The 532,838-nt window shown below is 40.6% G+C and overlaps 13 protein-coding genes and 2 long non-coding RNA genes across 43 annotated transcripts in view; 5 read left to right on the top strand and 10 right to left on the bottom strand.

The window, feature by feature from the left end:
* shox (short stature homeobox) overlaps positions 1-1,139 on the top strand; it is an 11,007-nt gene extending 9,868 nt beyond the window's left edge. For both annotated transcript variants that reach the window (XM_056390294.1, XM_056390295.1), the window contains exon 6: positions 1-1,139. This exon is cut by the window's left edge and continues 999 nt beyond it. The gene's annotated coding sequence lies outside the window, so the exon portion shown is untranslated.
* Positions 1,140-33,993: 32,854 nt separating this feature from the next.
* On the bottom strand, positions 33,994-98,832 carry LOC130177524 (uncharacterized). The gene is made up of 4 exons (XR_008829030.1): positions 98,743-98,832; positions 86,209-86,267; positions 85,392-85,515; positions 33,994-34,237 (listed from the first exon to the last, which is right to left on the bottom strand). It is a non-coding gene; the product is annotated as an uncharacterized LOC130177524 (long non-coding RNA).
* Positions 98,833-102,666: 3,834 nt separating this feature from the next.
* On the bottom strand, positions 102,667-116,648 carry asmtl (acetylserotonin O-methyltransferase-like). 5 transcript variants are annotated; one of them, XM_056389366.1, is made up of 16 exons: positions 116,619-116,647; positions 115,642-115,757; positions 115,057-115,188; positions 114,917-114,964; positions 114,772-114,836; positions 114,610-114,674; positions 114,388-114,496; positions 113,563-113,923; positions 113,244-113,486; positions 112,191-112,353; positions 111,875-112,074; positions 111,633-111,765; positions 111,399-111,539; positions 111,125-111,247; positions 110,363-110,600; positions 109,969-110,107 (listed from the first exon to the last, which is right to left on the bottom strand). In XM_056389366.1, the coding sequence occupies exons 2-15, from the start codon at positions 115,732-115,734 to the stop codon at positions 110,395-110,397; spliced, it is 2,082 nt and encodes a 693-aa protein (XP_056245341.1). In that variant the 5' UTR covers positions 115,735-115,757; positions 116,619-116,647; the 3' UTR covers positions 109,969-110,107; positions 110,363-110,394. The 5 variants fall into 5 exon arrangements, with proteins under 5 accessions (XP_056245342.1, XP_056245338.1, XP_056245341.1 ...); XM_056389367.1 differs by lacking the exons at positions 109,969-110,107; positions 110,363-110,600 and adding an exon at positions 102,667-102,876 and having other exon boundaries at positions 116,619-116,648; XM_056389363.1 differs by lacking the exon at positions 110,363-110,600 and having other exon boundaries at positions 109,492-110,107.
* Positions 116,649-116,806: 158 nt separating this feature from the next.
* Positions 116,807-121,063, bottom strand: p2ry8 (P2Y receptor family member 8). Its single transcript, XM_056390130.1, has 3 exons — positions 120,166-121,063; positions 118,638-118,957; positions 116,807-118,110 (listed from the first exon to the last, which is right to left on the bottom strand). Exons 2-3 carry the CDS (start codon positions 118,928-118,930, stop codon positions 117,414-117,416), a joined length of 990 nt encoding a protein of 329 aa, XP_056246105.1. The 5' UTR covers positions 118,931-118,957; positions 120,166-121,063; the 3' UTR covers positions 116,807-117,413.
* Positions 121,064-121,593: 530 nt separating this feature from the next.
* Positions 121,594-127,074, bottom strand: upf3a (UPF3A regulator of nonsense mediated mRNA decay). Of its 2 annotated transcripts, none has more exons than XM_056390128.1 (10): positions 126,886-127,074; positions 125,675-125,781; positions 125,478-125,584; positions 125,138-125,236; positions 124,898-125,008; positions 124,702-124,757; positions 124,461-124,619; positions 124,220-124,353; positions 123,263-123,563; positions 121,594-123,002 (listed from the first exon to the last, which is right to left on the bottom strand). In XM_056390128.1, the coding sequence occupies exons 1-10, from the start codon at positions 127,024-127,026 to the stop codon at positions 122,814-122,816; spliced, it is 1,404 nt and encodes a 467-aa protein (XP_056246103.1). In that variant the 5' UTR covers positions 127,027-127,074; the 3' UTR covers positions 121,594-122,813. The 2 variants fall into 2 exon arrangements, with proteins under 2 accessions (XP_056246103.1, XP_056246104.1); XM_056390129.1 differs by having other exon boundaries at positions 123,275-123,563; positions 126,886-127,073.
* Positions 127,075-129,048: 1,974 nt separating this feature from the next.
* On the bottom strand, positions 129,049-137,968 carry cdc16 (cell division cycle 16 homolog (S. cerevisiae)). Its single transcript, XM_056390113.1, has 18 exons — positions 137,775-137,968; positions 137,527-137,581; positions 137,090-137,187; positions 136,871-136,909; positions 136,593-136,733; positions 136,170-136,329; positions 135,947-136,041; positions 135,023-135,156; positions 134,606-134,685; positions 134,427-134,476; positions 134,276-134,349; positions 134,047-134,172; positions 133,024-133,176; positions 131,997-132,060; positions 131,822-131,883; positions 130,852-130,987; positions 130,348-130,438; positions 129,049-129,883 (listed from the first exon to the last, which is right to left on the bottom strand). Exons 1-18 carry the CDS (start codon positions 137,820-137,822, stop codon positions 129,630-129,632), a joined length of 1,860 nt encoding a protein of 619 aa, XP_056246088.1. The 5' UTR covers positions 137,823-137,968; the 3' UTR covers positions 129,049-129,629.
* Positions 137,969-138,087: 119 nt separating this feature from the next.
* Positions 138,088-140,353, bottom strand: cfap97d2 (CFAP97 domain containing 2). Its single transcript, XM_056390114.1, has 6 exons — positions 140,203-140,353; positions 139,934-140,036; positions 139,669-139,749; positions 139,257-139,375; positions 138,928-139,115; positions 138,088-138,778 (listed from the first exon to the last, which is right to left on the bottom strand). Exons 2-6 carry the CDS (start codon positions 140,027-140,029, stop codon positions 138,738-138,740), a joined length of 525 nt encoding a protein of 174 aa, XP_056246089.1. The 5' UTR covers positions 140,030-140,036; positions 140,203-140,353; the 3' UTR covers positions 138,088-138,737.
* Positions 140,354-152,115: 11,762 nt separating this feature from the next.
* fgf14 (fibroblast growth factor 14) lies at positions 152,116-250,987 on the top strand. Of its 4 annotated transcripts, none has more exons than XM_056389167.1 (5): positions 152,116-152,995; positions 220,330-220,440; positions 221,697-221,800; positions 245,316-245,514; positions 247,202-250,987. In XM_056389167.1, exons 1-5 carry the CDS (start codon positions 152,788-152,790, stop codon positions 247,342-247,344), a joined length of 765 nt encoding a protein of 254 aa, XP_056245142.1. In that variant the 5' UTR covers positions 152,116-152,787; the 3' UTR covers positions 247,345-250,987. The 4 variants fall into 4 exon arrangements, with proteins under 4 accessions (XP_056245142.1, XP_056245145.1, XP_056245143.1 ...); XM_056389170.1 differs by lacking the exon at positions 152,116-152,995 and adding an exon at positions 154,735-154,840; XM_056389168.1 differs by lacking the exon at positions 152,116-152,995 and adding an exon at positions 211,506-212,787.
* Positions 250,794-292,757, bottom strand: itgbl1 (integrin, beta-like 1). Of its 2 annotated transcripts, XM_056389166.1 has the most exons (11): positions 292,445-292,746; positions 287,874-288,076; positions 280,314-280,460; positions 278,654-278,776; positions 277,113-277,253; positions 274,456-274,596; positions 272,102-272,248; positions 264,835-264,951; positions 257,637-257,783; positions 255,003-255,116; positions 250,794-251,627 (listed from the first exon to the last, which is right to left on the bottom strand). In XM_056389166.1, the coding sequence occupies exons 1-11, from the start codon at positions 292,534-292,536 to the stop codon at positions 251,539-251,541; spliced, it is 1,461 nt and encodes a 486-aa protein (XP_056245141.1). In that variant the 5' UTR covers positions 292,537-292,746; the 3' UTR covers positions 250,794-251,538. The 2 variants fall into 2 exon arrangements, 1 of the variants encoding a protein (XP_056245141.1); XR_008829015.1 differs by lacking the exon at positions 250,794-251,627 and having other exon boundaries at positions 257,637-257,806; positions 292,445-292,757.
* A 2,226-nt stretch (positions 292,758-294,983) lies between these two features.
* Positions 294,984-364,220, top strand: nalcn (sodium leak channel, non-selective). Of its 7 annotated transcripts, none has more exons than XM_056389231.1 (46): positions 294,984-295,095; positions 298,711-298,918; positions 299,018-299,079; positions 299,824-299,964; positions 300,715-300,897; positions 302,717-302,800; positions 302,925-303,064; positions 303,179-303,307; positions 306,037-306,188; positions 307,666-307,808; positions 308,088-308,192; positions 312,715-312,801; positions 325,740-325,871; positions 328,398-328,565; positions 332,518-332,709; positions 334,326-334,463; positions 335,029-335,103; positions 348,976-349,112; positions 349,835-349,976; positions 350,141-350,214; positions 351,777-351,878; positions 352,003-352,072; positions 352,224-352,315; positions 352,482-352,604; positions 352,846-352,902; positions 353,452-353,572; positions 353,666-353,797; positions 353,956-354,123; positions 354,878-354,982; positions 355,456-355,562; positions 355,652-355,772; positions 355,876-355,974; positions 356,125-356,218; positions 357,777-357,883; positions 358,059-358,136; positions 358,246-358,365; positions 358,473-358,541; positions 358,640-358,788; positions 358,916-359,009; positions 359,409-359,541; positions 360,364-360,479; positions 361,835-361,992; positions 362,370-362,520; positions 362,659-362,808; positions 362,944-363,061; positions 363,336-364,220. In XM_056389231.1, the coding sequence occupies exons 3-46, from the start codon at positions 299,038-299,040 to the stop codon at positions 363,476-363,478; spliced, it is 5,241 nt and encodes a 1,746-aa protein (XP_056245206.1). In that variant the 5' UTR covers positions 294,984-295,095; positions 298,711-298,918; positions 299,018-299,037; the 3' UTR covers positions 363,479-364,220. The 7 variants fall into 7 exon arrangements, with proteins under 7 accessions (XP_056245206.1, XP_056245204.1, XP_056245208.1 ...); XM_056389229.1 differs by having other exon boundaries at positions 298,711-298,822; XM_056389230.1 differs by having other exon boundaries at positions 295,012-295,095; positions 298,753-298,822.
* Positions 364,221-376,392: 12,172 nt separating this feature from the next.
* Positions 376,393-413,496, bottom strand: LOC130177938 (uncharacterized). Of its 3 annotated transcripts, none has more exons than XR_008829090.1 (5): positions 413,344-413,496; positions 379,333-379,462; positions 379,111-379,222; positions 378,688-378,833; positions 376,393-376,915 (listed from the first exon to the last, which is right to left on the bottom strand). It is a non-coding gene; the product is annotated as an uncharacterized LOC130177938 (long non-coding RNA). The 3 variants fall into 3 exon arrangements; XR_008829088.1 differs by having other exon boundaries at positions 376,393-376,933; XR_008829089.1 differs by lacking the exon at positions 413,344-413,496 and adding an exon at positions 382,514-382,679 and having other exon boundaries at positions 376,393-376,933.
* tmtc4 (transmembrane O-mannosyltransferase targeting cadherins 4) lies at positions 382,897-392,021 on the top strand. 3 transcript variants are annotated; one of them, XM_056389951.1, is made up of 18 exons: positions 382,897-383,364; positions 383,532-383,716; positions 383,886-384,001; positions 384,085-384,301; positions 386,057-386,144; positions 386,279-386,379; positions 386,653-386,745; positions 386,950-387,111; positions 387,421-387,623; positions 387,967-388,141; positions 388,568-388,699; positions 388,843-388,922; positions 389,015-389,122; positions 389,260-389,401; positions 389,636-389,750; positions 391,159-391,271; positions 391,479-391,548; positions 391,754-392,021. In XM_056389951.1, exons 2-18 carry the CDS (start codon positions 383,555-383,557, stop codon positions 391,900-391,902), a joined length of 2,226 nt encoding a protein of 741 aa, XP_056245926.1. In that variant the 5' UTR covers positions 382,897-383,364; positions 383,532-383,554; the 3' UTR covers positions 391,903-392,021. The 3 variants fall into 3 exon arrangements, with proteins under 3 accessions (XP_056245926.1, XP_056245927.1, XP_056245929.1); XM_056389952.1 differs by having other exon boundaries at positions 382,897-383,716; XM_056389954.1 differs by lacking the exon at positions 388,568-388,699.
* Positions 413,497-415,422: 1,926 nt separating the features above from the next.
* On the bottom strand, positions 415,423-520,395 carry LOC130177571 (uncharacterized). Of its 9 annotated transcripts, XR_008829036.1 has the most exons (6): positions 518,788-520,395; positions 505,570-505,646; positions 436,356-436,395; positions 435,195-435,246; positions 421,924-421,994; positions 415,423-416,131 (listed from the first exon to the last, which is right to left on the bottom strand). XR_008829036.1 is itself a non-coding variant. In XM_056389445.1 (5 exons), the coding sequence occupies exons 2-5, from the start codon at positions 505,587-505,589 to the stop codon at positions 415,999-416,001; spliced, it is 276 nt and encodes a 91-aa protein (XP_056245420.1). In that variant the 5' UTR covers positions 505,590-505,646; positions 518,788-520,395; the 3' UTR covers positions 415,423-415,998. The 9 variants fall into 9 exon arrangements, 4 of the variants coding, with proteins under 4 accessions (XP_056245420.1, XP_056245419.1, XP_056245417.1 ...); XM_056389445.1 differs by lacking the exon at positions 436,356-436,395; XM_056389444.1 differs by lacking the exon at positions 421,924-421,994.
* Positions 512,937-517,112, bottom strand: zic2a (zic family member 2 (odd-paired homolog, Drosophila), a). The gene is made up of 3 exons (XM_056389441.1): positions 515,652-517,112; positions 514,157-514,320; positions 512,937-513,963 (listed from the first exon to the last, which is right to left on the bottom strand). The coding sequence occupies exons 1-3, from the start codon at positions 516,622-516,624 to the stop codon at positions 513,769-513,771; spliced, it is 1,332 nt and encodes a 443-aa protein (XP_056245416.1). The 5' UTR covers positions 516,625-517,112; the 3' UTR covers positions 512,937-513,768.
* Positions 520,396-521,223: 828 nt separating the features above from the next.
* zic5 (zic family member 5 (odd-paired homolog, Drosophila)) lies at positions 521,224-526,863 on the top strand. Its single transcript, XM_056390069.1, has 2 exons — positions 521,224-523,229; positions 524,725-526,863. The coding sequence occupies exons 1-2, from the start codon at positions 522,188-522,190 to the stop codon at positions 525,165-525,167; spliced, it is 1,485 nt and encodes a 494-aa protein (XP_056246044.1). The 5' UTR covers positions 521,224-522,187; the 3' UTR covers positions 525,168-526,863.
* Positions 526,864-532,838: the final 5,975 nt, after the last annotated feature.

Consider the following 532,838-nt stretch of genomic DNA (forward strand, 5'->3'; position numbering starts at 1 on the left):
GCAATGGTGTGCAGTTTAAGTGCAATACTGTAAATAGCAAAAAAGTAAAAACAGCTAGCAGTTAATCCTCAACCATAAAGAGACCCAATGATTTTCTGTTGTTTTCCATGCACTGTTGGAGTGTTGAATTTCTTTGCCAAACACACCAGTTTTTCTACAGCAGTGTACATTTTGTTGAGTTCAAGAAAAGTCACTCAAAACCAGGTGCCATATCCCACCTCACCTCCTATGTATCCGAGCAGTTTTGTATACATCAGGTACAGTTGTCACTTGTTGAGAAAGACATGAGCACATTTTTTGGAAGCTGCAGAAATTAGGGAAATAATAATAATTAAAAAAAGAAACTCTCTTCGCTACTCTTCTAACACTAGAGAAAATCCATTTACTCTTGGATTTTTGGAAAATGTTCATAATGAAATCAACAAATCAACATTGTAATCCGAAACCAAGCAGTTGTTTACAATGTGATTATCTTAATTCTGCATGTTATATGTCACATTTCATCGTTAATTTCCCAATAATTCAGACTGTATTTTATAAACTCCTTCCAGACCAAACACAACATTTGGATTGCTTTGGAATTCAGAGATTATTTTGACAACCTTCTCAACACTGCTGTCAGAGCTGCGATATACATGTAGATGCGTTTCAGATCTACGTACCTCTAACAGTCTCCAAACAACATTTTTCTCTGTTAACAGACCTCCATTTAGAATTGTTTATCTATGTCTCCATTTTAAATTAAACATATGGGTGTTTTATTTATTATTTTGTCTAAAAGTTTATGAAAGATGAAATAGTTGAACTACAAGTGTACATTTTTACATGGCTTTGCATTTATTTTTGTATGTTTTTTTTAAGTGTTGAATTTGAATTAGGAGGTGTGGCTGTAGTGCATTGTTTGCCTAAAAAAAAAAAAAAAAAAAATGTAGCGTGTCCGAGTTTACAAACATTTCAGGGATGGTTGAATTGAGTAATACCCCATGGAATTTGTTGTACCCATTAAAATGATTATCATTTCATATGCAAGCATGCCTAAACATGAATCATCGTACAGTTTGTTTTTCCCCTTTTGATTCACAAAATATGAATGTACATCTTGTACAAGTAAACTATCAATAAAGTTATAAATATTTGTACTCAAGTTTTAAAACACTTTTACTTGTTAAGCTGCAGAAGGAAAGTTGAGCTTCACTCACAGAGTAAGGACGGCTGTGTACACAAACAAGATGAGCATCCTCGTAAATGACTCTGAAAGACACAACTAACCACACTTTCAATATAATAACAACTGTCCAGAACTAATCCCCGTCCCTAACGTCTTCAGTGTTTTTGTCCTGATGCAGACTCGTGCTCTCTCCGCGCCGCACATCGTGTTGTGGCCGATGCTCAGCAACTGTCTCAACCTGTGGATCAATATCAATATCTGTCTAGAGTTGACATTCTCGCAGACTCCATGTTAGCCAGCCCCAGCTCATCACATCCAATATGAGCCGCACACCAGCAGAGAAAATTGAGCTGCTATAAAATCCAGATGCAACCCGAATCTGGAGCCTCCTGCAGGGTGCAGCTCTCGGCCTGTGCTTGTCAAAATGACACAGATAGTATTTGTATGGAAAGTGGGGCTGCAGCGCCGTCAAATAGAAGCAAGATGGCTGTAACCGGAGTGGGAAGCCGAGAAGTGTGGAGGGAAAATAGAAGGCAAAACAAGATTTTGTGGGATACTGGATATACGACATGCAACCCTCCTTTGAGCTCAGTGCTCATAGAGGATCTTTTCTCCTTGTTCCTACAGCAGTGATTAACTTTGAGCAGATGACATGAGAAGGTCAATAGTTGGCGTATGTTCATCAGCATCTACATTTGAATTCAGCATCTCCACTGCCACACACACACACACACACACACACACACACACACACACACACACACACATGCATGCTCTCACAAACACACTTGCACGTTGCCTCCACTTGTTCCACTCACACATACTAAATTTTGCACATCTAAAATGGTTGGCCTCTTTTTTTTTTTCAAGTGTATTAACTTCCTCTGGGAGCTTAATTCCAGATGTGTGTACACAAAGTAATTACACTGTGTGGTATAGTGGCCTATTGTCTGAACCCCATACAGGAATTAGCCCAAATGGCGTCCTGTTGAGTGCAGTACCCCCTAGAAGGTCGCTGTGCGTTTAATTTGTACCTCTTTGCTCATACATCAAGATTGAGTGATATAGTCGCAGACTGATGGCTCCGTATTTACCCAGTGACCCCTCCGGCTGGGGCCTGCTGGGCCAGGTCTGGAAATAACAGCATCCTTTTATGTGTACTAATAATTAGCAAGGCACACACAGCCATCCATCAACCACCAATGAGCCATGGCTGCTTTGTCAACATGTTCAAGCGCATAAAGCTATTTATGTTGGCCGCAAGTAACAAACACACAATAATATATTAATAGAGAAGGAGAGGAGTGTGTGTGTGTGTGTGTGTGTGTGTGTGTGTGTGTGTGTGTGTGTGTGTGTGCGTGCGTGCGTGCGTGCGTGCGTGCGTGCGTGCGTGCGTGCGTGCATGTGTGTGTGAAATTTAGTGGCCAGCTGTGCTTGCTATTAAATTTACATCTGGGTTTATTGTTGATGGGCTTTTGTTGTCCACTTCTCTTTCTGTCTGGTTGGTACAAGCGCCGGCTGCAAAACATGCGAGTCCCAGAAGTCTGAGTCTCGGTGCTACGCCGCGCTAGCTTATCAGAGGTCAATTGCTCAGGGGTCACGTGAAAATAGTTTTTCATCACATTTCATTCTCATAATCCTCTTTGAAATGTCACACACAACTATGATCAGACGGAATGTGAGCTGTCGTGGCCTTAACATAAAGCTGGTTGTGGTGTGAAACGACAGAGCTTATAGGCCTGAGAAGACATGAAGTCAGAGCTTTTGTCATGTATATAACAATCACTCGAGGAGCTACTTGCAACAACTCTGAAAATAACCGTCTGTTTGGTTTAGCTGGGAGTTTTTTTTTTTTTTGTGAACCAACTTTGTGGTCCTTAAATCCCAAGTAAATCCTGTTCCGGCATTTTCAGTTGTAGCTTGAAGTGAAGCCACCCAGAGAAACCTCAGCTGAAAACAATCGAGCTGAAGTGCTGAAGTCACTACGGTCGGCAGCGGATCAAAGGCCGCCTTTCATCCCAGTTTGTTTGGGCTAGACTTGGGTTTGCTTTGTTGGCTAATGCTCATAAATGTATCTGGAGTCATCACCAGTGCAAAACTATATTAAAACTAACAATTTAAGTCTGGGTCAACACTTTGTCTTCTTTTTTTTTTTTTTTTTGGTGCACTGGAGGTGGAAAGTGTCAGGAATTTAAACTTAGAAAATTGTGGAAAGAAAAAACACAACAAAAAAAAAAAAAGCAGCGGAGCATTAAGTTCACATTCCGTTCAGCCGTTTATGTTACACTCATTAGCAGTTTATTTTCAGTTCAAGCTTTCAGCTCGTGTTGTTGTAATCCAAGTAAGTTATCTAATAAAAACACAATATTTTCTGTCCTGTTGCAGTGTAATGTCCCATCAATTTGGAGTCATTACTGAAAGTATCAGCTCCATCTGTAAATACTGAACCCAAAAAGTTTGTCTCAAAATAAGTAATAAAAATGATATTTTAAGAATTATTTAAGTTATAGTTTGAACTTGCTTAGGTCATGTTCAGTTATCAACCACCATCACAGTCATTTGTTACACACACACATTGTGATTTATTTTACTTCTACACTAACTGTAGTAACTTAACAGACAGATGTAGTAAGAGATATGGAATATGTGCACGGTGGCTGTGTTTTACTTGTTTTGGGGTTTGTGCTTCAATCTCCTGGTTAATCTCTGGTTAGAGTGGGTTCTTCTGCTGCCGAGTGTCGTTGCAGCTCCATCCAGTGGGCTCAAAGTATTTCTGACCCGAGCATTTTTCTCGTTCACTTCCTCTTCTTCTCTCTCTCTCTCTTTCTCTCTCTCTCTCTCTCTCTCTCTCTCTCTGTCTGCTAGAAGGATCCATTCAGGAGATTAAAGACAGTGTCGCATGGCAGCCAAGTCAAAGTTTATTCCCAATTTAATCACTGTGAAAATAATCAAACAGATTCCTGGAAACCATCCGTGTCATTAATAGATTTATTTAAGTAGTTTTTTTTTGTACACACACTATCATGTAATTTATTATGTTCACCATAATAAATTACATGATAGTAGAACACTGAATGAAACATCCACCTTTCAGATACGAAAAGGCCTTTTACATGGAAGAGATTTCAACATCTTACAGCAGGAAAAGCACAGGTTTAAATAATAAAGTAAATCGTGCCTGAATTCCATTTAGCTGCTTCTGTGTCAGGGTCCTGCTGTTGTTCATGCTGGTTCATTGTCACACTGTCATGACTTACTGGGACACACTGCTTTTCCCATTTGACAAGTTTAATTATCTACTGTTAAAAGGCTTATTGAGATCATTTAAAACATATCTGATTCCTATATCATCACACGCAGACCAGCACCTGTACTAAAATACAAACTACATTGCTTTACACAGCTAGTGTTAGGTAATAATTATATGGATAATATCTTTTTCATGGTGTGACTAATCTCTGTTGAAGTTACGTTTACATGGTTATGAATGAGCTTATCTAGTAATTTCTTTATTTAACTAAACAAATAAATACCTTATATTTATTTCAAAATGGAACCAGATCCCTTGTGAAGAGGTATTCACATGAACAGGTTTCTCCCATACTGTAAATCAAGAGAGAACAAACTTTCTGACTGATGAATGATGATATTTTTTATGAAGAATATGGGATTAAGCTAATTTTGATGCACACAGTTCAAACGAAGGAAACTTTATTGTGTTGGACCAGCTTCAGAAAGTGTGATGAAATTAAACATCAGAGTCTTTGCTCTTTGTCTGATAGTTATTCATGTTCATAAACACTCTTTGAACTGCCCGCAGTCACTGAGAACATATGAACTCTATTGTCAAGTGACGCTTCTTTCAAAATAAAATGACTTCATTTTGAAGAAAAAAAAAAACTCCCATCCATCCTTGATAAATGATGCATCATTGTTTTCTTTCTCTTTTTTTCTCTCTGTCTGTGTCTTTGCACTGCAGCATAGTGGGTTTGGTGAAAATAAACATTCAGCAGTGTTTTAAAACAATAATTCATCCTGAAATGTCCTCTATTGAAGTGCTGAGTAACAAACACTTCACTTAGAGCTGTTTTCAAAAATATGTTTCTTAAAACGTCAAATCTCTTTACTGGAGTCTTCTTCAAAGCTTTTTTTAATTACACAACTTCAAACCGCTATTTAGACAACAAATTCACCCTGAGAAAATAATCATTGCATATTAATGTGATCAATAATCCCAACCAAACAGCAGTTTTATATCCAGCCGGGCTGCCTGTTTATCTGAGCTGCACTTCAATGCAGACAACACACTCCACGCTGCCATATAGGGAGCGCAGTCGATACCGTTTGCCTTGTGAGTGCAAACATTTTAGGTTATGTTCTTATTTACAAAAAATTAATCTGAGTGGGAAAGCAAATATGATTAAGTTGAGAAATTGAAACAGATGTCAACAGTAAACGTTCGTGAACCATCCCAACAGACCATCAGAGCAAATTCCAAGACTATTAGCTTTAGTTAGCTCAGATTGCCAGGAGGTCTCAAATTCACATTCCTCATCTTAGTGCATGTTCGTCCAGTTGTACAGTGGAGGAGCAGGTGGTCCACAGTGATGTTTTAATGGCATTTGTCACAGTGAGTGAACCGAGAGGAGTGGTGAAGTTCGCCATTAAACACTGTTAGTGAGAGAGAATCAAAAGAGGAGAAAACCTGATCTCTTAAATAAACATATCATGTTGGCTTTTTCGTGAAAAAAAAAAAAAGGAAATATTTCACTGATGCTGTTCCAGACTTTTTTTGTGCGACTATGGAGAATAACTTTCCACACCTTTATTTTGCAGCTTACTATCACAATCAGTCAGCCAGAGTGGTTTATGCTAATCCGGACTAAGGTGGAGCAAAGGTCACTGAAATGATTCCTCCTTTTCAACACTCTGCTCGGAGATCTCTCAGAAGCTTTTTGTTTTGATGTGGCGCAGCAGAACATCTGTTTGACAGAGAACCAGCTCTGATACGTTTCCAAAGCCGGAGAAAGAGTCTTTGCACCTTGTTAAAAGATTCCTCTACTGACAGGGAGGCCGTCTCCGGCTTCAAGTGTGAGGATATTTTGTATGATGTGGCAGAATTAACGAATAACACCACTCATACTTCGATTCAAATCTGTTTTTTTTTCTGAACCCGTCTTGGCCACATTTGACCATGATGTAAACAGCATTATATGTGTGGCCTGTTTAATGAACTATCAAAAACTGTTTTTGGGGATTACTCCTGCCACTAATGTTTTTTCAGCCTTGTGTGATTATTTAAAATATTGCAGTATACTGTCATTGTTATGTAATTCTAGTTGCATAATTTAAGTCTTGATATACACAGCAGTCATCCATTTTTATGACATCCAACCCTGTCTCCTAGAAATCATGTTTACATACTTTACTACTTTGCATCAGTAAATATGTTTTGGGGGAAACTTAATGCTTCCCAGATTAGATTTTTATCAACATAAAGAGGCAATGTTGTTAATTAAGTTTACAGTTAAGGTCGGGGAAAGATCAGGGTTTAATACAGAAAATATGGGCAGTGACTTGAGGCATGAAACAGGACTAGTTTAGTGTTTTTATTGACTTCACCACATGTAAGACTTAGGATGTGTATGAGTTGTAGTGCTTCATTCTCTTGATAAAACATAATCCAGGAGGCAAATACATATGTCACCGCAACTCATCTCATCTCATCTCATCTCATCTCATCTCATCTCATCTCATCTCATCTCATCTCATTTCTGTGTTGCTGTATATCCTGGCTGGATTTTATTAGAATGAGCCTTGCAGATTCAGGGCAGTCAGACAGAAGGTGAACCTTAATGAAAACACAAACAACCCACCGCTGCAATTTGTGCTGGAAACCATCGTTGAGCAATTGGTGCGCCTCTGTACTCGGCTCCGTTCAACCTGCGAACAAGGAACACTAGAGGAAAAATAATTACCTGTCATTTCCAGTCTGGGGGTCAAATGCATTTAGATGCAAATGAAAACAACTTATGGTTTTGGGGGTCTTGCTAATGAAATGGAAAAATGCAAATATAGTGCAGAAAACATTTTTACTGTGATCAACTATCTGATCACCGGGAGCCTGTTTGGGAAACTAATGGGCAACTTTGTGCCAAGTTTTGGCTTCCCAAACTAAAAGGTGGTTGATGCTGATTTTGTGTGGCTTGTCCAATGAAACTACCTCAACCAGAGGTGGCATGAGATAAAAGCGAAACAGTAGAGACATGAGTGACACAAAATTTCACCCTTATTACCCTATCAGCAAGAAGGGAACATAAAGCATGGATCCTCTGGTGCGAATCCAAAAATAGATTTAAGCATGGGTGAAAAAATTAAGCTTTTGAGTCTTAAGTCTAAACCCATACTTTCTAAGGTCAAAAGGTCAGACCTGACTGAATGAATTCAGATTTTTGTCCTTAGGGAACATTTTGGTTGTAGGAAATATGATTTACATAAAATATGGTCAGCAACTCACTGTGTGCAGTAATGAAAAACTCACTGGAGCTTCCAGGACTTCACATCAGCTTGATTTGGATTGGTTTTAATATTTAGATAACCTCAAAAATACTGTTTTTAATACTAAATTGTCTTTCCAGCAATTGACAGAAATTACTGAAATCTGAGAAAGCGATGTCAATAATTTTCAGTTATACTTTCAACACTCAAAGGTAGACAAATATTGTCTGTGCAGAGGGCCTCACTGACAGAATCAACTGTATCACCTTACAGAGTGTGACCTTGTGAGTGAACCGCTCAGCTGCAGTGTAACTCAAAATACACCAAGATGGTAAGCAGGGTTTTTTTTTTTTTTATCGAGGGACTGTTCAAAAATTATTGGGGTAGGGGGGTTGCGGGGGGGGGGGGGGGGGGGTGGGTGGGGTGGGGGCTGGGGGGTGAGTCTTGCACGCTCTCCAGCATTATTAATATTTTCTTTGGAAATTCCCCAATATTTGAAAAATAATATCACACTATTGGATTGGTACAACTTACTCGCCCATTAATCGCTAAAACAGTTTAAGATGATGCACTCCAGTTTCAACATGCTGAGATTTTTTTGCGTAATGATTTTCGCACAGTCATCAAAATCACAGGTGGAATTAACAATTGCCATAATTATGGCAAAAACACTGTGTAACAAAATAATGAAAAGTCCAACAACACATTTAAAGTTTAACTTTACTGTTGTTCTGCTTTTTGTTAAGATGTAGAATAAAGTGAAGTAAGGAGCTACTGCTGGGTTTCTAAACATTCCTTCTGGAGTTATAATGTTTAATCACTAATAACTACAAAGAGCCACATTTATTTGGTTTCTCAGAACTGACATATTGATCAACTGGTAGTTGAGTTTGATGAGGAAAATAAACCCTAAAATAATAAATATAAACTAAATGACAGCAGTCTTTATATGGCAAAATGCGCATTCATGACAAGTGGCACACGGAAATCTTTTTATGTACAGTAAATGTTTCATGTTTACAACACATCTCATAAGGGAAGAATGAATTAAAATTTAACTTTGGGATGAGAAAATGTTAAAGGGCCCTCTACATAATCCACCCCCTTTCTGGCCTCTTCACCTTTATAATTTTCATACAGTCCTTATATTAATGTGGAAAAATTAAACATTTTATTTAATGAAAATATAGCCAGTGCTATTTTATAAATTTTGGTTGAAAAATCTCACTTCTTTTGTCACTTCAGCAGCGATTCATCATGATCAACAACAAAATGAGGGCAAGTAATGCAACTGGTACAATAAGCCAACACAATGTGTAGCAAATTAATCAGGCTTGGCCCAGGGCACGCTCTGGAAAAATGATCTCATTTGACCAGACGGGTCGGGGCTCCTCTCTAATCATATCATAGTACAACACAATGACTCCTCATCTTTGTTGTGGTCATTAAGAAAATAAAAACAGCAACTTCACTGTCAAATTTTGAACAAGTGTGAACACTGTTTCATAAATGGAACTGCTGCTTCAGTGTTTGCTTAACAACCAATTCATATTTTTTATGATTATGAATTATGCAAATGTTGCTTTGTAATAGAAAACAGATGGATGGTGGAATTAACTCGGACAGTTTGTGCTTGGATAATGATTTTATGCAAATCGAGATATATTGAGATGTATATTTACAAAACTGACAATGCAACACTGGGATTATACTGATTGAAATGCAAATAACAAAATGGTTGATCTATGAGATGATCTTTGGTTTCATACGCATGTGGGAATGATCTTGCATAATTAAAAGTTAAATACTAATGCACAGTTTTGAAATGAATAATCAATAAAGATACATTCGAGTTCAACAGTGCTGTCCACTTGTGTATCACACACTTCTACGTGACTTTGTGACCTCACGGATGAATCAGAGCCTTTAACTCAGTGCTATATTCTTATATTCAGTCTTATACTGTGGCATTATGAGATAAATATGAATATAAATGCCACAAAATGCATTTAATAAAGCTAAGCAATCCCCTTGACAGTTCACTGGGGTCATCACCAGCCATGTAAAACAGCAATATGTCATATACACACATCTGACCTCTGAACCTGTAAGGATTTTTACTAGCGAAGAGCATTGCCTTCAGGGGGGCACCCAGACTTCCAGCACATACTCTCTGCACAATGGGTTACTTATGGTTCTCCCTTAAGGTGAAGAATAGGAGAATATTTCATACGTTAAAGGCAAATGGGTCTATAAATTGCCTGAGGGAAAGCTAGCTTTCCTGATTGCTACTCATCTCACTGTTTCCCAAATGTTTTATGCTCTTCTGACTGGTAATCAATAGCTACACATGCAGCCTCTCAGCCAGCACTGGTCTTTTATAGTACGCCCAAGGAGTAGTTGTCAGTCAATGGCAGCCTTATAAATAGACTGAGGCTGCATGTGGACAGATGGATGCTTTCCTTGTCAATTCTGAAATGCCACAGTCCAAATAGTCAGCTTTTTTTCTTCTCAACAGCCTGTTGTATTGTGGATATTGAATTGTGCCATGTAAGATGAATGAAACATTTCTAATAAGTTGCCACTATAAAGGTTCCAGCTGTGACTCATGGCTTTATTAATGGTTAATAATAATAACAATAAACTAAAACTTCACAGTTACAAACCATTACTATGAATTATTTTTTGGTTGTTAGTTCGTAAAAGATTCCTTTGGCTGGTCATTAGTTTTTAATATGTTTTTAACAAAATGTTAATAAGTTGATAACAGATGGAGTTTGGTTTTAATTCTTTGCAGCAATTTTCCAATAGTTTTATTGTCAAATTGGTCTATTGGACAGTGAAACACAATGCAAGTATGTTGGAGGAGGATAAACATCATTCACAGGATTTTTTTATAACCAAAACCCATACTAAATAGTATAATTGCAACCTTGTTCAGATTTTTGTTCCATGCGCAGCGTTGTGGAAATAAGCAGTTATTTGAATATGTGCTTTTTAAAATGTGTTTTGTATTGTTCTCATCTTCTCTTTCTCTAAATTCCTTCTTTCTTTCTTTGTAAAGTGTATTGAGACACAAAAGCTTAAATAAGCTGAAGGGATAGGTTTGCAATTTTCAAGTCTGTCCTAAAACAATAGGCCAGTACACATATAAAAAAGAGGGAATTTTGTTTTGAAAAGGCTGTAATGTATAGGCAGGAAGGGTTGTAGCAAGCTCAACTTGCCTCACCGCTCATGTGGGCACCTGACTATTGTTCAGACAGACATGAAAAACTGTGAAATTGTCCTTTAATTACTTACTTATAAGATGTTAATAGCTAAGGAAACCATATAACCTTTAAACCCTTTATAAATGACACCTTATTAGAAAGCTGTGCTAATAAATCTCTTATTCTAGTGGCATGTAACCGCTGCAGTGGAAAACATACTTGTCAGCTATGAAAAACCATACTCTCTAGGTGTTTACAGGCATTTGTATGGATACCCAAGAATTTCAGACACTGCGGTGATGATTATCTACCAGTGAAAGATACAACAGTAAATCCAGCAAGGCTGCTGTTTGCTTTGAAGAGAACAGAGTACCTAATTACCCTTATTTACAGGACGCTTCTGAGTAAAGCATCATATTATCTCGCTGTGACAGATTCACTTGCCTAATAAATATGATCATTAGGACTTTCACTTCTCCAACTACGCCTCATGGATATTACTGATTTGTGCTTTCACTCAGATACACACAAAAATACATCTTTGAAGTAAAGGGCAGAGAACCCTATCGAGAGTTATTATGGATGTGTTGGAGGAATTTATAGAGTGTTATTGACGCCTGCAAGCCCGCAGGGATGACACACACATACACACACACACACACTCACATCAACACACCAACAAAAAATGAATGTACCGTTACAATCGTCTTTAGTAAGAAGTGAGAGTGTTTTATTTTTGCCTGGCTGAGCTTGATAACTGCAAAGCAAATAAACGTCGCAGGTACATTATGTAGGGCATGCTGATGAAAAAGAATCGGCCCTGTTAAGTTACTGTACTGTCTGTCCCTACAGGCATGCTTATGCTATATTGATGAGCAAATTAACAGGGCTGGATTTGACTACAGAGGCTTCTATTAGATGAAGCCATGAAAGATGAATTCAATTGTGATTTGAATAGCACAACCCACACCAGATGACTTTCAATGGGAGGCAGGAAAATTGGCTTGTGCTAAATTGAGTTGTGCTTGTTATGATGAATGCTCAGCAGCGTATGAGTTTGGATTGACTTCATCATCACACCCCAGCTTCTACAGAAAACTCAGAGGAAATGTATATATATAACCCCTCTGTAGAAGCAAACACTTTCAATCAAATGCTGTGTTTGTCCATAATCCTGCTTTGAATTCTTTGACTGAACCTGTGTAGTTTGGATGCTAAACTTGATAGCCCCTTCCTCCTCTCTGCTGTTATTCTGAGACCCAATTAGACATACATATCCCACACAACGCTGCGGTTGGAGGCCAGAGTGCGTCTGTTTGTCCAAAGGGAAGAGGCGTGGGAGAAACACACAGTGGTTTTACCCGCCAACACGCTGAACTGGGCATGGTGCATATCAATACAAGCAGTAGCTAATAACACTGGCTGCAGGTATGTCTCCCAACATCAGAGGGAGATGAGTGCAAAGGTTGTTTCATCTTTTATAGATCCTGTTTGAAACCAGCAATTGCCTCAAAGAAAGATTGAGTGAACAACCAAAGTCACAGTGTGTGTGCATTCGCTCATGTGTTTATGTGTGTATAAATCATGTATGTGTACATTTTGTGTGTATAGTGCGCCCCAGCAGTGTAACTTGGCTGTTTGCAACAATCTTGCCTCTTCTTTGAAATTGTTTATGCGGGCCCAGATCCCTACGGTCGGATAAGCACGGGGCTGTAGAGTTCCCTGCGGAGGTCAGCCTCGCTGAAGCCCCCCCCCCATCATCATTTGCGATTGCCCTATGTGATAGCACCCAGCAGGCCTGAGAACACAGGCCTAATGTTCTGGATGGATTGTGTCATGAAAGAAGACAATTATCAGGCAGTGAGCGAGGTCTCCCAGGGTTATGATTTTAGTCAGATTATTTATTTTATGTCGTTTTTGAAGCAGGAGCTTTAAAGTTTAACAGCCGTAGGGTTCCTTTGCGTTTTTTTTATTTTTTTATCCCTGGCTGTGTGTATTTGTGTGAGGTTGTATTGCTGGGAATAAGGTTTTTGATGATCTAATTGGCTATTATTGGATGTTTTCAGGCAATAACATTGTTTTTTTTTTGTTTTAAGGTGTAGTATGTGTGATATTGAATCGACTTCACGCAAGCCCTTTCTACACCCTTCAGCATGTTGGCCACAGCAGCTGCTGCATACATACACTAGAGAAATACAGATGGAGAGATAGAGTTAGAAAGAGGAGGATGCATTGCCAAGAATGACAACTTTTCGTTTACAAGAAAGTAGTCTTTCTTCCTAATAGTGCACTCCGTACAATTCCATCCACTACTAAATGTCCAAATGACAAAAAATATGGTTCGGATGTGTGTAAATATGCATCTGTAGTGTATATAAGTGAGAAAGAGATTGAATAGAGAGGGAGAGCAGATAGCTGTCGCAGATGTAATTAGAAGGTATAGATGAGGGCTGGCCAACAAACAGTATGATTAAAGGCACAGATAGAGAATTTTGGAAATATGCGCTTGTGTCCGGGATCAGGAAGCTCTTGATGGCTCCTCTTGGAACATATCAGTTTTGAGGAGGGTAAGCTGTTGTGGTTAAGGTTCGGCTTTGGGACGGGATAAGAATCTTTTCCAGTCACGTTCTTTGTGGGGAAGATGCTACAAATCAATCCACCTCCAGACTGATCCAGAAGCCAAAGAGTCCTGAACACTATCAAACTATATGGTGCCAGTGAGAGTGATCAATAGTGTGTTTTTGATCCTATGCATCGTCATGGTTGTTGACTGATTGATTATAACTGATTGATCACTACAAATATGGAATACCACCGTTCATGTTAGAGAAACTGCTTTGATTTAAGAATCCAAGGAAACCATCTCTCTAACAGACATTTATTTTGTCCTATTCTGTAGAATCAGATAGCGAACAAAGCCTTTTGTAACAAAATGTCGTCTCTGCAGGGGTATCTGTGCCGTGTGTGTTTTTCACACAGACAGAATGAGCAAGCTTTGAGTGTGTGTTTGTACACGCCTTGTGGCATGCTTCAGGCCATGAGCTAAACTGCTGGGTGCCACAGAGTAGCACAAGCTGCATTCGGTGGTTCCACTACGCTTATCACAGTGGTGTATTGCTCATAATTATGTATGCTCAACACTATTTACTGATGAGCCTAAATATGTGAAGAGAAGACTGCCACATCATTTCGATGGTGATTCATTGTCTGATTTCTACAGAACGTTCAGTGGTGCCACGTTACGAGCAGCTCCTTATGCATGGCCAGTAATACTACTTCCTGTGCAATCAGCCTCACTGCTTTCCCAGAGAGCGGCCCCACGTCTCCTGCAATTACATCCTCCCTCTGTAATCTGTACTTCCACCCAAATGAGACCAGCCTGAGTAATTTGCGTGAAGATTCGCCAAATTAAGAAATATAATGGGCGAGAATCCGGCCTGGTTCTCCTGGTTATTGAATACAGCAGCGCCAAAAGCGTTGCTGTCTTTGTACCCTATTGTATCTTGTGGGTAATCACATTCACCGAGTCCCCAACCCTGTGAGCCCGAGCTTCTCCCAAATGGAAAACAAAGGCGGTCATGACAATCTGTAATATTAATCTGATTGGGTTAACAGTGTCTCAGGGCTTCTCCACCTTGACTTCTCAACTACCTGTGGCTGTGTTTTAATCTGATTGCACTAATAGCATATTCAGAATCAAGACCTTGCCACCTTCCCCCACTGTTACACATAACTTCTAATAGAACATCCTGTATTTCACATGAACACTCACAAATTTGTAAATAATTACTATCACATGGGGGGAAAATAATAGGTGGCCCCAATTGAAATTCACTAGCTCGAGGCAGTGTGGTAATCATGGAGGAGAAGGAGACAGGGAGAATAGGGGATATGGGGGGTAAGGAGAGAGAGGAAGGTAATCACATTGTATAGCAACCACAGAGTCTGACAGTTTGATAAGAAAAAGAGTTCAGAGTGAATAATGAGAAACTTTGTACATAGTACTTATGACTTTATGTGCTACATCATTTGTCAGTAACAACTGTGTGTTCTTGCTTTAAAACGCCTGTTACCCATAGTTGAAACGAACTTGGCACAATCTAATGGATTCATTGTTCATTTATGGACGGCTCCTTACAAATAGCCGGGTATATTTCAGTGGCTACGGGCCTGTATTTGTTACTTAAAAGCAAACAACACATGTATTCTGGGAAGTTGGTGATGGATTGGATGTGTTATCTGCCTATTAGCACAACAGCCCATTATCAATGTGCCCAGGTTACTGCGCTAGCTGTAAAGCAATAAAGGCAAGCCTGATTCCAGCCACCGCTGAGTAGGAGTTCAGTGGTTGCCTGCGTCCTATCACTTTCAAATGAGCACCACAAATCACTTCAGCAGGATGCCTGCACCACTAGTACGGCCATCAGCATATGAAAATATGTATAGGAGACCATCCAATTTACTGCCAGCAGACAGAGGGAGGAAACCCGCAGCGCGCTGAGTGATTGTTAGATAGATGGTTTCTCTGCATGCATGCGGTATGTGTATGTATGACTCTGTGCATGTCTTGTTCTGCAGTTGTTAATAACAGCAGAACACGTGATTGCATGTATCCTATGTAAACAACATTTTTAAAATTGCCAGAAAACCGGCAGCATTTGTTACATTAATAAGCAAATCAGTTTCTGTCTGGGAAAAAAATCACAGTATAACAAGACAAGCAGGGGAAGACGTCGGGCTTGTTCAGTGTCTGTGTTCATCTACGAGTCGTGTTTGTGTGTGTTTATGTGTCTGTGGAAACATGCCTGTCCGCCTGTGATCATGTGTGCGTTTGTGTGTGTGTGTGTGTGTGTGTGTGTGTGTGCGTGCAGCTCATATTTTGTACAAACCAGTCCAATTGTCACAAGGGTGTTTTGTGTGCACTTTGTTCTCCACACTGATCCTGTCCCTGGCAGAAAATAATTACAGTCTGTTTGTGAGCCGCTGCGACGGTGGAAGGACAACACAGAAACCGGCCTCATTTTACTGCTTCAGAGGACGTCACATCGCCCAGGAAGAGAGGAGGAGAAGGGGGAGACAATAGCTGGAGAGAGATGAGACCATTAGATGAGAATGCTAATTACTCCACCTCATATTGCACATCTGTCAAACCACCCACTTCTCATATGTTCTGTGCTTAATGCACACCTCACATGTGGGCACAGGTGCATTACATCTCATAGTTTCTTGTTCCAAGCAGCTGAAATAACACGATTTGTCCAAACTAATGAAAAAACAAGAAATGAGGGGCTCATTTTTTGGTAGACGAAAACAGCAGAAAAAAAAGTGGTAATAGCAAGCAAAGCACTCACTGATTTCAAGATAAATCAGACAACACAGTGGTGGAGACAATGCTGCCTCTTTTATAAAGATTTATGACACACATGCTCACACACCCACACCCACAGACAGTGTCGATCCCCCTCTCGATCACTCAACACAAGAATTTACATACTGTACACTCAGACATGCATACACACTCATTAGGAGAGGGGGCTTGCGCATGGTATATGCTAGATGATGGTAGATGATACCCACCTTCTTGACAAGAGATCTAAGAGAGATCCCTGTGTAAGAGAAAACAGCGTTGAAGGCTCCTAATATCTTTGATAGCATCGTTATGGTAATGATCATACATAATGTAAAATTCATGAAGTGTACCTAGCATTTGAGGATTGCCAATACTTGTTCTGTCAGCAAGAGGGAGGATACAGAAAACATGTTACAGAAGTCGTGCATGCAGATGTTGTTATGCTTTGCTCTAATTGTTTTTCGACAGTTAAGTGCAGCTAAATGACTTTCATGTGTTGGCATGTATACACAGGGAGGGAATTGCTTCTTACCTTTGCTTTCAGCTGTTTGGCAAGAGTGCTTGTTGGAACAAAACATTGCCCTCCTAATTATTCCAACCATTAGACCTATTAATTTGCCCAGTCAAACAATCCAGACAGACATTGTATAAAAATACCAACAACAGAAATATTGTGATTTCCCAGTGAACATCTAAACTCAGCAATAACAGAAGAAAATGCAAAACAATCTGAAGGGGTCTGCAGCGGAAACCTGGCCCACTCTGTCACTTCAAAAAGTCTCAGCATCAACCTGTCCATCATTGACAGTTATGAATTTGGACTCTTTCTCTCAGATAGTCTGTGTATGCATATGTGTGTGTGTGTGTCTGTGTGTGTGTATGTGTGTGTGTGTGTGTGTGTGTGTGTGTGTGTGTGTGTGTGTGTGTGTGTGTGTGTGTGTGTCTGTGTGTGCCTAAGATCTCTAAGGAGTGTCTTTCAAACAAATTTCCATTGAGCACTCATCAGTAGGAGGTCCAGGTCCATTGGAGATGGCATAGTCACTCTGAAATCACACAGCTAACCAGGACTGTCAGCAAATCAGGATGTTTTTGATTTTTCATGAAATTCACGCTCAGTTCAGATTAACCTGGACTCCGACACAGGCATCAGAATGGAGTGTGATTAGATGGCTGTGGATGTTCACATCTGGGGAACAATTAGCCCGGATGCATGGCCAAGCTGGAGTGAACAAAAGTGACAGTGTTGTCAGATTTGACAAGTGACTTGAGTTGTTCCAAATTTAGAGCCATTGAAGTTACACAAGGGTGAAATCGGGTCAAAGACATGCATAGTGAAAGGGGGTCACTTTGTTTTGGGAACCACTGTCACCTCACAAGAATGTGTTAAAGAACTGTGATAAATGTGAATGTGTATATTTGTTCTCTTTTGGACACTGCAGACATTAAAGAAAACTCCTGCTGACTGCTGGGCTGGGTCAGAATTCTGATGATACATAATCCAGAGAATCCAGAGAATGATGCTTACCACACATTGTCCTGCTGGTGTGACTCCTATACAAGGGTTTGATCAACTATAAGGGAGGTGTCCCCCATTCAAGACAACATTTGATTTATTTCTGGATGTAGTTGGATTCAGTCTTGGCTTCATGTCAGTAGCTCACTTGTTGGTTTTATTAGGAGTGCTGTACAGAACATGAGACATTTGCAGACCACAGGAAGCACTCGCAGGAAGACCCTGACGGCCTGCATAATCCTGGGGAAGATAGTTTCATAGTCCTCTAGGATACCTAGCAAACAACTGTCTTACAAGATCAGTAGTTGTGACAATAGTTGTGTAGATAGTCAATTATTCTATGTAAAAACTGATTACTGTAACCACTGTGTTTAAAAAAGATGTTCATTTAGAAATATTTATTAAATCACTTTAGCAATCGCATGTTATTAAGGGAGAAAATGGAGGCTACATAAGTACTATATACTCATAGGAGAAACCCCATGTAGGCTGTAATTATACTATGTCAAAAAGTTAATAAAGCATTAGGTGAAGGGTAGTTGTTTTCCTGTGCTCTCTCTCTCTCTCTCTCTCTTTCTCTCTCTTGTTCTGGAGGAGGGTAAACAAAAATCACATGACTGCTCTCTGATTACTCATCCTCACTTTTCCGACCGCTCCGCTCATCAATAACGTAGAAAGACAGGGCCCGCAATAGGGCGGCCGCCACAGTGGTGTGGACAAACACTTGTGAGCTGCAGCAGTTCAGCGAGGTAGCCATTATACCCAGGAGAGGTGATGCAAGAGGTCCATCAACTCTTTCCCACTTTTTATTTCATGACTGTTCATGGCACAGGCCAAAACGACCCTCAGGCCACCGGTGCTGTTCGGGTGCTCCCCGCGGGCTGTCCGCCACTGAGCATATATTTTGCTAAAGCTGAAACGTTTTCAGTTTGCAAGGACACATACATTATTGGGTCAATATAAACCAGTTCAAGTGTGTTTGCCTCCACCTCTGTCATTGCACTGGCCTCATATGCAGTTGCACCAGATCTAAAATTTGATTTGCTTCAACTTTGGAGGGTTTTGACTGTAATCAAAGAACTACAGTTACATTCTGTTATTATTATTTTGGCACCATGTGCACTGTTACCTACCAGGTAAAGTGTCCAATAAAAATTATATTGTTTCTGTTGTATACACTGATTTGATGGATACTCCTTTGAAGACTGACTGCTTGTTATCAAAGCTATTGTCTGAAAATAAAAGGAAATCATTTCCCAGCAGAAAGTGGACACTGGTGAATTGCCAATGATGAAATGACAAGGATGTCTGTCAATTGGATGTTTGATGCAGGCTCAAACTGAATGAGAAGCCGTGAGCAGTGGAAAGCAAACACTCTTTGAAGTGCATTATTTTATGACATGTTGTATTCATTGGTGGATGTGAGGTAGTGAATAAATGAAAGATGAAAAATGTCAGTATTTTCCTTCAAGCATATCCAAAAATTTTAACAACAAGAATTAACATATGCGACTCCTAAACCATATTTCTGTCCACTTGCTCTAGAGGGAAAAAGTAGACGTTTTTATGCCTTATTATACTATGACGTTTTTTGATGTTTTTATGCTTTACTATACTATTATTTTTTTGACATTTTTATGCTTCACTATACTATGATGTTTTTATATCTTACTATACTATGATATTTTTATGCTTAACTATGCTATGACTTTTTTGTGCCTTACTATACCATGACATTTTTGGATACTTTTAGACCTTTACTATATTATGACATTTTTTGAAATTTTAAAGCCTTACTATACATTACTTTTATGTCTTACTATGCTATGACATTTTATGTCTTACCATATACTATGATATTTCTTGACGTTTTAATGCCTTACTATACTATTACGTTATTTGATGTTTTTATGCCTTACTATACTATGACGTTTTCAAATCTTGTGTCTATGTCTCACTATAGCATGAAGTTTTTATGCTTTACTATGCGATAGTTGACTCTAATTCATAAGGTTATAGTTTCAAATCTCACTACCAGCCCCTTTATACCATACTACAACCTTTTTTGGCATTTTTATGCCTTACTATACTATGACATTTTTATGCCTTACAATACTATGATGTTTTTTTGACTTACTATACTATGATGTATTTTGACATTTTTATGCCTTACTATACTATGATGTTTTTATGCTCCACAGCGTTTCCTTGGTGATATAGCGGTTAGGATATTAGTTTCTAATTTAGAAGGTTACTATACTATGTCGTTTTTAATTCCTTACTATACTATGTTGTTTTTATATCTTTTTATGACTTTCCATACTATGACTTTTTTTATGACTTCTTATGCCTTACTATACTATGACATTTTTTACGTTTTCATACCATACTATACTATGATGTATTTTGACATTTTTATCACCTTGATGGTGTCGTGGTTAGGATAGTTGACTCTAATTCATAAGGTTATAGGTTCAAATTCCACTAACAACCCCTTTATACTATGACCTTTTTTTTGGCATTTTTATGCCTTACTATACTATGATATTTTTATGACTTTTTATGCCTTACTATACTATAATGTTTTTTTGACTTACTATAATATGATGTATTTTGATAGTTTTATGCCTTACTATACTATGATGTTTTCACATTTTTATGTCTAACTATACTATGTCGTTTTTATGACTTTTTATGCTTTACTATACTATGATATTTTTTTGAGGTACTATAATATGATGTATTTTCACATATTTATGCCTTACTATACTATCATGTTTTTATGATTTTTTATGCCTAACAATACTATGATGATTTTTCACATTTTTATGACTTACTACACTGTGATGTTTTTTTTGACTTACTATAATATGATGTATTTTGACATTTTTATACTGTACTATACTATGACATTTTTAAGCCTTACAGCATCACCTTGATAGTGTAGTGGTTAGGATAGATATTTCTAATCAAGAAATTTATAGGTTCAAATCCCACTGCTGACCCCTTTATAGCATAATATGACCTTTTTTTATTAGCATTTTTATGTGTTACTATACTATTTTTATAACTTTTTATGCCTCACTATATTATTACGTTTTTTTACGTTTTCATGCCTTACTATATTATGACGTGTTTTCACATTTTTATGCCTCATTATATTACAATGTTTTTTTTTGACTTACTACGCTATGATGTATTTTGACATTTTATGACCTATAATACTATGATGTTTTTATGATTTTTTTTGCCTTACTATCCTATGTCGTTCTTATGCCTTACTATACTATGACGTTTTTATGACTTTTTATGCCTTACTATACTATGATGGTTTCATGCCTTACTATACTATGATGTTTTCATGCCTTACTGTACTATGTTGTTTTTTCACATTTTTATGCCTTACTATACTACGATCTTTTTTTGATTTACTATACTATGAAGTATTTTGACATTTTATGCCCTACTATACAATGATGTTTTTATGACTTTTTATGCCTTACTATGACGTTTTTATGTCTTACTATACTATGTTTTCATGTCTTACTATACTATGAAGTCTTTTACTATTTGATAACCTACTATTCTATGACATTTTTAAGCCTTACAGCTTCACCTTGATGGTATAGTGTTTCGGATAGTTATCTCTAACCCAGAAGGTTAAAGGTTCAAATCCCACAGTCAACCCCTTTATACCATACCATACTATGACCTTTTTTGGCATTTTTATGCATTACTATACTATTTTATAACTTTTAATGCCTTATTATACTATTACGTTTTTTATGTTTTCATGCCTTACTATACTGTGACGTGTTTTTACATTTTTATACCTTATTATATTACGATGTTTTTTGACTTACTACACTATGATGTATTTTGACATTTTATGACCTATGATACTATGATGTTTTTATGATTTTTTTTGCCTTACTATCCTATGTCGTTCTTATGCCTTACTATACTATGTCATTTTTATGCCTTACCGTACTCTGTTGCTTTTATGACTTTTTATGCCTAACTATACTATGTCATTTTTATGACTTTTTATTCATAACTCTAATATGATGTTTTTTGAAATTTTTATGCCTTACTATACTATAATGTTTTCATGCCTTACTATACTATGATGTCTTTCACGTTTTCATGCCTTACTATACTATGATGTCTTTCACGTTTTCATGCCTTATTAAACTTTGATGTTTTTTCAGATTTCAGATTTTTATGTTGTACTATCCTATGACGTGTTTTAACATTTTTATGCCTTACTATGCTATGATGATTTTTTGACTTACTAAAATATGAAGTATTTTGACATTTTATACCATACTATAGTATGACATTTTTGTGGTTTACAGCATCACTTTGATGGTGTATTTGTTAAGGTAGTTGTCTCTAATCCAGAAGGTTATAGGTTCAAAGCCCACTGCCAACTGATCTATTTCATACTATGACCTTTCTTGGCATTGTTATGCCTTACTATAGTCTGTCATTTTTATACCTTATTATGCCTTATGTCTACTATACTATGTCGTGTTTTCACATTTTTATGCTATACTTTACTATGACCTTTTTTGAAATTTTTATGCCTTAATATACTATGATGTGTTTTTGACTTACTACACTATGATGTATTTATGAGTTTTTATGCCTTAAGATACTATCACGTTTTTCTGCTGTACAGCATCTCCTCGGTGGTGTAATGGTTAGGATAGATTTCTCTAATTGTGAAGGTTATAGGTTCAAATCCCACTTCATCCCTTACCATACTATGACATTTTTATGCCTTACTATACTATGTAGTATTTATGCGTAACTATACTATGTCGTTTTTATGACTTTTTATACCTAACTTTGTCATTTTTATGAATTTTTATGCTCTACTGTACTATGTCGTTTTTATGCTTTAATATACTATGTAGTTTCTTCAAATTTTTATGCCAAACTGTACTATGTCCTTTTTTTACATTTTTATGCCTTGCTATACTATGTTGTTTTTTTGATTACTATACTGTGAGGTATTTTGACATTTTTATGCCTTACAATACTATGACGTTTTTATGCTCTACAGCATCTCCTTGGTGGTGTAGTAGTAAGGATAGATCTCTCTAATTTAGAAGGTTATAGGTTCAAATCCCACTTCATCCTTAACCATACTATAACATTTTAATGCCTTACTATACAATTTTGTTTTTATAACTTTTAATGCCTTACTATACTATTTCATTTTTATAACTTTTTATGCCTAACTATACTATGATGTTTTCATGCCTTACTATACTATAATCTTTTTTTGACTTACTACACTATGAAGTATTTTGACATTTTATGCCCTACTATACAATGATGTTTTTATGACTTTTTATGCCTTACTATACTATGACGTTTTTATGTCTTACTATACTATGACGTTTTTTATATTTATGCCATACTATATTATGATGTGTTTTCACATTTTTATGCCTTACTATACTATGATGTTTGTTTGACATTTTTATCCCTAATTTGCATAGCTCTGATGGTGTAGTGGTTCGGCTAGTTGTCTTTAATTCACAAGGTTATAGGTTCAAATCCCACTAACAACTCCTTTATACCATATTATGGGCTTTTTTTTTTGGCATTTTTATGCAATACAATACTATGACCTTTTTTGAAATTTTTATGCCTTACGATACAATGTTGTTTTTATGACTTTTTATGCCCTACTATATTATGTTGTTTTTATGCCTTACTATACTATGATGTTTTTTTGACTTACTGTACTATGTAGTTTTTTTTACATTTTTATGCCTTACTATACTATGATGTTATTATACCTTTCTATACTATGATGTTTTTATGCCCTACTATACCATGTAGTTTTTTGACATTTTTATGCCTTGCTTTACTATGATGTTTTTTTGACTTACTATACTATGATGTATTTTGACATTTTTATGCCTTACTATACTATGCCCTTTTTTGACATTTTTATGCCTTACTATACTATGTCGTTTTTATCACTTTTTATGTCTTACTATACTGTCACTATACTATGATGTTTTTATGCTCCACAGCATCTCCTTGCTGATATAGTGTTTGGGATATTAGTTTCTAATTTAGAAGGTTATGGGTTCAAATCCCACTTCATACCTTACCATACTATGACATTTGTATGCTTTACTATACTATTTTGTTTTTATAACTTTTTATGCCTAACTATACTGTCAGTATACTATGATGTTTTTTTGACCTACTATACTATGATGTATTTTGACAATTTTATGCCTTACTATACTATGATGTTTTCACATTTTTATGTCTAACTATACTATGTAGTTTTTATATCTTTTTATACCTAACTATACTATGATGTTTTTTTGAATTAATACACTATGATGTTTTTTTTTACATTTTATGCCCTACTATACTATGATGTTTTTATGGCTTTTTATGCCTTACTATGCTATGACGTTTTTATGTCTTACTATACTATGACATTTTTATGACTTTTTATGCCTTACGATACAATGTTGTTTTTATGACTTTTATGCCATACTATACTATGCCATTTTTATGCCTAAATATACTGTCGTTTTTATGACTTTTTATGCCTCAATTTACTTTGTTTTTATGACTTTTTTTGCCCTACTATATTATGTCGTTTTTATGCCTTATTATACTATGATGGTTTTTTGGCTGTAGTGTAGTTTTTTTTACATTTTTATGCCTTGCTATACTATGATGTTTTTTTGACTTACTATACTATGATGTATTTTGACATTTTTATGCCTTAATATACTATGACCTTTTTTGACATTTTTACGCCTTACTATACTATGATGTTTTTAGGCTCCACAGCATCTCCTTGTTAGTGGAGTGTTTAGGATAGATGTTTCTAAATTAGACGGTTATAGGTTCAAATCCCACTTCACCCCTTACCATACTGTGACATTTTTATGCCTTACTGTACAATGTCGTTTTTATGACTTTTAATGCCTTACTATACTATTTCGTTTTAATAACTTTTCATGCCTTACTTTACTATGTCATTTTTATGACTTTTTATGCCTAACTATACTATGATGTTTTCACATTTTTATGTCTAACTATACTATGTAGTTTTTATATCTTTTTATACCTAACTATACTATGATGTTTTTTTGAATTAGTACACTATGATGTTTTTTTACATTTTATGCCCTACTATACTATGATGTTTTTATGGCTTTTTATGCCTTACTATGCTATGACGTTTTTATGTCTTACTATACTATGACGTTTTTATGACTTTTTATGCCTTACGATACAATGTTGTTTTTATGACTTTTATGCCTTACTATACTATGCCATTTTTATGCCTCAATATACTGTTGTTTTTATGACTTTTTATGCCTCAATTTACTTTGTTTTTATGACTTTTTATGCCCTACTATATTATGTCATTTTTATGCCTTATTATACTATGATGTTTTTTTGACTTACAGTACTATGTAGTTTTTTGACATTTTTATGCCTTACTTTACTATGATGTTTTTATGCCTTTCTATACTATGATGTTTTTATGCCCTACTATACTATGTAGTTTTTTGACATTTTTATGCCTTGCTATACTATGATGTTTTTTTGACTTACTATAGTATGATGTATTTTGACATTTTTATGCCTTAATATAGTATGACCTTTTTCGACATTTTTACGCCTTACTGTACTATGATGTTTTTATGCTCCACAGCATCTCCTTGGTGGTGTAGTGGTTAGGATAGATGTTTCCAACTTAGAAGTTTATAGGTTCAAATCCCACTTCATCCCTTAACATACTATGACATTTTTATGCCTTACTGTACAATGTCGTTTTTATGACTTTTAATGCCTTACTATACTATTTCGTTTTTATAACTTTTCATGCCTTACTATACTATGTTGTTTTTATGACTTTTATGCCTTACTATACTATGCCATTTTTATGCCTAAATATACTGTCGTTTTTATGACTTTTTATGCCTCAATTTATTTTGATTTTAGGACTTTTTATGCCCTACTATATTATGTCGTTTTTATGCCTTATTATACTATGATGTTTTTTTGACTTACTGTATTATGTAGTTTTTTTTACATTTTTATGCCTTACTATACTATGATGTTTTTATGCCTTCCTATACTATGATGTTTTTATGCCCTACTATACTATGTAGTTTTTTGACATTTTTATGCCTTGCTATACTATGATGTTTTTTTGACTTACTATACTATGATGTATTTTGACATTTTTATGCCTTAATATACTATGACCTTTTTCGACATTTTTACGCCTTACTATACTATGATGTTTTTATGCTCCACAGCATCTCCTTATTAGTGGAGTGGTTAGGATAGATGTTTCCAATTTAGAAGGTTATAGGTTCAAATCCCACTTCATCCCTTACCATACTGTGACATTTTTATGCCTTACTGTACAATGTCGTTTTTATGACTTTTAATGCCTTACTATACTATTTCATTTTTATAACTTTTCATGCCTTACTATACAATGTTGTTTTTATGACTTTTATACCTTACTATACTATGCCATTTTTATGCCTAAATATACTGTCGTTTCAATGACTTTTTATGCCTCAATTTATTTTGATTTTAGGACTTTTTATGCCCTACTATATTATGTCGTTTTTATGCCTTATTATACTATAATGTTTTTTTGACTTACTGTATTATGTAGTTTTTTTTACATTTTTATGCCTTACTATACTATGATGTTTTTATGCCTTCCTATACTATGATGTTTTTATGCCTTAATATACTATGACCTTTTTTGACTTTTTTACGCCTTACTATACTATGATGTTTTTATGCTCCACAGCATCTCCTTATTAGTGGAGTGGTTAGGATAGATGTTTCCAATTTAGAAGGTTATAGGTTCAAATCCCACTTCTTACCATACTGTGACATTTTTATGCCTTAATGTACAATGTCGTTTTTATGACATTTAATGCCTTACTATACTATTTCTTTTTTATAACTTTTCATGCCTTACTATACTATGTCGTTTTTATGACTTTTTATGCCTAACTATACTATGATGTTTTCACATTTTTATGTCTAACTATACTATGTAGTTTTTATATCTTTTTATACCTAACTATACTATGATGTTTTTTTGAATTAGTACACTATGATGTTTTTTTTACATTTTATGCCCTACTATACTATGATGTTTTTATGGCTTTTTATGTCTTACTATACTATGACGTTTTTATGACTTTTTATGCCTTACGATACAATGTTGTTTTTATGACTTTTATGCCTTACTATACTATGCCATTTTTATGCCTCAATATACTGTTGTTCTTATGACTTTTTATGCCTCAATTTACTTTGTTTTTATGACTTTTTATGCCCTACTATATTATGTCATTTTTATGCCTTATTATACTATGATGTTTTTTTGACTTACAGTACTATGTAGTTTTTTGACATTTTTATGCCTTACTTTACTATGATGTTTTTATGCCTTTCTATACTATGATGTTTTTATGCCCTACTATACTATGTAGTTTTTTGACATTTTTATGCCTTGCTATACTATGATGTTTTTTTGACTTACTATAGTATGATGTATTTTGACATTTTTATGCCTTAATATAGTATGACCTTTTTCGACATTTTTACGCCTTACTGTACTATGATGTTTTTATGCTCCACAGCATCTCCTTGGTGGTGTAGTGGTTAGGATAGATGTTTCCAACTTAGAAGTTTATAGGTTCAAATCCCACTTCATCCCTTAACATACTATGACATTTTTATGCCTTACTGTACAATGTCGTTTTTATGACTTTTAATGCCTTACTATACTATTTCGTTTTTATAACTTTTCATGCCTTACTATACTATGTTGTTTTTATGACTTTTATGCCTTACTATACTATGCCATTTTTATGCCTAAATATACTGTCGTTTTTATGACTTTTTATGCCTCAATTTATTTTGATTTTAGGACTTTTTATGCCCTACTATATTATGTCGTTTTTATGCCTTATTATACTATGATGTTTTTTTGACTTACTGTATTATGTAGTTTTTTTTACATTTTTATGCCTTACTATACTATGATGTTTTTATGCCTTCCTATACTATGATGTTTTTATGCTCTACTATACTATGTAGTTTTTTGACATTTTTATGCCTTGCTATACTATGATGTTTTTTTGACTTACTATACTATGATGTATTTTGACATTTTTATGCCTTAATATACTATGACCTTTTTCGACATTTTTACGCCTTACTATACTATGATGTTTTTATGCTCCACAGCATCTCCTTATTAGTGGAGTGGTTAGGATAGATGTTTACAATTTAGAAGGTTATAGGTTCAAATCCCACTTCATCCCTTACCATACTGTGACATTTTTATGCCTTACTGTACAATGTCGTTTTTATGACTTTTAATGCCTTACTATACTATTTCGTTTTTATAACTTTTCATGCCTTACTATACAATGTTGTTTTTATGACTTTTATACCTTACTATACTATGCCATTTTTATGCCTAAATATACTGTCGTTTCAATGACTTTTTATGCCTCAATTTATTTTGATTTTAGGACTTTTTATGCCCTACTATATTATGTCGTTTTTATGCCTTATTATACTATAATGTTTTTTTGACTTACTGTATTATGTAGTTTTTTTTACATTTTTATGCCTTACTATACTATGATGTTTTTATGCCTTCCTATACTATGATGTTTTTATGCCCTACTATACTATGTAATTTTTGACATTTTTATGCCTTGCTATACTATGATGTTTTTTTGACTTACTATACTATGATGTATTTTGACATTTTTATGCCTTAATATACTATGACCTTTTTTGACATTTTTACGCCTTACTATACTATGATGTTTTTATGCTCCACAGCATCTCCTTATTAGTGTAGTGGTTAGGATAGATGTTTCCAATTTAGAAGGTTATAGGTTCAAATCCCACTTCATCCCTTACCATACTGTGACATTTTTATGCCTTAATGTACAATGTCGTTTTTATGACTTTTAATGCCTTACTATACTATTTCTTTTCTATGACTTTTTATGCCTAACTATACTATGATGTTTTCACATTTTTATGTCTAACTATACTATGTAGTTTTTATATCTTTTTATACCTAACTATACTATGATGTTTTTTTGAATTAGTACACTATGATGTTTTTTTTACATTTTATGCCCTACTATACTATGATGTTTTTATGGCTTTTTATGTCTTACTATACTATGACGTTTTTATGACTTTTTATGCCTTACGATACAATGTTGTTTTTATGACTTTTATGCCTTACTATACTATGCCATTTTTATGCCTCAATATACTGTTGTTTTTATGACTTTTTATGCCTCAATTTACTTTTTTTTTATGACTTTTTATGCCCTACTATATTATGTCATTTTTATGCCTTATTATACTATGATGTTTTTATGGCTTTTTATGTCTTACTATACTATGTAGTTTTTTGACATTTTTATGCCTTTCTATACTATGATCTTTTTATGCCTTTCTATACTATGATGTTTTTATGCCCTACTATACTATGTAGTTTTTTGACATTTTTATGCCTTGCTATACTATGATGTTTTTTTGACTTACTATACTATGATGTATTTTGACATTTTTATGCCTTAATATACTATGACCTTTTTCGACATTTTTATGCCTTACTATACTATGATGTTTTTATGCCTTAATGTACAATGTCGTTTTTATGACTTTTAATGCTTTACTATACTATTTCGTTTTTATGACTTTTTATGCCTAACTATACTATGATGTTTTCACATTTTTATGTCTGACTATACTATGTAGTTTTTATATCTTTTTATGCCTTACTATACTATGCCCTTTTTTGACATTTTATGCCCTACTATACTATGATGTTTTTATGGCTTTTTATGTCTTACTATACTATGACGTTTTTATGACTTTTTATGCCTTACGATACAATGTTGTTTTTATGACTTTTATGCCTTACTATACTATGCCATTTTTATGCCTCAATATACTGTTGTTTTTATGACTTTTTATGCCTCAATTTACTTTGTTTTTATGACTTTTTATGCCCTACTATATTATGTCATTTTTATGCCTTATTATACTATGATGTTTTTTTGACTTACAGTACTATGTAGTTTTTTGACATTTTTATGCCTTACTTTACTATGATGTTTTTATGCCTTTCTATACTATGATGTTTTTATGCCCTACTATACTATGTTGTTTTTTGACATTTTTATGCCTTGCTATACTATGATGTTTTTTTGACTTACTATAGTATGATGTATTTTGACATTTTTATGCCTTAATATAGTATGACCTTTTTCGACATTTTTACGCCTTACTATACTATGATGTTTTTATGCTCCACAGCATCTCCTTATTAGTGGAGTGGTTAGGATAGATGTTTACAATTTAGAAGGTTATAGGTTCAAATCCCACTTCATCCCTTACCATACTGTGACATTTTTATGCCTTACTGTACAATGTCGTTTTTATGACTTTTAATGCCTTACTATACTATTTCGTTTTTATAACTTTTCATGCCTTACTATACAATGTTGTTTTTATGACTTTTATACCTTACTATACTATGCCATTTTTATGCCTAAATATACTGTCGTTTCAATGACTTTTTATGCCTCAATTTATTTTGATTTTAGGACTTTTTATGCCCTACTATATTATGTCGTTTTTATGCCTTATTATACTATAATGTTTTTTTGACTTACTGTATTATGTAGTTTTTTTTACATTTTTATGCCTTACTATACTATGATGTTTTTATGCCTTCCTATACTATGATGTTTTTATGCCCTACTATACTATGTAATTTTTGACATTTTTATGCCTTGCTATACTATGATGTTTTTTTGACTTACTATACTATGATGTATTTTGACATTTTTATGCCTTAATATACTATGACCTTTTTTGACATTTTTACGCCTTACTATACTATGATGTTTTTATGCTCCACAGCATCTCCTTATTAGTGTAGTGGTTAGGATAGATGTTTCCAATTTAGAAGGTTATAGGTTCAAATCCCACTTCATCCCTTACCATACTGTGACATTTTTATGCCTTAATGCACAATGTCGTTTTTATGACTTTTAATGCCTTACTATACTATGTCGTTTTTATGCCTTATTATACTATAATGTTTTTTTGACTTACTGTATTATGTAGTTTTTTTTACATTTTTATGCCTTACTATACTATGATGTTTTTATGCCTTCCTATACTATGATGTTTTTATGCCCTACTATACTATGTAATTTTTGACATTTTTATGCCTTGCTATACTATGATGTTTTTTTGACTTACTATACTATGATGTATTTTGACATTTTTATGCCTTAATATACTATGACCTTTTTTGACATTTTTACGCCTTACTATACTATGATGTTTTTATGCTCCACAGCATCTCCTTATTAGTGTAGTGGTTAGGATAGATGTTTCCAATTTAGAAGGTTATAGGTTCAAATCCCACTTCATCCCTTACCATACTGTGACATTTTTATGCCTTAATGTACAATGTCGTTTTTATGACTTTTAATGCCTTACTATACTATTTCTTTTTTATAACTTTTCATGCCTTACTATACTATGTCGTTTTCTATGACTTTTTATGCCTAACTATACTATGATGTTTTCACATTTTTATGTCTAACTATACTATGTAGTTTTTATATCTTTTTATACCTAACTATACTATGATGTTTTTTTGAATTAGTACACTATGATGTTTTTTTTACATTTTATGCCCTACTATACTATGATGTTTTTATGGCTTTTTATGTCTTACTATACTATGACGTTTTTATGACTTTTTATGCCTTACGATACAATGTTGTTTTTATGACTTTTATGCCTTACTATACTATGCCATTTTTATGCCTCAATATACTGTTGTTTTTATGACTTTTTATGCCTCAATTTACTTTTTTTTTATGACTTTTTATGCCCTACTATATTATGTCATTTTTATGCCTTATTATACTATGATGTTTTTTTGACTTACTGTACTATGTAGTTTTTTGACATTTTTATGCCTTTCTATACTATGATCTTTTTATGCCTTTCTATACTATGATGTTTTTATGCCCTACTATACTATGTAGTTTTTTGACATTTTTATGCCTTGCTATACTATGATGTTTTTTTGACTTACTATACTATGATGTATTTTGACATTTTTATGCCTTAATATACTATGACCTTTTTCGACATTTTTATGCCTTACTATACTATGATGTTTTTATGCCTTAATGTACAATGTCGTTTTTATGACTTTTAATGCCTTACTATACTATTTCGTTTTTATGACTTTTTATGCCTAACTATACTATGATGTTTTCACATTTTTATGTCTGACTATACTATGTAGTTTTTATATCTTTTTATGCCTTACTATACTATGCCCTTTTTTGACATTTCTATGCCTTACTATACTATGATGTTTTTATGCTCCACAGCGTTTCCTTGGTGATATAGTGTTTAGGATATTAGTTTCTAATTTAGAAGGTTATGGGTTCAAATCCCACTTCATCCCTTACCATACTATGACATTTGTATGCCTTACTATACTATTTTTTTATACGTTTTTATGCCTTACTATACTATTTCGTTTTTATGAATTTTTATGCCTAACTATAGTATGATGTTTTCATGCCTTACTATACTATGAAGTCTTTTGCTAATTCATGCCTTGCTTTACTATGTCGTTTTTATCACTTTTTATGTCTTACTATACTGTCACTATACTATGATGTTTTTTTGACTTACTATACTATGATGTATTTTGACAGTTTTATGTCTATCTATACTATGTAGTTTTTATATCTTTTATATCTATCGTTTTTTCTAATTAGTACACTATGATGTATTTTTACATTTTATGCCTTACTATACTATTATGTTTTTATGGCTTTTTATGCCTTAGTATGCTATGACGTTTTTATGTCTTACTATACTATGACGTTTTTATGACTTTTTATGCCTTACGATACAATGTTGTTTTTATGACTTTTATGCCTTACTATACTATGTCATTTTTATTCCTAAATATACTGTCGTTTTTATGACTTTTTATGCCTCAGTTTACTTTGTCGTTTTTATGACTTTTTATGTCCTACTATATTATGTCGTTTTTATGCCTTACTATACTATGATGTTTTTTTGACTTACTGTACTATTTAGTTTTTTTTGACATTTTTATGCCTCACTATACTATGACGTTTTTATGACTTTTTATGCCTTACGATACAATGTTGTTTTTATGACTTTTATGCCTTACTATGCTATGTCATTTTTATGCCTAAATATACTGTCGTTTTTATGACTTTTTATGCCTCAATTTACTTTGTCGTTTTTATGACTTTTTATGCCCTACTATATTATGCCGTTTTCATGCCTTACTATACTATGATGTTTTTTTGACTTACTGTACTATGTAGTTTTTTTTGACATTTTTATGCCTTACCATACTATGTTGTTTTTATGCCCTACTATACTATGTAGTTTTTTTTTTTTTTACATTTTTATGCCTTGCTATACTATGATGTTTTTTTGACTTACTATACTATGATGTATTTTGAAATTTTTATGCCTTACTATACTATGCCCTTTTTTGACATTTTTACGCCTTACTATACTATGATGTTTTTATGCTCCACAGCATCTCCTTGGTGTTGTAGTGTTTAGGATAGATGTTTCCAACTTAGAAGGTTATAGGTTCAAATTCTACTTCATCCCTTACCATACCATGACATTTTTATGCCTTACTGTACAATGTCGTTTTTATGACTTTTAATGCCTTACTATACGATTTCGTTTTTATAACTTTTTATGCCTAACTATACTATGATATTTTCATGCCTTACTATACTATAAAGTTTTTTACTAATTCATGCCTTACCATACTCTGACATTTTTTCACATTTTTATGCCATACTATACTATGTCGTTTTTAATTCCTTACTATACTATGTTGTTTTTATATCTTTTTATGCCATTTTATACTTTGACGTTTTTATGACTTTTTATGCCTTACTATACTGAGATGTTTTTATGCCTTCATATACCAAGACTTCACTTTAACCCTAACCCAAAGGGGTGCACAACACTCCACCAGTGACCCAACAAAATCATGAGACACGTCCAAAATAACAAAGGGTTTATTTAACAACACTCCACCAGTGACCCAACAAAATCATGAGACACGTCCAAAATAACATATGGTTTATTTAACATGGATGTACAAAAGAATCAGGGCCCTAAATTAAGACAACAAAACACACAAAAAAGACACAAGAGAACACCACAAAAATCCCAAGCTACCAGACAGCAAAACCAGCTGTCCCCATGCCGAAAGCCTCTGCTTTTCTGCAGATGACACCAGAGTTTTTAACATTTTCTTCCTAGGCCAGTTGGATCTCCTGGAGTAATAATGGCCACCCTCAGCGTAGCTGCAGGGAGACAGGAAAAGGAAAATACAACAAACACCAGTAAGACAAGCTGCTGTACTACAGTATGTGTTTTTAAGCCTCACTATGCTATGACTTTTTTGCCTTACTATGCCATTACCTTTTATGCCTTTCTACAATATGAGTTTTTATGACTTTCTATAGTATGACTTTTCATGCATTATTATATTATGATGTTTTTATACCTCATTATACTATGATGTTTTATGTTTAATATAGTATGATGTTTTTATGCCTTACTATACTATGACTTATGACATATAAATTACATATATTTTCCTCAAGAGTGATGTTGTATATGTGTCACTTATAACAGTATATATTATTATGACATCCATACATATTCTCGATATATGAAGATACACGTGTATAACATATATGAACTACTCATTGTAAAATGCAACTTTGTTAAAACAACATGCTTATTAAAATTATATATGATTATATATGATTTTCTTAATAATTTTTTTAATCAAATTTAAATATGCATCTCTATCTTTGATATTTACATATATAATATGAACATATATTGACAGGCTTTGAGATCGATATAATTTTCTGTAACATATGTCAAAAATATAAACATACATATATTTAAACAATATTTCAACATATTTCATACATGGAAATACAACACATGTACATATATTACTTTTGTGTATGGGCATTCTTGAATGTAAATTCAGATATTATATGTGAATAAACCATTTGGTCTACAGCATTAAAAAGCCAATCTCTTTGTTTTGGATGAATGGCGGTGTTTTTGTGTCCTTACCAAACCTATGCCCTTGCGCTTATTTGCTTTGCAAGAATTAGATGAGAATATTGATATCCTATCTGTCCAGTAAATATAACACTACAGCAGCATCTTAGCTTGGCATAAAGCCTGGACATGGGGACATCATTAACACTTCTTTTTCTTTTTTTTGTACAAAACCAGATTAAAAATTGCAGATTTTGTTCATGTTTTATTTGGAAAGAGCTGGGCTAGCCCCTTTTTCCCATTTTTACAGACTTTATGCTAAGCTAAGCTAACTAGTTGTTGGCTGTAGTTGTATGTTAACAATACAGATGTGAGATCTATCAATCTACTCAGCTAGAGAGCAAATAAGTGCATTTTCCAAAATGTCAAACTGTTGCTTTATATCTGAGCGAATATTTGAATTTCTAATCTCACTGTGTAATATGTTGTATTTTTTTGTGGGTTTAAATCATATAAGTTCATATAATGTCATGGCTCCTTTGTTCCACAATTCTTCAATTCACCATAACTGCCAGCACCCTCATCCCTCCCCTCCTCTGTGATCAGTTTGACCTGGTGGGGTCCTAGTGTGTCTGTTCCCACACCTGTACACCATTTCACCCTCACAGTTCTCACCCTGGAAACATGTTGACTGACAGCTGCACTTCAAAGATCTGCTCTCTCTCCCGCTTTCATGGTTATCATCTGTTATGGGAGTTGTATGGTAAAGAGAGAGAGAGAGAGAGAGAGAGAAAGTCTCAGGCAGCCGGTTCTGTTGTGGGGCCAATTTGGATGATTGGCCTTGAAATGCAAGCTGAAACGGGCTTCCCTGTGTTCCTTTAAAGTGACCCGTGCCCGGCAGTGTAATGTAAAATTATCCTCGCCGTGTTTGTGTTGTGTCAGATGTGGTGACTGGCAGAAACTGTTAGTAATTGTCTAAGTGCTCCGGTGTGTCAAAGCTGTCCGTCACTCATCCCAGCCCCCTCCTCCTTAGTTCTGCTTCTTCAGCTTCTCATAATATTTTCACTGAACTGCAAAGGACAAACTACTTTCAGTGATGGAGTTGTCACTTTGGTGCTTTTGCAAGGAAAAATATTTTACCTTGGGAAGAACACACAACCAGCTGACATGTGTTCCTGCTTTTTGGCAGAGAAAAAATGAGAGAGGCATACTTGTTCTTTCTTTTGTTCTTTGATACTTTTACAAAATCAAGACTATGAGCTTTTCTTGTCATAACTCATTGAAGTCGAAGCTAACCTGAATGTGACATTATGAAAATACATTCCTGACTAAATCAACTCTAAAAGAATGGACACGCGTACATACTCTCTTATGTATACACTTAAAATGGAAACTATTGACTGAATACCTGAACAGTACAGCATCATGAAAGAAGTTTCATAGAGTTAGGTTTCTGTTGCTTGGGAATTAATTTAAAAAATATTTAAACACATCACCAGTACACACATACACACACATATACACAACACATAAAGGCACTGCAGTTTGAAAACACAGACCTCAGGTGTATCTAATTAAGTCCATGAAGTGTAAATTGCTGCGGTTATTAAGATTCCTGTTAATCAGGGGTTTATTTAGGGAGGCAGACTGAGTTTATTTTAAAGCTGTTATGGAACACGTTGGTGAAGTTTTGCACACTGCAGCTCCTCCTTTTTTTATGTGATTGCATAAGATTATGTTGCGTGTTGTTGCAACCTGGGAGCAACAGTGCATTTTTTTGCACTACAGTGTCACATGATATGAAAAAAGTAGGTTCTGTTAGATATCTGTTTATTCCTAATCTTTCTATCAAGTTGTGTGTAGCTGTGTTTTAATTAGCTGAATCAGTGATATCTGTGCTAATATTTACACTAAACTCTGTGATAGTGGTGTTGCAATAATTTTGCTGCAGGTTTATTGACATTTTTTCCGATAACTTGCACCAAATTAGAGAGCCGTATACAGATGTTAGCAGAATATTTGACATGTCATTACAAGTGTCCATTCAGGAAAAGTACTCAAAATTCAAAATGGTGAATTTGATGTTACTAAAGCTATAAATTCAGATTAATGTGGCCTTTTGGATTGCACTTCCCAGTCAAACAGTGAAACTGGTACTGTAATACAGTATTCAGTAATTTGTGATTAGTTTTGTGTAGTAGTGTAAGACATTATAATTTAAAATCTATTATTACATTGCAGTCTCTGTTCCCAGTAATGATCAGTTACTAAATCATCATGGGGGTTGGCTTGTTTGCTTTTTTTTCTTTTTTTTCGCTTTTTTTTTAACTTGGACTTTGATTGGAGGTTAAAATCAGTTTTTCTTGTTTGAACATTCAGAAGCTCTGACACACTGTGTGAGCTGGGTGCAGGGGCTGGTGAAGTGGGAGAAGAGAAATGTGAGAGAAAGTGAAAAATTAGCAAAAATGTACCAAGACGAAATGCACCTCTTGGTACATTTGTCAACAAGGCTAATATTAAGCTAGTTGTAGTTATGGTCAGTAAATGCCCCTTTTGATTGTCATTTCCTATTTCTGTATTTTGAATCCAGAAGATAAGACACGTGGCTGTGGAAGCTTTGGAGTTGTTCAAAGGCACCTTTGAAGAAACTGGGCTGAGTAATGAAAGCAATATGAGTAATGTAATTACTTTTGCTGTTGAATGATTTGTAATTAAATCTTCAATATGAAATGAGTAACTGATTACATTTCTCAAGTAACTTGCCTACTTTTTATGAATCTTTTACACGTCTGTTAACTTTTGAGTTCCTTTATGTGAGACATTATTTAATTTATTCCAAACAAACCTGTGTTAAACTGGAATAATTGTTGTGTTAGTAAGAGACAGTGGATGTCTATCTTTATGAAACAAGGGTAATTACTTGCTGTCCAGTTTATGCCTCCCAGTGTTGTCAAACACCAACACAATTTTTCAAATTTGTGATTTAACATGTAGCGTGCTCTGTGCTTTCTATTCCAGGCTGCTGCAGAGCTGTAGGACTCAGGATGCAGGACTACCGTGAAGTCACAGTGTGTTAAACCCCCCCCCCCCCCCCCCTTTCCTGTCCAAACACACCTACTCTGCCTTCCTCTGGGGAGGAGAAAAATCATTCGTTATTTTAATGGGTGTCAAATATGTTTTCCAAATCTACTAAAAGGTTATCGTTGTTACACGCGGACAAGTGCTTGTATCTGAATCAATGTTAACTTTGTTACCAGGGAAATTTATTGCCTTCCCGGCCGACCACGGTGCACAAACTTAATCGGCATGTTTTCACAAAGTGCAACTTGAGGGTGATTTATAAGGCCGGGGTGACTGACTGCTCTTTGATAGAGCGGGGGAAAAAACACATATCCGAGAGGTGCGATGAAGGCATAAATAACACTCTCTGTATTTTCATTTGAATGTCTGACACATGAAGATTATGTATTGTTAGTGTTAGAACGGCAGGGGGGTGGGGGGAATTAGGGGCAAAAGTGGTAATATGAATGAATGACATATGACTCTGAAGACAACTGCTGGTGGTTTACACAGCCAGGAACTTATTTATCCCACCTCAGACCACATCCTACCTTCTGGTCTCTCTCCTCACCTGACACTGCACATATCTTGTCCTTCTAACAATAATCACCATATAATAACAATAATTTGTTGTAAATGATGAGAGAAAGAAAAGAGAAAAGAGAAAGAAAGAATGAGAGCACTGCTGTTACTCCAGTGCCGAGGCGTCACTATTTGTCTTGGGCAAGTTAGCTTTATCTAATAAAGTGTCTTTGTATTAAGATGGATACTTCAAACGCTCTTTTGTCTCTATAATCACAGAGGAGGGAGGCAGAACTCACACATTCCTCGCTCAATTTATTATTAATAAGTACATCAGTGGGAGAAAGATATCCTGGGGACCAAAACACCCACAGAGCGCAACATTCATCAAACGTAAACGAATATCACAATACACAGGATACAGAGGCTCCAATAACAGATAATTGATGAGAAAGGACTTTGGGTGCACTGGATCACTGTTGATGGTTATCATTATATAACATCATTTCATAGTTTACACCAAATGATGAACTGTTTGTTGAAGGGAAACATTTTTGCTGCCTTCTGTGAGCAATTAAGCGGTCTGTTTGCGGGAGTGGGGTCAGTCCCTGATTAAACTGTGGTTAGTGGCATGACTGCGTCCACTCAATACTTCTGTTTTCTCACAAGACCTTAATCTACTGCAACCGCAGCAATTACCCTTCTGACAGGATAACAAAACACAAACACAAACAACATGATCACATCCAAGGCTTTTTTTTTTTTTAATAATAACCTCTTCATCTTCTGTGGGATGAGGCTTTGAGTCTTGTTTTCTTTTTCAGATGCTGAATAAAATATCACTTGTAATTGGATGAAAGATACAAAATAAAGTTGAAAAACTCAGATGTACAAAGATAATTTAGGCAGATTGTTTTTGTTTTTGTTTTGTTTTTTTGCTAATGTCCCCACTCTTATTTGTAAGTGATAATGAGGCTCTATCCTGCAGGACCGTGACAACAGGGAAGCACTATTTCAGATGACAGATGGGAGCGACTGTGTTACTATCATAATAGGCCACTCCCCACCCTGCTGCACAACCTGTGCTCCGGTGTTGGGTTTCCGACAGGCAGTAGCAGCACTGACGCATGTAGCTATAGGACCCATGTCTGAGGGCAGGAATTCAATCAATAAAGCTCACCCCTTGACAAGACATACCATGTTACAGCAGAGAGAGAGAGAGAGAGACAGAGAGAGAGAGAGAGAGAGAGGGCAAACCATCTGTTCCTTTCTTTACCATGCTCCCTCTGTCACATGTCAGTCTGTGCTGCTAATGTCCAATATATTGGGTTATCATTCATATAGTTTAAACCACCTTCGCTGGCTTTATGTAATGAAGCTGTAACTCAATTGGCTTTGGTTTACCGTCCCTGGTGCCTGCTCTCGAATCGGCTTGCATCTGTCTCCCTCCCCTCAGGGACCAGTGTATCACCGTGGAGCCGTTGTCACTTTTCAGGTGATACGACATCACAATAGCACTTCATTAACAAGCGGCACGCGCGGATCATCAGAAAAGCAAATGCCGGATTAGTTTATTTGATTTGATTTTGTTGTTTAACGTCCCTTTTAATTGTGATGGCCTCTCAATCTGGGTTTAAGTTCTGACACGTCAAGGAGATGTACGAGCAAATTGGTGGCAGGTGGAGGATTAAAAAAAAGAAAAAAAAAGAATAAAAAAAAAGACAATTCAAAGCCAAATTTGGTGATTCGACCTGTAGGGCCTCTGAGGACACTTGTTCTTGAAGAGCCTCTACACAATCAACGCTGCTTTTGAAGTGAATACGGTAATGATTTGCTAGACAACCTTCCAGTGCCTCAGAATGAACCACCCACATAATGAGAGCATCATTAGTCACATCCCTACATGATTTCTTGAAGTCTCACAAGTCAGGAGGTGTTGCAGATCTTGTTATTTTTTTAAATCCTATTTTTGACTAAAATGATATTACCTAGTGTGAGTTTACAAGAGGAATGTCATACCTTTTTCTACAGGCTGTGAGTAGTTTTTTGACATTTCTAAAGTTGTGACATTCAGTAGAAAATGCTGGAAGTGAGGAATATGAGCCCTGGTTTATAAACTGAACAGCAGATTCTATAATAATACTGCACATGAGGGATGTTTTTGAAACCCAATCTGTTATGAAACATGTAACTACAAAAGAATTTAGAGCAGCATTTTGACCTGAATGGAGTCCAGTGGACTTTCATCTTCCTCAGTCCACACAACCCCAGTGTCTCCGCTCAATGGGACAATTTATCATTCGGGGTATGATAAGGTTCTCTGTTGTTTCAGTGGTCTGCATAATTCTGCTCTCATAAGAATATGAATACTTCTCCATCTGTTTGGTGTTAGCTTTCAAACCGCACTTAGCTGCAAACCCACAGCCATGCGAGACATCTACTGTTTAATTAAAAAAAAAAAAAAGGGAAAAGAAAAAGTCAGAATAAAATTATGCCGCTATAAAAGAGTCTTGCCAACAATAACATTATCGTTTGACACGCAGCATGTCAAAAAAAGCCAGCTTCATATCACAGTAAAGAGAGCCGACCTTTGAAGAATGTGTGTCTTTGTGTGTGTGTGTGTGTTTGTGTGTATGTGTGTGTGTGTGAACTGCTGATTTTAAACCTTCAAAGATCGCTTTTAGGATACCACAAAAGAATAACCTCTGACACCCAAACAAATAAACATAAGCCACATTTAAATAGCACAAGTTGGAAAAATCTGAAAGCCTGCCTCTTTGGTGAGTCTGTGTGTGTGTGTGTGTGTGTGGTGTGTGTGTGTGTGTGTGTGTGTGTGTGTGTGTGCTGTACTGTATGTGTGTGTCATAAAGAGCAGGGACATGTCTATTATGTGCAGTTTGATTAAAGCATGATGGCTGGTGTCCAATCTGCTTTCCAGGGGAGTGCTGTGACAGCCAGCAGCGCGTCTACCTGCTGCCTCCTCTGCGTGTTAGGTGATTTACGGCTGACTCCCTCCGTTTATGTACTGCCTTATTTTCATTTCTACCCCGCTGAGTGCCAGGTTCAGAACTCCTGAAGAAATATTATGCTTTGCTGACAAAATACAGTGACAGCCATCTCCCAGCCTTAAAAGAGTGCCAGAGTGTTTAACAGTACGAGAGCCTGGGAGACAAGGCGAGGTTGAAGGCATCTGTAAGCACGCGGCCCATTGAAACAACCATTTGATCTAAACCAGCTCTGATTGGGTGGAATGATGTTTATAGCCAAGTTAGAATCTACTTTCAATTAAAAAAATGACACAGGGGGGAAAGGGGAGGTCTGTAAAACAGACGGTAAAATTTATTGAACAACTTTTACTACGGTCTTGTCTGAGAAACATGTGGCGCACAAATGAAATGTTTGTTTCGACAGTCGGGTTCGCCTGCAGACGAGCAGGTAACTTGACGCCAGGGACTTTTTCATTAACCCTGAGTTCAAACCCTGCTGCTGTTTCAGGCTTTTGTGGGGAAGCAACAATTTGATGTAAACGGATGAATATAAATACCACTGTTGTTCAAGCACCGCCATGTTTCCTATTCATTCCAGCCTGTTTTCTCCTTTACAAGAAGTACTCTGAGCTGTAATGAGGTGTTGTAGCGTCCCGAGGCGTTATCATTTGCCGCATTATTATTTCAAAAGCTTCGACAACAGCTCTGTCTCTGATGTAATTCTCATGCATATGGAAGGTGTTCCAGTGACTTGATATCCTGGTTTTGAGGAGAAGGCGACCCCTCTCTAAATAAAATGAGTGATCACAAACCTAATGAGGCAAACCAGTGTTTGGAGCAGTTGGGGCCAGGCATCAGATGGACATGCTGTTGTCTGTAATTAGCCTCTAGCTACATGAGCATTGCTTGTTTTTATTTAGATTTCAGCTATGGAACCAGCACCAGTTAATATGAATCTGACGCTACAAAAAACAAAAAAAAAAACCCCACCCCCCTCCCTGCATCTGAGACTGACTATAAATAAAGATTGTCATTGTAACCTAATCAAATTATGAGACGTATTTTGGTTAGGCTGTCAGTTGTCTAACGCCCTGTCTCCCTCTCTCCCTCTCTTTCTCAGCAGACGAGGCGAAGCAAAGTGAATCCCCTGAGGTCCTCTCATCTCTCTTCAGGAGCTGCCGACTCTCTTCTCTTTATGGCACACCCAGAAGGATTAAGCACAAATGGCATTCACATGATTTCAATAAGCTCAGGGAGACAAGAACCAGCCTTTCAGCACATTAGCTTTTTGCTGCGGAGGACACAAAGCAGACACCGAGCAACTGTGGGGGGAAGAAAGAAGAAGAAGAAAAAAAACATAACACACAGTTAATAATGATCATAATAATAGACCAGTCTGGCACGGCTGAAATGGAATTCCCAAATGTGGCCCCCTAAGTGGTGATGTCATCAATAATGGCCCCGATTGGGTTAGACATGAACCTGAGGTGACACTGTCGTAAAAGGTGACCCCCCGTGGCGAAGCCAGAGTCGCAGCCTTTCAAAAAAGCAATGAAAACAGTTATCTGGATAAAGTCAACGCTAGTGACAGGTCACCCTTAAACATTTGTTTAAAGGCACAATCCGGGAACCAAATATAAACAAATAGGTTTCCTTTTTTTCCTTATTGCCAATATTCAAACACATGACTGGACCCACCATCAACTCCAACTGAATTATCTTTTGATACAGTTTTCAATCAAGTGGCCAATGTTTTCTGATATTGTAAACAACTTTAAAACTGGCTTAAGTCTCAATTTAAAGCTGCTGTAATCAATACATTTTACATTAACAATAGATAAAATGACAATGTTAAAGATGTTGCTCGTGATGTCAAACCAACAGAGAATTATTACCCACCCCTTCAGTTCCCCTCCGCCATATGAAGTATTTTAGTGTCTTTCAGATCATTGTTTTGGTTTTTCCGGCTCGCAGCTTTTCTGTTTTGGTTCAACCTCACCGCTCTCACCAACATCACCTCCAGCCAAAGCAGGAGCTCTGATCGACCCACTGCACAAATGGAGGAAAGACAAAGGTAGCGACTACCTGGTGGAGCAAGCGCCCATGAAGTGCCAGATATTTCCCTCCAGAGCAGGTGGAGACCAAAACTGAGTTAGATTAAAAAAAATTACATTTGTTCGGTGGCCAGAAACTTGACTATTTGTCCTTACCTGATGTGTAAATTAGCAACTGTTGTTTCCTAAAAAGTTTGTCATGCCAACTTTTTTAAGTTGATAATGTGTAAGTTTTGGGTTTATAGCTTATTTCCGCTGCCCTCAAGTGGCCAAAAAGTCAGTTAATGCAGGTTAAACAAACGAAATATCAGTTTTCATCAATGATGCATACTTTCAAATTATAGCTACATGCAAATTTAGCTGAAAGGTGATATGTAAAATAAAATATTAATCCTTTATGACTGTGTTCCTTCTTTTTGATTCCTGTTACATAAAGAAGATCAACAGTTGCACTCAAAAGGAACAAATCCTTGTCACCTCATTAGAACAATTTCAACTGTTAGCTTGTTGATATGGGCCCCTAATTTGCAACCTCCCTTCTCCTGTTTTTGTCATTTTAGTTTTCATCATTGCTCCAATGTCCTTTTTCCCTGTCGCATTCTCCTTGTCTGCCTCTTTCTTTCCTTTCTCCCTTGTGAATGTGACTAATCGTTGAGCTTGGTGAAGGTAAAATGGCACTAGGTCTCCTTCCTTCCTTCCTTCCTTCCCTCCCTCCCTCCCTCCATCCCTCCACCCCTCCCTCCACCCCTCCACACGCTCCACTCCTGCACTGTCAGTGATTTTTCATCGCCCTTGTTGGGGCCGTTTTATGCATTGTTTCCCTGATGCAGTGATTGATGTCAGGGGCTGGTAATCTGGGGGAATGAGAGGCTGGATGGTGGCCGCCGAGTCCCCTCTGTCTCTGACACGTGTCGGCTGAGCGGTGGTGTGCCGTGGCGCGCTGGGGGCCTCGTTTGGCCGCAGCCACTGCTGAGGCTGCTCACTTTGCTCACTCAGCCAGCCCTCATTTCCATTTCAATCTCAACCTCATGAATGCAAAAACTCTGGCCGAAAATTAATAACACTACGCAAGGGAAAAGTGGGCGCAAGGGAGAGGGATGGAAAGACAGAGAGAGATGGAGAGGAGAGCAAGAAAGAGAATGCAGAGCTGGGGTCTTTTTCACCCTTTTTGTTCCTCCAAAAGTGCCCCTTATTTTATTCCCCTCTCTCTTTCAACAGGATCTTCCAATGAATGGCATTACAGACAATGCCATATCCAGAGTGACACAAATTTATTTCGGTTGCAGCGCCATAGTGTATTTCCACAGAACCAGGGGCGATTTGTCTGGGGACAATTTGGTTTCCATAAAGGATTTAAATGGTTTCTGTGGAGATAGTGGGGTGAAATTTAATTTGTTTCTCATTTACTACAGCAGGTATGAAAAGGAGAAAAATTGGACGGCTGATGGGCTAAAAATTGGTGCTGTCCCTCTGCTGTATCCCCAAAGGACCAAGGCCCTGCATCATATAGATTGAGTTCGACCCCCCCTGAGCCCTCCCAACCACAAGCCAAGCCAACACGTGCACACACGCACACATACACACACACCCAGCCTGCCTCCAGCCTGGAGAGAGCTGTAACCTTAAACCAACTTAAACAGTAACCTTTGGGGAGGCTGCCAATCACTCCTAAAACAACGTTTCCATCGATCGGCCTGTCTGCGTGATTTATGGCCTCATTTTACACTAATTGAGAATTAGAGGGCGGATTAGTGGGCCTCAACACTTCGGCCTGATATGCACTCTGAGCAGTGTAATCTGTCACACCGGGATGTCCGACACTCTCTTACTCACAAAGGAGGAGAGGAGGGAGGAGAGTGAGGGGGGGCCCTTTCTAATTGAATTTCCTGATAACACGGAAATTAATTTGACACCAGCGAAATTTGACTAGAGCTCTGGTGCTGTGCTCTCTTGCTCCCCCATTGTGAAATCTATGTGTTTCTTCTCTTTCTACCCTTCTCTCCTTTTTTCGCCCCTTCACTCTTCCTCTCTCCATTTCTGCTGTGCCTAGCAAACACTATTGATCCAAATCAGCTTGAGTTGAAGGCCGTCTGAAGCATGGAATCCCTAAATCATGTTTGTGCTCATATCGGGGCAGTTCATCTGCTGCTATCTTTGGCCAGATAAAGAATATTACCTTTCATTTTGTTTGACTGTGTTCGCATCATTTTTTTTTTTCTTTCTTTTTGTCGAGGGAGGGAATCTCCTTTCCCATGGTCGGCGAATGCATGCAGGCGAATGCCCAGAGTCAACAGTCGGAATTGAATTAGGGTCCCGGCTCGCCAGGTCCATTGTCTGGGTAATTTGTTGTATAAGTGGCAAAATGAAAGCACTCTCCACGGTTCTCTGAGCACCTGCTGTTGTGTCACTCATCACTGCAGAGCGAGAAAAGAGGGAGAGAGAGAGCAAGTGTTTCAAATACCATCAAAGATCACATGTTAACTTACTTTGCCATAATCAACTCAGATGTCATCGCAGTGCTTTTTGTGACATCAAAATAATCAACAGCTGCTTGCTTCAGCTATTTCAGCTTGAAATCTGTTTAATATGCATATTAATACTTTGTGTGCACTGAAAAAGTCTCTTTCTTTCCACCTTCACTGGTGGAACTACAGTATTATCAGCAAAATATAAGTATCATAAGTGCAGGTACTAATTACACAGAATTTGATATCTGTGGGTTCTTCTTACAGATTCATTTACTTATAAACATGATCTAAAAATTGTAGCTGGTTGAAGAAGAACTAATCTTAACTATACTTTATATGCTATTGGGTGGTTGAATCCATGCATCAAATTTTATAAGGTCACATACATTTTAAGTATAAAATCTTAATCTGCAAAGTAACTAGTGACTATCACCGTCAAATAAATGTAGTGGGGTGCACAGAAGTGCGAACACACTGTGCATCAGAGACCTTTTCGTTGTAGCCTGTATTGTGTTGGAGTTAAGTTTGCATGAGAGCTCTTTAGCAGACTAAGAGATGCATTTATCTGCGTAATGAACTTTGGACGCTAGCTAACTTAATCCCAGTAATGCCTGCGAGAGTCAATTAGCGCAACTAGATTCAGTGTGGTATTTATCCGATAGAGCAGACAACTACACACACCAGAACACACGCACCATATTGACCATCTTCATCTTATCTCTCGGCTTAATGGGACCACAGGGCCCATCATCAACTCCACTCTAAAATACAGCGTTAGGTTTTTTTTTTTTTTTTCTGAAAAGCCTGTGGGGAGTTTTGAAATTGAGTAGCTGTTGATTTGCAGCACTAACAAGTCTTTTAAGAGTTGATTTTTCCTCCCCTGATCATTTCAGCTTGTGATCTTATGAGCATGTTAACCTGGATTCCCCTCAATCAATGCTCGCAGGATATTATCAGTGCAGCACACAGGTGACAGCATATTACAAGACCTGTAACAGATACCTCTGGGATCTTCATCTCCCCTATGACAGGGTCTACTATCTGGAGCCGGAGCCTGTATAGAGAATAATAAATGACAGGGTGTGATAAGACTAGGCTGTTAGCAGGCACGGTCATGGTCTACATTGCCCTTTTTGTCTCTCCAGGGACGAGAGCATGCGTGCGTGTCTTTGTGCATGCATGAATGTATGTGTGTGTGTGTGTGTGTGTGTGTGTGTGTGTGCTCCAGCTGTGCTCTCACACAGATCTGCGTAACTTTTGCAACAGCGTCAGCGGTGGCCATTGTCTTGTAGCAGGCAGCACACACTGGGTTACAAAGGTCTCTATCTGCCTGCTTCCTCATTTCTTATTCAGACCCACAGGGACGGAGGGCGGGGAGGAAGGGGGGAGAGGGGTGGAGCGGGGGAGGAACAGGGGGATAACTGAGAGGCTGATGGAGACTAGGTGACAGGTTGGAATGGGCCATCAATAGATCCATCAGGCGGGTAATTTGGAGCGCGCTTAACATACATCAGTGGAGTCGTAGGAGCTGGTATCTGTCTTGTCGTGGAATCACAGTAAATAACAGTTAAAGATGGTGTCAGGCCTGACCTGGCTGACCCCCCCTGCGTGCGTGTGCGCACGCACACACACACACACATACCACCCACACTTCTGCAACAGAGCAGCATTGGAACCAGCACAGATGGAAAAGGATTAACACATAGATTAACAACATTTACATTCACACATGCAACCCTGCATTCACTGACAGACACATTGAGACCGGCACATATTGTGAGAACATCAGTCTTAGTAAATCTTTCAGCCTTTTTTTTTCCAACTTTCAACACTTAAGTTTCATGAAAGAGGAAATAATTCCTTTTGTTTAGGAATTTTCTAGCTCTCTGCACTAAATGAACTCGTTTAATTCATGAAATAAATACATTTTGATTAGTATTTTATTGCTTTGTTGGCAGATATTTTAGCTACTGTTTTAGGATTTGATTTAAAGACTAAATACACAATGCACACACAATTATTTCCTTGAATAAGAGTCTTGTGTGGGAAACATCGCTCGAATAGAGTCAATCATTCTCATTTTCAGAAGCTATATGACAGGGAAACTCTTAAACAGAAGAACAAACCTGCTCAAAAGTAAGTTGACAAATAGGCTGGAGCATCTTTCATTGACAGACACTCTCTGAGAAAACAAATGCTGCAGGTGCTTTGAAAACTGTGTATAGCACCAGAGGGCAGGCAGATGAGCCTCATCCCCGTGGAGGATGTGTCTCTCTTTTGTGTAAAGGTGAGAGTGTGTGTCTGTGCTTACAGCAGAGCATGTGACTATAAAAGTGAAGCACCTTAGGCTAACTGCTGTTCCTGCCACTCACACTCCCCACTAACCTTTTCGAACACACACCATCCAGTCTTAAAGGTGTCATCTCACATTTGGGGGTAATTCAGTGGAATAACGCAGTGAAGCTGCAAATCATAAAACTGATTTCTAATATTGACGGATAATTTGTGATCACTTTTATTCTCATATTTAACACTGAGAATAATAATGGTTATATTCAAGCTGCTGGGCCTTTTCCTCCTTGTTTTGCTATGTGAAGTTTGAGCAAAAATTTATCAATGATTTCCTGGTGGATCTGTAACTCTTGCATTTGCAGTGAGGCAGCGAGGTGGAGAAAAACATATTGTTTTATTTTGTCGATTTGTTATCAGAAAGATGTTTCCCAGAATGATTCATGTCTATTTCCTACTGGTAGTAAGGGCTAGTAGATTATGTGTGGGGGGTTTTATTTTGGTGGCGTGGTTTTGGAGGTGGAGAACTTTGTTTCGCAAAAAAAAGTTTTGAGTTTTCACCACCAATGTCAAGACGCCATGTTGATGAAAACTAATACTGAGTATGTTAATATCCTTTTCGGTGTCTTTGATATGAGATATGAAAACAAGAACATTTTTGCTTTTGAGTTCCCTTTTCCCTTTGCAGGATTTTACAGGAGAGCAGTTTACACCAAACCTTGCTTTATCTTTGAATGTGTTCTGACTTTTCATGCAACAGTCTCCTGGTGCAGTCTCCAGTACTCGCTATAATAAGAAAAGCAATGAAATATAACCAACATCACTGATAAATGTATGATTATATAGCACTTTACACACAACACAGTTCATCTAAAGTGCTTCGCAGCACTGAAACATACAAAAGTACAACTTTTGCAGATGTTTTCCTTCTGTTATCTTTTATTGAAAGTTGGGGCAGAGTTGAAGAGTCTACATTGTAACTGATGAGTATTAATTTTCTATAAGCCAAAAACAAACACAGAGCGCGACAGACCTCCTCCCTGACAACACAAAGTTTGTCTCTGCTCTCTCCTCATCATCGTGTCATAATGCAAACCTTGGACCAAAAGCTGTATCCCTTCCCATCTTTGTGCTAGACAGCTGTAACCAAGACAGTCCAATCACTCAGGACAGACTGTATGAGGTCATGTGACCACATATACAAACACAGTTATAATACTTGTGGAGTTATAATGAGCTACCTATACTAAACAGCCACCACAGCCCTGTTGTCTTGCCTGTGGTTGAACACTAATGTGTATTTTTCCTGTTTAGCAGTGGTCGCAGTTTCCCCTACAGAATAAATCAAATTAGCGGGAAGGCAAATCTGATCACAAACGCTCACTCGAGACGCACTGGAGGTGCATTCAGAGTTGTTGAACGGAGATCTGTCTCTATTGTATCTGTACACAATCTCCTTCAAGATTGTTGTTCTGAGCAGGGGAGCAGAAACAGCTGTTTGTCTGCTCATATTGATCTGAGCTGTATATGTTTATACAGCCAGTTGCATTAGAGGATGCAGCTTGTTGGTGCGTGGCTCTACTGAAACCCTCTCAACAATTTAAACTGATGTTTTGCCCTCAACTCACAATTACCGTTACCTTTCAAAAACGAAAGTTATTTAAACATTAGCTAATTTTTCCAAATACTTTAACGTTAACAGACATCCCTTATGTTCAAAAGCTAAATACATATTAAAGACATAAATATCTATTTTATCTACACTGATGTTTGTAAAGTGATTTCCAGAGACAAAGACAATACATTGCAATGAAAAAAAAAAAAGAATCGTGATGAAATGTTAACAATCATCTTTTTTGCCAGACAAAGGAAGAAGGAATAAAAGAAATTTAGACAGAAGAGAGAATTTAAGATCATGTTAATAAGTTGAACTCAAATCTCAAGTTATTAACCTGATAAACTGTGTTATGTAACTGTGTTATAACCAGGGTTTTGACCTACTCACTCTGGTTTATTGATGAAGACACTCGGCAAGGACACACACAGACTCGCATATGAACACAAACCAGAACCGAGCCACGACTCTGACCTGTTCCTGTGTCTCATTGAACTTGTTCCTCTAGTCCTCTTGGCCCTGCTTTAATTAAACCCAATTAGCTAGTCAAGGTTGCGCGAACGCTAATACTGTTACTCTGATACAATTTGGCCTCTGCTTTTAGCTTTAAGTGTGTGCAGCTACCTTAATCAAAATTGTCACTTAAAATGAAACTACAGCTCGAGTAATTAAATTTAATTGGATCTTGTCACTTCTAATGCTGGCGGTGTTTTGATCCTTGTTGAGTGTTTGCTGCCTCTGCTTCGTACCCGGCTTTATTACAGTCTATAGCCTCAACCTCGCCGGGGCCAAATACATTTAGACCTGGTCAAAGCTGAAAACGCTTTGAACCCTGTTCATCATTTGAGTGTTAAGAAACATCCCTAATATGGCATTAGATCATTATTTCTAATTCATCAGTATTTCAACTTAATATCTAGTAAATACTGTTGCCTGATCCTGCACCCGGCTTCACTGTGGAGGAGGAGGAACAGGTTTGAATAAAGCCATAATCAAATCAATGATGCACTTTGTCTGTGCGTAGGTGGTTGAAACACACGTACAGTAAAGACCCACAATATTACTGCTTTCAACCAATCTAGTGCAGTTCAAAGATAATTTTCAACGAATGTTTGTTAATGTTTTTTTATGCTTGTGCTGGAAGATAAATTGCTGCATAAAAAAAGAAAAGTCCACTGAAGCCTGGCTTGAAATCACATTACTTTTTTTTTTTTTTAAAGCACATTCTCAGAAATGCAGTTCCTCTTGGCTATTTCCTCACAAAACTCAATGATTTGATGGGTCATGAAGAAGATAACAATGACTGCTGACGTCTCCATACATTGCACTTAACGCAGTGATACGGGGAAGCCAAAGGTGGAATAGCTTTTCCGGAGCGTTGGCTTCATGGCCAGTTATTTGTGTTGCTAGAGGAATGAAAAATCTAAATGGAGTGGTCAGGATGGGCTCGGCAGCAATAGGGTGACCTCTCAACCCTCCAGACTTTGGAGAATATGGAGGAATTGAACATGCAGCCATGCTACCGAAGGCAGAAGCGGCAAATCTTTATTCACTGAGAGCTGCTTGCTGCTAAAGCACATTCCCTTTCAATCCATTAGAGCTCACCGTCCCCTTCCCCTTCATCACACAGTGCACCCCTTAATTTGACAATGACAAAGAGCCACTTGCAGATTTTAAATTTCATAATTTTAATCTGTCAAGTCTGACATTTAATTAGTGGCTTCCTAACCTGTGTCTGCCTCGCTCTCTGAAGGGCACCGTTTGTTCTGAGAGCGCTGCGCAATCTCTCGGCGGAGGAGAAGAGAGAGTGGATTAATATATATGTACATTACCAGCTGCTGCAAAGACAATACACAGAGAGGGAGGCCATTAGGGCCTAATGCAGACAGATGAGGTTAATAATATTTGGGAAGTGTTGCTCTATTAAGCAGAGCACTGATTAAGACCTGAGTGGGATCCCCCCTTCATGAGGCACTGATTGGGACCCGGGCTGCCTTTTGTTCTTCCGCTCCCAAAAAGAGGAGAGAGGGAAAGAGTAGCAGAGGAAGAAAGGACGGGAACAATGTTGGCCGACTTTGTGTTCCAGCTGACAATGAGGGTAGGTTTAATGAGAATCTTTACAGACCTGGACGGGGGTTTATAGAAAGTCCAACGCCCACTGATAAGTTCATTACAACCATGAGCAAACAGATGGAGCAAAGCTTTGGGAATCTTTCAGGTGTCCCCTCCGAAGGAAGAGCTCTGTGATTGCTTTCAGTTCATACTCAATTTCTTTTCTTCGTCACTGCAGATAATGTTGCCGGACTGACCTCATTAATTTATTTCCATCATTATGTAGCTCGAAGTGTGAAGACCCCAGTTGTAGTTTGAGATTCCTTTCCTACCAAAAAAAGCAGCTTTCTGTGTAACACTGTTTCATACAGACAGCTCTGGCGGAGCAGCTATTGATTTTCAAATCAATAGAAAGTGAAGGGAGATGGGGTGGAAATGGCTTGGAATTGGACCGGCCAAGAAAGTGTCAGGTGCTGCAGGTGTGTGTACATCATATGTTTCGTGTCAAATGCGTGTCAGGTGTCAAAGTTTTATGATCATAAACATTTTTACTTTTTCATGAATTAAATTTTTTACCGGCTTCTGAAGAATCAACGTATTCTCTTTCTATTTTTCTCAGACTCATTCATCCAGACTTTGAGATCAATGAACACTGACTCAGTCCAAACCCATTGTTATGTTTTCAAAATCTTTCTAAGCACTGGCTGTCATCCACTGTGTTTTTTTGTTTGTTTTTTTTTCTTCATTGAACTCTGGCAACAGGCCCTTCTGCACCTTCCAACACCAGGACAGTGTGTAGTTCAGACAGAGGGAGAGAGAGACAGAGGGAGAGGTGGTGGTGAGATAATGGGAGGAGTGAAGATGTCTTCCTGGGGCCCACTAGTGGCTGCTCCTCGCCTCTTCAGCCACTCCGACTAGCAGATAATAACAGATTGAAGAGAGTGAGAGAAAAGACAGACAGAAAGGGCAGATCCCTCCCTCACTATGGACGGGGACAACTCTCACGCCGCAGGGAGGTGAGATAATGGTAAAAAGACGGCCCCACCTGTTTAACTCCTATAAATCCTATGTGTACGTCTGTGGGTGATGTGAGCATCTGCATGCATTTGTGTGTATCTCTGCATGCACGTGTGAACTGGTGTGTGTGTGTGTAAATCACCCCTTTGGCCTAATTGGTGGCTGATAATGCTCTAATTTCCTGTGGAGGAGGTCTATAAGTCATCGGGGGCCTGCTGGGTCCCTCTGGGGCTCTGAACACCGCCTGACCAAACCACTGCCTGTTTGACTGCGTCCTAATCTGTACCAAACCTCTACATCTCTCAGTGGAAGAGCTTTAGCCCTGGTACATGTGGTAAGATGTGGATTTCTGTCGGTGAACACTTTGGTGTGCCATGTATAAATCCCTGTGTGTGAGTGTGTGTGTGTGTGAAACTGAAGTATGTGTGTCTGTTTGTGTTTCACTTGATCGCTGCCCTCCCTTGACAGTGCTCATAGAGAGAATTAGAGAGCGGGTGAGATAATCACATGAATAAAATGCAGCCGGTAGCTCATTACAAACCCTATTATTCATTAATTAACATTATTAAAACGTCTAATAGACCCCGGCACTCCTCCCAAGCCCCCTGCCTCTTTTCAACTAGGTCCCTGCTCCTCGGTCCCTCCTGTTTCTCAACATGAAAAGAATAGCACATCAAACGAGGCCTGGTTTCAATGTGTTGGGGATTTGCAGGTGTAGAATCACACTGCGCAGGGGATCTACTTGTCGGTCGCACGACGCTCTATACTCTTCCTCTTCGGCCTCGGCGTGACACACAGCGCTCACCCGCGCCATAACAAACCCCTCATTAGGAGTGGGGAGAGAACTGGGCTGCGTGCTCCCTAATTAGGTCCCCATCTGAAACTTTCTGTCTTTCCCTCATCCCTCCCTCATCTCCCCCCCTCTGCTCCATGTCCCTTCATCACAGGAAAAAAGAGAATGCTGACATTTATGGAAGGAAGTTTAATCAGCTGTATGTGGAAGGGATATAAGGGAAAGTTTTGATAACATTTTTGCGTCTGTGATATGTATATGCAAAGCAAATGCACCTCTTTAGTTTTCTAAAGAGGTTAAGCAGTGCTGCTTTTGTCTTGTCAAGATGTTTGTGACGTATGAAAAGTGTTTTTTTTTTTTTTACAGATTTATCCACAACTCAGCTACAGAATATCATTCACTTGATTCCTCCCTCTTCTTACGTTGCAGTCATTATGTATATCCATTCATTAAATCACACAAATGTGGCAGATTCATTTGGTTACATTGTGGTAACCAATATTCGGCTGAGAGAATAATATCTATCAAAAGTTTTTAATTGCATTCACTGAGAACCGGCTATATTAAACATGCATAATATAAGCATGGCGAGATCTGGAAAATGTTATGTCCTCGAAATGTAATGATCATCATGCATATTCAAATGTCCAAACAATGCACCTTAGTTAAACATTAATACCATAATTTAGATACAATCAGTTTAATGTGTCCAGGAAAAGAAGTATTATTCCTCATTTTGTTCTCATTATTTTCAAATAAACAGGACGCGGTGTGTGTGGAGAAAAGGGGGCTGAACAGACAAATGATGAATATGTAGAAAACTCTCAGAGATATTAGTGGGGTTTAAACTACATCCTCTGATTACTTTTCTAGTTTTAAATACTTGATGTTCCAGTTGTACTATGACCTTAAACAAGATTTTATTGGAACGCAATATCCATACCATTAAGGGGGTCTTTTATCATTCTGAGAGGGACACTGGCTCCTTGTATCCTTTAGTGGAGTCTTTGTACATTAAATTACATTAATATTTCTATTTATGGCACCAGATTCATATGTAACACAATACACCGCATGCATATTGTATAACTCTAAAAACAAATATTTTCTCTTGGGATATTTGATATTATAATACAATTTTTAACTGAATTAATTTCTGAAACACAGTCTCAGACACACAGATATATAAAGAAAGTGAATAGAGAGACAGAGAGAAAAGAAATTTGTGGGTACTTATCAGAAAATAATCTCCTTTATCAATGCCGCCTTGAAATTACTGGCCATATATTAGTATGGAGAAAGCTCTCCCTATCTCACGCTTTCTTCTCACTCTCTCCCTCTCACACTCACTGAATGATGCGTCCTGACAAGTAAATCACAAAAGAGGTGGTGTTCCCCCATGTGGCTGAAGACCCAGCATCCTTCATACATCCCCTCTTCTCTTTCCTCCTTCCCTTTTCTTCTCCCCTCTTCCTCCTCCTCCTCTCCTGATTAAATCCGGTGCTCCCTGTAGGATTATTAGATTTCTAATTCAATCTGAATTTCAGGAACTTGTTTGCTTGGTTACCTGTCACAGCATATCAGCTTGTCATATTAGTGGTGATCGTTGGCTCTACCTAATCTGCTTTAAACAATTTCATTGGGTGCTGGTCTATAAATCATTCTGTAATGGGATTGACACGCGCAGGCTTAGCTAGGTAAACAAATCAGCTTTGTTTTATGTTAGGCAGCAATGAACTTGGCTTTATCAACTTCCCATCGATTCACACACACCACAAGGTCAAAATCTGTCTGGCTGCTCATCAGTGGGAGTAGGGGTCAGCACTCAGCAATTAGAATATGTATCAGATAGAAGCAGAAGAGCCCATCACATCCCGCTTCCACTGTGCCTTTCTCCAAAGCGTTAATTCATTTCTTATCAAAGTGAAGGCATTTCAAAGTAAAGCTTTGCGGCATTGGAGGGGAAGTACTCTTTATGGGAATTTGAAAGAGAAAATAAAATGAGTTTGTAGTTTATTGACGGGAAGTCCCAGAGGCTGTTTAAAAACTCATTAACTTTCAAAACTAATTCAAACGTGTTGATTAACATCTGAAGGTTTGAGTTTTTTTTTCTGATGATGGATGGATTTTTTTTTTTTTAGGGGCCGGTGTTTTTGGATTTGCACGCAATAAAGTCTTCATTTTGACGTGTTTAGAAAAGTTGATTTAAATATGATTTTGATTAACCACATCTCCAACCTCTGTTGGGTTGTTTTGCAAATAGACTGAATCTATGTGCTGTTCATTATGTCAAAATTAAGGAGCAGTCTGGCACAATATTCTCCAAAATCACTGATATGCAACAGTATCCTGCTGTGTCTCATTAGAGGAACCTCCCAACTCCATCATAGGCTATATACTGCTTTTTTCAAATTTTAAAAATACAATTTCTTTCATTTTGCATTGTCAGACAAATATCCCTTTGCATTCTGCTGAATCCTTACGCTCAAGGGCTTAGCAGAATGATGCATGGTTCAGTTACATCGAAAGCTAAATGAAAACAGCAGGTTTACCAGAACCAGGCGTCTTGGTTACACACTCCTGCCAAATCATCAACTTTATCAACTTTATCACGTTAAAGGGCTTTAGTGCGTAGAATGCAAAGTCATTGTCAGGATCACACAGACTCTCCTGAATCTTTGTCGTGTCTAGTTTCCTGTGAGATGTATAGTATATACTGTGTGTGGATTAGGCTTTGTGCTTTGCGTGAATGAATGTCAGACACAAAATGAGATTAATACTGATTATTAACACATGTCAAGCACGTATCTGCGCTGATACTGATAAATACAGAAAAAAAAAGAAAAAAGAAGAAGAATCTTTAACGTAAAGATATTTAGTTATCAATAGAAAAAACTAAACAAAACTAAACAAGAAAACTAATATCACTGTGTTGTGACAGTGTGTTACGCTGCATTTTACACTGTTTGGTACAGGGATGGATCATGCAAACTGCTTTACCGCAGTTCCACCATTCAATTGTAAGTGAGTCATTTCAAGATGAAATGCTACATGTCACATGTGTAAATATCTGAGTCAGAGAGCAGTGAAGGACGTCCTCGAGTTCATAACCTGTCGAACCTGAGATGCACTGAGCTACTACGACACAGCATCATGTTAAACTTTACTCATATCAGCTACAGAGAGAGGATGATGAGGCTAATTTAAGACCAACGCTGGACAGTGTGACGAACTGAAGTCCGCTGTAACAAACTGATGACTAGGGTGTTTGTGTGAGCTACATAAATCCATAAAGCCATCCACCTTCAGGTAGATCCAAGAACATGACAGATACTAACCTGAAACAGAGTCCTGCAGGAACTTGGCAAATGTTCCTAATCAATAAAGACTGGGTTATATATAAACTAATTAGACATTCTTATAACTTCTTTACTGACGCTTACAGAAAGAGAGGGAATGCAGGGAGGAACAAATAGCAGAGAGCTGACCTGTTCAGCAGCATGTCATGGGATCTTTTCACACCAATACATCTCCCTAATGCAGGCAATTTCCTGCAGCTTTTCACCCTATGAGGGGATTTGACCTCTGTGGGCAACACTTAAAGCGAATTCTAATGTTTGCCAATAAGGAGGGATTAAGTCAGCCAGAAACTGCAGGAGAGAATGTGAATGTGTTCTTTTGCAATTAACAACCCGTAAACATCAGCATATAAGAACGTATGAATGAATGTGTGTTATGTAAAGCACATTACTTATATAAAAATGTATTTTCAGATAAAAAAACAAACAAACATATAAAAGCATGCATTTATGGTAAGTTTGCAGGGTTGACATCACTGTTCTTAGCAGGGTGCAGTTGGGGGATTGGGACGGCTAAGTCCTCGTATATGGGGCATGTTCTAAATGCACATGAAGTGACGACACAGTCTGTCAGGTTAGAAGCTGCTTTATGGAAAAGTAGAGGAGCTTGGATGAATATATATCTGCCAAAGTGGTTGACAAGGCATCTGGAGTAAACACAGACATGTCAAAATCTGTGCACTGATGTTTTTGGGAAAGCCTTTTGTGTTTTGATATTTGTGTGCAATATTTTGGAGGGAAACTTTCAACACTTGAAAACCTTCCAAATCATAGCTGGCATGTTGAGGATAATCTTTTCAATTACCCGTCTCTCTGTTTCTGAGTGTGATAGGCTCTTAGCCTTCTGGTTCCCCAGCACCCAAAAACTGTATGTGCCGCTGTTGACAATGAGAGGTAAACAAGAAGGGGGGAGAGAACTCACCAAATCCCCCAGAGGCCTGGAGGGGAAGCCACACAGCCCAAACTCCTTTCACTCCTCAGCTGTGAAACAGCAGCTGGCTTTAAGGCTGCGCTCAGGAGAGACTGACAGCAATTACAGCTTTCTCTTTCTCTCTCTTTCACCCTCTCTCTCAGCTAGGACAGAGCCACTCGATGTGAAACCACGAGAAAGGAGCGAAAACCTCCCCTCCTCCGCCGTCTTCCTTTCTGAGAATGAGACATTTACTTCCAGCTCTTGGTGAGGAGATGATTGTTTACTTTGAGTGATGTGCTATTATGACAGTTCAACAAATCAATGTTACACAGGTTTGTGGCAAATGGTGGAATTTTAGAGTAATCCCATGTAAATTATTAATCCTTTCAGGGGGAAGTTGCAACACAGAGGCATGCAGCACATCTCTTACACACTCCAACCTGACAGTTGTGCTGCTGTGCCAAAACGTTTGACAGCCTGCTCTACTTTAGATTTGTTAAGAAGACATTGGGGCTGAGCGTGAGCCAGATTCAAAAGCTGATCTGAGATCATTGCCGTATCTCTCGCACATCAACTGTAATGGCTGCTTGGCTGGACTGCATGGCAATAAAACACAGAAAAGCTCTTTTACCCACTGGATGTTTAATTTACGCAGTGTGCATCGTGGTGTGCTTAGTGTGTCTCATACACACTGCGCCAGATCATTTCCTATTGTGTCATATATTACGGGGGCCTTTAAAATCTCAGAGATGATTCCTGTGCGACTTTTATTGGTCAGAGAACATTGAGAGTCTATGAAACCATATGAGAGGAACACGCTAACCGAACAATATAGGAGTGCCTCACTGACAGCTCATAACCATTTTAAAACTCGAAATAGATCCACACTAACTGCTGAGGTGTATTTGCTTCTATTTTCCTCGACTTTCCTCCTTCCGCTCAGCCTCAACCTCCTCCCCTCCCCTTAGTGGTCAGTGCAAAGATCAGGAGGTGAAGCAGAATCAGAGTGGTACACATATTACTCTCTGTCTCTGTCCATTCTCTTCTCCTGGTGGTTGACAGGGCCTGTCTGGCCTAACCTGGGTGGAAAGTGACTCTAATTGTCATCTCCACAGACAAGGTTCTGCAGCCATCCTGGAGGCACGGGCAAAATATACTTAGCTACTTTATCATATAGACAGAGCCCAACCACCGAGGCAGCTTATTGACATAGACTTTTATGCAAAGATAGACTTTTTGAATTGGCAGGTCACGTCACCCACTGCTTAGCATGCATACGTAATGAGGATGAAGCTTTTTAGGCCTTGGCTGAGACACAAGCATCTGACAGGTAGGGTTTGGGAGTTCAAGGAAATGTATATATTCCCTGCCTCATCTTCTGGACCTGGGCTGGTTATAGATGATTGTGTTAGCTGGGAGTAGAGCATTTTACCAAATGTTCAGTGCTCGATAGCATTAGTTTGAGGCTGATGCTGTGTCATCTTACGCGTAGTGTACACAGTCCTCACCTAATGGAAGCTATCAGAGCTGAATGTTTGTTTTGTCATGGAAAAGAAAGACATTTTGAGGAAAAGCGTGAGAGGGAATGTCACAATAAGGCATGGATATCATGATATCCTGATGTAAAGCAGGTAGTATTTGCAATGGTCAGAATCTTAGTTTAGCAAATTAGCATTCTAGCATTTGGTAATTAGAAGCTGAGGCTAGTGGGAACATCATCAGTTTTGCTGTAGCCTATTGGACAAATTACAATTTTTACTGTTTTTTATGATTCATCCCCTGGGGAACATGAATATCTTCACCAAATATCAAGACAACCTATTCAATGTTTGACGAGGCATTTATTTAAAACTCAACATCCTGGTGGCGCTAGATTACAGAGGATCACCAAACTCAGTAGGCTCCATCCTCTGGGGACCAGGAATGTGTGTATAAAATTGCGTTGGACAGACCAACCCTGAAAACCCTATAACATAGCCTTAGAAAAACCTTTTTATCATGCAGCACACCTATCAAAATGAAGTATGATCACCTTTGCTGCAGCTCATTTCAACTAGCTTTGTTTCCTTTGTTTTTTCCCCTTCACTACAGATTTCAGCCCCCCCCCCCCCCCCCCCCCCCCCCCCCCCAAAAGGTGAAATTACCCTGCTTTTGTATGAGGCACAGTGAGCCTTTGAATGCAGCCTGCGAATGCCTGTGGGCCTATAAATGTGCTCTGAGAGGGAAAGAGAAAGTTAAGCTGTCCTATTGAATTGATTGAACATTCATGAAACTAAAGTGTGCCCTCCCTCCCACCTCCTCACATGTGGAAATGACTTCCAGACATCTCCAGCGTCCCGTATGGAACACAGCCGTGAGGATCCCTACCTTACAGTCAGGTGCTGAGCTGTTGCCCTGCAGGCACAATTCAACTGTTAAATCTCTTATGAGTAGAGCAGGAGGGTTCATCTTACCACTTACAACCTGACACATGCATGTTTTTGACTTTATTGGAATAATTGCACAATTATTTTACACGGTATCTTATTTTGTAATCATGTTCTGCTTAACTGCTCGTAGTTGCATAAATAGGGGCTAAAAGAGAAAGATTATTTTATAGTGAGGAACAAAAAGGTTCTTGCTCACCCAAGAGAAGGTAACATACTATTTTAAATTCGTTGTTTCTCTACATCAAGTCCTCATTATTTGGCAATCCTGTATGTTTCAGCCATATGCTATATTGACTTATTGGACTTTTATGTGGCTTTCTCTATTGCACGTTCATGTATCTAATCAAAATGCCTTATTACTTTTGCCTGACAATACATTTGAGAAGAATGAATTCCATGGGTTTCTCATTTTATGTCAATGTCTGTATATTGTCAGACTCAAAAATGGCAATATTGAAAGCAATTTTCTATGTATTTAGCAGACAGTCAAACCGTTTATGGAAGAAGAACTAATCAAAATGCATGAAGTATAATCAATAAAAGTGAGAGACATTATATGATGTGACCAGAATGATAAATTACACCAGTTCTACTTTCTCCTATTGTGTGGATACTGCATATTCCTGTGTGTGTGTGTGTGTGTGTGTGTGTGTGTGTGTGTGTGCGTTTCTGCACCCCAGCATGCACATATGTGTTGTTAAATGAATGTCTGCAGTGTGTCATCAACAGTATTATATCAGTAGAGCCCAGTCCACCACCAGACTACACCATGTCCCTCATGCAACATGTTCCACCCAAGGTTACAGCCACAACCACAAACACCAACAGCTCAGACAGGAGTGAGACCTAATCATTATTTGGCAGTAGTAGCAAAACCATGTCAGGGTGAAGCCCCCCAACATCCTGCTTCCTAGTCACATTTTAATCATCTACAATTAGTTTTGTTTTAATAACACTCACAATTAAAGGTCCTCCTGTTTGCATAATTCATGACACAGCAGCGCTGATGTCAGAAATCAAATGCAACAAATTAGAAATAACAAGTTTGAGACAGTGTGATTCAATTAAGATCCGGGGAAACATTGGGCCATGCATAATTGAGGGGCCGGCAAGGCAAGGCTCATGTCAGGCCTGTCAGCCCCGCTGCAGCTATTGGATTTGGCCTGTCACACACACTCAAATCAGCCCTGTAAAAATTACAGGTTACATTGATTTCTTGCTTTTATTTGTGAGTGCTTGTGAGTGTGTATGCATGTGCTAATGTCAGGGTGTGGGAGTGTGTGTTAGTGGATTCTCTGCATGTATGCAGGTGTGGGTGTGCTCTTATGTGCTGTAAGAGCGGGATATAAATCAGGTGTGGGAGAGCGGGGGGTGGGGGTGGGGGGTTGCATGCAGGAGTGAGTAATGCAGCCACATCTGGAGCTCCAAGTTTGCACTTCGGGTCTTTCAGATGTTGAGTGGAGCTGAGGCGAGCACAGGGCTATAGCAAACCACATGATCACTCCCAATTATTACTGTTATGGTTATTGTAAGATCATCAGTACTAGCACTCCCATTCAACTCTGCCAGGTATCTGCAGCAACTTACAAAACATACGCTTGTGGACCCATTTGTGTTTGCATCTGTGTGCCTGAATTATGAGTGTTTGTGCCTAATCCCTGGATACAGCATGATTGAGGCTTTGAAGGAATTGCATGTTGCGCCAAGTTGCAGATGTGTTTGTTCACCACATTACACATCAGCAGCAATAACAAACAAATATGCAGTGGCTCACTGAGGGGCTGATAAAATCCAGCACAGAGTAGATGTAAAAAAGTTCTACTCAGTGTGTTGTGCTTGTCATGATGTACAAAGAGAGTAATAAAAGTCACATGAGGTAAGTGGATTTGTGCTTATGGCAGTGTGTATGTGCCGCGTGTGTTTACTTGCAGTTAAGAAAGTTAACTTCGGTCACTTCAGTGACACGAGGACCCGTTTTAATAAAATCACTGCAGACCTGCAGAGATTTTATTTTGGCCATGTTGAATGCTCCATAAACTGTATGTTTATGAAAGAAAGCAATGTCGAGCATTACATGTGCTCTCTGTTATGAAACACTTACAGGGTTTTAATTATCACACAATTTTCAGGGATTGTTGAAAGCGAAGGAAATGGAATAACTTCTTTATGAGTTTGAAAACACCCCCTAATGCTTATTTAATTAAGCAATTGTAACCACATCTCATAAAGTGCTCAGAGTTAATAAGATTTCCTAAGCAAACCCACATTAACGCATACTGCTGCCACGCTTTAGAAAATCAGCATTCTCAAAGATGGTATTTGGCAAACTGAGATAGAACTGCAGAATTATTTCTCCAAAGTCACATTTTATATGTTTAATTTAAAAAGTGTCACTGATGTCAGACTTCATTTTAGCCTGTCGATATTAGAATCTGAACAGGCAGGAAAACAAAACCACATAAACATGTCTATCAAAACACTTCCTGCATGAAGTATTCTCTGATTCAGATCTTGCTGAATGGCTTCTGGTGTAGGAAGGAAACATGTGTTAGTAAACTAGCAGACGCAGCCACACGTTGCCTTCAGAGTCAGTAATTTCTCACTGAATAATCACTAATGACTGAGGACCAATAGCTCCCTGAAGCATCATCTCAATCTCTCCTCCGACTGGCTAATTGTAGCCAGACACACTAACCTCTCTGTGGCCTGTGTCCTGGCTGTAACCCTGGCACTTCTCTTTCTCAAATTCAGCCGCTCACTCTTCTTTTCTCTTGCTGTTTTATCAGCCTTTTCGAAATTAGCCCACTCCTGTTCTCTCCCTCTCTTTCTTTTCCCCCCACCCCCCACCCCAAACCATCTCAGCTCAGCTACAACGACATATGGGAAACTTTTCCAGGCTGATTGCTCCAATCTGATTAAGGGAAGTTATGTAGCAGCCATTTATCGCTGCTGTTGTGAACCGGCAAGCAGCTGTGACGTTAAGGCCCTCACTTTAGCGCCCCTTTTTTCTCTTGCTGCCTGTTCTCAGTCCAAACTTATCCATTAGATCCTGTTCAGACTCCTCCGATTGTTCTAACTATCAGGGCTGCGCCATGAATCAAAACCTCTGCCAGACAGACTGATGCCATGCCCACTTAAAGCTAGAGTGGTGTGTGCTCAGTTAATTTACAGTCTAAAAGAAACAAGAGTGTTTCGGATGGGGGGAAAAAAAGTGTGAGAAAAAAAACTTTCCTGTGAGAGGCAATTTTACATTACATTAATGTAGTTGGTTTGGGTTCAACAAAAGGGGGACTTGGCCTGAGGAGCTGAGCAGAGAGGGGAATTAGAGCATTTAGCCATCTCCAGACACAGGAGAGAAATGAGCCTTGTGGCCTTTGTGTTATCTAATCTCGTTTGCATTTCCTTTCAGCATCATGAAAGAGAAATGTAATAGGGGCCTGATTGTGTTTGTTTGGTGAAATTCTAATTTAGCGCTGCTGTGGCTATGTGCCTCCACGAATAATTCTGTTTTTGTGTGTGTACTACAAGCATGGTGGTGTGTGTATAGTTTGCGGAGTGCTTTGAGATGATGAAAAACAGCAGCTTTAAAAAAAAAAAAAAAAAAAAAAAAAATGAAGACTACATGCGAGCCAAAAAAATGAGGGTGAATTTATGCAACATCACCACTTCTCTCACTCTGATGCGTGAGCAGCTCAGTTCATGTTTCTGAATGATTGACTAGCGGAAGGAAAAGCGCAGGCCTGATGACAAAAGAGACGGGAAATGGACATGGAGCGGATTTGACATGATGTGTGCCAATGCCCCCATTGATCAGTAGCATTGACATCCCTCCTAGATTCCTGCAAGGTGGGGCTGGAGTAGGCAGGCAGCTGAAGGTCACAGCTCGCTGTCACAGCACTGTCCAATCACATTACGCATCATGCCGTCTGAGAAGCTGCTCGCCTTCCTCACATGATGGACAGATGACAATCATCCCCGCTCTATTCTTTCACTCGGTTTCCTCATCTCTGGGATACATGTGTTCCTGAGATTCTGTTCCCATTTATATTTTTAAAAAGTGTCAAACCATATTGTTGGCAAAACTGTCAAGCTATAATATCTTCGGTATCAAAACTTTCACCAACTTAATGATGATTAATGGCGGTATTTTATTTTCCACCGTTGCGAATTTTCACTTTTTGGCCCTGCAGTTGCTCAGAGCTGCTGATTTATGGCTAGGGGTCGGTCAGAGAAGGTGTTTGTGCTGGTAGCCAATGGGCTCTTTGTGTTTATGACGACGGGAGAGGATGGAAAGGTGATTTAGGAAGACAGCATGTCTGCTTCTTCTCAATGCAAACCTCCTCTAGACAGGCCATTAACAGAGGTGGCAGGGAAAAGCAGTGGCAATCGCTTTGATTCTGATTTACACCCATGCTGAAAAACCCAAACAAATTAGAGGAACAAAATAATACACAGCGAGAAATAAATCACATTAATGATTAGGCTTTGAACGACAGTCAGACATGAAAGCGAGCGGTGGCGGGGGCATCTGGAGGAGAGGATGGCAGATTATGAGATGATATTAGGAGCTGTCTTCAGAGAAAGGCTGAGAACAATCAGGCACCAGCAGTAACAAGAAGAAGGTCTTTGTTCTTCTCTCTACTCAGTAACTAACATGTTGTTATTCAAGTCAACAGCCACTAGAACCTCGTTAGTAGGCCACGCAGCTTACTGCTCATTAGCTGACAAAAGGCTGAAATTCATTGACAACAAATGCAGTAAATGTGGAGCTTTTTGCCAGCATGCAGAATACATGAAATGTTGGAATTCAAAAACGACACATATACAGTGACACATAACATACAACTTGGACTTAGAATGTTTTGTGCTGTGAGCAAGATTTTTCTATTCGCGATAATAATTCTTATGTCACATAGTAAGAATTTGGCAATGGCCTTCTATCCATGAATAATTGAAAGTATAAAAGCAGAAATTGCATAATGATCCCTACTGCATAGCAAAGCTCACATTCTTTAGGTTACACTCTTATGTTGTGGCCACTTGACTCAATTTTCTCCAGTGTCTGTTTCAACAGGACAAATAATTTGGAAAGAGTTGGATGCAGTTTAAAATTTACTTAATGTCCATTATTTTTTCCTTTTATTGAGATGCTGTGGTCTCGTCATACGGCACTAAACTGATATATAGGAGCCATATCTGTTTCAATTCTGATCTTTTTATGAGACGTGGAGGCTTCACATTATATACTGCTACATTGTCGCTGGCGTTATAAAACAATATCTGTGCAATCCTACAAAATTATCTCAAAAAATATGGTTAAACTCTTGACCTCAAAAAAACTAAAATGTTGTGTGTGTGAATGTCTTAACTTGTATTTAAGATAAATGATGTGTAGTTGGGGCCAGAAAACCAAAACAATGAGCTGAAAGAAGCAATAACGCTCTGCAGAGCTGCAGGTGATAATTGACTATGGGATCATTTGTTTGAGCGACTGCTTTTCTTCCATTGTATAGTAGAATGTTTAAAGTATGCTTTAAGGATGATACCAATCAACAAATTTACATTAAAATGTAAAAAAGTGAGATTGGTACTTTACATCGGTTTGGGTATGAGAATCAGTAATGGTGTAAAAAAAGAGGAGCAAAAGTGCATCTCTAATCATAACGTGACAGATGCTTCATGTAGAAAATAAAGGCTGCTGCTCAGAGAGGACTGTCAACCTCCCACACATCTGACCTGCTGATAGACTGTTGCTGCTGTAGACGCTGTGTGCTACTAAATGAACTGGTCCGAGCCAAGCAGCTCACTGCACTGTGGTCCCTGGGTGAATTCCAGATGACAGCACTAATGGATGATCCTGTGATGCAATCATCTCTATCCCTTCTGCCTTGTTCAGCAGATGGGCTGTATTTCCCATTCAGACCTCTGAGATTGAGAGCTCCTTAACAGAGACATGCAAAAGTCATTATACTTCTTATGTATATACTCCTGCTGGACAGCCACAATGATTACATAATTCCATTTGATTTAAAGAAAATAGCCCCCAAATACTTTCCAACAATCACATTTGACAGTTGGTCTATAAGGTGAAGCCTCAGATTATGTTTGTCTCCATCTTTGGAGCTAAAGTATGTGCACATTGAATTACAGCCTTTTGCAAGAGGGCTGAGTTACATCCGTGTTCTTTATCAATCTGCACTCTAACAACTGTGTAAACAGAATTAACCACAACATCACGGAACAACCCAGTATCACAAACCACTAATGAGGTCCTGACATGCGCCATATAATTCATTATTGTTTATGACTAAGATCCTCAAAGCGTGTTCTACATGACATTTCAAAAACACACTTGATGACTTGCTGTAATTTTAGGCCAGCTGTCCCAAGATGTCTCTAGGATGGAGAAATACATCCATGCGTCAAGGGAAGTTGATTATTATTATTGTTTTTTTGTTTTTTATAATCTTTCACAATATTGGCAGAGAAAAAGCTATTTTCTGCTTTCTGTCAAATTGCTTTATCCATTCTGCCAACAACTATTCTCAAGTGTCTCTTCAAATGTAGGTATTTGTTACCAAAATGAACAGTCAGGTCTGCTGAGGGAATAACAACTTAAGCCAATGTGGTGGTCCTGACACTGACTACACACCAGTGACACCACTGTATTCTTCTCAGTAACTATTCAGCAGTGTTTCACAGAGATATTAGCCTATTTTCGGAATCAGTTTCAAAATTGATCTGCTGTTCTGCCACTAGCTATAACGTTTGCCAGCTATAAACATGATGTTCCTGTGACAGGCCACATTTCATCAGCAGGCAACTAGCGGGTACCAGTCCTCATAGGCAGCTCTCAGTTAGCCAAATACTTTTGTGCTAGCTAAGCAGGGCTATATATGGTAAGCTAGTTTAGCTCTTTTTTTTTTTTTTGCGTGGTGCAGCAGTTAGCATTGAGGCTACTACAGGACCACTTCACAACTACTGAAATATTTCCAAAACATATAATGTGCTCTTTTCTCAGAGGTTGTAGTTTCTGTGTGTGTTCTCTATATTTTACTGTTTTTAACCCAAGCACAACACTGTTTTAACCCCTTTTTCACTTCGTAACCTTGCTAACAAATGTGTTGACAGATACATGCTACCATGGTTACCAAATTATCTTGCATAAATATATAAGATAATGCTTCCTTGACGTACACGCGTAGCTGCCTTTTTGGTAAAATGACAAGGACTTCAAATATTACAGCCAGTAAACTAGTAATAACTGTTAAGCTTACACTATAGACAGAATTTTCCAGTCAGCAGTGAAAGCTAATGGAACAAAAGCTAACCCGGAAGTGTTGAGGGACTTAAGCTATCTTTATCTGCACAGATAACAAGTGATGTACCTCCTCCTGTCACTGACTAGCCTGTATGTCATCCTGTTCTAGCATCCAGTCTACCAGTAGCTTGTACAGAAGCATCTGCCCTCCCTGGGGAGCAAGGGTAACAGAATCCCAGGCTTATACAGACATCCACACAAAGGACAGGCCTGCGCTGGCAGGTGGCCCCAGCATAGATAAGTGTGTTTTCTGTTTTGGGTGGGAAGAGGCGGGGGTGTGAATGAAGGAAAGACTGCTCACTTACAGCGCCTGTTTCTCTTCTGAAGGATGATGCCTCCTGTGGGCGTAACACACAAGTGAAGCACTATATTGTAGACATGTTGATCTGTTTCCATCTGTGTTAATGCATTAGCAATCCTCCTCCAAACCCCAGCCTTCTGCTCACACACTATCTTCTCTCTGAATGTCGCTTGATCGAGGAGATCCAAGTTACAAATAAATCCTAAAAAAACACCCATCATAAAAACAGAGTAACTTACTTTTGCTAAACCCTGTCCCCCTTAGTTACTGCTGCTACACTTTCCAATCAAAACACTGCACTATATGCAGTTTGTAAAGTCAACAGTGTCCCAGGTAAAAAGCTAGCAACTTCACCAGTTCATGATCCATTTAGAAGACATGTAAATAAATAAGTAGCACCGTTCTTGTATTGCAGGATAGTGCTAGCCCTATCCTGGTATTTTCATACAATGGTGTTTCACTTTTACATGAGAAATGAGGAAGGACTTTGAGAATGTGGCCGAGGCTCATGGGTAATGTAGTATTTACACCTGTGCACCATGTCAAAAAGTATGATTTCTCAAAAACCAAGTTGAAATAATAATAACAAATACTTATGGATTATCTGGGGTAGTCCTGTGTTTATACGTTAAGTAACATGGAGGACACCATTAGAACAAAAATTTGAAATGTTGCCACAGAATGGAGAAAAGCGATTCCAGAACCAGCGTCTCCTCCCACTTCACAACTGTATTGGCAGATCAACTCTTCGATTCAGCCTTACTTGTCACTGTTCTCCCCTCAGTCGATTTTCCAATCCCTCCACACGTCTCAGTATTTAAACACACTCATCTCTCACTCCAGCAGGCCCTGACAGCAGAATTTGCTTTTTTCCTCAGAGGTGAGTTGCAAGATACACAAATAACACAGAGGTGCATTTATGGTATTTGTATAATCCATGAAGTGAAAATTGCACACTATTTAGATGAAAGGCAATTAGACAATTACAGCTAATGAGGCCAATCCTTTTCTTTCACCCCAAAGAGTCCGCAGACTAATTATCAAATTAAAGAATGCTTCTTTTCTCCCTCTGACCCCGTGCTGTCGTAAAGGGAGGGCTCTTTGGGAAAGGCAAACATTGGTCTGCTCTGTGGAGGTCGAGGCTGGAGAACAGGCAGGCAGCGTTTAGAAAGTGATGGGTGTATTAATCACAGCTTAAGTTAAGACAGCTTTATGGTCTGCCGGGCAGGCACACTCAAATGTAGGAGCATATACAGACACTCTACTGCTCAGTCCGTTATACATCATATAGGACTGCACCAAGAGGGCCACCGGCTGAACAGGAAATGTGGTTGTGCCCACAGGAAGTGAAGCAGCTCAGATGACCAGCAGACCTTGCTGGTGGAACTTCCTACTCTAGGGGAGGTCAAAGGTCTCAAAGAAATCCACCTGACACACACACATGCACCAAGGTTATATGAATGTTTTCTATGTATCTTTGTATCTATGACATGAAGTTAAATAATCATGTTGCGAAGACAATAAACTGTGAGGTGAAATGTGTCATTTTCCTTGAGTCAGGATTCATCTGCTCTCCTCTTCAAGTGAAAAACCCCTGTCGGATGCACTCTGACTAATCAAACAGCGTCTGTTTTCTGTCTCAGTGCTTGGAAAGCTGATCAGGCTCAATGGGAGAACAGGGAAAATGTTTCCCAGTGTCCCCCTTTAACATGTCTCTTGCCAAATGGTCCAGCTCCTTATGGTGCAGAAGGTTTAGCTCCAAAACAGCTCTCCAAAAATTTTCATGGTCTGTTAATATCATCCCTCAATTAACTCCAACTTAACTCAGACCATACATCACCCCCCACCCCCTCTCCCGTCTCATTCACTCTTTTGCTGGCTTGAACTACAGCTGCACCTACTGGCAACAGAGAGGCACATTCTGAGTGCAGCACAATCTCTCTGCCCGACCCGGGTGACTACACAACAAAGACATAAGTGTTAAAGTCTACTGTTTCATTTTCAAGTAATTCTCCCATGTGCATATTAAAACAAACATAAAAATCCAAATAAAATAGCACCTTTCTGACACAGAAAACTTCAGGTATCACACAGCTATCAAATTTCCCCCAGTGCAACTAACAAGCATCAATTTAACTGCTGCTTTCGCTTCATTTTCACACTCCCCTTTATCAAACGTAAAGCCAAGTCTTCCTCTGCCACCCATTTTACACTTTGAAACAGTGTGAAGGTCAGGGTTCAAAGGTTAAAGAGAAGTTCTTTTCGCACTCCCACGCCTGCCCCTGCTTCACAAAGCAGAACACTACAGGTGCAGGGTGTCTCTGAAACAACTTAACGGCCTCCTGCCTCCGAGGAGAGAAACCTCTGTGAGAAAAAAAAAAACAACAAAAAAAAAAAAAACACTCCTAATTGTTCCCTGCTCTGTGCCAATCATTGGCCAAAAACATTCCTTGTTATTGCATCTTTGCACAGTATTTTTCCAGTCATAATGGCTGACGGAGGGGTTGGTGCGAGTTCACAGTCCCTCCTTTATGACAGTAACTCCTCCTGTCACCTGCTTTCATATGGCAGGGGTGTTGGTGTATGGTGAGAGACTCCAGCTGACACCCCTGACATGGCTGGACTTAATGAGGACTGATGGGAGCCTGTCAGTGGAGTGGCACATTAAGCAGCTTTGTCATAGATCAGCTGTCGAGTTTTATGCAAAACCGGGCCTGGCGTTTACTTGGAAATGACCTTCCGAAGTTCACTACAAGTCTGGCAGATGCAGAGCTGGGTCAGGTTTAATTTTTCGACTTTGGGATGCAGAGATTGTAAAGTTTAACACACACAATCACACATGTATGCATGCAGAGTTTATGATAACACACACTTTCTCCTACACACCCACACATGCATGCACACACTCACACACACACACTCACACACACACACACACACACACTCACACACACACACACACACACACACACACACACACACACACACACACACACACACACACACACACACACACACACACACACACTCACTTCCTCTAAATTTCACCCAAGAAAGTTCAACTACAGGATAAGGCATATGATTTTTAAGTACTGAGTAGTCATTAAAGTTTGGACTCAGAAAGTCGACACTGCTTTACACATCCCTCTTGTGAATACAAATACTTAAAAAACACTGAATGCAAAGTGAGTTTGTTAAGGTAAACAGAAAAGCGATTTGGTTTGCATGAGTATTAGCTCCGGGTAAAAGCTCTGTGGCCTTGCTGAGGCTGTGGGAGTTGGGATGATAAAAAAAATCTTCGAGGAACCAACACAAGGAGAAAGGAGGATGGATTTTGCCACTGTGGATTTCGTATATATTTTGTGTATTTACTTTGAAAAAATAAACACAACGAAAGTATTAGATATTCAGCTGATGTCTCTCTCAAGGGAACATGACAAAAAAAAAAAGCGTTTCTCAGAATTATATTGATTTGACACAGCAACGTTTTATTAAATCTCAAATTAAGCTGAATTACTGTATTTAAGTGGCAATTTAAATGGAGGCCACATCTAATAAAGTTGCAAACAAATTTGGGGATCACATGTTGATTGGTCAAATACAATGGTATTTGCTCCCAGCTATGACATATTTATAGCGTATATGTACCTATTCATCAAATGCAGATGTTAACTTTTTAAACACAGGCCTCCTCAGTTTCCTGGTAGTCCCTTAACGTCATAATTCTTAAGAATCACTCCATTTAAACTGGAAATGAGGGGGCTGTATGCTGTAACTCTCCAAGATAGTCATATATTCCCGTCAAGACTAACATGAAGTTATTTGCTCATTTGTCTGAATTGTTGGAATAATTTGTGTGAATGTGCTTTTATACCTCCCCAGTGGTCCATAAATCACAAACAACTCTTTGTGGCCCACCAACATAATTTGTTTCGTTTTGTTTATCCCACTTAAGTCACTCAAAGCCTGATTCATAGTAAGACAAATCATGCTTGCAGAATTTGTCATGTAATCAGTTTGAATATATTTTGCGCAGTAAATTTCCTTTTAAACTCGTTGCTCAAAGTTACCACCAGTCACATTTTGAAATCTGATGACTTTGGTGAAGACGGGAGTCCCATGATAGTATTTCATTTCAGCTTTCCCACAGACAGGTCTAACCTACATCCACCCATTCAGACTATATATATATATATATATATATGTATGTATATAAAAATATCCAGTTCCACTTTATATAGTTAACTTTGTTCTGATAGAAACTATGCTGTACAGCATGATTTAAAAGTAACTCCACTAAGCACCTGATGTGTTGCCATGGCTGCTGCTAGGTGAGCAAGAAATGATTTACAGTGTGACCATGTTAGCCACATGCTAGCTAACGCAGCACAGCACAATGAGATGGAGGTCTGCTACATTTCTTGCCAAACAGTTTAACTTTTAATTGTTTTTCAGAAAAATAATGATTTACCATGAAATGTATGATAAATAACCAATGACATTGATAGTGTTGACACAGTATGCATTCAAACTTGAAATGATGCAGGTTCCTCTAGCATTTTGCTGACGAAGCACATGCAAGATGAATAGAGAATAAAGGAGTGACTTGAAGCCAAAATCATCAGTTTCAAGTAATTAAGTAATTATAGTAATTCATTTTCTTGGAACTGTGGTGGATAACCCCCCCCCCCCAGACAGATTATTATTATTATTATTTCTTGTCAATTTTTAACTAGTTGGATGAATTTTTAGCTTGAATTTTGAACTAACAGGCTTCCACTGAATGACACCTAACCTGCTGCAGAAGAATGAATCTTTGCCTCTGGAAAACATAATTGACAAAATGATGGTCTTTATTTTTTTATAAAATTCTAGTTGCTTCAACTACAGTGATGATTACCTATGCACATTAGAGCTGTGCAGTACCTGAAGGTGTGTGTGTGTGTGCGAATGATTTCCCATTTGCACAGTAGTAAGGCTGTCTGCTTTGGTTAGAGCTTCTACTTTGTGCTTAAAGGCAGTCCCTCACAGTTTGCTGAGAGTTAAAGAAGAAATGCAGAAAGCAGGGAAATGGAACAACATGTAGGTACAGCTGTTTTACTTTACCATGCTGTCAATATTAACTGAAGAATTATAGGCTGAGGTGAATTAATTGTGCATTCGGTAGTTAGAATGGACAAAAAATGTGCTCACTTACTTTCAGCTCTAATGGTGAAAGGTAATATTGTTAAATGAACTGCATAGCAATTCATTAAATAAAACTGTAATGTATCATATAACTATGTGAAATAATTGAGCTGCTAAAATGACAACAGCTGTATAGCACGGCTAAAATGTAAGGGAGTTAAATTTTCAGATGAGGCATACAATCTAAAATTAAAGAATAATTATCTGGCAACGGAATCTGTTTAACTTCACTCGCACTTTGTGATCTGGCAAAGTTAAAAATATTGTGGTCTCATGAATGTCACACTGACTCATACCTGTTTTAGAGAAGAGACACAGAGCTTCGGGAATTTTTTTCTTCTTCTCTTCGAAAAAAAAATTTGAATCTATCATCTTGAGTATGTGTGTGCACATGCAATTGTGTGTGTGTGTGTGTGTGTGTGTGTGTGTGTGTGTGTGTATGTGTGAGACATGAAGAGAGAGAAAACTATTCCAGTTTAGCAGCAGGAGTGGGAAAACAATTGTTCCTGACTGATTTTCCCCTAACCCCATAATGAAGCCCATGTGTACGACTGGCCTTTCAACAAGCTGCAAATCTGTGCGCGGCCCACTCTCCACTTGATTAAAGCAACAGCCACTCACCTGCTCCTCATTAGCCTGGACCAGGAACAGACCCAGCCAAATAAGTTAGCACCTGTATGTTCCAATTCTGCATGCCTTCTACATGTATGTAATATTTGTGTGTATTAAGCTGACAGGCGTATAAATGATGGGATGGATTTAGCCATGGTGATGCCTCTGCTGTGTGTTGGGGGTGAGATCAAGAGAGATGGATGTGTGGAGGCAAAAAAAGGGCCACGGGTGGAGAAATAGCAGGGACATGTTCAATGTTTTGGGTCTGTGGAGATAGATGAGGGACTGGGCTTGGAAACACTCATTAGCCATAATCAGGGTCCCTAAAGGAGAGCAGATGGTGGCAGGGAGGAAAGAAAATAAGAATTTGTTCAGTGTACATTTAAATGTACAGGCATGAATGCAAAACAGCACTCGCAAAATGACCCGAAGATAAAGAATGTAGTTATCATCAATAGTCTCAAGACCATTCAGGTGAGGGTGTGTGTTGCTAAACAAAACATTGTTTATATCCATTGTGGATGTATGAAGTGTTAAATGTGCTCAGACATGCTGGTCATTACAGAACAACCCTAAAGGGCATTGTGTGGGATGGGATCATCAGAGCGCTGTTGTTTCTGTCTGGTTCCTGCTAAGCAGTGACTCCTCTGACCTCTGCCTGCTCTGAATGGAAGCATATTAACACTCCAGGCTCTCAGCAACATTTAACCAATTTGGTAAATTATCTGTGAGGCCACTTTTATAGGGCTTTCTTATTATTCAGAAGGAGGGGGAGTGGAAAAAGAGAGAGAGAGAGAGACAGAGAGACTTGATGAAGGGATGTGGGCATGAAGACCCTGTTCCCATTTACATACATTACCAGGGCTTTGCCTTTGCCAGAGTCCCGTAGAGGAAGCACCTGTTAGTCTTCCCCCCTCTACCTCTCTCTCTCGCTGCTCTTTCATCCCTCTTTCCTACGTCACTGTAGCTTCTTAGCCTCGACCCCGCAGAATCACCCCACAAGCAGGTGTTCTCTGTCAAACAGCCCATTCCCCTCACAGCCAGCCGGAGAGGGAGAAAGCCAAAGAGAGGGAACTGACCAGGAGGCCAAACTGGGCCCATGCATGGGAAGGGGAAAACTGGTGCTGGGGGGCCCCTCCAGCTGGGTAACACTGAACCCCTGCCTGATCCAGGTGTTTGATACTATCACTTCTTATTTACCACGTGAGGACATACAGTTGTTCCTCGGGCCTCGACTCAAAACAAATTGCCAGAGCGGGGGGTTTGTAAAAGAGATGTCTATTCTGTCGGCAGAGGGGTTAAAGTTAATTTGATCGGGCATGTGTACTCTGGGCGAGGAGCAGAGAACATCTGCATTCAGTGGCATGGCCCCATTTGTTGCAATTTTGGGTCTCATTTCCATTTGCAAGAGAGATAACTGCTCGCATATGGAAGCAATAGATAGAAGAGGTCAATGCAATTTCTTTCACCGGGGGGACAAGGCAGGGAGAAAAACCCTTGTGCAGTAATCTCAGTTGGCACAGGAAAAAACAAAAATCGGGGGTCTGGGGAAAGGAATTCCTTTCAGTGCAGTGACTCCTTGATTCCTTTACCAGCCAATAACAATCCCACACCCCTTCCAAACCCACTCCAATCACTCCCATTATCACTGATTGGATCTGGTGACATGATGTTGTACAGCCCATCCGTGTTGTGTTCATGCTCTCCCTGGGAGTAGCATCTCAAATGGCATACTGATAATACATTAGAAAAAGATAATGCAAACCACTCATCGTGTAATGCAGAAAAACAGGGGAAAATCAAGATTCAGAAAATATAATATTACAGAGTGGTTCATTGTTTCTAGATACTACTTTGTGGGTATGTGAGGACTCAGACATTAGATGAACTGTAATTTACAATTATCAAATTGTGTAGGCATAGATTTAAAAACATATATATATATATAATTTACATATTTTGAAATTACACATTTTTAGCTCTTCACTGATCAACAAGTCCTCCAAATTAAACAACCAAACATGTAATACATAGACAAGTTATCTGATCTGATGCCCCTATCACAGAGGTTATGATTAGGGCACTCATAATGTAATGATAAAAAAGACTGGTTTCAAGCAACAGATCTGTTATTTGTGCTAAATGTTTTGAGTTTCCTTTTGTTATTGACACGTTGAGTTGACGCAGGGTGGTTTTGAGTCAGCTGGGATGCAGTGAAAACTGAACAATTCTTATTATATTGAGGAAACTCAAAAGGCAGCCACTGTGTCAGTCAGTCATATTAAAACACACAAGTCGAATAACACATCAAATGCAGCTACAACATCACAACATTTTTCTCAGTTAGGCATCTGAAGACTTGCTATTGTTCACCCCCCCCCCCCCCCCCCCCCCCCAAAAAAAAAAAAAAAAAAAAAAAAAAAACCTGACTAACTAATGGAAAACTCCGGGCACAAACTCCAGACATCATTATGTTACAGACGATAACTTCACAACATGTCGCACAATAATCAAAACAAGGGCCAATCTAATCTCCACATACTGTCTATGGATGATTTCAATCTTTTCTTTCATACTAGTCAGTTTAAACTCAATACACTCAATCCACGCTGCTCTGAAAATCCCCTAATAAGGCAAGTTAAACCCCAAGCTTGCAACTGGTATGAAGTCACAAGAGAGCAATTACGCTTTAGCTTGATAGTTAGCAAAGGACCAGAGGAATGTCTTTTTTTCCCCCATAATGCCAGGACTTTGGAGACTAATCTAATTGAGTGTCTTTTTTGTGTGTGTGATTATTTATGATTAGAAAGTGTTAGTGGAAAATCTGGAGGAGATATCTGTTTGATGCAGATCAGTGTCGTGTCGCTCTCCCTGATTAATTATGTCCGGAACGTCTAATGGCTGCCTCTGCTCGGGAGGGGTTGCCTCTCACAAAGACAAAAGCCCCTCAAACTTTTTAAGCTTTCTTTGAACTGAAATGGTTTTTAGAGAACTGAATAATTCCTGGGTGTAAATTCTGGGCCGCGTGTCGGGTTCAGACAAACTGATTTATGTCAAAGAATGAAAGAAATTGCAAGAAAGACAAAGAAAATGCATTTCTTGGCAACTGCCCTGTTTTCTATCAGTGATCCATTGGATATTATCATTGGATTCTTTCTTTTCACATCTGCTCTGGGTGTGCAGAGTGTCTGTACCCTACATGTGACTCAGCCTCCCGTCTCCTTACCAGTGCCCCCTGAAGCCCTCATTTCCTGTTGGGAGTCGGTGGAATTGGATAAAGGACACGGCTCGGGGCCTCTTGGGGCCCAGATTAGGGCCTGCTAGAGCACAGAGAGCCGGTCTGGACACATCTCCATCCATCAAAAATCAAACTGACTCAAGGACCCATTCAATCCCAACAGCAGAGAGGAATAATGTCCCTGCAGCCAAGGCAGGTGCTTTTTTATTTTTCCTCAAGAAACACGAGCGCTGCAGTTGAGACAAGGCTATGGTTAAGGTAATGGCTTCAGCTGTAAGAACATTTTCACCACAAACAGTGGAACAATGGCACTCTTCCACCATGTTTCAGGAGCGTGGGCTAGCTTGAACCTCAGGGTAGGACTGTGCCCAAGAGCTGACAGAGAGACGACTGTGTGTGTTGAGAGAGAGCTCATTAAGAGGACCCATGTGTGTTTAACAGATACCAAGGGCTCTCTTTCTTCCAATAACAACTCATTAATGAAGGTTTGTGTGTGTAAGGGAATTAGAGTGGCTGTAGTCATGAATCATGAGACACATCAGTCTTGTGTTATTGATCAGATCCAAAACACCAGACTGACAGAGATAAACACAGCAGTAATGTGAGAGGCAGGAAGAACAACAGCTGTTTATATACGTACGTCCATCTATCCAGATGCTCTCATGAATGACTGTTGAATGGCAATTCTGCTTCACTTCCAAACAGATTGCTCGATTATCCCGAATAGCTAATGCATTCAGAAATACCTGTTTGAATTAGCTTATTAATGCTAGTGTGATTTTACGTTTCAACCCATTTACCTAAAAAAAAACACAGCTAAGGAAACCGTTTTTCAAAAATACCATAAACATACCATTGTCAACAAATCCCATCATCAAACCTATGTAAGTTTTACAAAACAGGTTCCAAATAACAACTGAGTAAGTATTGTAGTTGTTGCATTTACTATGCTAGTGAGTGTTTACACCAATCCAGTGCTACACTGATGTGCATTTAACAGCTTTTGGACAGCTATGGCAGACAGGAATAAACTATATCAGAGTTTAACTGTGTGGACAATAGATATAAATTGATTTTGTTTTTTTAAGGGACTTGTTGAAATAAAAAAAATAAAAAAGAATATTATTAGATTTACCCTTTATATTTTTGGACTTCCAGAAAGCAACTGATTTCAATTCGCTCCACTACCGTGTGAACAACCAACTTGCAATCCATCACAGTATAACACGCATACTGCCCTTTTTATTTTGAACATACCTATATATTAATATTAAAGCCATGCAGTGGTAAGCAGGGGTTGTTTTGAAAAGCTCTCCTTGTTGATGCTTTGACATTAAAGACTTGAACTTGCCAAACAGCAATATTTTTAATTTCAGAAACCGAATTCACATTATCCTCTAAATTATTATTGTATATTTTATTTATTTTATGTTTGTTTTTTTGAGGTGGTCTTATATAAAAAATTCAACTAATTAATAAAGGGAAATATAAACATGTGTTCTCTGATTTATTTTCAGTATAATTCGAATGACAACAGTAAGTATATCAGATTTGTAACTATTGGGCTAAATAATGCAAAAAGGCGAAATCCATCCTAATAATACACCGGTGATCCTGAGCTCCATTCATGGTGTTAACACCAACCTCCTTTAAAAGATACATCTGCTCTCATCTAATTGACCCACCCTGTGTCAGACTGTCAGGGGGCACAAACTGATGCCTGCAGTGTCACATTTCAGCACCAATACAACAAAGTACTGTATACTGATTCAGGCAGAGAGCAAACAGACGAGAGGGAGAGCGAGAGAGAGAGAGATAGAGAGAGAGAGGAGTTGAGAGTAATCAGTTATCACTGCTGTGATTTATGGCCTGTTTTCACGTTAAACATGTTATGTGCACAATGACAACACCCCAGTTTATTGCAAAATACCTGCCTGCTTACAATAAAGAAGTGTTCCATTTTTCCCTCTTCAAAGAATCTGGTCTGCTGCAGGGAAGGAAACGTAATTATAGAACAATAATAACATCTAATGTAAAAAAGGAGGAGAAATGTGGGTTGTTGTCGGGGGGAGAGGGGTGGGGGGTGGGGGGGGGGTGAGGGGGTAGTGGTTAATGGGCACTCAGCTCCGTATTCCTGTCTGTGAGATTCAAATTTGGTGCCCGGTTGATTCCACAGCTCTCCACAACTCATCTTGGCCCATGCGGCTTCCTGCGTGTTATTACCTATCAAAAGGTTCATAGTTTTTTATGAAGTTCTTTACAGAGCATTGGACAAAGGGAAAAACTAGTTTAACGGCTTGCTAAGTCAAGGCGCAGCCCCTCGAGATTCCAGTACTTCTCTGAGAATGTCTGGAAATGGGAAACATATGTGCTTTGATGGCGTAGATTCTTTTTATTATTAGTTTGTTTTGAATTAGGCTTGTGATTGCAGGATCCTGGGAGGCTTTCACTATCCATTAAAATGTTGATTTGACGTAATACACCACATTTTGGATAGGTGCCTTTGCACACCTTAAAAGGCCAGCTATTGTTAATAATGTTCATACTAAAGTAAAGTGATACTATATTGATCTTTATGAGGGCAATTCTCCTGTTCCCTGTGTTTTTACAGGTACGTGAGGTCAGTGTGATCAGACTCGACTGAAATAAGCTTGACAGAAGCAACTGGCTCATCTGGCTCATAAAGTGTTTTACAGCCTCACAAAATACAGTCTGTCAAGACGGAGTTTGCCATGACGGTGTTTACCAAATGGTGAAATTAAACACATGCTGAAGCACTATTTCAAATGTAATTTAAATATCCTCCTTAACACATTTAACAATGATGCAACAGCTAACACAAAGACCTTTCTGGGTGTTTTTTTTAGCAAATTTAGAAAAGTTGGAACCAATGTTTTAATTTTTTTTTCTACATTTTGGATCCCAGAGTAGTAACTTAAGTACAAGTTACTACTTCAAGTGCCCATTTAGATACATGGACTTGAGCTTGGCTTCATCCATCCGTTTCATCCATTCATATTCTGCCCTGGGTCACAAGACAAAATCTCTACTAAATTCTGTAATTCATTAAAACTGGCACAAATCATTTTGGATTTTACGAAAAGTAAGCCTCCACTGTTGGACTCTCCCTCGTCAATGTTGTGTCTCGTGCACAAAAAGCAGGTAGCCATTCAAAGTGGCAGCATGGTCACAACCAATAAGCCAATGGTGATTGGGCCTATTCGGGTTGGATTTATTTTAATTCACTAATCCTGTAATGGTTGCCCATGTCTCCTTGGTTGTGGGGCTCCTTATTTGGGGATTGACAGCACAGAGCCGTGGCCAGCCTGTCTCATGGCTTCAACAGAAAATTCACAGAGCCACTAAGCGGTATTTGACTCCTTAAGCTCCTGAAGGACTAAGGTTAGGGGCCGACGGGGGTGCAGGGATAGAGGAAGGATGCAGGGCCGTTGCTTGGTGTGCTGTTGGTAGTGGCGGTGTTGAGGCCAGGAGGAGGGTGGAGTGGTGTGGTAGGGACCTAACAGACGAAACATTCACCCAAAAAGTGCATCGCCTGGACTAATGGGGAAATTATTTATGAACTATTTGCAGTGCACCTGAAAATACCTCCAGTGAAATTATGTTTGGCAACCTGAACTGCTTTGAAGTCAATGGAGTGGCAATAAAAATTAGGCCTTCATTAGAGAGCTGGGCCTTTCAAACTGAATTGGCCCAGTCTCGGCGGGTCAGGGGCATTTAGGCAGCGCTCTGCTTCCTTTAGTTCTGGCAGCCACAGACACATGGAAGCAATTTGCCTGATTCTTTGCTGTTTTTATGATTTTCCCCTTTAATTTTTTTCTCACCACACTGCGCTCCTTTTATGTTGCATTTAGGAAATTAACACTAACCGACAAATTACTTTGTAAATAAAAAAGGTAGAGCTTTAAAATGTCGAAACCAGGAGTAGCCCAAGGGCCAGTGTTCTCCCAGCAACAAAGAAATCCTTGATAACTGTTTAGATATGTCATCCAACAGCCTGGCTTTATTTTATCCAGTGTATAGAATTTTTCAATTGTAGTTAATGTAAAGCATTCATCGTGCCCTTGTGTGCAGTACTTGTGCTGCATGTCCACAAAAAAAAAAAAAAAAAATGGTGCACTTAAGTTAAAAAAAAAAAACAAAATCACTTGAAGGGATTTTGAGGGTCATTTGCAAACTACTTTACGCTTTGGTCAAGCACAAATCTCATTCACAAAAAAAAGAAAGGCAGCCAACTGAAGTAAAATTGTGTAATCTCCAGAAAACCAGATGCACCAAAGTCCAGGGGATTGTAATCTTCAGAGATGTAAGCTAATTACTTAATCACTTACATTCGTAAATCTTATTATTGTAAAAGAAATTGCTGTAGTGATTAAATTACTGATATTTATCTCCTAAAAGCGCTGATTAGGAGGTGATGCTAATCTGTCATTCTGAAAGGCTGATATTAACGGCATCAATCTAACAAAACAATAAACACTTAATATGAAAGAGATGTTTTGTGCACTGGGGGACCAGATGGCCTGCTTTAGTCTGGAATGTGCAATATTCTGGCCTGCTTGGCCACACCGCTAATGATGGGAACCACAAACTGTTGACTTATTTAATTGAGTTGTTTTGCCCCATTAACCTGTTGTCTGACACAGCGGACACGAGAGTTGGGAAAGAGATGTTTTTTGCTTAACACTAAAATGGAAACAGTCTCACGTTTGTTCTCTTCTGTGCAGATTTTTTGACTGTTATTCTGTACTTGCAAGTCAAAGATCTAGTTAGTTAGGTCACATTAAAAATGTCTCACCTCAAAAAAACTTTGTGGTTTATCATATAACACATTCCATGTGGAGTAAATACAATATCTCGTAACTTAAATAGTGTTGCAGTGACCTGAACAGTATTAATGCTTTTCTTAAACACACTACATTTTTATTCTCACCCTGAATTTGGCATATTTTGTGCACCTTTTCAAAACACTTTGAAAAATCCCAAACTGTACTAGTGTGTGAAGCAATTCTCCAGTGCTCGCTCTAATGCTACAGAAGTGGCCATAAATTATGCATCAGGAATATGTATATGTATTGACTTTAATAAGAGCTATTTCCTACACGCCAGCTTTTGTACCTGCTGAAGAATCACTGGGGTGCTTCCTAACGCTAGGCACACGTTTGTTCTCTCACTCACACACTCCTCTACTGACTTTCAGCTGGGGAAAATGAAACAAAAAGAGCATAATTAAAATAATAATAGAGTCTCCTCTTGTTTTGGGGGTTCTGATATTTTTTTCACAGTTGCATTAGTCAACGTTGGAGGAATCTACTGGAACTGTCGAGGAGTGTTAGTGTAAATAAGTAAACTCTGCTTTGTTAGATTGTGATACCTAATCAAGTCAGCACTGACAGGAGTTCTCTCGCTCTGTCTTGCTCTCTGTTTTCTTCTTTTTTTTCTCTCTTAACTCTATCTCTGACGTGACACTCCATCGAGTGTTAGTGCTGAATACTTGATGACACCGAAAAACAACAATGCCACTCATTTAACAGTGAAACAACAAGCTCTGAGCCCCGCAATGCACACTGAGACGTATTCACAAACTAATGTTACTCTGTATTACTCATCCATATTCCCCAGTCTTCCACCTCCTTGTCCCTCTGCCCTGACCCCGAATGAGGTTCACTCTGCTGTGCATGTCATTTGTCCACTTCTCCTTCCTGTTTTCAGCTAGTTGGCCTCCAGTGCTTTGTGTCTATGAATGCTAACATGTCTTACCTTGCCCTGGGCGAGAAAGAAAGAGAGTATACCTGGTGTTTGGCCATTCTGCTCCGGTAGTCTCTCTGGAAACCTCAGACAAAAACATTCATAGACTTTCACACACACACTTGCAAACACACACACTGACAGTCAGGCTGAGGTCTCGGCTGGCACCGGTTGTCAAAACTGAATAACTGCTTGTGCTTTCCATGTGTGCGCTTGGCCATGTGGTGCCCTTCTCGGTGAGAAGAAGGTTAAAATGGCTGTTGACATAAGAAAACAGCAAACTCACTTCTCCGACGTGGACTCTCACTCCCTCGTGCCATTATAACACAATACACTGCACAATCAACATTCCACATAGTGGTGCCAGCAGAAAGGACAGGGGGTCAATCAGCGGCCTGAACTGTGAAAACCACAAAGAAGATGTCATCAAACAAAAATGCTTAGGTACACATGCTGAAAGATGGTTGCTAAACAGAGGGGGCAGGGCACTATTAAGATGACATCAGGGACAACCTCTCAACAGCTGCATGGGAGTGCCGTCTGTTATGGAGGACGGAAAATGGAGGGCAATACAAGGGAACACTGATAGACTAACAGCAACAAGGGGAGGGGAGTCATCACCAGTCTAAGCATGTGCTGATTGAGCCTGGCTCTTTTTAACCAGCAGGCCTTTGGAGACCTGGTAGCTGGCAGCAGGGTCACAAGAGCACAAGTGGAGACATGGCGCTTCAAAAAGCTCTCCGCGCTTTATCGAGCAACTGCGCGTTGCTCGGAATGCGTCGCGCTGAGACTCACTTAGTCGTGGTGGGACCTGTTCTGATTGAGGTAACAGCTGGGATATGACATCAGCCATCAGAGTGTTGGCCATGTTTTCACTCACTGGAGCAATTCTGCTCTTAAAAGGTTCCATCACTACCACTCCGGCGAGTTGCAGAGAGTTGCTTTTCATCTCTTTGGCTGTGCGATCCACCAGCTGGTCAAAGTGCCCCTTGGTAAGAAGGACAGAGACGCCAGAGTGCTGTACTCATAAGTGGCTCATTGTCTTCATGCGCTCAGAATTGCACAAGTGAGATGTGAGCACTTGCATACATAAAAAAACACATGCACACACACAGACGCACACATACATTAATATAAGATTTTTTTTTCAACCATCAGGAGATACATTTTCCATTTATGTCTCGTCTTAAAGACTGTAATGAAAACCAAATGGCACCTATCTCTTTCGCCTATGACTAAAATGGCTTTCGTGTGGGAGATGTTTTGGCAACACTTCCCAAACTTTGGTTTGACCTCTGCACAGGTACTTGTGAATGAATTTTCATGAGTGGTGCTGAGCTGCGCTGTGCTTTGGATTCAGCCTCCAGTCACAGTTTCCAACAGGGGCCTCTTAAAAATACTAAACTCAACCTCCTCAGAGTGCACACTGTGAATTAGCACTTGAATATTTCTAACATAAAAATCCCTTTTCACCCTGTCTTCTGTCCAAGTATCTTTCCACTGTGACACCGAGGGACCAATTGAGACAGAAATCTATTTGCACTGCTCTGTGGTGTGTATAAGTCTGTGCTGAACACAAAGCGCACATCGCCTGGAGTGAATAAATCACCAGGGTGGAAGAAAAGAATGGTGAAAAAAAAACCCAAAAAACAGGCAAAACGCAGCTACAAAGCAGCTTATCACATTTAGCATGTGCTTATTAGGCCTCATGCCTCTGCATCGGCTGCTGAGAGATTGAGTTGAGCTATTTGAACTGGTTCAGACTGATGGTGAGTCTAGGGTATTCTGATGAAATACAGTGACATAGTCAAACTCACAGCGAGTCCTGTTATTCGGGCTACTCTCTGGGTAAATGGGGAAAAATATACACCTGACAAAGATGCACACTTTGATCCATATTTGTGTAGCAAAGCGAGCATTTTCATACAAGCTTAAATGAGCTGTTAGCACACTGGATTAATTCTGACAATTTTTATAGCTGTTTTGCCATGAATGACTTACAAAAAACATTTTTGTGGTTGTGGCCCCTGGTAACCCTTAGTAACCATTTTTAAAAGAAAACGCCTACGTTCTGCTCAGTGGTAACCCTGGAAACACAACAGAAAAACATGATATAACTGCACTTATTTATTCTGGAAATCAGAGTTGCCATTTTGTTTCATTTTATTTCAGCCTGGCAATATGTTCATGTTAGCTACTATATTTTATTGAGAGAGTGTTTTAGCCCTAACCGAGGTCAGGCAATTGATGTGTCCGCTCTGCATTTTCAGTTGATACATAAGCTAACATTAATTTTGTTAGTCAGTTCAATTATACAAGAACTAGTTTGTGTGCTGCAACCTGTTTTAATTTAGCTACATGTTAATCTCAATTTAAGCACACACAACACAGCTGGACAAAGGTTAAAGGAGCTACATAGCCAAAGTTAGCATTAACAGCTGTTTACTTACCAGTTTAGAAGAAACGTTGCTAGTTCAGCATCAAACGTCATTCCTTTATTCTCCAAGAGCTGTCTCCGGCGGCAAAGAAACCACGTTCGGCAGCAGAGGTAACTGGTGCAATCGGCTCTGAGCCCTGACATGGGAACAGATGAGAAGCATGAAATTAAAAGTTGTTTTCATCTGCAATTTTAAAATGTGGTTTGATGAAAATTTTATTCAGTTATTTTCAAACACCGGTGAGTGGATGTAGTATACTGTGTGTATAAAGGGAAATGGGGGCCACTGAAACTTGATATGCAAAGGGCCCAAAAATTTTGGGCTACACCCCTGATCACGTACAATGTGCTGTGAACACCTCTGATCACATAAGTTAATAGTGTGTGTTTACATCACCCTCTGGGATTTAAAAAAAAAAAAGGCTGATCCAAAAGAATCTTTAATTGGGCGGCTGTTTCACAAATCAATTCACACAGTCATTAGTTTAAATCAAAACCTCTACAGTCCTTTGACTTGCCCTGATAGTGGGTTGATGCTGTAGGTACTGTTCAGTAGTTCTGCCTCATCAGTTTTAAACAACTATGGCAGGTTCTCACAACATGCTACCCGTCCTCTGAAGCCTAAAGGGAATCAACAGCATTGTGACTGTCTCGGCTAACTTAAGCTTCCCTTTGTTTCTTTGCCAGAATAGGGCTCATAGGGTAGTCGCATGTTACTGCAGCCCATTCTCACGTCATTGCCCTGTCATACAGAATAAAGTGCCTTGGTCAGAGCTGCAGTGTTGTAGAAAGGTATGAAAAAGAGAGAGAGCGCGACAGAGGGAGCTCACCTGTATGGAATACTTTAAGTCTGTTTGGGCTTGGTCGGACATCATCTGTGGTTGTGGCTCTGTAAAGAGAAAATAATCCATTTTAATTGGACTAATTATTTTGTGTTTGCTGTAACAGAATATACAGTAATAAATAATAGTCTGTTTTTTTGACTGCAATTTACAGGAAAGAGATTTCCTCGCACACATTTATCCCAGCATTCCTAAAATGCCCTGCCTTTTCCCTACTTTGATCTGAGGAAAGTTTTACAAATTTTGTGTGTTGAGAGCAGCCCTCAGCCTGCTCCACCCCACATCCCACATCCCACATCCCCGCCACCCTGCCACCCTCGCACCAACAGCCCTCGACAGCCCCCTGGTTCATTAGTCGACCTTTAGCCACCGAAGAACAATTAGGCCTGCCGTTCGCTCGCTGGTTCGACTCTGCCGGGCCGACTGTGCAGCGAGGAATAGTCCCTGACTAATGATTGGCTAAAGAGACCTGACAGCATGTTACAGCCACAGCTGTAATTGAATACAAGCTCTAACAAGCCTTTGAACAGGAGGAAGAAATATTTCATAAGCTTGATGCAATTTAGTGGGTGCGTGTAATGAAAATAATGAATGTGATTCCCTCACATTTCTAACTTATAATTGATGTTTTTTTGGGTGGGGAAATAATAAAACAGATGGAGACAGACACAGGGAGTGAATAATTTGAAGAGTTTGATCCCTCTTCCCTTTCGATGTGGAAAAATTATTTTCTTGGCATTTTATAGCTGTTTACATACCAATTTGCTGTGTTTTCAGCGTTTATAACAAGACTGTTTTGCTCTGCCACTGATACGTCAAACATGGGCTGCTTGACAAGCAGCTTATTATTTCATGGACAGTTTACATCCCAGACTCAGTCCCCCGGATGACTCTAATTGTTGTGATACATGTTTTTGGGCAATACTGTCCTTTCAGATTCCTCTGAGAGCATGGCCCGCTTACAGCTTCCCGTGCCCAGCAAGCTTGAATAGCTCATGTGTTTTTCAAGCATACATTCCCAACTATTCAAGCTGTTTCTAAAACATCTGAACATGCTAAAAACAAATATTTTGATTATTTAGCTTTTCCCTTATCGTAATTTTGTGAATAATTTGTGAATAATTTAGCTGTGTCGTTTGCAGGGCACAGCAAATATGCTCTCTGCAAAATTGGCAAAAGTTGGAATGGAGTGAGGGGAAAGTTTTCTGCACTCGCTGTGGCCAAAATTGGGACAAGAAGAAGAAGAAATTGGACATCAAAGGCTCACACAATATCAGAGTCCAGTAATCAGGACATCCACATTAGACAAATGTCACAGAGCGAGCAAATGAAAGGCTCAAATGATGAATTGGACCAAATTACATAGAAAAAACAATCAAATATTAAAAGAGGGCACACCACTTTCCCCTCTGACATCAAGGGTACACAGCGAGTAATCACACGATTGAAATGTTCATCATTGCCTCCATTTAGTGTAAGAGTAATAAAAGACATGTCAGAGCTGGGAGAAGAATCCCAGCCTGGCTTCTCATTACCCACAAGGGACAGAGAGACTTTTGGGCCTAATAAGGACATGATTTAGGCAAATCAGGTCGTTATGATAATGTGGCTGCTGATAATAAGGCACTTTTGCTCTTGTTTGTTTTCTTATTTTGTGGCGTATTTACCCTACATTGCCACTGAAAAAAAAAGGGGGAGCATCTGATTGGTTCTTGTCTTTGATTTTAATTCTCTGAGTAGAGCACCCTTGATGTGTGCTTTCAATTCACCAGGGATGAATCAAGACGGGGTCTGAATTTTTAAACAAGGTCCTCTTTGCAGCTTATTTTATCGGATTATCACTGCCTTTGTGTGAGGGTAGTCTATGGAAGTAATTACCTGTGAGAATTTAAGTTTTCTAAAGTAGGTTAATGTCTGAAAGTTGAAGACACACTCAAAAAGTGCAATTGATTTGACACAGCAGGTGATGCATTTGGTGTATGTGTCTGACTGTGTTTAATCTGTGAGGGGCTTCATAAACAAAGAACAAAGAATACTGCACTGCAGTTCTTGTACTGCACAAACTATCAGCTACAAATCGCTCTTTGGGTTGCTTTGTCCAATTTAAGATGTTGGTTAAGGGGATTATAGAGGATGCATTTAGTTCAGTCAGCCGACTCATGTGGAACAGATTTATTATGCAAGTCAAAAGTATGCAGAGCTGATATTTGGCGTCTAGGCTCTGACCTTGTCAATCCCTGCATGAATATTGCAATGGATGTGTTGGATATTATCTAACAGCCATAAAGTCAGAAATTTGAATGATTCTGGAAAACACAGGTCTACATTCAATGACAAAGTTTTTTTTTCATCCATTAGCAGTGGTTTTTAAGATTCTGTGCATAGGATCTGGTATGGTTGAGGTTAGGCAACAAAAAGACATGGTTAAGCTCAGGGACTGCAGTCTCCGATATCACATCAAGCATGCTGCATGCCTATTCACCATCCTGAACTCTATACCCTTACATTTCCCCTTATAGATAGAGGGAACACTACATTGGGAGGTGCAGAATACCCGATAACAGCCAAAAAATGACATTTGTTTACATTCAAGTGATAAGGCCTTCTAGTGGCTACAGGAATTAGAACTGTTGTGCAAGAATAGTCTGATGTTGTTATAGAGGCACAAAGTTTGACTTTGACATTAGAGACAACTGTTCCCTTCACGTTTCCTGCCAACAGTCAATGTTGTTTTCTTGTAACCACAGTGAGTGTCCCCTGACCTTTAGGGTTCACACAACACAACAAGAAGCACAGCTAAATAAAGTTACCCTGTGTACACCACAGCCAATAAAAAAACAATCTAGCCACTAACATTAGCCCATGCTAGCATTGCCGTGATATGCTGCACAGCAATGCTGGCAGTGAGACAGCTAGTGATACCTAGAATTGCTGAACACATCCATAATATTGGTAACAGCAAGTTAGCTAACATTATCATGCATTCTCTCGCCAGTCACAAATGAAAAGACACATGTAACATTATGTAGCCGTCAGTTACTTAAACATCGAGGAAAAGAAAAGGCAGTTCTGAGTCAAACTGGAGCCCTCTAGCAGCTCATAGGGTTATTTGTCTGGGTAAAGCCAGACCAGTAATAGCTCCATGTTCAGACTGGGAAAGAAATTCAGTCTTTGACTTCGCTGGGACTGGTTGCATGAATGACACTGATGGAGCTGGTAAATACTTTATGTTTTATGGGTGTTTTGACAGTCCACCGGCCGACCAGATTTGGAGCCAGTAATCTTCATGGTCAGTCTGCTTGTGCTCTAGTTTTATCACTTTCTTTAGCAGAGGCCTTTTTAGACAAAAAAATCTGGACGGTCACTTTCAGAAACAGCTTTATTTTTGTAAAGGTAATTTGTAGGTCTTGGGTTTTGGTTTTGAATGCACTGATAAATTACACTATCCTGGTGATATGTGTGTCAGATAAGAAAATGCCTTTATTTGTCGTTGTAAAGGGCAGCTACAAATGATGCATTTAGAGGTTAAATTTGGAACTTGTGTAATTCCTTGGATACCAATGTACTGACAGTGGTGCAATCCAGCCAAAACCATTGTTTGTTGCTTGGAGCATGGACTGTTCAGGAAATGTTATGTAAAATGATACACATCAGATGATGATAAGAACATGGACATAAGCAAAGCCAACAAAGCTAACAATGGGTTAGTCTGTCTCTCAATGCTTTCTGACATCCTCAATTTATCTGTTGCCAATTTGTTCTTACTGAATATGTAAATCTTTAAAAAATGATGAAAAGATGTTCCATTTTTATTTTTATTTTCTAAATCCGATCCATCCATTTCCCTGAGCAATTAAAAATAATAAATACGATATTTTCTATAATCAGTGAAGATATCACTTCATATACATGCTAGCATAAGCAGCAAATAATTTCTTTGGTGAAGTCCTATAATCTACAGTATCAGGCTGACTGCCATGAGATTTGCTGAACTCAATAACGTTGACTGTAATGGCCCTGTGGCTTTACCTCTGGAGCACACCACAGGATAACATTTATATTTTTCGCTCTAATACTTGGATTTAACACCTTTGAATACCAAAATGTTTGGTTCCTTCATCCAGTACTTTTGTATTGAGGAGTGCACTGAACATCGCAACCTTTATGGGGCTTTAGGCTTTCAGTGTTTGCAGAGCATTTCCATGGACATAGAGAAAGACAGAGGACAAAATAACAAGGAGACACTGCGGCCACTTTTCCACAGACAAAGGCAAAACGGAGAGAGGACAGAATTAATTTGACAGTGAATAAGTGACAGCCATTCCCGTCCTTTAGTGCTGCTCTTTCTTCTCCTCTCATACCCCATCCCAAGCCACTCTTCTCTCTAATTGCACGGTGGACATCTCTGAGCACGTTGGGGAATTTCACCCGTGATCTGGCACAGATTAACAGTCCCACTATGCTTTGTTGCTGCTTTATTTGCATGATAATTAGTTGGTGGCAGTGTGTATTCTAATTTATTTATTATTTCACAAATATAGGTACACAGGGAGAGGGAAAGAGTGAGCTAGAGAAAGAGAGAGGGAGAGGAAAATAGAACAATGTGCATTAATTAAAGTGATTAAAGGATTGACTGAACTTTGCCTTGATGTGTTTATTCAATTAATAAGCAAAGTGGCAGATGACTGTTTGACTTTTATAACGATTAATTGTACCATTTACGTTAATTTAGGCTCATTCATCTTACACACATCTTCTTAAGCCATCACATCAATCTTAACCCATTTTCCCTGAGAATATCCAGGCTTCAGTTTCAAAAGAATCTCACTTATTGTTCTTCAAGAGGTTTTTACACCAATTAGCGATTAATTGGCAATTAATTAGTGTTTGGGATCAGAGTGAGCCTTTAAAATTCTCATATGGCAATTAAGTTTGTCCTCAGTAATCAGTAATCTTGACACTAAATTTGTCTTCTTTTAAAAAAAAATCTAAATTCAGTATTTGCCTTTTTGATTTCCTGATAATATTAATTGACTGAAATGTCGATGAAACCGGTGCCAAATTTTCTTCTAAAGAAATACTGACTTTATTTGGGTAAGTCCATCAGCATGTCTCAAAATGATTTTTTATTTGAAAAACATTAGACAAGTAGACTGATGCCAGGAAAAATAAATGCAAAAGTGCATCCAGAGGGCAGAGCGAGCCTTTAATATAAGTCATCACTCTATGTGCCACTCCATCAGTTTGATGTGCACTCATTAAACTCTTCTTGCTTCCTCAGTCTACAACGCAGGTCAGTGTCCACCACCCTCCACCTCTTCCTTACCATGTTTGCAAAGGCTTCTCTCAGGGCTGGACACTGGGGAGATGGAGCAGTTTGTGTTGAGTGCTTGCGAAATCAAAACACCTCTTTATTGTCTGCCTCTGTATTCTCCTTATTCCCACTGCACTGTCCAGGGGAACAAAGGGAGCCGTCTATTTCTCTGATAGAAACCAATGGTTGGAAAGAGGTTTGATTTGAGTGTTGAGGATGCTATTTGCCTAGAGAAAGCCTGAGGATGAGGGCTGATCGCACTGGCAATGGAATCGGGCTGTCAGCTGGCATCTAGCGATAATTGCTTCCCATGGCAGGACCCCGTCGGCCGGGAGAAGAGGAGCGCAGTGTGGAGAGTCAACGCGGGAATCCATTTTCACTGCAGCCCAGTCATAATTGTTTCGCGAGCACGAGGATACTTGTTGCCAATCTGCGTGAGGGCCAAGCTCTGATTGACACCCATTGACCAGAGAGACCTGGGGATGAAGGGAGAGAGGGAGAGGGGCTTGGAAGGCCTTGAGTATCACCATGATTGTCACTCAAAGTTATGGAGTGAAGGAGAGAGGGGGGTAATGGGAAGGTGAGAGAAAAAGCAGAGGAGGGGGAAGGAGAAAGAGGGAAAAATAACCGTGATAATCACGATTATATGTTAGTTAAATTATCTTTTTTCCTCTTTCATTATTTATCCTTTCAAAATCCAACCTTCTCCCTGGTGAATGATCATTTACACAAGTCAATAAGGCAGTAAGCCTGAAAACAAGCAGCATGGCCAAACGTAATGATTTTCTCAGCACTATACTCTACAGGGGCAAATGTATATTTTATCCGCTTTAAGCTGCAGGAGAACTATTGATTAGTAATTGATAAGATCATCTCTTTTAATAGACACAGATGCCTGTCTGCTTTATCTAAGAGATCCTTAACACTGATTGTGATTACCATATAGTCTATAGCTCAATTTGCTCCTGCGAGAACAACTTAATATCTGAAACCCGTGGCGCCACTGCTCTGTAAGACGGCTTAGATCTATTTGGCAAAAGCACCCAGGGAACTTATCACTCACCTGTCCAAAGCTAATTCCGCTTGGTGTCAAGCATGGAATTGGATTTAAGGACAGAGAAGTTGCGCAGGTCCGTCTGCTGTCAGCAGGTCCCAGAACCCCTCTCGCGTGTCACTTCAGCGCTGGGTGAACATGCTAAATTCCTAACAGGGTAAAGCACCATCACAGGCTATCTGAGGCCCTGGGCAAATCTCTGATGACACTCACAATTCCCCATATACCTCACTACTTTGGACCAGGATACCTGAATATCTCTAAGTAAAAGCAACACATTGTATATGGAATAGGAATTCAGAGGAGACCCCGACCATGTGACAGTGATGTCCTGTTATCTGTCAGGCAGATGCACGACACAAGTGGATTCTGGGTAGGGTTTGATACATCGGAAGAAAGATTTTTTAAGCTGACATTAACTGATTGTTGGTACAAACCCTTGAAACAAGCAAGTCATACATAACAGACGGTTCTGTATTCTCAGCGGTGTCATTTTTGGCGTGTTTTACCATTCAGAAAATGGTGGTTACATCATTACAATGACAGAGTAATTGTTGCAGTAACAGTGTTGTTTAGAGACTGGTCAGGGTCAAGGGTGAGAGATTACCCTGAAATATTTTTCCTGAGGAGAAATGGCTGCCTCAGTCGTCAGCCACGGCCTGCTCACTGTTTAGCCTTGAGGCATTCAAATTGACAGGTCTCATTATGTGTGAACTCCCAATATTCCCCTTCGTATTCCATGGCCTGTCAGTCCTCAACTGCCTGTCCATCTTGCTGCTGCAACACCTCAGCACCCACTCACTGACAACCACCCTCTCCTTGCCAGCTTTTAGGCTCGGAATGAGGTTGGGAGAGGGAGCGTGTGTGCGTGCGTGTGTGCGTGTGTGTCTGTGTGTGTGAGGGAGGGGTGTGTAGGTGTAGGCACCAGCAGGCTTTCTAGAAAGAGCCGAGCTATCTGCTGACAATCTGACAGGGGTCCACTTGTAAACAAACTGCAACAACCAGTGTGATCTAACCTATAGCATTGTACTGCAAATTAGAAGGGTATTCACACCTCCCATGCACACACACATATAAATATACGCAGGTGCATACACGTTTAAGCACACACACACACACACACACACACACACACACACACACACAGGCATGGTGGTACCTTAGCAGAATCTTAAGTACCTTATGCAAACTGTATGTTTGTTGGGGAGGTACAGGCAGAGCACTGATGAGTGGCTCATTATGGCAACACCAGCACTACACACTGGGTATCGCATAATCAAAGCCTGGGGGTACGTATTAATTATCCTTTTGAATAGTGATGAAATTTTAAAAAGCTTCTCCTTAAGGCTCACATCACGGATAGATGAAACAAAGCGCAGCACAGCTTGTGCGCCCAGGCTCACATGTGTTTTTACATCTGTTCAGGATATTTCAATTTGATGCTCAACAAGCTGAGACCGAGATTAAAGGATAATAATGTGTCATCCTCCACACAAGCATCTCTTCCAGAGCGAGTAATAGCACATCAGCAGGCAGGCAGGCAGGCAGCTCTGCTTCTGGAGGAAAGCTAGCTAACAGCCATCACAGGCGAAGTCGATCCAGTCACGCATGTGACTCCTGCTTCTCTCCAGTCAAGGTTGCTGAGGCACTGTCTCTCTCTTTCCCCGCACCAAACCAGTTGACTGGGAAAAGAGAATACAGAAAGGGGAGGGGAGGGGGGAGTTGTATTGAGATTTGCTTGAAAGAAATATTTATGAGCTGATTTTTTTTTAAGAAAGCGTTGTCTTTAATGAACATGTTTAAAGATTGTTTCACCATCTATAATTTATATGGTAGGGCTTCGTCGGGGAAAAAGGGCTAGTTTCAGTTAGTACATGTGAATCCCTGATCATGGCAGTAAAGAGCATCCTGAACATCTGCTTCGCCAGAGAGGTGTGACTGCTTGGCACTGCTGTGGCGTACAGAGGGACTCGTGGGATATAGAGGCGTTGTGAGCATGAGGATATCTGTTGCCAAGCTGTATGAGGAACTGCTGATTGTCGCTCATTGACCAGAGAAACAGGAGGATGGAGGCTCGTGAAGGCCTTGAATATCAGCATGTCTCTAAGTCAGCATAGAGGAGACGAGAGGGTTTGATAGGAAGGTGAGGGAGAAAGATGGATTGCGATTCAGTTTAAGATATTTCTGTAATTATCTGCTCTCTGCATCCTGACTATGTCCTCTTTACAGAACTGATCCTTTCAAAACTCAGCTCACTTCCTGGTGAGTTATCTCATCAATAAAACAGTAGCCCTAACAACAAGCACCACAGGGAAGCAAAGTTATTTTTCTTTCTCTGTCAAAGCAAACATTCACAAGAGTCTTCTGCATGATATCAACAGTGTTATAATAATAACTTATTATACTTTAAAGAAGCTCTTTAAAGAAGTCGTGCCACAGTCGCTCTCCTGCAGCTTAAAGTCATGTTAAAGCATGAACACGCTGCCTCTTAGCAATGGATATATGGATACAGACACTGAATGACCAGTTTATTAGGTACACTGGATAGTTGTAATGTGGTGATTCTCAGCCAGGGTTTGCTATTGCCCCAGGGGGGGACTTCTGCTGTTGTCAGGGGGTACATGTAAATTAGTTTAACACCACGGTTGCAAGTGAGAGTACGTGAAAACTAGCGTTAGTTAGCAAGTGAACAGAAGAACTGAAACTGTTAGAAGTAGAGGCTAATGAAAGTAGGCTAAAGTTCAAAGAGACACGTAAAAGTGATGGATAAATAGTTAGCTATACGTAATGTATTTACAGCTGAGCGCAGGCTAGCGTAAAAGTAATGGATAATTGGAATAGTTAGCTGAAAGTAATGGAAATGGTTAAAGTAGTTAGCTAGAAGTAGCCTAATGGTTAAACAGCTGAAAGTGAAAGTTAAAAGTAATGGCTAAATGGTTGAAACAGCTGAGTAAGTAAGTAATCGATGAATGGCTGGAACATCTTCTGCCACTTCCAATGGTATAATGCAACTTGACCCAACTAACAGAAATATTGACAGTTCAGTTGTATGGGAAAATAACTGTAACTGTAGACTCTTATGGAAACAATAGTGTTGCATAACATCCAGTATAAGATCAATTCAAATGGAATGACAGATTGTGTTGATGAAGAGCTGATCTCATCTGAGAGCGCTGTGGAGTGTGATCTAATACAACAGACTTGCAATAAATCTTATCATTGTGAAGCTTGATAGTGTGTCAAAGAGATGTTGATTAAACTGTGGTCATTTTTGAAGCCTTTGATAGTGGTGTATTGAATCACATTAAATTCCATCCATCCATTAGCTATTGCGCTTCTGGTCACGGGTGTTGAATACATTAAAAACTGCAATAAATTGTAAAAAATGTATTTTTATCATACATTTAAATGGAGCAATATTGAACCAACTTTCAATGTACAGTGCCTTATAAGAATTGTAGTGATTGCTAACCAATGAAGGGTCATACATCTATGACGGTATGCATCACAAAGGCAGCACACACCTGTACTGTGTGTGTTAACAGGATGGTTGCGTCGTGAGCTTTTGAGAGCCTGGGTTTTATTTTCCATAAAAGAGAAAATATGAAACAGTTTTTGCAGTTGAACAAAATCAAAAGTCAAGGAGCCAGCCTTCATGACAACATGCATCAGACCTCCTTTGGTTCAGCAGAGCAACGTTTGTCTGGATGTCTCCTTCTATGACCAGAGTGGATGATCTAATCGCCTGCTGCTGCTGCTGTAGATACACCCTCAGTGATGACAGCATGGGTGAGCAGGTGAGGTCACAGCCAATTGTCACTAATAGGAGCGAGATCAGCCGCGGCACTAGCAACTGTGTAGAAACTCTAACCTTATTATTTACAAAGCTGCACCTCGAACCTTATCAGTCTCAAACGAAGGTTTGCCTTCAGTGCGCGTGGCTGAGCAGAGATTATCACAGTCATAAAAAGAAGAGAGGGGAAAACAAGCTATACTGTAGCTGTCAAAATTTCATCCTGTCTGAATTTCTCCTTTACAAGTGCCTCACTATATGTAAACACAAGCACACACCCACACAAAGACACACTTCCAAATACACAGCCACAAAAAAGTACACGCCTACATGCACACACACTGCAATTCTTCCAGTCAAGGATGTTGGAAAACCTGTCAGACTCTCACAAAGAAAAGCAAATTTATTTATTTATTTGAGTTCAGAGTAATTACAGGCATTACCGTGGTGCTTGGCTGTGACATCTCTTTATAAAATCAGGTGTCAGAGTGCGCCAAGTAGAGACGTGCCAGGGAGGAAATGTGACTCTTTTCCTCTTCTAATCTCTAATCAAATTAAATAGGTGGGCACTTTTTTCCTGCTTTTGCTCTCTCTCTCTCTCTTTCTCTCTCTCTCTCTCTCTCCCATCACATGAGACGGGAGCAGATAAGCTTTGCCTGAAACTGCCAAGTGTACATCTAGATACCATGAAAAATTCTGCGTGTCAGCACTTCCATAATTTTTGGTCCTGAGGAATTTTTCAATATGACTGCATGAGTACACACAGCAGCAGCTCAAGGAAATCACCAGGGCCAAGAATCCAATTGAAGGTATTTGTTTCCATTTCCGGCTATTTGGCAAAGATGAGACTAGATAAATATGTTATTCATTCCCGCCGAACACAGTGGCTTCTGAGGAAATATGTTACTCTTACCTCTTTTCTTTGACTCTAAATAATTGAACAGAGAGAGGAAGGCCTCTGCAGGGTTCATATTGAGTTTTTACTGACTCTTTCCCCCACATCTGCTCCTACTGGCTGTCTTCCTTTACACATACACACACACACACACACAGACACATACACACACACACACACACACACACACACACACACACACACACACACACAGATCAGATGACAACACAGCTGTCTGAAATTCATGGCTTTGAGCTTTTGACAAAATAAGCGAGATAAAGACGAGCGCAGGTACAATATGGTCAGACTCCGCTGGGTTTGCGGATGCTTACACTCCTCCTCCTCTAGCATGAGCACTACCAGGCGCCCCAGGGCCCTGACAGAAGAGATATGACATATTTAAAAAAAAACTAGAAGGGGGGAATGAAAACAACTTCCCCCCATGAAGAAAAAAAAAAGCCTGTGTTTTACATCTTTCTCACAGCGACAGCTTCAGGGACAGTTTATGTGCGAGAGACAAAGATACTTTGACATTGTCAGCTTCTGTCACTGAAGCTACCAATGGTTGCTGGCGAGGAGACGCTACAGCAAAGCGGCCTGCTCCTCTCGTGTTGATCTGTGCGCGCGTGAGACTGTGAAATGGCTGGGTCTTTTTGTGTGTGCGACTTGATGTCTAGAGGCCTTTATGATAATGAATGCTAGGTCTTCCCCCACTAAAACATATCAATAAATAAAACATAGGAACCTCTCCATTGTGGTTGATTCACACACGGAAAAGGCACAGGCCTCTTTTAGCTCACTGCCACTTTAAGGGAGTGTAGCTTAGCTGTGATACAAATACACCATCATAAACACTTAAGATGAACAATCCACCTGAGACCGAGAAAGCAGCCCTTTTATCCACGGTGAAGGAGAACTATACATAATTAAGAGAGGAAAGTGTAAAGATGTAATTGGTATGTTGTTGATAATCTTGATTACCATTATTAAGTAGTTTTTAAAGATACATGACTCTGAGCCATATTTAGAGGACTTAACTTATTAATCAGGCAGCTGTTTGCTGTAGCTCTTCAGAGAAATGCAGAGGAAGAAGAGGTACAGTAATAACAGTATGAGTGTGCATAAGGAGGGAAGCTATATTGCTATTTTACAGTAAATTAGTAATCAGGGAAGAAAATAAAATTGAGAACTTTATTGGTTGCGAAAAAGTGATGATTAAACAAAACCTTTATGAGGATATAAAAATCACTGCACACAGAGGAATGGAGCTGACAACAAGAATTAATACAGTCAAAACCCATTTCTAAATCACTGACTACATGAAACACAATTAAGAAAATTACTCCAGCACAATGGTGCGCAAAGAGGGCCAGACAAGTTCCTCTTTGTATCTTAGTAATCTCTGCAAAAGTCTGTGTTTCTTTGTGTCTTTGCTCTGACTGCAGAGGTCATGTTGTGGGTCTTACCCCCGGGTTTGAGGAACGCTCTCAGGTGCTTTCTGCCGTCCAGGCTTAGTTCACCCCAAACCGTCCCCAGGCTCCGGCGCTGCTCTTCAAAGACTGCTTGAAACGCAATGTGGTTGAATGAAGAAAAAAAAAAAAACACACAAAAAGATTAAACATTGATTACCAGGAAAACATTGGTGATGTTTATTTCCAGAGGCAGAATAGTTGTACAAGGTAAGACAAAAAAAAACAAGAAACAGGAGAAAAATAACTAAATGAGCCGTTCAAAAAATTTTCTGATTTTAAAACGTTTTAATGGACAAATGTCCACGTTTCAATCTATAAGATTCTTTTCTTGAATATTATTGATCCATCAACTTTATAAAGAGAAAATGATCTATAGTATCAGTGAAAATCAGTTAGTATAGATTGACCACACCAGAGAATGGTGCTGTATAAAGTGAAAGGGTGACAACTTTTGAGCCATTGGACTTTGGTTCAGTGGAGGAGTTAAATACAAAGAAAAAGGTACGTTATGACAAAAACCTGAGTGCTTACTACTATGGCAATAAATCAAAAAATGTTGTCCCTCTTTTTTTTTTTTGAATTAAACTTAATTTTCCCTCCCTCGTCATTCATCAGTTATAATCACAAGTGTCTGAACTTGTTAAAGTGTCACATCTAAATGACAGAAGGTACAAAATTCACCATGTTGTGTAGCCTATATATCACGCACTACATCCCCCCATACGCCAGCATCTGAAGGTGTTGAACAGAGCTTATTTGGGCTCCAGCCTTTGTGACGATGCTTGTCATCATAGTCATACTGCCCTCCATTGGTTAAAACACATATTACAACAACAGTGCTGAGGAAGTCGGTATTGACATTCCAATTTGACTAATAGCGTTCAGGGTTATTAGAATCAGGTGTGATGAAATTATTGATGATGGTGAAAGACTTCATTTTGATGTTGCCTGCTTCTCTGAAGAGCTGTAAATCATTACAAAGCCCAACATCTAACAAGTTATTTATCAAACTACAGTAACATGACGAGTTTAAAATAACTTCTGTCATTGTATTTTGATGCGATTGTTATTTTGTTTTTTCTCTCGAATCTCCCCAATCTCTCACCTGAACGGTTTCCTCTCCCTGCACTTCCCTTTCCATCCAATTAGAGGTGGGCATCATATCAAAAATCGGTTTTATACTATTTGCCAATGTATGAATTTCAGCTTGTAAAGCAGGATGTCTGTGGTTTCGTGCAGCCCATCAGGCCAAATGAGTGTTACACTACACACAGCTGAATGCAGTCAACACTGGAAGAACATTTTCAATTAATTCAACAACTGTTCGCTCTATTCTTCTATTTTACAATATGTGGAAAAGCAGTAATTGCATTAGTCTAAAACTTGTTGCGTTATACACATGGTTGTCATTGAGAGTATAGGGAGTTAATTAGCAATATATTCCTGGTCATACTCTTCCAACTATATGTCAAAGCAAAGAAGGTGATCAAAGAAAAAGGGGAGCCAACCGTTAAAGTGAGCCAGATATTATATGGAGGGAAAAAACTGATACTAATGTAATATATAAATGTATAATTTTTTATACATATTACACAAACAGGAAACATAAAGTTGCTGAAATCTTTAGGAATTTGTTTGTGTCAAAATTTGAACATATCAAATATTTCTATTGTTCTACTTCATTAGTATTATCTTCATCAATTGACTTATATTATCAATAGTGAGGGGAAAAGAGGAAAAGTGGCCACTTATTTATCTAAACTATGTCTTATTTTAAAAAGCTGCAGTGAAGGCACTTACTAAATAAAATAATAAAATATATTTATATGCTGCATGGTCCACAGAGAATATAGGGAAGCAGTATTTTCCCAATAACTCCCCATCAGTGTCACAAATGCTCCTTAGACTTATGTTGCACTTGTTCCATAAGAGCTACTGCACTGCGTCATGCAACAGTTTATTCACCAAGTGATTCAGTGAGTCTGTTAAATGGATGGTTAGGGAACATCAATCCCTTCAGTTGAGACACGACCGAGCTGTTTCACTTGATTGCTCGACTGACATCTCCCTCATTCTCCAGTTAGCTTTGCTGCACCTGTCTGGGCGGGACGATTCACACCTTAATCTCTCTTATTGGTGCATGTAGTTTGATGAGTTTTTAACAGAATTCCCAACACAGCTCCGCCCACCTCCAGCCTGAGTTAATAATTCATTATTTAATTAGTGAAAACCCTTAGGCAAGTTGTGCAGGAATGTTTCCTAATATATAATAATAATACTTAGAAAAGCTGCCATCTCATCTGTACCTGCTGTATCAGAGAGTGATTATCATTGGTCACAAGAGAAGGGCTTTATGAAAAGATGTATTTAAATAGGTTTTGACTGGAGCTACACACAGTGAAGCTCTATGGTGCAATAAGCGAACAAAATAGTGAACACAATGAGCCTGTGTATATTCTCATTTGTCCAGGTCATAGTATCCTAAAGGAGTTTTTTCAAATCGAAAACAACTGGACTAGGTTATTTGTCTGGGAAGACGTTTCACCTCTCATCCAAGAGGCTTCATCAGTTCGTGTACGCATCTGACCAGGCTAGGACTGGTCCTGAGTGAACACAATAAGCTGTCACGATGGTAGCTGCAACAAAATAAGGCCTGGTCTGAGGAGCCAGAACTGTTCCTTAAAGCTTCTAACAAGTGACAACACCCTCTTTGCAGTAGTTAGCAGTGAAGTTTATAGGAAATGTGGTGCTGATTTAATAGTACATCTGGCATGAGACAAAGGAAGGCTGTCATATAGACCATACAGCAGTTTAATTTGTTCATGGTTATTATGCCACATAATTAAATTAATAAAATGATATATTGATGTTTTAGTTGCTATATTTCCTTTAAATGGGATGGAGACTGGAAGTTGTGTTGCATGTGTTTAATGCCTTTAACTGACACGTCTCCTCCCTGGTGTCCACTGCTTGTCAATACGAAGATATGCAAGCACATGCACAGGCAGACAAATCAGCTCAACCCTGCGAAACTTTGCTCTGACAAACAAAAGCATAACTTTGAATATACAGCACAGACACCACACCACCTACATTACGACTGTCCAGACTTCAGGTAGATGCTCAATATCCTCGCTCTGTGTCATGTTCTGGGAGTAATGAGCTTAACAGCTGTATTAAGCGCAGTTTTTTGTATGATGAGTGAGTGGAACAGTAAGATGTATGAATTGAAGTGAGCTGCAAAAACTTTAATACTTTAACCTTTTTCTTACAGTGTTGATCAACACTTAAAGGAAGACTTTCTTTAGCGATAAATTATGACCTAAAATAAAAAAGTTGGGCCATTATGAACTACATATAATAGTTAAAACAGCTATCGCAAAGTGATTATGAAGTGAATGAGAGAGAAGCTGACTTCTACTTGGGCTTTACTGGTGAAAATGTTAGACTTTGTGTAGCTGTCGGAGAGGCCTGACTAGAATAATGAGTGCCTTACGTCTGGGAGGCAAGCGGAGGGTAGCTGATTCAAGAAACTGGTCATGTTTAGGATATTGCCATGATTGAAACCAGATGGTACTGAGAAAACATACACTTTTCATTTTTCATTACGTTCTCATTTGGTGAAAGTCCTTTGGATATAATGTCCCACTCTTTTGAAGACGAGTCTTAAAATCATGTCAAACTGCCTGCAATGAATTCCTCAGTGGACTCTATAAGAATACACACAAGGCTGCAGTTTGTTAGGAACCTGGCAACTTATCTACAGCTTTGTCAACAACCCTATAAACCGCCCATTGATGAAAAACACCCAATGAATCAGGCCAAGTTCATTCTCCTCAATCACTGAATCAAAGGCCTGGACATGCAGAGGAACCTGCGACTGGAACTTGCCTTGAATAGAAGTCCGTAACACCTCCACGCACCCATGTAATGTGTATGGCTGTGCACATACAGGCAGTGTCCCCCAGGGCCAGGAAGATGGTTTGGCAGGGGATCACGAGGAACAGGTCAACATGAAGAGCAGGGGAAGGCAAGGCAGACGGAAGAGTCAAAAGAAATCCGGAGAAGTCTTTGAATCCAGTGGAATTCCTCTCCTCCTCCGCGGCTCCTCTGGGAGGCGTCAGGAGCCTGTGGAGAGAGCGAGGTAAGACGGGGCCTGTCAGGAACAAAGCTCCAAATTCACATGATATGTTTAGCTAAAAGGGTGAAAGAGAAATGAATCAAAGCTTGGCGGGATCAAAGAAACGCAACAATAAAGTCAAGGCGGTTGCCATGGGACCAGCAGGAGATGCATATCATTTATAAGTTGTTCTTCGGCTCTGTCAGATGTGGAGGGAATTGATTGTTATTGTTTGGAGGATGAACTGCTGCTGGAGGGGGTTAAGAGCAAGGGTCAACATCGCACAGTGAGAGGAATATATCTTCTCACTTGTTTTAAACAGCAGCTGCCTGTGATCTGTGTCAGAGGCCACTGCAGAAGCACCTTCAACTCATGATAACAGACAACAAGACAGACACAAAGACAACTTTGTCAACCCCATAAATATCTTATCGGCACACACCATTGATAGGCTAAACATTTGTTTTGCATCTTACACTGTCAGAGGTTATGATCGCAGTTGCTGTTTGAATGTGAAATCAAATAGACTAACGCTGTTAACTGGAGACTTTCATTTTCATTCACGTGGTGTAATTTTCAAATGAAGAACGCTGAAGCAACACTGGCAAGTACTAGAATGTTTTTTAAAGGGTCAGTTCACCTAAATTACAAAATACATAATTGGTCACTTATCCTAGTGGTGTCTAGCCATGCAGATAATTTTGTTTTCATGCACCACAAATTTACGAAAATGCACCAATGAAACACTATGAAAAAAAAATGAAAAAAAGAAACAAACTGGAAAGGAGAGCAATGGACCTTTCCAGAAATTACATTCTTGTTACTCTGGCTAATGCTTAATTCATTGTAATTACATAAAATAGTTACAATGGAAACTGTTCACAATTAGGCCTGTTGATTATCAAGATATCTCAAAACATTGGCAGATTAAGAAAAAAGAAATTGATTAAAATTTTTTTTAAAGTGACTGGATGCCACTAAGGATAACCTTTCACTTGGATTTAAAAGTCTAAGCCGTGACATTGGACTTCTTATCTGTAGGTAACACAGTGTATATGTAAAGTCCCTGTTAAATAAATAAATACACAACAATAATAAACAAATATAGTGCTGGTTATTTGGATGAACTGAGCCTTTAACTGAGTCTGAGGCCTGAGTCACATTTGATGTCACAGAAGAAAAGGAGTTTAACTTGCAGTCAATAAAATTATTCACATCTAAGCAACACAAGAACATGCTTCAGTATTCACTTAAGTCTCTAAATCAAAGAATTTCACAACTGCAAAGGATACAAAAATGAAGCTCAGTATGGAAGCCCAGTTCCACCAGGAATAGAAAAAAAAAAAAGATCAATAGTTACACATAATGAAAATAAAAATGCTCATAATAAGTTTCACTTACTAAGTAAAAGAATATGTGATACTAGGTCAGAGTGTTGACTTATCTCCCAATTTTGTCTTGTGAGGAGTATTTTTGTTATATTATGTCTAATATTTCTGCTGTTTTGTTCTTTCACTGGTGGAATCTCCATACAAATTATGTTAGAACAAGTGGAACAAATCCTTTTGAAATATTCTCCTTATTTTTTAATTGATGAGAATGAATGACTTCCCTTACCTCCAGAAAACCAGCTAATTTGACTGACATGGCAGTGAGCATGTCATTACTCTTTTTTTTTTTGTATATGCAGGTGTGTGTGTCAGTGTGTGCATGTGCATATCTGCAGGTATGTGTGTGTGTGTGTGTGTGTGTGTGTGTGTGTGTGTGTGTGTGTGCAGTGATGAGACCCAGTCTGTCTGCTGCTCTCTCAGACTGCACCCATGAGAGATCCCAAAATAACAACAAAGAGCCCTCAGTGGGTCGGATGAAAGCCCTGTCACCAACCATTTCAGCACATAGAGTCTCCTCCCCTACTGTATCTCTGAGTGACACCTCACACATCACATGGAGACAGGAAGGGGAAACAGACTCTCGTATTTGACCGCAACAAATATTTCCATATGTTAATGAGACTCATGTTGGCTTTTAGCAGGTGCCAAATGGGCTCTGATTCTGAGCTCAAAGGTGCTGGGTTCACTATTACAGTGCTGATGCTCATGTAAGGCGGGGTCTAGTAGGGATAAAAGTTGAGAATTATGAGTGATCAGATAAATAACACAGTCCAAACACTTATTTCTACAGCCCACCACTTTTAAAGCACTAGATTGACAGTAAATATGTCTGCTTCCTCGCCAGAAGTTACACAAGAAGATGGTTATCACTCTCTTATTTGTATTGAGATGGTGATTAGCTTAGCTAAAGGTGAAAAGGTGAAACGGCCTGGCTCTATCTAAAGTTCAAAATTACACCATCCTCTGAAGCTAACTAATTAGCATGTTATATCTTGTTTGTATTATACATAGCTACATTAACAGAAATGTAAACATCAAGCACGACACATAACAACCTGTAAAACTACAAGTTGCTGTTTTCCTTTGTACCAAGCTAAGCTAAGCTAATCGCCTTCCTTGCTCCAGCTCCATACTCATCGTGTAGACATCGGAGTGGTGAAGACTTTCTCTTAAAGCTCTCAGAAAGAAAAAGGCAAATAAGTGAAGTTCCTTAAGTGCCAAACTATTACTTTAAATCATCTAAAGTCCACAAATCAAAAAAGGTTTAAATCAATGAGGCACTAAAGAGAAAAAGAGATATAGAGGGGAGGGGAGCACAGTGGGAAAACATTGTGTAGGCTATGTCACAAATAAAGAAATTGAAAACCTGAAATCAATTAAAAACCCCTGTACATCTCTGTGATATTAAATTTTATATTATTATTAAATTATAAATAGAGTCCCTGACTTTAAGTACTTTCTTATACAGTCCCAACCGGCAGTCAAATCTGCAGTGAAAATCCCTCCCATGTTCAACTACTGATGTCAGGCCAAAAAAGAAAAAAAAAAACTACAAACAGCAGAGAAGGACTCCATTGTTATTTCTAACTGGTAGAAGCCCTGAGGTTATTTTTCCTCTGCCTTGAAACAAATCAATGAAGCACAACTCACTTTGAACAATTGCACATTTGCTGAAATCAGATGTGGGTTGAGGAGCCAGCCATCATCGCGCTTATTCTGTTTGTTGACAGAGGAGGACTTTGATAAACAAGCCTGTTCTTTGAAACAGGTGCCCAAGCATGAGTTCAGTTTTGAGAGGCAATTCAGAAAACTGACTGATTAGAGAGTGTTTGTTATTCTGCATGCAACCATTTGGATTCTGTGTATCCTTCCCAAAGTCACAAAGAGGCTTTTGGTATAAACAGCGATACTATTTATTTTTCAACTAAGATAACACTAAAAGTTTGACATGGATATTTGCAAAATTTCAAATAACTCAGCAGTGAAATTGTCTGTCTTCTCCTGTCACTTTGATAAAAGTATCAACAAACAATAAAACTTGATAAAAATCAGCTTCTGCACTGATGATTTCTTTAGTCAACGTTGCCCCCAAGTGGTCATCCTGGAAAATGCATGACATTTCACTGAAGCACATGTTCCCATTACAAAACAATTAACATTGTAAATCTTATGAAGCTTTGCACTCATTATTATTTAACTGGCTTTGATTTCATCATTGTAGTTTAAAGTGTAGGCTGCTTTCTCATCTGAAAACTGAAGTCATGGCTAAACCATGGTGTGCTTTCACTGGCTTTTCCACAACAGTAAACACAACATGCCCTTCTCCCGGTTCACAAACGCAGCTTATCCTCCCTATCAACATATGGAAGTGTTTTCAAATCGCTATCTACTAGCAGCAAATGGTCTTAAATCAGTCATTTTAATATCAAAGCACTTAACACTAGAATGATGATTACTTGCAGGTGGCTATCCATGCTGCTTGTCAAGACTGCATTTGAAGAAAATGACTGAGCTCTTATCCGACACGTACAGTACAGCCAGTGTTCAATAGGCAAGATCACATTACAGAAGATTACTTTGGAGTTTCAGCAATTTTCCCAAATTACACTGGCCTTTGGTCTCTGGTAAACTTGATTGACTTGAATGGTTTTCATTAGAAAGCCTCGGAGAGTCTTTGCTGTTGATGTTCGTACACAAAAGTCGAGGCATTTTGAGGGTGAGCGGGTGCAGCTGGGACACTGGAAGTGAAAGGATATGTAAATCCTTTCATGGAAACGCTTCATCATGTTTTAAGGGAGCATACATTCTTGCCATTTGATTTGTGACGCTCGTCTCTGCTTCCAGGCCTGACACAACCATTTGGTGTCACTTAGCTGTCTTTAAAAAGAGCTGATGGATAATGCAATGTGTATGAAGTATTGAATCAATACAAGCTTTCACAACCAGTGTGTGGCAGGAAAGTACTGCAATGTATGGAGTTTTGATGCATTCAGTGTGTGTCCACAATAACACAAACCTTATGTGATTTACACTCACTGTCATATTTGAACTTGAGAATAACCCTCCTCTGTCTCACCCCATTGAAAAAATAAAATGTGAGTAATGGAAATCAGTTAGATGTCGCACAGAGCCTCAGCCCAGACTGACAAGAAAATGGCCATGAATAACATGACCACCCTTATTACCCCTCTAGGAAAATACTTAGAGAGGGATCCAAAATGAAGAGTAATCCGGATACACTTTCAGTGTCACAAAGAATAACAGCTATTTATCCTGGCCGGAGATATTCCCATGTTCCCATCAGCTGTTTGGCTGCTTTACCTGCTGCTTCCAAACTGAAATCCAAGAGGTATTAAAGGGTGGTGTCATGCTTCTCTTGCATTAAGAGACTAAATCACCCAACCATACACATGAAGTACAAATTAATTACCAACCCAGGCCACGTAAAGCTGAATTCCGATGGCTCACTCTAACTCAGTGCTCAAACGTTTAAATCTCTACAGCACACAAGCAGCTGCCACTGGAAAGAATTAGACAGTTAAACAAAACAGGAACTCTGCGTCTGGCCAAGTTTTCTGGGCAGATCTGCAGGTTTGTGGTGCCATCTTGAGGAGATTTACTGACATAGCAAGAAACCGCTGTGCAGGGCTTTCAACTGCAAAATAAATATTTGGGTTTCGTGTCCAGAATATCAAATATCACTTAGGAGGTGAGCTGCATGTACTGTAAGCAGCTGTCAACTGTCTGCAGCTTTGGAAAAAAGGGGAGATATGGTCAAACAGACCAAATGGGGCAATAAGGAGGAGGTTGGAGCTTTAATATTACATGTGTGGTTATGGGTGTTGTACCAGTTTGTTACAGTTGGAGAATGAGGGTCATCAGTGAAAAATGCCCATCATACAAGATCAAGGAGAAGGCTCCACCCACGCCTCAGGGTTTGCTTGACGCGGCCCTCATGAAAAAAGGCCTCATCACTGGCAATCTTCCCCCAGCCTTTTCTAAAGTTGGAGTAAACATTAAGTCATGTCCACCGGGGGCAAAATGACATCCTATTTAGATGATAACACTACTTCAATGTTAGTTTTTCTTTAATCATCTTAGCCCCATTGCGTCCACATTGCATCATCCTAATATGGCAGTTAGGAGTGTTTGAGGCACAGGATGCACACACTCCAGCAACAGCCGTCATCCAGCTGACCACAGTGTGGGTGTTTTTAAAAATGAGCAATCTACACACTAAACAATGCCAGACAACTTGGTTTCTAATGCGTTAGCTAGGTCCGACTATCTAGATAGCAAATCGCCCATCTGGTGGCAGTTTTATCATTAATCTAATACTGACATTCAAGGAATGCTCTTCTAACTTTAAATGTATTATTGGTGCCAAAGTAGGCCTTCACATAAATGATGACTCCCTTTTACAGAAACTAAGAAGCCCTGGACTGGTACAGGCTTCTTATCACATCCAACTTGAATGACTGCTGCTCTGCCAAATCCAGAGGGTTGTGGGGATCCACCGATTCAACTCTAGCAGCAACACCAGAGGTAGTTACAAGAAAAGCAGTGACTCAATATTCTGGGGTTATCCCCTTACTCTAAGAGGATCTGAACTTCCCAAAAAGCAACGCTGAGTGCTGGGGTGATGAAATATGTGAATAAAATCGACATTGTTCCTACACCAGAAGCATCTGCTTGCTCTTTAAAGATGCCCCTGTGCTGCTTATGAACTCTGTTAGCTGGCATGCTGGACCTAAAGGTGATCAGGGTAAGGACAGACAATAGGCTGTCTAAATCACAGGGAGACTACAGAAGGCAAGCCCCTGTCTGATTGGACCAAGTATCACACTGAGCTTGTTGTTGTAGCGCTGACAAACAAACTGTAGTATTTCAAATGCACAGTTGCCTGAAGTTATATTTAGATCAGTGTACAATGGAGGTTCAGCCAGCAGCTGTACCACAAACAGGATATTGCTAAAGTTCCACTTGTTTTTAAATAACCTTGGCATTCTTTTTCATTGCATCGCACCAGATAAGCACCAGGCTCAAATAGGTGATGTGAAAATACTTGTTATGCAGCTTTTTCATTGTTCCACTGTTGATCTACTGTGCTGCATAAACACTTGGTAGACATAATTACTGTAGCAGCTGCTCATCTACAGTAGCTAACATGGGTGACTTATCAATTCAGTTCACATTCTTACTTCTGTTGGAGAACTACACAACAAACAAAACTTCACTTTAAAACTTATTTAATATGATTATTATATATTAAACTTCCCATTATATAAAATAGATGAAATTATATACAGATACATTTAACTGCTCCTTACATCCTTATGAATCTGTAGTAATAATCCAATGTATACCACATGTATAACTTAAAAACACTATGAAAGGGACTATTCTGTATGAGATCTTGAAAGTGTACTGAAATACATTTTGTTGATACTCATGTGCTTTAAATGAGAACTTGAAGGCAGGATTTTAACTCACAATCGAGTTCTTCTTTTTAAATCATGAAAATACTTTATTGAAAGAGTTAATATTTTTCCACCACTGATCAAACAACTAAAACTGAAAAAAGATCTTGTATCTTAACAAAATGAACTAAAGCATGGGTATTTGTGTGCATGATTCACTTGCTACATTTTAATAGCAATAAAAGCATCTAAAAAGTTCTTAGTGTGAACCACGTGCGTGTTCCCAAATCCATGTTTGCTGAGCATGTTTGCGTACTTGCTCTCTGTTCTCTCCTGTCCCTCAGTCTGGGCAAGCATGTTCAGAGACTGCAGAGCAGAGTAGGGCGTCTGTCCAGCCAACATGGTCTCAGCTATGAGCACTGCACATCCTAAGGCCCAACATAAGAGACTGTTCAAGACTTTGAAAATTATAAAATAACTAATAAAACATACACAATAATATACTTTGTTTAGTGTTCAAAACCTCAAACATAAAGAGGTTTTTCATTTTTCATTTAATGAATCTTTACAAAACAGAAAAAGACTATTACTGATCCAGAGAGGCTGCTTTACAGACTCATGCTTCTTCATAAAAACATTGATCTTGGCAAAAGATACCTACAGAATACAGTATACTACAAGACCTTTTGCATAGTGTTGTTCAGAATGGTTTCAGTCACACTTTGATGCAAAGCATAGCATCCAGGAAGTTGTCTGTGTGTCTGACATGTGCTGCGATGAAACCGTGGCTCTTCAAAAGCAGGCTGTATTCTGTCGCGCTCCTCTGTTTCCCCTCGCTCATGCTGAGGGCCTGCAGCAGCCCACGACTCGGGGCCCCTCTGTCTTCATCCAGGAAGATCTCACTTATCAGGAGTCCACAGCCTGGCAGCATGGTGCAAGTGCGTGATATGTATGCAGATGTACAACTTTAGAGAGCAACAGTGGTGGTTTTGAATCCCCTTATCACCTTGCATTTCATTTCTTTAGGCAAAGAATAATTCTCAAGGAGAATAAGGAGAAAACAAAAGTACCATCATGTTTTTTAGCATTGTAGTTTGGCTTTGAATTTACCAGCTTCTTATAAAGTGTTGCTTTACATTTCACAAATGTGCTATCATTTTCAGCTTTTACGTCAGTTGAACACTGACAATAACAGGCTACAGCAGCGGTTCTCAACCAAGTCCCACAAGTGCCTGCCTGAAACCAAACTAAACAGCAGCTAATTGTATGTATCATCTTACCAGAATGTGGGAACTAGTAGTAAGTAAAATAAGGAACCACTCTTGCTGTAGAAATGGAAAACTGCTCTCAAGTTTCACTGACACATGACTGAAAACATCATTCTATGTTAGCATGGACCGATCAGTCAACACATGTAATCAAAAAGATTTAAAAGACTTTTTTACCTGGTGTGCATGCATCTGCGATTTTCCTCAGCAAAATATGCACCTTCTCATCAGGCCAGTCATGAAGAATTCTCGCCAGGATGTACAAGTCTGCCTTGGGCAACTCGTCTTTAAAGAAGTCTCCTGTTCATAAAGCCAAGAAAAAGTCACAAGTTTTGGTCACAGAGTGAGAGTCACTTTTCTATCTCAGAAGAAAAACATTTAGTTAATTACAGTCCATGTTTAACCATTAAACAGTTAAGATAGTTGTCTTTGTGCTAATAAAAAAACTGACCTGCTACAAATGACACCCTGTTGTCTTTTTGCAGCGGATGGAAATGCTCACTCATCTCAAAAACAGCGGGTAGGTCAAAAACTGTCACAGACAACCCAGGATGGGCTTTAGTAAACTCATAGGCCATGGCACCAGTGCATCCTTGAGGAGGAAGAAGAAAAAAAAAAAAACCAATGAGAAGAATTGGTTTATCATTCAAGCACCCAATTTTAACCTTTTACACTTTCTGCTTACCTCCGAGGTCACAGGCCGTTTTATATCTGGAAAGGTCAAAGGCTGTTGCCACAGCTTTTCCTGTAACTTTGGCAATGCTGTGCATGGCATTCATGAATCTCAGTTTCACTTCCTGACTGTTGTAGTACGTATCCTTTAAAAAGAGACATATGAAAGAGACGAATAGAAAATCGCACCTGTGAAACATTTTTAACTTGATTTCAACTGCATTATATAAACCTGAGCCTAAACTTGATAATCACCTGAAACACATCCTTAGATATCTTGCCAAAGGCCTTCTCATGCTGGTTGGTACCCTCCCGCACAGCACTCTCAAGGTGGGAGAAAAGAGGCCATATTGTGTTGTTACAATGCTGGATGTATCCGTGCAGTGAAAAAGGTGCATCTGACCGCAAAAAACGCACCGCCAGATCTGTGTTCTCATACATAGGCTTTTGGCACGCTGGGAGTGAAGACACCATTAAACATGTGAGAAGTTGAATATTACATGCTTCAATCACTTTAAGATAAGAAAAAGTGGTTATCATGTAATTATCAACAGACTGAGTGCTGACTAACGTCTCTCTTTGCTCTTCAACAGCCCTAGAGACACACAAGCCTCCAACAGGCATTCAGTCCCCTTCACAGAGGCTTTGATCTCCTGGGCCACCTGTGCTGCATCCAGCCGTGGTCTGCTATGTAGCAGGTCAAACACACACAACTCAGATGCAGTGAACAGCGCCTGGAACAAGGCAGAATGGATACAGACGGAAAATTTTATTTGTGTGGAGATGACGTGATATAAAACAAATCTGTGCTGTCAGATTATAGTAGATCAAAAATGGCAACTTTTTTTAATTTTATTTCTGTTCATTAAAACAAAAACAAAAACAATCTCCTGTATTCTACTACAGTTCCATAATAGTGCACATCAAATAAGGAATAGTTAAAGGAATAGTCCAACTTTTTGCAAACTATGCTTATTTATTATTTTTGCCTTGAGAATTAGATGAGAAGACCACTCTGTCTAATGGACATGAACCAGCAACTCTAAATAATCTCACTATTTAACAAATTGGATTTGTTTGTTTATTTCATATCCTTGTGGTCACTTTGGGGCCTTATGTCTGCCAGGCAACCAGCACAGACTACAGGAAGTCAAGACACCTGAACAACAAATAGTGCAGCAGCACCCTCCCCCCTTCCCTTGTAAAACCACATCTTGTCGTTTTGCACCATGTATTTTGTTTGGATTAAACAAACACAATATAATATGTCAATTTGTGAGATTTAGAGATGTTTATAAGCAGGTTAGTTTTTCCTTTGCACAGAGCCAGGCTAGCTGTTTCCCTTTGGATCCAGTCTTTATGCTAAGTTAAGCTAACGGTCTCCTGGTTGTAGCTTCATATTCAATAGACAGATATGAGAGTGGTAACAATCATCTAACTCTCGGCAAGGAAAAGAAGAAATCTATTTCCTTAGATGTCCAACTCCTCCTTTAAGATGAGCTAAACACTTCATTACATCCTCTGGGAGTTAACTACAACAAAACAAAAGTTAAAAGTTAATATTTCACGATGAAAAACTCTTCACATAGAGCTTAAATGTAAGACACAATTTATATACAATTACCTTTGAGGCTTTGAATCCGTCCATTAGCTCTGTGATTTTTTGCAAGTCCTGATTTTTAAGTTCACTGTCCTCGTGCTCTGTCACATTGAGCTCAATCGCCTGCCCTCTGCTGGGGATCAGCGGTAATGTTGCATTCTCAGAGTCTCGGAGCTCAGCTGCTCTGTTTTCTGTATGTTTAGACAAGCTGTTGACCAACATCCAAGAACTCTCACCCGCTTCACTTTCACTGCCTTTCCTTTTCACCTATAGGAAGATTGTTTCTTGTAAATGATAATAGAAAAAGGTAATGGATTGTGCTCATAGTGTGAGAAATACTAACCTTATGGACAGGACTGAATGAAGGGCTGTCATTGGTGGGGTGTGTTTGAGTGGCGGATGGGCTTTTAGGCTTGGGGACGGGTGAGGAGCTGTGTTTGGCTGAAGAACTGGGAATGTGGCTGGACTGAGCTGGCAGGTTGGGTGGGGGCTGAGTGGGTATTGAGGTGGTGTGAGTGCCGTTGTGGCTCACATGGACAGAAGCACTTTCCTGGTCAGAGGAGGAAGCACAGTGGTTGTAAATAAGATCCAGTTGTTTGCAGAAGTGGTTGAGGGGGAAACCCACAACATTGAGGAAGTCTCCATGGACGTACTCCACCAGCATGCCCCCAAGAGCCTGGATACCATAACCGCCAGCCTTGTCCCTAACACACACAGAAACACATCTCACTGACACAGCAACACATTAACTCAAAATTATATTATATGTGTATATACGTGTGTGTATATATATATACACACACACACACACACACATACATACATATACATTATATATATATATATATATATATATATATATATATATATATAAATTATATGTATATTATATATATAAATTATATGTCTAACACTATGTCCCTCAGTTGCAGAACAAATTAAACTATACACTCTCGCTGACCTGTGTCAAAATTTTTTTTCTTGCTGACAAAATTCCTGTCAAATAGGACAAGGCAAACACAACAGGAACAAAACTCAGGCATCAAAGTCCAAAAAGCAACAGGTTCATGAACATCCAGTCAAATGGCCTTCAATGATTGAATGCGTGGTGAGGTTACGTGAAATCAATAGCTATTACATATGTGAGAGTTCAAACGTTCATACTCACATGGGTTCACCACTATTGATATACTCCCACAGCATATCTTCTGAGAGATCAGCAAACTTCACCTTTGTTTCTTCGTAGAAGTCAATCAGCTGGTAATCCACTTCTTCATCTGCAGGTCAGGGAAGTTCAGAAATAAAATTTTCTCACCAATGGAACCATTACATACATAAGGACACAGAAGAAGAAAATGAACTGTATAACAGTAAGTCAGTTGTGACTCACTTTCTTTCTCATGACAGAGGACAATAGCTACACCAGTGAAGACACTGTGCTCTTTACCGCTCAAGCTGGAAGAAGAAGTAAAGGATAGAAGTGAGAAATTGTAAAGGACATTTTTCAGTTTCTCATGTTAATTCAGACATAAACTAAGTAAAGGACACCGACCTTGACAGCATCCTGTAAGCATCATGTTTGTCCACTGGCTTCTCTAGAATCATGCCATCCACAGTCTTTAGAAATGAAAAAAAACAATAAACTTATGTCACAGACATTAAACAGATAAAGTGCTGTGATACCTTCTTACACTTACCACAATAGTGTCTGCTCCAATTACTATGTCTGGAGTTTTCAAGTGTTTCTAAAGCAAATAAAGACACAATATATTATGAATATATAATTCAGCAGAAAAAAATAATCTGTATGCTGTCATATAAAAGTAGCTTAACTCACAAAGGGCATCCTCCTGGCCACCTCCAGGGCTTTCTGTTTGGCTGTCTCAACTGCATACTCATGAGGTGCTTTGAAAAGTCCCTTGTCAAGAGTTTCTTTAAACCAGGACGGTACCACCTCAAAGCGTAAGCCCTGACATGGAGAAGAGCAAAATGTATCATTATTTTCATTAAGACTGACATAATTGTTATCACATAAGAAAACAAAAAAGAAATCCAAACTTTGAATCATTCATTCAGCCCAGGTTTTCTTAACCTTAGAGCTAGCACCATACATTGCTACTGATATGTATAATGGGCAGGTGCAGTGAGTTTAAACATTCTTTTTGCTTTTTTTTTTTTACTATGTGTTATGAAAACACTTGTTTTAATTTGAAATATTTACTGTACAGAAATACTTTTCACTTTTTTTTTCAGACAGTAAAAGAACAAAAAAAGAGAATGCCAATCTCTGAAATCATTCAGTCATGAGCCACAAGAGAGAAACCTTTCCCAGCTCAATTCAATATGTACAATTTCATGTTTTCAAAGAAAGCAGCTGTGACATACATGCAGCTGCTATGAGTTTAACCAAAGGGAAACATACCGCATTGCGGAGTATCTCCAGTCTCCTTGGAGAAGCACTTGCCAGCACGACCAGTTTACCAGCGAGCTTGGAAATGACAGGGTTCAGCACCATGGTGGCCCTCTCGTCTAACTGCCCTTTAGGTGATGAACAGAGTTAAACATTACAGATCTGGCCTAGTTTAAGTCAGAGACTCGACTGCAGCTGTTAAATTATGCACTGTCACTGAGGATAGACCTATAACTATTAAGCGATTATTCAAACAAAACAACAAATAGAATTTGAGATTTATCATTTAAATCATATATACAAGTAAAAATGCTAAATATTTACACATTACAACTTATTCAGTGTGAGGATTTACTGCTTTTCCATGATTTACATCACTGTTAATGCAATACCTTTAGGTACAAAGTAAGCAATATAAAAGAGTCTATTTGGGCTATAGGAAATTGCAAGAGACATTTTTTAACAACTGTCTGACATTTGATTGAACTAAGATTAACTGATTAATCTAAAATGAAAAGAATAATTAGTTGCAGCCCAAGGCCCATATTTCTCATACATGCAATCCAAGAGGAAACTGGGCTGATGTCAACACCTCCACTACTGTTAGATGCATCAAGTAAGCCATGATAATAAAGTTATATTTTTCAAGTAATTCCAATATGTGCGCAATGTGTGCCTGCATAATCAAAATCTGGCTGGTCACGCCAAGTACTCGACATGCATAGTTAACTACTCTGCTAATGCTAACTTGATGTTAGCTACATCAGTTGATATCAGCTATCTTGGTTTGTTTTCTGGATTTTAGGTTCTGTAACTTAAACAAAACGCTCCCGTAAACCGTAAGTTAACGAAACGTTACTGTAGCGTTTGGTCATAGCAAGTTTACGCCCTTTCAAAATGACACGGCTGAATAAGCACAGGCATAAAAAAAAAACAGGTTTCATGGTCTTTAAAGTTAAATTACCGAAGATTTGCAGTATACCACTTACCCGCACAAGTAGGAAACTGACAGTGAGAACAACTTGCTACGACGATCAACGTGATGACGCATACGTGATGACGTAATAACGTCGACGGAGCCACCAATTGTATACCTGTTAGAGGAAGAGTGCCAACTGCAAGTGCCAACTACTACTACTACTACTACTAATAATAATAATAATAATCACGATAATAATAATTTATAAAATAATTTTATTTTTTGGAAACAAAGCAAGTTAAATAAGTAAGAATCTGAACATGAAACAAGTTAAGAAGGACAAAAAGAAACTAGCCAAACATCCAGAGATATTTGGAGACATGTAAAGTGACAATATTGGAAATGTTAAAAGGTCAGCTATGTTAGGCTAAATATTGCAAACACTTTAATCACATTTTTTTATACATATTTGCATGCTACATTCAGTCAGGATAACTTTTATGATGCATGTGGCAGATATTCATAACTACAGATAGTAAATGGTTACTCACTCTGAAAAAAAAACCAAACACATAATGGAGAAGATGAAGATTAATTTTGGCAAACAGACTCAGCTGCTGTCCATGATCATTTGCTTTGTGGTGCACATAAAAAACTAAATCAAATCACGTTCACATTTGACCCAAGAAAAGATGTTGCAAGATGTTGTCGCATGCACACTCACACCTCTGGCACACTCTATTATTCTCTCACTTTCTTTCTCACCCTTTTTTTTCTTTTGTCACATTCCCACTCTCTATGCTGTGGTGTGCTCTGGTATCAAAGACATTTTGCTGTGTTCTTTCTCTTGACCTTCATAATCGCACTATGACGAGTACAAATTCTCTTTATGCTCCATCTTCATCGAGTCTGCACTACTCTGGCTCTGCAGATTCATTATCTGTCTCAGCTTTTGTCTGAATTCCTTGGAAGCAAAGTAGTAAATGAAGGGATCGAGGCAGCTATTCACACAGCTGAAACAGAGAGAAAGTTTGTAGGCCATGTAGGCAGACTTATTATAGAAGAGCCTCAGCACACTGTGAACCAACAGGAGGATGTTGTTGGGTGCAAAGCAAATGGTGAAGACCAGGAGAACAAAGATGGCCAGACGTATTGCTCTCTTTTTCTGGGCTGTCTTGGAATCCCTGGCAAGTTTGCGTATGACACTTATATAGCAGAATGTTGTGACACAGAATGGGAAGATGAAGAGAAGGAACACCATGCCGAAGATGAAGATCACCCAAGCCTGCACTGACGGAAGCATGTCTTTCTTCAGCACATCAAAGCAAGTGATAATCCTGAGATCTTGGATTTCAAAGGTCAGGTCTGTGGTCATCAGTGGGTACAGAACACTCAGGACCAAACCCCACATGAAAAGGCAGCCGATGACAGCGATGGACTTCCTCTCTCTGGTTTGCTTGAATTGCATGGGCCTGATGATGCCCAGGTAGCGGTCAATACTGATGGCCATCATGGTCAGGATGGAACAGTACATATTGGTGTAGAAGACGAGGGTCAGGAAACTGTAGGTGGATACGTAGAACAGTGTTTTATTAATCACTGGTTATAGAAAAATGATGATCATGAAACAATAGTGATGATTAACAATAGTTTGATATTCTGAGAAATGTGCTTATTTTTGATCTTGATACCAGACTCATATCTGATCATTTTGTATGAATTCACAGCTAGCAGATAGCTAATGTAGCTTAGGATAAAGGCTGAGCTGGCCTGGCTCTGTCCACGAGTAACAAAATATACCTCACGGCTCCTCTAACGATCAGTAAGTGATTAATTGTGCCTTGTTTGTTTAATCTTTGGGAAAAGAGCAAGTCACTGTGCCTGTCCATGAAATAGTCTGGCATATAAACCCCCCGCAATAAAACCATAACTTGTTGTTTTTACCCTTTAGAGTTTGTATGACTTTAACAAACAAGATATAAAGTGTTAATTAGTGCGCTTTAAAGGGCTGTGGACATGCACTGTGGATTTCTGTTGAGGGACACCCTCTATCAATGACTCAACATCATCCTGAAGTCATGAAGAATACCTGCACATATTTGATCCCAGATCCCAGTGGTATCCTTTGAGCTGGTAGGCAATCTGGAAGGGCAGGGCAGTACCAAGGGCCATGTCGGTGAGGGTAAGATTAATCATGAAGATGATGGAGGGAGTCTTGGGTGTGGTACGGAAGATGAGGAGCCACATAGAAAGACCATTTGCCACTAGGTTAATGGCAGTGACGATCATGTAGATGACAGAAATGATGATGCTGGTGTTCGCATTCTGAAACAGGGACAGGGTGGCGTTGTCTAGCTTGGTGCTGCTTAAATTTCCCGTCATGACTGGATGGTAATGGGCTCCAATCACCTGTGTGCCAGGGTTTAACAAAAGTTTGTGAGGGTTGTGGAAGACAACTTTTTATTTTTTTTTGCACAACATACTGAAATAAAGCAATATCATTAACATCTTAATCTATGGTGGCCATCTAATTGTTGTGTAATAAGTATAAAACCATCAGATATTGTACACCACAATAGGAAAAGGCTCTATTCTAACCTCAACCTTATCTAAAGTGACGCATGCTGCTGAATGAAAACATTTGCAAAACTGTGCAAAAGTGATTGATGTCAAGGTGTGAAAGAGATACTGTAAGATTCACATCAGGCTACCATCATTCTGTGTTGTTGTTTGCGTGCGAGAAGCACATGTTGGGTGGAGTTTTCACACAGGAAAAGGACACGCATGATTTGTGGTGCCAACTGCCGTTCTCAAGAGTACAATTGACACACAAGGGTTTGAGGGGTACATTCACAACTGCCAATGATTATATCATAAACGACTGAAACTAAGAGGCAAGGAAAACTAAACTTCATATAAGCTCCATGAGGTGGTTAACTCAACACAAGCAGGGAAACACTTTCACTGTCACTTGTCGGACATGGTGGATGTGGTGGTGGTGTCGGTAAGGGTGGAGCAGTGGGTACCACAAATTGTTGCACATTGTGGAACCATTGTAGTTTTCACTGGGAGTTAAGCAACGGAAAGAACGCAACACTGCACTTACAGCAATAATGATCAGAACAGTAGTAATGCCAAGTATCACCCTTACTACAACACTATTTTGGGAATAAACTGTATCAGAAAAAAATTAGATTTTTTTTTAGGCTATTTGTTTTTTTCCCCCAGCAATTGATTACAACTACAAAACTGTTAAAATATATATATGGTAAAGTTTCTTTCTCTCCAGATAATTCTTTGTTGTACACGTAATGGGATCAAGTGTTTCTTTAGCCTATTTCTATTTATGTAATGTTATACTCTCACAATATATTTACATGGGCAGTTACCACTTCAGGCACTTCCTCTTATATTAAATCACTGAGGACATTTTAAAAAATCAAATGTTGATCAAAGAGTTTTTACTGAAGTACACATAAATACAACAAAACAATACAAAAGTATTACGCAAGTGAAACATGGCACAGCGTAAGCCCAATTCAAAACAATATTAACGCTGGAAATAATGTTTAAAGATTAGTAGCTTTCCAGAGAAATCTCAGCATAAATCAACTCACCTAGACGAAGGCAAATAAGACGAGAGGCAGGTACGCCTGACTGTGTCTGTTGCAGATGGAGGTTACAGATATTTTGACTGCCAAGGAAATGTGGTCTGAACTTGTAAGAGTTACCACAAGAGAAAGGAAGTGGACCACGTGACAGTCTCCGTCCTACAAGCAGTTATAGCCACGCGCCACATTCAGTCTTGGAATGACTCTTAAGACATGTCCATGTGTGAGACTCCAGTCTCCACAATCAGCACTTTGGTTGCCTAACTCCTCGCCATGTGGTTCATGAATTATGTATGCAATCACTGCTCAACTAAACCAGTAAACGTGGGACAACGGAACACTAGAAAGGGCTCATCGGAAACCTGACATGAAAAGCAATAAAGTTAGAAGTCTGTACCTTCAAAGAGGTTGAGGTATCAAAGAGTTATACTTTCACTGGCAGCTATGGTGTGATTGACGCAAAGAGCTGCCTCAAAGTAAAACTTGTGGCATGTATGCAAATGTAAGATTTTAAAATCCTTAAATGCTTATATAGTGCAAAATCCTAACTGAAGTTATCTAACAGCACTTTTGATATAGAGCAGGTCTAGACCGTTTAAGACCATATAATATTATCATAGAGAGCAAACATTCCCCCATGAGCAAGCACTTGGTGACAGTGGTAAGGAAAAACTCCTTTTAAACAGGTAGAAACCTTGAACAATACAATAACATAATAAAACAACAATAGTAGGGCAGGTAATAGGACTAATAATGAGACTAATAACAAGAAGATTAATGATAACAGATCCAGAGTCTGCAGCTCTGGAGGCCAAAATACCTGTACCAGTAAAAAGTAAGATAACCTACAACACACACACACACACACACACACACACACACACACACACACACACACACACACACACACACACACACACACACACACACACACACACACACACACACACACACACACACACACACACACACACACACACACACACACAGAAAGATTTAGTGAAGTGAAAAAAATCCAAGACTCATTCTTCACAGGATGTTGCTAGTTTCTAGCTTCCTGTTGAACATCACATTTCAGCTTTATCTGGGTGATAGTTTAAAAAAAACAGTTAATGAATTATTGTGATTAATGCAATCGAGAATAATGAGAAAAAAATAACACTTTTATCTTTCACAGTAACTACAAAACTTCCACACACATACTGCCTGGCTTCAGGTTTTTGTGATCACAACAAAATTTAAAGAGCCTTGGATAACCTGCCTCCAGTATGGCAAGTGAAACAGCTAAACATGTCAACAACCACAAACGCTTAAGTCTTCATAAATTGCTAACTATAGCTGACTCATATCTGCCATCAGTTCCATGGGCAGTGCTGCAGACAGACGTTGCCAAACCCAAACTGTCACAGAAGTACTACAATGACTAAAACACTGTTCAGTCTTAACAGTAGAAGAGATTTATTTTCTCACAACTTAAAGGAGAAAAAAAAGATACAAGAGGTATGACAGGGCATATGCAAAAATAATATAAAGCTTGTTAAACAGACTATTATACTTAATCAATATTTGTAGCTTTTCCATTGAATTTAATTGACATAATTAATAGAAAACCATGCAAACAGCATAGAAAATTCATAGTTTTCACTTATCTCTGTCATACTGCAATCTTACATTTTATTTTCTAGGAAATGTTTTATAGAAATGTAGACAGTGTGTTCTTCCTGGCTCATGGCTGATCATGTACAAAGCTTTGCTCACAAAAAAAATCTTGAATCTGTTGAGGACTAAGATGGACCAAAAATAAAAAAAAATGAGGACAAAGTGGTAAAACATGTTGACATTGTCCTCTTGGTCAATAATAAGTCTTCCTCTCAGTCACTCCCCTTTACACACAAAAATACACACAGAATTTCCCATGTTTCATTTTCTACATCCACTCTCTGTAAGTTCTACTTACATTATATTTCATTTTATTAAAATCTATAGGATCATTAAAAAGTTTGAGTGAACTCTACAAAGGTTTGGTAACAAGTTGTGTTGCAGAGGATGAGGTGATGGTTTCACGAGCAGACTATTGATGGGCACCACATGTGAGCTGCCTCTAAGAGGAACAGAGGAACATGCTTCAAAAACACGATTGTGTAAAGAAATGACACTTGACTTCCTCGTGAGACGATGCTTTGATGAAACTGATGACTAACTCCCAGGAGGCAGTTTAAAAAAAAAAAAAGTTGTATCTGTGCGGCAGCACTAAGATAGCAACTAACTCTGGGAAATCAAGTTAACTGTTGTGCTATCACCAAGGTAACTACTATTGTTCGCGCCTATTCTCTGTATTTTTCAAACTGTTTATTCCAAAGATTGAAACTAATGGTTCACTTTGATAGTTCTTTGAATATTAATCAGTGGGACACTTCAAATACTTGCAAGTGCTGAAAATGTTCATGGTTGACCAACATTCAAAGCTCTGTGTTCTATTACACCTAAACACTGATGACAGTTACTAAAAGACTGTTTGCTTTTGAAGTGCTTTCTCCCTCAGTGGAGTTTATTAGTTTTATAAGCTCAATAATAACCAGTCGAACCTGTCACCATCCGCTTCGGCTCAAAGGCTGAATACATTTATTTGCATTTCCTCTGAACACCCGGGCTGCTCACTGCTCGTCTTTGCTTTTCTCAAACCCCTTTTCCAGCCCTGTTGCCATAGTGGCAACCTCATAGCAATGCTCTGTCCCGGGTTCAGGTGAGGGGCCCACAGGGATGCAGTCGTAGCCCTTGCCTGCCGAACTCATGCGCTTGCGGTTGCGTGCGCCTGGCTGATAGAGCTGCATGGCTGGACGGTCCTGCAGGGAGACAAGAGAGCAGGGACATGGGAGAGACAAGCAGCACACAATTTGAATCCGTATATTCATATATGCACACTCGGTTATTTTCTTAATTCATGCCTCAAGGCAATGAGTATCCTGTTTGTGTTGCAGCTGATGGTTACCAAACTGCATATTAGTGAACTTCTGAATCAAAGTCATAATTGCAACATGAAAGATAAAGGAAATAGTTGTAATCCACAGCACCCACCCCCCCCACCCCCAAAACTCATGCTCACCTTCTCGCTCACCTTGTTTCGGAGGCGTTCCTTCCTATTACCCAGGTCCTCCCTGTCCTCCTTTCCTAGTTTGTCTCCACTGTCAGGACAGTAAGAGAAGCCATGATGATGCCCCTCTTTCTTGGCTCGGTCCTGGCAGTAGCCCTTCCCCCATTTGGTTTCATCTTTGCGGCGCATAAACTTATCAAACTCATAGTGGTGTCGCTGCCGTTTCCGCTCTTCATCTTTCCCACGGTGATCCTTATCTCTCTGTCGTCGTCCGTGCTGCTCTCTCTGCTCCTTGTCGCTCTCGGGCTGGCCTCTAGTGGCCAGAGTGAAGATCGCATAGACACCAGATATGTAATTATCACAAAGACATTGTTGTTATCATGAGGATTCTGGTTACCTTTCAACAGAAAAGTGTATGTTTTCTCCTACCATAACATAAGGACATACAGTATATTAACATTTAAACCCATTTTACCCATAGATGACAAGTAATATCTATGTTTCCCAAAGAATAATAATCATGTTTCCAAAAAAGGTTTTAACAATATTAAAAATGTAGCTTACTCAAACTTTGTTATTGTTTTTAATAATAGACCTGATTGAACAGATTCCAACCCTGCTACTGTAAGTCTTTAATTGTGGTGTTGGAAACGTGCTAAAATGCTAATAAATGTTGAAACCGCGATCAATAATCTGGATTTCTGTAAAACTCAGCAAATCCAATGACAAGACCAAAACAAACAATGAACTGATCCACCTAACAAGTGGATCAAACCATTCAACTAACTGATCCACTTGTTCAATTCACTGATCTCCCTCCAACACCTAAAACATTGGCAGAAGACACACTCACGGACAAGTTCCCTCAATTATCTACTGATAAAATGACTAGAGTGTTTATACACTCTAATTATGCATGAAACTGCTTTCCCCTGTAAGAGGCCAGCTACAGTGATAAATTTCACTCACTTTTCTTTGGGGTCCTTTGACTTCATTTGTCCTCCAGCTTTCTCCCATTTTCCCCTGTCTGTCTCCCCAATGTCACTTTTGTCTTTCATTCGGTCTGAGTCCACATCGTCGTCTCTGTCACTCTTCTTCAGGAGCTGAAGAGACGTACAGATAATACAGGACAACTCCATAACTATACTCGACAGCACCGTCCAAACAACGACTATAAACAAGCAAGTACAAAAATGATTTCTAGAGATACCTTGATTTTGATGTCTTTATCAGACAATTTCTTCTGCTTCTCGGCCTCTTTCCGTTTGCGTCTCTCCTCCTCTCGTCGCTTTCTCTTCTCCTCCTCCCTTTGCCGTTTCTTTTCAAGCTCTCTTCTCCTCCTCTCCTCTCTCTTCTCCTCTCTTATTCTCTGTAAGGAAAGATGTGGCAATAAGAAAGGATTTTTCACATTTTTCAAAGTAATTTGTGGGTCATTTTCTTGTCTTTATTACCTGTTTCTCGATTTTCTTGTTTTTGATGTACTCTAATAGGGGTGTTGTTCGCTTGGCTGAAACCAAAAAAAACCCCCAAAAAACAGAGAAAAAGGGAGAGAAGCAAACAAATGTTATATTTTAACTTACATCTGGATCTTGAAACTTATTCTAATGATAAACGGGAAAATTATTATCTGTGCATATGATACTGTACCTATGAGCTCTCTGGTCTTGGCCTCTATCTCTCCCAGCAGAGTCTCAGGATTGGCCATAGACTTCTCCTCATCACAGGAGTAATTCTCCAAGAACCGCTTATATTCTGGATCTGAGAGGGTTTCAGGGCCAAGATGGATAGAAATCAGTAATGCCAAACATTGATTTTCTATGTATCTTACTCTGGAACAAATTATCTACAAGCTAAATATCACAGTATCATGGCTCTGTATTTCAATACCTTCTTCGATACTCCCAGCTTTGGCATCTTTCTTTTTTAGCTTCTTCTTAGAAATTTTCTGGAAGGGGGCAAACTCCACCACGGCAGGATACTCCTGGCCTGAGTAAATATTGGAATAAAAGGCAGCTCATCATTTAACACACCAGCTATCAAACAGTGACAATGTCAACGCAAGCTCTAAAGCCACCTCTCTGTCCACAAAATCCAGCCTTGTAGCTGTAAAACAAACATGTTTCTGTTTGCATTTCATATAGCAGAGCAGGTCACACTGTTTATCCACCTTCACGGCACCATACTGACAACAAAGTAAAGCTGAGTTTAAGCAAAAGTCAAGAATTACCCTTGTTGTCAATGAAGACATAGCCGTCAAATCGGTCTCTAAACAGCAGGATATCTTCAGGGTTTTTGAAATTGATGTACGCTCTGGAGAACAGGTGAGGATAGAGACTGTGGAGAGAGAGAAAGACAAAGAAGGGGAAGTCGTAAACAGTTTCATAAAAAAGAAAAGGCAACAGGCTTTTGCATATGTTATCATACCTTTGATCTGCCGGGAAGAACTCAAAATAGTCATATGACGGCAGTGGACTGAGCTGTTCTTCTAGTTGGTCCTTCGACAGGTTTGGTGGGAGCCTTCGAATCACCACCTGCAATATTTAACATTTAAATATTTTTTCTGCTATTCAGCACGTGGTGGAGGTAGCAATGCATTTCTACAAAGAGGATGGTTCAGATTTGAGCCTCTCTGCTTTTCAGATGTCGCTGTTTACACATCTAAGTGAAACATATATGTCCAATTAGGGTTATCTGATCATGATGGGAACATGCTTTAATCCGTTGACTGAAATACACAGCCTGCAAAAAACTGTCGTATATTTTATGTTGTCTGAACTGTATTTTCACCACCAGAGCTGATCTCAAAAATTTCCAAAGACACCAAATATGTCAGGCTGGATTTTAGGGAAAGGAGTGTAAAATTATGTACATGTAAAACATTTAAACTGATGGAGTCTTCGGTTTGGACATTTCACTCAGCTCATCAATAGGCAGGAACAAGCTGATGCAGAATACACAAGTATAACTCTGTTTGACAGTGCAGAATAATTTTTTTGTTTTGAATTTTAACCTTACATACAAAAAGGGAAAATATAAGGATCCAATTGTGTTTTAAGATCTTAAAGAGAATACAATTATGTAACACATAAATGTGCACAGACCAAATAAGCATTTTAAAGGCATCACTTTGGGTTCTGCGGGATCTGTAATATCTTTTACATTTTAAACACTAAGCAATTACTTCAATAGAAGAAAAAGATTGGTTTGATAAATATCAAAAATTATGATTGGTTGCAGCACTTCTCAGAATCACATGACACCTTTACAACTCTTTAAATATTGGGGAAATGAGGGGAAAAAGGAGTTGCAGAGCGTCAAATGTTGACAGAGCGTGGTTTTAGACCACAGATTATGCAAGCATATGGACAGGTTTGGACGTAGTGTTGTGATAATCTTTTGTAGTCAATATTTAAACACTACCTGTAAATGTGATCGTCATTTACACACTAAATCAACCAGGCCATCAAATAAAGTCAGAAAGGTTAGGAAATGTGAAAATTAGGCCGATACAAGGTTAATGTTTACTGTCGCTGTCCGCGGTTCTGAAACGCTCCCACCTCCCTCCATGCCTCCTCCATGTCTGTTTTGCACACAGGAAAAGCAATGCGACGCAACGCAAACGATCGGCTCACTACCTTTGTAAAAACTTCTTTCTTCTCTTCTTTCTGCTTGGGGTTACACGGTGTGTTTTCTTGCTCTCTCGGGATGTCCCTGAACTGTATCTCGACGACGTTTTTCTCCTTGCCCACGGTCATTTGGTCCTTTTCAGACCTCATTTCTCTCCATCTCCCTCTCCAAGCCCGTGTTTAGTCACCGTGTACTCGCGAGAGTACGGCGATATCGCGAGCGGAGAGAGAATTAGAAAGACGGCTCTGTACTGTCAGTGGATATACCTCTTGTTACGTCCAGTTACTATCAAACGACTGAAACAATGTAAAGGAAACGTGCATGGGTTATTTTTACATTACATTTTTCGAATACATTTTTATGAGCATTTTATTCTTGATTATATAAAGTATCACCGAGTATAGTGCATCAACATTCATGAATACTACCCCTACGAATACAAGTAATCTACTTACAAAAAGTTACAAAATAATATATAGTTTAATACGGCAGATCATTTGACTAATATCAACATACTGAGACAATATGGCCACAATCCTCCATGGCAGTATTACTGTACCCTGTTTTTTGTGAGTTTTACCATGATGACCTAATGAATTATTCCTAAAGTCAGTCAAATATTTGATGTGGTCAGTAGTTGACTATTATATGTAAACATATCTTAGAAAATTACACATCATAGGTGCACTAAATCCCTGCTAAGAAACAGTCGTTTCACAATCAAGAAGTGGAAATAAACCGACTCCCAGTTGTTGTATTAATGTGCAGTATGTCTCAGTGTCTCTACAACTGCAGACTGGAGTCGGTTAAGCATCCCCGCAGCCTCTCGCGCGCAGGTCCGGGGGTCGGGCTGCGGGCTGCGGGGCTTCATGGCTTCACTGATCCACACATGACGAACTGCCTGGAGTGACGCTGCCCGCAGAGCTCCAAGAGTCAGGGCAGGAGGACTGACTCACTGACCGCCCGTGGACATCTCGGCAGGGAACTGGGGAGCAGATGAGAAAAAAAAAAAAAAAAAAAGTCAGAGAATGAGCCACAAATCTAACTTTTCAGGAAACACGATGAGCGTTGAATTTGATGCGCTGCTTTTTGTCTTGGTTGCAATAAAATGGACATGGCTCCACTAACACTTTGACACTTGAGGAAGAACTCTGATGTTTCACGAGCATGTATGAGACATATCTGAACTCGTGTGTTTTGTAAGACAACCCAGTAAACATGTTTATAACTTTTATCAAACAGGAAATTACAATTTTATGAATGTTCTATAAACTCACCAGTGAGGAAAGTTTGCCTGCCACTGCTGGTCTCCACACAGAGCCGAGGTCTCTCTGGTGTTGACACGGAGCTCTTGAGGCTGGGAACAACAGTGGAGCAGGTGTCCAGGTCCCGACAGACCCTGTCCTGGGTGTAAATGACTGCCGACTTAGACGGAGTACAGCCCATTTCTACAGCCGTTATCCATTGGAAAAAGGTCCGGGAGGAAAACGGAGAAGAGATGAAGAGAAGTCTTCATCTGAGGTCGGGAAAAATCACTCCTCCCCTACACCGGAACATGACATTTGAGGGGAAGGTCTGAGCTCCAGTCCGGTTCATACTACATGTACATCACTTCGCATCTTTCTCTCTGGAGGGGTTGGGGTGAAGTGGTAAATTCTCTGCTCCCTGCTCAGGAACTCTAATCTGCAATGGATTCCCTGCTTTGAAAAATGAATTTGCACATGATTGCCTACTCAATCCAAACAATGAGTTTTGTATTCTGTAAAGATTAATGTGTTGAAAACATTTAACACTTAGAAAAGAATTAGAAAAGAGTTTCTAAAGAATGTTTGACATTTTTATTTGGCTAATTTGCTAGTTAAATTTGGTTTATACTATTAACTATAACTATATGGGAAAATATAAGTAACAGAATCTCTGACAGTCTAATATTAGAGAAAATTAAAATTTTTAAGTGCGAGATTTTCATGTAGCCAAAGTTTTTAAATGAAACATAACTGGTCCATTTCAAAACCTGTAATATAACCTACAGCATCTCACTGAGGATTATGTCAATACACAATAGGTAGAAAAAATGTATAATAAAAATGTACCAGCCCCATAGCTACATTTGTTTTGCCCATTTTAACAAATCAACCAATTAATTCTAATTAACACAAAAAACAGGTATGTTAAATTTTTAAAGATAAATGCAGAGTTTATTGTTGGAATTATCAAGAACTGTTTTCAACAAAAACATTTGTATTTAGCTGGCTCTTTATTCAAGGTGAAAATCCACAGGTTAAGCAACATGGAGGGTCCTGCCATAGGCAGTAATAAGTAACTATAGTCTTTTAGTTGTGATACGAGATGTGCTGCTCTGTTCAATCAAGTGTCAGAGGATCACGTTTCCATTGTCTTCAGGCTTAACCCAAGGTCCAATGCTAAACCTAGTACTCAGCCCCTTAACCAAGGCACGTGTTATTTCCCCTTTTAAAGTGCATTCTTGCAAAATGAATATGATGTACAGCAGTTGCTTTGTGTACAAATTCACCCTCACTTTTACTCAAGTTCATAATGTTCACAATGGCATGTTCTATGTTTTGTCACTTACAGAAACAACCATATCTAATGCACAAGAAGGGGATTCCACAGGAAACCTTTGTTGGAGGGCAGGTGCCAAAGTTTTGGTTTGAATGTTGTCCTTGGGCTTAGATATGTGTACCTATGACAACCTGTTGCTATGACAGTTCCACCTCCTGACAGGATGAGATCACGTGCTGGTGTCTGACAAGGTGTCTAACATGACATCGCTCTCATACATGTCACACTCCAGGGTTAAAGAGAGTCGAAGAGGCGTCTCCAGCATCATCTTGTCGTGATTTGACATAGATGTTTCCAAAGACGCGATGCTGGTGTCTTCCTGCCTCGGCGTGGCTAGAGGGTCACCAGGCTCCGACGTGTTCAGCATCTTCATCAGCGCTGGAGTGTTCAAGCTGCCTCGCATTTTGTCATTAATGTCTGTGCCTTAGTGGAAACAAATGACAACATGTTATTAGTACAGAGACCTCAGAGTTGGTGTGAACTTTGAAAAGGTTTAAAGATTCACTGAATCAGAACAGAGATTATTTGCCATAAAAAGGACAATTTAGCTGATGCAAGTAAAATAAAATAAAAAAATCGTATTTGTCTATTGTGGTATCTAGTCCTACAGATAAGTTTGGATTTGTCTGCTGAATATTTGAGATATCTGCCACTGAGATTTTTGTTGCTGCTCCAAAATTTTATTTGTGGTGCCCATGGCAAAAAAACATCTCTTCCCAAAGACAATGTCCCAGTTACTCCAGATAAACCCAGTAACATCATTAAAGTAGTGGAAATACTTGTACAGCTGTAACACTCAAATAATTAGATTTTTCAAGTCAGCCTACAAAAAATGTTCACAATAACTTTTCAATGATAAAAATATCTGCAGTATAGCTGTATCATACCTATATAGGCATCTGTGTCACCAATGTACATCTCTATGCAGTGGCCGAGCATAGTCACAGAGAAAGTGTCGTCCCTTTTCAGTCCAAGTGCCTGCCACAGAAAGACGAAATACAACTTTGAGCCTCTTAAAAAAACAGATATTTTTGATGTAAAGAAAAATCAACCACAGGTCATTTCCCAACATAAACAACAACAAAACAAACAAAAAAAACAATAAAACAAAAACTGTCAAGTGCCATATCATCAAAACCATCATACTGTATTTTGGGTGATGTCACCAATCTATTATATAATGTGGTTTTCTATCCATTCCTCATTTTATTAAACTGGATTTTACTCTTGCTACTCTGTTCTCACTAAAAAGCTCTGATTTCCATGGTTACTCCTATTCTTGCTTGTTCTCTCAGAAGAAGCCATCAACTCTCCTTTCTATGAGTGGTGTCAAACAAATGATACCAAATAAGAAACAAAATCCATCAAACTGTGAGTGAAAGGGGTTTTACCGTGTGAAAGTAGTCGATAGCACTCTCGAAGTCACCCATGAGGCTGTGTACATATCCTATGGCAGCGTAGGTGGAGGCGTGCTGAGGGATTAGGACCAGTGCTTGACGGTGGTACTCCAGTGCCTGGTCGTATTTTCTACAGAGATAACACCGCAATATACAAAGTTGATATCAATGGATTCAATTTCATACGCAGACGATTGCAGACGTGACACGATACATCTCATCATAGAGTGTATTTAAAGAGATTTTAGCGGGTCAGCAGGTCTGTAAACTGCTGCGCCTCAATTCATACAGCATCATGCCTTTAATGCTAAAAAAGATCATTGTTTTCATGGCAAAGATAGATAAGCAAAAAGAAACTTTCCCAACAGAAGATTATGTCCAAGTATATAAATAATTTAGTTATAATCATTTTGAAAAACAGTAATGTATGAATGACGCACCAATAAGGTTTGTTCTGTATTTGTTCTGTATGGATGAAACCCTGTTTCCAAAAAAAAAAAAAAAAAAAAAAAAAAAAAAAAAAAAAAAAAAAAAAAAACTATAAAGCCTTTCTAAACAACCACTTCTGTGACACACATTCTGCAAGCCCTTTATATCTATTGAGTGGTGGTTATGCATAATTCATTAAAGGGTCTTTGCATGAATTCTCAATGGGTACCCTACCTATGCAGAATGATTGCCAAGAACAAGTGAGGACATCTCTGAAAATAGTTTGCAGCAGATAGATAAGAAGGGGAATGAACAAATTAGAGAAGAGTGCACTCCAGGCAATCTTCTTTTAATATTCACTCAGGAAAAACTTAGCCCCCCATATTTTACCTGCACTATGTGTGCTAACTCGAAGAAGTCCATGAAATCTATAATGTCATTTAAAAAAAGGCCACAGCTGCAACTGTACAGGTCACTCCCCTACTGGGGCTATTCAAGGCCATTTATTCAAATAGAAATCCGGCTTGATACTTACTTCAGTTTCCGACACACATGACCCAAGTTGTTTAGCAAAGGCTCCCATTTGTCCACAGTGACCTTAAATTTGAAAGGAAACAGTAAAAGGCATATTTAAAGTAATTCTTTAGACATTGTGTTTTTCAGACATGCATCACAATGATACTTTTCCAATTGAATAAATTAGCAGTTACCTCATTCCCTATGGCTTTGATCTTCTCCATTGCATCCAGGAACAGCCTCTCTGCAGTTTTCCAGCTGAAACAGCAGATGTGAAAAACATTCTTACCACACAGCTCCTCTGAATTAACTAAATAATAAACCAGATGCCACTGTGTATGTGTAATCTGTGTGACCTCAATATGTGACTGCTGTTTAAGCTCATCTTTACATTAGGCGTGTTATGAATCACAGTACTTATATTTATGTATGTGCATATTCCCCTTAAATGGCCAGTGCCCAGGTTATAGAAAAAAACAACACATGCACATATTTTTGATTTGATGTGACAAAGTTTTGAGGTATCCGTCTTTGAGATTCCAGTACAATAAAGGTGAATGTAATTTTGTTTTTTTGTATTCACAGCCAAACAAATAACACTTCATAAACCTAGCCGTCAGCAGTATTCATGGAGACGCTAATCAGCAGAAAGTAGTTGAAAATAGTTTACAACCACAGTTACTATCCACGTATGTCAAAACTCGCACAAATCATCAAAATTATCTGCACAGCTGGATACATCTGGGGTTATATGAAAAAATATAGCTTTAGTAAACGATCTCATGAGGGGCGGACCTTTCCCCTAAGATGATACAATCTAATAACTGGTAGTTACATCAATGTGTGAGTTTTAGCTGATGCTCAGAGTTATATTCTGTAAACTGTCTACAGGGGAGCTGTTGTACTAACGGACCGAATGAACAGCAGGAGACAGGGCTGCACTGATGGACAACATTTTAATCTAAAATTGTTTCTAGAGAAAAGCAAAACAGCTGATCCTCACTTTGTTGAGCAAGTTATTGTTCATTCAGTGATTTCATATGGTAAATGGATGACGCATGCAGGTCATGTTTTTCAAATAGACTTCTTACCTAGTCAAAATCATTCTTTACAAATATCATTGCGGTGTGCCAACATCTGTTTGTGCTGGTAACAACATTTATATGACTTTTGTCAAACTAAAGGCGTAGGTGTTCTTGTGTTTGTGGATGTATGACTCACTCTCCATTTTGAAATGCAACCACTGCCACTTCGTGTATGACGAATGGGTCCTCTGGAGCGATACTAAGAGCCTGGCTGAAGAAACGTTCTGCCAGCTTGGAGTTGTTGGTCAGACCGTACTCCAGGCCGATGTAGAGCATGGGTAAGTGACACCTGAATAAGAAAGTGCAGGACACATCAAGACCCAAGCTATCGTTATTTTATGTTTTAACAACACTTTAGAAAAATCAAGAATTTAGAAGCTTTAAAAAGCAACCCTTAAAAAATCGACATATTGTTTGAATGCTACATTATGTTTGGCATCCTTTAAAAACTCAAACCAACGATTACTTAAAAGTAGAAACGTTCCTGAAATCGAAAAGGCCCATACTTACACCTGCTTTTTTTTTTTTGCAGGTTTTCATGTTTTCATATTGTTTTTCTGAAAGTACCAGTGTAAAGAACAAAATGTTGCAGGTGTATCCAAAAAACAAATCTACCAATCCAGACACTTGTGACTGGAAAGACAAACTGACAAACTATAGAAACCTTTACAGAAGTAACAACAGTTTGTTTTAGCTGTTAACTATGAGCAGCAACATTAATTATATGAGCATTAGGCTAAGTAAGAAGGCTACATCTATGGCTGAGGACATTTTTGGCAGACAATTCTTTTCAATCATAAAAAGTAAATGCCTTTATACATTTGCCTGTCGTCATTTAATGTGTCAAACATCGAACAAAGAATTAATCTGTCAAAGCAAAATTTGTGTGCCATTAGTTGTGGCAATGTGAGGTTTTATTGACTGTGTCTCCACAATCTCCATCTCAGCATAAAACAACTCAGCTGCAGCACTTAACTGCAACCATTCAGAGGACAGTGTTTAAAGAGAGAAGCTTTTCTCTACTGATGCTTCGTTCTATGATTTAGGCAGATAACGGGTATATTTTTCACATAAAACCTCACCAAGATCGCTTTCAAAAACACACATCTATAAAAGTACATGGAGCTAGGAACTCCATACCATTCAGTCATGTACCTACCCTTTCATCAGCTGGGCAGCAGTGAAGTAAGCGGCCATGGCTTGGTCATGCTCACTCTCCACTGCAAATGAATGGCCATAGGCAATCCATGCAGGGCCATACGTCCTCTCCAGGGTGGTGGCTTTGCTGCAGGAATTATAGAAAATTGAATATGTGCAAGTGAAACCTAAATTTATGCATGTAATTTGGCCTCAAACAGATACTTTCTTATGAGCGTGCCAATATATACCTAAGGTATCGCCGAGCATGTTCGTTTTTATGGCCAACCATGAGATAGTAGCACCCGACAGCAAACCAGGACACCTGATAAAGAGTTTTTATTTGGTCAACAAATACTGGAAATTATGGAAACAGGATAAAGTGAAAATCACAACACTTACTGGGTTGTTGGGATACAAGTCTACAAGTTTGTGTGACAGGTAAAACAACTCTGCAGGGGAAAAAACCAAAACAAAACACATAAAAGCTTTGATCAGAGCAAAACTCTCGACTTCAATATTATATTTACGGGAAGCAACCAACGTAAACATTCATCAGTGGTTGATTTTTTTATTTTTACCATTTGCTTTTCCAAGCTCCACCAGAGTTCCTATATGGACTGGTAAACAGTTGGCATGGAAGGGGTCTTTGACCATCACCCTGAAATACAAACAAACAGCTTCATTAAATACTTTCTGGACAACTTCCATAGTAATCCAAATCACCTCGTGCAACCAGTTTTCTTCAAATCATATCCAGCTTTCTAGTGGGAAACACAAGTGGGTTATGTGAGATATCTTTGAAGCTCATTGTCACCCAGTCTATCATTAGTCAAAGGTAATAAAATCTAGATTCACTATTTATTAGTATGAACTCAAAATTCACGCTCAACCAGCAAGTGTAGTACTTGCAAAAGAAAGCAAAAAAAAAACAAAAAACTAAGAAAAAAACAAAAACAAAAATACAACACACTGAGAAGAAAACTGCAGACACCTACATTGATGTGAGTTTGTAGCACATTTTGAAATCACAGTTATAATAATGCCTCTCAGCAAGAGACACCACTACGTCCAAGTTGTCCTGAAGACCATTGACCATCTCTGGCACCACCAAATCACTGGGCTTGTTATACTGCAGGAAAAAGGAGAAGGAGTGAGTATGTGTAAGTGTTTATGCATGTGTGTGAAAAGTGGGTGTAAGGTTTAAATGTGACTAGGTGGAAAAATAGACAAAGCGAGGTCACAAAAAATGCAGACAAAGGTGACAGATGAAAAGACAGTAGCAAAAAACCAGGCCAGAATATCCTCATGAGGCATTTGCATTTCAATCAATATTAACTGTATACAAATGAACCCTGGAGCTTGGCAACACTGGAGAGCACCATTTAGTTGTTAGTGCTCTCTCACACACTCTCTCTCACACACTCTCTCTCTCACACTCTCTCTCACACTCTCTCTCACACTCTCTCTCACACTCTCTCTCACACTCTCTCTCACACTCTCTCTCTCTCACGCTCTCTCTCTCACGCTCTCTCTCTCACGCTCTCTCACACACTCTCTCACACTCGGCTCAAATTGAAGAATAAGGCTGGACGGTAAATGACGAATTGTCCAAAATAGACAATAATGTCTATGTTCATTGTAATGAAAGAATATGTAATCCAATGCAACAATATTGCTCATTCCTGTATTTAAAAAAAAAAAAAAAAAAATTGTATAATAATGCATCTATGGTATAGAAGAATAAATCAGATTTTTACTACACAGACAATACATGTTATTAGCATCAATTCTTTGTTAGTTTTGGTTTATTCATGAGATTTGTTGACAATAAGAGAATAATAAAATATATCAGCTTTATACTTGAATTAACTAATGAGCAAAAGCAATATTTATACATTTTAAATGCAGAGTTTTCTTACCTTCTTTAACTTATTCTCAAACAGGAAGTGTAATAACTCTTCCTCTTCCTCAGTGCACTGTTGACTCAGAGGGAGTGAGTCAAGGAAGTCTTTCTCTATTGAAAAATGAATAACATGTTTCACATCGACTGTCATTATAAAAATTTCTGAAATTACGAAACATGCCACATAACTGTACAAAACTAAAAGATCAGTGCACATCATTGCCACAGATCAGCCTCACCTTCCTGCGCAGTCAACATGTGGTGGGACGTTAAAAGGTCAAAGGCTTCAAAGCAGTACACATCCAGCTTCAAGGCCTCTTTGTAGCTGGATGTGGCCAGTGGTCTGTTGTCCATGGCATCATAGATCTTACCCCGCAGGAGGCAGATGGAGCTGTTGATCTAAAATATTTCAGAGAAGGGAAAGAACAGAAGAGGACAGAGGTCAGAGCCTCTAGAAAATATTCTCAATATTCCTCATAATTTCACATAGAATTTAGGCTTCATCTACAACATTAACAAGACTCAAGCAGAAATTTGAAAGAAAGGACAAAGTATATTTTATGCCAACAGTATGTGACATACAGTAACAATGACAAACTGGACAGTAAACCTTTAATCTATTTGCAATATATTTCAATATTTCAGAGGCAGCCCATACTTACAGAGGCAGGGGACATGTCCCAATCCTTTGTTGACTCTGGTGTCCCATTATCCTCTTTCCCACTCCTGTCCAGTAGCTTCTTACAAGCTGGCTCCTCTGCATCCAGAATATCCAAGGCCTGCTGGAACTCTTTGGCAGCATACTTGAAAAAAAAAAAAAAAAAAACATCTATAGCATTAACAAAATCTAGCAGGATTCTCTAGATTAAATCCAGCAGTTTATAAACATATAGGAGTGGGTTTAGAAGCCATAGAGAAGATGTTTTTTTCATTTACTCACATGGCACCTTGCAGCAAGGTACTGACAAGCTCCATACAACTGTTTGAGGGAGGACAAGTGTTGTTTCAGACTGGGGACTGATATGATTTTAACACATGAGAAAACCATTACAAGAAGCACACAAACAAAAACCCTTAATATATTACCTATCCTATTATCAATCATTTCCCAGCACATGGCTTTAAACATACCAATAACTCACACTTAACCTGTAATTACCTTGTCAAGTTTTCGTGAACGGAGGGCATGGGAGGCTCTGTGGTACTGTGATGTCAAGTAAAGGCACTGAGCAAGCCAGTAGATATCCTGGGGATCCTCTATGAATATAAAAAATACGCACATTCTTTGAGTATTTATTTATTCATTAATGTGGGATTTTAACAAAAAGACAGGGCCATCAATCTCTGGTGTTACAGATACATGACTACCTAAACAACATTACAGCTGTTTGCAAGCTAATGGGTTAACCAACATCACCACGGGTTAAAGTTTGAGTTCAGCTATTATGGTACGCAACAAAAACAAACAGTACAGGAACAAAACATGAACGCTCTCCCTATAACACACCAGTCATGGTACATTAGCTTTATAACTTAAGGTGACAAGTTGGCAAGTCGCTAAGATACCGGCTAGTCATGAACATTAACGTCACTCACCATGGGAAAGGGATGCTATCTTGTCGGCCCAAAACAGAGCACTTTGATATTGTTGCTGTAAACACAGACAAAGAAAAAGTAAGAGTCACTCGAATGATTAGTTTATGTTGTGGGTGGTTGGCTGGCTGTTAGCTTAAGGATAGCCAGGCAGGCAAACTATGAAGGTTTGTAACCACTGACGCTAGGTTTGCTCGCAAGCTAGCATTAGCTAGCAACACAGAAACTCATCAAGAAATCGTAATTCTTACCTGGTCAATGTACTGCCGTACTCGCTTTCGAAGTCTGTCAAGATTCATTTTGATTATTTGATTTTAAGTTGACGCTCTGACTATAAGAAGTGTTTCATTCTTAGAGAAAACTGTGTACCAACTGTGCACCCAACAGTACGAGCTAGCTTGCTAGCTGCGTAAAATCAAATCCGCGGCTTCTTTCTGCAACGAGTGTTCTGGCAAATTGTGCCGTATGGAAACTCATACTGGATGAAGAGTTCCACATTAACATGGTCTTTTTCGCTGTATGTCTAGCTGTAAAACAAGTTTATGAATATAAAAAATACGCACATTGTTTAATTATTTTTTTATTGTCTAATTTGTTAATATTAAATCACAAAAGGTTATTTGGCAACTTGTTAGTGAATAATACATCACCCACAGTCGTATTGTGTTCATGAAATTATGTCAGTACACAGCCTATACAAAGTACTACTGCTGGTCTAATTATACTAAACCAGTACTACAGATCATATAACTGCCACACAATATCTGGTTCCAGTTCTGGAGTCAAGACTGTGTTTGTCCAAACGGCTTATGCTACATTCTCTCTACTTTGCAGAAAAACATAGTTTTGGTAAAGCAATCAAGCATTTTATCCTTCCTCTGTGCTTGTGGTTTCCAGTTTGTCGGTTATAGATGTGTTAGGGGGTATTGGACATTTCAGATCCATCAGAAGCCAAGGACTGTTCAACAGAGTGTTTATCTGTTTTAATTTGAATTGTCTCAGAAGGATTTTCAGGTGTATCTGGTGAGATGGATTTCTCAGGTATATTTGGTTCAGGGACAGGGTGTGTATCTGTGTCCTGCTGGATCTCTGTTTCTCGTTCTTGTTTTTCGCTGATTTCTTTCTTCTTTTCATTTTCCTCAGATTCTGATTTGCCATTTGTCTTGTTGCTTGCATTCCTGCATGTAGCTGTATCTGTGCTTATCTTCTGTTCTTTATCGCAACCTCTGCTCTGCTTGCTGGCTTTCTCTTGTCCCTAATGTTGACATAAGAAATTAAATCTTTATTCCAATATGCAATAAAGATCATGATACAGTTATATAGGAGGATTGTTACTCTGATGTTACAGTATATATAATGAATAGTATATATATATATATATATATATATATGTATAAATATAACCTTTTGCTGTTTCACTCATTCCTCTTGGGTAATGTGCAATGCTGTCCATCAGCTTAAGAGTTTTGAGCCAGTCCTCATGCCAGCTCTTCACATTATAGTGAGACCTGCAGTGACTCAGGCGGAACAGGATCAGCTGATTCTCCTTGGTAATACGGATCAACTCCAGCTGTCGCTTTTCCTTGCCAAGGCTACAATGAAGAGGAAAGACAGGCTGCAACAACTGGGTTTTTAGTTTCAAGAGCCACCCATTTCTTGGCAATACAACATGCTGCCTAACTTTAAATATATGTTTTTCACAACGCTGATGGAAAGCCCAACCCTTAACTAACCTTTTCCTGTCATAGTAATTCCTGTTGTCAACTCCTCCAGTTGTCCTCATGATGTGCGATATTTTTTCCATGAGCATATTGTTTTCCCTCTGAATCTTCAGTGCCCACTCCTCTTCAAGCTTAACAAGACAAAATATTTTTAAAAAGAGAAACAATATATTTACACTAGAGGGAAAACGTGGTAGGTTTATACACCTGGGAAATAAGTATTCCATTTTTGTTATGCATTTTAATAGTTCATGTTCTGAGGTTAAACGCAGTCATATATTTACTGTGGAACTAAATTCTAATTAGAATTGGTAATAATTTTCTCTAGTTTGAGGCTTTACTGGATGGTTTCAGCACCGAAAAATCTGCTGCCACCCTATGGACATGAAGTGAGTTGAGTTGAAAAAGAGAAATAAAGAGCAACCTTTTGTTTCTTCAGCCTCAGAGCCAGGTGACTATAGGTCTCTGGTGGAGTCATGTTTATTGTTGGTTTAGCTGACTTTACCTTGGGAGAAAAACAAAACAAAACAAGCTTTGTCTCAGGCACGAAATGGTGATGATACAAATTCCAGCATACACTAACTGGATTGAAGAAAGGTTAATTTGATAAATTTGTGACTAGAATAAAAGCTTGAGGTCAAGACATTTTGAATCTGGGATAACAGGAACAAATACATGTTGCTCCTAACCTTCCTCCTGTGTAAATCATATGAAGCCATGTCCCATTTCTGCTGGAGATATTTGTTTCCACTGGGAAGCAAGGGTTGATATGCCAGATGCTGCATTGTTGTCCTGTCAACAAAAAACATTAAACACAGTTACAATTACAAGCCCCCCCACCCTCACTAGAAACAGAAACACACATCTTTTAATGACGTATCATTCTGCATTTGTGTAATAGTCCAGAATTAATCACATGAACAGCACATTTGCTAAACCAGTCCCTGATGTGACTCACCTGTGGCTGCCCTGGTGTCTCGGTATCACAACTCCTCATCTGTCCGAGAGTGTGTTCATGCTCTGAACCGTCCAGGTTGACTGGAGCTCAGAGACCGCAGTCTGTTTTCTGCCAGTCGCACAAGGTTGCCATGACAGCAGCTGGAGAGAGCGGAGATGAATGAATGGTTTCAAACGATGTGCTTGTTTAGCAAGTTCCACACAGAGAAATGCATACAGGCATCGAGATAGGCTAATTAGTGAGGAGAGAGTGACTGTAAAATGAGCTGCTGTGTGAAGACACTGTTACTCATGCTTACAAGCTGAAAATGAACTGGAATACAAACTGAGTTTTCAAAATATGTGTGTGTGTGTGTGTGTGTGTGTGTGTGTGTGTGTGTGTGTGATTTTAAACTGTTATTCATGCCTGGATGGAGAAAAATAAAAAAATGACACTAATTTATGAACACTGACGTTTGAGTCAAAGGTCAATTAATCTGTTTAATGGGGTGATTGTGAAATAGATACATCAAATGTCAAATTATTACAATTAATAAAAATACTTGACAGCAATGAATCCATGAGTTCAAGGCAAAGTAAGTTACTATATTTTCCTACTTGCTGCATACAGACAGTTACAGCCTTGGTAACAGTTACTTGGAAACTTACATCAGAGCAACTTCAACATACACACTAAGTGCAAACACAGTTTGAACACAAGCCACCCACAGAAAATCTGCTGTCATAAAACACTAAGCTGATGCCTGATCATGAGGGAAAAAAATAACTGAAAATTTGCTTTATTTAAAATTATAAAAAATATTTTCAATTAAATGCAAAATGCAAAACACACAGCATTGTATACTATTCAATGGTATCTATATTATAATATAGTATGTATGGAAAGCATCCTGTGTGTCCTCTGGATCTAAAACACAAAGGAGCGTTATTTCAGATTTGTTGAATGAATCCCATTGAGGTGACTTCATGAATGAACATCTACATTACAACACTCCCCCCTACTGGCTGGAGTTGGCTATTATGATTTTTGGTGCAACTGAGATCACTACTGTTAATAATTCAAATCCCACGCCAGAATGAACAAGCAAATCACTCATGAAACTGTAATAGATCAAACTGTAATAGATGATTATATCACCCTTTTTTTTCCCGCACCATGGTAAAACGTGACTTTAGTGGAACAAAATTAAGTGTATTTTATAAAAAAAAAAAAAAAAACCAAAAAAAAAGTCTCAACATTAATATTCAATACCAAACATGTAAAACCTTTTTCAACCAACCGTGAATACTCAAACATATATGCAAATAGTTCCACATGTGTAACTTTTATGATTATTTTACATAATAATACAGTTGTGTAAGATTGTAGGAGTTGTTGTAAGAGCGCTGTGTCTGACATTTCTTCACACATGCCCTCACAGGCCAATTAATTGTTCGCCCCAGTGCAGTCACGTCTCAGTGCTTAGGAAGAGTCCTCATGAATGAATTATGGGCAATAAAATGTTTCCAGTTCAATTTGTTACTCTGTTGTATAAGAGGAGATGCGATGATGAGACAGATGGCGGATACCAGAATGATAAAAGGTGCCTCTAGCTCTCTCTCTCTTCCTTTTTTGTCTTGGTGTTTCCTTTGTCTTTCACATTCCAAAAAAAACAAACAAAATTTCTTGTTTTGTATCCAAGGCTTACATGGGGATTCTACAAAAATCATATTCACTATGTTTGTGAATTGATGCAGGGATTCGGTAAGCTGTTATTATGTGTAATAGGATGGAATCATCTATGCACAGGGCCTATAAACTAGTTGCCATCCAACATTTCATGTGTCCTTTTTATCCACAGTGAATCACACCGGATGTACTTTAATTAGGATATGTTTGGCACTGATCAGCAGAAATAAATCTTTGAAGTAAAAATGAATCTGTACCTGCATAAATTACAAATATAAAAAGTCAATGTTAAGTAGAGGTAGCTCAGGCAACAGTTACATCCTTAAGTCTGTGTGGATGGGTTTGGTTTTTGGTTGCTGTCTTGCTGTCTTGCTGTTGCTGCTTCTCTTGTAGACTGCAGGCTTCATTTGACCCCTAACCTTAATAAGCTCTCCAAGGACTGCTACAGAGAAGCATCGTATGGTGCTGCCACCAACAGGCTTCATGGTGGGAATGATGTGTTGTTTTCTGCTGATGTGCAGTATTTGGTTTACACCAAACAGATTCAACTTTGGTCTCATCAGAACATAGAACCTCATCCTACTCTTCTAGTGAACACTATCCAATAGCTATAGGTGCTTAGATTTGTGGGGGATGCTGAGGCCTATCCCAGCACACACTGGTCAAGAGGTAGGGTCAAACTATTCACACTAACATTCACAGCCTCCGCCAACACAGTCTTTAGATTACCTAAGCTTTATGCCTAGGTTTGTAGTAAGAAACTGGTGCACCTGGAGGAAACCCACACACACACACACACACACACACACACACACACACACACACACACACACACACACACACACACACACACACACACACAGAAAACAGGCGAATGCCAAAAACTCCAAAGAAATTTGTTGTGAGCAGGGAACATAATGGCCACCCACAGCTCTCTTGCTGATCTCTCTAGTGGCTTTATTTCACAAAAGCTAAAGTTTTTAGGATGCTCTGGTGTGGGCCCATTTTCAGCTCTCTTTTCATTTTCATGACTGACCTTTCATGACTTTGATGGATATTCAGTGCTTCAGAAATTCTCTTTTTGTGACTGCCACTTTACAGTGACCTTGGGGTGGGTTTGTATGGAATCTTCTTTTGCATTTATGAAGTAGTTTTTGCCTGGAAATGTACTTGGACTTTTCATTAGTTAACCAAAAATCACTTTGTCGCACTTTGATTACTCACAGGTGATCTCCTTTCAACTTACAGTGCAACCCCTAAAAGCAACTGGTTTTTATCAGTGTTGATTTATGTGTGCCATTATTAAGATGGCAAATATTCACGCATTTAATAGCTTTGTGTCTTAAATTTTTAAAAAATGTAGGCCAATTAGTAGAGATATGTTTTCACTTAGTTTGAGTTTTTTTTCTGTTGATTACCCTCAAAAATCCTGTTTATGTCCATTTATGTAAAAAAAAGAAAAAGAAAAAAAGAAAACAATCTTGTAGGCTCTGTTTCATCATTAATTAAGAGGGGATGTAATGATGCATTTAAGATAATGAAGCTTGTTTTCATGTCCTGTTCAGAATGGCAGGGGATGCTACCAGTTACAGGGAAGTCTCACCGGTGATTTTCACCATGTTGTTGTGGGAATAAGTGCAAAGAAATACGGTCTCTTTGGGATAGAGGAAGAGCAGTAAGACTTTATACACACATCAACATAATAGAAATTGTGTGTGTGTTTTTGTGTGTCTGTATACATATGTGTCTGTTTTTTCAGATGAAGCCAGTTTTAATCTTATAGTCAAGATGCACATACATATGTAATGAAAATGATTTTTTTTATGTGTATACTGTCTGACAATAATAGAGAAAGAAAAATATATATAAACTATTGCTATTCCAGGGGTTTGAATGTCAAATCTGGCTGAAGATAATTTTGTTAACAATAATAATAATAATAATAAATATTGTCTAATTTACTTAATAAGATCCCTAATCTGTAACTGTAATACTGAACTCTGGGGCCTTGGATTTCCCACCTCCGTCATCATTTCTATTTGATTATGTTATGTATGGTTGTACAGGTACATAGCTGTTTGTAAGAATAAGAATATAGTGTAAGACTTTGCTGTAATGTGTAATACAAACTAATAATTAAAGGAAACTTCAAGTATATTTTGTACATTTGCTGCTCAGTTTATCGAATTATGGCCACTGAAGAGAAACACCATCTCTACTGATTGAGACAAATACCAGGAGTCCCCCTTAGAGCTCATAATTTTCTAGTGTATGCCTGTGGCCAGAACCAGAGTGAGATCAGCGAGGGGAGTCTGAGCATTTCCCCAAGGTCAGAATCAAGCTTTTTTTTTTCCTATGTGATGGAAAGCAACTATGGCAACAGGTCCCAAGAGAAGAACCTGTTTAGAGGTGGCTGCCTCACGCTGGCTCCCAATCTGCTTGTTAGGATTAATGAACAGTTACCTGCAATCAAGGAGTTCTGCTATTAAGGTTATTTTGCTGGCTCTGGAACAATTAAAGCTTAATTTTCTCTGTATATTTATGCAGTTAGTTTGGTCAAATGTATCAAGTTGGCTTCAGACGTTGTGCATTGCGAATGGACTGGGAAGCTTTAGTCAACAGAAGATTTCTCAAGAACTCTCTTCTCCACACTAAGTGATCATCTCACAGATTGATGTTGATGAGGCATTACCAACACTGTCTTGACCTTTTTAAAAATAGAAACAGACATTAGAGACATCTCTAGGCACACTACTACTTCTTTTGGAGTTGATCCTGTTCTACCACCATAGACTGTATATAGAGATGGATGTAGCCTCCATGATATAACGCACAGGTTTCTGAAGCGCAGTTTTGAAGCTCAGACTGGGCTGCTCTTCTGTCGCCATCTTGGCAGTGCCTGACTCAGCCTAACTCTCGGCTAATCCAAAAATGAATAAAGAGGAGGGGCGTGTGGAACTGGTCCTTTGGTGCATGCCGATTTGTGGCAAGCATACATTCACCTATTCTATTAAGAGAAATTAGGCTGCATATAGACTTTGGTCACATTAGGAAATGCAGAAAACATACTGTCAACATTCCTTGCTCGAGTGTTATGTGGCAGTGTCATAAGCCCCAGTTGTATTATCCTCCTCATCTTTACTTTGTCTTTCTAGAAAAAACAAAACAAACAAACTCCCAAACATTTCCCTGGTTAACAGAAACAAAACCTTAACAAAATCTGAAAACTCTTCTCACTTGATATATAGACAGTAGTTTTAAAGTCAACACAATTTTCAGCTAATGGATGGTAGAATAAGTAACGACTCTAAGGCACTGTACTCTCAGTCCTGCTGCTCCATTAATGCTGCTGAGCTACAGAGGAATGGATGCTTTGACTCGGAAACAGGCTTTATCCCTCTAAGAGTGGCTCTTTTGATGACAGTTTGGCGAATACATGCTGCACTTCCTCCTAAATGCAGGAAGTTTGCCCCATTTTAATACTCAAACCCATACAGGCCTATATCCCAGATAGATCTGTGCTATGAAAGCGTATAAATAATGAAAGATGCCGTCTTTACAAGTTAAAAAAGACCCACAGTGCTGTTACATAACAGTGGAAGGAGTTATAAGAATAACAAATTAGCCAGAGTGAGGCCAACTACAGTAACATGCTGGACTAATCGACTGCAGTAGACTAACACAAACGCAGATTTATGCTCAGATTTGTCCTCTTAAATGTAACCTCAGTTTTGTTCACAACTATAAATGTTCTCCCGTTTCCCTTGGCAACTTCACCTTTTCTGAACATCTCAGCTCTCTGGTTTCTGGCAAGGTCCCTCTTCCTTGAATCTTGGTTTAAAACCTGCAGAAAGAAAGCAATTCCTCTCAATTGCTATCTGACAGGGCAATCCTTAACATGTGTGTGTCTCTGTCTCACTCTCTCTCCTGGTCAAAAATTCCTAAATCATACAAAAACCTTTAAAATAGTTTTCAGTCTTATCATGATATACAATGTCCTGAAGTCATATGCTTAACCCAGTTAAATATACAATATCTGTGTATGGGTCCATACTGTATGTCCATGGATACAGTATGGACCCATACACAGATATCATTCATGTCCACATCAAACGTGAAGAATATCACGTGCCAGTTTGGGCTGTATGTATGTATTGTGCATGGCCTGTTCTAACTCCACAGATTACGTGTTCTTTTTAATGACTGGCCTTCACAGCATACAGATATGTGAGAAACTGAAGTTGATATACATAGCTTATATATAGCATATATAGCAACTATTTCAACAAGACATCACAAAGTGCTTCACAATAGAAGACGAAGGCAAGAACACAATATAAAAGTAATAATTAAAACAGAGATCAAAGTTAACAAATAAGTTCCAGCTGAATATGTTTTCAGTCTAGTACGAAAACAGAGTTCTTAGTGTGGACTGAATTGAAAAGTCTGCTGCTGACGTGTTGCACTGAGGTGCACCTGAAAAGCTCTGAAATCTAACATTTTGTCGAACATCAAGAGCTTTATTACCGAATTTGTAGCTTTTTTTCATGAGAGGAATAGACATTTTGTGTAATAAAGGGTCTGAAAGGTCATGGCTTCTGCCTCAGGCATTGAACTCAGAAGTTTTTAAAAGGTTTAAAGGCCATCATTACTCATCCATGTATATTTGGATTTTTCCACAAGGTTAAAAAGTGCCTACTCATATGTGTACTGCAGAAAGAGTGAAGATAAATGATGTCATAGTTTGATTGCTTTCACAGTCACTGATGGTAAGTCAAATATTCCAAAAGAAGAAAAAAACAACCAAAAAATAATGGACCCTCCAGTGTGGAGTAAAGTGGTTCAAGAGGAAACATCCACCTCTCAAAATAACCTGATGGTATCACATTTATTGTCCAGCAACTTGTTGCGTGTTGTTCTTGTACAAGTCGTACAAGATAATCTTTTATCCTTGCTGTTGCAGTGACTTGTACTCTCCTCTACAGGAGGAGTGGGATAAAGATAGTGTATAGAGCAGAACACACTGGTTCACTACATGACAGATCAGTGGCTAAAGAGGGAGTGAAATAGCTGAAATATTGATTATCTTGTTGGCACTGCAGGAAACAATCAATCGCATGACCGCACATGGCTGTACGTTCTGGTAGACTCCGGCTTCATGAGCATATGTTACGGAATTGTTACAACCCTATAGAGTAGAGAAATACATCTCACTGAGGGGAACACATTAAAAAGACAACATGGATAATTGCTGCAGAAATACAGCGGTTGGAATCACCACAGGATCAGGCTAAACTGTAAAGCAGTAGAAGACATCTAGAAAGAAATGTAAAGTGTTTTCATAATAAGGAAACAAATATGTTGATTATTATATTGAATTCTCACTGGACAGGAAACTCTATGAGAGATGATTATAAAAGGACATGATTTGAGAGTGGGCTTTATTTTAGGCCTTGTGCATCATGTGTGTGTGTGTGTGTGTTTATGCATCACTTCTGGGTAAAGTTTAGATGAGGGCATGGGGAGAAAGGGCAAAGAAAGAGCAGTGCCAGCTGTCCACGATGCTTGGTATGAGGGTGACCACTGTAGCATTCATTACTAATATCAACTCACTTATTCACTCCTCCATTTGACTGTGGGCTCTGCCTCATGCTTTGGGGGTGACTACTCCGTGAAGGCACTTCTTGCCTCGCCCCAAAGCAAAACTGAGAACATCTATATTCATCTATATTTCAAACACATGCCCTTGTGACAGATGTCTCCAAATATAGACAATACTGCGAGGCTGCATTGAAACCATAGATGATATTATGGCCTTTTGGGATTTTAATAGAGGGAAAAATTCAGTTGTCAGAAAAACAGGGAATGCCAAGTTGAAATGGACACCATTAGATTCATTACACATTCTGCCTGTTTACAATGACAAGACACAACCTAACTTAAAACTTTTTGTCAGACTCAGTTCTGGATAATTCCATTAAATGCTAAAAATCATGAAGCAGGTAAGTTCCTCAAAAATGATTTATTTATCATCTACTTTTTTTTTTTTAATTTTCCTGTCTTTAAATGTAATTGTGAATTTTAGCCCTGCATATTTTAAAATACTTTTTGTATACCATGAAACTGACACGTAGCATGAATGAACAAAGACACAGGCCTCTGGCCATCATTATACAGCCATGATATTGTGCTGTATATCCTGGTGGACAGAATTAGACTGTATTACTAGCACACAATACTCTCTGAATGTGGGCTGGTTTGTTTATACAGTGGAGAGTGTCTAAATCTGCACTGGGCCAGTGTCATTGACCTTATCTCTCCGCAATAATGAATATTGTTGGTCACAATGGATTTTAAAGAGGAGTTGGTTATTATGTGTGTGGGATTCCTCAATTTGCTCTATTGGTCTTTGCCCTATTAGTCACAATGTAGGTGCACTGGAGAGGTTTTAGAGCTGATGTCTAAACATCACATATGGTGTTGCATTTTAGCCACGTACCAGTGAGCAGGAACTAACAGTGATTCAAAATCAGAGTGCTAATATGTATTTTATATATCAGTAGTCCAACAGACCCATACTTTTCATTTTCATTTTCATTTCAGTGATGCACAGAAAGTAGTTCCGGCCCGTCAACTTTGTCCCTGGACATCAGTGACTACACTGTGAACAACTTCAAGGAGAGGGCGCTCACTGGGCAAAGAGCTGGGTGGGAATGAGCAGAAACTAGTTGCAATTTGTGTACATACCAAGTTTGTGTTTATGTGTGTGTGTGTGTGTGTGTGTGTTTGTGTGTGTGTGTTTGTGTATTTGAACAGAGTCTTTGGTCATGATGTGGTTCACAGCAGCTGTTCATTTTCTAGGGAACACTTGCTCTAAGCAGTGCCAAACACAGCTCATTCTCCTTCTCTGACATCTTGGCTGTGGGCATGCTGGGTGAGGGGGGAGTGGATGGTTTTCACACTGATACTGAACATGGACATACATGTGGTCCCAGCGCAGCATTCCCTGAAAGCACTGGCCCTGCCTTGGGCAAAAGTCCAAGTTTCTAATTTAAGCTTCAACAGGATAATTATGAAACTTGCATCTTTTTACATGAATGACAGAATGACTTCAGTTTGACTTTCACTCGTTTGTGTCCATGGATGGATTTGTCATACTCCCTTATTAACATGACTGGTACAAATCAAGAGCAGAAATAGCTTCTTTGTCATAGTAATCCTCATTCCTGTCCAGTATTACAGTATGTGATCTATTTCAAGAACCTGCACCCAATGTGTAAAATCACAGTCCACTAATCATTATCAAGGATAACATGATAAACATGAGCCTGTGGTGGAAAGTGAAAGAAAGTCCTTTTATTTATTTATTTATTTATCTTTAACCATTGATTTAATTTGAAGAAAATGCTCCAACTCAAAATAACAAAGGCAAACTGACTGGAATATTCACTCCTTTCACAAGAGTACTGGCTATTCAATCAAACTTAGCAGTTAATGATAAAATACTAATAATAAATCATCACAACAAAGTTCACCATGCTTCCTGCCACCTTTCTATCTATAACATTGATTTTACTATCCTCAGTCTAATCCAAAATATATGTACAGATTGTTACTAAAGACCTTTGTAAAGTTCAAAAATAATCTACCTTTCTAGATATTCTTTAATTTTTCACATTAGGTAATATGATATGAATACCTCCATATATAGACCTACCAATCTCACAACACTCATCATTCATCCCATCTTCAGACTCCCCCCTGTGTGAGCCTTTTAAATTTGTACCGTAAGACCACAGAGACCATGAGTAAAACTGGAGCCAGTCCATTTATCGCTGTGCATCTTAAATCAAGTTATTTTTCCCCATCAGGAGAAAACAGGCTGTTAAAAACTCACAAGGGAGCCACTTCCTGCCGGCCGCAGCCTGGGCAATCAAAAAGAAGTATTCTAATGATCCCTGACAAAATTGTCAGACGATATCCTCCAGGGTGTGATGATACTTTACATTACAGTAGACGGATCGATAGGGAGGATGACATGAGAGGCCTCTGCAGAGGGAGAGAACTGGAGAGCCTGGAGTGCACCACTCTGACTTGTGCTGATTCCACAATGAGTCCATTTGACCCCACACATGTAAATAGCTTAAATAACTGTATTCACTCTTTGTCTGAGGCACTGCACTGCATATATGTGTGTGTGGGTCCTGCGGCTTTGTGTGTGTGCACCTGATAAGTGTGTATGAAGAGTAACTGTGCTAGCAGGTGCACAACATGCGCAAAAAAAACAGTAATTGAAAATTTGATGGCCACCTCTTAAAATCAATAAGAAATAATTTGCAGTTAGCCTTTAAACTGTGACACAGCAAAAATTATAATGCAGTGTAAAGAAAGTCAATCAGGAAACATTTTGTTTCAAAGTGGCCCACATCCCCGAGGAACCAGTTGTCACAGACAACTGACAAGACCTGGGCGCCACAAAACTAGGTCATTAAAGTGGATTAATGCTGTAATTCAGAGATGAACACACAACACAACCTCACTAATGAACTCCTTCAGTCTCTCATCAAGCTGCCTGTGCTGTGGTTAATATTGTTTACACAAACCGCGGCGTATTCTCTGCTCAGCTCACTTGAAGTTACATCAGGTAAAATAAGCTTTTGATAATGACTCACTAATGCAGAGTTCAACTGCAACTTGTTTAATTATCCATAAAAGGAGATATGATTGTGAAAAAAGGATGATCTTAAAATGTTCGGTGATATATGTTACAAACACATATGGTTAAAGAATTACATGTCAAAGTGATACATGGTATACACATGTAAGGTAAATTGGAAAATGAAAGGATCAATGAAGTGATCTAATGCAACGCTGTTTCCTTATCATTTTGAGTCAACCTTTCTCCTTAAGCTCATATTTACAGTAAATCACCATATTAGCGAAAATTCAATACTCATCCCTCACTAATAGATTCAAAATTACAGGAAAGAAGGTAAAGAACTACAGTTTGTAAGTAGGTCATTTGCTCTTGCTGGGGCCATAATGTCGGTCATATTGCGGCTTAACGAAGATGGCTTACTGGCAAACAGTATCCAACACCTGTGAGTGGGGTCATCACTATACTGAGCAACTAATGGGTGCAAATACTGGCAGACAGACTGACTTCTGCCATTTGTGCTGGGAGGGAGTCGCGCTGACAGATTTCAGAGTGATTAAATCCCAGATCTGAAGTATGGAAAACACATTCAGCAGAGAACTGTCGAGAACGGGTGCCAAATCAAATAAAAAAAATTCCTTAGTGGAAACTCTGAACTTTACTACTTCTCACACACACACACACACACACACACACACACACACACACACACACACACACACACACACACACACACACACACACACACACACTTTCTCTTTCCATAACATGTGCCTGGTGAGGGCACAGGCATAATCAGGGGAAAACAATATCTTCTTCTCCCTTAGTTTGTGATGGAAAATCTTTTAATCCTTGGAGAAAAGTGGTCACACAGTGGAAACAGTCGTCATGAGCAACACTAACTGCCCCCTTGCCCTCAGGGATAAAGGAACAAAACACAGCTGGGAAACATAAACATACAATATCTGACTATCTGAAAGTTTTGTCAAAGAAATGATATACTTTTACTCTGAAAATGTTACCCTATAATTAAATACATTAAGTATTCAACAGTAGTCTTATGTGATCTTTATGTTGCTTCTGTATTCAGTTTTACTATAAATACATTTTTTCTGCAGCTGATGTTGAATTCAACTTATTCAGCTTGCTGAACATTATAATGATCTGTTGCAGTGCCGGTGCTCCGCAGCCCTGCTTCAGAAAGACTGAGATGACTTGACACATGGTACACTCAAGCATGTTGCAGGTGACTTGTAACACCTGTGACTTTAGAGCTATTATGCACAATTTCTCCATTAACACCCACCTGGATGCACAAGGCTGCAACAACTTAAAAGAACTGAGAACAAAAGAAAGACGCACTGAGAATAAACGGCATTAAAATGATTGATGTAAATAAAACTCTTTGACATGCGGTGCACACATGCACGACATCTATCTCACACAGACACTGTCATTTCCAAGAATTCAAGCTGGGACAATAGTCTCAGTCAGATCATAAAAATTTCCGAGAGCATCACTGATATGACGGCGCAGAAACCACGTGTTTACGTAATGGAAAGCCAATCTTTCAATTTAACCCCTCCTCCCCGTTTATTTCTAACAGAGGTCCGACGCTAAAGGAAATTCATGCAAATGTTTTTTATACAGGCGCACCGTACTTTTGGAGATGCCAGTGGCGTGGTGCTGAAAAAGGCTTGAGGAAAATACCCCACAAAGGGAAGAAACGCACACTCCAGGAATCACGGACACACACACACCAAGAAACCCAAGCCTGGCTTTAACAGAAACGTTGCAGTGTGGGACTACAAGAAATGAAAACTGAGGTTGGTGTTATCTGACCTCGCCAAACAAGCTGCTTTAAAGGAGAAACGAATTGGACCTGATCCGGCAATGTGGTGTTTTGTTGGGGCTATCATTGCAGCAGTCTGTGCATAGGATGCATCCTCCCTTGGCTTTTGATGCTGTGCAGATCCACCCTCCTCTCCTCAGAGTGATGAACTAATAGGCAATGATTTTCTCCTCGGAAATCCACCGTGTTTTACTGTTTTCACGTTAGTTGTGTTTGTTTACTGGCGGCCCGTCTCCTCCCGGTGCGACACATGCAATTTATAGAGTACATTTTCTATTATCGACTAGTTGAGGAGGCATTCTTTATACGCCAGAAGAAGAAAACACACCATTATTACGAAGTCTGACAGATACTGAAAATTTTGCCACGTGAATGAAAACGCATAGGACTTGGATATACCTATTTTTCTATGATACAATTGGTAGCCTTGTCCTGGAGAACTGATCCAATTGTGTTATTATGCAACCGCAAGGATCTCATCTATATCTGGGTGTTTAAGCCACTGGATTGCTCTTCGCCCAAATCAATGTGGTTTCTTTGGAACATTTTCAGCAAAGGAACGCATATGCTGCAGTGTCTTTGTGGCAAGAGTCTTAAGAAAAACAAGAATCCAAGTGGTAAGCTCATCACCATTATGCCTACTCCTCCGTTTCGCTGTGAACCGGCGTTGTGCGTGAGTGTGTGTGAGACAGGGAGTGTGTGTGTATGTGAGTGTGTGTGGATCTGCGTTATTCGTTTGTTTGTTGTAATGGTGATAGATCTGCAATCATATTTATGCAGCGAGTGGATCATGCAGAGGCGCTGGGAGGGGGGAACAACTTATTCTGTGCAGCTACTATCGGCGAGCCCAGGTTTGGGGACGCGCAGCGCACAGACACAAAAAAGCCCCCCTGCATCACAACGGCACCATGATCTCCTAACTTTTTAAATAGCGCTTACACACACGCACACACGCACACACACACACACACACACACCACACACACACACACGCACACACACACACACACACACACAGAGGCTAAATGTTATTTCAGTGGATCAAATACACGCACGGCTATTCTGTCCAACGTGATTCCCCCTAACCAGATTATTCCATCCTCGGGTTTACTGCAGCAGCATTCCCCCTCTGCAACACCACTTCTCGATTAAATGGGCTACTCGCTATGTTTTCTGCAAGCCAGCCGGAGGAGACAGACTATTCTTTCATGTCTGTCTCTCGGCTGTTGCAGGCCAGTATGCATCATGCGGGCCTGGGGAAACATGATTTTATATGAGCACTTGAGTTAATTTTGTGTTGAAGAAGCCAGGGCAGCCGAGGTGCGAATAGGAATATATAGAAAGGAACCGGGCTCCACTGCACTAATGCAAATCCTGCACTTATAAGCAGTCGACATCTCTTCTATTCAGATCCTGGACTTTCTTTTTGTGTGCGTGAAAAAGCAATACATAACAGTTGTTAGTTAAATGTTTTTGCAGCTAATTAAATGTAACATTGCATAGCTTCAGTGAGCAGGGAATGTTTATTTCAACAGGCTGTTGTAGGCATGAAAGAAAAGCCCCAGGTGGACAGCATGTAGTGCGGACTACTTTATCTCAGGTTGTGGGTTTGAGGATGATGTTCTCAGCAGCAGTACAGTTCTTCGACACTGCAACTGCAGTGTAGTAGATCATCATCATCATACTGTAGCGGGACTGTTTTGCCATGCTGATACTGCAGGAGCAAGGACAAAAACATTGTCTACTATCACCTAAAAACTGTCTGTTTTACATACCATAGCATAGGTTAACCTGGGTTTATGGTTGGTGTACACTTAAGATGACAGTCATAGAATAGTTAGGTCCACTTTGTGCCTTTCACGTAGAAACCAACATTTTTCCTTTTTGACTTTTGCATGAACTCAGTGCTCACGGTGCTAATGCCAAATAGCTGTTTTTAATCAAAGACAAGTGCAAGTTAAACTTCGCAAAAAAAACCCTCACATGTCGCATGAAAACACTTACCACATATTTGGAGACATTTCTAGATCCTTCCAAGACTCTTCGAAACATCAGGGACAAAACAAACGAGAGGACTGCACGATAAAGACGATAAAACTGGTGTCCCAAGTTGCACATTTAATGCTACCTGTTAGCAAACAAACCAACATGGCAGCAGGTAATAAGTCCTTGCTTGCAACAACAAATTAATAATTTATCATGAGGTTCATTCATATTTATAAACAAGGTCTGCAATATTCATAAGTTAATATTAATCTTAATTGATATTATTTTAGAATTTCATATAAATTGTTTTCACACATATTTTTTGGAGGCACCGGTAGCCACGTCACTTCCGGCTGCCATCTTCGTTAGTTTTAAGAAAACTCAGCTTGGAGACGGTTGCTGTGTATGGAATGGAATATGTTTGTTCCAAATGTTTGAAGGACTTTAAAAGACCTGGAAATATCGCCAAACCAGTGGTGAGTGTTGTCGCACAACCCGTGAGTTTCTTCAGAGTTTGGCGTGACTGTGTGAATTGTTCAGTGCAAAGCTTTCACATGCAAAAATACAATTTGGGGCTAATCTACAGCAGGCTCTGGGGTTATAACAGACTGATAGGTGTTCAGTGGTAATGCCCCAGCAAAGCCACTAACTTCCCTAACTAATGCTCAACACCATGCAGCCAGTCAATCAAACCAAAGATCATGTGTCTTTTTAAAATGAGAGTAGCCAGCACTTACCAGGTGGAGACTCATTATTGAATTGTTATAACTTGATGGTGTGGGCACAATCATCAGGGTTTGTGCTGAAGCAGCAGATAGAGCTAGTAGTTCACTGGGAAATGAAGTAGGCCAGGATGCAGACTGTGTCAGAGGGGTGCTGTGCTCTTTCTTATGACTAAAAGCTGCTAACATTTTGAACCAGCACTGTCAAACAAATCACACAATAGATTTGTTTCAGCTACAAAGGTGCCTTAAACAACCTCAGAGGATTTTCTAGCACCTTTGTAGTAGTAGGACGGAGAATCCTCTGTGTGGCCCTCTGTCAGCAGAGGCAGGTGTTTCCAGTATAGTGCTCTCGCTAGGCTTGAGCTGCAAAGGCCTAGATATAGTGCTCCAGCTCTTTGGCTGTATTTTTAGTAACACAACATAACTGAGAGAACACAGAGAGACTAAGGCAACCAGGCTGTATCAATAAGACTCTCAGCCTTCGTCAACATATAGACATCTGTCTTATAATTTTGTGATTGTTATCTGTATCTGTTTCCACACTCAAAAGCTTAGGCTTACTTGCTGTACATCACCAGTGCATCTGAAGAGGTTATAAGTCCAGTCTAATCTATTAGGGGCAAAAGCAGGGGTGGGATGTTTTGGTGTTGTCTGTCTCTGTATCTGTGATAGTGTGAGGTTATATGTGAGTGGAGAGTTTGCCTATAGTTCACTGTGACTATGCGTAACCTAGATTTTTGTGAGCTTCCAGTATTTTCTCAACATCATGGTGGATATGTCATCAAAGTACAGCATTAAATATTCGATCTTTTGTTTCAAATAAGTGGTAATGCATTAGTCTCTGCTGGTTTGATGCACAATTAGAGTAGATATGAGAATTTCTTGAAATAGATGGTTTTATGTAGAAGCTATATGTCACAACTGTAATGTTTTTGTGTAGCTTAATGGGTATTGCATGGAGCTGACATTAGATGGATTAAGGCATTTCCTCTCTTTGGAGTCATGCACACTCGAGAAGCTGTCACTTTGCTTCACGAGTCTGAGGATAAGGTAAACCACCAAGAGATGCTGCATTCTGATGCAAGTGAAATGTTGGGTCAAAGTTGTAGCATACATCAGAATGACTCATTTTATTGGTAGAAACATGGCAATTTGCCACCATGTTCGGACTACATGTCGCCTTTAAGCTCTTTTGCAAAATTGCCTTCAGATAAAGTCTCACTAAGCCTTTATAGTCACTGACCTGTTAACATTCTTCCAGCAGCATCACTGTTTTCCAGCAAGTTGTTCCATCTGTGTTAGCTTGTCCTTAAGGTTGGTGGTCTGTTGCAACTGGCCTTGCTGACCTCCCCTTAATGTTCATTCTCATGTCCCAGCATGGATAAGTCTTTGGAGTGAATGTACTTCATTAAGTCAATTACGTAATGAACTAGCTGAGATGAAATGGATGGAGATACAGTAAGTTCCACCCTGCAGCCTGTGTAGCCGTGGTGATTGTGAAAAATGACCCCTGTTGTCACTGTAAAACTCTCAGAATGTCATTACAGCTGCAATGACCGACAGTGGTTTAATGAGGGCTTTTGGTGGTAAACGTTAGAGGAGAAAGTTACGTCATGATCTGCCATATTTAATAAAGACAGACATTGGTGATTGGTGCTCACTGACATAATCTTGGGCTTTGTAGTATTGTAAAGCTGTAAATATGGAGGGCAGTATGGAGGTTGCTGAAAGGACAAAACTGCATTGGATACATGAAGTCAGCAGGTGACTTCCCGAGAGTAGCACAGCAGGAGCTCATTGACAGCAAAGTGACAGTACTCGTCAGAGAAAATCCAGGCATTCATGTGATGATGGTTCATAGCGTACTCAATTCTATAGTGTGTGATGGAACCAGGAGGCCCAACTGAAGCTATAGCACTCTGTTGCTTTTAGTCTTCGTTGTTCCATGGGTACACTGGAGCTTTAACCCTAAACTGTAGCTTGACCCATGAAGTTGTCTTTGGCATGGCTAACCATACTGACTATTGGAAAAATATAACCTTTCTATTGATGCTAGAAACTCAAAAATGAAAATGTTTTGATTTGGGGTAGATAAACTATTGAAATAAGTTTATAGATGTAAATTTGTATCAGATATATGGCTATAAACTGTAGTGGACAGTTTCATGACTTGGCTACCTTGTTAAGAACAATGACTGCCCCTGTGTGAACATTTTGAATGACTCAATAAGGTGCAGTTTATGTGTCTAGATACTGTTTGCTGTCATATCAAGTTTATGAATCTATCAGTGTAAAATAATCTTTTTACTGTGGGCTGTTCTTGCTGAGAGGAGACTTACAAAGTGTAATCTGAAATTATATGTGCACAACCAGATCCTGCTGCTGGTTGTCTTTTCACCATACAAAGCAAGAGCAAGATATTTCAAATTTTGCTTTCTCCAAAAATCATGCTGGTTTGAGAATTTGAATGTAATGGATTTTCAATACAGTTAAAACATTCTTCATTAATTTGTGTAAAATACCCACGCTAGTTTAATTTGTGGCAACAAAGAAACAGCATTGTTATTAAAGGGGATGGGTAAGATTCAAACAAGAACTCCTACAATTAGAATAACAGCAGGGTTGGCTAAAAATATCCTCCTCCAACCACCATGGCATGTTGCTAGGTTTCATACAGAAACATTGCAGTAAGTTTGTAAATGGTCAAACTGCAGTACCTTGTCTGTTAATGCACATGGGTTTTGCAGGCCCCGGCATATTATAGCTGAGATTAAAAAGAACAAGCTCTACAGTTAACAAGTTTAGCAAGAGTTCACACATTCATTAAGGACCATTTTAAAACAGCATGCATCACTGATGAACCTCCTCTTTCTAAAAATAGCTGACGGTGCACACATCCTCACAATGCAGTTTAATAGAGAGAATAAATGGTAAAAATGCAGTATTAATATGAAGCAACAACTACTTTATGCTTTGAGCTTGTCATGGACTGACTCTCTTCTCACAGCAGTGTAAAAACTCAGACACGCTGCGATTCGTGTAATGCTCTTGAGATCGTTCGGAAAAAAGGGATGAAGTTGCATGTCGCTGCAGTGGGTATGTCACAGGTCAACAAGAAACATGGTTTCATCTTTTTGGGTGTGATAATGGCAGCGGCATCATCATTTTCCACAGTGAATTAATTTGGGCTGTCTCTGTCCTGCTCTTGAGAAATATGACCTGCTGGGGTGATGAGATTCAAGTTCCTGGCTGCCATTCTACTTCCCTCTGTGAGACAATCAAGTTTACATACAAATCAGCTCAGACAAGAGGGCAAATGTATGTACAGTGTGCATATAGAGATGGGAAGAGAGAGGGACGTAGGCTCTGTGAGGTTGGCCCAAAAATATCTGTGAATGCAGGTTTAAACATTTAGTACATAAAACAGTGAATGCAAACTGAACTGGAAAGTTTTAGCTGAGTGAAAACTGAACATTGTCTTGTTTTGAAGCTGATCTGTCTGGCCTTCAGAGCCAGCTTGACTAATCTGATCCATTTTCTGCCAGCTCAGTGGAGTCATTGTCAGTTTGCATATTAGATAATAACAGTAAACGGTGAAATTGTCTATCTCTTCAGATAATGCATTTGTGTTTATACCTTTACTGTTACTTGCACTTAGCAGATTGAAAACATTAGAGTTGTGAATAAACTGTGGTAACCACTTTAAAAGGTTATATCTTTCTTTGGTCGACCATCAAATGCACCTTTCCTTTCTCCAGAAAAGTGTAAAACCATCTCAAGCTAAAACAGTGGTATTTGTGTTTTGCTCAAAGTATTGGTGTCCAACAACACTATCAGTGTTATGTAAGCAGGTGTTACAAAACACATCGAATGATGTACACTGAACGATATATTTTGTTGCAACCTTGTTAAAGGCCAAACAATTATGAGCTGCAGGTAGAATGTAAGTGAGGAGCGCGGTTAGTTGATTGCTTTGTGACTTGTGTCATAGATCCAGTTTGCCTCCTGTGGTGTGAGAGGCTGCTGTGAGTAGCATCATGTAGCTGAATGAGAATTACAATGTGATAACTGTGAATGATGCTGATTTGACAAAATTAGACAGCTTTGTGAACAAGGTGGTTAATGTATGTTTTTCTTTATCAGGCTGTCTGTATAACATTAAAAAGGTATAATCAAGTCAGTCACCCTTTAGAAACAAATGCAAGCATTTCATACCTGCAGCTCCTGATGGCAGTTTTGTTTCTGCGGTTGTTCTGAGTTATGTTTGACAGAGGGGAGAAATTGGCCATTTGTGGATGGGAACGGACGCGATCTTGTCAGATTTGAAGGAACAACTTCACATAGCGCAATAAATTGTTTCTCAATTGCCAGCTTTATGAACTTTCTTGTCCTCAATCATTTTGAATCATTTAAGGTCAATGAAAGTTCCAGGCCTCGAATAATATGTTCGCCATGATCCTTAAATGTGAGACTGGGATCACTTTCTTATTTCAAGACATAACACAGTAAAATGACTTTAAACACAATTTTAGGACTGCACTATACAGAGAAACTTGGATCTCTCCTGTAGGGCATTTAGGGCCAGTGAATTGTTGGTTATGCACTACCCCCTTACTGTTGCTGCACTTGTCAAGCTTTTCTTCTTGCATGTTGGTGGCAGATTTGCACTGGCAGACAACTGGCACTGGCAGATTTTATTTGCTAGCTTAAAATTAAAATCTTTGTGAAAAAAATCTTAATATGCACTTAATTGCTACATGTATGATAAAGTGCTAAAAAATTATGCTAAAGCTCATGTAGAAAAATGGAAATATACATATTTTATATTTACTATTTATTTAATATTACATATTTAATATTCTATTCATGAAAATAGAATAAAAAAGATAAACAGCATTGTTCTTATAGTTGTTCACTGTTGTTTTTTTAAAAATGTAATCTTTAACCCCTCAAACTATTGTTGGGTCAACGATGTGCCTGTAGTTTTGTAAGTAATGCATGGTTACTGCTGTAGATAGTAATGGAGCTCAATATAGTATCTGACACATTCATGGACACACAGACAGGTCTTCTGGCTACTTCTTGCCCTGATCACTTTATGTTAATGTCACCCTAAACTAGTCTGCCTGAATATAATGCTGTTGAACATCCAGTATAACAGATTCATGTCAAGGACTTCCTAATTTCACTGACCTCAGTATAGTTTATAACTGGATTTACTGAGGACATGGATAATTCTGATAGCTATATTCTTTTCCAGGAACACTGGGAAATTGAGGTACATCTCAAAATAGTCATCACAGCAGGACAGTATAGCCCGTGCTTTTCCCCACTTGGTTTTCTGCCTTGTGTCTTATGGAGAGGCTCCATAAATCATCTTGTAATTTGGCTCATCCTCTGCCCTTAATAGTAGGAGCTGTGTGACATGTCACCCACTTCTGTGAGTGAGGGTGTCGCGTTGTGTGAGGAGCAGGGCCTGAACGCAGCTGTAAACAGGTTGTCTCTAATATATGACATGTCTTAACGGATCCCAGAGGATTGGACACATGATAGCTGCTGCGAAGCTACTGTGTGAGCTGCTGAGCTCCTGTGTTGGGGTGATACACTGCGCTCTGATTCACAGTAAAGTGACAAAATGATGAAGAAGAGCAAGAGAGAGTAATGCAGTTAGGCTATGAGATTATTTATTTACTGTACCAGAAGTTTGAACAGTTGCACAGCAGAGCTGACAGATACATGTGCCCTTTGAAGTTCATAATCATTGCCTAAAAATGCATGGTGAGATGTCTGAAATGCCTCTGTGTACAATTGATGTTAACCACGTGCAAGTGGATGAGAACATTTTTAATGGGTGTGTGAAGGGCTTTTGTCTCCAGAGAGAGGCTTTTTCTCAGAGTTCAGAGCATGAAACAATTACTGTAACAGTGTAATGTGATGTAGTCAACACTGTCAACTACAGGTGATGTGTTTAACATAAAAAAAATCTGTACTGATTTGATGCCACTGCAACCAGTGTGCCATGTGTTGTCGCCATAGTATGGAGAGTATTGATGAAGCATGTGTAGGTATCTTTGTTGAATGTGACAATGTGAGCACAACCTTGTGCTTTGTTAATTTGATAGAAACCAGAAATGATCCATTCAAGGGCACTGTGACGTGAGCAGATCAGTGCCCTAAACAGCCATAGAGAATCCCATTGACATTTATGGTAAATAAGTAAAACTCCAGCCTTGGAGCAGAGTCTTTAAAAAACAAAAAAAGCATTTCCCATTCGGCTTTCACATGCAAAAGGTTTACGGGAAATGGTTTCTGTTAAAGTGTACTTAAAACATAAATATTGAATAAACAATGATATTTGATCATTAAAAAACTAGCAAGCTACGCAGCCTACTGTTCCTGAAGCTGGATATTCAGTTATTAGCTTAGTCACAAATGTCTGTGATTTTGCATAAGACTTATCTTACTTCTATAACAGAATCTGGACATTCCAGTTTTACTTCGGCTCTCTAGAGTTTCCTGGTAAAGTCATAGAGTTTCTTTGGAAACACTGTGTGATACGGCTTTAAAAAAGTAAGGAATGGTTCACTCCGTGCAGCAGTGTTTCGAAGAGGAAACAGTTGTGACTTTGTGTCCATGTGAAAAAGTTTGCTGAAATGGTTTTTAATAATGGGGATGTAATGAAGTAATTGTAAAATGTGTATTTGTTTTGGTTTGAGGAATAAAATCTGCTCTTATTGTAATGATACGTCTTTTCCCATATCAGCTGTTTATGTTTTTACTATGAAAAGCAAAACTTAACAAAGCAGCTTGGCTCGACTTGACCTCTGGAGCTCTCTTGAATTTAAAAGCATTTTTAAGTAAAAAATAAGTAGTTTTTATTCTTACGTTTGTGAGCTGGAGTAGAAGCGACTTTCACCTTTCACAAGTTCAAACTTTTCATCGTAGCGGTTTGATGAACACGGGCCTGATCACTTCCTGACTCTGACTCAGTTGTTGCTGCTGTTAGTGTTTGAACATCATTTTTGTTAGAACCAATGTTTCAGTGAAGTTACTGTCTTGTTTATTCATTTGTACTGAAACTGTAGCGAAACATCCAGGCACTTTTGTATGACTCTGCCAAATGTAAAATATTGATTTTGATACCAGCGCAGTTGTCCTCCTCGTCCTCCTTGTGTGCTCTTGCTGCAACACCTTTCACCCTGTAGTAACAACCTAACTCTTAAACAATCCTCTCTTCCACTGGCATTTCCTGTTTAGACCGAAAGCTGACATGATTGTAGTGGAGATTTTTTTACAGTGAGTATTTACTGCTGAAAGAAACCCTGGAGGGCTATAATTTCAGCCGCACATGTCAACATAACACAATCTGAGAAGCTGCAGAGGTATGGTTGTTTATATGAGGGGCCATAAGTGACTAAAGGAAAGAGGTTGTGCTATATTGACAAAACTCACTGATTTAAAATACCAATTCTATAAAGAGCAGGCTGACTTTGTCCATTCACCGTTTATTAAATGTTCTGATTTCTGATGCCTCACCCCACATCTCTCTTTTACCTTATTTTCTCAGACATAAACTGTCTCACACATTTGTTTTTATGTAGTTATTTTGCTTCTATCCCAATCATCATGCTGCAGTCTATAGTCCTCTCCTTCCCTCCCCATCCTCTCCACTCCACTGTTATCCCAGATCTGGATCCCACCCAAAGAAATGTTGTGGTTTTATAACTTTGAGATATGTGTATTACTGTAACACAGTAACATTGATTTACACTGGTGTTGAAAACAAACAATTTAACATAATACAAGTGTATCTACAGCTATTTCAGTTTTGTTTCCTTTGACTGTGTATAGCGCACCGAAGCCCTTGGCATTGTTCCAGGAGTGGATGTTGTTCTAATGGATCAGCTTCTACTGCAAAGATGATCACACCAGAACCCTTCAGGTTCACCAGTTTATTTTGAGTCATGTCAACAGTAACATGCACTACTGTGCAGCTGATAGAGATGTCTATCCAAGGAATGTAGAAAAATAGTTTAAAAATGTCAGTTCAGTTTACTGATTATATTACTAGTATGAAAATGGGATTTTTCTCTCCTTTCTCTTGAATGAAAAAAGCAGCAACATCATATTTTAGCCATAATTCTAATAGACAAAACAAATTTCTTATCAAATACTCTAACATTAACAAGATAAATTGTAACCAGCTGCATTACAGCTGGACCCTCTTTTGCTGAAGTACATACATGCTTATTTATCTTCCATGGCTGTGGACTGTTGATGTAAATGTATGCAAACACTACATACATTGGAATATTTATGGTATTATAAAATCAATGACATTATGTTTATGTAAATTTCAGTGTTGTTTGTTAGACAAGCCATTTATCTTTTAAGAATGTATGTGACAAAATGAGTTCATCTTTGAATTTCATATATTCCCTCAATGATACCTACAGTAGGAAATCAAAAATCCTAAATTCTAGCACAGTTACCAGTTGATTTTAAAGTTTTTAAAAAAGAAACGTAAACAGGAATGAATAGACATAATGATACAAGTTATCCCGTTGTAACATCCTTAAACCTGAAGATAGTACTCTTTGAGGATAATGAACAGTCTCAGATTCAGAGAGCATGATGCACAGCAGGTACACAGGATGGAAACACCAAATGTAAGATGCAGATGAGATGAAGTAATAAGTCCAAGAGAAAATAAACAAGCATTGTAGAAAATGCTGCTTATAAACAACTGAAGTGGATTTTAGGAATCAAATAATGGTAAAACACAAAAAGGGCACAGTGGTATAATAAGAAATCAACATTCATGAAAATTGGTAGCTTTCAATATTGTAATTTTGATACAGACAAAAAGATTTGGCCCAGCAGCTGAAGGGTTAAAGGGCTGACAGAGTCTGCTGGGTGAGTCCGCGCATTATTACTAATATTGTTTGCAGGCCATCATCTAGGAGCGGGAAATGATGCAGTCGCATTAGCATGTTGCGGATGCTATGCAACGAGGCGGATGGGCCACGTTCCCTGTGGCTCTGATGACAGGAATGTAGCGTTTTTAACCTTTATCAAACACACCAAGCTGAACATACCACTGTGTGTGTGAATGTGTGTGCGTTTGTGTTTGTTAGTGTTTGTTATTGAGCCACAGTACGTGTTACTACAAATCATACAGCCAGAGGCACACTGCTAAAGTGATGGCTTGCTGCTCTACTGTTTTAGAGCAATGAGGACTGTTGGAGGGAAACACAGAGTGAGGTCGGCTGGGTCCGCTTCTGTCCTGTGCTGGAAGTACATTTCAATGACTTGATTATGATTGATTGCTGATATGATTTCATGACTCACTGTTGGCCTGTAGCTCATTTATTACTGTTCTCCATCATCTGACTGTGCTCCCTGCTGATGGAAGCTGAGCAGGATGCTCTCTATTTCTCTCTCTCTTCTTCTCTCTCTCTTATCTTTTCCAATTTCTTATTTGCTTTATTTGCATTACCACAATAAAGTACAATGTTACCAAGGCATGTTGTTCAAGGTTTACAATAATAATAATGTAATGTAATAATTCAGAATGTTTAAAAAAAAAAAAGACAAATGGTTTGCAGAGCCATGAAAGGAGAACAGTTTGTGGTCTTGAAACAGTGAGAACCGTACAACAGTATAAACAGTATATTTTAATGTGTTGTTCTGCTGGTTTCCTCTCAGGCTGTGACCTGCTCTGACACCCTGTATTTTGCTGCTTCCATGGCTACGTCACTTTTTGCCCCCAGTAAATATTGGATTTTGTTTTGGTTTAGGAGTGTGTTGTGTTCTTGATATTTAGGTTTTATTGTGGTAGAGAAGATAGTTCTTATTTCTTAGTGCAGGCTGCAGTTCTGCTGTCCTGCTTTTTCTCTACCTCTTGCTGTTGGCAGAATTGGTTCTGTTTTGTCTGGGTTGCCAGGTTTGTCCAGGTTGTGGTACGTTTCTCGCCACTCACCGTGCCCAGATAATCAGTCACTTGGCATGACTTGTCTGTTCAGTGCTAAATTGCTCTGAAGTTCACTATAAGTTTTAGATGCTGATTAGTTGATGTTTTCCTTTGCTATAATCTGGTTGGTTCAGTTATTGCGAAGCCTCTGCTGAGGCTGTGTACTATTCAGTGTGCTTATGGGTACTGCAGTATCACGTTCAGACCGACTTTAGCCATGTGTTAAAAAAATGAAACCTTCTCATTCATTTGAATGGGGCCAGACTGTTGATGCAGCAGAGGTGCAGGGTTTTCTGGCAAAAAAAAAAGTTGCACCTGGCTCAACTTTTGCCGGTCCACAGTGCAGCGTCCTCTGGCACAGTGCTGGGGTTAAACCACACATCGCTATTATATCTGTAACTTTTATAACAGCACATTTGTACTGTTTACCTTGTGATCAAGATCTTTAAGCAGCAAAATCCTTCCTCATAATATCATAAAACGCTGTTCTGTGTTTTGGTATCGGATAAGCCTCCGAACTGACGGATCTATTGCTGAAACAGGACTTCATGGATCAAATTTAATTCCCCCCTCCCAGCCCCATATGTCACTCCCTTGCATGTCTTTCTTCTCTCTGAATGCCTCCTTACAGTAGCTCATCCTCATAGTTAATGGGAATTCTCTCCATCTTCTTGTCAACACAAAGCTTTTTAACAGCAGGAGCCGGAGCCCACTGGCTTACAGGTGTTCATATTGTGTTTCTCTTTTTAAAATCCAGACTAAAAGTGGAAAATGACCCAATTATAATTTGTTGAATATTAACATATAAACAAAAAACATTTTGCTGTCTCTTCTGTCATTCAATCTTCTCCAGTTTCACACACATTGTCTCCCTCCGTCTGCCTCCATCACGCCTCCCTCCATACAGGGGTCTGTTCTGTGCTGTGCTGGAGGTTGTGTGGTGGCTACGGTATGCTGTGTAGATTTTTGCTGCAGTGCAGCAGGCAGTATTGTGCTGCTGCTGCCTCTGTCTTTCCCCTGCTCTCTCCCTCTCTCCGTCTCTCTCTCCCTCTCTCTCTCTCTCTATCTCTCTCTCTCTCTCTTTCTCTCTCTCTGTATGCATTCATTTTTGTGTACATTGTTTGGGAGCAGTGGAACACTTCCAGACAGTTTTGCTGTAAAAAGAAAAAAAAAAATGGCAGTAGCCCCAGAGCTTCCGTCTCATTCATCACACCCGGCAAACCCAGCACTTTGTTGCATTCCTTCTTTTTTTTTTTTCTTTTTTTCTTCCTGGCCACTTACACAGCTTTGTCAACATTTTTATGATGACCTTTCAGAAGTTCTCATTTTCCTTCCCTGTCTTGAAGTTCAATTCCCACAGTTTTAGGCTGGTCTGCTTGTAGCTGTTGTCCTTTATCCAGACACAGCGATAGAGAGAGGGGGAAAGAGGGTGAGAGAGGGAGAGATGATGGGATGGGCAGTGACTAAGTAACCTGTTTGTGATGGTGAGTGCTCGGCTCTCTGCACAGAAAGGCCAGTTGTTTCCAGTTATACACACTGGGCTGGAGACGGTGAAGCACTCAGGTACAGTGTGTCAGAGACCTCACAGATAAAGCACCAGGGGACAGGGTGGAAGCTGAAACACTTCAGTACAAAACAACACGTTGCTAAAGTCACCAGCTGCACTATATATATATTTTTTAGAGACCTTTTTCTTTTGGGGGCTCAATTGCATTGCACTATCTCACTTGCAGTCACATGCCACACTGGCAGCTCCTAACTTTGCCATTTCACCAACACCATTTAGCCATGACATGACAGCACTTGACATTTCTGGTAGGTTACCTTCAGTCAGCTGAGAAAGTGTCAGCGGTATCTGTTGGATATGCTTATCTGCATGGTGGAAGGTTCTGGTGGGGGAGACGGTGGCGTAGGTCTTCACAAGTGGGTGACAGGCAAGGTATGCGTGCGTGTGTATATGTGTGAGAAGGTGGCCGTGCTTGTGTGATCAGGTTAAAAAGGTTGTGTCAAGCTCGGTGGGACATTGTGTCAGGGGTATGAAAAGTTCAGCAGCAGTGGAATAAAGGGTGTATTTACTCTAAATTCTGTTAAATCTGTTGTTTAAGAACTGAGACAAAGCTCAGCTACAAATAGACTGTAGAATTTTGCAGCCAGATATGGAAGCAACATCTTTTGCTAAGATCGTGGAACGGCGTGTACGAAAGGCGTTAAAAGCTGAAGGAGAGCATGGTGAGTCCCAGCAGAGAGCTTGGCGAGCGAGTCCTAACAAAAGTCCACAATAATTAAACCTGTTGTCCTTTTTAAAATGGGATTAAGTTCCACCTGTCATGAAAGTAGACAGGTTAAACGCAGGACATATTGTTTTCTTGATAACATCATTGAAGCATAGATTTGAGTGTGACTGACATGAGTGATCTGCGACATATAAAAGAAGCACATGGAAATGATGTGAAGTCTTATCAATGCAGTCTGCTTCCACACCAATAAAACTAATCACTGCATTGCAGATGATCAAACCTGAAGGTCACACTTTGTAGTGCGCGCACGCGTGTGTGTGTGTGTGTGTGTGTGTGTGAGAGCATGTTTGCATGTCTATGTATGTGATGTGTTTTTTATGCAGCAGCATGCCAAAGAGGAGGAGGTCATTTTATTATGTATGCAATACTTCTGCAGTTTATTTTATTTGTTCTGCATAAAATATCCATCTTTTTCGAGGCCAGAGTAGGAAGCCAAAGTAGATTGATGCAAAGCTATGGATCTACAGTGACACCGAACTCAAACTCTTCTCTTCTAACATGAGAACTTGAGCCCTGACAGACTTGCTCACAGCAAGTCAGTCTTCAGTTGCGCTTCGACACCCTTCCCAACGTGACATTAGAATTGCTCTTTGATAATGGCTAATGAAGTAGTCACTTTGGCAGACTTGCTCTTCATCCACCGGCTCCAAGGCCAAACACCATGGCTGTCTTTTGTGACGTTCTCAATAGAATTCCCGGTTAGTGGTAGAGGAGTTATGCAACAGCTCTGAAACCAGCATTGACACATATGACGTCAGTGTATGAACAAATAAAGGTATACTGTATTTACAAGAGAGATGTGAAGACAGATTACTACTTCTGCTGTTTGCAGACTAGTGGGAAGTTTGTCACCCAAATTTGTCAACATTTTCCATCAGTATAGAGTACCACAGCTTGTCCTCTTCTGAACACTTACTTTGTTCAGTGTTTACTCTTTTTTTTGTTTTGAAGATGTGACAAATGCTACAATATCCTCCAATCATGATCCCAAGGTAAGGGAGACTTGGGAGTAAGATCGTGTCTGCGAGCCATTGCTCTGCTTGGTGTTAAGAAAGCAGAAAGAGGTAATGAAATAGGAAAAGCTTGGACAAATAGATGGTGTAGTAGATTGACCACTGTTGCACAACTGTAGTATGCTGGATGCATTTGTCCCCTTATTGGATATGCACTTTAGAGAGGATGTTGAAAATAAGAGGTAGAGGTACGCTAATGGAGGCTGACTGTATTGCCCCGGATCTACTCAGGTCATGCAATCTGCGATGGTCAGTTTTTCATTGAAATTTCAACACCTATCAAGATCAGATGTAAAAGTAGTTCAGTCTGGACTTGCACATGCAATATAGTATGTGTCTGTATGTCTGTAAACAAATAGGAGGCCGACTGTTGTGATTTCACAAACTTGAATTTGAATTCTGGGCCATTTTTCCAAGTAAATCCAAAGTGCTGATGTGGATGTGTAATAGATTTTTTTCCCCCCTCTGCATCAATATGGGTTTACACTGTGTTTTAATGATGGTTACTGGTTCTGTAGCAAGCTCTCTACGTGAGGACAGTTTTGCTGTGTGAATGTGGGAGTGTGTTATAAGACGGTATGTACAGCACAGTGAGAGAGAGAGAAGGTCTGGCCAAGGTGTTTCACAGTATAACCAAAATCCCTGAGGCTGAGTAAAAGTGAAATCCCCTTTTGAGTGATTATACTCTCAGATCTTAGCTTACCTGCTCCATCAAAGGACATTATTAACTCACTATTGTTATAATTTACCACATGACAAATTTTATGATTCATAACCAGTGTGACCAGTCAAATAACTGTTTCTGTTTTTGAAGTGATCAAGGAAAAAAAGGACAGTATTTATAGCAGGGAGGAACAGGTGAGCAGTACGTGATTATACCACTGCTAGCATCAATCATGCGATTTGCCAGATTTCTACATAAACCTAAGGTGGGTTCTTTTTTTTTTTTTTTTTTTTTTTTTTTTTTTTAAAGGGTTTGATTTCTGAACCGTACTTATCTCAGATTTCCAAAGGATCAATATGCAAAACCACTAAAAGGTTAATGCACCCTCTCCCACTCTGAGGGTTTACGTTGTACTCATTGGTCTGATGTTAATCTCTTGGAAAAAAAAAAAATCTAAAGAACCATGTAGTTGCTGTGCATGGTTATTTAAAGGGAATTAATCAGTATTATTTGAAATATTTAGAAAACGCAAATGAATAATAAAAAAACTTTGGTGAAAAATGGATCATGAAATACCCACTAGAGCACAAATACACAATCATTTCTTCTTACTCCTCACTTTTTCCCAGATGGAGATGTGTTTGCCTCAGATAACCACATTTTGTGTAAGCTGCAGCAAATAGTGTCTTTATTCTGCAGGCAACATAACCTTTACATGCAAGGGACAACAATTCCATGTGAAAATCAGTTTTTACCATTTTTTAATACACAAATTCCTTGATAGAGTTGTGTAAATCAGTAAAAAGCTGATTAGGTTAGCATGTTTTTTCTGCCCTGAACTGAGCCTCTCAGGCAGCTCCACCAATCAAATGTGTATGGTTTAAATACAGATGAATGAAGTTGAGAAGGAAGTCTGATTTGATTTGTACACAACTTGTGATGCAACATTACCCAAAAGGCCCAACACAGGGCTGCAAACTCGCTTCAGCGTGAGCCATAACTGTTTGCACATGTAAAGACTCTCAGTGGTTACTTACTTAAACTAATGCTCTTACCACCATGTAAATGATAACATGTATTTATTAGTTATTACAGTCTAGAAAAAACGTCCTCCATGAGGTTGTCAAGAAGAATATTGAAATCCTGAAGAAATGCAACAACTTTCGGAGGTAGTCAACCAGTGGCGATTGCTCTAAGACTGCAAGGGAAGCTCAGCTTCCCCTAAAATGTCAACAAAATAAGTGGTCAAATATGTGCTGTTGTGTGTACATTTCATGGACTAAATATGCGCTAGAACGCGTTTATCTTTTGTTCAGAATCAGCTACTTATCACAGGTAACCGACACGACTTCTTCTCATTCATCCCCGCAGCGCCTCAGCGCTTTACACAGTGTAGACGCCGAGCGTCTACTGACTTCAATTGGGAAGCAGAGAGTGGGTTGTTCCACTGCAGCAAAACTAATCGGTCATTGGATAAATGCTGGGCTTTGTCCCGCCCATCGGACGCTCAGCGTCTCTGGGGGTCTATGGGGCAGTGGGCTGGCCCAGACGCTCGGCTTCTGCATGATGATTGGATGATCTGTCTGAGGCTGAGTCCCTTTTTGATTGACAGCGAAATGAGCGAATCAGCAATCTTGAAGTATAAGCATCCACCGGAGCAATTTTCAAGTTTTTCATTCCGTTGTTCGGAGTTGATCTGGAGACGTTACTGATCCTCAGCGACTTTGTCTTTGTTAAAAACAACTAGCGTTGTGTTTGGCGACTCTCTTCTGTCACTCTGCGAATTTACATTTAAATAAACTGACACATTTTATGATGTAGGCCGAAAAATTAGCTTCCCCTCCTTATAAGACCAGCAGCCGCCACTGTAGTCAACCAATTTACCACTCCATCAAGTATGTGCATATCTATTGTTGCAATGTTTAAGGTGGAGCAGAGGAAAAAATCCCTCTCAGTATGCCTCATCATACTCACTGTGGCCTGTTTCAGAGTAGCCTCGGTACTGGGGGAAACAGAATATAACATTACAGCGCTGACCTAATTGTCTGACCTCCCCGTGCTATTCATCTTTGTGATTGAAGCTCCTCACTATTTCTAAGAGATCAATAGGGAAGCAGCCATTCAAGCACTCACAGTGGGGAATACTATAATATTCTACACTCGATGTACTGATTGGTGAGATAAAGTTACCTCATTTTGAATATTTCATTCATGGAATAATGCACTCACAGTAAATTGAGATGGAAGAACAATGACAGCACTGTAAGTTAACTATTGCTTTAAGTGAAAAATAACAGTGACTACATTACCGTTTAGAAAAAGAGGGGGATGGAGGAAGTAAGAGATGGGTGTTTTAATTTTCCCAGTAGAGACAGAGGAGGCAGCTTTTACTTTCTCCTGCTTCTCTTGAGAATCACTTGACAGACTGACAGAAAGAGGAGGCTTTGATAACAATCAATGAAGCAAAGAATCACATTTTTGTCAGAGTATCTTCACAGCTCACAGAGGTCACTGCCCTGCCGGTGGTATAAAACTGTGTTTAAACCCTATTGTCGATACTGTTGAGGGCGAGAAGCTGCCGTCACCTGTTCAAACCCTGTTCATAATGAAGTGGAGAATCCTCCTAAATCACTGGTGTAAAGCAGTGATGGGAGAGAAGTTGTGAAATATCAAATATGACAAATATGAATTGCTCTACAGGTAAATTAAAGTTCTCAGCATTAAGAAATATTCTGCTCAAGATAATGCCTGAAAATGCTTTACGTTATTATTACTCCTTTCATATTGACTCACCAGTGTGGGTTAAGCACATGTTTGTATGTGATCTGAGGCCTCTGTGCAGGCATGATGGCACCAAGCTTTACAACCTCACTGTGCTCAGCCAGTGATGATCACAGGTCTGTGTCCAACAATTTAACCTTCTAAAACACTTGCATCCTCTTCACGCAGGTGTGAACGGTTTACACAAAGTTTAAGAAACTTGCTTACTGGAAAGAGCAGTCTTTAACCCACTCATTATGTGCATGCATACACTGACTGTTACACCTGCTGGTACTCTATGTAGTTGTGAGGTGTATGGATCTGCAGGTTGCACGCTCAAGTCTCTACACACTGACGCAGACGGATTAACCTGTTGCAGCAGTCTCATGAATGGGTCAAATCCAGGTTGAATGCGTGTTCAGTTGAGCGTGCCGTGCGTGGGTTTCCTGTATAAAAGGGCTATAATTAATGCAGTTATATGGAAGCATGATCCAGATAATGTGCTTTTGGCGCCGTGAATACTATTGAGATTTATGTCATACTGAGTGTATTCTTTAGCTTTAATGCGCTTTGCACTTGTTTTTGCGTACTGGTACGTTTTATTGGCATCTTATTTTCTCTAACCAACCCGTGTGATTGATTGATCTGACTGCCGTGTCTGTCTCCCCAGGGCTTTCAGCATGTTCACTGTTCACTTGTCTTTCTGTTGCTATAAAACCTAAAGAGCAGGGCTGTCTACATGCTTGGTTTATGCCGTGTAATGGTTACATATTGTATGTTTTCACCAGGTCAAATGTCAACAGACAGACTCACTGAAGTCAAACCATGAAACTAGCTTTTTCTGGTTTTCTGTGTGTCAGCCCTGATATGGTATGTGTTTGCAGATGACTGTAGCCTTGGGTATTTGAATGCTACCTTGAGATGTTTCCTTGCCTTTTTAAGCCAACAGTCTAATCCTCTGCAGCCTCTGCGGTGGGGTCCTTATCTCCCTCTTATCTGTTTGTGATGCACTTTATTTCCTTTTCCTCCTCCTCTGCTGTATCACTTTTCCCTGCAAGGGCAACGTTGGCTCCCCTCGACCTGCTCCAAAATGACCTGTCAGTAAAATCTGATCCTTTCAGACTGAGCAGGACCGGTCTTTTGCATGCCAAAGTCTTGGCGATGGGGGCCAAATGTCCTCCCGGTGCCCTCCAACTCAACACGACAGCAAGAAAAGGCCTCCTAATGTCTCCACCGTAACTCTAGATTCTGTTGACACCGACAAATAAGGTTGCGACAGAAGAGGGATGCATGCGTTCGCGCTAACCAAATCAGCAGTCTTTCTGAGCAGTGAGAAAAGAGCTGGAATAGGGACGTGCGACGATCGTGGATCGATGCGAGCAAGAGCAAAATATGTCACATCTGAGACTTTATAATAAAATGAGCATTGACAGGGAAGCTGAGCCTTTTGGATCATAAAAAATGGAAAGTCATCACGTTTCATCTCAAACAGACAGACTGTTGATAAAGGAGAAGAGTTCCATACATCTATGCCTTATTTTTCTTCACCATCATCTTAAAGTGACACGGGAACATGCAGGTTTATCAAGTTCATCACATACATTTATATTGTATAGTTGAGACTGAACTGCTCCATCACCATTTATCCAATTGATTCTAATTTTGTTAGGTTAATGATGCTGGAGTAATACTTTTCACCACTGAGGGTTTTTCATCCTGAACGTTTTCTCTTCCTTACTTCCTTTCTCCTATGATAGCTGAGGCAAAAATATGTCAGTGATTTATCATGAAAGCACCGTACAACATAGATAATGTGCAGAGTGCTTGTCAGAGCTCATACATACAAGTATAGCTGTGTGTTTGGTACACTCATGCACACGGGTCCTGGCTAAATCCAGTTGTCAGATTTACTGATTCGCACCGCGCCTTATTTGATTACCCCATTGATGTGAGATGTTGGCAGCTATGTTGATGGTGAGGAAAGGTAAGAGCAACTGACAAGGACACTCAGTGAGGCACCAAGGTCCTTGTGTCATATACACCCAGCACCGTGTCACTCCTTGCTGCTGAGCTCTTCAGAAAACTGCCTCCTCAGACTCGCTATATTAATATGTGTTTTGAGCTGATCTTATTAGAGGTGCCTGGATAAAAATAGATTGAGGAACACACCACTGAACACCATTACATATAGCATGTATTTATACAGGAAAAGTGGATGACAGGACACCTGAGGGTTAATGGTATTGTAGTAAAACTACAACATAAGCAAAAAAAGAAAAAGCCATCAGTGTAGTGAGGAGCTACATATACATGTTCTCAGTTAACGAGCAGATTCTGTTTTTTTTTTTTGTTTTTGTTTTTTTATGTGAGTGTGATTGAAGAAATGTATATTCTGCAAAATAGAAACCATACAAAACGGATGGTGAATTGAATCTTTATTGTCTTTTTAGTGATCTCAGAGGTCTATCATGGCACCAGCCTCCGTCATAAATCTGTCAACTGCTGTCAAATCACGTTCCCAAGTGAGCTGACAAATTGAGTCTGTCCCTTTTTGTTTAATTTAGTGACACAACACAAGGTATTTGTGAGGCAGTAAATATCAATGTGACTTATATATGTTGTGTGTATGGATCTGGGGTCGCGGGCTTGCTGGTGTATCCACATTATGTCATTGTGAGAGAAGGATCATGGCCCTTTTATGGTTCATTATATCACACAGAAGATAGGGGCCCATATGTCCAGGCCCATTCTTATTGCCCTGTGGGACAACATGATTTATGGTGCATATAAGGCGTGAGAAATGATGTGCTACATACGACCATTGCTCTGAGCTTCACAACGTAAAGATTTCTACGTGCTCCTCTGAAGGGGGAACGTCAGGGGAAGATTTGTGGTCTTATTGCTGTTTTTCATCCCCTTGGATGATCAATAATTAGTCAACAAATGACTATCATAGTTGGCTATTATAGCAAATAAAATTTACCTTGTGTTAAAGGTTTCCTTATTCTGGATCAAGTGAACACCAGTAATAAATATAATATGAGCTGATTTTTCAAACAAAGCCATGCTAGCTCTGTGAGGGTGTACTGAAGCACAGCGTTGATTTGAGCTAAAGGCTAATGTCGACATGCTAACATTGGTGATGTTTGGCAGGCATAATGTTTACTATTTTATTTTAGCCTGTTAGCATGTGAACATTTGCTAAAATCGCACAAAACACAAAGTACACCTGAGGCTGATGGGAAAGTCGTTAGTTTTGCAGGTATTTGGTCATAAAACAAATTATAAGACAAATCAAAACTTTTGCCCTGCTGGTGCTGTTAGATTAAAAATCATTGGATCACCATAATTGGGATTAATCCTCTGGAGACCAAAACGATAAAAAAAACGCGCTGCTTCACCACGGTGAGAACATGTTTTAGTAAAGAACAATTAAAGACTCCATAAGAAAACCAAGTGAGTTAGCGGTGCTAGTGGACTAGGGGCTAGCTAGCAAAGCGGACAGAACCTCAGCTCCATTAGATGACTGCAAGCAGGTCTGGGGTCAGCTGATCTGGTTGGTATTGATGACTTCATGATCCTACCTGCATCCACACTAATCCCCCTAGGGTGCATTTGATATTTTTACACATGTACAAGCAGAAAGAAAGGGAATACACTTGCACAGAAAAAAATAACACCACATTTCTATGACGTTAGTCATAGAAGTTGTTACTGCCTTGAACGTAGGCTGACAGGGACATACAATTTTAGTTCTTACAGTTGTAAAAAAAAAAAAAAAAATTTTCAATCTCTTGTGAGTCCTTTTACAAAACAAGGTCATGGATCCCAGGAGCCAAAGAGGCACAGTGGTTGCATAAAGATTATAAAACCAGGCCCGTATACACCATGTGAACTTGTGTTGAGGGCCAAGTGATGACTTGCCACTTCAATCTCTGCTCTAAATGTTGTTTGGAGTTAAATGGCTTTTTGTGCGGAGGCCTAGGTGAAGGCTGGGAAAGCATTAACTATTCAGCAGTGTGTAATGTTTAAAAAAAACAGTACAGTGAAATATTCATAATGGAATTGTCATGGCGCAGAAAAGTCTTATTTATTGATGCAATGCATGTGATGGAAATTGGTCAGGGGTTGTATCTAGACAAATATGCTTATGAAACAGCTGGCTTCTGCTGGAGGCTGCTGTTCAACCTATAGTGTGTTTTAGTGGCCCCGGCCTTGTTTCTCACCACTCGCCCCTGTCCCACATTATCCTTACACTCGCCAGGACACAGCTACTGTTTAAAAGACAGTGCTAGCTTGTTTTTTTTTTCTTTTTTCTTTTTTTTTGCTATCAGTGATGTTGCAGTTACTAAAAGCTGTTTGTTTGTAGTCAGCCCGGGCAGACATGACCTGTGTAGTTGATAACTGAATGGCATGCTCAGACTCGGAAGCCCCACCTGCCATCACACACAGACACGAGCAGGGAGGTTGCATTTTTCTTTTTCGAAGAATTCTCTCTATTATTCTCACAACACTACTTTTTGATATTTTTTTTCTCCTGCATTTTGCTGTTTCCCCACTGGCAGAGTCAATCCCCTGTATGGTTATCTCAATGAATGAATTCACTACTGCTGTCACAGCAAAAGGCTGCCACAGGTAGAGCAGGTGTTATGTGTGTGTATGTGACTGGAGTACAGAAAAACTGCTGACAAGCAGGAAATCAAACTGTTAAGGATGTTTCACTGAAACCTGTGAAATCTTTGTGCTTATAGTACTGTGTGTGTCTGTGTGTGTCTGTGTGTGTGTGGTCCTGTGTCCAAAGAGTCATTTTTCATTCCACCTTTTGAATTTTGTGCTGTGAACCACCTGCGTTCCCCTGGGGATTCATGAAACACCTTTTTGCTTTTGTTGAGTCGATCTTCAACCAGGGTGACACACACAGGAAAACAAAGCCCTCTCCCATTACATATTACTCACACACACGCACAAGTTTGTGCATGCACACACACACAAACCAATTGCTCTACTTTTCACTTCTAATTGGAGAACCACCAGTCCCCACCTGGAGTCGAGTCTAGACGTGTTTGTAGTTGGGAAATAATAGAAGGTGTAACTGACTCTGGGTCAGTAATTGCTTGTGTACTGTGTGTGTGTGTGTGTGTCTGTGTGTCTATCTTGGTATGACTCACAGATGAACTCTGAATTTATTTTCATAGCTTTTTCTGCATGTTCCCTCTTCTCCTGTTCCGCTCTCTCCCCACATCTCCTGCCTTTAAGTCTGAATGGAGCTGTGTGTTGTTGCCTGTTTCTCTCACCTCTACTCCATAAGAAACTGCCGTCCACAGCAAGCACTTAAAGATAATCTGTTTCATTACATTCAAAATACACATCAAATATGAAACAAGCTTTGTAATAAAGCACTCACGGCAAGTTTGTTACAGTGATGTATTTATACGTTTCTGCATGTATGTGTGTGAATGCGGGCTGTGCTGGCCTGGTACAGTTGAATACAGTGCAGCAGCTGTTGCTTGCACTCTGTGCTGTAAAATTTATAATGGTTTTAACCCCCTCCCTCTTTAGAACATGGAGCAGGAGGCACTTTTGCTGCCCGTTGTGGGAATGGATGCATGACAGAGCATGCTCTTAAGTAACAGTGAGGAAGTGATGGGTCTCCTTTAAACTGGAAATCATGTGCATGATGTGTTTTGTGGTGTTCCAGTCAAACCATTATTAAATATGAGGACTTTACACGTACAGTAGCAAGAAAAGTAGCGATTATTCTATGTGTGTGTATGTGTGTGTGTGTGTGTGTGTGTGTGTGTGTGTGTGTGTGTGTGTGTGTGTGTGTGTGTGTGTGTGTGTGTGTGTGTGTCGGAAAGAAACTTTTTAGTGCCACAGTTTCTTCTGCAAGATGTGGAGGAGGGTTGATGAGACACTTTGCAGAGGTGCATCATGGTTCTTTCCTCAGTGAAAAGTGGCATGCTGAAGAGTTTGCCAGCCATCAGCTGATTTGTGTATTTATTTGCACATCAACACGAGGACGTGGAGGAAACGTTTCTGAAAATTCAAATAGAATGGAATGTCATCTGCTTATTGTCAAAATCATATCATCAGTGAAGACATATTTAGTCATGTAATCACAGACAGTTTTACGCTTGCAAGATTTAAAAGACTCTCAGAAGTGGAATGTGGAGTATGTTGGTGCAGCCATATATCAATGTGGTCATGGGAATCAACCTGTTTACAGTTTATACATATACTAGTAGAAAGTGCCATCGAGGTTGAGCTCTGCCTTTTCCTGAAATCCTGGCACCTTCGCGCTGTAAATTGTCTCAATGCTGCACTATCCTCGTAGCGTAGTTCCGCTTTTTTTCATCATGTCAACTAACGTAGAAATTTCTAGATCTAGAGGACAGACAGACAGAACAGGCCTCAATTTATTCCTCAGTGATGTTGGTACTGTAATTATACTGCATCTGAGCGGGTTAGATTGACCTTTTGACATTTAATAGGAATGGATTTAACTCCACAGACAGTAAAGCTGTCGGGAATATATGTAGCTTTTAAATTGTGAATGGAAAGCCCAAGAAGTACTGAAGTTGCAACTACTTGGTGTTTAAGTCCTTGCCCTGCTGGGTTTCTATTCCACCTCACTGTGATCACTCTGTGGAGTTCAAATAAAAACCAGCAGAGATTTACAGTGGCCAGCTGAGCTTTAATTAACCACAATGTTGTTTAAACACCAAGGCTGATGTGAATTTAGCATGAAGAAGAGCTGCTATAATGTAAAGACTACATTGGCCATGATAGAGACTTTATTTTAAGTCTGAATCACATTAATTTCAGTGGCCTCATGAGTTGTGAGCAGGTCTCGTGTTCCCAGTTCATAGACAAATAAAAGAGTTACTATGCCTTCTTCATCCAGCCTGAGCATCGTGCATATAGATTTGATTACTATTGCTAATATATCCTCTTATCGTCTTGACCGAGCCAGTGAACACTCACTATGTTTGCTCACTGAGAGGATGCAGTGATTACAGCAGCATAAAATGAGCAGGAGAGGAGAGGAGAGCTGCAACACAGCAACACAGCAACACTGACTTTTCTCAACGCATGTGCACCTGTTCACACTTTTTCACTATCGCACAGATACACATGCAGTCCTGGGTTCCTGCATGTGCAAGATGACATCAGTAGAGCTGTAAAACATGATGTTAGCAACACGTGTAAAAACTGACACCGTATTGACAGAGGGATAATGGGCTCAGTGTTTTCAACCAATATAGTGTCTTTTGCAATTGAATATGAGTAGAATTACCTTTGACTATTTGAGACCAAGTATAGTACATTGACCATGCAAAGGTCTATATTAAAAACACTGTTTGATGAAGGATATCACAAGGTGACAGAGAAGGAAAGTCAGTGACCGAAGCTTGAGAAGCCAGTGTGAGGGAAAGTGTTGGATGTGCAGTTTGGCGCTGTAGTTAAGTTTGGATTTTTGGCTTTCACGGATACTGAAATTATTGTGAGGTTATTTCAACATCTTTTTTTTTCTTTTGGCCTGCTTGCACAGTAGCAGTAAACTATTACCGCACCAAATGTCTACTTACCTGTCATGTTATTTGCAACCTCCTTTTATTGTGCCCTATTTATGTTTTTATTTGAGTTGAAAAAAATGGAATTAATTATAGCTAATTGTTTTTTTATGGCCCGTTTGTCTTGAACTCAAATCAGCTCGGTCTCTCTGCCATCCATCATGGCAGGAGAAGGGGGTGTATGGCTCAGACATCTGATTTATCGCCACTCACTGCTGGCAACTAGAAAATGTACTGAGGCTCCCATTAGTCCAAGTAGATCATGTCGGCCAGGACTCATCCACTACTAACATATAGTTGAACAGTTTTTCTAAACACACTGAAGAATCCACAGACTGAAGAGTGTGAGGAAAAGAGAAGTGGGAACTGCTGCATGAAGTATTAACCCAAACTCGTAGCTCAACAATCTCGGTTAATTGCCACGTGTTGATTAATTAAGTAACTGGGGAAATTTGTACGGAAGACTGAATGTGTTTGTGTGTGAGAAGATAAGAGACTGTGTGTCCTCAGACAATTTGGTGGATATTTAAACAGGCGGTTCCATTTTGATTGGACCATAAGACAAAGCAGCGAATCACAGTGCGGCGAGACCTTACAGGGAGCCAATTGCAGTTGTGGAAATGAAAACCGAAAGCACGTTCCAATACCGTGGCATACACTGATAGATAATACAGTACTGGTACAAATAAACACTTTTGCATGTATTTTACATCTTTTTATGGCTTGTTTTTATTTCCTGTCAGTTGATGGACTGTTCAGCAGTCGTCATACTTTTTGAATAGCCATTGCAGGAGGGACTTGTCTCCTTGATTTTCAATGCTTCCCTGATCATGCTGCAAGTCATAAATAACAGAACAAAAGAAGAAACTGATGAATACACCAGTAAAAAGGCAAAGTGTATAGGCAGAGTTGAATAGCAGTATCTTTCGTAATATCAGAACCGTGCTCAATTTAAAAAAAAAAAAAAAAAAAAAAAAAAAAAATTAAATAAACATTGTTAGCTGATGTTCTAACATGTTTAGATATGTTCCATCAGTTTTAAGTGGCCCCTGTAAACTTTTTTATGATATCTAAGTTCTGTTTTGTTCTGGAGGACTTGCAGTGTTTCTGTGTGTTTGTGTTCTCTCTATTTGAAGCTCATTTTCATGTCCTGCATGTGTTATCAAATTGGTGAATGTGTTTCGTATGTGGGCTGTGTGCTCAGTGTCAGTGTAGTGGTGTCATGTGGCTACGAACAGTGTTTTTGACGTCCTTTTCGTTTGGTTGTTCACTTTCCATTTTTAAGTCAAACATCTGTAGAGAAGTCAGTGTACTGTACCCGTTGTAGATTAGCTTAGTTTGGCTGTGTATGAGCTTAGTACCCTCTCCCAATAACACAATATTATAGGGGGCACCAGAAGTACAGCACATGTGAGCAAAGGTGGAGCATCGTCACAGCAGGGTGGGGACGTTACTTTGTGCTGCCACTGCATGTGTATGTCTCAGAGACCAAGAGAGAGCAGGCAAAGAAAAGGGAAAGTGTTTTTCCATTAATGTTTTTGCATGCATATCCTCTGTCTGCATGCGTGCATGTGTGTATGTGTGTGTGTGTGTGTGTGTGAAACAGCTAGTGTGCATGCGTAAGTGTGCGTATCTGTGTGTATTGTGGTGCAAAGCTGCCTGCTTGTTCACTCGTGTCCTACATCAGAGTGTTTTAGCCATGCAGTTTGTCTGAGCGAGCACGTTTCATTTCAGTATTTATGTGGGTGCGTGCTCTGTGAGTTATAGTGGTGGGGAAGTTCTGCCTTCAGATACAAATGGCATCCATCCAGACTAGAGCAGTGTAGCTCTGATGAATCTGTTTCAGTGCAGATTCTCCCCACAGCAAAGCCACTACACCACTGTCCACTGAAGCATATTACATTAATCACCGCCTCTCTTTCTTTCTCCGTGTGTGTGTGTGTGTGTTTTCTGTATTCATGTACTTGTGTGTATGTATATGCTTGGACTGCATGTGATATAGCAGGTTTTTTACTTGTTTGCCATGTGCATCTTCTTTTTTTTTTTTTATCACCAAGTTTGTTGCAAACCAAAATGATCATGAAAATCTCATAATATGACGTCATGGTTTGCTAGAAATTCTTAATAATGCAGTTTGAAATGTTGTAAGGTTCCAGTTTGAAAGAATAATGCAGGGATCAGTTAAATGATATATTAAACATTTCAGTTTTGACCATAGCTGCACAGGCAAACTCTTATTGCTTATGGATTAACCTGCTAAAGACAGTGACCCCGTTTTTTTTTTTTTTTTTTTTTTTTCATTCTGTCATTCTTCCTGAACATACAGTCTTGTTGTTCTGGTTTTTACATTCACATATTGTCATGTAAAATCACTTGTCCATCGTATCATATCTATATCTATCTATATATATATCTATATAGATATATAGATATATATACACTATATATATATAAATATAGATATGCATAGTACTTAACTTTGGTGAGAGCTATCCTGTATATTTGCTTATACACTAGATAATTTTGAGTTCTTGGTTGTAATCGTTCCTCCTCTTCATACTGGCCATGAAGTGACTTATTTGATATTGCATAGTCACAGTGCTGATGCCTCACATTAGCTTTAGCTAAACTTTTGAATGCATTTTTTTTTTGTTTTTTTTTTTGCATATAACAATGACTGGTGGATATTGTCACCCAATCTTTTACCGTGTATTTGCTCTGAGAAGGGATCACGTTTATGTCCAGGATGAACAAGAGGAACGATTTCCGTCACTAAATTTAATCTCTTTGAACAGACATTTGGCGTATGAGAATTAGAGTTTAAGATGGACTTGGGCAAAAAAGCCGAACCAACCCTTTAATTCAGAGGTTTAGCAGAAAAGGCGCTGGTGAATCCAGTTCATTCCAATCCTCTTTATCCATTATACTGTACATATTCCTCTCTTTCCTTCCCATAGCTCCTCTGTCACTCTTATTATCTCTTACTTACACACACACACACACACACACACACACACACACACACACACACACACACACACATACTCATACCCGCTCTCTTTTCCCTCTCCTGCCCCCCCCCCCCTTTGGTGCATATGGAAACTCTAAGAATAGCCCTGTCACCTGATGGGCCTGATAATACTGTATTGATGCCAGCCATACACTGCCCTGCGCTACCCTGTGTGGGAGTGCATGCTGCAAAATGAGCAAGTTGGTGACTGCTCAAGTGGCTGCGCATCTGTGTGCTTGCGTGTGTGTGTGCGTGCGTGCGTGCATGAGTGCGTGCGTGCGTTTCCCACCAGGAATCAGGGGGATCAGTGGGTTGTTGACATCCAGAGTCCTGTTCTGCAGGAGCTTAAGTCACCCAGGGGGACACTGTGTTGCTGATGAGTGCAGCTAGACGCAAGGGGGATAGGGAATACACCACTGCACCCCCCTCTCTCTCTCTTTCTCTCGCTTTCGCTGCCTATCGCCCTCTTTCGTCTCAACCTCTACCCCTCTCTCTCTACCTACCTGCCTCTTTTCTCCTCTCCGTCTTTTGTGTCTCCCTCTGTTTAGTCATGCTCCACAATCCGACAGTTTTCCACTCCTCTTTCTTCTCTCTGAGTCACACGTCAATATCTTTGTGTACACTTAACCTTTCCACGTTTTTCCTGTGCCTCTCGCCTCCCTCCGCTGATCACACACTGGATCTTCTGTGATGACACATGTGGTTTATTCAGTGGAAAACACTGTGTACTCTGCCTGCGTGCTATTCAGTCAGAGAGGAAAAGGGAGGATGGAGAAGCAGAGGGAGAAAGAGACAGTTGGCATTCTTTGTGCTGATAATCCAGCCCAAAATTTTCAAAAGACGTTATTTGAGTCAGAGTTAATCTTAAGCTTTCCTGGAAGGAAGAGCCTCAGACCTGGGCTAATATAATAATTCCTCTGCCTGTGCTTTTCTCACAGGAAGAAACATGATCTCATTTTAGTGTACCATTTACAGTATAGGTGGAGCTTTACTCCAAAATAAGACATCCACAATTGGTGGTGACGCATGTGATAGTGACTTGCACATGATGGTGTGTGAGGGGGAAAAGGAAGAAGAGGAATAAGAAGGAAAAATAAAAAGCAGTGGTCTAAAGAGTGCAGCAGGAATGAGCCCTAAAACCCAGAAATTAGGTGCATTTTAGCCTTTGTGGTTCCCTCATCCTGAAGTCTATGGGTTTAAGCTTCAAAAATCATAAAAGTGGTGTTCGATATTGAAGATTATTGCGTTGAACAAAACGTGTAAGTATCATAAACTTTTGTTTATCACAGAGTTTATTTTCTGTAATAATCCAAAACCCAATTCAAAAATCCCACTGCCTTTCTGCTAACTCCCAGGTTGGCCTACAAAAATACGACATCCCTGTGACACTGCCACCATGACATCCCTGGTTTAAGTTTGGCTAGGGACCTTTTACTGTACTCCCTCTCTTTCTCTCAGTTCACTCTATACTGTCAAATTTTGAAGGGACGGCATGAATACAGGGTGCAAATAGAATAGGAAACTAAATGTAGCAGTTTACACTCATTTGTCAGTCATACAGAGGGATGCCGAGCACTTCATGAAGGGTATAATGTTACGTAACTATTTAGCAGCTTTATGTTCTTTTGAGAGGTTTTCTATTGTTTCTAATATATACGTATACATATACGTTTTCTGTTCTTATTCTACTGTATGTTAATGTCAAAGGTTAGGCTTGGTTACTTCCTGTGTGTTGCCATTTGTCTGCTTGCTGACAAATGTGTGCCTGCAATGCACTGCATCTATGCCGTTGTACATTCATGTGCAAATCTTACACCTATATACACATATAACATGCGTATGTGTGTTCCCAGTGGCACTCTCAGGATGAGGTGTTGCTGTTATGGCCATGCAAAAATCTATCTCCGTGTGTTATTATCAGGGGTCCCTGGCCACTTTCCCTGTCCATAAGAAGGCTCTGCCACAGCTGGGGATTGAGGAAACTGTCAGCCCGAGTGTAAGAGAGTAAGCCTGCTGTTGTCTGGTGCAGGCCTCAGCAGCTGCACTGTGTATGACAGCGTGAATGTGACACCGAAAATGTCGAGAGATGTCTTGATCCTAGCGCTGAAACAGTTAGTCAATGAAAAATAAATTAAATTTATCAAAGAAAAATGCAAACATGTACTAATTTTAATAATCAGTATTATATTTGTTGCTTTTCTCTGTTGCAAAGACAAAATGATTTCAAAATGTCACCTTGGGCTTTTATGTATGTATGTAAATTAGTTTAATTAAAACAATCAACAGATTAACTGATGATGAAAATAATTGTTGCAGCTCTTCCAGATCCTAAAGCAAAGGCACTTCATGTTTTCTTCCTGCCCATCATCCAGTGTCTGGTTAACAGTTAGTAAGCTTGTTTGCACACTCTAAAAACACACGGGACTGAAAATAAGTTCAGGAAACAACAATTCCTGTTTTTAGAAAAACACTACTGTAGTCCTTTTACCGTTGCAGTGGCAGAGAGCAGTGCAGCAGCCGTCGCTTGTGTTTTACCCTGCGGTAGAAACTTGTCATATGTGTTATTCCTCCAGATTCCAAGTGAAGTGAGTATTGTCTAATTATGACATAGTGCAGTTAGTGTGTGTCACTCTCCCTAATGATAAGTGACTGGACACAGAGGATAGGCCTTGTCGTACACCCCACATGCTTTATTCATGTCGACTGTACAAGGAAACTGCATTGGGGCAAACAAGCATGTTTCTGCCTGGATCTGAAAGAAGAAGCTTCATTTTGGGGAAGGGGGTGGATAGGGAGGCAGCCTGTTTTCCTCGACCTTTAATAATGCAGCATATGTTGTTGTTTTTAAAACATTTAAATAGGCAATATTCCTCACTCGTTTGTTGTTTCTCTTACATAATCTAAGCAACCATGGCAGATACACGTGTTTGTTGACAGAAAATACCCAGACAGAGACATAATGGGTTGAGCTGCTGTGGATATATATATTGCACCATACATCAAACATATATAAAGAAAAATATAAGAACTGAAACTGAACCAGTATCTAGGAAGCATTCCTCACTGCACAGCAGAGTTTATAGACATAGTTCTGCCACTAAGTAGAGATTTTGCTAAACCAACTTTGAGGAAGCTATCCCTACACAAACACACACACACACACACACACACACACACACACACATTATGTTTCTCCTCTTGGGGCTTTGTGGTCCTGTACAAACTGGACTTCTTGAAATCTCCCTTACTCCCTCACTAGTTTTGTTGCCCCTGTTATTATTCTTATTGGTTCACAGAGTTTTGTGCTCCACGTCCAGCTTTAGTCAGACTAGAGGTGTAATCAGAGTGGAAAACCTCCTGTGTAAGTCTGCATAGCATTGCATGTTACTGGTTGCTTTAGGCCATTGTGGGCAACATTGCTGATCAAAGAGCTGGGCCTTGTAATTCATGCGGGGATGACTGAGGTTTCCAGAGACTGGATTCTTTTGGTTTTTTAAAAGGTGGCTTAAAATCCATCGGGAGCTGTTGTCAGACCAACAAGCCCTGAAACCCGAACCTGTAAAAGTGCAGCATATTGGCAGTTAGCTGTATCATGATCGAGATGTTTAACAGTGAGCCCCGTATGATTACTATCAGATACAAATGACTTGCTCTCTTAGAGATGAAATGAAAAGGTTGGGATTAGTTTTGAAATAATTATGATTTAAGATGAGAACATGCATGTGATCTGTTGATGTTATTATCACAATTTAATTACCTATACTTGTACATGATTAAAATATAAAATCAAAGTTTGTACAAGAAAAATAATTAAATGCAGAACTCACTTTTCTGAAAATTGTCTATGCAATTAAAGGTGCCTTTTTTTAGTAGCAGGGTTATGATTATTACTGAAAAGTCTCTTCCACGTCCAGCATGTGATTGATGATTTTAGGGCTGTCGATGGAGAGAGAGAGAGACAGAGAGAGAGAGAGAGAGAGGGGAGCTGTGAAACACATTTGTAGGTTTGCTGCTAGGATTTATTGTGACACAATTTGATTTCAAGGAAGCTGACCAGCTGCCTCCGATCAGACGCCTTTATCTTAAATGAGGAAAATACCAGAACGGTATGTGAACAAAGGCAAAAGCAATCAAGTTCCAACTTACAGATCAAGGTGTTATTTCCTACTGTTGCCCTCCTTTGTAATATCTGAAACATTTTGGTGACTTGTGTCCCAGAAGACACAGGAAGCATCTTTACATGGCAGATAATGGTATAGCAACAGGGAATGGCACTGGTGCTACGCTCAGAGGAAGGAAAGTCATTTCATATTAAGAACCTCCGGTGTTAGCTAACTGTACTACAATACATCTCTCCCTCATATTACCTTGCTTACACACTCATCTCTTTTTATACCATTTATCAGTTGTCTCCAATTTATTGTCTTTTAACAGCCAGTTTTTCTCATCTTTGAAGCCTCCCTGCCTCTTACTCCTTTTAACCCGTCACACCTCAGCCTTGCGTTTATGCATCTGATGCATTTGCCACTGCAGCTTTAAGCTGGGAAAAGACAGGTATGCCAGATCTCCCCCATTCTTGCATTGTTAACTCATTAGCCCTCTGATCCTGCTAACTCACTCCTGCTGCGGATGTGGATCTCTGGTGTAAATGACTGGAAATCCCTCACACCTGTTAACTGACATACTGCACACTCTACATGCATGAATACAAAGAGTTATAGATGTGTGTACAAGTTTAATATGTTTGACTTTAGTTCCTTATGTTGCAACCTCATTGGACTAACTGGGGGGTAGAAATGTAGAAATGTAGAAATGTAGCTGAGGAAGCCTGACTAGATCTGCTTTCCAACAGAGAGACATTTTCTTTTTTTTTAAAGATACACAACTTGCCTTGTCTGTAAGTGATAAATTCACAGATGACTATCAGGTGCCATTCTCCCACCATGTGAGTCAGCCATCATCATGTTCCAGGAGGTGAGAAGCCTTCACGGGGTTACAGGCACAACAGCTGCAATCACCTCTCCTAAATACCTCATTCGCTGACAGAAAGTGGCGCCCCTGGTTGTCTCCGTCAGACTGCGACGCCACAGTAGATGATTCACTGACGCTGCATTACCAGTGGCTACATTCGCTGTGTGTTCGGGAAGGGTCTGGCTGTCAAGCAAAAGCAGTAAATTAACCATTAACCTGTTTTGCCGTCGTCATGGCCAACAGAGAACAGATGGTGTTGTCAGAAGATCTTGTAGCAGCGATATATTTTTAATGTGTTGTAAGTGCTGAGGCTGGGCAGAGGTAAGGAAACACTGAGGCTGCCACTCGTTTGACAGCTTGGCTTTTGATCCTCCTTACATTTTGACATCCCCAGAGGAAGTCATGGTGCCACCACACAATGGCTGCCCATCCAGGTTGAATGCAACTGACTATGAACAGCAGCTGTTTGCCAGACAATTCACTGAAGTCGTGTTAGTGACCTTACCTGACATCAAGCCAGTGCAGATTTACTGTAGAGGGGAAAGAAAAGAAACAAACAGACCATAAATACCTTTAACTTCACAGTCAACAGTCCTAACTCAAGGCCAGTTGAAGTGTTTATTTGCATATTTGTTGTTTATATATCACCTATATATTTTTATATACAGTATTAATTATCTATTTACCTGTGTGCAAAACACGCATGCACATTCTTGTCTTACGTTAGCTGTGGGGACACTCGTTGACATAACACATTAGCACGCTAGCCCCAACTTAATCATCACAAATAACTGCCTAACAATAACCCTTGCCCTAACCTTAACCTAAATCTAATTCTACCCCTACCCCTAAAACCAAGTCTCAACCCTCAAAAAGATTTTTGAAGTTGAGCACTGGCCAAAATGTCGTCACAGCAATGGTTTCAAACCTAAATTGTGCGTGTGCGTGCGCGTGCACACACACACACACACACACACACACACACACACACGCGCACACACATTAATTACACACATTACACAGACACACACACACATTGTTGTCCTGTCCAAAAAACTAACCTTGATTTCTGCCTGCCAAAGACTCATAACACTGTTGAACACTCCCTTTGAAACTCCTTCTATTTATTTTGCTTTCATTCCGTTGGGAAAAGCTTTTTTAGTTCAAACTGGCTCTTCTACAGGCACAGAGGAGTAAATATAAGTTAATATCCACCTACCTCTTTTTTGCACATTTTGCACATAATACTTTCATGTTCTGAAAACACAATTTTTTGTTTTGACCCATATGAGTTACTTATACGGCTCCTCTCCTTTATCAGATGGAACTGTGACACACAGACACATAACTGCTCGTCTCCTAGGTTGGGAAATGCATACATGGAATACAAGTGCCACTGTAGACCCGCATCGCCCATTTTGTCTTGAGTTCCCACCCCCGAGAATATAAACAATGATTAGATCATTACTTCGATTATTATTGTATTTGACACTGTTGCTGTGACTGTATTTTTAATGTTGAGAAACCTGCCATTTAACAAGCAAAGCTCTCATTTACTGGGCAGTGAGGTCACTGTCTTAAGTGCCGACATTCATTTCTCTAAGTGACTGAGTTGAGAGGGAACCTTCTTCCCACACCTTCCTTTTCTGTGCCTGAATGAACATTAAGCAGCTCTTGATGGGTGAGATACTCAGCGAATGTTGTATTTTTTTCCCTGACATTAAAATTATCGTTCAGCACAGAGCTCACTACAGAGGTGGTTTATGTCTGGTTAGGTGGTGAGTGTGTTGTTAACTGCTCGTCTTGAAACCTTTGTAATGTCCATTCAAAGTTCTGCTGTGTAATTGCTCTGAGAATTTCTTCAGATGTATTCATGCCAGTACTATGAACACCGCTTATTAGTGATTTTAACAATAAATAATAAAGTTCCTGTAGTAAAGTTTAGTGACCTGAGCAACCCCTCTGACCTGATTGTTGGATTGGAGTCACATCCATACTGTATGTTTACTGTATGTTTAGATGTGTGTTACAGGTACATTGTAGTGGAAAACCTCCACACTTCTTGTGTGCAAACATGAGAGTAGAATGGGGAGCAGGGGACGGGAATGCCCCTTTTTAAAAAAAAAATAAACAAAAAAAAACACAGGGACACACCTCGGCCCCTTAGCCTGAGGTGTGTCAGTGTGTGTGTGTGTGCATGTGTGTGTGAGTTAGAGAGCGAGGGAGAGAGAGAGATGAATACACGTTCACATGTGGTGCTACAGAGGCACGTCGCTGAGCATTTAAGGAGCACTTGACATATTCATGCCCATCTGTTGTTTGGAGTCAACACAAGGTGGTGCTCCAGAGAGACGGGGGGAGGTGTCAGACCACATCGGGTTTGTACTACACTTAAGGTCTAGACAAAGTCATTTCTGTTTATTGGGGTGGAGAATTTTGGACTTGTCATCCTATTTCTTATTAGCATGTTGACGTCAGCAACAAGATGGAAAGTTTCCATATTGTCCCCCGGTAGTTTCCACTGTTACCACAACAACTAACTGCACTGACAAGTCTCACTAGTAATGTGTTCTCACTCTTTTGTAAGAATTACAAAATAATTTTACTGTAGTTATTATCACTTGATGTTCAGTTTTTACTTTTTTCGCTGTGCTGTCAAAATGACCAATACACTGGTCTGAATTAAAATATTTTTTATTATTCACCATTATTCTCCATTGTCACTGATGAAAGCTCTGCTTGTGGTTTGCATGCATTGTCCTCAGTATAATGTTGAAGCTGAGTGTGTATGAATGATAGCTGTGTCAGTTTGGAGTGTGTGAATGAGAGATGAGGTTTGTGCATATTAGGGTTGAGTACCTGTTGGATGTTGAAAAGCACTGAGTAGCATTTGTGTGTGCAAAGGCAAGACCCACTTACAGTATGATAAGAGAACAGTTAGATGAAGCTAAACGGGCTGTCCTGGATAGTGTGGTCAAAATATGGGTCAAGACCGGATCCTTTACAGCTCCCTCCTTCACTTTAGCCCTTCTGGCTATTGTACTTTGCCTGTAATTCAAGTGTGTGTGTGTGTGTGTGTGTGTGTGTGTGTGTGTGTGCGCCACAGAGTGTCCACACAGGTGTAGCCTACATGCTTTTAGCATACATTTGGAAAACTGCTAGTGTGTACAGTTTAGCGTGTATTCCACAACCGTTTTAGTAAATTAAACTCCCCCATATGTGTGCACGTTATCCATCTTGTGGTATTTGCATTAATAGTCTGACTTTTCCTTTTTCAGTGCTGAACACAGGGCAGTTCTGTCATTGGCTCATTGTGTGTGTCTTTTTTTGACTCCTTTGAGATCTGAAGAAAAAAAGGATGTCACAGCTGCACCGGTCACTTATTCTCAGTTCTCCAGTTGTCAGAGATTCCATTAGTTCCCCTCCTGTATCATTGACGTCACAACTGTATCTGCCCCTCCCTCCCTTCGCCCCACCGCGGTGAGTTTTGTGTGTCCTGTGGGTGTGCTTAATTGGTCCCCGTGTGACTGATGAAGGGCAACGATGCCATTGCTGACTGATCGTGTGAACCCTTCAATAGGCACCAAAGTCGCTCTGCCCTATCAGAGAGTTGGGTACAGATTATACCGTAACAAGAGCACCTGTAACTACCGCGCAGTGTTGCTGGCCCTCCTGTGACATGAAATTGCTCCTTTTATTCATGGTTATGACTGACAAACTGTGACGGACTTTCATTGCCTCAAAAACTTTTCACTGTAGCCAGACTGCTGGTTAGTTTGTTCTAAAACAAGTAAAGTACAATAAGTAAGGTTAAATTATTTGGAGCAACTCCTACAGTATGACACCTAGCAACAATACAAATTATTTGTTCAAAGTGTGCAAATATGTCCGTGGCATTGTAAATCATCTCATTCTAATCTAAAAGTGACTGCACATTTAGCTGTACATGTACTAATATTCTCATATTAAATGTGAAATGTTGTTATGGAAAGTGATGGATACCTTCCCAGTGTAAATAGTGTGTTTATACATTTGTGTATTTGTAATTGTTTCACAGATCTGTTACTAATGAGTAGGACAAAGCACTTGAACGACTGTCACTGATGCGAACCGCCTGTAATGAATGGTAGTTTGTCTGGATCATTTGCCTGATGATTTGCAAATTCAGCACTTTTCTAGCAGTGGAAAATTGCATGCAACACACAGACCTGTGATGGAAATCGTCTACTTTGCTATTGCTGTACTATCTGCCAAAAAATTTGAGTTTCTCTGTCTGTAGCACACCCCTTTCAGATTGCTTGCAGTTTGTAGATCGGAATATCATCAGGCCAGCCTTGTGTGTGTGTGTGTGTGTGTGTGTGTGTGTGTGTGTGTGTGTGTGTGTGTGTGTGTGTGCATGGATAAATGAGAGGTATTTTAAAGTGCTTTGTGCTGCTTAGCTTGAAAATCGCTATGTAGCTGCAGCACTTTTACCATTTTCTATTTGCTGAAAAAGAAGCTCTTCTCTGAATAAGCTCACAGTAGTGTACAGTGGCGGTGCTGTCCGTGGTGCTGAAATTCACTGTCTGAATTCTGTCTGGTCCCGTGTACAACCTTCAGTTTTTTAATATTTAACTATAATATTTGACTTCATGTCTTATATGTTACTTGCCTCTATTGTGGACTTTAACTTTTTAATTCGTGCCATGTGTAAAGAATGTCAAAGAGTGGCTTAAATGCCTTTCATTGCATTATTTATAGGTTTCTGAGTTTGAGAGTTTGGGTCTTAGGCTTTGTCATGTTATATTTCCGTCAAAGGCATTCCTTTCAGAGTTTATTCATTGTATTGCTGTTTCCTAATTCTAATAGCTGACGGTCTTTGAGAGAGAGAGAGAGAGAGACACGCACACAGAGAGAGAGAGACGGTAATAGGGAGAGAGGTGTTTTGTCTACTTGTCATTTACCGAGCCTGTCTTGATTACCATTTGAAATCAGGTCCATGCTTCATTACATTACTCTGAGCCCATCTGAAGAGATGCTTAGATGGCTGTTATCATCATTCTGCTATCTTCCTCTGAAGGCACAATAGTCAGAAAAAACTTTGGTCTACAGAGAAACTTAATCTGACAGTGACTTGCAGCGCATGAGGACTTCTCTACATTTTATATCTACAAGTATTAAATGCTTTTTAAGTTGCTGTGTAGTCTTCAGCTTTTTCCACCACTCATCAGACAGGCCTCATCAGTTTCCACAGCTGGTCCACTGTACCTTGACTTACTACCACGAGATATCCCAAGGCCTGGATGACACTGCCTTTAGACATTTAGAAAGTATGTTTAACTGTTCGTGCACACATTGATGGCTTTCTATTCTCAGTGTGTATTATATACTGTAAGGGCTGAGCTCCCTTGAGGGACAATTTGATGGCGATGGACACATATTGTGAGCTTTAAACATGAAATTTCAACCAGTACAGCTGGATTTGTATACTATTTGTCTACAGTGATCATATATTGTCTCAAGCAATGATAACTGATTTCTATCAGTACACAGGTAGAAAGATACTGATAAAGAGATACTGATGAAGAGAGACAGAGTGCACCCTGCGAGAGTACATCATGAGTAGGAGGTATGCAGGCCTCTTGGGAGCTTGCCTGCGGGTTAAGTGAGGCTCTTGGAGAAGCTGAAGAGCCTTTTTATTCATTTAATTACAGGTTAGCACAAAGTCTTTGATTAAAGACTTTCTTACTGAATTCAAGGTGGCTGTGACAAGTCCATATCTGCAGCTGCTGCACAGTTCATTACATGCTAAATTAGCACAGAGCCGTCACACCGCACATGCAAAAGCAGGAATTAAAATCAGTGACTTATTACTCACAAAAGTTTCATAAATCTCGACTGTGCACAGATTTCTCTGTTGATGTCCTATATGTTTTTTTAAATGCTCAGTTGAGTCCATTCAACAATAGTTTGTCAAAGTGTCCTGTTTAAAAAATTCTCCTCCTTGATCAACAGCACCACATGTCAATAGGACATTTTGTCAGTAAATCTGTTCCCATGTCGAGGACATGGTGCTGATATAGGATGCTCATAGATCACAGGAGCAGTCATGGCTCAGCCCCCCACCAGCAACATTTCTTATCCACTTGTGGACATTCATTTGCTCTTTCTAATGTCTTTATATGTATTTTAAAGTTTTACAGATTAGACACTTTAGTCGATATATGGTGATAAATGTTCTTCTGATGTATGTTTTTGTGCTATTGAGTGTCCTCCTCTTAGTCATGGATATAGGCCTACTCTCAATTTAGATCTCGGTTAATTTGTTTGTTGGTAATTGATTTATTGATTTTAGTCAAGGGTAAGGGTGAATTTAGGTGGGATTAGCTAAGAAGTACATTAAAACACGTGTACATGCTTATGTGTGCCACACTGGGAAAATTCTCAGATATTCACAGATCAGCAAAAGTTCCAGCCTCTGTGTTTGTTCTACTTCTTAAACTTTTACTTTAGAGTAAACTCAAGGATGTCGGCAGTCCCTTTTTAAGGTTTCCAATCTCTGCTGTCCACCGCGTGGAGTTCAGTATGAACTGTGCTGGACTGTTTAGCTAGGTGCCTCTCAAAGTAGGCTGTTTGTAATTGAGGGAGGTTTATTATAGAAGGCCAGAGGATATTTTAAAACAGATAGGAGCGTTCTGAAAGCCAAGGCTAGCTGTAACAGCCCTGATTCTGTCTTGGTGATTTACACCGCCGTGTAGTGTAGGTCTTCTCGAGCCTTTTAACACAAAGGACTGGGCCTCTATTGGGGCTGTATACATGATGAATTAGCTGGCGGTTATGAGATAACACACGTCAAAGTGCTGCTGTCACACTCTCATAATGCCTGCACAGCGGTCACACACACAGAAAACAATGCCTGTGTTTTTCTCACTCGAAACAGAGAATAAGTGATGACACGGAGAGGTGGCAATATTGCAGCACCTAGCTGAATTAAAGAGATCAGAGGTGTTTATGTAATATATACGAGTCAGTGTCAGCGACAGGCAGATGAGAGATCCGCTAATTATCCAGGCTAACTTTGCTCTACTTGAACTAAGAGTGCTAATGCATCAAAAAGCTGAAAACAAAACTATTGCAACATGTTATTATATATTGGATAGGAGTGTTTTGTCCTCATGTGAGTCCTATTTTTCTCCCTCACAACACCATCCACTTCACATGAGCATCTCTCATGTATAAAACATTCTCATCTTCACTCCGACCTCATAAATGTGGATTTTCCCGCGTTGTGCGTCAGTGACCTCACTTAGATAAACATATTGGAATGATGCCGTTTTGCCTCGCAGTGCTTTTCAAATGAAGCAGCACACAGGGAGGCTGCTGGGTGTGCGGAGTGAACCAGTCCTCCATGATGCTCCAGTCTTTTCTCACTGACAGGTCCCCCCTCCCTCTCTGTCCACTGGCAGATGCATCACCTTGGAGCACGGAGGGTCATGAATATTCAACAGTGTCCACTGTTTATTACTATGCAGCAAAGATCAATGTGTGCCCTCTGCATGTCAACACACTCTTAATCTCTCTCTTACTGTACCAGCAGTTGCTAGTATTTGATATGGACACTTCACTGCACTGTAATTATATGGAGTGCAGAGAAGAAGATAGAACTGGAGAAGTGATGAGTGAAGGAAGGAGGGAGAAACCTGAAGAAACTGAGAGAGAAAAAGTTTCTGCCTTTCCTACGCTCGCTCAGGATCTCCCGCACTCACTGTTTGGCAGCGGAGATGCCGGCCGTTGTACACGATGCTCACCATGAATAAGCTGAAAATTAAACATTTGGACAGCTCCAGAGTGAAACAACTCCCCCAATGCCGCATGCCAAATAAATATTGAGTTTATGAGTTTGTACTCATTCTCTAATTGGCAGCAGACTTTGACTGTGACACTGTAGAGCAAATAATTTAATTCCAATTTGGTATCCCTCCAATCATTTACTTTCAACCCTGGAAATAACAGAGTAGGCCTTGTATATTGTTTAGCTGTTGTAATTGCTAAACAATGTGATATACAGTAAAGTCAAATAAAGAGTAGTAGTTATCAAAGGTGCCCTGTGCTTCAGATCAGAATCAAATTTATTCACAAATACCTCCCTAACATGAGTATGTGGTTGTGCCAGATGTTGCACATTGTTCACCCAACTCATTTAACATGGGTGAAGATTTCATTGTGTTTAATCAGCTAATGTTGCACCAGGTTGACTTACCCTGATCACGTAGCTAACGCTCGTGTACCGCGCTGAAGAGCTGAACTCAGCCACTTACTCCATCCAACCCGAAGGGAGAGGGCTCATAATAAAGTAGTTTTATTGGGAATGCTCTAGCTAGCACATCAAGTGCGGTGGGAGGAAGGAGTACGTGGGTGGGCTGGGTGCTGCAGGGGTGGGGGGAGTAGAAGGAGTCGGGTAGACAGAACTTAGAGCTGGAAGTGTTTATGTTTGTGGCGGTGTATGCGTGTATCATAAAATGCCATCATAAAATATGTCGTACAGATTTAGGTAGAAGGTGAATGCACTTCATTTAAAGCCGGATCATGCTGGAGTGTGTGAATAAGAGATGGACTCGGTGTGGGTGGATGTGTGTGTGTGTGTGTGTGTGTGTGTGTGTGTGTGTGTGTGTGTGTGTGTGTGTGTGTGTGTGTGTGTGTGTGTGTGTGTGTGTGTGTGTGTGTGTGTGTGTGTGTGTGTGTGTGTGTGTGTGTGTGTGTGTGTGTGTGTGTGTGTGTTTGTGTGTGTCTGCCTTCTACTGTGCATATTTGCTTGTATACACACATGCATATACGTGGGAGCGGGAGGCGTAGCAGTGGGTGTGCACACCAAATGATTCAGCACTTCATGGACAAGATTCATGTTTTATGAGTATGGGCTTCCATAAATTACATGGCCCGGCTTTTCTGCTTCTGCAGCACAGCGCCGCTCTCTTTCTCCCGACCTCTTTCTTCCTCCTTTCACTCACTTGTCTTTCACTCACACTCTTTCACATTTTCCCGTCTTTGCTTTTTTGTTACACTCTAGTTGTCATCAAAATTTGTCCTGTCAGTTTATTTTAAGATGCAGTTTGCCTAAGGATGTTAACGGCTCAACCTACTTGTGTGAGGTGAAAGCAGTGTGGCAGAGTGACATGCAAACTTGACTCAGTGTGTTTACCTGTGCACCATGTGTAGGCTTGTGACAAGCCACTGAACTTACCAGAGTGTACTTCGAGGAGCTTCCTGTGTGTTACTTAGCAACGGTGTGCTTGCACTGCAGAGTCCGTTTCAGTTTTCTTAAGGAGCACCATCTCTCCCTATGTCCCTCTGTAAATGCATTTGAGTGTGTGTACAAACAGGAAGAGATCAAAACACAGAGTGAGAGTGAGAGTGAGAGTGAGAGTGAGAGTGAGAGTGAGAGTGAGAGAGAGAGAGAGAGAGAGAGAATTGACTTCTCTGTGTGGTGAATCAACAGATGTGTCAGGCGAGCTGATGGAATAGCTTGGCTCAGGGGAGTAGGTTCACCTGGCACCTGGTGCTGCAGCTGAATGCAGGTCTGTCCCCGCCACCTCTTTATTGACGAGCGGACTGTAAAGTCAAAGCCAAGTCAAAAGTTAGGTGCAAAAATTAGCATAGCACTTGCTGTTTATTTAGCATTTTTCAAACATTTTTTTGAGCCTTTAGTGTGTGTGTGTGTGTGTGTGTGTGTGTGTGTGTGTGTGTGTGTGTGTGTGTGTGTGTGTGTTGTGTGTGTGTGTGTGTGTGTGTGTGTGTGTGTGTGTGTGTGTGTGTGTGTAGCTGCTAAGGTTATACTCTGTCCTGATTGTGCTGTTAGTAGCCTGTCCTTAGGATGGTATTACCTGTTAGTGGAGAAGTTGGCCCACATGCTCAGCCATCCGTACATCTCATATTTGTCCAAGGCAAAAAAAACAATAAAAAAAAAAAACACTCCTTTAGTTCTGTCCTTTTTGATCTCTAGGAAAATACCTGTCTCATGAGCAGTTAAATGCCCCAGTATGTTCCCCACCCAGTTGTAAAATTTCGGTGCTGGGTCGATAGTGTACAGTGGGTTTATCAGGGCTTCTTCTGTGAACTCACCCGTTGCAGCTGTTAAACCGAAACAATGAGCTAAAACTGCTGAAAAGCTCCGTAGAGCTGAGCCAGGTGATAATTGTATGGGTTCATCATCATGAGAAACATTTTTTATGTTACACATAATATTGTTTTTTCCCATTTTTAACATAATAATATTGATTAGTGCAGCTTTAAGGCTAAAATGTCAACTTTGCACGTTATTTATTTAATATTTAAGGATTTATCGGGGCTACTATGAAATTTGGTGAATGCATTTGTGCTCACCATGCCTGTAACTTAGCAGCGAGAGATTTCACCATTAACACCAACACAGAGTGATTAGGGGTTCGTCGTCCGATCCCTAATGGTGTTTTCTTTGCATTCGTTCTCTATTCTTGCTGAGCTGAAAAGGACAGAACCTTAGTGGTGAGGACAACGTGCTCTTATCCTGTGAACAGATGCATGTATACACACTAACAGCTGGAATTGTTCCTCAACAGAAACCAGTGTGTTTGCTGTTAGCCTGTAAAGAGACAAGACTCTGACCTCTGTGTGAGACTTCTAAGTTAAAACCGATCTAATTCAAGCTTGTTGATAGGAAAGCAGCACATTTCCCTGAGCAGGAATTGACCAGGTGTCAGGGGAGCTGATGGAGAGGGCAGTGTGTGTATGTGTGTATGTGTGTGTGTGTGTTGCATGTGTGTATCAGCTTTGGTGAGTGCAGACATCCGTGTGTACCTGTACTTCACAAGCATCTTACTTATCCCAGGAGCTCCCCTTTATTTGAGTGTTGCTATTTTTAGAGCTATGTCGAAAGGTCAGCTCCTCGGTCGGCTGGAAAAACACTGAAACAACGGTTTAACAGAACACGCATCCTCTGGGAAATAGACACCACTTTGTTAGTCACCTGCTGCATGCTTCACATCGCTCTAAACAATGCGTAGCTGTGATGACACTGTGTGATGTTATTTTGACTGATGGTTTATCCAGTACGTGGACTACACTATACATACTATACACTATACTATACACAAGGACTTGTCCGTAAGACCTCGTAAAATTCACATTGATCAGCTTTTATTGTCTGGAGTCATCATAAGGCCTCAATACACAATATCCCAAAATGTCAAAACAATGTGAATTCTCTTTAAATTGACCCATTTGCCCTCTGGGGAATAAATCAAAATTTTACTCAATAAAATCAAATTATTGATTTTTCAGTGGGACAATCTTTGTGTAAAACCTGCTGATCAACCTTTGTTCTTAAAACAATACTCCACTGTCTTTAGCCCATCAAACGCTCAGCCTGAACGCTGTCTGTGAAGGGTTTTTTGTAGCTTTTTTTTCTTCATAAAGAGGAGCAGCTGGAGCGAGGTCGAATTCATCTGTGTACAATTAATTCCATGGGTGAGAAGTTTTCAAGTCGAAACAAGTATCCCAACATTCACAGGAGCTTCTTCTTTTTTTTTTTTTTTTTTTTAAAACCACTGCTTTAGCATCAGCCCACTTTTCCACTGTCCTGGTTTGTCCCAGCCACTGACACTTCCAGTAGAATAGAGGCACGCTTCTTCTTTGTTGCAAGAGGATCCAAGAGAAGCTGATTGAACTACTTTTCATACTCCTATGTTTTGCAAGTAAAATCTGAATCAGCAAAGTAAATAACAACTACAGCTGTCAGAGGAAGCTGTGGATTAAAATATATTTTCCTCTGGTATGGAGTGGAATTGAAGGATGAAGTTATGTAAAATGCGAATACTCAAACTTCCAGTACCTCAAAGTACAAGAGTACAATACTTGAGTAAATGTTCTTGGTTACTTTCTCGTACTGTCTCAGAGTAAAGTTATTGTTGCAGAATGTTTTCTTACCTTTCACAGAAAAAGGAGTCACCACTGGAATAAAATAATAATTTGGGTTGGAGTATCACTTTAAACTAATGGGCAGTAGCAGCGATCATATGAGGTCCAAGACGTGTCAAGTTGCAACACTATCATCAGCATCATCAGCAGCTCTATCTCCTGCCAAAACCTCGATCTTGTATATCCCGAGGCCTACAATAAAAACACGTCTCCTCCTCTTCGTCCTCCTCCACCTCCTCTGCAAGTAGGCGTGATGGAGGAGGTGAGTGAGCTCCAGCAGCACAGCCAAGGCCGACATCCATGTCCACATTACAGGATTTTGTCCTGTTTCTGAGTCGCACCCCAACAGTCCTGTTTCACGTGGAAACAACATTTCAGTCGTAAAGCTTTTTTGCATGAATTTTAAGTCATTTTCTACATACATTTCAAACGGGTTAACATTCCCCCCTCCCCCCCATGTGTAGCCCAGTCATAAAGACCTGGGTTCTGGCATCTCACTTACACACTAGCTAATTATAGTCCACTGTAATTACAAATGTGTCATTTCTCATTAGGCCCTTAACAGCAGACATGCAAATGAAACACTCTATTTGACAGAGGGCTTTTTATCTTTTCCTCCACTCTTTTATATCTCACAGTTGGACACAGTAGAAAGTATTCATCCCTCCATTTTAATAAAGCCTACATTTCTATCATTATTATTTCATTATCCTGATTTGCATATATGTTAATTGGGCCCTTGGGGTGTAAATGGTAAGCATGATGTTTAGGCTTTGATTTCGGTATTGTTCTGCTTAGTGAGCTAAGTCTTTGCACTATGATTTTCTGCTTTTCATGTCATAGAACCTGCTGACATGCACAACTTGGTTCTCTACCAAGACCTTTTAACCAGCGGTACCAAGAGCCACAGAAAGAATAATGAACTTTCTGAGATCTAAGACGGCCTTCGTGGCGCTGAGATTGCTTGCATGTGTGTAATTTTGTCTGTGCTGTTGATAATCAGTGGTTTGCTGCTGCCACAGTGCAGCTGGAGAGTCGGGGATTGATTGGGAAAGGCTAATGTCTGGTTTTTACATTAAATCAAGAACACATAAACACAATGCCAACTGTGTGCGCCCCTGTTCACATTAACAGTGACCAGCTCAGTGAGTGAGTGTGTGTATGTGCGGTGTGATCCTACGGCACTGCACCACTGACTGCTATTGGAAACTGTGTGTCCTAAGGCTCTGATCTATATATCACACAGCCCGCTGTGCCTCTATTACATAACATACGGAAATAAAAACAAATCTTTCATTTGTTTTTCTTCCGTTTTTCCTTGTTTTTTTCATTATCTTTATTCAGTTATCATCTCTTTCATTCGCACACACACACACACACACACACACACACACACACACACACACACACACAAATGTGAAGTTATGTGGAGCATACATATATATGTAGCAAATACCAGCCGGCAACAGAGAATCAATGGGTGTTTTACAGCACCCAGCAACACAATCAGATTATGGCTTATCACTACTGACTCTAATATTAGTTACTGCTCACAACACAGCCTCACTTCCTCTAGCTGGGTCATAACTCCACACTGAAGTTCAGCACTGCTTTCATCATGCCGTCATATTCTGTGTGGGTTATTTAATTGATTGATAGATGAATTTAAAAAACTGAGAGTTGGACACGCTCACTATCAGACACACATGTTTACACACAGTATCTGTGATGTGGCCCGTTTTGGCCACTTGAGGGCATCTTGGATGTCTAAAGAAAAAAGTGTTTTTTTTTCTTCTAGATGGATCCAGTTTGAGTTTAGTTTCCTGCTTCAACGGCTGGTTTGTGTAAATGTAGTGGAAGATACAGAACTAAATACAGCAGTCAAGACAAAGTACCAACATGACAGAGTGTTACTTTCTCAGAGATCGACTCTCGGTTTAATTCACCGGATCTTTTCACACCACGTGTTGCCCCCTTGCAAATTGAAGTTGATGGAGCTGCATTTAGTGGGAACTCTTTTGTTTTATTGTCACTGCAGAAGCCATCACAAGACTTACAAGTTTTAGAGAGAGAGAGAGAGAGAGAGAGAAAAAACTTTTAAAATAGAGCCAAAGAGTATATAAGAGCATATTCTCTGTGCAGAGCAGTTTGCCTCTCCTTAATCAACACTGTAATCCTGCAGCAGTGTCCTGCTGAGCTCTGCACTGCTCTCTAGTGGCTTAATAGCAGTAATGCATTTTAACCATGGCAGCTGCTTTACTGTTGCTCAGTCTCAGTGGCAGTAAATTCCAATGAGTTAATGTGGCAGGCTGGGAAGTGCTAATTAACTGAAAAATACACATTATGTTCAATTTTACAATCAACCCAGCTCTTGTACAGGAAATGTTTTAAGATATGAAAAGTTTAATCTGAAAATAAAAGAAGTTAAGTCTCATATAACAGCACGAGGCAGGATGTTACATAGTCACAGGGGCTTGTAAGCACCACATAGTATGAAACAGACCAGAGTTCTGTTGTGTAAGATGCCTTACACGTGTTTTTGCAAATCCATTCTATAATGAAATTGACAGTATTTATTTATCTCGTATGTGTAGTTGCTTTGTTGTGGTGTCGTTGTTTTTGTAGTTTTGTGATGTTTCTCACACTGCGCATCACTGATGATACATTGCTTTACCACTATGAAATCAGAAGGCGGTTGGGTTCAACTTACACACTGAACTATTATTCAACCCACATGGAGTGTCTAAATATAACTTTGTCTTTTCCTTTTGAGAGACACTACAATGTCTCCTCTCCCTTAAGTGCCTATCATCGCTTTGCACTTTTAACATTAAGCATAAATCCCTCTGCAAGATACAAGTGATCTGCATTACCTCGGCATCAGCTGTCTTATCTTATAGTGTGCCCTGTCAACACAAAGCAGCCCCCTCAAACACAGTTTTATTTCTTTTTTCAGTTGATTTTTGATGCGATTTGTTTTTTTTTTCTTCACATTGGTGACGAGCCAAATGTTGCAAATGTCACAAAGCAAATTAGTAACAAATGAGTAAGATGAGGATGTTTTCTCAGCTGGTGAACACATTTCCACTGGGCGCTTTTTAAAGTGTGTGTACTCAAGTAGATGTGTGTGTGCTTCCTGTGTTGGTGAGTGTGTGCATGTGTTGTCCATAATTTACTTAAGATGTAACTGAAAAGCAGACACTGAGAATATCATGCGAAGAGACGTTTGATATTATAAAGACTAATATGTGGTAAAAATACACGGATTACAGCAGAACAGCAGTGAAACTAATACAAATACTGCTAAATGAGATCAAACTTTTAAGGAAAAACTAAACTATTACTCCTGTGCTGTAAGTCGTCACACTGGTTTTAAAACGGAAAACTAACGGAAAATACTAAACAGTGATATGTTGTTGTTGTTGTTGTGTGTAACTTGCTTGGAGTTGAACTTAATCTTGTGCGTTAGTTTTACATCACAGATACAGTATCACCTCCCTGGATCCCATGAGTGGATCGAGGGATACGCGAAGTGTTTGATGCATTCAGAGCTGTGCTAACATTTGATCTGTGACGCTGTTAATGGGCGTCTGAGTGTGTGAGTGTGTGGTAATGTCTGCCAGTTAATAACTGCTGTCATACTAGAGTAACTAACCCCTGTCACTTCAGACTAATCGCTGCACTCCTCGTCCCCCTGTCGCCTCCATTAGCTCGCAGTCAAACACTCACATGCATGCACAATATCTCTGCGGTGGCACGGCATCATCTGTTTTTTTTTCTTGGTTTATTTTCAGGGCCAAGAGGGTCATAATGGCCAAAGTGCAGCCCGGGCTAATGAAGATAAGCATCATAACTTTGGCCATTACAGACATCATTAGTCTTTCATTGTCTCTTGGGGAAAAGTTTATTGCTCTTCTCAGTCAGAGGTGGCTGAGGTCCCGTTCACACACTGTCTCATTGGAGATCTATGGTGCATATCATATGAACACACCTTAATAGACTTCTAGGAAGGACACATTAAAACACGCATTAATAATAATATGAAGCACACTTATTAGACATAATATTTCATGGAGGTGTAATTCTTTATGGTTATAGCTGCAAGTCTTCCATTAACGAGATGACCTTTGTCATGTTGTCATCAGGACAGTTTATAATTCATATGCAAAGCATGTTTATGTGGCCCACTTGTTTCCAGTGCACTGGTTGAAACCTGTTAAGCTCTGTCAAACAATACTTTTAAACACAATTTTTGCAGGTTGAAGTTGCTTTAAACTTTGGTGTTTGTTCACACCTAAAACTGTGTGGTTGCTTTTTTTGTGTTGTTGTTGTTATTGTTGGATTCAAACTTGGAGCTTGGCCTGACCTGAGATCGCCCTCAATTACCATTCTATCACACCTCAGAGCTACGCTTAGGACAATTCTCTGAATCAGATGATTATTAATATTAATGTGCACACCTATACACTCTATGAATTGCAAGCACAGATATTTGCTTGTGTTCATGCACTGCTGAGAAAGTAGAAGAAAGAGCACGCACACAGTCATCCCTACAGACTTGGTAGATCAAATGTCTGTACAACTTTGATCTTGAGGATGATTTCGTTAAAACAATTTATTTTGACTGTGTTAAATCTGACACAAGTGGTAAATAATAAATCAAGTGCAGACCTTTTTAAAGGAATAGTTCCACATTTTGGGATGTGTAGTTAAATGCAATGTAGGCCAAGAGTTAAGTGGGAAGATTGACACCACTGTCATGTCTGAAAACCACCTCTATACCTCACTAAATAACATGTTACAAACCATACAAAAACACAGTTGTAAAAACCCCAATTAGCATTTTTACTAGGGTTCTGTGCTGGACTATTTCTTGGCTGGCAGACTCCAGAAGGTCACTGGTCCTGGCCAAGAAGTAGTCCAACACATAACACCCTGTAATTACGCACCATACGGAAATTAGAGTGGTCTCAATCTTTTTATCTATCTCCTGGCACGAAAGGGAATAAGTGTAGTTCCCAAAATGTTGAATTACACCTTTAAGGTCTGAACTTGAACCATTATTTCTTCATTATGTCTGGAACAGGGATAAGAATTAGGCCAGGGTTAAGGTGCAGGTTTCATTTTATAAATTAGGGTTAAAGAGGTAGAGAGCCACTTCTTCGGAAAACCCATCTGGCCATAAATGCAGTTTTGTGTGTTTGTGCTTATGAGTATAAGAATGGATTTCCTCTCAAACATCTATCTCATGGGGCCTGTCCAAAGCTCTCTTCCTCTTTCTTGCTGTTTGATGTGGGCTTGTTTTGTGAAGAAGACCTGCCAGTGTATATGTGGCTTCACAGTGTGTGGTAATTTGTCTGTAGTGTGTAGGAGCTGTCAGTAGTGGTAATGCTATCAGAGGCAGGCAGGGATTCTGATGGACCTGTGGGCTTCTTACGCCTGCATTCACATCAGGTATCATCTGTGGACTGCAGCTTGACAGGGAGCCAGATTGGAGGAAAAGACACTGACCAAACCTGAAGGTCAGTGGCTGCTCCATTTATCTATTTAAAGACAGAAGAAACAGAGAAAAGGCCCCTTGCTTAACAGGGATATTGTCAGTTAATTCATATGTGCATCCTTTTTTGACTTGTACTGGATTGTGCATTTGCAAGCTTGTGGTGCAGATTCCTTTTTGCATTCACGGACGCTTTTAGTGGCCTGATTTTCTTCATATCACATCCTTGAATTCACATTTGGGGCTCGGCCTGACCTGACATCACCCTCATTACCATTCCATTAAGCCTTTCGGCACAAACATACACCCAGGTCCTTCAACTGAATCAGAAGATTATTAATATTAATGTGCACACCTATGCACTCTGTGCATTTCCAAGGGGGCAGACACATTGCCAGTGCACCAATGCATTCGCTCACCGAGGAGCAAAACAATAAAGCATGCACACTCACACTCGCACACACCTATACCCCCTTGATGTCAGCCTTCAGCTCCGGAAGCAGGTCTTTCCAGAGGGCTTGGACTAATTGATATTCTCCCACACTGCCCAGGGCTTCTCCAAGGAACCTCACTCTGCAGTGCTGCTGACAAGGCACATTCCATCACTGCTGCAGACTTAAAATAGGATCAAAGGATGTGTGTGTGTGTGTGTGTGTGTGTGTGTGTGTGTGTGTGTGTGTGTGTGTGTGTGTGTGTGTGTGTGTGTGTGTGTGGTGTGTGTGTGTGTGTGTGTGTGTGTGTGTGTGTGTGTGTGTGTGTGTGTGTGTGTGTGTGTGTGTGTGTGTGTGTGTGTGTGTGTGTGTGTGTGTGTGTGTGTGTGTGTGTGTGTGTGTGTGTGTGTGTGTGTGTGCGCGATGGATAGAAAGAGAGAGAGGGAGAACAGAGAGGATGTGTGTGTGTGACCAGCATCTTGACTCCTCTGTGGATTGTGACAGTGTTTTTGCCTCTGCATGTCTGCCCCTTCTTGTGATTTTCAACTTGCATCTTTGCATCTCTCTCTACATATTTGTGTCCTTGAATACCCTCGTTTTGCTTCACCACAAAATAATTCACCATATAACTGAGTTGTTTGTGATTTGGGCCATTATTCGGTAGTTAACCAATCACTGCTGGTGAAGAGCCACGGGGCTGCATTAAATCACTGGCACTTGTGCCCAATTGTTTTCCTTTTACTTGCTTTAATCAAGTTTTCTTTCAATGTGCAAAAGTCGGAGGACATGTTTTTTTTTTTTTTTGGTGTGTTTTCTTTTTTTTTTACCCAATTGGCCTTTCTTTCTAAAGTCGCAGTCGCTCCATTAGCCTCTTCACCATAGAAACTCAATCAAGATGCCGTTTTGAGACTCCCAATTTAAAGGTCCCATATTTTACACTTTTTCTTTTAAGGAACAAAACCATCTCAATGTAGTTTTACATCTCCTCTGGCTTGTCTCTGTAGCTCTTGTAAAAACAGGTCAGTGATTGGCTGACTGTTTTCTGAGTGAGCAAATAAAAATATAGCAGATTTCAGGTAAACACTCTGAGAAACCAAATCCTGCAAAGTTGGATAGTGTGTCCAGGTGGGCTGGGCTTGGGGCATGGCTGAGGGTAGTGTCTGCTCTCTTGTGACATCACAAAGTTATGCTCATTTAAAAGCCCTGTTTCTTGTAATCAAAAAAAGACGTCTTACTTGATACAGTATGTGACCTTTAACATTTTACCCCGGGTCAGTCCTCGAACTCTCCTTCTCTGATTTGTTCACTTGCAGGGGTAGAGGCCATGCATGGCAGCTGATTTTGTTTAACTGTATGTGAAGTTTAGCTACATAAGTGTTAACTAAGTTGTTTTTTTTTTTTCTTTTTTTTTTAAATCTTAGACTAAGCTATTTGTGAGTGGAGCTCACAGTTTGAAGCCACTGTGTTTCATTAATGTCTCTGTCGGAGGCCCCCACACCTCAGGCCCAGTCTAATCTAATCCCTCAGGGAGGGGCAACGCTCCATCACGCTCGCAACAGTGAGACATATTGTAATGTGGCTATACATATTCTCCGGTGGCACATTTAGTACACCTTGCAGCGATTATGTGATGTACATTTAAATGATTTTATGACACTCTGCATGAGATGATGAACCAGCTATTTAAAGGTCTGTGAGCAGAGACTTAATGTATCAGCTCCTTCACCACTCGTTTGGAACTAAATCTCTTTCGGGGTTGTTTTCTAACCCTTTCAAATGTATTATTCATTGACAGCGTTGCATGGGTGGTCCTGGTGGCAGTAAAGCAACACTTAAAGATTGCTTCTCATTTGATCACTCCAGGAAGCTCGTTCATCCATCCATCCATCCATTCACTTGCATATTATCAGACTTCTGCAGGAAATAGCCAGAGGTAACCTTTGCAAATGAGGAGCAACAGTCACAGGAAAGGCCAAAGGAACTGGATGCTATGCCTTCTTGTCACATTTCCTGGGTCTGCAATCATTCAGTTAGTCAGCATTCACTAAGAATCTGTGATCTTACTGTAAATCTCTGTAAATGTCTTCAGCCTCTATTCCACCTCCAGACCCCTCAAATCTGGTGATCAGTTTCCTCTGGCCGTCCCACGTTCAAAATCCAGAGGTGATTAAACCTTTTCCATTACTGCTCCCCATATCTAGAACAGTGTACTGGCCTTTTGAATCCCATCTTAATCTCTTTTGTTTCCCTTTATCTTTAAGGTTGTTGAAATAATCTTACTTTCTACTGCTTGTCAGTATTTCATATATATATATATATATATATATATATATATATATATATATATATATATATATATATATATATATGTGTGTGTGTGTGTGTGTGTGTATTATCTTGTTACAGCTCCTCACTGAAGCTGTATGATGTTTACACTGAAGGAACTCAAACCTAAGAATCCATTTTTCAAACCCAGCTCAGCATAACTGGTATCGTTAGACGGGTGATTAACTATTCAAAGAAAGTAAACACAGATGTTTATTTGTAATGACTGGCTCATTGGTGAGACCCATCTTCTTAACTGCTTTTGAGTCTCCACTGTAATAAATTATTTTGTCTGTTCTACTTCTTCACGTGTTTATTTATAAATGCATTTAAAAGCACTTTAGTCAACATTTGTTAACCGTGCTCTATAAATAGATTTAACTTGACTGTCCAAAACTTCTCAACAACTTAAGGGCAAAATTTGCCACAGATATTTATGGTCCCCTCCCAGAACATGAATCTTACAGACCCCTAATCTTTCTGCCTCTCACTCGCCTCTGGGCCCTCACCATGCACTCCTCAATCGTGACCACTTAACCAAAGCTCTCCATTTTCATTCCCCCTTACAAGCTCTTGATGTGCACTCGTCTGTCTTAGCTCTCTGATTAGCTCGGACTATTAGACTCATCAAAACAAATGAGACCCACACACATGCACTGAATATTCCCATTCTAGAAGCGGGCTCTTTCTAAGCTTCTATTGCTTCAGTGGATGGACTCATGATATTCAACAATTAAACATGCAGCTAAATCACAGGGGGAGCAGGAGGAAGACAAGGGACAAAAGAAGAAAATGACATAAATCCTAGCTCAACAAAAATCATTACTCATCTCAAATTAAATTAATTCTCTGTCTTTGATAATGCAGTGTAATTTGATTCCAGCAAGTTAAGCGTCTTTTATTTCACTGGGCCTGAAAAGTGCTGAGTCCCACTGACTGCTTTTGCTATCAGGATGGGTGATAAAAGAACACAGCCCCGAGGCAAAGTAATAGCAATAATCAAATGGGTTGTTTATCCCAGTTCCATTGGGTGACATTTGCTGTGCCTCGGCAGTGGGGCATCTAACTAACAATAATGTCATTTCCTCAGAGGAGATTGGATTAAAATGTTCTGACCGGATGAGGCTGTGGCTTCACAAGTCTGCATCAAATGCTTTCACAAAAATGTTGTGCATTTTGTTTGCCAACTTTTTCATACAGGGAAGGTGTGCATGATATTATAGCCTCTGCGATCCTGTGTAAAGAATGTATTGATAATAGAGGAGTATGAGCTGATATGGACAGTATGTGTCATGCATCTTCTGAGCCACTGGCTTATTTCTTCGAAATGATGTCCTAGGGCGACATTCAGTCCTCTTTCATTTGTCTCCAGTCTCAGACAAAATGTCCAAATGAGTTGTTCGAACTGCCTTTCTCCGTGACCCCAACATTAAGAATGAATGAAGTGTTTAAAGCGTTGGTTAACAAATGAATGTGAACAGCTTGGGGCAGATTGTCAGTTCACCATAACCATGTTAGATCCTTGAAGGGGCAGTATAAATTGGGGCATTAGAAGTCGCAGGGAAAGGTCTTGGCTTAGAGCACTTTGGAATGGGGACTGCAATGGACTCTCATACATTCACATGTCGGAGGAAAAAAAATGTAGGTATGTGCGCCTCTTGTTTTGATTCATGAATATATATTTCACATGGGTGTATGATGTGGTTTTCGACACCCTGTGTCGTATTTATTTTGATCGGAAAGTATCCTCATGGATTAGACTGGCGGATAAATAATCTGCCAGTGTATGCTGTGATGAGGATTTGGCATGTGCATGTCTGTGCTGTGTAGAAGGCTCCTGTGAGCGTCCATGCATTCAACCTCATGCCTGTGTGAATGAAAAGGTAAAAGCCACAGTGCAAATCCTCTCCTCTCCTCTCCAGTATTATCCCCATCCTGGATCCAGCCCAGATTGATGTGTGTGTTTTTTTTTGTTCTTTGCTGTCGTGCCTCATTTGTTGAATTTATGGGGATACTCTTATTAATGAAGCACACAAATGCTAATCCATTCCCCGGCTGGAAACAAAGAATATGAGATAATAACACTGGATACAATTTCAGACAGTTGTAAAGGGATCCTAGACAAACAAATCAATTTTGTAAGACACACTTTCACATTGGGTCTCTTTTATCATTTGTCTCATAATTTTAGGCTTGGAGCCAAATTACTTCTAGTTTGAGTTATGCTGCTGGGGAGGCTGTAACCGTCAATCATCTAGTAAATACAATTAACTGTTTGTGTAAAAAAAGAAAAAGAAAAAAGTAATGTGCAAACTGCATAGATTTGCCAGAATATCCCATCATCCTTTAGTTTCCCTGTGAGCTGCAATTGTACATTTAGACAATGAAAACCTGCATGATCATGATTGAAGAAGAGCGATTTGAGCCAAATAGACCCCCCCCCCCCCCCCCCCCCAACCCCCTTCCTCTGGTTCAGAACCGTGGCTGTGACGATGCTGCTCTGCAAGTCTCTGTGGGTGAGGGACCCATTGTTGGGCTGACAGTGTCCGCTGCTGGCTGCAGCGTTAACTGCACTGCCTCCTGACAGCAGCGCAGAGCAGGAGACTTCTGGGACACACACTCTGTATTCATCCACAGCTTGAAGTCGAAGTCAGTGGAGTGAGCTGAGAGAGATAAAGGCGCCGATGCACATACTTGATTTTATATGAGGAGGATCTTCAACCTCCATGCAGATTTAAAAACCCGTTATTAAGACGATCTGTAAATATTTATAGATTGTTTCTTCAACCTCCATGCGGGGACACCGCAGTCAGCTTCACTGTTCTCCTGGTTTAAAATGACATCACTTCTCAGACTCTCACTGCTGTTATGGAGACGGATGAATAATTATTGCTGTTTATCCGCCTGTTCGACTCATCCTGTGGTCGTACATCAGTAGGCTACAGCTGGATATCAACAGGTGCGTCTGGCGTGCAGAGAATCAAAGAGGGCAACACAACACAAGCCTCCGCTCCCCTATGAGCCCAAATGTTTAATTACAGTAACAAACAGCAGATGGCTCTCTTGAGTTTTAATTCCTGTGCCTGTGATTGAGACTTAGATGATATTCACCCTGGAGCAAAGGGAACGGAGCACATTTTGTGTTACAGTGGCTTTTATTGCGTAAAAGTGACATGTCCAGATTCAGTGTCAAAATTGGCCAACAAGGTATTGGGTTGGAGGAGGAGGAGGAGGGGGAAGTGGCCTATTAAAGTGGCTCTCCAGCTGCTTGTGAGTCACATAAAACATCTGTTGTCAGTCTGTGGCGGACGTTCAGGTAGAGGTTATGATGCCCGGCTGAAGAGAAGCAGTTCCCGCCATCATTATTGTCCGGAGCTGTCCGCGGTGCTGAAACCACGCAGAGCAAATGCAGCCTGACACGGCTCACAGTAAACGAATGCTCTTCTTTACCACAAAGCAGCATGTACAGCCACTGGCGGTTCTCCTCTCATGAGATGGAACATGAGATTTCTTCCGTTTATACTTTTGTATTAAGTTTGACTGTAATGGTGAGGTCGGGGGGAAAAAATAAAGCTATTCTGTCAGCCCAGGTTCACATTCATAATCTCTGTAGTGGATTCCGTCTCATCCTACTACAGAGACCAAACTGAAGCTTTTAAGAATAAAATCTTACTAACTAATGGCAGCATTCAGACCGGCTGCCCATTCCCCTTCAAGCAGGGGCTTGGTGGTCGAGAGGGAGGGAGTGGTTGTGGTGGCGGGGATCCTCCTCACTCACTCACTCACTCACTCACTCACTCAGGCGTGTGGTTAGGTACTTGTTGATGGGAAGGATATGTTGATGTGGGGTGACTATATAGACTAAAGCCACTTCCTATCAGCCCCCCCCCCCTTCTTGCTTTGAGCGTGGGAAAATAAATTGTGCTGTGCATCAGTGGCGTTCCTCTCTTTCCTTTATACCCTTTACGCACTGATCGCCATCCACCCAGTACAGGCTCTGGCTATAAGAAAATCCACAAGGGGGGTCGAACTGTGAGCTGATCGCCGAGGGGGTTGAAGTTTATATATTTGTATGCAGCTTGTCACACAATGCAGACGTCATCTCCACAGGACTCAGATCAGCTTTGGTTGTGTGTGTGTTTTTTTCCCCTCCCTGGCTCCTATCGCGCCCACCCGCCTGTGTTGTGATTGTGGAATACAGGGAGGAAAATATGTTTTGAGAACATTATCCGGCAGATCGGCAGGTAGTTTGAGTGCAACTTTGCATCCATCTCTCCAGCTGCATCAATTCCTAACTACACGGTTGCGTATTTTTTTCTTTGCATCTCCAACACTGTGGATCAGTCATCGCGGGGGCTCCTGTCGCGGATTTGCTTCTTGCAAACTTGGGAGTTCGCTTCGCTTCGTCTGGGCTGCTCTGCCTTCGGTCGGGTGGTGGTGATCTTCGCATAGGAGGCGCCCGCGTTTGCTTGATTGCTGGCGGCGCACATGCACAGGCGTCCCCACAACAGCGACTCCACTGATAGAGCACCCCTCGTCTGGCCGGAGGAGGAGAAAGCGAAGGGTGAAAAGGAGGAAAGAGTGGGTGAATGTGCTGTGAGGACGCTGCAGCCGGTATTGGACATTTAAGGAGGCGATGCTACTGAACATGTCACAGACAATGAACAAAAACATCACTTTGCAGGTATGAATAATCCTCTGAATTCTCGGTCCGCGTGAGTTTGGCTTAGCTCTCTCCCATCAGGACTATGGTTATTGATGCATGTGTGGAATTACGCATGAACTGATCTCATTTTTTTTTCTCCATCATGTCCAAGAATTTTTCGAGTGATGGTGACAGCTCTTTTCATATCAAAATTATCATGTAGTGTTTGGACAGAAAAGAAAACCACCTCCTAAAAAATATATATAAATATATTTGACATTTGACATCACGGAACGGATCACTTAGCCGCCAACATGGGACTGTGACCCGGGCTGCGAGCTCCGACAGGCGGCTGTTTGTGTAGTCTGTGCTCCGTGTGCAGACTGGACCTGAGCAGTTGTGACATTTTGAGCCATGGCTGCTGCTATCGCAAGTGGGCTGATCAGACAGAAGAGACAGGCACGGGAGCAGCATTTAGACCGGCCCTCGACCAACCGACGGAGAAAGAGCCCCAACAAGAACAAGGGGCTCTGCAATGGGAACCTGGTCGACATCTTCTCTAAAGTGCGCATCTTCGGCCTCAGGAAGCGGAGACTACGGAGACAAGGTCTGGGAACTTTGGTGTGCAAGGTGCCTTCTTTTGTAGGCGCAGAGCGTTGTGCATTCAGTGTGAACATGTGCATACATCCAACCACTGGTTGATAGCTTCATTAGGCCTTTAACTGTCATAATTACATTTCCACCTATAGCACACAAGGTAATAATGAAATGAGTGATGGTCTTTATTACTGATTACATAAACTTGCCAAATTGCGCCTTTGTGCGTAAAAAGTTGAGCGGAAAAATGCATTCTGCAGTTTTTTTTATTATTATTAGCCAGGTGGTTGAAAATAACAAACCTGCCTCTGATTTACATGCGATCCCAGGTGCCTGACAGGCTCCTGACGAGTTGTACCTAATGGTTAAGTCAGATTTTACCGAGCTGTCACCTCGGCGATTCTGGGAAAAAAAGGGGCCCCCTGATCGTTATGAAGCACATACAGGATTCTCTGAAGTGCTCACTATAGAGGCACATCACAAGAGCCAGAAATGAAACTCATTTAAATGCAAGCAAAAAGGTCAATATCCCCCACTGAATGGAGGTTACGCCTTTCAAACATAATCTTTTCTGGCATTTCTTTTATACGAATTCTTGGGGGCCAATGGCCTCTCATTTCTCCCGCTCAGATTCCTTCCACTTATAGAAATGTTTTTTATTTTTTATTTATTTATTTATTTTCTCTAATGTGGCAGCCTGGAATTGTTAAAGAGCACTGTCAACAATTATTCCACTGCTGGAATCATTGCAAAGGATAATTCCTCATGCAAAAATGAAGTAGGATAATTGGTTTAGGAAGGAGATTACTCCAATTATTTCCTCTTGTTAGTGAATGATGGAGGTGGCTGTCTGCTCCTCTTGGAACCAACAGGTATCAAACCTGTTGCACCAGGGCTACTGTAACTCTTAACTGAATAAACACCCTGACGCGTTCATAAATTTATGGCAAATTAAGATTTGTTTTTAACAAAGGACCCTAGAAGTAGCGTGTTAGTCTTTCATCTTGTTCAAAAAGAGAGCCATTTTGATAACTGAGTCTCTCTCTTCCTCTCTCTGTTGTTCATGTTGGAGCTGAACAACACTATGAAATGTCCCCTTCACTGGCCCTCAGCGCTCACATGGATTAAAATGGCTTTGATAAAACAGGGTCTATATAATGGCACATAGAGGAAGCATCTGGACACGGGTCAGGGTGCATCACAATGGCAGGTTAAAATCGGCCGTCCTCCAGGCTGCTGTTTCTGTTTCTGCTTCCACTGTGTGTGTGTGTGTGTGTGTGTGTGTGTGTGTGTGTGTGTGTGTGTGTGTGTGTGTGTGTGTGCTGCTGCAGTGTTTGTGTGCCTAATTGTCTGTCCTCCTCTGTCACCTCTGAATTGGCTCGTGGCATATATCTATCTTTTCATGTGCCCGGACGCCTCCATGGATCAGAGACGTGGATGGACGATGTTGTCATTTGGTCATGGGATTCATCTCTAGGAAAAAAAAAAAAAAAAAAAACAGAAAGCTGGTGTGTGTTTGTTTTAGCGTGCCATGGCTGTGAAAGCACATGATATGGCACAGTTAAACCTGGGAGTCAGACATGCCAAGTGGATGCCAATGTCAACCTGCACTGGCAACCCTGAAATTACTTGACTACATCACACCTGCTACGGCCATTTCACAGGGCAACTACAGGGGCTCCCTGAGCCTCAGAATAATGATAATCCTCAGTAACAGCGCCAGCAGAAGTGTCTGGAGGCTTCAAAAAGCCTGAGAAACACTCCCACTAAAATGAAGATGAAATTTAAGGGGAAAGCTGCCTTTAAACGGGTATTTTGTCCTCATTTTTGAAGCTCTAATCAGAGCAAAGGCTCTGTTTTTTAATTTTATGTTATTTGTGATTAAAGGCCTAATGGGAATATACTTCATTAATTTCAGCCTCACATGAGAATTAGGAAAATCTTTACCAAGTGATATCAGACTATGCTGTCAGGGGGGTGCTTGGGAAATACTCCACATACCATTATTTCTCCCCTTACCCCTTCACACCTCTCTCACAGACTTTTCCTCCCTCTCTTCTTCCCTCCTTCCCTCTTATTTACTGTATTATCACAAGAGCACACAGTTTAGGAAGACTAATGGCTTGGTTGGTGTGCTTTATTTAATATTGAACCCCAGAAGGACTTATTTATAAAACAAAAAAAAGATTTGAGTGAATAACGCTGAATGCACAACTGGATCACAAGTGTTGTGATAACACAGGTTGCCATCCATCCACAGTTGTCTTCATTTCCAAGGTGAGAGAGACATTGGGCTTCCCAGTGACAGCTGAGCCTGCAGAGAGCAGAGCAGCTTTCTAACCATCCACACTATGATTATATATTGAAGTCACATTCAGATTCCCACTGAGATCTGTCAGGATGAGGGAGTGCAGGTGTCTGAAATGTACTCCAACACCAGTATTCCCTTTGGCTTTGAGCATCGATCTTCTGAGCGAGGCTCCAGATTAGCTATTCTTATGGGCTGCATTGATTGACACTGACATAAATTGTGTTTTTCAGCCACAGCATTTTGGTCAAATTCAGAGAAAGTGTTACCATAACTATAATCAATCAATACTAACAATCCCCGCCTTCACTCTCTCATTTTATTTTTGGTTTAGTATTAATATTACAGGCTATTTATAAAAACAGATAGATAGACAACAAAATGTAAACGTGTTGTCTGCTGTGTGCACAGATGTGGTTTCCTGTCCTCCTCCACCACTCATATACATATACTGGGAACTCTGTCATATCAGCTTTGATTTTTAATCATCCATACATTTTGTTAGCAGATGCGGAGCAAATGATCACACTGATTTTATTTTATTTAAGGGATTTGATGTGAGCTGTAAATCCTATTTCACTCAAACCCTCTAACTGAGCTGGGGGGCCACATCCAGCTCGGGCTCGCCCATAATCTCCCTGCTCTGGCTCCAATTATCTCACTAGATTAGATCCATAGATCATTAGATCATGTTACATAGATCAGACCATTAGATTAGCTTACATGGTCTAGAAACTCATTAGAGATGAATGCCCTGCATCACCGTGGCTGTTTATTCAAGAGCACGTTGACAGGACACAGCAGTGTGTCATCAGTCAGCTATCAGAGCCGTCTGTATCAGATGAGTTATTGTTGAAATGTCAGAGATGTTGATGTAATAGAAATGGGGGGCGCGGTGTGAGCGTTGTAGTTTTCCTTAGCCTGATCTGCTTTTCCATGACAACAGGAGCAACACAGAGGGGCTTTTCCTTTTGCAGGCTGGAAAAGCCCTTCTCCTATTCCAGAAACATCCAAAGTGGGTCAAGCAGGGCAGGGCTGACAGCAGTCTACAACTGCTGCAGCAGCTGTGCCCGTGTGTGTGTCCTCTGTGCTGTGTTTGCTTTGCACCGAGCAGAGCATGTGTCTTTGCACAGACAGACAGACAGACAGACAGACAGACAGACAGAGGAATGGCACAACAGAAAATAAGAAAGGAAGGGAATGAGGGAGTTGTAGGGCTGCCTACAAAAATAAATAAATAAATAAAAAAATAGAAATCACAACCTTTTGGTGACAGTTCAATTTATATGCAGAGAGGACTTCTGCTGCAGAACAACACAATTTGAGATCTTATGCCTCTGATGCTTGTTGTTTTCCAAGGAAACCCCCTGCTGCTGCCAAACCACCACTCCGTTTCCCTAGAAACAAAGAAGTGGCATGTAAGAACATACAGTGCATCTGTTGTAGAAACTAAAACCAGTGCGACTGGGAAAGTCCAACCGCAGTGATGGTTGGATGCTCCTCAGTGATAAACAGCACTGTTTGTTTCACCGTGCACAAAAGGAGAATATTCAGACAGACGAGGAGAGAGAAGCAGAGAGCAAAGAGACAAAAAAGACAAAGAGTAACAAAAGAAAGATGAATCAAAGACCTACTCAACTTAGGAGATTCCACAGAGACAGTTTCAAAGCAGTTTTGGATTTTAAAAAGTGCATGCACCATATCAGGCTTGTCTGACGGAACTGAAAATGCTGTGTCATTCTAAAAAACACTGAGCCTTTCCTCTATATTCCTCTTTGCATGCAACATTTCTCTCCTCCCTTTCTCATTGTCGTCCACTCAATCCCATTCTATAAATTGCCTCACTTACTCAGTATTTTATAAAGAATGCATGAAAACAAGAGTGTGATGTAAATGATGAGGGATATGAAAAGATTTCAGTTTCGTGGGAGAATGAATTACATCAGATTCATCTGAAACGTTTTTATCTGCTGGCCGTGAGTAAGTTTGACCTTCAGCATGAGTTGTACAAATGGGTCTCCAGCTTTGTAAGAATTACAAAAGCCATTATGTCATAGTAATGTATGCACTAGCATACATGAATGTCTGATGTTAAACTGTCAGTCATAAATAATGCCCCTGGTATTTAAGGATGTGAGTGAATTCTAGACATATTCATTCAGACACCCCTCAGAGTAGGATTGTACATCAACTATCATCAATTATAGAGAGTTATCTCACACGTTTTTCCATTGGTTTGTGTTTTTTTTTTTTTCCTTTTCTTTTTTTTTTTTCAATTTTGATAAATTAGCTAAAATCCTACAGATTTTCATCTCTCTCTGGCTGCAGCTCAGAAATACTGAAGCTCCAAACTGGAGGGGAAATCCATGTGTGTATGAGATATACTGGCTGGCTCGCCCCAGGGAACACAGCCAACATCACATGATTTATAGCACGATGGAGAAGCCAAGTTCACCTCCACACACACACACACACACACACACACACACACACACACACACATAGACGGAGTATTCAACTAGCCAGCAACCAGTTCTGCGGTTTTAATTATTACGGATTGCCTCCCACTGATCTGCCTTCAGAATCAATCTCACTCCCCCACATTGTTTGAATGCTGCTGATCAAAGTCATTAATCGATCACAGGTTAGCCGACTTTGTGTGTCCACAAGAGTATTTGCTCAGGGGAATTGTGCACTCATTAAAAATCCATATGAAAATGTGTGAGCAATCCTTGTGTCTGTGTGCACGGGTGTGTTTCCCTGCTCTCCCTGCTGTACGAACACTCACCCGTCTCCACCGTCACTGCACCGTTGGGAGTATGGGTGTGGTCTTGAGGTTATGGTGTCTGATTGCTGGATGGTTGTGTGTCGTGTTTGAAAGCGTAATTAATGACTGGATTCAGCCATGTCCATTGTTATAGCCGACTGCTGTTTGCAGAAGCAGCGACTGGAGGGCAGAGTGATAATGAAAAGAGGGAGGTTGAGAGTGATACAATAAAATCAGTAGTGAATTTGAGCTCTGACTTTGAAGCAACGTGGGTTAAGTGTCTGATGTATGAAGTGCTGAAACAGTAAGTTATTCAATTAGTCAACTGAAAGAAAATTCAGAAGTTGTTGCACAGTTTAAGGCCAGCTGAATTTTTCCAGAGGCATTTGAATGTTCGTCCACATGTAGGTTTATTAAAGTGTTTCCATTCCTTTACTTTTTTCATTCCACTTTCTTTTTTGTTTTGTTGCAAACCCACAAGTATATGACCAACTGTTCAAATCACTTATCAAGCAAAAAATGCCAGACATTTGTCGAGTTCCAGCTTCTCTAATGTGAAATTTTCTCACAGTTTTTGTTTTATGCCAGTCTAAATTGAACATCTTTGTATTTTGGACTTTAGTATGAACAAAACAAGACATTTCAAGGAAACTTTTGATGGGCAGTTTTCAATGTTTCCAGACAGTTATTGACTAAACTATGGGGAACTATTTTCACCATTAAAGAAGATGGATGAAAAGATAATCGTCGTCTTAATTTAAAAAGAAAATCCTCATTTAAAGCCACAAATATGAGATGGTAAATCAAATTTTTGATCTTCCATGAAAATTCTTTTCATGATGTTTCGCCTTTTTTTTTTCTTTCACTGGTAGATATGTGCTTCCATTGTAAATGAATCAATTAATTAAAAAGAAAAACGGCACATTTACAGCTCTTTTGTAATTAAGTAAGTAAGTTCTCATTCATTGTTGCTGTAACATGAAGTTGTAGGTGGGCAAAGGAGTCAGGGCAATAAGAAGATGCCTTTTGTGTCCTGTTTACAAAGTAAAGTATCCATTTGTATGTCAAAGTCATCTACAGCATCATCATCAGATATTAAACCCAGCAAACAGAGGAAGGATGATGTCTGCACAGTGACATCTGTCTGTGGCTGAGTGGCTGCAATAGTTCTGACTGTGCTGAGTATTATTGTAAAGCGGAGAGATACTGTCACCCCCCTGTCAGCTGGCTCACGGCGCAGCTGAGGCACTCTGACAGTCAGATTCTGCTTCCGCCACCTTTTCATTGTTCTGGTGAGACAAGAAAGCTGCGCCGCTGAATGACGTTATAGCTGTATTATTCGGATACACCAGGAGAGAGGCTTTTTCTCCCCTTTTTCAGGCAGCAGTGGAAAGGTCTCGGAGCTACCTAACGCCATCACCCAACAGAGCCCTTTCAGACGAGACTGCCTTCAGCAGTACACCGATAGGAGAAAAGAAAAAACCCTCTCTGCCCACAGCAAGACCTCTTGAGTTCTCCTCTGTGGCCATTCTCTATATCTCTCTTTTTCTCTCCTTTTCTTTCTCTCTCTCTCTCTCTCTCTCTCTCTGGGACACACACACTCACTTGCAAGGAGCACGGTTTAGGCTCAGGTGAAGTTGATTGTTCACCTCCCCAGGGCTTTCTTAGAATGAAATCTGGTGTGATAGCTGTCTCCACGATAAGACTTATGTTGATGGTGTATGACCCCAGTGGTTGTCCGTGCGCACACACACACACACACACACACACACACACACACACACACACACATCCCCAGATGAAGAAATATTGTTGTACGGCTTGAGCACAAGCAATATTTTTCCAGCGACATCTCAATGTGCAATCGCAGGCAGGTTTATTAGAATGTATCCTTTTCAGTTTCCCGCTGCTTTTTACTTTTTTACATTTGCACTTTTACTTTTCTTCCTGTTATTACAAACCCCACAACATGCCAATTAAACTGCAACGTGACTGGATGAGCTGTCATTGGCGCTCGGCCAGTTAAACTGCAGCGGTGATTTATTTACAGTAGATATGTGGCTAATTCCCCTGTTGGGTCAGCTAGACGGGACAGAGCATAGACACTCTCACATCCTACACACTAAGAACCCGGAGAGGGTGCTGTTGGGTTCATTATGGAAGTCAGGCGACCGCAGATTAATTCTGCTGCCTATAATTGGATGGCCTATCTCTGAGCATGGCAGGGCTTATGTGCCCAGAAAGTTGGCTGTGGGATTTGCCGGTGAACATACACAGGAGTCAGAAAGTACTGTAAAATAGTTCAGCACGGTGTTTCATGCAGTTAAGACACATATATTACTCACTTTATTTAAGCACATGGTTCATTTCTCGAAGCTTATTTGGTTTTTCTGTAGCAGTCCTCATAACCAGCTTATCATCATTTTCATAATTGCTAATGTTCCCCTCTGTTTTCTCCCTCTGTTTCTCTCCTGCAGATCCCCAGCTCAAGGGTATAGTGACCAGGTTATATTGCAGGCAGGGATACTACTTGCAAATGAATCCCGATGGCTCTCTTGATGGGACCAAGGATGACAGCAGTAATTCCTGTGAGTATCTTGACAATGTCCGTTGACCTTCTAGAATATAACTCAACAATTTCAAACTCTTATTATCCAGAAACTTAATCATTGTACTGTAGGTTCCACAAAGGTTTTATTTGGGGGGGGGGGGGGGGGGGTTCGGTTACTTGCTGTTTTACACATACACAAAATCCACTGTAACATTTCTCACTTCCTGGTCTAGATTCATTCCTCAGATGCAGGAAATGAACCAGCAACCCTATAGTCAGTGTCTCTGAGCTTAAGGCCGATATTTCCTCTTATTTTTCATGGTTTGGAGCAGAAATGTCTGCTTGTGTTGCAGCTATATGATCACACAAATTTGTCCTCCCCTCTGAGAGGGAAAGTGGACCAGGAAACAGTAGGCCTACCAGGGAAGCAAAGGTATTATTAGCTTGTTCTGGCACTGCTCCTCCACTGCTTCAGGCTAGGTGGTTAATTTGATTCCTGTGCTTGGTGCTAACACTGGTCTGACACTCTACATTGTGTCACTTAACTCCTGTCAGCAAGAGGAGATGTGGCACATGTCAAATCTGATTGATTTTTTGGTTTAAGGGATTTATTGAAACAGTGCACATATACGGTGCACAAGGGATATATCATATCATTAAAAGGTCAAATAAAGTGTTGGCACTGATGTCTCCACATTAGATTTTACAGTTTTGAAATTTGCCAGAAGCTACAAAAGAAAAAAAAAACAATGGTCACCAAGTAGTTTTCCCCAGGCTCCATATCTGCCAATACAGAGTACTTAATGGGTCAAGCAGAGGTCATTATGTGCCTTCCATATACACACACACTTAATGTCAGAGGCCAGGCCGGTCCTGTTGTTTCTCACCAGTACACAAACAATAGCCATTACCTACCAGGCCCAAGGAGTCTGCTACAACAACAAAAGGGCTATTAAATCTGCCATGCACCAGTGGTGGCCCCAATTACAGCCACTTCTCAGGTAGCTCTAGGTGGCCCAGGTTATGCTAGGCTAGTCACGTTCACCAGCCAGGCTGCAATTCATCTTCAGAGATTACCTAAATGCAACGGCTAGCAATTGTATTATCTATGCTTTGTGAAGCGTTAATGATAGGCAGCTTGCATTTGGATGATGAATTACAGCGATGTTTGTTTGTTTTGTTTTTTTCAGGGTATTTAATGTTCAGTTAATGGTTAGGGTCTGTCTGTGGTAATGATGTTTGGTGATATTTTTATGCATGTGTATGTTTCCTGTTCACATGTGTGTTTTTCAGCTTTGTTCAACCTTATTCCTGTGGGCCTCAGAGTTGTCGCCATTCAGTCCGTGAAGACAGGGTTATACATCGCCATGAACGGGGAGGGCCACCTGTACACATCAGTAAGCATTCTATTCTATTCTATTCTATTCTATTCTATTCTATTCTATTCTATTCTACTCTACTCTATTCTATTCTATTCTATTCTACTCTATTCTATTCTATTCTATTCTATTCTGTTATTTCTATTTTTGGATATGTGAGAACATTTTTTCTGCTTTGCACACAAAAACCTACATTACACAATTACATGTAAAACTACATGTATATATGAATTACCGGTATAAAGACAGTAATTCAGACATAGATGTAGGTAGATATATGTAGTAAACTGATCAGTGTTCGAGACACTAGTCCCAATGAGGGTCCTTGGACATCTCACGATATTTACCACATTTGCAAAAGGATAATTGCATTTCAGTGAAGGTAAGGGATCCCATTAAGCACAAATTCATACATATAGATTTCTATTCATCAGGTTAAATGCTCCCAGAGTTTTCATTCAATGTGAAAAAACAAAACAAAAGCACATTTATAGGAAGAACACACATTTCGCTCTCTCAAATGAGATCTGCTGCCGTGCAGATATTACAAACTTATCTGTTTTTTGATGTGTTAGTCAATAAAAATGAATGAGATGTTTGCTAATACCAAATGAATGGTGTGATGCTGTGACGCATGTGTTTATCATAAGAGGAAGAGGAAGTGAAGCCCAGAGCTGTTTTTTGAGCAGATTTGGGATATCTAAGGAGCAGCCATTTGTTTTCATTACAATATGTAGTTATCCACTGTTATTGACTACCTCTCTTCAAAATAAACTAGGCTTCTGCAGGCCAGACAGCCAAAGAGGTGATAAGACCTCCCCCAGAACAGATAGTGCCTCTAGTCTCACTCCTCCACCCTGTCTTCTCCCAGTCATTCAAATCAATCAGCAGGAGGAACACTGGGGAGTAGCGCTCCTCTCCCAGACAGGAGTATCCATCAGAATCACTGTCTCCTCTTCCCTCTGCTGTCCTCATGTTCCTAATCCTCAGAGTGCACAGCAGGAATCACCATCTTATTTTTCATTCATTACCTCGGAGGTTTAGAGGAGCTACTTCTCTTACTGTACAATGCACCGGTATTCCAGTGGAATTCTCTCATACTTAATCACTGCTCCACTTAAGCCATGAAATTAAATTCATTCGAGGAGGATTGACCCAGAATCCTATGGATTGTGTTAAGGAATTGCACAGTGGGGATTATGAATTAATATATATATATATATATATATATATATATATATATATATATATATATACAAATGATGAATGAATATATATATATATATATATATATATATATATATATATATATATATTCATTCATTCATCATTTGTTGATACAGGGTCATCCAGTGAGAACGCTTAGCTCCCTTGTACATTGGGTGACCTGGAAATAAAAGCAAAAATTCAACATTTAGACAAACATTCGAATTTACAAAACTGCAAATACATGATAAGGATCAAATTTATAGAGGGTGAAAAAGGGCATAAAACCTGCAATAAATTAAAAAAAAAAAAATCTAAGCGGAATAACATGTGATTATATTGTTTATGATGTATTCACATAGATAATCTGTGTGTTTCAGTGCTTCCTTTCCAGAATTCATGCAGAATTGATTTAATCATGCATCTCTATTATGATTGTTGTCCAGTACATGTTATATTAATGGCATATGCTCTCATGATTTTCCATGCTACTCCACTTGTCACATTCAGTGATTGTGGTGTTTTTGACGCCTGCACGTTGATCACCAGTGATCTGGCGTCTCTGTAGTAAGCCGACGGTCGCTGCTGTGAAAACTCACATTGAAGTGTCGATTGTCAGACCTGCTTCATAGCTGATAAATGCTGCTAATTGGCATTCAAACTAACATCATTACATCAGTCTTTTATCGTCAAGTGTTTATTTTATTTTCTCCACTTGCCTCCGGTAATGTTTGGTCCATGCAGAAGTGCTGTGTTGCGGGCTCTCGCTGAGCCCGGTCGGAGCACTGTGTTCCTTCAGCACAGTTTGCCTTGCTCCCCTCTTCACACAGCTCCCCTGCTCCATTTGCAGCTTATTTCTGTGCTAATGGAGGTTCTGATCAGACCTCAACTACCCAGCCACCCACTCAAAGGTCTCTTTTTGCTCCTTAGTGTGTGAATTACTCCGATAATGGCAGCCTTGTAAGATGTTCTTCATCCTCCTCCCCCTTCTTCCTGCCTCTTCTGTGCTCCTCTCTAACCAAGGTACAACCATTCCTCCCATTATCGCTCTGTTCCTTCGCAAGTGAGGATCTGACAGTCAACCTTTTCCTCCCATTAGAGGTATTTGATTATAGCGCACTCACATTTTCAGACTCTACTTTGAAGGTTATATTAATGCAGGGAAATTCTGCAAAAAACAATGTTTTTTTTCTCTGGAAAAAATATTCTTTTTCAACATATTGTTTCTTCCCTGGAGCCAAATAATTTTTATTAACCAGAATTCACCTAGTCAGTTGTATTCTTTCACAATATTGAATACATTACAGAGGCTTTTACTGTGATGACGTACTTTAATAATGAGTGACACTCAATTTTTTAACAGATGAGGTGAATCAAAAGGAGAGTCCCACTCTTTCAGAAAATAGATGGAGAGCCCATTCAAGGCCTCTGGTAGTGCATCATATTCTTTTGTGTGAGGCACCCAAGGCGCAGCGTGCAGCTCAAATGACAGAGATAGCATCAAAGTGACTGTGCAGCCTGGCACAAAGGACACACCACGGAATAAAGGAGAGTTCAATCATCTCACCCCTTTTCAATCCGCTCCTTTTGTATCTGAGCCAATAAACTCTCGGCTAATTTCTCCTCCAGGCTGGTCCCTGGATCAGGCGTTTCTTCTGAAATGTAATAAGAGGAGAGGAATTTTTCCAGCTTGTTGTCGAAGGTAGCGGAAAACACGACTTATTGTGGTCTCTAGATAACTGTAATGGGAACTCTTTATGCAAAGACAAGACTATCTCAAATAAGATGAAACACAAAAACCTTAATTATTCTGTAGGGATGATGATATTGAATCCCTAAAAGGAAACAAGGAAGTGTTGGGTTGTATAGTTTTGTTACACATGATGAAATGGTGGTGCCGGAGAATGCAACTCCCTTGTGCTGATCTTGTTGTCGTTTTTCAGTCCTGCTAATACAGTCTGCTACCACCTCTCAAGTGTAAAGGTTGGGCATTTCATGGTCGGCTGGTTTTCTTTAGAGCTAGTTCCCCATTCCCTCACTTCACTGGAGACTCTCACTGCAGGTTTTCTTTATCAGGAGCCTGCACTTGTTAGTGCTACCTTTCATGATTGTCAAATTGACTTGCCACATCACTTGAGTGGTCCTTTTTAGAAATGAAATCCTTGAGAGAGCCAATCCGGGAGCAGCGCGGTGGCTTTAGCTTCACTTGTTAGAGGCTGTATCATCAGTGGTATGAAGAAGACTGAGGGCATCTGTTTCCTGTTATGCTCAATTCACAATGTATGAAAGCTCCAAGGAGCTTGATGTGAAGGCTCCTTCAGTTTGCATCAGTATGAAAATGAAAGTGCAGGGTGGTGATGTGTGGGGAAGAATAGAGAAGAGCAGCTTATTCAGGAGTAGGTGGTGTGAAACCAAGGGAGTCCTTTGAGAACGCTCAAGACAGGATTCCCTCGTGTTTGGGTATTTGATATTTTTCCTCCCAACGTTATTATTCATCTTCCAACCTCTTCGTCCAATTTACTAAAGCAGCTCTCATATGTTCAGTCTGTTGAGGACACCCTCACATGGAAGCACTTTGCTCCTTTGCTTTCATCTTCATGTTTCCTGCAAAGGCATGTATTTTGTTAGTGGAGGTTGCAGTTCCACCTGATGTTAAAACAACCTTCCATTGTGAGATTACAGTCGATTGGGATATTTAAAAATGTGACATCAGATGTCTTATCTTGTCTGACCAACAGTCCAAAATCCAGAGATATACAGTACAGTATATACCATCATCTACAATAAAGAAAAGCATCCAATCATCACGTGTGAGAAACTGGAGTGAGCAGAAGATTGACAATTTGACTTTTGCTTAAAAAAATGATTATCAAAATAGTCAATCGACTATCAATTAATCGACTAGTTGTTGCAGGTCAAATATATTCTCTAACTACTACTACTTGATCCTGTGACAGCATAAATCAAGAAAACAATTCGTCTCAAAGGAATCATTGCAAAGCGAATCCTCAATAATCTTGTTGTTTCATGTTCAACTTTGGTTCAACTTTAACACTCGAAATACAAAAATCTTGGAGGGAATGGAGAAAAAGACAGTCCAAAACAGAGGAGGCGATCTTAGGTTATTAGCTGTGTTGCACAATACACTTTTTTATATACAGTAACTATCCTCTGCTGTTGTGTAAACTGCTCCACAAGGGAAGCATGATCTGCTGTAAGGAAACAGGAAACAGGTCTTGGTTAAACTATGCTTGTAGAGCCATAGTGCCGCACTAACCCTGGCATGTTTCCGTCTGGACATTATATTAATGTTAGCTTGTTAGCCACCTTGTTTACTAGCACTGCGAGTAGTCACGATGTAACAACCTATTGCAAGGATGCTTGGATGAACTTTGCTATCCCACATTCTGATTTGACCAGGGCTTAAGTGTAATGATTGGAAGAAAGAGAAAATATGACAAAATAAGACTCTAGTTATGTACTTGCACATACTGTATGCGCACATGAAGATACAGAAGATCAACAGAATTGTGACACCTCTTTATAAGAACAAGTGTGAACAAGCACAGATGTGTATGTGAGTGTGTGTTTAGGCTACATGCAGCATCACTGCCCAACAGATGGCTTCGTGTGAACATGTTTTATGGGTGTTGATTTGCAAACCTGCTATGAATGAAAATGATCTCTCTCACAGTTTTTATGGAAGCATAAACAATGGAGACGTGTGGGGTCAGAGAGGACCCTGGTACTTTTAATGCAAATGGCGCCTGTGGCTTTTCAAACTGTCAAACTGATATTCTCGCTTTTGATAAATGACATTAAACATATATTTTGAGAGGGAAAGTGATTCATTATACATCACTCCTTGACATACCGTAGCAGCAAGACTGATGGGAAGTCAGGCATAAGTGAGAGGTCAGTCAATATTATCTTGATTGGAGACAAATGTGAAGAAGAGTCACTGTTAGCTTGGACGTTTTGAGGAAACAACAAATAGCTGAAATTCTGCATAAATAAGCAGCACCTGTAAATTCATTTTAAAAAAAAAACAGGCATGTCTTGTATCATCGCTTCGGGATTAAAACATAACTAAATGTAATTTGTCATAAATAAAGCTTCTAAAAGGTTCCCATTTATGTCTTTAACCACTTGAACAAATCCACAGAGGCACATAAAAAACAGTAGTCTAACATCAGAACAGCAGAGAAGGGCGCTGACCATAATATTTTTCACATTCGCACAGATTTCTGGTACCTATAGTAATTACTCAGATGATTCTGCCTCCAGAGGAGTGTCGAGCTCAGAGCTGAGGTGGAGGGAGCCTCATTATTTCCAGTGTGTTGCTCTCTTCTGCCTTTAATGCAGTGTCAGTGTCAGGAAGGGTGGCGGTCATAAGGGCTGGAGGGGGAGCTGCTTCATGCATTAATGAACAACAAGGTCGGAGGTAGGCGTCAAAGCCGAACTGGTGAACTGTTGGTCGAGGCCAAGAGGAGCTAAGAATAGACGGACCAGTCCTCCAGCCATTTAATTTCACTGTTGTTATTAATGGCTTTCTAATGGATGTACACTCTTGGCTTGTTATTACAGTCTTTCAGGGCAGAAAACACTGATTGGCTTAATGTTGCTATTTAGACACCGTCCTTCTGTGCAGATTCATGTCAGCTCTGTTTGATCTATGCAGCTGGGTTGTGCCAGTAGAAAAACGAGTTTTACATCACCGCCATTAAACAGGGAGTCCCCCCACTGTGTGTTTGGCTTTACCTGTGGGGATGATACCTCTCTGTATAATAATTCATAAATACACAACACAGCTGATTTGTCCTCTATTTCTTTCCAGGTCAACAGCTTAAGGTCTATTAATGTCACATCGCCCCGTGTTCCTCAATCACTCTCTTATTCCCCTGTTTATTTAAAGCAATTAAGAGTTGGCAAGTGCAGCTGTTTTCTGAGTCACCGGTTTGCATGATACATACTGTGGATTTATGATGTGCAGATACAGCAGAGCAGGGACTGAATGTGTTGTGAGTATCGAGAAACACTATTAAGACCAAATCATCACCATTAACCTGCCAAGTTGTGTAATGTAAAAACCTGAGGTTTTTCAAATTCAATGTTTTTGCTGTGATGCGTGTCACAGTGTCATCCCACCTATTATCATGTGCTCGTGTTATGAGCGTCCTACAAAGTTCCCCTCAGACGTCTCGGTATATGGAGCATTTCAGGCGGGGCTTGCATAGCTGATTGCCATCAGCTGCTTCGTTCATGCCTCACTATCAGCGGCTCGTTTGTTAGCTTCTCGGCTACCAGCTGACTATAATAACATTCAACAGCCATTTACATTTTTCACAATTACTCTCCTGATTCTCTCATGCTAATGTATTTGTGGGTGCACTTCCTTCCATCAGAACTGTTCCAGCTGCTCAGATTCTTTAAGAGCTCCCGCAAAGAGCAGAGCCTTTCCCGCCAAATTTAACTGTAACTATTGGATATAAAGGGTGAGTTCACTTGAAATGACTTTTGCTAATTTGCACCTCTAGTCTCATGCTTGCAGACCAATCACCCTCTTACTAGGTTGTGATTTTTCCTGAAACATGAAACATACTGTTGGTGTCTGCTAACATACATGCACATAACTTTACATTGTTGCATTTACATAACCAGGAAGTAAACGGTGCACAAAGAAAACCTGGAAAGGAAACCCTATTTTCAACCGAGGTAGATAATTCTTCACTAAAGCGACAGGCTGTTTTTATAAGAGCTGTCATACATGTGTTGCACTGACGACTCTTTGAACTTTTACATCTTTGCTTCTCTCATTGGATTCTTTGCTTTAGTTTTAGTGCTTTACATTGGTGATTGCCCCACCCCAGTGCTACACAGTGTCCTTTCCTCTACCAGCCATTGTTGTACTGTAGTTGCACAGTTATTGAAATGCACATGCTGGTTGCTCTGAGAGCCTGCACAAGCCTCTGTGTGCATCCCAGAAATCCCTTTTCAGCATCTCCTAAAGTTGTTTATCTGTGTCTTTATAGAAGCATGTTCCAGCTGTATTTCTCCTCCCAGAGTGGGCTGACTTCCTACCACGGTGGCCATCAGCCAACTATCGATCCGTCAGCTAGAGCTTGGACTGAATCTCCCTCATCCATCTGGGATAATCCTTACATCTCTATTAAAATGGAGTGTCCAGAAACACACAGACAGTGGTTAGTCGGTATGGCAAGGATGCTGCAGAGATGGCCATAAATTATGTGCTGCTGACAGATAATGAGAACGCAGGAGACTGGAAAGAAAATAAATAGTGCTTCGACTGGTTGGCAGAAGAGGAGTTTGGAGAGAAAAGGGGGAGAGGGAACTCTGAGGTGTGTTTGGCAGGGAAAGCCCTGCTGTGGTCAATATAATCAGTGTAGCGTGCAGACAACCGCTGCTTGCCCCCATTTGTCTGTCGCTCCTTCTGCTAAAAGCATGCACCATTTTGAGCAACACAAAGCACATCATCCAACAAAACCCGACAGCCTTTTAGAAACACAGGAATATTAATGTATTAATTTCTCTTCATAGCGGTTTAAAAAAAGCCTTATATCAAATGCAGAGTACTGTTACTAGTGTCCTCTGTGGCTACAAATGAAAGAGCAGTGGAAATGTTATTGATCTCATCTCATCTCTCTGCGATTACCTTTCAGAGATAATCTTTAGGTTTGGCCATTTCCATAAGGTAGATCCAAATCTATACATAAGCTATTTGGTTGCCTACATATAGACTTTTTAATACCTCCATCTGCTTCCTGATCACCTGACCAAGAGCCCGAATTGTTAGATCCCAAGGAAGATGTTCAAAATCATGCTAATTTGCATTTTAATGAAATGTTTGAGTACCAGAAGTATTCATATTTTATTACTGCACATGCTGTGTGGTAATCGAGTGTATTTTTCGGTGCTTGAATCAAGTGGCTTCAATTATGAATTAATGAAAAGCAAAGTCAACATCAAAGTGCTCAAACGGATGATTGGCTGTCAGAACCAGGGTTTATATTGGTCTTCTTGGTAAATTGAAAATTTCCATATTCTCCACCCAAACTTTTGACATTCGCACAATATTATACATTTATTTAGAAAACCCCTTTTTTTTTAAACATTTAGTTTCTGTCAGTTAGTGTCTGTGGATGTTCAAATCAACATTCACATCTGCTGTCTCAGAGTTGTGTGGATTTGAAGTGAATATTGACCAAAATCCTTCACCAGCTACAGGGAAATTAGCTAAGCTTCAAGTTAATTTTTGATTGTAATATAGAAAGGAAGACGACAGTGAAAGGTTTTATTAAAGGTCCCATACTGTATAAAGTGAAACTGATTTCCATGTCTTTTTTGATTATAAAGCAGATCTACCTTCTACATTAATACTGTGAAAGTATCTAAGCGCTCAGTCCACAGAGAATTTGAAACGAGCCGTCAGGAATTCTGGAACTTTGCGATGACACAAGAAAGCAGTAATGCCCCAAGCCCCACCCACCCAGACTCATCATTCAACCTTGCAGGATTTGGTTTCTCTAAGTGTTTATCTGAAATCTATTATATTTTTTATTAGACCACTCAGAAAACAGTCAACCAATCAGAAGAGAGGCTCAGAGCCTCTCCTCTGATGACCAGTTTGGCTACTTATTGTAACTAAAACTCCAGAGAGAAGCCTGAGAGAGGACATGTAAAACTACACTGAGATGGTTTTTGGTTCTTAAAACTACAAACATGTCTTCTCATGGATCAACTTCAAATAAAACACTGGAAAAGTGTAAAATACGGGACCTATAAAATGAATGATGTAATGAATTCTCTCTAGTGCAAACTACTGTGTATATATATCAGTTAGCAAATGTTACTGATGAGGCTCTGATGCATGGCTACACTGCAGGATGTCCACTGTTTGAAAGGTCCACCTCCCTTTCCAGTTGGCTAACTGCCAATATCTACTTTATAGTTATGACATGAAACTTCATCAACTTTTAACAGGCTTCTGGTGTGGGAGCTTTCTTGCACAGTTGCCTGCTGTCTCTCCTGCTGTTGCTTGTGCTACATATGAAACCATCTGATAATATTATAAAAGTGCAAGAGTAATAAGTTAGCACTCGTCATGCCGATAGTCCACCTTGATGACCTCACCAGGGATGCGCATGTTTATTTTTTGGTGATTTGATCTGATGCTGCCAACTAAACAGTTTTTGTTAACAGTCATGATGAACAGTCAGTACTCCAGTCTTCCAAAGTAAGTGTTATAGACCATGCAGCCCAGTGCCACTGCCACCCAGCTAACACTGCCATGTGTAGCTATAAAACCTCAGCAATTTGCAGACATTAACCTGTCATCCAGGATGGCTGTGGCCCTTCCACTCTTCTAATAGATAAGCAATTTAAAGAAGTTGTTCATGTCAGCCATTAGTATCACTCACTGATTCGGTTATTTGTTGTTGTTTTTTTTTAACCTGTGGTACTACCTGCCTCTTTTACCTTGAAATGGCTTCAACAACCAGTAACATTTATTCACACCAAGTGCCATGAATCTTCTTGTTTCCAGTGCTGTTGTCTCCATTCTCTTATTTTCTTTTGAAAACGGCTCCGGGAAAAGAAAAAAAAAAGCCCGTTCATAGAGTGGGTCTTTGTACTGCTTAGATGCAGGCCGCTAGTGATAAATAAACACACGTTTTTATTGAGCATGCTTTCATTAGTGTGTGTGTGTGTGTGTGTGTGTGTGTGTGTGTGTGTGTGGTTTACAGTGCTGAGCAGCAGAATAAAGGAGAAACAGAAGAAGAGTAGGCGCAGTGAACTGGGAATTCAGATAGTCATCTTTGTCCCTCTGTGAGATCCACAGAGGAGATTTTAACATGTACAAATGCAGATGGCGTCATTGTCATTTTCTCCATGAATACATATTGCAGTAGCTATGAGAGCAAACACGTCTCGCCTGTTCACTGTATTAATGACCCGAGTTCTGGCCTAATTGCTTTCCTAGTGTGTAAATGTCAAGCACCATGCAAATACAAATGGCATACTTGTGCTTGTTGCCTCAAGAGCAGTGTAATGTGCAAATGAGCAGTCAGGGGATGAGGGTTCATAAAGCAACAAGTAGCCCTCAAGAACCCGGTATCCAAACAGTAACAGGGAGCAGATCACTCGCAAACTCATACCCAGATTGTGCACTTAACGGTCCTCTTGGCTACTTATTTTACCGCTGTAGTTCTGTTATCACAGTTTAGGCGTGTGCGCACTCAACCATTCAGATGAGCCTGTTCAGCCATGTGGGAGTTTAATTTTTACATGGAGGGTTGTCAACTGTGGTACCCAAAGTATAATCAGTGAGACCAAACTTCCTGTAGAAAGCCCAAAGCCGTAGGTGAGCTCCCGCCTAAGCCGATAAACAGGCTTTCGCTTTGCCCACAAGATTATTTCGAGTTTTTTTCTTTTTAAAAAGAAATTTTGATTTTCAATTTTTAATATAACAAAAATAGTGAAAATCAGATTTAAAAAGAAATCAATTATCAGATGAAAGAAATACCATATAGAGGTCATTAGAAATACCACACTGTATAATCAGCAGCTCATTTGCACGTTCTTCCCGTTTTTGTCCTCACTTCGTATCACTGGAATTGTTGTTATTGTATATTCTGAGCTGTCTTTGCTACAAATGTGACTTAATTTACCGTTAATGACGGTGAACTTTTCGCAACAGGAAATACCACGACTTTTGAATGTGTGTGAACATGAAAGCTAGGTGGAAAAAAATTTACCCAAATTGCTCCTTTTGAAAACAAAACAGGCATATTTCATGGAGAGGGTCTAACAGAGCGTGTGTCAGATATCCAAGTCTAGCAATGCAAGACAAAGTAAGCCACAGTAGATACATTATACAAAGAGAAGTCACATATTTCAGTTTACTCTTGATACTATTTTGCGTCAAGGAATGATTCATAAAGAGACAATCTTAGGGGTTACGGCAATTTCATCATGTTTCAAACCGCAGAAGGACTTTTGTGTCATGCCCGCGGGGTTGCAGGTTCAAGTCTTATTCTCAGTAGCTGGATCACAGTGCGGGGGTGGTGTGTGTGTATGTGTGTGTGTGTGTGTGTATGTGTGCGTGCTTTGCTGCGACAGAAAAGCCGTCAAGTGTTCAGCCTCCCCTGCAGGTGTAATAGCTGTAGTCTTCTCTTTTCCTCCACAATCCTTCTGTCTTTTTTTTTTTTTTGACTTCCACCCATGAAATGAAAGTAACATTTTATCAAGCTTCACCTCTGGAGTTGTAAAAATCAATACAGCGAGAGCTCTTTACAGAGGGGGTTGTAAATCATGAAAATTAATTCTCTTAAATCTGAGCTAAGACTCCGCTGTGTCTGTGTGACTCTTCACACTGAGCCAGTCAGGACAACAGCTGCCGCTGGAGCACCACAGAAGCAAATGCAGGGACAATAGTGTTTTTCTGTGCAGTGTACGTATGTATTTTTACTCATATATTCTCTACACATCATTGGTGTAAAAGTTTCACTGTTTGTTAGTGTCATACATTTATTTTTTCTGTAGTATTCATTCTGTATAGAAATAGTATCTTTCTCCTCTTGTCAGAATAGCTCTGACCTGTACATGTGCATTTTTATTCATATGTATTTTCTTTCATCTTGTGGTTTACGATACCTCGCTGCAGAAGCCAGGCAGGTCAGAGGAAGTTATTTCGTGATACACCCACGCACATGTTTCTACTAGAAAGCTATTCAAACTAGAAAAAACATGCACATGCACACAGGGAAAGGAAGCTCACACTTGTGTGGCTCTCCAATAAAAACACAAGCAGCAGTTAAATATCTTGCACTTTCAAACTCATCACACACTGTTCCCTCTTGTATTCAACACAGCATGTCTTGTAAAATCTTCTACAACTTTTGCTCCTCCGTGGGGACAGAAAACATTTGTCACAGACCGACACCAGTTGAGGAATTAACTTTATAGGGATCAAATAATGTGGCACAGAGCTCCTGGATTGGATCTGGACTCCTCCTTTTTGTAGACATGCCCAGGGTCTTTGCCTCCATGCAATTGCACATTATGTGTTGCTTGTGCCTATGCACCAAAGAGTAGTTCTAAGAAAACAGTTGTTTTTCTTGGAATCTCTGCTTGTGGTGGTTGAAAGCGCGCCACCTGGAAGCTGGGAACACAGAGCTGGTGGGGGACTGGAGCCTTGAGAAACCTGCAAGCAGTGATTGGGAGAAACATCCTGCCTTATCTGAAACTGAGTGGTGCTTGCTCTAGACTGTCCAGAATAGGTAGCATGTTTCAGATTATTCAGTGTAGTTGGTAACAGAACATCTTAGACCAAAGACGGATGATTGACTTTATTGTCCCAGCATCAGATCTACAGCTTTACGTGTTTGACAGTCAAGGTGGAGAACAACCAGAACAGTGGATCACCCCCCCTGATGGTACATGGGGTCTTGCAGAGTCTGGGGGGCATGGAACCCAACAGGACCATCATCAAAGTCTTCAACTGCTTGTAGTTGTGGCTCTCATCAGTGCCAGTTGTGGTGGCAATCCAAGAAGACCGCAAGAGAGCCAACTGCCATAACAAAGGCTCAGAGTATATTCCAAAGAAAGGGGCTGCTGTATGAGAAGACACTTTCTCCTGAAGATTTCATCCAAGGCCCTGAAATAACAAGGTTTCCTGTCTGTTGAGATCTCAATGCATGCAAAAGAATACAGAGGAATATAAGGTTCATTGAGCATAGTGGAGCAGAACCATATGTCAGGAGGAGCACTCCAACATCAGCTCTAACCTGGATAAGATCGAAACAGGAGTGAAATGGAGAAAAATTCAGAAGTCCTTGTTAATTAAAGTTCAAACCACAGTGTTTAAACAAACCGGAGCTTCACTGAAGGGCAAAAACCATAAGCCATAATTTGGAACAGTAGATAACAGGAGATAACGATGGTTATGTCATTTAATGTTGAATGATAGCTCTGCATCAAAGGTATTTCACAGATGAGTTATTGGAGACAACTTTTAACAAATAAATTAAAAACTGATGTCACCTGTAAGGAACTGACCCCTCTGAGAAGGAAATGCTGACAGTGCTGCTCAGTGGACCAATAAGAATTTCCAATATGTGATGTAGAAATTATAAAGACTGTGAATAGATAGCTGTGATCCTGAGCTGATATTGGCCAGATTACTGATTAGTATTCCTCCCCTGAAACTGTGTTTGGTCCCTTTGATATTAAGACAGATTGCATGTATTGTAATCATTCTTCAGTTGCTTTCTTTTGATTTCTGCAGGCGATAACCGCACGCTCAAACACAGCCAGCCAGCTCCCAACAATTTATCAACAGCTTTAATGAGAATCTTTGCATCTTTGCAGAGTTTAAATTTAGTATGTGGCGTTTGAACAACCAACCCACTGACTGCCTGATGGACAGGATTGGCTTGTGGTTGAACAGCTGATTGACAGGCCGGTTGGTTTCGTGGTTCCTTTCTGGCTGACTGGTTGAATCACTTAGCCTTCCAGCTGTGGCCACGCCACATTTGATCCTCAGAGAGAGGCAGACTGTCTGGGAATCCTCTGCTGTCTCCCGCTCATGCACAGACACTCAGGTTGAGCGCTCTGGCTGCTTGTCAGCAAGCGTTCAGGAGAGATGGACACTGTGAAATGGTCCATCCACATTTAAATTTTGAAAATATCAAAGATTCGTGCAACCATATCCCTCAATCCTATCCTAGACCAGGCACTTTGAGGACACCATCAGCTTTAATCTAGCTCTTTAGATCTAGCTGTTAAGGTCTAAAAGTTCACTGCACTGCAGTTCTAACATCTGGCGTTTGTACCTCTGTCATCGCACACAGTCAGTCGTAGTAACTGCGAGGTATAATTTGGTTAACTGTTCCTAATGCCAGCAGTAATGGTTATTTCTACTAATGTAATGCTCTAGCTTCCAGATTATGCACTGCACTACAACCTCTGCCAATGAATGATATCCTCATTGTTCCCGTTTCATAATATTACCATCTGTGACAACCTCTGACGTGCCTCTCAGAGACGCAGACAGCTGTGATCTGTTGGACCCAATTTATATGTGTGCTTGTAAACTGTGTATTCTTGTGTATGTATAAACTTGGCGCATTAAATCTGGGCATAAGGACGTGTGTGTAGCCACCCATAATAATCCTGTTTACAAGGGAAAATATATTATTCGTATTATCCAGGGTAAATGGTCTTTGGAGTTTCATTAAAGGACCATACCAGCCTAATTATAAATAATGTATAGTGTCTTTTTGCTAACCATTTCTCAGTTCATGCTGCATAGTTTTATATTTTTTGATTACTTTTTCCCCACAATTCCCGGCAGCCATTAGTTTCCATCAATTTTTGTACGATTTGAAAATCAGTTAGCTAATGTTTAAAACTTCCGCATACATGTTTGCTGATAATATTCATATTATCATTTTGTGGTAATGTTGTTTAAATGCAGCTCGATATGAAAACTCTGGCTTTATGTTCTCTGTAGACATGGAGCAGTACAAGAGTCCGGGACAACACTTTACATCATACTAAAATAAATGGAAGCTAATTATTAGTATGTAAAAAAAGCACAGCGGGTTGTGCACTGATTTTACAAGAGCTCATCACTATGTGTATTTATTTATTTATGTATGTATTTATTTTGAGGTGTCCCCAGTCTTTCACATGTTTGAGTGTGGCCTTCAATGCTCTAAAATTCACATTACAGACTACAGAAGGAATTAAATACCATTCTTGCTACCATGTTTGAGCTACAGTGAATCAATTAAAAAGAAAGGCCCTCATTCGTCCTATAAGCAGGTGTGGATGACATTATTGGTAAGAATCACCAATGTGTCACACACAGTACAGAATGTTAATGCATTATTGTATTCAAAATTAGATTTTTCTAAGTCACAAAATTAGTTATAATTTAACATACTGCACATAAAAGAGGATGTGTGAAGTGTTCCAAGGCCCCTGTCAAGCTTTTGTCCCCCTGGATCATTCAACAACATACCTGGCATCAATTAAACCATGAAAATGTGTGTGCACTCGTATGTGTGATGAGAGGCGGTGCTCAGGCACAATTTCATGCCAAAACTGGTACCAAAAATTGCACCGCACTGCATTTTATCTGCATGAACACCCTCTGCTGTGCTGATCCACCCACACAGAGCAAAGTGTCAGCTTAGAGCCACAAAATCACCAAAAAAAGACCAAAGGACAAAACATGCAGGTGTGTCCTGACTAAAAATGGCATTGCACCTGCGTTCGCTTTGTCTCTGCTTGTACGGACTCAAATACCAATAACGACATCAGCAATGACAAAACTGCCACTAAAACTGAAACACTGTTATTAACATCACTAAAGAAGACAGACGCATCCAATGTTAAAAACAACACGTACACACTCATGGTTTAGGTTTTCCAGTTTGATATCAGATAACAAAAAAGAGGAGTTGCTCTCCACAAACACTGTAATTTAGTCATGTAAATGAATGCTCGCTAGAGTCGAGAGCCGAGATGAGGAAGATGTTTAAGTGTAAAGAAACGAGAGAGTCACCGCCATGTGAATCTACAAGGAGACACAAGCACTTCCTCTTTAAAAAAAATCTGGGACACTGTTCCTGAGGGTGTAAACAACACAAACAGAGCAGAGACAGAATCACACAGAGAGGAGAAGCAGCTCTGTACTGTACCTGCAGACACACCTCTCACAGAGCACTGTAACTCCTGTAAAGCTTCGCAATGAGTGTCTCTTTAGGAGTTGTATTTTTTTTTTCCTGCAAGCTTGGACTTGAGGCAGTGTGCACATGTAGAAATGAGTGCGGGCGTGCGTGTGTGTGTGTGACAGATCTGAGATATGCTTGTCAGCTTGTTGCGCAGGGCAGACTGCCGACTTGCCTGACGAGAGATGACTAGCCAATCTAGCAAAAGTCTGGCTGCCTTGACACCAGTCTGGCACCAATTTATGGATGAACAGCAGCAGAGTGGACAAACACACACATACACTTGAAACCTCACTAATCTTGTTGTGGGTGGTTGCACTCAAGAGGCTCTCCCACAATGTTTTTCTTTTTTAATTTAGTATGAGAAACACATTTTTTTTTTCTTCTTATATTTACTGCAGTCTCAATTAAACATGAGTTTGATTATAATGGCTGTTGTTTTCGGCCACTTTAGGCTGATGTTTGTTTCAAAACCCATCAAATCTCCCCTAACAAATAGTAAAGAAATACCTAATTTCCAAATTTAAATAGTAAAAGCTAAATCATTTTCACATATTTCACTTGATTGTTATCAGAAATCATATTGCAGACGGAAATGTCGCCTATGAAAAGTCCTTTGTCTGATAAGATGACTAACATAAATCTTTAGCTTTATTAGCTATATTTACCACCGGTTCACTGAGTATAGTGACACTTCTGTGCAAATTTCCTTTTTTTCTTTTTGCGCATGTATGTGTGTTTATGTATGTGTAGAATGAGCCAGGGGAGCTGTGCCGTACCAGTGTTAAAGGGTCTCTGCCTTCAGGGAAACTTAAGTGAACACTTAAGTGCTTCTGGTGGCTCAACACCTTAAAGGTGTGGCTGCTTTTTGTTGTCCTTTCAGTTAAAAGCATATAGTGTAGTGATGTGAAGCACACATTTTTGTTCACTTGGGTTAAAAAGGAAGATTTGCAACAGCATATTAAGGTGACTGTATAACTAGTCTGATAATGGCTGTCAAATAAAACTAATTCTATTTCACCCAATGAATTGCAGTCTGCTGGTTTACTGTTTTATAGGTGCAGAGATGGACGTTTTTAGTTATCTATCTACTTCAATGAATATGGAAATAAAATGAGCACAAGGGGAAATGAAAACTCAATGTACTTCTATAACATGATGCAAAATACTTGAAAACAAAAACAAAAAAAACTGTTCAATAGTAGAAAAGCAATAATGAATTAAGTCGTTCACATTATGAGTTTCTTTTAATGAGTTTTGTTGTAATATCGCTTGTCAGCCTAACAGCAGCAATTCATTTGGAAGTTTTATGTAAAATTCTTTTGATAATCAAACACAGACTCTGTGATTCATAACCATCATTTAGATCGGCTTTTCTCCAAGTCATTCATGAAACAAGTATTATTTTTATTGCAAGTGAATTGCAGATGTCTTCATCAGTCGTAGCTGATAATGTCTTAACAGCTCATATCTGATACAAGTCAGTGTTGCAGAGCATGACAACATGCACTTTTGTTGTCTGCACATCCAAAGATGTGTGAAGACAAAGAGCAAAGTCTAGAGATATTCCTTTGACATTGTGACTTTGAGGCTCAGCCGAGACGTCACCTTGATCTCACTTCTCTCAAAGCCTCATCTATTTCATAAAAACATACTGTGACTTTTTAAATACCAAACTCTGAATGTAATGTCAGTTTTTGAGTTGGCGCCTGATTTCAAAATGTTTTTAGACCTCAAGTTGTTGTCATGTACCTGTAACCACAAGTGAAATTTTTTCCCATGTCGATGATCTGTCGTGTTTATCAGCACATATGCTTCTAGTCATGTCGTCTGTATTCAGACCATTCAAGAAAAAAGAGAAAGGAAAACCGATACTGTACACCGTCTATGCACACGATTCATCCAGCTGTTTACTGGCGACTCTTTCACTCGGTCCCTGTCTCGTCTTTCTCCTCCGGGTTTGATAATCAGACAGGCCCGCTGAAGCCCCCATTGTCTGCACACACTGTCGACGTGACTCTTATACATATGAGAACAGCTTAGCATTGTGAATGCAGCTCAGCTTTCTGGAGGTTGACCTTTTTCCATGGATTAATAGGTTTTATGCTGGCAGCATTAATAAACAATTTCTTCGTTTCCACAGTAGGGTATAGTGAGCGGTCACTCTGCATATTAATGTGACCCCCCCCCCCCCCCCCCCCCCCCCCCGGTCTCACCTACTTTTCAGCGGTCATGTTTAGCAATCACGACCCTTTTTTGATCCAGCCCCCCCCCCCCAAAGGATGTTTGTCTCAGAGTCAGTTTTTTTGCTCTCTTGTCTTTAAATGCACATTCACTATTTTCAAGGCATATTATATGAAACTCCCACTCTCTCCATCTGCCTCTTTTTTAGCTAGATCTTTTTTTATCTATTATTTTTCCCCAAAAAAAATTGTACTCCTTATATATATCTTCATCTCTCCTTTATTTCGGTCCCTGTCTTTTTTGCTTTGGTGACTGGGGCTGATTATGTGGGACTGAGCAGTTTTGGCCCTCACGCTGTCTGTGGCCAAGGTCAATTACGGCCTTCCCATTCAGAGCATGGCCAATCACGGGCCAGGGAGCCACTGATGTGGAGCGCCAGGCGGGGGGATCGAGCGGGAAGAAAATCAACCGTTTGGTGCCTCAAAAATGATTCGATTTGCCACTGGTGTGAAAGTGTGTGCTGTGTCTGAGTAGCCCTCTCCCTTTTCTTCTTCAATGTCACCCACATTTTTCTAAAATATTAGTTTGATGCTGGGTAGAATTATACAGCAAACAAGGTAATATTGTCTCTGATTTGACTGCTTCTTTAAAATAATCATATGACAAAACTCAGTCATTCTCTCAGTGTGTGTTTTGTGTGTGTGTGCAAGGTTAAAATCTTTCCCATGAGTCTGTATGGACGCGATCGGGCTGCCCAGGCCCTTAGAACAGCACTATATTGTGCTGGAGTGCCTCTGTGTTACCATGGAAACCCAAGAGAAAATGTGTTTGTCATGTTCTGGTCTCCAGGAAAAAGAATTTTAAAAAATTCAATTAAATTTAAAAAAACGGGTAGAGAAAAGGTTTCCTCAAGAAAAGCACAGTAGGGGGTGTAGTTAAGGAACAGTGGTCGTTTCATTGTCATATTTCAAACATTTTGTGTCGTGATAAAAAATTGTCGTCACCATCTTGCCGGTACCTGACTCCACCGAACTCCTGGCTAATACCAAAAGACTTCAGTGCATGCTAGCTTGTGGCGAGCATACGCCCACCTGCCTGTCACTCAAAGCGGCATGCCCTTAATTAAGCAGAACTTTAAGCTTTAATAGAATTTAAACGAGTGAGTTGTATAAAAATTCACCCCCCTGTACAGTTATCAAGAAGGAGGAAATTAGCCGTCTATTTCAGCTGTAAAGTTGGTTATTTCAACATGGGAGTCTTTGGGGATTGACTTTTGGAACCAGCCTCAAGCGGCCGTTTGAAGACGTGCAGTTTTTGGGTACTTCCGTGTTTTAGCCTCGGAGTTTGCCGCTTGGTCTTGCCAAGAGCTTCAGCCATCGTTGCATTTCCAATACAAGAGGTTTTAATACGCCCTCTGAGTAGCGCTACGTCATTAGGGCAGGCTGATGCTACAGTGACCAGACAGCCCGGCCAGACTGGTGCTAGCTTCAGTAGACGAAAAGCAGTGATAGAAATAGAAGTAAATCAAGAGTTAACCTTGGTGTGGCTTTCCACCAATGGAGACAGTTCTTGTTGAGTAAAGGAGTGAAGTTTGTTTCTGAACTCACAAAATTTCCTCTAGACTGGTAAGTAACGTTCACCAGGCCACGTTTGTGGCATCACATTTGGGAAAGGCCCTTTCCTATGTCAACATGACAATCTACATGTGCAAAATGTCAGGTTAGTGATATGGGTGTAATGTTTGGCTGGCTATATACCCTGTTTCGGTCTCCACATACAGTGGGATCCCAAAGACTTTTGGAAACCATGCCGTCATTATTAGCAGTAATCTCTGACGTGTGAAGAGTTATTGATCATAAATGAGGGAAAATGACTAAAGGAAAGTCTTGCTCCTGTTTTTGTGGCAAGACAGTTTGAACATGATAAAAGCCTTTGGCTTGTTGTTGACATTTGACAAATTTATAATGCAGTCAGCAAACAATGTGTCTGAAATCAGCTGCCTTCACTGCTCTGATCTTCAAGTGAAACTGATTATGGTGACTGACAGTGTAACATTTTTTGTTCACCATCAAGCATCATTCCACAAACAAACCACCCCCACTTCCTCTGCCTCCGTAAACAAAGGCAGACTTTTTGTGCATCTATGTGAAGGCGTTTGATTAGCCACAATTATGGCCTTGGCACCAGCTTGTGTGATTACTTTGACTCAAGGCTGTTTTGTAGGTGTCGTATAAGTAATCAGTGCTGGGCTAAACCTGGACCGGCATCAAAATGATGTGTCTAATTACAGCAGCCAACCAACCTGTGGTGCGGCTCACCTGACGAGGAAAAAGTAGAATTAATTACCTAATTGAAGCAAGTCAGGGAACCATGAAGGTAAAACTGTTTTACCTTCTAATCGGCTCAGCAACAGAATTTGCTTCAGCATTAGAAGAGCATGTTTAAACATTCTGTCAGGGAACAAAGGTTGTTTGGTTTTACGAATGAAACGGTACAATGAAGACATTTGTTCTCGTTTTTGGCTAAAGATCACTCAAGTGAGTTTATTTTAAATATTAAGGGCAATATAAGACTTCTCTTATATAATTCGGGATCTATTACGATGCACTGTATGTGTTGTGTACAGTCTGCAACATCATACTGCGTCGCCTGCCTGTCCTGGGAGATGGGACACAGCCCAGCCTTTCTGACAACTTGGACATAATAAACAGCCATTTGATGAACTGCTGCTTGACGCTGATGCACAATAAATCCTAATGACGACAACAAAATGAATAACGATGGGGTCAAGCCTGGGCATCATCCCGAGAGAATGTTCTTTTATTTGCAATGAAACATGCTGGATGTCCTCATGCTTGGGGGTTTTATCATGTGTGGTTCAGTTGTTATTGCCTCTGCCTGCAATGTGTCTGCCTATCGATAGATTGCTCTGCTCAGCCCCTGGGGTCTGCTAACGGAAGCAGCATTAATATTTCTGATCCTAATCCCTACTTTTGCCACTAGAATAGTCTGAAGTTAATTCTCTTGTGTAACGCATTCGCTGCCGGTGAGACAGAGCAGAAGTCGGACTGCAGGATTTCCCCAACACATGCATCACATAACAGATCACCGCACTGACGTCTCAATGCCTGCACTGGCAGTTTTGACCGTTTTCTCACTGTGATTGTAATATGAAGATTCAGAGCACCTCTTCCTGAGTTTTTTTTTTTTTTTCTTCACATCTCAGCTGATGCTGTTGTTATGCGTCATGCATTTGCGCCTTCCACTCAGAAATGCCTAGGAGTCCTCAATCAAGGATAGAGAGGACACTCATACAGCCAGGTGCTTGTCAGGATCATTATGGCCATCCCAAGTGTCTCTCCGCACCTTCCTGTTCAGCTCTGCTTTCAATTGAATACTGTCTGGAGGATAAGCTCGGACAGGGCTAATTCACAAAGGGCTAATTATACCATAGTTATTGCATGGTGTGTGCTGTGTTCAAATTGAAGCATGTAGCCCATAAATAATCTCCTGTGAAGCAACAGTGCAGGAGATTTACAAAGACAGAGCCTCAACATTGTAACTATAAAATCAATCTCCAGGAAAATTAAAATAATGTGACATTTTTAGATTTTTTTGGTACACTTCCTTTGACTGAAATATCTCAAAAACCAATAGATGGGGTGCCATGTACCTCAGTATATACATTCATTGTCTCCAGAAGAAGAAGAAGCCCACTGACTTTGATGATCCTTGACTCATCCTCTTGCACAACTGTGAGGTTGTTGTTTTAGGTTCTAAGTGAAGCGTCTTGACATCTGTTTGATTTCGATGCCATGAAATTTGGATCATATGATAATGCTGCCTAGAGGATGAATCCTTGGCGATTTCTGGTGCCACAACGAGATTGACCTTTGTGGTTTGAATGAAATGTCTCAACAACGATTGGATGGATTGCCATGAAATTTGGTCCAGACATCCATGTTTCCCCCACAGGATGAATTGTAATAACTTTGGTAATCCCTTAGCTTTTCACCATGCACCATCACCAGGTCAAAATGTCACTTTGGCTGCAGCCATGTTTTTCCTGGAATCTTATGTGATACAGTGTAATCGTCTTTCACATTTATCCATTTCATTCAAACACAGAGTAATCAAAGATGTATAGTAATGTACTCCAAAAGGCTTTTGAAATCTTTGGTCATCTGGGACCCAGTTTATAGGATTCTGTGTGTGTGTTTATTATAATATGGCACAGAAATATTTAGTGTGCTTTGGTTTGGAAGATGACACCAGTATCCTACACAAACTTTTTATTTTATTGTTTGACACAAACAAATTGAAGTACTCCTCATTTTTGGTCCCTAAGGAATCTTCTCACTGTCCCCAGCTCCTGACATTGCGAACCACTGAGGTACAGGATGTATCGGAGGATTTTTACATGTACTGTCAGTAGCTCTGGGAGCCAGCTCAGTGTGAATTGCTTACAAAAGATGTGGTGAAACCCTCCATTGTGATGAGTGTGCTTTGATTAATACACCCCGATGAATGCCTTTATTTTTAGCCTGGCAGAGCGGACAATGTGGAAACGCGTTTTATTACCCTTCTGGTTGGAGATGAATGGGCAACAGCAGAGAGAGATGTGGTGCCTCAGTGTTCATTTGTCATTGCCAGATTGAGGTGTAAAGGATGGAAGAGTCACTTGATTAGTTCTATCATTATTCGTACAAAGTTCAGAAGGCAGTCATAGACAAATTGCTAATAGAAGACGTAGTATTTGGTGAAGGATGATCCCCTTTGGGTTTTGCCAATTAAAACATTTTATGAGGAACAAGCCAGGAATGTCTGGCTAGACATCTGGGCAGGGGGGGGTTTGGGGGGGAGTGCTGATTTTTCCAATGCTGAAGAGCTGGGGTCAGAACCTAACAATATATACTTTCTGCTGGGAACATGAGCTAATTGACTAAACGGGTGCTCTTACATCTGATGTCAAGGTTAAGGCCAAGGAGAGAATGAGAGTTGCATTTCATCAGAGCAGGTCATTAGACCTGGCTTGAATCGGACATGATTATAGTGAGATAGACTCTGCAGCGCTCGTCCTTTTCATGACAGGTGGAGGTATGAAGTCCAATTTACCTGGCGAGGCACTTTCTCGGCCTGCAATGAGATTATTCTATACATTGAGAGCGAAATAAAGGTGGCATGTGTGCTGGTGACCTTCATACAAGTTCAAATATAATTATAAATCTGATATCTGTTTCATTCTTGCACAATATGAACCATAAATTATTCATTTGACTCCACTGGAATGTCTCCAATACAGTATATCATGGGCAAATGAAGTCTTATATATAAAAAATAACCAAAAAAGATTACAATGTGTGTGGTGCTTGTTTGTGTCTTTGCAGGAACTCTTTACAGCGGAGTGCAAGTTCAAAGAGTCGGTGTTTGAGAACTACTATGTGATCTACTCGTCCATGTTGTACAGACAACAGGAGTCGGGGAGAGCTTGGTTCCTAGGGCTCAATAAAGAGGGTCAAGCCATGAAGGGGAACCGAGTGAAAAAAACAAAACCAGCTGCTCACTTCCTGCCCAAGCCATTAGAAGGTATGTAATTAAAAACTCAAAGTGAAATTTAACATTAACACATCAAAACCGCACTGTGATTTTACACTTACTTTTCAAATAAGTAAAAAATCTGGTATTAAAAATCTGAATTTATCAGTGTATTTTAAGTATTTAAGATTAGCTGTAGAAATATTCTTTTTTTTTTCTTATTGTCAACAAATCCAATGAAAAGACTAAAATCAATAATGAATTAGAATTATTATCATGCTAATAAATATTGTTTGTAGTCAGATCCTCATACAGTTTATTCCTCTGCACATTCGACCTCCATTGTTGCCCAGAATCTGTTTCAAACACATGAAAAACAACAGTTTTGCAATGGATGACATGCTCCTTTATTATGATGAACACAGGCACTGTAGTTTATTTAAATCTGTCGTAAACTGTCCTGCTCCCATAAATACTCACTAGTGTACCCAGCATGTGTTAATATGTGGTTAATAGTTTCCAACAAATGCGTGATTTACTCCTTTACTGGTAATGTTTGCTAAAAGCTACACTGCCCAGCTGTTGTCAGCTGCTTCTGTAGGAAAAAAGGGTCTTGGGGTTGAACGCCAAAGACGGGCTGGGGAAGTTGGTTTTGACAATAAGAAAAACACTGAGCATCACCATCTTTTACAAGATCAGATCACCCATATCACAAGATAATATTTTCTGAGTTTCAGTTTTATGTGCAGAGGCTTTGAGTTATCTACCTTTGAAAGCTGCGCGCCCACCATCGCACTATGGGCGGCAACAAAAGTCTCAGAACTAAAGAAAACTGAAAGCTATCTGCTTGCCTGTGTTTTTGATAGAGACAACTGTAAAAAAAAAAAAAAAATACAACTAAGGACTATGTAGTTTTCTGTCTTTTATGTTTTCAACTCACCTAGAGAGACTTAAGGAGCATAATCAGCAGCTCATTTCCCCCACATTGTCTTCTTAGTTTCTGTTACCTGAAGCAGTTTTTCAGCAGTCAGGGAAACTGTGTTACTGTAAATTCTAACAGCTTTTAGGTGGAGGTGGATTTTTTAATGAAATATACAGTATAAAAACACAAAAAAATGATGATGACATGGCATGATTTTATGCTGGGTAATAGTGCAACTACTGCATGTGAAATATTCATCTTTGACATAGTTTCTGTATTATGTGCTGATTCTCTGTTTTGCTGTTGTAAGCAGACAGTGTAGGATGCAGGGCTGCTCAGTAAGCGCAGTATGAAATGTTGATAGTCCAGCAGATGCCACCATCACTCTCGTGAGCCACCGGCCTTGATTGCTTCCATCATTTAAACATGGAATCAGGTTTAAGTGTCCTGTCAAGACAGTGATACAGCTGTAGTGTAGTGGCTGTAAAGTGGGAGGGGGTGGAGGGGGTTGTAATGAGACACTTTCGGCTGTTTTGTCGAAAAGTTATGTGCTTGGATTCAGAATCAGCCCTGATGGAGACAGAGTATGAAACCAGCAGGCAAAAGATGTTTCAGCTTTTTTTTCCATCTGTAAATTTCAGTGCAGGTTTGAGGGTTTTCTTTGTCTGTGTAAAACTTTTGAAAAAGGACACAACAGCTATGGGAAGTGATATGCTGCTTGAATAGGTTTAGACAGGTAAAGTGCAGGATAGAGGTTCGCGCTAACACTGTTTCCCTTGTCTCTCTCCTCTCTCTCCTTATCGTCTGCTCCTCCAGTTGCCATGTACAGAGAGCCATCGTTGCATGATGTGGGAGAGACATTGCCCAAGGCGGCGGTACCTCCCAGTAAAAGCACAAGTGAGCCGGCGGTGATGAATGGAGGTAAACCTGTCAACAAGCCCGACAAGCCCACCACATAGCCACACCTGACCAGTGCCCAGTGTGTGTGTGTGCGTGTGGAGGTGGGGGGGGTTGGGGGAGCGGGGAGCGTGACGGAGGCAGGGCTTTTCCCGACTAGACTCCAGACCCTCTTTTCTTCTGTGGATCAGATCCAGGCAAACCTTCCTTCCCTTCTTCTCTTGCTCCTCCTCCTCTTTCACCCGCCCCGTCCTCCTTTTCTCCAGCTGTCTCAGCGTGGGGCGGATGGATTCTGAGGCGGCTGAGTTTCTCCAGCACGGGATGGAAGAGGACCTCTGATCATGGAATGCCTTTAGACTCCTCTGGAACTGTGAGAATTCATGTGAATAACGCGTGTTTCACAACCACGCTCGTGGTACTTTGCTTGCTGACGGTTCATCCAAGAAAACCCTCCCCCTCTCTATAATGCCCTGTTGGAGCAGAGTGTGTGAACCTTCAGATCTATTTTCTATACCACAGTTCACCAGCTATGTTCTGGGATAGAGACTGTATAGATAGAGTAAATATTTGGACTGTCGTCCTCTATTTTTTACGAGTACGTTCCCCTCCCTCTCTTTCTATCTCTAGTCACACACTTTTCTCTTTGTCAAGTAACCTAGAAAAGATAAAAACATTTTGCAAGGGAGTTGTGTGATTTTCTAAGAAACACATTCACACAGATATGACATAAAAACAAACACATATACAAAATCAAAAAAACTATCCAAATTTTCTTCTTGCCTACAACATGCGCACACACACACATTTACAGACACACAAAAGTTTGTGGGGAAAATCAGAGATGTTGCTTTTTTACAGCTGATAAAAACACACTGGAGGCTGGCAGATAGCTCCTGCAATCATAGTTGATGAAGTGCTAATTACCGCCACTGCAATCAATGCGAGGAGCTCCCTACACACACACAAACACACACACACACACACACACACACACACACACACATTTATAAACAGATGTGCGTGTGGGTGGGAGAGCGCTGGAAGGAATGGTGTATACATATCACTATCTAAGTCCCACCAGCGGTTCAGTCCGCCTTCTCTGGTAAATAGAAAACCTGAAGTCTATTTTTCTTTAATCTTATTTCAGAGCGTGGGCTCTAGGAATATCTCTAGGCCTTGTAGGCCTCTGTCCCTCACTCGCTGACTTCTTTGGACTATAAGGCAAGGCTTGTGGCTTTGACCCAGATGGTCTATAACTGCAGCACTGGCAGCCATCTTACGGCAGCGTCTACTTAAAGCCAGAAAACAACATGGCTGAAAACCAGTAGGCGACATTTATATTGGCTGCATCCCTATTTGGTTCAGCAAACTAAAGCATGGGCAAGGTTAATATTGTGTTCTCTCTTCTTGCAGCAGTTATACAAGAGATGGCTTATATTGTAACATTTTCACTGTATAAAACTTAGGGAAAATGACTATTAAAAATCATAACTTTTTAAATGACTAGATATTATTATAATTATTATTATGAGAGGAATTGTCTCCTAGCTCAGCATGCAGAGTCCAGTACTGATCATCTTGGCCTGTCACGTGCCTGTTTGGACCTTGATTCCCGGCATGCAAAAACAGGTTCCCAGTCCCCACTGGGCCAAAGGTGCCTCACCCACCCGATACATCCACGTAGAGGACACGTAGCATTATCCATCGAGAAAAACCACACTCAGATGTATTCATTCTGAAATGACCAAAGTCTTTTTTTCATCCCAAGAAGAACTGAACTCTTTAACTCTTAAAAAAAAAAGGAAAAAAAAGAAAGAAAACAAATCTGATTCTCTCTCTGATTCAATTCATTCAAGCTTTCACTGTGATAGCATTTGTTCTGTCCGACAGAATCAACTCTGCTCAGACCTGCAAAGGTCTCGACTGATGTCATTTTGGAGAAGTACGTATACCTTGAATTAATCACATGCATGTATTTTCTATGAGGAACCAAGGTATGGGTATCGTTCTTCACTCTGTCTAAGCTGAAGAGCACTGAAGCTCGGTGTGGGACGTTGAATGGGCATGTTGTAGGCTACGGCACACTCACACCTAACCTGAAGGAAACCCACTGCACTTTCCGTTTTGCATCTTCATTACGACTGTTAGCGGTTTATCAAAGCTCTATCTGATCAATCAATTTATAACGTTTTAACGTCTTGCTTTAATGATTTTTTCCTAATAGTTTTGTTAGATAAGGTTTAGACTATTAAGTAGATTGTTGCTGCTGTATGCTGCTAAAACTGCAACTATATTAAGAAGTTGATTTGGTAAATATAATTTTCTGAGTTTATTGGGATTACACATGACCATTTCTTCTTACAGCACATCAAAGCACATTAGTTAGACTTCAATATTTGTCTGTACAAAGCTGTTAATGTTATAACAACAATGGCGTACCATAGACGCGTGCGCACGCACGCGCACACACACACACACACACACACACACACACACACAGGAGCTGGAAACCATTGTAGCTGTATTTGAGGATGGTGTTGTGTCCTCGTTACAGCCAATCATCCTCCACTCTTTACAAACTCTACATGCTGGGCTGGCTTCTGCTCCAGCCCTGCAGTCCAGTTAACTGGCTCCTCCAAGGCTGACTTTATTTTTGTAAATGACCAGTGTGTAAATGTACATCTCTGTTTGGATCTCTGTAGCCACTTTTTTTTCTTTCTTTCTTTCTTTCTTTCTTGTCCTCATTTTCTCTCGTATACGGGTCGTGTGTGATGTCGTTCTCCTGATCACTTTTGCTTTGTCCCCCCTCCCTCCCTCCCTCCCTCTCTTCAGATGTGTTCCAAGAATATTCTAGCAAACTTAGTTTCTTTATTGCTTCAGTTTTCAACCTCTTCTTTTGTACGTTGTCCCATCTGTTGCATGGGGAGAGGATGGCATCGATGAACTGCATGTAGTAGGCTATGTCTATCAAGAACTGTTGGTATGTACCGCTAATTTTACATACATATATGCAACGAGTTTGTCTACACTATACAGTTTGTGTTTGTTGTATACACATATACAACATATTGAATAAAATATTTATATAAAGGTGTACTGTAATGTCAGTAACATACTTAATGCAATATAGTGTGCAGTATATTATTGCACCTGTCATTTTTTTTTGATGGGACGAGGAAAACAGAGGGGTTGGCTAGTTTAAGCATGAAAAAGGCCAAAGTAGAATTTACATTAAATTTTCTTTGTGACTTCTTATCGGTCCTCTTTTCAAGTGGTGACTGAGCTCTCGTGTCAATGCAGCTCTCATCCCCTGATGCCACCTTTTGAAGTGACATGGACATCCAGCATGCCACAACTAAACTATGTATGCCCTTCTCTTTGTTTCCTCCACTTAGAATTTAACCTTATCACTAGTATTAGTTGAGTGAGAAATGTCCATTACGTACCTTCAGTACAGCGTGGGCTTTCATGGCAGATTGTTTGGTTTGGTTTCCCGGTGGAGAAGAATAGGCACTATTAAAATGATTTATTTTCAAAAATATATATATACCATTGCAAGTATGCCCATTGGAGTTATGTCATGTTATAACAAATTTGTAACCATGTATGATTAAGGTCTTCGCATTGTTTTCCATGCAAAATGTTGTGTCATGCGGCACATTTAATGTTTTATTATTAAAAAGAAATAAAAACCTCAAACAGTAACCTCTGCCTTGAGCTTTTGAGTGAACTTTCAGTCCAGCCTGGGAGCAACACTTCACTGTGTACCATTTCAAAACAGGCCTACATTATCCCCCGCAGTATCCCTCATATTCCAAAAATGTCACCTCACTAAAAGAACATGTTCCTCTCTGACCAACATTTCGATTTGTCATGTACCTGCATCCTATTATGTGCAGCCTTCTGGAATATGTAAGCGTTTCTACGTTATAAAAAATGAAAAACAAAATCATACATAAAGCTGTTTTGGAAACATAAATGTTTACATTGTAATATGTTTTAAACAGGAAAATATGGTTGTTTCTTTTCACCTACAAAATCCAGTTTTAATAAGGATCATTTGTAACCAGTACAATAAAAGAATGAATGCTGTTAGTGATACGCAGAATTACATCCGTGTTTATGCATGTCTTCTCCCTCCTCCTGTGGTTTCCAGGCGGTGGTGTTTTACCAGCCTGGTCGTTGACGGTCGGCGGTGCTCCTGGTCGCTCCGGGCAGCCAGGCCTCTTGTCTCTAACCCCAGTGTCCTGTTCTCCTCAGTACTCTGCTCCCACCCAGATTTCGCAAGCGTTCCCTGTCCAGCCGTCCCAGCACTCACAGTTGCCGCAATTGCACAAGCCATTCCCTGTGAGGAGATGTGAGAAGAAAAGCTGTGAATTAAAAGAGCTGTGCCATCATGCCTGACCTTTAACAAGGTTCCTCTTTTCACACCCTGCTTCCCTGGGCACAGCTCTCTGGTGGGGGATTGAGGCGAGCTACACTGCTCAGGACAGTTTGTGGCTCTCTACTGCCTTCACCCACACAGTATAGGAGAAAACTCTGGTTTAATTAGGAGTGAAAAACCTTTATACTTTATATATTCGCCACGTTTGTACAAAGCTCAGATATCCTAAAAATTTGACCTGTCTTCCTTCCTCCCTCCTTCCTTCCTGATAAAATAGTGAGGCTGTCCTTTCCAGAAAAATAGTTTATTACAATCTGTTTATTTTTTGCTCAGTAACAAAGGAAGAAATATTGCTGTCCAAATCTCAGGTAGGAGTTTGTGGTAATGAGTATCCTGTGAGTGTCATCAGCTTGGAAGAAAATACTGATGACATATCTTTGTTCAACCGATAGGAAAGCCGGATACCAGCACAATCATATTGGTTGATATGGGATACACTGACTTATTTTCTTTAGGAATGAGGATATATTTATTTTAGGTATGAAGATACTCACAGTAGTATTATATCCTACTCAGGGTACCTGTCTGTTATAATCCAGTACCCCCATGCTTTCTGCTGGTTCCCTGAGCTGTCAGAGATGCTGGAGTTAGGAGGAGGACTCCTGCTGGCCCTCTGTCACACAGCTGAACAGACATATCTACTGCAAAATATCTCTGTGGGAGAGGAGGGAGGAGTCTGAGGAGGGGGAAATAGGGGGTCATGGATGATGACGAGGGTGAAACAATGAAAGTGAGGTGAAAAATCGGAAGGCAGCAGAGATGCGTAAACAGGTGAGAAAAATAACAAGGAGAGTAAGATAGGAAAGGAGGATGAGGAGGAAAGGACTGAGCTGGAGGAGTCAACACATGATTCTCAGGGATGGTTCAGCTGGCTGTTGATTTACTGAATCAAGAGAGCAGACTAGACAGACCTTCCTCTTATTACACAATAAGGCTGGCCTTACTCCATATTATCTTTTATTGTGGATAAATCCCAGGAGACGACCAAAACCAACAATGCTTCAGTCTGTCTCTCAATATTTTCTCCGCTTCCCTACCCTGTCTGTGACATTCAGCTACAAACCCATTGCTTCCTACTGAAGAAATAATCTTTTAGAACAGGTCACAAATGTACAGTTAAAAAAAAAGAGTAAAGAGTAAACAGCGAATTTTTCAGGGACTATTTTCACCCGTGGATTAACACGCATTTGATGCTTTACTGAGTATTTACAGCATCAAACTACAGTGCCCATGTTAATCATAATAAACTAACATGTCACCAGGTGCAACAGTTTGTTTTTTAATAGTTTTTAGGTAAGCACTGGAAGACTAGAGCAATAGGCTTTGGCTTCTCAGAGAAGCACATTATCAGCTCTATTGGTCCACCACACATTCTCTCGCGTTCATGGTTCATGCTTTGGAGAATCAATGCTCGGTTTCAATAGGAATCAACTCAAAATAACAGACAGTTTTGTAATTGTATTCCTGACACATGAACCTTTTTAGGTGATTGTAATAGTTCTGATGGAAAAGGAAAACTGAAACTAGAAGAGCGATTTCTACAGATTGAACATAACCCCGATAAACACAATGTTGCATGGTGACAAAATGTAATGTATTTGTTTTTACACTTTCACCTGTGTTGCAGAAGGCCATATAGACCTTTTTTTGTCTCTTCTGAAATGGCTGCTGAAATGATCATATTCAGTGCATGAAATTAACCAGCAAGCATTCTTAATACGCTGAATTTTCCACATCACTCATCAGTTGTATGTGTAATGAGAATCTACAGCTTTGAAGGGGCCATGAAATCTCTGGATGCAGAGTAATTTATTGGCAAACTTGCCAAACAAATTTTTGTGTCATTAGCAGGGGGGGGGGGGGGGGGGGTTGCATCACAGCTACCTAGAGAAGAGAAGCAGTGTCTTTCATGTGCATATTCAACCCTTTCTCTCTAATTGCCTTTTCATGTAAAACATTATAATAACTCTCATGCATATGGTAATTTGCATATACTGTATATACTCCAGTTAGTAATGTAGTAATCAAGAACATTTAACAGACATTGCCATTACATTTTCTTTGTTTTCTCCCAGTGTTACACGATTTTTAAGCAACGTTTGTCTGCATCTGGAGCCACTGAGGCGCAGTTGAATGACATTAAGGCTGACATTTGGAGTCATGAAGTCATGATGAGAAACACTTCTGAACAGCTGTCCAGATTTTGACAGGCCCCGGGGCAAAAATAATTATAAACATGTACTGAGATTTCCACAATCAGTGGGGAGAAGACGGCTCCTGTGGATAAACGGCTATATCGAGGAGTGTGTCTGTGTAGTTTGTCTTCATTAATTTGTCTGTTTTCTGACTTACAACTATTGACATTTAAGTGGGGATTGGTACAAAATTGGTAGATAAAATAGTGTGTGTGTGTCAGACCCGAGTCAGACCTGCACCGAATTATACACTGTCTAATTGGGTTGGGTAGGGTTTTGTTTTAATGCTACAGGTGTCACGCAAGTAGGTCTGTGTAAATATATCTGATAAAAGATATTAGCTCTACAGACATAGTACTGTATGTCAGTATCACTGCAGGAGAAAAATATTTTATAAAATCAGTAACATATGGAAAAAAAAAATAGTATGGTTTTAGAAAATGGTGGGAAGTATTCAAATCATTAAAAGTAGAATGGAGTGTTTTACAATATCAGATCATAATACTGGTGCATTAACATATAATCAAGGACTATTTGTAAATTTTCTATGCTGATGAACAGTGTTTTTTCCCAGGACCGAGTGCTGGTGGTTGTCGCTTGACAAAGGCTTTGGCCATCATCGTTGCATTTACAAGACAAGAGGTTAATACGTCCTCTGTGCAGGTGACGAGACGGGCCGAGGCTAGTTGGTTAGCATGTTAACTTTAGAAAAGACGTGACAGAGACAAGAGTTAACATTGGTGTTGCTTTCCACTACTGCAGACAGCTCTGAGTAAAGGAATGAAGTTTGATGCTGAACTCGCACCGTTTCTTCTAGACTGGTAAGTAAACAGCTGTTAATGCTAACGTTAGCTATGGAGCAATAGCAAAACTTTACTAACTTTAATGTTGTAGTTGGTAGTTGGTTCATGTGAGGATGATTTTAGCTGCTTCATAATACTGTTGGGTAATTTAATAAACCTTAATTAATCCTAACCACATTTTGGTTTTCCTCAGGTCCATTTCAGATTGGATCCAACATTTTTGATCCTGAAGACTTTGTGTGTGTGTGTTTGCGCGTGTGTACGTGTTTGTTTCCTACCTGTGCAGATGAGGCCGTCATGTTTGTCACACTCTCGGTCGTCACACTCGCAGTACTCTCCGGACACCCACCAGTCTTGGGGAGAACAGATACACTGGCCACAGTGACAGGAACCTGCAAGGCACACACACACACACACACACACACACACACACACACACACACACACACACACTCACTCTCAGAACTGTTAAATCACATCAAATTTTTTCATGCAAGCTGATATTTTGACACTGTATATTTTGCGTTTCAATTTTACATCATTGGCGTGCTGCTTGTGTTTTTTCTGTAACTACTGTTTGTATTATGTCGGGCAGAGTGGATATGAGAACTTCCCTGGGGAAACAGCTACTAATATTCGTTTGTCACCAGGAAACCAATCCACCCACACTTTAAACTTCCTCTTCACCATCGGTGTCTGTTCGTCTCTCTCTCAAGGGCAGCAGCAGGATGATAAGGTATTAAAGATTGGTAGAGGGGAAACAAACCTACTGCTGTTTCCTTCATTTTTTTATCCAAAGCTTATACCCTGAGGTCCAGCAACTATGTTTTCAATCTCCCCAATTTCTATCAACATACAGCAGGTTACAGGAACACTCTATGAGAGGTGGAGGCAGACAACGAGAGACGGACCGAGTGAGGAGCGGGAGAGCAAGTAAAACAGATAAGAGAGAGGTGAGACGAGGGGAGATTGTTCTGGTGTCTGAATGTAGTGGATCGCGGAGAATTAACATGCTCATTTTCATTTTCACGCCCTGCTCGGCTCTGCAGAGCTGGATCCGCTGCAATCGGCCTTTTTCTGTGGATTCACGGCTAAGCAACACGAGGGATTCTGTTGTTTGATACATACAATGCAGTGACAACATGGAGAACTTCACTGTGAACATATCCTGTACATACAGAGAGCAGGACAGTAAACAGCTACATGGAGCTGCAACAATCACCTTTAATCATTGATTTTCTTTTCTATTCATCAATCAATTGTTTCATCTATAAAATGTCAGAAAATAGTGAAAGATGACAGCTGCAGATTGTTTGTATAGCTACCAAACCAAAGGATATTCACTTAACCATTACATGAAACAGAGAAGAGCAGCAAGTCATCATATTTGAGAAGGTGAAACCAATGAACTTTGGGCTTCCTGTATGATACATGACATAAACGATGATTAATCCTACCTTTGTTTTTGGAGCGAATTACTGGAATATAATACGTTATGTGTTCCAAAGAAATTTGATGCTATACAGCTGCGGATGGTGTGTCATGAACTCGTTCTTGTATAATACATAAGTGTTTTGTTTAATCTTGTTTGGGTAAAAGACGACAACACACAGGAAGATTATTATTTTAATCATAAAAGAGCGGGGCATTAACCTGCGGCGGAGCACAAACAGTTGGGTTCAGAGTGGAAATTTGACGATAATCTTGTAAGATCTGTTTGAAAGCATATCAGTCTAATTGCTTGGCACTATGAACTATGACGGCGGGAAATTGTACAAAGTATAAGAGTATATCAGAGACAGTGAGAGTAAGATAAGGCCTAATCCTCGAGCTGTTTGTAAGTAAATTTGTGAATATGAGATTAGTGCAAAAATATTTCATCCATTTTATTATGATAATGGTAATTGTTTTATTTTTTCCATAAACAGTCTTTTAGTTGCAGCAAAGATCAAAAGCCAGTTTGAATTAGTAACATCTTTGACTTTTGTGGCATTCAATATAACCACCAGGGAACTCCAGAAATAGAATCATTCAGAAATAATCAATATATATGTCAAGTCCATTATAGCCAGATTTTCAAGACCTGTTTGACAAGTAGAAGTGGAACTTCTTACCCACAGAAATGTAGCAGTATGAACAAAGATTATGAAGACCTACTAACACGACCGTGGTAAACAAAGTGCCTGTTTGTTAGGTTAAATAATAGTATCACAGACATCTGATCAATCAGAAGGAAAAGCAAACTGAGATTCACTTAATGTCACATGCTGTGTGCATGTAGTGTGCGGTACTTATTTTCAGGGTGTTCTTTGACATTACAGGGAAATCAGTATGTTCCAATATTCCAGAAAGAAAGTGAGTCAAAACTTGTGATTCAAAGTTTGTTAAGATGGTGAAAGATCTGAATTAAATTAGTTGTAATGAGGAAAGTGAAGTTTACAGAAATTGCTCCATTTCTGTGATCTTTAGGGAGAAGACATCTTGTGATGATGCTTCAGATAAAGGACATAAAAATCATAAAGGGACATAAAACCTGAGGAGGACAAATAAACAAAATCATAAAATATAACCAGGGTGCATTGTGGACGGCTTTCTATACTGCGTGCAACGTCATGAAGAATTTCATTGTGGAAGTGCATTCTTCAGCCTGACAAAGTGCAGAGATGCAATAGTTTCTGATCTGAGTGGAGGGTCATGCGCTATATGTATACATCTATATGTATTGTCTCAATTTCATAATAAAACAGCTGTGAGATTGTGCTAGGTGAAATATTGGATAACTGTCTGCACATATTTCCTTTGAAATTAAAAATATATTTTCTGTGTGTGTATATATAATTTGATGTCAATCTTGACACCTATAGAGTGGCATTTATAAAAAGCAGCATTTGATAAAAAAAAAAAAAGTTCACCTTTTCCACTGCACATGACGCCGTCTGAAGTCTCACAAAGCTCCTTGCTCTGGGCATCGCTCATGTCACAGGACCTGGGGAACTGGCACAGCTTCCCGAACCAGCCCTCCTCGCAGATGCACCGTCCACATGAACAGTAACCGTGACCTGGCGGTGGAGGGCAGAAGGGCCTTCATTTAAAGGAGACAGAATATGGAGCAGGACCATGAGAAAATGGCACAGATAGAGGAAAAAAATAAAATAAATAAAGCATTTACAGATACAGTGAAAAGCCAAGGGAGATGCAGCTGGAGAGCAAAAAGCATAGCAATAAAGGATATAAACGCAGAGAGCTGACAGTGCAGACATTGAACCTTGACACTAATAGGCAGTACAAGGAGACAGAGCTGCAGGAAGACGAGAGAGACACAGCAGGCTTATTGTACATGGGACATGAAAGGAACTGTCATCACTGGTCTTGTCCTGTCCTTAATAAATCTCCAGCACTTCAGAGAGAGGGAGATGAAAAACAAAGAAAGGCAACGGCAGACAAAAACAAACACACATGCACCCACACGTGAAACCAGGGACGTTTAATTGGCTGAAAGAGGTAGTTTGGTACTCGGGTGCCTTAATGGCTGACAGCATCACTGTGATTTTAACAAGCACTATCACACTCATGCCCTCCTTCATCTCCAACAGGACCCTCAGAGCAATCACCACATGCTCACTTCAGTATAAATCACATCATGTAGAGGCAGCAGCACCATTGATTGATTCCTTTATGTTCACATCTGGTAACAGATGCCAGGTTGAAGAGGTTGTAATGAGCAAAGCATTTTTCCATCATTCTCATCATTGTAAATCCATATTGTGCTGCTGGAAGTTGTTTGATGTAGGGGTGTATTGATTCAATCAAACAGCCGTTCGATTCAATTTTGATTCTTTCAGCTGAGATTCAACGCCTCGTACTTTCAGCCCAAGACTCATATACACATGAATATGTATGAACTGTAAAAGTTACTTAACTAATTTAAAGCTTTTCAAGCCTCTAATTCAAAGAACATTTCAAAAATAGCAGATGTGGTGCTGGTGTGTGAGATATTTGTCAGTATTTCAATGAAAGAAACAAAAAAGTTGCAGCAATATCACTTCTATTTTGATTTTTTTTCTGATCAGTGAACTTTTATACATTTTTTTTTTTTAAAGGAGAAGTTTGGAATTTTTGGAAACATGCTTATTTTCTTTGTTGCCAAGAGTTACGTGAAAAACAATAGATACCACTCTGATATCTGTGCATTAAATCTGAGCAGCAGGTTAACTTGGCTGAGAATTAAAGCAGGGGAAAACAGCTAACATGACTCTGTCCTAAGGTTAAAAAAAAAAAAAGAAAAAGGAAAAAAAAACAGCCTCCCCCAATTACCTCAAAAGCACACAAATTAACATAGAGTTAAACCTGAGGCCATTTTCCCCCTGCTTCCAGCCTTTATGCTAAGCAAAGCTAATTAAGAAAATACAAGCAAATGGACAAAACACATGCAAATTCAGAAACTATCTTCATCAATTTGACAAAACACGTGCTGCAAATACTCCCAACACAACCAAATATACAAATACTCAATCTGGCTGGGACCCACTCATTCAATTCTTTGTGACTTTTGAAAGTCACTGTGAAATGAGCAAAGAATTAAAAGCATTGGACAGTAAGCATGGATTTATATGTATTAGGTAAGATGTATTCTGATACATTCATGCAAACGTCTCCCATCCGAGTCCATCACTTTTTAGTGTCCCCTGGAAACAGTTCAGTTGCTGTCCGTGCTACTTGCAGCATGTTTGTGAATTTGGTTGTGGTGTGAGTATTTCCAGCACATATGTTGTCAAATTGATGAAGGTGTTTTCTGAAGTCATTTGTGTTTTGTCTATTTGCATGTGTTTTCTTAAGTTGCAGTGCGTTGAGCCCTCAGGGCCACCATATAATGGGTTCCTGGTAGTAGCCACACAGGGAGCATACAGATATGAGAGGAGTATTCTCATATAACTATCAGCAAGAAAACAAACAAGCGTATTTGAAATGTTGAACTATCCCTTTAAATCCTGAGTTGGATATAAAAAGTTTGAATCGATTTCTCTGGGCAAATGGGCGAGGAAAAAAAAAAAAATCAAACCTTCAGTATCTTTAGGGACACAGCTTGTACAGGATATAGCTAAACACCATGTGTAAACTTGAAGGCAATACATCATTCTACTGCTATAGATAATACATCAATATTGGCCGTCTTTCCTCGCTATCTCTCGAAGTCCGCCTCACCTCCCTTCCTTATGCTGTCTGAATTTTTATCACTCGGAGACAGAGGTCGTGGATGGTGTATGGAGGATGTGTGGGTGTGGTGGTGGTTGTGGTGGGAGGTTGTAAATGAACGTTAGCTAGTCTCTGTCTTAAATGGAGTGGAGTGGCAGCTATGGCAGGCCATGCATGGTTGCCTCAATCAGCTAGCCTGGGAGAGCGGTTAATTGCTTTGGAGGAAAGGCAACCTGGCCCTCATTCAATTAGTCTGCACCTGCCTTTCACAGAGCACACATTGTGTTATAGCATTAAGATGTGGGCTGTGTGGGGGGTGGGAGGGTGGTGGGTGGGGGGTGAGTCAGGTATTTAACCCAGCAAAGATCTGTACTGTATGAGGACAGAGTCTGGCAGTTTAGAGTTCGCTGCCACAGAGAGAGGAGGGAGATGGGTGAGTAATGTAAGGAAGAGAGGTAACTGGTAGGGAAGGTGCAATGATTTAAACTCTTGTCTATGGAAACGCTTATTGTTTTGTTTTTTTAAATACATCCTGTGTCCAAGAGAAATCAGTCTGTTCCAAGATTTTTTTTTTTTAGAGATGAGTGTCTGTCTCTTGAAGCGAGGAAGAACAAGCAAGATAGATCCACTGTAAATTTAAGGTAAAAAATACTTGAATCACTTGAAAAGTTTTCTAATTTACTAGGATGTTTTTTTTTTTTTTACTTCTCTGGAGAAAGCCAGACTTTAAGGATTCAAAGATCTGACTTGTTGGTGAGAAATGAAACCTTCTTTCTGAAATTTAAGGACACACGTGGTGAATCCTTGTCCTCAGTGTCCAGTCATCCATTGTGCAGCTGTCCGCTGTGTGATGCAGCATTCAGCCAGTCCTCGACTCCTCAACAACGCTGCACATATTATACAACCACATCGTATTTACCAGGCATTTGCAGTTACAGTAACTGCTCATTGACCCCTGATAAATATTTCAGTTGAACTGTGATATACTGATAGTTCTGACATTATTCTTCTACATCATTTGTCACATGCTGAACCGTGGAATTTTCCCTATACCTTTTAACTGATACTAAACTTGGAAATGAATGATTTTGAGGAGGATGTTATTTCTGGATTCTTTTATTTCAGGAGGAAGAGCAAGGTCAGCTCGGACCCTTGTCCTTCGAAGGGCAGCAGTTACCTGGATCCTCTGGCCTGGTCAAACTAGGTGTCCAAAAGCATCCATTCATTCATCGGTGTTAGTTAGGATGTCATAGCAGAAAAAGCCCAGGTGAAGTTAATAACATCTATAAGGGCTACATTGCAGTGCAGTGCAGTTACGTGTCCTAGTGTCCGGGGGCCCTGGTATTAAACATGGTGGGACGGTTCAATTTCTTAGTGGGGAAGGTAATTAAACATGATCGTTAATGGTTAGACCCAAGCTTTTCCTGCTATGACAAGACAAATCAGGTCTTAGAGAAATACAGCTGAGGCTTGATCTCCACAACCAGCAATCTGGCTAAACACTAATATGTTCTATGGGGGCTAACAAAATAACTGGTTTCAGACTTTTAAATACTGCTTATGTCAACATCCAAGTCATAATTATTCTGGAAATTTTGAATATTTCTTAAAGCTCTGAAACGTGGCACTTACTACCCTGAAAGTGCATGAGGAGGCAAACAAGTATGGAGGTCTCATGTCAGCCAACGTCTGTTGTTCAAGGTAATTAAACTCAAATGTAATGGATGTTGTACTAGACTGTTAATGCACTGTGTTTTAACCCTCACATGACCAACTCTGCAGTTGCCCAATGACATGAAAACTCAGGATCCATAAACATGGGAAGCATTCAAGCCTCTACTGTCTGTCCCATATGCTGTTCATTCAACTCCAGCACACAGAGCGTGATCATAGAGGCCTGAAGCACGAGCACTTGGGCTTGTAAAGTGGATGTTTTGGCTGCTCTCTGCCCTTGTTTTTTCGTGTGATGAAAACACTTGAGAACCAAGTGTGGACTGAGCTGATTGACAAGCTGCTTAACACTGAAGGACTGAATTATATGCAAGGTGCCCGTGTCATTTATCACTCCTCTCCTTTCTGTTGTCTGCAGTGAGGCTCAAACATCTGGGGGCACCCACTGCACTGTACCCTGGATTGGGAAGCTTCTCACAGCTCCCTCACCATAAAGGTTTTTTTTCAGTTTAATACCCACTCCTCACTCTGGGTATCTGCTTTAGAGTCACTCTCAGTCTCTCAAAACACCCAATAACTTGCACAGGCCTCTGTGTATACAGACTTAATTGTTAGGCTGACAGCATGCCTTTGCATTTGTTTGTGTGTGTGTGTGACTGTGTTGGTGTTTGGTGCTCAGACAAGCTTCCCTTCCCTTCAGGAAGCCTCATGAAGAATTGTCTCTGGACGGCCCAGCACACAATGAGCCCCTGTAATCCATTCACATAAATACTGCATCCCCCCCTTTAAAGGAGAAATTTACCCTCAGATGCTGCAATGCACCACTGATACAAAATGGCACAGCCCCCAAAACAACAGTAGAAAGCCCCACTCAGAGGGAGACACTTGCATACAGCTGCTGGGTGAAAGGAAAAGACAGACTGTATGTCAGTTTAAGAATAAACATAATGACCATTTGAGGATTTACATGTGACAATGAATGTCTCGTGATACACCTGTGGAAGAAAAGCTGCCGTTGTTATAGAGGTATGAGAAAATCTGCAGTCTGTTTACTCTGTGGAAAACCTCTCCAGCACTTTAAGTGTAGAAAGACAGAAAAGCAGATAGAGTGGTGGATGTATCCAGGGGATCCAGTAGTTATGTCTTTAATGCTCAAATTAAACAGAGGAAACATACCAATATAATAAAAAGGTGTTGAACCAAATAAAAGTGCTTCCTAAAAAAGCCCTTTGGCCAAGTGAATTACACATTGTCAGTTTTCCCCTCAGCCTGTCGAAGAATGTAACTTTAATCTATTTTTTTCCTTTAGGAGCACCACAATCCTTAATTGCACGTTTCCTTCATCTGACTTCCTCTATTCTCCCTCTTGCTTTCTGATGATAGCAGCAGCTGCAGCTGCAAAGGGAAATCGTAGTTTCAATTGAGCCTCTAATGTTTTAGTGCGATCTATCCATTACAGCGGTTGTGCCTAAATGGCTCAAATTAAGAGCGCAAACTTCCCAAGACCTCAAACAGAAGCTTCAAAGGCTTGGAGCAATTTCTCTCAAATTCAGCACAAGGGTTTAGGGGGTTGTGTCTGTGGATATCAAAGAGAGCAGATCGGATCATATTGTATTGATCTCAAATTCAGCGTCTGCTCCTGGCACAGTTTCAAAGTGGGTGAGTGTATGTGTGCACATGCTGTGCATAATGTGTCTAGTTTTATGTGCAATAATTACAAGGAGTGGCAAGTCTGTAACCCTCGCCAGTACATCTGTAGATGTACAGCTCATGTTTCTGTTGGAGAGTTGAAAAGGGTGAATTTACAAGGTGTTTATAGATAAAAGTTCAAAACATGCAATTCACCTTTACTCAGGCTCGGCAGGCAAAAGCAGGCAAGGACCAGCAACAGGCGACGTCAAGGCACTGGACAGTGGTCAGCAAGAAAACCAGGCGTAAAGAGCAGGCAAAAACAGCCCCCAAACAGAAAAGCAAGGCCAGCTCGCTACAGCAGGGAAAGCACAAGAGACACTCCGGCAGAGAATGGGCGGAAATGGGCTGGTTTATATACGCTAGCAATTGAGCGAATTAGGACCAGGTGGCGCAGGAGGGCGGGGAAGAGTCAGGTGGCTGAAAGGTGGGCGGGGCTGGGGTTACTGCAGGGCAGGAGGGAGTGGCAGGCTCTAAAATGACGAGAGAGTTAACAAAATGGTGAAGGCAGGCAGAGAATGAATGAATACATAAATGAACTGTGACCAATATCCCTCCTGAAAATTCATAAACCTCATAGAACCGCGAGAGTCTCTGGGATAATTCAATAATATCTCAATAATTGTATTGCTTTGATTTACATATTTCAACGGTGTTTTTAAGAAGTCGCACAGTATGGCGCATGTTTTTAAGTACTGCGGTATCCATAAACCTCAGTGCCCCATCAGAATCAGGTAGAAAAAGAGGAAGACATAGTCACCATCACGGATAAGATTTATAAACTCCATGATTTCATGTTTGCTACTGAGATACTCTTTGGAAATTGTTTTTGTACCACCTTGGCAGTGCTCCAACCATCCGTCAGCCCTCATGCAAGAGCATTCAGGTATTCTTATCCTAAAGCTCTCGTCCTTTTCGCCATGAATCTTGGTTGTACGAGCGTTTCAAGCCAGGTTGATTGGTTTCTGGAAGGTTTCATCATTTACATCATCTACTGTATGACCACAAATTGCTATGTAAGGCTACCAGTTCTGCTCCATTTGTTGTCCAAGTGTCACTCAGAAACATGTCACCCAGCGAGAATTTTCACAACACAGCGCTTCAAGTCCTGCTGCCTGAAATCAGCAGACGGAAAATTACACATTTAATAGTGTCAGTGTCGAGTAATTATTAAGTCAAATGAGTGTGAGTGGAGGAAGGCACACCATCTGAACATGACTTGTATGACAGGACCGGACCAATTTTAAATGTATGTAATTCTAAGTATGAGAAAAGTGGGGAATGCAACAAATTCTGTGCCACTTCAGTACAAAGCCTCTTTGTACGAGTGGTTCTTGCATGACGCCCACTGTCTGTGCAGAAAAATGAACACAACTTTAACTTCTACTCCTCTACTCTATAGCTACAGCTTGAACAGTAATGTTAAAACATAGACTTGCCATCTGTTTGTCGCCGTGTTCTGTCAGATCCCTCTGTTCCTCACACAACTCGCACAAGATTTGTTCGTTGTGTGTGTGTGTGTATGTGTCTGTGTTATATGTGCGTGTGTGCTCTTACCTCCACAGACCTCTCCACCGATGTCCTCGCACTGACGGTCGTCACACTCACAGTTTTTGCCATGAACACGACTGTCCCCAGGTGGGTGGCAAGTACACTGTCCACACTGGCACTGACCTATAAAAACAAAAACAGAGGCGTTTTCTCACATCTGAGCAGTGTTTCATAGCAGAGCTGTGTTTTTAATAGCTGTTCAGTAGAATACTCATCTTGCTTTTTCCTTTAGTGTCTCATATCAAGTTTTTACTTTTTCTTTTCAACCCATAGGATAGTTGCATGATTTGCATTCCCTCAGTAGATGAGTTCAATAACTGATTTTTAGCCACACGGACTTCATTTGCCCGACAATATTCCTTCAAGCCACATGGTCAAATCTTATATGTAAATCATTCACTCTAATAAACACTCACATGGGCTATACACCCACACACACCCACATACACACACACATGCACACTCTTCAAGATGTTGCTATCCCACTTCAATCAGCGAGCTGCCAGTGAAGAGGGCCACAGGGAAACGAGCTGAGCGAGCATGCAGGCTAATGGTGAAACTCATTAGAAAAACATCATCTATTCTGAACTATCATTGGAGGTGTGCAGCATACCTGCTCATTGATCATTTAACCAGCTTGCTCTGAGGTATATTAATTATGGGTGTAGTGTATGCTATAGTCAGATATCTGGAGGGTGAGGAGGGAGAAATATCTTCTAAAATGCTAATTACTGGCTTGTATTACAGATGATTATTTTACAAGCTAACTTGTTGACGTTGCTTCAATAAATTGTTCTTAAAATGTACTTAACGGGGTCACTGGTTCCTCTTTGATGATTTCAATATAATAATAGGTTAGTAACCTTGTTAATACTACTTTGAATAGAGCTCAACAATGACATTGCATAATCTGAGGCATCACCATGAAATGTGCATTTGTCTCGCCTGCTCTACAGACAAGGACACACACAGTTGGATGTGTTTTAAGAGTTCCTATTCACTGATGCTGTAGACAAAAGACACCCAGAAGGGCTACAAACAGGTAAGCTGGCCACCATGAAAGATAATTGCACAAAGGGAATTTCCCAGCTCAGTGAAGACAGATGGTTAAAACACAGCATACTGAGTGCCTCTCTTTCTCTTTCCTCCTGTTTTTATGTTTTTTCTGGGCGGGGTATGTCCTTCTTGCAAAAATCGTTATTCACTCTTGTCAGTGTTTTCCCTGTTTGTAGCCCTGCGGGGTACATTTTGCGTTTACTGCCAGTAAATAACACCTAAAACATATCCATAATGTGGATGTTACCTGCTTTTATCTTTTGATGACTCACTGTGTGGAATTCGCGGCAATAAACAGTGACCTAACAGGACGGCCACTTGACTGACAGCTTTGCCTAATGTGTTGTCCAAGTCACATCACTGTCATTTCTTCTGACCACACACACACACACACACACATACACACGCACACACAGCCTAGCAACCTCTCTTCCTGCTTCAGATATAACATTACCACCATCTGCTCTGGGGACTCAGTTACCCTAGCAACCAGTGATGTCACAACACCCTGCCTTATTGATTATCTCTGTGGTCGTCAAACCGTCCATAGCAGTGTCAGTGAGTGCGTTAGTGTTTGTGTGTGTTGATGTGTAATCTGTCATCCTGTCTAAGGTACACAACACTTCAATGACAATGTCACTTATGGACGCTGGTCTGAGACAAACACAGGGCAGGTGAGGGTGTGGCAAACTCATTTTTTTGTAATTTTAGTGAGCAGATGTGAGAGCCTCGTCATGTGGCATCGCAGTCTAACTGGAGAGGGGCTCGAGCAGAATGAATACACTGTTAAATGGATGAATACTCAATCACCAAGTGGTAGGGTAGACTTGAGTAATGGTCAATCATGTCAGCTCATCTCATTCCTTTAAAAAGCAGCAGGCAGTTTCCTGAGGGGCTGGGAGGAGAGTCCACGCCAGCTTCTCCCGCGGGAAAACTGCTTTTTTCCAACAGACGCAGAGTCCCGATTTTCTCTCCTATTGGTGTGCACAAATTATTTTTAGAAGACCGATATTCAGCCACTTGAATTTATTGATTTTCATTCAGCTAGTCATATTTCAGTATGTTTATATGTGCAAATACTACAAAAGGTGAATCATTTGTTTAAAATGCTTACATGGCCACATAAGCTGACAGCATCCATAATATTTTCATTTCCATAAAAAATACTATAGATTTTCCAGAGAGGATGCTGTTTGGAGTTTTACTCGTTCTAAGAATATAATGGATACTCCTTGTGATTTGTAAAGCATAAGCCTGAAGTCTCTGTAGAAAAGCTGGGAGTCTCAAAAGTACAGAGGGTTGTGTACTTAATATTTTACAGCCAGGTGCCATGTCTGAGCTTTTAATTCAACTTTCCACCTTGTTTAAATTCATGCACAATTTCTCAGGGCTTCAAATTCAAATTAAAGACTGCAGATAGAATATGGCTACAGGGACTTAGTCAACTTTATGGGAGAGCCTCATACATTCTGCAGTAGAAATAGATCAGCCGTTAATGTAACTCACACTGAAACAGTGTTTTGATGGGCATTTAAATGTGAACTTCAAAGATTCAAAGAGAAAGCTTTTATCTTTTATGTGATTTTGGAGATGTGCCTGACTCTTGTATCTAGCCTGACATTTGTCACATTTTCAGTAAAGTGGTCTGAACCCAGTGGAAGTGCACTCCCATTTTCATGCCAGAATCAGCGCCAAAACTGTGCTTCACTGGTTGATCTGCATAAACACAACGGCAGCTGTGACATTCCTCTCACCATCGAGCTGCGAAACTAACACACAGACGCAAGCGCAAAATAAACTCTTGTATTGCACTTACATTTTGCACTCCTGCCATCTTTGAGCTCGGACTAAAACAAAGCTGTTTGATTCAACAAAAACCGTTTGTAGCGTAAAATCGAAATGTGTTCACTGATATCCTCTGCATGGCTTCAAACAACAAGTTTTGGAAACAGCTAGTCCAAAAGTCTTTCACAGACTCATTACCTAACACTATGAATTGACTGTTTTAAAACCACTTGTCTGATGTCGTTCGGCAGCTGCAATGAGTCCCGACCAAATCAGATAGCCTTATCTGTGCCATGTCTCATCCTGTGGTGTCAATGAAACCCTGCTAAATGATCAAATTCCCTCTCAGAATGATTCTTTGGCCTCATTTCTACCATTTCGTTCAAGAATATGTCACATTATAGAAGCTATAGACCCATTTCACTGGGTCTTTAACCTATATCAAAATTCAGAATATCTGGGTCTCTGCTGTCTCGACTATGATCATGTTCTTAATCTTTTTAAATATTATTCAGGTTGGTAGTAGAATAATACATCTAGTCTATCCATTTATTAGTTAGGTATTGTTTTTTTAAATATCAACGATCACACAGTAAATGTCTATTACACACCGCTCCTCAGAAAGCAGAGAAAGGAATCCCGAGAATCAGCAGAAAGATGTTGAAAGCAGGTGTTTCCTTGAGGAAATACCACAGTATAAAGAATGTGCTATCCACAAGCGTCTTGCCTCCACCTCTCAGGAAGAAAAGCTCTGAAGCTGCTGTTTCAAATTTCAAGGCTTTTCCGCTCAAGCTGCCATCTGTACCAGCCGCATTCATCCATGCCTAAGTGATTTTCTACGTCTGTCTCCTTCACTTTCTCTCTCTTTCTCTCTTACTCTCCCACCCCGCTTCCTGTCTCCCTTCATTGTGTTTCCCACAGACCGTCTCTCTCTCTCTCTCTCTCTTTACCTTTTCTTACCCCTCAGATCTATTGCCATTCATCAAGGCCTCGCAATGAACTCTGTTACACTTGTTTGTTTCCAACCGCTGTGATCTTCCAAATACTAAAACATTCAAATGGGCATCCTCGGGAAAAAGAAAGTTCGGTAAATAAAACCACACATGCACACATACACACGCCATTCTAAACACCCAGGTATGCATGCACACACAGTCCCTTCCCCTTTATCACGACCATGACAGCTTCCCCCCTCTGTCTATCTGCACAAAGGCAGTAAATGGCACGTTCAGATATTCCTGACTAGTAACAGAGGAGAGGCTGACACAAAAGTTTCAACATAAATTGTTGGCCTCAGCGGACTTTAAAAATTCTGATTACCTAAAATAGCGTGTCTCGGTTTTATATATACACACACACTATATAGGCTACACACACTAAAAATCCTAATCAGAATTAATTCATTTAGGCGTATGCACAGGAAAATATTTATTCAACACAGTATTGAATAGTATTGTGTTGAATAAAACCAGCCCTGAATTGACAGGCACGGCTGGAAATAAAATGCAATTTATAAAAGGAAGAATTTATGAATCCCATTAATTGTTCTATTGCACAGGGTAATTTAAAGTTCCATTTTGTTGCAGCAATTGGAGATAATTTAAAGGTACTGCTGGAGGAATTAAAGCTAATTAACTCTCCCAGCACAAGTTAATCTTTGCTGTTCCATTATGTGAGTGGGGGGGGGGGGCACCCTTCTTTCTCAACGCTGTTGCTGTGGAATTGGTTTGAGGCCGTCAAGACCAAAGTCTGCAATGGCACAGACACAACATGTAATGAATAGTTGATGTATTCAAAGGACACCAGATTGGTTCTATTTTGAGAGCATACTTTGCGTTGTTTCATTGTTGGCCAATGGTGATGTTGACTTGTTAATATAATTGTCTCCATGGTAGCAGCCATGCCCTATGTGGTTTCAGGTGCCCAATCTAATCAGCAGCTTTCTCTGCCACTGGTGTGAGGGATATCTGTAAGGGGCCGCTGTAATAACACAAGGTAGGCTACAGTCCACACATCCTCTCTTTTCATTCAGAATAAAGCAGCGGTTGAGAGGCTGCGGGCTCCCCAGTGATTTCCTCCGCAGTCAAATGAAACAGGAAATCAATGCTTCACATTAACCCCTGATAAAACTGCGGAGCCCTGAGACCAGGCGGGTTGTGTCCTTGTAGTATCGCCCACCGGCAACTACATCATAAAGCTGAATCACTGTGAGACCTACAGAACACAGCAGACTTAACTGTACCTTTGCTACTTGTACAGAAACACTGCCAAGTATTCTCCAGAAAACGACAACGCTGTTCAGGGCAAAATGAATGGAGTAGAGGGACACTGAACAATGGCCCCATGCAGCACTGTACAGCTGATTGATTAAGCCTGCTGCATCAGTGTAGAATGTAGGTACAAAAGATACCTCTGAAGACTCTATAGTGTGCACTGCGCATCTACTAGGCAGTTTATCTTATCAACAAATGACCAAAGCATATTTTGGAACAATGCAGGTTGTCAGTCAGTTTAAGGGCAACAGTAATATGACCATTGTGCTTTGTTAACTCTGGATGAAGGCATGCTGTGTATCTGGCCAAGCTAGACTGTAATTTTGGCTTTGCTTTTTATTGTTTGGCAAGTCTGCAGATGAATTAACTTGGGGCTATTTTCATTTCAAGAGGGCTGTACAGTAGATGACTGACATTTCTACATTCGATTGGATAAATGCACCACTTGCTTAGGCTCTCAGTTATCTTCACTTCTGATTTTCAAGTGGAAAAAAACATTGCAGTTCCTAGAACATTCTAGAAATTCCTCCTAAATTACCATGCAAAATCAATTTCAAGGTAAATCAGAGGTAAACAAAACTCTTACGGTTGCACAACAACTCTGCTCAGTCTGTTCTTCCTTCATTTTTTTCTAAGGCGCTGCTTTGTCCCTGGATATCCTCTCCAAACTTGCAGGTTGAACATCTATATCAACAAAGTCACATATAACCTGTCCTGGGTAACAGATGCCATATACATATAGGTAAGATTTCTTTATCTTCTTATTATCACTCTACCAGGCTGTATCTACCAATTGATCCACAAAGCTTTGTTTTTGTTCTTGGCTTCAGCTTCACACAGTTTTATTGTCCCCAGAGAGACGACAAACATCCTGCAGCTTGCTATCCCTTCTCAAACTTGGATGTTCTTTCTTCGGCTTCTTTTTGGGATAGCGATATCCAAACGTCTCCTCGGAAACCTGACTTTAAGTGCCATATTTTCTGGTTTACTTGGCTAAGAATGTGTCTTCCATCATGATATTTTTATTTGAATTTAATGTCCACTGCATGTAAAGATTGATCAGTCCAGCTTTGTGAAAGGTGACTAATTTGTTTCTCCCTTTGTTGGCTGAGAATTCATTTGTAGTAGTTCAGTGTAATCTTACTTAATGGTTTGAGGGTCTGTTGATGTAGCGGCTGGACAGTTAATGGCCTGCATGTTTTCCCCCAACTATTTAAAAAATGTTTTGGCCTCACTCCACCAATAATGAAACCTGATCAAACCACACCCACACAGTCCTGATGACGCAGATTGGTAAAGTATTTGAGTTTTTAACTTAAGTCTGTTTTTCTCCCCAAACTGAATTCTTTTTTATTTTGCCATGAATATTCAGTTTTATTTAAAAAAAAACATCAATATTTAAAACCTAGTTTTCAGTGTAAAAATTTTAGAATGTAAACAGCAATACACAACTTCCACTAAATACACATAACAGGCAGATCCGGCATAGGTAGCGAGGCAGAGCACATTCAATTAATAGACCTAAAATATAACACTATACTCCCACTTTCACCTTACTGTCATCAATCAACAGGTTCAAGGGTGCATGACTGGGACAAGCACAACCTGGACCTGTGGTTTGTTAGCATGGGTTTCCAGTGTTGCCTCAGCATTAGTATGAAGCCCAACATTTGGAGAATCCAAGAAAACAACTTCCTCTCTTCAGAAGTGACACTAATGAAGCATTCAGTCGCCGCAATAAATCTAGACAGATCGGCCCACAGCTTGTTCTATTGAGAGAGCTGCTCCAGCCAAGGCTCACATTGCTGCTAGCAAACAGTGCCCCTTAATCTCACACACGCACATAAACATGCCCTCATATACATATGTATGAGCACGAGTGCACATCATTAAACATTAAACTTACAAAAAATGAACACACATCGCTAAGCTGTAGCGCAAACACATACATGCATTAATGCATATGATATGTATGACACTAAAGCACTGCATGGCTTAGTAAAAGATACTATAGCATTTGATTGCTTGGCACGCTCATGTCTTTAAGTATGGATTAAGAGATGGCCTGGAAATGGCCTATTTTATACCAAGAGGTGAGAGCAGAGTACATGTCTGCTGCAGTAACCATGGCAACTGGATCAAATGGGAAGACCAGGTACCTCGTCCGAAGCAGGGCAAATTGGACGTTCCTCGACACTTCTTCAGACTGCTCTCCAGAGACAGCGAGCAGGACAGAGGATGCTCACACTTCTTCCCTGCCCATCCCTCCTTGCAGTCACATCTGCCACAGTTGCACTGGCCATGACCTGCCAAGCATAAAGAAGAAGAGGTGGAGGAAGCAGAGAGGTGAAACAGACTGGTGGCTTTGTACAGAAAAGATTCAAATAACGGTACTGAGAAGGGGAAAAAACAGATGGGTGAACAGGTTATGGAGTGGAAAAGAGATCAAATGGGAGCTGGTGTGAGAAGAGGGAGGGAAAGAGAAGGAGAAGCAAGGGAGGTTGTAAAATTAACAAGGGGCAGGACATGCCAGAGGTGAGAAGATGAGGTGTCCTTAGAACATCAGCCATCCTAGCAACTGGATGACCAGCATTGACCTGACCTGGTCTGAGCAGGGGAATAGAGAGAGAGAGAGAGAGAGAGACTGATGAAGAAAGGTGAGATTTAAAACATTAAAATGAGACTTGGGTCCGCATTCTCTCAAACTGTTAACAATTTACATGAAGATATGCACCAAAGAACTGCTGGTTGTGTGTGCGCAAGGATGTTAAGATAAATCCCTGGTACAGAATTTTTTTTAGTTTAATAAATGATAGGCACAGTGGTAACATTCATCATATTTTGTTCATTAATTCTTTAGAGAAACAGGGAAAAGGTCATTCCCAACCCCTCCCCAGTTTACTGCTAAGTTATATGGAAAGAGTATTAGAAGCAGATGGTGAAGTGTTGTTGGTGTTTGGTAAGTGAAAGGAACTACTGTTACTCAAAGGTGAAGATCAATACATGTGTTACTGGCATAAACAATATTGAACACTTGTACATTGTAAAGAACAAGACAGTTCTCTTTTAAAGCAATAGTTTGACATTTTTGGAAAAATGCTTATTCACGTTCTTTCCAAGAGTTAGATGAGAAGATCAATAGGCTTACCCCTCTGATGCTAAACATGTAGCTGGAGCCAGCAGCCAGTTAGTTTAGCTAAGCATAAAGACTGGAAACAGTGGCTCCAGGCTCTGTCCAAAGGTAACAAATCCACCTACTAGGACCTTTAAATCTCACTAATTAACATGTTACACGTTGTTTAATCCACACAAAAAGAAGTGGAATAACTATAATTTGCCATTTTATGGGGATAATGTGCCAAACTATTTCTTGACTAGGACTTCAAGAACTGGTGTCAGCTAATGGATACACTCACCAAGCACTCTATTAGCAACACCTGTAAACCTGCTATCACGTGGCAGCAGTGTAATGCATAAAAACGACTTGGCATCAACTCTTTACAAGTACGGTGAGCATACAAACATTTCACAATGTACATCACACTGAACCTTGAGACTGATGGGCTACAACAGCAGAAGACCAAGTCAGGACATTTGAAAACTTCTAAAACGTAGATGTTTGTGCATCTTTTCGGGATAAAAACTTCTGAATCTGACTATAAGTGCCATTCTTTCTGGATTACTTGTCTCAGCTTTGTGAAAGTTGAGTAATTTGTTTCTCTCGTTGTTGGCTAAGAATCTTTGGGCAGTGTACATTTGTAGTGGAGCAGTATAACCTTGATTATTTGTTTGTATGTGTGTTGATGAAGCAGCTGGACTGATATTGGACTGCATGTTTTCCCCCAGCCATTTAAGAGAAAATGTTTTGGCCTCACTCCACCAATAATAAGATTTTGGCTGTTTTACAACTGCACAAGAATTTACATATATATTTTTTAATGAACATAGATGATAAAAACAATGTTGTTACTGCTCCACATGAGTTTCTTAATCCAATATGAAACACTTACAAGCAGCTAAGGAGGGATGCTTGGTTTTTGTGTTGCTCAGGGTTTTGGGGCCCATTTTAATCCAAGCTCACATTCACGGACTAAAAAAATTATGGGCCCTTAAAAACCCTATTTTCTTAATCAGCTTCTCACTATGAGTGACACGGTCCTGTATGAACACACAGAGATTTCTGCAAAAGTTAAAATAGTTTTCGTTATTTCTATTAAGGGGATTTCTGTCTGTGCGGTTCTGTCTGAGCACAGTGAGTACAGTGAGTATCTCCGTATTCTCCCCACATCCATACACAGATAAACAAACAAACAAAAAGAAAAGAAAATAAGGTAAGCAAATAAAGAGTGGTGTCAATCTTCTTTTCTAACTTTTGGCAAGAATGCAAATAAGCTTATTTCCCAAACTCTCACTATTCCTTTAACCACTTTTTAAACAGGACTCAGGGTTACCCTTAATGTATTATATACAGTTATGTCACAGTGTTTTTTAAATCTAATAACAGGAAGCTGACCTGAGCAGAAGTCATCGGTGTATCGGTCGTAGGTTGCGTGGCAGTTCCTCTCATCGCACTCGCAGGTGTCCCCATGAATATCTCCCCAGTCGCCGGAGGGATCTACATCATAACAGTTACACTCCCCACACACACAGGTACCTAACACAACCACACAGACACACATTCTGTGAATTTACATTACATGGCTTATCCATTGTCATTTCTTTTCAGCAGTAGAGTCCAAACAAAGCAATCATGTGGATTTAACTGGGAAAATAACATACAAAACAGAAAAAAAGCAAAATCCAACTCATTTGTCTTTTACATCTGTCGGAGATGTGGGTGGGGGTGGGACAATATATGTTTTTACTTTAGCAAAGGCAGCAGCCAGCAGGATAAATACTTTCGCCTTCTGTCTCATTTTTCTTCTTCTTTTATCTATGTGTCTGTCTGTCTCTCTCTTTCTCATTTGTTTAACATCGGTGCCAGGGCATCAGCTGAGCAGCAGCCAGTGGAAATCCCATTTTCTCTTATCGGCAGTGACAGAACATGGGGAACCCCAGGGGAGCCAGGCCAGCTGGCAAGCCTGTGGGCTGCGGCTGGCGCATGACCGGCCCCTGGCACCGGGTTCGGTCTCCCTCACCACCTCATAACCCTGGAGCCCTGGATTTTTAGAGCCGTGCACTTTTATGTCTGCCACAAATGTCACAGCTTTGCTTCACCGGAGCATATGACAGCACCTGCACTAGTTACTGCTCAGAAATGTTCTATAAAAACTCTATAAAATTAGGAGGCCGTTAGAAAATTCAGTAAAAATCAACCTCCCTCTCCACACTGAAGGGAAATGCTTCTTCCCCGTGTGCCTCATGCAACCATATTATCTCTGATTCAAATTGTTTTGATCAAGAAATCATATATAGATGCACGTATTTAGCCTCTAGCGGCTGTTATCATTTTGACAGCATGCCAGTTAGTGTATTATTATCTCAACCGAGGAGGCTAGGTGAACCTAACAGATGGAGGGGCTTGACAGTTTGCTGGAATGAAACAGTTATCAATTGGGTACTGTCAGTCAAATCATTCACTCATTCATTTCAGAGTGTGAGCAGGAGATAAAGGTTACTGCTGAGCAAAGGAAAAGAGAGAGAGAGAGAGATATATAAGACATTTTACAGTCTCATACAAAACACTTCACATCTCTACATCTATACAGGATGATGAAATCAAATCAACCCTCTATTATGTAATCATCTTCCTTGATCCGTTTGCCTATAATCACCGGGAATTATCTACACAATGCTTTAAAGGAGGATTAATTCAAAATGGTTGCACGGCACATAGGGACGGGAACTGAGAACCGTTCTCATTATAATCAGTAGCAAATTGTCTAACTTGCAGGGATTGTTTGGCACTTGAATGGGGCAGAATAAAAAGATGTTTGGATGTGTTGGCGCATTTTGCCAAACCAGGAGCTGGGTTGACAGTACATGTTCTTGACAGTTTACAGTACAGCTTTGCTGCATTTTCCGCATTTATAATTCACCTCACCTAACTAGTAGTTCCAGAACACTAGTGATTTACTCACAAATATGAAAAATGTATTAGTATTATACTGTAATTTACAAGCTTTTAAAATGACAGATTTCCTGTACATGCTGTGATGTTTGCTCTAACTTTTAGTTTTAGCTGAAGAATTAAATTAATCTATAAAAGAGTAAATAAAGAATTTGATTGATAACCAGTACTTTTGTAAGAATCGGAAAACAGTGTCAAGCCACTGGAGCAAGAATAAAAAAATGTGTTTAGGTTGAGCCAAAACCAGGAACAATACATATTTGCTCCTTTTCCAATTGCAGACATATTTCCGCTGTTGTTTTCTGCAGTAACTCTTGGGATCGTCTGGTCTTTGCCTGCCCTTTTCTAGACTAAAGAGGAGTACAATGTGCCATTACACCATGAACAGCCTCTCGATGGTTGCTCATGCTGTGTCAGCTGTGCACTTAACCATAAATCGCAGCTCTGTGATGGGGCTCTGTCCATGTAGCCTACCATTTAGCCCTACCACTTAGCCAACCCTCAGCCAGTCCACTGTGATTAATTTTAGAGAGCTTTTTACTGAAACCCAGCAGGATCACTCGAGCTATATTGAAGCTATACCCTGAAATAACCTTAATCATCCAGCTCCACATTGGAAATAATATTTCACACATAGACCACATATCCCACCAAAATTATGTAGGATCTTAATGACATGAGAATAGCAAAAACAAAGACCCAACAAACATTATTAATAGAGAGGTTTCTAGAATGTAGCACAATGTTGGAAACTAAAACAGATCCAAAAAAGTATCTTTCCTCCTCTTAATGATCTTAGATAACAGATGGGAAATTAACTTAACCCCATTACTATATTTGTTTCCTGTTTCCAAGCAACACAATACAATCCACTGAAATTGTAACTGTGATAAGGTGGATTGTAATGAGTGTTGAGGCTGTAGTGACAAACATAAAAATACTTGGCCATACTTATTCAAGTATTAAATTGCTTTGTGAATCTATGGTAATATTTACATTTAAAATTTGCTAGAGTAATTAAATATTTCATAAATAATAATTAAAAAACTAGAATCCCAGAATACCAGCGATGTATACTGGTTTGAAGCAGGTAAACAGACCTCTGTTGCTGCAGATTTTGCCATCTGGAGATGTGCATCTCCGCTTGCTTTCCCATGGGCTGATATCACACTGGAATTCACATTTGTCTCCATGCCAACCAGCAGCACAGTAACAGTTTCCACAGTAACACTGGCCGTGGCCTGGAAGCAGATCAGAACGCACATGCAACAGTTGATCAGTAGGTGCTACAGATTTACAGTTGTGTAAACAGATTTCACAGATTCTTACTAATTTAAATGTACAGGTTTTAGTATTTTAAAAGGGGCGTATAAATACAAAACAACAATTTAACTTTTTTTTTTTGCCAACCCAAACCAGAGAAGATGCCCTCTTTTTTCCAAAATGATCATTTCTTTAATCAAATTTTCGTGTCACATGTTTTACAAACAATACATGCAAGATTGATTGTATCTGCATTTATTTGTTTTGCTTGACAAAACTGACAAATTAAGACAACTGATGTATTTCTTACAAAGACCTGATAAGCAGCAAACTCAATAATTTGTTTTTCAGAATTATATTATGAATGGCAAATTAACACAGACAAGCACACACTGGAAAACCTGTGGGGAGCCCAGATTAGAGCATAACACCATCAAATGCAGGATACACGACAGGTCAAACTATGCTAATTTCCAATTAACCTTCATGGACATGTGCAGCTGACATCTTTTCTCATTTCAAATTGTATAAAGGGCATTATGTTGATTTAGAGTCTGGCCATTCAGGGCTACATGTGAGAAATAATGTTTGTGTGGACGTGAACGAACTAACACTATTCAGAGGGTTTGATTATTAATCTTCTCATCTAGCTGGCTAACGGGTAAATTAGCTAGTTAGATGATAAACGCTAACTCCACGAGCAAGTTAGAAACTGTTTCTATAGCAGACTTTTTAATGTTTGTACCTGACTTGTTTGAAAATTAGAACTCTACAAAAATACTGTAAATATGTATTTAATGACTACGTACAGTATGTAATGCCAGGTTAACTCAGTGCTGTGTGACAATGCTAAAAAGACACCTGTTGATAATCTGTCCAGACATAAATGAGCAGCTGGTAGAGCCAGTTAGCTTTTAGTTCAGAGTTAAAGGTAAGAGTTATGAGTTATTGTTACTTTTTTCAATTCATATCTTTCACTTTCCAATTAAAGCCAATTAAAAGTCAGACAGCCTAAACTCTATAATCTGAGACAAACCACCATTAGCATGTTGAGAACTTGACAGGCCCCCTGTGCCTAGTTACAGTTGCTAAGCTATGGTTGAACAATTGCTGTTCAGGAGGGGGTTAACTACACAGTAAATCGACATCAATATTCTCAAAATTTCAGACAGCAAATCAACAAATTGTGGCAGTATTCCTTTAAGCAGTCGTTCAAATATAGAACTACCCCGTTGGTAGCAGCTAACACATGATTCAATAGGTCAGCCAAGATAGAGTGACAAGGATGGGTAGTCCTTGAATAACCATATGTTAAATCGAGGTGCCAGTGCTGTTTTGGGGAGGAGTGAGAGTGTGAGACAGGGGCTGCGAGTCATACCTCCACACACCTCTCCAGTGTCCTCATCCAGACACTCGTTGTCGTCACACTCACAGAAACGTCCTGTCACCAGACCCCTGTTGTCCTTATTGTCACACATGCAGCTTCCACATTGGCAGGTGCCTATGGAAGATATCAGCTTTAGACACAGTTTAGAGTAAGGTTTGTAGATGTGTGTTGTGTGTTCACAGTATGAGGTAGTGGATAGGAGGATGTGTGGATAGTGAGGATGTGTGTATGTTTTGATGCAGTGCACTTTAAGAACAAGAACCCAGCTTGTCTGCAGATGTGCTCTGGAGGCACCGTCTGTGCATCATGTGCCAACAGAGTGCTGTCGGACTACTGAAGGTGTGTTTGTGTGTGTGCGTATGTGTGTGTGTGCGTGTATCTGCTGGGGCTTTTAAAAATGATGCGCTATAGGGACAGAAGGCTAGACAACTACATGCTGCGAATAAATCTGCAATTCTACACGCTCAAACAGGCCACACACTGTACAGTACATGCTTTCAGAGAGACACACAAGCTCACAAGCAGACACACAAATACACGTTTATCCTTCATTTAGCTGGAGGCATTGCGGGCCAGTGGTGAGGTTAAGCCCAGGTGGGTGAGGGGCTGTCAGTGTGTGGAAAACAACCTCAGCCCAGACATCGCCTCACACTGTGAGTCTTCAGTGTGCTAATGCTTAATCATGTGTCCACAGAGATAAAAACACAAACTGGGGCTGTGTGCATCAAATATGCTCTGGCTTGTGAGAGTTAAGACCAAGGTGAATTATCAATTCTTAGGCTACTTACACTATTGTTAGATCAAGATGTCAATCTTCCCAATGATGCTCCTTCATGCATTAATTTATTTTATTTAATGTACCTGTGAGAAATTGTTCATACTGGTAGATGTGAGTGAGAGCAAAGAGATCACAAGTATCTGCCTTAACTGTGGACTTGTTGTAAGTAAAGGCTTTATTATGGTTAATAATAATTATATTTAAGCGACAATTGACAACTTTTTTTGCTTTAACTTATCCTTATGAAGTAAATGTTGATTCCACAATGAAATGTTTATAGAATAATGACACAAATGGCATTTAGATTGGTTCCCTTACAGGAAAACGAATAGAGAATAATGCTTTTGTTTTCCTGGGTAACTATTGGTAGCTTTCCCCAGATAGGGGAAATCGTGGACAGTGAGACAACCATAACTGTGGAAACTCTAGCCAGCAAAAGAAAAAGAGCCTCGTTGCCAGATACAAATTTTTCAAACAAATAACAGTGACCTTGGTGTGTGGTGGGGAATCATATTATGTTCTTCTTTAAGACAGCAAGAAGCGCCGACATTAATACTACTTGGAAACCCTAGGGGGGAAAGTTGTCTATTGCCACTTAATAATATAATATATATATAATATATAATAACTCATACAAATTTATCAACTAAAGACTTGATGACGTATAAGAAAGTGAGTAAGACATTATTGAAAAAAAAAGTTGTTGACTTTATGTAAGTGCTGTGTGTATACGTATGTGTCTGTGAGAAAGCAATGCTGGTTGTTTGTCTGACGCAGGTTTTTGTTCATGCTTGAGTGTCTTTTCTTGCAACTGCACACTAAGACTCGTTATTTGTGTTGGTGTGTGTGGGTATGCGTGTGTGCTCGCACTACCTCTGTTGGAGCAAACCACCCCCTGTGGATTCTTGCAGAGCTCTTTGCTCTTCTTGCTGGGTAGGTTACACTCTTCCTGGAACTGGCAGGCATCTCCGAACCAGCCCTCATCGCACTCACACATCCCACAGTCACAGTATCCACGGTCTAAAGGGAAACACAATGGACCACATGCCGTTTATCACTTCTGAAATGCATTCCCATCACCAGTGCTTCAAATCGCCCTATATACACAAGGACACACATGAGTGTTTTCTTAAATGAATATGATGGCATTGCGTGAGCAGGAGAGTACTGGAATAAGAGTTATAGGATTCATTGGCCCCTTGACTTTTAATTATTATAACAGACCCATTGTACTCCCAAGTGACTCTCTTTAATGTATGTGAAATATTCTACATTTCCCTTGAGATGCATAAATGTACATATAGCGAGCCAGCAGGCATGTTTCCATTATATTTTTCTGTCTTATTTGCGATACAAACCTTTTTGTTACAACATTTCAGGGTGACATACTGGCTTCCCCTTCAAGCACTGAGAGAGAGCAATACCATGTTAAGTGTTCAGGGGACCTACAAAGGCAGTTTGGCATCACTATTTCTCATCGTTCTGATGGCCGCAGTGAGCAATATGAGAAACAGGAGGAATCATATGATGCAAATGGGGGCTGTTGACAAGTTATTATAAATGTTGCTCCTATTGCATTTAGCAGCAAGGGGCCTTGTATGTCACATTCAATCATTTTCCTGACTCGTTCATCATGTAAATGTGGTGTCCTTTTCAAGGACTATCCATCAGTCATTAACAGCAGGCAAGTCCCCTGTCTCTTCTCATTATCGATATGTCTCAGGGGACACTCGGGAACAGTTACCAGGAAGAGAAGAATATGGAAAGTGCACCTCAAAGAAAGCTGCAACACAGGGACTATACACTTCTGAGGAAGATAAATTGATTTAAAAAAAAAAAAAAAAAAAAAAAACTTTCAAATATTTGTTGTCATGCAAACTGTTAAAATGAAGGTGTTAAATTAAGAGTGTACTTTCTGCTGGCTGTTTAAGCAATGCAATTACATAATAAATCCTACTGTGATAATAGGAACTTCATCTATGTACAAATAGAGATTTTTTTTTAAAAATCTAACAAAGTTCAACATTTAATAGATTTGTTTTTAAATCTCATGAGCTACAGATAAACTTGCAGTCTCTTACTTGCTCTCTACACTAGATGTTTTCTTATCCAGATTTACTGTAGCCCCTCTGGGAGCAGACACTGTCAGACTGCATAGTAAAATACAAAAACAGTCATACACATCAAAAACAAAGTAATTTCCAGTAGTGATTGCTAATTTTTGACTGTCGCATTTAAGAAAATCTACTGTAGACTCCACTCTGCACAGATTTATGGGAATAATCTGAATAAGATAAAAATTATTTTTTTTTTTTGATTTATCATTTAAGTTATTTATTTATTTTTGTCTTTTACCAGACGATAGCTCACCCATAAAACAAAATTAGATTAAAGTGTTTCCAACTTAATTCAACACACTTATAAAGTCACGGCCACCCACTAGTTCCGGTTAATCTCTGCTTGACAATCACTCTGACATATGAAACGGCCCCTGTGTGTCTGCTAGGCGAAAGTTTATGTGTGTGGGAAGGTGGCTGTCTGTTGACTGTTTATCTTTCCTAGTGCTCCCAGAGCCGTAATTCTCCATGGCTTTGGGGTGTCAGGGTCCTTCCTACACTCCCCCAACAGACACACACGCCCAGCCAGTCAGGTCTCGACCAGTGCACGGATACATCCAATGATGGTCGGGGAGACACGGTGCATCAGTGGCAGTAATAACAGGTGATGTGGCGTTACCATGATTAACTGCTGACAAGGAGAGGACGGTGACTCATGCAGCACGCTAATTTTGGATTTGAATTTAGCTCACTCCTGCTTAATGATCAACCAGGTATAATACTGACAGGGAGATAAACAAGGAAATAGGTTTGAATGGAACATAATAATCCAGCAATCTTTAATAATTACTGGTTAAACGCATGTGCCAAAAGTAATTTACTCTCTGAAAAACACTTATATCATTAACATTTCAGTAACTCTTGGTGTTATTCTGAGATTTCTATTATAAGCAAACCTATAAAGCAAAACATACATCACATACTGCAAATCTAAAAACTTCCTGAGACTGTCTCTATACTCATTTATTACTTGCAGTTGATGTTTCCTCTCCAAATGACATTTCCCCACTTACTTTGTTTGGATCACATTCCCCATAACATGATACTCATTTCACTGAGTAATTATTGCTACTTGCTTTCCTCTCCCTGTGGGTTGTGGAGCGTGAAACGACAGCACGTCAGTTCGTGTTCGCTGGAAAAGATCTAGGAGACACCTGTCTCAGGTAATAACTCATTCTCTGCATGTGCTGTCCTCGGGACGAGGAACTCCCGCTTTCATCCTTCTAGTTTCTACAATTCTCCACCAAGGCATTCAATTGTCAACTTGGGTGAATTCATAACCTCATAATACCTTGAAAGATTATTTTTTTTAACTCGCTCTGGCCAGCATCACAGGTTAGTGCTTTAGATTCCAGCTGCTAAAGGGAACAATGGAAATACGGTGCAAACAATCAGGTCTACCTTTGGGGTACAACAAGTACTTACAGCACCTTTAGAAGCACAAGGTGAGAAAGAAACCAGACTTGTCTCCCTCAATAATAGTTAAACAGTCTCAGCTGCTTCTCAGTTCACCAGCAACATCAGTATTAGATGATCTTTTATAACCTGTGTGTGTTAGTTGAAAAAATCCCCCAAAAATTCCCACATTGTTACTCCCTAACTTCACATCTTGTCCCCCTCTACCTGCATATGTGCATTGGTATGTACAATACTGCAAATCCATTCATACAAAACAATGACACAGTAATTTAACAAAATATCCATAGCAAGAATGGCCATAATAAAAAGCATTACTGATCACAGCAATGTAGAAAAACTTCTTCTCAACTTCTGGGTCAAAATTGTCCTTTACTAGTAGAGTCGGACAGACTTGAAAGGCTTTTTTCTCCTTGCAGCCCACGCTGGAATCATTAGGTGACTCACCACACAGACACACTGCCTTGCAAAGCTCAAAATATCTAAGTGAGAGCACATCAAAATATGTGCTAGAAAAACAAATACATGAACAATTTAATGGGCTGTAATGGCTCAAGGACTGCATTCCACTGTGGGTCCTGAAAAGCTGTTTTTTTTCTTCTTCTTCTTCTTCTTTCTCTTAAGGAAATCAACAGAAATTATGCATTTAACCTATTATTCACTTCGGACAGACTACCATTAGCGAGTTGCTCCCGTGATTAGTTTATATCATATGTCTATAATGTGTCCATATTGGAAGCAACTTCATAAGCTTATGTTATACTGATGGAAAAGTGCATCTGGAGGAGTTTGATGTGGAACAGCACTGCCCAAACTGGCTTCTTATGTGCTGCTGACATAAAACCCCCTTGGGTGGGATCTTCTCTGACTCTGGCAGGGGGCACAGAGGCTAGGGGCTGAGCCAGGGAAAGAACAGAGGCTCTGAAAACCCATAGCCTGAGAGAAAGAGCGAGAGAGAGAGAGAGAGAGACAGAGAGAGAGAGAGGTAGAGAGTCTAAAATGTGTTCCGACAGAAGAGAACCCAAAAACAACCATCCACCAGGTTTTTCGCTCTCATGCTTGCACCTCCCCAGTTCAACTGTTCCTTTGAGATAGGGTAAGGAGGACACATATGATATAGTCAGAATCATGATCGTAAAGCATCAGACGGTTACAGATTGTTCTGGACTGCAGACTTGCCTGGCTCTCTGCCTCAATCCACATAAGTGGTTGAAGGGGGATGGTAGCTGTTACCCGAGATGGGGGACAGAGCCACCGACCTGCGTTTGATCAAACATTTTGCAATGCTGTATTAAGAGTCTTGGATAAAGAAAAATTCAAGTAAACGATTCATTTTACTCCAATTAAGACTGAGCTCAAAGATGATTGCTCACTAAGGGATTCAGTCTTGATATAATGGTTTAATTCTACTCAATGCTGTAACAGTAATTACTAACAAGTTGATTACACAGTGTTTTATCAGTGGGACAATGCAAGCCTGCTGCGCCCTGGGCCACCCTCTGTGTCTCTGACAATAGAAAAAGACCATACAGTAAATCACAGAGAAGCACAGCCTGTCTCAACCCAAACCAGAAGTAAACACTTTGCAGGGAGAGAGAGAGAGAGAGAGAGAGAGAGAGAGAGAGAAAGAGAGCGAGAGACGCAGAGAGCAGAAATGAGCGGAGAGCGATCTTACGTGGCTCATTCAATGAGGGAAGAAAAAGCGGGGAGGCTGTGAAAAAGAGAGTGGAAACTTTGACACGTTGATCTTCATTTATGACAACAGGGGAGTTATTACAGAGGGTTAAATATTCTACTTGAAAACTTCAAAAACGATCAAATGTTTGGTTTTTCTTGTACTGTGGCTTATTTTCAGAATTGAACAGAGGAAACAGAGCAGGGAAGTTTAAACACAGTTGAAAACAAACAGCAGACTGAAATGACAGGAAGGTTTTTGCACAGTTGGTGAACAGATGTTAGTCCAGGTCATCAACCCGTTGCTCTGCTACAATGTGGGACGTACCGGAGGGAGGAAAAACACGTGAGTGACAGCGCCAGTATTTGTGTGAATCCTTAGAAAATAAACACTAGATTTTTGAGGTCTATTACAAAACCTTCAATTGTATTGTACTAGAACAGATGGTAATGTGCAGTATTACTGTCCACAGGTCACATAGAAAAATGAACAGGGTATTAACCAGACTGCTTTTTGCCATCCTGTTAACCAATCAGTTAGTCCCATCATGCAGACAATTCATGACGTGGGTGAAGCAGCTGCTGCTTTTGGAAGTACCATTGTAAATTGCCATTTCTGAGTTTGATATGCTTGATGTCACAAAATCACAAAAAGGAGTGCTGCTAACTATTATTCTGGTGAAAATAATGCAACTCATAATAAGAACATATTATTGGTTCTGTTGCTCAGAATAAAAAGCCATGGAGACATATTCATTTTCTTCTAATCTAATTTTTGTAAATGTGCTGCTCCCATATGCTTCTATAATGCAGTCCATCCCAGCATGGACCAGGCAAGAACACCCTGGGCAGTTTCCTGTATACATCTATATACAGATACATATACAGAGCTTCCAGTTCAGTTGACTTGCATGCCTATTGATTGCATCCATTAGAAACCCATGCAACAAAGGGAAAGACCAATGGAACTGAGGGAGTTTTTGCTCTGTGGTGACTGATACTGTGCAGTCTTACACATGAAATAAAAATAAAATAAAATAAATGAAACCAGAATTAAATGGAATTATTTCACCTGGGTTTTCTTCAACATGCCAAATGACAACAATGTTGACAACAACTCAACCTATAATTTAAACATATTATTATTTGATTTATATTGCCATATTACTCAGACATAAATTTATATAATGTATCATCCCAAGCTTCTACGTCCCGCTCGACTTGTTGCTCTGACTAAGAGGATGGGCATGTGCTAATTCAGAGCCCAATGTTAGTCTCATGAATGCCATCCAAGGTAAGAGAACCAGTCAATGCTGGAAAAGCTAATGTTTTTGGAAAGGAAAAACACACAGTTTATCCCTAAAGAGAAAAATCTATTGGATCTTATCAGTGGGCAGTTGTGAGAGGCAGAGATAAGGGAGCCGCAGGGAGAGAAATTGGCTGCCGATCTCAGAGAGCAGACCATGCATGCCGCATGGGCCATTGAGCAATGGGGTGGGGGGTGGGGGGGTGTATTCACAATATGCTTTGAGTGTAATTGTTGGAACCTATATACACATGGACATATAACTGTGTGAGTATGTGGCTGGTTTTGTGTGTGCACATGAGTATTGTGCTGGGAGAATCATTGTGTGTGTGTGTGTGTGTGTGTGTGTGTGTGTGTGTGTGTGCATGTGCAGTGTGTGTCTGGGTGTGAAAACCCATTCCTCTTCTGATGCATCTAGGTTCCATTTGCAGACTGCGTACCACTGAGTGAAACCCCATTATCAGGCTGAAGCAGGGCCTTCTCACTCCAGACTGCTGAACCATAATGAGCTCTTCACAGCAGCCAACTTGTCTACCCGAATAAATCACTCTACCCCTCACATGTGCACACACACACACACGCACGCACACACACACACACATGCACACATATCTCCATTAGGCCTGTTCTGGATGCACACATAACTCCATCAAACCCTGACACTCATAGCCCAGTGACCATAGTGGACACAAAGATGAGGATTTTTTTTTTCTTCCTAACATCAACATAGAGGGATCAACCTCTCACAGCTTTCAGGATAAGCACCTCAAAAAAATCTCCTAAGTCCAAACCAAAACAATCTGTTAAAGATAAATGATAAAACTGAGTGCAGGTTCAGATGATAATCAATATAAGCAGCGCCTTTCATCACTTGTAGTCATTTGATTATACAAAAATAAAGATTACAGCAGTCCTAACAAAAGCAACATCACAAACTACAGCAGCCAAAATGACCATAAAGTTAAATCTACTCCCAAAACACTGAACATTGTTGTCTTGACGAAGGTAGAATTTACTCCAGGACTGTTGTATTGGACTGCATTAGTTTTTGCTATCTAATAAATTAGCTTATCTGATTATGTCCAGCCTGCTCAATAAATAACCAACTTCTTTATTTTCTCCATACAAACAGCCTTGTTGTCAAAATTGTGTGTTCTTGGAAAGTTGGGGCACCGTGTTGTTGAGTGTCGATGCCCCCTCCACTATTCTTTTTGAGAACTTGTAAAATTTCAGGCAACAGGCAAAGTTCAAAGCTCTACCTCCCAGCAAAAGCAAATGCCTTGGTAACGTTATGTGAACCAACCAGCTGTCTATTACCACCAAAAGCCTTTGAAGTGCTGCCAAGGTGATATGGGTTCTCAAATACACAATACCGCACCCCTCGGATTCGGCATAAAAGACAGAAATGCAGATGAAACTAAATACTCTAAATCCTCTCCAAGTCTATGAGGTACATGTTTATTTATTTGAAATTGTATCAAACGAACGGGATATTAAAAGCTTAAATAAATTTACCGGGTTTTTGGATTACACCCTTAAGCTTTCCATTCTTCCTAGCACCTGGCTGAAACAGACGGTAAACATCAGCTGGAGAGCACATTTGCCAAGCTTCTCTGAAGTGAGCCCACTGTGAAGAGATCTGCTGCATCACTTACTGACCCATCACCAATGACCACACCCAAGTAGTTGAAGATATGTGGAGCTGTGTGCCTGTACACAACTGCAGAGTTACATGGTAGACATTTGAAAAAACCTGGACAATCAAACTGTTATTGGACAATATGCCAATAAAAGACCAGAGGACGATGTTATAACAGCTTTGACACTTTGCTATAAAACCAAACCATCTAGTTATGTTGTTTCACTATGTATATATATATATATATATATATATATATATATATATCATTGTACACCCACCATTGCAAATTTTCCCGTTATGTGCCGCGCAGACCCAGTCGTGGCATTCGCAGCGAGGCCCATAGAACTTCCCAGGATCAGAGGCCGCGCAGATGCAGATGCCACAGTCACATTTGCCCCTCCCACTGCAGATCTTGCCATCAGGTGTCCGGCAGCGGCGCAGGGATGACTCTGTGTGTAGTTTACACACACCACCCACCTGTCTGGGGAAAAAAAGAACGAAAGGTCAGTTGTTCTGCAGCTTTGGAAACTTCTGAGGTCAAGGATAATCATGTGGTCAAGTGTGACACCACCTGTGTCTGTTTGAAATACAAAATACCACAGCCGAGCAAAAGTGTTTTCACTCAGATGTGGCAGAAATGTCTTCCTTCATATATCAAAGATGTTATAGTGTTTTTAGTATGAACACTCATGTTTTTTTCTCTGTGAACATTTTATTAGTATCTAGCTGCAGGGTGAAGCCAGGATCATTCCTGTTTCATTTTCATTTACATATAAATTTGAACAATATATATAAAGTAATTGCATTTCAATTAGACCACACTGGTTGTTTGTTCCTACCCTTGGATATAACCCATAGGAGAGTATCAGCGGCAGATGTACTAGACCTTGGTCATCATGGTAACAATAATAAATACATAGCTAAGGTTGTGGAATGGTCAAGGTCTGAGTAGGTTTAACAAAAGATCCTGGTTTGAGTACTTTCTCAGGGTTAGAAGACTTTAGTCGTCATGGTTACAATAATTAACACACGGTTAAACAACCTCCTCCTGTATTCCTCCTTTGCTCCTGTCATAATTACTACAGCCACTAGAGGTTGCAGAGCAGTGAAACGTAACTATTGCTCGTAATAAGGCGTTGGCGTAGACAACCTATGGGGTCATTGTTTTATGCCTCGCTTGAATTTATATCACACACACACACACACACACACACACACACACACACACACACACACACACACACACACACACACACGAACACACTCACACACACACACTCACACACACACGCACACAAAACAGAATGTGGAGGATTAAGCTAATAAACCAAATTGCACAGAAACAGCTTCACCTTACACGGAGCAGACTGCAGCAGCTGTTTCTGAGCTTCGTTTTGACTCCATGGGGTCTCTCAGTGAGATTTGTTTCATTTGGGCGCTGTCTGACATTCTTTTTCTATTCCTGCCCTCTCTTGACGTTGGCCAGCTGTCCAGTTTGGGGAACAGTAGACACGTTTCAAACAATCAGCAGATAAAATGTTCCTGACACTCCCAGGAAAATCAAATACAGAATGTGTGTGTTCCATGTGTCATGGGGAGGTTTGACAAGTTCCATTTCACACCGGCTTCACCCGCTGATGGCCTTTCTAGGCTTGACCAAACTCTCTGTCAAGCAGCACACTGAATTTTGAATGTATCTGCTAATCAGCATGAGCCCTGGTCCTTTACCATGACAACATGACATCCAACAATCCGACTGCCTTCCACCGTTTCACGCTGCCCTGTCCTGAGGCTCCAGTCTCGGCTGATCTTCATTAGGATTGCTACGTCTGTGCTGTGAGCTTGTACTGCTGGTGTCAGGGTTGTTTGGTCTGCAGGATAATTCAGCAACATGGGACTTGAGGTAATGTAATCCAGAAGATGGCAAGAAAGACAATGATGGAAGAAAATGGGGATCTTCCCATTTCAAACTTCACTATCACACTTACTGCCCCAACCTGGATGCAGGGAGTGTGATGATCTCTCTTCTCCTACATTTAAACCTGGAATCTCTGTTATTTTGGCACTGAAGGCGTGTCTAACTGCAGCTTGTTTCTTCGTTAAACTAAGAAAGTGGGGCATGTTAAGTGTTGAAGGCCTGATAACTGCCATTGCTTATGGCATCTGAAAATGAATTTGCATTTTTGGTGACACTTTTAACTGAATTTTAAAGGATGAGTTCCAAACCCACTGTATGACTGAGGAGACTTCTGCTTGGCCATCTCTTTTTTTTACCATTAAAGTTGTCTTCAGACAACATTGTAGCTTAAACCAGATCAGACATGTCAGACTTTTCTCTTGTTTGTTTTTAATCTGGCGCTTATGTTTCAGCAAGACATGTATGTATTTCACCATGTATTCTCAAAACTGTGTGCCTGTCAGTCCCTCAGTGAGTTTTTCCTCTATGGCAAGGCTCTGTCAAAGAAGCCACTGAGGAGATTCCCTTAAACTACTATCCATTAAGACAGCTTTGTCAGTGGCATTGACCTTGGCAATGTAGATGAGCAGTTTGTGCTCCCTGTTGGTTCAACTGACCCGTCTGCTCATTCAGAGTGATAAAAATACTAGTAAGTCAAATCCATCTCTTGTTTCTAAGAGCAACAGGGGTTCTTTTATGTCGGGGACAGTGCAACTTAATGCATTTTTCTCCCTCACTTGGGAAAGAAGAAAGAAATTGCTGCACGGTTTTAGTCCACCCTGTGTGTGTGCTGTGTGTGTGCTCTGTTGTGTGTTATAACACACAGCCCCTGCGAGAATGAACGTAGCAAGGGCTCGATGTTGATGTCACTCATTGCAGAGGGCCATCAATATTCTACCCTCATGTGAGTGAAAGCATCATCGACGTCGTCATCATCATCATCAAGATCATCATCATCCTCATCATGACTGGGTGAGCGTGTATCTATGAAAATATTAGAGCTGCGTTTACGCTTAGTAAGCTACCTACTATTAGGGCTGTGACAAACCAAGTCAACAGTAAGGACCGAAAAGCTGACAAAACCCAATTAATGCCACCTCACAACATTTGTTCAAAACTGCACATGCAAAGTCACAAAAATGAATTTGATCAAAACTAAAAGAGTTAAGCTAATGGCCACCTGAGCACCGACATGCACTTTCTTATCCAAAAGACATCATGGGAAAACAAACGAAGCCAGAAACGCTTCCACATCACTGAATCTGACTGAACAGCTTTTCAAACGCTTTAAATGCAAATTGAGAATAGGTTGAATTAAAAGCCACTGTTACACGTTACTTTGCTTTGAACTGGTATCATTAAAATGGTGTGAAATATCAGAAAAGCAGGAGCCGAATCCATATTGTTCTTATCTAATTTTCTTATCCACTTTTCAACCTTTAAAAGACATTAAATTAGTTTTTTTTCCACCAGTACTGTTGTGTGGGTTAGTTTATCTTGGTTTAGATTAACTTGTTAAGATAAAAAGAAATCTATAGAGGCTACATGAAGATGAGGATGAGGCTGAGGATTTTTATAGTGTATGGGAAAAGGTCTCTGGCCCCCAAAGCATATCAAGTGACCTTTCAATATGCAAAAATCAACCTGTGGTGTTCCTGGGGGCTTTTTTTGTCCCCTGGATCACAGGGTTGATTAGAAGGCAAAAAATGGGTTAAGAAAAATAAAGCTAATATATTGTTAGCCTAGTATGCAGATGTCGTGTGGGCTGAGCATTACATGGACATGTCATATAGCACTGCTCGCCTGTGCTCATAAAACTGACGTTACAAGGCATAACCTTCGTTGCTGACTGTTTCACACCTATGATTTTTCACACCGTCAAGTTGTTATGATGACGTAAACAAACAAGCTAGAGATTATTTGGGATATGTATGGGGAAAGTCGGTGGGAAACACTGTAGTGAACCCGAGTGCTCGGGAACTGTTCCTTTTTCTGTGTCGAGGCATGTGTGTGTGTTTGCTACTCTTCGTCCAATAAATACCATGCACTGCACAGTAGGACATACACAGTACTGTCGAATCATTACACAGGCATGGTGCACCTGCTTGGAGCAAACACCCCCTCTGCAGCTGAGTTAAGTTTAAATCCACATGGCAACATTTACAGTTCTGCTGACGGGGGCTCCACTGTAAAAGGCCAAGATAAACAGAAATGAATCTCTCGCATTCATATTTTAACCAGTTCTGGGGACTGACTTCATGTCGTAATTTCCATTTTCACACTTGATTCCAATTAAGTGTAATACTTTTTGAAAAAAATCAAAGGTTTTAAAGCATTAGGGTTAAATATATAAGCAAAAAGCAAGTATGATAAAGTAAAAATATTTATTATTTCTAATATGTTTTTGCATAAATTAGGTTTTTTTGGATGTTTTAATTTTGTTTCTGGCTCAGTAAAAGCTCTTGACATACATAACCCTTTCTCCAGCCAAAATGCCACTGTAGATTCTTTTGCACCAAACCCATTACCATGGGAGCTGTCATAACATCGTTATACTTCATGTCAGCTAAGTGTCCAAATGAAAATAAATGAATGTCCCTAAGTTTTAAAGAGTGCTTTGGAATGTCAAATGTCAAAAATGAAGAAGAAGCAGACTTTTACCCTGTGACTTGGCATGCGGCGTTATGAAATTTGGCAAGTAAAACAGCCTAAAGAAACTGCACAAAAAAAACTGCAAGTGCAAACTACATGTATAGGCACTCCTAAACTTTTCCACATTGTGCTCTCCAAATGTTGTCTTTGTCAGCAAAACTCTGCACCTCCCTCTTCCTTCTTGCTCTCCAGACTACCCCAAAATAAACAAGAAACAACAAGGGCTGTGTGGAAACTCACCTCACCGATTGTAACAAAGTGTCCTCCACGGCAGAGAGCAGAATCAGAAACAACGGCACTAACATGGACTGTACCAAAACCTCAGTGTGCATGTTTAAATCCCACAGAAACCTGAAGTAAAGTAGCTTGAAGGAATTTCCCAGTCTTGCTCTCCTTAAACAGACAGGACAGGAAGAGAGAGTGAGAGGGAGAAGAAAAAGAGAGAAGGAGAGAAAGAGCAGCAGGCTGGCCTGAACTGGCTCAATCCCTTCAGAGGCCAACAGTCCTCTCCATACAAGTGCCTTTGATTAGTCTTGACTCTCAGACACAGTCCTGGGCAGGAGCTGGAGTGGGGAAAACTGCCAAAATGAAAAGTTAAGTCACTAGTTTGAGATGTAATTAGAAGCAGACTGTTTTTTTTTTCTTTCACTTTTTCCACCTCCGTTTTCCAGATGATTTCTCTGTGGTGCTGTAGTTTTGTTTCTATATTTCCTTTTGATGCTGTTAATAAAAAATGAGAGCCAAAATCAATCCTTTCTGCTAATAGGCCTTTTCCTCAGAAGACAGCTTGACATAATTGTCATAATAGGAAAAGCACAGGTGTGAATATGATGGCTAAATCTCATTTAGCTGCTCTGAATTCAGGATCCTATGCTATTGCACATCATGGCTCTCCGTCACTCTGTCATTGTCAGAGCTTACTGGGACACTTGAATGGAAAAGAGCAACTGTTAGTATTATTAGGAACAGATGTGCTTTCCCTGCGATGACAAGTCAAAGTGTGGGCTGTGAAAAGGGCCTATATGTAACATCAACATACAAAGGAGGATCAAGCATGCTCAAAACAATATTGCAAGAATTATGATTAATACTCTGGAATTTGAATGCATAAATGTAATTCTTGTGAATCCCAAGAGACTTCCTGCCATTGAATGACAACCAATGCATTACAACCCAATATGGCTCAATGTTTGGACCAAGTTGGTTTTTCATATAACTGTGGAGTCATTGGATTAACATGCAAAATACCTTTGATTTGCTGCCCATAAACAATGAGCTAAGCATTGTTTGAGGCAGAGCACTGAAGCTGTGGTTGTTCAGAGCCTTTTCACAGTAGACATTTTGACATTGTGGCACAAAAGCACAGGTGTGATTAACATTAACAATGGCTGTATCCTGTCAAGTTTTGCCAGTTCAGAGGACCTGGTGTTCTGCATGATGGCTCACTGGGCTTTGTTAGTGGTATTAGATCCACCTCCTCTGAAATGTCAAAATGTCTGCTGAGAGAAAGGCGTATTAATTGACTGACACTGCCTGATTCATTCATGCTTTTTATTACTGTGCTGGTACCTGCATGTCCTCCACCACCCCAGACTCCTCCCTATGTGCTGAGGACATTCATGTATTTTAAATAAATTACACCAGTAAGGTGGTATCAGGAAATCTCAAACTTCATTCACCTGTTCACATAGTAAACACTGAAAAAGTTGGGTATCAGATTTCTTACACTTTTCACATTAAGATTAGGTATTAGCTATCACTTCAATTAGGCCTACTGGGGTGATTTTTGCACACTATACCATCACCTACTGGTATGGGACATTATCAACAATTTTACTGAAATGAATAAAAGAAGACCATTTGTAATACATTCTTCAGTGTTGAATCATTGTAATTGACCGGGGCACATAATATCAGTCAACTAGCAATGTTTCTTTTCAAACTATTGGTCATTAAATAGTGTTTTCTTTAAATATCAGTTTCATAAAACGTATATACTAATATATACAAATTGACTCTTCCAACAACATTAAAATATAAATATAAATATAATTTTTAAATATATGCATGTATATGATTTTGCCATTTCTTGACAGCCAGAACTGAGGTTTGAATCATTTCCACCCAGAATTGATTTCATGTTTTTAAGCCATTCAGCATAAAAAAGGTTAATGTCAGGATGTGACATATAAGTATATGCAGACAACTATCTGCACATTTTGTACTCTGGCAGCATTTAAATTACCTGTTACAGGTCCAGGCCAAAGCCTATGACAACAACACAAAGCAGCAGGCTGAGGTGGAAGTTGCACCTTTTATCTCAAGAGACTCTTCACTGCCCTGAGCTGAACTGACAGCGCTGTACTCAGATCAATAATTTATGGAGACTTCAGCTATATGCATTCATAAAAAGATTGTTTCACTTGTTTTTGTTTTCAGGAAACTAAAACAATAGCATCAACAATTAAAGAAAGGAATAAAAACATTTACAGATTAACATTCTGTAGTGATTAATGATAGGCTACAGAAGTATAGCAATTTTAGAAAAATAAAAAAGGTTAAATGTTTGTTTTTTTTCCCTGTGAATTCTTTGTTAGATTTCGGTTATAACAGAGGTGGTAGTCTGCCAAAATGTATCATCACAATACTAAACCAACTGAGAACGATCAAGACAAATAAATGTATTTAGGAGACTGTTGTGATGCAGCAACTTGGGGACCTTGATCTGTTACCATGGAGACGGCTGCGCGCCTCCGCTGCAAGCACTGGTGCTGTGGATGTGATTTCAACCTGCGCGCTCCCGCACTCTCCCACACGAGCCTAACACACCCGGAAAACAGCTGATGTCATGGACAGGACGCGACACGGCGGATAAGGGAAATCCTCCTCTCGTAAGTGATTCAGTATGTTTTCTTATTTTCAGCCTAAACACTCGCCGTGTATGTAACTGGACATCCAGGTGTTGTGCTTTGAGGATGCGAGCGTCACCGACGCTTGGTGCTGCTGGGCAGCTAGCATGTTGGTTCTCCAGGAAGTGGAGAGATTCTCATCCTCCGGAGTAGGCCTTGATAAAAATATTGTCGTGTATTTGCTACAGAATCACGTGGCCAGGTTGTCACGTAACATTTTAGCTTCTTTAAGGACCTATGCTTGCCCACATTTGTTGTTTACTTCCTGTGTTTAGCTTGTTTTGGCCCAATGTAGCACCTTAGCTCTCATCCGTTTCCATAGTAACCTTGGCTCAGTCGGTGTCATTCATTCACGTTTAAGGATAAAGGCCTACATTCCTTGATTGACATCCAGTTGTGTTCATCTTGTCATATGTTGTTAACGAGGCTGATCAGTTTCCCAACATGGTTTTAGGATTTCACTTTTGTCCATTGAAGCCTGTGAGGCCACAGTGGGTCAGTCATAGTGGGGCCTTTAAATACCCTAACTGCTCCAGATATTGGTTCTCACAAAATTACCAATATTGATTTGATTGATTTTTGTTAAGGTAATGTCAATATCACCTTGTGAAGTGTTTTCAATCTGAAAATCTTTCTGAAATGCACGTACAACACTGCAGCTGACAATGTTTTGAATGTTGTTAGACATTCATTAAAAAAAACGTGAATTAAAAATGTAGGTTGTTAATGACAGTAAGTAAATTAAATATATTGTGGCTCTGACAACCTTCTTATACAGTAAAAAGTCAGGGGTGGATGATATTGACATGATCAAAATCACAACGTTTATCCTAATACTTAAATATCTATTTACTGTACATCTATATAATGTCTGGATAAGTTAGACCCAGAAATGTCTGCTTTTTTAGAGCTGCTCCATTCAATATTTCTATATTAACAATTGGTTGAATGACTGTGTAATGTGAAAGGTCATAGTAAAAATTTCACAGAGAATTATCAATTCAGTTCAATTCAATTTTATTTGTGTAGTGCCAAATCATAATATACCTTATCTTAAAGCTCTTTAGAGGATAAAGTCAAGACCTCACTTTGTTATAGAGAGAAACTAAACAGTTCCCACAAAGAGCAAGCACTTGGCGACAGGGGGGAGGAAAAACTCCCTTTTTACAGGAAGAAACCTTCAACAGAAACGGGTGGGCGGCCGTCGGCCTCAACTGGTTCGGTTTGAGATCACCTGACTTCATTAAACCTGTAGCATTTATTTTGGTTTTACAACCCACGACTACACACTACTGTGTTGGTTCATTCTCACTGCTTTCATCATGGTCATTTTCAGATGCAGCGGGTGGCTACTCTCAGTGGAAAAGCTCTGATAAACCACTGTGTGCTACCTGCCCAGCACCAAATGCCAGAGATGGCAAATTTGTTCTATAAAGCATTGACATGTATATTATCACCCTATATAGTTACACATCAAGCAATCATTTGAAGTCATGCCTATAGCAACCATGAGTATTCACTCTCATTTAAGCTCTGTCTTGGCCTCCACCATGCCCTGAAGGAAATATCTGGCTATCTGGTCCCTTATCTGCTAAATGCTGCTAAACTGTCTGCCTGCTGCTGCTGGATTCGTGTACCGTAAAACCAAAACAACGCACTAACTATACACTAAAATGCTCTGTAGAACTGCTGGAGTAGGATGACAAATTGGTGTGCTCTTGTGGTGTGTGTTCAAATGGTACCTTTCACATCACACATTCATTGTTCATGTAAAAATATAGATTAATGGAGCTTTATATGAAATCAGTAGAAATGAAAAGAGTGGTTAATGTTAATGTGGTCACTGTGTACCTATGTTGAGTGTATATTTACTTTGAAATGTCTTTTCATAAACTTTGGCAAAGTCAACCTATTTTAGGCCAGTTATGAATACCTAAGTCTCACTCTAGGCTATGGTGGAGAATTAAATAACTGTACAAATGTGCTGCCCACATCTACCAAACTTTCTCTTGTCTGTTGTAATTAAGATGATACTGTCACAGTACTCTTAAGAAGAAAACTTCAGCTAAGAAAGTTAGCATCCTCCAACAAATACTCACAGTTACAATTAATCTGCCCAGTGATCGCATCCTGCCCGTGAGGAACATGTCCTTTCTCCAAATGGGAAAGTAATTGCAGTCTTTGCCACCTATACTCCCACATAATAGCACTTAGACCCTGTAATTTTGTTTTCACTCTTCCTCATGTCTCCATCTGCATATGTTAAGTGTAGCAATTACACTGGGAAATTGCTTCTAACTACATGGGGTTTATAGGATGGACAGTTTCTTTTCTTGGCAAAACCATAAAAAGAAACAAGGGTGATACAGTTACTTTGTTCTATCTGCATTGTCATCCTAAGTAAGAGGTTTTAGTCTCTTTTTACTTTTAAAGTAAGTTTAAGTTGTACAAACATTTTTATCATTAAGGTTTTGGCTAGAGGTCACTTTAAATTTGTTAAATTTCAGTCAATTCAGAACAGTCAAGGTTAATATTTAATTTAATTTATTCAATTCAGGTATTCTGTTTAACATATTGATTGAGACAACAGCTACCTGTTCATTTTCTCATTGTTCACTAGTTTTATAAAAAAAAAAAAGAAAAATGTAAAGACAAGGACTTTCACTTTGTGATATTACACATTTCATTGACGGCAGCACATAAAATTAAATCTCAAACCTTTTTTTTCCAGATTGTTTGTGTTTGCGTTTGTGTTGATGACACTGAAATGAGCTTAGACTTCTATAAATTGAATTGGTTATTTAAAGTTTTGTAGTTTCATTCTTCCAGTGATACACCCTCACTATCTCGTAATATTGAACTATATTTCAATGCTATTTTTCTTGAAGGTTATGTTTTCCTAAATTACAAAACACACAGTTTCTTACATACCTATGTAGCCATGCAGATAGTTTTAGATGTATCTTCTCCTTGCACTTATTAAATAGATGTAGTACTTAGTACTTATGCCAAGGTCTCCGACTGCACTGAAGCTTTAGTGATGACCCTCAGAAGTCGCTTTGGATAAAAGCGTCTGCCAAGTGAGTAAATATAAATGTAAAAGTAAATGATGAGGTATCTGTCTCTCACATCTTTGCCTCTATCACAGTTAAATGAAGGTGAATGGAAATTAGCTTGTGATGCTCACAGCTTTGAAAAATGACACTTAATTGTTTCTTTTAACAGACACATCTCTTTGATGCTAAAGGTAAAATATAACATTTACAACTAGTCTCTGGCAGTGTGATATATTGATTATCAAGGGTAAAAGCGATTTTATCTTTCGAATTTAATGTTTTTGAAATGTCACTGCATTTGGGTGGCATCAGGGACCTCACCAACCTTTCTTAAAACCTGGACAAAATATAAGTTGAACTATCTGCATGGCTACATACCACTGGAGGTAAGAGAGAAAATATGTTTTTAATGTAAGTTGGGTGGGCCAAGTGAATTGCATAGATATGTTCTGCAGCTGCACCTCGCAGCACTTGTGAATATGTTCTCTCACCCCTCTTTACTGCTCTTATGACTGCTACCATTCACTGACTGCTGCCGCAGGACCTCCAGGCCTTTAGGACATTCTCCTTTTTGCATCTCTAGTCTCTCTCTCTGGTTGGTCTCTCCACCCCTCTGTGACCTGGGGATGAACGCACCAATGAGGAGCCTCACAGTGAGTCCCCTGGCCCTGCTCCACCCCATCTTCTTCTTCCACAACACCTCAGTCACTCACAGAGTGTGTCGCATATATGCCTTGATGTCAGACGTGGTGGGCATTCCTGTCTCTATGAGCGTACTGTAGATGTGGGTAGTGTAATGTACACCATATAAGCCATAATGTTGACTAACTGTTGTGTGTTATTTACAGGGTATGCCTGATCGCATGTTATGTGCAGTGCTGGAGCAATTTCAGCTTTACTTTTCCCTTTGGTATGTGCGCTTTGTCTCCATTCAGAGTGTCATTTCTTCTTGTGTTCTTAAGTTGAAACGGCCTGTACAGTTTTCTTTTTCTGCATACACACATGCACACGAACACACACACAAACAGGGACATTTGCAGGTTAACACCAACTCAAACTGTACAGTAGGTTACACAGCTTAATCTACTGGCGCCTTGGTGTTCAATACGATGAAGATCATGTTTGATCTTTTCGAATGGTAAGTCACTGGAGCTGTTCCAATGTGAATACACTTGTCCTGTGTTCCATGTGTGCTACGTTGTGTATCACGGTGGCCATTCAATAATGCAACACCTGTTTAATTTTAAAGGACACACCTCTGTTCTGGCAATTCAAGTCAGGGTAGTTTACTTTGCTGAATACACTTAACGGTTTACTAAAGCTTAATGCTACATGTAATTACATCCAGAAGCCACTATTGATACACAGCTCATTTAATACAATATTTACATATTGTTTAACCTAATCTTTGTACAGTTATTAATTTTTCAAGAAGTGCACTGTTACTTACTGTTAATGTGGCCATGTATGGCAAGTTAACCGCTTTGCCTCTGAGCTGCAAAAGTATATATTAAATTTATTTATTTAGTTGATAATCCACATGATTGGACAGAAAGTGGTACTGCCACTGCCCAGACTTGGATGCAGCCAGAGTGTTCCCCTGTACCTCATTTAGCTTTGGTCACTGTGTTGTCCAACTCCCTCTCTCTGTTAGATCCACTCTCTGTATAGCACGGCCAGCCCCAGCATGCTGAAGAGGAAACAGAGCTCACGGGTTGAGGCCCAGCCCATGACTGACTTTGGGCCGGATGAGACCCTTGCAGACAGTGCTGACATCTTCTGGATCAACAAACCAGTGAGTGTATTTCCTGAAAATGTGCGTCTGAGTTAGCTTACCACACTTAAATCCTGTGCTGTCATCTCTGTTCCATTCATGCCAGATATTTTAAATATTTTTAAGGGACATTTCCTTATGGATTTCCCTTGAATTTTGTTTTAAAGATAGGGCAAGATTATCCAAAAAGTTGGACAGAAAAGAATATAACAAAATATTAAAGGTCCCATAATGTATAAAATGAGATTTCCATGTCTTTTTTTATTATAAAGCTGGTTTAGGTGCTATATTAATTATGTGAAAGTATCAAAGTGCTCAGTCCACAGAGAAATGCACGCAGCCTGTATTCAGAAGCTGAGCATTAAAACAAGCCGTCAACACTTCTGTAACTTTGCGATGTCACAACAAAGCAGTCACCACTCTCATCCATTTCCCAAGCCCAGCCCGCCCGGAACCACTGTACAACCTTACAGGATTTGGTTTCTCTGAGTGTTTACCTGAAATGTGCTATATTTTTATTTGATCATTCAGAAAACAGTCAGCCAATCAGAAGAGAGGCTCAGAGCCTCTTTTCTGATTGCTCTAGAGAGCTCCAGAGAGAAGGCTGACAGAGGAGATGTAAAACTACATTGGTGTTAGGTTTTGTGCTTAAAACCACAATCATATCTTCTTATTGATCAACACGTCAAATAAAACACAGAAGAAGTGTAAACTATGGGACCTTTTAAAGCACAATTTGTTGTTCTTTCTTCTTTTGCCATCCTCCTACAGTGGGTGCACACTCTGCTGCGGGCCTGTGCCATCATCAGTGTCATCTCTGTGTGCATGAACACCCCCAAGACATTTGAGCATTACCCTCCTCTGCAGTATGTGACGTTTACGCTGGACACACTGCTCATGTTTCTCTACACTGCTGAGATGATTGCCAAGATGCACATCAGAGGAATCATCAAGGTACCTCCTGACAGAATTCTGAAGAAGTTTTTAACAAATTGTCACATGAAGCAGGTTACAAAAATCAAGATACAAAAAAAAAAAATACTGATTCACATTGTTTGCAAACTTTCCATGACAGATTACTGAAATATTTAACAATAAAATACTGAAGAAAACTTGCAACAGAAACTCAAACAAAGGAATGAAAATGCTGTTTCATTGTGGCTCAGGAGCTGCTGTTACAGAAGGCATGCTTCAAAGACATTTCATGAATTTCAGCAAGTAAATGGTTTCAGCTGTTTTGCTTTGTTTTTGTCTGATGGGAAAATTACATATTTTATTTTGTGCATGTTGTTTTGTGTCTCTTAGCAGGGTTTTTCCAAGTTGGGAGTGAATTTGGATGAGACTTTACACAAGGACTGTTAAGCCTAACTTTTCAATCCCAGAATGGGATGAGGCATTGGCATGGCTTTCACAATAAACTAATTCATATAACAACATTAAAGCTTATGGGCATATTGACAGAAGACAGTGGAGGGAAACCCTCCATTACTGATATAAGCAAACTACAAGGATAGACTGCTCAGCAAGTGGTTGAAGGGAAGCCCTAACGATCACTGAAATAGTAGAGGCCATATTAACCACATGTAACCACCTTACTGGTTGTATTCAGCTGTAAATTCAGATGAATCAACACAATTCAAATGTGAGGTGGACAGATAATGTTCTGTAGAAGCATCCAGGAACAGACAGCTGGCAGATTAAAGGCCCATAATTACTGCCATAAAAAGTGTGGACAGCTTAATTGGCAAATCAAGGATAACAAGCAGGGAGGCACAAGGGGACACATATTTAGAATCACCAGTCACAAGGAAAAAACAAAACAAAACTGGAACATTTGATCATCCTTCTCTCAATGTATTGTTTATCTAGTATATCTAGGTCTACAACGCAGATAAAAACCCCATCTTTGTCTGTGAAATGGAGAGGTATTTGCCTGTAGCTTTTCTGTGAATGTCAGGTAAAATTCAGCTCCTCTACATGACGCACACAAATGTGACATTTGAATTTCTAGGTTTCTAAGTTTGTATTTTAAAGTATGCCAGAGTGGATGTATTCATCATGTCTATAACTGTTAGATTGACACTCGGAAGTTGTATTTTGTAGCTAGTTGTTTAAAGTGCCTGCGCAAAACAAATGCTTCACACAGCGTGGTAAAGTAATTGCATGCCTTTGTTCTTGTCAGTGTGTAATCAAACATAGTCCTTATCTGGAGAGTGTTTCAGAACACACCCTCCTATTTGCAGCTTTGCTTCCTGTGGAAGACTGACCTCCTAAGAGCTCTCTCTCTAAGTGGTAATTAAGTATGCCCGTTTTTGCTGCCCTTGTGACATTTCAGTTTGTTCACACTTCAGGGGCTTATTAATTTTTTGTCTTATCATATTGAAAACATGGCTGTTCGAGTATTGCGGTCAGTCTGTCAAATGGGCACAGCAATTTTGAATTCTGTTTTTCTTGAATATTGGTAGGTGATTACTTTTTTCACACAAAGGCTTTTTATCATAGTAAAAGCTTTCTCTGTCAGACTCTCAGAAGGTGATGGTTAGCACTTAATATGGGTAATTTTCTGCACTGTAAAGACGAGTATTATGAAAAACTTAAAACGTCAGGATGTTTTGTAGTTGTTGGAATTCATCAGCTTTCTTGAACAATATGGCCTTGGATTATGATGATGCTCATATTCAGTTCATTGAGTCATTCGTATTTCCTGCTGTTCCAAGTCTTCTCTCTTTTTTTGACCAGTTTTTCTCTCACCGTTTTCTGTTGCTCCCCACAGGGGGATAATTCCTATGTGAAAGATCGCTGGTGTATGTTTGATGGATTCATGGTGTTTTTCATCTGGGTGTCGCTGGTACTGCAGGTATACCGCAACATTTACCATTACTATTACATTGTTTCTATTTATTGCTATTTTCTTTATTGATATAAAACAATGCATTATATTTAGTTTTTCCTTCTTGTCAATCAATTCCTCTTTGTTTTAGGTGTTTGAAATAGCAGAGCTTGTGGATCAGATGTCTCCATGGGGAATGTTGAGAATCCCTCGAGCACTCATCATGATCCGGGCCTTCAGGATCTACTTCCGCTTCGAGCTGCCTCGCTCCCGCATCACCAACATTCTGAAGTACAACACTGTCATCAACATTTCTCTTTCTCTTCTCCTTACTTTGTATAGATAGTTGTACAATGATAAATCTGGCACTGACATAAGTCTTTTTGTCACTTTTCTGCTTTGCAGGCGATCTGGGGAACAGATCTGGAGTGTATCTATCTTCCTGCTGTTTTTTCTGCTGCTCTATGGAATTCTGGGTGTTCAAATGTTTGGAACATTCAACCATCACTGTGTTACTAACGATACAGAGAAAGAGTAAAAAGTCTTTTTTCAGTATTTAAGTATAATATTGGATGCAATGCAATTTTTTTCCCCCCAAACTGTCATCCTTATTTTTCCCACTTATAAAAGGGAGTGATGCTTTGTACATTTACTTAAGCAATAATTGTTAGCATGAAGTTGTTTTAAGAAAATAGAAGACACTTACATTGTATAGTAGACTCTTCACTGAATGGAAAGCAGCAAAGCTGAGCTCCAAGCAATACAGGCTTACTGCAAACAGACAAAGACTCACTCACCACTGCTGATTAATTTTTTTTCCCTGCAGTTCACAAGTTACTTGTGGCTTCAGGAAATTGGTTAGCAGAGGTGCAAAAGCTTGTGTTACAGTCTGCTGGTGTGAAGCGCTGCAGAGGGGTTACATTTCAAAATGTGAAATTTTAAAAAAGATGATGGTGTGATCCCTCAGAATTGTGCTGGGCAGTTAGACTTAAAATTTATATTTGAGTATAGTATATATATATACTTTTGGGCTCTTCCATCTCCATTTCTTTGCACTTTTTGAGACTTGATGGTGAACATCTTATATCAAACTAACGTTGCATACTGTGCTGCTTGTAGATCAGATGTTAAGGAGAGGTGCCCTCCCTTCCCCTGCACAGTGGCATGGTTGTACATTTAGCAAATCAATGATGGGTCAGCCTGATCAGTCAGTAACTGTCACCTGCTGAGTGGTGTCTGACTGATCCTGACAGAATCTCTTTTTTTGTGATCAGTTTGGTGTGACCGCCTCATGCAGCCTCATGCATTAAATTGGCCTTTTTTCTGTGGAGCAGCATTTCTTCAAAACCTTCTTTCCATGTCCAGTGATCAGGAGCTGTTTTGGTCTGGTGATAATTTTTATTACATTAATTTAGCAGGTACGTAGGCAGGAGCTCATAGCTAGAATACATTGTTTAGCATTGGTGGTCAGCTTGTTTTTGCAGGAGGACACAGGAAAACAGGAAACTTGTGGGCAGGTAGGGACGCAGCATTGGGGAAGATGTGGGGCTGCAGACGTGTTACAGTGTGTGCACATGTTGCTGGATAAAGTAGATTATGTATTTAAACACATTTGTGAGAGTTTTTGAATGTAATGATTCAGTTGAGGATGATGATAATATGATGCAGAGAATAGGAATCCTTGTGGAGACAAAAGATGGGGGAAGCAACGATCGTGATTAAAGCCCCAGGCTGCAGGGAGAGCTTACACTAATTATAATAATTAAAATTTCCTGCATTGTCCAGCCGTCGTATTAAGCTCATTCCTGCTCAGCAGCTACCCCATCCATCTCGCCTTACTGATGTGTGCCTAAGCACCCTAGGGACACTGCATATATTGACCATTAGTAGCAGGAAAGATTGTGGAGGACATTCTCTCATTCATAGCTCTGTAACAACAATACAAAAGTGGCGAGACAGCGACACATCTAATTTGTTTGCTGTTGTGCTCCTTTTCTTAAAACCCTTGTGTGTATATATACAGTATATGTGTGTGTTTATATATATATATATATATATATATATATATATATATATGTGTATGCTTCTGCTGGGGTATTTTAGAAATGTGTCACTCAGGGACTGATGTGTCTAATCTCTATCTGCCATATGCCCTTGGCACAAAGTCAAAGCTCCCTAGCTTTTCAAACACAAGGGATCTGATGGAAAATTGGGAAAAAAATAGCAGGGGGAGACGTTTTTGTGATATGGATATTAGATGAAAATGGTTTTGAATTTGGGAACAAAGTAGGGCCTTCTCTTCTGGATGCCAGGATTTCTGCAATTGACCTCCTCACTGTTGAACTCATATGGAGCTGGATAACATGCATAGATTTGTACAGTACAAATTTGATCTACTGAACTGAATACGGATGAAACTTCTTCAAAGCTTTGTTGTGATAGGTAAATGTTTGTTTGAGGGTTATTCTAAATGGAAAAGCCTTACATATTTTGAACCAGTTAATGTAAAGGGTTAGCATGTTCTATTATGTGCTGAACTGTGCAAACTCCTGTGGCCTGAGCGTCAATAAGAGGCAGTTGAGGTGGGCAGAGGCTGTTGACAGGACCTCACACTTACAGTTTTGCAAAGTTTTCTAAATTAATTTTGATCTGATCAAATTACAGACTCAGAAAACCAATCATGAATATTTTCTTATCATAAATACGTTTTGATTTCATTTGACTTACCTGATTTATTAATATCGCATTATTACTGGACATTTGGTCTCTCATTTGAGAATTCATTTATCTCTTTGATTGATGAGTGATTACTTTGATAAGACATATTGATATTATTCAGCACAGTATAATTAGCTTTATTGGGATTCACCACTATGCCTCTGATTGCCCTTTGTGATAGTGCAATAAATTATCCCTTCTGATCTGTACCCCTTAATAAACAATTTGGATGAAAGTCTGGGCAGGCAATTTGAAGGCATTAATTTTCATTAAAGACCTCAAGCAGCTCCTGGAATAACACCTGTGGCAGGGAGGCGAAAGAGAAGAGAGGCGGGGCAACGTGTCTTTGTACTCTGAATGTGTTTGAATCTTTACCGCTCTAATTTTGAAAAGAACAGACCTTTACATTTAATATTTCACTAGCTTTGTCTTCATTTGGCTGTTATTGTAATCTTATTCTTTATTATTCTTTGTTTTTCAGACATTTATTCCAAGCACCATTGCAAATATGTAATTTAATTATGTTGTTTTTTTCTTTTGGTCAGTAATGTGACATGGAACAGCTTGGCCATCCCAGACACCCATTGTTCCCCTGATGGAGAAGGTTATCAGTGTCCTTATGGCTTCAAATGCGTGGACCTGGAAGAGCTGGGCCTTAGCCGACAGGAGCTTGGTTATAGTGGCTTCAATGAACTAGGTATAAATTATACATTCACACACAGCAATGCATTCAAACACATACATGTAAAGTATGGAAATAGCAGACATGTATTGCATGTGCATTTATGATGTTTTTATATTTGCACATTTCATGCAGAGGCGACCAGAAAATAAAGATGCAGCTGTTTCTGATAACTTGTTGAAATCCTTTACATATCTCTTGTTAAATGACAGAGTGGTTAGCTGCCACTTGGGGTTTTATTTCCACCTGTAAATCTTCAGTATATGTCTGTTAAGAAATGTGGAAGAATGATCCTGAGTGAGAAAGTGGTATATATACCTTTGGTGTGAAGCTGTGCCATTCAGCAGCACTCAGTTTTCTTATCGGCTGAGTGGTGCTTAAATCCAGTGTCAGTGCACAGTGCACTGCACCTAATCTTTAGATAGCCATGAAGGAGACTCAGAGCTTCACAAAAAACTCTAACTTCATTTAGATATTATATAATGGAATACGACTATGCTACTATACTGTATGGCTTAATGCTCTTTTCACTGCACTTTGTAAATGTACATGTAGCGTCTAGTGTGAAAGCAGCATTAAGTGCACTGTAGAAAAATCCGGATTTTATTATTAAGGATGATCTTATTTATTGGAATGATTCTCGCATTTTATTCACATCCATGTGGAAAGAACAGGCTGTTCCCAAAAATACAATAACCATGGTATGTCAGTAACTATTTCCTCCTCAGAAACCCAGAGGCTCCAAATCAGAACTGTTAAAGCTTAGAACAGTGATATATATGTGCTTACTAGTTTAGCTAGGAGAGTCAGACTGCTGCTTACCTGTTTAAAAGTGATGCAATCATGGAGTTTGTTTATGTAGAGAAAGACTCTCTAATCTGTTGGGTTTTTTTTTTTTTTAATGGCCAAAGGACACAGTCCACTCTAATTCTTTTCAAACATTAAATTAATATGGAGTGTTGTTTCTTTCCCAATGACATCATCTTTGGCAAGGTGTTAAAGCGCAAACAGGTTCATTTGCAGAGAGTACGTTAACCAGGAAACAGCCAAGAGTTTCATTTTTTCGTAGTTTGGCTAACTCACAGACTTTACATTTATAAGCTTCATCTGACCACATTTGTCGGCGACAGTGACAAAGACATGCATTAAAGAACTGTTCATCAGATTAATGAGTCTGCCAAACAGTTATAATTCTAAGTCATGTCATTATGAAGAAGGGAACCATGAGGACACAGAGGCTCTGAATTTTTCATCCTGTAAGTTGTCAGAATGTACATTCATTATAGATAAAAAGAGAAACTCAAGGTGTTGTCTTTCTGAAAGGCTTAGTCTGAGGGGAGCCGTGATAATTGGTGTGAGGCTCACTGACACTGTCTTTATAAAAAAAAAAAATATATATATACTGATTGTTTTCACCATTGGTTTCAATAACCAATCTCTGCTTTTCATCTGACTGTTCATCTCTCTGACTCTCGTGTCTCTCTTTGTTAAGGTACGAGTATCTTCACTGTATATGAGGCTGCATCACAGGAGGGTTGGGTGTTCCTCATGTACAGAGCCATTGACAGTTTCCCTCGCTGGCGCTCCTACTTCTACTTTATAACTCTCATTTTCTTCTTGGCATGGCTTGTCAAGGTTAGAGTCAATCTCTCTCTACTCCACTTTTCATAATACTTTGAGCTCCTATGGCACGGCAGCTGGGGAGAGTTGAACACCAAGAGCACTTAGTTAATTTACATAACCTAATCTTTCACCTACAGACATAACTATTTCCCCTTTGTTAGCTGAACGTTTTCTGGCTAATGATAGAATGAATATCCTGTAACAGTGAAAGAAAGTCACTTGGTCTTTTGTTTTTAATTGTCACAACACTTTTCCTCTCTCAATGTCTCTCTCTTTCTCTCTCTCTTACAGAATGTGTTCATTGCAGTCATCATTGAGACATTTGCCGAAATCAGAGTGCAATTTCAGCAGATGTGGGGGTCAAGGAGCAGCACCACCTCTACTGCTACAACACAGGTATAACTATCACACTCACAGACACACAAGCTGACAAATTAGTGCCACAAAATGTCACTATGACAACTTCATATGGTGCCTATATCTGACCTGATTCTTATAATTTCGGTTATCTTGGTACAGAGTGCAAAAGAATCTGTGCACTCATCAAAGTTCAGCTCATCAAAGCTGCATTAATTTCGGAGAATCAGAATCACACGCACATTTCACAGGAAGGGTTTTCTTAAGGGTTGCAACAGTGTATGTATTTTCACCAAAAATGGCTTTCATCAAAAATGGCCACCTAAGGGCACATAGACCATCTGATGTCTATTTAAAAAAATAAATAAATAAATTGGTTGTCAGAGTATGAAAGATCAAATCTGCTTTATTAGAAAACAGGCCAGATAAAAATTATTTTAGAATTTAATAAAACAGATTAGGCAGATTTATTTGGCCAAGTGACAAGTGGGCACTCGGGTGGAAGAGGACTCACCTCTACTCACAGCACCTGACCTGGAATAAAACTGCTTTTTCTGGAGTTGCCCAATTGCAAAGCATTAGGCTGGTGTGGATGTACACCCTCAGGCCAAAGACTGATGATCGGTATTTTTATGGTATTATCAGATCTGCATCTGTACTCTATACCCTGGACACTCAGGTGAAGGGAAGAGTTGCCAACTGGTAAATTGGATCAGGTAGTGGGGAGTGATGCTGGGCAGACCTGATAAATCCAACATGCGATAATGGCAATCTGGAAATGTCAAGTTCAGGCTCCTATCTCTGAGGACTTCAACTCCAAACTCTTAAGGATTTTTTTTTTCCAGTCCAGTAGTGCAGCCTCAGAGGTTGGAGAAGCATAACCTTGTGTAACAGTCCATGGTGAAGATATTTTATGACCTCAAAAAGACTTTGGAAGAAAGATCAAGCCAAGATGTGTCTGCTCTGGCGACTTCAGGATCACATTTCTGTCTTCACATGAGGGGTATGTTGTGGCTCTGTTGGCACCATGAAACCAATTCCACCAGTGTGCACTGGGATGATTTGTAGTTGGGTTTTAAAAAGCTTGGATGAGAGTCAGCACCTCCAAGTATAAGGCTATGGTATACCGCCTATAAATGGTAGATTGCTCTCCTTTGGTTGGGAGTGAGTTAGTTCAAGTATCACAGGGTTTTCATAAGTAAGAGTATGATGAGACTGAAAGGCAGATTAGTGCATCAACAGCAGCAACAGAAGGAGCCTTAATGGTTGACTTACCAGTCAGTTTATGTTCCATCCACTCTTAAAGGTCTTGAGCTCTGGGTAGTGACTCAATGTATGTGATTGAAGAAACATGGGGCTGAAATTAGTAGAGTAGTAAGGAGAAAATCTGGAAAGAGCTTGAAGAAAGGTGACTTCTTCTTGGCGGTGAAATTAACCATTTAAGGAGGTTTGGCCTACCAGGAAGAGTTGGAGGACGTCTGGGTTAGCATTACTTTGCCAAGGCCCATGCAGCCTTACAGTATGTGATCCACCTTTTTTTTAGAAGTGTTTGCAGTGGTCATTTAGTTATTTAAAAAAATAATTAAATGTGAATATGAAGAGAACTTTACAGTAGTTGCATTAATCTGCATTATTTTTAAATGTAAAAACCTGTAGTGGTGAGGGCGTTCTCGTGGCTTAGGGGTTAGATGATGACCATGAACCGCAACATCCCAGGTTTGATCTGGAAAAAATGCCCCCCAAAATAATTTGAGAGAGAGCTACGGTCGCCAGTGTTAGTTTTTTTAATTAGCATAAAAGGTTTATCATATGTCCTTAAGTGTTTTTCAGTCATTTTGAAATGGCAACAAAACATTCCATTGATTTTGTCCAACATGGATGTTGAAAATGAAATTACCACAATGTTACCTCAAATGTGCCTTGTGTTTTGTGTGATTTCCCTCCAGTTTTCTCATGTCACTGCCTATGAATTGTCATGAAATCAGACCAAATAGGATAATAATAACAATTTTTGGAGATTTATTCTATAAATGCCTGTAGATTTTTCACCATCATTCAATTCAAACACCACTTATTTATGTTAGTGATTTTTTAAGGTTTAACTGTTTAGCTCTCTTGATCTCTTCCTTTTAGATATGAGAGGATTTGTTTCTCCGGTCTTGATTAATGCACATTTTTCTCTCAATGTGACCGGCATTTGATTGCCTCTTCCACACTTACATTAGACTACTCTGGATTGACGAAGAGGGCTGGGAAGTGGCTTTGAAGCAGAGAAAAATCAAGAGAGAGAGAGAAAGTATTTTGTAAAATGTATGATTTATGATTACATTACAGCTGAAAACTGGGAAGAGGCACAAAATCTGAGATATTTTTTTCAGAGCGGAACAATAATATAAAGCACCACATAAGGTGTTGCATATATGTCAGTAAGCAATTAAAACTCTAATAAACACAACAATAAGTCATATATATGGATGGTGTATGCATGGATCTGCATTTGTGTTTTGTTGGCTGAAAAGAAAAGCTGTCATTGGCCTGTCACTGAAGTACAGTAGTTATATGTCTGGACTGGATTTGTGAAGAATCCAAACCCCTTTTAAACAGATTACAATTTCAATCATAATGGAGTTGCCTGACAAGCAGCCAAGTGTTTTCACTGCTATTAGTCCCTCAGTATTTAAAATTGATACTTCCTGGAAATTCATAAAACTGATACCTCTGTTATTTCAGTCATGATGGAAAACTGGCTGGTGCCTCTTGCATGCATCTGCTGCTATGACCTTGAAAACAATAAGCCTTTCTTGCCATTATCAAAATTAATTGTAATGGCATCGTCATGCCCCAATCTTTATCTTAGAGGGTAAAAACTAATTAGCTGCGGTGTAACACTTAACTGTCAATCACTGAGGCTGAAACAATATGCTCCCTCCTTTGTGCTCCCTTGAGAGGGGGGACTGGTATAAGGTGGCCCTGTGAGACACAACCCATGCCACACTCCCCATTCCTTGACTTTGCTATGCTGTCTCCAAATTATTGAGGCTTTTACTAGAGATTAGGCTGTAAAAGCCTAACTGTGTTGATAAAAGTGACAATGGATTAATCCACTTTTGTTTCACAGGATCAGCTTCTTTCTTCCTATTTTGATGAGTGGAGCTGTAATTAAGGGCTGAACCTGAAGTTGAATTACTACTTTGGCTTGTCTGAAGTTGAATGATATCAACCCTGTGTGTTTGACATCCAGGTTGTAGATACTGTTCTCTTTGCCGTGTCAAGTTAAAAACAAGATGATAAAATGTGACGTCGATGTGACAGGTGTAAGACGAGCCTGAAACAAAGGGGAAGAAAGGTATGTTGTTAAAGAGTAGAAAAACGAATGAGGCAGAATTGTTGAAGGATTTTCTATCTGGAAGAAGGAAGCAGCATCTTTTTGTATTGGCTTCAAACTTCAACAACCTTCAAATTTCACTTGGTTCTCGCAGGTACATTCTATTTCATTCTCAAGAGGTCAAAACTCCAGCTACACTTGCAGTATACAGAAGAACTTTAATATCAGACTGATGTCATCCATGACGGATGCCACAAGCTGAAGTGCGTCGGTCCAATAATAAAGCTCTTCTGTATACTGCATGTGTAGCTGGAGTTTTTGGAGTTTTGCTGTGAAGTTAGATGAAGTTGTGTAAGAAACCTCTGCTTAGCTTCTGCTTGAATGTCACTCACACCATTTCAGAAAGAATATAATGATATAGTGATTTAAGCCACTACTTAGTGCATGGAGAAATTTCAAGTAAATGTAAAAAAGACAAAATCTGGTTTATAGTTTCTACCAACCCATTGATATTGGACTATTCTGTAGGATCTTTTTTTTTTTTTGATTAGCTGTTTTTAGCAATGCTAGTAGCATGGCGGTCAGCATTTTGTACAGACATTCATGATCCTAATAGGGTGAATCACGCTGACTTTGTTGATCCCTTGACATTTCCCCTAGTGCCACCAACAAGTGAGAATTACAATTTACCAAATGCTTCAATTCATGACTAAATACCTGAAAAGATAAAGACAATCCCATTAGCCTCAGCTGTACTTTGATTCATTCAAAATGTGAATTGGCTTCAAACTTCGAGTTAACACTTCTGTCAAGTTAACTCTTAGTAAAGAATGAGGTGAATGACATTACAGATTGGAACGAGTTCTCTTAATTGTCCTTATGACCAAGTTTTTGCATTCATTCATTTATTCATGTTTCAGGAGAATGATTGATATTCATGAGTGAGCCAGCTGCCTTGTGAGTTTGAAAGTCTCTGCTGTGATATTGATTTGTTTTGTTTTTTTTATTTCTAGTGTTAAGTCCTTAGGCCTACGTACTGTATTTAGTAACTATCCTGCTGTTTTGTGTGGGTATGAATCTGTGCGTATGATGCCTTCAGCTTTTTTTGTGGCCACAGATGTTTCGTGTAGATGTAGCCAAAGGGTAGATATGTGTGTGTTTGAGTTTCGTCCATTACTTTGAATTTTTTTGTGTGTGTGTGTGTTCTGCCCCTCATGTGCTGTCCTTGTGCCACAGATGTTCCATGAAGACGCTGCTGGGGGATGGCAGCTTGTAGCTGTAGACGTCAACAAACCACATGGCCGAGCGCCTGCCTGCCTCCAGGTAAACACACCACATAATTAATATGCTGCTGATGATGTTGGTGTGAAGTCTTTCTCTCTCTCTCTCTCTCACACACACACACACACACACACGCATAATTCTGTGAAATATGTTCAGCTTATGTGAAGGGTGACACCTGAACATACATCATTTTGATCTTACCTGAACTATAAAAGCTGAGCTGTGAGTGCGTGTGTGTGTGTGCACTCGGCGTGTTTGCCTTGCTCCATTTTTATTTAAATGTCTCTCTTGATGTTGAACTGCTTTGAATTAATAGAAACCTCATCCCTTTAACAAATGCCACATATGCACGCAGGATCACCTCATTGTTTTCACATTTGTCTGTTCTTCGGTGGCTGTGTCAAACGACTAAGTGATGGGATTTTAAATGAGGGGAGGCTCATGTTTGATGTGTAGAGGTGCACTAATGATGTCGCTCCAGTGATAGATGAGTTTTAAATGACGTCTACATGATGGACGCCACTGTTGCCTCGTGCTCGGTGTGATCCAAATGGTTGGGCTTTAAAGATAAGCTGAAAGCAGCGGGCAACGCTTACAGCTGGCCCACTGTTGATAGCGTCGTGGTGTAAAAGGCTGGGCCCTCGCTGTGAGAGACTGCCAATCGAGTCTACAGCTATGAGAGGACAGCTAGCTGTCAACAAACTCTCATGGAGAAAATGCTGTTCCAGCCCTAAGCTTGAAGGAGCCACACACAAACACACACACACACAGAACAAGGAAGAGAGCACAAATAAATAGAGAGAAATAGGGTAGAGAAGAAGGGAAGAAAGGAGAGAGAAGAGAGAGAACGTGAAATATGCAGTATTCCCATTAAAGCAGCATGTCCCCCAGAGCCTCATCATCAGTTGGAGGAAAGATTTAGATAGAGGGATAACCAGAGGGATAAACATGGCTGACTTCCCTCTGAGCCCTGTGCTCCATTACATGGAACATCCAAAGACTGCTTCATCTGCCTCATTTGGCTCATACCAAAATAGCTATTGTTGTCTTCCTGTGCCAACAACAAGTAAGACATGAAGGGTTAACTGACTGACTGAGATCGACTTAAGGCCAGGTTGACACCAACAAGATCACTTTTTCAAAAAACACAGTTTCCTTTTTTTTTTTAAGTGGAGGTCGCAAAGCATAGGGCTCAAAACAAGGCCAGGATGTCTGCCAGAAAAGTTGAACCTGGTTTAACTTTTGCTGCAATACGACATCATCTAGCTATGCATCGTGTTACCTAATGCATTCAAGCACAGTCCTGGTGGATTAATTTGTAATGTAAATTACATAATTCTGCTGTATACCTCGTAATAGTCAAGTCGGGAAAAGGCTTGCCTTTCCAGAATTATAAAATCTGCTTGAAAATACTGAGCAGTGTTTTGGCACCTGTACTCTCACTGATTTCTCACTACTGCCTTTGCTTACACAGCCACACCAGTGCAGACCCTTGCTTTAACACGGCACTATTTGAAGTCAGAACAACAACGCCTTAAGGATGCAGACCGTGAGGCCGACCTCCTGTGAGACGGACCGAGTTACACAGTGTTTTAGTGGGTCAGATTGCAGGACAACTCACACCTCCATCACATGGATCGTTTGAGTTCTCGGCAATGGCCCAGAAATTGTGATAGATGTCTCCTGTCACAGAGAGCCTGACACATGAAAAGCACTGTAGAAAGAGCGAAATATAGAAAGGACCAATCGTTTTATTGTTCGTTCTTCATAATAATATCAGGGGAGTATATTTCAGAGTAAGACCAGAGTTACACAAGACATTTATTGCAGTACTGTGGGAGAGAGGTATGTAAATAAACAAAATAGAATAACAAATGTGGCAGGGTGGTTAAAGGAAGCAATAGATGTTTGTATTGAAGTGTGACTCAACTTGTAGTTTGAAAAAACTCAAGCATCCCTCAAATGATGTCTGGTTCCTGAAAATGCATTGTGCTCTCACCATATGATATTGATATTGATATTCATACAAAAAGTCTTTGTTTTCCACTTGTGTGGATTTTACCAGTTGATACAAGAATTAAAGTCATTGTTCTACAGGAATCCTCTAATGGTGTTGCTCAAAGTTCAACAGCAATGTTGTGTTTAAATGAACAATTCCTGCGACACCAGTATACGACAACTAATGTATGTATGTATAGCTAAGGTATGGGGTAATGGAAAGATTGTAGTCAAGCCAAACAAACTTTGGTTAAGATATTGTGGGATACAGTGCAGTCTTTAGTCCCCTTGTGACAGGTTGAGTTTAGTGTTTTGCTTGTCTAAACTCAACCTGTCACAGAGGGACTAAAGACTGGATTGTTTAAGGTTTAAGAACATTGGTTAAGGTTAGTGCCTTATAGTTTCCCACTGAAATAGAGAGATATCCGAAATGAGACTAAAACGTTGGTGTCCAGCCTCAATGTTGAACATTATCTCTAAACCCTTTTGCTACTCTATATAAATGGTGCACCATGTCCTTTGTTATTCAATGGAAATGTGTTACTGCTGAACTGTTCAGTATGAGCATCCTGATTCTACTAATAGTGATCTTCTTTTGTTCCATCTAGTCATCCTTCCGCCTAAATACTCCCTGTATTGGAAGACTGTATTTGTCCCTGCTAGTGATAAAAGGTTTCACAAGCCAAACATCTATAAGGATGATTTACTCCCATTGTGTGATTTTTTTTTTTTTATTCTTCGCTCTGCTGATACAATAATTATGTAGAAGATATCTTGAATTATTTATAATCTATCACTGATGTTGTTCATTGTCCATCAAAGTAACCAAGATTAATATCCCTTTTAAAAATTGACATATAACACAATCTGCAGGATTTAGCACAATGGCTCGATTATATGAGGGACATCGTAATTTCCAGTTTTTAGCTCTTCTTGCCTTTGAAACCCAACTCTTTAATGACGAGTTGATTTCTTTTGCTTGCTTACTTAACCTCTAGAGGCTTAAAATGTTGCTGTCCAAAGTTGAAAGTTTCATTCTTCACCTGCAGCGGTTTCTGTTGTCAGCTTTCATGTGTGTCAGTTACAGGGAATTCCGAAGAAAAGACATTTTCATGACTGAAAAACTTGCATAGAGAGCAGTATTTGTTTCTGTTTTGTGCTTATGTTTGTCGTCTCATCTCACTGCATGAGCTACAGATAGGCGCAGTGTGTATAGTGATATATTTGAGTACATTGGTGAAAATGTGAGCGTTTGGAAAGACAAACAAGAAAATTGAAAATGATTAAAAAATCTATTATTCACAACCTGACCACAACAGCTCACAACAGTCGTTGTTAATGAAAAAATCCCTCACTTTTAACAGCCACCTTTTAAGCTTTGGTTGTTATTTAAATTTCTGCCTACTTGAGCATTCAATGTGTCAAGCATGAGGCAAATAATAATCAAGTAGTGTAAAAGTTGAATAGTAATGAGAGTGACTTTGACATGCATCATCCAGTGCTAGTTTCAAAAGTTTTCCATTGTTTTCAGTTGTCAGTCACACACAGAGCATTTTGTGGCATGTCAAGCCATCAAACCAGTCTGAAAATGTTTTGATTTTTTTGCTGGTGTCAAGAAACAGCAAGATCTAACCCAGCTGTTCAAACCAAACCATTAAGGCCAGACCACAGAGAGGGAGTTATGAGTGAGGCAATGTTGTCAGTTTTTAAAGAGTTTGGTTGGAAAAGGTTAATATTGTCTCAGATGACTTGTCTTGTGACTGTGACTGTGGTTTGTTTGTTTTGTTTGTTTGTTTGTTTGTTTGGTTGGTTGGTTGGTTGGTTGGTTGGTTGTCAGCAAAAAGTATTGAACTGATTTGCCCCAAATTCAGTGGAGGGATGGGGCATGGGCTAGCGAAGAACCCATTACATTTTGGAGCAGATCTGGATCATTTACTAAGAAATTTGAATTTTTCAGCATAGTTCTGTGCTCTCCGAGTGCCCTTCTAGTTTGTAAGCACAAAATGTTTATCATTATTTACAATCTGATTATTTGACAATCTGATATTTTTGCATTTTTGTAATGTTTTGATGTTTCTCTATTCTAAATAAAAATAAATCCACATTTTTTTAAATAAAAAATGAAAAAAGTGAAAGTTTGATTTTACTAGTATATTAATCTCTTTATATTTTGAAATAAATAAACATAAAAGCACCATTTTGTTCATTCTAAAACCACTTGAAGAAAATTATAAAGGGCATGGCAACGGACCAGATTATAATGGATTCACTAATTGGAGTACCATAGGAACACTGCATATGTAGATGAGCATTGGTAGATAACGATGTGGAGAGTGGTGCACACCTACTTGACTCTGTGTGTGTGTGTGTGTGTGTGTGTGTGTGTGTGTGTGTGTTTAGAATGGGTTATACGGTTATTTATTTTCAGCAATTTCTCCTCGTTGACGTTGCCACAGATGGTGTGATAGGGTGTGTCATATCATGGTTGTATCATTTTTGATTAATGATGGATATCCTCGGCTCGCTTTCTCTAAAGCCTCACCAAACACCTTATTTCATTGCTTTTTCACCCATATCAGAAGGGAGCAGAGCTAGCTGAGCAGACAGGTAGAGTGAAGACAGGCAGTGGAGATCCAGCCTGCAGGGCCATCTGCGAGTGCCGGGGAAATGAAGTGTGAGTTTCTGTTCTGCTCTGCCTGGCTCCAGAGTAATTGGCCGTCAAATGATTAAAATGTTTCAGGGCTGGCAGGTGGGCGCTATCTACATACAGGCGGCCTGTGTGTGTCCTCCTGTTTGTCTGCCGGTAGCTCACCCAAACCTGTCGGACTGTCTTTTAAACCACCTGCATGTGTCTGCTCAGGCCTTTGTGTGTCTCGCTGTCAGCCTGTCGATCTGCCCGTTGACGTCTGTCCATTTGTGCATGTGCGTGTGTGTGTTAGTGTGGGTCTGTCTGGGTCCAACGGGCTGCAGCAGTTGGAGATAACACATAATTGATTAACCACCTGCTCTTTTTGGAGCCAGAGAGGAAAGCTTCCTCTCCAGAAGGGCTGCAAACCAAAATAGCCCTCAAAGCAAGGAGCACCTCCGCTCTCCTTCCCCACTCTGACAGTTGTTTTTCAATGTTTTTATTAACCTTACCGTAAAAATCCCCAACATAGTCTTAATTTTGATTTTCTGCCATCCTAAACCATCACTGTTGCTGTGTTTTCCTTGAAATTACTTGTCAGTAAGTGTGGCCAGTACCCTGACAGCTTTATTTGATTTTATTTTTCTGCAGGTAGTGCTCTTTTCTTTTTCTGTTTGCAGACATGGTGGCTATTGTCGCTCATGAGATCTACCAGCAGTAATCTTGTAACTGCTGCCAATATCAAAATTACAAAAACAACATTACTATGGGTATCCCCAGGGTTTTTTTCACTGATAAGATTTTGCACCCGAACTTAAGTCAAGCAAATAAACTCATTACACTTACCAGTCGTACACAATCAATATTGTGCTCTATTGTTAATGAACCATTAGTATTCCGTAACCATAAGCAGCTTCCACACTGCATGATAATGTCCCTTATAAAGTGCATTTTTTAGTTTTTAAAGGAATAGTTTGTTCATATAGCTCATTTTGTGTCAATTTGCTTTCCTGCAGAGTTAGATGAGAAAATCAATACCACTCTCACATTTGTACATTAAATTTGAAGCTAGAGCAAGCAGCCAATTAGCTTTGTTTAGCATAGAGACTGGAAAAAAGGAAGAAACTGCTAGCCTAGCTTTGACCAGAGGTAACAAAGTCCCACTACAGTAGTCCTACTACACCTCTATGGCTCAGTACTTTACATCATATGTTATATCTCATTTATTTAATCTCTACAAAAAAAGAAATGTGTTATGTAGTTAGTAAAAGCAGCTATTTTTAAGTTTTGCTATTGCTACATAGCCATCGTTAGCTTTAACAGCTATTTACTTACCAGTCTAGCAGAAATGTTGTGAGTTACACACCAAGAGCTGTCTCCAGTAGTGGAGAGCAACACCAATGTTAAATCTTGTCTCTGCCACGTCTTTTCCTCTACTGCAGTTAACACACTAACCAGCTAGCCCCGGTCCGTCTTGTCACTTTTAGATAGTGACTCACTGTAGTCTCGAGTCTGCTCTGAAGACTTGCTCAGAGGGCGTATTATAACCTCTTGAATTATAAAGACAACAATGGCCAAAGCTATCACCAATCACCACCACCCACTCCTGGCAAGAAACCACGTTTAGCAGCAGAGAAAACCTACAAATAGACCTTTGATACACACTTAGTGTAGTAGATATAGGGGGATATGGGTAACGCCATTGGAAACTTCAGGAAGTCACTGCACCTGGCTATAGAATATTCTGACACATAAACCCCAGTTTACCCGCAGTTTTTGTACAGATTAAACAAATGAAAATAGTGTATTAATTGTATCTTTGGAATGTATCTTTGGACAGAGCCAGCATAGATGTATTTCTGTGTACTTGAGCATGAAATTTTAAGTTCAGAGTTGTGGTCTGTGAGTCTGAATGCATGGATATGTGTTTGTAATTGTGAGCTGCACATGCCAGCTGGAATTTCCCAGATTAACTGGTAGTACATTCATTAATGTCAAAATGTTGTTTATATAATCTCTAATTTATCCAACTACATTGTATTTGTATTCCAATGATTGCTCTGTATCTGTTCACAGTACAGACATTAGCGTTTTCCTGGGTTTCTCAGTTTTGCTCTCATGGTAGCAGTATAGACCAGTGGAGGTTAATGAAGCATCCTGTTTCTTTCCCCACAGACCTGGTCTACTAATTAGCCCCTTGTGCTCCACAATGTCATAATTACACTGCAGATTGGAGCTTTGGCTGCTTTAAGCAAAAATAGAGGGTGGCACTTTATCCAGGTGCATCCCACTGGATTAAAAAGAAAATAAAGTATTTAAAATGCTACATAGACTTACCTCACATAAAAATCAAGGACTTGGGGAATTTCAGTTTAAGAATAATCAAAACAGTTTAAGAATGACCTCTAAGAAAGGGTAGGAGAGCAATGATAAATGCTACCTACCTCTAGTAACCCATGGGGATCATGTGATTAATTTAGCATTGCCTCTTTGGTGATGAGCAGCTAATGCTGCTTACTCGCCCTGTCTCAGCCCTCTGTCCACAGAGCTAAATACAGAGTGATGGATAACCCAGTAGCTCACTGGGGGGTACTGAGGTCCAATGAATGGAACACCTGTTTGACCTCTCCCTCTGAAGCCAGAGGTTATTGATTCTCTGGAATCCTTCTTTCCCTCCCACCCTGCCACCGATCTTTGCCCTCTGTATCTTCCTGGTGACACCACTCATATCACTTCAAGCGTTTACATGCACAACAGGTCTAGGTTAAGGTCAGTTTGTCTCTGTGTGGAAGGAGAAAGAGGTCACAAAGAAAAGGGAAATTGGCTGGAGAGAAGAAAAAAAAACAGGAGAGAAGGAAAAGAATCATAATGACAATATTATTATAGCTGAAAAAAAAATATATGGCATTTAGGGAATTCTAGGATACACATACGTGTATAATGCAAAACAAAATCACCTGCAAGAGGAGAGTAAAAACGATGTGACCACTCCAGTGAGATCAACATTCTTAGACAGAACAGGACGACTGTTTATTCAGTCTAGACAGCAATCAGCCAGATGCATATTTAGTGATATATGCTGAAATGAAATAAAGGAAAAGTGTAGAAGGAAGAAGCCAGACAGGAAATGTTCACAGGGGTGGCAAAGCACAGCAGATATTATTAAGAGTAGGAGCGTGCAGACAGGCAGACCATCATGTTTTATTAAGACCTGTTTTCCAGCCAGAGACATGAGTCAGCCTGTTCTAGTCAGGACTGTAATAAGTGAAGGGGCTCCTACTTTGTAAGATCCCCAACCCAGCAAGATTTTACACACCCACTCTTTCAGCCAAAAGCTTTAGATCAAAATAACTCTGTGCTGGTACCAAACTTAGCCACGAGTGAACTGCTCACCAGTTCGACTGAAGATTTCGGAGTTGTATATCATGCAGCAGAAAAAAAAGAGCCTTGATAGAGGTCTGATTATCATCATTTGTTTATCCGTTGTCAACAAATTGCAGAGCAGAGACTGAAGGGATAAGTCAAGTGAAGCAGTGTGTAATCCCACTCAGTTTCTTCTTAATCTCAGTAAACAGGAGAGAGAAAACTAGCAGGAGCTCGTGCCAGAACATGGCCCAGTCGGTTGGTGACAATTCCTGTGTGAACACTCTCATATCCTGCCAGCTATGTGCACATGTGCTACACTCGTCTCTTGTACCAGTGGAAAGAGCATTTGTCCTCCTTGGCAGTGTGATTGAACAGACGGAGTACGAGGAGGCAGTCATTTGTCTGTCAGTCTTCCTCTCTCTCTCTCTCTTGGTTGTGTTACAGTTGCAGACATTGGAAATGCTCCAGGGATGATGAAGTATATATATATATATATATAATACGTATAACCCCATCCTCCAGGTGATCAGTATGCTTGTTGAAAGTGGATCATCTTTTATGGGCACAGTTGAAAGTTGTCTCACCTCTTCAATGAGAATGCAGTTTATGTCACACTGACACAGAGGCTGAGACTTTGCAGCAGTTGACTGGGCGTATATATTTCATGATAAAGACCACAGGTTCCTGGACAAGAAGCCAGAGGGCTTCATGGAATAGCAATGGGTACCTTTTTTTTTTTTTAGTGTGCCTTTATTGGACAGGATAGTAGAGAGAGACAGGAAATGGGGAGGCAGAGAGAAGGGGAATGACATGCAGCAAAGGCCGTCCGATGCGGGACTCGAGCCGGGGCCAACTGCAGCGAGGACTGTAGCCTCTACACATGGGGCGCCTGCTTAGACCACTACGCCACACGACGCCCCAGATGGGTACCTTTTAATTTCATTTTCTTTTTCTTTTTTTTCCACCCAAGCTGCACTGTTTCCCAAAATACCAATTTTGCATGCCACTTGAAATGATGTCGTTTTAACTATAACACTATTTGCATACATAATTTCTATCATGTACACTCTGTTGCAGTCAAAAAAACATGAGCTGAGTACATGCCCTGTTTAGCAAAATGTACTGTGTCATGTATTAGAAACTAATCTCTACTTTCCCATCAGACAGAATGATGCTGGTGCTCCCTGGCTAAATGCCAATGCCACAACTTAATGTGTGGCTTCTGCTTACACAACTTGACATCAACCTGTGTGTGTGTGTGTGTGTGTGTGTGTGTGTGTGTGTGTGTGTGTGTGTGTGTGTGTGTGTGTGTGTGGTGTGTGTGTGTGTGTGTGTGTGTGTGTGTGTGTGTGTGTGCATGTGCATGCTTGTGCGTGTGCACAGTGAGCACCTGGTGTTTCAAAGAACCAGCCAGAGGCAACACAAATAAATAGCGTCCATCAAACAAGTGGCGAAGGGTTTCAGAGAGACACAAGCAAAGAAACATCAAACAGCAGGGGAGAGGCATCTTGTACCACCATTGATGCTGTTAAATTGATTCTGACATCTCGAGGCCCTATATGGTGTACTGGTGCCATCAGCTGCATTGGGAAAACTAGGCCATTTTGCCTTTGGAACGGCATGGAGCTTGTTATCTGGTGAAGGGCCACACATCTTCAGCCATTTAGGGAAAAAGAAAAGGGAGGAATGTGAGGTAAAGATTATAAGGTTATTCTGTGGCAGAGCTGGATGGGCAGACTCTATCTCAATATGACAGAGGTTACAAATGTGCACTGCTCTCCGGTTAGCTCACCAGCTTTTCTTAGCAGTGTGATTCCTAACAGCTGACAGAGAATATGGGCAAAGTCAGGACCTTGAGAAATTCAACCGTGTCATACGCACAAGCATGTACTTTCTGTTCTCTGTCAGTCTGCCTCTGTCTCTCTCGCTCCCTCCCTCACACACACACACACACACACACACACACATACACACATACACACATACACACACTATCACACGCACGAACACACCACTCTGTTCAGCCAAAACACCCATAGGGGAGAGCGTCTGGTTGCTGGAAATGTCAAACTGCTTTGTCACGTCCAATCTTAGTCAGGGAGCCTAACCGCTGTGTGTGGAGAGTGGGCATGTGTGTATGTTCTGCAAAAACACCCAACCCCAAGGCTACAAGTTCTGTTGGTCTGGGCTATCAGTTGGGCTTAAAGGAATGGCATGAATTCACATTTTTGACATAAATGAATGTGGTGATTAATAAAAAGCACCTAAGCCAAGATAATGAGACAACTCAATAAGACAAAAAAGAGTAAAAAATAAAATGATAAAACATTAAAACAAAGTTATAAGAGCAAGAAAGTACCTTTTTATTTTATTTTGTAAATAAAAAAAAATGCAGCTGTGTATATGGCTGTGTATTCCTGATGTACTGTATTATCTTAAGGAGCAGCTTGACAGCAGCTGAAAATCTTCTTTTTGCTGACATCAAGTGGTTTAACTTCCTGCAATGCCATAGAAGCGTACGCCACGGTGTGCCAGTGCATGGTGATCTCGGCTGGGTGTGGTTACAGGTCCAACAGAACACACTTCTGACCACATCCACAGGTGAAGTGAACAGAGACTTTCAGCCACAGAGGGCAGTGAACAGTGATTTTTCAGCTTGGTGTTGAAGTAATTTTTTTTTTGTTGGCCAATATTAAATATTTCACCTTCTGATTAACTGAAGGAGAGAGAAGACTATACTAGAAGGCTGCATTTAGATCAGGAAGATGGAATAATACCAGAAAGGTTATCACTGAAATACAGACATTTTGTATCCATATATCTTATTTAATTGTATGCACGGAATAATAATCGGAATCACACTTCTAATGCAGGATTACCCCAAAACCCTTACCGTCTTTGTCACCTTAAACTTATAACCGTAAAACCCCAAAACCTTGTCTTGACCCTCAAGACTTCTTACTTTATGAAAATTCCTTCTCTCAAGATCTAAAACCAACCAGATGTTCTATCTTAATGACATAACAGGTAGTTTGTGATCACCCTCGAAAAGATCCTAAGGAATGTTTCCGTATCCGGTGTGCCTTTCAGCACGTTAACATTGTTTGAGATTCTCTTCCAAACTCTTTACAAATGACAGAAAAGATTCATAGTGTTTTCTGATCTGTGTCCTCTGTAACATTGAGTCAGGGAACTAAAACTACTTGGTTAAGGTTAGAGAAAGATTGTGGTGGGTGTTAAGAGAAAACCAACACTGACAGGTAGGAGACAGGCGGCCGACAGTGGTCTCCCATGTCAAAGTCACACGCTTTGTTGACTAAAGCATCCACCCTGACCTCTTTCCAATGACATTTTCCAGTGTTATAACAATAATGCTACTTCTGCCCTTGCTCCTGACAGACAACAGTCATTATTTTCATGACATAAGAGGCCCCTTGTCAGGTACATGTAAACAGTGTTTAAACGCTGTCATTTTTTCCGGTGAGGGCAATCTCTCTCAAACTGGTCTCTCTGCTTGTTTCTTGGTTTCCTTTTTTCAGTTCCTTAAAACATACATCATACAATTTGCCCACACCTTCAGTCAGGTAATTTTATTGACTAATTCTGTCTTGTTTTCAAAACACCAAACACAACAGCAGATCCGGCTTTAAAGACTTTGTACAGTAAGAGTATTTGTGTGTAGGAGGGTGGATGGCAGTGGTCCTGTTTTCCTGGGGCGAGTTTGATCTTTCCAGCAATGCTGCAAAACAAAAAACCAAAAAAAAAAAAAACACTCTTCATCTGGCTTAAAGTCCTTCCTCTTATTTTCACTTTTTTTTTTCAATCCTTCCTATTGCCAATCTCACATGCAAGTCTTTTTTTAGGGTGAGTGATTCTACCCACTCACAAGCTGTTCCTTCTGCTACATACATGCAGTTCAAGGCTGTGATCACATCTGTCACATTGTCTCCAAAGGAATGCACAGTTATGTTATGTTAGTGCATGTTTTGTGCGACTCTGGTGTGTTTTCCGAGCGTTTTTTTTCACATTCTCTAATGTCATGATCGTTTTCTATCATGTGTTGTTGTTGTAGGAGTTCAATGCCACTGCAATTCCCACAGGAAATAACATACATTTACCCCCCTCCCCCTTTTTCCTTTTTGTTTCTAGCTGCCTGAATACACACTGATTCTGCTGTCTGGGTGGATGTTTCTCCCAGCAGCCAAAGAAAGGCTCCTGATTGCTTTGAATTTCCTGCAGTGTAGCTGCTGGCCCTCTTTGCCTGTTTCCACTTCTTAATATACAATACAGTGTATGGTTGGCACCGCCAATAAGAGAGAACCCACACCTGTGGTACCACATGTATATTCCTTTTGTCTTCTAACATCTGACAGTCCATCATCTGTCCTCCAGCCTGTCTTCTCTGAAAGCTTTATTCTGACTGTAAATGTGGATTTATACTGTATCTGTGAATATTTGGAATGTAGTTTTGGGTGCAGGGTATTTATGTTTTTAGTTTTCTTATCTTGAGCCTTTTGAAGCCGTATATCACCACATTGTAATGCCAATAGTAAACAGTATGAAACACAAAGGTGCAGTCTTCCTAAAGAAGTTAGAGGTTACAGATCTTGACTCAAAGACAAGTCTTTCAGTCATAGCATCGTCTTGTTGCTGTTGTTATACACTAAACTTCCTGTTTGCAGACTTTACTGTGCAGATGGGGGGAACACATTTACACTGAAGCAAAAGCAAACCTCATCAGCCTGCTTCCTTATCTTTCTTGTAGAATAGTTTTCACTCAGTGGTGCAATATACTGTACCTGCTTTGTCTATCTTGTCTTGTCCGTCTGAGTCGTAACCTCCAATCAGACTGGAAATGATATATCTCACACAACGCTGTAATTTATTATCATGGTATTGCTGGCTCATATCCAAAACCAAATTTCTTCTTTTGCTTGTTGTGTGCAATTTACATTGATTGCAATTGAACACTGCTCTGTTTCCACAGCAACTGATGCGGTCCTCTGTGTTCCACATGTTCATCTTGAGTATGGTGGCTGTGGACGTCATCGTTGCTGCTAGCAACTATTATAAAGGCGAGAACCACCGCAGGCACTATGACGAGTTTTACCTGGCCGAGGTGAGATGGGTTTTTTTTTTGGTTTGTTTGTTTTATTTCCTACTTTTTCTTAGAAATTACAAATGTCCACCTTAAGGTTACCCTTATTTTGTGTAATATTGATTCAGTTTGACACAACAGCATGAGATCATGGTTTCGATTTCATCTTATGTTAAAAGAACTAAAAATCTTATTCATTGATACTCACATAGGTTTTTCTCTACAGTAGTTGTCCTTATTCATGGTAATGTTATGGTTTATTATTAATCTGAATTTGCATAATATGAATGATATGGGGATTTAAGGATAAAGCTACCAGTTTATAATCCATACACCTGTGTATGTATTCTTGTTCAGTAGGAACAAGATATTTTATTTGTGTTTGTTGACTCATCTACTTTAGTATATTTATTTGTTCTTTTTATTTTATTGATTTAACATGAACACATACACTCACGTGACACAGTGTGTGTGTCGTGTAGGTTTGTTTGATGTCATCAGCATGCAGGTGGTAAAGCGAGGAGTGCGCCCACCTTCCCCCGTCCCCTTCATACTTCTCTCTCTCTCTCACACAGCTGAATGGAGGAGATAAGAAAAGGGAAAAACCACACACTATATTACCTTCTCTCACTGCCTCCACCCATATCATACAGTCATCGATCTGCAGATTTGTTCCAGTCTGTGTGAAGGCTGTGAAGGGAAAATAGGAAATGGAGGCACTGGGTTTAGAGTTAAATGGAGAAATGTACATTTTATTGGTGAGGTGCCAATTTTATTCTCTCCTTCTTGCTGTATTCCCGCTGCTGAGGACAGTGGTGGAAGAAGCGTTCAGATCCTCCAGTGATTTATTATTGTACTTACATGAAGTTAGGAGACTACTATAGCAAGAAACAGAGATTCCCTGCTATGAGGTCCAAAAACACAAATCCTGTGCACTCAACAAGCGCTGTATTAGGAACACCATACTAATACTGGTAGAGCCTCCTTTTAAAAGCCTCAGTTCTTTGTGGCATGGATTCCAAAAGATGTTGGAAACATTCCTCTTGGATTCTGCAGATTTGTTAGGTGCACATTCATGCTGTCTGTCTCCTGTTTTACCACATCCCAGAGGTCTTCTACTGGATTCAGATCTGGTGACTGGGGAGGCCACTGAAGTAAACTGAACTCATTGTCATGCTGGAAGTGGCCATAAAAGGCTGCACAACAACACTTAGACACAGTATGGCATTCAAACTATGGTTGATTGGTATTAAGGGCCCAAAATGCTAAGAAAACATTCCCCACACCATTACGCCACCACCAGCAGCCTAGAATCTTGACACAAGGCAGGTTGGCTCCATGGATTCATTCATGCCACATTCTGACCCTAAGCAGAAATCCAGATTCATCAGACCAGGCTTTGTTTTTGTGGTCTTCAACTGTCCAGTGTTGGTGAACCTGTGCCCACTGCAGCCTCAGGTTTCTGTTCTTGTCTGACAGGAGCGGAACCTGATGTGGTCTTCTGCTGTTGTACCCTATCTGCCTAGATTTGATGTGAAGTGCATTCGGAGACGCTCACCGACAGTTGTAAAGAGTGGTTATCTGAGTAACCACCGCCTTTCTGTCAACCAGTCAGGTCATTCTCCTCTGACGTCTCTCACCAACAAGGCGTTTGCGTCACCGCTGCTCACTGGATGTTTTTTGTTTTTCGCACCATTCTGAGTAAAAACTCTGGAGACGGTTGTGTGTGAAAATCCCAGGAGGTCAGCAGTTTCAGAAACACTTACAGAAACCAGCCTGTCTGGCACCAACAATCATGTCACAGTCAAAGTCACTGAGATCACATTCTTTCCCTGTTCTCATGTTTGATGTGAACATTAACTGAAGCTCCTGACCTGTATCTGAAGGGTTTCACGCATTGCGCTGCTGCCATACGACTGTTTGCATGATTTCATCCATAAGCAGGTGTACACGTGTTCCTAATAAAGTGGTCAGTGAATGTATTTCCCGTAACTTGATGAGGTAGCATGTTATGTTGTCATGTTATGTACCAACCCTGACTGGTAAATGCTTTTAAATTCCATGCTCAGAGTTTCCAACACAGGCTTTCTGTTGAAAATGTGTGAACTCAAAACCTAAACTAAGGTTAGACACTGTGTGTTACTCCCTGTGACCAGCTAATGTACTTTTTCGGTGGATTGTCTCTTTTAATAAAGGTATGCACTACCAGAATATCAAAAATAATATTACATACATACAAGTCATGCCTTCAAATTTGCATTTAAGTAACAACACAAACATATTATCAGCATGCCGAGTGGCTCCTTTCAGAGTGGTAGAATGTATTATTAAATATATGATTGGATTATTATTATTATTATTGGTTCATTGTCACAGTAAATCACAGTTGAATTTTATAAACTCGTCATCATACGACATTGTTGTTCACTGCAAAGGAGCTGATTACCTGTATCCAGTGTGGTTTACCTTTGTGCTGTGGGAGATGTAACAGGATGTGACAGGATGTAAACGCCAACACCGATCTCTACTTTCTTCTTTCCATCCCAGGTTGCTTTTACTGTCTTATTTGACCTGGAGGCTCTTTTGAAGATCTGGTGTCTCGGCTTCACTGGCTACATCAGCTCCTCTCTGCACAAGTTTGAATCTCTGTTGGTGGTGGGCACAACGCTGCACATCTACCCCGACCTCTACCACTCCCAGTTTACCTACTTTCAGGTATGAATACACACGTACACATGTTTATGCCCTTGCAGGAATGCATGATTTCATAGACATAAATAAACCCCCCTTCTATTGTGAATATCAAACTGCATCATCCACACCTGAAGAACAAAAGCTGTGAATCATTTGGTGCCATTTGTAACCTGTGATCATGCACTGAATGAGGACAAATCAATCTCTCCTCTGTGTACATTATTTTTGCATGTAAATTCCTTTGTTTCCTATACATTTACGTGTGTGTGTGATCTAACATCCTCCAAGGTGTGGACACGTTTTTATTAATTTCACTTCCTAGTTTTTAGACACTTTTTCCGCTCACAACAGAAATACAAAATCACCTGTGTATATTGTGGCAATGACCCACGTGGCAATGGTGGCATGTAGGTGTAATGCTGTCATTCAGGATTAAAGTTTTGGTGCTATGTCCAACGTTTAACCCCTGTGACCTTCCTGTAGGTAGTACGGTGTAGCTGATGAAAGGCTCTGTGGACAGTTGATAGGAAAGGGCTTCTTGATGTGTCTGTAATGAGCCTTTACCAGACAAGCTGCCCTGATCCTGTCTGACTCTCTCAACAGCTGTCATCCACACATGTGCAAGGCTTACATTCAAGCAGTCACATACAAACACATGTACTGTAGCAGCAGTCCACTGAATTCCTGCTCTTTGATAATATTTCACAAGCCTTAATGCTTCTTAACCAAAGATTTAATGTTCAAAATTTTCCAAAACAATAGTGTTTTGTTGAATGTTTTCTTCCTTGCAGACAATCTTTTCATTAAAGTATGAAAATTACAGACACATGAAATTTGCTTCAGCCAGGTTATCTGTTCCCATAAAAGACCTATATCTCTATGCCTTTTTTCAGTTTTGCATTGTAAAGCACTTTTGAAAAGTTTTTATGTGCTTGTGAGACCCTCCATTATCTATTATATCTATATCTATTATTATTATGATATTAGAGTTTGTTTGTGAACCCTGTGAGCAGTATTGTATTCATGAGTTTTAAGGTAAAAATGGAATGATGTAATGTATCACCAACATTTAATTTGATTTAAATTGGAAATATTTTTTTTAATTACATTTCAGGGCTGTGTGGTGGTCTATATGTCATATCTAGTAGCTAAATATTTGACTTTATGCTCCTTGCATCAAACATAATGGCATCAATGACAATGACAAAAATGATGACTGTCTTTGGTTTTATCTAGAGTTGTTCTGATACAGATACTAGTATTGGAAATGCCTCTGATACTGCCTAAAATACCGTATCAGGTATCAACAAGTACGCAATTCTATGCACAGATCTAATACAATGTAATTTATTAATATAGTGTGAGAAAAGTTATTTATTTCAATATTATTTTTTTCATGATTGTCAAATTAGATAATAAAAGAAAGATTTTATGGCAGGATTTAACCTGAGCCATGCCATACAACAATGATAGCAGTCATATCACATCTACATAGGGTTAGCAGTATACAGCTATTAAACATTTTTTTAACGCAGTGGTTTCGGATCAGTACTCAATATCAGCCGATAAACAAGTTTGGGTGTTGGATTCAGTATCAAGAATTTAAAAAGTTTGCCAGTAGATTTCTTTAGTTGTGGCAATGCCTCACTTGTGTAGTTGTGCACATTCCCATCAGTTTTTTCCCGAAAGCAATTAGTCAATTCTGCCTTTAGCTAATAAGCTTTTCTTTATGAGCGAGTGGAAGTAAATGCCTCACTCATGGGGAAAGTATTTCTCTGTCACTCTCCCTGCTCATGTTTTTCCATGTAGATCTTACTTTAAGCTGGTGACATTTAGTCACAAGTGATTAACCTTAAGGCTCTGTGCTGGAATCAGAATTGTGTCCTAGCCACAGGAGAAGCGACTAGGCTAAGCAATCATTGAGTGTCTCTGTTTTTTTATTTTTTTATTTAGTTATATCCAACCACTGCTAAAGGTTAGCCTTACCAAATGTGTTTCAGTCTGGACAAAATGTCACACGCTTTAGACCCCTACTTAGAGCCCTACAGCTTTGACACACACACATAAGCTTGGCAGAACGTTTTTTAATCAGCCAATGGAACCCACCTTGACACTTCTGTCTCAGTGTGTTCAGAATTACAATGACTTCAGTAGCAGCACAATTTAACAGTCCAGTCAATTTATTCATTCACAGAGCCAGCCAATTGTATAATTTTTGGACATTTCTGGTAGGGATGCCTGATCCAATTCTGGTTATTGGTATCTGGCCAATATGGGTTTAAAATGCTGGATTGGATATCTGTGACAGTGACAATGTGTCACATTAATTCAATTTTATGTTAAGCATTGCTTTGTCTCGCATGAGGCTGGAGCCAGAAGCGCACATATGCAGCGCAGCTAGAAAGCCTTTCTCTGAGCGTTGTTCCTAGTTAATCACTGGTAGCAGACACATGGTTTTGATTCAGCCATGCAATGGCATCCTGTCATTCATCTGTTATCTTCTGCAGATCTGGCCCTGAGCCTGAACTGTGGTTGGGATAACCTCTGGTAAAAGTCATTTGTTTTTTGCATATCACATGAAAGAGATTATAGTCAAGGTTGCACATGACGTCTGGATTTTACAGTCCTCTCACAGTCACATTTGTTTCTTTCATTTAGATCTGAAGAGATCAAATTTTAAAATATATATAAATATAAAGTAAAGTATGTTTTTTGTTGTTCCTCTTCAACTGCTCCATTCTCTTCCTTCATTTAATCTTTTAATCTTGCACTTTAATGATATATTATCTATTTTATCTGTGTTTTTATACTGTTTTCTTATTATGCTTTTGACTTCTATTTTTATGCTTCTTTTCTTTCTGTTGAACACATTGAATGACCTCTGTGTATGATAATGAGCTATACAAATAAATTTGCCTTTTCCTATATTACATGGAAAAGAATGATCCCAATAATATGTTTCCATGTAATAGATTGGCATGAAGCAATGTAACATTAAAGTTAAAGCAAAAAGGATCACTATGAGATCAGTACTCCGTATGGACTGATACTCAAAGTCCTATACTTGGTATCATGTCAGGAGAAGTGATATCGATATCGCCACGGTGGTATGTGATTAGAGCTCTGCTGATTTGCTGCAAAATAATAGATAGACACAACAGCATTTAGAATAATATATTTGATAATATAATATATTTAACTATATTTTTCTTATGTCTATTTCAGTTCCTCCTCTGATCTTAGGCTGGAGACAAAAAGAAATATAAGCAAAGGATGAATTTTGCTGCAATGGCCTCATGTCCTCTGTGAACTTCCCCTCTCACGGTTTGCTTAGCTCTTAGCCTCAGAGCTTGCATCTGTTATAAAATGGATAGTGGTCATCATGGTCTGTCAGGAGTAGAAGGTAGTGTCTTCCCATCCCATCTGTCATCATGCTGTGAGTGTTATTACTGTATTTGCTTAATGTAGGTTCCCTTTTAGAGCAGCGTCCCACATTTGTCTCCTCTCTCTTTTTTTTTTTTTTTCCCTGCTGCATATCTGGGGAATGAGCAGTAGCCATTCATTTGGCTTAGAGATGGATTCTAAAGAAAAACCTTTGGCCAGTGGCATCACAGTGCGAAGCTCGATCAATAGCCACTCTCTGGATCCCCGATCAAAGCCTGACCAAGATGCATTAGCTTTTGGGGGTTGTTGTCACCACAAGCAATTTGGGGACTAAGCCTGTTGACAGAGCACAGTATCACTGCACCTTCACCACTGGGTCAAGATCAATGTTCTCCCTTTTAAAATCAATACGTAATCAATGTGCTTCCATGTTTGCTTTTATAACTCTGATATTTATTTTAAACTGTCTTTAAATTACCACCTCCTGCTCCCTTGGGTGTGGATTATCCTACTGTTCCAAAGGCCAACATGTGCACTGTTTAACAATGGTCACACAAACAGCAAGGTGTTGTGTTTGTTTTCCCCTCAGGTGCTACGTGTGGTACGTCTGATTAAGATTTCCCCAGCGCTGGAGGACTTCGTGTATAAGATATTTGGTCCGGGTAAAAAACTAGGCAGCCTGGTGGTGTTCACGGCCAGCCTTCTCATCGTCATGTCGGCCATCAGCCTGCAGATGTTCTGCTTTGTGGAGGAGCTGGACCGTTTCACCACATTCCCCAGAGTAAGAAATCCCTCACACTCACCCTAACACCCAGAGAACAATCGGAATTCTTTTGATGCATGTTGTTAAGGAAAATGAACATGGTCTATTTATGAAAGTGTCTTTGGATATGATCGTACCTTTAGCTACTTTTTTAAGTTAGGGTACACATTTTTATATTCATTTTTTAAAGTAAAATTTGCCCAAATGAGTCACAGCAAAAGAAAAAAAGAAAACTCCTAAGTCATATTGTTAGGCACAAAAATATCTAAATACATTCTGTTTTTAACTGGTTAACTTTTGCATGATGTTCTTTTCTTACTCTATGTTAATAGCAGGTGGGAGCAGTTACCTAGTAGCAGGTAACCAGTCTGGACTGTGATCGGACTTCTTTTCATTGTATTATGCAGGGCTTCCTGTGAGTGCCTGCTGGCTATCAGATATCAACATGTTCTTCCTTATTCCCCTAAAATGCTGCAATTTGGACTATTTTTATTCTCACTTTATTCAGTTTAGATTGCATTCTTACCCCTGATGCAGTGCGGCTTGTTTGGAAATGTATGAAGCCAGCATTTTCAGGGAACCTCCGCTGTAAGAGTCACCTAATTTTGAATAGTAGTGTTTTCACCTCCGAGTAAACTGATCCAAACACACCTGGCATGAAAATGTTAAAACGATTTCTTCTCAGGGAAACATGAAATGTAATTTAAACTGCGAGATGCAGGTAGTATATAAAATACACCACATAAAAATTTCGAAATTCATATGAGTTGGTCCAGAGGGGACACCTCAGACAAGCAATGGGGGTCCTCCAGATGTTGATGATGGGTTGCATGATGGGTTGACAGATGTGTGGAACCTCCTTTGATTTCTAAGTGCTCATGAGCTTCTTTCTCTCTCATTAGCCACATCTCTCCCTCCTCATTTTTTTTTTTTTTCTCCCTTCCAACATTTTACTGATCCCAGGCACAGCGGGACATGAACGGTTGCTCATAAACAGATGCCACTTGTATGCTGCGTTACCCTTCTGTTTTCTCTCTCTCCGTTTCCGCAATGCCTGTGCCTCATACACACGCACACGACGCTCACACATCATAGTAATGATGTTTGGCGGTCTCCCCTTTGGGCAGACCTGTTGCTGGGTTTATCTTTATCTACAGTGACTGGGTCATGGTAGCAGGTGGGAGGGGCTGGAAGGGAGGGAGGGGGCTGCTGTCTGGAGGTGAGATTCTAAGGAGGAAGCGCAGGCGTGCCATTTGACTCCAGGGGCCACCATGTCGCAGCTGGCCATTCGCTACACCTTCATCTGACCTCTAGCAAGTATATGAGAAGGAAGCAGAATAGAATAAAAAACAGGGGGCTGTCTGCTGCCTTCCTCCCTTTGCTCCCTGGTTTATGTTTAAAAATCTCACAATCACGAGCTAGAACAAGATGGTCAGACGGGGATACGTGCATCAGCTGTGTGATATTTGCTCTCCTGTGAAAAAGCATGGTTCAAATATCAAATCTGTCTGTTTTCACTGTGTAATTTCCTCCCTCTCTCTCTTTCCCTTTCTCCTCTGCTTCCACTTGTACACTCAGCTGCCCTCTCTAGCCTTTTACCTCTCTCACTTTCTCTTGTGCTTTTCTCCCTGTAGGCATTCATGTCCATGTTCCAGATCTTAACCCAGGAGGGTTGGGTAGATGTCATGGACCAGACCCTGGTAGCTGTAGGTCATATGTGGGCTCCGGTAGTCGCCATTTACTTCATCCTCTACCATCTGTTTGCTACCCTGGTGAGGAACTTACTGTGCTGCTTCAACTATAGAAGTCAGATACATTAAAGAGACTGTTGAAATGTGGGTTTTTTTGTTATGGTTGCTTTAAGTACATTGTGTATTTGCTGCAGTTTTCTATTCAAACTCCTATGAAATTATTTTGGTCGGTAAAAGCAGCTTAGAGGAAAGTAAGTGGCAAAAGCATACATGAACTGTTTTCTTAATGCATTCAATTAGTGCCCCCCTTCCCCTTCAGTGTTCTCTCGAGTGGTACATCTAATCACAGTTAATCAGACTTGCAGGCGTAAGAAGTGCTGACATTTCAGTGTTTGGCCCTTTGATATGGGGAGCCATCAGACAGCACAGGCAGTTTCTGGATGACTCACACCTCAACCCAGACAGAAAGGACGTCTTCCAGGACAGAACAAGCAACAAATACAATTACTGAGCAGACTCTGTACTTTTGAAAAACTTGTAAATTTTTTTTAATTATTTATTATGATGGTTATCATGACATTAACATATTATAGTGTGTTCACACAGGACATATGTTCTTATGAGCCTCCTCTTTGTTGCATTTTAGATCCTGCTTAGTCTTTTTGTGGCTGTGATCCTGGACAATCTGGAGCTGGATGAGGACCTGAAGAAGCTCAAACAGGTAAAAAGCTTATGTACATTATGTGCAGGGACTGAACAAGTTCATATTCAGATTGATAATTGCGATCATTATCTGGGAATACAAACAGTTCATTTATTCACATATACAGCATCGAACAAAGAGAAGTAGTTAGTGGTTTCCTAGTGCAGGAGGCTTAGTTTTCACTGCATGATTTCAACTTCAGCCAAGTTAGACAGAGTAAGTGCTGACAAATCTGCCAACCTTTAGATGATGCGACTCAGCGCCTCCCAGAGCTCCCAAACCTTCTAACTACTATGAAAACTAGGTGTTGCTGATATAAAGACAAACTGCTTTATTTTCACCGGAGAAAGTAACTTTTGGTGGAAAGTTTAGGAATTTAATTTAATTCATCCATTGCCGTGCCAGACTGCAGAGAACAAAGCTCAAATTGTGGCATGACATTGCCAGGCTAAACCACTGTGGCTTGCTGATCAAAATGTTAACGATCCTGCCTGTTTTTTTTTTTGTTTTGTTTTTTTTTGTAATATTCTGTGCCTTCAAGTGTGTTTTATCATGAACTGGTTATAAATGAGCCACTAACAACCTATTGTTAGTGGATTTTTTTTATTTTTTTATTTTATGCATTGAGATGTTCCATTGTAGCTCATGGAAGTTATTTTTTATTAGTTCATTGCTGTCGTCTGCTCATTTCTTGTCCTCAAACATGATGTTGAAATTAACCAATTTTGGGAACAAGCAAGCTTCCAATGCCGAAATGAAGAGTTCCAAGGCAACAATTGTTTCAATATGTTGCCTTTTCATCATGTTACATTTATTGGTTTTCTTTTTTAATATCTGACCTTTTTTTAAGATGGGTAGTTGGTGTCATTAAAATAACTGTTGGTAAGCTGCATAGTGTATAAATTCTTCCTGAATTTGGAAAGCAACAATGGATTTGCTTTTCCAGTAATGTTCTCATATAAAACCTCTTTTTTTTATTGCGCAAATAAAAAGTTAGAATAAGAATAGTGAAAGAGCAAAATGTGAAAGTATACATGCGTACACATTTCTCTCCCTGTGATCTGAAGTGGTGAATGATTTTTGTCCTTTTCTGCTTGTTGTTTGCTGCTACATTTTAGAGTAGCAGGGTTGAATTATGTGACCACATGTGGGCAGGGCTCTGACTAATTTCTTCATTCTCACCTTGTTGGGGCTTTTCTCTAGAGGGTTGAGTAAGTGGGCAATTAACTTTAAAAAAAGAAGAAAAAAAAGCCAAACCCTGTTGTGTGAAAAAGCTGGCACTTAACACACACCAGGCCTCGGTGCTCGTCGCTGCTCAATGGGTGAACCTTAATAAGCAGTTTCTGTCATCAAATGCAAATGAAGTGGAGCTGCAGACAAAGTTCTACAGGGAAACTGCTTCTTGAATGGTCCCAGACAGAGAGTTGCATCCATACAATGCCATCCCATAAATTAATTAGTCTGTCTGCTGACAGAAACGCTGTACATTGTGTGGACTCGTAGCTGGATGGCAAGTCTCAGCTTGCCTGGACAGGTTATTTCCCACCCACAGCTGAGTGATTAGACGCAGTGACTGTAAAATTGCCTATTTTACAGGTGCTTCAATCATGGATACAGAGACAGACTATAAATAGAACCATAGATGCTGATAACCCTCCCACAAGAGAGGGCTTCTCTAAACATGGCACAAGCCCAATGACATGTCCAACCTTTCTATAAGAAATACACACGTGGGCTGTGAGAGATGAGAAACCAATTACTGTGTATGTGATGAATCATCTTTGCCTGCTGTTTGATGAATGACTTCATTGAGCTGGTAATGTTTGTTATTTGTCATTAATGTGACTTGTGTCCATGGCAAGCTCTTTAAAAAAAAAAAAGAGAGAAAAAAAATGACCATACAGAGAAAAACCTAAAGACTTAAAGTGTTTCTTTTCAGCTCGAAAACGTTGTTGTTTCAGTGAGTGTTGTGTGTATGGAGAGGATATCAATCAATATTTAGAGTGAGAGTTTGACACACAAAAGCCACGTGTGTATTCTCCTCCTCCCTGGGACATTTTTTAATTGTTTGTTCTTCACAGTTGGCTGAGCACACTGTTCAAATTATTTGGAAATAATGGAACAAAAAATTGAAGCAGAATAAACTATTCAAAGAGTGAGTTAATGCAAATTGTAGAATTTTGTCTGATGGGGTGTGTGTGTGTGTGTGTGTGTGTGTGTGTGTGTGTGTTGTGTGTGTGTGTGTGTGTGTGTGTGTGTGTTTTGTATGGAAAGCGGAGGGATGCTGCACACATGTTGACAATAAAGGGAACATGTGTACAGTTGGTGGCATAAATAGTGGCATTTATTGACTAATGTGTCAAAGTGAGCAAATCTGAGCTGAATTTACTGTTAAGCTGAACCTTGAATTCGTAGCTACCGTGGAGAAAAATATGTTTTTTGAAGTTGTCGGTGACAGTATATAATCTCCCATCCCCCCATCGGGCTCCATGTGTGTCAGAAAATCAGTTTATAAAACCAAGCAAACATGTCAGCTCCTCATTGTATTTCATGAAAGACTTGAGGCATACAGCACGTGTGTGGTTGCAGGTGTGCCGGCGGCGTCTTTATGTGTGTCTTTGGTGTGTACGTGTCACGTTGAAATGAAAATTCACATGTGCAGTCAAGCTTTGAGCGATAAGGCCCACCTGCGCAGCACAATTATGCATGATGATAGTGAGCCATTCTTCAAATTGTTTTCTATATACAATATGTTGGTAGGTGAATGCCAATGTAATGTCTGCGTCACGTTCATGATATGACTTTAATATAAAAAAAAATAATCACAATCAACATTTAATGAATTAATTTATTTAGTGTTATTTAGTGAATTTATGAGCTCCATATACAATAGTTCTCCTGATCATTAACCCCATGCACAAATATAATATATAGCATATATGTCCCCATATCAGCAGTGATGTTGCCATATATGTCACCTATAAGTGGATATATCATCATCACATATATACATCCTCTGAATATATGAAGATATAAGTTTATAACATATATATATACATACCCATAGTAAAATTTGTAAATGTATGTATATTAAAAATCTCTATATGATGAATTCTTATATGGTATAATATGTTGTGACCATACGTTAATGATATGTATTTAATTTATATATGCAAGTTTATTAAAACAACATCTCACTCTGGGAAAGTGGTCTCAGACTTTTGGAGTCTACTGTATATAACATCAATATATATGTTGACAGGCTTTGGGATGGATATACTGTATATTTGCATTACATATGACTACAATATAAGCATACATACATAAACATACATATTTGTATGGATTAGACATGTTATGTCAATATATGAACTTGTTTCAACTTCTAATAGGTTTCATATATAATTTTTACATATGTTTTTATGTTATATGTACATATACTTCATATATGGAAATTCAACATATGTACATAATATTACATTTGCGTATGGGACCCCTGGGAGCTTCCTCTCTTAAGGACAAACAGGGTGTAAAGCATGCACATCCAAAGGGACTTTCACAGGTGCTGGATCAAAAAATTAAACTGAAGGCAAAAGTCAGAAAGAGGATCCGAACACTAATAGCTCCCAGTCTACAGAGATCTTCGTCAGGCAGTGTCAAATCATCATTACAAAGCAGATATTTATATAGACATTATATAGATTATATAGACACAAACAATTTCATCACAAATGTGATTGTGATCTACATGATTGAGAGTCAAACTGCCCTCAGCCTGAACCAGCCAGAGCAGGGCTGGACAACAGTGTCTGATCCTGCCACATGGGGGATGGGGCATGCATCAATAGAAAAGACACAAACAACTTAAAATATTGATGATGGTCATTTGACAGTGCCTGAAGAAGATCCCTGTAGATCGAAGCATTGCTTTATTAAAGTTGCTGGGAGCTATTACCGCAGCAGACAACAGCTTCCTCTCTTTCGGCATATCCCTACGCACATTAACAATGTTGTTCAGCCAGCCAAAAGTTTGACCGACTCATTTTGGGAATTCATTTTACTTTCAAGCATGATAGGTCAGCAGCATCCTGTTTAGAACAGTCCTGTCATTAGGTAGAAAAAATACACACCTTAGAGGCCAAATAGTGTGTTTTGGCTGCTGGCATGTGCAGAATCACATTATGACTCAGAACTAATGTGGTTCAACAACATCAACTACATAAATGTACGAGTCCAACAGGCCCTAAAAGACCGTACTTAAACAGCTTTTATCTTGAGTTTCAACTTGATGAAATTAGTGGCAATATTTCTCAAACTCCCACCCATCCGCTCCAATCTGCACCGTTATTGCCTATATCTGTGCTCAGTGGAGCAGTAATGAGACAGATGAGTGTGGATGGCAAGTTACCAGGCAACACTTTTTGGTCGTCATCATGTCATCAGCAGGGAGGGTTTACATTTCCACCCGTCATTCCATGAGTATAAGCTACTTTTCTTTGACTGTTGCCATTGCCAGGTGTGTGTGTGTTTGTGTGAGGCAACAGAACTACTGTGTCTGCCCATGTTGCTGATTGATGATGACATCATCAATAAGGCATGTAGCTAAAAAAACACCTGTTATCGTTTGCATACTGACTGCAGCCCAGCCTTTCAGGGGAAAGAGTTGCATCCTTCAACCTCGACAGACCATGTGTCTCGCTTTGGTTTTTTCAGCGTTTCAGGTTTGAAACGCCAGATGAAGCCTTGTGGGTAGTCACACTGTCATCATGTGGATCAGCGTAAGCTTGCTGTGCTGTAATATCTGGTTGCTTTAATGTTGTGTGATGTGAGCTGTTGGCAAGTGAAACAGTTCTGAATCTTTGCATTGTAATCACAGCCTGAGAACGGGAATCAAAGTTATTTGTTTTCGGCACATTGACACACACACGCAAACGCACAATGAAAACACACAAAGAGTGAATATTAATAATAAGCAAAGCGAGAGTAAACAGGGCTGCAGCTAATGGACAACTGATTTACTCCACCTGATGAGCCGAGAGCACAGAAGTATCAGGAATTTCTTAATGACACACACACACACACACACACACACACACACACACACACACACAATCAGGTGTGCGCATGCGTCTCTGTATGCTCCACTCATCAGTGTTGATTAGGATAATGCATTTATTGCGTGAAATTAGGTTTGCTAGAAATTTTTAATGAAATGAAGCCTTGGACATGAGAAAGGTAGACAGCAGAGGAAAACAGAAGTGAAGGGAGGAAGTAGAAACCCCCCCCCCACCACCCCCCCCACCACCACCACCACCACCACCGCCACCACCACCACCCCTTTTTCCACACAGACACACACCACTTGTGTTTCTGTTCATAGCACAGTCGACCTAAACATATTTTCACTACATTTTAGCATAAAAATTATTATACACATACATATTTATTTAAAAATCTGAAACGCATGAAATCGAAAAAATTGAATTTTGATCAGGAAACAGACATAAAGTTTGGTTTGAGATGGAAAGAGAGATTGTCGTAAGTTATTAGGACTTCATGGTGGAGATGCTTTCTCCGCAGGTGAGATAATATTAGGATTATAATATCAGAGTTTGTACAATTTGGTGCAGATCCAGGTAATAATCCAGATCAGGTGGAAGAAAATGTTGAACCCACATAACAGACAGAGTTGCACTTATTTTTAATTAAACATGCAATAATAAAATTATACAGTAGTGTTAGTTGCTACATAGCAATGACGCTATGTAGCAACTCTACGCTACACAGCTGTAGAGCTATTCACACAACAGGTAATAAAACCATACTGCATAAGGATTACAGACAATATACAAATGAAGCTGTACTTGAGAACAAAAGACATGTAGGATTGTTTGGCCTTGCAACAAATATCTTTTTTTTTTTAAAGATATTCGTTAGATTATAACATTTATTTCATGGAATTTCTCGGACTATATTTGCTAACAACTAACACATTCCTGGACATAATTCATGACAAAAATTGTTAAAAAATCCTTTACAAACATCACAGCATATGGAGAGTTCAAAGTGAGATAGCACCGCAGTAGTGGCGTCTTGTTTATATTCCTGCATCTGGGATTAGCCAGTATGTCACAGTAAAAGCACTATACAACATTTTTGATTGACTTTCAATCTGCTTCATTATATTTGTTGAATTTAGGGACAATGCATATCTACAGAATGTGATTTGGGCTTTGCTGCTGAACTGTTGGATGGCTAACACAATGAGACAGCACCTTCTGAGGGGACCAGTAATGGAAAGTTGTGTTTATTCTGAAGAGGGTGACATTTTTCACTTGCTTCTTGTTAGCCTCCTTTCTTATCCAAGGAAAATTATGATTTTTACTTTCCTTTCTTATGAACTTGCAGTGTAGCCTCAGTTGGCAATAATCATAGATCCAGAGACATACATCTAAAATGTCAAAGTGCTACCCAGACACACCTTTTTCTATCAGAGGAAAATGACAACAGTGGGTCCAATAGCTGTGTGTGATTTGAAATACGAGTTTGTCTATTGGGTGCTGTTGCTGCCCGTTATTGCTCTGCCTTCATCTACGGTGTCACAGGTCGGTGGGCTTTGTGATGGGAGAGACTGATGACCCATCTCCATCCAACAAATCACTCCTGCCCACAGAGCAATGTCTGCAGGACCAGGGGGAGGTGCAGTGGAAGGGGAAAATGTTTATCCTGTGCCAGTAGATATCAACTAAATAGAAAAAGGTGTTTACCCCTAAGGGCAGGGATGATGATGATGATAATGTGTGTTTGTGTGTGTCTGCGTGTGTGTGTATGGGTATGAATTGTCAGTGGTGATGAATCTGTGTGTGTGTGTGTGAGTGCGTGTGTGGTTTTTGTGTACGCACTAATTTTTGCATTCCCGTGTGTGTGTTGGCGTGAAAGTAGAAACGTCTGGTAATCAAACAGGTCCTCAGGCCAGATAGATGAGTCATGAGGAACGCATTTGGGAAACTGTTAAATAGGAGCAAGTGCAAAGGTAGGAAGAGAGCGAGAAAAGCTAACAGCTACCTCCTCTCCTTCATCTACAGTCTGTTTACATAATGCATGCAGACAAACAGACATTTGAATCCTCTGCGCATTGAGCGCCGAGACCTCTCACTCAGTCTTTGACATTTTTTTTTATTCTTTCTCTCTTTCAAAGTGTGCCAGATTCCTGTAAGCAGAGGGTAGAGGTGGAGCTGTGTGAGTGTTCAGTCTGTAGGGGATATACAATACTGTATATGCTCTATGTGCACAATAATGGCTTTCCTGTCTGTGATTATTTGTCCCCCCTATTAACATTTCAATACTGGTGTTTCTTTGTAGTTCTTTAGGCCGTGTTATATACTATTTATTGTGACTGGGAAAATGGAAGCACAGCCATGTTCTTGACCCAAAGCCAGCCACCCCACACACACAGTCACACACAGGCAGTAGCTTTGTGATGGGTCTGTTTATGGAATAGAGCTTGACTGAGGGGACAGTGAAACTGGTTTTTAGACTGATGTGAAGTTTACACAACAACAATTGAGATGATTTTGACAAATTAAGTAAGTATTATTTCAATTAACCAACATGAGGAAGTCGGTGGGAAGTTGTAAATTTCAGTTTTGATACTTTTTTCGGTGAATCACACAGCCCACTCCTTACCATGTAACCATGCTGTCCGAAGCCTACTATTCAGAACTTGAATTATGATTTGTTGTTCAAGGATTTATGGCTGGACCAGACAGTGTGTGTGTTTTAATTGTTTCTCCTTGTACTGCTGATGTCTGTATGGGCATCAGTTGTGGTATGATGGATGATGATGGATGACTACTCTCTCAGATGCCCAATATGTGAACTGTTTGGCAGACACAGTTGTGAGGGAGGGTTTACCACCAAATGTACATCTTTAACGAAAGACTATGGGGAGCTCCACAGACCACAGGCAGAGGGGTGTGATGTGGCACAGAGGTAATCAGATTGCTGCCCCCAGTGTGTCAGGCTTGTCAAAGCTGGCGTGGAGAGACGCGTGGCAGTGACAGTGACAGTGACAGTGACAGTGTGTGGTCCTCAGTTGAGTTGTGTCTATCTTCGTTCCACATTTGTCAGCCGAACAGAGTACGATCGGGCGTAGACTGTGAGAGATAAAACGGGAGAAGGAGGGGGTGGGTGAGGGAGATGGAGTGAGTGATAGAGGTGGAGGAAGAGATAAACGTGGGAGGGGAGGAAGAGGAAGGAGGACAGGGGGAGAAGGATGTTTACTTTGGATTTAAATGAGTTTTAAGATGAGTGGTTACTGTTTTACGGCTGTGACAGGAACATACAGTGTCACCGTGGCGACAGAGCAGCGATAAGGGCTCCTCACTCCAAATAACACCTGACTGTTTCCTCAATATTGATATGAGCGTGTGGCACATATGGGGTGGCGTGTTCGTACGTGCGCATTGTGTCTGCTGTGTTCTCTCTGCTACAGCCACCTTATACGAGAGAATTTAGTTTGATCAAATGCGTTATGGAGTGATTGTATTATGGCTTCCCACCAAGGATTTCATTATTTATGAATTAAACTAAAAGCCTGTCCTCCATTTAAGTGATTTAATGGACCAAGGACTTTTGGGGATTTAGTGAAGGAGAAGAAAGGCGAGGAAGACAGAGGGAGATGAGGAGAAAAGAGCGTACCCCTTGGAGAATCCCAATACAATGTGTTCTTATCTTTCAAATGTCACCTTCAGTTTTCTATTGGAAGACACTCCAGGCACTGTGCTCCTGCCATGTTCTAAAACTAGCATGACACACACACACACACACACACACACACACACACACACTCACACACACACTGCAATTACACAGGCACACACAGACACAGAAATGACATCACCTTTGTTTGAAATTATTTTGAAAAAGAAATGTAGTTGGCTTTAAATCTTGTGTTTGCACTTGGCTGCAATCACTCTCCGATTATTGTTTCTCAAGTTGTTACTGTGCGTTTTAAGTAAAACTTTCAGTGACAAACATGTTGCAAAAAAAATGGAAATGAAGCCTAACATGGAGGCATACTGAGGAATGTTTAGCAGCCATTTAAAAGCATTCGGACTAAATTTTAGTCTCATATTTTGTGCTCATGTGAATTTTGCATTCATTTTTAACATTACAAATATGTTGCTTTTATTTAAACAAACACTTCAGTTGACATTTTAGCGTTTATTGATAGAATGTAGTGAAGACAGACACACGACGGGAGAGACAGGAGACATGGGGAAAGGGAGGGGAATGGCATGGTATGGAGTCTTAACCCCAGGCTGCCTCATCAATACGAGACCTGAGCCCAAAGGCACACAGCTGGACGCTATATAGTTCTAGATATTGAGATAATGGTATTAAGAGTATTTGCAGTTGTTTTGGGTGTTGGAGGAGGCTATTAGAGGTTTATGGGCTGTGTGGCTTTATAACAGCTCCACACCACGGCTCATTACCCAGCTAATGAGAGGAGAAGGGTGACCCTGCTAACTCGCTCTCAGTTCTTTCCACCCCTGGGTATTACAGCTGGACTGGCCCGAGGCCAGGGGAACCCAACCAAGACTTAACGGGATGTGGAGTGTAAATAGGTTTGTATGCATGACAGGGACCACACATGCTTTGCGATATTTATGTACAGTGTGTCCCTTTACATTTTTCATGTTGGCATAGATCATGGATGTGATTGTTGAAGGAGCACAGATTCATGAAGAGAGAAATGTTTTCCTCTGCTTTGCGGATAAGTAACCATGCGGAATGATGTATTACACAAAGATTGTGTCGTATTATTCCATGATCACACACATACACACTCACATACGCGGCTGTTGTCTGGTCTTGCTGGTGAATGGCAGGCTCTGATGTCTGAATGGTAAAATGTAGATGACTGTACTTACATCCTCGCTGGCGCTCGGCGGGTGTGTGTGGGCAGCAGTTTAGTGGGCGGCTGTTCATCAGTTCATCATTGTTCCATTGGCTACTTTCGCTGATATTCATACTCTATGTTTGCATGCCTCTGAGGCACTTTCCCAGGACTGATTAGAGAGTTTAGAGGGATTGCACAGTAGGAAAATGAATATTCACATGCATCTCAGAGTCAATCACAAAGTGCTTGTGATGTTTATGAGGCCTTGTGCTAAAATGCTGAAATGACCAGACTGCTTGAGAGAGATGAAAGATTGTGCCTGTTATTTCTTGTACTGCCATATCAGTGATTTCCAAGTTGTCAGCTCGTAGTTGGAGGATCACTTGTTAAGGGGCTATAAGCATGGATAGCTGATAGCTTGAAATAAAGCTGTCGTGACAGCTTGAGTATCCTGCATGTAATCATATTATATGGAAGTATTACATGGAAGTATTAATACCGATCATTATGCAGGGTTTTGCTTCTTTGCCCCTGCAAGAGAAGAGCTTTTTCATTTATGTTAAATACTTTTGCTCCCAGCTGTTTTTCACCCCTACTTTATCAGACTCTTCACCCCTTTGTCTTAACTATAGCTGTGACTGAATTTGGTCTAATGCTAATGATTAGCATTAGTTTTTCTTCCCCGCGGCCTTGGTCAGGAAAGCTGTGGAAATCCTGGCTGGAAAGCTCCCTAGCTCAGCCGAGCCTGAAATTGGCTTGAATGGAGGAGGAAGCAGTGGCAGGTCACCTGAATGGGTCTCAAGGCAAAACACATTAGTCTCGGCTCCACTGTTACACCACTATACACTAAATCTCATCTGTGGCAAGCGAAGCAGCAGTTTTGATTTATCAACCACTGACTGTGACACAAAGGGAAACAGAGACATACATCCTACACACACCTACTGGCATACAGGTGGAATACACACACGACACATGATTGTCACACGTACACATACACTTGGAAATAACGCTCACTTTTAACACTTAAAACTGGAATAACTGCTTTTTGTGGCCACCTTGAGGCAGCTGTAAACACAGCACTGACATATTATTTATCACCTGATAAAGTTGAGCAAACTTGTTAGCTAATTCACACATCTGGCAGATAAAGAGCAACATTAGCATTTGGATTCATGTTTGTGTTCACGTGGCTAATGAAATCCAGATATGTCCAACGTCCAGCATACCGTACCTTCTCTTTTTAGCTGTTCTGGTCTCCACTGCCTCTTTAGCTCTTTAGCCAGCTGTTCTGTACCTTTGTCTGTCTGTAGCGTACAGTGTGTTTCTGGAGCCGTCCTGCTGAAAACAGACAGCTGATGAGAGCAGTGATAGTCAACCAAAGCAGTAAAGTTGCAAAATGTGAATCCGTAACAGCACTAAAAGCTAAAAGCTGAGAGGAATGGTGATACAAAGCAATCCCTTTCACCTCAGCTACAAGTAGTCATGTGATCCATTGTGTTGATTATAGCTGCTTTATTTAGAGTGACTGCATTTAAATACATAAATGTGTATCTACATAATGCATGACATTAACATGTGTGCACTTTGATACCGGTGGAAGCAATTCCTCTCCTCTGATACAGCAACACATAAAACCAGAAATCAGTAGAGAACAGATTTCCCTCTTCCTGAGCTTGTGTCCATGTGTGCTTTATTGATCCCGTGTATTGACGAGACTGACGACGCTACGTGTGAGCACGTACAGTTAATAGTGATCTATGGCAAGTTATTGGTGTACCGACTTACCACATGAACCTTTTATGGAAGCGGCCTTGCATTGTGTCAGTAATTAAGGAAACTATTTGTTTCGGTTGTACAGGGAATACTTCTCCTTACGTAGGCCTCCTGGACATTAATTTCCATGAAGGGTGATAGCGCTTCCCCAAACAAAAGCTTCTAAATGATCCATGGTACACTGAGCTCTGATTTGTTTTCCTAGGGTGAACTGAAATTAAATTCAGTGCATCTTTTGCTTATTTCACAGCAGGTGGGTCCCCAGACGCAGCAGATACTGTAAATAAATAAACAGATAAATTGAAGTGCATGAATAAACACGCCTCACTCACACTACACGAGTCTATTTATTTAAATATAGTAATAGTAATTTTTTTTTTTTTTTCAATGTCCAGGTCTGTTCCTGTCCCGTGCAGCTCTTCTTTTGGGGAAAAATAGATATATAATAAGAAGGAGGGATGTGAGATCAGTGAGGGAGAAAGAAGCAATGAGCAGAACCTGAAGCAGAAACTAAGATGTTTGATACCTGGGCAGCCTTGTATAACGAGATGTCTGTAGATCCTCACTGTGATGGAGAAGAACAAACTCTCTTAGAGGTGGAGGATGAACACAGACAGGAACAAAGGGCGATAGATGGCAGAGAAAGTTTTGATGTAACGGGATCCTGCTGCAGATAAGGGTGGAGAGCCTTGGCTAAACTGTACATCTCGCTGAGTTGGCCCAATTGATTAGGACCTTTGGGAGCAGTAGGGTCCATATAAATTCTGCACTGTATGTTTGTCCATGAGTGCGTGTGCTTGTTCGTGAATTTTTGTTTGTGTATTTTTGCTTAAGCATCCAAATGTACAGGTACTATTTGAGATGACTGCAGCACTTTCTGCAACTTCACCCAGAGAACTGCAGCACAGGAGAGAAGCCCACAGTTTTGCTCAACACATTTTTATTATCTGTTCTATATGGCTGACGATAGAGTATAGAAAGGGAAAGCTCACTGTCCTATTTATAATCAACCACTTAAGTTTTGTGTCGTTATTATTTTCCCCATACATTTCCTTCTGTTGACTTCTCTCGTTCACTTATTTTAGTCTCTGTTTCCATCCTATCTTTCCGTCCTGGAAGTCAGAATATAGACAGAAAGCCTAGGCAAGCAAATGCTGGTGCATAATTCCATCTTCACAGTATGCCACTCACCACTCACCCACTCAGGGCAAAAAAGAAACTCCCACGCTTTAGTCTGCTAGAAAAAGAAAAACGGATAGACAGATTTCCATTCCCTCCCTTTGTCAGGTTTCTCCTTCCCCCGGCTGTTATCCCTCAAAAAACGAGAGGCTGTTCCAGTCATTCGTTCGCCTCTCAGCCAGACAAGCGCAGACAGAGAATACCCATACACAGGAACAGAATGGAGGGACGTTTTCATTGGTAGACAGACGGTGTGACTGACAGAGAAACGTTCACCAAGCCCAGTCAATATGATTCACAGTGGTTGTCTGCTCCGCTTGATAAGCTGCCATTCACCATTGCACCAAAAGCAGTTCACTTCCAGGCCTAATCTGCAATGCATCAGGGGTTATCTCCAGGCACCCAGACAGAGAATACCTGCAAGGGAATTTCAATCAGCCTCCGCCATATGTAATTAAATGGAAATAATTGGTTTCTTTCTTTTGTCATCTTTTTATTTCTCCAGCCTGTGCCACAGTGCTCAGGCCTGCACACATGCACATTATTCTAACTGTCGCTACCTTTTCTTTTCTCCATTAACCACTCCAAAGTAATCTTTCTTTTTTTTCTTTTGTTGCTTTCTCCATTGTTTTCTAAAAGTAAGTGGGCTCTCTCCTAAATGTGGTGGTCTGTACTGTATGTGGTGTATGTGTGTTGTAGGTAAGTGTGTTGCTGCCATCATCAGGCAGAAACATAAAGCTGCACTCTTAAAGCTGAGGTAAAAACCTCTGCAATTCCTACTTTTCTCTGGCAACACCAGGCTTGGTTTCGTACTTTTTAAATACCAAGGGTAACTTCGTGCAGTTCTCAAAATCCCAAACCTTCCCACAACCTAAACTCAAGTTAACTGTGCCCGTCTTTCCCTTTATAATCCCTCTCTTCTTTATTCTCATCACATGGCTGACTTTACCCCTCTTATTGTATCTTGTTCTGCACTCCTGTACTGTGCATGAACTGACTCTCTCCCTCTCTCCCCCTCCTCCCTCTGTTAGCTCAAGCAAAGTGAAGCCAATGCTGACACCAAAGAGAAGCTCCCTCTACGACTCAGGATCTTTGAAAAGTTTCCCAACAGACCTCAGATGGTGAAGATCTCCAAGCTCCCGTCTGACTTCACTGTGCCCAGGATCAGGTACACTGTAATTTATTTTTTTAATATAACATTTAGTGTTATATCCTAAGAAAACAGTTAGATTGTCTTGTCAAAAGTGTTCATTAACTGATACATCTTATATTTCAAGCACCAGTAACAGTTATAATTTGGCTTATAAAGAAGAAGAACAGACCTACAAAAGCTCTAACCCTGTCCCCAGAGAATTGAGGGAAAAAGCAATGCTTCATTGAGTAGGGATTTCTAAGTTTATTACTGAAGCATCACAACAATGAGCAGATGTTTTTTCAGACATTTTCTATGCTATTGACATGATTTAAGGAAAGGAAAGGGGAAAACACTTCAGACGTATTCCCAGTAGGTGGTAACAGTATTATGCAAGAAGGCCTTTTGTATCTTATGCAGTGTTGAACAGAGAGCAGTTTTTAGCAGGAGAGCTTGAACTGTGTCCAACACAGCGGACCTCATAATCAATTTTATCATTTAGTTGCTGATTAGTGCACAGCTGGGTCCTTTGCTCTCCCAGAAATCCCCCTCTGCAGCCCATCTGCCGGGCTGCTGCTGCTGCAGCAAGTAGCTCCAGTGACATACTCTGCAGCTGAGTCTGCACCGAGATGGTTTGAATACTTACTGAACAACTGTGGTCATTCTTGCATCTTTACGCATTCGGATTTCTCCAGTTGGAAACCATGCATTAAAATTGATCACATTTGCGTGTATGTGTTGTTTGTTGTGTACTCCAGGGAGAGTTTTATGAAGCAGTTCATTGATCGGCAGCAGCAGGACACCAGTTGTTTGTTCCGGCGTCTTCCCTCCGCCTCATCCTCCTCCTGCGACCACTCCAAACGCTCAGCCATCGAAGACAACAAGTATATCGACCAAAAGGTACTTACACACTCGTTCTTTTACTAACTTACTCTCCCTCTCTCTTTTGCACACAATAACAGGAAGTGGATGTGAAGGAGTTTTTCTGTGATGTGTTTTTTGGATGATGCACTAAATTTAACAAACTTCCAGCTAATGCACTCTCTTTCTCTGTGGTCTCTCAGCTTCGCAGGTCAATATTTAGTATCCGAGCTCGTAACCTCCTGGAAAAAGAAACTACTATCAATAAAATCCTGCGGTAAGACACATCCTCACCTCAGCGCGATCTAAGAAGACATTGACGTTAACAATGAGCTGAGGTTGCTGGAACAAAGCTGTTGTTGTATTTATGGGCTGCTCCACAATGAAATGTAGTCATTGCATTGCCGCTGAAACAACAGATGTATGTAACCTGGTCCTAGATGTTTGAAAAACCATTTTTAATGGAGCTGTTTTTAAGTTTAACAGCAATTACTTACCAGTCTTGCCAAGAGCTTCTGCCATTTTTGTGTTTACAATACAAGAGGTTATAATACGCCCTCTGAGCATGATTCTTCCTCAGGGCAGACTAGACACTACAATGACTTGGTATCGGAAAGTGACAAAACTTCAATAAGAAAAGTTGTGATATAAATACAAGCAACAAACAAAAAGGTTTCTCTCCGCTGCTGGAGACAGCTCTTGGCGAGTAAAGGAGTGAAGTTTGATGCTGTACTCGCAAAGTTTCCTCTAGACTGGTAAGTAAACTGCTGCTAATGCTAACGTTAGCTATGTAGCAATAGCAAAACTCAAAAAAAGCTCCTTTAACTCACATCTATAGACGTGTTGATCTGCAACTTTAATCTGCTCCTCACTTTTGTCCATTGGCTGTTTTCATAGGGTTTTGGGTTGACACCATCCTTGGAGACCCCAGCTAGATGTGTTTAGTATGCATCATCCACAGACATGAAAAACACAGTCTCTGTGTGGGTGAAACCAATAATGCGTATGCATATTAGATGTAGCTCTAGCGTAACAGCACTCTGGTATTGTTAATGCTTCTCTCTTTCTCACGCGCACGTCACACACAGACACACACACGGACGCACTTCAGACTCATTTACTCTGGCGATGAAGTAAATGGATAATTTGCTGTTCAGCATGGCAGAGCTGGCACTAAGTGTAGATTAGCTCGCCTGCACCGTGTCCAACCTGCCCCCCCCCCCTGCAACCCCGTCCCCACTCCCACACACCCACCCCAACCCCCACACCCACCTTATTCTGTCAGTCTGACTGATAGACAGCGTATCAGTAGTCATCACACGTTCTGTCTGGCCTGCCATCTTCCACACAAACGAGCAATTAGGCTCGCAGTCGCACCGACGTAGGCAAACATACACACAGTCCAGCATAAGCAGGAGTTCATTCATACTTACTGGCAATAAACAAGTAATCGCTCAGAGTCTTTGTAAATGATTAAAGTGCACATACTGATGGTGCCCACTGTGTCAGTAGCTCTGCTCTGGTACATGGCTCTGCTGTTAGCCAGAACACACAGCAATGCGCGAGTCGCACACACACACACACACACACACACACACACACACACACACACACTGATTAATGGAACGATTGGAACCTTTCAAAGTGGCTGCCTGGATCGCCACTCACTCGAGTCCAGACTGAAGTAGGCAGAAGATATCTTGTTAGACAGGAATATGGACGAGATCCAGCTGTGTTTACATTGCCAGCCGGTGTCCTCACATACGGATATAGTTAATCGTCATTATTGATCATGGGGAGGGAAAAAAAAAAAAAAAATCTTGTGTATGTGTTTTCCAGGGCTTGTACCAGACAGCGTATGCTAAGTGGATCGTTTGAGGGCCAGCCAGCCAAAGAGCGCTCCATACTCAGTGTCCAGCATCACATACGGCAAGAGCGCAGGTCTGTCAACACACACACACACACACATACACACACAAATACACAGAAATTCAAACAAGTGCAATCTTACTGTGTGATACCTCTAGGCATTTTCTCTCATAGCCTGCTATTTTGTTATCTGCAGATCACTGAGACATGGTTCCACGAGTCAGAGGATCAGCCGAGGGAAGTCGCTGGAGACTCTCACACAGGATGTGAGCACACACACAAACACACACACACACAATGACAAATACAGTATATTGTACTATGTGCTGTAGGTCACATACTCCTCCAGCATTCGTCATAATGTGTAAGAAATATAAAAACATTGATAGAAATTTTGCGATTTTGTCTCTTACCCAGCATTCCAGTACTGTACGCTACCGGAACGCTCAGAGAGAGGACAGTGAGATCAAGATGATCCAAGAAAAGAAAGAACAAGCTGAGATGAAAAGGTATTCATTCACAGAAATTCACACAATATCAACACGCAAAGTAAGTTTCTGACTGTGTAGAAAATCCCCATCCAGTGAACCATGGCTTGTAGTCACTGTTTAGCCCTTTGCTGTGTCATACAGTAGCTAGTGTGTGTCTCATGTCTCTGCTTGTGTGGCTGCTCAGAAAAGTCCAGGAGGAGGAACTGAGAGAAAACCATCCTTACTTTGATAAGCCTCTCTTCATCGTGGGTCGGGAACACCGCTTCAGGAACTTTTGCAGGATGATTGTTCGCGCCCGCTTTAACGCGTAAGATCAGTCTTACATTTCAACTTCTGTATACTGTGTTGTGTTAATTTGTTTTCTTCAGGCTTCACTAGGCAGCTTCTTATGGCCACAAATGGTCAGTGCATAAACATTGTGAATTTGCAGCATATCATGGGGTTAATGCATCTGTGTGAGTTTGGCTCATAAGACTTAAAAAAAATTGCATGTTGTGTCTTTGTCAAAATGCTGACAATTTATTTTATTTGTATGAATTCATATCCAGATCCAAAACTGACCCCATAACAGGAGCAGTGAAGAACACCAAATACCACCAACTGTAGTAAGTGTGATGAATTATTGATTCCTTCTATTGATCCGCTCACTCTACAGCAGTGGCATACTTATTAATTCTGTATCTTATTACCTGCCTGTTGTGCCTCCCTAAAACTGTGGCAAGGATTGAAAATTCTGAGATGAAGAGCTGTGAAATAGATTTCACCCATTATGCAACCTGATAGTAATTCAGCCAAGCACAGATTCTGATTATTAAAGCCAGAGGCAGTCCTTTGTATCTGATACTGTTGGTGCCGGGGGATTTTTTACTGACATCCTGCTGTAGAACAGATTGGGCTGCTCACACACACGCACGCGCGCACACACAAAGATTTTTTCACTCTCACTTTCTGATACCTCTCCTCACATAACCTCCCCTCTCTTTTTCTGCACCCATCTTGTTCTTGAATTATGAGTATTTTGTGGTTTGCAAATCTAAAGCTATCCTGTCCTCCTTACTCTGAACATACTTTTTCTCTGTGTAAGAAAAGCTCCTGTGTTTTTGTGTAACAATATTTATATGTGTGTGTGTGTGTGTGTGTGTGTGCGCTTGCAGCGATCTTCTGGGCCTGGTCACCTATTTGGATTGGGTGATGATTGTAGTAACCATCTGCTCCTGCATCTCCATGATGTTTGAATCACCCTTCACCAGGGTTATGCACGTCCCCACATTGCAGGTACTAAAACCAGGTGGATGGATTGCTGCATGAACGAGTGAGTGGACAATGTGGATGCACAGATGTTGTTAAAACCGTTCATGTCTGTTTCAGATTGGGGAGTATGTGTTCGTGATTTTTATGAGCATCGAGCTCAACCTGAAGATCATGGCCGACGGTCTGTTCTTCACCCCCACGGCTGTCATTAGAGACTTTGGAGGAGTCATGGACATCTTTATCTATCTTGTGAGAAAAATCAGCCAATCTAAACACTGCTTCATTTCAATGTTACATGATACCATTCTAATGGATGAAAACCTCTTTGAGGGTAGACCAATCACATGTCCTTGTTATTGAAATAGTAGCCAATGACTCTCCCTCCCCCCGCTGTGTGGCTGTTGCAGGTGAGTCTGATCTTTCTGTGCTGGCTGCCTCCTGACGTCCCTCCTGAGTCTGGGGCTCAGCTGCTGATGATGCTGCGCTGCCTGCGTCCGCTCAGGATCTTCAAGCTGGTACCCCAGATGAGGAAGGTGGTGCGGGAGGTTCTGAAAGGATTCAAGGAGATTTTCCTGGTCAGTGGCTGTGTACATGTTTTCATGTGTGTTTGCACAGCAACAGCTTTAATTTACTCAGCCCCCAGAAGCAGAAAGAGGGTTTTAGCAGTGATTCATTTGGAAAATACAAATCATGTCAGTCCTTGTTTATATGCACTACAGGCGTATGCATTGAAATGTGCATAAACATAGCTCACTCTTTATCTTACTTCTGACCATTCAGCAGTCTAGGAAATAATGAGAAACTTCAGTGACCATATGACAAATCATTACCTGTATTTTCCTTATCTGGCAGGTAGTTGTTTGTTTATATTTCACATCAGTGCAGTATAAAAAAACTTTCTTTGCTTGAAGACTTGAAAGCAACACTGTCTAGAAAATAGCAGTGAAAAAGCTGTGAAAGGTGTAAAACAAAAAAAAAGGTTGGCTGTAAAGTGTTCATGATTTATAGCATATGGTTAAAAAACATGCAAAACTACAACTAGGATTTGTACATAAATGCATCTTACTCACCTTTATTGAATTGTGCCCTTGTTATTATTACATTCTTGGCCATCTCTGGGTTTTGCTTACCTTTTGCTTTCTTAGCGAGGATTTTATTATATTATCAGAAACTTGCAACAGTTACTGACTCTCACTGGGTCTGGCATGGATTTTCCTAGCTGGGTTCCTATGTCCACAGCTGTCTGACATCCTCAGCTTGCTCTTTAATCTCTCAGGCTTGGATTATGTTGAAGTGTCTGCCTTAAACTCTTGATTGATTCTGCTGCAGGTTTCCATTCTGCTCCTCACACTAATGCTGGTGTTCGCAAGCTTCGGAGTTCAACTGTTTGCCGGAAAGCTTGCCAAGTGCAACGACCCCCATATCCTTAAACGGGTACAGCAAGAAACATAATCTCCCCGCTAAACCAACCCCCTCCCCTCCCACACCACACTCCCTGCAGAGAACCACAAGCTGAATAAGTAGAAGGTGTTCCCCCCCAGTCAAATCGATAATCCAGTGCTTCCTTTTATCCTACTTTCCTAACTGCAGTCATTTGACTTCTTTCAGCTTTTATTGTACAGAAAAAAGAGATTTATAAGGCTGTTTATAATTGTTTTTTATTACAAAGTGGGTCTACTTTTCATTGTTCCTAATGATGATAAAAACATTGTACTCACCAAGTTAATTGGCGAGATCTGAGCATTACTATTATGCACTAACTTGCATATCAGTGAGGAGGAACATCTTCAAACTATTATAACTTTTAATGCGTCAACATAAGGAGGTTCCTAGGTATAAGTAATATTCTTATATTAATTTATTACAGCATAGCAAAACAACCTCACTAACTGTGTGGTTGGTTACAGGAGGAATGTCATGGCATCTTTCGAATAAACGTCAGCGTTTCCAAAAACCTCAACCTGAAACTGAGGCCGGGGGAAAAGAAACCGGGTTTCTGGGTACCGAGAGTCTGGTACGTCAGCTTGTTGTTTTATTACGACTTGATTTAAGATTGTTTTTTACGCAGCTGGTGACTGATATATCCATTCTGTCCATCTCCAGGGCCAACCCTCGTAATTTTAACTTTGACAATGTGGGAAATGCCATGTTGGCACTTTTTGAAGTGCTGTCACTCAAAGGCTGGGTGGAGGTCCGAGATGTCATTATTCACCGCGTTGGACCGGTACTGAAAACTGATCTTGGCTTTCTTACACTTTCCATCAAAGTGCTCATTTATTCTATCAGAACTGCGACTCAGCTCAGCTTATACGCCTCTGTGCCTGCAGATCCACGGTATCTACATCCATGTCTTTGTGTTTCTGGGATGCATGATTGGGCTGACTCTGTTTGTAGGAGTCGTTATCGCAAACTTCAATGAGAACAAGGTAAGAGACACATGTACAGATACAGCTTCCTCCTTCAACAAATTCAAAATGGTGCTGCTGCAGACACAGTACATGATATTCATGCTTGACCACCAGGCTGGCAAATGCGCCACCTCCCAGATTTGAATGCGTTGTGTCTCCCACCACCAGGGCACAGCTCTGCTAACAGTGGACCAGAGGAGATGGGAGGATCTGAAGAGTCGACTGAAAATAGCTCAACCTCTCCACCTGCCCCCTCGCCCAGGTATGAACACTCACATTAAAACACAAACACAACTTTGGAAAGTCTTCTGTAATACAACACAGAGATAGAATATCAAGCTCAACATCATGAAGTCACGTCTTAGCCCCAGTCTCCTGATTGATCATGCAGTCTGTGTGTGTGTGTGTCCGTGTGTGCGTGCCTGTGCATTGTTAAGCAGCACCTGCATGATTAATCCATATTTAATAGTACTTGTTTTTCATTGAGGATTGATCCCTCGGGGGATTCCTCATGACACCCAAATGATGACTAGCAGCGGTAATGAAAAAACTGAATTGGAAGACAGATAATGCAAATAGCTCAAACACTGAATCATGCCTGTCGCCGCCTTCCACGGGAAATTTATTTGACCAAATTTATTAAATTTCCACACCTCTGTTGAGGTAAACTACCAGCTTTATCTATAGTAAATTCACATTAATTGACAGGTAGTCACCAGATAAATGCTTTATACCGACTCTTACACTTAAATTTTACGCACAGTCTAATGCTATTGATTACAATTCAACACGGGAATATTGTACATTTAAACTGTTGCTCCTCCCTCTGTGATTACACTCGTGAGAATGGTTGGAGGCTGTGTGGGAAATCGCCTGTTGGCAGAGTTGAGGCTGAGAACTAACAGAAAATCAATGGCTTCGGTTTTAGTCAGCAGTACCGCTGCCACCAGCAGTATCAACCTGACTTTGATCCACATCCAAAGGCCCTCAGCACCAGCGCCACTCGCTCACTCGCTACTGTGCAGATCATTACAGCACGGAGCCAGCCCTCACTCACTGGGTCTCAGTGGTCAGTAGTCATACAGAATGTAACCAGAGTGGCTGCCCTGTTGCCTGTTGTTAAATCTCTGTTTTACATTCATTGGATATTAAAGTTCCTGCTTTGTGGGGAACTCTAGGGACAGTTGTAATAAGGTAATAAGGAGATAAGTATCTCTTCTAGCAAGGATTTGTTGTGACAAGGATTAAAATATTCCAGCTAATTTAAAGTTGGGATGCTGACAGATGAAACGAGCACAAACTTGAAATGCAAGTGCGTGCAAACGAAGCCAACTAACCCCTCAATCCAAGGGTGCAGGTACAGTCCTCATGCTGGAGCAGGAGACGTGGAAAACAAAATACAGAATCATTAGTTAGAGTTAGGGTGGACTTCAGTAAAGGCCAATCACATCAGCTACGCTCATCGCCATTTTAAAACAGGGGTAGTTTCCTTGTGTACCTTTCTTTCTTTGCGTTGTTAAACTTACTTTGACACAGATGCATCGATATGAATAAATGTTTGTAAAATCAGCAGCACGATCACACTGATCACACTGATTATAATGCCCAAATAGCCCGTGAGCGCCATCTGCAGGACACTAAGGTATACTACCACAGAGACCACTGCCACAGCCTGTACACACACTTAAATCTGATCACTGACTTGATAAAAATCTTACTTTTGGCCATAACTGTCTAAAAATAATTTCCGCGTTTTTTTTTTTTTCTTTTTCTAATTGCACAGGTTTCAATAAATCTCTTATTTCTTCTCTAACTGACAGAGAACGGTGGTTTCCGGGCCAAGATGTATGACATTACTCAGCATCCCTTCTTCAAACGGGGTATTGCTGTGCTGGTGTTGGCACAGTCAGTGCTGCTATCAGTCAAGGTAAAGCCTTACACCACTTCATTTCACTTGCTGTTCGTCTGCTTCTTGTTTTGCTTCATTTATTTATTTATTTCATCTACTATGACTGTTTCTTTCATGTAAAATAGAACTGAAGTGGTTTCTATTGGAATGTGTTATATATAAACATACTGACATGTGTGACTCTCTTCTCCAGTGGGATGTAGGTGATGATCAAGTAACATTTCCCCTCGCCACCATGTCAGTAGTCTTCACCTTTATATTCGTCCTGGAGGTGAGCCTGTCATCCCGTCTACTCATCCATCACTTTTAAGGTTTTGGTTTGATTGCTTCCTCTGGGTATACAAGTCTGTCTGATGTTAAGCCTTGGTGCCGTTACCCAGGTGACCATGAAGCTTATAGCCATGTCTCCGGCGGGTTACTGGCAGAGCAGACGAAATCGCTATGACCTGCTAGTCACGTCACTGGGTGTCATCTGGATAGTCCTGCACTTTTCCTTGCTGGTTAGAAAAAACACTTTTTCTTTAAGGGGAACATTTTAGGAATTGTTATGTTTTGTTATGCATTTCAGCAAATACTATACAAATGACTATATTGTTTTCCCCTGTAGAATGCATATACCTACATGATGGGCACTTGTGTGATTGTCTTCAGATTCTTCACGATATGTGGGAAGCATGTGAGTATGTTTTGTGCGTAAAAACGTATGTTCCCCAAAAAAAAGGAACGTGATGAAATGTAATGAAATCTGCCTCTGAATGTGTTTCATGTATTAAGGTGACACTGAAGATGCTGCTGTTGACTGTGGTCGTCAGCATGTACAAGAGCTTCTTCATCATCGTGGGCATGTTTCTGCTTCTTCTCTGCTACGCATTCGCTGGCGTTGTTCTCTTCGGAACCGTCAAATTTGGAGAGAACATCAACCGGTAAAGCATTTCCTTCATAACGCTGCTTGTTTTTGAGCTGATGAGCTCTGCAGGTTGCATGGAGTTAAATCCAGAAAAACACATCTCTTTAGAGTTATCTGAATCTGTCTGTCTCCCCTAATCGCAGGCATGCCAACTTCTCCACAGCGGGCAAAGCTATCACCGTTCTCTTCCGAATTGTCACAGGGGAAGATTGGAATAAAATCATGCATGACTGCATGGTAAGATGGACTGCAAGTCCAACACACATTCTCATAGACAAAGGAGCAAACCATCTATGCCAAATCTGGCAAAACACATTTACATTTTGTGTTGAAAGGGTTGCTTCACCTCAATTTTCTGCTGCCTTTCACTACAATGGAGGTGAATGGATTTTTGTTTGTGGGGCTCAAAGCAAAATTAACAGTTACTCTGGTTCAAATAGCTTTGGATACTCAGCAGACCTCACTGTCAGCAGTTTTCACTGAAAACTTGGAGCTACTTTCTACAAAAGAGTGAAAATTGTTGATATTGCTAGATATCACTTAAAAATGCATTTTTGTAATTTGACTCCTTTTTGTAACATTTCTGGGAAAAAATGGTTTTGTTGCCCATTTTTTAATGCTTATTTGTGTTTTCAGGTACAGGCACCGTTCTGCACCCCAGATAAACATCGCTACTGGGAGACTGACTGTGGCAACTACGCTGGAGCTCTGATATACTTCTGCTCTTTCTATGTCATTATAGCCTACATCATGCTCAACCTACTTGTAGGTAGGTGTGCGTGTGTATGTGTGTGTGTGTACTTGTATTAGTCACACTGTAGGGAGAAAATCTGTTCACACGGTCACAATGTGGGGACTCGCCTGTAATTTGTGGACAAAACTACAAGGTAAGTATTTAGATTTAGGATTTTTTGAAGGTAAGTTTCAGGGCAATGAATGTGATCAAACTAAAGTGTGCACATGCAGGAAAACCTTTCAAAAGAATGACAAGCTTGTGCCTCTGCAGCAGAAAGGGCTCTGTTTCATTTAAAACATTTTTTTTTTTTACTTGTGTAGAATCAAAATGAGTTTTTGATAGAAACCAAACCATCTTGCTCCATGAGGTATAGTGTGTGTTGTCTCTGTCTAATGCCCTGGATCTGTACCATTCACTTTTGTATGGGTTGTAATCTGGTGTGGAAAGACACAGATGGTTAGCAATAAACCAAAGACACTTACTAAGATATAGTAAGTCTTCATGAACAAGTACTTTAAAATTACACACACAAACAGCAAGAACAGCAAGACTCATGGTTGTATGAAAGGTGAACTAGAGAATCAAGTAAAAAAAATTAAATCAAAGAGAGTCTTTTTATTGCTTGAGCCTGTGTAATGAGATTGATTATTATAACAGCCTGGGTTTCAATCAACCCATTATCATGATAATATGATTCATTCAGTCTCCCAGAAGCCTGGGCAGCAGAACAGCTTGCATTCATTGTTATACAAACCTAGAAGCATCTCACAATGAACATATACTGTATATTCATAGATATTGCTACTATGGAAAATGTACATCTTTGAGTATTAATGTCACTGTCTGTCACTGCAGCCATCATTGTGGAGAACTTCTCTCTGTTCTACTCCACTGAGGAGGACCAGCTGCTGAGCTATAATGACCTGAGGCACTTCCAAATCATCTGGAACATGGTGGATGACAAACGGGAGGTGAGAAATTAGCAGTGGGGAAGAGGATGAGGACACAGCAGAGGGGAAAGGATGGCGATCATATGGCTATGAGCAAAGGATAATATAGAGAAGATAAAAGCTGCACAAATGCTAATGAGAGGGGCTGAAGGGAACGAAGTTTGGCATTGAATAATAGGAGAGAAAGTAATTAGAACAGTGGGTGCTGGATTAAAAATGTAGACCAACCTCCTATTTATCCATGATGTCATCTGGATGTGGGCTTTTTTTTTTTTTTTTTTTTTTTTTTTTCAATTCTTTGTACAAACACGTGCAGTTATAACATATAGAAGCAGGAGCTAGTACATCCATTCAGTACATACAGTGTTTGGTCCCAACCCAACCACATTCACCTTTGCCAGTAATTATACCTACCTGTGGTCTGACATCCCATTTCAAATCAAGCCCTCCCACCTCTGAAAAACCATAAAAAGGCCATTAAGGGTTTATCCTCCCAAGCTCAAAAGAAAGCCTGCATGACTACAGGATTTAAAACGACCCTTTTATAATGAAAATCATTTTTATGCCTCCACACCGGTGACAGCCAGAGCCAGAGGCATTATGTTTTCGGGTTGTCAGTCCGTCGCTTTCTTGTGAATGTGATATCTCAGCAACGCCTCGACGGAATTTCTTCAGATTTGGTACAAATGTTCACTTGGACTCAAAGATGAACTGATTAGATTTTGGTGGTCAAAGTTCAAGGTCACAGTGACCTCACAAAACACATTTTTGGCCATAACTCACAAATTCATACGCTAATTATGACACTATTTACCACAAATGTCTAATAGGATAGATAAAACGATGAAGTGGTGACATTTTACATCCAAATAGACAAAGGTCAACTTCACTGTGATGTCATAATGTTCTGCAAAAGCACTTCTGGCTATTATTCAATGCTGTAACTGAGGAAGGGGAGATTGTGACCACATTTCCTGCAGCTTGGCTGATTGGCAGAGGCAAACAACCAGTAGGTGGTTATTGTAGTTTCTAGCGGTAGTAGTAGGAGACACAGCCAGATTCCACATGAAAATAATGAGATGTCATTCAAACAGTGTAGACTCATGATTCAAACAGTGTAGACAGTGAGAGGATTCATTTCCAAGTTTGTGTTAAAACTAACTGAAATTAATTGATAATCGGGCTCCAAAACAATTTAGGACGTTGCCTCAATAATACAAAACAGCTGATATTATTTCTCATTAAAACTGAGCTGTGAAATATCAGCTCTCATGTAATCCTTCACTCTCATCTGCAGTTTTAACAAAGATCCAAGTGTCTGATCACAGACTTGAGCCGGCCTGTCACCCCTGTGACTTCTGTGACTGTCTCCTCAGGGTGTGATTCCGACATCCAGGGTGAAGTTCCTGCTTCGTCTGCTCAGAGGCAGGCTGGAGGTGGACCTGGACAAAGACAAGCTGCTGTTTAAACACATGTGCTATGAGATGGAGCGACTTCACAGTGGAGGAGATGTGACCTTCCACGACGTGCTCAGGTGACCGTGGCGCGGCACGTACAGCATACGCACACGCTCTTATACGATGTATAAAGACTCTTTATGTAGAGTCAGTTGCATCGCACATCATAGTTTCTTACAGTCAGGTCTTATGGTTATGCAGTGTTGCCATTTACAGCTTTACTTATCATAGTAGTGTTATTTTTTTTTATAATTTTTGACTGAAGTAGAATTTTATTCCACTAAATATGTCCCTGTCTTGGCTGTATGTCTTTATGTGTGTGGCTCACTGTTTGTGTGTGTGTGTGTGTGTGTGTGTGTGTGTGTGTGTGTGTGTGTGTGTGTGTGTGTGTTGTGTGTGTGTGTGTGTGTGTGTGTGTGTGTGTGTGTGTGTGTGTGTGTGTGTAATCATACAGCATGCTCTCATATCGCTCAGTGGACATTAGAAAGTCTCTCCAGCTGGAGGAGCTGTTGGCCAGGGAACAGCTGGAGTACACCATTGAAGAAGAGGTTGCCAAGCAGACCATACGCATGTGGCTCAAGAAATGCCTCAAACGCATCCGGGCGGTTAGTCTCTCTCAGCAGAACACAATCACACTGCTTTGCTTTTCCCATTCTACTCTCCTCACATGCATACAGTACGTCTCCACAACACACACACACACACACACACACTGACCACTTCATGTCTGTGTGCACTTATAGAAGCAGCAGCAGTCGTGTAGCATCATCCACAGCTTGAGAGAGAGCCAGCAGCAGGAGTTGAGCCACTTCCTCAACCCCCCCAGCATAGAGACCACCATGCCAAGTGAAGACCACAATACTAACAACCCAGACAACCCCTCACAGCCTGAGGTAAAACCCTACATACCTACCACGACTCCATACACACCCGCGCATGCTCACAGCTTGATATACAGCAAGCACATCATACAATCTGCAGGTGTGCACGTGCAATGGTGAAACAAAGGATGTCTCCTCTTTGTTTAGATGAGTGGTCTCCAGCAGTTACTGAGCCCCACGTTGTCAGACAGAGGAGGATACAGGCAGGACTCCTCAGACCTGGGGAGACCACAGAGGAAGCTGGGACAGTGGCGGCTTCCTGCAGGTGTGTATTCGCTTATGTATACTGCCTATAAGTTGTATAGTTTTGTCGAGGACTTTCTGTTGAAGTGAGTTGGAGCAAAGCTTTTTCCTCTAGTATGTGGAGTTTATGTGACCTTATAATTCAGAGAAAGGGACTTGCTTTTCCAGACATGTCCTGACAAGAGGCAAAGGCCCTCTGTACTGGCCAAATGAGGACTATAATATTGAGGTAGACTCTTTTCTTTTCTCTCTCTCTCTCTCTCTCTCTCTCTCTCTGTGTGTGTGTGTCATGTCAGGTCGCACAAGTGTCAAGTCCATAGTGTGTAAGATGAACCCCGTCAATGATGAGGCTTCTTCGGGGTCAGAGGTGAAGAAGTGGTGGACCCGTCAGCTGACTGTGGAGAGCGACGAGAGCGGCGACGACCTCATCGACATTTAGAGATGAGTTGCAGCGCGTCCTGCGGCTTTTTAGCGAGGAACTGGAAGTCTTGCTGGCTGACTCGAGCTGTTTTATTTTCCCTTCGCTCCTCGATCAATGACAAAGCTTTTTTTATGCATTTGTTTGATATCTTTTATATATCCAGATTCAGAACTGTTCAGAAAGTTTAGGCTGTGTGCGCAGGATACCTGTGAGACATTTGTTGCAGCAGCCACTGATGACGATTTCATACCTCTGGATCTTTTTCACTCACTTTCTCTCATTATGTTTGCTGAGGTTTTCTATGCAGGCAAACATGGTGTTATAACAGACAATGGCAGGAAAGCATTTATGAAATGAGACGAACCCAGAAGCTGCTGCTGCTGCTGCTGTATGTGTTTTCTACTGTTACAATGTCGATGTTTGAAACCTGTAATTGTGCTGATGCAGCTACAATAATTTGTGATGTCCTTTCATGTCAGTGTTTCGTCTTTGTTCTTGTGTTTTCCTCCACGTTTCTGATAATGTCTCCTCAGTATTAATCGATTTTTCTCAGTACTGATTTTATCAGTATGAATATGGATTTTCTCATAGTCACTTTATACTTAAACCAGGACACTTGTTCTTGTTGGTGGAACAAGCAAATGAAAGCAACTTTTAGATCTATGACTCTGAATGTAATGAAAAGTTAAATCTATCTCATGTATTTGTGTGGAGTTGAAACATGAAATATTTTGTAAATTATTATAAATTATACGATTTATGGAGTATTCAGTTATTCTAATAAAGGCCTACACGGATTAGGCATTTATGAGCAAAAGAACTGTTAGATTTTCATCTCCCTTCACATTACATCACATTGTCAGATGTGACTTCCAATGAGGGAATTTAACATCCATTCCAGTCTTTGCCCCAAACATGTTAATACATAATACATTAAAATATTAATAATAGCATTGCATATCCTCGCTGTCCACCTGAACACCATGTATCCGGGGCGGCTGTGACTCAGGAGGTAGAGTGGCTCGATCCCTTGCTCCTCCAGTCCACATGTTGAAGTTTCCTTGAACCCTGCATTGCCCCTGACGGCTGTTCCATCAGTGAATGAGTGTGTATGGGTGTGATGGGTGAATGTGGCAAGTATTGTAAAGCACTTTCGGTGGTTGATAAGACTAAAAAAACGTTACGTAAGTACACTTCATACATACATTTCTGGTCCTTTATGGGCTGAGAAACCTGTGGTGGTGGACAACCCCTTTAAAAAAAACTCATTAGACAACTTTGGAGTTTTGGAGATGAATGGTTTTCACAGGACAGAGTTGCGTACATGCATATGGCAAACTAATTACTAAATACTAGTAACTAAACTCTTTTCTATATTACGCAGTTTGCAATTTTGTATGACACATTGTGAAGCATTTGTGATCACACACATACATGTAAGATGTGTGAATTCAGTTTTAAATCCTAAATCCTTAAATATGTGCTTAAAATGATTTTCCTATTGGAATCTATTACCTGCTGATTATAGTCCACGCTGTGATGTGCAGCCTGTGTTACCTGCCTCTGCCCCACACCTCTCCCGTGGTCATGACTTGTTTTACTCAGTAATTCAGCTCAATTTATGGGAAAATGTAATTACCCCTCTGTGAGTAAAAGAAAACATGGGATTGGAGTAACGAAGGGGGTAATTGAGTGGACAGATGCTGTTTAATGATTCTCCTCGTTCACATCTGCTCAGATCAGACACTCTGTGCCATCCCCACCCCTTCACTGTATTACACTGCCCTCTCCTGGATACATGCTGAGCTGCCCTGATAAGCACTCACCATTTTTCTCACCATGTGGTCCAAACTTTGTTCTTTACATTTTTTTTTTTTTTTTTTGCTATATATCGAAGTGCAGCTTGGAGCAGAAGTGACTCAAGTCTAGTAATTCCTGGGTCTGGTGTGTGTGTGTGTGTGTGTGTGTGTGTGTGTGTGTGTGTGTGTGTGTGTGTGTGTGTGTGTGTGTGTGTGTGTGTCTCCTATAGGAATACTTTATATTCAACTTTTCTTCTTTCCTCCTCCTTAACATACTGCTCTCCTATTGAGTCATCACTCACCCCAGTGCCCAGCACTTCCTCCATTTCACCGCGATGACCGATGATGACAGTCCTGTCATCTGCCATCAGCAGCTTGCTGTGGATCTAGATGAGCTCAGTTTCCATCTGGTCCATCCGGGTCAGCGTGAGTCGGCCGTCCACAGAATGAAATGTAGTGGATCCAGTAGACACACACTGTGAGTACAGCGCACACGAACACAAAGGTGTGTATATTAGTGTCTCATGTTATCCCTTGTGTTCCTTGATGATGTATTTCTCTCTAGTTAATTCGTCAGACAATTGCTCTGGGTTAGTTTTGAGCTAATTGACTAATGCACTCACATTCATACCGCCGGCTGCAGCGAAAGCATTTCCCCCTTAACAAGGGCCCTTGTTAGACACAGAATTAGCCCATTAAAAGAGACAGGGTCTTCATTTGTCCATTCAAAAGCCCAAGTTTCACAGTTGATGGAGTGTGTATGGGGTTGGCTGGATAATGAATGTGAGGGGGAAAGCAGAGAGAGAGAGAGAGAGTGTAGAAAATCAGCTGCCTGTGGGACACCTACTTGCTCTATAGAAATCATGACTTACTCACACATTCCAGTCTCTCGATGACTGAGTGCCCCCCCCAAACATATGGTCCTGTAGGGAAACAGTGTGACACCAGCCCTCTTGCCAATCAACTGTCTTTAATTTATCTTTTTCTCGCTCTTTCTTCTCCTCAGCCATCGCCTCTTAAGCTCCACTTAGCTCAGAACTAGCTCATCAAAGGGCTTTTTTCTCTTTTTTCTCATTTTCGCCCTGTGTGGTAGAACACTTTTTTGTCTTTTAATTGCCTCTGCATCACACTGGCTCTTACGGGGCCTGTTGTTTTTACCCTCTCTATTGTAATTTGCCCATCTCTCCCTTATGCATGTCCACTGCTTATTTAGGACCTAATTGAGGCACTTTGGTAATTGAGGAGGAAGTTCTTAAGAGCAGAGGGAGTAGAAGAGTGTCTGTGAGTCAAGATTACCTGTAATTAAAGTACATGATGGCTTTGATGGCTTGGTTCCCTCCTGGTGAGATGTCGCTTTTAAACCCTGGAAACATCCGAGCATCACATAGACTAGAAAATGCCTTTTCTAGTACAAGACCACTACACACATATACACAGGCTGCATGCAAATAACAGACAGAGAAGAAATTCCTACATAAAAAGACACATACACACACACACACACACACACATACTGTACATACTGTACATCCCCAGTGCAGTTGTTGATGGCTCTCCACACAGCTAATTAAAAAACTGGTCGACGAGGAGGAAGTGCAAGAAATTAGATATAATTTAGAGCACACTTGTCACCCTCCTCCAGAAAGTCTGAATTTATATCTCTGAGGCTTCACACAGAGACAATGTGACCAGTCTGATTATTAACCAGAATGAGGTGTGATTGCACTTGAATGTGCAAATACTTGCTGCTTCCAATGGCAGCGATGTAAGTTGTTAGATTCCTCATGAACTTTTGAATCTCAACACTTTCTCTGAGGAGCAAAAGAGAAAGATCTTCAATGTCCGTTTCACTTTTCTTGCCTGCAGCTGCCGTCCATCTTCTTTTCACCTGGATTTTTCTGCTTCATTATGTTTTTGGTTTTTTTGCACAATAGCAACAGAGAGAAAAAGTTGAGCACACTTCACCTGAACACATTTTCACTAGCGGCATATAAAACAAACACAAAGCAGGACAAAACCATACACTCCCTCCTTCACTCAAATGAAAAGCCGCATATAAAGATGTGAGGCCAGACACACAGAGAAGAGCAGAAGCATCATAAGCTCAATCCATACAGCCCAGTGATGTGCGCCTCAACAGTAAGACTGATTAGAGTAAATATGAGGTGAAGCGGGGTAAAAGCTTTCTCTCACTCAGCTCCTCATGGCTATTGTCCCTTCTAGACATTATTGAGTGTGTCTGTCTGCTGGCTCGAGCAATTAAAGGAGCACAGACAGGGGTCAAAGCAGGGTGAGCCTCATAAGGCCGCCATTGTTCTTCATGGCCAAAATGGCATGTTTCAAAAGATGCACGGGATAACACGGCATGTACATTTTTTACAGACGCGACCAGTCATTTATCCTGTTGGCACCTGACTGCATAATGAGGAGTGAAGCAGCTTTTGAATGATGCACCTTCTTACATTTGTTTTTCATGAAGAATCACGCTCTTCATTTCAGACCCGTGTTGTGAATCTTTCCCTCCTCTCTGCACATTCTTAGCCTCATAAATAAGGTGGTGGCAGTGCAAATTAGCCGCCTGTATCTCATGTCAACATCCACCCCAGGTCTGAGCCCGATCTTGTGCCTGTGTTTTGAAACAGATGGCTACTACTACAATAAAAAAGTAGCAAATTATTTTAGCAGCAGGCGGCAAAAGCAATTAACAACTGGCATAATGTGTTGATTAAAATCCATTCCGGTTTCAGTGAAGGGAGAGAGAAACTCTCATTTTCCACTCAGTCAGCTGGCATACATCCACTGCTCCGGGTACACTGACCTTGACCTGACCACAGCTGTCGATCACTTAGGACCAAGAGATGATTCTTTGACCTCATTACTGTGCCGTCGGTATGCGTCCTATTGCTGATTTGTTTTTTTAGGTATGATTCAGTTCTTCGGGAGTTCCTTTTTCTTCCGTGTGGGAAAAGTTTGGGTGAAAACTGCTATTCAGCTCGGTTTAAACTCAAATTCAGCTTCAGTCTCAGAAAATTTCAAAGCTGTCGTTTCCCTGGTTCATAATCTCCACAACTGATCTAGGACCGGCTCTTTTCTGCCTAATTTGAAGAAAAATCTTTTTTTTCCAGTTCAGTTTAAAAGCCTGTTTAAGGCTTGAAATGCGTCTCTTAGATTTAGACTTTGACTCTGACACTGCAGCTCCTTTGTAAATATAATGAATGCAGGAAGTCATTTTCAGGCCTTTACCTCATGTACCTCATCAACAGCAGTCAATTGCCACCCCACTGAACAGTCAGCACCAAGTGAGAGGCTGCACTTTGTCTTTGAGCCAAAAAATCTCATTTTCACTAAACACCTAATCAGTCCCATTCATCTGGCTCTGGTTCCCTAGTTCCCCAGTTCTACACCTGGCTTTGGCGTCTTTAATTACTGGGAGACAGGCTTTGTCTGATCCGGAGCCAAGATTGGAATATGAGTGGCAAATTCGGAAGGAAATCATACAGGCTCAAACCAATTCAATTACCCACCAATCAAAGTAGAAAGGCCTGTAATTGCAGTGAAAGGGTAACAATGAGAACCTCCGCTTCAGTCCAAGCATTGATGGTATTATTAGCAAGGAATAATGCCTACCTGCAGGGGGTGCTATGCTCAAACTATTAAATTTCACTGTGGCGAGCAATCTTACATATCACTGGGAAAGTATTTTTTTTTAGTGTGACTATAGTCCTCGGTGAGACATTACCTTTAAATTTCATGTTCTTAACTCTGCTATTATGTCAAATTGTGCATGAATATTGTGTTTGTGAGCAAGCGAGCAGAAAGTGGATGTGACATTATGAAGAGGCAAAGCATTCAGACTGTAATGTGACTTAGAAAATACTATTGTAATGTACTAACAATAAAAGAGGAAGCAGGGATGTAAAAGAAAAAAGATTCCACATAAGAACAGTCTATCAGAGGATAGAAAAGAAAGACCTGCCTACACTTCAGATGATTTTTTCCATACCTTTGTAAAAATGCTTGGATGTATCCCTCTCTGCTGCGTTTCCACTCAAATATCAAGTCAGAGCATTGTGGGAGTTTTATATCTGCCCATGAAAGTCTCCAGAGCAAACAAACAAATAGCAATACAACATCACATGCTAGAGCAGGTCAAGCTGAACAAGTCTGGTTCTCAGACTCCATCTGAGTCGTGCACTGGAACATTGTGCGTTCACACAAAAGAACAACATGCTTCCCTCTCAGCTCAGTGAGGAAACATACGTAGCTTCTTATTCGTCTGAGATCAAAGGCTGCCTTTAATTTCAGTCAGTCAGTCCCCACCTGCTCACATTTCCCTCCCCTTCCTCGAGAAATTGTGAATGATTTTAATATATGTATTTGTCATCTGCCCCCTCCTCCCACTGCGTCCAACCTAGTCATTTCAAGCCCCAGACCTGGAGATGTATAAAAGCCCAGACAGAGAAATGGAATGGCGATGACAGTGGCAGAGAAATATACAGAAAGCGGCTGCCGGCTGACAGAAACCCCCACTGGCTGCAGAATGGGATAGTTTGGGACAACTCAGGTACAAACTGACAACTTCAATTTTGCTTTTCCTTTGTTTTTCTCTTTTTCTTCCTCTTTGTCTGGCTACATTTGAAGATTGCCAATCATGATATCAAAAGAGAACGCTGTTGTCATATAGTTTGTTTTCCAAATGTAACCTTTCGCTGCTCTGCAGTCACTCTCCATTTCTCAGATTCCAAAAAATTCTAACTCATGTAAGGGGTATGTGCACATACACACACACACACACACACACACACACACACACACACACACACACACACACACACACACACACACACACACACACACACACACACACACACACAGAGACTCACATGTGGATACATGCACAAAGAGAAAACAAACAAAATCAAACATCAAACAGTATCAAAGTGAATATCAGTGTCCTTCATGGATTGTGTGATGTTACAGATTATTTTCTGCTTGGCTTGGCACAGCTCTGATTTTTAAGACAGTGTAGATCTGATTTGAAAATATGATTTTGATATTTGCCATGACAACTTCACAGCAATTGATTTCACACTGGGGACAGGACTTGACAGGAAATGAGAACACCTAAATGGCTGGTCAGAAGATTACTGGGATAAATGTGTTTTATTTGCTTTAGTTATTGAGGCAAACATAATTATCCCAGTTTATATGGATGGAATTTGCAGTCATCAGCACTTTAAATTGATACACACCTGGTAAACACAATGTACAGTATGTGAATGTTCAAGATCAGGTTCTGTCCTCAGCACTGGAAAGAGTTAGGAAGCCAAATAAACAAGTCAGTAAGTGCACCATCAAATGGTTTGTAGAGCTTGACCAGATCCTTGAGGATGAAGTTACAGTATAGTCTTCACCCTGCCAGAAGCGTGCCTCTCCAGTGTCCACACAATTCATTATTACTGATGTGGCTCTGCAGGGAGTCTGTCTCTGCAGACACACACTTGTGCGCACACACACACACAAAACACAGAAGCTACCAGAATTGTAGAATTGGCAGAATGTTGGGTGAGTTTTCTAACTTGGTGCATACTGTATATAAATGACTTTAGACAGTAGTGAGGAGTAAAGGAGGCCATAGGATGCAGACTCACTGGAGCACAGACACATCTGTTTGTTGTACCAGCCTCTGGGTGAGAGAGGTGGAGGCATCCTGGAGATCAGGCTGCCTCCACTTCTGACCACCTCAGTGCTTACAAATACACACAAGTGCAACATTGCCTTTGCCTCCATTTCTTCGTGCAAGTGCTAATGTACCAAAGAGTTTGTAATGAGGAGCAAACAGTGCACCGAGCAGACAGTTGGACGTGATTGGCTCTGAATAGTTTCCATCTTTATTTACGGACTCAGAATTGGCAAAGGCAGTCTCAGTGATGATACAGCGCAGATATAATTAACACCCTCTCAGGGACTTTTTCATGTTTTACTGTTTTACAACTTTGCATCACAGGGGGTTTATTAAGCACGAACAAACTGTTTGATGTAAAATGAAAAAAAAAAAAAAAAAACTGCACAAATGTATCCAAAATAAGTTCAAATAAAATAATTGATTGCACAAGTATTTACTCCCAGAAATCAAATAGGTTCAGTGGAGATCAATGGAGATCACCTGCGTGTAATCACTGTTTGATTTTTAGGTCACATACACCTCCAACCACTGGTTAGGCAGTTTTCATTGCTGTATGAAGACAAAGGAAAACTCAATAAGCCTTGCAGGGTCTGCTGGACTGAAGCATCCCCACAGCATGATGCTGCCATTTCTGTCCAGACAGCGACACCCTCACATGACTAAAAAACAGAGGAAGAGGAGTAAGATTTTGACAGAAATTAGCAGATGGTTATTAGATGAAGGGGTGCACAACTCAAGGCAGGTTTGATATATGTATCAACAATTCTTTTTTTTCAAAATTTCCTGAGGAGGCCATTCTCTCTAGAGCCACATTGATTTATTTGGTTGTTGGTGTTAAGTTAAGATTATACAGTATGTTACATTAAATACCAGAGGGGATCAAATTAAGTTATAATAAGGCTGAAAGAGGAAATCAGCAAAGTCCAGAATTGTGTAAAATGAAACACAATGACTCCTAAAGGAGGCAGGAAGCACATTTTAATGGAAGGGCATGTATTGATTGCAATTGTCTGCAGTTGTGTGATAGTGGTAGTAACTGATGCTGGTGCTACATGAGAAATGTGTCAAATCCGAACTGAATCTAAAAGGTGAAAAGTTGAGTTAGAATCTAAAGCTGAGCGAACCACACCCAGTTCTGATGAATGATTTTGAAAGTGAAACTCTTCATGAATAATACTTAAGGATGTTTTTTTTTTCCTCTAAACATCTTGGATTGTCGTTGCTTATGAATATTTGAAGTTATAGACTAGACCAAGTTCATCATAATTATTACAATGGCTGGGTCATGTGAGGATAAGGACACATATTGTAGGTTGAAGCTAATTTTGTGTTAGCCATAGCAAAAAGGAAATCAATCCAAATGATTCAAATTGGTGTAGACTGAAAGCTGTGATCACCATTGACCCCTCTTTTGTAAATAAATCTTTTCTTCTGTCCTTTCCACTTGTCCTACAACAACAGGAGGAACCATACCTACGCAGCATGACTACTTTTTGACTGTATCGGGGAAGGGCACGACATCTGCTGCATCTATCACTCTGCATGGGCTGAAGTTGCTAACTGTGTTCTCAAGTTCGTATTAGTCCCTAGTTTTTCTCTCAAAATCTATGACTTCAGACTCTTCAGTTACGATGTCAGAAACATGAGCAAAGAGCTGCCACAGAAGACACAATTACTTCTCTACTTTGACACTTACAGTACGGATAAATGTGACACTGCATTATAATGAAGAAATGATTTCCTTCGTGCTGTGTGAATGATAAAAAAAAGCTGAATCAGTGTTGAAAGTACAAGAGTGAAAGGAGTCCTTTCATGTAATGTGGCACTTACATTATGATCTTAACAAAGATTGCTCCGGTGTACAGTAACAGACAGCTGAAGGCTAAACAGTTCTCGACCATTCTGAACACTAATGACTCATAAAGCCTCACTGCCACCTCAACTTGACAAATGGCAAATGTCAGCGGCATATTCTCCTGGTAGGCATAATTTTATTAAGTGCAAATATCACTGTGCTCCTTAGGAGACACTCAAAGGTTAGACCAACAGCTGTAGCAGTTTCATGTGTATTAGCCGGGATTTTGCAGCAAGTCAGGCTCCCCTGAGTTGATGGACACAACCAGTCAAGCATGAGCAGGGATGCTCCATCTAAATGCAATAAGGAGAAGCTCAGACTAAGATCATGTTTATTTAAAAGCTTGGGACAATAACCTAATGGGGGACAGTAAAGCGAGGGGGAGGAGAGAGGGAGGAAAACAGTAAAGAGGAGAAAGGGGAAGAGAGAGAAAATAAGAGACCGGTGGCATATAGAGGGGCAGATCATTTTTTCCCATTTATTGGCTGTGGTAATTTGTTGACTCACTCATCCATGCAGAGTCTTTATGTTTAATGCAGGCCTCCAGAGGGGAAGGGAGGGGAGAGAGAAAAGGGGGGTGTAGGAAATGGAAAGACAGGCAATAGGGGGTTAGGGGGTACCCTGAGAGAATAGCCTCCACCTCTTAGTGTGAAAGACGGAGGTGGATGAATATCAATCCCTAAAGTGGGCCTCACATGCTAATGGGGATTTCGTATTGGCCTGACTGTTCTCAATACACCTGCCAAATAATTGATGGAAATACTCTAAAGATCAATGTCCACATTTGACTGGTTTGACCTCACAGGTGGTGTGTATGTATAAACTAAACATTATTCATCACAAATACAAATCATGAAAAGTACTAAATTGTATTAAATGTAACATTCTTTAGGACATTATGTATGACAATGCATTTCATTGATAAAAAGGAAGAAGAACTCACCAGGCAGGTTCTCCTTAACTCAGAGTTCAATGTCATCCAGCTGTCAGATGCATGTCTGGGCTTTGACATGTGCTGTGGTCTGACACCCATCATCCTCACCCAGCTGTTACTGGCATGCCTGCCCTGACCTGGCCCTCAGAAGGGTCATACCCATGTGGACAAACATTGGTGGCCCACTGCTGGCAATGGCCCCCTGCGAGTCCCATTTACAGGAAGGGTTACTACTGTCTGCTCTACTTAGAGACCTGGGAACATCACCCTATCCTTAGCAGTCACTGACGAAGACTGAAGCCTGTAAGATATCATATTTTTAGTGTATTTTAGTATAGAGTCACACTGTGAGGTTTCGTAGTAAATAAGTGTTAAAATAAGTAAGTTTATGAAAGCTGTGGCAGATGTTCAGATCCACTTAGAAAAGTTGTTGAAGATAAAGAGTAGTGAAACTGAACAGGATGTTGACATGTGATGGTCTGGACAGTACATGCTGAGCCTGAGGGTTGAAGATCTAACAACGCTTTGATACATCCACTGCAGCCCTGAACTTATCTAGATCATTTCCCAGAGAAGCCGTATGTGAGAACACTAATGTCCGAATCAGCTGGACCGGACATGAAATGGACTTTAGCCTGCAAGCTCCCCAGTGCAAAGTCTGAGTAATGTCTGACTGAGCAGGTCATTTTCCCGAGAATTCACAGTGAGCGCGAGGGTGTGTTCACAGTCTTTCTGTCATAAAACTGGTGTGAAATCAGAGGAACACACACATCTTAAGATGAAGAAGGAGGGTCATTTACACAAGCGTTTTCGGGGTAGATAGTATGGATGGAGATCAGTTCTGAAATGGAGCTAAAAGGTCAGAATGGAGGAAACGCTGTTTAAAATTGAAAACGGGTGGACTAACCACGGTTTTCTCTCTTTGATTAGTTGGAAAGTAAAACTTTAAATGTCACTGAACTAGTGCTTGCAGGTGTTAAATGGTGAACACAGTGCCGAGGCTCTCAGCCATGGTATTCTCTCAGCCAGGCCATTGGGAAGTATTTCCCTATTTGCAAGAACTTTTTAGGGGGACGGGAACCAGAGAAAGAATTAGTCCCTGAGTTCCTAAAAAGGCTCCTGGAACACTTCCTGCAGGGGCCAATTGTAGTGCTGTAGAAGGCAAATAGTTTGGGTGGCAGATCATCAACTGCTCCAATATATAGAAAATACCCACTACACCGTTATTATTAGTACCACAATTATACAACCGAACTCAGCATTAATGGTCTGTAATGCTTTATTGGGCACCTTGCTGTTGTTCTTCAAAGAATGTTACCAGTACAACTGCTTTCACTGAGCCTTGCATCGTATTAACTTAAGAACAAAGATGAGATCAACATTTAACTCTCTTTTCTTGACTTTCATCTATTTTAAGGCGTCTTTGATGATTTACTACTCCTCGGTACATAAGCTAGAGATGTTACATTGCTACTATCGAGCATCTCTTGGGTAAAGAATGGCATAAATAAATGCCTGGAGCGATCTCCAGCTATAGAAACTGATGTTCATCTCATAAAGGAATCAGCGGACTGTTCCATACACCCTGCTGCCTAAAATAGCACGTCTCTGGAGCACGATGTACACGACGTGCAAAACATCTGCGCCCCTCTATGAACCCTCCCTAGTGTTCGGTGAATTCTGCCTCTGGAGCATGAGTATGCACACAAACACACACACCAAGGCCAAGATGTATTTCCACCACCCAGCTGGTCTGTGTTGGAGCTCCTTAGGGTGTCTTTAGGGCTTGTATCTACTGTATATGTGTGTGCGCATGCATGCATTTGTGCAGGCGTGTGTATGCATGTGCTTGCATGTGCGCGTGTCTGCGTGTGTCTGTGTGCGAATCCCCAGCCACTTCCCAGTATCACTCCTCCGCACTCTCTCTCCACCAGCACTGTCATAAGATAATGTGACAGGGTGTCAATCAAGCCGGGGCCTGGGGTGCCATGGCGACAAGAGGGTTTTTGGCGGAACACTTTTGTGAGCAACACCAGGGAGAAGGCAACAGCAGGGGCCGCAGAACAGAACAAATCAACTTAACCACTGCCAGGTCTCACACATCCCTTCTTTTTTTTTCTACTATTCCCCTCTGGCCACTTGATTCATCCAACCATTCTCCTGGTCTAAATCCTGACCCCTGTAAGACACAACTCAGTGGGGGTCACATGCAGACAAAATGTTCTGCCATCCCCTAAGAGAGTCAACCCTGGCATCTAGTGGATGACCTGAGTATCCATCCTATCTCTGTGCCCAGGGGCCGACGCTGTACAGTAGGCTAGCTGGGTGCTGCCACTCTTCCACCCTGAGCTGTGATGTGTTATGATGGCTCCGTCACTCCGGAAGGCAGGGCCACAGACACCTGTGGAGGCAGCGGGTAAAGCTGATGGAATTGGACAGGACTTAATCTCTGTCTCTGTCCGGGAGGACTGTTGACGGCTGCAGGTGTTGGAGAATTGTTGAAGTTGTTGAATGTCTAGTGTTGAGTTTTTTTTAAATATTAAGTAGATTTTTTTCAGTGGATTTTACAGTTTAGAGGACATTCCTCCTGATTATGAATATGTTAATGGGCGTCAGCACTGATACCATATGCATACCTTACTTTACTCACTCAGTGTTTTCTTTATTAAAATTGGAATGAATTAAATCATGCTACAGAGACGTGACACTCTTGAGAGGTAGTGCCCTTACAGATAAAAAAAAGCTGTAATTTTTAATAGTTTTCAGTACATATAAGGAAAGCAAACGGTAATGCTTACTGTATACACAACAATACGTTATGACATACTGACCTTTAGTCCAGAGCATCTCTATGAGTACAGCCTGATAGAAACAGCATGCCTTGTCCCCAAATAATATGGATGTGACATTCGTGGCATGTATACAGATATATATAGATATAGAACAGACAGCACAAGTAATCTGCGAAGGAGGACAGTAAGCACAAATGTGTAGCTATGCCATCACAGCAAAATGTAAATATGATAAGAACAGACGCCTTCCTGCAGAGGTTCTCGACGGTGACTATGTGATGGACGCCAGTCTCCTGGGTGCTCATCTTGATGTGAGAGCCCTTATCATAGAGGATCACCATTCCTTCGGCCTCACGTAGAGAACAAAAGAGTCCTTCACCACCAGCCATCTAAAAAGTGAAAAAGAACTACACTCATACACACACACACACACACACACACACACACACACACACACACACACATACACACAGTGGTCGAATTCAGTGTGTAAAAATCAGAATCTGTTTTAACCCAGATGTAAGGAATGACAGAGGAAATCATTAAATATGGGACCTGCATGAAATATGGCTTTTATGCCCATTTCGTGATCTACAAAAGAACACGAATGCAGATTAGTGTGCAGTCATACCTTCCCTTATCTTTTAGAATCAGAAGTAACAGAAACCATTGAATCCACACTAGTAACACTAACATTCACATGCCCTTCCACACATGCAAAAACTCCAGACAGAACACACAGACAGCAATCCTAAGACAATATGAAATATATAAAGACTCGTCTTCATTTCTTGCTGAAGGGAAACTGTTTAGAATAAAAGAAACTGCAACGACCAATTTCTTCTCCAGTCTTTGAAAAGAATGAAGTTATCTCTGACACGTTGGCAGCGTAATGAAGCTGCAAACTTTTTTTCCGCAGAAAATAATACTTCACTTAGAGTTTGTCACACATCTTCTTTAAGAACAAATTGACTTTGTTTTACTGTAAGATGCTTACTTTGCACTTAGGCATCATTATTATAATGTGTCATCTCACCCCCCCCCCTTTTTTTTTTTCCTGTAGGCAATGGATATTAACCGCCATCTTAGCTCTTTAAGTGATAGTTTCTTTGCTCCTGCCTGCTGTGTTTCCCCTCATTAATGCAAGCTATTCTCCATCACCATCCTCTGCAAAGGGACTCTCCTCATTCGGGCCGCAGAACTCTGACAAGGATGAAATTACTGTTAGCTTTCACACCTAATTAAAGTGTAGATGGCTCACCTTCAGTGGAGTTGACTGTATTGATGTCATTCTTTTACAAGACAAGGCTTTGACTATAAGTAGCGGCACATAGGGTCCTGTACATGGTGCTTTTGAGGATATTTCTCAGGTAATCCTCCAGCTGCATCTGTCAGACAGAATCCAGCTGCTTTCGGCTCAGCTGTAGAGTGCCTACATAGCCTAATTAGAGAACCTGAACACTAATATTGTTATTACTGTAAATAAAGGTTGCAATGAGGATTTTAATTCTACTACAATCATTAAATGATGTCTTCAGAAGCATTTGAGAAAAAATAAATAATAAGAGAACAACTCTTTGAAGGTCGAAAAACACTTCATCATTAAACCTTTGGGAGCTTGCAGTGTTCGGTGTGTGGGCTACCTCTCTGTTTCCTTTGTAGATTGGGGTTGGGTGGTCACAATATCCATTGTCTTGAAAAAAAAAAAAACAGCATTTTGTTAAATTTGAGACTAAGAGTATAGCAACAATGTTTGCTTTACCAGACTCCGCAAGATTTCATTTCGGCTGGAAGTTGTTTTTTTCTTTTGAAAGCCTTCAGTGGGCTTGTTATATAAATGAATTTCCACTGTCTGCGAGAACATGCTGCATTTTTCCAAGCGGCTGAACAGAAGGAAATGAGAAGACGGAGCTGAAGAGAAATTGAGTAGCCCTCAGCTGAGAAATGAACACTCAGGGATACAGAGAAGTGATGTGTAAAAAATAGCCTCCTTTCCTAATGTCAGTTTTGGGCATGTATCTGTGTGTGTTAGTTTCGTGTGATTCTGCTGATTCTTATGTGTGTGTGTGTGTGTGCGTGTGTGTGTGTGCGTGCGTGCGTGCGTGTGCGTGTGTGCATGTGTGAGTATGGGACTAAAGGGGTGCAAATTAGCAGTTCTTACATGCAGGTTGGCAGGGGGAGCTTTAGAAGAGCCTTGAACATCAGCAGCAACTGATGAAGACCTTGGAAGTGCTTGAAACGGCGTTTGATTTCCCACGTGAAGTCCCTGTAGCACAGCTCAATTGTGAAGAGAGTTGGATTCAGCACCTTTGAGGGGAGCATTTCAAAAGGAGACAGTTCAGCTCCACTGCATCAATAGTCGCTTACAAGAACTTTAGAGGAGATGAAACACACATAACGATACAGTACTGTCTTTAAGGATAAGTTTGGGGAGTGTGATATTAGGAAACTTTTGATCAGAAAAGGTGAGGCTTACAGCTTTATCCAAATAATGAGTGAAGAGCGCCTTTTAAAGCGGTTCAGACAGGCCGTGTGACAAGTGATGACTCAGTACCTGGTTTACAGTCAATTATATCTCACTCACCTTTGTTGTAGATGTCTGTTCCACCTCTGGCACCCAGACAAAAATAGGAATGTTTTCCAAGAACAGTGACTTTAATGGGGGGAAAGTTGAACAAAAGGAATGGTTCGTGCTTCTAGAAAAAGCAACAAAGGTTTTGTGAAACAGTATAAGGAATAGGTTGCACTGCAGCACATTAGAATCAGAGGAAGAAGCTTTTGGATTGTATAACTATGTTTGACTAACCTTGTGCTTTGCCATCACAGCAGTTTCCATGGCCCCGGCACCGGGCAAATCATACAAGTCTGGATCACCAGAGGAAAAGCTCATGCTGCAGGGCTGACTCTCACCATGGCCACGTTCCAACACACCACACCTGGAAAACATCATATAACAGATCTACATATAGGAGATACATGTACTGCTCCCATTAAAGGCAATAGTTAACAGGAAAACTCCAGACCTGAATTTGACCACTTTGGCCAGTTTATGAGGCTCTTCATGGGAATGAGGCTAAATAAGGCTAAATCAAAAGCCTACACTGTGTAATGTTTCGTATCAGTTTGTCAGTTTGTTTGCATCTACAAGAACCGCTGCACCAGTCTAAAATATTATGGAAATAACTTGATAATGTAAATATTACTGTGGTAAGATCTAAAATGACTATTTAGTATTAAAAAACAATATATTTTATGATTGAAGTGACTGTGCTAACCTCATAAATCTTCAGAATTATACTGCTGTTGGCTTTCTGAATGTTATTTTAGACCTGACGTCCTTCGAGGTGGACATTTCATTTTGAAAACACCCCTGTTTGTTCACAATGAAAATAATATTCAGAGTGCCTCTGGATATTGTAAGCACGGTATGCCAGTTTCAAGTTCAACCAGTTCAAGAAAGTGGGCTCTGCATGTATACAAACTAATGATGTCTTACTTCACCTCCTGTTTAGTCTATCTGCTGTGTTGATCTCATGCCATTTGACTGCTACATACTGATATAGTTTGTCTCTACTTAATGACAAGACAGAAGTCAAATCAATGCATTTTCATTGTCTGAAGCTACTAAATATTTGATGTCTGAGGTTTGAAGGGAATAAACACATATTACCTCAAGACATTATTATTATTTTCCAAAAAACTAGTTCTTGTATATCTATTTTTGCAAGATACATAATCTTTAAAAAATGTAAAATATTTCACTTCTAAGTATGTTTTACAAATGCCTTTCATTAGTAAACATTTTTCTTAATAAACAAGTCTTTGGATAATACCGTTGTACATCACCCACTGTGATCAGAGAGAAGAAAACTGTGCCGACTGCGATTAACAGCTAATGATGAAAAACACATGCAGGCTGCATCATTCATCTCAGGGCATTGCGTGATGCTCAGCCATTTTTTCACTTTCACGCCATTTGACCCTGACCTTTCCTATCTGCTGTAACTCTTTGTCAGGCTGCATGCAATCAATGTCTGTCCTCTTCTGCATGATCACAAAAACAGTGGACCCTCCCTGACAGGGTCTCCACTGGCAGCCCTGTCTCCCTGCATTTGGGCCACTAGATCTTCCATTGGTTATACTGGAACATTCTCCCTCATTATGTCCTCCACCCTGCCCAGCCCACTGGAAGTGATGCTAATAACATGAATTCCAACTGACTGACATGGGTGAAGAACCAGGAGATGAAATCCATACTTCATGCATTTTGCATGGGGTGGTAATTAGGCAATTTTGGGGGTATTAAATGCTTCTGCAGAAGTATCCATGTTCCTGGTGAGAAAGGAAAAATCTAAATCAAAACCAGATGTAAAAACTGAGTAGATTAAGAATTATGGGTGGTGTTCTCTGATCAGATTCTTGTACATTTTTAGTAGAAAACATACCAATAAAGAAGGTAATATAAGATGTGTTTCTTTGCACCAACCAAATGCATCCTTCAAAACTAGCAGCTTCACCAAACAGACTGCACCAACTGTATGTGACTGTTCAGATACCAAGGGTGATGTTTTGAAGCATGGCCTTAATTATGTGTGCTTTCTTGCTCAATAAGTGTCTACTTCTCTAACCAACCTTGAGACCCATTTTAAAGGTCTGAGAATGTGTCCTTGACAATTGTTCCCCCCTCTTGTCACCCTGGGCCCCTGGCTCTGGCCATTAGGGAGATTCCTTGTCTTCCCCAAGCAATGACAGGTGAAATGGAGCACAAAATCCCAAAGTCTGCCGTGGGCCTCTCCACAAACTCCGCACCTCTAATTCTTACAGACACTTGTCTTTATATTAACACTTCTTTCTACTAACATATCTTATGACGGACAACAGATTACCCATGTTTGAGACAACAGCCACACGATCTATGACAGAGAAATACATTGGCAAGAAAAATTCTTTGGAATTACCTGGTTTTCCACATCAAATTGAGACAGACACAATGTGCTTGAGCTAATAACACAAAAACTGTGTTAAATTGTAATCCTTAGTGTCTTTATTGGATAGACCAATTAAGTATTAATAAATGGTGATGTGTTTGACAATTTACAGTAACATTCCCTTTTACCAGTTTACCTCCCCCGGCATCTAGCTTGCTGGCTGGGCGCATGGCCCACTGGGGGCAAGCCAGCTGCAGCCCCATTAGCATTAGCATTAGCTAGCAGCTAGCTTGCTGGCATTGTACATTGATGAATGAATTAAACATTCAACATAAAAAAGTGACTGAATACTTTCTAAATGCACTGTATGTCTAACTGATTGATCTGTAAAAACCGACATCTCTTAGTATTCTTTACAGATGCTTCCCACCAGAGAGTTTATCTAGGATGAGAGTTTATGTAGGATGAGATGTTATGTATATTATGTACACTTGTATTTGTGCATGATAATCTCAAAATGTCATTAAATGCACATTTACAGTGTTTTTGTTTTGTGTATGCTTGCATGATGACTTTTTATTCATTCTCTTTGAATAAACATCTTAAAACATGACATTGAGTCTAATGTCTCAACACTAATAATGTCATTATTTATGTTAATATTTATCTTTATTTATTCATGCATCTCTGACTTGATGTTTACTATAACGTTTTCTATGGAAAAGTGATAGTTATCGTTCCCTTTATGCTACTATAAGATATCATAAAAATAAAACAATTTTTCATGGTTGAGTCTCATCTTGTTATACAACCCTGTGTCAAATGATAAATGAACCTTGTAACCTTTCACTTTGCATATAGTGCATTATGACATATTCCTTACTATTACCACCCATAAGAGATGAGTTGACTGTTCCAGTGACTGTACAGGACTAATGATGATAGCTGCCAGCTGATTATAGTCTATTCATGTAGAAAATATAGTGCCAATTATGCTGTAAACAGCAAATGGACTGATGATTACAATAAACTCAATGGTAAAGAAATGACACCAGTTACCTCTTTAGAGATCGGATGGGTGATTTTGAGTCATACTGTGACGCTTCGAAATCAAGTGTAAATCATATCAGGAGGTTGGAGCAATATAAAAACAAATTCACTGTGTAAACCAAATCCATCCGGCAGAATGAGTTTGATGAGCGCCACATCTCCTCGGGAAGGTTAAGAAAGGGGTTCACAGGCTGAAGAGCCTTTTGCCACAGCTGAATTACTGTCATTCAGTAATTTTTATTCAGTGTAAGAGCAATTAATTTCTCAAAGAGGCTATCATGTGTTTCTGTGTTTGGCCTCTGGGCGTTTCGAGATCCAAACCCACTTTACATTCAGCATCACGTCAACTATTGGCTGAAAATGACCACGTGATAGTGACGTCGGACGGGAAGTGCTAGAGCCTGAGCGTGTATATTTGTTTACAGCCGTGAGGTGCTCCGTCTGCACCTCGCCGGAGCGCTTTATGCGAATGAGAACCTTCACAGTTTTCGGCAAAATATTTAGAATAAACAGCGCGTATTACCGATATATCTATTCCCGTGCGTCTGTCATGTTTATGCCGTGTGGTAAAGGGAATAGCACCCGCTAACAAGACATGCTAAAGCCACGCTTCACTACCTTGCTAAATTCCAGGGTACCCTTCACCTTACACCGTCATGTAGACGTCTGTGACAGTGTAATTATTTCACCTCACTATTACAAAGTGCAAAGCTAATCACTACGTCTGTTAGCAGGTACGGTCCTCGCTCCTTTCAGCGAGTTAACGGTTACACTTGCTAGTTAGCCAGCTGGCAGAGAAGCTAACATGGGCGTTAGACAAGACAGGGTGACCTCCTACAGCATTTCTCTCATAAGATAAGGTATGAATCCACCCAGTGTTTAAAGACTGTGCTTTTATTACTAAGACAGCTGTATACTGTTTCGCTACAGTTATTAACAGCCCACGATTTAGATAGCATTTGTTGCAGCTGGACTGATACATTATGACTGTGTGCATGCACCCATCCTGCTTCACCTGCTGATACAGAATGACCAAAGAGCTGGTGCATCATGGCATTGTCTGAAGTTTATTGGGATCGTGAAATACCCCTGCCAAAGCTTGCTCCAGTCCAGGCCAAGGTCACAGTCGCCTTGGTAGCACTCCTGTGCTTCATTAACAGTTATGACGGGGAGTTTGTGTTTGACGATTCGGAAGCAATCGTCAACAACAAGGTAATATATCTATGAACGTCACATACAGACACTTGCAATAGCAATGATATTACTTCCTGTGTTGCAAAATTGATCCATTTTATGGCATTCCTTATGCTGCAACAATGGAGTGACATTCTGCACAGGTTAGTGTTGCTGGCATCAGTCTCACTTTGAGTTTCTTTTGCAGGACTTGAAACCAGCAACACCCCTGAACAACATCTGGACCAATGACTTCTGGGGAAGCAACCTGAGTAGCAACTCTAGTCACAAATCCTACCGACCTCTCACTGTCCTTACATTTAGGTAAGGACTCCCATTTACTGGATGAACTCTGGCGTCTGGCCTCTTTCCCTCACCTACCAATCATTTACCTCTTGTTTTTACAGGCTGAACTACCTCGTGGCGGGAGGCCTGCACCCTGTTGGCTTCCATGTACTGAACATTGCCCTCCATGCCGTCATATCTGCCCTTATGATTGATGTGTTTGCTATACTGATTGGTGGACTTGCCTATGATGAGAACAATAGGAAATTGAACCACGCCCCCAAGACTTCTCTACTTGCTGCCCTCTTCTTTGCTGCACATCCGGTCCACACAGAAAGTGTAAGCAGAGTTCAAAATCAAGTTCAATTATTGGTAGAGTGCATACTAATACACATTTTATGTTTTTCCTTTGATTTTTGGAGGCACTGTTTGAGACAACAGTGCCACATTTTAGCATGTTTGCTCAGTTTTGCACAACAGCAAATGCATGCTCCAAACTGTAATTCAGAAAACACACAAATTACATCATGGTGTGTGAAAAAGCTGCAAGAAAACACCAACCACCAAATACTTTTTTTTTTTTTTTTTTACAGAGGTCATCAATTCACAGGCCACATCTGTATTTTTTTTTAATGGTGAAAACAATGTGATAAATCTAGAGTTCATAACATAATAAACATTCCACCTTCTAGTGAGTAATGATGAGTATGGTGGAAGATAAAATGTGGATAGTTTTGGATGAGCTTGAATTGGAAGCTCTATTGAAATACTTTCTCTCCTTGCAGCACAGTGTTCTGTTATACTGTATAACACTGAACCAGAAGTGTGCAACTGCTGCCCCCTCCATTATCATTCCCTCCTTAAAGAAACACATTCCTCTGTCTCAGAGTTGCATTTCATATAATTCACACAGTGGGTGACCAACCTGAATTGTCCTTTTTCTGCATGTTCACAGTGAATGAAACAACAAAAACAGGTTTCTCTTAATTGTATAAAATGGTTAGGAACATTGTAAGCAAAGGTTTTAGGTGAAATCTGCACTCAGTGCCCGTGGTGAAAACAAAGTTCTCTGTCATATTTGCGTGAAATGTAAATATAAACTAAGAAGAGAACATGAAATGATTTAGTGAGTGCATTTGATGTTGTGACCACTGCATCACTTTTCAGTCTTAGACCACAGTTTGCCGCAATGTGTCTGAACAATGAAAAGATTATTCTGACATTTTCCATCCATCTCCGGACACATGATAGTGTGATGATTACATATTTAGATCGCTTTTTTCCCCCTCTTATATCTTGATGCATCAGTTGTATCAAGTTAGGTCAGCTCTTGTTCTTTTGCTTGGGCTGGGTCAGGCACAGTTGCAGTTGTGGGCCTATACAGCCAAATTGTGTCTCAGCACTGGTACTTGTTGTGATTTTGGGCTAAGAAGAAAAACTTTTCTTAACAACGTGGATCCCCTAAAGCAGTACATCATGGCATCTTGACATACTAGTCCAGAGGTTTTGATACAAAACATGCAGTGGTTCCATGCTAAGAACAAAAGCCCTGTCTCAGCTGGGAGTGCAGGGCCGAGGTACGCGTGGTAGCATGGCCTGACTATTAGCTGTGTCGGGTTGCTTATTGACCTGCCAGCATATGTGTGTTTGCTGTAAAGCCTGGCTGGAAGGCAGCAATTCCCCCTCTCCATTCTCTTTAATCATGTAGGGCAAGGACTGGGTGAGACCTGGGGGGTGGGAGGCAGGCAGACTGTTGGCTTAGGCCTGCTGTATGTATCAAAGCAGATAACCCCAGGATGCCAACCATACTGTACCCACACACCATATACAACACACAAACCAAGAGGTCACGCTGCTAATGAGTCATTCTTCCCACCTCTGTTAATAAGCCATTTCATTATAAGTCCATTTGTGAGTGGATGTGCCATGCAAAACAGAATATGATGTGATACAATATGCAAACATTTACATCATAATGCTGTTTTTATGTATGTTTGGTAGTTTAACTTTTTATGCTGCCTTTTTCTTCCCTCATACATCACACCTTTCATCCTCTTGCTCTGTCTGTCTCTTTTCCCTCTCCATCTCAATAAGGTGGCTGGTATAGTGGGTCGAGCAGACCTTTTATGCGCTCTGTTCTTCCACCTCTCATTCCTCACCTACTGCAAAGCTTTCAACAGAGGTAGGTATCCAAAACAAGTCAAAGTATAACATTGTGGGGCTGCTTATTTTCTTTTCTAAATGCACCTGTTTGAACACCTTCATTTGAAGCCTTAACTGTCCATATCCAACTTGCTCTTGGCTTTTTGTTTTCAGGGAGTGACAGAGATGACAGGTTTTCTGTCCAGTGGGTTGTGGTCAGCCTCTTGCTGTGTGCCGCAGCAATGCTCTGTAAAGAACAAGGCATCACAGTCTTGGTAGGAAGTCTTTTTGTAAAGCCATTTTGCAGTGAGTTAATGATTCATTACATCCAATAGTAACAATATTTAAATGATCAACAGTGATGCATGATATAACACTCACATACTATAAAGACAATTGATTTCAATTTCATGGAATAGCTTAAGTGGAAAAACCTTAAAATCTCATGTTTTTCTCATGTACAATAAGAGCTAAAGATTCATATTATTGCTGACCTATATAAATTTTAAATGCCATTTCTTCCTCCCTCTCTATGTATTTCCCTTCAGGGTGTGAATGCAGCCTTTGATGTCCTCCTGATCTGTAATGTTAATGTGTATGAACTCAGCCAGAGGCTACTCCTTAGGAAGAATCCACTCGATGTGAGTTACAGCTTATACACCCTCCCCATCTTTTCTGTCATAAATTATGCACTCCCTTGTAATATTAGTGTCGCATCACATATATTGTTTAAGCAAAGCAACATGGATTTCCACGCATTGTGACGAGGAGCCAGTGCTTGAAAGTAACTTAACAAGCACGGGTTTTTATTTGTCGCTGACAAGTCGTCATATTTTCTATGACAGGTGAGTGAGATGTTACGAACAGGACTGCTAACACGATTGGCTCTCATGGGTCTTGGAGGACTCTCAATGCTCTATGCACGCTGGAGGATCATGGGAACAGGACCACCAGCATTTACTGAAGTAGACAACCCTGCCTCTTTTGCAGAAAATATATTTCTTAGAGTGAGTCTGATTTCCTCATGGAGTTTATTTGATCACATTTATTAGCTATACATGATTAAAGCCAGAAATTGTCTTTATTTTCTTGAATCATTAACACTATAAGTTTGGATCTATGCTATAAATTGAAATTTTAAATTGACTGAAGCATATTTCATTTGTACATCGTTTAAGTCTAATTAAACATCTGAAATCTTCATCATTTTTGAACACAGTGATTGACTTTGATTCTGAACTTGAACTGCTGTACTGCCCTCCTCTTTCCTTACTCTCTTCCATTCCTCACCCCTCCTGTTCCTCTTTGATTGGCAGATAGTGAACTATAATTACTACTACTCTCTGAATGCCTGGCTGCTGCTGTGTCCCTGGTGGCTGTGTTTTGATTGGTCCATGGGCTGTGTGCCTCTCATTAAGTCAGCCACTGATTGGAGGATGGTGTGGCTGCTACTGCTCTGGTGCGTCCTGATAGGCTTGATAAGCCAAGCCTTATGCTCGCAGGACAGCCAGAGGAGGAGGTAAGCAAGCACAGCCATCTTGCACTCACTGTAGATGAGATGAAGCACATGTTGGCCTCTCTAGACTCACACTTGATTATGAAAATTGTATCATATCCACTGTAGTGTGACCAGAGCACCACGTCTCGATAGCTGTTATAGAGTTTTTAAAATTCTCTGCTGGTTTTAGAGACAGACTGTGTTTGGTTCATGAGGAAAGTTTCCTGAGTGGAGGATGGTTTGTTGAGCCTACATTCCCTCAGCCTAAATTTCTTCTCCATACAATGTCAGACTTGAATTTTTGAGTGTCATGTGCCTGTGTATAATGCTCTTGTATTCTGTGGCCTTTTCCTCTCCTTGCCAGGACACTGACCTTGGGTCTGGTGCTGCTGGTGGTCCCTTTTCTGCCAGCCTGTAACATTTTTTTCAGGGTGGGCTTTGTCATTGCTGAGAGAGTGCTCTACCTGTCTTCAGCTGGCTACTGCCTACTGCTGGCCTACTCCCTGGGACACTGCTGCTACCACTGGAACAAATACAGGGTAGGGCTAAATCATACCAAAAAGATCACGCCAAAATAAGAGCTGCCACATGGTGTTGACGAACCCTGATGAGCACTCAGTTTCCAGCATAGATACAACCCGGTGACCTTTCTATTTCTACAGCCGATGGATCCCACTATCCTGGTTGTAAAGTCTTTTATTTAGCCACCTGTTTATGCAACTTTGATGCTTCAGTAGTTCAGTGATGCAGAGAAGCAACAGACATGAGAAATGACTACTGACTCGCCTATAAAGGGATGTTAACAGCAGGCGGTGTCCATGTGTTACATAGGCACATTTACAGGCTATTAACTCTGACTCTGAGAAAATGTATTTTTTTTGAGGTTAAGGGTTATAATGTACTTAGATTACATGGTTGTCAAATGTCTTCTTCTTTCTTTTTCTGTTTTTTCTTCCACATTACAGAAGCTGCTGTGTGTGTCGGTGCTTTTACTGTTGTGTGTGTATGTAGCGCGCTGTGCTCTCCGCAGTCACCAGTGGCGGTCGGAGCAAAGCCTTTTCACCAGTGCCCTGCCTGTCTGTCCACTCAATGCCAAGGTAGAAATCTGTGCTTTGTGTGTTTGCCTGCCGCTTTGCAGCATTTGTCAGCACAGGCTTGTAGTCTACATGTGGAAATAAATTACAGCCAAACAGTTGAAGTCCCACTCGGATGCCTCATGTATTTGTCACTGATTCCACAGGTCCATTACAATGTAGGTAAGAACCTGGCTGACAGAGGGAACACTACTGCTGCGATCAGATATTACAGAGAGGCAGTCAGGTACGTCTCCTCACAAGCATTGGAAATCCAGTCAGCTGCTAACAGAGGTGCCAGGAGTTGACTTTGTTTTGCACGTTTCCTGTGGCTTTCAGGCTACATCCTACCTACGTCCATGCCATGAACAACCTGGGGAATATCCTGAAGGAGAGGAATGAACTGATCGAGGCAGAGCAACTTTTATCTAAAGCCGTTTCTATTCAGTATGTTGTCCCACATAATGAAACACAGTATTACCACACAAATGACCATTTCATATTCCTGGTTCCAACACGGAATAACTCGGAAAAATTGGTATTGAAAACATACTACTGGTATTGTATGTTTTCAATCTGTGCAGGCCTGACTTTGCTGCTGCTTGGATGAATCTAGGAATAGTGCAGAACAGCTTGCAGAAGTTTGGGGAAGCAGAGCAGAGCTATTGGAACGCCATCCGCTTCAGGAAAAAATACCCAGACTGCTACTATAACCTGGGACGCTTGGTGAGACTCCAGGGTCTTAAACTGTGTTTAGCAGGTGCTGTTTTTAAAGAGTAAAGAGGCAGTAGGCAAAAAAGGCTAACTGTCAGATTTGCACATTGCTTCTCCAAAACCTGAATCTCAGCAAAATTAATAATGGAAAAAACCTACTGTATAATGGTTGATTTTTGCCATACAAAGAGAAAGGGTAAATTTGAGAAGGGTTATCCTTATAATTTTTCTCTCTTTTCATCATAGTATGCTGACCAGAACAGACACGTGGATGCCCTGAATGCATGGAGGAATGCAACGGTGCTGAAACCTGACCACAGCCTGGCTTGGAACAACATGGTCATTCTGCTAGACAACACTGGTATCAACAAAATGCACACACAAATACTGTGAATACTGTACAGAAAATCAAGTACTAGCAATTTTTGGCAAAAAAAAATCACCTCAACCTGCTTAAAATGACTAAGATTTTTTAATACACAGACTACACTTAACAACAAATTTGATGTTTTCTTATGCTGTTAAAGGTTAGTTTATTTCATAAATATTTGTAATAATAATAATGATAATGATATTCACGCATTTCTGATTGAATGTGATTTTTATGAGTCACTTTACTTTCAAAGGACTCTCTGTCCCGGGTGCAGTTTGTTTCAGCATTAACAGCCAAGAAACACAGCATTGTTATTTTGGAAAGGCAGGAAATCTAAATGGCCAACAAGATTAGACCGGAAGAGCAGGAATCAGCAATGCTTGAAATTTATGTATTAAAGCTTTGTGTTGTGAGTTTTGAAGGCACTCTTCCCTGCCGTGTGGAGAATGCTCTGATTTCCAAACGCTCGAGCCGTTTTGTCAGAAGCCGCTCCCGTGGGGGCGGAGTCTCCCAGGAGGGCACTGGAACTGTCCAATCAGGGCCCAGTGTGTTCCTGATCAAACGTGGGCAAGCACAGCCAGAACAGCGCCCCCTCAGAGTTCCCCCCACTGCATTTGTTCCCCAAATCTGACAGAAATAATTCTACCCCTCTCCCCAGCTCCCTGCCAAACAAAAAAAAAAAAGCGAGAGAAAAGAAGAACAATAGGTGTCATTTTCAAATAGCAAGGAAATGGGAATATTCTTTTCTCTTTGGTGTTTACCCCCCCTCTTTTGTTTTGATCATTACACAAACAAAAGGCAGAATCAGTGTAGATTCAGGCGGATGCGCTCAGACACAGTCACACATTTAGTCGCTTGTTGGCAAGCTGTGTCTGAAGGGCACAGGCCATGACTCAGGACATGACTGTCATTGTCTGTCTGACTGTCTGTCTCTCTCTCTCTCTCACTCACTCTCTCTCTCTCTCTCTCTCTCTCTCTCTCTCTCTCTCTCTCTCCCTCTCTCCCTTTCTCTTTCTCCATTTCTGGCCAGACATCAGACGTGTCTGTGACAGAGATCAATAACCCAGTGGGCCTTGTGTTCAACCTTAATTAGGAGACTAAACCGCTCCTCCATGTGTGGAGAAGGAAAAACTCTGCTTTAGACACTGCTGACAAATAAAGCAAGCAGTCAGATTCTCTGTATACCAGCTGTTATTACCAATGTATCTCTGGCTTTGAGTTTCTGACTATTTGAATGTTAACACACAAATTTAGTAGCATATGTGTTGGTTACCATATTGTGTAGATTACACTGAAAAAAATATGTGTATGTACGTGTTAAGCTGTACGTGCGGTGTGTGTATCACTAAAAATTAATGTGTAATATTTTTTGTACTTGTCTCTTATGTTTTCGAAGGTAACTTGGGTCAAGCAGAGTTGATCGGCCGAGAGGCTCTAAAGCTCCTCCCCAATGACCACACTATCATGTTTTCATTGGCTAACGTCCTGGGGAAATTACAGAAATACAAGGCCAGTCTGCATTCTATAAACATTTCATCTCAGAATATTATTCTTTTGTGCATGTTTGTGATTTTATTACTTACAAAGTCCTCCTTGTCTGCCATAATCCAGACATGGCATATTTCTCTAACTAGTACAGATAATTCACTGTATTTTGTGATTCTTTTTTTTCTTTTATTTTTTTCGGTTTTTGTTTATTTTGTTTTCTTTCCTCAGGAGTCAGAGGGCTTCTTCCTTCACGCTCTTCGAATCAACCCAAATGCTGCTAGTTGCCATGGCAATTTAGGTAAGGCTACTGCAACTTTGCTTATAACACATATTTTACACAGTTGATGAGAGATTCTAAGTGCTCAAAAGCTGAAAAAAATAATTGTGCATGTTAGCAGAAGCAATGTTGTGCAGCCTACCTGACCTGAACTGAATGCACTAAATGAATAGTAGAAGAATTGTTGCTGCTTCTCAGCTTGAAGAGCATTTCTGTTTTTCCTCAGCTGTGCTCTATCATCGCTGGGGGAAGCTGGAGCTGGCAAAGAAACACTATGAGCTGTCTTTAAAGTTGGACCCCGAGGCTCCTGGGACCAGAGACAACTACAACATGCTGCGACGCAAACTGGACCAGCTTAAACGCAGCGCACCCTGAGGGAGCGTACAGGGACCCCTGCCTGCCGTAAAACAAATTTTTCCATTGTTCCATTTTGTATGATTTTATCGCAGTAATTCTGGCTTTGTACCATTTTGAAATAAAGACGACAATCTGTGTATCAGGCTCTAGTTTTGTTCTTTGTAAAAAAAAAAATAATAAAAAAAAAAAAAATAAAAAGATTCATCTGCTGCTTAAAAATGGAAAATAAAAGGGGAAAATGTGTTACACATTTACAGTTAGTTTTTTTATAATTTAAACTTTTTCTACAAAGATTTTTTCATGTATGAGACTGCTTGTGTATCAGGTATCTAATTTGATTTCATGGGTATGAGAGGTGTCTCGGGCAGGTGTGCTGGATGCTGGTGCTGGTTATATGGTCGTCTGCACTGTGCTGTTTTGTTGCCCCATTTGAAGGCCATGTGGAACTGATCCTTGGTGAACCCGTCCTCTTTTCATCTCTGACCCTGTGTTGTGTCAGCTGGACAGAGCACCATGCATGTGTGGATCCAGAGAATCTGTTGTAAAATTTATTTGGTTTGGCCTCTTGTCAGGAGACCCAAATGTTCCTATACTCAAAAGCTGCTATAGTTTGGACCAAGAGCATTAATCCACACATGCACAGGACCACAACATAGTCTTAATTCAAGCAGGAAAAACACAGCACACCAACTTGTCTGTGTGAGGCATCAGCTGGTAAGTGTTGCTGGTGGGCTGATGTGGTTATCATGTTTGTTTTTAATACCCAACTCTTTGTTCCTGAGTGGGATGGCACTCTGAGGTTCAAAACCCCCTTTGCCTCCCCTCTCCCCCTGTAGCCTCTGTAGTTAATGGGAGAAAGGTGTTTGTGCTGAGAAGTTTTTCTGAAGTGTCCAAGAGGAGACAAGGGGTCAGCAAAGACAGGAAACCCATGGCCGGTGCTGTATGAAAACAGCTCTATAGCACAGAGCCTTCAAAGGGAGATGGGGATGATCTCCCCGGGGACTATGCATGCACGCACACACATATATACTTGCACACGGGCCTGCTCCTCTTGAAGAACGCTGCCGAGGGAAAAGGCGACCCCAGTGTGAAACATCAGTCAACAAGTGCGCACCCGGGGTCAAAGTTTATTGCACTTCTATTTTTTCACCTGCTTCCTACAGCTTGCAGGAAACTTTTGAAGCTCTGGCGGGTTGGTATGGCTTTGCTTTAGGGGCCGCTAAGTTTGTTTACACATACAGTACAATACCCCAGTTGATGCTTTGATGCTTGGAAGATGTTACTGATATGCACATCAGGGGTGCCACAGCACACACGACCATCAATGTCCTCTGTATATGACCTCCTAAATATGCAACTAATATCACATGATGAAATTTCCTTGTTGCTCGGCTCAGTTTTTATTTTTGCTGCTTTGATGTAAAGACTCAGTGGTAGATACATCTGAAACCATAACAAATAGCCTGTGCACACTGCACACTCACAGCATTGTTTAGTCAAAGATTAAACCTGTTTCAACAAGGCTCATGTAAAGGTCAGAATGGTGAAAGGGCTTCATGCTATGGAGCCAATGCAGACAGAATAAGATCAAAAAGGTTTTCATACTGACATTCAAGACTAAAAGCTTTTGCTTCATATTATTTTTCGTCATGCAGTGTAACATGCAGCGCTGCCGACGTAGGGCTGGCTACAATACCATCAACTATTCGCTTTATGTACTTATATGGATCTTTTTTTTGCTTGCTGTGTGATCCCTTTATTCGGTGCCTGCAGCTGACTGTCTAGCTGCACAGCTGTGCTGGCACATCAGTGGGGGACTCCACTTTTATCATAATCATTCTTTGAGTACCTTTCATTATCATAAAATATGTGAGTATTAAAGGGATGGACTCACCGGCCCTGCCAACATCTTCATTATCCATTCTGACTGACAAAAACCTGCTGTCCCAGGGAGTGACATTAATAAAAGATGGGATACTACTGCCTTATGAAGTCCTTCCCTTGTTCTCTGGATTTTCACTGTACACCTTTTACCTGCTTGGATGCTCCATCACAATGATAATGAAATCAGCTCCCAGGTGGGGTTCTTTCGTGTGTTTCATTAATCATACTGATGAGTTTTGATCAGTGTAATCAATGGATTCAGGAGAATCATGTCTGATTGTTCACAGCCCAAACCACTCACAAATCTGTAATACTAAATTCAACAAAGCATTTTGTTTTGATTGTCACAGAACTTGTAATGAAAAAGAAAAAAACATTGTCATCCTTTTGTTGCAGCGGGATATTCAATAGAAGAACAAGAAGCAGGGGAGCACTAATTTGAACCCACTGAGGGTGTTTTGGAACAGCAGGTGTGCTATTTTGCATCTGATAAGCATCAACCCCCCATTCCCCCCACCCCCCACCACCACCAACAAAATAGAGAAACACGAGGCTAATCAAAACTGCTATATGGAAATGTCCTGAGACCAAGGGCGTAGGTTTGCATATGAACGGTAGGAACATGTCCATTCCAATATTTTTGGAAAACAGAATTGTCCCTCCCAATATTTGAGTGAACACTATGTTTGGAGTAAAGTCACATTAGATAGTTCCAATGTGAGCTACGTCCACGAGACAACCGATGCAGGCATGCAAGCATTTGATTGACTGAAAGGGCGGGGGCTATCTGGAGGCTCACGTCATGTGCGAACATCGCAGTGATACCTAATATAACCAGAAAAATGTCAACTGATGTTATTTAATCATATTAGATAGCGTTGACTACCAAGCTAACCCTGTACTCTGTATTCAATCAGGTTGCTAGCAGTAATAAACATGAGGTAAATGATATATATAAGTATAACTTTAATTTTTTTAAATTTCTTCTGTCTTTTTTATTCCTTACTATAGCATGAGGTTTTTGACATTTTTCTTCCTTACTATACTATGATGTTTTTTAACGTTTTATTCCTTATTATAATATGACATTTTTGTACCATACTATACAATGCCATTTATATGCCTTACTATAGTATTACGTTTTTTGACGTTTTTGTGCTTTATTATACTATGACAAGTCATAGTAGAATATATATTAAGTCATTCTATAGTATGGCATAAATTGTCATAAAACATAATAGTATACTATGGCATGAAACGTCATAGTATAGTATGTCATCAATTGTCATAAAATGCCATAGTATACTATAACATTAAAATGTAAAAAAACCTCAAAGTATAGTGTGGCATAAAATATCATAAAAATGTCAAAGTATAATATGGCAAAAAAACGTCATAGTATAGTAAGGCATCAATTATCATAAAATGTCATAGTATAGTGAAGCATGGAAAAGTCGAAAAACGTCATAGTATACTATGGCATGAAAATGTAAAAAAACATCATAGTATATTAAGGCATAAAAATGTCAAAAAAAGTCATAGAATAGTAAGGCGTGAATACATCAAAAAACGTCATAGTATAGTATGGCATAAAATGTCAAATGCCTCATAGTAAAGTAAGGTATAAAAACCTCATAGTATACTATGGCGTGAAAACATCAAAAAACATCATAGTATAGCATGGCATAAAATGTCAAAAAATGTCATAGTATAATAAGGCATAAAAACGTCAAAAAACATCATAGTATTCTATGGCATAAAAATGTCAAAAAACGTCATAGTATAGTAAGGCATAAAAATGTGATACTATATTAAGGCATAAACACGTCATAGTAAAGTAAGGCATAAAAATGTAAAAAAAAACATCATAGTATAGTATGGCATAAAATGTCAAAAAACATCATAGTATAGTAAGGCATAAAAATGTGATACTATATTACGGCATAAAAACTTCAAAAAACGTCATAGTATAGTAAGGCATAAAAATGTCAAATGCGTCATAGTAAAGTAAGGTATAAAAACGTCATAGTATACTATGGCGTGAAAACATCAAAAAATGTCATAGTATACTATGGCATAAAAACGTCAAAAAATGTCATAGTATAGTATGGCATAAAATTTCGAAAAAAGTCATAGTATGTAAGGCATAAAAATGTGATACTATATTAAGGCATAAAAACGGCAAAAAACGTCATAGTGTACTATGGCATAAAAATGTCAAATGCGTCATAGTAAAGTAGGGTATAAAAACGTCATAGTATACTATAGCATGAAGACGTCAAAAAATGTCATAGTATACTATGGCATAAAAATGTCAAAAAACGTCATAGTATAGCATGGCATAAAATGTCAAAAAACGTCATAGTATACTATGGCATAAAAATGTCAAAAAAAAGTCATAGAATAGTAAGGCGTGAAAACATCAAAAAACGTTATAGTATAGCATGGCATAAAATATCAAAAAACGTCATAGTATAGTAGGGCATAAAAACGTCTAAAAACGTCATAGTATACTATGGCATAAAAATGTCAAAAAACGTCATAGTATACTATGGCATAAAAACGTCAAAAAACGTCATATTACATTAAGGCATAAAAATGTGATACTATATTAAGGCATAAAAACGTCAAAAAACGTCATAGTATACTATGGCATAAAAATGTGATACTAAAGTATGGCATAAAATGTCAAAAAACGTCATAGTATAGTAAGGCATAAAAATGTGATCCTATATTAAGGCAAAAAAAAGGCCAAAAATGTCATAGTATACTATGGCATAAAAATGTCAGATTCGTCATAGTAAAGTAAGGTATAAAAACGGCATAGTATACTATGGCATAAAAATGTCAAAAAAAATCATAGAATAGTAAGGCGTGAAAACATCAAAAAACGTCATAGTATAGCATGGCATAAAAATGTCAAAAAAAGTCATAGAATACTAAGGCGTGAAAACATTAAAAAACGTCATAGTATAGCATGGCATAAAATGTCAAAAAACGTCATAGTATAGTAAGGCATGAAAACGTCAAAAAATGTCATAGTATACTATGGCATAAAAATGTCAAAAAAAGTCATAGAATACTAAGGCGTGAAAACATCAAAAAACGTCATAGTATAGCATGGCATAAAATGTCAAAAAACGTCATAGTATAGTAAGGCATAAAAACGTCAAAAAAAATCATAGAATCGTAAGGCGTGAAAACATCAAAAAACGTCATATTACAGTAAGGCATAAAAATGTGATCCTATATTAAGGCATAAAAACGTCAAAAAACGTCATAGTATACTATGGCATAAAAATGTCAAATTCATCATAGTAAAGTAAGGCATAAAAACGCCATAGTATACTATGGCATAAAAATGTCAAAAAAAATCATAGAATAGTAAGGCGTGAAACATCAAAAAACGTCATAGTATAGTGAGGCATAAAAATGTGATACTATATTAAGGCATAAAATGTCAAAAGACGTCATAGTATACTATGGCATAAAAATGTAAAAAAACGTCATAGTGTACTATGGCATAAAAACTTCAAATACGTCATAGTAAAGTAAGGTATAAAAACGCCATTGTATACTATGGCATAAAATGTCAAAAAACGTCATAGTATAGTAAGGCATAAAAATGTCAAAAAACGTCATAGTATACTATGGCATAAAATGTAAAAAAACGTCATAGTAGAGTAAGGCATAAAAATTTGATACTATATTAAGGCATAAAAACATTATAGTATAGTAAGGCATAAAAATGTGATACTATATTAAGGCATAAAAACGTCAAAAAACGTCATAGTATAGCATGGCATAAAAATGTCAAAAAACGTCATAGTATAGCATGGCATAAAATGTCAAAAAACGTCATAGTATACTATGGCATAAAAATGTCAAAAAAAAGTCATAGAATAGTAAGGCGTGAAAACATCAAAAAACGTTATAGTATAGCATGGCATAAAATGTCAAAAAACGTCATAGTATAGTAGGGCATAAAAACGTCTAAAAACGTCATAGTATACTATGGCATAAAATGTCAAAAAACGTCATAGTATACTATGGCATAAAAACGTCAAAAAACGTCATATTACATTAAGGCATAAAAATGTGATACTATATTAAGGCATAAAAACGTCAAAAAACGTCATAGTATACTATGGCATAAAAATGTGATACTAAAGTATGGCATAAAATGTCAAAAAACGTCATAGTATAGTAAGGCATAAAAATGTGATCCTATATTAAGGCAAAAAAAAGGACAAAAATGTCATAGTATACTATGGCATAAAAATGTCAGATTCGTCATAGTAAAGTAAGGCATAAAAACGGCATAGTATACTATAGCATAAAAATGTCAAAAAAAATCATAGAATAGTAAGGCGTGAAAACATCAAAAAACGTCATAGTATAGCATGGCATAAAAATGTCAAAAAAAGTCATAGAATACTAAGGCGTGAAAACATCAAAAAACGTCATAGTATAGTAAGGCATAAAAACGTCAAAAAACGTCATAGTATACTATGGCAAAAAATGTCAAAAAACGTCATAGTAGAGTAAGGCATAAAAATGTGATACTATATTAAGGCATAAAAACGTCATAGTATAGTAAGGCATAAAAATGTCAAAAAAACATCATAGTATAGTAAGGCATAAAAATGTGATACTATATTAAGGCATAAAATGTGAAAAAACGTCATAGTATACGATGGCATAAAATGTCAAAAATCGTCATAGTATAGTAAGGCGTAAAAATGTGATCCTATATTAAGGCATAAAAATGTCAAAAAACGTCATAGTATAGTATGGCATAAAAACGTCAAAAAACGTCATATTACAGTAAGGCATAAAAATGTGATACTATATTAAGGCATAAAAACGTCAAAAAACGTCATAGTATACTATGGCATAAAATGTCAAAAAACGTCATAGTATACTATGGCATAAAAATGTGATCCTATATTAAGGCATAAAAACGTCAAAAAACGTCATAGTATACTATGGCATAAAAACGTCTAAAAACGTCATAGTATACTATGGCATAAAATGTCAAAAAACGTCATAGTATAGTAAGGCATAAAAATGTCAAAAAATGTCATAGTATAGCATGGCATAAAAACGCAAAAAAACGTCATAGTATACTATGGCATAAAAATGTGATCCTATATTAAGGCATTAAAAACATCAAAAAATGTCATAGTATACTATGGCATAAAATGTCAAAAAACGTCATAGTATAGTAAGGCATAAAAATGTGATCCTATATTAAGGCATAAAAACGTCAAAAAACGTCATAGTATATTATGGAATAAAAATGTCAAATGCGTCATAGTAAAGTAAGGCATAAAAACGCCATAGTATACTATGGCATAAAAATGTCAAAAAAAAGTCATAGAATAGTAAGGCGTGAAAACATCAAAAAACGTCATAGTATAGCATGGCATAAAATGTCAAAAAAAGTCATAGAATAGTAAGGCGTGAAAACATCAAAAAACGTCATAGTATAGCATGGCATAAAATGTCAAAAAACTTCATAGTATACTATGGCATAAAAATGTGATACTATATTAAGGCATAAAAACGTCAAAAACGTCATAGTATACTATGGCATAAAAATGTCAAATGCGTCATAGTAAAGTAAGGTATAAAAACGTCATAGTATACTATAGCATGAAAACGTCAAAAAATGTCATAGTATACTATGGCATAAAAATGTCAAAAAAAGTCATAGAATAGTAAGGCGTGAATACATCAAAAAATGTCATAGTATACTATGGCATAAAAATGTCAAAAAAAGTCATAGAATAGTAAGGCGTGAATACATCAAAAAACGTCATAGTATAGCATGGCATAAAATGTCAAAAAACGTCATAGTATAGTAAGGCATAAAAACGTCAAAAAACGTCATAGTATAGTAAGGCATAAAAATGTGATACTATATTAAGGCATAAAAATGTCAAAAAAGTCATATAATAGTAAGGCATAAAAACGTCAAAAAACGTCATATTACAGTAAGGCATAAAAATGTGATACTATATTAAGGCATAAAAACGTCAAAAAACGTCATAGTATACTTTGGCATAAAATGTCAAAAAACGTCATAGTATAGTAAGGCATAAAAACGTCATATTATAGTATGGCATAAAAATTGTCATAAAAATGTCATAGTATAGCATGGCATAAAAACGCAAAAAAACGTCATAGTATATTATGGAATAAAAATGTCAAAAAACGTCATAGTATACTAAGGCATAAAAATGTCAAATGCGTCATAGTAAAGTAAGGTATAAAAACGTCATAGTATACTATAGCATGAAAACGTCAAAAAATGTCATAGTATACTATGGCATAAAAATGTCAAAAAACGTCATAGTATAGTAAGGCATAAAAACGTCAAAAAACGTCATAGTATAGTATGGCATAAAAATGTCAAAAAATGTCAAAAAACGTCATAGTATAGTAAGGCATAAAAACGTCTAAAAACGTCATAGTATAGTAAGGCATAAAAATGTCAAAAAACGTCATAGTATAGTAAGGCATAAAAATGTGATCCTATATTAAGGCATAAAAATTTCAAAAAACGTCATAGTATACTATGGCATAAAAACATCAAAAAACGTCATAGTAGAGTAAGGCATAAAAATGTGATACTATATTAAGGCATAAAAACGTCATAGTATAGTAAGGCATAAAAATGACAAAAAAACATTATAGTATAGTATGGCATAAAATGTCAAAAAACGTCATAGTATAGTAAGGCATAAAAATGTCATAGCATACTATGGCATGAAAACGTCAAAAAATGTCATAGTATACTATGGCATAAAAATTTCCAAAAAAGTCATAGAATAGTAAGGTGTGAAAACATCAAAAAATGTCATAGTATACTATGGGATAATAATGTCAAAAAAGGTCATACTATACTGAAGCATGGAAACATCAGTTAGGATTGCCAGTTTTATGCATGTCACAGTATGGGAATCGACGTTGGCACTAGGAGAACATCCGAACGCCACAAAGAAATTTTCTCAACCTGGGATTGAACTCACGACCTTCTTACTTTGAAGCAACAGCTCGAACCAGTGTACTATTGTTTCTACCCACTTATGTCACTATATATCAAAGTATGAAGACATCAAATGATACTATCTCAAGGCACAAAAACATCAAAAAACGTCATAATATAGTATGGCATAAAATTTCATAAAAACTTCATAGTATACTAGGGCATAAAATGTACAAAAACTTCATAGTATACTATGGCATAAAAATGTCAAAAAACGTCATAGTATAGTAAGGCATAAAAACTTCAAGAAATGTCAGTATAGTACGGCATGAAAATTTCAAAAAAGGTCATAAAGCATTGAAACATCAGTTAGGGTTGCTAGTTTTATGACATGGAAACCGACGTTGGCACTAGGAGAACATCCAAAATCCACACAGAATTTGCTCAACCTGGGATTGAACTCACGACCTGCGTACTTTGAAGCAACAGCACTAACCATAAAATGTCAAAAAACTTCATAGTATAGTAAGGCATAAAAATGTGATACTATATTAAGGCATAAAAACGTCAAAAAACGTCATAGTGTACTATGGCATAAAAATGTCAAATGCGTCATAGTAAAGTAAGGTATAAAAATGTCATAGTATACTATGGCATAAAAATGTCAAAAACCTCATAGTATAATGTGGCATAAATTGTCATAAAAATGTCATAGTATAATAAGGCATAAAAAGGTCATAGTATAGTAAGGCATAAAAATTGTCATAAAAACGTCCTTTGCAGTTTTATGTCATAGTATACTATTCCACAAAAGTGTCCAAAAAAATCATAGTATAGTAAGGCGTTTTTATGCCTTACTATACTATGACTTATTTTTACATTTTTATAAAAATCAGTTAGGGTTGCCAGTTTTATGACATGGGAACCGACGTTGGCACTAGGAAAACATCCAAACTCCACAAAGAATTGTCTCAACCTTGAATTGAACTCACGACCTTCTTACTCTGAAGCAACAGCTCTAACCAGTGTACTATTGCTTCTCCCCACATATGTCACTATATATTAAACCATGATGACATCAAATGTTATTATATTAAGGCACAAAAACATCAAAAAACGTCATAATATAGTTTGGCATAAAATTTCATAAAAACATCATAGTATACTAGGGCATAAAATGTACAAAAACTTCATAGTATACTATGGCATAAAAATGTCAAAAAACGTCATAGTATAGTAAGGCAAAGAAATGTCAAAACATGTCCTTGTATAGTATGGCATAAAAACGTCAAAAAATGCCATGGTACAGTATGGCATGAAAATTTCAAAAAAGGTCATACTATAATAAAGCATGGAAACATCAGTTAGGGTTGCCAGTTTTATGACATGGGAACCGACGTTGGCACTAGGAAAACATTCAAACTCCACAAAGAATTTTCTCAACCTGGGATTGGACTCACAACCTTCTTACTTTGAAGCAACAGCTCGAACCAGTGCACTATTGTTTCTACCCACTTATGTCACTATATATTAAATCATGAAGACATCAAATGATATTATATCAAGGCACAAAAACATCAAAAAACGTCATAATATAGTATGGCATAAAATTTCATAAAAACATCATAGTATACTAGGGCATAAAATGTACAAAAACTTCATAGTATACTATGGCATAAAAATGTCAAAAAACGTCATAGTATAGTAAGGCATAAAAACGTCAAGAAATGTCATAGTATAGTATGGCATCAATCACCATAAAATGTCATAGTATACTAAGGCATACAAATGTCAAAAAATATCAGTATAGTAAGGCATAAAAACGTCAAAAAACGTCATAATATAGTACGGCATAAAATTTCATAAAAATGTAATATACTAGGGCATAAAATGTACAAAAACTTCATAGTATACTATGGCATAAAAATGTCAGAAAACATCATAGTATAGTAAGGTTAAAAATGTCAAAAAACATCATAGTATAGTAAGGAATAAAAACATCAAGAAACATCATAGTATAGTATGGCATCAATTACCATAAAATGTCATCGTATACTAAGGTATAAAAATGTCAAAAAACGACATAGTATAGTAAGGCATAAAAATGTCATAGTACAGTAAGGCATAAAAACCTCAAAAAACGTCATAGTATACTATGGGATAATAATGTCAAAAAACGTCATAGTATAGTAAGGCATAAAAATGTCATTGTATAGTAACTCATAAAAACATCAAAAAACGTCATAGTATAGTATGGCATAAGATTTCATAAAAACGTCATAGTATACTAGGGCATAAAATGTACAAAAACTTCATAGTATACTATGGCATAAAAATTTCAAAAAATTTCATAATATTGCACGGCATAAAAAGGCATAAAAATGTCATAGTATACTACGTCATTAAAATGTCAAAAAACATCATAGCATAGGAAGTCATAAAAATGTCATAGTAAAGCATGACATCAATTGTCATAAAATGTTATATTATACTATGGCATAAAAATGTCATAGTATGCTATGGCGTAGAAATGTCAAAAAACATCATAGTATAGGAAGTCATAAAAACATCATAGTAAAGCATGTCACCAATTGTCATAAAATGTTATATTATACTATGGCATAAAAATGTCAAAAAACATCATAGTATAGTATGGCATAAATTGTCATAGTATAGTAAGGCACAAAAACGTAAAAAAAAAAATCATCCTATAGTAAGGCACAAAAACGTCAAAATACGAATCCCAGTCCTGGGTCGCTTCCATGTGGAGACTGCATGTTGCCTGTGAGGGTTCTTACTATACTATGACTTTTTATGCCTTACTATACTATGACGTCTTTATGCCTTCCTATACCATAACTTATGACATATGACAAATATATCTCTATATCAAGAATGATGCTACCATATGTGTCACTTATAAGAGGATATATTATTATGACCTATTTACATCCTCTGGATATATGAAGATATAAGTTTATAACATATATGAAATACAGACAGTAAAATGCAACTTTATTTAAAAATATGATTATTAGAATTCTTTATTTTTTTATATGATCTTCATAATAATTTCTGATTAAATTTAAACATACATGTCAATGTTTTGTATTACATATATAACATGATCATATACTGACAGGCTTTGGGAACGATATATATCTTTGTAACATATGTATGTAATTTAAACAGACATTAAAAAATACATGTTTTTATTAGCTACACATATATGTCAATATATGATATTGTTCCAATATCTAACAGGTTTCATATGTAATTTCTACATATATAGGCTATACTAAATACATATGATTTTACTTCATATGTACATATATTTCATATATGGAAATTCAACACATGTACATATATTTCATTTGCGTATTGGCATCCCCAAATATAAATTCATATCTTATATGTTAACCAAACCATTTGGTTGACGGCATTAAAAAGCCAATCCCTTTGTTTTGGATGGGAGTTGTCTCCCTACCAATGTTGAGACCAAACTTACACCCTTGCCTGAGCAATTAAATGAAGCAGCAGTAGGAATACATGTGTGTGATGGTCACACTCAAAATGCGTGGTTTGCAAGAACAGTACCTTTTTGATTGATATTTTGGGAGGTAAAGACTATACTGTGCCTAGCGTGAGTAATTTTATTGTATTTTGTTATATGTGGAGAAGGACTGGAAACAGGCACAAACACACACACACAGAGCCATAAACATACAGTACATGTGTACGAGTGGCTTTGACAGAGTTCTCATCAATGTGACAGGATGTGATCAAGGGCTGTCCTGTGATGTGTCTGGTGGGCCTCTGTAGGGCCCTTACTGTTCCTCCCTCCTGCTCCCCCCCAACCACAACAATCCTAATGGGCTCTGATGGGCACCTCCATCTTGCCTGTCTAATTGATGTAAATACTGCGCATTTGAACCCACAGTCCTTCCCACCATCCTGGCCTGCCCCTCCCTCTGTTTCTTATAACAGTAGGGGTCAGAGGTTAGGCTGACTGAGTGATCATTAGAATGGCAGTCCTTATTAGAGGAGCAGCTTGTCTGACACCCCATCCGCATTCTGGAGAGGAACCCACCCTGTCCCCTTCATCTAGATCATATTACATGACACGACCTCAGAACAGATACTACCAGTGCGCTACAACACTGTAGGCCACTAGGGCACGGTGGCATTTTCAGAGGGGTCCCCTCGCCTGTCACAGTGCCTCTCTGACACCACTCTGTCCGTCTGGCTTGGATGCACTCTGTCATTTTAAGGAGGGCTACTGTCAGTGGGTATTGGGATTGTCGTGTCTACATGCCCTGGCATCTTCAGTGGCGTTCTCTGTAACGGAGCATCCAGCCACCCTCTTGAGAGTCCATGATGTCGTGGCCAATGATTAATAGTTAGAGATGGGCTATAAAATGTCCAGTGTGGCCAGATGCTAGCCAGGGCTTTGCTGAACTGATATAATGGACCTAGTCTGCCAATTTGGCTCCCTTACAAAGGCTGGAAGTTCCCCAAGATTGATTCTGTTTCTATGTAGCGGTGCCCTGGGGGCTGAATGTTGAGGATGCACTCTTGTGAAAAATGTTGTGGTGTATTATCTTCAGCTGAGGAAAGCACTATGAATGATCATGGATATAACAAGATGGCAAATATACTCACTGACATTTGCATGCAACAGTGAAAATTTAAGCTGATTTATGATCATTTTATCATTTCTTAAGTCAAGGAAAGGCTCTCTGGAAGGGGGGGGGGGGGGGGGGCTGGGATAATTTGCAGCAGGAGCCCTCTGAGGCTGTTTTGCAAAACAAAACGAAGCAGCTAGACCCTTATTGAAAAATATAGTGCAGTGAGACGGAAATTTATTAACTGGCACCAGTTAATGTGTGCATTATTCATTTCTGGTGAGCATGAAAAATGATCTAAAGAGGTTTGAAATTGCAGACGCGCAGGCTGACTGCACAGTGGCTGGGCTTGCTGGTTCGTTTCATCCTCTTGCGGGGGTGTTTGGGCAGAGAGGTGGAGGGACAGAGGGATGGAGGATGGAGGGGAGGAGTGCAAGCCCCTTTCTGGACAGTAGGGCTTTCCAGTAACAGCTGTGCTTCTCTCACGAGGGGGCGGCAGCAGCACTGGGAGAGAGGCTGCTTGGGACAGATGGACCAGCCCAGCACCACCTCCCTTCTCACCTCCCACTGCCGCTTCTCTTATTAAAAATACATCTCTACCACTATTAATGTGTGTAGATAAGTGCATGTATATGTGCACTCATGTTGTATGCGAGTGTTACAAGCTGTATTTAAGGTTTTGCTCATGTACAGTACCACTTCAGCGTAAGATTTTTCTTTTCGTTTTTTTTTTTTTTTTCCCTTTCTGGTTTTCCTCTCTTGTCCTATTGCTTTTGAATCCCATCTCTCTCATCCTGCCGTTCCCTCTCTCTGACTTTCTTCTTCTCCTTCTTCTCTCCACCACTGCTACAGTAGGAGGTGGTGGGCAGGAGTCTGTGCCAGTGGCATATGGCTTTCCACTGTGCTAAACATTCATACAAAAGACAGGCCCATCAGTCATGGCTGTGGCCGGATGAGGGGAGAGAGCAGGCCTCTGATGAATGGTGTTTAGGACTTACCTGCTGTTAAAACATTACCTCCAAAACACCAGCTCCCCGAAGCACACACAACATTAAGAACTGTATAATATTGTGAAATACGACCCTTGTGAGCACACATCATGTACGCCAGGTTATAGCAAATAATAAATATGCTTCTTAAACCCTTTGCACAGAACCCTGGGTCAGGCCTTCATAGACCAATTAATGCAGAGCATCTGCTGTATAGAGAGAGCATGCTAAAGAACTTCCGAGCCATTTTAAGCAATTTAATAAGGAGGAGAGCTGCTTCCTGCTTGCTCCAGTAGCTCTCATTGCTGGAGTAAGCATGGAATGGGTCTCCTCGATTAGACCAAATTAATCCATTCTTCAGGGATTCTTTTTCTGGTTCTATGGTGAAACTGGCGCGCCTTTGTTCTTCCTTGAGCCCCGGTGTTTTTTCTGCCAAATTTAACAGAAGGCTCGGAGGGTAACAGGGGTCCAACCCAGTATCACCTTCTGGAGCAGAGCAACTAGCAGAGAAAGACAATCAGCCTGAACCCTGCTGTCTCCAGCACAAAGTGAAAAGACTCTAATTGGGCTTTTTTACGCTGCATTTTCCTGCAGGATTGCTGGATCATGAAAAAGCAATTAAACCTCAGAGCTGCAATTCATTCATTCTTATTTCTGTCCTTTCATTGGAAAGAGATAAATTTGAGATCACTTATGCGAGACAAGACTTATGCTTTTTTTTTTTTTTTTTTCTAATAATTTTTTTTAGCTTTTACTGTGAGAGAGAGACAAGCTGCCGGCTTAAAATATGCTAAAACATATTTAAACAAATAGAGAAATTACAAGAAAATTAAGATTCTTTTGTATAAGTTCTGCAAGGCACCTGTGTTCGTTTGAAGGAGATCTTTAAAATTCAACCATAGCCTTACCTTTGAAAACTGTCATAAAAATTTTGACAGGACTGTAGTTCTCAATGTTACATCTAGAGGCAGTGCTGCCCACAAAACCATGACCTTAGGACTGCAGTCAAAAAAAAGTCAAAAACAATATTCAAGAGGTGTCATCTTTACAAAATGCTGTTTTCATTTTACCTGTTATGGGAAACTTTGGACCTGTGGATGAGCTGGTTAGAGGTCAGTGATAAAAACATAAAAGCATGTGATATGGACTTCGTGAGAGCACAACCTCTATAAATAACTTTTTTTTCAGTGGAAATTTCTGATGATGTGTGAGTGAATGAGCCATTACAGCAGTTCAGACCTGCTGTGAATGTGTAATATATGTGCTTATCATGATCCCACGTTTTTTCATTGGGAAAAAAATAAAATAAACCTAAAAATGTATTAATTAGTTCATAAAATACATTATTTATATAGATAAATACATTAGGTATTTCAGAGGATGATTTTACTAGCAGCATGAAATTGTTTACTCCTTCAAAATAAATGTAATGTCATTGCCCACCTGAAATGATGATCTAAACACATAATTTGAGTAAATATTTTGTAGAATCTAGAATCCAGGGGAGCCTTAATGAAAGTTTTACTGGCTGCATTGGAAAAGCAAAAACTAATCACAGAAATCCTGAGGGCTTTTGCATCAAACAGAAGAATTAAAATCTCATTTATTAGATTTGTGTAATTTTTTTAAACAAACAAACAAACAAACAAACAACTTAAACATGCAGCATCCGAGTAAATGAGTCCATCTCAAATACTGATAATTACTGAAAAGAATGAGCACTGTCAGTAGTGAGTGATAAATCACAACCAGATATGCATACTAAAATCAAAACTCAATAAGTAAGAATAGGAAACAATTTAAAACCAAATAAATAAATAGATTACAGAGTATATAAAAGTATATTAAAACAATGTAATTTATCTAACATTATGTCACATCATAGTATTTAAAATTACATTATGTGCATACTAATAAGATAGATGTACTTTCTTGGGCAAATTTTATTCCCAAAATTCCCAAAAATTACACATCACTAACTTACCTTTGATTATTTTTCTACAATTTTTTTTTTCTTTTTGGCCATGTAGTGTTTTTCTCAGTTTTTTAAAAGCCTCTCGGTAATAACTCATAATTAGAGACACACTAGATCACCACAAGCCATTGGCCCCATTTTCAAACCAAGCATTGTTAACCAAGCGCATAACTATCTCATAACTCCAAATGTTCCAGTCCACAGAGTCCATACATTGTAAATTAGGTCTGTTAATGTACTCTACTCTGCTCCCAGACACAGAGAGGGACAGTGGTGGGTGTAACCACACACACACACACACACACACAACACACACACACACACACACACACACACATACACACACACACGCAGAATATGTTGTTGGCTTTGCATGCACTTTTGTTTTCCCACCATGCACAAAGTGATCAACTATCACACCCCAGACGGTGAGATGTCAACATGAAATACCTTCATTTGCATCAGCTTTAAAAACGGCCTGACTTCTTGTTATGCCAGCGACCCGCCAGTGCCTCCATAAAATTCACTTTAGCCACGGGGGTCCTGAGACCTTGCTAAATACTGCCCCAATACTGCTGTCAACAGTCCGTCAATCACATGACAAATCCTTCTGATTAAACAGAGCTTCACTGGCTGCTTCACAATGGACTGGAATCAAATGAATTAAGTTTGAACATGTCTGTGCCACAGAATTATGTCATTATGTTTTGTTTTGTTTTGATTTTTTAAAAAGACATTTCTTTAAACTGGGCACATTTTACATTATTAAAATGAAAGATTAAACATCAAACGCTTCATTTTCAAACATTTGTTAAAATCTGTGTGTTGGTGTGTAATCTTTTTCAGATTTAAGTATTTTGCATACTTAAATAGTTTATGCAAATATTCAGTTTCACACAAGTGCATTTGTGCATAAACCTGAGAATAAAAAAACGAATAAATAAAATAGTAAAAACGAAAATTGTTGTTGTTTTGGGCCAAATTAAAAGCCCTTAATTACTTTTTAAAAAGTAGTAGATATATCCCTCTAGCAGATTTGTTTTGAAATTCTTGTTATTTCTTAAGATTAGGACCACTTTTACAACTTCCTGGTATGTTTTTACAGTTGATTTGATAATTAATGAGCAAAACGGAGCAGTAAATCATTCTTTAGGGAGGCAGTGAGTGGGTGCATCGTACAAATCAAGCTGCCTTGCTAAGAGCATCTAAGCAGCCTGCAAAAGCCTCAGACAGACAGCTGAATAAAAGGCGGCTCAAAAGACAGGCTGTGGTAAGATAAGAGGCAACATCTAATCTGACTCGGATAGCTGATACAGCCCTGCCACATCTAAATCCTGGAGGTTTGGTCTGAAGAGGAAGGATTTAACTTAAACCCCTTTCAACGTGCTAAATGTGTTTTTGTAATTAAACCCATACAATTAACACTGACAAGCACAGGTCAAAGAGAGCACAGCTCCTCTGTTCAAATGGATCTCCACAAGTGAAAAGGGACAGAGAAAGAGGACCGGAGAAAGACAGACGAGGGAAGAGGGAAAGATAAAGGGAGAGAGAGAGAGAGAGCGCATGCTGCCACACAACACAAAGTTACAAAAGCTGCCGGAGAGAGAGAGAGAGAGACAGAGAGAGAGACAGAGAGAGAGAGAAAGAAAGCAGTGAATGAATAAAGGGTGAGGTGGGGAGAAGAGGGAGAGGCAACTTCATTGAAGCCGTATGGATTTCAGCATTCAGGCTATATAGTGCTCTGCAAGTTAACCTCCAGACCACAGTGTTTATTCTGGGACTGTGTTCCAGATCTGGGGGGATATCCAGTTCCCTGACATCAAAGACACCGAGCTGTTAGAGCAAAGCTTTTAGCTGCTCCTCAAAGCCCGACATTAAGTGAATTTGAGCAGCTGTGGCAATGTGTGACAATATTTTTACTATAAATACAGCACCGCATGGCAATTGGACGGCAATAAAAACAAAATCCAGATGCATTAATTGAGAAAGAAAGAAATGTGACATTGAAAGAAAAAAAGGAAAAATTGTTATATCTTTTAAAAACTTAAAATAAAAGCAGACAAGATTATAAAATAATGAATGGTAATAAATGCAATGATGTAATATGAATTACCACGATTTTATTGCATCTTATAATGGTTCAATCAAAAGTCATCCAGAAAAAGACAATCTGAAATACTGTGTTTCTGATTCGAGCAAATAAGCCACTGCATTAATTACTGATGACAGGTTCAAGAAGAAAAGCAGCAATCTGCGACAGTCTTCATTGTAAAAGTATGTTTCCAAGCCCCAAAGTGAATAGTACACCACTGTTTCACAGGGCACAGTTATAGAGTCACACTGTTAATTCAGAAAGATCATTTTAATGTATATCAGGCAACTTTTATTTTACAGCTTCAGTGAAAGACGTTTCTGTTTGCCACTTTAACTCCTGCGGTCTTGTGCATCTGTAAGGAGAATTTTCAATGAGATTCTGCAATCAAAAATTACATTTAAATCAACTTTCTGTTTTTGTAATACATTTTAGATATGAATCTCTTGAAATCAGTTATGCTTTGTTCTTCTTATTTAAATATCTTTTATTATTTTTGTAAAACTTAGATCACTTCATTTACATGTTTATTACCTTGTCAGAATAAATGTTGCAAAGAACTTTCTTCTGGCTTTGAAGCCCAGTAATTGTATTAATACCAATTTGACTCACATCAGTAAGATGTAAAAATTCTTTTATCTTTGCCTATCTTGGAAAAAAAAAAAAATCAGTTGGATGTGACGTTTCATGATTGATTTATCTTTTCTGCAATTCCTTCTTTCGGCATTCATTGTGTGTAACATAAAATGAAAGATGCAGGTAATTGTAAGTGAAGCTGACAACACCTTTTTAAAGAGCACACAGTTAATAATCTGCCCAACCAGCCATGAAATCATAATGGATCTCATTCAGGGGCCACTACGACGGTCCACTCATTATTGTGGAACCATACAAAACACTGGTACTTCTACTGCTGCCAGCGCCGCATTAAAGGATTTAATAGAGTGAAGTGAGGCCTGCAAACTGAAAATGAAAGAAAATCTCTTATCAATCTATTTTGTTGACTGAATTATCTTTCTAATTATAATTATAGTTCACTGCTGCTCTACATTTTAATCTCTAAATGTTTTTGTTTTTTTTGTCTTTTCAGGTTAATACATTATTCACTGTGTCAACCACAATAAGTGGCTCCTGGACCTTCCCATTCATCTGTTTTTTTCTTTCATCACAAGTTCACAGCCAAAATATTTTTGATCAGGTACAAATTATAGCACCAATATACAGTATGCAATCGAAATAAAGTTTGAACATATAACAAGTGATGACTGAAAGAGTTTGAAAGTATATTTCTTTTTTCTTTTTTTTTATAAATGAGAAAAACTGATTTTTTTTTCATTGTGTCATGAGGGAGCTTCTGCACATCTCGTCCCTGCACAAACAGCTAGAAGAGCTGCTCCGCTGCCATGATCTTAGGGTTCTTAGTGTGTGACCCATGTCACGGGCCTCATGGCCTGATGGACACAGCTGTCTTGCCGCAGGCAAAAAGGAACAAGGAGGGACGGCGGGAAAAGATACAGACAGGAAAAAGGAGAAAGATAGAGAGAGGGAGGGCAAGTGATTGTATTTGTGTGTGTGTGTGCGTGTGTTTGGTGGCAGTGTTGATTGTCCTCTGGCACTTTCTGGGGCATGTGCCCACTCAGCATGGCATCCCGCTTATTCAGCACCCCACGAAAAACTCCACACAACACACAAAGTAAAGTCACACAAACGCTTGTGACACAGAAGGAAACAGCACCTCACATGTTGCTGACCGTCGCGCCCACATAGAGCAACGCAGGCACACTCACATGAACACTTGGCAGGTACTGGGCCTGAATGCCGCACAGCAACATGAACATGAAACATAGCTGGCCAAGTTGCCGGACGCCACAAAGGAAGGCACACAAATATCCCAGGAGACATCCGTATCCGAAACAATGGAATGAGCAGAAATGCCACAGGACTTGGCTGAGAAAATCTGGGAAACAAGGTGACGGTCCTCACTGAACCTTATAAACATCAAAACAGACTTGCCAGATTTTTAATTTAAGATGAAGACTATTTGGTTTGCAGGCATTTTATCAAAAGTTAAATGGAAAAGAAAACAAACCAAGTTTTATTTATGAAGCTTTTATGTTGTGTTTGTATACATTTTTTGATCTGGATACACAGTATATCATGACATGGAACGTTTTTCATTACACTTTGCTTCAAATAATTAATTTGACAACACAATTTTACAAAAGAATAACAGGAACATATCCCCATAATACAGTGCAATATCAAACGACTTCCTGGCAGCTGACTGTCTATAGAATAATATATTCTCCTCTGCTACAGTGAGCTGCTGGCTCCATGCTAAGGCCCTGCTTGACCACAGACAGGACCTCCCAGAGCCAGGCAGGGCTGGACAGGGATGGGGAGGCACAGAGCGCATGTTAGGAACAGAGGAACGAGCCACTCGGACTGGAGGAGAGCCACATGTGCTGGGCCGCGGAGAGAGACTCCGACACTGCTCACACTGTCAACACGCTGACATATACATACACAAACATTTGTGTGGCGGTACAGACATGCACGCAGACACACACCAGTGCACATACACACTGCAGGGCCAAGCCAATTAACACCCTGCCACAGCACAGATCATATTCAGAGCAGTAGTGGAACAGGAGGGCATATGCGGATAATCATACATGCAAATGAGATGAACAAGGAAGGCATCGAAATTCTGGCAACAACTCATGACAACACCTCAAAGTAGAGCCTTGAATCACCTATCGAAAATGTATATTGTTGCATAACATGATTAGCATAATCCCATTGACAGCATTTATATATGAAAGTTAACCCTGACTGAACCAAACAAGTGGCAGTCTGTCAATAAGTGTCAAATCAAAGATATTAACAATGGATCTTACCTGTCCAAGTTTTACTTGGTTGGGACAGTGCCGCCAGTGAAGAGACAAATTTCATCTGCATTTAAGTCACAAATATGAAAGATGGAGCAAGTGAAGGTCTCAGGTGCAAAATTCTCCTTCCCCTGAAGTTTGACTCCAAAACCAGAAGATGGCAACATACCTCTGGCTGAGACACCAGCACTGCCTCGCTGCTCCTTTAGTTATTTATGCATTCATATGTTCACCTAGTGCTTCATTTATTTATTTATTTATTCATTTACTTGCACCGCAATACAAACATTATAAGTCTTGAAGAGAGGAGCAGGTAAATATAGTGAATTATTCACTAGGTTCCTGACTTGACTACTGGTGGTTAGGCAAGATAAAAACCAAGGCACACAAATCCCTACGGTTGGGCTTGAGTGTGTGCTTGTACATGTAGGTGTGTATGCACATGTGTGTGTGTGTATGTGTCTTTGTGTATATACAGGTAGGCAAAGGGAGATGGACCGGTGATGGATGGACAGTGTGTTAGCTGCAGATTTTTTAAACATTCTTCCATTCATTCTGAAGAATATTCTACTATTCCTCTCTGATTTTCTTCTTCTCTTCCTCTCCTCCTCCTCCTCCGCTTCACTGTGTCACGTTTATTACATAAATAAACGGACAGAGAGACCACTACAGGGTTCCAACCCAAAAAGCAAAGATATCAACGTCAGTCCTGACTAATGCAGAGTGCGGGTGCCTTTCCAACAACAGTGTGAATGGTAAATGAGTCTCTTTTACAGTAAAGAGTCCCCACTATATGACAAGGGCTGATCCACTTTACCCACCACTCGCAGCAATGACTGTCACTTCAAACAGACTGCGCTAAGATGAGTTTATTTACCATGGTAAACAATTTAATATTTGATGTACAGTACAGTGAGCAACCCTCCCCTCATCGTTTTCTCCCCTCTCCTCTGTTTGTTTTCTTGTGTGTGTGTGTGTGTGTGTGTGCTGGCATAGTCAGCGGGGCTACATGAGGCAACGAGAGCATTTGAGTGCATGTATAATCTCTCAGAGAGATGACGATGAAGAAAACATACTGGCTGCTAAGTGAACACTTTGATATAGGGATTCAGATACTTACTGTGCGCACGATGGCTGTCACCATTATTCATTCATTTTTCTGCTTTTTTTCATTTTTATTTTTATAAAATATCTTTACAGTGGTCAAGAAAAAAATTATTAAAAGGTCACTTCACTTAAAACAGTGATATGTTTTTCATCTTTTATCTAGCTATGTGGTTTCGGGGCTTACAACACCCACTGTGTAGACTTGTAGCATAAATAGCTTTCACTGCAACAATTTCTAGTGAAGCAAAAAGAAGATAATAAATAAATGAATGAACACAAACTGGGACAATGTTTCTGGAAAGAGACTTTAAAAAAAATGAAATCAATGGTTTTAGCAGCATAAACAAAATTCTATTTGCATCCACTATATTGGTGTGTCGCCTTAATCTGCCTGGCTATAGATACCACTAGAGGTAAGTGGCAAAATGTGTTTTTATAATGTGAGTAAATCATCCCATTAATGAGATTTTTTTTTTTTCAAAATTTTTGGCAATGCAAAAAAAACTGGAGTCTATTCACAACATCAAACACATCAGCAAGTACAGATTTCTTGTTGAATCCTATTCATTTTTAATGCCTCTTGATAGTATTGACACAAATATGAAGGTTATGTAAGCGCTACAGTCATCAATAGGCATTCATCTGAAAGAAATTCCACATCAACATCAAACTGTACAGTTGTATTAAATCTTTGTTGGGTGGTGGGGGTGAGGGGGGCAGAGGGTGGTGGGGGGGCTGTGGGTCCATGCCAAGACGGCCCATGAGGGCAATGTGGCACGACCAAGAGGAAGGAGCCAGTTGGATGGCTGAAGTGTAAGAGCTGGGAGCAGAACAATTACAGCAGTCACTTACCATCACAGTGTCTGGTTGAGGCAATGGCACAGCAGGACGCCGCAGGGCAAGAATGAAGCTTTCATCCAGCTGGTATCACAAGATCATGCTGGTCATGCCAGAAATGACAAAACAATATGCTGAGCCCACTAAAAGGTTTTAAACATGTTTTTTTTATTTTTTATTGTTTAATAATTAAAACTTACAAATTTTACATTAGAGATATAATGGATCCATGTGTGGATAGCAGTTATGTGAAAGGAGATTCAGGATCTGATGTAAAAATCTTCATGTCATTTAACTTGTCTCTTTTCAACTGGATTCGTATGCTCAACCTCAACATGTGTCATTTGGCATCTGTCACAGTTTTTGGAAGGTCCGATAGCAGACATGACAAACATTAAAAGTCGAACACTGCTGATATTTTGTCAGCTTTCAAAATAAAATGTAACATTCTTCAGCTAACGAAATACTTCAGGTCCAGATGGAGAATGTGACTAGAGTGAAAAAAAAAACTACATGTGCCAAAATAACCACCCACAGACATGGGCTGGGCATTCAAACGCATGCATCTACACAGATGCTAACATATAACATATCTGCATGCAAAGAGTCACACACAGGCACACACACACGTATGCACACACAGAGCTGAGGCAGCTGACCGCATCTGCCCCTCGTCCTCAGGTTCAGTGGTGGCGACTCCTGCAGCCTCACCTCCCCCTGTCACGTCTGATTCTCCTGGTAGGATCCATCATCTGGCTGGCAGTCTGGGTGCCAGTCAGCTGCTTCCCAGGGGAATCCCAGGCGTTGGGAGCTGGGAGGCACTGGGCTGAAGCCTCCCCAGCCTCGGCAGCAGCTGTGTGGGAGACAGAGAGAGGTGCGGCACAGATGTGGGAGTCTGGAGCCAACAGAAGGTATGGCTGATTTCAATGTCGGCCATATTTGTTATTCCACCTTTTCCTGGGAGGAAGAAGCAGGCCCTTGATCTGACTCACAGCTAAACACTTAGCTTTTGTTCCAGAGATGAATAACTGCAAGGAGAACGAGGCGTGAGGGAAAACGAGGTAGAAAAGGAAAAAAAGAAAAAAAGAAAGAAAAAAAAAAAAGACTTGGGGCCAGAGGAGAAATCCGGTGACCGAGTGCAGAGTGAGGCTGGTCATTTTATTCCCCGCTGAGCCTGTATTACAGAACAAGAGCCTGTGAGCCGTGACACACCTTCCCCTTTGCTGCAATTCCTTGAAGCCACCGACAAACTTACACTCATCACACACCACGTCAAAACATAGCAGAGCAATTTATACATCTTAATCTATGAGTAAAAATCTTTTTACATGTTCATTCTCTACATTCACAAAAAGAAATAAAGTCTACATTAAATTGAATTTGTATAAACAGCAAAAAAGTTTGGATTTTTTTTTTTTTTTTTTTTAAACAATAATTGGCTTTAATGACTGAATTTCCTCTCCTGTTACATTTACGAAGGGTGGGAAGGGATTCTGCCCACCATAAACAAACTTGCCCTGCTGACTCTCTGTGGACCCATGTGATGAATAGTACCAGTCAAAATCATCGCTAACGCTCATAACCAGATTTTCACAGGGAATTTTGCACAACTTCATTTCGTAGTAACACTATCCACCTTGTAAAAATGAACACCCTCTTCTAACAGCACAAGTGAGAAATGGGATAGTCTTCCCACTGAGTTCCCAGATGTAGGATTGCCATTGTATTCACACACCCGGTGTTAGCCCAAGACGGCACCCTCAAATACAGCTCTGTCTTGGCTTTGCAGAAAAAACAAGACTGTGATATGGAAGAGGTGGCAGTGTGAAGCTGTCAGTACAAAATGCTTGTTTATACTAGAATAACCCCGAAAAGCGCAATTCGATTTGAAATCTGACAGTCTCTTCTCGTGTTGCATTTAAAAACCATTGTCCTAATAAATATTTGAGTTCCCATGATGTGCCAAATGCTAGAAAACACTCTGCATGTGTATGTGTGTGTGTGTGTGTGTGTGTGTGTGTGTGTGTGTGTGCAGTACAGCGGAGCAGAGTACATCTGCAGTAGCAAGGAAACAGGCTGTTAGCATACAGCTTTGACAACTCCATCAGGCCAGTCTCAAGGTAGCTGTCAATCACAACAAATCATCTCATCCCTCAGCGCTGCGAGGACTTCTCTCCACTACTACACACATGACAGGCCCCTACAGCTCTATTTACCCATGCACACCCTCCTGGTGCTAGTGGATTTGTAATTAGAAAACGAGAGAAAGAGAAAAGAGTCGTGGGGGTAGGTGGTAAAAGTAAGTCAGTTACAAGTTTGGATACAAAGCAAGTGAAAGGTGCCTTTTCACCAGCGATGTTGGCATTTGAAGGGCGGGCTGGCACTTGCGTGGTGGCGGTGCACTGAAAAGCAAAGGCATTCTCATTCACTCTCCTATTTTCGGGGGCAATTTGAGCGTGTGTGTGTTTGTGTCCATGTGTGTGTGTGAGGGGGGGTGGGGTGGGGGGTGGGGGTGTCACACACAGTCCTGATTTGCAAGACTCATTTTCAGTTATCTATAATTAGATTAATGTGGTGATGGCATAGCACAAAGCCAGGCCCACTCCACTTCCATCTGAGAGCATATGAATTAGGGAATAAACACTTCTCTCTATTCCAGGCAGAGAAAGTGGTGGAGTGTTTAGCATACCCTTTATGATGGGGAAAGATGTTAATTGTGTGCCATTACCTCTAAACTGTTTGCTTGTTGTATTAATCACTGTGCTAATTGATGCAGAAATAAAATTGTTGCCACGGGCGAGGAAGGGAGTGAACCAGAGTCAGGGATGGCAGATAAAAGATTATCGTGGTAAACATATGGAGATGGCACCGCTTTGAAAGACTGCTCTATATGCCCACCAGCACCGCATGGGATGATGGGTGGAGTGCCAATAGCAGCACAATGCAAGGTTTATGCAGAATGAAACAAAGCATGTTTGGTAGGTTTATCTGCATATTTAGCAGAAGACAATACCTTACTGTAGACAGAGTGACTTTTATTGTATGATAATCTGGACCCCGCCGTAATTGAATTTACACTATAAAATATACACAGACCTGTGGCTAGATTTTGATCATAAAAGAGCCCTGGAATTATTGACACAGTCAGTGCCTTGCTTGCCTGATTTAAACTACAATGTTGCCTCCAAATGGATCTCTTGATGTTGTATTTTCATCATTGGAAGTCAAGTGCAGGATGCACACAATATACAACATACAGTGACTGACAGCAGAATTTATGTGGCCTTTGTTTTCAATTCCAAAGATGGTGAATGAGGGTTTGTTTGTATTTTTTACCTTCTTTAAAAATTCAAAAAGCATAGACAGTGTAAAATGAATGTAACACATTGAAATTTAAAAACTGACCTATGTGGGCCCACGGGCGTCACACTGGGGGGAACAGTGGAGCTAACTACCTCGGCCCCCTCAGAAGATGCCTGGAATTAAAAGCTCAGTAAAAGCTCGGGCTCCTTTCGAGCCTCCCGTGAGCTCTTCCTCCTCTGAAAGGAGTGCAAGGTTAAGTCCACTCCACCAATAAGGATGGACGAAGACAGTTCACCTACAAACTTGGTACTTGCGCTGAACTTCTTGGTAATCATGTCTTCATCATGCCCTGAAGAAGTGAAGTCAGGCTTCAAAAAAAAGAAAAAAGGAAGTAAGACAGAAGCAAGAAAGAAAGCATTTTGAAAAAAAAAAAATCACTCAATCACAAATCACAATTTCCTAGCATTATTTCGGAATAGCTTGATATTGGTATTATGGATTGACAGCAATCGTTAGCTTACTGATCAATTAAGCAGCTCTGTCCTCATTTTCAGAAATAGCTACAGAGAGAGGATCAGAAGCAGGTCACCATCATCATTATCACCACGAAGCCATGATAAAGACCTAAAAACCAAGAGGGAAATACTATCCTATAATGTTCCCTAATGTTCATAGTAGTAGTGTTGCATTGTAATAATGAAAAATGAGAGAAGAAATACGCTGAGATGAATTACATATGGTTCTAATACCAGATTCTCGTTTTTTATCAGAACATCTTCAAAATCAAAGAATTTCCAAAGTTTTCTGTGTGAGATTTAGCAGGTAAAAAGAATGTGCAGGTGCCAACTTAAAGCACAGAGGCTTTAATGTGCGGCTGTATGCCTCATTGCCTTACCAGCCTCCAGTGTGAACAGGGGGTAAACAGAGGCAGCCATTTAAAGAACCATAAGTCCATAAGGAGCAGGCAGTGAATGAAGAGATTCAGAGAGAGCTTCAGAGGCCCTCACCAGTGGACCAGCCGCTGCCTCTAAACCCGCTGTGTTTTTGTATGCAGATTCCCCTTGTCAGAATTCATTTATTCAAAGGGAGTTATCTGAGAGAGCGGGTTATGAGACAAAAATAGTGGCATTCACATTCGTCTTGAAAAACATTTGGAATGCTAATGCCATGAGAACATGCCGTTTATGTGCTTGTGTTTGCGTAAGAATCTGATCCAGCGCTCCGTTGGCTCGCCGGCCAAAAGGCGCAGTTCACATAGACAGGAGAGCACTGATACCGCTTACAGGGTTCAATGAATCTAAATCTGCTCTTCGGGAACATTTTTTTTTTTTTTTTTTTTATTGCCAGGAACATTTACTACTGGAACTCACCATATGCAGCAGTTTGATCTTCGAGCAAAAGGCTAAAAAATCAATATTTTTTTAAAGGGTCATTAGATCATTCTGATCGCAGCCAATGTTCATACAATTGCACCCTTGTTTATCAAAATAGATGTCCTTGGTGATGATGACAAAATTGCCTGTCCTAAACTAAGAAACGATAAATCTCCAGCATTTCACAATAGCCTGAACCATGGCGTCACTATCTTGTTCTCTCTGTGTTTCTCTCCCTCTCCCCCGCTTTCTTTTGCTCTGCACAGGTGGTAGGAGCTTCCTGGTAGAGTCTTTCTCATTCCTTTTTGTTCCCCTCCAATTGCTCTGATCGGGAGCTGTTGATGATGATGACAGTTCTGGCTGTCCATTGATTTGCTGTGGCCCCTAGTCGCGAGTTCACAGCAGATGACACTCTTCCTTTGGCTTTAATTAGAGCTGCCCCATCTTCTCTTCTTTCCTGCCCTGGATGTGGTTCGACACATGAACACAAAAAGCTCCTACACACAAAACTCCCTGCTAGGAAACAGCCAACACTTTCCTAGTGGAGCTAGTATTTAGTGACTTGACTACAAACCTGCGTGGTCAAGAAAGGATTTTTTTTTCTAGCACTATAAATAAAACAAAGACCAGATGCTTAGCACTGTATTCCCGCATAGACATGATCATGAACCCATTAATGCACATGTGCAATAATGTATACACACTGTGCCTGTTTATTATCCTGATCCACACAAGTCTAATCATAAGAAAACTATTATTAAACTGGAGGGATGATACATTTTTATTCATCCTTATATCACCCACGAGGCACTGTCCTTCCCTCTGCTGTGCCAGGATATACATGGGCCTCATCTTACCATCTGTCCCAGACATGAGCCACCACTCCAGACCTGGGTGGGAAGAAGGGGGGAGAGAGAATCCCTGGTCTGGGCAGGGGTTATTATCTCAGTGGTCATGGGTCCTTGCACATATTTCATGGTTGCTCTCAGGGTGTCTTCTCACAGCCATTAGCAGACCATATTCATTTAAAGCACTTGTGGGTCACTTGTGGCCTGCACTCTGTTACTCTTTTGGTGTTGGAAAAACAAATGAGGTAAATGAGATGAGATCTGAAGGGATGTCAAAACACAAACAACATTCAGTTATGTTTAGTACAGCTCTGGCTTTTTCTTTTTTTTACATTTCATTACAGGCCTCTCTCTCTTTTTCTTTATCTCTTTCTCTCTGTAGAGGGGCAGTGGCAGTTTCTTAGCCACTGACATGGAGATGCAGTTCCAGAGTGGGTCTTTAGACACCGACATATAAATCAAAGAGTCCTCTGCCAGGTGCTGTTAACCTGCCATTGAGTTTTTGGAACTAGTCAGTTCTCCTCAGCGTCTGTTTTAGTTGATTTGTGTTGGACGCTAGTTGGCGAGGAAGCAGTCTGACCTTGGTTTATAGAAATTAAAGATTTCACTTACTTACTGTGGTTTCGTCTTAATGTCTTGTGCATCAAACATGTATTTAACTTGCACAAGCAAAAGATAATGAGCTGACAACACCAGTTCAAAACAAAGCGAAGCAAAATGTTGCAGTTCATGTTGCAACTTTTGTTCTTAATTTGTATTCCACGCATGTAAGACTGTTAATGAGGTTCACAGTGGCATTAAAATGGTTGGCTAGCACGCTCCCTTTGTCTTTCTATGACAGTTTGGGTTCAGAAATACATACTGTTGACTAATTATTTCCTCCGACGGTGGTTCAGATCATATGTGCATGTCAGGGTCAGCTGCTGTCACCTGACGACAGTCTGTGTGATGCGTTTCAATAGAACTTTTGGATATAAAACGCGAGGCACCAGTCAGGCTTTGTTGACAATAGTTTTTTTTTTTTTTTTAAAGAGTGCCAGGGCCAATTGAAGATCCAGATGGCTGAAGACACTCGTTACTGTAAGGGAAGGTTTGAGAAAGCAAAACAAGAGCAGCCTTACCTCTTGATGATTATCCTGTCAAGCCATGATCCCGACAAACCTCCTGAAAATGTGGGCATGATGACTTGGGTCTGTGGACATGCAAGTACAGTACCACACAGACACAGACACACACAGATCTTAAAACATGTGCTCAGATAGAGAATGTAATAATGCTAAAATGAACATGCTTGACTGCATGCTTGCAGACAAGCACATAATCAATGCAGTCATACAGCAGGGCTGACCAGTGGGGGGGCATGACCTGACAGGTGACCCATGTATGTCTCCACTAGTGCCAGAACATGCCTGTGAGTGTGTATGTGTGTGTGTGTGTGTGTGTGTGTGTGTTGTGTGTGTGTGTGTGTGTGTGTGTGTGCGTGTCTATCAGAGTGAAAGTCAGCTGGTCATCCATGCGAGCATAGTATATTTCAGTTTACAAGTTTAGCAGGCTCGGTGCAAAGTAGTACAGACAACACTGACAATGTACAGTATAGTGCATCATGTTCCCCTCACTAATTAACCCTCGCAGCAGCTCAGCTCCAATGGTCCCAGACCTCTGTATCAAACCACCCTCTGACCAGAACAGCCTAAGTTTAGAGCTGAAGACCCCCTAATGACAGTAGTAGAAAACAGAGTGGAAGTCCTGCCATAAAGCCAATCAGAGGAGTCCTTGTTGGGCCTCATAAATCTCCCACTTTGCAGGGTTACTGGGAGGTCTGGGAAGTGAAGATTTCCCACTTATTATTGCCAGGAAACCCCAGACAACCTTCCCCTGAACTGAGGTCACGCAAGGTTATGACCTTTGGACAATCATCATTGTTGTTTCAGTAACTATGGCAATCAAGCACCTCGGTGATGTGAAATTCACACCGTCTGTTATACACATAACACAGATAGGGTCGATCTTTATATAGACTATAATAAACATCATATACTCACTATATAATGATTAATTTCCCTTTGAGAATATAATGCATTTGAGCAGGTGTAATAAAATAAATACATTTATTTATCATTAGCTCTTCAAATAACTCATCATCAGAGATAATACAAGCTTAGTTTTAGCTGCTGTTGTCTAGATATATGATCGTTTGATTGGACACCCATTAGCGTTTTCACTGTGTGTGTGTGTGTGTGTGTGTGTGTTTGTTTGTTTGTTTGTCTGTGTTTGAATACGTTGTTTTCAAAGCCCTCAAAAAGATTTGTGCCAATGTTCCTGCAGACACCTTAACAGGCATGAGACACATTTCCAGTGGGACACCAACCATCTCTTTCTATCTCAGCGGAGAGCAATGCTCCAGTGCCAGCCTGGTGCCATCAGCACAGGGATAAGCTTTTTGACAGAACATCGACAAGCTTTCAGAGTCTCCTGAGGCCATTCCAGACCTGAGAGGATCAGCGGGCTTCCAACAAGTGGTCTTCAGGGCAGCGCAGGCTCTCATACTGTGAGGGTCTCTCTGACAACTGAACCACAAGAAAGTAAGTGACAGGAGCCAAGGACCAATTACAAACTGTATCAAGGGCGCGCCAATTTTCCCTGTATTTAGTGCTATCATTTCAGTTGGTAAAAACACGAAATGCGACACACTTCTTTTTATGACGACAAGAGTGCCATTTAAAGAGAAGGTGTAATAATAATAATAAATATTATGACAAAAAAAAGCAGGACACAAACCGTAATGTTAAGAATCTATAATCCCATTTGTTTTAGAGAGAGTTGGTTTAAACCACCTGCTCATTTTCCACATTCACCACAAAATTTACAGCACAGGATAAATAAAACGAACCTTTCACCTCGAGCACTTAAAAAGTTTCCCCCAAAATATCAAAACGTCTTTTTATGACTTCTGTTCCACTTCTAGTTCTTGTAACAGCCATATAGGCCATGCCAAATGTGCCCAGAAATAAGCTGGGCCTCCCCACTGTCTCTGAGATTGCCCACCCAGGAGTCTGGCACACGCCACAGCGAGCAGGAGGCCCTCTGGATTACAGTAATACACACTATCTCATAATGGAAAGCTGCCGTGCACATTTCCCTCTCTCCGCCCTCATTGTCCACACTACCAACTGCACAATCAGGATATGAGACTGTGATTGCACCCGTTAGCATCTGTGAGCTTGCTGGTGCGCTGCCCTCCCCCTCCTTTTTCTGGGTTGGGGACTGCTTGGCTCCTACAAGGTAAAACAATCAGTAAAAAAAAAAAAAAACTAGGTGCTCTATTCTATCATGACATGTAAAAAATTAACTGTAAACTAAAACTAGCTAAAAATACCTTGAACTCTTAGACATGAGTGGCTTGATTAATTTCAGGCAGCAGAGGTCGTGGGTCATAAGGAAACAATGGCATGAGCATACTTAACCTGAGATACTAACATGGTTAAATAAACAGTCAAGCTGGCCTGTTTGGACCCGCCACACTGTAGGCAAACTCCGCCACTTTCCCTCTAACCCTGTAATCACCAGAAGCTGTAATTAATCGGGAGGCTGACCCACAGTTCAGGGCAGTGGAGGGGACAGCCAGACAAAGTTGAATTGCCATTAAGATGAAAGGGAGGTTGAGGGGAAGAGAGAGCCACCCAGTCCTCCATGGGTGGCTAACAAAGGTGCAGGTGGGGCACGGGGAGCAGAAGTGCACTCTGGCCAGAATTTAGACCACCAGGTTACCTCAGACTTTTCATAATTGCACCATAGAGGTCATTTACTCCACTAAGTGGCTTGCCTACCGACCCTGTCGGTGCGCGCACGCTAATCAGCCTTGGTGCTCCGAACAATGGACCATGTGCGCCTCTGAGTGTTGTGGGAGGAGTAGGGGTAACCAGTAGACCACCACTGATCAACATGGACGAGATGTTTCAAAAGGACACAAAAGCTCTGAAAGGGGGAGAACATGAGGAGAGGCCAGAGGCAGACAGACGGACGGGGAAGGGTCCGCTAAAGTTGCAGACTGGCACGTCCTCAGACCTGTATTTATCCAGGAGGTTCAAGAGGATAAAGGCGGATACAGTGACACTTAGGACAAGCGCAGAACAGATGCTTTCTCACACAAGGACAAAGAGGATTTGAGGACATTTACAAACCACAAGTCTCAGATATCCACTTTATTAAAATTATTATTATTGGCCTTTCACTTTCATTTGCTGTTACAGCTCAGGCCACTGTATTGTATTTCAATGATACGTCACTAAAACTTAAGAAATGCATGTGAACAGTACATCAGCCTACATCGGCATAGGAGTCCCTTTGTCACTGAGGATGATGTTTGTGTTAGCAGTTTCTGCTAACTGCTAACATCTAGATCACAGTAACATAATGTTGTTGCTGCTGGTTCTTGTGCTCATGGCTTGTGGAGATGTTAACCAGATGTTAAGGAGCATATTTTTTTGTCCATCAAGTAGGCTTATGTAACATAACGTAATAAAACAATCTGTCCTAATTAGAACGGCGCTGCCCCCCCGCTACACAGGAGCACTGTTGTTCTTTCCTATGATATATATGTACATTGCCAACAAGCCAATCAGCCCTGCCAACAGAAGCAGTGGAAGCAAAGAGAGCCATTAAAGGCCCGGCCCCAGCTACAAAAACAAAACCTATCCACCTGAGACCACAGAGGGACAGGATGCAGGCTACTTATAGCAACCCAAAACCAACCCACAAGAATAGCAGGAAAAACGACTCGGTATGGGAGCTGCACTAAGGCTTTTGAAGTGCGCCACCTCTAAACTATTCTAATACACCACCCCGGCATCTTTGAAGGCAGGTTATCCTCCACGGCCGTGTGTCCTGTTGTGGACGAATTGTTTCCTCTTTCACTTTGCCTCTATTTCCCCGCAGAAACTGACACTGTTTTATTGTTCTCCTGGGCCTCACTGTTGTCTGAGGGGAGCACAAGAGGGAGAGGACCTCTCGCTGTTCTCCTGTTGGTGAGGGAGGACGGTAAGTAAGTCACACAGGTGATGCAGAGGGTGGTTATCCCTGCAGAATCTGCAGAAGGATGACCCCCTGCTTATTGCAACCATTTCCTCTAGCCTCAAGGTTGTGACCTCACAATGCCCTCTTGCCTAAGAATGGACCATTAGAGTAATTAATCAGTCAGTGGTCAGTGATGTCATTGCACAAACATGTCAAAAGTATAGGGAGAACGGTGACATATTTTGTTGTTTTTGGTGTGGAGCTGATGGTTCTGCTCGTAAAACACTACAGATTTATGGTGAGCGACCATACACCTGCCACTCTGTACAACAGAAAAAAACACAGACTTTTAGAAGTAACTGTGAAGTAAAGGCATCATGCCTGAGGTTAAGCAATAATTAATAGATAATTCATGGCTCTGAGGCAACACATTGGATTTACTGCTGACAGAATATGCCCTAAATTGTAATAAAATATAAATAAAGTGTTTCTTTTATTACCCTTCAACAAAATATGCCATACTCCTGGGAAAAGTAATAGAGGTGATGTCGCATGCTTTACAAAAATATATATAAAGAAAAAATTTTTCACCTCGCTGCCAAGAGCATCGTAACTGAGTATTATCTGTGTAATCTGAGACAGAGGTACAGTACATGTGCTTGCCCTGACTCCTGTGGAGAAGGAGAGCTCATTTTAACACTCAATATCAGGGAATCTAATTGCACCTACAAATCGTTCCTTTTGGCTCGCGTCTCTGGAACACGTCTATGGCAAATAGTGTCACATCACAAGCCCTATCAGGCTCATTAAAGGCACCGTTTCAGATGCTCAGAAACACATCAGCAACAGTGTGATGTAGAGTCTGATTTACTGTGTGTGAGAGGTTGATCCAGAAAGTGCAGCATAATCTAGAAGAAGATTTTCGATCATTTGAAATGATTTGTGTATAGTTAATATTTACCCATTTAATAATTAAACGGATATATTTATTTCATTTTTTTGTTTCTCCCGGTTTTCAGTGTTGACCACTATTAATATTCTTTTAATTTCATAATTTACATTTGCAATATTTAACAGTCAGTATGTGTTAATCAGTCACATCCTGTTTCAGTCTTTTTCCAATTTAATTGTCTTAGTCGGTTTCCTCATCCCTCTGTTTTTGCTTTTATTTTGTTGAGATTATAATGACAAGATTCTGGCTAAAAAGAGAGGCTGGCCGCTCACCTCTTCATCATTAACTGAGTCTGCACTCCGATGCCTGTGGCCAGATTCCAAATGCGACCGAGGACTTGTGAGTGGCACTGAATTAGGAAGGGGAAAGCGACATTTCAAGAGCTCTAAATAAACAATGAAGTGTGTAAGACTGAATTACTAACATCTGTGTCCCCAGTGCAAAGGCTTTTCCCATCATGGTGCAGTAACCATTGATTTAAATTGAGTGAGTGTTTTAAATGCAGTGAGGGCTCTGTCATCACTCACTTAAAACTGATCCACCACACAAGGCATCGCCCTCACCTTCTGCCCTCCTCTCTTTATCTTACTACATGTATTGTACCGTACATTGTGGCCAGAGAAAGCTCTGGTATTTCCTCTGAGGAGTCTGCTAACGTGCGGGTCACACTGGTTTTCTCAGTGCTCGGGCACTGGATCAAAGTGCAGTCTGAATGCTCACTAGAGCCAAAAATATCATTTTTGATTCAGGGTAGAGGTTAATATGTCTCACCTCTAGCAGCTATGGTGTTTACATTCAACACAGACACTGATTGGTCTATTTGATTAGTTTCCGTTGCCTCTTCCACTCATGTACACTATTCCAGTTTCTCTCCATTGTTCATGTGCACGTCTACCATGAGTGTTCTAAAACATGGCACATGCAGTAATGCAATAATCAAAACATCAAATGCAGCCATTTTTTTTTTCGCACAACTATCACATACAAAACATAGTTTGAGGAACACTTAACACAAGTGAAGATACTGAGTAGCCCACAGATTTTACCTGAGAGTTTTGTGCTCATACTTTTCTCAGTCCATAAAGAAGAGTATTTGGTGTTTGTGGGAAAAGAGAGAGAGAGAGAGAGAGAGAGAAATGCATCTGCATCAGAATCATTGAAAGTTTCCCAACTTTGCAGTGTCCAGTCGGTCATACTGTAGTGCAGCAGATCAAGACAGGTCTAAGAATAGCAGGAGTCAGTCTTTCACCATATTACAGCAGTTCTTCAAAAAAGGATTTTTTTTTTTTTTTATAGGAAGCTTTTTTTATCCAGAGTGTCTGGCCAGGGAAAATATTACAGTCAGTGCAATGCGCATGGAAATCTGCTCCAATCTGTTCCTGATGTAAATAACAGGCAAGATGGTGACAGTGAACAGACTGCCTTGACAAGCTGTTAGTTTTTATTTATTTATGTGAACTTATATTTTGATGCATGTTGTGGAAAATGTTTCTTTTAGAAAGATTTTGTTTTTCTTTTTGAGGACAGATCTGAACAGAATTTGGAGCTTGCATTTGCTGTTGTGCCGTCTGAAACGCAGCGCTGGTTAAATCTTGTTATCACATGACTCCTAACCTTTGTGCAGATAAATTTTGTGTCAGTACTTGTTGGACAGCAAATTGTCATTCATGTAAATTAAGAGAACTAAACAACAGAACTTAAGCTAATGGAGTATTGCTTGCAGTAATGACAAGAGATGAGAATAATGGATTGTTAGTTTGCTTCATAATGATGCTAGATATCCGGGGACGTGTAGATAGGCACATTAGAAGTCAAAGACTGTTCCAGAATAATAGGAAGGCTCAGAGATAATGTACTCGCACAAGGGGGCCTCGACATTAGCAACAGCCCAGCAGGACTCGGCTTGCACGTGTGCCAATGACGCATTAAATCCTTCAATGACAAAAGATACAAGAAAGGTAACTCTGTAGGCATATTGTTTTGCCACCATCATACACCAGGCGCCATACTGTACACATGCCAGTAACACACGTGGATGTTGAGGTGGTTAGTAAATTGCACATAAAGAGCAAGAAAGACACGTTAAAGTGGAAAAATCATGTGTGAATGTTCATCCTTTATGGGCTGGCCTCCTGATTGGCCAAATTAATATGAGACTCTTTGCTGTCTGAAAGACAAAGCACAAGCAAAGAAGTGGTAGAAATGATTTCTCACTATTTTAAAACAATTATTTTTTGAAAAAAAAAAAAGAAACTACTTGGAAGAGTCAAAAATCTTTAATCAGCCCTCATTGTGATGAAAGCGCAGCTCCAGCGTGAACCTCACCAGATGAAAACAGGAATAAGACAAAAGAACGAAAGTACAGATGACATTAACTTCTGCTCAGATGAGCACAGTGGGAGAGCACACAAAGTATTTAGCACCATTCTTTCTGTCTTTTGATGTTGTTTGTCAATTCACAGCATCTACTGCAGTATTTAGTGTCTTCAACCTCGATCTTCCCTGATGGCACGAGTGCAGGGTGAGTGTAATAGTGGCCCTCTCCTTCATTAGATATTAATTTATTCATTACATGTTAACTCTGCAAGACCTTGGAAGGAGATTCCAGGTGACTCTTCTTCATTTGGTCCCCACTGCTCTCCACTGGGCCCAGGCAAATCACAGTAATGCCACACAGTTGGGGAAGTGGAGAGCAAATTATTCAGCTCCATAGAGAGGGACTCTGTGGTAAACACACGGTGGGACGCTTGTGCTGTCATAATTAAATCTGCAAATCTATAAAACCAGGGTGCTTCCACTTTAGTACACAAACATGAGGTGTGGTAAACAGAGGCCCGGAACGAGTACGGTACATACCTTTGAAAATCAAACAAAAATACAAGTATATATTGAATATTATATTAATATTATAAGTACACACATGCAAAAATGCACACTGTACATACAGGCACATTATGTCATCTAAGACAATGCTTCAAACCTAAGAATCAAGTTTTGCTTTATGAGAAATTTGTTTTTTATTTGTTTTGTGTTTTGTGTTATTTAGTGCTCAAAAACATATTGCTGAAATGTTAATAATTCTTTGAGATATAAAGAGTGTCAGAAATCAAGGAATAGAGGGAGAGTAAAGGGTTGGGACTTTGTAACTTCCTCATACGAGAGCGAAAGAGCTCTCAATCTTCAACCGAGCCGTGGCAGATCAGAGAAAAAGACGCCAGAGAGCATCAATCCCGGCTTCTCTCAGTTGCCCGTCAATGGGGGAAAATCCCCAGTGAACAGGCAGCCTGGCTAATCCACAGCTAAATGACACCTCCAGACACTAATGCCCAGACTGACCACAGAAGCAATCCGCGGCGACTCCTCCACACATGTACCCACTGATGCTTTTCAGCTCAGGGAACTTAAAAGGGCTGGGGCTGTCTCTGTCTCTCTGTGTGCCACCTGCTTAGCATCCCCGCGCTGCAAGCTGCTATAGAGAGACATCTCCGGCAGAGGAGAAAGGCCCATTGTGTCCAGACGCCTTTGAGGGCATTGTTCTGCTTCACTGAGGCCAGGCCGACATCTGCACCATTCACACTGAAGGAAGTTGTAATCACTCCCCTGCTCTTAGCTCTGTGGCTCCAACTTCATACCAAGAAGGCTTGTGAAGTTGGGCCTGTGGTAAACAACAAGGCGAGAGGAGGGGGAGTGGGTGTATAGGATTTGGAAGGGTGGCTGTTTTTGTTGAGAGGCATCAGTTTAAATAGAAACTCTTACATACCCCCATACAGGCCCCCTGATCCCTTCCCTCCCTTCCAACCCCCAACTTACCCAAGTGCACTCGCTCTCCACAATACAAAGCTGGCAACTGATTTACAGAGTTACCACTCCATCAAAAGCACTGATTAACTGCTTGTCTTTCACAAGTAGGGCAAAAGATTTTAAATGTGTCCGTGTAAAGTATAAAAATGTCTGGCTGCTGCGTTTTCAAAATGCTCTTTTGCTCCCCTTTCATTAGTAAAAAAGAAAAGGGGAAAAAAAAGAGGCACTGAATGCCAGGATTGTTTCAGTGGTCAAGTTGAGAAAGGGTTTTGTGTAGTTTTCATTTACATATAATTACACTTTAATGGAAGTCTGACTAGTGTGGGGTAAGAGGCTGGCCATGCGGGCTGCTGAGGAGACCCCCTATGATACAGGATGACAGGCTGTAGTGCAAACTCCATCTCCGGCTAATTAAACGAATCAATTAAGAGACTATTGTTGTAACTGTGTAACTGATGTTCTGTAGTGGCAAAAATGGTCCCTTGGGGAGGTCTTCCAACCATATTAAAAACCCTATCCTCTACATCTCCATCTGATACCAATATAGACACTTATTTGCGCCTTGCTGTCATGTCATTGGAGGCGGGCACATTATGGAAATTGAAACGGAGGGGTTGAGGGGAGCAGGACTAAACTCAGTGTGAAGCGGCGAGGTTCACTTCCCATCACCCTCCAAGGAGAACTCGCTTCAGCAAACTCCAAAGTCCCTCAAAGTTCCCTAATAGCAGAGCTAGAGCAAGCACACCCAGCTGTGTGCATCCAGTCACTAGGTAAGGGTCGTGCAATTAGCATACTCCTCCCTGCCAGGCAAGTCGCATTGATGCAGATAAATTATCATATTAGATTTACCCTCCTCAGTTCAACTGATTGGCTCCCAAATTGTTTTAGATGGCCGTCATTAATCCTTAGCATAGGCTAAGTGCTTTGGCTTCAGATCTGATTGCGTAGAGGCGCCTAGGGTCAAATTAACAGAATACTAATGTCTGAACTCTATCTCATTTGCAGTGTCAGGATGCTGCTTCTATTATAGGAAACAGAAAAGAGTCAATTGCCATTCATCTAATGTAGGATTTAGAAACTCTCAAGATGATAATTGAGGTCCAAGGTACGAGCTGAGACGATGTTATCAAGTAAGCTCTTTCTCAGTAATTGATGTACAGTTTATATATATATATATATATATATATATATATATATACGTACTGTATGTGTGTGAGAGAGAGAGAGAGAGAGAGAGAGGCTATCATCTAAGAAATTATCAAAGAATGCCAAAGCATAGTTGAGTTTCAAAGACAGCCAGAAAAAGTGTGATGCCTCAAATGCAGGAACTAATATCAATATATTTCTATATATTCCTAATAAGAAGTGATCACCAGAGTTACATGTTTCAGCAGCAAAAAGCTGATACAAAGCAGACAGATAAATTGAATACATTACATATTTCTGCTTGTATAATAACCCCCCCCCCCCCCCCCCCCCCCCCCCAAGCTGCTGTGAATACGCCTGTGTGCAGGGAGACTGACAGATTTATGAACAGAGCAAATCTGAGGACTTGATGGAGGGTCCAGTGGATCCGTGTCACTCCTTTGTCTTTGTAAGCTGACCCTGTTTGTTTAAGGCCCACAGTGCTGGCACCACATGAAGTGAAATGGGCGCTGCTTTGGCGCCTCGGCCGTCCTGGCTCCCGTGGCCAAAGTCAGCATTGGCATGTCGTTGGGACCTTCTGATGGAGATCAAGGGATTATCCCCATCTCACACACCCACACAGAGGGAATTCACATTCATCATATTTACACTAATATGTACCCAATACACCCAGAAAACCTCAAACAACACGGACTGAAAAGTACTCTTAAATACTTTTTGTCATCCTACTGCACCAACTAGTCACACGGACCCCAGAGAAGAGCAATCTGAGCAGGGGCATCAGATTCCTTAAGAAGCGGGTGATGATGTCAGAGCCTGGGACCCTCTGAGACAGCACAGACACAGTATAGCTAAAATATCAGTCAGTACCCAGATCCCAGACAAAAATACAGCAGGGGGTCACTGATGGGATGGAATTCAGATCGTATAGATCAACAGAGTTGTTTTACATGTTACTTTTTATCATAGATAAAGTCAATGAAAACGTATTCATTACATTCTTATCATCATCTTTCACCTTAACATCAGTTAAAATATCAAATTATGCCTTCTCCAAACGGATCTACAATGTTAATGGACAGTTGAATTACTGAAACTCTAGTGGTATCTAACCATGAAGATAGTAAAAGGTTTTATGTTGCAAGGTCTTACTGCCATCTCGATATACATGAAATAACAGTACCACATACATAGATTGCAAGAAATTTACAATGAAGCACAAAATGTCTTGTATTTTTATGTTCCTAGTGTAAAAGCAGCAAAGGTGCATTTACTGAATACACTGGAGTATAAAGAAGAAAAGAGCTGGTTGTGGCAGCACCAGAAACAGCCATCACGGATGAACACACAAAGAATATTAATACAATATCTCAAGAAAAATACATTGCAGTGTTGGATCTCTATGTGGTGCAGCAAATAATTACAGTAACAAAAAAAAAGTAGAAAAAAATAAGGAGATAAAGTCCAGATTATAGTGTTAACCGGTGCTGTCGGAATCACAACTTGCAGAAAAGTTTAAATTTAAAACTCTCTCTTAAGGGCATTGATTGCCAGCTCTGTTGCTGGAACTCTATTCATTGTCCTTCAGCTGGCTTCAACTGTATGTGTGAGCACATCTATGTGTGTGTTTAGGTGTGTTTCTTTCTTTTTGCCTCCCAAGTCTCTCTCCCCGCCTCCCTCATACCTGTCATCTGGCAAGGCTAACCCCTGGTAGCTCCCCGCCAAATGCACACACATACACACTCGCACACGCACGTTGTAAATCCCCGCCAAATGCCCGCCCTTCCAGCCCCCTCACACGGCAGCCGGTGTCAGCGAATCAGCTGAACCGTCTCCGCCCCGAGAATAACCCCATGACAGACAGCCCTAGTGGCCTCCCCTTGTCAACGCAGCCTGCCCGCAAAGCTGACAGCCAGGGCACAGGGCGGACAGGCTACTGTACGCAGGAGTTTACACTGGGTTGGGCCTGAAAGGGATGGGCCTTGGAGTAACGATAGAAGAGGGAATGGTGATGTCTGTAGAGACGGGATGTAGCTTAGGATGTGGATAGGGGTTATGTGAGTACAAAGGCAGGACCAGAAGAGAATATAGGGCTTATCATAACGCTAAAGCTAAGGCTAGGAGCAGGGTTGAGGATGTGAATAGGATATGTGAGGCTTGGTCTTGAAACTTTCTTGAAGCTGGGTTCGTTTTTCACTCTACAACATGGAATAAGCTAAAAAAAAAGAAAAAAAGAGCTCCAATACATCAGAAAATAGGGATTATAATTGCAGAGGTCAGCTCCTGTCAAGGTTACTGCAGCATTTGGTGTATCGTACTTGGCTGGCAGAGTTGAGTGGTCAGTCCCTGCAGAGCAAAGAGCGAAAGGTTCGGTTTGGCCCGCAGCCGGAAGACTGTCATACTTCTATCCCCTCTATAACAATTCAGATAAGAGGCAGACTACTCTTACTTCTCCTCTGACAAGCCCTCATAAGGAACCCTTACACATTCAAGCAAAAAAAATAAAAAAAATCCATGTTGCATGATGTTTTTGTTGTGTTTTGACAGATAGTTGACGTCCCATTTATATTTAATAATTTGGCTCAGCTTGAGAATCATTCCACATTGAAAAAAAAAAAAGAAAGGCATAGAACATTATGATACATTTGTTTCAAAAGTGGGACGTGGGTGACGAGACATAAATGAGAACAGTGACTGCATCTTCCCAAGTCTCTCTGTCATGTGGATGATGATTCCCTTTCTAGCAGTTGGTCTATGAACCGAGCACACATGTGCACACAACACACACACATACGCATAACATTATTCATTTTAAATGATGATTTCTTAATCAAGGCATGCATGTACTATGTGGTAAGAGACACTCCTCTTTTCATTCCAATTTGAAAATCTTTTACTGGGTTGCTTATCGCTTTAATATCAAACAATGAAAAAATGTGCAACCCTGCAGTGAAATAAGCAGCACATGCAGGCTCCAATCTCTGAGGAGAATTATTTTACATAAGAACAAGAGGAGAAATTGATATTATGTTATCCTGTTATTATTTTAGGTTAGATAACACTAACTAGTCAGTTGCTTAGAAGCAGCAGTGATGAAATCATGTTTGTGCCCTTTGATCTTTTTTATGCTAACTCTGCTAGCAGCTGCACTTTGAATTTAAGAATGAGAACAGCAAGGCTTCCTAGATCGAGACCTAAAGCTATGTTTTTCACGGGAAGGCATTAATTCTTGTTTGTGTGTGTGGGGGGGGGGGGTGTTTCAGATTTCTGAGAACTTGCTCTGTCTGAGCCTTCCTAATAATAGTGTTATAAGAAGAAAAAAAAGGGCAGGAACTGTCAGAAGCATACATAGAGGTAAGGAAGCAGGGAAGCAGCATGAGGCTTCATAATATGGATCTTCTGATGAAGACAGCGCTTCAAATACAGTTGTAAAAACAAAGAGGAAATCAATTATCATGACTGATATGGTTTTTACTGTACCTGCAGAATGTGGATGTGCAGGTCTCCACTAAGCTGACTGCAAACCTGCGACCTAGGAAACACAAAGATGGAAAGAGTGGGGGAGAGATGGTGATTCACTGCTTACAGTATATGGAGGCTACCACTCATACACACATGCACAGAAACACACATGCACGCACACAATCACTTACACCCACTCTAACACCCACACACATACACACACACACACCAACTGTGTGGATAAAAAGGGATTGTCACATGACAGATTCCCAGCAGATTGTGCATGCAGAGATCTTAGGTCTTAGCTTCTGTGCCTTTTGACTTGAAGCGCCTACAGAAAGAGAGCACCCTCACAAACACTGGCTGCAGCCGAAATCAAAATTCAGGGTCAGGATTATTTGCTCAGTCAGTAATATCTCAATTTTCAAGGTGCAAAATAAAAAAAATCTTCTTCAGGGATGATTTAAGTAATATTTCTGGACTTTTTTCAATGGGGTTCCTTTGAAGCTTTCCTTACTAGTAAGCTTTGAAATAAATCAGAGTAGCGCTAATGAAGCCCTCAATAGCTAGATAGATAGATAGATAGATAGATTGATAGATAGATAGATATATAGATAGATAGAGTGTGCTACATCTTTGAGTCTTCCCAGTAAAGTCCTGATTCTTCCAAGGGTTCATAGTCTTGACATAAATCTCTTAATCCCTTAGCTGTTTATGTGAAATGGTGCAACAACAGGGGTGAGTCCTACTAGACTGTTTCACTGAACTCTACATTTGGCAGAAAGATGGCATTTACCTGGATTTTATCCCTGCAAACCCAAATCCGCCTGCTGTCAGCACGGGTGTAACAGCGACCCGTTACTGTAATTCTAGCATCAATCACTCCTTTGTTGAGCTTTTAATGAATGTGCCCCAGGAAGTTGCGTCCCTTAACTTATGAAGGACTGAGAGTGAGAGGAGCATAAGGTTTGGGCAAGCAAAGGCAGAGCAGAGAGCAGTGGGACTACACGGCTTAAGCCAAATACATATTTATGAGTAGCATCCACCCACAAGCCTGACTTTTCAAACCCAGCCAAGCTCAGGCAGTCATGCAGGCACACAAGCTGGGCCAGAACAGGGCAGGCTGATTGGGCCAGAATCGGCAGGGGTTTGGGTCTCCACTCAACTTTGTTTACGTACCATTGTGTCCTCTTCTTTCAGTGCTGTCCCAATTATTTGGCTGCACAGAGAAATACAGAAAATGAATATCCTACATGTAAATGAAAGCTGAAATCCTGCAACCTTTATGTAACGGGTGTAAGGTGGGCGGACACAGAGGGACGCGGAGGATGAAAGAAGACTCGGAGGAGGATCTCTGAGAACTTTTTCTTTCCAGAGGATTTCGAAAAGGGGTTCATCCTTTGAATAATTTCGCTGCTGAGTATCTTCCCCTTCCTGCTGATATTCCTCCTCCCTGTGATCTCGTGACCCTTTCCAATTCAAGGTCATTGTGTGAGTACTTAAGATCTGGAAGAAGGAGCGCTCAGAAGAAATGCGCTCCGATAGCAGCGGATTGGCGGAGCAGCGCAGTGGATCGGTTATCGACTGGGCCCATCCAGTACGGCTACAACCGCCACAGTTCGGTCTCCTTCACCCACTTCTTCAAGGCTGCCTTTAATCTCTCCCCGTGCCTCCCCAGTCCACGCCTTTGATGTGGTGATGCCCTTCCTTCACTTACTCAATATTTGATCTATCTCACTTCATACTGCTAAATCCAGTTGAAGTGGATTCGCATAGACAGGGCGCTCCCTCTCTTCCTCTAGTTATTCCTCGTCTTTCTTGCTTCTCTCTCATGTTCAACAAAATGACCACCTAACCCACTACAGAAAATCACTTTCTCCCTCGTCATGAAACACGGAGCTGACGTTGGTGTTAATTGATAGAACAGTCAATTGCGTCTGCCTCAACACAAAGTACACAGACGCTCAGATGGACATGTTGTTGAACAGGTTGAAATCCATGCTGCACGAGCTTCCTCTCTCTCTCTCTCACACACAAACATATTGCTATGTCTTAATAAAAGTCAACCAGCTGCTGTGCTCCCACCCACCATGTTAAGCCAGAGGTGTAAGTATCAACTCTCATCTCCTCCCTGCCTGCACCCACAGACGAGCCTACGAAATAGAAACAAGATACAGAATTACTGCCTGTTTACTTCAACTGGAGACCTAACACATGTTGTGTGGGAAGATAGACTTTGTTGTCAGCATGAGAAAAAAAAAGAAAAAGAAAAAAGAAGCTCTGGCTGTATTTTCATAAACATAACAGATGTTTCGCAATATAACAGACCAAATTCTGAAAGCGTGCAGTCCCTATCATACAGTTCTCAAGCTACTGTTGACTGGCTGTGTGTATATAATTGCTGTCTCTTTATGGCGTGCGGTAGTCGGTGTCAAAGAGTGACCCTGCGGCCCATTCCCAAGCCTTCTCTTCGTCAGGATGGCGAGGAGACATCTACCATATGGCCTAGCCTTCTGCATCATTGTCCCTGCATAATCACAAGACCAATACTGTATGCAGGGCAACAATTCAACTGAAACAAAAAAAAAAAAAAAAAACACAACAGAACCTCCAAAAGAACACATCCTACACTGAGAGAGGCGAGGGAGCTTTCCATTGTGTTTTGATCACTGGAACAGACCTGCTCTGCGCCCATTATGATGAAGAAAAGCCTAAACTCAAACAAAAAAACGTAAAGCAAACAACAAACAAGCCCCAGATTTGTTTCAGTCATGACTCGGTTCAGTGAGGCACTCTCCCTCCTACTTAACAGCAATCAGAGATTCCTTATTACAGAGCGGAGGGTTTGTGTAACACTGAACTCAAACCCTCTACTATTCTGTGCCACATTAGTTCCACTTAGTTGGGTCCCAATGACCTATTCAATGTAAATGTACTGAGCAATAATGAGTGGCGGACTGCAGCGGTTCTTTAATGGGTGAGTACGTCCACGGAGAGTGAAATGACAAGGCAGAAACAGAGAGGGAGAGGGGTTCAAGGCCTTTCAGGATGCGGGTGTTTAAGCAGGGTAATGATGGGAAAGTAAAGGACTTTAAAAGAATAATTAGGGCTAGATAAGAAGAAGGCCAACCATGTCTCAACAGACACACCTTCAGGTTCATTAAATAAAAGCAGTGTCAATCTACCGTTAGGAGCACATGGGTGACTGGTGGTTTTCTACACTCTGATTTCAACAAAGGACAACAGAGGAAAAAAAAGAAAGAAACGTATCTCTGATACTGTAATGACAACAGGATGGCCTCAAAGGTAAAAGACCCGCAAATCGGTCGGAGTCACGCCTCAAAGCTACCCGCACTGTTTTGATTTAAAATGCCGTTTACGCAAGAAAGGACTCAAATTAATGAGTGAGGTGAACAAATGAGTGCATCAGAGACATATTAATGACTTAGGTGTTAAGAGGAGTGTGACAGTCTCTTCTTTTCTTCAGCTCAATTTGGCAAGAGAAGGTGTTGAGGGAAACAGGCTTTTGACATAGCGCCATGTCGGCAGCCAGAGAGTGTTAGAAGAACTTGACTCAATCTGTTACGCTCTGGGACCGCCTCTCTTAATACTGTTTTTGCTTAATGGCCCGAGGTGTGTGTATGTCTGCACTGTGTGTTGAAGAGAGCGTGCATCTATCTTTTTCTCATTTTGTGCTGGTGTGTGTGTGTGTGTGTGTGTGCATGCAAATGTTTGTTTTGTTTGTATTTGGTGATGAGGGTGTACCTGTAGGTCCTTAGGGTGCTGTTTGATGCTCGGTAGCACCTGCAGATGCCAAGTTCAACTCACTGGACTCCCTTGTTTTCTCCCCCCCCTCTCTCTCTCTCTTTCATGCGCCTCCCGTCTCTCTCCCCATCAGAATCCCCTTGTAGAAGCCAGGAGACAGGACTGTTACCTCTGAGACAGACACCAAGCAGATCTCAGGTTGAGCTCCCTGTTACCATGCGGCAGCCATTGGAAACAGATGGTCTCCAAACAGCCTGTCATGTTTACTGCTGCTGCCATAAAAGACAAGAGTCCAACAACACACTCCCTCAGGAGCCCCACGGGATCGCACAGGGCCCTGCAAACAGCTGCCTGGAGGTGGGAGGGGGGGCCCATTGGCCCTGCACACTCACGCATGGACACACGCACTCACACCTTGAACTGACTCCTACCTTAACTACCACCCAAATGCCTCTATTACCAAACTCTCACACACACACCTACATAGTGACACAAAAACAGCCAGGCGCGCACTCCAAATGTCCTCCGCCAACCCGTCCGGACATGCTACATTTACTGCAATTAAACAAGCATGCCATTTGAATATCTGATGACACCTTGCAACCTGCTCCATGGGCTCTGAATATAATGGTGTCCCTGTGGAGCCCGGGAGAAATTGTCCATGTCACAGTTAATGAAGGGAATTTGCATTGTTATCTCAATTAAGGGCAGTGGAATAATGAAGCTCACTTCTGAATTAGTTAATCGACAAAAACTTGTACAAATGTGTTTGCATGGCCCATAGGTATGGCCCGCAGCTAATGTATATTCTTCAGGGTTAGCGGGGTTACGTCAGACGCAGGGGGGGCAGACGGTAATGAGGCAGGTGCTACTGGACACTTCTCTTCCTCTCCTCGGGAGTCGAGATGCTACTCTGACCTCCCAACGCCTCATCCTCCGTCTCTTCCTCCCTGTCTCGCTCACACCACGTCTCCCTCACCTCTCTCGATTAGCTCTCTCCCCAGTGCCCCATTCTTTCACTCACACGCCACGTCAAATACACAAACCAGAGGCAGATAGCAGATTGGAGATACAAACCCAGGTGCTTTGCCCCCCACCGCACATCACCATCTCCTCCATCTCCTCATCCTCCTCCCTCAGGACATCACCCTGACCCTATAGCTGGGCTTTTCTGGATTCAGATACCAGTAGAAGGTAAGTGATAAAAGAACGGTCAGGAAAAAGGAAATATCTATTTGCTCCGTTTGAGTATTGTGAGGTGGGAAAAAAAAAAATCTCAGCTTTGGCACAAGAGGATAATGTTGAGTTTTGGGCTTTTCCATTGATCTGCTGTGACAGTTTAAGTGGCTGCTTTGGTGTGGTGTGAGTCGAGTGTATTCTTGTGTTTAAGTGTGTGTTTGTAAGGAGTGACTAACGGCCATCACTAAAGGCTCGCACAAGTGCTCTTCTGCGCTGGGGGCCTCAAATGGCCAATGAATTATTTATAACAGCCAGGACATGAGTTGATGTCAGGGTAGAGGAGGGGTGGCACACACACATACACACACACTCACTCACAAACAAACACAGTCTTAAACACACACGTGCATGCACACACACACACACACACACACACACACACACAAACACACACACACACACACACACACACAATGTGGCCTCTGAAGGGGGTCAGTGTGCCAGACTGGCACAGGCTAAGCAGACAGCTCATAGTCAAAGTGCACTGTGGGACAGTGGAGAGAACAGGACTGGTCAAAGGGGAAATGGAGGGTTTCATTGCTGTTTTCTGCTCAATCTACTAACTACTGGAGCTCAAGGGAACAGAAGAATAGAACACACAAATAAACCCACGACTCAATGTCAAAAAGCCTGTTACAGCAGCAGCACAATCACAGCTGTTGTATTGTGCACAGGCAGGTACCGTAGCACAGAAATAAGGACAGGATACGTTTAATGGAAGGGTTATATATTTTATCATGTAAACTCTATGACAATGAACACATGAAGAACCATCTGTCCTCAGTGACAGATGCTCTGCGCGAATAGCTTCATCATGTGAAAACTTTTTGGTATAAATGATATATGATGATAATGCAAGCTTCATTATTTGCTTCACTAATTCCTCATATTTGGTTGAGGATTTTTAAATTTTTCATCAGTTCAACATGACTCATTACAATTCTTTAAAAACGTTGCCAGAGACGGCAACGTTTATTTTCTCTTTTTTCCCCCCACTCCCTCAAAGCTTCGCATAGCTGGCACTAAGGGCATGTGTATGCATAATAAAGACTGGGAAGTGAAGGGAAAAAAAACTTTCACACAATTACTGTTGAATTATAGCAGATTAAGATACCCTCAGCATATTTCTGAACTAAATCCTTCAGCCTCCGAACTGACATATCTGAATATAACAAGAGGGATTAAACCAAACTCCTGCATAGTCGCTCTCTCCCTCTAAAAACACACACTCACACTCGCAGAATTATAATGATAATCTATGAAGTCATGGTAAAACCGGGGACGGGGTGCGACATGTGATAACTTGTGCAAACACTGACAGTGAATTTTCTAAATCAAAAGCTCTTTTCCACAATATAAAATGGCTGATTTAATCACAGAGGCTGTGAAACCTACGCTATAGGCTTAGGTGTATCTGCTGTGCATTCAGCTCTTTCAGATCAGCTGTTGTAATTATTTTGAGCTGGATCTAATTTAACTGTTTTTTTTTGCCCCTTGAATTCACATTAAAGGGACATTTTTGGTATAATTCTGCTGAAAATGTAAAATCTTCTGCAGGGCTGGGGCACAGGCTTAGTGAAAACAGCTAGATAGTGAAACTGTGTTTTGTTTTTTTCTCTGTGCCCATCCTCAGCTTCTCAATTACAAGTTCTGACGAGTTCGGACTTCAGGCTGCATTTCTGACACAATCTGATCAGTAAGTGCTCAATTTTCCTTTGTGACAGGCTTCTATAAATGACAATGAAATACTTTCATGAATATTTAGCAAATGGTTCATTTGGTTTGTGGTGTTGAAGAAAGTTAACTATATAAACTTTAATTGGGAACACTTGTCCACCTGCTTTTTCATGCAATTATCCAAACAGCCAATCACGTGGCAGCGGTACAATGCATAAAATCAGGCAGATACAAGTCAGGAGCTTCAGTTACTGTTCACATCAAACACCAGAATGAGAAAAAATGTGATCTCAGTGACTTTGACATGATTGTTGGTCCCAGATGGGCTGGTGTGAGTATTTCTGAAACTGCGGATCTCCTGGGATTTTCATGAACAACAGACCGTAGAATTTTTACTCAGAATGGAGCCAAAAATATTTAGTGAGTGGCAGTACTGTAAAAACTTAAAAACGCCTTGTAGATGAGAGAGAGGTCAGAGGAGGATGGCCAGACTAGTTGGAACTGATAGAAAAGGCTACGGTGACTCAGTTAACTGCTCTTTTGCACTTCTGGTTAGATACTAACTGCATTTCGTTGTCTTAGTACGTGTACTCTGTGCAATGACAATAAAGTTGAATCTAATCTAATCTAATCTAATCTAAAAATAACGCCTTTTTATAACCGTGAGGAACACATTGAACCTTTAGGTGAATGGGCTTCAACAGCAGAGGACCATGTCTGGATCCACTCCTGTCACCAAGAACAGAAATCTGAGGCTGCACAGGCTTAATGAGCCTGGTGGGTTCAAGCTACATGGAGCAGAATCTCAAAGGAATCTTTCCAACATCTTATGGAATCCATGAAGAACTGAGGCTGTTTGGAGAGCAGAGGCTCGCCCAGTATTAGTATGGTGTTCCTAATAAACCGCTCTGAGTGTAATTATTCATGTGATTAATTAAATATGAGGAAATTCAATTACTGTATTGAAGCCCATGTTTCCCAAACTCCAGTAAATTTCTGACCCTTGTCTGCAGTGAGACCAGACCATGTCGAAAAAAGAAAAAAAAAATCATCTTCCATCAGACAGAGAACAGAGAAGAAACCAATGGGGAGAGGGAAGAGGAGAAAAAGTCATGAACATGAAGGCAGGAAGAAGTGAAAGGGAGGGCACAAAGGAAGAACATCAACTCCAGGGCTCAATGAGGGTTAAGTCCAAAACAAAACAAAGTGAATGTGGATGTCAGTAATAAAAGCTTCATTAAAAGGTCAAAGGATCGAGAGGTCACTTAGGCGGATTCTCCCCACCTCTGAATTGTCTCCCTCATTCCCTGCAACACTGGAGCCGCGTCCCAGCAGCCTCTCTGCTCTGATGCAACGTGGCATCTTAAAACAAGCAGTTTACATTAAAAGGTCAGCTGGGGGAGGGCACCGTGCTGAATCTGTGGCTTAAGATGAAGAGGGCATCTGAGCAACAACAACATTTAAAGCACACACACACACACACACACACACGCGCGCGCACACGCAGATCATCTTGTCTGTCTTTCTCCTTTTTTTCGCCACAAGCCTGGGCATACATACTGTACATAGACACATACATACAGTGCATTGTTAGCACACATACACACGCACTGACACACACACACACACACACACACTGTTTTCACTGTCTGTCTCTCACAAAGCACAAGAGGTACCCAAACACGTGTTCAAATACCACAGAAGCACAGACTTGCCTCCAAAAGGTTAGTGAAATCCAGAAATCAACAAGAGCAGAGTTTAAATGCCAAACAGTTTCAGATGCAGACAAAGTTAGATTTCCATAAGTGTAAAGAAGTCACAGAGAAGGTGAATCTAAGATGGAGAGGATGGAAAAAAGCAAAGAAAAAAAGCTCATCCAGGCTAAAATGAACATATTCTATGAGTCTTTAGTCAAGATGACCTGGGATGTACTTGTAAGAAAACAAAATGTACAATTACGGCTTTTACTAATTAACTAAGTTTTAATGAATTTTATAATGAGCTGTGTAAAATACTGTAGATGCAGTTGCAAGGTTGAATATCTATATGTGCTTTAATTATGTGTGTGTGTGTGTGTGTGCGTGTGTGTGTGTGTATGCATGTGACTGCGTTCGACTGCAGCTTGTGTTCTTCGGGTGCTTCCTGCTCTGACACACAGCCACAGTGAACGGCTGCTTGATTAATTCTGATGCACTTAATTAGAAAGCTGACGATTTCCCATGTGAATACTGATAACACGGGAAACTGCTGTCATTGACTGTTATTGACTGATGGGTTCATTAAGAGCTGAAGGAACATGATTGTTGAGCGGAAACTTTCTTGCCTCGAATATATATATATAAAAAAAAAAAAAACACAACAATAATAAAACCTCTAAACAATGAAAACTTCCTGGTGCTACATCCGCTGGTTTTTGGGCAGATCATCACTACGTAACACACACATATAGACGCCATGTCACAGCATTGCATAGCTACGATATAAAGTGAGAGGAGGCCTAAGAGCTGTCATCCTCTTGAAAGCCTATTTGCTAAATCTGTATGTGCGCAAAAGTAGAGTGCCAAAGCTAAAGGTGTGTGTATGTGTGTGTGTGTGTGTGCGTGCTAAATTTGGGGCTAAAGCAACAAACATGCCGAGTGTGTGTTTTAAGTGTGACCGTACGTGCTTGCGTGCACCAAGAACACGCCTTCTGCTGGAGGAACACGTTGTATGTGTAAGTGTATGTGTGTATGGGAGCATCAGCAGGATGTTTTGTCAGCTGCGAGAGTGCAGGTGTAACTTCTTTCAGACGCTTTCACGGCTGATGAGAGAGAAAAAAACGTTCCCATATACACTGCAGTGTACTGTAAATCTGACAGAAACATGCAGGGATGCAAATGCATACGATGGCGCTGCCGAAAAAGCCAGACAGTGTAACTCCTGTTTACTTTTATGTATTTTATGTTTGTGAAAAAAAACAAAAACAAACAGCCAAACACACATATCTTCTTATCAACATGTTTCCATCATGTTCAGGACGCAGCAGCAAACAGAAACCTTTTCTGTGATGCGAAAGTGAGATATCATCTTAAGCAGGATTGAAATGGAGGCAGAGTGAGAGGAAGATGGACAGGCCAATAGTGAGGGTATGTGAGGAATGTGTGTGAGGAGGTGTGAGGGCTGTGGATGGATGTGTTAGGAGTGTAGGGGGGCCAGAGGGCACTCTTTCCCCCTGTGGAGATCCCTCCAGTAGGGTAGACAGTGATAGTATGGACCCCCGATCTCCAGCCCCGCCAACAATATCTACATGTCCAACTCCTGCTGATTACCAGCGACTCTGCTAAACAATCCCTTAATTCTCCATGCTCACAATCTCTTTCTCTCGGCGTCTGTCGCTCTCCTGGTCTGGTTCTGTCTCTCTCTCTCTCTCTCTCTCTCTCTCTCTCGTGCACGGCCATTTTCACTCTCTTTGTCATAAATGCGTGCGTGTCGTGCACGGATCAGGAGAAACTTAGTGACAGCTCTGTCAGGGGCTGGCAACATGTATTTCCCCTCCCTCCACATAAGATATATACGTGGAAGATGTGGCTCCAGCGATTCAAACAGGATTAAGAGGGATGAGTGACAGGTCTGTTGCCAAAGTCAGGCCAGATAGACTTAGTAGATCATAATAATTCATCATTCCAATTTGAATGTCTGTCTGCTTCACTATAGGGGCACAAATGCATACATACTCCCTAAGTGAATTGGTTACAGGCCTCTTGTCTCCTACACACACCTCACACAAATCAACTTAGCCAATATTGAAAAGCCGTGATTATGCGTAATTCTGATATATTGCTTTGGTTCATTAGGAAAAAGCACAGAAACCAGAAATTTGATCTATTTCTGTGTTGCTCCCTTTGCCATTTTGGTAGCTCCCACTCACTTCTACAAAACCCATTAAACGTGAACTTTGTACATAAACACACACCTGCATGCATAGAGGCAGACACATACACACATTTTTGCACACACTCAAAAAACCTGCAAAAACTTCAGGGAGGTCAGGTTTGGCATCGGGTTCCTACTTTATAAGTTTTTATTTGGCAAATTTAGGCCAAATATGAATCTGAAGGGGAAACAAACTTTATCGTTCCCATCTGAGAGAGGTCGTTTGCGTTGTTCAACATTCACTGTGCTTCCCACAACCCTACAGTTGCGCCCCAACCTCCTTTGAAGTCAGCTAGAATTACTTATGACACAATAAGCTGCAACAATGAAGCAACAAAAGAGACAGGAATTTAAAGGGCATCCCTCTTTACCGAGCTCCACCCAAAACAACGCCGCAAACTCTCAAGTAGACATAAATTTTGACCTGTTTTACTGTAGCTGCGTGAGAGGCAAAGATCCAAAAGTGCTCGCAGGTGGCAGATTTGCCATCGTTGAAATGTGGATTTCAGTTTGGAAACTGAAAGTGCATGATAGTGTTTTTAATATGCTCTCCAATGATTAACATCTCAGTGTAATCCAGGCTTGGCAGAGGGACTTAACCAGAGCTTCCACACTGGCTCTGAGCCAGGCTGGCGCTGTGACTTGTCTTCCCACAGACAGAGGGATGAGCCTGGGATGGGATGGGAGATGTGGGGGCCTGGATGGACTGGCTGCAGACACAATACTGGCACTGTGACAACAGACACTGATCAAGACTAATCTCACACTCCCAAGAACAAACATACATGTGCACACATAATATATGTGATCTATATTTATGGACTCTACATTCATGTATTCTGTTCTCTGAAATGCTGCCCATTGTATGTTTTCCACAGAAAGAAAAGTTTTAAACAAAGCACAGTAACAAATGCATTATGCCATCATTTAGCATATTGTGTAAGGTACAATGATCAAGCTTCATACATGCAAGAGTTGTGATTTTGTACTTTACAAAACTTGAATTGCTTATTCATGCAAAACACTTCATGTTCAGGAAGTATGTGAAAAAGCAATTTAAACACTGCTATTGAATTTCTTTCAACAAAAAATGACCCAAAAAAAAAGCCACAGTCACTTACACTGAAAGTCATCGTTGTCAAACCGTGCCCCTTGCTTGGCAATTATTGCCATAATCAAACAGGCTTATGTATATTTTACCAAAATCTTGTCAGTGTAGATTCCCTCGTTTCTTGTATCTATATTTGACCGGTTGGTTACGAGAACGAGGGAGACATTTGGACATAAAACACTGTTAATAGTCAGAGCATCATTAAGGGATCTTTCCTCATAACTGGCTTCACGGGGGGCAAAGGAATGATCAAGAATAATGTGCGGTGCTTTGTAGCCACCCAGGTCACAGCCTGCATACAAATCCGCAATAAGGAGGAGAGGCAGGGAAGGAGGGAAGGCCGGGGATGAGGCGGGGGGGTCTCAAACAGTGGGTGGGTTTGAGAGTGGAAGAGAGAGAGAGAGAGAGAGAGAGGGTGAGGATAACCGATCTCAATAAGGCGGGTCATTTCTGTGTAGCAAGTTCAGAGATTCTGTGGGTCCTCGTCGGGAAGAGGTGGAGGGAGGTAAAGGGGAGGGGAGGCTATTTGGGAGAGTTGGGGGAGAGGTAACAGGATAGAGGGGGGGAGTCTTGTGCAGGCTGAGGCCCAAAGCTGTATTCAGTGGGGGTAGGCTGCTCCAGCTCCAACACTACTACAAAGCTGGACTCCTAGGGTTCATGAATAAGGCGAGGAAATGATCAGAAAAAAAGGGAAAAGAACCCTGAGAGATGTTTAGACAGATGGCCCACTTAAAACGATGCAAGGACACAGAGAGAGAAAAGTGGTTTTAATGAAACTTCAGTTTTGGCAAATAATTGATCTTTATTTCCCCCCCTCAAAATCCCAGCAGAAAGGTGAGAGTAAATTTGATGTGTTACAAGTGCCTTTTCCAACAGACATTAAAAGATACTGGTCGCTTTAAATCCTTTAGATTGAATTAAATTGACATCATGAGAAGGGGCTGGAAGAGAGGGAGCGGGGAGGGGAGAAAGAAAAAAAAGAGAGAGGGGCAGGGAATCAAATGGAAGACGTTCAGAAAAGAGCTGTGGCGCCAAAGAAAATAGATAGCAGGGGACTTCTCTCCTCCTCCAGTCGTTCACTGAGAGCCTTTGAGGAAGAACATGCTAGTCAGTATTTTTAGAAATTTCATTTGATGGGATTCTGGCAAACATTTCTGCTCTGGGCCTTAGATGTAATATCAAATGTTACTTGCTAGGGACAAGATGATGTTTTATGAATTTAGTGAGCATGAATTATTAATGGCCAAACTGCTATGAAATATCTAAAATGTGCAACTAATTATTTGATGTGGAAGACAGGGGGAAAAAAAGGTATCGCTTTTGTGATTCCATCAAATTAATGCTGATTATTTGACCATATCAAACCTTCACACTTGAGTTCTCTCATAAGGGAAAAAAGCCAGAGGAGATTTCAAAGGTTCTCAGTTACATGGCAGAGGCTTATTGAAGGCTTTGAATAGAGGAGCAAATAAGGTATGAGGTGCACTGCACAGACACAGTATAGTAGCTATGTACAGAAAATTACCAAGGCTACAGTTTAGGCAGAGGACAGAGAGCCACCTGGGGTGAGCTTCACCATATTAATGTTGCACAGTGTAGGTACGCTGCCAACCCACTACCTATCCCTTATAATCATAATCCATTTCCACTGCTATTGTCCTCCATGGAAAAGACTCGCTCCATGAGATCACCAAATGAGTGAGAGAGAAAGAAGGAGAAAGAGAAATAACAGTGTGGAAATACTGTGTGTGTGTGTGTGTGTGTGTGTGTGTGTGTGGAAGGGGGGGAGCTCTCACCAACTGAATGCCTATTAGAAAGTCCCCCTGAAACCAACCTGCCTATCCCACCCACAGTCTCCCCTCGGCCTCACCCAAACCTGCCGAGGCCTAATCATACGCTTGGATTTCTCTCAGATGACATGACCATAGCATTGCGGCTGTAGCAGTCAACCACTCCAACTCTAGAACATGGAATTAGATTTAGGATGGCGATGAAGCCCAAAACAGCTTGATTCTGGGCCTGTGTTCCAGTCTTAACTCAACATTTGAGCCGTGTTTATTAACCCCTCTGACGCAACTCTCTGAGGTCTGTTTGCGTGCGGGTTTGTGTGTGTGCGCGCATGTTTGCCCAAAGGCCCGTCTGCCCTGCTCAGGGTCTCATTACTGAGTGAGTGAGCAGTAGCTGTTCTGCTTGGTCGACGAAGGGAGCAAAGAGATGTGCCTCAGAAAATGGGTTTTCTGGATTTTGATTAATCAGATTTTGTGTTTCTCGGTCAGAAAAATCAAATCAAAAGATAGAGGATGGACTTTAAAATTTTAGAATATTTGGTATCACCCACGTACTGTATAATGTAGGCGTACAGGTACATGTAAAAGAAACTATGAATAACATTGATTAAATATAATGAGCACAAAAATATTCCATTGCTTTCTGTTTTGTTTTCTTAGTCCATCAACATTATCCCAAAAGCAAGAAGAAACAGAGGGGAAAAAAGAAACGGTCTCTTATGAGTGGTATCAAGATGCCATTGTGTGTGCTTGTGTGTGTGCTTGTGTGTATTTTCTAATCTATATAGGAGGGGACAATGCTCACTTAGACCCAAGCACACTGACCTTTCAAAGTGTCCTGTGATTATGATAGCCTGCCATTACTGCAAACACTCCAAGTGAACACACTGTACTGCTGACACACACACACACACACACACACACACACACACACCACACACACACACACACACACACACACGCGCGCACCACTGTGGCCTCAACAGCTCGCCAGCATTGATTTTCACTTAAGTCTTACAGGTCCAGCATACACCTCTAACCCCCTACCATCCACAATATTTACCTAGTTGTCAACAGGGGATACCCTATTGTCAGGGTGGTGTGGTGGCAGATAGGTGTACAATGTGGCTGAGAGGCGTCTCCTTTGACATCTGTGCTGGTTCTATTCAACCGGGCACCATGGGGGAGCCGCATATGAGATGCCCTCTTCATTTATGTTTTCCTGCTCCATCTCCATCCACCTGCCCGTCTAACTGCTCTATTTCATCCTGTTCTTGCTTCTCTCCCTCTATTGTCTTCTCTCTGTATGTTGGGTCACTTATATGTTGGCAATAACAGCTGCCTTTCAAAATAAACTGTAGTATCTTCAGATGAGTGTAACCTCAACAGCCACACACTAAATCATCACTGAACGGAGAACAGAATCAACACATGCAATGATTTTTAAAAGAGCTATTTAAAGTTTGCTATTGCTACATATCTATGGTTAGCATTAACAGCTGTTTACTTACCATTCAAGAAGATACTAGAAGATAGATCACTTCTATACTCCTACTGAAGTTAGCACGCTAACTAGCTAGCCGCCATCTCGTCACTTTCCAATACAGAGTCGTAGTAGCATCCAGTCTTCCCTGAAGACATAGTAGCGCTGCTTAGAGGGCGTATTCTAATCTCTTGTCTTGTTAATGCAACGATGGCTGAAGCACTCGACAAGACTGGTGAGTAAACAGGCTCTTAACGCTAACATTGGCTAAGTAGCAGTAGCAAAACTTACAAATAGCTCCTTTAAAAACATAATTATGAGCTGAGGGTGAAGTAAAACATTAAAGGTTTTTAACAGAAATGACATAGGCTATCCAAGGTAAGGCCAGCCAACCTAAGTAGGCTTCCAAGTGATGGATGCTGTTGGAAGGAAGATGGAGGTCTGGGGCCAGTCGCTCTCCAGGTGGTTACCAGGGAAAAGCCCTAACCTTGTGCAGGAATTCAGGGGGTCAAAGGTCAACCTGCAGGGGACAGGTATGGTGACAGGACATTTGGCGTCAAATATCATGCTTGCGTATACTGTAATGCAAACCCACACTACATGCACACACGCACACACACACGCGCGCACACACACACACGCACGCACACACACACACACACACACTTTTGGAGCAGTAGGGTGCTGTCTCAGACTGCTGGTGTCTCCCAGTCAGGAAGTCAATCAATGGAAAACAAAGAAAAGAGAGATTTTAATCCCTTCTTCCATCTACTCCCTCACCTGTTTGTGCAGAACAAGTCCCGCTCTCAGTGTTGCGGCAGGTAATATTCAATATTATAGCAACTATCTTATTTGAATATTCATGTATGGCACATTTCCAAGTCCAGCGGTGAAGGAGAAACACAGGCTACAGAGCAGATTAAAAGCAGGAGTCAAAGTCCTGGGGAGGAAAGGTGGAGGGGGGGGGGGTGTGTGTTCAGATTTTAATGCATGGTCAGAACCAGGCATCATTGATTTCAACACTAAGTGAAGGACAAGGAGTGCAGCGCTCGATTCCAAATCAATGACACAGTCCAAAATGTCTGCCTTGCCGAGTGCAAGGTTCTCAGATTAGTGTGCAAAATGCCGAGTGGCACAAATTTTGTCAGACACACATGTGACGAAAGTGTTAGGCGTACACAGAGAGGAAGACAGTCAGTCAGACAGACGCTCCAACTGAAGCAGACAGTCCTATCCCCTGTGACGTATGTAATGTTTGTTTTCCTTCCCATCATTTTAAAAGGGGGAAAAAAAAACTTGCCTATGAAATCGCATGGCATATGCAAAGGAGCACCACTTACGGGGATCCTATAGAGACCAAAGCAGTGGGTGTGATGGACTAATTAAGTAGGGCCTGTGTACTCAGACATCAATAGGTTCCATTAGACTGCACATAGCTTCTATAATGGCACATCCATGCCCAATCATAGAGGGAATACTGCTGATTACACACCTGCACATTTGCACACATTTAAACACATGCAACACTGAATTGATCTAGCTGTAAAATCTGTATTTTAAAACTTCAGATAAGATAAGATAAGATAAGAACTTAATTCATTCTAAAGGAACAATCTTGTGCCATGAACACGCTCAGTGCATCAGAAGCACTGGATAGAGAAAGTCATATACACAAGGAAAATATTTTGGTACATTTTCTTACATCTGTCACTTGCACTTCACATTAAAGTAGCTTTCACTGTGTGTAAACTTATGTGAATCAATAAAATAGCAAAAACAGGAAACTGAAGAGAAAGGTGTAAATCAATTCACTCTCTTGACTGGTTAAAGAGTTGGAAAAAGAGATGTTGCACAAAGAGAAAGAACAGGGAAACCTCTGAGTGTTGTCCGAGTGAAGGTGCGAGCAGAAATTAAAATGTTTCATATCGAGCAATACGAAAAGAATTGGGCGAGGCTAGAGGAGAGAAAAGAAAAATCAATGGATCTCCGGCTGTGGTGAAAGGGACGGCATCACGAATGGGATTTGCCAGTGGGGCACAGCAGCTGCCAAATAACCTAGAGCTAAAGAATTACAATAATACTGATGAAGTGTGTGAGGGCTTTTAGAGGCATTGCTGGAAAATTGCTCTGATGGAGGCATAACAATGCTGTCTAATTCGACTGCCCTCTCTACTGCTCTGAAAAGGCACAACAAGAGATGTAACACTGCGTTCTGCAACCGACAAAGAAAGAAAGACAGACACAGAGTGAGGTAGAGGTGGGTTCTCTTTCAGTATTATTCTCCATGTGTGATGCACTGATAAATGGTTTTTACATTATGATGTGTTTGCAGCGAACCCCTCACCAATATAAAACTCCTGCTCTCCACCCTGCCCCTGTTTTTATTATGCCAGCTGTATATGTGATGGTGAAGAGAAAGAAAGAAAGCCAGTGCAAGGTAGAAAAAAAAAATAGTAAGCCACACTTCCTCCATTACATTTTGAGCATGTAGCTGTAAAAAAAAAAAAAAAAAAAAAGCAATGGGGGAAGGAGGGAGAGATAAGATGGGGTGAATTAAAAGGATGAGAGGAACAAGCTCCCATCATCTATTTTTATGCTGCATTTAATTTACATTTTCTTTTTGCTGCCGATAAAAGTGGACAGGGAACACAAGGACGATGACACCCAGAGAGCTCCCCGGGTCAGGGGGCAGCAGTTAACCTGTCAGAAGCAGAGTACTGATTAGAATAAATCTACACACTCACTAGAGGTCAGCTCCGGCCTCCGCTTCCGATCTGATCCACCACCACTCTCTCAGGCTGTGTGTGTGAGTGTGAGTGTGTGTGTGTGTGTGTGTGTATCCACCAACTACGTATTGTTTGTCTGTGTGTGTTGCAGTGTGCACACATGCATGCCCGCGTTTTTGGGAGTGTGAGTAGATCTGAATGAAAGCATGAATGCACATTAGACTGTGTGTGCATGCACGTTTGCTTTTGTATTGTTTTTTCATATTCATACATTTTGTTATTTGTCTCCCTGCTGTAACTATTATTTTTTCATTCAAACTGATGATTTCAATGATCTTGATGAATTTAGCAAACTAGTATCAACTTATACGCCACGGTCTGTCATCAGATTTCTGAAAGAAGATCAGGTTTTCTGTTTTGATTACTACACAGTGTATCACTGTTTATCTTTTATAATGATTGTTTTATGCTTTCACAAAATTTGATTATTTCTCTTTAAAATAGCTTTTATTCCTGTTCCTTTTAGAACAAACCCACAAAAAATCCAAACAAATATGAAGAATATCACTCTCTTATAGCAGAAGTAGCAAGAGTTGTAATAATAGTCCACCAGCAGCTGTTTATCCTAAGTCCTTACTGCCTCTAGAAACTGACAACTACAAAAATGTAAACCACTGGGCTGTTGTCCACATCTCCTCTTTAATGTGAGTAGAAGGGGAGGGCCCGCTCTGTGGGATGGAAATCTAACGCACATAAACACTAGACTTCATCTCTGGGGCTCAGAGGGCAAGACCCTGCGGCCCTCTTACAGAGGATGAAAGAGCTATCCCTGAATAAAAGAGTAAGGCTGCCAGTGTACACATACGCGCACGCTGCCAGATGCGTGCACAGACACAGAATACCTCATATGAAGAGCTGGAGGCTATCACAGTGTGAGCTACCATGTGGGATGTTTCTGGGCCCACACCTATGGAGGGTGTAAAGCCACGGCTGAATGTGTAGGGTGAAGTGAGGTTACCCACTGGAGAAGCGAGAGGCCGCGTTTGTACATTCACAATTAATCCGCATCAACAGATAGTTAATGAAGATATTTGCTTTACTTCCTCTTTTACTCACAGCTTTTATAGTGAGAGCAGAGAGATGCCGTTTTTCATTTACATTTGAAACATTTGGGGATTAAGCGCAACAATTGAATCAGCTTCCTCTCTTTAATTGCCACCATTGCGAGCAACAAATGCTAATGAGTACAAGGGTCATCCACTGCATCCAGACGATACACGGAACAAATATTCCTGTGTGCCTTGAATTTCCATTTATCAGAGGCAACTAACAAGCGATCTTCACACATTTGCATGTCATCTGTTTGCAGACACTATATGCTGATGGTCTCGCTATCAATACAAAAACTGTTTTTGCCTCCAATCTCCATATTTTCAAACACGGGCCATGAGCATTTTTTAAATTTTCATAACCTGCTTTATTAATTTGTAAATGTTGTAGATACTTCAACACCGCTGGACACAGCTTCATAAAATTGTGTATTGGGCTCATTAGCCTGAGACGGCAATAAAAATCATCCAAGCCAGTTTATTTTGGATGTGTAAACTACACCTTGCACTTTTATTAAGTCTCTACAATGAAACCAGTCATTTAAACTGTCAAAATTATAACTGGAGAGCAGAGGACCAAACAATGAAGTCATCATCAATCATTTCTGCTGGTTTCCTGAAGGAAGCGACATGTGGTGGTGTTGTATACAACGCAAACACACACTTGCACAGGTGGCTGCCACAAACACCCGAGCAGATCTGTATAGAGCTTGGCGTGATACCGTTGAACCGTACATTTTACTTTCCTCCGCGACTGAGAATTGTTGCTGCGTGCGGCTCATGTTGGATCCTGGTGATGACGCATCAACAAAAAAAAAGCCCCCCCCCCACAAAAAAAAGAAACTTCTCAAGTCGCTGCTGCAGTGTAATCCACCTCTCCATTGTCCGTCAGTATCTTCAGAATATTCAGATGTTGATACTGTGACAGCTCAGCGGAAGAAAATAGATGTTGGCTGGCCATCTCTTCCTATATGCCCCGTTGGAGTCGTTGGTATATTTTTTATTTCTGAAGCCATTCTAGGCAAACTTCCCTCACATCTGAGCGTATCTTTATTTCACAGAGCTCATCTTCCAGTCGTAATCTTAGTTCACAAGACACATACTGTATATCTGCTGTCTGTCCCTAGCGTGCGGACGGAAATGGGAAAGAAAGCTTTCATGTGTTCTGCTCCAGCCACTATGAATAGTCTGCAGAGGGAAATCATACTGTATCTCAGACTGAACTCAAAGGTCTTATAATCTCTATGCTGGATGACTCCTTTACTTAAGTTTTTAGCATAATACAATTGTCTTGTAACCTCCTTTGTTCTCATCTTATTTGATCCTTTACACATTGTTAGCTGGTTTTCAGTATTGTTTATTTGTGCACCTCATGTTGTATTGTCCTTTCTCAATCTTGTTATGCCGCCGTCCGGGCCGGGTCTCCATTGAAGAAGAGGTTACTAACTTCAGTGGGTTTTATCTGGTTGAATAAAGGTTAATTAAAATAGAATAAATAAAATGTGCTGAAAATATGGCTAAATAAACTGATTTTATGTTACGCTATCATCATCTTTGAAGCTGGGGAGTGGAACGTCACTTTAAATTTGGCATTAACAATAAGTGTGAGCAATGAATGTAAATTCCCTGATTTGGTTATAGTACGTAGGCTATAAGACAGTACTGGGCACTTCAAAATAATGCTGTGTACCTTTAAATACTGACCTACTCCAACTCTTTGTTGTTGGGAAAGTGTCGCTCCACCAGACTAAAAATACACTATGTAGAAGTGTAGGCTTGAGCACAATGGTGGTAATGCTAACAATGATAAGAAAAATGTAAAGCATTATTGTGAGTGATTATAATGATTTCGGATTGAGAGTCTCATGATTATACATGAGGTACCACGTCCCTCTGATCTGCTGTTTCTTAAATGCATAATAAGCTAAAATTGCAATAAAAGTCCTAAATGAGGCAGGTGCCTATGCAGCAGGAGCGCAGAATGCCCACAGGTATCTCCTGTCTCTTTCTTTGTGTGAGTCAGCCAGAGAGATCAGTGGTGTCAGAACTATCAGGCCCCAGCCTCAACAGAAGGGGGGGTCAGGTCAGGGGAACTCTTTCTTCCTCTGACCTATTGTTCTTCCTCAGTTTGAAAACACACCGCAGCTCTTTCATCTGCGGCTCTGCACCCAGAGAAACAGGAAGTGTCTGCATCACAGACTCCATCCATCATCTCCAGCCAAAAGACCAGTCACATTTATAGACTTTTGACTCTCATTGTTATCCACTTCTAACATGACTGACTCACGCCATTACTCATGGCAGTACGAACACCGCCATGGTAATCTCCCTCTCCTACGCTGATGTTTTCACGCTCTGCCCTTCTGCCCTTCTACATTTCCTGTTTCCGCTGATGATAATTGGCTGCCATGGTTTGAGAGCGACATGACAAGTGTTTGAATCTGATATAACTGAAGTCCTCCTTCTAGAGCCCGACTGGAGCAGCCTGCTCAGACAGGCTTAATTCCCCTCATCGCTCCTTCACCCAGCTCCAGGCCAACTCTAATAGCAATCAATGAAGTCCCAGACACAATAGCTAATTCAATTTCCCTGGACCAGTTTTCTCATCAGGGCTCAAGGTCCTGTCCCCAGCTGATAGGGCCCCAGAACATATCTGGAAGAGTGAGGATTTATCCAGGCCGTCAGCCACCCTTCTGTAATAGACACAGATAACCGGATTGTTAGAGGAGGAGGGAGAGCAGAGTGAGGTGAGGACCAACTCACCTGCCTGCATGCCCAAAGTGGGGTCCTTACTCCCAGCGGCGAGATACATCCCTCTCCCCTGTCTGCCATCCCTTCCCTCTCCCCCTCTATTAAAGAAGAAACCTAATCAAGAGACTTCTACTCCCACTTTGCTGCCTTCAATGAGATTTCAAAGACTTAGGGCAAAAAGGGCGAGGTAAAAAAAAAAAAAAAAAGGGAAGGAAGAGACCTAGAAGTAGGTGGAGGAGCATGGTGCACGTCTGGGGGGGGGGGGGGGGGGGCAAGGGGAGATTAACATCTGTGTGGCTTCGGTTCACTTACCTGGGGTTCCCAAATGATTCCCCGGGTGCAAAACGGTGCGTATCCCAAACGGCAAAAAAAGTGAGAGAAGAGAGGATAAGAGGAGAGGCGGCACCCTCCTCTGGCTGTCTGACAGCTGGTGACCCATGGGGGCAGAGGTTTGAGGAGACGGGATCAAAGGCAAACGGAAAAGGAGAGAGAAGCAGTATGTGAACAAATATAGGGGGAAAAAAAGATATAGTCAATGATCTCTTTCTGTCTCCTTCGATCTCTGCCTCCTTTTTTCCCCCCTCTCTCTTTGCTCGGCCTTTCAGCTCTCCTGGACAGTAACCTGCTGTCCACACCAGTCATAGTAAATAATACAAGGCTGGAGTGAGGCCTAAGTGTGCAACAATCTCCTACATGCACTGGGACAACAGAGTAAACAATACAAACATCAGAGACACAACAGCCCTCAGGCTCTGCATTCTGGCTCTCACACAGTTTCTGTGAAGTGTGTGTGTGTGTATGTGTGTTTGTGCGATTGTGTATGTGCGCACACTCAAAGGTTTCTCCTTTTTTTTCTCCTGTTTGCGTGTACATGCACGTTCAAATGTCATGTTCAGCAGTGTGAAAGCAGATATACTCGCATCTCCAGCACCATTCGGGATCCCCGGTGAGAAGACACCTGATGGCAGATGCTGCAGTCTGATGGCAACTGAAATATCCAAACACACCAAACCATTACCTCTAACTAACTCTACGTATGTGCACACATTGCATACGCACACATGCACACAAGATCCAGGTGTCCATGCACATGCACGGACATATGCTCACTGGTACAACACTCAAAAGACACACACATCCTCAGCATCATCACTTCAGACTCAGACTGTCCAAACCAGCTTTTACACAAAAAAATGGAAGAAATTTCAGCCCCAGTTCAGCATGCATGAAAACAAGCAAAGGCAAATCCATCTTTTTACAACAAAGGAGCTGGGCAGTAAAACGGACAGAAACACTGATTTCCATTCCTAATGCATCAGACATGGTGGGGAGATGTTGTTTCTGAGGTCTTGAATGGCGTGCCGGCAGTTGTCATCTGTCTGCTGTACAGCGAGTTAAAGCCGCCATGGCAGCACAGTCCAGACTGGTGTACAATGAGCTGGATGCCAGCCAAAATGTCTCCTCTCCAAACATCACACATTTCAGACGGCCCTTTCAACTCGCACAGGGTGGCGGGAAGGCCAAATTCACAGAAAGAAAGAAAAAAAATAAAAGAGAGATCATTTAATTTTCTTATGAGCGTGAAATAAGAGTTGAGAGGCTGGAAATTTACAGAAACATTTCTAAAATTTCTAACCAGACATCCGAGCTAAAACAATGTACATCAATGTGATTAATGGAAATGTCAGATGATTGTTTTCCTCGCAGCGTTTCATTATTCTGTGTCCCCTCTCAAAAGCCTGAACTAAAGCAAGAATTCATAAAATATGTAATTTAGCGCTGACCTTTGGCAGAGTTCAGCAGGTCCCCATCTGTGTGCGAGGAGCAGAGAGGAGCAGAGAAAGAGAAGAATGATGACCCCTTTAACAGCTTGCCTGCGACTACCTGCTGATCCAAAAACACTGGCCAGACATGAAGCCCCTGCATAGTCAAAGGATCAAACACGGCAAGAGAATACTGCTTATTTCAGAGAGAGGGGGTTTGGGGGTGGTGGGGTGGTTTGGGGGGGGCGAGGGTTCCAGTGGTACATTTTGTGCTACTTTGGCCGCTAGGGAAAGGAGGGGGTGGGGGGTGGTGGGTGGGGTGGGGTGGGGGGGGGTGAGAAGGTGTAGACAGTGAGGAGGACAGGAAGAGCTACAACTGTGCTCGGAAAAATAAGACAAGAGAATGCTAATGGGCTTATGCCGCCATTAGGGGTAACCCGTAGGCCTACCTCAACTGCTGGGGGAAGAAGGAAACTACAAAAACTGTGCTGTTTGATGCCTAATCCCCTTTTACATTCTTAATTAGGAAACAACAAGCCATAAGCCCCTTTGTTGTGGTGACCCATACGCTCTAAATGCCTATTGTGTGTGGGTGTGTTAAGATCTGAGGAAGAAAAATCTCGAACGAACACAGCCATCCTGAAACACATCACCGTATGAGGTCATTTAGTTGTTCAGGCAATTTGCTCTTTGAGTGGCTGAGATGAATTCGTACTTTGCAATCATGGTATTTAATGAAATTATATGAGTGGGTGATTGACTGGAGGGAAAACATGGACACAGCCTCGCCTCCGAGGACATAGATTTGCAGCAATTTTGTTTAAGCATGTTGTCTAAGCATAAATCAATACGTGGAGACCGGAGCTAATTACAGATATGTAGATCTGTTGTTGTCAGGGAGTGAAAGAATATATGATCTAAATATTACAGACATTAACACGTTCCTCTTGATCGTCGTGCTTGTAATAGATAAACAAATATGTGCACTTCTCTCTTCAACAAAGGTGAAACATTTACTGAGTTTTCCTTTATTGATAGCGTTTGTGTGTCTCCGCTCAGCCACTCGTCTCACACACACACACACACACACACACACACACACACACACACACACACACACACACACACACACACACAAACACACAAACACACACACGCCCTCACCTCATCTTCTCCCAGTATGGGCCTCGTGTCACACCAAGGCCACTGCATAAACACACACCCCGAAATTTATGTGCTCTCACACACACACATGCACACCGAAGCAGCTGGGGAGCACGGTGGCGGGTGACGTGAAATGCCCGCAATGGCTCCAGAGGGATTAATTTCTCCCACTTTATTTGTTTTTTATTTTTACTGCATTGAAAGCAAGTAGGGAAGCAGTGGCACAACAAACAGGATATAGTAGTGAGTGGGTCCCTCCTGTGGTTTCTAATGTCTCATGCTGATCTCTATATTAAGATGACTGAGTCTGCTGTGACATACAGTGTATAACATTATTCTCCTCCACTATACAGTACAGTGAAGGCAGGCACTGCACATGTAAAAAGAAAAAGGGCACTTAATTTATTTAAACAGACACACTTTAGAACTGTTGTTGTAATAAAATAATAATAATAATAAAATACAATTTTTTAAGTCTGTTTGAGTGTTACAGCAGCAAAAAGCCACATATATCCTGGTACATACTAAGAACATACTGATATTTAAGTATCAATATATATATACTTGAATATCGACTATCATTCAGACAATCTGAAATGCCACTTACAGATACAGTTATAGTTGAATTTGGGCATAACTAAACATGTAGTATAGGTATTTCAAACTGAGGGTTTTACTTCCTCATAGTTGTATGTAGTATGGGGTTCCACAGAGCCCACTGCTTTAAGTGTAAAAATAATAACGACAAATGTAAAATCTTTGATTTTTTCCATCAAATATTTTCATTTCTTCTTATTCAAAACTTAATATGTAGGAAAGTAACCCTTCCCTTGAACCGGGGACAATCTATGGAAAATAGAATTGTTCTTAAACCAAATCAGAAAATATATAATGTTTGAAATATGTTATATGAGCTATGCATGAAGAAATATATTCTCCTTTTTTCACAGAAAGGGAAATATAGGCCTACCTTGTCATCCTACGTAGTGACGTTACTTATGTTGGGGTTTAATTAGACCTAGTGAAGAAACTGTTATAGAAAGGTTATAAAACTATAACAACAGATGCCAGATCAACTCAAAATGAGGTTAATAAGCAGTTCTCATATACTAGGAAAAGGAATGATGTATCAAGCGGATAAAACTATCTTAAGTATGTTTTTTTGATGTGAGAACAACATTTCTTTCGTAGTATAATTTATATGCATCAGATTTGAAACTAATGCAGAGCCCAAAACAAACCTACGCAGGGGGGCATACAAGCATGTTCTATTTTATTCAGTAAGGATGATAAGAAGCCACATATTTGTAAAAAATATTTGTATGCGTGTAGTGACTTTAAAGACCTTCTGTATACAGTATATGTCCTAAGGTGAGTCACCCTGTTCTAGAAACAGACAATATTATTAACAGCGTCAATCCAAGACATCTGTATTGGCCTTGAGAAATGATATTACATGTATTTCTTTGATAAGAAAATACTCTGAAACGAGGGTAGCATGTGCGGAACAGAATGGGGAATTGTAGATAAATACGAGCAAATCAGTGGAACTTAATCTGGGTCCCAGTGTCACCCAGGATGAGCTTGACCTCCTTTTTATTCCATCCAGAGATATTTTTGTACTTTCTTAAGCCATATTCCTCCTCCCTCACAGTGAGAGGCTCACTCTGGCTATCTCATATGGGACGAATGAAAGTCATAGTTACACATAGAGTACAGTACACGCGCGCCGGTGCACTCTGAATCACTTGTGGGGCTGTCAGAGAGTCAGCGATGATGAGCAGTGTGAGTGAAGGAAGGTGAGGAACATGATAAACACTGATGCCTCTTAAAACTGAGCAAATCTACAGAGTGGCTGAGATGACAGATGAGCATCAGGCAACGCAAAACATTAATTATGTGCAATGGAATAAAATCAACTCTCATCATCACAGCATTAGCTTTTGCGAGAAAAAGGCATTCTCTCAAATTAATTTTATAATGTCCATTCATTGTCGTGATTGTCCATGTTTTAATTTCCAGCTAATTTCCAGCTAACTGGCAAAATGATATTCAATTAGTTAATTAAGTATGATCCAGCTGCGTGCCATCTCTCCACACCAGGGGCTGTCTCCCTGTGGGCCGCTGGTTTAAGCCTCTCTGCACTAATTATCACACTGACATTATCAGGCTGTACCTGGCGTTCTCCGTTACCTTAAGCACTGTGCCATTATGGGCTGCTACGATTGCATCACATTAAAGGACAATAAGTTATCTACTGTCTGAGTATATAAGAAGCATAACAGGCAATCTGCTTGAGCTAAATGAAATGAATATGTACTAAACACTGCAATTCTGTTGAAACAATCTACTTCAAACTATGGAGGTACAACAAACATTGCAATAATTAACTTATCTGAAATAAACTTAAATGGAACTTTTATATATATGATGAAATGATATTTTTCTTCGTGCACCTGGATTTAGGTTCATACGCTTTAAATTACACAATAAATATATGACTGCAAAGTATAAATAAGCCAAAAACAAACATGGCAGCATGGAGACAATGATTATGTTTGCTATTATATGGAGATTCAAAGAGATGCTATAAATAACCACAAAACAATATCCTGTGTGCTGTAATAATATGTCCTATAAATGACCACACATACAAAACACCCATGCTCCTGTTGTATAAACAGACGAGCGGACAAGCATTTGAGCGGCTGCTCTTCTTCACTTAACTGAGAGGTATATGCTGTATTTTTATAGTGTTGCTTCTGTTTAGATGGAAATATCTAATTAAAAACACTTAGGGACCCAAGACAGTACACATACAGAGTGTCCGGCCCACCCATGTCTACCTGACAACTGACAGCCCAATCTGATTAAAGGCTGACTGGAGGAGGGGCCTCCGCCGGCCATCCACGGCAGGCCAAAAGTGATCACCATGGCGATGGGTAATTACAGCTGTCAACGCATCCTCCATCCTGCTGGCACCAGTTTGATTGCGCTCGGCAACAATGATAGACAAGCTTAGCATGCAGTCTACCAACCGCCAATCACGCTCCTCTCTGCTCCATTTAGCTGACATGCAACATTCACATGGCCACACAACACAGGCCCGTCATGGCATCCCAGCCCAGTTTTAATTGTTTCTCTCTCCCTCTTCTTTTATTCCCAGCCTCAGCCTCCTCCCTCTGTTCCCTCCTCTGTTCTCCTGTCTCCCTCTCCTCTCCCTCTCTCATGCGGACAGCTCAGAAGTGCAAGTGTTATTACATGAAACTCCCGCTGTAGCATTAATTGAAGGGAGATATGGTGGGACAAAAACGACAGGGGGTAGAGCATGTCCATTATCACTCCTGCTTTCAACAGGTCTCACATTTGGAAACTGCAAATTGCAAAAACTTGCAAGGGCAAAATGTTTGACATTACTTGATCTGCAACCATATGGTGTAGGCAGGGAGGGGGGCAAACACAAAAATAGATAAATAAGTAAACAAGGAGAGACTGAAATACAGGCATCACAATAGGAAATGTGGCCACAGAGAGCAAACAAATCAAGAAAATAATTATCTTTAGGGTGTAATTAATGAGGGGTTTTGCTTGCAAGAGGGTATGTCAAGTGCTCTCCCCCTGGTTCCTCTAGCTAACTTCTCTTCCTGGTAGCCTCTCCTCTGCCATGCCCTTGCCTCCTATCCTATGGCTGACAGTGACAATAGCCATACTGTGGATGCTAAACAGCCTATTGTGAAGTCTGGGAGGCAGAACTACAAGTTCACATTGAGAAAAACATAGCCTTCCTGCTAGCATTGTGACGGTTGATTTAAGTTAGCCGTATTAATGAAGTCAAGTGTAACTGGACAGGGCTGACTCCAGCCCCCATATCCTCTCTTAATTACCTGGCTTTGTCTCGGCATGCTCGTCCTTAATCTGACCTAATGTGGCTAATAACTGAACTTGAAAACAATCAAAACAGCAATTAGCAGGAACAGGCCAGAAATGATGAATTCTCAAATTAGTGCTGCAAAATTGTTTCCTTTCATGTGAACAGGATAAAGAACGAAAGAAAGAAAGAAAGACAGAAAGACAGGATGAAGAAAGAAAGAAAAAGAAAGAAAGAAAGAAAGAAAGAAAGAAAGAAAGAAAGAAAGAAAGAAAGAAAAAACATTATTTTTCAATGAAATCTAAACTAAATGAGTTTTTGGTAAAGGAGCAAAATCATTTGCAATAAAATGAGAGATGAAAGAATGAAAATAAAAATATGACATCAAAGGTCATGTTTGTATTTAGATCCTTATCTCCCCCCATTCTCTGAATAACATGGCAGCACTTTGTGACACTGACCAGAACAGAAACAGTTTTTCAACCTTTTTCTTTTCTATTCTAACACAAATACGTCTTCAAGGAGGTCTTGTTTAAGCCTGTAAATTCCTTGAAAGTGGATGAAATTAGGATCTGCCTATTCCGGTTACAGTCCCGGCATGGTACTGACAAAAACAGATGAGTGTTTCTCCTGAGGGAGAGGATTGTGGGTATGGAACCAGTTAGCACTGCCTGTTATTGCAGCTGATCATAAAAGGCTATGTGCATGGGAATTCCACTGTAAAAACTGGAAAATGTTTGTTCCTATAAAAACATGTTAATGCAAAACAGTTAGGTGAAAGACTAACCTTAACCACACTTAATAAGGTCATAAAATAGGAGCATTTAATTGTCCGCAGTGTGTTAATTAATGTGATGCATTTCTAAACATATGCTGCTCAGAAAAATAAGAGATTTCATCCAGATGCACAAAAAAAAAGAATCACTTAGAAATTTACTTGTCAGGTTTCGAACATAAACATAAAATCTATTTTATATGAAAAACAACAGTTTAATCAGCAACATGCTGAAACAAATTTACATTAAAAGGACTGCATTTTTTTCTTTTTTTTTTTGGTTTGTTTAACAGAATGTATAGCTTTAGAGACTGCTTGAACGTTAAGTCTAAAATGCATTTAAAAATCAATCAGTTACCAGAATCTTCCATCAAACGTTTTTTTTTTTTTTAAATTTGATCTCCTCTGAGAAAACTAAACCCTGACTGTGGGCACACTGGACAGGAAAGCAAATCCTTACTGATGTTTGATTGAATTCAGGCACCTCCTCTCTCTGGCCCCCCAATGCTGCCTCAATCCACCAATGGGATGCAGGCAAGCGGATTAGCAAGAATCCTGAGAGGAAGTTTAAACAAGAGGAAACATTAAATTTGAAATAAAACACAGGAAACAGGGTTAACTGCAACTCCTCCCAGTCAGTGCCAGTGGCAGGGCTATTTTTTGCCCAATTATCCTTGGTTAACGGGATTAATTACTCTAACTTCTCTTTCTTTTCTTCCCCTCCAAGCAAACGGGCAATAAATCCTTCTCCTTGCTACACAGTCTGAGAGGGCCACTCTAATTAGCATAACAAGTTACAAAATCATTACGGCCTTAAAGTGCTTACAGAGAAAACAACATCAGAAGAGCACAGGATGCAGGATGGGATTTAGGAGGGCTATTTAATTGAATAAAAATGTTCGGCGAGGTGGGAAGAGGGGGTAAACACAACAGTGGTGACGCGAGGGGAGGGCAGGGACACAAACTGAGGGCCGTGACTCCACAGGACTGACCCTTGTATTTCTCATACAAACACACATGCACACACACACACACACACACACACACACACACAAAAAAAACAGATGAGAAATAGGACTCAGCTGTGTTAGTCACACACAGATCACCAAAATTCAAACTCAGAAGAGGGTTGTTTTTTTTTTTCTTCTTATGAACATAATTTGACTTCCCTTAATCACCTGAAGAGGTTAGGTTTGTATAAATTCATAAATTTCTGGAGATTAAGGCGACGTCTGTAAACCGGCGGCACAGAAAATCCACCGCAGTTCTGGGACTATTTGCTCACCATCCACCACCTTGTGCCAAAAGCCCACACCGCAGAGTCTGAGGGCAAAAACAGCCGTTTTCTAGCCAACCTGTTTAGCATGAGTCCCACCCAGTCGTCTGCTTTCACTAACCTGTCCTGACAAGTACCCAGATTAACGTAATCTTATATCAGTGCAGAGGAGCAGAAGAGAGCAGATGGACCCCCTGTGCCCCCCCACCCCCACCCCCCCACCCCCCTTCAACCCCACCCCCCCACCCTCCACTAGCACTCACACACGCTCCTGAAGCACACAAGCAAATGCAAACTATCTCACTCATAAACACACACGCACACACACACACGCTCATACACACATATTACAGACTTAGCTGCAGAGTGCTTAGCATGCAAAACCTGGGCCCCAGCCACAGCAATTAATGTTCTCCCAGCAAATTGCCACAGCTTTGGATGATGCTGTTAGGGGAATGTTACCCTGTATCTTCATATGCTGTGTGCCTCAGCGAACACTGCGGTCCCGCTGGCGTGTGAGTGTGCCAGTGCGGTCATTTTAACATAAGAAAAAATTCATTCATTTGCTAATAAATAAGTAAATAAATAAATAAATAAATAAATGTATTAATAGACAAGTAATTGAATAAGAGACTGAACAAGAGACTGCAGGCTGGGGAATTGAATTTGGTATTTCTAACACTTGTCATCTGCCATGTCGAAGTGGGCTTATCTTTTTACAGTTTCCATGGTAAATCTCAACAACTTTGCTAAACTGAACAGATGGGCTTGCTAATTAGCAGCGCTCAGGCTGTAAGTTTGTTTATAAAGAGAGAAAGGGTTCCAGACATCTTGACACATTTTATTAACATATCATACCTTAAAGCTATGCTTCTTGATACCCACCAGGCTCTTTAGCTAAATGCGCCACACACACACACTCACACACAAACAAACACACACACACACATGCGGACACATGCGCTTTCACACATGCACACACACTCTTATATAAACACGCCTGTGTGCGTCAGTGCACACACATACACTGTACACACCAGGGAAACAATAAAAGTCAGCCTTGCGAAACGGAACACCCTGTATGTACGCTCATGAATATGCACAATTAACTCTGTCTGTGTGTGTGTGCATGTGTGCAAGTCTTTACAGAAGTGTAACGGCACATTTTGCACATGAGCGTGTGTGCACTGTATAAATATGTGTGTATGTGAGAGATGGTGTTTGTTTACGAGGGTGTCACCGCCGTGTATCGTGCATCCATGTCCTTGCCAGGGCAGTGGCATGCTTCTCTCTCTACCAGGCCCCCCTCCTAAATCCCCCCCCTGTAGTTTTGTCAGCTTTCACTATTGTGTGTCAGGATACCGACACTAGACGATGTCCAAAGTAGACCTGTCTGCTCCCAGAGGGGCCCCCCCTGAGTATTGAGCAGCGGGGTTTGGATGGACCGGGACTCCGTCGGCGCCGTGTAAGCCTCCTGCCGGGCCCCACTTGGGACAAGGGCCACATCACAGCACCCACCCACTACGCTGATGCAGTGAGATGTGAAAAACTGTGTCAGAGATGATGACAGAGGAAGAATGCATTATAGAGTGAGAAAAAATCCATCACCAAATCCCAATGATACAGCTCATATCAATGCTATAATTTTTCCCTGTTTTCCACACACACATGCCCACAGACATACCATGGCCCAGTGTTTCGGCAGGCACATATTGCTATGGTGATCCTGGTTAAGAGGCTTACATTCGGCCCATGCTGATGGTTGCTGGGGACACTCCCATTGCCATGGTGATGGCTACCGGGAGGACACTCACATTGCCATGGTGATGATGGCAGGAGCCAGGCATGCCAACCAATGAGATGATGGATAGATGCCATGCAGGAGGCGAAGATAAAACGTGACTAGAATGCCCACTTGTCATGTCTACTGTCAAGGAGACTTTTCATAAATTGTCTCTTCACATATCTGTAACAAGCAGCTTTCCTGCAAAGAGACATATTTCTGCTTTCATGATGGCTGGAATAATAATTGAATTTTTAAGAAGCGGGGGCAATAATATGTTAATCCATAAAAATAAAAAAACACAGGACAAATGTAGGGGCTACTCTAAAGATTACAAAAGAAAACAGCGCAGATTACACATTTAAGATTGCAGATGACATGAATTATGGATAGGGAACATGCAAAGAAGGAGCTTCAAAGTCAAAGCGTGAAGAAATGCAAAATACATCAGAGAAAAACACAGATTTGGTTTTTGATGGTACAAGGTTGGATCATATTTGTGTAAGCCTTTATGTGTGAAATATGTACACCACCTAATTCTGCATTCCACCGGTAACAATAAGCAAAGGCAACGGCTATCTGGTGATTTAGCTCCAGATAACAGCTCAAGCCATTTTGCCTGCCTCCCAGTAGAGGGAGGCTGGGGCTGGGTTGAGGGCCAGTGGGACAGCGCTGGGAATCAAGGGACTGAGCTGCCTGAAGGCATGGCCCCGCTCCAAATCTGGCCCAGCATAAACCACTACCAAGAGTTGTTGTGCGTGTGTTTGTGTGAGTATGTGGAACAGAAGAGATGGGGTGGAGCAAGGCTGGGTCCATGCTGGACTGAATCCTTTTTAGACTCAAAACACACACACATGCACACACCTACACACACATCTCTCAGCTTCACCTGTCTCCTCTTCCCTACCGAGCTGTTTTTTTCCTCCAAAATGGAGGGTTCTGCATGCCTGAAAATGCTGATCCCCCATAAAGCAACAGGCCAGCACCTAAAAGGTCAGCCACAACACCCCATAGAAATATCTCATCCAGCTTTGCCACTAATACTTTAAACCCGATCAAATACATACACACACAAGAATGCACAGATCGCCACATGTTGCTTGTCTTTTCTGTGTCATGAGAGGCTGTAAATCTCTCAGCCAATAAGAATCAGCACTGAGTGTTATCACTGACCCTCAGGCAATGGGACTTTACAAAACCCACACTAACTGGTCAAACTGCGTGCGTGTGTGTGTGTGTGTGTGTGTGTGTGTGTGTATGCCCCTGCATTGACAACCAGACCCCTCAGCTTAGAAGGGGGGCGCTGTACCTTTGACTGCGTTCATTTTGCTTAAGTTGACAGTTCAGCTAAGATAAAAGATTTACCTTTCTTCCAGAGAAAGCGGCACACAATACACCAGAGAAAGAAGGTGTTTAAAACGCATTGAGGAGTGTGTCATATCTACAAATCTGTCTCTGCATGGGCCGGAGCACAGGCAGCATACTATCTCATATGCCAGAGAAACACCCCTTTTCGCTCCCATACCCAGGTCCACATAGAGGTGACAAATGGAGAGAATGCATTTTGTATTTTTTTTGGGCAATATGTTATATATGTTATATGCTGAGTGACCTGCCCTCTGCAGGTGCAACCAAACACACTATATGGGACACAGCACGATAATACCACGTCAGCTTGGGTGCAATAAGACCATTCAGCACAAATGCAGTAGATTTTTCCACATTTCAAACACATGGAAATTTAGTCACAGCACAACACAACACAACACAAGTCAACACAACACAACACAACACAACACAGCAGCCTTCCAAAATGCAACTTATTTGAAGTTTATGTCTCTGAATGATACTCTTGCAAAACAGTGAAAGCAATATGTTCAGGTGCATGCAGCCACTGTTTTTACTTTCAGTGTGGTATGGAAATTAGCATAGAGCAGAGATGACACGGTTACCGGTTTCAGGCTATATCACGGTAGAAATGCCAGACGGTTAGGTTAGTATTACCGTGTAAATTTGAATTATCACCATAACTGTGGCCGATTACCGTGGTTAATCACTGTGGTTAATTTCACTTACGTTAAGTTCTGTACGGCATCAACCAGCACGAGTCTCCCGGACGCATGCGCGGCGAGCAACGTGGGTTTGTTCATGTGTCAATGAAAACATGGCGTAAGGTGGTGACAGCGCTGCTGCGGACATTTTTCAGCCTCTGAAAACTTTGTACACCAAAGTTGCTGGGTAGACGCCGGTTTTCTTTTGTTTTGTTTTTGAAAGCAAGTACGCCGCTAAAAAAGCCGATTGACGATTTGCCTGTCTGTTCGAAGCGATGTCACATGACCACAGAGCGCACACACAGACGCAGGAGAGTTTCTACAGTGTCTGTGCTCTGAAACACGTTACAGCACGGAAAGAAAAATAAATAAAACATTTTGCTATTCCCTTGTTTGCAGAGTGGGCATGCACCAGGCAAACCCAGTGCTGCTACTGGTCCCTTATGACACAGATGTGTTGGACATGTTATTATTTTAATGTTTAAATGCAAACATTCACTTGTGATGAATAATTTTAGGCTTTTTTTATTACTACGTTTTGAACATTTTCAGCGCATTTTAACAGTACCGTGAGAATACTGATAACCGTGATCATTTTGCTCACTATTATCGAGAAACTAAATTTCTGTACTGTGTCATTTCAAGCATGCAGCCATAAAACGTTTTTAGCTCAACGATCACAGTAAGCATTACGTCTGCACTTGTCTCAGAAAATCATACCTGAAATGATGTAATTACATAAAATGAGAAAACGAGGACATCTGAACGGAAAAGTTTTTAATCTGACTGCTGTATTTGTAATTCTTTTGTGATTTTTTGTGATGCGTTTTTGCCTTCCACGCACAGGAGCCTTAGGGAGCCTTATGTGTGGATTACACCTTAAAAGACACTCCCAAACTGGCCCAGCCCCTGAGGAGACCAATAGAGAGCTGTGTTACCGAAGTCCCCGCAGAGACAACAAGCCATGTGAAGTGTGAAACCTCTCGCCAACACGGATTTAAGATTTCAGAAACATACATCAGTAAGAATGGAAATATTTAGAGCGAAAGAAGAGAACGAAGGCAGAGAGAGAAAGAATGGACAGACTGCTGTTTGACAAATATTGTGAGACGTGGTGGAGGGGTGGTGGTGTTTTCATTGCTGACATCAACATAAATTTTCCTGGCGCGGCTCTCCTTGCCCAGCATGGGCTCAGCACTGGGAAACTGGAGAGGAAATTCTCCGAGCCGCAAGGGAGTGGAATCAAAGAGCCGTGGCTCCGAGACCTCTGACACACTGAACTCCTCACTGACCCCAGAACTCTCTCTTGCTCTCTCTCTCACACACACACACACACACACACACACATACACAGTTACATGCGCAGACACACACATAATAGACACAGAAAACTGCACATATACACGACTTTCAAGAGCATTTGGGATCAATGCTTATCACTCTCTGTCTTCAGTGTCTGATCCGTCTGAAAGTAAGTGCATCTGTATTTTCTGCCATCTGATAGAGGACAGCGTTTGTCCCTGTGTGTCTCTGACGAACATCGGCCCGCATCAGAACTGTGAGGCGTTCAGTGGTGGACCAAAGGTTCAATGAGCCCTGTCTAAGGAGCCTCATTAAGACTTGACAGACACACACACACACACACAGATGTGTGAGCACATATGCTTGAGTTAATGATGATGTAATTAGCCCTGATATCCTTGAAACGTCGGGTTCCAGGAAGTGGGGATATGCTTCACGACATGTGCAGCATTTGAGTGTGAATGTGTGCATGTGTGAGCACACTATGCCTTCAGGTTTGCTGGAGACTGTACAATGAACGTGATGGCCACTCTATTCTATGCCACAGTGAGTAGGCTTTCCAGCCCAGCTCCTCCGAAAAGAAGCACATGCACAATGACCGCCATAATGAGGAGCTCTTCCACGCCGTCACACAAACGCACAATCTGACAATTTGAGCAGGTGTGGTGGGCAACCGCCACAAACACCGAAGGCATTTTTGAGAAACGGATTGGTGTGGTGTGTGTGTGTCTGTGTGTGTGTGTGTATGAGAGTGTGGGTGCTTGCTTAAGTTCCATGCCTGGATCCAGGGACCATTCATGATTGGGCACCAGGTGAAAGAGGGTGCAGCTGGCTAGACTTGAATGAATGGTCTTCCCTCTGACCCCTGTGTGTGTTGGGGCGGGTGTGCATGTGCATGCACATTTGTATGTGTGTGTATAGCTAGAGGGTCGAGGGCGTGGGAGGGCATGATGAGTGGACAAAGCGACTTTCAGATGCCACCACAAAAACACATCATCAGTTTGAGAGGAAGGGTACAGAGGTGAAGGAAAGAAAGGGTTTACAACGCTGCTCAACCATGGCAACTTGTTCAAACCTCCTTTTTTTTTTCTGTCTCGCCCCAGCACCCACTCAATGGGACACAGACAAGACTCTCAGGGGCTGAAGAGGGTTTCAGTCCTTATGCACTATACTGTAATGGATGTAAATCAAACATTAACATTTAGCAATTGTGAAGCAGTGATTTTAGAGTTCTGATTGGTTGTTAATCTTTTCTGATAGACGGATGATGATGTTTTGTTGTTCCTCTGCTTTATGTGTGTCACCCTACCAGAGAAGCAACAAGGTCCCCAATCAGAGCTCAGAGCAGACGCTGGGGCCCAGCGAGGTCTGTCAAAGTGTGCAGGCTGTTTTAATCCACTCTGCTGGAAGTCTCTTCTGTGTGTGTGTGTGTGCGTGTGCGTGTGTTGTGCATGTGTGAATGTCTGGAACAGTGGGCACGATAAGCCACAACAAGATAAAAGCTGGCTTGAACAATGATGTCATAGATTTCCACAGATTTTCTGGGAGGTCGGTGAAGTCAGACCTGAATGAAGCTGAGGCCCCCATCACGCTCCGGCCATCCGCCTTCCCTCCATTGTAATAGCATGACCGAGATAGCTACAGGATTAGCCGGCGCAATAGGTTTGATGCTTTCACTTATCCATCAATATCATACTTACAGTTCCCCAGTCTTTAGCCTGCTCTCCCTGCCTCAGCATATCTTTCTGATCCTTACTTCTCTATATCAGTAAACACTTGTTCTCCCCTCCCATCAAGGAGGAAAGAGGAGAGTGACTAGAGGACTCCAAATAATGCAATTAAACACTGACCGCAGGGTTCAGTGCTGCTTATCAATACACCCAGCAGGGGAGCAAAGACCAGCTCAAACCAGGGCTTCAGCTGTCTACTCTATGGAGACAGGCATTTTATTAGACCGCGGCTATATCCTCAGACTCTCAAAACTCATCCCTCCATCTGCACACTGCAAATCAGACTGCATGTGAAACATGCAAAACATTTCTTCCTTTCTCAAGAAAGAAAGAAAGAAAGATGGTACATGGACTTGCACTTATATTGCTCTTACTGACCACTCAAAGCGCTTTACAATACTTGCCACACTCACCGATTCATTCACATTAATACATCACACTCATACGCACACTCATACACTGATGAAACAGCCATCAAGAAAGAAAGAAAGAAAAGCTAATAGTGAAGTGCTGGCTAGCACATTATCCATAGGTGTGCTGTAGGGGCCGTACTCCCTGCTCAGCAGTGAGGACAGGTGTGCTGTTCAACACGTTTCTCCCCTCTCTGCTCTGTTTCACTGTCGGCACAGCTGACCTCCACAGGAGGCTTGTCTGTAGCAGAGCCAGATTGAGAGCTAGCACACCAGCCTGGGAGCCCACAGAGCACATGAACCAGGCCTGAACCAGGCCTCTGCCGCGCAGTGAAGCTCCCAGCCCCGCCTACTCCTGCCACCCCTCGGTCAGCCACTGACAAACGCTAGGGCCTCTCCCTGCTTCTATGGTGTCTCCAACCTGGACACCAGGCACCTAGAGGATAAACCCACTTATACATAATAAACACTGGCCCCAGGGCCCGGTGTGTGATCTCATCATGCATGCGTGTCCTCTGTAGAAAGAAATGTGACAGACTGCAGCGAGGAAATGTGTGCCGGGGAAGGCGGCGTGTGTGGAGAGCTGCGAGGGTGCCAAACAGAGTGGTACACAACAGCAGCATGAACCCTCTCCTGCCCAGTGTGTGATGCTCTACTGGCCCTCCCTCATCTGCATAATGAAAATTTGCACCGATAAGGATGGTTAAACTGACACAAGGCCTAATCAGGAGGAATGACTGTCTTTGGACCACAGGGATCCACTGGTGGAAGAAGCTGTGGGAAGATGGAGACAGAAGAATTACAGAGCCAAAAGGGCAGGGCAAACATTGGCAAGAGTCTGGACTTTCACATACACACCCAAATCTGCAAAAATAAAAAGGGAGGATTGAGTAATTGATAAAAGGTTTTTTTTTTTTCAACTACAAAGCCTGATTGGATTGTTGAGTGATTCTAAACAAACAGAGATGGGGAGTTTAGTGAACAGAGCCAAGCACTTAAGGAACATGAAAAGCAGCAAAGCCCTGGCGAGGCGGTCCGGCTGTTCCGTTGCTCTGCAGGCTGAGGAATCAATGGGAGCGGGGAGAGAGAGCATTCCTGGGCAACTGACTGACTGACTGACTGACTGACTGACACACACAGAGAGAAGACGGAGGACCGTGCAGAAGAAGGTGATGGATAGAGAGAAGAATCGTCACGTAGGAAGGAATTGAAACTATTTTTTCAGTGTGACGGGGCCGTCGATTCCAGGCCATCCCGTGCAGACCAGAGTGGGCCTCTGAGAGGGAAAATAAGCAGTGGTTCGACAGCAGTCTTCTGCTATCTGCAGCTGGACAAATGGACTATTGAGACAGGTGGACAGCATACGGACCAGAAACACACACACACACACCGATGGACTGGCAGTGTTATCCAAATACACGATCGTGAGGTAGACTCATGACACCTTCTCACATGTGGCTGAAAGTCTTAAGTCCTGACAAAGAATACACAAAAAAATATGATTCTGTTTAGTTTAAACACATAGTTGCACCTCTTAATAACTGGCTATGAAACAGAATGCATGTGAACCACATTTTTTTTTGTAATGTGAATTCTGTGCAGACCTAGCTTACTGTAGAGGACATACAAAGCCTAGAATATACCAAATATCAGCAAAAGCAATTAGCCAAACAGGGGCTCACGGAGGTGGGCTTTGATCACAGAACTGTGAAATATTTATGAAGAGATGTGATACATGAAATGAGCTCTGAGAATGAGCATCTGTGGGGGTCCGAAAAGGAGCTCCCCTTAGAGGGACCTTCAGGGAAGGACAAGTGCTTGAACACACAGTGGGTTACAGTGGGCCCAATTCCAATTCAAAATGAAGGGCAGGAGGGACTGGGCAGGCCTAAAATGGCGGCCTAGTTTCGAGGCAGAGTGGGAGATGGGGAGATAATCCATGGTTTGGAACAGGAGTGGAGGCAGCCATGGTGCCGGTGCGAGCCGTGTTCGGTGTGTGTGTGTGGGGGTGGGGGGGGGTGGGCATTGAGCTACGTTCTCAGCTGACGTACTCAGTTCCACTTGGTTCCACTCAGACAGAGCGCAGGAGTTTTAACACACTCAAGCATGCGCTAATTAAAAATCCACACTCTGCATCATAGCTGCAGCAATCAATACTCTTGATTAACTCATCTATACATCACTACAGCACACAATGGACTCAGCCACTCAGTGAAATGAACTCTTTTCAACAACTACTTTCATTTTTAATTGTTACATTTGTTCATGTGCTATTCTGAGGGAATATTGTTTATTTATAATTCAGCCTCCATCAATGTCATCATCAATTTCTCCTCCTGCCTCTATCATCAGAATCATTATGATTCATTTCAGCTCCCTCCCTTTCAAATTGCAACTAATCTTGTGGAAGGTGCAGTGTAAATGATATACATTTCACCTGTGATTAATGCTAACCAGGTTTGTAGATCGCAGCACATGTCTCACTGCTCTCCTTTCTAATTAATTCACCCTGAGAGACTTGAACAAGGGGAATAGTTTTATTCTCTAGCCCTGGTAATAATCAAACTGCCCCCTGGAATATTTTCACACTTCAGCTTGGTGGGGAACTTGGGATTCTTAATGCAGCTCCTGCTTCTTTAGGAAGTGCTAATTTGATAACATTCGAATATCAAAGGGGAAAAAAGCTTATTAATATTTCCTGTGACTTTTGATATGAGCAGGGAAAAAAATCCAAATTCCAGCAGGGTTATTCACACACGCTTTTTGTTTGTTTGCCACTTACTCGATCTAATTAAAAAGTGCAGTTGTTGAACACGGAACTTATACAGTGTGGTATATAAAAGAAAAACTGATTTTGTAGAATGTAAGTTTAATTTTCTGTGCCAGTTTAGGATGAAGAAAAATATTTTTAGCTGTTTTCCTGTTTGACTTTTCAGTGTGGACATGCTATTTTATATAAATGGGATGAAAACTTAACTTTGCAGATTAAGGTTTTATTCTCAGATTAACCTGTGTGCCTGTGGTACAACTTCATGCACTGTTAGATCAACAGAAGTCACTTATTTGAATGGAGGGTGTTGGATATGCTGGGTACCTTCGCCAAAGTGGCAAAGCAAAAGTTTATATGAATTATACCATGTCCTCACTATGATCTCAGAGCAGCTAACCTTCACTTCTGGAAATTATGTTTAGCTGCAGTGCAGGAAAATGACTCTTCACCTTGGTTAACAGGTAGCAGCTGAGAGTTGCCCCATTACAAAAACAGAAAAATATGTCAAAATGAACGACTGCATTGCAAATCACGAAGCACTCAGGGCAACAGACAAGAGGTTTAACCTGCTGAGACCGATTCAAGCAACCACACCTTTCAAGATTGTAGCCGTAATACACAGTTTTGTTGTCTGAAGAGGTAGAGGAAGACATTCAGCTGTGTGGACTGACTCTTTAATGACATAAAAATGTGTGTGGATGTTGTAAGCTGCGTGGCCTCGGCCCTCTCTCCCTCTCTCTCCTGTTGTTAGCTCAGCCTGAGCTGGGGCCCCAGCCCAGGCTTCCCGTGCCCCTGGCCAGACCAGCTGTCCTCGAAGCAGGCCTGAAGCGTTTCTCTGCTGTTTGTTGAGAGAAAGTAGAAAGTAGAACCTTGAACGTGACCCTCCTAACGGCTTTTATTCTCAGTTCACGCGCACCCCCCCTCCTTTATGTCCCTCTCTTTATTTAACCCTGACTATTTGCTGAGTTTCTGCTAAAAATCCAATTAGGTTAATTTGAAACAGTCCCGGTGAGAGAACTTTATCCTTTTGGTGCAGAGATAACTAACCTAATTAAGAGCAGACCTCTACCTCCGTCCTCTTTGAGCCTGGAAATTAAGATAAGAAAAAGAAAACTTGTCAGAGATTAGGGCTGAGATTAGATTCCTAAAGCAAACACTGGTGAGGAGGCTTCGTCTTTAAATGCATTTAAATTGTTTAGTGCTCTTTCAACACCACATTTTCAGTCGCCAGATACACTGAAGAGACGGCAGGTAAATGTAATATAATAATGCAAAATAATACGAATAAGGATAAAATGTAAAAGAACATTTTGAGGAGAGAAAGAGAAACGGGGGCGCGAGGGGAGTGATGTGATGAGACCACCTGTGAAAGTCGACCATGATTGATTGTGTTTTTGTAGAAACTCTTTAAAGGTGCTGCAAAATGTGAAGCAACATAGGGGTTGTTCTGTTCAGCTGAATGAAACACACACACACACACACACACACACACACACACACACAGAGTAAACACAAACAACAGGCCTGCTGAGTTTAGTTTACTCCTATCAGCTGGCTCTGACCAACCACGCAGACCACCCCGACTCCTCAACTCCTCACTCACTCTCATATCGGGACAGGAAGGGGAGGGGGTGGAGGACAACGGGTGGGGAGGGATTTGGATGGATGGGGGGATGGGTGGAGCTCGGTGAAGGGGTTTGAAGGGGGGGCCCTCCACCAAATTAAAACCCAATCAATGTGAATCTCTCTCGGCCCGGTCAAAGCCCTTTTTCCAACTAAAGCCTTTTCCCCGAGCCCCCTCCTCATCGCCCTTTCCAGTCAGCCCTCTATGTCACCCCCCAACCCCCCAACGCATATACCCAATCCAATGCCCTCCTCACCCTCCCCCTGACCCACACTCACCCAGCACTGTCACAGAGCACTGACTTAAGGCACTGGCCTCCATTTCTCCACACTAGGCAAAGTCACCACATCTCAGAATTACAACACAACGAGGATTAATCCCTGAACAACGACATCCAAAAAGCAATCTGATTATAATCATTTAAAAGTTTTATTTTTTATTTTTATAGTATTTCTAGACAATGTTGAGATGTGTAAGGAGGCTGTGCAGGCAGGCGGGAAAACCTTTCACTGCTGCTTCTAAGATGCAGCACACAATCTAATATAAAGCATTTGAATAAGAGACAACACTGTCCTAATATTTACAGGCTGCACTGTACAATATTATGCACTCACAAGCATGCTTTCAAACACACATTTCCATGCACGCACACACACACACACACACACACACACACACACACACACACACACACACACACACGTATATGCCACCTGCTGAAGTAGAGATGGAGAGAGTCCTTTCTGGCTGAAGCCTAACAGTGGGGAACAATTAAACCAAAGACATGCCTTTGATCACTTGGTCATGTGAACATGACAGGTGACCATATGGCTAATAAAATGTAAATGACAATCAGTGCTTAAAACTCTCTGGAAGTGTACAGCTACAAGAAGTGGAAAAAGGAAATAAAGTAGGGATGTTTTCTAATGACTTTAAGTCAGTGCTGGATTTTCCATGCCCTAAGTGTTACTGAGGTTGATTTTTATGTAGTGAAAATGTCCGGTTTTGCTTTATAATCTAGCAAAAACTGCCTCTTATGTGAATTATGGAAACCATCCCGAGTAGTGTGTGTGTAAACAAACACACAAAGAATACTCACAGTCATGCAAAGACGAAAAAAATAAATAAAAATAAAATACACACACACACACACACACACACACACACACACAAGATCATTAGACTTTTATAGCGGGATGGGCAGACAAGAAAGAAGGGGAGACTGAGTAACAGTCGGCCGCCACAAACAATCGCTAGCAGATGCTGGTGATGTTGTTACCGAACGGCACAGGGGTGAGAGAATGGAAGGTGAGGTCACATACATATTTGTGGCAGGATGCAGCAGAATAGACCTACTGTGTAATGTGATGGGATGGAGAGCTGGGTAACGTGCGCGCTTTTGCTGGCACACGCAAACAAGCACGCAACTCCCCTCACCCACCCCTCTTACATGTACGGGCACACACAGAGCTCAGAGAATGATCTAAGGCCCAGAGGCAGTTTCCATCTAGTAGCAGCAGGGGGAGCAGCTCCACTATTGTTATGACTGGATCCAGGCCCAGGGCACTGGGCTGGGGAGTGTGTGTTCAGAAACTATGTGTGTTTGTGAAGGGGTGTAAGTATGTGCATGCATGTTCGAGGGGTGGAAGAAGTGATGGGTGCAGGAATAGAACAGTGGCACACTACATACACAGGGACTTCTTGATATTGTTTCCTTGACTGTCCCTCCCTGTGTCTTTGGCATTTCTTGCAGTATCTGAAATTTGGACAAAAGCAGCACAAAGACACGTAAAAAAAAAAAAAAATTCAAATTTCAAAACTTGAGAGGGGTGTTTTTCTTGAATTGAGAGTTCTAGAAGAAGTGCTTGTTAAACTTGCTGTAAGTGGTGTAAATTGAATATAAATGAAAGCACTCTTAATAAGGCTGACAGGATTCTTATGTTTTTATGTTCACAACAAATCTCCAACAAAACCAATGTTGATGTTATCCTGAGCTCTCGTATTGTCTGTTTAGCAACATTTTTTGTGCTACAGAAATCCGCAGTCATCATGACCATGGACCACGGTGTAGTTTATCCTGAATTACTCTGTGGCCGCATGTTTGATCTCAGAAGTCGCTCCTTGTCATTGAGCATGCTCAGGGAAGCAGCTCTGGGGTTTCCAGTGTTGAGAAGAATAAACTACACAGGCTTTCTTCATTGTAGCCAAGGAATATGTCACAGAGTGCAACTGCGTGGCTCTTCTATGTGTTTACAATAGTCTCTGGATGACGGTGGAGTTCTTCGGTGCGATAGCATAAACTCGTGTATGTATCAGGCTTCGCCAGGATAATGAATTCATTGTGATTTTTCGATAATCATGAAAAAAAAATTGACAGTATCTGGCGCACACAAGAATTGGTAAAATTAGTTCACCTAAATTATGGTTTGGGTTTTATTCACTTACTGTGGTTTCTGCTGCCACGGCTAAGAGTTTTCATAGAGATGATTTCTTCAGTAGACAGTATTTCCAGTATTACAGATTATCCACAGTGATGAGGGGATTGTTTTCTAAAAAGATGTGTTACGTTTTAATGCTAAGAGCGCCTTAGACAAAAGCCCATTCATTCGCGTAGAAGCAGAAAGACAGCTATTTCAAAACCTGGTCAAATGAAGTTAAAACGATTTTAATGCGGGTGAAGTTGCTGTTGTTTTGTAATTTGGGTAAAACAATCTTCTAATAAATGATGCACTGTTCTGTAACACACTACCAAATCTGAATAAAGAAAGAATTGAAAACTAGACATTAAAAAAACTGAGCACAACTTTGCCCATTGTGTGTCTCTTTGTGTTGTTAACAGACGGCATGTGAAAGATATCTACTGTGTTTGATTACACTAATTCCAGTTTGTGTGTGTGTGTGTGTGTGTGTGTGTGTGTGTGTGTGTCTCACACAACCATCACCGGCTTGTGTGCTCGTAGTCTTTAGTCCCCTCCTTCACAGTTGTGTGAGGACACTCATGGTTAATGGCTGTTAACAGCACAAGTGTTAAAGCATCCAAATGTGGACAATTAAAGAGCCGCTCAGCCCCAAAAGACGGATGACTGCTGTTGGTCCAGAGAAGAGAGAGCTTTTATTCAACGGCTCACACTTTCTTTTCTTATGCAATGTCTCCAGCTGAAAACAGAGTTTAAGAGGCCACTTCACCTCGAGGGCTATTGCTCAGCTCACTGAAGACACACGCATATACATGTGTACACAAAAGAAACACACACATGCAGCCACTACTGCAATTTGTAAATGTGTATACAGTGTTGTCTGTTTTCTATTTTTGAAGACTATGTTTACAGTAGGGATGTGTTTTTCTTTTCAAAATAAAAGACCTTCATTCCACTTACTATGGTATCCACTTACGTGTTGAAGGTGGTAAGCGCCAGGGAGAAAAAAAGTTCAAGGAAATAGAGTGAAGAATTGATGGCAGGTGACATCACATAAAGTCTGACTAAAACACACACAGCCCCATCAATCTCCTCTTTCATTTTTGCCATCACTCTCTCCTCCCTGCTGAACAACAGACCTGAGTCATTTGCCATCGGCCCTCTATATGTGTGTGTGTGTGTGTCCTCTTTTACCTCCAACAGGACCCATCACCTTGTCCACTACAGCAAACCCAAGCCGGGCTGACCTTGGCTTTTCCATCAACGATTAATTCTGAGTCTTTCTGTCCATCTTTTCCTCAAAGCCTTCATCTCTCAACATTGTCTCCCACCGTTTGAGTTGTGTACGTCTGAGTGTGTGTGTGCATGTGTGTAGTCTCCCATGGTTAGGAGAGCGTGTGTGCGTGTGTCAGGTCCAGTGAAGGTGACACCTTATGCCTCGTGCCGAGATAATGAAGGCTTTAACTTTACAACTCAAGCATATCAGATTGCAGCACCACAGTCTCTCAGACACGCGCCCACAACATGAGTGATCTGAATGGGTCGCCACCCTCCATTTCATGTGCACTGAGCAGTGTGCACTGTAAAATCTGCCAAAAGGCCTCATCATCATAACCATCGCTTATTTCAGAGTGGGCTTCAGGATTGGGTTTAGTGAGACATATCACAGTACACATGCTTGAACAGAAACACACACCCTTCAAGGAGGGCAGGCAAGGGGTTGCATACTGTTTACCAACTGTTATGGCAGCCGGAGGCGGGGGAAAAAAAAACAGCTCTGTGTGCATAACCTCAGAACATGTGAGAGTCAAGATGTCAAAAATCATTCACGTACCTCACAACTGGGCTAATGTGGTGAAGAGGGAAAAAAACAGCCCTCCTAAATTCCCTCACTGCCTCTCTTCTATGCTTTCTCCTCAACTCACCTTTCCTCCCCCTTTCATTCAGGAAGGGTTCTTTCCATAATAAAAGGAACCTGTGGAACTAATCCTTGCAAATCTCCTGAGCTTTCTGTCCTATACCTCCAGGCAACACAGCACACTGAAATCCTCCATTTGCATGCCTAAACTGCACTAACTGTGAATAAACCCTTTTAGCTGCTAATGTAATAACATCTCCATTTCAGGAAAGGAGCAGGGGGTTAGCCAGCCCTCAGAGATTCAAGCAAACTCACCCCTCTCTCCCCTACCCTCTCTCTTTTCCCCTCTCATCCCTTCTCCTCTGCAGTACAATAGGCCTGGCATACAGATGCATCCAGCAGCCCACCATATCAGCCACATCTAGTTAGGGTCAGCTTTGGAAATGGAAGTGGAGTCCTGATTACAAGCAGATAAGCAAGAACACACACACACACACACTCACTCAGTCACACTCACAAGCCGCCTTCCAGCGTCACTTCACCTTGGCTGGGTTGTGCATCAGAGGATTAGAAGTGATGTTGAACATGATTTAAATTTTGATGTGTTTCTTTTCTTTTATCAGGAAGAGCTAGAAGATAAGGAATGAGTGAAATTCACACTAATAGTATCTTTAAAAAAAAACAACTTGATATCTCAGTTGAAGCTCTGTTCATATGATAATCCTCACAAGCTAGTACACAAATAAGGAGCTGTCTTGTCTCCTTGCATCATGAACAAAAAAAAACAAATGTTGAGTGCAATAATAAATTTGGGGAAGAAAAATTCACTCATAGTATTTCATGTTATTTTACTGAATCTAATTGGCCACGACTGCTCTCCATTTCTTTGCAGCAATAACCCACAGAACCCTATCACTGCTTTTCATCTCTAACTGAATTACATTAACGCTGCTAAGTAGTACAGAGGCCACGAAACATGCTCCCTCTACCACACGCAGATAAACTCACACGCAGACACGTAGAGTTACGCGGCATTATTTTCCACAGTCATATCAAGATGGGGGTCAGAATACATTACGAGCTCTCGTTTCTCGTGCCTCAGAGCAGGCAGCAAGAGATGCCAAGATATCACTTTAATTGTCCAATTACATGGAATATAGTTGTTCCAGCCCGCCCTGAACTAGGTACTCCTCCCCAAATGCTGGTTTTTTTTTTCTTCTCTTTTTGGAGAGATCAGTTTGGTTGTTGCAGTGATTTTTTTTCTTCTTCTTCTTCTTCTTCTGTGAATTAGGGCTTGAACGGGAGACATTGCTCACGTTTCCCCCTCTGAGAGCCGGCGTTCACTACCTCACAGAGTTCACATGAATAATATTAACATCAAAGAGAATTTCTTGGAACCCATCTGATCAAGCTGTATCATACATCGCTGTGACATGCCTATAACACATCCCTCCTGTCTCTCTCTTTCCTCTCATCTCTCTCTCTCTCCCACACAAACACACACACATACTGTATATACTGACACGCCTAACATACATTGGTATTCTCCCTGTGTAAGAGGGAGATCCAGTTACTTCAAAGGACCCATTTCCACTACTACTACTACTACTTACTGATACAACACTGATAAGACATCAATGCTGAATGCAAGTGCTGCTGCCATGGTGCACTCAGTCAAACGCACACAACACAGGCAAAATTGAGCAATATAACCTATATGTTGAAACATCTATCACACATATTGTTTGTAGCAAATGTATTCTGCTGACCCATTTTCCTTCCATTCATCCAGCCGAGCATTTTTACCCTTCTTATTCAAATTCACTAGCAGGAGCCTCACAAAAGCATCCACCTGCTTCTAAATGTTACACTGCAACAATACACACACTGCAATGTGCATACCTGCACATCTATACTGTACACAAATCCACGCAGACAGAAAACACATCTCGGTGGTATACGACAAGAGTGACGACGGGAAAATGATTACTCTTGATGTTTGATGACTAAATAAATAAACGCACACTCCATGCAGAAGCGGGATGAGAAAACGCTGTGGGGGAAACAGCTTGCAGCTCTGCCACTCATCCAACCAACCAACCAACCAAACACCCAACCAAATGCCAAGCAAGCCCCGAAAAAACACACATGAAAAAGATGAACTTATTGAGGTCTCTATTTCCATGGCAACACAGAATAGTTTTGATGATGTTCCTTCCCAGTCGGCAGGCAGGGTTTGGCCGAATCACGGCACAGATTGGTGCTCCGTGGCTTGTTACTAAGGGCGGGTTGAAAACGTGCAGAGAGAGAAAGAGAGAGAGAGAGAGAGAGAGAGAGAGAGAGAGAGAGAGAGAAAGAGAGGCGCAGATGGTTGGAAGAATTGCCACTTTGAAGAAAACCCCAACCCACACTCACAACTGGGTTCTACAATATTGATTTGAATGGATGGAAGGGAAGAAAACCTAGTGGCCTATGAATAAGTAAGTACTGGATAATATGGGCTAAATCAAACGACATTCAAACTGAATAGGATATGCGTTCTCAATGATGCAGAGGTCCAGTGCGTCTTTCTCTCTACATGAGGGCACAGCAAACTATGGTACTGAACAGTGCTGTCAAGCCTCCTCATGTCACGTCTCTAATATCCTCCAACTAAAAAGCGCAGAATAGAGACAGAAAAGCAAAAGAGAAAACCAAAAAAGATCAGAAATCTTTGCTGAATGAATCTTGATCTCATTTAAATGAACTAAACTTCTTTGCTCAAACTCACTTACCAATGTGAATATCACAGAGCTCACACCACTACTACAACTTACTGCTGCAATGACTGCTGGCTATTTCTTTTTTTTTTTTTTGGCTTTTAAAATCTTAATTACAAATTTCTTCACAACTCTTGAGAGGCCCCAGTTCTTTTTGGATAAACAACACACAATCATCAGGGGTTTTAATTTACCCAGCAGGAGAAGTTGTGCTAAATACCATCTATTTGAAAAGAGTAAATCCAAGAAACTTCTATGTTTCTCTCACTCTCTTACTCTCTCGCTATAATTCCGCTCATCTTCTCTTTTCCCTCTGCAAAGAGCAGCTCCATGAACTGCAGGAAACAGCAAGAGAACGCGGGGCCCCGCCAGGCCGCAGCTAGCTGTGATTCGTGTTCGACATGACCACACTGCTGCTTAGACAGACGCAGCTGAAGACGCCGGGTTGATAGCATGGCATCATTTACACGAGCACAAGGTCCCACACACCGTCCCTCTGTTATCTCCCCTTCCCTCACCTTTTCTGATGCCCCCCCCTCCCTTTTCACTGCGACCCCACAACCCTAAATCCCTCTAGCACACGGCGACATGGCAGACAGGCCGCCACGCAGACAGGTGACCGTAAACAATTAATCAACATGGTGACACCTCTACATCTGCCAGGCCCAACATGGGGAGGGGAGCTGTCAGCTAGCAAAACAAAGCAGCCCTCAACACACACACACACATACACACACAATCACGTTGGAGAGGGGCTCAGTAGCTCATAAAGAGTGTCACAATGCAGAAGCTTGTAGATATAAAATATTTACCTAACACACTAGAGAGGGAGTGACATGACATACAGCTTTAAACAACTGATTTCTTTCATCACTACTGTTTCATGGCCACGTCGTCAGAAATGTGGAGTTGAAAAAATGCCTGTGTTAAGCCACACGAGTGATCTCAGATCATTTGCCATCTACAATCAAACATTAGTCATTCTTTTTCGTCCTAGTGCAGTTGGCATCCATATTACACACATTTTCTATGCAATGCAATTATTTTTCAAGGTGGTTAAACTATTAAAGATAAAAACAAAATTACAGCAACATCTCTTTCCAGATACAATCCTTTACCCCTTTAATCCACAAAGGAACTACTTCTTGGGTAGAAAGTTATTTGGATAACATGTCAGAGGCTAATTCCTCAAAAGCTGGGAAAACAAAACATAAAAATAACTGCATGGGTACATAACATGGAGAAAGCTTTTTCTTTGGTTCGGCCGAGTATGGGTCAGGATTTCTCAGTTTTGTTGCTACTGACTTTCATTAAAAGCTTCTGTTGTGAAGGAACTATTTGTAAGTTTTGCTATCACTCAATAGCCAACGTCAGTATTAACAGCTGTTTACTAACCAGTCTAGAGGAAATGCTGCAAGTCTAGCATCAAACTTTGTTACCTTACTCATCACGAGCTGTCTCCAGCAGTGGAAAGCAACCCTCTTGCTTTGCTTTTATTTCTATCACTTCTTTTCTTCTACTAAACTTAGCATGCTAACATGCTAGCTCTGGCCCAGTTGGCTAATTTTTGGGCTTTCTGATGCTGAGCCACTGTAGCATCCAGTCTGCCCTGAAGAAATAACGCTACTAAGAAGACGTATTATAACCTCTTGTGTCTTATATACTCAATGAAGGCTGAAGCTCTCGGCAAGACTGGTAAGTAAACAGCTGTTAGCTGTTAATGCTAACGTTCACTATGGAGAAATTGCAAAATGTAGAAATAGCTCTTCTAAATTATATTTTCCAAATTATAAAACGTAGGTGTCCTCATTGATATGTTTGTGTTGTCTCTTAATTTTTATTTTATAACAAAATCATTATAAAATGATTGTAGATCTTAAATGTAATCTTTTGACCAAAGCTAGTGGTAATTTCCATGAAAAAATAAAATTGCAGCTCATTGTTAGAAAATTTGCATCTTAATATTGCAGCAACCTAGACTTGACAATGTTACAATTAACCATCAGAATTTTTTTAACTTTTTTTTTTTTCATCTTCTCTCCAACTCAGTGCTTTCAAATAAATTCACTTTGGAGAGATTTTGAAAAGCTCAATTTCGGTGGCACATGACAAAATGCTTTCAGTTTTTAATTGATCCAACATGTGGATGTGGTCTGTTATCTCCTACAATTGCTTCTCAGTGTTGAGGATGTTTTTTCTTGATATGCGACCATTGTCCTTATCCACCCCCCATGCCCTGAAATCATCCTGCAGGCCAGGGAACACAGCTGAGTGGCATATTCATATGAATGAGTGGAGCAAACAGGTGATGAATGTCAGAGCCGCTGGTGGCCTATTGTCACCAGGGACAAGGACAATATGAGGGGGAGATGGAGAGGTCAACACTGGGATGTCTGATGCTAAAGTTTAAGCCATATGACTGGTGTCATCCATCAGCATTAGCACATTAAAATAGGGCAACAGCTCCCCAGGCTATGATGAATTCATTTATGTGCACATGTGTAAAACAGCTCTTCACACTGACTTTACAGGCAGAAGAATACTTCCAGTAATAGTATTTTACAATACTTATAAAAGACATTTGATGGTGTTTCTGGCCCATAGTTGGTGATATTTTGCTAGATGTATTATATTAGTTGGATCCTGTTGACACAAAGATGCAGAAGGGTAAGAGTGTGCCTGTGCACAAACACTCCTGGGGATTCTAATAACAATGCTGCGGTCCTGGGGAGCCACAGAGCAGCAAGAGCTGTCAGGCCTTTTGTTTCAAGGGGGCCGCTCATTACATTACAATCCCAAAGATAAGGCTCCTTCAGGGGGTACAGAAGGCCATGAAGGAAGTGGGATTGTTCCTCACTCCATGCACACCTCTGTGTTTTTGCAAACCTACTACACAGTCTTCAGAGATGAACAGAGTTTTTAAAAAAGGATTAATGCTTACAATAAGAAGATGTAGACAAATGGCACTGCTCACCTGGTGTGGGGTGGAAGGGAGGAGAAAAGAAGAGGAGGAGATTGAGGAGGAGAAGAGAAAGGAAAAAAAAGTGGGGTTTAGATTAACCCTGCCATTTCCATAAAGGTAATCATTAAGCTGCCAGTAGGAAACTTGTGGGATGAAAGCTGAAAAGCAAAACACAAAGCTCTTATTTGATTTAGTTTGCTCTTTACAGAATGGCTATCAGTTTGAGGGGGAGGTGAAATGTACAGTGGGGGAGATGTTTACGATGGTTTGGGCTTTTTTGGGGGTGGGGGGTTGTTAGGTGTTCAGGTTTGACTGCATCTCACACATCAAATTGAAGTAAAGTGTAACATGTGAATGTTGTGACAAATGAGACACACATGACAGAAAGCAGAAGTAGGTGCGAATTGGGAAGTGTAAGGAAGGCTTCCCTGGGGAATGTGTGTGTGAGCGTGTATATATGAATACACACTCACAAACACATACATACACACACACACACACACACACACACACACACACACACACATATATATATATATATATATATATATATATATATATATATATATATATATATATATGTCTCTATGTAACTTTTTCTGGATACATACTTTCTCATTCACCATGGAGACAAGGGTACATGAAGTACATGAAAGGTTATCAGCTGCAGGTACCTGAGCTGTCAGAAGTGCTAATCACTTGACCATAATACTAATGAATGGAAAGCTTGTCTTTTTCCTTTTTTGGCAACTCTGTCTCCTTGAAAGGACATTTCTATTCTAATCTGTTTTTGCCAAATAAAATTTGACAGGGTAGTTATTTCTGCTTGGCTGATGTACGGTGGCACCACTTTTTGGACTTATAGTGATAGTTCGGATTTTTTTAGGTTATTTTCAGCAATTAGATTATTTGAACTATCTCAGTTTTGTTTTTGAAGTCTGAGAATAGCTGCTCTAATGTTGGCATGTAGTAACCAAGAATACATGAACGTTTCATTTCTTACAACTACCCTCTCTTTGCTCTGCTTTCCGCAACAGTCTCGAAACTGCACTCTTTCTTTGAGCCCCCTTTTCAGCAAATGCAGTTCACATGTTCTGGGAATGCCTTACAACATTACATTTTCTGACTTCTCGCTGTGGGTCAAACGTGCCAGTAAATCAGCCATAGTGGCAATGAAAGTTAACGAATCTGTCAAAACCCATTCAAGCCACTGCTATTGTGTTTGGCAAAAAGGCGCCAGGCTGTGATGTAGCATATGATTCACATGGCAACAAAGTGTTAAAACATTTTTGTTATTCAATGTATAGCCTATATATTTTAATAACTGGGTAAGGGGGACTTCAAGTGATAGTTCGGGTTATTTGATACAGGTGTGAGGTACTTAGTCAGTACTTAGACATAGTCATTGTATTACTTGCAGTAGATTCAGATTTCTTTTTTTAATGAATATCTTCACTGCTTTATCTCGCTGTCAAACAGCCCTTTCCTTAGGAACTACATTCTCTAAACAGTTGAATTACTGTACTACTACGCACAAGCCCATGTAAGATCAGCTGCTTGAGTCAGAAAGAGCCAAGCGTAGGTGCGCTCGTGCAAACTAATACATCAGTTGATAAAATGTACTTCCAAAGGAAAGGGGGTTTGGCAGCAAGATAAAGCGGTGAAAATATTCAAAACAAAGCTCACACTTTAACTGATATAGGTTTTTTTTCGGTGGGCTTATTTTTAAAGTGGTTAAAAGACGTTTATTTATTTATTTATTTTTATCTGCCATGGGCCTCATCCACAGCAGCGTATCGCTCAGCTTCTGTGCTCAGCTTCTCTCTCGGCTGCTCCTCAATACTGAGACGGCACCGATCCGAATCTAGTACTTCACACAACCCCACATCAAATAACTCAAACTGTCATTTTTATTCCTGCAACAATGAAAGCAAAATGTTTAAAACATTTTTAAACATGTTACCCATTCCCTTTTTTTTTTTTTAATCTAGGGAGCCACTACAGACTGACTAAAGAGCCGGGGAGCTGCAGGTTAGTGTGTAATTATATTTTCGAAGAGCCACATACGTATCTGCTACGACGTAACACAGAACCGATGCACACATAAGTATAATGAAGCTCAAGTTTACCCTCGAACTTTCACATTGCTTCACCTTTGACCTTTCTGTCGCTTTGAAAATGGAATGATCACACCACAAATGCAAAGCTGGTCTTGTGAGAGTCATTCATCTATTTGAACAAAGTTGAGGTACATGGAAATGAAACAAACCTACAACAAATCAGTGTTAAAAACAACTGTGGTCATTAAGGTCTAAAAGACCAGTCTGTAATGAAAGAGGGTGAGGAAACTAGCGTGGTGATCCCACTCGCTCAGAAAAACCTGACTACACTTTCATCACCTCGCTGCGTCTTTCTTTCTGTGGTCGTTTAATGTTACGCAAATGCCACCAAGACCATCTTTTAAGCAAAGATTAAAAGATGACCATGGATTTTTTTTAGAAATGTTTGATATTTAGCTCTAGTTGTTTTGCATCTGTTTATAATGCTCAGTATGTGAACTCACTCTTTCCTGGCTGGAATAAAACAGTCTATAAATACACTGAATGTGAAAAATGCACGACTAAATTGGCATTTTCATTATTCTGGAATATACAATGACCCCTTGAAGACTCATAGTAGAGTAGATTACTTGTTTTGTTTTTTTTTCTCATCCTACATTTCCAGTGATTCACGTGCTCCATTCACTCTCACTAAAACGTCAGTCCACTGAGGCACTGGATGGGAAAATGTTCTGACTCTATACACGAACACACAGTACATGGGTTAAATATGCATCTTCCCACCACAGAGACTTGGAATGGGAAATGTTGATCCAAGCTACGAGCCTCGAGGCAGCTTCTGTTCTGATTTGGCAAGAAAGCCTGAGGGTGTCAACCTGAGGAAAAGGGGCACTCACAAAATTTTAATGTAAAAAGAAAAAAAGACAAATGTCGGTGATTCAATTGTGAATGTGTGGGCCTGCCACTTTTCTCTCCATGTCTACTCTAACTTGTATGATCATTTAAGTCGTCTAATTATCCATACAGAAATAATTGGTCCTCCTCCATGTACAATGACCCTTGTGTTTTGTGCATATGCGTGGGCAAGCACACACGTGATTGCATGTACGTGTGCAAATCAAGTTTTCACCCTGACAATCACAGCTTTAATTAAATTAAAGCAAAGGTGTTAAAGCTGTTGATTGTCAGTCTGAACGGGCGAGGAGCACATAATACAATGCATATCAATGCAGCCATGAGTGACTGCAGTCCCCCAGGTGTCAGCCAAATGAGTGTGAATATTCAGCTTTTTCCCCTCCACTTAACTCTCATTTCACTCTGATGACATTTTATTAGCCTTCCCTTGGCAGTGCTGGCGGGTAAGTGATCCACAGAAAACAGATTATTTGTACTATTCATTCTATTCAAATACAAAACACAAAACAAAACCAGCAAACTCAAAAAATCTGGCCTGTCCATTTGGGTTTTCACTTTTTTTGTGACTAGATGAAAGCAAATACATTCCAAGTAATAAATATAATGGATTTGTGGGACAGCATTTTCATTATTATAATTTTAGGGTAAAAAATGAAGACATCCATGATGTGAGGAGATACACTTTCCTCCCTCCTTCCCTCATCCTGCCGTCCATGTTTTTTCCATGTCAGCCCAGATCGGAACTCGCTCCTGATGGCCACTCCCCTCCTCAGTCGACCTATTCTTTCCTCTGAGCTGCATATCGATTCAAATGAAAACAAGTTGCCAATCCAAATAAACACCATGTCAAGGAGTCATCCAAGCAGACAGAAATATCTGCTCAGCATGATACCATAGGGCGGAAAAACCACAGGGGGACTGGTGCTCCTGACCTCACAGGGGGTCCACAGAGGCTTTAGAGGAGTAGCCTATCAATGTGTGTGTGGACGTATGCGTACACTCATATGTGCATGGGTGCACATATGAGTGGCTAATCATGTGTGGGCGTGTGACTCTATTCAAGACATTTATCTGGTCAATAAGTGCGACCACTGCTATTGCAGCCCCTGCACTGTACTGTAAGCAAATCTGAAAAAGCTCTCATATAAGTAGGAATGGCCACCTACTAACTACTGACTATAACTTAGCCTAATATGATGATTTCTCAGTTGTCATGACTGCAATGTGCTACCGGCAGGTTTGTTTTTTATGCAAGTGTCAAAAGATAAAGTTTTTGGAAGTACTTAGGAAACTACTGCTTGAGCGTAGGAGTTCATTCTTGACCTTAATCCATGTCTCCTAGAAATGACGTCTACGTACGGCTGATTCGTTTTGCCATTTACATGTTTGGGTGAGGGTCCTGCCTGGATTATATTCGCTGAGAAAGTTTTTCTAGTTTACGAAGTGCTACATTTATGTATCGTGCATATTTTTAAAAGTTGTGGTAAAATGATGTCAGGTTTTGGTTGGAGAAAACCACTTTGTTTAAGCGTAGGTAGAGGTCGTAGGTCATGCCACAAGGGGGTCTTCAACCAAGACGATGATCTCTCTCCAACCAAGTGCTGTGAGTGCCAATACATAAGACTATAAAAAAGTTTTATCATGCTTTAGTTGCTGCTAGCTGATATTGTTTTGCAGGAGCAGATAGTATATTGAAAACAAATGAAAGAATACGTTGTTGCTGAATATTTGCTGATATGTACAGTTCAGTTTTTGTGACTTGGCAGATCTGTTATACAGGCGGTGATGTAATAGAGAAATGTAATACAGGTGGTATTACATTTCTTGCAAAACTTCTTTGCTGTTACAAATCAGTAGCACGGAGTCGTGACCTTTGCAAACAGCACGTGTAACAAAATAATCCAACCTCAAAGGTCTGCCTAGTTCTTCGCAGCTTTGAGATGAGATTATTCAGTTACATGAGACTACTGTTATTTCTGTTCTGCACTGAAGGCAAGGTGTAAGGCAAGATGCAAGCATTCACCACTAACAAGTAATTTCAGGGACAGTGGAACAGGCTGTAGGAACCCCCTTGGTGCTGTGGAAAATAAAATTCAAAATGTCTTAGCATGCCTCAAAGTGGACTATCCTTAAAGGCAACAATTTGAATCCCATTTGAGTAATGATGATTTGGGGTTAGCGCACAATGAAGCTCCCTTAAGGAACCTAGGGAACCTGTGACCTCTACTTGTGTGCTGATGTGGTCCCCCAGGGCCCCGTGGAGCAGAAGGCCCACAATAACCGGTTAGACCCCACTGAGTGTGAGCATAGCCACAGCACACCAGGGTCAGAAAGAAGGACAAGCAGAGCTAGTGGTCCACAGGGCAAAGGGGAATGTGCAGGGGGTGAGTGCCATGGCCCTCATGGTGTTTTTAAGGTCATGCTAATTGCCATGGATGTACAGCATGCCTTCAGTTAGCCCTGACTCTGCTGAGGAGGAGGGGGCGAAGGATAGGGGGTTGAGAAGGTGGTGGTACAGGTGTGGACCTTTAATTAAATACCACTGCAAAGGTTAATGCATAGAACCAGGAACTGCAGCCACCGTTAAGTGGAGGACATTTAAACACAGCCGAGAATATGCCCCACACTGTGAGTGTGTGTGTGTGTGAGTGTCTGTGAGCATGTGCACGTGTACGAGGATATGAGCGAAATCAGAGATGGAAGAGAAGGTGAAAATTAAAAAAAAAAGAAGAAATTTCACTTCATTTTCCTTTGCAGGTGCAATGAAGTTGAGTCGCTCACATAGCAACATAATGAAACTCGACAAACTGCACGGAAATAGAAGTTCGCTCGATCTATGAAGAGCAGAGGAAAATTTCCAGTGCGGGTGAAATTAAAAAAGACTGCAGCGCGCACGCTCTCCGCAGCGTCATCAACTAATTCCATCCCCTGTTACGTGTGAACTCTGGCATCTGCAAGATTTTTCACAAAATATATTAGAAGCTATATTAAGAGGTATTTTCACTCCACTAATATCCTAAAACACTTTGTGTGTGTTTGAGGGTGTGTGTGTGTGACCCTTGATAATTAGTACCATCTGCCATATTAGAACACCTCTGGAGAGACAGGTTATCTTCACACAAGCAAGACGGACAATTTGACGCGAGTTTCCCTGCTACTCACACAGACAACGGCGATGGCGCGAGAAATCGACTAAATGAGAGAGGAAAGCGAGGAGGAGCTTGCCTAAATGCAAACTTAATTATTTTTCATTCTTGTTCTTTAAATTCAAATTCTAAGGTGCTTTATTGGCATGACAGTTTGAGAAAAACCATTGCCAAAGCATCAAAATACAATTTCCAGAATTACTAAATACATAATGCAACACACACCAGCAAGATTTATATACACATATGCATTAATTATATATTTAGAGTATATTATTTGTGTGGGTGTGTGTGTGTCTAGGTCACTCACTGACCCTCAGGTCCTAGGAGTATTTTTTAATTTGGATACGTCATTTAGTTCATTGGAATTTGGGATTACAAAGGTGAGTTGGTTAAAGTAAATGTTCTTAAGTTCATTGAAGGATTTAGATTGTAAGAGGAAGTGCATCTCTGTCTCAACCTCGCCTGTCGAACAGTGACTACATGTTCTGTTTTCTTTGGGTTGCCATGATTGTTTATGTGTTGTCCTTGTTCGATTGCCAGCTTGTGGTCACTGAGCCTCTACAGTAAATCTGCCTCTGCTTTCTATCTCTAGCTTGGTTTCAATTGCAGTTTTGCGCAACATAGATCATTTTTTAGGAAAGTTGAGACAATTGCGAATGATGTGATAAACGTGACGATGGATTTCCAGCAGTTTGGAACTGGCTCCCTGTGGCGTGACACAATAGGTGGCGCAACTTGAATGCTAAAAAAAATGTTAACATTTCAATTTTTGCAAAATATTGCTTCATCTGTTTCCATACCATTTAATTTAACAATTTCAAATTGCGTTTAAGCAGGTTAATAGAAGCGCAGCTTTTAACAGTTACGAGATATTCTGCCAGTTCATCATCTCTGTTTAGGGACAGATAACATCCATAATCTAGTTTGGCTTTCAGTTTCTTCTTTCTAGTGTTTCTTTACAATGTGTTGTGATTTGGTTTACTCTGATTGGTGTTTAGAAAGCAAGGTGTTGAGAGGGGGCACTTAGTCTCAGCACCACCTGGCATAAGGGACTTTTTTCCTGGGTTCAGCTCTTGGGTTTGGGGGGGCTGTGGAATGGAGGGTGTCTGGGGGGCTGGATTTAAGGTGCTTAAAAATATGAGTGCTCTCTTTTGGACGTTGCTCTTCATTTATTCATCTCTCCATTTTCTCTTAAAACATGTTGTTGTTGCCCATACTGCAGAGATACACACAAGTTCACAGCTGTGTGTGGAGCACTCCAAAATTCAAATTACTCCAAAAAAAAAAAACAAAGATGTCAGACCCCTATTACAATTTTGGCTCCAAATCAGCAGCAGAATTAAGAAGACTTGCTCATGAACAAACACCGCCACACACATAACTTGCTCCTCAGAGTCATCACCAGGAAACTGCAGGACTGGAAAAAGAGCTTAGGGACCATTTCAGCACAGCAAAGATATTCACAAAGCCAAAGAATACACACAGCCCAAATCCACCAATTCAAATATGTCCTCCTCAGAGAGAGAGAACACTCTTTTTGATCTCACATCTCAAATTAGACAAAACAGACACATCTTATTGTCTTGATACAACAGCTTGGTGTGTGAAAAAAAAAAAAAAAAAATGTCCTTGCAAAAATTCCATGTGAAGCACTCGTCGTGGTCGCAGAGCAGTGTCGAATCTCTCGCAGTGCATAAGCCACAGTGCATGATGAACTGTGATGAGGCCGTGGAGAGCGGCCAACCGGTGGTTTTGGTTACTCCAACTACCCAAACATGCTATTAGGCTTTCACTCAAAGCACTAATTGGGTATTCATGTGGCGTTTTGTTTGTTTATCACCATGTTACCACTGCAAGTCTTGGTTCAACACATCTCATTTTCATCCTCGACATGAAAGCCAGAGACAGTGGAATTTCTGCACTGTATTTCAGCCACGGAGCATAATCTCAGTTAACACAAGCCGGTCTCAGTTCTTTTTTTGCTTTGAATTACCACCCGCAGTGGTTTTGTTGTCCCCCCTCCTCTCCCCACCATCCCCCCCTCTATGTTTTGTTAAATAATTTATTCTGCCTTTAAAATTCACTCAGAATATATACCTTTTTGCATGTAGAGGAGGGAGGGAGGGAGATGGCAAATGTGCTCATGTGGTGAGAAGGTGGCAGCAGTGGGCTCAGTGCGTGGCTACGTGTTCAGGATGGGAGCAGGGTTTTTAAGAAAATGAATATAGTGACATGGCTCATGATCTGCATAGGTCGTCACTGTTCGATCGCTCCGCTCAAACCGCTCTGGACAACCTGCATAACTACATCCATCTTCACCATATCTCCCCTTTACGCCGCACGTCCTTCATCTCTCTCTCTTGTGCTATGAAAACATGCGTGGTGCTGACTCTTTCACCTTCTGATCCACTCTCCAGAAAACCCTTGCCCACTTTTCTCCCAACAGGCATGTGCACCCATGTCACCCTGACGACTGATCGCCGATCCAGAGCTCCTCCAAAAAAAAAAAAGAAAAAAAGAAAAAAAAAAGCCTACTTATTCTCAATTTCTATGTTGACATTCCATATCCCATATTCCCCTTTACTTCTATCAGTCTATTGCTCCTTCTCTTTCCCCACTGTTCCCTTTCTGCCACGGCCATGTTTCTTGACTGTTTCCAGGGTTTTGAGTTTGGGGTATGTCTAAGCCGCTGCCCGGCTGAGAGCTGAATCTGGCCTCTTTCAGACTCACAGCTTGCGCTCGCCTCTATACTCCTCCTCCACCTCCTCCTTCGCCTCCTCCTCCTCCCGTCGCCTCCTACTCCTCCTCAGCTTCCATGTTGTGGCAGCCACAAGAGGCTTTTGGGAGCGGGCCAATCCGAGCAACCATTGCCACCATTTTCCCCCCCATCTACTGAACATAATGTCCATCGCACACTATGAACGTCTCAAATAATGACTTCCATTGCTAATCTAAAAATGGATACTTCTTGTTTTGAGCTTTGGGTGCAAAACCTGCAGCTGTTGTAAATACCAGACAGCAATGGGTGTAAAATAAGAGCTCTACTCTTGTGATGACAAGTGGTTTTGTCATGTATTTCAGTTATTCTGTATTATTCCGTTTTCAGTGAGGTAGATTTCTGATTTAGTACTGTATTCAGGGAACTTTCGAGAGGCCTGCAGTTGTATACTGTTCTGAAACAGGAAGATATTCAGTTTAGTTCACTTACTTCATAAAATAAGGGATTCATTTTCACATTGACCACACACTATATAAATAAATGCTATTCTGTGTAATCTTCAAAAGGTCTATTGCACTTTTGCCCATTTAGTTAGAAAAGATGATTTTGTCTCTGCTAGAATAATATTTAGGCAATAGATCTTTCACTTGTAGAGGATGGTCTGGTATTCTATGGGTCCCTGCCAAGAAAGCTCCATGGCAGTTTAATATCAGCACTGTTGACAATACAGAGACAAGCCCCTTGCAGACATTTATGTTAATCTGATCACAATTTAGCAAGTCTGACATGAATTCTGTCAGATTAACATAAGGTCTTGCCATTCAGCGCTTGCACTCTGTCAGCAAACCCTGTCTCTTCGAAAAATATGTTTCTATACAACATAACTGCAACAGTAAATATGTTTTGCTAAGAACGCAATCACTAGCCAGAAGGGGGCTGAGGTGGTTGGTGGATGCACAAAGTACAAGACTGAGGGTCACATCCAAAGCCTTGTCTGTGGTTAGGTTTAGGCACCACATCGTTCTGGTTAAGGTGAGGGAAACGCTGTGGTTTGGTTTAAATGTAAAGAAACGTGTTGTGTCTGAAGTCACTGTGAACTTTTTTGTGTATTAAAACCAGACCACGATCTTTCCCTTCCCTAAGTGCTGTCAGTGCCTAAACATAACCATAAAACAGTGATATTGCTGTAGTCACTACAAGAGGATATTGTACTGCAAGATCAGGTGATTTGGCAGAAAACAGACACATTGTCTTTGAACGTTTTACTTATATTTTCTGTATACATTTTTTGTGACTTGGCCAAATACGTAAATTAACCACCTTCCTCAGTATGTTAACAGAAGACACAATTCGGTCGCAATCACATTTTGTACAAAATCAAATTTAGAAGACACATTTGCTGTCAGATATTATAATAATTCAATCTTTTATACACTGAATGATCCAAAGGTACGACCAGATTCACAATGAGCAGAGGGGGCGACCTCGCAACGGCCATTAATTAAGTCTTCAACGGCAAAATAAGTTTTTAAAATAAACTTGTAAAAGCGGAGAACAGTCTTCCTCCTTGCTATCATAACATTTTTAACCCCCTGCTGTTCCCTCTCTCTGCTCCCTGCTTCCTCTTGTGCACTAGGTGCCAAAACTTGTTCAAGCACACACAGCTCTCTCCATAAATGTGCTGTCATGTCTGAATAAAGCCAAAGGAACATTAATGTAAAAGTCACGTATGTCTGAATGACAAAAAGCCATCACTTTTTAACAGATGGATGGTGCCAGGAATGTGAACGTACTCCACGTGTGAGGAGGACTCCGCTGACATTGACGCGCTACTTGGCAGGAACTTAAGTTTCACTGCAGCTCAAGATCTGAACTCCTGAGCAGCAAAAGAACAGCTTTCGAGTGAAAAGCAAAAGATCTCTTGAACTCACTCATTTTCACTTCACTTAGCCACCTTGCTTCACATTCTGGTTGCTGCTACCTGTTTTGAAAATTACTGTCATGATTTATTACCTATTGGATTTCTTTTTTTCTCTCCGGAATTTAATTTGGTTTAAGCACGTACACGTGTGAACTGAACTGAACAGCGGGACCACACAGATGTGCAACACAGCTAGAGAGGGAGGAGGAGGCGAGGAGGACTGTATGATCTCACATATGTCACAAAAGATGCTAACGTGAAAAAAAAAAATTCTTGTCGCTGATAAGTGTGAAAGCAATGTGTTTTTTACTACATCTAGAAAGAACTAGGGGAGCCTTTTAATGGTTACACACTCATCTCCTCTCCACACTAATCTCAACTGCTGTTTCCTCCCAATTAACCGAGTTTGTGGTGCAGAAGAGGCCTTTTGCCATTTACACCGCACATGGATCATCTTCTCCGAGAAACTCAGCTGCTTTTCCATGGAGTCACACAAACTTCCCCTGCAAATATACGTATCCGATGTACCAGAGAGTGTCCATTGGTCATCTTAGCTCCTCCTGGCTGCTGACATTGTTTATACATGCAGATTGAACGAGCAACATTCAGATGCTGCTCTGTGCTGGCACCCTGGGCAGAATGGTATAATTAAATGAATTGACTCAAAGGGATGCGATGAATATCCCAACACAGTGTCAGGTCAGGCTTGCTCACAAATTAAAGCCAGGGGCCAAAGAAGGTAAACATGAATTTATCTGAAGTGGGAAAGCAGAGGAATGCATTCAGGACTCAGCCTATGTTTCATTAATGATATTTATTCTTGGAAGTCAAGTTATTCTTATTCTATATACTCGGTTTGTTTCTGTCAGAAAACAACTTGCCTCCTGTGTCTTCGTTCCAACGTCAGCTCTGAAATATGAATCTGTTCTCATGTTTCGCTGTGTTTTTTTTTTGGGCAGAAAATATCATTTTCAAAGTAATTTACAACCTGAATTTTTTTTTTTCAATTGCAATATTTATGAAACATGTATCTGTCGCTCTCGTAGTCTTGCTTTCTTTTCACACATGGTAAGATATACATAAACAAACATAAACACGGTGGTTATAATTTAGAAAACAAACAGCACCTGCATGGTCTCTCTGCTGCATATGAACACAAACACAAACAAATATACCTGTGGAGCATGTGGTGGTAAAACTGGAAGCTAATTAAGTGACAGACAACAACACACAGGGGAGGTATATTCTTGGAATCCTAGCACCAACTGCATCAGAACAGCAGCAGCTCGGAGTGCAGGAGCTTTATAAGCCACTTGTTGTCGATTTGTCTTTTGGCCAAGTGCTACAACAGCCTCCTCTTTAACTCCAATAACAAGTTATTTCTCCACTAGACGAAACAGCTCTGCCTCCTATAACTCGCGTTTATACGCAATTCATTTGTAACAGCAAATATTTGATAGGAAGCAGAATTGCACCTGGATTACATTTTACATTAATGGAATGAGGTAATGTTGTTCATTTACATATTTGGCAAGGTGCAGATATATCGACACCGAGGGTATCGGTAGAACGTTCACAGACGACTTTCTTGTTTCCCACCAAAATATCAGATCTCCAGCAAATACGTTGCCACGACAACATAACTGGCAAAACAGTTGAGTTGTATATGAATGTCAATTCTAGGAGACAGAGTTGGACTAAGCAACACTACAGCCGTCTATAGTGGCTCAGTGAGGCTTTACTCAGGCACAGTAGCACTTTGAGTTAAATGCTAACATTAGCATAGTCACAATGACAGTGTTAATGTGTCGATGTTCGGCAGGAAACATGCAAACATTTCCGCCTGCCGCTCGGGGTGAAAGGTCAATATGAGACCCCTATAGGTCACAGTGCCACAGTTACTGCATTAAATCTTACAGGAGGTAAGATACAGCTGTGGTTTCTGCTGATATTGCTGGAGCCACGATTGATAACAGAAGACCTTGGATGGATCTGTAACAAGTGGCCTGGTGTTGAGACCAGCACCTGGGCGCGTGTAAATCATGTTTACTTGTTTATGGTTAATGGACCAATAGAATGCTCACACATCCCTCCTCTCCTTCTTCTATTCAGAGATTTGACTGAATATGTGGCGTAGGCTATCTATAGCAGTCTTTGGAACTGCATAAAGAATAACCACAGGGGTCCCTTTCCTCAAAATTGGGGTGGCATCATGCACAGAAGTCCGTATTGATTATTCCTCCATGCTCCTCGATCAAGCTTCAATAAACATCCTCAGCGTAAGACATCCTGGGCTCCAGCGCACTTTCAGCTAGCATGCTAACATTTGCTATTTAGCGCTAATCATAAAGTATAGCTAAGGCTGATAAGGATATTAAACCTTGAACTTATGTCACTGCGAGATCAAAAGACAGAGGATCAACAAAGTACACACACATCCTGAGGAGGACATGAATGTATCCAGTTGTTGTACAGACATTTGGCTGCCAGTGAGCCAAACATATCAACCTCATAGTGGAGCTAAGGTTGCCATCATTAGGATTCATCCTCTAAAAAGCTAAACCTGCAAGCATAAATAGGATATAATGATCACATTATGTGAAAGAAACTCTTCATTTACCCTTTATAATAGAAGTGCAAGGTAAGAATGCCACTCAATGGCTATTAATTGATCGGAGAAAAGTAGACTACAGTTGAGTGGGACGAAGACAGGAACAAAAAGTCTGATGCGAGCCGTCACAAACTGGTTTCCTGACTGATTTTCTTGCTAGCTGGAGAGCTCCTAGATTCAATTCACTCTAATTAATTCACTACATTAAGTCAAATGTGGTCAAGTCAATACGAAGGGGAGTGCATGAGAAATGTGATTAGCTTGCAGATGACACCTCGGTTCCTGACACCATGCCAACTACACACTTCAGCCTCTCAGTGGCTTTAGCTGGGTAAAATGACCCGACGCTGCAGTGTGTTCTGGAGTCTGATTGATAATGACCCCTTCTGTGAGGGTAAACCGCTGCTCCATCTGTGGCTGGAAACAGTAGCAGAGCAGCCCGACGCGCTGTAAACTCTACCAAAAAAAAAAAAAAAAAAAATTTGCATTGTGGGCTCAATGATGGCTGTGTATTGTGATGTAAATACTCTTTTCCATAGACATGAATCTAAATCCAACAACAGGTAAATTGTCCAATTCCAGTGCTCTTCCAGTTTTGCATAGCTTGTGCAGAAAGCAGATAGCAGAAAGCATCTGCATTAGAAATGCTGTGACGTGCTCGGGTTACGAACCACTTGAAGCACTTCTAGGTTACTGTCTATTGTTCAAGTCATGCAATTCCTTATATTCAGCCTGGCCCTATAGTTCAGTAGAGAGGGGTGTAGAAATGCAACTAGCGATTGCGCATCTCCATCCTAGACTTGTGAACCCCCATACTGTAAGTGTCCCATTAACAGTTCCTCTAGGAGATGGGCGAGATTGACTCTCAAAAGCTTTCCTTTTGTGTTTCTGATGTATGGCACTATTGTTAGCTTAGCTAGAAAGGTAGCAAGGCAATCAAAACAATCAGCCTTTCACACGAAATCAGGAAGTGGAAGAAAGAAAGCCCCGATAAAGGAAGCAAATGCATCGGGCTCGTCACAATCAAAAACCAGAAATTCAATCAGGAAGGGTACGAAAAATAATGAAACCGTTTTAAGCATGCACGGGTCTGACCAGAAGGTTGTTGTTTATAACGTTAAACTGAAGAGGCTGGGAACAACTCTATTGTGCATCAGGCATGCCTCTTATTGGTGAACAGAGCCCCTGCATGTCAAGCAGAGGTGGGGCACTGTCCCTAGAGTCCACTATCACAGCAGGTTAACCTGGCACTGCTTTTCTAAGGACTGATTGCCAGGCCCCCTGCAGCTCGAGGTAAACCGACAATTTTCCATCAGCAGGGAACGTGGCTTTATTAGTAAAAGTAGAGGGGGGTGGTGGGAGGTAAGAGAAAAAAAGTGAAATCAAGTTCACAGTGTATTTGTAGTTGTTATGTAGGAGGGCAATAAAGTGTGATAGCAAGCCGTAATCCTAAAATTGATTATTATATCCTGATGTGTGGTTAAGTCATTTCAGATTACGACTAATGAATATTGAATTTATGCAACCTGTAAATAAGAGAATAAAGAATAAATAATAATATGGCACCCACTCCAAAACTGTAACACAGATTTCATGGAGAGTTTTTGGAGATTTTTAATTTTTTTATTTTACAATTAAGCTCTGGGGCATCTTCCAGAGGAGTGATATAGTCTGCGTCTAAAGACTTACCTTAATGTGACGCAGGATCTCATCATGCACAGACTTTCTGACAGGAGTGGAAAACATTCACCTGAATAAAAACTGCAGCCCTTATCAGAGATGAGACAGACTCTGTGAACAGCAAATCAATACCATCCCCAGGCTGTGAATTTAGAGGGGCCAACTCCACCAAAGATATTATATTTCTAAACAAAACACAAGTAAATCTACAAACAAACACAGACGGTGAAGCTATCTGGGTAAAGGGAAAAAAACAACAACAACAAAAAAAAAGCACAACTTAGAGGGCAAACAAGCAGTGCCTTATGGTTTTCAAGGTCTCCATTTGTTTTTCCGTGTTCCACTGTCAGGTGCAGAGAGAGGAGAGAGCAGTGGAGAGAATGGCGAGCCATAGAGGGTTAAAAGGCCGTGGCTGGGATTATAGCACAAGTAAGGACCCCATACTGTGGCTTGACATGCCTACCAGCTTACAGTGCATTTTTCTCTGACAATGCAGGGTCACACACGGTCAGAAAGCATGAAATGTTTTCACACACATGTTGAAAGACAAGTGAAATGCTCAATGTTAAAGAGCCTCCTTCCCAAAGGTTATCTGATAGTATTATGCTTTTTCTTTTTTTTTTCTTTTTTTTTAATTACAAAGTCATGTTACAAAGTCAAAATCAAATCATGGAAAAGGCATTTTTATATTCATTCCATGCTTTTGACGTTTGACCTGAAAGGACACTTTAACATGCTCACCTATTTGCTGGAAAGGTAATAGTTCAGCGTGCATGACATCCTTCTCTTTAGTTTAGAAAACATGTGAAAAGGCCCCACTAACCGCTCCTCAGAGCCTTTCAAATGATTCTGCAAGACGACCTATACGTACATAGACCATTACTCTCCCTTCGCTGTTAATGAGAGGCCACTGTGCGTGAGGACATAGTGAGGGCCGGGTGGTAGTTACTGATCAGCATGGGAGCTAGCTAATCCTGCCACTGATGAACTCATCTGTCTGTCTGTCCACTCCACCCTCAGACATGTGCTAACATGCCATAATAGTCATAATTCTGCTCTTGCCCTGGGCTCTGCCACCTCAGTCACCTGATTAGGGCCTAAGTCCCAAAGGTATCAGTGTTAGAGCTTTAGTAATTCCACCCTTAGTTTCACACCACCCCTGTCTATATAGCTTTTCCATTAAATATGTCATATCTCAGGCAGTGCGGGAGGCATGTGTTAAAGCACAAGGAGGGGAGAGGGGCTGTTATTCTGAGAGAAAATCTTTGTGCATCTGACAAAAACAAGGATGCTTCTCAATGTGTCATCTACAGTGCTACCTGATGCAGCATAGGATTGTCTTTTATCAACAGCCAGCAATGACACTTTCCAAATATTTAACACTTGGGGGAATTTCTCATTCAATGTGAGTGTGTTTAAACTGCAAACTGTTTACCCTTTAAAAAAAAGAAAAAAAAAGCCCCTCCTCCAAATCTTGTTTTTTTTCACCTGCCGTGAAAATATCTGTCATGAATACCACTCTTTTCATGTAATTCCCCATCCTCCTGCTTCACTGTAAGCTGCTGTCAACAGTGTGTCTGATTTATTTCTCAAGTGTTGGTGGGACAGGGGCTCCCGCATGGCACTCCTGGACCAGGAAGGGGGGAGTTCCACAGGGGCAGGCAAAGCCTCAGTTCCCCCCGGCTCGGGAGACTCTAGGTGGGGAGTAAACTTAGCCAACACTACTGAAAACAGGGGCTCCACACACCCATCAACGCCTCCTTTGCAGGTGAGTGGAGAAAAACAGGAGACGGGAGGGGATGTCAGTCTGCAGCGGAGCGCTGCAAAGAGCCGCACGTGAGGCACTTTTTGGAGTCATGTTTATATTCATGTTCTGCAAGACAAATATGGATCCTTCAAAAAATATATGCACAAACCTGACACTGAGAAGAGTAAAAGCACACTGACAAACGCGTGGCACCCTGACACTTTTTACACTTCTTATCACTTATGCACTCACATGCAGACAGACACAACACACCACTATCCATCAGTATGATGCCACTCCCTTTTTTTCTGGCCTATACTCCCTGGCCTTTCTCTTGGAAACATTTACTAACTTAGAAAACTGAACAAAAGAAAATCGCAACTTCTAAAATGAATAAATCAAACTCCCACTGTTACTGAAGTTACTTGTTTACACTTACCAACAACTAAAGAAACAGGAGTACGTGAAAATATTACAAATGTTAAATATGTTTTGTAAAAGGAAATGTAAGAATCTGATGACTTTTATCAAACTTGACTTTTTTCCCTGGGGGCTCAGGGGAGGTCGACTGGCTTTGGTTGGTTTTACATTTCAGAGCCAAATGGCAGGAATTACATAGGAGGTGGGTGTAGGAAAAAGAAACAGCTTTGCATAAGAATATGCAATCAGTTGCAGAGTAGAGAAATGCAACAAAATGCTTTCATGAGGGAGTTCTCATTTGTAATGTAACCTGCTGCACTTTATTGTGACCTACGCATAAATAAAGGCATGTTAAATGCAAGAACAATAACAAAACCTATAAAACTTAAACCTTTAATACAATTATCCAGTATTACGGTTCTGCAAGGGCACTACATTGTGGAGCATTATACAGTAGATAAAACTGCCACAATCTGTTAGATTTCCGGCAAATAAATCAATGGCATCAATGAGAAATATACAAAAAACACCCAGAATCTAACAGGACTGGAGTGGACCGGGCATTGACATGTCAAGTGCTAACTGACTGCCTGTCAATACACTCACTGACCAGAAAGGTCTCTCACTGTCAAGGGACTGCGAGGAATAAGGCAAAGAGGGGGAAAGGAAAAAAAATGGAGGTGAAAGTCAATCAAATTAGCTCCTTCCAGCCCACTACACTCAAGAAGTGGAGGTAAGCAACCAGAGCCTCTTCGCAGAGAACTGACAATGTCTGTGGGGTGCAATCTGAGCGGCACCCTGCGGAGAAAGGCTAGCACTGATAAACCCTGAAGAAATGCTCGACTTCTTCACTTTTCCAATAAAACAGAATATGCAGGAAAATATCAAAAAGAAAAAGCGTAAATGCAATCGATCGTCTATATCAGTCTAGTGACCAAATGCTGCTTTTGATTGAAATGCTGAAAAAAATAAAGTGCTGATTTGCATGTGACAAAGCCTACACCAGTGTGTTATTTGTTTGTCTCCTCCGGTGAATGGAACCCTCTGGAGAGAAGCAGACAGTGAAAATGCTGTTAAGATCAGAGTGATAATGACTTACTGAATAAGAGTCTGCATCATGGGGACTGCAACTGGTTTGATCCCTGTCCTCTTTCATTTCTGTCTCATTAGATAAACCTGTGGAAGTCAGACAGCCTTTTACCACCGATGTGTTTTAAGACATTAAACATGCAACACAGTCATGTCACAACACATCAGAAATTAAATCATCTCAAAGTGAAGGGGAATTTACCAAAAAAAAAAAAAAAAAACTCTCCTCACTGTTTCCTTTAGATTAAGCTGGTGTCAAAGGTTGTCTTGTAATATTCAATAATAAAAAATAAAAACAATCTAAATGAAAAAAAATAAGAAAAGAAGAGAAAACATAGCAGGCGACAGATGGGAGGCTACTGTGTGTGTGTGTGTGTGTGTGTGTGTGTGTGTGTGTGTGTGTGTGTGTGTGTGGTGTGTGTGTGTGTGTGTGTGTTTGTGTGTGTGCTTGGGGGAGGGGGGGGTATGTGGAGGGCATATTCAACTCATTCCCGTGTCATGTCATATAAATCTGTTTGAATATGAGCTGTGACTTTTGTTTTCTGATCACTCCTGAATTGAATGTGAGTGACAGCAGAAGAGAGAGAGAGAGGGGAAGGGGGAGGGGAGGAAGAAGGGGGGGTGGGGGGGTGGTATGAACACTGTGCTCACACCCGGGTTCACTGGCATGAATCGTTTTCCCAAAAAGAAAAAAAAAGAAAAAAAAAAAGACAGTCATTCAGAAACTTTTCTAATGTGTCACCATGGATGTTCAGACACTGAGATCAACCAGCAGAGCTTGATGACTGGTAACGACTTCCTGATTACGTTTTCACATCTTTATACGTTTTTGTTTTTTAGCGATGACCTTTTTAGTTTGTTGTCGCTGTCAATGCCGTTCGCTGTGCTGCGCAACTTGGATACTCAAAATCACAAATGTGCTCATTTAATGCGGCTACCTGTCTTTTTAGATAAAGACTCTGAGTAACAGCTCACTGATGATGATCAGGTTTGGGGTGATCACTTTGACACAACACAGAATGAGCCAGTTTGGTGTCGCACTCTGTCTCCGTCTTTGTATTGGTCTTTTTCTTGCTTTAAAAAAAAAAAACTATTAAAGTTCCAAATCTATTTTTCTGATGTCTTTTTTTTTTCTAATTGTCCTGTACAGCTGGAATAATGGATTTGTAATTTAGTTTTTAGGTTAAAGTAGGTTACTCTGGTCTGTGTTGTTGAACTTCACTATGAGCTGGCCCACACATTGACTTTGTTCCAGCCTCATCTCAAGTGATCTTAATGATGAGGAACGCACCGCAGACTTTTCCATCATGAGCTTAAAATATGAAAAGCAAAATGGCCACAAGGTATGTTCCATGACTTGCCAGCATTCCCATAAAACAGAAAACACACACACACACACACACACACCACCCAGTCACCTTTTCTACACAGTGTCCCCCAGGGCTCAGCTCTGGTCTGTTTGAAGATCAAAGGAGCTGCGGTAAAACAGCATGTTTACAGGTGTTGGGAAATTGAAAATTTCCTTGGCTGAGTGTGGTTTTGAATGGAAAAGGAAGTCTACGATCATGTGTGTGTTGGTGTTTGTGTGAGGGGGAGTTTTGACAATATACACGTTCCACCTACAGTATGCATAAACCAAAACGTGTTGAAACTGTGACTATATATATATATATATGTATATAAAAAGGGGGGGGGGTATTAGCCGGTGTGTGCCTGGTTGGTTTTGTAAAGAAAATTGGTCTTTGATGGTACAGCTGCTCCTGTCTTGAAGAGCCTTGGCTGCGACAGAAAGAGAGTTACCTGAAAACGCTTCCTATTAACTGCACATTACCCATTGTGGCAAATAAACAGAATTGGCAAGGTGTTGTGTAGGAGCCATATTGAAAACCTCGCTGCAAAAGCAACAGCAGGGGAGGATGCTGAGTTTGTGAGGGATTAGTTGAATTCTAACACTTTTTGGAGGGAGACCACAACAATAAGAACACCTCAGTCAAGTTCAAGTATGTCATTTACTCTGCACCTCTCCACTTTGTGTTTCTCTGTGTGCATTAGAGGACCAGTCATGCCAAGCTTTCTGCATGAAAGGGAGAGTGTTTAGCTTTTGAGGCTATTTGTGCTTCTGACTCTGTAGTGTTTGTGTCCGATGGGAGGTGCCTGCGCCAGCTTCCTTAAAGGAGTAGGGGGTTTTGTTTGTTTCTCCGCCGTGCCAGGAGAAGTGACAGCCATTCCGGCTCTTTCACAGAAACACATTCATCTGTGTGAGAAAAGGCGGCCGCTGAACTCAGATGAAAGGGCCATGGGGGCTGCGTTGCACAGGAAAGGCAGACTGTACATCTACTTCAGTACAAACACAACATAAGCCATGTCACAGACAGACAGACAGACAGACAGACAGACAGACAGACAGACAGACAGACAGACAGACAGACAGAGGGTGATTCTGGGAGAGATAAAGAAAGAAAGAAAGAAAGAAAGAAAGAAAGAAAGAAAGAAAGAAAGAAAGAAAGAAAGAAAGAAAGAAAGAAAGAAAGGAAACATTTTCATTCTTACACAATTATAGTAAATATGTTGATATTTGACATTTGATGTATGTATTTATTGCACTTTATAATAATATGGGTCACAGTGGTCTGAATAGTGGACTGACACAGAGGGACCTCCCTGAAGGACCTGTCACAAACAGCCTCCTTTAAAGCCTCATGCATATCATAATATCAAAATAAACAAGTGACATAATCAATACATTCAAATATGTCTGACATCCCAAGTTTCATTCAAATCAGTTCACGAAAATCTAAATTTTCTGCATTTCTACATTTGTGCAGCCATTACATGAATTAATTAAACTGCATTATGCCTTTAACTGTTTATTTATTTATTTGTTTTGTTTTGTTTTTGTTCATTAATGAATATTATTAATGAAATATTAGATGAGATTTGGTGGTGGGGTGGGGTGGGGTGGAGGTGAGGGCCTGGGTGGGGGAGACGGGCCCGCTGTTCGAAGTGACACCAGTGTGACTATAAATAACACAGGCCGGCGAGCGGACACATTCATTTCATTAAAGCAGTTGAAATTCAATTAGAGGATATGGCGTTTGTTTTAAAAGTTTTCTCTCCAAACATGGCGGCCGATAAACTCTTAATAGTGTCTCTGTTATTTCTGCTGAGGAGGCCCGTCCGGGAGGTGTCACGTGGAGAAACGGATCTGGCCCAAAGGACACGAAGTGACGCTGAACTGTGGATGTGCAGCCTCGACACGTTTTAAACTCCAGAGATGAAATATAGGCGCGTTGGTGGATTTTATAATGACGCAGCTACTCACAAAAAGAAAGGCCTGCACACAGCAGTGAACACCGTCTACAACATGAAACATACATACTTCACATGGAAGTCATCAACTGAAATAACAAGCGCGTTGAGAAGAACAAGGAAAAGTTTATGTGGACATTTATTTATTTATTTATCTATTATCATTATTTTTTAACAATTCATTCCGTAATTATTTCTTAGTAAATTTGTTGTTGTCTTGGAAAGAATTTATTTTGGAAAGAAAAGGAAATAGTGATCATAATAACCGCAGAGAGTTGTAGTCGGGATGCATTTATTTATTGACTGATTGATTTGTTCATTTAAAATAATTATTAAGTTGTATAGTGCAGATTTTTTTATTATTATTATTTAATAGCATTTTCTTGATTATTAAAGCGCTCTGTCGTTTGCCACCTATTTAGTAGGCCTAGTAAAATGCCAGAAACTATTAGGACCTTCATACTGTGCATTATGACGCTTCACATCTTCAAGTCAGTTGAGTCACTTGTATTTGACTTGATGTGTCTGTGTGTTCAGCAAAAGTTCAAATAAGTGTAACTGTCAGCAGGCTTTGTTAGAAAAATGTCTTCCTTTAACCTCAGCTCTAATAGCCAACATGTGGAGGGAAAAACAATTATGCTGCCTTATATGATGAATAAGAAATGAATAATAGCAGTCATGGAGGCTCTTCAGCTGCTGCTGCTGCTTTATTTATAGTTTTATTTGTCCAGCGCTTGAGGCGAAGTGAGGGACATTTATGCAAAAATACACTATTTATTTGAATAACATCGTTATGATTTTTTTTTTTTTGGTTTTGTTGTACAATTAGTGTGTGTGTGTGTGTGTGTGTGTGTGTGTGTGAGAGAGAGAGAGAGAGAGTGAGAGTGAAAGAGAGAGAGAGAGAGAGAGAGAGAGAGAGAGTGAAAGAGAGAGAGAGAGAGAGAGAGAGGCAGATGAATCCACCTGAAACAACTGACAGCTCTGATGTGTTGTCGTGGTTTCACACCAACAAGTGGAGCCGGGGACACGCAAACAGTGAGGCGAGCGCGCGCGCTGTAGGGCATCACTCGAACGCACGGACTTGATTTCATTCCCCGGAGGCCTCCACAATCTTACTCGCTCCACGCTGCACCCCTCACTCTCACCGCAACTTCAGCTTCACCCCAATTAACACAGAACCCATTTCAGCTCACACGGTGAAGCGCAGACCGCGGCGCGAGGCTTCATTTAAACAATGTTGTCCCAAATATCGACACGCTGCCCCTGTCAACTGCTGTTGGTCATAAATGTGTCCCCAAATACGGCCTATGGCAGACCACCCTCTCTCTCTCTCACTCTCCCTCTCTTTCTCACACACACACACACACACACACACACACACACACACACACACACACACACACACACACACACACACACACACACACACACACACACACACACACTAACGGGGGCGTAACATTTATCTTCACATAGTGGTAAATAACGTTGTGTGCAATGAAACATCTAGTGGGTGATGAAATGAGTAAATATTTGTCACTAGTATAATCTGCTCATGCTCCACTCCATGAACACACATCAAGTCTTGCTATGAGCCGTTACAGAAGTTGTTCTTTGAGGAAGCCTAGATCATGAATCCAGGTAAAAATAATGAATTAATGAATTAAATAATAATATTAAATAAATAAAAAACTACCGAGTGCTGATTTTCTCTTTGGAAGTTAATTGAATCCATCGGCTGAAAGGATGAGATGTTAGATAAAGAAAGACAAAGATCTGGATATTCAGAGAAGAGGCTGTAACTCCATAGGTATCAGTCTGCACAGTAGTTCAATATTCAATATCTATAATGTGGTCTTATGTCATTTATTCAACATTCAATTATTTTTTTCCCCGCAAATAAATTTGTGGATAAGCACCTTTAACGCACAGGTCCCCCTGACTGCGCAGTCAACTGTTCACAAGACTTCAAACATCTCGTCCTGAACTTTGACCTGAGTCCAAATACAACAACCTTTTTTTTAAAAAAAGAAGAAAAAGAAGAAGAAAAAAAAGAGGGTCAACGATCAGCTACAGGCCCAGTGAAGCAGGTGGAGCCTTGTGTTCTTACAGTAGAGTTACATCTATAAAGTACAGTCAACTATGTACAAGGAGCTGAGAGAAGAAGAGGAGGAAGGGGAAGAAAAAAAAACGCTTCCTTCTCCACGGATCAATATCAGCGCAGCAGGAGCCGAACAGGAACCGGCATCGACACACTGTGCGGAGTTGACCTTTCCCACTCCCCACAGGTCATACCTTCCTCCGCCGGAGAGGTCACCGGGCCAGGCCGCTGAAGGGGCCATTAGGAGGTGATTTCAAGTGCTAAATAAGCTGCATATAAACCAATATTTCTCTCATCGTCCTCTGGGACAGACATAAACCCGCCTCAGTTAACACACTTGTTTTTTTCTTTTGCCAAAAAAAAAAAACCCAAAACAGTTTACCCCCTTTTGATTGGCTGATAATGAGCTGTACCAGGGGGAAACGAAAACTGAAAGTTATTACAAGTATTTTTTTTAAGGAGAAGGAAACATCAGTTTTTAGTGGGTTCTAACTGATTTTAATTGATCCCATTGCCTGGTTGTAATCAACATCACTCCCCTGGAGATCCCACCACCTTTTTTTTTTTTTATTATTTACTACACAATTCTGTGAGCCCAGTAATGTGAGCAGCTTGTATAGCAGGAGACAGCATCAGCTCCAGAAGGCACAGACCGACAGACAGACAGCCACTTGCTGCTGCTGCTGCAGCGGAGAGCCGGCCTGCAGCGATATCCACCATCACTAACAAGTCCCACTACGTGTTTGCTGTGTTTCTCGACATCCATGAAGCATGACTCATATAACAATAATGACAGCAACTTATTCACACAGAAGCATGCGCACTTAGCAGAGGCCAGAGGCTTCCCAAAAAACCCAACAAGCACCCGATAAACACTTAAGTTATTTTTCTCCCCTCCCCTGCCTTATTTAATACATCTAAAAAGCTGTAGCGTTAATTCAGGCCACACTCGGACTGTGGTGTTCATTCTTCAAAGAGCCTCAGATCTGGAAGGCGCTGAAAAAGTTCACGGACAGTAATCTGCGCCATTATCTTTACCCAGAGCACTGCAACACGTCATGTTAAAACAAACACACCAGAAGCATTTCTTTCTTTCTTCTTCTTTTTTTTTTTTTTTAAAAACACCATCTAACTGAATAGCAGGACCACGGGAACACATGGACATCTCCAATAACAGGTTACAACTAGAGCACGAAGAGAAGCTCTTCTCCACACAGAACCACAGGACTGAGCCAAGTCAAGTTCAAGTTCACCACGGCTGTTTCTGCGGCACACACTCACTGTGCAGCAAAGTGTGTACAGTCCGGATGGGGGGGGGGTCGAGATACATTTACGGGCTGATTTCAAATAAACTCAGTAACTGAGCTGGGAAAATATAAAGTGACAAGATATGATTTATGGAAGAGAGAAGCTTTACTCTTTTCTCTCCGTTTATGAAGAGACATGGTATGCGCACAAGCCCAGAGTGTGCTGAGTGTGCACAATGGAAAAAAAAAAAGCCTAGTTTGCTTTGGTTTTATTCATTTAAATTAAAAAAAATTATAATAAATGAATAAAACTCAAAAGCAGATTATGACTAGTTAGAATTTAATTCTATCTCCTGCTTGATTTTCACTAAACTTCTAGCTGTGCACACACACACACACACAGCTCAAATAAATTCCCAAATCTCCTGTTTATTTACAGCACCACAACAGCCACATTGTTGAGGGGCCTGGAAGCATGCTTTGCAAAGCCTGAGGTAAAACACACCACACTGTCCTCAAGCCTAAGGTGAAGAATTAAGAGCAGAAAGAATTTATCAACAGCTGACGACGAAGTTAGAAAGTCTGAGATTTTTTTTTTTCTTTCCTGAGAATGTGAGATTCATTTCAAACCAGGCTACACCTCGCAGAACAAGACACAACTCACTAAACCGCACCGGCAAACAGCAAAATACAACAAAAAGCATAAAAAAGCAAAGAAAATACTTAGCACTTGCAACACCTTTTATTATATTTGTATGCAGTAAAATTCTTATCACAATAAGGAAGAAAACACCTCTTAAAACTTTGAACAAAAGCACATAACGAAACAACTGCCCATGTTTAGCTCGTAATTGTACATATTTATAGTAAAGAAACATTCTTTATAAATACTGTTTCATCTGTAGCAAGTAAATACCATAATTTAATTACAAATGGATAAATATGGCAGTTGATATTTACAAAAAAAGGATGGGTGTAGTTACAGAAAATCGAACGGCACAACGTTTATTTTCCTCACAATCTTTCCAGATAGTATTTCACAATTCAAACTTGCAAAGCACAAAACATCACAAGTTAAGCCCAGCAAACTAAAATATACATTCACAAGCATAATATTGTGGTCTGTTGGAGTTAAATGTTAACTTTGGCACTCTCTCCAGTTTATAGGTGTTTAGTATAGTACAATCAATTTGCCTTAAGATCACAATATTCAACATTATAGTACAATTTTATCGTAATATGTGCACTAAAAGTCCAGTTAGAGAAATAGCTACCATTGAAGGAACATCTATACACCAAAGACTGACAAACTATCACAACCAATGGGAAAGTGGGCTTTTAGTAATTATTTACAATATGAAATACACCTCGACTATTATACATATTTTCCTCTGTTGGTAATCGTCATCTTCCCTGGTGAATCAAAAATAACAAAATAAAAAATAAACCAATGTTTGTGTGCCTCTCCGTGTGCACGTGTCCCAAAAATCTCCTGCTGGATGTTGTTCCAGTGCTGTGAAGTGAGTGTGTGTTGCTTCATTTCGTCTTAGTCCTACACATACCATTCACTGAAATTGGAGGATAGGCCACTGTGGCTGGTGGTGTTGTGGACGGCTGAGGCTGGGGACAGGGTGGTGTTGCTTTGGGTCTCGGTGGTGGGAGACACCAGGCCTGGAGGTGTGGAGGATTCATACCCAGAGCTGGCTGCTGGTGATGAGTCTGACGCTGGTGGGGACGATTCGTGGACCTGGGAGGGGAGAGGATTGAAAATACAAAAGGAGGTATTTAAAATCTGACACACTATTTGGGTAAAGTAAGAGTTTGTGAATTAAATCATTTCAAATCCAAAACAACAGGACCACTAATATTTGCACACAGTATCCGCAGGCCTAGCTCAGACAGAAGTATCAAGCACACACTTCCTGACTGGAGGTATTTACCTTCATGTGTTTTCTTAGGGAGCTGGGATGTGTGTAGGACTTGTCACACATTTTGCAGAGATAAGGCTTGTCCGACGTGTGAACGTGCATGTGTTTCTTTCGGTCGCTGCTGTTTGCAAACCTTCTGTCGCAGCCCTCAAACTCACACTGGAACGGCTTCTCTCCTGCAGGAAACAAATAAAGAAAACAGGAAGAAAACAGTCAGATATTTTACTGAGCGATGCCTCGGGCTGAGTGTGTAACAACAAGGAGCTGCTCAGATCATTCAAAGCGTCAAATTTGAATGTAAAAGTTGAGTGTAAAGTCTTCCCTGAATAAAAAAAAACAAAAAAAACAAAAAAACATCCACAGCAATCACAATTTTAAAACTCTACTTATCAAAGCACCAGTTGTGAAAGTTTGAAGTGTATTTTTGTAAATGAGATGGGGGGAGTTGCTACATCTTATTTAGCCTAAATAATGCGCATAGTGATTATTTGAAGAGAGGGGGTGGGGGGGTGGGAGAGAATGAGGAGAGAGGGGGTGCTGGTGGTGGTGGGGGTGGTGGACAAGGCCGTCCTCAGTGGGCCTACAGAAGGCGTACCATTTGCTGAGAGACAATAAAAATCTAATTAGCACCTGACCAATTCCATGGCACCGCACCATCATGTATTCCCCAAGAAAACAGGTCCAAATGTGAAAGGCTGGTAATGGCCCTGTCTAGCACCTTATAGCTGCTGTCACAGGGACGCAGGACAAAACAAAAGGCGCATAAACAGTACTACTACTACTACTACTACTATTACTACTGCTGGTGATGGTGCTGAGCTCGGATAAATCTACACCACAACTCATAACTCCTACTACACACACACACACACACACACACACACACCCCTACAATTCAGAAATAAATCTCACTCATCTAGTGCCACAGTGAAAAAAAAATCGAGCCATAAAGCGCAGTATCCCGAACAAGCTACATTAAACCAACTGAGATGATTTACTACCATTGCAGCTCCACGATGCATGCACGCAACGCGCTCCCACAGTCCCCTTTGACCCATTTTAAAGTTTACCCCCCCCATCCCTCCCTCCTCCCAAACAATAAAACATCTACACACGTTGTTGATGTGTTTTCTACGCATTTCGAAAATGTTTTACATCAGAAGAACTGTTTTAAAAAAAATAAAATCATAGCTCAGTGTAGCCGTTTAGTGACGAGAGGAATTATTGCACTATTCTAAACTAATTTACTCTCCCTGGATGTGATCCTAATTCTACTCAATCTGTTTCTACTTTCTTGCTATCTACTTTAGCAGCCTGAAATAGCCGCTTGATAAGCAGATCTTCATTTGTGTTTGTCATGGCAGGAACAGCACAAATAAAGAAAATGCACATGCACGCTATAGTAACAGCAATAACAGCGACCTTGCTATTTAAATAATAATAATTATAATAATAATTATAATAAAATAATAATAAAAAAAAGATGTCACAGCGTTGTGATAATTACCTGTGTGTGTTCTCTTGTGTATCTTCAAGTTTTCCGACCGTGCGAAGACCTTTCCACAGCCGGGGAAGGGACATGGAAAAGGCTTCTCCCCGGTGTGCACCCGAATGTGGTTAACCAGTTTGTATTTCGCCTTGAACGGTTTGCTCTCCCGGGAGCAATCCTCCCAGAAGCAGACGTGGTTGGTCTGCTCCGGTCCACCGACATGCTCCACCGAGACGTGCGTGACCAACTCGTGCATGGTGCTAAAAGTTTTGTTGCAACACTTCTTTGGGTTGCTGAGCTGCTCGGGGTCGATCCACTTGCAGATGAGCTCCTGCTTGATGCACTGCTGCCTCATGTAGCGGAAAAAGGCACCGGGGTGGTGATGGGCTGCCATGTTCATCCCCATGTTCATATTCATGGAGCCGTACTGGTTGTGGAGCTGCGCGGCCGAGTAGGGGTCGGTCCTCGGGCTGGAAACCTGGTGGTATTGGTCGGAGCGTCCGAAAACTTCTCCGGGTAGTCCGAGCCTCATTTGCCCGTTCAGGACATTCGGGGATCCGTGGGACCCATGTTGGTCGTGGATCCCGGGGAACAGAATGTGGCCTTGTGTGTCTGTGTGGGAGTGGTGAAGGGATCCCGCCGTGGGGCCAAAAATAGTATGTTGGCTGCTCGCCGGAGAGGATTCTCCGAAGCCACGACTACGAAAGAGAAAGTCCCTGGTGGAGTTGAAAGGAGAGCTTGCATACGACGTGACATGGGCGGCGTGAGCCCCCAGAGCCGCAGCGGGGTAGCCCGGCGCCTGGGTGGTGAAGGCAGAGCTCTGTCCCGGAGAGAGATCATGGTTCAGCTTAAACGCACCCATGTGTGCGGAGTCTACAAAGCTATTTTGTGCCAAACTCAAGTCTCTCTCCTGCATCTCGCTCGCTGAGTGATGCCTGGCAAATGAGCCCACTCCCAGTCCGGGGAACTGGTGACCAGCATCCAGTAACATTATTTCAGAAAGCGAATTTCTTTTTGTTTAAATCAGCGCAGGGCTCAGAGCTACAGAGGAGAAGTTAAAGAAAGAAAAAAAATAAATCAAATGTTGATGCTGGCGCTCAACGATTCAACTTCCAACCTTGGAAACACCATATCAGGTGTGGTTCAAAAACGCTGCTCCGATCATGAGAGGAAAAAAAAAAATCAGCTCGGCTTATCGAAGACTGAATTTACTTCTAGTTAACTTGTGACTGAAAAATCCAAATGTAACGAAGTGAAGAGTTTCCTCGTGTCCTCTCCTCTGGACTGCGACAGTTGGTTGCGTTAAAATGCACTCGAAGAATTAAATAATTATCTTACTAGGTGTCCTCTGCGTACACTGAGCGAGAGTAGTCGGAGCATCTCAAAAAATCGCTGTTCCGATTGGGCATGTATTTATTTCTCTGGGCTTGCCTGTGTTTATCGCGGAGGGTCCCTGTTTCTCCGTGGACTGGCTCTACCTCCTCTTCCGCCCCCTTTAACTGGAGCCCGTTCATTCATTCCTCGCGGTCTCATTGGCCACTGCGCCTCATCAATCCCAGGTGCCCCTCCAATAGCAGGTAGCGCTTTGGCGACTTAATAGCGCATCGCCATTTTCCACTAATAATTACCGCCTACTTTTAGGAGAACATTCGGGGGGTGTACGGGAGATAAGGAGCACGACAAGAGAGAGGAGCGAACGTGTTTCTGTTGTTTATATTTCGTAGGTGCCAAGTTGTAGCGTGTAGAAATGATAAAAATATGACATCTGATGAGATGGAATAAGATAGAAATATTTAGATCAGGAGGGAAAAATACATGTGGTGGCTCAGGAAACTGTCATGTGTTGTTGACTTCTTCATCTAAATATTATGCAACAGCTTCATGTATTTTCCTCTTGCAGACTAAAAGAAGGATTATACTGTTATACTATGACCTGCATGGAGCCGTGCTATTAAATGCATACCATCAATTAACCACCGTGACAACCATAATGACACTATCTACTCACGCAAAATGTTCAGTGCGCATGTCAGAATAACTGCAGAAGAAATGTAGAATTATATGAAGGCGTCTTTACTTCTGTAAAGCAACATACGCTGTCTGGATATTCAATTCTATTCTTCACTTTCAGAGTGTGGCTTCTGAGGGCGCATCAAATCCCTGTGGCTAAACGCGTGGTAAACAGGTTCTGTATTAATGTAATAATGCAAAACGTGTTTTTTTAAATTGTTTTTTGAATAATATGCTGAAACACCAATTTTAAACATTAGTACAAATCTCAATAAATGCGTCATTTGAAGCTACTTATGGATCTTAAATGATGATAGATCGTAATAAACTGTCTAAATGAAGATGTAGTTTATAGAATCATTCAAATCTGACAAAAGTCTTCAGCCACTTCATTCCTCCCAGCTGAAAATAAAATCACGTGTGTGTGTGTGTGTGTGTGAGAGAGAGAGAGAGAGAGAGTGGCTCCATATGGAGTCCAGTGGTTTTTCTCTGGCTGTAGAACCACAACTGGGCCTTTAGTGGTGGTGCTCCAGTGCTCACACTGGCAGCCACCAGTGGTGGTTGGTTCTTTTAATGGTTCCATATGTTGCTGGTTCTGCTTCCTCGGTGGTTCTCACATTCACCACACCAATTAAGTTACATGTTATGGTGGTGAACTGCCGCCCAGATCCGAGTAAATCATTAGTGACCTGTAAGGTCGAGCCTTCCCTGAACTCACAATAATTAAGTTTTAGTAATAAAAGTCATGTCTTTGGTTAGATATTGAGGTAGAGGGGAGCGGTGGTCTATATGTTTTGTTTTATCCCCTCAAGAAAACAATAGGCTCCATCCACACAGCCACTGGGTCTTTTTTTACATTGTTAACGAACATGTTCTTCATGGGATTTCCTCTTTGGTTCCCATACAGGCACAAATAAAAAAGAGGGAAGTCTTTTTAAAAAAAACAAAACAAAACAAAACAAAAAAAACACCGATTTGCTTCATTTTCTGGCAACTTTCCATCACAAGCCTGCACTGAATCTGCGGTCAAATGGGCATATATATATATATATATACACACACACACACACACACACACACACACACACGCAGGCCATAAACCACAGCTGCTCATTCAAGTACAAGTCAAAGGAAGTTTACTTACATTTTCACCAAATCAAGATCCCTCCAGCTCTCCCCGCTCTGCGCCTCTCTCACTCTCCGGTGCTCCGACTGTAAACGACAAATAATGGTGAAGGCGAGGGAAACGTTTAAAAAACTTTTTTTTTCTTTTTTTTTTTTTTTTAGAAATAGTGTGTCTCTTAGCTCGGAGTGGGACAGGCTGAGCGTTGTGTGCCATTCTTCCAAGTCTATTTCGACCCGCACCACAGGAAACGCAGGAGCTGATCCAAGTTCAAAGTCACGTCTGCCGACCCCTATAAGAAGTTCTTTATTTCTCTGGAAAACCACAAAACCTTCCCCAGATAGGGAAAAAAGCGAAAGAGAATTAAAAAGAAAAAAAAAATCAATCGGGTAGAGGCACATGGCTGCGGGTTTTCCCTTCTGTGTGGGGAAGAAAGGGGGTCTAGTCTATTGAAAATCCCCCAAAGACCAGTATTTCAACAGGTTTTAGGAGCAGCAGTCCACAATGAGACATGGCCTACAGATGTAAAATATAAATCACATAAAATATTACTCAGGTGGTGATCCGTGCAGTTAGAGCTGACAGGAAGTACCAGTTTCATATAAGATTATCAGTAAAGTCAATGGTCTTGATGATATAAAGGCGCGTTGCCTGGATGTGTGTTGTAATGGGGCCAAAGGCACATTTCTCCTCTCTGTTATCTGACAATATCAATATGTTGACACACTGGAAGGTTACTTGTGTGGCTTCCGTGACCTTGTGTTTCATGGGTGTTTGACCTATGACCCGTTAAGACCACATATGTTGCCCCCTTGACTCCTTTTGGTAAAATAACCCTGTTTATGACAAAGCGTCTTTGTTTTAGAGAGAGGGAGAGAGAGAGAGAGAGAGAGAGAGAGAGAGAGAGAGAGAGAGAGAGAGAGGGAGAGGGAGAGAGAGAGGTGTAAGACGTCCCCCTCTTTCGTCTGAGGCATCAGCAGCTTTAGGTTATTTTGGAAACATAAGTCAATAGTTTGAGTTTCTGTTTGTTGCTGTAGATATTTCTTTTTCTTTTTTTTTTTTTTTTTTTTTAAATTTTAAGACATTTAACTTTCAATGTTTATGGCATCTCAAAATATAAAAAAAAATAGGAGAAAAAAGTTATCATCTAACATATGAAATTGAGTTAATTTTGTAGGTGTATGGATTATGTCTCATTTCATTTAATGTGTATGAGACAGGGGCTCTTAAACAAACCATAAACAATGCACCCACTGCTCCTCAGGGTTTTATGGGTTTCCAGAAGCTCGCTCTGCACCAGCGCATGTTTTATGAAAAAAAATACCCGAGACAACAGGACACACATGTGATCCTGGCTATCTTTTTATTTTTAATTTTTAATTAAATTTTAAATTCTGATAAAAACATATATGTGACACAGATGTGTCATTTCAATGAAAAAAGCTGTGAATAAGCAATAAAGTGACAGAGGAGCAGAAATAATCTCAACACCAGTAAAGAGAGAAATTAAATCTTGTTTGACTGTAAATTAATACATTTCTTGTTTGTATTATTTGTATAAGACTACAACAGGTTATAAGACAACTTGAGAAGTTTTGACATTAAACGTATTTTCAGAGCTTCGCTTCAGTTTCTTCTCATCAAGTTCATAAATCAGTTTCAACACGTGCAACAGGCCCAGAACATGCCCCCCCCCCCCCCCCACACACACACCCCCCCCTCAAGATGCAAATCAATTACTGCTGATTTGCACTATGTTGATTCATATATTTTCAGTTGATTGTTGTTGTTTTTTCAAGTTACAGAATCTTTGCACTATAAGATGACGTGATGGTCTGCAGTCTGAGGGCAGCTATCACAGATCGATTGGAAAGGTGTCTGAATGAAGACATATCAATGACAGATCCACGTCCTGCTGTCAACAGGGACCATTCAAACGGCGTGACCCGTCATATGAAGTGAGCTTAAATAGAGTTTAACAAGTGTGTGTGTGTGTGTGTGTGTGTGTGTGTGTGTGTGTCTGCGTGCCAACCTCATTACAGACGATCACAGAAAATGGGAAATTATGTTTAGTTTATTTGCTGAAAAAAAAAAAAATAATTACATGACACCTTTTAGAAGAGCTGCCAAGAAATTTACTGAAGTAAAATGACAGATTACGCTGTAATAGTTTTGTCTTAGTTCACTGTTGAACGTTTACACTCACAGAGGTCTGTCTTAAATTGTAATGTGTGTAAGCCAGGACTTCAATTATTTTAATGGGACTTTTTATTGAGGAATTATGAAAAAATGTCTGAACAAATAAAAAATTCAAGACATTTTTATTGGTTTTTCCCAACCTCAGTATTATGCTGTGATTAGGATGACAGCCTACACTACCCAAAAGCCCTTTCACAGCTTCTTTAAATTCAAGTGCAGGCGTCCTATTAGGATATATAAATCAGCAAATGAAGAGAATGGATCACATCCATATGATACTGATGATGATGATTAATAACCGCTACGGGGAGAATGGGTTCAAATGAACAACACCTAAAAAAAAACTGCAAAGCAGATGCAGCCCTTTTCCTTATGTGTTTTTTAAAAAAATTCATTTTATTTATTAGATTTTTTTCTGTATTTCATTTTTTCAGTAAAATAGTTTGTATAATTTAGGAATGCACTGAGTTCCCACAGGTGCGCACTTGTTCTTTTCCATTTTCCTGACAGATCATGTGTCTCAGGAGCTGCTTGTTGTGCAGATGCTTTTTGGTAACAACAAAATGTCCAAAAACCAAATAAATAATCTTCATGATCGACGTCTTTCTTACACATCCACACATGGCCACATGTTTTACACATGCCACACACATCCATGCACCATGCACCGCCGCTTTATTTTCTGTTTCTCTCTTTTTTTTTTTTTTTTTTTTTTTTTACCTATGGCAAGATGAAATCAATATTAAAACACTTGGACAAACCAAACCAGAGATGAACTATCTCGCACTTGCCAGACAAACTGACATTTCGGTCATCCACATGCACCAGCACCAGTAAACAGAAAGCCGCGCAAACAGAACTGCTGGTAACTCTGTGAGTACAACTTTTTGGAGTCAACAGCGATAAAGAGAGTGAGGGGGCGGAACCCTGCTGAGCCCCTGCGCTGAACGACAGCCAATCGCTTCGTTCTCCTAACTGCCAGTCACCGAAATCCGTCCAATACCCGCAGTGCCATTTCTAAACTGTATTCCCCACTGTGTCCTCCAACTGTTGTATGTTCTGCCAATCGCTTGAGGACAGAGTGGGAAAAGGAGCAAGCAGAGTTAGAAGCCGGACAAAAGAACTTATAGACCCCTTATATACATATTTTCCTAATGTTTTAGAGAGCGTGGTGTGGTGAAAAACAATTGCGGTGAGTGCGGATGGACTTGTCAGTGTAGTTATGGAACCCCCTTTAAGCAAGAGGAATCCAGCGATAAGATTAGCGGATTTGGCAGCGACTCAACCCCTTCCTCATCAGAATATGACAGGCTTCCCGGGGCTAGGGGGGCATCACCCTCTCTCCCACCATGCCCACCTCCACCCTGGGGAGCTGGGCAACGACCCCGGAGTGGCACTCACTCCATTTGGACCAGAGCACATGGCACAGACAAATGCTCTCAAACTTAGCCCATCTCAGCACATTCAGAGCCATCCCGAAGCCCAGACCGCGGCATCTTTCACTTCTGCTCAGACCACAGTTGGTTTCCCCGTGGCTCACCCCCACTCAGGCTACTCAAGCAGCAGGGACTTCATCCTCAGGAGAGAACTCTCAGCCTCTGCTATGCATGCACTTGGCGACCAGCATAGTTCCGCCTCCTCCCCTCATCACCATGGCATGTTCATCTCCCCAACAGGTGCTTATGGGCACACGGAAAGTGGGGCCCATTCACTTTTTACTGGACTTCACGACCAGGCGTCCCCAGGTGCCCACCACCATGCCCTCAACGGGCAGATGCGCCTGGGTATACCGGGGGACATCTACGGCAGGCCAGAGCACTTCGGGCACAGGCCAGAGCACTATGGACCCTCTTCTCTCCACAGCTACAACTCCATGAACCTCAATGTGAACATCGCTTCTGCTCCTCACGGAGCGGCGGGGGCGTTTTTAAGATACATGCGGCAGCCCATAAAGCAAGAGCTAATCTGCAAATGGATTGACCAGGAGCAAAGTCAAAAGAAGCCCTGCTCTAAAACTTACAGCACCATGCACGAACTGGTCAACCACGTCACGGTGGAGCATGTCGGGGGACCGGAGCAGAGCACCCACGTCTGTTTTTGGGAAGAATGTCCACGGGAAGGAAAGGCTTTCAAAGCGAAGTACAAACTGATAAACCACATCCGAGTTCATACGGGAGAAAAGCCCTTCCCGTGTCCTTTCCCGGGTTGTGGAAAAGTGTTCGCTCGATCGGAGAATTTAAAGATTCACAAGAGGACTCACACAGGTCAGTGCTTGTAATTGTGTAAAACTTGCACACGGCAATCTGAAAGAAAAATGTCACTTGATCGCAGGGCATTATAGTCGATCCGAGGCGACCTCGTTTTACCATTCACATGCTTAAAGCGGATGGTCAGTGCGATCGTGCGTAATTGCGCGCACAAGCGAGCAAAAAACTGTTTTATTCAGTGACGCATTCGCACAGCGAGTAAAACGTGTTTCATTTCCTTTCTTAAATATAAACTTTTTTTACTCGCCGAGACGCCTGCGGTAGGCGTGAGAGGATTAGGGCATATGATTTGTAAAACGTGCTTACGTACATGCAGGGCAGCGCTAGAACACGCGTAAATGTAATTATCTTCAGGCGTAGGACCTTTACGCAAAAGCTCAGTTTATATATCAACCAGTCGTGCACATGGTTCACGATATCCCAACGTATGCCAGGTTTATTGGTTGTAAGCACTGGTTTACTGTGAGGAGCAGGAGGATACAACAGGATACAGCCCCAGTACTACTGTCAGGGGAGACGTGTAATCCATCCGGGTATAGCGTCCAACAAAAACTAACTGCGTCCTGGTCAAATGTTGGACAGAGTGGCAGAGAGTTTAGACCTCCAGACAGTGAGTCTGAGACAGTGAGAAGACTAACTTCAAGCCAGGTTAGAAATTCCCAGAGTGCTCTTTTCTGAGAGGTGTTTTTGTTGTGGATCTGAGGGTCCTGATTTGGCTAAATAAAAATAAAAAAAGAGGCCAGTTTTGGCCTCATGCCACCAGTATAGATAGGCCTCTACACCTCACTGGATGACGTGAAATCCCGGGGGAAATAAACAAGTCATCCACCATAAATAGAAGTCATCAGAAACTGTTGTTTATGATTTTGAAAGCGGGCACTCCAATCCAATCCAATCCAACATTTGACATTTAACATGTGTCATACGCAGGCTGTAAATCTAAAAAAAAAAAAAAGCATGTTTTTCCATTTACTTGTGTGTGTGTGTGTGTGTGTGTGTGTGTGTGTGTGATAAGTTATAGCAGAGTCCACCACAGTACGTAAACGGCTCCTGGTGGTCTCCTGAGTGCCCCCTCTCCCTCGCTCTCCCCCCTCCCCTCCCCTACACATACACACATATATGTAACCAGAAGGCCTAAAGGCATGTTACACGTGTCCACGCAGGAAAATGCTTTGGACAAGTGGGTGTGGAGCAGTGGGCTCTATAGTAGATGTTTAGTGAGTAAGCTCAAGCTGAAGAGGAAGCCCCAGTGGAAGGCTGCAGACTGCTGCACACAGCAGTTCATGAGGAATCGGCCTCATGTTGTATTTATTCAGTGTGATATAAGCTGTTCATGAACTTATGTGACTGTATGATGATGTTGATCATCGTTTCTAATCATGTGATGTGTGTGGGAAATGTACAATCCCTGCAGGGAGACAGTTGTTAAAGACAGTGGCATTATTGCACGTGGCACTGACTCCATCTGTTTCTTTCTTTCTGTCATTAAAAGGAGAGAAACCTTTCAAGTGCGAGTTTGACGGCTGCGACAGAAAATTCGCCAACAGCAGCGACCGGAAGAAGCACTCCCACGTCCATACCAGTGACAAGCCTTACTACTGCAAAGTCCGCGGCTGTGACAAATCCTACACGCACCCGAGCTCGCTGCGGAAGCACATGAAAGTGCACTGCAAGTCCCCGCCGCCCCCTTCCACCAACGTCACCTACATATCCCCCACAAACCCTCTCGGAGACCCCCTCTCGCCAGGCTCCGAGCCGCACAGGAACCGCTCCGCCGCGAACCTCTCCCCTCAGGTCACCAACCTCAACGAGTGGTACGTGTGCCAGGGGAGCGGGGGACCCAACCACCTCCACACACCCTCCAGCGACGTGCCAACGTCTGAGTCGGACGATGAGGACTCTTTCAGAAATTCAGACCCGAGGACAATGCTCTGATGCCCCCGTTTACCACCACGTGACTGTCAAACTTATCATCTCCAGTTGACCCATTAAAGTGTGTAGATCCATGCTGGCCCGCGCGCCTGGGATATCGATCAGTTATTTTCACTGTAGTATTATTAAACGACTGTGCTAAACGCAGCTAATACGCATTCACTGTGGATGCAGTGCAGCCCAAATTTCACGAGGAAGAAAACGCCTCTGATGTGACCCCTGACCTTTCTCAAAATGTAGATGGGAACTGTCAAAGTAAAACATTTAAAGTGACATAAGAACTGAAATTAAAAGGTTAGAAATCCTATTTGAAAAGAACCAATTTTTTTTTTAAAGTGAGCCCATTTCAAACTGAATTATTGTTGTTATTTTTTTTTTTTCCAAAAGCAATATGCAGGGTTTAATTAACTGCATGTCTAAAGACTCAACTGGTGTTCTGAGGTGACCCTTTCATGTGACCTCCCATCATCCCCTTGCAGTTTAATAACTGGGCTGCTATCAATCACTGTCAGATTCCAGACATTTAAGGAAAATTAATGGTACTGCTTCTAACACCACAAATGGCAACAAATAGTTAATGGACAGAATCTATAGTGGCTGGAGTTGAGAGGTTTTTTTTTTTTTTTTTTTTTCATTTTCATTTCATGTAATTTCATTAAGATGTGGTACAAACTTTGATAAACCAATAAGGAAAAAAAAAAAGAGGAGGCAAACATCTGGGTGTCTTAAGGGTTCTCATTTACCTTTTCAGATTTATACAATACATGTGTTTGGATGGAATTTTGTAATATTTAAGAACTATTTAAGACTATATTTTATGCACAATACACAAGTGTTATGCTCGTTAAAGAGTACGAGTAAGTCCCATGAGACCCTAAATGTCTACACTGACAGGCTTTGACCCTGTAGGATTTGTATATATGTACCTGTACTGATGCTTGTGAATGTTGTGTAGTTTTAATTACAAAAAAAAAAATGTTGTTTTGTACATTGTAATTTATTTGCTGGTATCAATGTTGTACTGGAATTACAGAAACACCAAAGAATAATAATATCAGTTTTGGTGATGCGTAGTACCCTGCTGATGTTTTTTTTTTTTTTTTTTTTTTCTTCAAACTTTTGTTGAACTTTTGGTTTTGGTTTCAAATTTTTTCCATTTTCAATTGTGTTCTGTAAAAGAAGAAAACATTTACTTGAATAGGCTGTGTAATGTGAAAAGTCCCTTTCTCGCATGCCTTTTGTAGTGATCTGTCTTTCTCTTTGAGGTGCATGGTGCTGTTGGACATGATGGAGAAAAGAAAAGAAAAAAAAGATGATGAATCAGCTATGATTGTCCAGACCCTTGATGTTCAAAATTAAATTTACAATATAAAATTCTTGCTAAAACTTAATTTAAAAAAAATACCAGGACATATACAGTAAATAATTAACAAGTGTCAAATTGTTATAATGTATGAGTGGTTTTGATTAATAAGGATTTTGGACATAAGAAAATTTACAACATAGAAATGGAGTGTTAATACATAAATTCAGCTGGACTCTGGTGATTTTGAGATTGCTACTTTTTTGTAAAATGTAATTTTAGGAAGCTGTACCTTTCTTGTCAAATGATGACATTCTTTTTAAATGTGAACTGTAAATAAGAGTCAACAAAACGTCAATGTCAGTGTCACTTCAAATGAAAGAAAAAGTAGAAGCAGCTCTGTTCACTTCTTATCCTGACATTTCTATAAAATACCCACTGTTATCTCAGACATGGGCCTGACGGGCCAAGGAGGCTGGTATAAACTAATCACTGAGCTAATGGGAAAACTTATAGCCCCCTGATGGCGCTACCTCTGAAAGGCGCGACAGCACAAAGCAGCCGAGGCATGAATCATTCATGGGAAAAATAAAAGATAAAAAGATATCTGACAATAAGCAAAGCCTTGTATAGAGTGTATAAAACAAGTTCCCCCTCTTATTTCCTCCATTAAAACGCACAAGCTCACTTTCAAAGAGTTGCCTGTCCAGTCTATAGAATTAAAATTGACCAACGCGAGTCCTACACCACTTCAAAGGCTGCAGCTTCTGCGAGGAAGGCTGGCCGCTTTGACACTCTTCATGGTGCGTTAGGATTTCTATGGCAATTGGGTAGTGAGACGCTCACATCTGAATATGTCTGCCCGGGAAAAAAAAGGGGAAAAAAAATAACACTAACTGCCACTTACATGAGCTATAATCAAAGCACAGGATGCACCCTCTACAGAAAACGTGTGTTGCCACAAACACACCGTTGACAGGTAGATGACACACCAGCTCTATAGACAGCCTGGTTACATTAGTCTGCAATGAGGAAAAAAGAATAACAGCAACAACAACACGTTGATTATTCTGCTCTTCCACGCTACATCTATTAGGACACACTTGACTCAGGTCAAACTGGAGGATGCTGGGCCATAAAAAAAAAAAAAACAACAACAACAAAAAAAAAAAAACCGCACACACTTAACTCAGCAGTGGAGTGCGAGCAATCTCAAATATTAACCTAATTTTACAAGAAGCGCTTCGGCAGCATGAGGAGGCTTTAATAAAAGACAAAAACCGCCTCGCTGTGTCTCGCTGCAAATACTGGGCTTTTATCAATCTTATAGCTGTCCTCTGAGAAGACACTCAATCTGCTGCTTCATTCACAGTAGCACAACTCGTGGGCCTCCTCTCGTTTTGTTCGTGGACTTTTATAGGAGCGAGGGCCCGAAGAGGAGCCTGCTCTTGTAGGTCCCTGTTTGGAAACAAGTGCTCAATGAATGTTGCAAAATAAACACGATGAAAAATAACCAGAGACAGTTCCTTCGACATTAAAAGGAGGGGGACTTAATAAAAGGAGTGAAGCAGTCACCCTTCAGTGAGAAACGCTTTGAAGTAGAACTTATTATCTGAGAAATACTTTTTGGTTGTCCTAACGACGCCGCTGAATGGGAAAGGCGCTCCTTTGTCAGCGATTTGTTCTCCTTTAGTGGGATGCCCGTGGAAATCACTTACATGGGCCACCTTAACATACTGCCTGCAAATCAGTAACTGGCAGAGTCAGACATGCAGACGCCACTTTGGAGAGGACAAAGCAAAAAGTCGCAGTGAAAACGCCGCAGCCTCTCAATTGCGCCCTTTAAAGGGGTTGAATGATAATTTCTCAGACGAGCGTAGAGCCAAAACAAATGCCGTCTTGTCAGACTTTACAAGCATTATCCATCTCCTGAATACTGTTGGCACAATGCGCACGAAAGTGGCTTGTGAAGTGATCATTTTTTTTGTCTCAAAAGTTAAAGAGTCTCCCTGTTTAAACAAAAAAAAAAAAAAAAACGCGCGTCATTTGATCCAAGCACCTGCGCCTGGACACGGCAGTGCGCTTGGCTCACCTTGACAGCAACAGAAAAGTGGTCAATTATTGGAAGGAAAAAAAAAAAGGGTGGGAGTGAGGGGGTGTAGTAATCATTTCTTTATTTATATATATTTTATTGAACTTCAGTTTTTAATATTTCTGAACAATAAAGCAGGTGTGGAGAGGCCCACCCCCAACCCCCCACCCCCCATCACCTCCAACAACCACCACCACCGCACACACGCACACACACACACACACAAACGCGCGCGCGTCTAGATATCAAATATAGCAGAACAGCAGCACCTTGTGACAGCTTTGGCCCGTTTTCCCTTAAATACAAAATAAGATCAAACTTCTCTTGTTCCTAGACGCGGCAACTGAAGACTAAGAGCTGACTGATGAGTTGAAGTAATGACTCCTGGAAATAAGAAGAGGGGATGTGGGTAAATTAATCTGTCAGTGGGGTAGAATATATTTGGCATATTTATTCTCATTTAGTAAAGTCACAGCACAATATGAGTCAAGCCTTTTCTTTAAAAAAAGGGGGGGGGGCAGTTTCCTTAGTTTTTAATGTAATCAAGAAATCACAGTGAAGATTTTACTGCTGCTTTTCACTTTACCCCTCCAAACCCACTTTATAGAGGACAAGTAAAAAAACAAAAAACAGGGGTTGGATTTAACGATAATATATTATTTGTGCGCTGTCAAACTTTGCTGTGAAGCCAAACAGTGATCTAAACCGATGTTTCTAAATAACCAGGCTGCTGTAAACTAATACATTTAATGTCCAGTCACTTACATTAAAGTGCGTCTTTGCCACAGGAGCAAAACACCTGTTTGTCTGCTGCAAGTCTAAACTTTCTCCCAGTGCTCACACTCTCCTCTTTTCTTACAAACACACCGGTTTAACGGCCGCATATTTGCCATCCAGGCATTTTGCCAGCTGCCTACCTGCGTGGCTACAATCTTAAGTTTCATGATCAAGTCAGGAAAAAACAACGCGGTTCCTGTTGCTGTTGCACCTCTCCCGGTGAACTCCACACTCTCTGCCTTCAGAGCTGATTTTTTTTTTCTTTTCTTTTCTTCCAGTGGAAGCAAAGCGCACACACTCAGCCCTGCTCTGCTCTCTGCTCTGCGAACAGCCAGTGCAGACTGTAGAGTACATGTACTCCAGCCTGCAGGGGACAATTCAGCATCAAGTTAAGGAAGCGACTCAAAACTTGTGTATTTTTCAGGAGAATATCCCCCCCCCCCCCTCCCTCCCTCCCTCCCCGTGGTTCGAGGATTGTGGAAGCTGAGGGGGGAACTGGAAATTGTTTGTCCGGTTTTACTACTCGGGCTGTCGGACGTGTGCAGGGGGAACATCGCTCCTCTCCAGCCCAACTTCAGCAGCTGTGGTTTCACCCATTAGCCCCGATGTCTTTCCCAGAGGAGTGCGGGAGCTAAACATCTGACAATGGGCGCGCCGGGGGGGTCACTCGACTGACCTGTACTTGGTTTTAGTTTCATAGGAGCTTCATTAAATCAATTACCCAGTGAGCACATCAGGATTTCTGTATTTTTAATAACTCAAATGTGCGTGTGTGTGTGTGTTTTTTTTTCCCCTGCTCATGTTTGGCGCGCTCTGGCAACATTTTTACACGTAGCAGAGGAGGTGTCTTGCAGGTTCATGCGCTTCTTCAATTATATGTAATCACAACCTGCGTGGCTCTGTGTGTTGGGAAGGAGTATAGTTTATTCTGATATTTCTTCCTAACTTTCTATCTCACGTTCCCAGCAGTTTCTCACTGTCCCTCTGTTTGACATTTCTCAATGTGTTGCTTTCATTTATTTGATTAAGTTTAATAAAATTCATATTTGAGTGTTTCACAGGAGTCAATGACTAAAATATTTTTTCTCAAAATATCTCCCCCCCTAAAAATCTTGTTGCACATTTGCCTTTGATATTTTTTTTTTTTTAAGTAAAACAACATAAAAGACTTAAATGAAGAGAAAGAGATTAAAAGGAAAACAGGTGCCAACATGTAGGCTTCTCTTATAGACAACAAATGTGTACATGTTTGCAATTTTAGCATAAAAAATGTTTAATGTACCTACTTTTATTATACATTATATGTTTTCAAATAAATGTCATCTGTTATTTGTTGTTATTTTTTTAGTAGAAATAGATTTCCATTGGTTCCCACTGTAAAATAAGCACTTTGTTCTTTACTTTGTCCCATAATGAGCTGATGATCTCTAACATGACAGGTTAGTGCAACAGCAGAGAGGCACAGTTATAAAATAATAACTAAATCATTCCGGGACCAGGTTACTTCACGTGTATCACGGCTACTTTACAGTCACGCACTGCTACTCAGAAGAGGCATGATACATCACTCAGAAACTGACATAATATCTGGTGGCTCAGTAACATCTGTGGGGGTAGAGACTTGGTGCCGGTCCAAAGCCCCATCCCAGGACTGGGAGCCACTCCAAGGCAGTAGGTGAGGAGAGCAAGGTCGTCCACGGACAACCGCATGAGCCAGGCCCTGCTACCTGGCCCTTATATAGCCCACCAGCCAGAAAGTAGAAACTAAAGTGCAGATAAGCGTGAGCATGCTGCCCCAGTAGTCTCTTACTGAATGACAGGGCTTTCCTAAAAGCCTCTAAATGCAGGATGTAGGCTTCAGCGTATTTGGAAACTAGGGGCTGAGCGGGTGGAGGGAAATGGTGAACCATATACTCCATCAAAGAGAACCAGATGGACTTTGTAGTGTAGGATATTTTGATTCGTGCCGAGGGATGCTACTGCTCACGAGGTAGTTTAGACTGAATTAAAGAAACAGTTTCATCTCTGGCACAAGAAGATCTTCCTGTTTGACTCTAAATATGTTTCAGTTGGTTTAAAACAAGCTTCTTCTTTTTTTTTTTTTTTTTTTTAAAAGTTAAGCATAAGAGCAGAGCTCCACAATCTGCACTACATTTGCCTCACAATAAGTATCAGCTCCATACTTTTCACATGTTATTATTGAAAACATTGTTGATACTTATAAACTAACCTGGGACAAAATAAGGTTGTTTTCTTTCTGTGTAAGGGATTACTTCCTCCAACATAATCCCAGGTGATTCAATTTAAATCCATGTACTCTCTTCCTTTTCAACCTGACATATCTTTAAAACCTATCTATGATTGATCAAAACGATTTCAAAAGCATAGTGCCAGTCCACCATTTTAATCCACCCCCACTCTGCTTCTTCTTTCTTAACATAACTGTCTCCATTGTGGCCAAAGATTGGTATCAGTACCAGATTTGTGCAGAACTATCGCGTCTGCAACATCAGAGGCCTGACCCTGAATGCATCTGGTTTTATTGCAGAAAAGGTCAGCATTTAGTGTGTGTGTGGGGGGGGGGGGGTCATTCTATCACATCTGGGAAAGGGGGGGGGCACATCTTTTTGGTAAAGAGAGAGGAGGGAATGTCCAGGTAAGGAGAGAGGGAACGCGAGCAGAGAGGACGACAGAATGAGTCTTGTCCATGAAAGAAAGACAAGGGGCCATCTGTGCCAGCAGCAGATAAGACCCCTGCTCCTCCTGCTCCTCCTGCTCCGCCTTCCAACATCTGACCGTCTTCACATGGTCGAGCCACTGTACCTTCATCCCGGGCAAACTGGTGAAGTTGGTTACCAATCATCCTCAGCTTCCAGTCTCCCTGTAGGAGCTCTAATCCAATGTGATAAACCAGTGCACCAGCAGTAAAGCATCCAGTGTGGAGGCACCACTGCCTCCTCAACCATGCAGAGCCCAGACCTCCCTCTGACTTCATGGAGGTGTCTGCGTGGATCCCCAACATCACAAGCCTCATACCCCATTCTCTTTAACAGACTTGGGTTTGGCGACGACAGATATGGCTCTGAGTGAGCAGAAGAAAATGTGGTGTCTTGATGCTTCCAACTGACCCGGGATAAGCCAGAAAGGAAATATGGCTGGATAGGCAATGAGATTGAGATATGGGGTCTCCATCTGACCGGTGGCTTCAAAGAGATGTGGTTTTGGTCTGCTGAGGCCCCAGATGAGGCTTAAGACATAAATGATTGAATACCAAGATGACCTATGGTATTAATGGTGTCCAGGACGCACCTCTCCATCCACTTTCCCATTCCTCACGTTGCTTTGTGCTGCGCAGTAGATGTTTGGGCCTTGACTGGCGTTGATGAAACAGAAACATCGATGCAAAACATGTTGAATCAAAGAAATCACAACCCTCCACCTCATCTGAGCGGCACCATTATTAAAGCCGAGCTCTTTCTTTTTCTTTTTTTTTTTTACTTGC

This window comes from Seriola aureovittata, chromosome 11 (assembly GCF_021018895.1).
Source record: "Seriola aureovittata isolate HTS-2021-v1 ecotype China chromosome 11, ASM2101889v1, whole genome shotgun sequence".
NCBI lineage: Eukaryota > Metazoa > Chordata > Actinopteri > Carangiformes > Carangidae > Seriola > Seriola aureovittata.

What these genes read in the sequence shown, in the direction of transcription:
- asmtl (XM_056389363.1), bottom strand. Translation starts at nt 115,734, where the DNA reads ATGGTGCTGAACCCTGTCATTTCCAAGCTCGCTGGTAAACTGGTCGTG. An exon ending in GCTTACAGGATGCTGTCAAG is followed by an intron (nt 114,675 to 114,771) that starts GTCGGTGTCCTT and finishes TTCTTCTTCCAG; the next exon opens with CTTGAGCGGTAAAGAGCACA. An exon ending in TATCTAAGGATGTGTTTCAG is followed by an intron (nt 111,766 to 111,874) that starts GTGATTATCAAG and finishes CTCTTTTTAAAG; the next exon opens with GATACGTACTACAACAGTCA.
- cfap97d2 (XM_056390114.1), bottom strand. Translation starts at nt 140,029, where the DNA reads ATGCAGCATCTGGCATATCAACCCTTGCTTCCCAGTGGAAACAAATAT. An exon ending in TGAGGCTGAAGAAACAAAAG is followed by an intron (nt 139,376 to 139,668) that starts GTTGCTCTTTAT and finishes TGTCTTGTTAAG; the next exon opens with CTTGAAGAGGAGTGGGCACT. An exon ending in AATGAGTGAAACAGCAAAAG is followed by an intron (nt 138,779 to 138,927) that starts GTTATATTTATA and finishes TGTCAACATTAG; the next exon opens with GGACAAGAGAAAGCCAGCAA.
- LOC130177571 (XM_056389442.1), bottom strand. Translation starts at nt 519,167, where the DNA reads ATGTGCCTCTACCCGATTGATTTTTTTTTTCTTTTTAATTCTCTTTCG. An exon ending in TGCACATCCACATTCTGCAG is followed by an intron (nt 421,995 to 435,194) that starts GTACAGTAAAAA and finishes GCATGTCCACAG; the next exon opens with ACCCAAGTCATCATGCCCAC. An exon ending in GACAGGATAATCATCAAGAG is followed by an intron (nt 416,132 to 421,923) that starts GTAAGGCTGCTC and finishes TCTCCCACACAG; the next exon opens with CTGCTGCCGAGGCTGGGGAG.
- zic2a (XM_056389441.1), bottom strand. Translation starts at nt 516,624, where the DNA reads ATGTTACTGGATGCTGGTCACCAGTTCCCCGGACTGGGAGTGGGCTCA. An exon ending in ACACAAGAGAACACACACAG is followed by an intron (nt 514,321 to 515,651) that starts GTAATTATCACA and finishes TGTTTCCTGCAG; the next exon opens with GAGAGAAGCCGTTCCAGTGT. An exon ending in CCCTAAGAAAACACATGAAG is followed by an intron (nt 513,964 to 514,156) that starts GTAAATACCTCC and finishes CTCCCCTCCCAG; the next exon opens with GTCCACGAATCGTCCCCACC.
- fgf14 (XM_056389167.1), top strand. Translation starts at nt 152,788, where the DNA reads ATGATACAATTGGTAGCCTTGTCCTGGAGAACTGATCCAATTGTGTTA. An exon ending in GAAAAACAAGAATCCAAGTG is followed by an intron (nt 152,996 to 220,329) that starts GTAAGCTCATCA and finishes TCTCTCCTGCAG; the next exon opens with ATCCCCAGCTCAAGGGTATA. An exon ending in AGGGCCACCTGTACACATCA is followed by an intron (nt 221,801 to 245,315) that starts GTAAGCATTCTA and finishes GTGTCTTTGCAG; the next exon opens with GAACTCTTTACAGCGGAGTG.
- upf3a (XM_056390128.1), bottom strand. Translation starts at nt 127,026, where the DNA reads ATGAGGTCTGAAAAGGACCAAATGACCGTGGGCAAGGAGAAAAACGTC. An exon ending in ACAAGAAAATCGAGAAACAG is followed by an intron (nt 124,620 to 124,701) that starts GTAATAAAGACA and finishes CTTTCCTTACAG; the next exon opens with AGAATAAGAGAGGAGAAGAG. An exon ending in GAAACAAGGTGAGCGAGAAG is followed by an intron (nt 123,003 to 123,262) that starts GTGAGCATGAGT and finishes GTCTCCCTGCAG; the next exon opens with GACCGTCCAGCCATGCAGCT.
- cdc16 (XM_056390113.1), bottom strand. Translation starts at nt 137,822, where the DNA reads ATGAATCTTGACAGACTTCGAAAGCGAGTACGGCAGTACATTGACCAG. An exon ending in TGCTACAAACTCACATCAAT is followed by an intron (nt 134,686 to 135,022) that starts GTAGGTGTCTGC and finishes TTTGTATTTCAG; the next exon opens with GGTGATGGTCAAAGACCCCT. An exon ending in TCAAAGCCATAGGGAATGAG is followed by an intron (nt 131,884 to 131,996) that starts GTAACTGCTAAT and finishes TTCAAATTTAAG; the next exon opens with GTCACTGTGGACAAATGGGA.
- tmtc4 (XM_056389952.1), top strand. Translation starts at nt 383,555, where the DNA reads ATGGCATTGTCTGAAGTTTATTGGGATCGTGAAATACCCCTGCCAAAG. An exon ending in CTGCAAAGCTTTCAACAGAG is followed by an intron (nt 386,145 to 386,278) that starts GTAGGTATCCAA and finishes TTTTGTTTTCAG; the next exon opens with GGAGTGACAGAGATGACAGG. An exon ending in CATTCTGCTAGACAACACTG is followed by an intron (nt 389,751 to 391,158) that starts GTATCAACAAAA and finishes ATGTTTTCGAAG; the next exon opens with GTAACTTGGGTCAAGCAGAG.
- nalcn (XM_056389228.1), top strand. Translation starts at nt 295,048, where the DNA reads ATGTCATGGACAGGACGCGACACGGCGGATAAGGGAAATCCTCCTCTC. An exon ending in ACTATCAATAAAATCCTGCG is followed by an intron (nt 350,215 to 351,776) that starts GTAAGACACATC and finishes TGTGTTTTCCAG; the next exon opens with GGCTTGTACCAGACAGCGTA. An exon ending in TTTGGAGAGAACATCAACCG is followed by an intron (nt 358,789 to 358,915) that starts GTAAAGCATTTC and finishes CCCTAATCGCAG; the next exon opens with GCATGCCAACTTCTCCACAG.
- itgbl1 (XM_056389166.1), bottom strand. Translation starts at nt 292,536, where the DNA reads ATGCACACTGAGGTTTTGGTACAGTCCATGTTAGTGCCGTTGTTTCTG. An exon ending in TAACGGGAAAATTTGCAATG is followed by an intron (nt 280,461 to 287,873) that starts GTGGGTGTACAA and finishes GTTTCCCTTTAG; the next exon opens with ACCGTGGATACTGTGACTGT. An exon ending in CACTGGAGAGGTGTGTGGAG is followed by an intron (nt 277,254 to 278,653) that starts GTATGACTCGCA and finishes ATCTGCTTCCAG; the next exon opens with GCCACGGCCAGTGTTACTGT.
- p2ry8 (XM_056390130.1), bottom strand. Translation starts at nt 118,930, where the DNA reads ATGACGGGAAATTTAAGCAGCACCAAGCTAGACAACGCCACCCTGTCC. An exon ending in CTGGGATCAAATATGTGCAG is followed by an intron (nt 118,111 to 118,637) that starts GTATTCTTCATG and finishes ATCCACCTACAG; the next exon opens with TTTCCTGACCCTCGTCTTCT.
- zic5 (XM_056390069.1), top strand. Translation starts at nt 522,188, where the DNA reads ATGGAACCCCCTTTAAGCAAGAGGAATCCAGCGATAAGATTAGCGGAT. An exon ending in TCACAAGAGGACTCACACAG is followed by an intron (nt 523,230 to 524,724) that starts GTCAGTGCTTGT and finishes TGTCATTAAAAG; the next exon opens with GAGAGAAACCTTTCAAGTGC.